Source organism: Macaca nemestrina, chromosome 1, assembly GCF_043159975.1.
Source record: "Macaca nemestrina isolate mMacNem1 chromosome 1, mMacNem.hap1, whole genome shotgun sequence".
In the NCBI taxonomy this organism is placed as follows: Eukaryota; Metazoa; Chordata; class Mammalia; order Primates; family Cercopithecidae; genus Macaca; species Macaca nemestrina.
The window spans coordinates 169,463,805-170,015,832 of NC_092125.1; the positions used below are offsets into that span (position 1 = coordinate 169,463,805).

The window sequence follows — 552,028 nt, forward strand, 5'->3', positions numbered from 1 at the left end:
AGACTGGATGAAACCGGATGAAACTGGATAAAACCGGATCAGAGTGGATGAAACCGGACCAAACTGGATAAAACCAGATGAAACCGGATGAGACCGGATCAAACCGGATAAAACCAGATCAAACCGGATGAGACCGGATCAGTCCGGACCAAACCGGATAAAACCGGATCAATCCGGATCAGACCGGATGAAACTGGATCAGACCGGATCAAACCGGATAAAAACGGATCAGACCGGATAAAACCGGATAAAACCAGATGAAACCGGATCAAACTGGATAAAACCGGATCAGACTGGTTGAAACCGGATCAAACTGGATAAAACCGGATCAGACCGGATGAAACCGGATAAAACCGGAGCACACCTGATAAAACCGGATCAGACTGGATGAAACCGGTTGAAACCGGATGAAACCGGATGAGACCAGATCAAACCGGATAAAACCAGATAAAACCAGATGAAACCGGATCAGACCGGATAAAACCAGATCAGACTGGATGAAACTGGATGAAACCGGATCACACCGCACCAAACCGGATAAAACCGGATCAATCCGGATCAAACCGCATAAAACCGGATGAAACCAGATGAAACCGGATGAAACCGGATCAGACTGGACCAAAGCTGATAAAAGCGGATCAGACTGGATGAAACCGGATCAGACCGGATCAAACCGGGTAAAACCGGATTGGACCGGATTAAACCGGATAAAACGAGATAAAACCTGATGAAACCGGATGAAACCAGATGAAACTGGATGAAACCGGATCGGACTGGACCAAACCTGATAAAACCGGATCAGACTGGATGAAACCGGATCAAACTGGATAAAACCGGATGAAACCAGATGAAACCGGATGAAACCAGATCGGACTCGACCAACCCTGATAAAACCGGATCAGACTGGATGAAACTGGATCAGACCGGACCAAACCGGATAAAACCAGATCAATCCGGATCAGACCGGATAAAACCGGATCAGACCGGGTGAAACCGGTTGAAACCGGATGAAACCGGATGAGACCGGATAAAACCAGATCAGACTGGATGAAACTGGATGAAACCGGATCACACCGCACCAAACCGAATAAAACCGGATCAATCCGGATCAAACCGGATAAAACCCGATGAAACCAGATGAAACCGGATGAAACCGGATCAGACTGGACCAAACCCGATAAAAGCGGATCAGACTGGATGAAACCGGATCAGACCGGATGAAACCGGATAAAACCGGATCAGACCGCATAAAACCAGATAAAACCGGATGAATCCGGATCAAACCGGATGAAACCGGATGAAACCAGATGAAACCGGATGCAACCAGATCGGACTGGACCAAACCTGATAAAACCGGATCAGACTGGATGAAACCGGATCAAACTGGATAAAACCGGATCAGACTGGATGAAACCGGATCAAACTGAATAAAACCGGATGAAACCGGATGAAACCGGATCAAACTGGATAAAACCGGATGAAACCGGATGAGACCGGATCAAACCGGATAAAACCAGATCAAACCGGATAAAACCGGATCAATCCGGATCAGACCGGATCAAACCGGATGAGACCAGATCAAACCGGATGAAACCGGATCGGACTGGACCAAACCTGATAAAACCGGATCAGACTGGATGAAACCAGATCAGACTGGATGAAACCGGATCAGACCGGATAAAACCGGATGAAACCGGATGAAACCGGATCAGACTGGACGAATCCGGATCAAACAGGATAAAACCAGATCAGACCAGATGAAACCGGATCAGACCGGACCAAACCGGATAAAACCGGATCAATCCGGATCAAACCAGATACAGCCGGATGAAACCGGATCAGACTGGACCAAACCGGATGAAACCGGATGAGACTGGATCAGACCGGATAGAACCAGATAAAACCGGTGAAACCAGATCAGACCGGATAAAACCAGATCAGACCGGATGAAACTGGATCAGACCGAATCAAACCGGAACAAACCGGATAAAACTGGATGAAACCGGATGAAACCGGAGCAGAGTGGACCAAACCGGATAAAACAGGATTAGACCGGATGAGACCGGATCAGACCGGATAGAACCAGATGAAACCGGATAAAACCAGATGAAACCGGATCAGACCGGATCAGACTGGACCAAACCTGATAAAACCGGATCAGACTGGATGAGACCGGATCAGAGCGGATCAAACCGGATAGAACCAGATGAAACCGGATGAGACCGGATCAGACTGGACCAAACCGGATAAAACCGGATCAGACCGGATGAGACCGGATCAGACCGGATAAAACCGGATCAAACCAGATCAAACCAGATCCGACCGGATCAAACTGGACCAGACCAAACTGGACCAGACCAGAAGAGAGAAGATCACACTAGACCAAACCGCACCAGATCAGACGAGACCAGATCACACTAGACCAAACCGGACCAGACTAGATCAGACCGGATTAAACCGGATCAAACCGCATCAGACCGAATCAAACCGGATCAGACCGGATCAGACCAGATCAAACTGGATAAAACTGGTTGAAACCGGATGAAACCGGATGAGACCGGATCAAACCGGATAAAACCAGATGAAACCGGATCAGACCGGATCAGACCGGTTGAAACTGGATGAAACCGGATCAGACCGGACCAAACCGGATAAAACCGGACCAAACTGGATAAAACCGGATCAGACCAGATCAGACCGGTTGAAACTGGATGAAACCGGATAAAATCAGATAAAACCGGATGAAACCGGATCAGACCGGATGAATCCGGATGAAACCACATCAGACCGGATTAAACCAGATAAAACCAGATAAAACCGGATGAAACCGGATAAAACCTGATCAAACCAGCTAAAACCGGATGAAACCGGATCAGACTGGATAAAACCAGATCAAATCGGTTGAAACTGGATGAAACCGGATCAATCCGGATCAAACCGGATAAAACCAGATAAAACCAGATGAAACCGGATTAGACCGGATGAAACCGGATGAAACTGCATCAGACTGGACCAAACCTGATAAAACCAGATCAGACTGGATGAAACCGGATCAGACCGGATGAAACCGGATCAGACCGGATCAAACCGGATCAGACCGGATAAAACCAGATCAGACCGGATCAAACCGGATCAGACCAGATAAAACCAGATCAGACCGGATGAAACTGGACGAAACCAAATCAGGCTGGACCAAACTGGATAAAACCGGATCAGCCTGGATGAGACCGGATCAGACCAGATGAAACCGGATCAAACCGGATAGAACCGGATGAAACCGGATCAGACCGGATAAAACCGGATGAAAACGGATAGAACCGGATAAAACCAGATCAGACCGGATCAAACCGGATCAAATGAGATCCAACCTGATCAAACCGGACCAGACCAAACCGGAGCAGACCAGACGAGACCAGACCAGATTAGACCAAACCGAACCAGATCAGACGAAACCAGATCAGACTAGACCAAACCGGACCAGATCAGACCAAACCCGGATCAGACCGAATCAGACCGGAACAAACCGGATTAGGCCTGATAAAACCGGATCAAACCGGATCAGACCGGATCAAACCAGATCAGACCGGATGAAACTGGATCAGACCGGATCAGACTGGATGAAACTGGATAAAGCCGGATCAGACCGGATCAAACCGGATAAAGCCGGATGAGACTGGATGAAACTGGATAAAACCGGATGAAACCGGATTAGACCGGATCAGACTGGATTAAACTGGATAAAGCCGGATAAAACCGGATCAGACCGGAAAAAACTGGATCAGACCGGATCACACCGGATGAAACCGGATCGGACCGGATCAGACCGCATGAAACCGGATAAAGCCAGATGAGACCGGATCAGACCGGATCAAACCAGATAAAACCGCATCAGACCGGATCACACCGGATGATACGGATCAAACTGGATAAAACCGGATCAGACCGGATAAAACCGGATGAAACCGGATCAGACCGGATCAAACCTGATGAAACCTGATAAAACCGGATGAAACCGGATCAGACCAGACAAAGCCGGATGAAACCGGATCAGACCGGATGAAACCGGATCAAATGGGATCAAACCGGATCGTACCAGATCAAACCGGATCAGACCAGAGACCAGATCAGACTAGATCAAACTGGACCAGACCAGACGAGACCAGATCAGACCAAACCGGACCAGACCAGACCAGACTAAACCGGACCAGATCAGACTAGACCAAACTGGACCAGATCAGACGAGACCAGATCAGACCAAACCGGACCAGACCAGACCAGACTAAACCGGACCAGATCAGACTAGACCAAACCGGACCAGATCAGACGAGACCAGATCAGACCAGATCAGACGAGACCAGACTAGACCAAACCAGACCAGATCAGACTAGACCAAACCGGACCAGACCAGACTAGACTAAACCGGACCAGATCGGACCAGATCATACCAGACCAGATCAACCAAACCGGACCACCAGACCAGACTAAACCGGACCGGATCAGACTAGACCAAACCGGACCAGATCAGACTAGACCAAACCAGACCAGATCAGACGAGACCAGATCAGACCAAACCGGACCAGATCAGACGAGACCAGATCAGACTAGACCAAACCGGACCAGATCATACTAGACTAAACTGGACCAGATCAGACCAAACCCGGATCAAACTGGACCAGACCAGATCAAACTGGATAAAACTGGATCAAACCGGATCAGACCAGATCAAACCGGATCAGACTGGATCAGACCGGATCAAACCGAATCAGACCGGATCAAACCGGATAAAACTGGATCAGACCGGACCAAACCGGATCGGACCGGATCAAACTGGATAAAACCGGATGAGGCCGGATCGAACTGGACTGAGCCGGACCAGACCAGATGAGACTGAATAAAACCGGATAAAACCGGATCAAACTGGATCGAACCAGATAAAACCGGATCAGACCAGATAAAACCGGACCAAACCGGACCAGACCAGACCAGACCGGACCAGACCGGACCAAACCGGACCAGACCAAAACCGGACCAGACCAAACTGGACCAGACCAGACCAGACTAGACCAGACCAGACCTGAGCAAAACAGACCAGATTAGATCAGACCAGACTGGACTAAACCAGATCAGACCAGAGCAGACTAGACCAGACCAGATCATGCCAGACTAGACTAGACCAGACCAGACCAGGCTAGATCAGACCAGACCATACTAAATCATATTAGACCAGACTAGAGTCCCTTCTACTTAGCTCTTAGGGCCTGTGATAAGGTGCAGGACCCAGGGCAAAATCAGACCCTAAAAACAGCCTACTCAAGAGGTCAGGTCTCCATAACATGATTGTTACACATTGCATGCCTGTATCAAAACATCTCATGTACTCCATAAATACGTACACCTACATGGTACCCACAAACATGAAAACTAAAAAATTCTTTTAAAAATTAAAATAAATTAAATAAAACAAGAGATTGGTAGAACACCAACAAATAAGAGGTCAGAATCCCTAGTCCAAAGCCACAAATGGATTCCCCCCATAATGTGTTTCATTTGGCCCACATAATGTTGTCATCATCATCATCATCATTATTGAACTATTGCTAATATTTACAAATTAGATGTTACCCCCAAATCTAATTTTCTAACTTCTCTAGAAACAGGAAGCCCTGGAAAAACTGAGCCCACATTTCCCCATGACAAGCATCGGCCTCAGCTGGGCAGCTGCTGCCCCTCAGCGGGCCACACTCTCCATTTCAGCCTAGCCCCCGCTGTTCCCTGCTGTCTGGAACCAGCTTGCTTCACTGGTCCCCACCAGCCCCCGTGGGCATGTGACGTGGGGCTTCCTGTTGAAGTCAAAAGATGGATGAGAGACCCAGTAGTTCTGCTACTTCCCACTCATCATTTCAACTGCCTCTGGAAACACTCACATGTGGACCAATCCAGGTGGAACATGAGGCACCTGTTAAAATGCGAGTTGCAGGAGAAGGTGTGAACCCAGAATCCAGCCTCAAAGGCATTGGGAAAAAGCCCAGGAGCCAGGGATGGCCCAGGGTCTCCACTCCACTTGCCTCTGCTTGGGCGCACCTCTTGTGGACACATTCACCTGCCTCAAAGGCACAAAGCCAGGTCATCTCCCTGCAGGGAACCCCTTCCTCTCCTGTCACTCTCCAGAGTCATCCTTTCTCCACCTCTGGCTGAGCAGGCCTGGGAGGTAGGAGTGCATGGGGTGACATGGGGCTTTCTCCACCCAGTGCACTCTGTGCAGAAGGCCCACAGACAACTGCCACTTCATCAAAAGCCTCACACCTCTCCTTCCATGGACCCAGCCCCATTTTCTCCCACAAACAGCCTTTGCTCACCTGAGACCCTAGGCAAGCAGTGGCACAGGACCCTCCCCTCCTGGAAGGTGGAGGCTGCTGTTATTAGTGTGCCAGGGACTCTTCTGCTGGAAAGGGTGCCAGGTCCAGTTGGCTCGAGCCCAAGCCTCCTGACCCCAGACCCCTCCCAACTGAAGTCCCCTCACCCACCAGCTGACAGCCTGTGGGTCAACAGAAGGTTTGAGAATTATCCCCTGACAGCACTTCAGCTTCATAGCCACCATTACAGAGCAATGGGGAGAGCCTCCCTGTGCACGGATTTCATAACCAGTCATTGGGTTAGAGCAAATCAGTGGTTTAAATATTTGGCCCTGCTGGCACTGGGAAGTGTGTGTGTCCACGGAAAGCTCCATGGTAAACCCACAAAGGCTGTGGGGACCACGCAGAGAATGCTAAGGGCTGCTAACTGGGGAGCGGAAAAACCTGACCTGCCTGAGGAGGGCCCTAGCATTTTCTGGCCTGCACCTGAACCCACAAATGACCACCCAGCATGGGTGAGAGGCCACCTGGCACAGTACCCTCACGTGTGGCCAGTGTCTGAGGGTTCAGGGCAAAGCGGGCACAGGACTGTGGGTGGGATGGCTGGGCAGCAGCCACCTACATAAGAAAAAAAGCGAAAGAAAATTCATCATTTCCATCAGGCAGTGGTCAGGCCAGTTGAGTTTAGTGAATAAAAGAAGGTTTTTATCTTAAGCATCAATGTTTATGTTTCTTTCAACACTCTTCTATATTGTGGTTTAAATTACATTGCTTTTTCAAAAGCTGTAATGATTGAATTAGTCAGTGTCATTTTGTTTGCATGTGACAGAATCCCCACTTGAACTTGCTCAGGAAAGAGGATGGCTGTTAGACTGAGGACATTATGCTGAGTGCAATGAGGCAGCCTCCAAAGGACAAACAATGCCCAGCTCCACCATACGAAGCACTAGCATAGCCAAACTCACAGGGACACACAGTGGAAGAGTGGGTGCCAGGGGCTGGGAAGAGGCCATGGGGAGTTTAATGGGGACAGAATTTCAGGTTTGCAAGATGAAAAGAGTTATGGGGCTAAACGGTGGTGATGCTTGCACAACAGCGTGAATGCACTGAGTGCCACTGAACTGCGCACTTAAAAATTAAGATGGTGAATTTTATCCATGACAAGACTAAGTCTTGCTCTGTCACCCAAGCTGGAATGCAATGGTGCGTTCTCGGCTCACTGCAAACTCCGCCTTGTGAGTTCAAGCGATTCTCCTGCCTCAGCCTCCCGAGTGGCTGGGATTACAGGTACCCACAACTACACCCAGCTAATTTTTATATTTTTAGTAGAGACAGAGTTTCACCATGTTGGCCAGGCTGGTCTCAAACCCCTGACCTCAGGTAATCCACCTGCCTTGGCCTCCCAAAGTGCTGGGATTACAGGTGTGCGCCACCACACCCAGCCTATCACAATTTTGAAAAATTAAAAAATAAATAAGGCCAGGTTCAGTGGCTCACACCTATAATTCCAGCACTTTGGGAGGCCAAGGAGGGATGATCACTTGAGCCCAGGAGTTCAAGACCAGCCTGGGCAACATAGCGAGACTCCATCTCTTCAAAAAATTAACTGGGCACGATGGTGCATGCTTGTAGTCCCAGCTAGTCAACAGGCTGAGATGGGAGGATGGCTTGAGCCTGGGAGGTCAAGGCTGCAGTAAGCTATGATAATACCACTGCACTTCAGCCTGGGTGACAAAGTGAGACCCTGTCTCAAAAAAATAAAAACTAAAAGTAAATCGGTTTAAAAACAAATGAAAGAAGGCAGTTCTTAGAAAGATCCAGGTATCTCATTAGAAGAGGAGTCGCAGGACTGTGGGAACCAGGACTACAACTGTGATACCACTAGGACGCTCCCCACCTAGTCCCATCCCGGCTCCTTTCTGATCAGTGGTTTCTCCTCTCTGACTGAGGCCGGCTTCTCCCCTGCTGGGAGAAGCATGGCTGCTGAAGGCTTTTGCCATTCTTGTTTAGTTCCAGTTCAAAAAGCTCCCAGGAAAGCCATGCAATCAGCCAGCTCAGCCGACTGCCCCTCCCCACACCCACCATGAACAATATAGTGGTGTTGTATGAAAACCTGGTACCTGCCTCGGGGCCTCAGAGAGGGGAGTGAGAGGCAGATAGACAAGAGACACCAGCAACAAGATCGGTCAGGCTTCCCGGAGACAGTTACATGAAGGGACATAGGTATTTGCATTTCTTTCCATCTTGCCTCATAGTATAAGTCGACCAAAGTTTCCAGAATGCAGGACCATGAGACCTGGGCCTTCAGGACTGCTCAGTCTTACTCATCTGCTCTGAGGCTCTGGCTGCGGGTGCTGGTGCAGAAGCAGGAGAGGCTTCCAGGGCACCACCCACTCCCCCTTCCAGTTTTCTGTCTACAGAGGCCCCAGGGAGCCCATCTGCAGGTAAGCGGCTCTTCACCCTCTCCAATGGGGCAGTCGGGCTGTGGGGCCAACACGGGGCATGGACTTTCCCCATGCAGCACTGGCTCGCGAAGGGCTGCACCCGCATGATTGTTCGGTGATGACTGATGGGATCACTTGTGTCAGGCAGTCTCCCTACCAGAGGAGAAGCCCTGTTGGTCTGGTTTGTCGCAGTACTCCCGGTGCCAACATGCACTTGATAAATAACTGACAAGTACTAAACGTTTATTCCTCCTCCCCCACCAATCAGTATTTTTATCGCCATCACAAGGTCCCTTTCTCAGATGAAGAAGCCTGCAGGATAAATCCAGCTGACAGACTTATTTTTGTATGGCCCACTTAGTGTTTTATAAAAATTTGAGTAAGTAGCCAACATTTAAAAATGTGAAGTCTTCATTTAAAAATCAGAATTCTCAACTTCTTTCAAAAAGCCCTCAAGATTTAGCCACTCTGGGCTGGCATTCCCGCATGGCAACCATTGCCTAGAGATGAGCAGCTGCTGCCCCGTTAGATGGGCGGTACATTCCAGTTTGCCACAGTCCCCACCACTCCTTGTAGTCTCACCTACTGGCCTCCGTAGGTATTTGAGTATGAAAGTCCTGAATTCAGGCAGCATGTACTCGAAGCACTGTGTGTGTGTGTGTGTGTGTGTGTGTGTGTGTGTGTGTGTGAGTGTGTGTGTGAAGCAACCACACATCAAGCTGTTACCACTGAGCCCTGGCCTAACTGAATTTGCAATTTCATTTTCCACCCTGGCACTTACCAGAGCCAACATCTGAGGAGGCGGGCATGTTGGTGGGTGAGAAGTCAAGTCTGGTGCAGGAGCAGCTGGTATGAGTCGGGAGCTTGTTTTGGCAGGTGGCATTTGGCGAAGGTGACCTTAAAGAAGATGTAGAATCTTCACCAACCTCTCCTCCCCACCCTGGCATCCAGCATGGGCCCCCACGCTGCTGAGTGGCAAAGGCCCTGCTGTCGGCTCCTGCGGGGACATCTTCTTCCTTTCCACCTCCCCGGTGCCCAACTACCGGCTCCCAGCCACTCGCTCCCCCCTCCCGGCCCTCAGTTTCCCCCTATATAAAATAACAAGAGCAGCCCAGCTGGTTCCTGGGGTAAGCCATCCATCTCAAAAACATCTCTAGGAATTGCAACGACTTTGGGGGAGAAACGATTAAATAAGCACATTAAGAATCTGCCGCACTGGAGAGCCGGGCAGGAGCAGATGGCTCAGTGGCAGCGATTCTCGCCCCCGCCCCAGGACTCCCCGCCCTGGGTTCTGACACACCAGGGGGCCTCCAATTATCTCCAGAGAGTTTGCAAAATTGGAAGAGGAGAATTCCCAATGCAATATTATTTCTAATTCACTCTGATTATTAAAATTAAGTTCATGCCCTTCATCTGTGGCTGCGCAGGGTCTCAGCTGTGGCAGGCACCCTGGGGCCCTGGCTGTGGTAAGCATGGAGTCTGCCAGCCCTGCATTCTCAGCCTGGACTGGCCCAACCCTGGAGGGCTGGTGTCTTCCGCTAGCACCTCACCTGCCCCCATCCCCTGGGGCCCTCAGAGGGCATCTCGGATCCTGTGGGACTGCAAGGTGGTTTGCTCAGCCTGCCCTGTCCCTGTCACCTCTCAATCCTCTTCTCAGGAGTCCCTTTCTCCAAGGAGCCCTGAGCTTGCTTGCCTGATTATCCGTCTTCCTCTGGCATGGTGGAACCCCTGGAGGTGTCTGGGTGTTTCTACCTCTCTGACCCCAGGGTCCAACAGAGAGCCTCTTAAATGGCCCCAAATCCCCCCTCTAGAGCTGGCCCTGGGCTCCCTTCAGGGTCTCTACAGGCCCTCATCTCCCCCAGCTGGCAGCAAGGATCTTGGCCACTCAGCTATCTACCTCCTGTTTTGGCCACGCATGGCCCTGCACTCACCCCCTCCTGCCAGGTCACACAACCCCCGAACCTGCTCAGGCCGTCCCATCAGCCCAGCTTGCCAGCCCCGCCTCTTCCACAGCCTGGGGCCTCCTCTGAGTTCCCAGATCCTGACCGCAGCCACAGGAGCCCCTCAGGAAATTAACGTGAGCAGAGGCAGGTATAGAGGTCATAAGCACAAGCCACTGTGTGCTCAGGACCAGGATGGGGCCCCACACGCAGCAAAGGCTACATGGCAAAGCGAGGCCCAGAAGAGCAGGGAGGGCAGCACCAGGGCTGCTGCCAGCAGTGGGCCAGGGATGGGGCTGGCCTGCAGAGGATGCCTGCTCCAGTGCCAGTGTGTTTCTGCCCCACTCCCATCTACTAACAGAAGGGCATCCTTGGGGGAGCCTCCCACCTCTACTCTCTGTGCTCGTGACCAGGTGGAATGGACCCAGCCCCAGGTCCTGACCCAAGCCTGGGCAGCCAGACTGATCCAAGCCCCAACCACAGTGAGCAGTGGATGGTGTCAGTACTTAGCCCCGGAGCTCCTTCTGAGGACTTTGACAGAAGCTACTGGGGTAAGACACTGTCTGGTGGAAGGCTTCAGCCTTCAGTCATTGGTGGACTTCTTGGCTAACCACATAGCAAAAGTCTGCCTGAGAATGAAGTCAATGCAGAGGAAACCAGAGCCAAAGGGTGGAGAGACAGCTTTTCAGCACCTGGATCCAGCCATGCCTGAAGCCAAAAATAATTGGGGACTTTGGGTTATATGAGCCTGTAAATTTCTGTTTTTGCCAGAGCTTGTTTGAATTGGGATTGTCACTTACAATCCAAATAGTCCTGAAAAAGTGGTTATTCCAGAAGCTGATCCCAAGCCATCTATTTCCAACTGTGCCCTGCCCTCAATGACCCATCAGTACCATCGAGTCACAGTGAGAAAACATCTGAAAAGAAGGCGTGAGGACACGGGAACGGGACAATCCTGACAGTTGCCCTGCATGATGGTTTGCATGTTCCTAAAGGACTCTGGAGGGATACAATACTTTCAAGGTCCAAAGTTTGAATGACAGGTCTAGGCCTGAAGACAAAGACAGACCAGGAGTTGGAAAGCTTTTTCTGCAAAGTAAGTATCTTTGACTTGGGGGCCATGCAGTCTCTGTCAAACTGCTTTACTCTACGGCCATAGTTTGAAAGCAACCATGAAACTTTAGAGAATAGGTGTGGCTGTGTTCTGATAAATCTTGATTCACTAAAATAGGTGGCAGGTTCAATTCGGCCTGTGGGCTGCAGTTGGGAGAAGAAGCCTTCCCTCCTGTTGGTTGCTGGCTGGGAGGTCAGGGTGCGGGAGCCCCTTCCTTCATCCCAGCCTCCAGACTGAGAACAGGATCAGGGAAGCCAAGGCAGAACATGCAGCGGCTCCTCCCCAGGTTGCCCCTGCCCTTTGATGGCTCCGACTACACAGCTGAGCTTCTGTGGCAGTCACGCCCCAGGCACCCACCAGAGCTTGGGTTTGCAGATGGACAGACTGGAATCCGAGCCTCTGCTCAGCCTCGCAGTGGCTGTGTGACCTTGGGCAAATGACTTCCTCTCACCATGCCTTACTTGTCAGACAAGAATCATAACCTCTTCCTTTGCATCCCCTAGACATCATTGGCAATGAGGTGGACACCTGTCACTCATGGCTGCCCCAAATTCTTGGAATGCTTGAGGTTCACTATCACTATTCGTTCACTATCATTTATTCATTTATTTGCTATTAGTTTCCTGGAGTGGAAATCTGGCTCCCTAAATGAGAATTGCAAACATCCACTTTCCAGCTTCCCTGGCTGCAGGGCACAGACCATGGTGAAGACTCCACCATTAGCTCTACGAGGTGCTTCAGACTCCAACACTGAGAAGGGGGAGCCTTATAGGAAACACCAAGGAAACAGAGTCCCAGCCCAGGGAACAGGCCAAGCATGTGCATGGGGAACAGCTCAAGGAGACAAAAGTCACAGGAGAAGAGCATCAGGCCTAGGCCCAGGCAGGGAGGGGAGGCCAGGGGCAGGCTCCCTGCAGCATCAGCAGGCGAGACTGATGGCACCATGGCAAGCAAAGCGAAGCAAGGGTTTCCATAAAAGATAGCTAAGGCAGCCACGTCTCCGCTATCGAAGAAGAGAAAACCCTGAATGTTTCGCTGTCGGGAGGCAGTTACATACACCATGGTGCATGCCTACAAAGATCAAAAATGGAACTTAAGAAGAAGTTCTGGTGACCTAGGAAAGTGTTCAAAGTGGAATGTTAAGTTAAAAAAGCAGAACATATGACCACAATATGGTTTTTAAAAAAAGACTTGAAGAAAATATGTTGCAGTCTTAAATAAGGAAGGTCAAATAATATGTGGGTGATTTTTGTGTGTGTGTGGCACAGTCTTTGCTCTTCCTGCCATTAGAGCTAGAGCTTGACTCCACTCTGAATCCAGGCTGGCCCCGAGGCCTGCTGGGCCCACAGAAGAGGCCAGTGCTGAGCCCAGCCTCTAGACAGACTGCAAGCTGCTGCCTGACCTCCAGGAACCCTGAGGGCCAGGTAAGAGTTGACCATCCTGGGCAGCCACGCAACTCAGCTTCAGTGTTTGCAGAGGTACCACGGCTCCTACTGCTACACCAGGAAGCCCAAGTCACACAGAGGAGCCCCACTGAGACTGAGGGTGCAAGTGAGACCAGCTGTCCTGCCATCTCTGCCAAGTGCCACAGAGGAGGGAGCTGCCCCTAGCCCTCTAGACCACTCAGCCGGCAACTGCAGACCAGTGAGGCACCTCACCCTGTGCCACATGGAACAGGAGAATTTCTCAACTGTACCTATCCCAATTCCTAGCCTGGCATATTGTTGTCTTAAGACTGAGTTTTCAGGGAATATGTTACTCAGCAATAACCAGCTTGTGTCTTTTCCTCTTTTATATATCATATGATGAGCCAGACATAGAGAAAGAAATGCACCCGGGGAAGTTACCCTGAGCTGTGGTGAGATTCTACAGTGACGGGAGAGTGGTTTAACCTGTGCTGCACTTGTCCTTGATCCGGTGTCTGTTTGGACAGCCTGGCCCCTTTGAACAGGCAAAGACAGGCACACCCAAGCCAGCCTCTTGTGGGGCTAAAGGCAGGCAGCTCACACTCCCATGAAGATGCCACTCTCGGAGCCACCAAGGTGTCTAACGCAGCCTCCGCCTGGGCCAGCTACCCTGGTGCTGAGGGCACCAGGGCCAAGGGGAGGCCACAGCCCACCTGCAGGTCCCCACCCTGGCTGTGCAGGTGAGGCTCCACCTCAGTATGGCCCTCACCCTGATGGAATTCCCTGAGAACCAGGAAGACAGATGGCACTATGAAGACCTATCGCAAGGCCATTTCTCACCCTCCTCCTGGTTCCAGCCACGCCAGGGTCTTCCTTGGTCCCCCTCCTCCAGGTGCAGCAGCAAACGACAGGACTGCTTGCCTGTAGTTAGGAACCCACCACTGTGCCGTCTGGCCCAGTGTCGTGCTGGAGGACTGGGGCTGCAGGGGCTGACACCAGGCTGATCTCGCCTTTGCCATCTGTGTAAGTAACAGACCGAATCATGTGGGCTCGCTGTGTCCTTGCTGGCTGAGCCTATGGAAGTGGACAGGCTCCCCTCGCAGCTGCCACTGCTGAGCTCAGGAACTGCATGACTGCTTAGTGCTCACACTGCTACCACAATCCGACCTTGCAGGGCTGGCCCTGCTGCTCCAGGGGCATCTGGTCTGTGCCTCTGCACATGCTGAGCCCCTTGCTTGGAGTACTCATCTTCTGATTGCATTTGCAGGTCAATTGCATACATTCTTGGCTACCCTGGGAGCCCTCCCACAGCCACTGGCTGGTCAGGGATTCCCTTCCACACACACCCCATTTGTGACCTCTCACTCTGATGTGGAGAAGTGTGTGTACCAAATCCATCTGGAGTTGTCAGCTGTGAAAAGGGAACAGTAGCCCATCCAGCTAGCACAGAAGGAGCCTACTGGGGGAGGCTTGCAGCAGCAAATGTGGGCCCCATCTATCTACCTTCTGCTTATGGAAAACATTGAGCCCAGACCAGGGCTGGGTCCTGCGGGTGGGAGACAGGGAGTGATGGGCAAGGCTGGAACAGCAGTGTGTTCAGGGTTGGGGGATGACAGCTTCTGCTGCTGACAGTCACAGTAGAGAGCATGGTTCTTTGAGCTTCTGAGCCTTCCCCAAACCCTGCTTGCCTGCAGAGAGGGCATGCCTGGTGTCCATGTCTAGCTGGGCCTGCAGTGTCCCCCTCTGAGAAAGACGGGTCACTTCTTGCAGATGCAGCAGTGCCTTGAGGGTAGGCACATGATCCAGTTCCTGATGTGTCCAGAAGTGCTAAGCAGCCTTCGCAAGAGCTCCATGGGTTCTGGTGCAGGGCAGGAATGAGACCAGACCTGGGATCAGACAGTCCCAGTGCAGTCCCAGCTCAGCCATTTCCAGCCATGACCTTGGGCTGGCACTCAACTTCCACAAGCCCCTCTCTTCTCTCTGATCAGGCACAGATTATAACAGGGATCTTTTAGAGTAATTGTGATGAATAAAGAATGTAAAATGTGTGGAAGCAGCCAATTGGAGGCCTTAGAAATGCCAGATTCTTAAAAATATCCATGATTACTATCATAAAGAAACAAATTAAAAAACATTTCTTGGGCCAGGCAGGGTGGCTCACACTTGTAATCCCAGCACTTTGGGAGGCTAAGGCAGGAGGATCACTTGAATCCAGGAGGTCAAAATCAGCCTGGGCAACACAGTGAGCAAGGGCTTGGGTGTAGGTGGTTTTTTGAGAAACGAAACAATCCAGGAAACATAAGTAAGGGAGGGGGAATGAAATGCAGAGGAAAGCAGGCAGCACAGAGTTTGATCTGAGCAAGCAACCACTGTGGGCGGCCAAGGGCCATCCCGCTGGGGCCTTTATGAGCCTTGGAGCACATGCCCAGATCCCCTGCCATGGCAACAGACCCTCTCATATACAGTCCAGTGCTCCTCAGCAAGGTTTCCCAGACTACTCAATGGGGAAAGGACAACCTTTTCAACAGATGATGCTGGGAAAACTGGATCTCCACATGCAAAAGAATATATTTGGACCCTTACCTCACACCATATATAAAAATTAACTGAAAATAGATGAGAGACATAAACATAAGAGCTAAAATTGTAAAACTCTTAGAAGAAAACACAGGGGAAAAACTTCATGACATTGGCTTTGGCAATGATTTATTAGATATGACACCAAAAGTACAGGCTACAATAGCAAAAATTGATAAATTGGACTACATTAACTTTTAAAAATTCTGTGAATCAAAGGACACAATCAACAGAGTGAGAAGGAAACCAGCAGAATGGAAGAAAATATTTGCAAATCATATATCTGACAAGGGGTTAATACCTAGAATATATAAAGTACTCCTACAGCTCAACAGCAACAACAACAACACACACACACACACGCAATTCAAAAATGGGTAAGGGATTCAAATAGACGTTTCCCAAAGAAGATATATAAATGACCAAAAAGCACATGAAGATGTGCTCAACATCACTAATCATTGAGGAACTACAAATCAAAACCACAATAAAACACCACTTCATACCCATTAGGATAGTTGCTATCGAAAAAGCAGAAAATAACAGGTGTTGAGGAGAATATGGAGACATAGGAACCCCTGTGCACTGTTGGTGGGAATGTCAAATGGTGCAACCACTACGGAAACAGTACAGTGGTTCCTCAAAAAATAGAACTACTATTTGACCCAGAAACTCCATTCAGGGTGTGTGATCAAAAGAATTGAAAACAGGGATTCAGGCCGGGCATGGTGGCTCATGCCTGTAATCCCAGCACTTTGGGAGGCCGAGGTGGCTGGATTATTTGAAGTCAGGAGTTTGAGACCAGCCTGGCAAACATGGTGAAGCCCCTTCTCTACTAAAAATACAAAAATTAGCTGGACAGTAGTGGCGCGCACCTCTAATTCCAGCTGCTTGGGAAGCTGAGGCAGGAGAAACACTTGAGCCTGGGAGGTGGAGGTTGCCATCAGCTGAAATCATGCCACTGAACTCCAGCCTGGGCAACAGAGTGAGAACCTGTCTCAAAAAAGAAAGAAAGAAAGAAAGAAAAGAAAGGAAGAAAGAAAGAAAGAAAGAAAGAAAGAAAGAAAGAAAGAAAGAAAGAAAGAAAGAAAGAAAGAAAGAAAGAAAGAAAGAAAGAAAGAAAGAAAGAAAGAAAGAGAGAGAGAGAAAGAAAGAAAAGAAAAGAAAGAGAGAGAGAGAGAAAGAAAGGAGGGAGGGAGGGAGGGAAAGAAAGAAATAGAAAGAAAGAGAAAGAAAAGAAAACAGGGATTCAATTGCATATTTGTACACAATCCAAAAGCAGTATTTTTCATAATCATATTTTCACAATGGCCAAAAATGTTGATGGATGACTGAACTAAGTGTTGATGGATGACTGAATTTATTTTTCCAAATGTGGTCTATACATACAATAAACTGATTCAGCCTTATAAAGAAAGGAAATCCTGACCCCTGCTACAGCATGGGTGAACCTTGAGGACATTATGCTGGGTGAAATTAGACAGCCACAGGAGGACCAACACTGTATGATGTCACTTATACGGGATACTAGAGTGGTCAAATTCATAGAGACACAAAGTAGATTGGGGGTGTCAGGGGCTAGGGCAGGGGGATGGAAAATTGTTTAATGGGCACAGAGGTTCAGTTTTATAAGATAAAAAGAATTATGGGCCAGGTACAGTGGCTCGCGCCTGTAATCCCAACACTTTGGGAGGCCAAGGTGGGCAGATCACTTGAGGCCAGGAGTTCAAGCCTGACCAACATGGTGAAACCCTGTCTCTACCAAAAAACACAAAAATTAGCCAAGCGTGGTGGTGCACGCCTGTAATTCCAGCTTCTTGGGAGGCTGAGGTGGGAGAATTGCTTGAACTGGGGAGGCAGAGGCTGTAATGAGCAGAGATCATGCCACTGCACTTCGGCCTGGGTGTCACAGAGTAAGACTCTGTCTCAAAAGAAAAGAATTCTGGCATTTGGTTGCACAACAATGTTTATGTACTTAACGCTACCAAATATAACAATGGTTAAGATGAAAAATATTACATGTATTTTGCCACAATCAAATTTTTAAAATAGTCATTAGATATTATATCCTTAATGACATATAACTTAAGGATAAAAAGAATTGTGCAAAATAAAATAAAAACAATACAAACACTTAAAAAAAAAAAAAAAAAAAAAAAAAAAAAAAGAAGTGCCCCCTGTGAGGCTACAGGACAGATATACTGGAGTCTTTATCCACCAGCTCTGTTCTTCATGGGCCGAGGACTGTTCCCAGGGCATTCCATCCATGAACTTCCAGGCTGCCCTGTCCCCAGGCTGCTGAGCCCCTGGAAGAGGTGAGCAGTCTGTGTGCACGTGTACAGGACATGTACCCCAGCCTGGGGCCTCGCAGAGGTGGCTGAGGACCCACAGTGGGCATTCACAGGGCCTACCCACCCCCTTGGCACTCTGCCCACTCATTCAGTCCTCACAAGAGGTGACTGTGGATCTCTCCAATGTACAGATGAAGAACCTCACTCAGAGAGGTTGAGTGACTTGCCCAAGGTTGCACAGTTAGGAAGTCACAGATGCGCAACCAGGTGGTGGCTCCAAGTCTGTTCTCTTAGCTTCCATGCTGTGCTGCTCCCATGGATGAAGACCCAAGGGTGTCCCCACCTATGCTGGCTTCTGGCATCATTTGGCCACAGTCTCATTGCACAGCTGACTTACACCTGATCCATGCGGCTCACAGACATCCCAGAGATGAAAAGGAAGCAGAGTACCCCCAGGAAGGCCGGTTTTCTACAAAGGGCAACTCCAGGGCTTGTGTCTTACTGTCTGTGGTAGATGGATCAGAGAACACCCCAGCAACTGTGGCCCCCACCAGCCCGAGTGCGGCCCACTGCCCTATTGATTCTGCGAGGCCACAGACCCCTCGCCCCTGCAGAGGGTCAGCTGGTAATCACGTGGCAGCCGCACCAGGCAGCAGGAGGCAGACAGCAGGGCCTCCTCTTGGCAGCTCTTGGTCTTTAATGAAAGCATGCCCAGCCTGGGGTGTGGCTGGCAGGAGGCAGGAGGTCAGTGCAGAGGAGGCTATGGGCCAGGCTGCAATTAAATCTTTCTCCTGCTGTCCCTCCAGGCAGGTCACAGAGCAGCCTTCCCATCTGCTGCATTGGGCAGTGGCGTGAGGGACAGGGAGGGGCTGCTCCGTGTCACCCACTCCCACCCATGGGGGCTGAGCTACTGTGCCCCAGCCCCTAGGGGTTGTCCATGGAACTGGACAGGGTATTTCTTGAGGGTAGGGCAGGTGAAGGTCTGGGGGTCTGCGAGGAGGCCTTCAGAGATGGGGTCTCCCCACTCCCTGTGCAACCAGAGCCCAAACTAAGGCGGGGATGGACTTCGCCCTCAGACTTGGGAGTTGGTCACAGTTAAGGAGGCGAGAGGCCATCCCAGAGGAAGGTCAGCTCAGGAGGCTAGGGCCTCTAGGTTAGGGGGCAGGGGACCCCAGTCCTCGGCCTCACCTGGGGTGTTCAGGGTAGGGTTGCCATAGTGCCTGCAGGCTCCTCAGATGAGAGGCCTCTCTCAGCTGCAGCCTCCACTCTTACCCCCTTAACTGGAAGGGAACAGGTCAGTGTGGCCTCCTTAGCTGCTCCCGACACGAGGCTGGCTGACCTACTTTAGGCCCCAGCCACAGCAAAATCATGGTCTGGTAGCCCCTCTCCAGATGACGCAAAACTTCATTTCTTCATTTAGTCCTGAGAAAACCAGCCTTGGAACCCAGATTTCTGTTCAGTTCATTCTGCTCTCTCTCTCCCTGTGTCTCTCTCACACCCTGCCAGCCTCAGGGCCTTTGCATGTGCTGTGCCTCTGCCTGGAGTCCGTTCCCCGACACTCTGCCTTTGATTGCTGCTGAAATGGCCCCTCCTTAGGTCAATCTTCCTTGACAGTCCCTCCCCAAGATGAGGTGATGGCTCCCTTACTAAGTTCCCACAGTACCAGGGACCACTCCTTCCAGCTGTCTCTCATAATCATGATAGTAAACATAATAGACAGTTACTGCATATGAGGCACTGGTTTAAGTCCATTATGAGGCTCATCTAACCGATTAATGCCTCACAACGACCCTATGAGGAAGGTAACCTTGTAGTGGCAGATGGCAGTAGAGCCCCTCCGGAGTCCACCCTACACCCAACACCCACAGGGAACTGCCTGGAGCAGCGAACAGTAGGAGGCTCAGAAGGACACTGAGCATCACCCAAACCCAGGTCCTAAAAGGAGGGTGTGGCACCCTCCTGCCTCCTGTGGTGCCCTCCTGCCTCACTGTCTTCCTCTCTCCCTGGGGACCTTCACCCTGGGAACCCAGCCACCCTATTACAAGGGGGCCCAGGCCATGAAGACTCCACATGCAGGTGTTCCAGCTAAAAGCCCCCTCTGACCCAACACAGCTACCAGTCATGTGTGCATGTAAGCCTTCACATGGCTCTGCCCCTCGGCCCCCAAACCCCCGCCTTCAGGTCTCCCAGCTGAGGTCCCAGAGATGGCAGAGCAGAGACAAGTCATCCTCGCCTTGCCCTGTCTGAATTCCCAACCACGGGAAAAAGGAGAAATGTTTGGAGGTGAATTTCACACAATGGTCTGTCACGGCTGGTTAATGTCCCCACTTAATACGAGAGGAAACGGAGACACGGACAGGGTGGGCAGCTGGCCGAGGTGACACAAACAGTGGGGTGGATTAGCCTTTGTTCGTCATTTTCATTCCCCCTCCATGAGCGGAGTGTCCTCCCCACCACAGTGATGCGGAGCTCACCAGTGTGACCTGCATTGGCCATTGGAACACGGTCAGAGGTGGAAGGTGTGAGTTCTAAGCTGAGGCTTTAAGAGGCACCTTCAGGGAACATCCAAAATCTGCCATGAGGATTGCCCAGAAGAGCTGTCAGTCCAAGAAGCAGGAAGGATGGGCCACCCAGCCAGGGCCGGGAGTGAGGGTAAATGCCAACTATGAGGCCCGGCGCTTGGGGCAGCTGTGACGAAGCATTACTGCATAACTGATGCTACAACTGGCCCGGGCTGTGGCTGTGCATATAGCCAGGGTCAGCTGGCCTCAGAGCCTGTCTCGGAATCACTAACCCACATCTCGGGTTTGCAGGTATGCTCCCCGTCCCCTGTCATAACACAGGGATGAGCTGTCCCCTAGCACCCTTCTGGAATCCTAGAACCAGAACATCCAGGAGCAAGATGATCTGGGTTTACACCGTGAAGTTTGCTATATGGTAATAATGACCCAAGCGGACTGGGTGTGGCCTTCAGTCAGATTCAAGAGCCCCTTGAGAAGGTGGCCACCAGCCCTGGGCACTCACCCAGACCCCTGCCGTGTCCTGTGACCTGGTTCCTGTGGGAGCAACCCTCCCTGGGGGCCCAGTGCAGGGACAGAGCTGGGCTGGCCCTGGGTGGACATAGGAGAGGGCAGCTATTTGCATCTCCCTTCTTCCTCCCTGGGGGGAGCCCAGGGTGAGCAGACCTGCCAGGGCCTCTGCAGGCAATACCCCCGAAAAATACACAGAACTCCTCAACCAGGGGACAGGGCCAAACTCAGCTCCCTGTGGCATTTGACACAGTCTCCCGAGAGGGAGGAGGGCACCAACGGGGACCACCTTCAGGGTTCAGCTGGGGTACAGAGGAGAGACTCACTCCTGCAGCCATCCCTGTGTGGACAGCCCCCACCTGAAACTCTCATAGATTCCATTTCACAGATGAGGACGCCACAGCCCAGGGAGGTTTGTGATGTGCCAGGGTCACTTGGCTGGAAATGAGGAGCTGGAATCATGGCCCTGGTCTGACAGAGCCCTGAGCTGGGCTCTCTGTCCCACCCCTCCCGACCTTGGCCTCTGGTAACACCACAAATGCACTTGAAAAAGGAGCCGGCCATCTGTGCGACTGGACCCAGCCTCAGCCCTCCTCCACACCCTCGCCTCCCAGCCCCTTCCTCCCTGCCCCCATTCATTATCTTCGCAGCTGCTATGCCCACTGCACGGCTCTCTCCCTGTAGCCTGCAAAACATGTGTTTCAACACCCAGCCCAGGTGTCCCCTCCTCCAGGGAGCCTTCTTGGCTCTGTTGCCCGAGCCAGGTGCTTCCTCCAGGGTCCCCCAGACCTGGGCTTCTTTCTTTTACAGCAAGGATCCCCCTCTGAATTCTAATTATTTGTATACACGTGTGTCTCCCCCAACCCTACCACCCTGGGAGTTCCTTGAGGGCAGGCATAGAACTTTGTGTTCACCTCTGTGTCCTCAGCCCAGCCTGGAGCTTGGTACAGAGCAGACAACAGAAAGAATGAGTCAGAGGTCCCAGTGGACCACTGGCCAGATGCTGCCTGCAGGCCTTAGCAGAAATGAAGCCCCATCGCAGATGTAGATTGTAGGACCTCCAGAGGCGTAATTAAGATTTTAGAGTGAGACAGAAACACAGGGACTTCTCTGGTGTCATTAATCAATGTAAATGATGCCACTAACACGCAAAGGATGGTGACAGAATGTCAAGGTCAGGTATTGGTCAAAGGAGCTGTGGGCAGAGGGTGGGGCAGGCAGGAGCTGGGGACCTGGGTTCCGGGGGGATGCAGGGAAGAACCTAGATGGTCCCCTCCAGGCCAGGGAGGGGTGGCCTGCCAGTTGCCTGCCAGCCTGGGCCCAAGCGCAAGCTCATGTCCCCCAGGTCCATGCCTTGCTCCCCAACCCTCCCTTCACCGCAGGATCAGTGAGAGCACTGTGTCGGGCTCCAGGACACTCAGAGCAGTGGCCCGGGGACATCTACTCCTCTCCGCACACAGGCAACACGCTGGGCCTGCCCGTGGCAGGGAGTGAGTTCAGAGGCCACCCTCACTGCCCTTCTAAGAAGTGTGCCTTTCATGTCATGAGATCGCCCCCAGGCCAGTTTCAGCCTAGGCATTGGATGTGGGGTCAGGAAAGAGGAGAAGCCTGTGAGGTATTTGTCCCCACCTCATCCAGAAGCCAGTCCACTCCAGGAAAACTGCTATCGGGTGAGGGCCCAGAGGCCCCAGGGGCCAGACGGGAGGCCAGTCTGCAGGTCCCTCACCCACAAGGAGGTGGCCCTCCCTAACCTAGCGAGCGTCCCGGGAGCCAAGTCTGGCCAGGTGGCTCTGACAGTTTAGGAGAAACCAGAAATCAGGATTCTTATGTGAAATACACAGATGTTCAAATGTTACCCCAGAAATGAGAGACAAAACGTGTGGGAGGGGACAACAATGCCGGGCCTACAGTGGCGGCTCGGGAAAATGGGATGCGCAGGAGTCGGGGGCTCCCAGGGCACACACAGCAGCAGTGACCCCTCCCAGGAGAGGTGGACTCCAGGCCGGGAGGGCACAGGCCCAGGCGGCTGCATGGCAGGGTGCCGAACAGCCTCTAATCCGAACAACCTCTCTCTGGGGTGAGTGCACCAGGTCCCATTTCATAGTGAGGAAACTAAGGCACGAGGAGCTGAAGTCACTGGCACAGAGGCACACAGTGGCCTTGGTGAAGCCAGGCTTGAACCCCAGATCCCAGGGACAGGACGCCTAGCAAATTTTCCTAAATACAGTAGTTCCCCCTCATCTGGCTAGCACCAAACCCCACATCCACTACGCATACATTTCGTTTCTGAATTAGGCCCAGTAAGAGATGAATAACAACAGCCAATAATAAAATAGATCAATCCTGACAATATTGCATAATCATGTCAATGTAGCCTCTCTCTCTCCAAATATCTTCTTGAACTACCCTCACCTATTTTTGGATGGTGGTTGGCCACGGGTAACTGAAACTGTGGATAAGGAGGAACCACCCCCCGTTATGTGGCTCGGGCATAACAGAAAAACAGTGTTTTGTGGGTTTTGTGGTGGATTTTTTTGCACTATGGAATTGCTATCTTCCAAGCCCCCGTCAGAGACTTACTTCCCGTTTAAAAGGACTCATCGGCGCAGGCAAGGAGAAGTCCCAGAAAACTCCTGGCAGACTCTTGGGTCACTGTGAGACCCTCAGCCTCTCTTCCTTGGGATTCATGTGACACTAGGGAGGGAGACCCCAAAAATGCCTGAAATGGGATTTTCCTTCTACCTCTGGCCAAGCCTGATGACATTTGGTTTGTTGAACTGTGCCATGTGTCTGTCCAGTCCTATGGCACGGCCCATGCACTGCGCTTCACTGTCACAGCACCGCAGGAGGAGAGGCTTTGTCATCGTTCCCTCTGCAGCTGAGGGAATCCCAGCCCGGAGGCTCGCTCCAGGCCCAGGGTGCTCGCAGGGGCTGAGCCAGGGCGGAAGGAGTGGCCCCCGCGGTCACATGCACACCAAAAGGGGAGAGATGGGGCCAGGACCACAGTCAGGGCAGGCGAGGGTGCAGTGGTCGGAAGGACACAGAAACACAGACCTTACACCAGGAAGGCTGTGGAAGGCCCAGGCCAGCCGCAAGGGTGGTGCGACCTGCCAGGATTGTGGCGGATACAATTTGCCTAGCCTCAGCCCTTGTACCAAAACATAGAATTTTGCAGGGAAGTGGATACAAAAGTAACTCATAGTCAACACAGGAAATCGGAAAAGTGCAGGAAAAAATGCAAAAGAAAATTTAAATTGTTCATAACAATACTAACCAGAAGCACACTGTATATGGTTTGGAATATTTCCCACCAACGTGTTTGGGGGTTTTTTTGTGCAATCAAGATAATACTGTGTATACAACTATCTAATAGGCTTTATTGCAGTAAACTCAGTAGCAGCTTCCCCATTATGATAATAATTGTGAACACCCACTTGTAATAAGCTCATGGTGTCCCAGCCTGGGGCCACCGTGCGGGATTTACTCAGCCTTCCCTTTTACACGGACAGCTATGTTGTCTCATTTTTCACATTCACAAACAACTCACAACAAGAAGAACATAATTGTGAAAAAAGATTTTTTCTTTTTTACTGTCTTTTGCATTTAAAAAATTTGGAACATGGAAACAATTCAAAGACTACAAAAGGATATGTAGAAAAAGTGAGTTTCTCTCGTTCATTCCCACTGCCTTTGCATCCTGAGGCAGCAGCTGGTCCTGGGCACTGTGTCTCCTCTAAGAGGCTTTCCACACACATCTAAACACACATACTCCAACACTCGCTCCATTTTCTCCATAATCCGCAGCACGTAGCCTGCTGTGTCTACCTCACATACACACTGAACCTTGTCTTCACTGGGATGTCCAGATGAGTGAGTGGCTACAGAATAGCATGGTGGGTGGGTGTCTCGTGAGCTGACAAACCAGCTTTCCAGAAAAATGCAGAGCTCTGAGTTGTAGCCATTGCTGATGCCCATGGTGTAAATATTGCACCATGTCGGGGCCAAGCTACCAACAGTCTAACAACTGGCTGGTGAATTGTCCAGAATACTTAACACTCATCTCTCAAGAGCTAGAATGAGCTGGCTCTAGCCCAGAAGGTTAATAGCCTTTTGTATGGAGGAGTGGGATAAGAAAATGATTGCCTAAATAAATAAATAAATAAAAAGAAAATGATTGCCTTAGGATTAATCCCCAGATGTGGAAATTCTAGATTCAAGGATATAAACATTTTTATTTTTATTTTTATTTTATTTTATTTGAGACAGGGTCTCACTCTGTCACTCGGACTGGAGTTAAGTGGCTTGATCATGGCTCACTGCAGCCTTGACCTCCTAGGCTCAAGCAATCCTCCCGCCTCAGCCTCCTGAAGCTGGGACTACAAATGTGCACCACCATACCCAGCCTTAACGTTTTTAAGGCATTGGTAGATTAACCAAATTCCCACCAGAAAGGCTGGGCCAATTCACATGCCCACCTGCCAAGGCCAAGCATGCCCATCTGAATACACCTTCACTCATGTTGGGTGCTCTCAGGTTTTTAATCTTTACTAAAGAATGGGAAATATCAGTGTCATCTCGTGACTTTAATTTGCATCAAGGCAGAAAATGATGCAACTGTATTCTTAAAATCAAACATTTTTTATATTCCATTGGTTGTAACTATTCAATATATTATTTTGATTTTAAAAATTCAAAACTTGCCATATATAGGTGGATAGTATTCAGTTATGAAATCATTAGGATTCCCCTCTCCACCTATGGTTGTTAGCAAAATAATGCCCAAGTCTGTTTTAAAAGCCTACTGAAAAAAAAATTAATGAAATAACAGCAAAGAGGAATTGTGATTTCTCTTTCTATAAAATGTAAATATTAAAATTCCCAAATACCTCTATGACAGCAATATTCAGGAAATAATATTTTATAGTAAACATTTTTAATAAACAGCAGCATAAAATAATCAGTGTTTAATATCATCTCTGGTGTGTGAAATACAAATGCATATATCCTTAATATAAAATAGCCTTTTTGTCATTACAATTCAATGTTTGTCTATTTGAAATGCCCATAATAACAAATCAAACATTAAGTAATACAGTGATTAAATGCATGCAGTGAAAATAAGGAAAGATATGGTAGGGTGAGATATCTGAAAATTGCCGTTATATATTTGAAGAAAATCTATATCAAGTTAAAAACAAAGGAAACAAGAAAAACAGACCAGATATAAAAATGCAAAGATATATTTTCACTTCTGTGACACAAACCATAAGCATAGTTTTGTGCAAAAAAAGAGAAAAAGATCTGAAAACAAAGTCATCTTACAAAACACTGTCAGCAAAGGAAAAGATATTTTTCAGTTTGTGAAAAAAATACTATTTTAATACAAAAGAGACTGTGTTATATAGTATCACAGTGCGATTATAAAATACATTATTACAAGTGGTTTTGAAATTTCATTTGCTCACTTTAATGTTTTCAGTTATTATAAAATGTTTACAATAAATGTTATAGTTCTTTATAAAAAACTAACTTGAATTTACTTTTTAACCATAATAATGTTTTACCAGAGTAGGTATTTTACTGGCTCATGGAATGCTAATTTCCCTTTAAGGGACTTCTAGAAAAACTCAGATTCACTGAAATTGTGTACTTAAAATAATAAATATTCTTGGAAAACAATTGATTGTCATATGATATACAAAATTGTGGTTTGAAGCTTCATCATTAAACAGTTGCATAGCAACAAAAGGATACAAATATTCTCCTCTACCTAAAGTTAAGAAACGTAACTTCTGAATCAGCTTATTTATGCCACAAAAATAGGTCTTAATTTATCTCCCAGAAATCTGGATATAGCCAATTCTTCGAGTTCACAGTACCTGTAAGTTCATGTTTGTTATTTGAAGACTCAGGTTTGGGAAAATTGCAATGCATTTTGGTAAACATATTTTCTTGATTTCTCATGCAAGTTGTATTTTGTAAAAATGAAAACATCAATGTGTTTTTAATTCTCTTATATTCTCCTCATCAAATATCATTTCCGGGAATTACTTTTATATCCTGTAAGTCTCTTTACAAGTCTCTTATACCTTTAAAGTAAAAATGAGACTTTGAGACACTGTTCTTAGAACAAAGGAGGGTTTTTTTTAACAAGAAAAAAATCAAAAGTAAAATTACTTTCTATATAGAACTTGAAACGCGTAAGAATTCTAAACTTGGCAAAAGATGGTTGGCAGGTAAATGCCACAAGCTGCACATCTGAAACCTCCCACTAAGGCAAAAATGGTCATGTCGCTTCTGTTTGCTAGTTTAAAGAATTCAGTTCTTGGTAACTTTTGAAATGAGAACTCAGTACTTGTTTTTTAGGAAGACCATCATATTTTTCAAAATAGAATTAATTGCCTTTGGATTTCAACTAACTGTATGAATAAATTGTTGTAATTCTTGGGGCGGGAATCAAATCTGTGATCATTACCAGCACAGAAAAAAAGGGAGAGAAACTTAAAAATTACTAGACATTGGTATCATGATGGAGTTTCCTACTTCCCTAGAGTCCATTGACCATAAGCACCCCAATGCCTCGGACAACTTGTAAACAGGGAGTTGCAAGGGGTGGGTGTGCTCATCTGTAGCCACACACTTATTTTTCAGTGTTACCGGTTCCAGAAAACTCCTTTGGGGGCTGTCCCCATGGGAACTCTTTTTCCTTTCCCACAGAAACTGATCTAGGCTGTGGGGCCATTTTCCTGGCTGTGCTTCCTTTGGCGCCTCATTCCTAATCCAGCAAAGTGAACTATCAACCAACAATCAATTCTAGCACCCACATCTAGCCTTTTTATGGTCTGATGCCCTGTGTTATTCCAAGGGCAGTGTAAGCACACTGTGAGAAAATCTGGGAAAGACCCTCATGATCAGAGGAGGATTCACAAAAAGGCACACTCTACACCTTCTCAAAGAAGCCCAACGACATAGAAGGCTTCAGGGCTTCTTATACTTGTCTTATGGCTCATTTCCCTCCAGGGTTTCAAATTTGGCCTGAAGTTTCTTCATTGATTCTGAACATCATTTCCGTAAGAACATGCGCAGAGTCTAAATCGAATCAATATAATTCCTGAACATCTGTCCTGAAGAAAAGACAGCAGGTAGACAAATGCTATGGCATATATACATCTGGGGGAGAGACCAGTCATGGTGACTGAAGGCTAAAACACAAAGCACCATTTGACTTTTGGTTTTATATTTAATCACAAGGTTCTTTTTCTCTTCACTGGTGTGCAGTTTTCAGTACTTGAAACCACATGTTCCAATCCCAATGCCATGTCATGCACTCCAATGGAGTGTACATCCCACAATGTTTTTTTTTTTCTGGCCTAGTGTCTGTCCTGCTTGGTAAGACACAGTCAAACTTCACAGAAGATACTTGTTGCGATGTCTGCTAAATGAGAACCTTACTTTAATAGAAACATTTGAATATAAATCTTTTCTGCGGCCGTCTAGTTTGTCCTGTATACCACATTTACAAAAGTTGTGCATTTTACAGTTCTGCAGAAATCATAGATTCGGTGTGTCCATGAATATTGGCATCTCCTAGCAAAGATGCTTGCTTTGCATCAATTTTGTACGGTTTTTGAGATTTGTTGCCAAAAACGGTGATACCCATTCCACCAGGATGATTTGGAATTGACATGTGTGGTAGTAAAGGAATATTTGCTTCCTGATTGGATCCTGATGAGGGCAAGCTAGTCACATGGCCAGTGCTAGTCGACCCACTGGCACTGCTTGGGGACCGACTCTTGGGAGGCGGGCAGTGCTGAATCACTCTGGGAGGACCTGTTGGCTGGTAGTGGGCAGCTGGAAACGCTGCATATCCAGGAGGTATTGGGTATCCATTGATGGGAATGAATCGCTGGTTCTGAGGTATTGGCGGGCCAATGAAACCAGCAATCTGGCCCTGTGGTGTAATACCCTGGCTCGGGAATATGTAATTAGGATATCTGGGGTTACTGAGATTACTCACTGGGCTGGCACTGAGGGAGGTTGTCTGTGTGGTGGCATTTCCCCCCGAAGGAGTAGTAGAGCTGGTGTGACTTGACAGTCCCTCCCAGGACCGAAGCCGGACGTGAATATCTTTAAATCTTGGTCTCCTGGAAGGAATCTCATTCCAGCACTCTGTCATGAGGCTGTACATTCTGGGTGGGCAGTCTTCAGAGCATGGTAAGAGCTGCCGTTTTCTCACCATCTCAATCACTTCCTGGTTACTGAATCCATAATATGGCTGGAGTCCAAAACTGAAAATCTCCCACAGGACAACCCCAAAGGACCAGATATCTGAATCGGAAGAGAATTTGCCATACATGATGGCTTCAGGCGGCATCCAGCGAATGGGCAGCAAGGACTTACTCTGGACCCTGTAGTAATCAGCGGAGTAAATTTCTCTGGAAAGCCCCAAGTCTGAAATTTTTACATGAAGTTGCTCTCCGATTAAAATATTGCGAGCTGCAAGATCCTTGTGGACAAAGAAGTGACTAGACAGGTATTCCATGCCGGCTGCAATCTGAATTGCAATGTGCAGAAAATCTCCATGGTCCAGGCTGGATTTCACAGTCCCATCTTCATCACTACTGCAGCCAACATCAGAGTGTGGGGATCGCATGATGAGGAACTCATGGAGATCCCCCTGATTCATATACTCAAAAAGCATGCACACAGGTTGTTCCTGAGTGACGGCACCTAGCAGGCAGACAATATTGGGGTGGTGCAGTTCTGCCATTAGGGAGGCTTCCTGTTGAAATTCTGTCCATTGCTGGGGATTGTTATAATCTTTCAAGGTCTTGATAGCAACCAGCTGAGCATGGTCCATGCCTGGGAGATAGAGATGGCCTTTATAGATTTTTCCAAAGGCACATTCACCCAATTCTTCCATAAAGCGTACAGCAGAAAGAGGCAGCTCTTTAGCCTTGCTCTGTATGAAAGAGAGGAAAAAGGTGGTTTAAAACATTTCTTCAGGCAAGACAGCTTTGCATCCGAAAGGAGGGATGGGGCATATAGAAAAAGGTTCTATAAACAAATTAAATAAAATATTGTAGGTCTGTATATCTTTCAAATTGTTGGCTGCAACTCAGGGGAGGTGCCATAGGCAACTTTCCATCACTACCCTATCCCCTTCCCTCAACCCAGCCCCGAAATGGTTTCTTGCTGTTGTCTAGAGTCTTGGCACTCAAACTGTGGTCTGGGGACCAGCAGCATCAGCATCACCCAAACTTACTGCAAATGCAGACTCTTGGGCCCACCTCAGACCTACTGAATCAGCAAGACCCCAGTGGTTTCTGTGAAGATTAGGGTGTCAGAAACACTACCGCAGAGGCTACGGCCTGGTACTCAAGAGCATTTGTAATCTGGTCCTAACTCACTTTCCTGACATGATCCCTTGCTACTTCTTTAGTTAAACAGGTTTTCTCAATGTCCACCCCCGAAACCATTTACATTGTTGCGTAATACTTTTGTTTCTCCAATGTTCTGCCATTCTTAGAATATTTATTGTGCTAAAAGAGAAACCAAAACAAAAGATTGTCCTTCTGAAGTACTCACAATAGAGATGGGAAGGTCTGAAATGTGGTCCTCTCCATTGATTAAATCTTTTCTTTTCTAAAAATTCTGTTTCAGGCCCCACTTCCTGCAAAACCTTCCCTGACCACTATGGTCATTTCTTTGCTAGAATCTTTTGCCTTTACTGTGAATGCCACCACACACACAAAGCAGTGTGGTGGCTGGTTACACACGTGGCCTCCATAGCCAGACAGTCTGAGTCGGAATCCTGCCTTCTCTACTTACCAGCTGTGTGACCCCGGATACAACGTTTAACTTCGTGCCTCAATTCCTTCATCTATAAAATGGGATGATAATAATTGTACTTACCATGTTATTGCAAACTTTTAATGAGTTAATGTTTGTAAAGCACTCAGACCTATGAGTTAATGTTTGTAAAATACTCAGACCTATGTCTGGCCCATGATAAGTACTATTTAACCTTTTGTTATTATCATCAACTTGATGTTTCTGTTCTTTTTATGCACATATTTTGTCCTCACAACCAGATTTCAAGGGAAATCTTACTGGAAGCACTGCCCTTCATACCAACGTATATCCCTAGGGCTTCTCAAGTGGGTTCTTTGTTAATTGACCTTAAGACAGACAGGTGAAGGCATCTAGCTCACAATGAAAATACGTATTGAATCATGACATTTGATCTTGGCAAGTAAATGTCTATAATGTCATATGTTTTTACTATTTTAAAATATACCTCAAATTTAGTCTGATGTTTCATTTAATTTGTTAGAAAAGAAAGTAATAAAAACAATGCATTTTACATACAACTGATTTTCAAATAATCCCCATCCTTGAAATCCTTATTTTTTTAAAAAGAATACTACCCTGAAAATTCTAATCGAAACTGACAATGTTGAAATACATATGAAATCCAGAGCTCTCTGCACAGAGTTTAAAACAACAGTTTAGAAAATTTGGTTAAAAAATTCTCTTATCCAAACTCTGCTAATTTAGAATTCATGGTAATTAGATTTGTTCTAGGCTGATATTTTCCAGGGCAAAATGCCCACTAACCTAATTGTAAGTGTAAATAAACTTGCAGCAAAATACCCACTTAAAAGGACAAATTGGGATTGGGGATTTTAGAACATTAATTATTCTATGCAAATAATCTGTCTCATTATAAATTGGTCTCATTTGTTCATCAAAGCAGACTTTGTGAGGTTTATATTTGGAAATGAGTTTTAGAAAGTTTACTTGTACAGAAAGTAATGGTAATGTGTTGCTTTAAATTTTCAGCAAATTAAAGCTTATTGATCTAGTTCTATTCAATATAGTATTGATTGTAACAGCAAAATATTACAAATGACCTCCCTGTCCCCATAGAGAACACATTAAATCAATTACGGTGGAGCTAGTAAATAGAATATTCTACATTTGTAAAAAAAGAATGAGGACGTTTCCTATGTACTGGTATGGAAAGGTCTACAAAATCCTTTGCTCAGCTAAAAATAAAAAGCAACAGAACAGTTAATGCTGGGTGCTGCTTTTGTGTAAGAGAGAAGGAGAAAAATAACACATGAAATATATTTCTTTGTATAAGCATAAAGAAACTATAAAAGGATACTTGGGAAATAGATAGCAGTGATTATTGGGGGTATGGAAGTAGGAACTAGAAAAAGGGGGCAGAAGTAAGAGATTTTTCACTTCATGCTTTTTTATGCTTTGAAATTTTTCAACCAGGTGAAAATATTAACAATGCTCAAAATTAATTAATTTTTAAAAAAAACCAGGGAAATCTTCCCATCTTACTGAACTAGGAAATATCTTTTGCAATTACAAGTCCATCCACCATTATTCCTTTTGCTTTTAGGGTCTGTATTCTTGTGGGAGCTCGTGGAATTCCTTTGAGAGAGCAAGGTGTGGGTAATGAGAAAGGTAACCAGTCGAGCCAACCCTACTTTTTTGTCTTGTAGCGCTCGGAAGATTTTACTTTTGCTGGCAAGAGTAACCCAAAGTGAATTTTTCCTGCATGATGTTAAGATTGGAGATTTCCATCAGAACTTTTCCTAATGATGTAAATAAATCCAGTTTAGGTGAAGGTCCCCTGAATGGCACAGTAGATATCACTTACTTTTTGACAAAAATAAGATCTCTAGGCTTTTGGAGATAGAGAAATTTAAGGGACTGAGTACTGAAACTTCTTTGTGGAAAATGGGAATTAGGAAGTAAACTCATGGAATATTAGACTGGTATAATGAGGAGTTAGAAACCCAATACCCTCTCCTCCTTCACTGCTTGAAACAAATCCATAGGCAGTATGGTATAATTCAAACCAAGTGATCTTTGGACTCCTATAAATTTGGGTTTGCGTCTTGAATCTGCTGCTTTCTATTAATAATAGTTAATACATAGCACTTACTTTGTGCCAGTTACTGTTCTAAGCACTTAGCAAATATTAACTTATTTAACACCATGATCCTGTGGCATAGGCCCTATAATATTAATCACTGACCTTGGGTAAATTTCTTAACTTTTCTGAACCTCTGTTTCCATATCTATGAAATAATGTACTATCTAGCTTGCGCGGTTGCAATAGAAATTAAATACAATGATGTATGAACGTAATTGCCACCTAATAAGTGCTCTTTAAATCATTCTTATTGTCCTTATTAGGAAAGTCATCCATGAAGTAAAGTAATGCAAATAATTTAGATCCATTTAAGCCTTAAGTAGTTCCAGAGTATTTAAATTTCTTCCTGTTAATCTTTCTCTGTTCTCCTGCAGTTGTTAGTTAAAAAAAAAAAAAAAAAGCTTTAAAAATGACAGAGAATTTGTTTTGGAGCTTGAGGGTAGGTGAGAAGTTGAGTGGCCTGTGGCTGGCTCCTCTGAGATGTGAATGAAGGTGAAGGCAACAAGAATTCATGTAGAAAAGTGGATGGTAGCAGATGGGAAAAGGAAGTAAGCCAGTCAAACTTCTGGAGGTGGGAAAAGAGGAAGAGGTGGACAGGACCTTGGCACCAGCCCTACACATGGCCTTGGGGCTTCGTGGCTAAGACCAGCTGCATTCCCCTCCACTGAGGTAAGCACATATGTTCTCATATATTTGCCTTTGGAAAAAGAACGCTTAATTTTGCCATTTTACAGATGGAGAAAGGGGCTAAAGAAAGTATCAAGAATTTTCAGGAGAGCCGAAACAGCCACACTTGCAACTCCAAGGCTCTCTGTTTTGGGCCACAGCATTCTGTTTGAAACCAGAGAAGCCTGCTGGCCAGCAATCCCAGATTGAAGCCGAATGTCTCTGGAGGCTCAGCCTGAGGCCTGCCACCTTGCAGGGCTAGGAGGTTGGCCTTCAGTATGTGGTCACTCTATGGAATTATAATTGTTCTTTCTCCCTGTTCAGACACATGAAAGAAAGTAGATTTTACCCCGAAGTATATCTTGTCCTATCTCACCAATATCCAATGGGCCATATAGCATATAATCCCAAGTCTTCTCCAAGGAGTCATTTACTAGAGCTACTGAAAACTAAATTTGGGGGGTTTGCTTTGCCAAGAGACATGGAAATCTTCTAAAATGGCAGAGTCCACAACATCTTCCCTTCGAACACCTGTGCAGCTGCCAGCAAAGAAGTGCCCAGAAAAAAAAATGCTCCTAGCTTGGTTTCAGGGGAACAATTTCCACAGTGATTTGCATTTTTAAGGTGCTCAAGTTACCTGGTACAAATGAGTCCTAACTGTAGACTCATTTTCAAATTTTACATAAATCCTGAACTAGTTAAAAAATCATAAAAACTCTTAAAGAAGCAGTCAGTAGACTGTACGGTGACGGCAGGAAATTAGCTGTATTGTTGAGGAACAGATGGTTTACATTATACAAACCCTTTAGGCTAAACTTGTTTAGGTCTGGCATATTGTAAATTATATTTTAGTAATGAAAGTGAAATGACCTCTGCTTGACCTCAAGTGGGGTTTGTCTGTTTGAACCAATGTAGTGGAAAACTATGAAAGAAAATGAAGTCATAAAGTTTTGGCAGTTCAATTTTGGCTCATTTCAAGTTAAGGGGTTATAAATCTGTTTAGTTTTTGTTTGACAAGTATTTGTCATACAGGGATGTACAAAATGTAAAGAAGTGTAAAATACACATAAGGCATGGTGCCAAAGTAAACCAAGTACAAAGGAAAACTGGAATGAATAGGGTCCCGGGCTCCTATCTCTTTATCACTCCCTCCATTAGTTGAAGGACAAGATGGCCTCGGTTTATTATATGCTGTAAGGCAATTAAGTACCTTAAAACTGAAACAGGCTTTCAGTTTCAATGTTAACATTTTTATTTCTCAAAGTAAACACACATCTGCCTTTAAAAAATTATATAAAATTATTATATAAAATAAAAGTTGATGCAGAAGTTAATACATTGTTCCAAGATGCTTCTTTCTTTAGAAATTTTTGAAAAGCAACAGTATTAGAGTTTAAATGAGCTCCTTACAGAAGGAAAATGAAGGAAAAACATTTTAGATGCGGGTCATTTAGATGTGAGTCAGATGGGAAAATTGTAGTACTTTCTAAACTGCTGATAAAAGAGACCAGGCTGATACTGGTGGCTTTTTTCACCTTAGTGATGACTACTAAGTGGGGATGTGGGAGAACTTTTAGATCTCTTAACTTTAGATATGAAAGCAATGAATTATGAGTAGAGTTTTTAAAAACTGTAATTACCTTGGTGGCTGTAGACGGATTAAGAGGGCTGACTCAGTGGCTTTATCTCTTTCCATCTTTGGAAGTTATACCTTAGGTGACAATACATTTGAAATGACTCCTGGTGAAGCAGCCTACTACTAACCTATTTCCTGCTTACTTTACGGAAGTGATTACCATAGGATATGAGGTGAGGATTTTGTGATGGCCACCAACATTTGTATGCAACACGAAGCCTGCTCTGTCACTTTTTGCCTTGAACATAATGTCATATGATTGTTCTACTTTTGAGTTCAACTTGAAGTAGACACACAGATAAAAAACCGAGCTACATTAGGGTGGAGGGAATCGAGCCCAGGATGGTTCTCTGGGACAGAAAGGGGGCTTTAACAATAGTAGGTGCTGAAACAGGACCCATATTCATAAGTCAGCTCCAAACCTCCCACTGTGGTCCCTTTCACTCAAGGCCAGTTCATTACCCATGTTCTAATGTCCCAAGACTGACTGCTACCCTTTTTCAAATCTATGCTATTCTTTTGAAGCTGATTCTAGCTGGACACAAGTGTCTACAGAAGAATAGCAGATTTACATGGCATTTGTGCTTGCCTCATGATATGGTTTGTCTGTGTCCCCAGTCACATCTCATTTTGAATTCCCACATGTTGTGGGAGGGACCTGGTGGGAGGTAATTGAGTCATGGAGGCAGAGCTTTCCCATGCTGTTCTTGTGATAGTGAATAAGTCTCATGAGATCTGATGGTTCTATAAGGGGGAGTTTCCCTGCACAAGCTCTCTCTTTGCCTGCTGCCATCCATGTAAGATGTGACTTGGTCCCCCTTGCCTTCTGCCATGATTGTGAGGCCTCCCCAGCCATGTGGAACTGTAAGTCCATTAAGTCTCTTTTTCTTCCCAGTCTCAGGTGTGTCTTTATCAGCAGTGTGAAAATGAACTAATATAATAAATTGGTACCAGTAGACTGGGGCACTGCTGAAAAGACACCTGAAAATGTGGAAGTGACTTTGAAACTGGGTAACAGGCAGAGGTTGGAACAGTTTGGAGGACTTAGCAGAAGACAGGAAAATGTGGGAAAGTTTGGAACTCCCTGGAGACTTGTTGAATGGCTTTGACCAAAATGCTGATAATGATAAGCACAATGAAATCCAGGCAGAGGTGGTCTCAGATGGAGATGAGGAACTTGTTGAAGCAAAGGTGACTCTTGTTATGTTTTAGCAAAGAGACTGGTGGCATTTTTCCCCTGCCCTAGAAATCTGTGGAACTTTGAACTTGAGAGAGATGATTTAGGGTACCTGGTGGAAGAAATTTCTAAGCAGCAAAGCATTCAAGAGGTGATTTGGGTGCTGTTAAAGGCATTCAGTTTTAAAAGGAAAACAGAGCACAAAAGCTTGGAATATTTGCAGCCTGACAATGCGACAGAAAATAAAATCCCATTTTCTGAGAAGAAATTCAAGCTGGCTGCCGAAATTTGCATAGGTAATGAGGAGCCAAATGTTAATCACCAAGACAATGGGGAAAATGTCTCCAGGGTATGTCAGAGGTCTTCACGGCAGCCCCTCCCATCACCCAGAGGTTTAGGAGGAGAAAATCATTTTGTGGGCTAGGCCCAGGGTCCCTCTGCTGTTTGCAGTCTAGGTACTTAGTGCCCTGTGTCCCAGCCACTCCAGCTGTGACTAAAAGGGGTCAAGGTACAGCTTGTGCTGTGGCTTCAGAGGGTGGAAATCCCAAGGCTTGAAAGCTTCCATGAGGTGTTGAGCCTGCGGGTGCACAGAAGTCAAGAATTGAGGTTTGGGAATCTCCACCTAGATTTCAGAGGATGTATGGAAATGCCTGGATGCCCAGGCAGAAGTTTGCTGCAGGGGTGAGGCCCTCATGGAGAACCTCTGCTAGGGCAGTGTAGAAGAGAAATGTGGGGTCGAAGCTCCCATACCAAGTCCCTACTGGGGCACTGCCTAGTGGACCTGTGAGAAGAGGGCCACTGTCCTCCAGACCCCAGAATGGTAGACCCACCAACAGCTTGCACTGTGGGCCTGGAAAAGTCTCAGACACTCAACACCAGCCCATGAAAGCAGCCAGGAGGGGGACTATACTCTGCAAAGCCACAGGGGCAGAGGTGTCTGATGCACTGCTTGCATCAGAGTGACCTGGATGTGAGATATGGAGTCAAAGGAGATCATTTTGGAGCTTTGAGATTTGACTGCCATGCTGGATTTTGGAATTGCATGGGGCCTGTAGCCCCTTTGTTTTGGCCAATTTCTCCCATTTGGAATGGCTGTATTTACCCAATGCCTGTACCCCCATTGTATCTGGGAAGTAACTAACTTGCTTTTGATTTTACAGGCTCATAGGCAGAAGGGACTTGCCTTGTTTGGATGAGACTTCAGACTGTGGACTTTTGAGTTAATGCTGAAATGAGTTGAGACTTTGGGGGACTTTTGGGAGGGCATGATTGGTTTTGAAATATAAGGAAATGAGATTTGAAAGGGACCAGGAGTCGAATGATATGGTTTGGCAGTGTCCCCACCCAAATCTCATCTTGAATTCCCATATGTTGTGGGAGGGACCCAGTGGGAGGTTATTGAATCATGGGGGCAGGTCTTTCCCATGCTGTTCTTGTGATAGTGAGCAAGTCATGAGATCTGATGGTTATATAACAGGGAGTTTCCCTGAACAAGCTCTCTCTTTGCCTGCTGCCATCCACATAAAATGTGACTTGGTCCTCCTTGCCTTCTGCCATGATTGTGAGGCCTCCCCAGCCATGTGGAACTGTAAGTCCATTAAACCTCTTTTTCTTTCCATTCTCAGGTATGTCTGCATCAGCAGTGTGAAAACAGACTAATATACCCCATCAGAGGAATGATGAGCAGACCCTGGCCCTGCTGAAATTAGAGGAGTATTTTTGGTAATAGGAGAGCTATCCCAGGTCCTTTTTCTCTTTGGAAGCACAGTTTTCTCTGAGATTATATGTCAAGGTTTTGAAATATAAGTCTTTCTATAGCTTGGACCATATCACCAGTTTCCTTTAGTTTCAATTTAGAGCCAATCATTTAGGATATATTTTAACAGCTGGTTGCCTCAGTCAGTCAATTGATACTGTATATACAATATACTGAAGAGTGTACATACAGACTACTATATGAGGGACCATGAAAGAACCATGAATAGAGAAGACACAGCTCCTATCCTAGATATCTGTAATCTGAATTTAACAATACCTACCACGTATTAAGTATCTGCCATGTGTGAGACACTGAGATCCTAATAATGGCTATGATTTTTTGAATGCTTATATGTTAGGCTGTAAGTACTTTAGACATATTAGCTCCTTTCATCCTCACACTAACCCCATGAGATTGGCAACTATGACTCATACCTGTTTTACAGATGGAAAAACCAAAGAACAGGTCAGTTAAGTGGTCTCACAGCTGGCAGGTGGTCAAATCAGACACCAGAGCCTGCCTTGCTAATGACCACACTACACTCCCTTCTCTGCTCTCTGACATAAAGTGCTTAATGCATCAACCCATTTAATCCTCGTCACAATCCTGTGAGATTCATATTATGACTGCCCCCGTTTTATGGATAAAGACATTATGGCATTCAGTGGTTAAGTAGCTTGCCTAAAGAAGCACAACTATTAAGTGGTGATGCCAAGATTCAAATCCAGGTATGTCTGACACCAAAGTTGCAGAGCTTTCTGGGAAGAGGAGGCAGTTTCCATCGGATCCTCAAAGGACTCTACATTTTAAAAGTATGAGGACCATTGATGCAAAAGTGAAATGCTCAAGGTGTAAGAGCTCTCTGGTTTTTGAGTTAGACCTCACTCTGTTGATGCTCAGTTGTCTCTACTAGTTGACTGGGATAGATGAACAAAACCTGTCCGTGGCAACCTTCACCTGAATTGGGCTTGAGAGCCCTGGAGAGTATATAAATGTAAGATTTCTTAGAATCTGGACTTGGCTGTTGATATGGATCTGCTGGACTCCAAAACCTATTTTCCTTTCTTGTGCATTTTACTGGTTTTTAGGTAAACAGTGCTAGAATTATAAAACAATTGACTCTACTCATAAATGGAAATGATTACATTTTAAAAGCTTAGAGGCCACAGCCATTTTGTTTTGGGAGGTTATGGACATTTTCAAAGACTACAGCTGAATTAAGTGCCTTCTGGCTTATGCAATCAAATCCTAGAGGCAGTTTCAACCAATATTTTGCCACAGTTGCTCGGAGTTCTGCTACCCTTCTCTGGAAATGATTTAACTTCAGAAGCATTTCTTTTCTCTATAACGTAACTTTCTGATAGTTAGCTTGAATGTTTGGTGGTGAGCAGGGTTGATTCTGTGGTGGAGTTACTTTATAATGCCAATGGGAGAGGTTCTGTTCTGCCTGGAAATAGAACAGATGCCAGTAATTTTAATGTCAGCTTGAGCCATCACGTGCTCATAACTTGGGCTCATATATTTCAGTCAGCCTGAAAATCAAGGCAGTAGAGGGAAATAGTAGAGTAGAGCACTGGGCTCTGCACCTGAGCAGACCTGGGTTCAAGTTTTGGCTCTGTCACTTAGTAATTGTGTGACTTTGGGCCAACTCTGAGTCTGCCTCAGTTTTCTCACCCTAAAAATCAGACTTAAATTAGTACCTACTTCATAGGATTATTATAAAGATTCTATTGAGATAATGAAGTACTTTAGTCCATTTATGATGCCAATTTATAATATATTCATTTATAGGACTTGTTTTTCCCAGAAGTAGAGTTTCTATAGACATTGGTTTAAGCTGAGGTTATGTACTGGGCAGCCTTCTAGCCCTCGCTATCAGACCTTCTCCACCCTGATGGATTTTATCTAGGGCAGGAGAATGTATGCTAACAGGATGGACACAAGGAATACAAGAACTGTCGAAAGAGCTACCTCTATAATCTTTGCTGGGATTCTCTTGCCTGTGTCCTCACCCCAGTTAAGGCTGTGCATTGCTGGATCCTATAGCTTCCTCCCCAACCCACAGTATCCTATGTATGCACAGCATTTGCTTCATTAAAAGATCTGTAGTCAAAACACTGCTCAAAGAAATCAGAGATGACACAAACAAATGAAAAAACATTCCGTGCTCATAGATAGGAAAAATCAGTATCATTAAAATACAATACCATACTGCCCAAAGCATTAGATTAAATGCTATTCCTATTCAACTATCATTGATATTCTTCACAGAACTAGAGAAAACTATTTTAAAATTGATCTTGAACCAAAAAGCCCAAATAGCCAAGGCAATCCTAAGAAAAAAGAACAAAGCTTGAGGCATCATACTGCCTGACTTCAAACTATACTACAGGGCTACAGTAACCAAAAGAGCATGGTACTGGTGGAGAAACAGACACATAGGCCAAGGGAACATAATAGAGAACTCAGAAATAAGATTGCACACCTCAACCACCTGATCTTTGACAAAGCAAGCAATGGGGAAAGGATTCCCTAGTAAAATAAATGGTGCTGGGATAACTGGCTAGCTATATGCAGAAGATTGAAACTGGACCCTTTCCTTACACTATGCACAAAAATTAATTCAAGATGGATTAAAGACCTAAATATAAAACCCTAGTGGCTCATGCCTGTAATCCCAGCACTTTGGGAGGCCAAGGCAGGTCAACCACTTGAGGTCAGGAGTTTGAGACCAGCCTGGGCAATATGGTGAAACCTCATCTCTGCAAAGAAAGACAAAAATTAGCCAGGAGTGGTGGTGCATGCCTGTAGTCCCAGCTACTCAGGAGGCTGAGGCATGAGAATTGCTTAAATCCAGGAGGTGGAGGTTGCAGTGAGCTGAGATCACACCACTTCACTTTAGCCTGGGTGACAAAGTGAGACTCCATCTTAAAAAAAAAAAAAAAAAAAAAAAAAAAGAAAGAAGGAAAAGTAAAACCTGAAATTATAAAAATCCTGGAAGACAACGTAGGCAATACCATTCAGGATATAGGCACAGGCAAGGATTTCATGATGCAGATACCAAAAGCAATCACAACAAGAGCAAAAATTGACAAATGGGATCTAATTAAAGAATTTCTGTACAGCAAAAGAAACTATCAACAGAGTAACAGACAGCTTACAGAATGGGAGAAAAATTTTGCGAACTATGCATCCAACAAAAGTCTAATATCCAGCATTTCTAAGGAACTTAAAGAAATTTATAAGAAAAAACAACTGCATAAAAAGGACATGAACAGACACTTTTCAAAAGAAGACATATGTGTGGCCAACAAACATATGAAAAAAAGATCACGCTCACTGATTATTAGAGAAATGCAAATCAAAACCACAGTGAGGTACCATCTCACACCAGTCAGAATGGCCATTATTAAAAGGTCAAAAAACAACAGATGCTGGCGAGGTTGCAGAGCAAAAGGAATGCTTATATACTATTGATGGGAGTGTAAATTAGTTCAGCCATTGTGGGAGAAATAAAAGACCTAAAGACAGAAATACCATCTGACCTAGCAATTTAAATCCTGGGTATATACCCAAAGGAATATAAATCATTCTGTTATAAGGACACATGCGCGTGTATGTTCACTGCAGCACTATTCACAACAGCAAAGACATGGAATTAACCTAAATGCCCATCAATGATAGCCTGGAGAAAGAAAATGTGGTACATATAATATACTCCATGGAATACTACATCGACACAAAAAAGAATGAGATCATGTCCTTTGCAGGGACATGAATGGAGCTGGAGACCATTATCCTTACTAAAGTAACACAGGAACAGAAAACCAAGTACCGCATGTTCTCACTTTTAAGTGAGGGCTAAATGTTGTTCTCTTAGACACACAGAAGGGAACAACACACCCTGGGGCCTTTAAGAGGGTGGAGCTTGGGAGGAGGAGAGGATCAGGAAAAATAACTAATGAGCACTGGGCTTAATACCTGGGTGATGAAATAATCTGACAACAAACCCCCATGACACAAGCTTACCTAGGTAACAAACCTGCACTTGTACCCCTGAACTTAAAATAAAAGTTAAAAAAAAGATCTGTACTCATCAGTTATAACAACAATAATAGTAATTTCTAACTATTAAGTACCTGTGAGGTGCCAGACACTCTATCTTGAAGTGTAAAAAATATCCCTTTAAGTACTATTCATATCCTTGATTTATGGATGAGAAAATAAAAGGTTCAGAGAAGTTATTTGCTTAAGATCTTGTGGCCAGTTGACAGCGGAGCCAAGATTTGTCATCATATTTCCTTATCTCTACACTCTTGCTCTTTGAAGTGTATCCGACTGCTTTCCAGAAATAAACTAAGAGAAAAGCGTGGCTGGAAAGGTAACTTAGGCCCTGATAGTATGGACTTTTGGGTGGCAGGATTTTGGTGGCAAGAATTTTAAACTTGAAATTGCGCCTTCCAGGTTGGGAAATCATCACACTCAAGGGGGAGCTAGAGCAACACCGGAGGATGAAATCAGCACAAGAGAATGAGAGAGGAAAAGAATGTCCGAGGATGCTCCCATTAAGGGAATTAAAAGAACTAGTGAAGGAAGCGTGGGAAGGAGATATGAGGAAAGCCAAGGAGAAAGAAAAAATATTTCAGGATGGTGGTTAAGAATATCAAAGGCTCCCAGAGAAATTAAAGGGGGTGAAGACTTGGCAAAGGTCACTGGATTAAATAACATCACTGGTGATTCCCAAGAGGCCCATGTTAATAGAATGGTGAGCTCAGAAGTGTTGGGAGACAATGGCTTTAAGGAGTGAGTGGAAAAGTTATTGAGGATATTTTAGCATGAAGTGTGGTGATATTTGGTAAGAACAGGGAATTAAAAAGGGTAGCCAGACTCCAGCAGGGCTTTTAGATGGAAGCGTGTTGCTGGCAAAAGGGACAGGGCCAGAGAATGTAATCAAATTTCAATATATTCAGCAACTACTTTGGCTGGAAAGGAGAACGGAGAGATGAATTGTCTGGAAGTGAAAAAGCAGAGAAGCTGGCAAGAGATGAGGGTAAATTGAGAAGTAAAACACAGCCATCAGCTTTGGAAAGCTGGGCCAGTCCTGCTTTCTTTCCCCTGCAATGTTCCTTACATCAGCCAGGAGCTCCAGGAGTTTGACTCATGGGGGTTGTCCAGGCTTGGCTGCATCTCACACCCCTGGCCTGCCTTGACTCTTCCTCGCCCCTATTCTCAGACTCCTCCATCTTTTTTTTCTTTTTTTGACATGAGTCTCACTCTGTTGTCTAGGCTGGAGTGCAGTGGCATGATCTCAGCTCACTGCAGCCTCAACTTCCCAGGCTCAAGTAATCCTCCCACCTGAGCCTCCCGAGTAGCTCCATGTACAGGGGTGCACCATTACGCCTGGCTAATTGTGCGTGTGTGCGTGTGTGTGTGTGTGTGTGCATTTGTAGAGATGGGATTTCCCCATGTTGCCCAGGCTGGTCTTGAACTCCTGGGCTCAAGCAATCTGTCCACCTTGGTCTCCTCAAATGCTGAGGTTACAGGTGTGAGCAACTGTGCCCACCACTCCCCCACCAGACTCCTCCATCTTTTAACCTCTCTGCCTGCCTAATCTCCATGTAGGTGAGAAGCCAGGAGGCCTGGGCTGAATGGGGCCCATCCTGTTCTTGAAGGGGAGACTCTGCCCCCTCCCTGTTCCCACAGTAGCACATACCACAGCTTCTCTCCCTTACCCAAGCAAGCTTACAGAATGCTGTTTTCGAGTCATACCTGGCAGAGGATGTAGGGGCCAGGGAAGGAGAAGCAAAGGAAAAGAAATAGAGAAGGGAATTTAGAGTTTCCAGGCTCCTCTGAGAAGGTTCAGTTTCTGCAGTACTAAAAGAAGAAAAAGTAACCTCACTCAGATTGTAAAATTTGTAATGCAATATAGAACAATCCTGCTTAGTTTAGGCATCACTACAGTACTCATTAGAGGACTGAATGGCTTCAAATCTTTGGCTAAACAAAATAACAGGAAAATAAACAGTCTTCTCCTTGAGCTCAGTCTACTTCTTCCTCTGAACAGCTGAGAAAATTGAACTACAAAAGGCTAGATGGCTTCTCAGAGTCACAGAGCAGCTGGCGGGGGATCCAGGGCATCTCCATCTTCCTGACTCTTCGGCATTAAGGTGCCTCTCTGGTCCACTGGCTTCCTTTGCCCACAGATCAGAAGGAAACTCATGGCTCATCAAAAGCTTTTACTTCAAACTGCATCATCCTACCTCTCTGGGGACCCAAGCTGGGCCTCGTCAGCCAGTCTCTCGGCAGTTCCCTATTGTCCTCTCTCGAGGGTATTGGTTTCTAATCTCCCACAGGAGCACACTCAGGAGAATTTTAGCAGCTCAGCAAGTGAAGAGAGATGGAAGCAGAGAGTCTGAACCCTGAAGGGCATATTCATTTGGATAAATAAGAACCCTAGAGTCTCTGACTTTTGAATTGGCCAAGGGGAAAAAAGAATAGGGCTAGGGAAGACTGGCTTCTATCCTTCATTCCTTTTTCATCCTCACCTCCAAAGATTCTTTTGATTGTGCTCTGGTGGAGTGTTTGTTTTCAGGACTTTTTTTTCTTTCTTTCTTATGTGTGTCCTTTCCTTTTAGATTTTATAGGTACATGTAATATTTATGTGTCAGTGACCTTGCAAAGCAGTTTTAGAGATTTTCTGTTTACATTTAGGAATTTTCTTTAAGGTCTACAAAGTCCTTTGTGCTTTTTCCAGGAAAGGCACTCTGTAAGAACCAAAACAAACAATTGAATAACTCAAATTTGATCGGGGCCAAGTCCCTTAGAAGGGTCAGAAAAAAAAATTAGCATTTGTTTTTGTTGTTTCCTTTCCCCTCCCCAACCCATTCAAATATTTAAGCCATTTCTACTTCTCTGGTTCAGGAGTGTTTGTGAACAGTTGAAGGCTAAGCTCTAAGCCTCATATTGGACAAATCTTGACACTGGGAGATTTAGCAAGGCACACCTCAGAAATGATCCAGAAACTATGAAAACAATGTTTACTTCACCTAGTCTCTGGGAAAACTCATGCCAGTATATTTTACATTTGTCTCTTTGACCATGAAGGATGGGGAACTATTATTGCTCTAGCCAAATTGTACATGTCCCTGGAAGGGCTAGGACTACATCATTCAGTGACTGCCATGCAGGCCCCTTAAAGATTTGTCAGAAGCCAGGAGAATGCCTGTGGTTACTCTGCAGCACAAACTGACCAAATGGGATCACATTCAGTTGCTTTCCTAACCCTCTCTCCTCCTTCCCCACTTGATCTGTTCTGTGAAAAAGTTATCACAGATTCTGCAAGAGCTAGGGCCGGCTCTATTTAGAAAAGGTGAAAAATCCTGTATTCACATTTTGTTGCCTCTAATAACTAGCTCTTGGACCTTGCCAAGTTACTTAGTCTGTTTGTGTCTCAACTACTCTGGTTGTACAATAGTAATAATAATACCTGCCTTATATAGTAGCTGTGAGGATTAATTGTGATAATGGATGTAAAAGCTCCTGGTATTGTTTTTGACAGTTTGTATTCATCGATATATATATTAGCTTTTTTTCTATTTATGCCACAAAGCTTTCTGGGATCTCTGTTGGACACCATGTGATATAAAACAAAGCTCCACTAAAAATAGAATTAAATTGCAGATTACGGCTAACCCACAAAATTGATAATTTCTAAAAATGAAAATGATTCTTCCAGGGTTCCTGCCCTGGCAATGAGGAGTACATCTTTCCAGGATGGTGGCTACTGCACCAAACTGCTGTCTGCTGTAGCCAAACTGATCTAGGTCTCTCCCCCACCCACAGTTCTGGTGTTTCTAAGACTTCTCCACATTTACCAACAGAAATGAAAGGGAAAGAGTCTCATGGAACAATTACTCTTGCACTAGAAGCTTGAAGTCATGAGTTAGGTAAAAGTATCTGCCAGGTCAACTAGGTGAATGTGCAGCAATATTAACCCCTGTCCATTTGCTTCCACTACTTTTATAGTAGCACTAAGTAGTAAGGATTAAATGTGATATTATATAAAATGCTATAATATATGTAAATCAGTTAGCTAGAAAGTGGGATGTCAAAAGAGTTGAATCCCCACCTCTGCCCATCCTCCGGGCTACTGTGTGAACTCTATGGTCTTCAGGATCTGTAGATTTTTTTTTAATGATAAAAATTCACACTCAGCAAGAGAACAGTGGTTTTGCTGAATACAGAATATAGACGCTGAATATTTAGCATGTAAGGAATTCCAAATCCTATCAATAAATATTACTTTATAATAGCAAAAATATTTTCAAGACTTTTTAAGTAAAAAAAATCTAAACAGTAAAGCAAAAAAAAAAAAAAAAAAAAAAAAGAGGGCTCTGTGTCAGCCCAATTATGCTACTCCATTTATTAGATAAGAGGATTAGTTAATTTGAGTGTGAAGACTTTTTTTTTCCTAAAATTTTATTAAAAGTGATGCTTCTCCTTTTTATGAGGGTCAAAAGAATAATACGGTTACTAGTCCACAGGGAAGATAAATATTTGTTGAATGGATGAATGAATGTTCTTATGGAATTGGAATAATTAGAAAAAAACCAGGCTTTTAGATGCAAGAGTCTTAAATTATTTAAATGAAATCTTTTTGCTGAGAGGCCTGGGGTTATGGTGCTGGCTTTCCTGAAAGAAAGACTCTGTTGTGTTTTAGTTCCAAGATGCAGTGCAGGGGCTCCATTTAGGGTAAGGGCCAGTGACCCTGGGTTCCTTGCCAGGACCTTGAGCAACTCAAACGTTGAAAGATGTAGATGAAAAGCAAAAGGGAAGGGGTTGATTTAGCTCAAAGTGGAGAAGGCTAAGGTTAGTTGTCATAAAACAGCATTCAAAGACTATTGGAAGGACAACATTTCTCTTAAAATACACTTAAGCCAAAGAAAAAGGGATGCAAGGCATACAAAGGATTTTTTTTAAATTGTGGTAAAAAACACAACAAAATTTACTGTCTTAATAATTTTTAAGTATATAGTATAGTGGTTTTAACTATTTGCACATTATGCAACAAAAAGGATTTCTTGACAGTGAAGTTTGTCTGAGTCCTGACGGGCTGGCCAGGATGATTTCTTAGGGATCACCTCTAGCCCAACAACTCTATGACAAGGTAGTGATATGGCTGGCCCAACACTGAAGTAGACATACTGATGACAGCGTCTTGGGAAAAGATAGAGGGAGATAGTTCATCTTTGCATTTGGTTAAATGAACCTTAGCACTTATAAAACTCTGATTCCATATCATTCGATTTCTAAGCTTGGGAGGGTTATAAAATGTTGTTTTAACTTGAAACCCATGGAACAAATGCAGCTCTGTACTGCTAACATTACCTTGGGTTTATATGCATTCAGCATTGACATCTCTACATTTTGACCTCTGACGTGTTTTGGTTGCCTCTGGACTGGTGGTGATGATGACTTCTGGTTATTGCGACAGACACAAATGAAGAAGAAGAGTAAAGCAATGGCCAGGGGAATGGCAACACTTGGCACGAGTATGTACAAGATTTCCATTTTATTCTTCTCCTTGGAATCCTTTGAATCTGGGTGCAGAAATGAAAAAGAGCCAAAGTTATACTCTTTAAAGTAACATGTATAATATTACATTGCAAAGTTTAAAATGAACCACCTCTTCTATTCTTCTATACACACAAATCCACTGTGAGAAAAAAGGAATCCATTGCTTATTACCATTTGTTTCCATCAAACCTTCAACATAATTTATTGAAGTTTAAAAGTTTAAAGTTCAAATGTTTAAAAACTGCAGAGGGACATTATGAAGACTTTGTATGTGTGTGGGTGCCCCTCTGATGTTGCCTCTCTTTAGTGGCAGACCCGCATTTCTCTAACACCTTAAAAGTTAAATGCCATGTGAATGGACTGTATACATCCAAGAGCCTTAATGTGGACCACAGGACTCTTCTTCCACTGGCTGCCAGCCCAGATCAGCCCCCACAAGATGGTGTTCTAGAAATCATGACCTTGTCTTGGCTGGTTTGGACTTATGGGGCCAATCCTGCATCTTCCAGAATAAACATTACTAAGGATTCCTAGTCTCAGTGTCCAAAAAGCCACTGGCCTGAGAATATGGGGGCCTGAAGTCAGGGTCAGTTTGATCTTTGATCAGCTGTGTGACCTTAAACAAAACATTCACGTCTCTGGGCCTCATTTTTTTACCTCTGCAAAAGTGAAGTGTCTGTTTTGGTTGGTGTCTATAATTCCTTCCAGCATGGCAGCACTGTATAACCTGACACTTTATTGAAACCCCAGAATTCTTAAATGGTTTCATATGAGCCCAATAATTATGAGAGCTAACATTTTGAAGTATATTTTTGAAATCTTATATCCCATTGCTTGGAAAAGAATATAATATGTGTAGAACATGAGACATACTTTTCTTTTTATCAGTTTGAGCCTGATCATTGAAACCAAATACTTAGGCATATATTGTGGTTAATGAATTATTTGACTGGTAAAACAAACACAGAATTATGGGATGGTAATTAGAGGGGTTACATAATGCCATGCCCTGATAACCAAGATCAGCTATCTTTAAGAAAACTCAAAGTGTGACAACTCAAATTGACGCAAAATTCAGAGATTATTATTTACCTTACAAAGAATTAACCATGCATTCATTCAATTATCCTTCCACTCATTCAGTAAGTCAATAAACAAAAGCTACCGCATGCCAGGCACTATTGTAGGTACTAGGAATATAAAATTAAGTATGACATGTCCTCTGCCCTTAAGGAGCTCATCGTCTGGTAAGAAAAATAGAAGAAAGATAATTACATGTCCTGAAAATGCTAAACTGGAAGTATAAAAAGAGTGATGAAAAGGCCCAAAAAGTTCCTTTAAATGATGAGTTACCCTGGTACATGTAAATGAGAATAAACCATATGTAGTTTTTACTCGTACACGCCTTGTTTGGGAACTGTTCGGCAGGTGAGATATGGCATATCAGTTATTTGAAAGGAATACCAAAACCTGGTGTTGAGACTGTGCCCTGCGAGTTAGCTCTCAGAAGAGACTCGAGAGGGGTTAAATCTGGTTACAGAGTAGAATAAAAATAATAAGAATTTTAGGCTGGGTACAGTGGGTCATGCCTGTAATTCCAGCACTTTGGGAGGCCAAGGCAGGCAGATTGCTTGAGCCTAGGAATTGGAGACCAGCCTAGGCACCATGGAGAAACCCCGCCTCTACAAAAAATTTCAAAAATTAGCCAGGCATGGTGGTGAGTGTCTGTAGTCCTGGCTACTTGAGAGGCTGAGGCAGAAGGATTACCTGAGCCCAGAAGGTTGAGGCTGCAGTGAGCTGTGATTGCACCACTGCACTCCAGCCTGAGTGACAGAGTGAGACCGTCTCAAAAAACAAACAAACAAACAAACAAAAACCCAATTTTAATATTTATCAAATATTTTCTACTGGTGCAAAATTATATTAGCTATTATTACTATGGACCAGGTGCTTTTCATAAACTCATTTTATGTCATAGTCAACTCTATAAAGTAGATGACATCCTTATCCTCATTTTTATAGGTGAAGATGCTGGAAGACAGAGTGGTTAAGTAAGTTAGTTGCCCAAGGACATGCAGCTAGTAAGTCAAAATCTGGGGGTTCCATCGTAGGTCTTGCTTTTTGCCCACCATTCTAGCTACTACACTTCACTGCCAATAATTGGAGAATTTTGCCCCTATTTTCTCCTAGTATAGTTCCTCTTGTTTCATGGAGGTAGGAAGGGTGAGGGTGATCTGAAAGGAAGAGAATAACACTGAAGCTTTGCCAAATGTGATACTTTTGAAATCCTGCTTTTTTTTTTTTTTTGAGACGGAGTCTTGCTCTGTCCCAAGGCTGGAGTGCAGTGGCACAATCTCGGCTCACTGCAACCTCTGCCTCCCAGGTTCAAGCAATTCACTTGCCTTTCTCCTGCCTCAGCCCCCTGAGTAGCTGGGACTCCAGGCACGCACCACCATGCCCAGTTAATTTTTGTATTTTTAGTAGAGATGGGGTTTCACCATGTTGGCCAGGATGGTCTCTATCTCTTGACCTCGTGATCCGCCTGCCACGGCCTCCCAAAGTGCTGGGATTACAGAAAATCCCTGCTTTATACACTGTTACAGGTAAATATGTATCCCAGGCATCACTGGAGGCCATTCTAGTCAGTGCTAGGTGCACCAGTAATGATTGTGTCTACATGCCTATAGATAGAAAGGAATCACTTGAGTAGAAGACTGTCTGCCACAGGGTATGGAGACAGAAACCTCTGAATAAAGCCTTTTTCATTATCTACGTGACCTTCAGTAGGCCCTTAACCACTCCAAGCAAACTCATCTGTAAAATGGGAGTAATACTTACTTCACAGAATTGCTGTAGGCAACAAATCTATTCTAGTACCAGTTACCACTCAATGTTTACCCTTTACCCTTAGACTAGAGGGGGATTCACAGATAAAAGTTTTGTGCTGGAAGTCTTGGGCTAAATAATCTTAAACAAGAAACAACCTCTCTGATCTCCATTTCCTCATTTATTCAATGGAATGAATAAGATTGGTAGTCAAGAATAACCGTATCTGCTCTACCAATCTTATTTGGTTCACGTGAGAATCAAATGAGATAATGTTCATGAAAGAACCTTGGATCATTGAAAATTGCCATAAATTGTTGGATGTTATGGCTATTATTAACATTATAAACCATTTTCAAATTTCTCAGTACCCTAAGGGAGTAAAGTCTCCGTTGTTATTCTTGGTTTCTCAGTGAAATCATTTTGAGGGTAATGATTGCAAAAGCAATGAGGCTAATTTAGTACTAATGCAATGCTAGTCATTTTTCCAGGCCAGATTTTTAGCAACAAGAGAAAGTAGGGCCTCACCTGTCTGGCAAATAAAGGAGTCTATTCTGTTTTCATGCCCTATCAGATTATTCACGGAAGGTCTTCTATTGTAAATGGAAGGTCTTCTATTGTAAACGGGGACCTGGGACAAATCCCCCTGTAGGTCTGCAGGAGAACAAACTTCAAGAAGCTGAATCCTTTAAACAGTCAAGCTTGGCTCCTTCTGATTACACTGAGGATATGCTAACAAGCAGAGGGGCCAAATGTCTTTTTGCCAAGTGAAATAATTAAGGAGAACAATACATGGTCATGTTGGAAGCGACAGAAACACATTCGGGCCCATTGTAAGTCTTCCATACAAAGTACTTCCTTCCCTATGCAGCTCACTGCATTTGGCCAGAAGGTGATTCAGTCTCTGCTGGCTCTGAAAACCTTATATAAAAATATTCTGCAGAACAATGATCCTTCCAAATGAAAAATTAGAAAACTAATATCTGCCTAGGTCCTTTTTGATGTCCTAGCATTTGTATTCCTCATTTTAACCTGGCAGGCATGTTGGTGTTATCTTGATTTTACACATAGAGAAATTAAGACTGAGAAAGAAAAAATAACTTGTCAAAGCTACAAAGTAGCAGAGTCTGGGTTGGAATGCAAGCCTGTCTACCTTCAGTGCTTCTAGTAAATTATATTACTAATCAAAATTACCCTAAACCATTATACGTAATTGTTTTTCATTATTCTCCTTAAGAGTCCGAAGTTTTCTTTCAATGAAGACTAATATCTGGTGGGGATCATACTATTTTAAGAAAATCACTTTGGAACAATGGACATTATTCTTACTAGGTCATTTTAAAGGGTAACGGACACCTCCAATGCATTGCAGAGAAAATTGACTGAAAATTAGAATGTTGAAGATTTTTAATACTTTGGAATAACTGTTTAAAAATTAAATGCACATATTAGTTACATCAAGTTAAATACTTGAGATTTTTGAAACCAACGACTTAGGGCAGATCACATGATTAATTTCCTTTTAAAAATCAACAATTTGGTATCACAGTTCACATCTGACATTCCTATTTTATTTTTACAATGATGTTCAATACTTTGATTAGTAATTAAATATAATGGAGAAAATACTCCTTTCTTATCCTGAAGCTTAAAGCAAAGTAATCATGATTTCTTATTAAAGAGGTACTTTTAATAAAGTGAAACATCATCTGGGATATTACTTTGAATTAAAACAAGAAAAGGCTCTGGTTTTAAACATGGCAAAACTGGGAAGAAATCTTACAGAACCTTAGAATTCAAGGGAAATTAAACAAGTTTAAAATACAACCTTGACTGAAAAAAATTTAAAAACATAGAAAACAAACAGGAATCACTACCGATTTATTATTTGAAAACTATAAAATAAGCAGGTTGGTAGCAGATAGGGGCCTGCACCGGTGATTTAGGCATATATGCCTGGAAGCCGAGAGAGAGAGGTAATTAGGCCTTCAGTTGGCAGGTTGGGCCCAGGCATTCACTCTCTTGACTTGATGATGGAAATACTAAGTAGATGATCTATTGCCTTATGTATTCTCAAATGAATTCTTAAAAAAAAAAATGCTGAATAGGCCATATACATTGATTAAAATTTTCCCCTGCAGAAAAGGTTTTAACTACAATAAGTTAGGGAGAGTAACTCATTTGTGAGCATTTGGGAAAAATCTTAGTAACTGGTATCCACACAAGTTCACTGAAATTTCTATAAACTCTCAGGGCCTCAGTTTCCTCCTCTATAAAAGAATTGGGGGGGGCTAATCTTTTTTGATAATTAAAAAATGTTTAATTGTAAAAAAAAACCCATAAAATTTACCATCTTAACCATTTTTAATTTTACATTTCAGTAATGTTAAGTATATTCTTGTTGTGCAACCAATCTCCAGAACTTTTTCATGCTGCAAAACTAAAACTCTATGCTCATTGAATAACTCCCCATTTCCCCTCTTCCCCTAGCCCTGACAACCACCATGGTACTTTCTGTTTCTATGATTTTGACTATTTTAGGTACCGCATATAAGTGAATCACGCAGTATCTATCTTTCTGTAACTGGTGTATTTTACTTAGCCTAATGTCCTCTAGGTTCATGATGCTGTAACATGCGACAGGATTTCATTCTTTTTATGACTGAACAATATTCCATTGTATGCATATACCATGTTTTTTTATCCATTCCTCCACTGATGGACATTGGGGTTGCTTCCGCCTTGTGGCTATCATGAATAATGCTGCAGTGAACATGGGTGAACAAATATTTTGAGACCCCGACTCCAATTCTTTTGGATTAAGTACTCAGAAATGGGATTGCTGGATCAGATGGTAATTCTATTTTTAATGTATTTAGGAACCTCCACACTGTTTTCCGTAGCAGCTGCACCATTTTACATTCCTACCAACCAATCACACCGGTTCCAATTTCTTCACACTTGCTATTTTTTTTAATAGTGGCATTTTATTGGGTGTGAAATGGTATCTCACTGGGGTTTTGATTTGCATTTCTCTAATTATTAGTGATATTGAACATCTTTTCAAACGCTTATTGGCCATTTGTATATCTTCTTTGGAGGAATGTCTATTCAAGTCCTTTGCCTACTTTTTAATCCGGCCAATCTTTAAGTGACAAAATTCTATAGGTTGTATAAAATTAAATCTTTTTCATTTTGATGAGATTATTAGTAATAGACCAAGCACATTTAAACTTTAGCAAAACATTTGATGAAATGACTTGAGTGACTCATGACATTCTTATGGACCAGATGAAGGGTTGAATAATAATATCATGAGATGGATTTGTAATTTATCATCTGCCTTTATTTAATAATGTTAATCAGTCAATCAACATCAAATTGTAAAGGGCTCTGCTTGAGGAATCCTGCCTGCTAAACATTATCGTTGATGATATGTTTATCAAACTTGAAATGGTTAGAATCTAGGAACGATACCTAATGGTTTAATTGTGGAATAAAATTTTAGAGGATCATACTCAACAGGCTAATATAATGAATCCAAACCAGAAGTGGAAATTTTAAAAATAAATATTATAAGTTGCTTTTAGGTTAAAGATCTTGTTTATAAAATCCATGATTAGACTAATCTACTAAACAATTGTTGATGTAACCAAACTCCCCAAACAAACAAAAGATTACTAATAAGTTTTACTGAAGATTTAAAGGCTCAGATGAACCCAGCAACAGCATGATACAATTGCTCAAAAAATTTCATATATGGCACTTATAAGCAACATAATAGTATTCATTGGCAATACTGGGTAATGATCAAGAACGTCGTGGTCCTCTTCTACCTGCTCTGGTTAAAAAGCACTGAAAGGTGTCTTCTCAGAGCCACATTTTTAAGAAGGGCTCTAAAGGAGCAGGAAACACCTAGAGGAGAAGAATGGGGAAGGAAATGTAGGAAGATCCATGTGATCTTTAGGCCAAAGAGAAAATCAAATGAAGGATGTTATATATGTCTTCAAATTTGTGTAAGAAATTATCCAGAAGTTAAAATTTGAATCTAGTCCATAGACTTGTTCTTTATTAGGTTTTTTAAAAAAATTGAATCAGTGGCCAACATCTTTAAAAAATCAGATTTTGTATACGAGTTTTGGTTTCTAACTTACAAAGGCAGAACTTTTGAGCAGTTGGAATCATTCCATAATCACTTTGGAGTGGAAGGATTTCTCTGTCTCTGGAGATGTCTGGCAATGTTCAAGTAGAGGCTAGATGATTTCTATGGTTGCTCCCAAGGTTTTCTGACTTTATAAATTGAGTTGAACTTATTTAGGCCCTTACTGAACTTTTTTTTTTTTTTTTTTTTTTGAGACGGAGTCTCGCTCTGTTGCCCAGGCTGGAGTGCAGTGGTGTGATCTCAGCTTGCTGAAACCTCCCCTCCTGGGTTCAAGCAATTCTTCTGCCTCAGCCTCCCGAGTAGCTGGGATTACAGGCACCCGCCACCAAGCCCAGCTAATTTTTTTTTTTTTTTTTTGTATTTTTAGGAGAGACGGGGTTTCACCATGTTGGCCAGGCTGGTTTTGAACTCCTGACCTCAAATGATCTGCCCACCTCGGCCTCCCAAAGTGCTAGGATTACAGGCATGAGCCACCAAGCCCAAGCCCATTTCTTTCTTAAAACAATTCATTTAAAGCTGATTCTTATGAAGTGACTTAAAGTCAATGATGACATTTCCCCTGAGTATCCTCAGCCCATCAGATCCAGTCTCAGTCCTTTCTGACCAGCTCCTTGCTGAGGCCAACCTCTACTGATAGTATCAATGGATACCCTTGATCTGTGGCTTCTAGTTAGGTTGAATCTATGGGAGTCATTTGCAGGAGATGAAAGGCAGGAGAAGAGTATGTGTTGAAACCCTTGTTCCTCTGGCTTCCCCCTTGCTGGGTTGCTGAGTTTTGACTGTATCCCTCTACCAAAGACCACAGTGTGTGCTGGACAGCCCTCTCTTCAGCCTCAGCTATATTCTACAAGGTAAGGTAACTGATCTAGGATGGTAATACCTCCCATTCCTGTTAGCCCCAGGTCTCGCACCTTTCCTTGTTGGTTTCTCCTAATTCTGCCTTACTTCCTAAATAATTACATTATAACATTCCCCTTAGTTAGTCTGTTGGCTTGTGCCATATGTTTCCTGCCAGAAGCTTAACCAAAAAACACTTTGTTACAAAGCCAGTGGCAACAATCATTGTGGTGTTATATCAGATTTCTGTCACCAAAGGTTAAGATACCAACAAGCACTTCTTACTGGCATAGTGGTGAGCCCAAAGAGTTCAGAGGTTTCAGAAGCTTATTGCTAGAGCAGCTTACACACTGGGTAAATGACTCAATATATACTAGGAACAACAACAAAAAAACCTTTGAGAGAAAATTATTTTATGGTTAAAAATGTTCATGGAACATGACTTAGCTATAAGTTTTGGGTCACTATTGTTCTTTACTTTGTTGTTGAAAACGTATAGAGACTGGAAATGAAAGCACATCTTGAAAATCTCTGTAGTATAAAAATAACTCTTCCGGAAAGCTTCAAACTATATAAAACAGTGCTGTACTTCTTCCTCCTTTACCCCTCTCCACCATCCCACTCACTGTAATGTTCAATTTTATTTTGAAGAAATGGCTGAAAGACAAATTGCCTTACAACAGGTCTTCTATGAAATATGGGAGAAGGCTGCTGACAGAGCAAGTTAGAAACGGCAGCGTTCACAATCTGGAAAACATCTGCCTTGCCCCAAACTGTAAACCACCACGTTGCAGAATACGTTCTGTGACAAAGTGGAGCCCAGGGTGGGTGTTTGTAAGGTTATGGGACAAGTCAAGGCTATTCAGGCACAAAACTGGGCAATGCGCCCTTTGGCACATTGTTGCAAGCCAATGACTTAAAAGGAAATACAAAAGCAATAGGCCAGGTATGAAAACTCCAAATGGAGCCAAATGGTTCACCAGTTTTCTTATCATGGGTACTCTTCGGTGAAGCTGGTTTAGGAGTGAAAACAATACTGCTGCTTGGAAGTTCTATTTGGTAGACGGAGAAACCTTTACTTAGAGGAGAAACAGACATGCTGCCATGGCTAGGGGAAGAAATGTGGCCTCAGGATTTGATTAAGGGTAAAATAAAGGGCCACGGTTTAAATATAAAAACACCAATACAATCGAGATTCTGCCTTCCCATGCAAATCGAGAAAGAAACAAATAGTGGATTAAATGAGAGAGAGAGAGAGAGAGAGACATAAGTCTTGTGGTATTAATAAAATACAACCAAAGTAAAATGGACAGATTGTTGCAAAAGGAGTTCTCAGAGGTATTGAGAGTTTCCACAGTTGCGCCCCCAGAGCTGCACAGAAAAGCAATGATAAAGGGCTACAGTGAAATGGTGAACCTAGGCAGTGTGCCTAGATGCCAGTTAGAAAGAACTTAGGCAAAACGCTTCTTTTTCAATTTAGTTTACACCCAACCCAAGATATTTGACTTGGAAAGTGACCACAACACAAGGTAAAAGCATAGTGAATGAAGCTTTGCAGGCAGAGAAGAAGGCCAACTCTGAGGACTGGAGGAGACAAGGGGCTTCCAGAAAGAGAGGAGATGGTACTTAACGGGAGAAGGGTACACCCTGTGAGGTGTGGGTGGAGCTGCTGGGGAGCTAGTCTATATTAGGGCTGCATCTAAGAGGAGCACAGTAGGGTCTCTCAGAGTAGATGTCTTTGTGACTGGGGGCTCTATTCCTATATCCCTGGAGCTGCAAATAAGAAAATCAATGGACAGCATCCCAAAGACCCAGAGAGATCATAATGATCAAAGGGAAAGGGAAAATGAAGGAATGTGTGTTCCTCTGAAATAATCAGGACTCTATTGTTTAAACAGCTATGGCATGGTAGATGGATGAATGGATCTGAAGTTCTATGGAACCAGTTTGAATCTTGGCTTCAGTAAAACCAACATTGTCTGTTTTTCCTTTAGGAAAATGGAGATGATACCTTTATCTTGTGTTTACTGTGAGGATTAAACCAATTAATTCAACACATTTTATTGAGCACCAACTACATCCTAGGCTAGATGCCGGCACAGATATCTTAGCATAGTATTCAACAAGCAGCAATCATCATTAAAATGGCATTTTAAAATGTCAATCATAAAAAGCAGACATAAAATTGGGAACTATATGACAATACTTAATGTGATTCACATGTTTTTTTTTTTTTCCACCTGATTCCTTCATTAGATTGTAGGCTACACAAGGGCATGGTCTGATTTAGCTTGTTCACAGGGTCTGAGACACAGTAGAAGCTCAACATATATTGGTTTCTGTGAGTGAATGAATAAATAATTAGTAATTCTAATTGTTAGATGCCTGGGACATGAAAGAAAAGACATGGAGGATGAGAAGCCAGGTCTTGCCCAAACTATCTTTTTTCTTTTTTTTTTTTTCACTTTCTCTAAGCACTGTCTGGGCATATGCATATAATCCTAGCCAAGCCAATTCCCAGAATTTACAACAGCCATATTTGGTTGTACTTAATTTTATATTCTGCTCTGGAGTGAAAGTTCACAGATAAAACAATCTGCAGCAGACTGTTCTCAAGCGCCTTTATTAGAGAAAGTACAACAAACGTTCACATTTTCTATTTAATTAGACCTATGCTTCTTTTAGCTTTACTTAGTTGAAACTAAAACAAAAGTTATCAGTAGGAAAATGAGAAACCCCATGGAGATTCTGAAACCTCCTTAACTTTTGAGTTAGCTAAAGAATGCAGGAATTTTCCTATGAGACTCTGTCTCATTTGGGATAGAGGAGAAAAAGGGATCATTTCAAATCTGCCCCATTAGCTTACAACTCACTGTAAAATGAAGTTATTCTCAAGTTTTATCTCTTTGCGCGCACACACACACAGACACACACACACAACATACATGCATAAACTACAGTTTAAAAGGCTGGCTACAGATGTGAGTCCTGGGTCCACTTCTTATTAACCATGTGACCTCAGACACATGTTACTTAACCTCTCCAAGTCTCAGTTTTCTTTGTTGGGTATAATAAAACCCTACTCTTAGGGGGATAGAACTATTTAAACATGAGATAATGCCTAAAAGTATCAGCATAGTTTTCAGCTCATTGTAAGCACACAATAAATGGAAATTACTATTGAATATTATTATTCTATAGTTTACAATTGTACAGTGTAGAAAAGAGTTCCTCAACCCCAACATTCAACATTTTGGGCTAGATGATTCATTGTGTGGGCTGTTCTGGGTATTGTAGGGTGTTTAGCAACATCCCTGACCTCTACACAACAGATGCCAGTAGCATCCCCCAATCCCACCCACTTGTGATGGCCAAAATCTCTCCAGAAATTGCCAAATGTTCCCTGGAAGACAAAATTGCCTCTGGTTGAGGATCACTGGTGTCGAACAAGGAGCAGTGGTCCTAGAGGTAGGAGACCTGGTTTCCATGAATTCATTTGTGATCTTAGGTAAGTATTCTCACTTCTCTGGGCCTTGATTTTCTCATACGGTAAAACAGGGCTGGAAATTCCTACTTGATCTTTCATGGTTTTGTGACAATGAAATGAGAAAAACAAATCAAATGCTCCAAAGGAGTTATAAAAGTAGGATTCCATGATGACCAGTTTGTTAGAGGTGGGCTGCTGAGGGCGACTGGGAGAAGCCACGCAAACCCCTGAGCACAGCTGACGCTGACCTGCTGTCTTCTCAGGAATCCCACGTGGGAGCTACTGGCCCTCTAGCAGCTTATCGATCATATGTCAAGGCTTCCCTGTTCCTTTAATGGATGTATTTGTGGTTTGGCTTGAAGAATTCAAGAGGAACTGCTTTGTTTTAAAATAAAATGAAAACGTTCTTTAAAAAAAAATTCTAAGTGGTGAAAACTGCCTTGTCTTCTCTACATTTAACTTTCATCTAAATTCCTCTCCCATGTGACTAGTATTAACCAGTCCTCAGAATTTTCACTGTGTCCTCCGCACATATATCCGGGAAAGAAATATTCCAAGGGTTTTCAACATCGCTATACTGATTAATACTCAGATACTAACACACTGAGTAATACTATGATAGATAGCTTCATCAGCGTGGGAAGCTTTTTGATGTCATATTATATAATGGAAATCAGCATGGTGGAATCCAGAGGTGGAACCTATTGTCATGCTTGTATTTATTTCAGAAAAATCTTTAAATGAGAGATAGCAGAGTGTCTGGTAAAAGAGCATGAGCTTTGAGTTTGGTCAGAGCTCTGTGTAGACAGTGGTTGGCTGTGTGATTTAGATAAGTCCTATAGCCCCTTTTAACCTCAGTGAAATAATGTTAATCACACCTACCCCACAGCATGGGTGTGAGTTTTAAATGGAGATGAATATATAAAGCACCAGGCACCACGCAGGCACATAGTAGGTATCTTGTAGATGTAAGTGATCTCCCTCTTTCTACTCAGTCTCAAAGACCGTTCGAAGGTTTCTTTCATTCCTCCTAGCATGTGCTTGATCTGGATGCTGCAGGAAGGGCATTGAAATGAAAACGAGTACTTTTTGGGTATAATTTGTAGTCTTTGCTTAAACTAATTGTAATAGAGCTTGAGTCCTTGAATCAGAATATCAATGTCTTCCAGCTCCTGGGCAAACTACTTCCCTACCTCTGATGGGCATTAGTTGGAAATTAAGGGTCAGAAGTCACCCAAAGAAAAATAGTGTTTACCCAGAGTGGAATGAATAATGCTTTTCTTTTCTTTCTTTCTTTTTTTTTTTTTTCTCTTGAGACTGAGTCTCGCTCTATCGCCCAGGCTGGAGTGCAGTGGTGCGATCTCGGCTCACTGCAACCTCTGCCTCCCAAGTTCAAGCAATTCTCATGCCTCAGCCTCCTGAGTAGCTGGGATTACAGGCATGTGCCACCATGCCTGGCTAATTTTTGTATTTTTGGTACAGAGGGGGTTTCACCATGTTGGCCAGGCTGGTCTTGAACTCCTGACCTCAAGTGATCTGTCTGCCTTGGCCTCCCAAAGTGCTGAGATTACAGGCATGAGCCACCAAGCCCGGCCCATTTCTTTCTTAAAACAATTCATTTAAAGCTGGGCACGGTGGTGCATGTCTGTAGCACCAGCTACTCAGGAGGCTGAGGCAGAAAGATTTATTGGGCCCAGGAGTTAGAGACCAGCCTGGCCAACATAGCAAGATCCCGTCTCAAAAAACAAAGAAACAAAACAAACCAATTCATTTGGTTTCCTTCGTACATCAACCGGTAACCTGAAGTAGCACAGTAGAGTAGCAAGAAGATGAGCTTGGAATCCGACAGACCTTCCATTTACTAGCTGGATGACCCTGGGGCTTTCTCAGCCTCAGCTTCTATGTCAGCAAAAATAGGGTTAATAATACCTGTCAGAGTATGAGGATGAGGATAAAGAAAGCATGTGAAAACCCTAGCACTGTGCCTGGTGCATGGAAGGTGCTTAGTAAGTACTGCTTTTATCCTGGACTCTCTTGCAGACTCTCATACCTTACCTGGTTTAGGAGAAGGAATGGGGTAACTAAGTAAATCTATGTCTTGTTTTTATTCCTTTCTCATCACTGTGAAAGTAACGTGGATAATGTCATAAATGATATGTAAACCATTTAAAAATACAGAATAATTTTCTTTGAAATGATCAACAATGGCTCTGCAAGAGGTTACTTCGTAGTATGTATGAAGGTATATTAAAGCCCATATGAAGGTGTATGAAAGCCCAGCAACAAAAAGGGAATGTGGTGATCTTTCTAAAATTTGGTGTGTTCAACTATCCGTAAAAGCATTTTGCAAGTAAAGTCACTATAATAACAAGTAACAGGTAGGAACAAAATTATAGAATAAGAGTTTCTCAAATTTTCATCATTAGGGTTCTTTTCAATATTTTTAATACTTTTTCTTATGGATTTCTTTAGTATTTTTTAAAGCCCTTCCTCTTCTTTGTTCTATAACATTTGTGCTAACTTCTATTGTATCATACATACTGCATTGGAAGTGACATACCTCAAAAGCATGAATCATTTTATTCCTCTTATAACCTCCCCACTCCATAGTGGACTCTCAAACAATATTTGCGGAGCTGAGAGCAAGAATTTATTTACATATGTTGACTATGTGATAATTCAAATAGATTTATCTTTATATATTGACTACATAATAATAGATAAGATGTATTGAACATTTTCTATGTTCAGATATCATAGAGTTTTTCAGTTAACAACTAATTTATTCTCACAATAAATCCTAAGTGTATATCATTATTTTCTCATTTTACTGATAAGAAAAATGAGATTAGGAGGGGCTAAGAGCACACAGCTATTTCATTGAAGACCTGGGATTAAAACCCAGGCACTTAAGCATGAGAACCCAAGTCCTTACCTATTACAATAAACTGCTTTTACTACAAACTATGTGTTTGTTGTTTACCTGTTATTGTTGCCATTAAGCAGATTCATTTTGCTTTCTCTAGAGAGAGTATGCTTAGTGGAAAGAGCCAACAGGTTTGGGAATCAGGCTGACCTGAGTTAAAATCATGATTCAGTCACCGAAAGCTGAGTGTCTTTGAGCAAACCTCTTACTTCTTACTGAGTGTCAGTTTTCTTATCCATAAAATGGGGATGATAGAAGCTGGATATGAAGATTGAATGAGGTGACAGAGGAAAGGTGTCTCGCATAGGATCTGGCACAAGGTAGCCACTCAGTTAGGTCATTATTACATTCGGAACTGAGGCTACTGCCCCTTACCAGAGTCTAAAGCCAGCTTTTGTTGTCTTGCACTGACATTTCCTTCTCTCTTGTTAAATAGATATGCTCCTCTTTCCTTCAGGTGTCATGGCCTTACAAGCCATCTGCATGCCAACACTTCCTTTGTATCCATCTCATCCCAGACCCTGACTTGAACTTCAGTCTGTGATATCCAACTGCCTCCTCAGTATTTCTTTTTGGATTTCTAAAAGGCATCTCAAACTCAGCATGAACAAAAACTCCTGATTCCAGTTCCCACTAAATTTACTCCTCCTATACTTTTCTCCATCTCAGCAAAAGGCAATTCCATGGAGAAGCTCCATAGTCACTCTTGATTCCTTCCATCATTTATATCCCACATCTGATCCATCAGTGACTCCTCTTTTCTCCAATTTCAACACATATCCAGAATCTGCCCACATGTCCCTCCATCTTCCACTCCTCCTCCCGCCAAATCCACTTTATCTCTCCCCTGCATTCCTGCAGTAGCTTCCCAACTGATCTCCTTGCCTTTGCTCTTGCGTCCTTCCCACAGGCTAGTCTCAACCCAGCAGCCCAGGTGAGCCTTCAAACATGTAAGTCAGGTCATGTCACCCTTCCGCTCAAAACCCTCTCACGCTTTCCCAACTCATTCAGGGTCAAAGCTTAAGTCCTCCAATGGCCTATAGAGCCTTACATGATTGGGTCCTGTTACTTTCCCGACCTAATCTTCTGCTACTCTCCCTCTTGCTTGTTCTGCCTCCATGACTTCTTGCTCCTTTGTGGATGTGTTATGCCTACTTCCTCTTTAGGGTCCCTGGCGTCTCCCCATGCCCGGATGAGTAAGTACTTGGCACATAGTAGGTGCTCAACAAATATTCTAAATGAATGGCTTGAATAATCATCTGGTTAAACACTGAGCTCACTTTGTATTGTGTGTCCCATGACTATGGCTCTTGCTTGCCCACCCCTCTACCTGTCGCTTTTGCTTTTCTAGCAGTGACATCCTGACTTTCCCACTATGCCTGGGAAACTTGGCGTTATCTACGATATCTACGAGAACTAGGATCAGGAAGATGAATCAGTTCCAAAGTAGTTCCTAACTCCAGGTTTCACCAACACTTTCATTTTTTTTTTTTTTTTTTTTTTTTTTGGTAGAGATGGAGTCTTGCTATGTCGCCTGGGCTGGTCTTGAACCCCAGGGCTCAAATGATCCTCCTGCCTCAGCCTTCCCAAAGTGTTGGGATTACAGGCGTAAGCCACCATGCTTGGCCTATTTTCATTATTTTCTCCAAACATTTTCTAGAAAAAGGAACAGTTAACTGACTCAGGAATTCCATTTTCTTACTAGACACCTATATACTTCTTTTGCAGTATTAACAGATGTAACGAAGGACACAGTTTATTCACAGATTCTCTGGATGACCGAGTAATGGTTGTAGATTCATCCTGCCGTGTGGTGTTCTTAAGGCATACAGAAAACAATTTTCTTTCTGCTTCCAATATTCCTTTTTTGCTAAAAAGGTCTACTTGGACACAGACCATTCTGGGTAACATCTTTTTCTACAAAAACCAGTGTGATAAACTGTCTCAACTGTGCCTCTGGAGGGCTGGGTCCCTGTTACATCCCCTGGTGCAATGGCTGCAGGTATAAAGGCAATTGAGTTCTTGAGAACGTGTTTTGGTACCTTACAAGGTGTTTTATGTAGAAACAGCAGGGTTTACCCTAAAAACAATTTGAGATCAAGCAAATACTATCCGTTTCCTTTGCCCCCCTTATAGGATTCTCCTAAATGAAGAGGGGTAGGATAGAGATCTTTAAAGGTGATTGAATACATTAGGGGCAATGACTTCTATTTACCGCAAGCTGGGATGTCACACAGATCAGACTTAAAGTTTTCATCCAAGGTGAAGCACCAGGGAGCTTCCTTCTGATTCCCTGGGTTGCGGCAGTAGGAATGGCCTCCATTCAGCTCTGGGAAACGAAGTGCGGTGAAGGTGTGTGTGTGTGGATACTGGGAATTCCACGGCTGGCACTGGCGCCCTGATTTGGTCACGCTGACGGTTCCCCGGTAGTCCACACCTGTGCTGTTATAACACTTGTGATCTGAAAAACACACAAAAGCCCAAACAATTAGAAAGAAACACAGGAAATGCTAGAGCTCTCCTCTAGCCAGCAGTTTCTGGAGGGGAGGGCAGGTAATTAACCTGTGGCCACAGCTTCCCTGCTGGTCAGGGGCCATGCAGGGCAATCTCCCTGCTTTGCTGGGCTTGGACCCAGGGCCTGCCTTGCAGTTACATTCCTGGGAGGATTTAAAGCTTTTGCTTCAGTAATAAAATCAGTATTCTAAAAGTATTTTTAACATTGAACACAGAAGAAATCGGAACTGGGGTAGGACCTAGGGGCACAGAAGTAATTTCCTAGTGAATGGTTCAAGGAAGGTTCAAGCCAAACTTTTCCTTCCATTCTGATTGACAGCTTTAGACATGAATCATGTAATAAGGAATCTAGTTGGTATTGTAATTCACAGAACATGCTTATTAGAGGCTGTGCATTCTGGGTTTCTAACAAAAGTTAGGGCTATCTCTGTGCTGATGGGGTCAGCACCCTTGAGAAGCAGATCCCATTAAGTAGCCCTCCCAGGTAGCCACAGGGACTTAAAGCACTGCAGAATCTGTACAGTTGAACTGAATTGGAGTTTGGAGAAGTAATGACAATGACAATAATGATGCTACTGAGCCCTTACCATGTGTTAAGCATTTTAGATGCATTCATTTACTTAACTCATAAAATAGCATTAATGACCAAATGGAAACTAAAAAATTGCCACTGAGATTAATTCTAGATGAAAGGGAAATGTACACTGAAATAGTCTTTTGCTTGGTGGTGTTGAGTGGGTAGGGGATGGAGGCAAACCCATCTATATCTTTAAAATAGTGGTATGATATGGTTTGGGTCTGTGTCCCCACCAAATCTCCCTAATCCCCAGTGTTGGAGGTGGGGCCTGGTGGGAGGTGATTGGATCATGGGAGCAGGTTTCTTGTGAATGGTTTAACACCAACCCCCCTTGGTACTGTCCTTGGGATAGTGAGTAAGTTCTCATTCTCATGGCCGTTTAAAAGCGTAGTGTGGCACCTCCCTACTCACTCTCTCTTTCTCCTGCTCCTGCCATGTAAGAAGCTTGCTCTCCCTTCACCTTCTGCCATGATTAGAAGCTTCGTGAGGACTCCTCAGAAGCAGAAGTTGCTATACTCCCTGTACAGCCTGCAGAACCACACGTGAATCAATTAAACTTCCTTTCTTTATAAATTACCCAGTTTCAGGTATTTCTTTATAGCAATGCAAGAATGTGCTGATACTTGCTATAATACACTTACCATGATGTGTACCATTAGTGCATTTATTTAGTACATTCACAATATTGTACAACCATCACCACTATAGGTTCTAGAATACTTATAGTACCCTAAAAGGAAACCCCATATCTATTAAACAGTCACTCTCCACTACCCCTAGCCTGGCCCCTGGTAACCACTAATCTGAATTCCGTCTATATGGATTTATCGATTCTGGAAATTTCATGTAAATGGATCATACAATGGTGTCTGGCTTCTTTTACTTAGTATAATGTTTTCCAGATTCACCCAGGTTTGTAGCATGTATCTGTATTTCATTTCTTTTTGTGGATAAATAATGTTTCACTGTGTGGATATACCACAATTTGTTTAACCGCTCCTCTACTGATGGACATTTGGGTCGTTTCCACCCTTTGGCTACTGTAAATAGTGTTGTTATAAACATTCTCATATGAGTTTTTGTTTGAACATCTGTTTTCAGTTCTTTTGATTACATACTCAGGAGTAGAATCGCTAGGTCATATGGTAATTCTATGTTTAAGTTATTGAGAAACCAGCTCCCATATTTTAAAATTATTGTCTTCATGAAGCTTCTTGTAGATAACTATGTCTAATCCACCACTGAATGCTCAGGCACAGTACTCAGCCCATTGGAAAACAATTTGATTAACAGTATGAAAATCACTATGGGTTAAGGTCCAGCTTTCCCTGTGCCATGAGGTTGCTGACCCTTAGAACAGCACAGAAGGTCAGGGGCTACCACTTACTTTTATTTATAGGGTCTGCCATGGGAATTCCAATCCGGATACAGTTTGCAGCTTCTGGGCTCTCTGGCTGGGGGAGATCTTCACAGTTTGGCAGTTTCAGCCTCATCAGAATCATGGGATTTGATCTTGCAAAAATGTACTCTGTTTGACACAGGACATTTTCCAGGATTTCACATTCATCGCGACACAAGTCACGGGGCTTTGGGACGGATGAAGTTTCATCACAGTATGGGAAGGCATAGTGGCACAGGGAAGGAATGGCGAACTGAGAACACTTATCAGATAAGTGACTGGAAGTGCCAATCATAGTGAAGGCAGCTGGAAAACAAACACAATTATTAACTCCCAGAGGCCAGGGTTTATCTTCCTTGGTTATCTCGTCAACAGATATCAGATATAAATACACATTGCGAGGAATCCACTGTGCTGAAACAGACAAGGCCCAGAGAAGGAGATTCATTTCAGATGTCTAAGCAGCTTACTTTCACTGGCTTGAAAAAAACCATTTTGACTACAAAGTTGAAAAAACAGGATTAAATTACATATGTACCGTTTCCTAATACAAAAATTAATTAGGTTAAAGTACAATATATTTTTCATTTTTTTACTATAAAGCAATCGAACTTTGTGTTTCATCTGGTGCTTTTTATTGGTTTTGTGAGGCTTCTAAAACATCTGACAGCTGTAGGGACAGAACTTGTTTCTGCAGTGGCTGAGCCTGAGCACAGGATCCAGTTCTGTGTCTTGCTGGATGGCAAGAGTTGCTGGATGACTTAGGGTAACTTGCTTAATTTCTATGTGGCTTAAATACTTTCTACTACTGAAAATGAGGCAACTTACTTGGAAGTTCTCAAAGAGCACAGTGCAATTGTTCCAAGGCGTATCATCGAATATTAGTGGTTCCTTAGCTTAATCTCCTACCAGTAGGGTAAGATGCACAAAAAGTGCACCAGCCTACCTTTGAATACCGCTATTGACAAGGAGCTTACACCTTACAAGGCAATCTATGAGGTTGTTGATACATTATTTCCCCAAGTATGTTGCTCAGAACATTAATTGTGTGAAATAGAATAGTGCTTGAGAAATAAGCCAACAAGTTTGGGAAACGCTGGGATAAACAAAGGTAAATGAATTTTTTAAAAAACTGTGATACTTTCCACCAGGCTGATACCCGTTAGAAATCTCCAAGAGAGGATTTTTATAAATAGGTTACCAATTATTTACATCAAAACTTCCACTTTTTTTTTTTTTTTTTTTTTGAGACAGTGTCACTCTGTCACCCAGGCTGGAATGCAGGGTTACGCTCTTGGCTCAGTGCAACTTCTGCCTCCCAGGTTCAAGGGATTCTTGTACCTCAGCCTCCCGAGTAGCTGGGACTACAGGCACGTACCACTAGACCCAGCTAATTTTTATATTGTTTTTTAGTAGAGATGGGGTTTTGCTATGTGGGCCAGGCTGGTCTTGAACTCCTGGCCTCAAATGATCCACCCACCTCAGCCTCCCAAAGTGCTGGGATTACAGGAGTGAGCCACTGTGCCTGGCCCAAAATGTCTACTTGTTTTTGTGGATATTCAGTTAAAAGTACGTTAAGGCATTCTTACATTAGGTTGAAATGGGTGTTTAACAGCACCTCTCTGTCAGTCCTACTGCTCTTTGAAATTTCAGAGTTTTCTTCCTGCTGAAATGAGGGCTTCAGAAAATGGCAACTACCTATTCCTATAGTTGCTTCTTTTGGTTGGTTAAAGAGTCCTCTGGGTTGCTGAGGCAGGAGAATGGCGTGAACCTGGGAAGCGGAGCTTGCAGTGAGCCGAGATCGCGCCACTGCACTCCAGCCTGGGTGACAGAGCAAGACTCCGTCTCAAAAAAAAAAAAAAAAAAATCCTCCCCCGTCTTCCCCCTGGCCTCCTCTCAGTTCCTTCACATTCCTCATAGCACATAGCTTCCGCATAGCTTCTGGATATTTTGCTGTTCTATGTTTCTGCCTTGGGTTTGTTCTTACCTCTCCTAGGGTTGCCAGATAAAGAACAAGACAATGGTTACATTTCCATTTCAGATAAATATTTATGACATACTTATACTAAGTATTTGTTGTTTATCTGAAATTCAAATGTAACTGGGTATCCTGAATTTTCATTTGCTAGATATGGCAACCTCATTAGAATCTCACGAAGGCAATGTGAACGGATTTCAAAGGGTACGTGACACAGAGGCATCGTAACTACACTAATGGAAGGGGACAAAGCAGCTGTAAGCACCAGAATGATGCATGCAAAATCCTACAAGGTAGCCTATGCTACCTTAACTCATGTGTGCTAGCAAGTGCTTCGCTACTAGATTTCCATCAAAAGGATACTTTCAATTAAGAAAAACGAAGGGTGAAATACTGAAAGCTAGAGCAAGAAGAGAGGGATGGTCATCTTGCCTCATCACTCACTTCACAGATGAAGAAGGGGACTTTTTGGGAAAGTAATCGATTTCCCCAAAGTTCACTATCATAATAGTTCCGGGATGAGCGTCCAGAATTCTAAACTCTAAATTCATCCCCTCTCAGTCGACATCACGTTGCTTCTAAACAGTAAGCTCTGTGAGGGCAGAGATGTACCTGGCTTATTTACACACCATCATCTCTCCCATTCAGGTTCAGTCCTGGTACACTGAAAGCACTTAATAATATTTATTGAGTGTTTGAATGAATGTGAGATTTTGCAAAGCTTCCTTTTCCTCTAAGAGCAACCTTCAATAAATTACTTTAATGTAAATTCCAGAGCACAGAGATCATGTCTCATGCTTTTTTATGGTCCTGCTCCCAACCCCCATGCCGAGCTTAATCCTTTGTCAAGAGAGGAGCTCAATAAAACTTTTGGTGAGAAAAATAGTTATTCAAGGGACAAATATAATTTCACTGGTGCTACTTACCTGTGATCTGATTTTCTATTTCCCCTTGCATGTGCAAAGACTCCATGTAGACGGTGCGGTTGCCAATAAATCTTGCACATGCAATCCCTCTGTATGGCTGACAGAATCCATCTTCTTCATACTCATCTCTGAAAGAAAGCACAGACAGACATCAGCTGATGCACCACATACATACAGGGCACGGCAAGCTCTGACTGCATGATACCCTAAATAGTCACTAGGGGGCACAGTTGGGCACAATATACAAAAGACTGGGCTAAGGAATTGGGGGCTTTTGCTCAGTTCTTAAAACATCTGTTGGTCATATTGGTCAAGTTTCCTACACCCCCAGAAAGTCGTCCTGAAGCACAAAATCATCCTTAAATATGGGAGAAAATGCTTTTATTTTCGCAGCTGGTGGTGGACTGGAAGATGATGTAGTTATAGGAGTCAAGAGGAAATGAGTTGGAAATCTGGGCACATGTTCTGCAGTTTTTTGTTTTTTAAGCACAGATTATTTCTGCTTAATTTGCTACAAAGGCGTGGGCGAATTAGCCACCAGATCCACTCCAACTGACATGTCAATTAGGGGGATCCATGGGGTGAGAAGCTGGGGGCAGCTGGGAAGAAACCTGACGGCAGCTCAGTTAGGTGGCTCTTCACTGCTTAACCTCCATTATCTCTACCCTGCCCAAAGAGGCCAGGGCAAACCATGGCCTGGAGAGTTTGAATTGAGGCACTAAATCCAAGGAAATCTAGAGAAAATGTCCATGGAAATTTTGCTTTCATGCTTCCCTAAAATTTTAAAAAATAGTCTTACTACAATTTTGTGGCCTCAAAATTATAATAGTTTTTTAAAAGAAGGGGTGGTAGATTTCATCTTGAAGACAGAGGGACACCAGAAATGACATGATTCATGTGCCAGGTAAAAGGACTGGAGATCTAAAACTGGAGATGAGGACCCAAGATGGTAGGCTCAACCTGAAAGGGCAGAGGCTACCATCTCCCACGAGGGCCTACGAGGAGCACAAGATCCCCCCAGTGCAGAACATCCAGCTGTTTCTCAAAGGCAGACCATAGCCAAACCAAAGTCTGCCTGCCACGTGTATGGGTTGACTTCAACCCTGGATGCTCCTCCTCAATATATCATTTCAAAAAAAAAAAAAAAAAAAAAATACCGTTTTTCCTCTTTGGTTTCTTCTAAGTAAAAATCCCTCAGAGCAAAGTCAGGAGAACAAAATTCTCTTCCTGAGTTTAACATTTGGGTGCCCTTAGGCAAGCTGTCTGAGCCCTCTGAGCCACAATTTTCTCATCTACAAGTTGGACACAGTAACTGACTTCTCTGCCCTACAAAGGAAAGTCATGACGATCCCATCAGATAATGTAAAAGCTTTTTTAAATTGTAGAGATAACATATGGCTGTTCTTAAAGTATTTACAATGACCAAAGAAGACATTTATTTAAAAGACAGTTATTTACTAAGCTCCTACATCGTAAGAGGGACTGTGGTTAGTGCTGTGGTGCTGCACTTCCCACTTGAAGGTCTAGTGCAGGAGTCTAGCAAGTCAAAGGATAGCAGCAAACCAAGTGGAAAAATCACCTGATAGGACACTAATTTCTGCTTCTCTCTACTCCCATTCATTAAAAGAATCATTTTAAAGGTGAAGGTGGGGGAAGTATCTTCAGTTTAGTCCTGAAAATAGTTTGTATTGCAAAGCTCTTAAAAACTTAACCTTTAAATACACATACAAATGAATATATCATATACCTGACATAAAGACATTGAAATTTTACTGTTGCACAATCCTGCAAGCACTCCACATGTTTACTTTCATAAATCCTAGAGTAATGCTGAAGGCTTTTTGGCTTAAATTTTACTTGGGTTGTAAAATTAACCCAACTTTTATTGGGTAACTAATACCATAAACCTATGGGGAGAAAGAAGGTTCTTGATGACCTACACTTGGATCTTGGAAACCTAAGTACAGAGACCAGAATACACCCCCATGCCACCCCCTGCTATTACAGATGACGCTTTTCTATCCCTAGGCATTAGCAGAGCCCTGGATTTTTAAGGTGTCATTATGAGAACACTTCTTTCTCCCCCACATTAAACTCTCAAGGCTTCAATTTATATCTCTCGGGAGGACAAAACCCTGGAATTACCCCCACATATAAATCCCCAACCTACTGGGAGTTCCCATATTTTATGTGTGAGGCTTAGGCTAAACTTCTTACCACCTTTCCAGTTCATGACTCTTAAAAAGACTCTGAATGCTTTTTTTTTTTTTTTTTTCAGAATAAAATGGAATGCAATTCCTTGGCTGCACATTTCTTATCAAGGGCTTAGAGCTGCAGGTGTATTAAATTTTTGACTATTCCCAGAATTCCTCCTATCCTGTTCAGTCTCCTGGGGGACAGATTTTTTAAAAAGAAAACAAAAAAACCCAAAACCGGTATGTACTGTTATCTGCTGGGGAGTGGCTCTGTCTCGGCTCCTTGTGAGAATCGCCTTGGCAGCACATTGGGAGGCCGAGGCAGGTGGATTATCTGAGGTCAGGAGTTCAAGACCAGCCTAGTCAACATGGTGAAACCTCATCTCTACTAAAAATACAAAAATTAGTTGGGTGTGGTGGCAGGTGCCTGTAATCCCAGCTACTCAGGAGGCTGAGGTAGGAGAACCCAGGAGGCGGAGGTTGCAGTGAGCCAAGATCATGCCACTGCACTCCAGCCTGGGTGACAGAGTGAGACTATCTCAAAAAAAAAAAAAAAAAAAAAAGAAAAGAAAAAATCTCCTTGAGAAGCTTTAGGAAATACCAATGCCCAGGTCCCACCTTAGACCTATTAAATCATAGTCTCTGGGGATGAGGCTTAGGTACCCATGCTTAAAGAAACCTACCAGGTGATTTGAATGTGGTTGAGAACCACAACACTAAAAAAAAAAACCAAACATGTATCGAGTGTCTGCTGCTCTGGGCTGGGTACTGTGTTAGGTGCTTTCCTCAAAGCAGCCCCTGATGAGCTATTGTCCTTATTTTATGAGGGAGAAACTCAAAGTTATTTAAACTCAAAGTTAAGTAACTTGCTCAAATTCACAAAGCCAGTCAGTGGTGGAGCTAGGATTTAAACTGAAACTCAAGATGAGGCCACTATCCCATGTTGTTAGGTCTGTAACTATGTTCTGCTTTTCAATACTACTCTTAGTTAAATCAGCCTAATCGAGAAGGAGACTTATAATGAGTCTTGATTCTGTACCATATACTACTAAGTTTCATATACTTCTAAAACAGATACTAAGTCATTTAATCCCAACAACAATCTTATGAAGAAGGTAAAGATGTAATTATTCCCATTTTACAGATGAGAAAAGTGAGAGTCAGAAAGCATAGAGAACTTACCCAAAGTTACACAGCAAGTAGTAGAGCTAGATTTGCCCTAAACAGTGTTTCTAACCACACTCTCTAGCTTCTTTCCAAGTAGTTTGGTGATGGAGCTTTTGCAATGCTTACAGGGGCTTTCTGCTGTGGAGAAGCTTTGGGGTATGCTGGGTGGTAAAAGGTTTTCTTTTAAACATAAAGTCAAAATCACTTTTCATTCTTTTCCATTTTTCCCCACTGGCTTTGGCTGGAGGGGAACAAATGCTCCTCCAGCATTAATCAGCTTTATGCTTTTTTTCCGGCTCACACTTCTTTCATCATTGATGTCTTCCTGCCTCCCTCCACACTCAGCAAATTAAAAATGTGAAGCAAGTGGCAAGGCAGCAAAAGTGCAAGGGCACTTGCCATGAGTGTGCCCAAGGCTGCATGCAACGGAGAAGAAAAGTGCATTGGGAAAGGGCAAATGGAATTTGGCCATTCATCACAGTGGCTGGCACCAGCGTGCACCGGCTGCCTCACCGTGATGTCAAGCTGCAGGGGTGCTTTGTGATGGGAACTCTTGTTTCTCATAAAGGTAACTGAGTAACCATGTTGCCAGCCTCTACAACCTGCCACATTCTCTGCCATGGGATTGGGAAACACAAATGGGGTCTGCACTCCACCTCCAGGGTCTCCTCCTTCTCCAGGGCAAGGAGCTTATGAAGGATACTTGAAGAATGCTAAAAGGGATTGTGGAACACTGCGGCAGCAAAAGGAGTGCACATCTAGGAATGACTGCAGAGCAAGGGAAGGAAATGCTGTTCTACAGACACTTTATAATCTAGTTCTTGTCAGCTTTTCCAGCTTCCTTCCCTACCAGACAAGCCTACGAGCCTGATGATACCAGTCATATGGATGATCTTGCTAGTCTCAAACCACAGGATGCACTTTGATGCTGATGTGTTGTGGCCCATGCTCATCCTGAGGGCTGGCATGCCCTCCACCCTCTCATTCACCTTGTGAATGTTCTCATCTTTAAGATCCAAATGCCCCTACCTTCTCTGGAAAGTTAGTTACTCACTAACCCCACCCATTCCCAGTACTTTCATCAAACCATTCCACAGATTTCCAGTTTCATATACTATTTAATCTGTTTAGCGCCCATCTTACCACTGACTGGCCAACAGAACTAGAAGAGATGAGGAGACTGTCCCAGGCTAGCCCACCAACGTGGACCCTTCTCCATACCAGGAGTATCCTCTAAATTGGAAGCCATTTTCTCCCTCATCAGAATATACAGGGTATGGGCAGACATAGCTGAACTGATTGGTACTGACAAATTTGGTCTTAAAATGTTCTTTTTGGGGATAATTTCAGTTAAAATGCCTACCTCTCCTTTTCTTTCCTTTTCTTTTTTTTTTTTTGAGAAGGAGTCTCGCTCCCATTGCACAGGCTGGAGTGCAGTGGCACAATCTCAGCTCACTGCAACCACCACCTCCCAGGTTCAAGCAATTCTCCTTCCTCAGCCTCCTGAGTAGCTGGGATTACAGGCATGTGCCACCACGCCTGGCTAATTTTTGTATTTTTAGTAGAGACAGGTTTTCACCATGTTGGCCAGGCTGATCTCGAACTCCTGACCTCAGATGATCCACCTGCCTCAGCCTCCCAAAGTGCTAGGATTACAGGCATGAGCCACCATGCCCAGCCTTCTACCTCTTCTTAATGAGAAGAGAATGGATGCAGAGGGACTTTCCTGACTGTAAAATCTCACTTAAACCGAATAATTGAAAACAGGTACTCAAACACATACACTTGTACACAAATGTGCAGAGCAGCACTATTCACAATAGTCCAAAGGTGGGAACAGCTCAGGTGTTCATCAACAGATGAATGGATAGAAAAAAGGTGGTAGATACATACAATAGACTGTATTATTCAGCCATGAAAAGTGAATGAGGTACTGAAACAGGTTATGATGTGGGAGAGCCTCAAAAACATGCTAAGGAAATAAACCGAACAAAAAGGGCACATATTGTATAATCCCATTTATAAGAAATATTTAAAATAGATAAGTCTTTGGAGAAAAGCAGATTGGTGGTTGCTAGGGGCTGGGGAACAGGGAGGAATGAGAAGCAGCTGCTTAGTGGGCATGGAATTTTATTTTGAGATGATGAAAATGTTTTGGAACTAGACAGATGTGGTGGTTACACAACCTTATGAATATACTAACTACTATTGACTTATTCTTTTTAATATGGTTAATTCTGGCTGGGTGCAGTGGCTCACGCCTATAATCCCAGCACTTTAGGAGATCAAGGTGGGAGGATCGATTGAGGCCTGGAGTTCAAGACCAGCCTGGGCAACATAGTGAGGCTCTGTCTCTACAAAACTAAAAATAAAAAAATTAGCAGGGCATGGTGGCACACACACATAGGCCTATCTACTCAGGGGGCTGAGGCAGGAGGATTGCTTGGGTCCAGAAGTCCGAGGCTGCAGTTAGCCATGATCGTACCACTGCACTCCAGCCTGGGTGACAGAGCAAGACCATCTCTTTAAAAAAATAACGATAATAAAATATATAATAAAATAAAATGGTGAACTCTACATTATGTGAATTTCACTGTAATTTAAAAAAATATCATTTACACAAGGGCCAAGGTAGAGGGAGCTTGGAAGAGGGCCAATGGTTGCAAATTCAAGCCTCGAGATGGGGGAGGTTGTGGGGTAGCTTTGTAAGTCACTTCCAAGCAGACTAATCTGATATAAGCATGAGCAGTTCACTCAGTATAGCAGGTTCCTTTGTTCTGATTCTCATGGCTCTTCAAATGGAATGCCAGGGACAGTGGCTCAGCAATCCCACAGCATGGCAGCTTCACAGGGACAGAGTGCAGTGAATTAATAACCCAACATCTCTTACCTCTGAATTTATCCCCCCAGCCCCTTTCATAGACGCTGTTTTAAGCCATGGAGAGGAAATCACATCAAGATGGCTGCCCCTAAAACCCCTGAAGGAAAGTCATCACACAGCTCAAAGAGATGCAGGGTCCACAGGTTTGCTCAGTGGGCAGTTTACTAAAGTGGGAATTACTTTCTGTCATGTGGATAGTAATTTCTCTTTACCCAAGCAAACACAACTTACTCATGCTTTCCCAAAAGACCATCACGGCCATGAATAAATGGAAAATACCCCTTTTTAAAACTTGTGAATCAGGCCATCTATTAGCAGATCTGGTTAAAAGCATGACCACATAACAGCTCTAGTAACCTCGAGCTGAGTGTGAAGCTTCCCACTTCAGAGGCAGGGTTCTTCTCCCTTGGGAGGGGCAAACAGATCTCTTAAGGTAAAAAGAGTCCTGGCTTTTAATAAAATGGGGCTACATTATAAAACTAAGGATCCAAGTAAAAGATGCAGAATTATTCCAATGTAGATAGAAGATCAGAGACACAGACACTTTTAAGAACAGATTATAATTGGAGGTGGTCTGAAAAGTTACCTCCTATCCCAACCCACCTCCTTCCTCTTTCTGAGGAGACTTCAAGCCGGGAAGCAACCTTGGTTAACAGCTAACCAGGAGGAGGGGGCATCATTTAAATCTTATCAGCTCTAGCTGCACACACCTTGAAATGATGGCCCTGGGAGAGGCAGCATCTGGACAGGTGTAGGCAGAGACATGGAAAGGGAAGGCTGGGGAGGGTGAGCATCCAGGAAGGGGAGCTGTCGGGAGCACCAAAAGCAGACTTCGCCTCAGGCTGGCTGTGGTCAAGAGATTACAGGTTAAATATGTGATCCTGAAGTTATCTCACAAACTCTCCTTTCTAAAGACCAGTCTGAAAATGGGCATCAAAAAGTACGTGTTAACATACTTGACCTTTAAGGTCAATTTTCAAAGGGAGCCAATCGAGGCATGTCAACCCAGAGGGCCAACAACTCACAGAGAAACCTTAAATCTATAGGGTTGAGAATTCAGCTAACCCTTACATCCCTTTTTCTTTTATTGGAATGCCTTTGTAAGCATAAGCAATTTTGAGGTGACTGTATTGAATATCACATGTAGGTTCCCACACCTGGTCAGTGACAATTTGGTTAACATTTATTCGCTTAGCTAAAGAGTCCCTCGCCCTGTTTCATACCACCTTTTTTCTTTAAAAAATTAAATCAAATTTTTGAAGTTTTTTTCCCTTGGCTATGAACCATTAAAACAAACAGATGAATAACGTTCTGTCATAGTTTCCAGAGCAGCACATAAGAGTTACTTGTGTCCAACTCAGAAAAGAGAAGGCATTGGCTTTGCTTCATAGTGATGTTTGGAAACACAAGGGTTTGCATTTCACTTGGAGCAGCAGCAGAATTACCCAGGCTTGTATCTCACAAACGTAATTTGAGGGAAAATTACATGTGTACTATATTTTATTCCTATTTAAACACACATTTGAAATGATAGGACTGCACTAGTACGGTATTTGCAAGAATACAGAAGATTGCTAATCAAAAGAATGAGTGATTTTTACTGTCTTCAATTTACTGAGGTTTTCAGGGTAGGGGCGGCCTTGCACCTTCTAAGAATGCTTTGGATGTTTTTACTTTTCCTCTGTTAAGGGCCTGCTTTGCCCCCAACGTTAGGCTGAAGCTGGAAATGCATAGGTGACACTTTGAGTCCCCGAGTTCAGGGCCCCCGAGTTCTTATTAGAGACCCTTTGGATGTGCTTTGGCAGTTCTCCAAATATTAGACATTCAAACCACCCCCTTAAATTGCCTATTGAGAATAATGGGACTTTAGAATAATATGAAATTCACACATACCAATCTGGGCAGATTTTCTACCACAGATGTTACTGGAATTGCTTTGATTTTTTTTTTTTTTCTTTCCTTTTATGCCTTTGGCCATGGATTGAAAAAAGAGAAGGTTTGTGGAAAGAGTGGTAAATGGAATTTAGGGACATCTTAGGAGGGTTTTAATTTCATCTTACTACTCAGAAGTGGGGTGAAACCCAATCCCCAATTCTTGCTTTTCTGTTTCATCTCAGCTTTGTTTCCCATTCCTTCTGCTGATGGTGGTTACAAAAGACTACTGGCCTCCGTAAAAAGCAGTGGTGAGTTTAATGCCTCTCTGTACCCTCAACTCCAACACCCACCCAAAAGCAATACAGAGATGCCCATGTCACAGGTACAATCTTACAAATTTTTATAATTTCAGAAGCAGCAATTCACACTAAAATAATGATTAATTTGTAATGCACAGATTTGTCCTGTTCCTCTGTTTCAATCCTCCTAAAGGCTTCCCTTGTCATGCTAAGTAAAACTGGCATCTTTACATTGTCCTTACATCATCTTCTCCTGCCCCACCTCGCCTCTCTGACCTCATGCCCTGCCACTGCCCCCTGCCCCTTACTTGATTATTACCTATTGTATTAATATTTAGTCTCATCGGGCATACTCTGTATTGATATATTCAATTGTTTATTGTTTAAAAACAAACTTCATGGGAATAGGAACTTTGTTTTGGTCACTGCTATGTCCCTAATGGCCAGAATAGTGCCTATTAAGTATCAACTTGTTGATAAATGTTTAATAAGTGAATTAAATCTCTCCCACTTTTTAATTTCTGTGTGGTGGCAGCAAAGAGGGACCCTCTAGCAATCTGAAATGTGTAGTCAATCTCTCTACTTCCCCACCCCAGCCACCCAACTCCCCATGCATTTTTCTTTATTTTTTGAGACAGGATCTCACTCTGTCACCTAGGCTGGACTGCGGTGGTGAGATCACGGCTCACTGCAGCCTCAAACTTCCAGGCTTAAGTGATCTTCCTGCCTCAGCCTCCTGAGTAGCTGGAACTACAGGCTTGCACCACCATGCCTGGCTAGTTTTTTCACTTTTTCTTTTTTGGAGACACAGGGTCTTGCTATGTTTCCCAGGCTGGTCTTCAACTCCTGAACTCAAGCAATCCTCCTACCTTGACCTTCCTAAGTGCTGAGATTACAGGCATGAACCACCATACCTGGCCTCCCCATTCATTTAGTTTTGCTAAATGGAAGAAATAATGAGAAGAGGAAGAGGGGCAGCTTCTAAGAGTAGCAACCTTGAAAACTAAATTTGCTTCCAAAGAAATTCTTGAATTTGACCACTTTCTTCCCTCCTGGTTCAGGTCCCCACCACCTCTCAACTGCCCCTCACTGAGAGCCCTGCCTCCAGTCTTCCACTCTTCCAATCCATCCTCCAAAGGCTGCAAAAGGCCATTTAAGGTAGAAATCTGTGTCACTGCTGAGGCTGATGTTCTTCACAAGCCATCTGGCCATTCTTGGGTCCACAGTAAGTGAATACTTGTTATTAGAATGCCTGTATGAGATTGGGAGCTCACAAGAATCTCAGCTAATTTGGTTTTCAAGTTAAGATGGTTTCTTCTTTTTCTCTTCTTCATTTCTTCTTCCTACCATTATGCATTATCGAGATTTTATTCTATGCTCAACAGTATTCTAGGTCTTGAGGTAGACATCAGAAAAATTACCTTTGACTTTCAGCTATGGATATAATTTGTGATCATACATATTTATGAAAATACTACATTGCCCCAAACCAGAAGCAAGCGAGAGAGACAGAGAGGAGACAGCGAAAGAGACAGACACACACAGAGGAAAGAGAAAGAGAGAAAGGAGAGAGAGAGAGAGAGATGAAAGTTACTATACACCTGCCTTGTACCAGGAACCCCTCAAGGTAGGTAGTAGTATCTCCATTTTATAGTTGAGGAAACTAGGTCCAGAGATTAAGTCTCTTTCCCAAAACCTTAGGTCTTGCTCCAAATTTCTTGCAGTGTCCATCATAAGAAATATATAATAAAGTCAACAGCTTTGAAATGTGTACATATATGATTTAGTGAAGAAGAGACAACACAAAAGAGTACTTGCCCAAATAACACTGCCATATAAAGTGCTGATATGTATAAGAAAGGAGCTTAGATGGAAACAGTCTGATTTTATTGAATTATTCATCCTCACAGTTGCCCACGTGCTTAACAATGATACAATAGTTAGGTTAAAATACTGAGGAAACAAGCTCGAGGAAAGGTGCTAGGCTTTGTTTTACACTGCCTAGACTCAGCAGAAGGGAGAGAATTTGTAAGCAATGGCTAAAGAAGGATTTTTAGAGGGAAGAAGAAGGTGGAAGATGTGGGAGGTACCCAAAGCCAGAAAGACAATGAACAGAAAAGATACCTCCCAGGCAGCCTGGCCGGATTCAGGGTACCTCCATCCAACAAGGATTGTTCTCACTTCCTAGATATGGCCAGGAAAAACGCTAGCCAAGTACATGTCAAGTTTCTCTAGGGCATTGCCTAACTCAAGCATGATGCTGGGACTGAACTTGGAATTGCTGAGCGGAAAAGTCACTGGACTGGAAATGAGAAGACCAAGGTCTTGGTCCCACTTTGGCTGCCAAAAAAGTTATTTCCATACAACCTTGGATAGGTCACTTACCCTCTTTGTCCTCACTTACTCCATTTGTATAATATGGAAGTTGAACGCTATAATATGTTCTTTCCAATTCTAACCTTTTACAGTTACTCTAGTGTAAGCTCTCAATATATCCCACCAAGATGGCTGCAGGAGTCCCCTAACTGGTCTCTCTACCTCCATTCTTGGCCTGTAAATTGATCTTTCCCGTTGCCGTAGAATGATGAGCTAATAGGTAGATCACATTATCTGTTTCTTACAAATGTTCAGTGACTCTCTACTGTATAAAGTCCACTGGCAGCAGTCCTAACACATTAACAGCAATCACAAGGTCCCTACATAATTGCCCCATGGACATCTTCAGCCCCATCTCCTGCACTGCCCTTCTTGGTCCTCAGGTCCTGGTATTAAAGAACACCTTATAGTTTCTGAACATATCACACTGGCACTGATGTTCGTGCCTTGGCTATTTCCCTTCCAGGAAATCCATTCTCATCTTTCTTCACCTGACTCTCTCTCCCTCATCCTTCCAGTTTCGGTCCAGTTTCATCTCCTTTAAGATACTTTACTGAAAGTTTCAGATTAGTTAATGAGAAAATATGTGCTCTCTAGCATCCTTCATTGTATAATTATTATCTGTTGAGAAGTCTTTCCTCTACCAGGCAGAACGTTCCTGAAATACACAACTGTTCTTACTTTTCCATGTAGTCGTAATGCAACCCCAATCTCACTCCCAGCAGAGTCTAGAACGTATAACCTGGTTTGTAGAAGCCACCAAATAAATGTTTATAAAAGTGCACTCTATGTTTCTCTGCTATGGCTATACAGACCTCCTCCAGATTCCAACACCATCAGCCTTTAGCAAGCCCTCATTTGAATACAATCCCAAAGGTGGAACAGGCAAGTTCCATCCCTATTTCTTAAGTGCACTAGGCGAGCTCCCCATAAGCCCTGCAACTTTAAGTCTTTTAGTTTAGGAGCTAGCGGGTCAAAGGCAGGCTCAGGGCTCCCCACCCCTCCCACTGATTTCTCTAACCAGAAATGGAAAGGCTTCAGAATCCCTGGGCGCAGGTTGCTGTTGTGTGGGGCTCGTAGTACAGAATCGTATCTGACTCCATGGGAGTATCTGAAGCATTACTAAACACCCCTAACCTATCAACTCCCGGCTTTGTAGTCATTTCCAGTTGGAATGTTTTTAGGCTGAAAAAAGACAGGTTTGTGAAAAGACATAAACATCTTTGGTGAGAGGTGACATATGTTTTCTCCTAGTGAAAGCAAGGCACTCCTGTAGATTCTGCAGTTTTTGGATACTGCATAAAACACATCTCTTAGGCAATTAATCTCCTGGCAGGCTTTGAGTGAAGCAATTACCCCATGTTTTCCTTTGTCATTGTTCGAAAGTTTAACAGTGCATCTATCTACTTTATTTGAGTCTAGAAAGCCAAAGCCCTCCTTGAAACCTCTGCAGCAAACATATGTAAAAACGTTTAGTGTTCACACGTTTGATTTAAATATTGACAAATTTTTTCATTAGAACATTAAACCCTTCTCTTTATTCATCTTAAATGCTTTCCAGGAGAGTGACTTCCCCCATTAGAATGACTCCTAGTAACTCAATACAAACTTTGCAAGCAAGAGACCATGGAACATGGTAGGCTATTGTGCTCACATTCTGTGGTGAGGCAGCTGTAACTGGTTATGAACCAGTGCTGGAAATAGTATTTGGAGCTTTCTTGGCAGATTTCTTACATCGTTATTCAATATGAACTGCAAATCATATGCTCATAGTTATGAAAATGTCAGGAAACTCCTAGTGTTCATGCTTTGTTTGACAAAGCTATTTTTGAATAGTGTTGGAAGGCACAGGCGTCCAGCACTTGGGATGCAGAAGAAATGAACACCCTCCTACCCCTGGCAGTTTTTGAGAAGTTGGTAATTTGCTCCTATATGACAAGAGCTCAACTCTGAACTGATGGACGTATGTTTCACACAGTCTTGATTAGTCCAGGATGTGTGTCAGGGCTACTAGAGGTCTGGAAGGAAATGCAAGAAACTTGTTCACTTCTTGCTCAGTTTGGATCAACTGAGCTTCAGACCAAGGTCAGCAAACTGTTTGACTCTGAATCTCAGGGGCAGCTGAGCAACGCTCCCCAGGGACAGGAGCAGGAGAAAACTGGGCCGAGAAGGAAAGGAGAGAGCAGACAGTGAAGAAAAGAAAAAGGGGCAGATGGAGACAGAGAGGGAAGGAGAAAGGGAAAAAGGGAGAAAAAGAAAGGCAAAGCTTGAGATCAGTCTAATATCTAACAATAATACAATAAATGTGCATGATGTAATTTATAATTTAAATTTAGACTTTCATCACATTCTTATAAGATACCCCAGGGCATTCTCAGTCCACCCTTTAAAAAATAATAATTGTTGTGGCAATTTTGAAGATTAGAAGCACAAAGAAGGGAATGAAAATCATCTATATCCACAAACCACAGATAATTAAGGTTAATATGTAGCATATATTCTGTATGCATACATATAACACAAATTATTTTTGTAAACTGGAATTACACTAGACATAGTTTTTTCTTTTTAATGTAGTATGTATTTTCTACATTAAGTATTCTTCTAAAATATTACTTTCAGTGACCACAATTACACAGTTACCATTATATTCAACTTATCATTTATAAAAATGTTGAGATAAACATCCTTGTAGATAGATCCTTATATACCTCTATGATTATTTTTCTAGGCTCATAACAATAAGTGGAATTATTTTGGGGTAAAAAGTATGCACTTTTTCAGGGCTTTTACATGTATTTATAAATGTCTTTTAAGAAAATTGTTATAACTTATATTTCTACCATCAATGTGGGAGAGTATTTTCTGCACTCAGTGCCTGCAAGTGCCTGTTAAAGTATCTACTAGGTATAATCACTTTTTAAGATTATACCTTATTTTTTATCCTTAGTAGAGTGAAACATCTTTTTCATATGTTCACATTTGTAAAACTTTTGTACTAGTTATTACATAAACTGTTTGTACATTTTTAGCACTTTTTCTGTCCATTCTATGTTTATATTAGTATTCTTTATTAGATGAAAACACTGAGGTTTTATGAGATTAGCCAACTCTCCCATGATCACACAGCTAGTTAAGTGGCAAAAATGGGATTCAAATTTGAGTTTTCTAAGTTGGCTTCATGTCATGCCAGGCACAGTGTTCTTTTCTAAATTCCAAGAATAATAATGTCCTTAAATCCAACATGTCAAAGACAAATCCACTGAATGCCAAAATGAATGAAACCCAGGGAATTTACAATAGTATACCAAGACATGGTGTCCCTCCACCAGGATCAAACAGCATTTTGGTCTTTGATTATACTCACCAAACTATGCTTGGAATATTTGCAGAGACATAGAGGTAGCCTGTTAACCACTTCTATAACATGTTTTATTTAAATGATCTCTATTGTCCCTTCCAGAGTGGCAGGCTTAAAGCAAAGCTGGAGGGGGAGACCATGTCAGGAGAGAAGCTGAGGAAGGGGAGGCTTGCCGTTGTAAATCAAGATGGTGCATTAGTTGGTAGTATATTCTACTGCATCAGTGAGGGAATGTAGCTATCAAAAAAGCTGAGTGACATTAGGGGCACTTGTGACTAGGATGTATTCTCTGAAATGAGGGAGGAGCCATTCTTTCTTCCCTCTTACTGGTCAAACTTCAACTTCACCTGGAGCATCAGGTACCACTGTGGACACCAGATATCATCAGGGCTATACATCAGTGATCATTCATCAAAAGCAAAGAGGCTAGGTTGGGGAAGAGAACTAAAATGATGTCACAAGAGGAATCATTGAAGGAGCTAGAGATGTGAGCCTGGAGAGAAGACTTCAGGGAAATGAGAACATCGTTCAAATGCTTGAAGGACAGCTCTGTGTCCTCTACCAGACACATGTGTTCTTTAAGGGCCTTTTCCAGTTCCTCATCTCCAGTATCCTAGCATATGGGGGTCAGCCAGAACACAGATATCTATTGGTGGCCTACTGACAGTCCACTCCTCCCACTCTTGGGGCTACAGCGGTGGACAAGGCAGAACCCCTGCCTTACAGAGCATGCATCCTAGGGGTTTCCAGTACATGACTGCTGAAGGATGGATGAATACATAAGTGGATGTCTCAAAGATTAAATATCAAAATGGGGAACCATGGAGGAACATTTGGATTGAGAGAGTAAACCAATGATACCCTCAGAAGTGGTGGATGAACAGTGGAAATGCCAGTTCCCAGAAAGCTGAAGTCAAGAGGTTTGAGGAGAAAAGGCCAATTAGTTCCTTCTTCCCCATCCTCACATCACTAAGTTACATTTTAATGAAAGTTCCACCTGGTTAAACTGCACTGATGACTCCTGCTGTTTTTAGGATGAAGTGCAAATTCCTTAACCTAACTCATAAGCTAGCTCACAAACTGGAGCTCGACTATATTTCCTGCCTCAACGTCTTGGGTTCAGACAAAACAAGGAGAATCAGATAGAAAATTCCTGCTTGGAGTCAACTAAATGCAGGCGAAGCAAGGCTAAGAGGAGCAGCCTTCAATGAACTTTACCGTTCCTTCAGCTAGCACTAATTGAGCACCTGGTCGGTGCCAGGTTGTGGCAGCTGGTGCAGGTTCTGGTGCTCAAAGAGTTCACAGTTTAAAGAGAAGGAAGTAGCTAACCATAATGAAATGCCATAAGGGCTACTACCTGGTGAGGGCTGTCTCTCCAAGGGTAGAAGTCAGGAAGAAATGGCAGGAAAAGATGCAGAGGTAGATCTATTGGTTCATTCTGCAGATATTGAGTGCTTGCTATGACTAGCCACTACTTTAGGTGCCAGGGCACAGTGGTGTACCAAGGGCTGGGCAACAGACCAGTCTGCTCTGGTGCAGCCAATATGGGGTGCAGACTCTGTGGATAATTTAAAAACAATAACGACACCAATTATAAGTTAGTCCACTTTTATTACCATTATGCACCGGCAATTCAAACAATGTTGTTTAAAACACTCTTCCCTGCCAGGGTGGATGTTCCCACTGCCCACCCCTTGGTACGCCACTGCTGGGTCTACTGCATTGAACAAAAACATCCCTAAATCCCTGCCCTCATGGCCGTTTACATTCCGGGGGAGGGACAGTGGTGGAGACTTCTAGTTGTCCATCAAGATCTGCTCTTCTCTCCCAGTTTTAATAGAACTCCTTACATTGACTGACCACCAGCTGGAGACCACAGCTAGATATGGTCATGTGACTACATTCTGATCAAGGAGGTGTTTACCTTCTGATCAAGGTGTACCACCTCTGGGTCACGTCTTTACCAAAATAAAGAAGAAACAGGAGGAATGAAAGAAGGAAGGAAGGGAGGAAGGGAGGAAGGGAGGAAACGAGGAAAGCAGGAAAGAAGGGAGGGAGTGAGGTAGGAGGGAGGGAGGAAGAAATGAAGGGAGGAAGGGAGGGACAGGGAAAGAAAGAGAGGAGACAGGAAGGAAGGGAAGGGAAAGAAGAAATGAAAGAAGATAGGGCCAAGCTCTAAAAAAAAATAAGAAAGAAAGAAAGAAAGAAAAAAAAAAAGGTATCCCCGTGACTGGAGTGTGGCCATGAAGAGAAGTGCTGAAGAAGCCATCCAGAACAAGGTAAACACTACAGGTTGAGGCTGGCAGAGGAATAAGAGAGACTGAGCCTAGATGTTACGGTGAACACTGGGAACAGAGATACCCTTCCAGCTATGGAGAGCCTCCTCTAGACTGGAGGGAAATGGATTTCTACCTTGATTAAGCCATTCTCCATCCATCCATCCACCCATCCATCCTTTTATTACACCAACTTAGACAAACCCTAAATAATACTGGGAGGTAGACTATAAACAAATAAAGGAAATATATAATCTGGCAGGTGTTAAGTGGATGCAGGAAAATAAAGTGGGGTGGAGAAGAGTGAGTGTTGCCGGGTCAAGGAGACTGCAGTGCCATTGTTACTATTAGACCTGCATGGTCCAGTATGGTAGCAACTAGCCACCCGTGCCTGCTTTTGAACATTTGAATGTGGTGAGCTCAAACTGAGATGTGTGGTAAGTGTAAAATACACTCTGGATTTCAAAGATGTAGTACCAAAAAAAAAAAAGAGTAAAATATCTCATTCATATTTTTATATTCATTACATGTTAAAATGAAAATATTTTGGATCTTTGGGTTAAAAATAGATCATTAAAATTACTTTCATTCATTTTTACTTTTTAAAATGTAGCTCTTAAAAACTGAAGATGACGTATGTGGTTCCACTGGACAATGCTGCTTTAGGCTCCCCATAGTAATTCCTCACTGTGCCCCCACACAGTGCTCTCCACGAACCTACCTTTGTATTGTTGACTCCCTAGGCCTCCCCCAACTCCAACCTGTCCATGGTCCTGTTCATGGGAAAGAATCCTGCTCTCTGGATATTAGAGTTTATTGATAATAATCATCATCACCCAGTAAGTTCCTTTAAAGACTCAACAAAGGGAGCTCCCTACGTGGAGGCCCAGTGCACATTGCCTCTTTGGAGAACAGTTGAGAAGCACCAAAATGTTTTGCTTCTCAAAAATAATACAGCATTTCCTGACTGGACTGCCACAATACACACATTTCCACCATTGGAAGTTGCCTTTTCTTAAAAGTTTTTATTTCTAGAAGACGCCTTTTTAAGAAAGTGGCATTTGAAAAACTCTAAGTCACAGTATCCCAGAGCAAGGGCTTTGGAATCAAATAAACCAGAGTTCAAATCCTAGCTCTGCCCTTTCTTAGCCATGTGGCCTTAAATAACTACTTAGCCATTTAAGCATCCATTTCTTCATTTCCAAAGTGAGGATATTATCACCTACACCTTACATGGCTGTCCTGACCTACTGTGGTTCTACCTTTAACACATGTGCCATGGATACAGGTCAGCTCAGATTACAGACTACAGGCCCCCAGCCATCACTTTTTTTTTTTTTTTTTTTTGAGACAGAGCCTCACTCTGTTGCCCAGACTGGAGTGCAATGGCACGGTCTGGGCTCAATGCAACCTCTGCCTCCTGGGTTCAAGCGATTCTCCTGCCTCAGCCTCCCGAGTAGCTGAGATTACAGACGCCCACCACCATGCCTGGCTAATTTTCATATTTTTAGTAGAGACGGGGTTTCACCATGTTGGCGAGGCTGGTCTCGAACTGCTGACCTCGTGATCTGTCCGCCTCGGCCTCCCAAAGTGCTGGGATTACAGGCGTGAGCCACCGTGCCTGGCTGCCAGCCATCACTTTTAAAAAGATGTTTAGAATCATGAATAAGGATAAAAAAATATGACTACAGGGGTATATTATTTCCCTTCCACTGCCTCTCAGAAAAATTCTACCAGAGGGAGAGGGCTGAAAAAGGCAGTAAAAGGGGGACCACATTACCCCAGGGGACAAACAATAAACGCCAAAATTCCCGTTGTGCATGTGTATAGCATTCTACTGGGAGGCCAAGGACTCAGGAATATGTGTGAAAAAAATAAGTTGAAATAGCTCTTTAAGAAGCAAGAAAAACAAGGCAACCCCACCGTGTCCTCAGTGGAATGTCCTTTTCACATTGGCCCTCGGGTTACGCCAGCCAGAGATGACCTGTCAAGGTGAGGCTGGCTGACACACGATGAAGTGTTTCATTAATACCGTCAAACCATGACAACATTTACGGTCCACGTGCTGGACCTTCACGAGTCACCTAGACATGAATCTTTTTAACTTTACATAGCCCAGAACAGTTGAAATACCAACAGCTTTTATCCAAGAGTCACATGGGGGAGTAAGTGCCATATATGCATTATCTCATTTCACTCTCACTGCAACACTGGGATTGTTAACTAGGTATTGTTAACTCTGATTTACCAACGCCTAAAAAGCTTCCTCATTTTCCCCTTGATCCAAGCATCAGAACGAGGGTTAGAATCAGGTCCATCTAATTCTGTTTTTTTTTTTTTTTTTTTTTTTTTTTTTTTTTGAGAAGGAGTCTCGCTCTGTAGCTCAGGCTGGAGTGTAGTGGCACAATCTCAGCTCACTGCAACCTCTGCCTCCCGAGTCCTGGTTCAAGCCATTCTCCTGCTTCAGCCTCCGAAGTAGCTGGGATTACAGGCATGCGCCACCATGCCCAGCTAAGTTTTGTATTTTCAGTAGAGATGGGGTTTCACCGTGTTGGCCAGGCTGGTCTTGAACTCCTGACCTCATGATCTGCCTGCCTCGGCCTCCCAAAGTGCTGGGATTACAGGCATAAGCCACCACACCTGGCCAGGTCGATCTAATTCTTAACCATTTTGCTATACTGCTAAATACAGAAAGGCCAGGCTTATAATGTTTACATTTATTATGAATTATTAATGACTTATAAACTGAATGGGATCTTGCTTGAATGTTTTTATTATTGTTATTATTATTTTGAGACAGGGTCTCATGCTGTCACCCAGGCAGGAGTGCAGTGGCACAATCACGGCTCACTGTAGCCTTGACCTCCTGGGCTCAGGTGATCCTCCCGCCTTAGCTTCCCAGGTAGCTGGGACCATTAGTGCCCACCACTACACCCAGCTAATTTTTGTGTGTTTTTTCTGTAGAGAAAAGGTTTCACCATGTTGCCCAGGCTGGTCTCAAACCCCTGGGCTCAAGTGATCTCCCCACCTTGAACTCCCAAAGTGTTGAGATTACAGGCATGAGCCAAAGGTACCCAGCTCCTGTTTTAATTTTTTATGAAGACAACATGCTAGTGAACTGATCTCCTTAATTAGGAAATAGATGGTGAACATGTTTGTGATTGAGTGAGAATGTGTTGTGGGAGCTGCCTAATATTAGTACAGGAGAACCAGTGTGGTGTTGTGGAAAGAGGACAAGGCTAGAGGGAGGCAGGCACTGTCAGCCTGACAGGGTGATGTTGGGGCATTTTTAAAGCCTCTGTGAGTTTCAGTTTGCTCGTCAATGAAAGGGGAATACTTACTTCACCAGTGCCTGTATCACAGGGTTTTCGTATGATAATGCATGTGAAAATGCTTCTGTGAGCTACAAAATCCTACATGAACACAACAGACAAATCAGGTGTGTGGCATGCAGCAGGTGATTTAAGAAAAAGGCAAATACTGGCAGATCTAACTTCTTACACGAGCTAGAGTAATTTTAGAAAACGGATTTTTATCATTCTTCCCCCCCCCCATTGGTTTGAGAGGAAAAAAATAATACTTTTTTTCTTAACCCAAGCCAAATTGAAAATTGAAGCAATGAATAACATTACAAAGTGGTCTCCTGCATACAAAGCATTTTCCATGCATTATCTCTATTGCATCCTCAAAATCATGCTAAGAGGCAGATATTTCAAAGATGAGGAAAATGAGGTCAAAGAGATCAAATAGGCTTTATTTGATAACTTGGTGATTAATTGGCCAGATGGGGACTCAATACCAGGTCTGTTATGTCCTTTCCTCTTTACTAAGTTTCCTCTGAGTTGAACCCCCATTCTTCCACACCCCTCTATCCCCTGCCCCAAAAATCTTTAGCTGAAGACAATGTAACATCATTGACCAACCACTGGTTTCCTTAGTCAATCAGGCCTTGGTTGAGGACATATTTATTTTCCAGCACTACCCAGAGGGTTCGAAAGGCAGGTTAGACTTGATTTCTTCCCTCAAGGAGCATGTAATCTTTCTGGAGAGACAAGATATAAAATGTTGAAATAACTAGAGAGGCAATGTGTTAAATCATATACCATGGAATCTAAGCATAATAGATTCAGTGCAGGAAAATCCACCATAGGTGGGGGTGGTCAGGGAGAACTTCCCGGAAAAGGCAGAACTTGAGTTTCCTCCCAAAGTCATGGCAGAATGGAAGCCAGGGCCAGATCCTGAGTCCCAGTCAAGTGTTGTCTCACTACACAGATTGGTGCCAAAGGGAAGAGTAGATTATACATTAAAATGTCCTTTTCCTTTAAATACACCCAGCTCTTTGAGCTGCTGGATGTAATTCCCAGCAAGCAGAGGCAATCTGTGAATGTTTGTTATCTAATAGATTCCTTCTTATGTTAGTTGAAATAACCATCACAATATCAGTAAAATCATCAAGGACAAGGCTTCAGAACAACATATTCCTTTCGTAAAAGAGCTATACTTTCTGAGGTAATACTCATTTAAAAAGGGGTATTCTTTTATGTGGCTTTCTCAAGAATGCAGCCTGGCAATTTAAAAGTCCAAGTAGTAAAGCTTCCCCTTTGGAAACCTCCTTTATATCTACCATGTGCACATTCGCCAGGCATAATGTTAAAAATATTGTGACACAAAATTACCGCCCCATCCTTTCAAGTTTGATGCAGCCAGTTTAACGTTCAATATCGCTGTTCGCAGAAATGCTTTTTGATCTGAGGAGATGTGAGACACAGCCATCCCACAGCTGGAATGTAAGGATTCTACAGAAGAGCATGGATTAACTTGAAAGTGCGGTGGAACGGGATGGTCTCATCTCATTAGTGACCAAGAGTTCACAAGAAACTCCCTATTTGTTTCAACACATTGTAAATCTGTGTCCCCAGTGCCAAACTCTGTATCTGGCATAAAGTAAGTACTCAAGAAATAAATACTGAATCAATGAAGAGCTACGATCTTTCATGATCCAGCACTTTATAATGCTTTTAGAATCCGTATTCTAACCATAATCATGTTGATCATTTGTTGTGAGGTGTGTATTAAGCACTTTGTAAATATGATCTTACTTGTTCCATACAAGAATCACGTAGAGGCAGGTATTACTCCTCCCATTTAATAGATGAGGAAACTGAGGTTTAGAGAATGAAGCAATTTCCCCAAGTTCACACCCAGTTCCACACAATGCCTAAGCTCATGCTGCCACCCTCTGTTTACAATGCTGCTCAACCTTCAGGTGCATCAGGCAGGAATAGAGATAGAGCAAAAGCAGATGATAATAGCAGTATTAATAAAATATAAAAATATATTTAGTGCTTATTCTTTTTAAGTGATATATATATATTATATATATATTATATATATTATATATATCACATATATATATAATATATATATATAATATATATATATATAATATATATATATATATATAAGCATAATAGATTCAGTGCAGGAAAATCCACCATAGGTGGGGGTGGTCAGGGAGAACTTCCCGGAAAAGGCAGAACTTGAGTTTCCTCCCAAAGTCATGGCAGAATGAAAGCCACGGCAAATGGAAGCCAGTGATATATATATATATATATGTATATATATATATATACACACACTTTATCTCATTTATTTATCATTACAACCATAAGAGGTAAGTTCTATTTACCTTCTTACACAGATGAGTAAACTGAGGCATATATAAGAATTTAAGAAATGCACTTTGGGAGGCTAGAGTGGGAGAATTGCTTAAAGCCAGCAATTCAAGACCAGCCTGGGCAATAAGGCAAGCCTGCCTCTACAAAAAAAAATAATAAATAAATAATAAAAAATTAGCCAGGCATGGTGGCATGTGGCTTGTAGCCCCAGCTCTTCAGGAGGCTGAGGCAAGAGGATCCCTTGAGCTCAGGAGTTTAAGGCTGCAGTGAGCTATGATTGCGCCACTGCACTCCATCCTGGGCAACAGAGCAAGTTTTTTTTTTTTTTTCCAAAAAAAAGCCTGGTGACAGAGTGAGACCCTGTCTCAAAAACAAACAAACAAACAAACAAAAAACAACCACCTTATTTTTACCTATTGTACCTCTACTTAACCAAAATTGGACTATAAAGGTATAAAAGGCAAACAAGTCTTGTTAACTGACTATTCCAGTTAATGGATTTATCACACATCTGATGATGTCTTGAGCCTTGGCTTACCTCCCTGTGTAAAGAGGAGGTGGGACAAGATAAGGCTGATTCATGGTCCCTGCCAGGAATGCACCTGGATGGCCCTATGATTCCCTCATCGCTCATCACTTCTCGGTGGTACTGAAAGGCAGTTGATACCTGTTTGAATTGTGTCAATCAGAAAAGGCAATGTGCCGAGTTTGTTAATGCCAACCTAAACAACTTCTCAGTTGCTCTGTCAGTGCTGTCAGTACCCTGGGCCTTGTTGTGGAGCAGAAAAAAAAAAATGCTTAAGCATGTCTCCCCGACCCTTTCTTTAAAGGTGCTGCAGGGCTGTGGAGCTGGGGTTCTTTCAGTGTTAGCTGTCTCAGGAAGCCAGCTTTGTTGTTCACACCTGTCCTGGGCACCTTTGCATAGTCAACAACTGAGTCTCTCTCCCATCAGTCACTCCTTTGGAAACTGCTCTTTCTCCTCTAAAATTAAGCCTTTGAGCTTTTGCTTCTCAACATTTCATACTGATAGTATCAAAAGGGCATTAACTTTCTCAGAAGTGACATATTAAGCTGAAGAATTCCGATGGTGTGATTTCAATGACCTAACTGCATGTCAGTCACGTTGCACGTTGAGATGGCCTCAAGCGGCTCCAACAGGGCAGCAATTGTGCAAGAAGCTGACACTTCCCAGCTTCAGTCATCAGCTTGGGCTTTCTACTCTCTCCCCCGGTAGGTGAGTCTCGTCTTGGCCCCAAATTCACTGGTCGTGGTCCCACATATAGAAGGAGTTAAAGGCAGAGGCACAATTCAGGGGCAGAGGGAGAAAATGGACTGAGTTCCCATGCCAGGAGTCATGCCAAGCACTTTAAAATTTCTCCTTTTAATCTACATATGTCACCACGAGTAAGAGTGTTTTTATCTTCGTTTTATAGATGGGGGCAGGGAGGCGACTATTAAATGTTAAAGCTGGGCCTCCAACCCAGATCTGTCAGATTCCAAAAGAAAAATCCTTGGATCTTTTTAAGCTTGATGCTTTCTTATTTTTTTTAGGACGAAACACTGGAACTCTCCAGAATAAATTGGTACCCGGGTCTCTTCCGAAGTGAGTTGCTCTTAGTAGCTTCAAATGAGGGTCTTTGAAGCCACATGAAAATTGATGAGTGGTTGTAATATCCAAGGTACCAAATCAGACACACTTGTAATTGTTCCCAATGCGAGTTTTCACCCCAAAGTTCTCTTCTCTCTCTCCTTCATTTTTCCTGAGTACATGGGGGAGAAAGTCATGATGAGGGGATGATCTGCCTTCCAGTTTAAAATCATAAGAATGGCTTGGAGACTTAAGAGCAGTGAGATTCTGGACCATTAACAACCACACTAACTTGCAGCTTCCTCATCTGTTCAATGGGGCTAATGACTCAACGGCTGTCTCTTCAGCCTACTGCAGAATATAGGGATGGTACCTGTGAAGCCCTTTGTAAACTGCAGAGTGCTATGTCTGCTTTTACTGATTCACTCTTTCCATAGATATGGTGTACCTCTTTGTGAAATGTATGGTGTTAGGCTATTTAGTGAAAACCAATGAAGAAAATACAATCTCTTGCCTTAATGAATGTATGCACATTCTTGAATAGAGAAGACATTTACAGAAATAACTGTAAAAGAGTGTAGAAGAGAAGAAAACAGGCACCAGAACAAAGAGAAACACAAGATGCAGGTTGAGGGGGACCTGAGAGTTAAGTGAGGGGATTCAGAAAAATGGAAGAAACTAGCTTAGTTAAGAGTGGTCTGGAAGATTAAATCTATGGAAGGTGGCAACTATTTAATTAAATTACGCATTCTTTCATCTACTACCAATTTATCGCATGCTTATTATGTACTGGCTACTGTGCAAATTAGTGCGCCAATGTGGAGAGGTGAAATAGGGAAAGCTGGCAGGCTGTCCATAGGGCAATGTCCAATGGGAGGCTGGAAATGCAAATCTTGCGTTCAGGAAAAGAGTCAGGGTTGGCCGATAAATTTCAGTCATGCTTATAGAACTGCCTGTTGAACCTATAGGAGCTGATGAGCACACCAGGTATGCAGGTGAGATTAGATGGTGAGGAAAGGAGGAGGGACAGGGACAGAAACTTGTGGGGCAATCCATAAATATGAGGTTGAAAGAGGAAGAGAAGTCAGCAAAGCACACTAAAAAGAGTCTCAGAGAGGTGGGAAAAAAGGGTGAAAGTTGCTATGAAAAGGTAACCAGCTGCATCCCATTCTACAAAGTTCACTGGTGACTGAGAAGAAACCACTGGGTTTATCAATTAAGACATTGTTGGGGCTCTATGAGTCAACATACAGCTCTCCCAAGTCCAGGACAAGTTACTATAATCATCTGATTCGTGGCCACTAGTAATCATGATAGAATGCCTGGGTTGGAATTCTAGGCCTGCCACTTACTAGCTATGTGACTCGGACAACTTAACCTTTTTTTTCTGTGCGCCAGTTGGAGACTTACTACTACTTACTACTCATAATAACCATATGAAGTACCGTTACTACTTCATATGGTTATTATGAGGATCTGATAAACATCACAATAGCACTTACCCAATAGTACACACACAATAGCACTCACCCACAATGGAACTTAGAACAATTAGTGATATATGATCAGCACTTAATATGTGTAAACTATGACATGCAGGCCAATCCACCTAGAAAGGCATATTTTCAAAAGCTCATGGCCTCTGAATTGAGGAAGCACAGATCAGATCAGCCTCTTCAACCCCCGATGAGGCTCCCACTCATGTAAGGCACCCAAGGCTTTGTAATGGCACCCAACGCTATGGGCTGGCATGAAAATTGTGTGACTCACGTCATGTGCATCCCCAAGAAGGTGAGGCTATTGCTGCAAAGCTGACCAGTTTGTGGAATGTAAGGACTTTTCATTGATTAGCTTTGGGGAAACCACCGTAACAAGTCTTAAACATCATCACATTTGACTGGTTTGTAAGTTGTGGCAAGTGAACCCAGGTCTAACACTTAGGAACAAGGAAGAAAACAGGAAGATTTTGTTACTTGTAATCACAGCTTTTTACTCCACAGATTTTCTGTGAGTTAGGTTCAAAACATTTAATTCCACTTTTTCCTTCTATGTGGCACCTCATTTGTTACCAGGGTTTTACAGATGGAGACACATAAATGTAAAATGAATAGTCCAAGGCTATCTTCTCCCACTACTCCCAGCCCTACCCTGCAGTGTGTAATTGTGGAGCCATGGACAATGTACCAAGGCAGCAAGCATCACTGGCTTGAAGATGACTAGTAGCTGTGGTCAGCTTGCTGGGGACCCAAGCTCCTGAGGGTGCTTAAGAAGTGTGGGAGGACTCCTAAAGCTGTTGTTGAAATCTGTTTAGATTATGGGACTAGGAACCTGAGGAAGCTAAATTTACTTTACAAGTCAACTGGATTAGCACTAAAGTAATTTTCCTTGTGTAAACCCAATTTTAGGTAATGCATGAGCTAAATTTGGAGCAGGGGGCTGAGACACAGATTTCCTGTACTGTCGAGCTCTTGCAGATCTCAGCAGATAACAAAGCTATTATCCTGGCAGAAATGGAAGCATCCTCAAATCCTGTCAGATGGCAGCATGGACAAAAATTACAACCAAATGCATTTTTAAGCTGATGCACTTTCTTAAGTCTGGCTCCTAAAAGCAAAACATGCTCTTCTAGGAGAAGTTTTAGTGAAAACATAAGAATGCTGCTGGTAAGGAAATCTCTAGGTGATGCCAGGGACTGACAACAGAGGATTTCTGAGAGAAGAAAGAGACAAGGATTTGGACTAAGTTTCTGAATGGAATCATTGTCCTTTTTGTTTTTCCCTTCTGTCTCCCTGCTTCACCCCCACACCTCTAGAGTTTCTTAGCAGGCATTTTGGAGGAAAAGATTGGATCAGAAATTCAGAAATTACCTGGGCTCACAAAAATATGGTATGAAAGTATTTTTTAAATGGTTTGAAGTTAAAGGTCTTTACTCCACTGCTCCTAACATAGTCTCTTAATTCCCTACCTACTCTCAGCCCCTCCAGCACCATCCTGCCTTCTGCTTCCAAGATACATGAGCTTTCTGAAGAGCTGGTGAGAATGTTGAAACTTCCTGGCCTTGGTTTCCCATCTGGTAAAATGAGGAAGACCAAAGCTTAACCCTCACAAGGAATATGTAGGCAATGAGCACTGTATGATTTAAGAGACCCTTGTGATAAATTGAGTACTAACTTTGAAATTACAAACAGAAACAACCCTCCTTAGTTATCCTGTTTTTCAGGCAGGAAGCAAGCAGAAGAAAGATGAGAATGGGAATTCAAAGACTTGCGTTTTAATCTCAGCTGTGATACTTGCCAGCTGCCTGTCCTCAGGGCTCAATGTTCAACTGACCTGAAAGCAAAACCCAGCTCTATACCTGATAGGCTGTGTGACCTTAGAAAAGTTACTTGCTGCCTCTTACCTTCAGATTCCTCATCATCAAATGGAGAAGGAAGTACTTGCCTCTAATGGTCTTCCTTCCCACTTTACAATACATTTATGCACATAAGATCTAGTTTAAAAAGACAATATGAGTAAAAGAATAATTTGATTTTAGAATAGGCAAAGGAGAAAAGTGAGTTGCCTTCATTGCTTTGGATATCAGAAGGATTTACCCATCGATTCTAATTGCACTTGTTCATTAACTCCACGAATATTTGATTAAAAGTTATGTTCCTGTTGTACATATGGAGAATACCTGGCCTCATGGAACAGATAGTGCTATGTGGTATGGACAAAGACAGGGAGACTGAGTATGCAGAGGAGGTCACGTGACCTTTTACTGGAGGGATATAGCAAAGGCTTCCTAGAGGAAGTGATGTCTAAACTGACAGGGTTAGCTCTGGTCTGAGTTGTATCTGTTGGTAGGGCTAAGTAATAGGACATTTGGAAATCAGAAGCCCCCAAAAGACAACATATTCCTGCCCATCCCACCCTACCATATAATAAAAGGAAGGGAGGAGGGCCTGAATGAGGTAACTCACACCTATAATCCCAGCACTTTGGGAGGCAGAGGTGGGAGGATTGCTTGAGCCCATGAGTTTGAGACCAGCCTGGGCAACAAAGTGAGACCCTGTTCTCTACAAAAAATACATAAATTAGCTGGCATGCTGGTGTGTGTCTGTAGTCCAAGCCATTTGGGAGGCTGATGCACGAGGATTGATTGAGCCTGGGAGGTTGAGGTTGCAGTGAGCTGAGATTGTGATTTTTCAGAAAGGATAAGTAACTTTGCCTACAGGGCTCTTCTATAGCACAAGGAAGATTCTATGTGTGAAGGTGCTATCTAGGCACTGTGCACCAAATTGTAAGTGCAGGAACGGAGCTCAGGGCTTGAGTCAAAAAAATGTGATTTGAGCCCAAACTCTGCCACCTGCTCAGATTGCTCAGAAAATACCTTGGAGAAGTTACTTATCCTTTCTAAACCTCATTTTCTTCATTTATAATTCCAGCTACAGCAGCCTCACAAGACTGTGAAGATTAAAATAAATAAGAAATGTATAATTTTTAAGTAAACTTTAATATAAGCTGTTTTCATGCCAATCTTGTGCATTGGAGCTAATCAATAAGGTGTAGAAGATTTGGCTGCCTCTGCTCTGATAAAACTCAGAACAATAGTTGATGCCATGTCTCTCAAACTGGGGTATCTGTAAGACACACCTAGAGGTTGGACTAAAGATGCAGATTGCCAGGAACCACCCCCAGAGATCAGAAGTATCTGTGGAGGTTCTTTTGCATTCTAATTCCTGGCCCAAGCTCTAGAGATTGTGATTCAGTAGTTCTAGGGTGGGTCTAAGATACCTGTGGTCCTTTAAATAAATCAATTTCCCTGGGTTTTCTGGAGATTTGGATTTGGGAGGACCAGGATAGGGTCCTAAACATTATTTTCAACAATCCCCCAAGGGATGCTTATGACCCTGTAAGGGTGACCCATATAACAGAAGCTTGTTGAAACTTGTTGCCAAATGACTTTCTTCTGTACCTCTCTACACAATCTCCAGAACACAGAATGCCCCTTTGAGACCTCATCTCTCTGACTTTTCCATTTAAGACTGTCTTTGCTGAACACTCTTTTGCTCACTTGTTGTTTTAGAATGTTGTATTGGGGGGTGTGTGTGTGTGCGTGTGGTGTGACGGGTGGACTGGCGGCTCACTCAACCTGACTTGCCTAGGCATTGGGAGCCCCATAGTGATTCCCACGGCCAGCTCCGCCCTTGTCACTTAACTCTTCCTGCCAGAAGTAGAGTGCTGAATACACCCAGCCATTTGAATGTTCTGGCTAATTGAGATTTTTAAAGACTACAGTGACTTCACATTTTGTTTCCTACCACTTAAAGCTAAACAGTGACTTTTTTTTTTTTTTTTTTTTTTTTTTAGATGGAGTCTCGCTCTGTCACCCATGCTGGAGTGCGGTGGTGTGACCTCGGCTCACTGCAACCTCTGCCTCCCAGGTTCAAGCAATTCTCCTGCCTCAGCCTCCCTAGTAGCTGGGATTACAGGCATGCACCACCATGCCTGGCTAATTTTTGTATTTTTAGTAGAGACAGGGTTTCACCATGTTGTTCAGGCTGGTCTTGAACTCCTGACCTCAGACCATCCACCCGCCTCAGCCTCCTAAACTGCTGAGATTACAGGCATGAACCACCATGCCCGGCCTAAACAGTGATTTAAAAACAAAACAAACAAACAAACAACACAAGTGAACAAAAAAACCCAGATGTTAAAAATATGATGCCCAAATCAAAACCAAAATTCATACAACCATATAAAATAATTAAACATGTCATTTATTCACCAGTAAAATGATTATGATTTAACGCAGAGCCAAACTCTGACCACCGATGCTGAATATTTATGACTGGCTCCCTCAGAACACAGAGGTAGCTGCAGAAATACGCTCTTATTCTACCCTACCTCCACGTGATGAATGATTATTTTACTTAGTAATAGAGTGAGTGAGACCGAATTTGAAAATACGTCAGAGGTGAGGCCCAGTAAAAGTATATTTATAAATAGGGGTTATTGTAATCAGCTCTAAGTGGGCTTAAAATAGAAATTTAAAAAGTAAATTGTTAAAAAAAAAACCCAATACAATCTTTACTAATCAAGAAAAGCACTCAATTTGCTGGCACTTTAAAGTGCATTCTGAAAATCTATTAACAACGCCAGACTTTAAAAAAAAGACCCCTAGCTCCCTTATTTAAACTTGTGAAAAGAAGGAAAAAAACACAAAGGTGAAACATAATAGGCACTGCATAATGATCACAAGGATGGAACAGCAAAGAAAATGAAAAAGGAATTTATGATGATTACCCCGTGAAAACTCTCTGAAGCACATAAAGCTTTTTAATCACCTAAACTAGCTATCATTGTTCATAATCATTCTCACGTTTGTATAGCACGTGACAGAGGGCTTTGTGGTTAAGAGAGTCTGAGACTTAGAGCCAGACATCCTAAGTTCAAATGCTGGCTCTGCTACTTACTGACCACCTGCACTCAAGTAAATTACACAACCTCTTAGTGCCTCACTTTTCTCATCTGCAAAATGGGGGCACCAACTACTGAAAAGGTTATTCTAAAAATTAAATGAGATAATACGTGTAGAGCACTTAATATAATGCCTAGTACATAACACACACAGTAAGTGGTACCTCTGACTATTATTATTATTCTATGATCATTTCAACAACCATATGAGGAAAGTGTTACCATCCTTGTTTTACAGATGAGGAAACTGAAGCTCTTGGGGTAACATGACTTGTGAAACTGCATGCTTCTCCTCAGTGGCAGGGCGGGGACTCTGGATGGAGGAACTGTCAAGACCTTCTAGATCTCTGACATGCATAAACTGGCACGTTTAGAGAATAACGAGGAAAACAAAGTAAAACAAAAGACGGTACCTGTGTGCTAAGAATTTATTACCCCCACATCAAAAAACTTATCCACCATGATCAAGTCGGCTTCATCCCTGGGATGCAAGGCTGGCTCAGCATATGCAAATCAATAAATGTAATCCATCACATAAACAGAACCAGAGACAAAAACCAAATGGTTATCTCAATAGATGCAGAAAAGGCCTTTGATAAAATTCAACATCCCTTCATGTTAAAAACTCAATAAACTAGATATTGATGGAACATATCTCAAAATAAAAGAGCTATTTATGACAAACCCACAGCCAATATCATATTGAACGGGCAAAAGCTGGAAGCATTCCCTTTGAATACTAGTACAAGATAAGGATGCCCTCTTCTCACCACTCTATTCAACCTAGTATTGAAGTTCTGGCCAGCGCAATCAGGTAAGAGAAAGAAAAAAAAGCATATTCTAATAGGAAGAGAGGGAGTCAAATTGTCTCTGTTTGCAGACAACATGATTGTGTATTTAGAAAACCCCATCGTCTCACCCCAAAAACTCCTTAAGCTAGTGAGAAACTTCAGCAAAGTCTCAGGGTACGAAATCAATGTGCAAAAATCACAAGCATTCCTTTACATCAACAATAGACAAGCAGGGAGCCAAATCATGAATAAACTCCCATTCACAATTGCTAGAAAGAGAGTAAAATACCTAGGAATACAGCTAACGAGGGATGTGAAGGACCTTTTCAAGGAGAACTACAAACTACTGCTCAAGGAAATAAGAGAGGACACAAACAAATGGAAAAACATTCCATCCTCATGGATAGGAAGAATCAATATCATGAAAATGGCCATACTGTCCAATGTAATTTATACATTCAATGCTATCTCCATCAAGCTACCATTGACATTCTTTACAGAATTAGAAAAAAACTACTTTAAATTTCCTATGGAATCAAAGAAGACCCTGTATAGCTAAGAAAAGTCTAAGGAAAAAGAACAAAGTTAGAGGCATCAAACTACCTGACTTCAAATTATACTACAGGCTACAGTAACCAAAACAGCATGGTACTGGTACCAAAACAAACATATAGACCAATGGAACAGAACAGAGACCTCAGAAATAACACCACACATCTACAACCATCTGATCTTTGATAAACCTGACAAAAACAAGCAATAGGGAAAGGATCTCCTATTCATTAAATGTTGCTGGGAAAACTGTCTAGCCATATGCAGAAAACTGAAACTGGATCACCTTTCCTTATACCTTACACAAAAATTAACTCAGGATGAATTAAAGACTTAAATGTAAAACCCCAAACCATAAAAACCCTAGAAGAAAACCTAGGCAATAGCATTCAGGACATAGGCATGGGCAAAGACTTCATGATGAAAACGCCAAAAGCAATTGCAACAAAAGCCATAAGTGACAAATGGGATCTAATTAAACTAAAGAGTTTCTGCACAGCAAAACAAGCTATCAGTAGAGTGAACAGGCAGCCTACAGAATGGGAGAAAAATTTTGCGATCTATCCATCCGACAAAGGCCTAATATCCAGCATCTATAAGGGACTTAAACAAATTGACTAGAAAAAAATAACCCCATCAAAAGTGGGCAAAAAATATGAATAGACACGTCTCAAAAGAAGACATTTACATGGCCAAGAAACATGAAAAAAAGCTCAATATCACTGATTATTAGAGAAATGCAAATCAAAATCACAATAAGATACCATCTCACACCAGTCAGAATGGCGATTATTAAAAAGTCAAGAAACAATAGATGCTAGTGAGGCTGTGGAGAAATAGGAACACTTTTACACTGTTAGTGGGAATGCAAATTAGCTCCCACTAATTAAATGTAAAACTGGAACCAGAGACAAAAACCACATGGTTATCTCAATAGATGCAGAAAAAGGCCTTTGATAAAATTCAACATCGTTTCATGTTAAAAACTCAGAATTTGTGCCTGTTTCTTTCACTGTCATATCCTTCGTTCTTAGAACAGGAGCTGGCTCACAGTAGGTGCTCAGTAAATATTTGTGGACTGAAGGAAAATCTCAGGGCCCTTCTTGGTCAGGAGCTTGTACCATTAAGTCTCTACCTCCTCCCAACCCACCACGTGTGATGGGTTATTTAGTGCATTAGTTAATCCCTCCTCTCTTAATCAATTCCACATGTCCATATCTGCCTATTAATAAATTCCACATGTCCATATCTGCCATATCTGTACTGCTGGAAGACAGTACAGCAATTCCTTAAAGACCTAGAACCAGAAATAACATTTGACCCAGCAGCCCCATTACTGGGTATATATCCAAAGGAATATAAAACATTCTACTCTAAAGACACATGCACACATATGTTTATTGCAGCACTATTTACAATAGCAAAGACATGGAACCAACCCAAATGCCCATCAATGATAGACTGGATAAAGAAAATGTGGTACATATACACCATGGAATACTATGCAGCCATAAAAAAGGATAAGTTCATGTCCTTTGCAGAGTCATGGATGAAGCTGGAAACTATCATTCTCAGCAAACTATCACAAGAACAGAAAACCAAACACCGCATGTTCTCACTCATAGGTGGGAAGCTGAACAATGAGAACACATGGACACAGGGAGGGGAACAGCACACACCAGGGCCTGTTGAAGGGTGGGGGTGAGGGGAGGGAACTTTGAGGACGGGTCAATAGGTGCAGCAAACCACCATGGTACACGTATACCTGTGTAACAAACCTGCATGTTCTATATATGTATCCCAGAACTTAAAGTAAAATAAAATAAATAATAATAAAAAAAGAATTTATTACCCATGAAGGGATAGGATGTATATTACTTCATGCTATATTGCTTAGTAGAGGACTGGGTACACTTGTGACTTTTCCTTTGGACTCATCAGCATCCTCCTTGCAAAGTCCTGTCACACATGGCTTTAAGTAAAAATAATAATGATAAATAAAAAACCACCTACAAGAGGACAGCTCAGTGTGGTAGAGAGAGCTGCCCACAGCACGTAGGGTGTGGATATGAACCCTGACTCTTCCATGTACTAGTTTTAGGATCTTGAACAAGTTGCTTCACCCCTCTAAGCCTGAGTTTCTTCATCTATAATAGGGGATTAATAATAGTAAGGATGTTTTAAGAAATATCCTAAGGGTGATATAAGATAACACAGATACATAGCCTAGTGCAGAGTTTCTCAGTCTCAGCGCTATTGACGTTTGGGGCTGGAGAGTTGTTTGTTGGAGCAAGCTGGCCTGTGCACTGGAGGATATTTAGCAGCATCTCTGGCCTTAACCCACTAGATGCTCATATAATACCTTTCCAGTTGTGATAACCAAAAATGTTTGTAGACATTGCAAAGTGTCCCCTGGAGGGCAAAATCACCCTTGGTAGAGAACTGCTGACCTTGCCCAAAGCCTGGCACAAATGGGTGGTCAATAAATGTTCATTCTTTCCCTCCTTTTAGATAGAAACTTTTTTTAAAGTGAAGTGAGACACGACTAATTTAGAATCATGTTAATTCAGACAATGGGAGAACTGAAATCTGTATTTTCAGTAACATGAAAAAATTAAGTGTCCACAGTTATTTAGAGAACACTGTGTATTCACTTATGAAAACATACTATTTATAAGGACTTGTGTGAAAGTCATTTACATTCAGTTAATATACTAAGTTCTCAAAGCCTCAGAAAACACATTTAAATCACCAACCATTTCAGGCAAATTTTAACTGATAATTGTAGTTAAATATATTGAAATGGCAATTACATATTTTTAAAGAAACAAATAAACTCTTTCTGACTTTGTCCTCTTACTGCAGATTAACTTTCCTTTAAATAAGCAGCTTAATGAAGTTTTGTTTCACTCACATATCTAAAGTAGAAGATATTTTATAAATGTTGCATTGAGATTTTCTAGTTTCTTACAAACTTTTTAAGCAGGAAATTATTTTCCATAGCGAACCTAACGTCTCCCTGCTGCTTTTTTAGCCTGTTTCCTATTGTTCAAGCTTCATGGAAAATGAGACCAGATGTTCATAAGAAGAGCCTCATTGCCTCATTCTTGTGTACCTGGAGATTGTAAGTAACACCAGGCCTGGCCTGGGACTTCCTCATCTGGACCAATGATTCTCAACAGGGGGGTGATTGTCATCCCAGGGGACACCTGGCACTGTCTGGAGACACTTTTGGTTGTTGAAACTGGGGAGAGAAGGGTTGCTGGCATCCAGTGCGTGGAGGCCAGGGAATGCTGCTAAGCGTCCTGTAACACACAGGGCAGCCCCTGTAACCAGAAATTATTATCCAGGTTCAGGTGTCAAGGTTAAAAAATCCTGCTCTAGACCATGGCTCTGAGATGAATTGGGCAGCTGAACATTGAATTAACTGTTTAAAAAAAGTGAAGTCAATCAAACCCTACTTGTCTGGCTTTGAGATAGACACCTGTTGCATTCTTCAGGAAGTTTCTTCTAAGCTGACCTTTGTGCATATTCCCATCACAGCACTTGTATCACCAGCACAATGCTGGCGCACCGTGGACATGTAATAAAAGGCAGGTGAATAAAAGTACAACTATGAGACCCAACAATGAATCTCCAGGGTTCCCTTAACCTCCCTCTCTGGACACATCAATGTAAGCTCTGACGGACTGAGAGGGACTTCTCTTTGTGAGAAGAAAGGAAGTGTGTGTGAAGGAGCTGGGTTTGCTTGTCTCACCCTTCCGCTGTCTACACCAGGAGTTGAAGTTTATTTTCCTTCTTTGCCTCACACTGACAGGGATAGAGGCAATAGATTTGGTTTCATTTACCATTTCACTTAGTCGCCTGAAATGTAAAAACCGCACAAACAGATCTGATTCCATACTTTCCACACTCCTTCTTGTGGTGCTGCTAAGTGGAGCTGTTAAAACAAACAGGAGAAATGTGGAGGTCAGGGTTCTGCTACCTACTTGTAGTCTACTTAGCTGTTGGTGCCTCTGTCTCCCATTCTCTCCAGACCTCTCCCCATCCCTACTTGCACCTCTTGAGAGCAGGACCTTCTTTTCCTCATCGCCTGAATACAGGAAGTGTTACAATTATTAATGGGGACCAGCTCTTAATGTTTGGCCAATAACTATATAGCATACACCTAAAAGCAGGGGTCTGTAACAAGTTGAAAGGAGATGACAATTAATCGTAAAGCATTACCCAAGCAATTTCTAGGATGCCTTTTTACTCCTCGATTCTGCCAAACATGCTTCTGTCACAAAGCTTTTAGATTAGCCGTCCCGTTTGCCTGGAATTATCTGTCTCTCTTTCTCAGATTAAACTCATGGCTCATTCTCTCACTTCATTCAAGCCTTTGCCCAAATGTCACCTTATCAGAGAGGCCCCCCCTAATCAACCCATGTAAAGTAGCAACCCTCTACCACATCACTCTCTTTCTTCTCATTGTGATTTCTGTTTCTTCTTAAGCAATTGTTCTTTCCTGGCATCCTTGAGTTCCCGCTCAAGAATGTAAGCTCCAAAGCAATAGAGCAGAATTTGTGCCTGTTTCTTTCACTGTCATATCCTTCGTTCTTAGAACAGGAGCTGGCTCAAAGTAGGTGCTCAGTAAATATTTGTGGACTGAAGGAAAATCTCAGGGCCCTTGTTGGTCAGGAGCTTGTACCATTAAGTCTCTACCTCCTCCCCAACCCATCATGTGTGATGGGTTATTTAGTGCATTAGTTAATCCCTCCTCTCTTAATCAATCCCACATGTCCATATCTGCTTATTACTTAGTGTTTATCAAACCAGCTTAACTCTGGGCTCCCAAACACTCCTTAGGAATGAGACAGCACCACGGTGAACAGAGACTCCCCTGTTCTGCACCCTGTGGCACTATTAGACTCTCCATGGCCTCAAGCATGGAGTCCCTTGATGTCCCAGTTTAAGGTTTTTACTCTACTGAGGGCATAAAACTCTTCCCTGTTTACTTTCTGCACAGAGCAGCCGAATGGTTTTTTCAGAACCATTGTAGAAGGTAAAAGTAAAAATTTCTACCCATAAAACTGTGTATAATACCCTCATGATTTCATCTGTGACCCTGAACCTTTCCTTTTCTCCAAATCCCTTTTATTTTTGTAAAAGAATGCACTACGCGCCAGCATCTGGCTTGTAAAAATAAATATAGTGACTGGCTTTCCCAAATAACTTGGCCTAATCATCGAGTGCTCCTGAAAAGACCCGTCTCCTGAGATGCAGCAATCTTATGAACGATCTATTCCATGGTCCAGGCACAGAGGGGGCACTTGCATAGGTTGAATTACATACCCCAGAGTATCTGCATTTAGAATGAGGACTAACTCTTGACTCCATAGAATTAGATGTTTTCCTGTTGTGGGTGGATTGCTAATGCTTGATATTCCCTTAAAACACATTTGTTATGACTCAGCTATGTGTCGGCTTGATCATTTGAGGGCAGGCACTAGCAGGGGGTTTGATATATTCCCAGATGAATTTTATGCCTTTTACTTAAAAGCAAAATGAAGGCTTGGAGTATTTATCAGAATTAAGTGATGCTGATATAAAGTACATAGATATCACTATCTTTAAATCAGGGTATCAATTATTAACATTTGAGGATATTACTGATAGGCTCATTTTGTTTGTTTCCTGAGACAAGGTCTTTCTCAGACACCCAGGCTGGAGTGCAGTGGTGTGATTACAGCTCACTGCAGCCTCGACCTCCTGGGCTCAAGTGATCCTCCCACCTGTGCTTCCTGAGTAGCTGGGACTATATGAATGCACTGCTATACCTAACTAATTTTTTATGTTTTATAAATAAAATTTAAAAAAATTTATTTTTTATAAATAAAATAAAAAAGGAGATAACAGTGAAAGAAACAGGCACAAATTCTGCTCTATTGCTTGTGGAGCTTACATTCTTGAGCGGGAACCCAAGGATGCCAGGAAAGAACAATTGCTTAAGAAGAAACAGTAGAGATGAGGTCTTGCCATGTTGCCCAGGCTGGTCTCAAACTCCTGGTCTCAAGCTATCCTCCCAACTCAACTTTCCAAAGTGCTGGGATTACAGACATGAGCCACCATACATGGCCAACTTTTTTTTTTTTTTTAATTACCAAATCAAAAAAAAGCCAACTGAACTGAATTTAACTCAACATCTATTGTGTATGATTTGTAATATTTTTAAATTTTTCCAAAAATTTAAAATAGCCAGTTAGCTGAACAATAAACTCAACCTTTTTTTTTTTTTTTTTTTTTCCTGAGACGGAGTCTCACTCTGTTGCCCAGGCTGGACTGTGGTGGTACGATCTTGGCTCACTGCAACCTCCACCTCCTGGGTTCAAGTGATTCTCCTGCCTCAGCCTCCTGAGTAGCTGGGACTACAGGCGTGTGCCACCACGTCCAGCTAATTTTTGTATTTTTTAGTAGAGATGGGGTTTCACCATATTGGCCAGCTGGTCTCAAACTCTTGACCTCATGATCTGCCTGCCTCGACCTCCCAAAGAGCTGGGATTACAGGCGTGAGCAACTGCATGCAGACTATTTGATCTTTATTTTCAACAATAAACCCACAAACTTAGTTAAGCAAAATGAGCATGTGTTGCTTGAAATTTTAATTATTTTACAAATAACTGTTAACTAAATTTACTGTTGGAAAAAGATATTACTCAATCTGTAAGCTTTAAAGCATTAGGTCAGGCAACTAATTTATTTTTATCATTATTTCTTTCTTTACAGCCAACTAGAAAATATAAACGTTTTATTTTTCTTTTATAATTTCCAGTTGGAATGCAAATGCTCTGGCACAGAATGTTCCTCTGGCGGCCTCTGATGAGTTCAGATGCTCAAATGACTTTTGTCATCCCTCTCACGCCACCGTGACAAGTATAATAGCAGGTGGCATTGACTGAGCACTTAGCAGCTATTCATATTTACTGAGGGCTTCCTATGGACCAGGCACCGTGCTTTGCAACAAACCGGCATACTGGAAGGATCACCAGAACTGAACACAGATTTAACATATCAATCTGTGGGGCTTTGGCAAGATTCTTCACCACTCTGAGGCTCAGTTGCCTGATCCCTGACATGGAGGTAGTAACAGCAGTCTTGCCTGCCTCAGGGAGTTGTTTGTGATGACATGCACTGTGAGCAGGATATGGCTCCATGGTGGGAGTATACACTAATGTGTAAGATTACAGGTTCACTCTTCAGCAGCCTCACTTTATAATCCCAGAAGAAGGCCTGCGAGAGCACAATCTCTGCTTCGCTTCCTGGTGTATCTATAGCACTGGGGCCCGCTAGTAAACATTTCCTGATGACATGAATAACATGTGTGAAAGTGCTTTATGAACTGTAAAACAGGGCAAAATTCCATTATATTATTGATAACATTAAATTTCCTTCAGCAACTTATTTCACCCATAGCCCTGATATTTATGTTTCATCATTGTTGGGGCAACGATTTATTTAGTACTGAGAAAATTATTTCAGGCTGATGAAGTCCTGAAGTCTAAAAGGATCTACTTTGGGTCTGTATCAATATCACAAAGCTGATTCTGCCCCACAGTCATCTGGGATGAAAGAAGAGGTCTGTAGTACCTTGGAGAACAGTGATCCCCTCTGGCTGGACTATGCAGGACTGATCCTGAAGAATCCCAAAGCCCTGGAACCACTATAAACAGGGAGGGGTGACTGAAAACTGTGACAAAATGGAACAAATTACACAGACTCATGCCAAATCCAGGCGTGCACCTAGCAAAGTGCTTTAAGTTCTGGGCTGCACTGGAGCCCTAGTTTGTGCTTGAGCTTAGTTTGCCTGAAAATTCTGGCATGTGGAGGGGCAGCAGAAGTGAGCCAGTGAGAGTCTTAAGAGAGACTGTGGAACCTCCAAGACCAGACCTCACACTAGGGGCCAAGTCAGAAACATGCTTTTCTATTTGCTGCAAGCACAAGTAAAGAACTTGTGGTGCTTGAACTGAACTGCACAGCCAGGCCTCTTCTTCCCCATTTCAGAGGGGGTTGGGGACTGAGTTGGCAGGGAGCCTACCTCTGGGTGGGGACTCAGTGCATCTAAAAGCACAAATACTTGTGATAAGGGTCTTTCACCCTCACTACTCACTCACAGCACAAGCCTCCAGATCCAGTAAATCAGAGGCTTTCACTTTATTTCATCACCGCCCTGGAGTCTCCCCAAATTACCTGGAACAAATTTGAAAGGGCTGAAGTTCCTGTAGAGTGGGAGAAATATTGATTTGTGACAAGCACATCATCCAGGCTGAGGATTAAATATAGGAGAGTGTGAGGCAGATGCTAAGTCTTACAGATGAGTAGCAATTGTGTGTAAATTGATGGAGAATGCAGCCTTTTGCATAAATTTGTCCATGGACTAGCACTTCCTATATGGCAACTGCCAATCCTTCATCTCTCAAATCCTTCAACCTCTGAAACAAAACCCACCTAAATTCTCAAACTATCCACCACAGCTCACCTTCCAGAGGTTCTGGAGCTTGAGGAACAGGACAGTTGGGTTTAGGAAAATCACTTTTCACTGAATGAGAACACTGGGTTTGGAAATCTGGCTTCCAGTCCCAACTCTGCCATAATCAGTTCAAGAAATGTAGGCAATTTGCTTCACCTTATTCTTTTCTTTTTTTTCCCTTGGTAAAATGGAAATAATTATACCTAGAACCAAATAACTTTGTTCTAGGTAAAGCATTGTCTCAAGGCTTTATATATATATATATATATATATATATGTGTGTATTCATATGTATGTTTTTATATATATTTAAACATATATGTTTATATATATATATTTAAAAAATGCATAAATACAATGTTGTCTGTGATAAACAGAATAAAGGCCCTTAAAAATGTGAATGTCCTAATCCCCAGAGCATTTGAATATGTTACATGGCAAGTGAGAATTAAGGCTGCAGATGGCATTAAGCTCAGTAATCAGCTGACCTCAAAATGAGGAGATTCTCCTGAATTTTCTGGGTGGGTCCAGTGGAATATAAGCATCCTTTGAATATGGAGGAAAGAGGCAGAAAGTCAGAATGTTACGATGAGGCAGTGTTCAGAAGGATTCCACTGTCTGTTGCTGACTGAATTTGGAAGAGGGCCACTAGCCAAGAAATGCAGGCCACCTCTAAAGCCTGGAAATGACGAAGAAATGGATTCTCCCCTTGAGCCTCCAAAAGGAACTTTAATTTTAGGCTAGTGAGGCCCACTTTGGACTTCTGACTTTCAAAACTGTAAGATAGTCAACAAGTTTGTGCTACTTTGTTAGAGTAGCCATTAGAAACTAATTTAGCAAATTAGGAAACACCACTCATAAGACTGTACCATTGTCATCATTGTTTACATTGTCATAATCCCTGACATCATCATCATTATCATCATCAAGACTTTATTTCATGGCTATTATTTAAAGACAAAAAAAAAGATGCTGGTGAGGTTGTGGAGAAAAAAGGAATACTTATACATTGTTGGTGGGAGTGTAAATAGTTACACATTGTGGAAGACAGTATGGTGATTCCTCAAAGATGTAAAGACAGAAATACCATTCGACTCAGCAATCCCATTACTAGGTATATACCCAAGGGAATATAAATCATTCTATTATAAAGACACGTGCATGAGTATGTTCATTGTAGCACTATTCACAATAGCAAAGACATGGAATCATCCCAAATATCCATCAATGATAGACTGGAAAAAGAAAATGTGGTATGTATAATATAATCCATGGAATACTATGCAGCCATAAAAAAGAATGAGATCATGTCCTTTGCAGGGCCATGGATGGAGCTGGAGGCCATTATCCTTAGCAAACTAATGCAGGAACAGAAAAGCAGATGCCACATGTTCTCACTGATAAGTAGGAGCTAAATGATGAGAACCACATGGATACATGGAGGGGAACAACACACAGTGGGGCCTATTGGAGGGTGGAGAGTGGGAGCACACAGAGGATCAGGAAAAATAACTAATGGATACTAGGCTTAATATCTGGCTGATGAAATAATCTGTACAACAAACCCCATGACACACATTTATCTGTGTAAAAACCCTGCACATCCTGCACAAGTAGCCCTGAAATTAAAGTTTAAAAAAAAAAAAAAAAAGACTTTATTTCAAATACAGCCTGGGAATGAGATTTCAAGCAATGTATAACTTTGCCAAAATTTTCAGAAACCAAATCAGATGGTATCTCATGGAGTGAGTGACAAAGGGATTTTATCTTTAAGAATGATATCATATTGTTTCTATGCAAACACTGATGGTATTGTTCACATTATTTATTTATTTTACAAACCCTTTGTTCCTAGTACAAAAGTATACTTCAGAGCAAATTATTTTAGAATAGTATTAAGAGGTTTATTTAGAATATCTTTGTTAACATAGCTAAAAGATCTAAGGACTAATCTTGGCTCTACCAATTATAAACTTCATAATTTATAGCCTATCACTTTACTTCTTTGGCCCTGGTCTCTCTTTCTGTAAAACATTTCATGTTTGAACTAGATACTCTTTCTTAGATCACTTCCAGTTTTAAGAATGTTGAGTTTAATTTCTTGTTTTGTGTAATGGGAGAGCATGACCTAGAGGAAGTAAGTTTTATGTCTAATTTCTAATAATTCAGATATTTTTGGGGTAAGCTTTTACAATTGAAGTATAATATACACAAATAATTGTGCACAAATGATAAATATAGAATTCAATTAATTTTTGCAAAGTGAACATAGCTCTGTAACTACCACCTAAATAAAGGTATCAAATGTTATGGCACCCAGGAACCTCCCCTGTGACTTTCCTGGGCATTCCCTTCATGAGGTAACTATTATTTTGATTTCTATCACAAGGGGGAATTAACATGGCATTCAATCATGTTGCTGCCTGTAACTGTAATTCATGACTTTTTGTTGCTGTATATTATTTTGCTGTATGAATATATAGTACCATAATTATCTATCTTATTGCTAGTAGAAATTTTGGCTATTGCCATTTGGAGACCATAATAACGTAGATTTCTCTTCTCAAGTTAATGTTTGTAAAATATAAAGCATTTTGTTCTATGTAATTGAACTTAGTATCCCTGGCTTATTTATTTTGAACATTCCTATTTTACATTTTCTGTCCAGCAGGGAGAAGTCTAAGAGACAAAATCAATAAGGTTAGAGCAGATTGGCTTTCTCTGGATACTGTACCTTATCTGTGTGAACAGGAGATTTTATAGTGACTTGTTTCAGTATAAACAAAGAGGACTGGAATAACTGATTGCTGAGGACTCCAGTCACGGCAGCACTGTATGATGTGAATGTAAAATAAGCATGACTGCAACAGGAAGGCAGCCTGAACCTATCTGAGGAATCCTCAGGCCATCCGATTTGATAATACAGTCAGTAGGACTGTTTGGTTTACAAGTAACATAAATTCAAAGCTTCAGGAAGGAGACTGGGCACAGTGGCTCATGCCTGTAATCCCAGCACTTTGGGAGGCCAAGGCAAGTGGATCACTTGAGGTCAGCAGTTCTAGACCAGCCTGGCCAATATGGTGAAACCCTGTCTCTACTAAAAATACACACACACACACACACACACAATCAGCGGGGCATGGTGGCTCATGCTTATAATCCCATCTACTCAGGAGGCTGAGGCATAAGAATCGCTTGAACCCAAGAGTTGGAGGTTGCAGTGAGCCAAGATCGTGCTACTGTACTCCAGCCTGGGCGACAGAGCAAGACTGTCTCCAACAAAACAAAACAAAACAACAACAACAGAGACACACACGCACACACCCCAAAGCTTCAGGAAAAAAAGGCAGACTAAATTATATGGTAAGTAGTCTGTTTCATTGAACTGAAAGGCAAAAGTAAACCAGAGACGTAAGTTGTCACAAGATCTCTCTTCATTTCTTTGGTTCTCTTTCCACTGTTCAATCCATACAGTGAGTAAAATTTTACATCTTAACTCTCTCCTGGTCCTCATTCCTAGCTTGGCCCACTCAAGACCTGACTTGAATTAAACATCAAAATCATGGTTTCTAGAGCCCCAATTTCTGGATGGGATAGGGTAGAGGAGTGACAGGGAATGATTCCTACAGAAAGGGGTGTTGTTTGTTAAAGGGAAAACGTGCTTGCAATAGTCATAGAAAACTTTGAAGAGGGACAGTCTATGGAAGAGTTACTTAGTATTTCATGAATTATGAGTCAGGCTTTTCCAGTCAGACTTGTCATGTTAAGAGAGGGTTTCATTTATGACAAGCAATAGTTGGCATTTTTTAATCCTGTAGTATAATAGAAAGAACAGCTTTGAAATTAGATAGGCCTAGCTTTCAATTTGAGTTGTGCCATTTCTGGCTGAGTTTCACTGGACAAGTGATTTAACCTTTCTGTAAAATGGGTATAATACTAATGCCCACCTTGTAAAGTTGCTTTGAGAATTAAAGACAGATGTACAAGAATCGAGCATGCTGGTACATAATTTTTTCTTCCTGCTCTTTTCCAGTGTTCAAAGGTGAAGTGGCACAATAAATTAGAGAGGGGTGGAGTGGAAGATTAAACCACATTTAGAAGTGTTGCAGTCTGGCACTGAGATCTCTAGCTGTGGGGTCTTAGGCAAGTTACTGTATCTCACTGTTTTTCAGTTTCCTGACAAACAAACAAAAAAAAGAGGTTCAGGACCAGGGGGTATCTATTGCTTTTGGGAGGCCAAGGGTTCCCTAGAAGTGCTTAGGTATTGCTGAGTGTGTGCGTGTGTGGTAGGAGGCACTATGCGGGGGAGGAAAAATAGCAAGGAAAGTACCATTTGGTAGAATTTCTTCTACCTCCCACCCTTCTTTTAAAAATCTGTTTTATAAATTGAGGTTTTGCATCAGATTTGTATTGGGAAAAAAAAGTCTTGCTGTGTAAAAAATTAAAAAGCATCTTGAAAAATACCAGATGAGATGCTCTCTCAAGTCTTTCTTGCTCTAAAACATGAGGCTCTGCTAAATGCCTTCCATTGTTAAGGCCGAGCTACCCCCAGAGCCAGAGGCAGCCTGGACATTTTCAGCAACCCATTAAGTCGTCTATTCTGGGACAGCAGGAAAAACAAACCCTACAAAGGGCCGTGGCTAAAACAGAAAGAGAGAGACTCTTCCAGCTTGTCCAGAAAACAAATCCAATACATCCTCTCAAGATGCATCCTTAATATAATATAGGAAATGTCATCAGGACCATAAAGTTGTCTCTTTCAAAGTGGATGAACAACCCGGCGTTGCTTAGATGACAGCTTAGGGTTTCCCGGCTTCAACAGAGGACAGCTCAAGAGCCCAAAGCTGTCCTAAGTGGTCACCCTTACGAAAACAGTTGGCCCTGTGTGGTAACTGTGAAAACGTCTATGTCTGCCATAGGCCCCACCGATGATGGACGAGTCTAAACAGAAGATATTCACAGGGGAATAAGGGATCTAGCTTGGGCATTTTGTGCTCTGCTGAGCTAGGTAGGAAGCAGAATGAAAAGCAGATTATTCTCTTGATAAGAAATGCGTTCTTAGAGCAACAACCACACAAGGAAAAGAAAGGCTCCATTATTTCTGTAAAGGAAGATCACACACAGATAATTTATATATTGAAGTCAGGTGTGCTGGAAGGCACCTTAAAGATAATCTAGTCCGGTAGTTTTCAAACTTTTTTGGAGTCGGTTTTCTAGCAGAAAGCTTAAAAATGGGATACATTCAAAAAGTTTAACCAGAACATTAATTCAGGTTGAAGTAGGAATGAGGGAATCAGCCCTGCCTGATCTATGCAACCACCTCCTTCTCTACCACAACATCCCTTGTAGGACAGACTCTCAGGACACCTCCATGTATCTTTGAGGCCCAGGAACAGTTTAAAAATCACTCATTAGTCCTACCTTCCCTATTTACAGATGACAAAACTAAGCACAGAGAGGCCAAGTGATCTGCCCAGAATTCTGGGCATACTGAAAAGGGAGACCAAAGCTAAAGCCAGGCCTCCTAATGTTGAGCTCAGTGTTCTCATTATTATACAACATGGGGTCATTCCCAGAAGACTTTTGAAACCACCTGAGGTCACCTCTTGGGAGTCACACAGTCGGATATAAACTGCTTAAAGTCTCCGTGAAGTTTCTTTCTTTGCTTGTCTAAAGAATATCTGGAAGGAAGGGAGGAAGGGAGGGATGGAAGGAGAAAGGGAGGGAGGGAGGGATGCAGGGAGGGAGGGAGGAAAGGAGGGAGGGAGGGAAGAATTACATCTCAGCTTCAAAAGCATGGGCTACTACCCCTGCCCACAATAAAGCCATACCCAAAATTGTAATAAGTAATTTGAAAGGGGAAAAGAGATGATATCAAATGGCTATTTGTTCACTAAATTCAGTGACTTCAACAAGTCTTGAAAGAAACACATGGTCAAAAGCCCCATCCATACATTGATCTGTCCATCCAACTAGTAGACACTGCTCATACCCATCACTTCCTGCAGAGATATGGAGGCGAATGATTCTGGACTTTGAGAAACTCAGTTTTGAGGAGAAAAGCCATGGCTTCATGCTAAGTCTTATGTTGGGAACAGAGTAGGAGAAGAGACATGGAGAAGAAAGGAAGGAAGGGCAGGGAAGGGGAGAAGAGGGAAGAAGAGAATATAATTGTGGCTGTGGTTAGTTGGGGAGTGTGGTGTGGAGTGAGAAGGAAGAATACCAGGTGGGCATTATGCGTGGGAGGGTAGGACATGAGAAGGAGTATTTCCACGGCTCAGAATGGGACACATGCCCACGAACACCAAAGACCAGACTGACTACCAGCAGGCTAAGGATGATTTTCAGGGTCCCAGGGTACAACAGTATCAAAGATTGTCATTTCTTTTTCCTCTATATCAGCAACCTCACTTATAACGTGTGATTACAAATATACTGAATCTTTGATAAATTGAAAAGGGTTTCTTAGGCTCCTCATGGTACATAATCCTAGGATTACAGTATTTCATCAGCTGTTTAGGTTTGTTAATGTGAAATGTGAAAGAAACATGTTTCTGTTTTGAGGCTGAGCACAATCTGTATTTCTACTCTAGTCAGACCTATCCCACACTTATCCCATGATACTAAAGTGTGACTAGCTAGGGTATGGAGGAAACACTACCAGCTCATGCTGAATAACTTTTTTTAAAAAAGCATTTATGGGTTAGATGCACTTGCACATGTGGGAATGGACTACTTGTTGCAGTGGGTTTAGGGATTAAGAGATGGGCTTCAGATCCAGACAGATGGGTATTTGAATCCTAGCTGCCTCTAACCATCTACAGGGATCTTTAGAAAAGTATTTAACTTTTCCGATTCTCAAGAGAGGCTGATAACAATAAAGGTACCAAACTGTTAGGGCTGCTTTGAGGATTACTTGAATTATACATAAAAAAATGGCCATGAATGCAATAGGCCCATGTGAGTGTGGGAAGCAGATATTAGGGCCCCTAGACAGAACTGAGCTCTCTAAGCTGTGAAATCAGAAAAAGGAAATCCACCAGGGAAAAAAGGGCAACTTTAGTGATATTGGTAGACTAAATAGCTTCCCTCCCCATATCTCACCTTTCTCTAGGCCTGGGAATAAGACATCACATTGATTTTCACTGAGGAAAACCATCCCAGCCATTTGGGTCTCACCAGGACAACTTATTTTTTTGTTTCTTCCTCTGTGTAATCAAGTGCAAACAAAATCCAGATTCTAGTCTGTAACAATGGCCACATGGGGTAGGAACTAATTTCCTCTTGGAAACATTGAGCTTTTGGGTCATTTCCCTGTACTCTGATGACAGCATATCCCAATTTGTTTATTTGTTCATCTTTAATTGTTGCTCTATGTACACGTGACAGCAGTTGAAGGTGCTTACGTACTGACTAAGCAGAGCATCAGAGTTTTTACAAGTAAGGCAGCTTAGAATTCATGGGATATTTGACATAATTAATGTTTCAATGCATCAACTGAAGTTCATCCAAATCTGACTTTTGAGATCCTCTGCTCTTCTTACTAATATTTATGAACATAATTATGTTTTTTTCCCAAGGTCTGTCATATGACCCACTGTCAGTGTTCCTTGAATGAACCATGAGACACCCCAGACTTGGAATAAATGCAATTGATCTGGACGTTGAGAAGACAACAGGTTTTTTTCTCTTCAATATGCAGAAGTCTTCTGTATTAGTCTGTTTTCGTGCTGCTAATAAAGACATATCCGAGAGTGGGTAATTTATAAAGAAAAAGAGGTTCAATGGACTCACAGTTCCACGTGGCTGGGGAGGTCTCATAATTATGGTGGAAGGTGAAAGGCAAGTCTTACATGGAGGCAGGCAAGAGGGAATGCGAGCCAAGTGTCTTACATGGTGGCAGGCAAAAGGGAATGAGAACCTTATAAAACCATCAGATTTCATGAGACTTTTTCATTGCGACGAGAACAGTATGGGGGAAACTGCCCCCACGATTCAATTATCTCCCACCAGGTCTCTCCCACAACACGTGAGAATTATGGGAGCTACAATTCAGGATGAGATTTGGGTGGGGAAACAGCCAAACCATATCATCTTCTTATATTTCCCTTGTTCCACTGTGAATAACAAATATTTTCCTGCATTCAAAAACTTAAGTTTTGGCCAAATTTTCACATATTCTTTCCTCACTTATGAAAAGTATAGATATAGACACAGAGATGTACCCCAGTTATTATTAACATTTTCAGAGAAGATGAAAAATGAGTTCAATATGTCCATTCCAGCCACTTTATTCCCCAGTTAATGTCCCTCAACAGAGCTTATTTACACCAACAGTTCTTAATGTACTGCTTTGAGGCCTGGCATGGTGGCTCACCCTTATAAAGCCAGCAACTTGGGAGGCTAAGGTGGGTGTTTTACTTGAGCCCAGGAGTTCAAGGCCAGTCTGGGCAACATGGCAAAACCCTGACTCTACCAAAAATACAAAAAATTAGCTGGGCATGGTGGCATGTGCCTGTAGTTCCAGCTACTGGGGAGGCTGAGGTGGGAGGATCATCTGAGCCTGGGAAGTTGAGGCTGCAGTGAGCCATGATTATGCCACTACACTCCAGCCTGAGACACAGAGTGAGACCATGTCTCAAACAAACAAACAAACAAACAAAACAAAAAAAAAAACCTGGTTTGATTATTTTACTATTATGGTCAAATCTTGCTAAAATGATAATCATTAGCTGAGAAAATAAAATAGCATTCTGAAGGTGAAACACATTACAATTTTGTATATAATAATGTCTCATCACCTTTGGAGTAATGCTCCTAAAAAATACCAATAAAAGTATTATAATAATATTTAATAACAATGAAAATGTATTTTTACTATTTAAAGCATAGTAAAAAACATTCTAAAAAAATCACTGTGTCCAGAACAAACTAGATTTGTCACGTTAAAGCCCTGCTCTGGCAGGTAGGTGATACTTTTTCAGTTCTGCAGAAAACATTGTGGAGACTGATTCTCCCACAAGAATTACATTCTGCAGTCCGTATTGCTTTCTAAGGATTTCAAAGCAACCCTTGATGTCTTGAGGTATACTGTCTTTTGCATAAGAATTATTTTTATGTCATTTAATTTGTGGTTTGTATACTTCTCCTAATTGTCAGATACTAAGGGTCGTATTTCTCGGGACCTGATTTAATTATTTATATCACTCAGGACACTTGGTTACAAATGGTAGAGTCAGAACTTGAGCTAGTTTAAGCAATAAAAGAATATTTATTGGCTCGCTAGCCAATGCATGGGAAAAGTGGAGCTGGCTCAGGGAAGACTAGATCCAAAGAATCAGATAATGCTATCTTTGATTTCAGCTGCTTGGTTTTATGGCCATGGGCATTTCCAGGTTTACATTACAATTGTATACCTAAAAAACACAGGAGAGCAATTTTGGTGCTCTATATTAGAAAACATTCATGGAAGAATTAGAATTTGCCTGGCTTTGTCATCTGCCTATCCTTAGACCAATCTCTGTGGCAAGAATGTGAAGCACTGTGGTTGGCACCCAGTAAGACTCTAACAGTTGGAGAGAAGTCTCTCTTCAAAAGTAAGAAGAGCTGTTCTGGACATACATAGCAATAATATCCATGATCCCTTTATGAGAAGGTGTACACTTACAGATCCTCCTTTTTGGATTATTCTTTAGATCGTCTCATGCTCAATAGTATTGAAAAGCAATAACTGCTGTCAAATTCTTTTGAGCAAAGAGACTGAACTAAAATGTACCTATAGGAAAAAGATCATGAATTTTAATTTTGGCATACACATTTTAAGCCTTGTTATCTCAAAACCACAACTGGCAGAAATGTAGCTTGGCATGTGTCACTCTTCCAGCAATTCCCAACCAAAGCAGGAGCCTTGTATCAAATAAACACAAGCTTTCACAGGCCACCCAGTCTACTGGCCTTTCTCTGATGGTACTCACCAGTTGAGTCATTATCCACATAGAGCAACCCAGCAAAAGCCTAGTTATACATGTAACTCATTTGTTATCCAAATCTTCACATTCAGAAATTATCAGTTCCTTGTTGACAGACTGATTGATAAAAGTTCCAAAGGGATTAGGATTTGCTTTCTTTAACATTTTTTTGGTTTTCATTTTCAAAAACTCTTGTCATACTGCAGGGCTCCCCTCCCTACATTTTTGTTTCTTTTTGCCCAGACCTTGGAAACTGCCTGCAGTTTCAGGGAGCACTACTTTATATTAACATTACTGCTTATCACAAGACAATAATAAATACACTTCTGTGTAGATTGCAGAATGTAAATGAAGATTAAGCCCACATTACTTAAAGTGGAAACTATGCCATCAACGCGGAAATAAATGGTTCAGCTCCACCTAGTTTCCAGGGTCCCTGGTGGCTCCAGTGTGGTTCTGATTTTCAGCAACTGGGCCATGCTCTGGCCTTGGTCTGCCATCTTTTCTCAGAATGAATGCCAACCGCATTGGCAGAACACAATCACCATCCATTGTGTTCGTACTTATGTTTTGAATAAGCCAGTTATTACAAACAGGTGTGAACCTTCCACTACCCTCCTCATGCTAGTCAATCTTTGATTTGTCACCTTTCTAGGAACACAGGGATTCCTTTGAAAATTATTCTATTGAAAAAAGAGAGCATTTTAAGAAGACCACAAAATAGAGGGTGGGGGAGGAGCCAAGATGCAGCATGAATTTTACTATGAAGGTCTGAGTGATTGGAGTGATTGGATGAATCAATGGCTGGTATTAAATTCACCTTATTTATCACGTATATCATATCATAGGGTCTTTTGATATTCTCTATATGTTTCAGGTGGGCAAAGATTCCCTCACTGCTCAGGCTCAAGTACGTGGTATACAGAAATTGGGCTTTTGAATTCAGCCACTGGCAGAATCCCAGCTTTTCTTCTTACTGACTCTAAGAACTAGGGCAAGTTTCTCAGCCGCCATAAGCCACAATTTCTTCAACTGTAAAATGGGCCTTATAGTTGGGTGGTGTCAGCACTAATGAGACAATATAAGCATAACATTTGACAAAGTGCTCAATAACAGAAGCTGCAATAGCTAAGCTCTAAATAAAACCCCAAATGATCTTAAGATCACAGTAATAATAAAGGATGTTCTACAGGAGAAAAAAAAGCACTTATTTAATGGGTTGTGCTGCGTAGACTGTGAAAAAGAGAAATATTAGACAATAGCCCTGCCTTCACCGGGCTCATCACCCAGCTGGGGGAGCCAAAGGTAACACACAATACTCAACCGCAAAATAAAATATCAAATTACAGATGCTGACTGTGCATGTGAAAGCAGGTTAGAAGAGAGGATGGTTATCGGAAGTTAGACTAGTGCTTCCTAAAACATAGGCCTTGTGATGGCAGGAATATTGTCAGTTGTATCCAGGGCTCTATCCTCAACAACTAGACCAGCACCTGGCTCTTACTGCATGGCCAATAACTATCTATTGAGTTATAATGAGTGATAGATGAATGAGTGAATTATTTGAACAACTAGTTCAAAAGACCTGGACTTGGAATATAAAGACTGGGGTTTGAACCTCTGCTTCGTATCTCTGTCACCATAGATAACTGTCTTAACTTCTCTGAACCTCAGTTGCTTTGTCTGTAAAATGGTTGTATCATCCTTGCCCACTCCATTAGGTTGTCATACAAACAGACAACACATTTTGTGTGAAAGGAACCGATCCACAGCAGGCACTTGAAAAATGGCAGTAAAACTGTAGTTGCCAGGTGGAACTGGAAGCTTCAGAATGGGTAGAAATTTGGACAGGTGGAAAGGAGCAAATTTAAGACTGCATTTACTCCATTTACCCATATGTCCCTTAACTTGAATTCCAAGACTAATAACGGCATCCAGGGAATAAGGGATGGACGGCTGTTTTTCTTTCCCGCCATGATAACCAACGGCACATGCCCCGTTGCTGTTAACAAGATCAGTAAACTTGCCACATTCAGAAATCGACAATTAACCCCTTTTACAACACTTAAAGTCACAGGCCTTTCTGTTTTATATGGCCAAGCAGGCTGCTGAGCACATGGTTTTTATTATTGCCCTCCCCCAACTTAAAAAAAAAAAAAACTAATAATAATTTAGCACCTTATAGAACTTGTCCCTTTCTTAATGATTTTGCGGGGAAGCTCTGTGCACTGCAGCTGTCTTTGTAAGGGCCACCTCCAGGTCTGCCCTCCATGCTGCTTGGGGGAACCATATTATCTTTAGTCCTGCTTACCTTTCTAAATGTTTTATGGTTTACAGCTGTGGTGAAAAGCATTTTGGGGTCGGCAGAGATTTATTCCCCTTTTTAATGTTTTTACTAGGCTGAATAAACACATTCTCAAAGAATGAAACCTCTGGCCATGTTGGGAATATGGAAAGCTGGGCAACACTCAGTAACGGCAGCTCTCTCGTGACTGACACTTGCTTATAACAACGAATGCCATTGTTGGCTCTGCTTGGGACTGTGGTCAGAAGCCCCTCAGTGGGTTCCATAGCACCCAACCCACAAGCCACTCTGTCACAATCCTACCTAAAACCACCTTCCTCTTTGCAGGATCCCATTAACACCTGTAGGAAAACGCTGCCTTTTAATGGCTCTGGAAAGTCTGGAAGGTTGAGAATGCATAATTGATGCTATTGCTTTGGCATTTTTACATCCAGCATGTGCTCATTTAAATATTTTTGGCAAATGAGTTCAGATAAAGTGAGTCTTTCTCCCAAATTCAAACCAACCCTTACTTTTTATGAGGTTTGTAAAACTTCAGCAAAATGATTTCTTAAAAAGGAAAAAGAAAATTATTTCCTTAAGCATGCTCACTCCGTTGATTTTGGCCAAGACTGCTCGTAGAATTACTAGTATGCTATGAGAAAGATTATTCATAAAGTGATTTGAAACTGGGTGGAATCAGAAAGTATTATAAATCTCTTCTCATGACATTCCTGCAAACTCTGCCAGGGCTGGAATAAAATAGCCCTGGAAGCCAGCAGCTAACACGCACCTGCACAGTCCACTGCAAGGCAAAAGCTGGCCTGTCGGGTTGACCTTCTCAAGGCATCCCCAAGTTACACTTCAAAGTCAGCAGAATAAACAGCTTTGTCTTGTTGAAGGAGTTTGGGGGGTAATTAACAGGCATAAGTCATATTTGTAGACATAGACATATCAACTGGCAGCTTTGAAGAAACTGATGTGGCTGGCTCATTCCTTCCCAGTTTCAGTGCATTTCTCTTCACAAGACCAGGGTGAGTCCTCTCCATAAAGAGCCACGTCTGGCTAAGACTAATGAGAAATGCCATGGATTTTGTTAGTCAGCTGCTTTCAGGCTACTGCCCTTTGATCTGCTCTAACTGTATAGTTGCATACCCAAGATAGTGCAAGGTTGAATATATTATATTAATGAAACAATAATTTCAATGGGAAAAGTACTTAAGAGCTTACAGACTTGCAGTAACCATGATTTTTTCTGTAGAATATCAATAATAAAGTTTCCTTGGTAGCTGTAAGTGTTGAGGGGCCTGGATAGAGTTATAATGACTAAAGACCACTGTATGAGTCCAGTTTTTGAGTATCCAGAACTTTTGCTTCAGAGAGCATTTCTTCTCCAGTCAACCTAGCTCTGACATAGAGCCTGGTGGTTCTTGGATATTTTTATCATCTTTATCACCCATTGTTATGATAAAGTACAGTACCATTCAAACAAAGCAAACAAGTAGCTGTATACTAGTTCCTTTTTTATGACTGTTGATAATTACAAAAGTGGACTGCATAAAACCAATTTGTTTCTCTGAACACTTGAGTTATAGTTGAACTAGGAAAATTCAAAATGTAAGAGAAATGCCAGGACCTTATTAGTCCTTTCTTACCAATCAGAGTCATAGTCCTTTGGACCAGGACTTGACAGAGATCCAACTTCATGCATTTAAGGCAAGATTTTCCTTTGCCCCATCACGTTTCTTAGGGGATAACAGTATGCTCACCAGTCAGTCCTGATCATCTCTACTGTCTTTACACATTTTCCCCATCTCATTCTCTTACTCTCAGAGGTTGGTCTTGTTACTTTTGTACCAGGAACACATTCTAAGTGTGAGGTTCTTCATTCTCACCCCTTATATCTCTGTCATTTCTGCCATCTTCTTGTTGCCATGTTCCAGAAAAGAGGTTTCTCTCTTCCGTTTAAAATCTAAGCCCTCTATCTGGCCTTAGTAGCTTTTCTCTTCCCACTGCCTTCAGCATTTTAATCCCACAATTTTTTTTTCCCCTCTCTCTAGCACCTTTAAAGCCCTCTTCTGGAAATGGTTAGGTGCTCTTAAAGACAGACAGACAGACAGACACACACACACACACACTCCGTCTTGGAAATTATTACTCCGGTTAGCTCAATTTCCCTCCTCCCATTCACGGACAAACATTTTCAATGTGAGGTCTACTGTCATTACCTCCAGCTATTTCCCACTACGTTCCTTCTTCATTCCTATAAACTTGGCACCTATTCTCATTCTTTCCCTGAAATGATCACTTGATGGCTAGCCAGCCACAGTGTCAGTCTCTAAATGTAAGACCTCAGTCCCTACTCAGATTTTCTTTGATGACATCTGAGCTGATTATCACCTGTTCCTAAAAAGCTCTCTCTCTCTTTCATGTTCTACGATCCTACACTTTCCAGGGTTTCCTTCTACTCTTTCAATAACTTCCCCCCACCATCCTGAATTCTCTTTCCAATTACAAGACTAACTGTACTCTTTCCCAATTATGACTGTAACCTAAGGTTCAAACCTTGTCCTCCACTCCTCCCTCTAATTATGCTATTAGGGAGACTCTTGAGATTCAGTTATCCCTCAATCCTGATTGCTTTCAAGAACTGTACTATTTTCCTTCCACAATAATTTCTTTTGGATATGTAACCAACACTTGTGTTGGTTCTGGTCCTCTGGAAAGCAAATGTGAAGATGGAATTAAAAGTGCAAGAGATTAACTGGGGGCAGTGTTTGTGGAAGAGAAAGAGGGAGAGAGAGAAGAGCAGGCAGGGAGAGCATTCAGACTATAATACAGACTTGATATCTGAGAAAGGAGAGGCGGAAGAAGGGAGATTGAATGGGAAGGGCTTAAACCAAGGTCAGCCCTTAGAATCTGGGCCAGCCTAGTGGGGAGCCCATGTGCAAGGACTGCCTACTTACTAGAGGAGGCTCGCATGGGCAGAGAGGATCAGTTCTAATGCTGCTTCTAAGCTTAGTCATGGCTGAGAGCTGCCTGGGCAGAGGGTGACCTCAGCTTGCATGATATGGCTGATCCCCAAGGGATTGCAGCTGGGCACTTTCAGCTAACTGCACTTCTTAGGGCAGTTATTTTCTTGAAGGGAGATCTCAAACCCAACTCATACAAGACTAAGCCTAACCTCTTCCCCACTCCTACCATATATGCATCCCTTTCAACGATCCCATCGCTTTCCTTGACATCAGCATTCTTCCATATTCCAAGCTAGAGAGGTTCAAGTAATATTTGGCTTTTCCATCACCGTCATCTCGCACATGTAATTTACAACCTTAATTTATTTTAAAATGCCTATCAGCTTTATTCCCTTGCATGTCCCAATGCCACCATGCTAATCCATATAGGTTATTATCTCATACGGATCACTGCCACTAGTTTATTCACCCTCTGGCTTGTCTTCTTCATCCATTCCCTAAATTCTTTGTTGAGAGGGGCTGTCCTGTGCACTGGAGGGCTTTGAGCAGCATCCCTGCCCTCTGCCCACCAGATGCCAGCAGCATCCCTCTCCAGTCATGACAATCAAAAATATCTCTGGACATTGTCAAATACCCTCTGAGGGTCAAAATCGTCCTCAGTTGAGAACCACTGAAATAGTCTCATAGGTTCCAAAAAAGAAAGCAACCAATCCCAAACGCAGGATGCAAATGAAAAGAAAGGTACAGGGTATGAAAGATGTGCAAACACCTATGAGAAGAGGACTGCAAATCAGGTAAGAACAGAGGCTCCTCCTTTAGTCATCCCAGCTAAGGGTCCTCTCCAGATCCACAATGAGAAGGGATGGGCATTCTGCCTTAATTATAGAAAGAAGCCCTCTCCATAGTGAGTATTATATACGCGTCATGCCTGTTAACTCAATAATACCATGTGGATTGTTCTTAAACTAGAGCATGGCTTCTGCCAATCTTAACAAAAATCCTCCTGGAATTAAAAAAAAAAAATTCCAAGATTGTTTCCACAGTTCTTGAACTGCATAAATCTTACTGAAAATTCCAATCAAGGCCAGGCACGGTGGCTCATGCTTGTAATCCCAGCACTTTGGGAGGCCGAAGCAGGCAGATCACTTGAGGTCAGGAGTTCGAGACCAGCCTGGCCAACATGGTGAAACCCCGTTTCTACCAAAAATACAAAAACTAGCTGGGTATGGTGGCAGGTGCCTGTAATCCCAGCTACTTGGAAGGCTGAGGTGAGAGAATTACTTGAACCGGGAGGTGGAGGTTGCAGTAAACCGAGATCGTGCCACTGTACTCCAGCCTGGCAACAAAGCGAGACTCTATCTCAAAAAAAAAAAAAAAAAAAAAAATTCCAATCAAGATTCTCTTGCTCAGACAGTGGGACAACCTGCAAGAATGCCAAAACTGCTTCTATTTATTTCAATGCTCCATGTATTAAGTATCTATGATATATTAGTATTAAAAAACATAGAAGAAGTCATCTAATTAAGCATACCAAATTTCCAGCACAACATCCTTGGCAAATGATTGAAATCCTTCAAGAGGCACATTATTCCATTGCTGGGTAGTGCTACTTACTTACACGTTTTAATGTTTAATGTACACTTACTACATGTTTTAATGTGTACTGTTTGAGGGTAGAGAATCTGTCTCCTAGGAATGATCACTTGTTGGACCTCGTTCTATCCCCTGAAGCTACACGGAATAAGTCCATGCCCTCATTCAGATGTCTGAAGGTAGAACCTGAAATCACCTATTAAGTCTTCCCTTCATCACTTTTCACCACTCTAATCAAACCATTCTCAGCACACTCAACTGTTTTCACATGCCATCCATCACCTTTCTCTCTAGCAGTCATTTTCCTCTTCCTCCTTTGAACACTCCTTCCTCGAAATCAACAGTTTGTGTCATCAGCACCTCATCATCGTACTCAACAATGACTCCAAACTTTTACCCCTTTCATCAAGGCCCCTATAATACTCTGTCACCTCTCATCCTCTCATTCTCCTTGTTGGACTTGCCTTTAACCTCAGAGGCATCAGGCATCATGCAGGTACAACTCTTAAGATCATATCTTTTCCTTCTGCCCCCTCTTACTTGTGTTCTGCCTCCCAACACCTATTCTTAGAATGTATCTATGTCTTTGGTTCTCTTCTTATCTTTCCTCCAATCAGAGGAGGGTGAGGTCCTATCTCCACCAGTCATTCTCTCTGTCCAGAGTTTTTAGTTTCTCCCTCTCATCGTTCCCTTTTCATAGCCTACCCTATGAGTAGGCTCTGCATCTCAAAAGTGAACCAACAAACGTGGCCATGCCTCCTTCTAACTGAAGCACTATCCTACTGCGTCTCCTTCCTCCACATCTTAGCTCTGCTTAGAGTCTTCCACATTTGAAGCCTCATCCCACTTATTTCTCACTTCACTGCAATCACTATTCTCATACCAGGCCCTGCACGTTCCCTTTGCTCCATGCGTACCAAAAGATATGTTCTCCAAACAGACCATTTTGTTTCCTGCGCCTGCAATGATCTCCCCTGCTTGTCTAGTTGGCAAACTCCTATTCTTTTTTCAGACCCTTAGATGCCATTTTCTTTGCATGGCCTTTCCTAGAGAGATAGGAAGAGAATGAAACCACTATTATAACTGTGTTTTAAGTATTAAATGAGATAATATACACTAAGAGCTTAGCACAGTGAGTGAACACAGCAAATGCTTGATCAATTGTAGTGATGGTTATTATGGCCCCTTAGGTAGACTCTATTTCTACTTCTCTAAGTATTTGTTAAAGGGTCCAGATATTATGTTCTATTTATCTTGGCAGGCGACAGTTTATTTGCCAGTACACCAGATATTAAGGGCAGGGACATCATCTTTTCACCTCCATGTCCCTCACATTGAGCATCACATTGAGCACATAGTAGGAACTCAATTAATAGCTGATGAATGAGCAAATGACTGCATCAACACAAGGCAATGATTGTGTATTGTAATTAGCAAGGACACACCGGTTCTATGCTGACGGCTCTGACCTTTTCAGCAGGGATACCACATTTCAAACCTCTGACTTATCTTCATGAAATTAGAAATGGTTTAGAACGCCAAAGGGAGAGAGAATGTTCCCTGAGGCTGTCTCCCCAGTGGGGAGAACCACTGTGCTGGATCTTGGGGTCTTGAGTGAACCCTTGGCTGGGCTTGGTGCTGTCTGTCCTTTGTGGGCCAGGGTTGCCCTGAGCAGCCAGCCTTTTTGGGTTCAGCTGTGGGCCAGACACTGAAGGTGGAACAAAAGCGGCATTGATGCCCCACTCACAAAGCAGGCCCTTGGACAAGGATCAGAGGACTGTGACTGTTTCTCTCTTCCCAGACACAGAGCTCAGCTCCACCTCCGCCTTTAGGGCCTGGGGTAAAGTCAGCCACTGAGGTTCAGGTGGAAAGGATATGTAAGGGTGTGAAACTCCTCAAATGAATGTTGCTTGGTAGTTAAGAAATGGAGATGAATCAGTGGACATTTCATTCTCATGACAGAGTCGATCATTGTTTTAAGGATCCAATGGAGTGGTCACAGTCAAAGAGCTGTGCTCCAATCTTTTTATCAAAGACCCTTTAAAAACCGTACGTCTCCCTGCCCTCAAGAACTTACACTTGAAATGTTTTTTGTCTCATATATAAATTTGCAGCTTCTATGGGAAAATTATTTCTCTATCGAACCGCACTGTGTGCCGGAGACTTTGCCTCCGTACTGTGTGCTTGGCATATTGTGTCTTTTTCCCCTTATAACAGCCCTATGAGGAGGGTATGTTTTTTCTATATGAGGAAACTGAGGATCAGGCAGTTTAAATAACTTATTTTAGACCAAACATCTTATAAATAACTGTATTAGTTAATCAGTTTCCCAATGTCACATAGCTTTTAAAATAATCTCAATAATAGCTAAGTGAAAAAGTAACTGTTCCTCTTATTGTTATTAAAATAAAAAATACTGCTGTAAGATATGTTAACCCAAATTTGTTAAAATTAGCATATAAATATATCAAAATATAATTGCCAAAGAAAGCTTCTAACTCGCATGATAATAAATTTTATTTTTACTTAATTGATGTAATTTGAGACAGAAACAAAGAAATGTGTTACTCTGGTTATCCTGTGCTGCTGTTTAAAAACAGTAAGACATTTGAAATATGGTAGTTTGTGGACTTCCACTACACCCTCCAAAGCCTGTGAGGTCTGAGACTTCCAGAATGGTACTACTATTTGTAAGTTGATTTTTAATGCACCGCACAAATGGCTGCATGCCAATTTTGTTCTTGGTGGCATTCTCTAAATTGAGGCAAGTTTCTTTCTATCAGGAAGGCATGCAGAGGTCTTTTCTTTGACCTGGATGCTTATCTGGAGAAAACACAATTTTAGGATTTCCTCAAGCTGTTTGCATAATCCCTGAAGGTGCAGATCATAAAGATTTCAAAGGCATTGTAGGACCTGAAGAAGAAATGAAAAGATCACCTTTGCCCTTAGCTTTGTGTGTCCATCAACCAGGGAATCTATGGGCCAGGCTTACTGGTGACTCCAGGTGTGTACAGAAGGGTCCAATTTCAAAGTACCTGGGGAACTCTTACTCTGAGACCCAAATAAGAGGTTGGGGCTTTGATTTGCAACAGAAAGACAGCCTCAAATTGTTTTGCAGATTCCTTGCTACTCCAAGAAATAAGATTCAGCAAGACCAGAGAATAACTTCCAGCTAAAAGGTAGTGAGATTCTTCTTGCTCTGTCAGCAAGAAGGGTGGGAGAACTGAACTGATAGGAAGACCCACAGTAACACCTCCTGGTAGGTGAGGTGCAGAATATCACACTGGAGGGAACCCACTGCTGGAAAAGTGACAGTCATACTTTCCTGTGGTCACTTATCAAGCCAGCATAATCTGCAATTTGTCAAAGGCCTTTACTGACTTGGGTGTCATTTATTCTCACCACATTCTAAAAAGGTGTGGGCAGAACCATAATTTGAACTCAAAGAGATAGTGCACTAAAATGTGAACTCTTAGAGCCATTAAGTGTAAAGGTGTGGAGTGCAGCATTATTTATACATGTTTTTAAAAGATGAAGCAAGGGCAAGTTGATACACTTAAAGTGATTTTAGGAGAATATACACATTAGGAATGAGATAGGGAAATCTTATTACTTATAAAGATATCTAAGATACAGTGTTAAGTGAAAAAAGAAGGATGCAACTGTATATACACAGTTATTGCAATCATAGGGAAAATGTATAGGACAGTGACTGAAAGGCACTCATAGGAGCTAACACTGATGGTGTACTATGTGCCAGATGCTCCATAGAGCATGAATTATCACTCTTAAACCTTGCCAAAAAACAAAACAGAACAAAAACAACAACAACAAAAAAACCTCTATGAAGAAGCTTCTAGAAACATATAAGGACAGATGAGGAAACTAAGGCTGAGAGAAGATAAAGTAACTTGCCCCAAATCACACTGTGGTGATCTGGTGGGCCTAAAAGCAGGTAACCTTAACCCCCTCTATATTAGAAAAACATGGTTCTGTTGTGGTTAGTGCAGTTATATGTACATTTTTTTTACTCTATTCTCTAGAGGCTCTGAAGTGTAATTTTATTAAATTTAAAACATTTTAGGGTGTGTATTAAGAAATTAGAATATTCAGATTATATACTCAGATCTCATTGGACAGTGAATGTCTGATAAGCTTATTGTTTTATCAAGCACAGGAATGGCAAGGTTACCCCAGATCAGATTCAGCCAACATTTTAAAAGCACTGGCTAGTGGGAAGATTAAATGAGATAAGTTATGTCAGGAGCTTAGCACAGTGCCTCGGGAACACTAATAAGCACTCAAGAGATATTATTTACTATTATTACCATGTGCCAGGTACTATCCTAAGGGCTCCCACATAGGTTACCTCATTTTATCCTCACAAACACGAGTGTCCCGTTATTATTTATCTTCATTTTGCAGATGGAAAAAAATTTGAGATTTGGAGGTTAAGTAACTCCCTCATTGCTGCTCAGTTATTAAGTGTCAAAGCCAAGATTGGTGCCCTGCCCGCACCTGTGCCAGTCTCTAACACAGGTAAGGCATAGAGTCATATACTTGCTCAAACTGGTAGCATAATCTGGTATGGATTTTCCCTATCTGTGTATAAGTCCACACTGGAGAACCATCCAGGTAAGTTCAAACTTCTCATCCTGGGATTCCAAGTCCTCTGGCATCTTCCCTGCCTCTATCTGTCAAAACCCACTTTTCATTTCTTGTCCACAGATCTTCATTTTAACTGAGTTCTCCTGGTGCTTTGCACAGAGTTCTGCATTCTCTTGGTCTCACCTAATCCTCTCCAACCTTTAGGACCAGTTCAAGTTCAGCCTCTGCCAGGAAGCCCAACCACCCACATCAACCTCTCCCTCTTTTGACTTCCCACAGAATTTAGTTTCTATCTAATTATACTCCATGCCATTTAATCCCTTAAATAGTTAATGTAGCTACTCCACCTGGCAGAAGCTGAAAAAGAAAAGTGAGGGTTGAGGGGTAAAGGTGTTCATAGGCTTATGTAACTGACAAGTCCAGTGACTTTGGGGCACGATTGATGCCCAAATACACCAACTGGACCGGCTTGGTCATGTGGCCACTCTGATTTCGGTAAGGGTCACATGGTATTAAAATGCTGTGTCAGTTAGGTAAGGGTCAGCTCCACCCAGACAGAATGGGCATGAGGTGCTTTTCCGCAAAGGAAAAGCAAGCAGTTCTTGTCAAAAGAAGAATAAATGGACATTGGGCAAGCAAGCACAACAGATGTCCCTTACCTTATTGAATTAAATTCCTCAGCACTTTAATAATAACTGTCCTTCACTGGTCAGGCACCAGACTGTAACCCCGTTAAGAACTGCCAAGCAGCGACAGAGCTCTTATTAACCTCAGCTCCACTGAAGTGAGCCAGGCCCCAGGGCAGAGCTACAAAGGGGAGCTTACAAATATCTGACACAGCATTTTAATGCCACAGGGGATTTTTTTTTTCCTTTCCCACACATTGTGTTAACCCTTCGGGAACAGGGAGGAAACCCAGTGTAGAGCTCATTAGTGGCTTTCCTTCAGAGCTCTTCAAAGAGGCCCCGTCATTTGCCAACATGATTTTTCTTAATATTGTGCAGACGGCAGGCTAATCCATCTTCAAATGATCTAATTGCATCTAACTTTCTCTGAAGAAACACTGCATGGAGTTGCAATGTCTTAATTGTGGGGTGTATGCAGAGTGTCTCCAAGATTACAGACCCAAGCACTCAAACCAAAGCTGGGGAATTTCTAGTGGAGACTCTCAGGGGAAGAAAACAGAAGGTGACGATTGGCACACTGGTAAGCTTCATCATGTCCAGTTCTTAGGGACCAGTCTTCATAAAATTGAAGTCATGCTTTCACTTACTGGCTAGGAATTTCTACTCAGGGCTTGTAGCGGCTCCCCTGTGCCTTCAAAACCTTACTAGTGCATTTACCACGGAGAAAAATGGGTAAAATAAAGGAGCACATGGAGCAGGAAGGGGCACACAGAGGAGTAGTTGGATATTCTGACTGCGCAAGAATAAGGACACCCAATTGGCTAGTATTTTCTCAGGGGTTCACTGACCTTCCACTCTCTTAGCCCAGATACCTTCATACACTTTACAAGAGGCCTAATTAAATAAAACAAATTTATATAGAGGAGGGAAGCTAAGCAAAGTAGAGGTTCAGGGTGGTGAGACTGGAGATGAAGCCTGGAATTTCAATGCTTCTGCCTAGGTGAGAGAGGAGCACACGGAAGTGGGTGAGGTTGCCACGAATACCAAAGGCTCTCTTGCAGTTAGCATGTCCTTTAAATCTTGTCTATTTTATTTATCTTGCTTTTTCATCACAACTACTCTAGGGGGTGTTGAATTCTTATCTGAATTTACATTTGGGAAAAAACCAGGCTCTCAGATGAGGTCTCTGCTACAAGCTGGTGTCTAGCAGAGGTGGAATCCAGACATTGGGATCTGTGTGTTTGGAACTCAGAGGAGGACAACATCCACACCATCCATGAAGCCCTCCCTCGGACATGCCATGGAGCTAGTTGGAAGCTGAGTCAGGGTCATATACCAGTTGCCAGCACTCCTGAGGTTCCTGGCATGTGTGGGTACAGATAACCGCGGCTCTCCCATTCCCTGGCAGGCCTGTGGGAACTATTATTTTTACTAGGATGACGTCATGTATTAAACACTAACGTGGTTTTTGTCAACAACAGGCCTTGAGGTCTTTGTTCTCCTCTCCCCACAAACATATTTATATTGGCCCCAGTAAACAATATCCTACTTTTCATTTGCCTTCACAATCCCTTATGTCTCATCTGGTACACAATACATGGGAAATCAGGCTATCAGGGAACTGGCAGTAAACCTAAGGCACTTTATTAATTCCACCGTCAAGTCCCTACTGACAGTGAGAACTGATAGAGCTTATTTGGGTCCCTGCACCAGAGTCCTTCTTTCCTGGAGATTGGCCATATATATTTCCCTCTTAATCCAGAGCCCTCAAAGAGGCTCCGAGGGCCATTTACACACAACGACTCTTAAAGAAGCCATAGGAAGCAGGGCCCTAGTAATAGCAAACTTCTATCAAGGACTTGTCATATGCCAGGCATCACGCAAAGTGGATGACACAAATTATCTCCCATGATCCTTACAATACCTCGAATAGATGCTATTGTTATTCCTATCTTTATAAAAGAAAACACTTCACAGGTTATTCTGCAACCTCAGAAGTTTCTCATCTCTAAGACAAGAAGTACTGGTGTTTTCCATTGCTCATTCTGTGTTTAGATATTAATCAAGGCCCTCTTCGTGCCAGGTGTAGTTTACAAAGATGAGTGGTCCTGCCTGGAGAACTAAACCATGGACCACAACATCGTGTAACATAGGGAAGCACCACAGTGGCGCGAGAGCAGAGAAAGGGAATCCCTTTCAGGCTGAGCTCTGGCAACTGAGAGAGAGGAGAGAACACCCTCCTTATTGGCTCTTCCCTCCTCTCCTAGAACACGGCTAATTGCTTCATCCCACGGAAGCCCTCTTCTCCATCATTGCTGAAGGCTATGTCTATTCTAAGAGACCAAGATTATAGAGGAATAGAAAATGGTAGACTTATTCTGTCTTCATGCTGTGAAAATCAGAGACACATCCACATCCCTCTCCCTGCAGTTGCCACTCATTGCTGATGATGGGAAAATCCAGATGAGGATGAAACCCATAAATACTTCTTCTAAGAGCCACCAAGTTTTATGGGTGTGTGTGTGGGAGGGTGGACCAGAATGGGACATGAGTTGATCACCACCTCTGTTCTAAGCAGTTAGGCATTTTGGATGCATTTTCTGATTTGATTCCATTTATCCTGTTTATTTATTTAATTTAACCCTTCACACCTGCCTCCTCTTCAAGCCATCTCAAATCCTCTTACTTTACAACTCACCTACCCCCACCTGGTCCACCTCATCAAACCACCTATTTTCACATCTAGACTAGTGCAAAAACTTCCTTATTGCTCTTCCAGTTCCTGCTCATACTCTTGTCCACCCTCTGCACAGATGCCAGACTGCTCTTGCTATTGTAAATGAGGACACATCACCCCTTTAGCTGAAACCCTCCCAAGGCTTCCATGGCTCTTGGCATGAAGACCAAACACTGGCTTGCACAGCTCAGTAAGGCATAGCTCCTGCTCGCCTTTCTAACCTGAAGTCATACTTTCCACCACTCGCTCATCCAATTTCGGCCACACTGGCCTTCTTTCTGTTCCATGATCGTGACAAAACCATTTCCCATGTCATGGACTTTGTTCTTGCTGTTATTTTGACTAGAATAGTCTTTCTTCCCCCGCTCTCTGCAAGCCTGGCTCATTCTGTTCCTCAGAGGTCAGCTCAAATGTCAGCCCCTTGGCAGAAAACCTTTACTCACCAAGCTGTCAAAGTTGCCCCTTTCCTACTCTCAGACATTACTCTCTGACACATTAGACTTTCTTCTTCCTATTTATCAGTCTCCATGTCTATTGTCAATTTCTCCAGATAGAACAAAGTTCTATGGGGACAAAGAGCTTGCCTGGTATTGTTCACCACCATATCCCTGAAGCCTTGGCTGGCACACATTGGCTGCTCCATCACTATTTTTTGAATGAGCAAATGAACCCCCACAAGGGTTCCTGAGATGAATATCATTTCCATTTTGCAGATGAAAAAACTGAAGCATAGGCCAGGTGTGGTGGCTCACACCTGTAATCCCAGCACTTTGGGAGACTGAGGTGTGAGGATGGCTTGAGGTGAGGAATTCAAGACAGTGGGATCCCATCTCTACAAAAAAATTTTTTAAAAAATTAACTGGGTGTGGTGGCACACACCTGTAGACCCAGCTACCTGGGACAATTACTTGAGCCCAGGAGGGTCAGGCTGCAATGAGCCATGATTGCACCACTGTACTCCAGCCTAGGTGACAGAATGAGACCCTCTCTCAAAAAACAAAATAAAAAACTGAAGCTTAAAGGCGGGACAAGATTCAAATCTAGGTAGGCATGGCTTCAATACCAGGCCTCTCATTGCTATGACAGGAAGTCTCTCAAGGTCATCAAAACACAAGGAAGACACAGGTCACAACATGGATGAACCCTGAACACATTATGCTAAGTGAAAGAAGCCAAACACAAAAGGCCACATACTGTGTATGATTCCATTTATAAGAATTGTCATTTGGACCCTGGACATAGGCAGGATCATTTGCCTATATGAAATGTCCAGAGTAGACAAAACCATAGAGACAGAAAATAGATTAGTGGTTGCTAGGGGCTGGGAAAAGATGGGGAGTGACCACTTAACGGGTACAGGTTTTCTTTTTGGAGTAATAAAATTGTTCTACAACTAGACAGTGGTAAGGATCATATAACACTGTGAATGTACCAAGTGCCACTGAATATGCACTTTAAAACGGCTAAAATTGGGCCGGGCACGGTGGCTCACGCCTGAAATCCCAGCACTTTGGGAAGTCAAGGCGGGAGGATCACGAGATCAGGAGATCAAGACCATCCTGGTTAACATGGTGAAACCCCATCTCTACTAAAAATACAAAAAACTAGCCGGGCAAGGTGGCAGGCACCTGTAGTCCCAGCTACTCGGGAGGCTGAGGCAGGAGAATGGCGTTAACCCGCGAGGCGGAGCTTGCAGTGAGCTGAGACCGCACCACTGCACTCCAGCCTGGGCAACAGAGTGAGACTCCGTCTCAAAAAAAAAAAAAGACTAAAATTGTATATTTTATGTCATGTATAGTTTACCACAATAATAATAATAAAAAGAAAGGGAGATTTCCCAGGAAAGCCAGGTACCCACACCTACTTGGAGACTGGGCCAGGAACTGTGGCCTCCCTGGCTCCTCTGCAGCACTGGCTGCCTTCTCCCATTGTCATGAACCTCTGCAGGATCTGCCTGCTAGAGTGGTGGGCTGTTTCAAAATTAACCCTAATCTAAAAGAATAACATTTTACTTTGCAACTTCGTGGTGTTTCTTTTTGCAATTTACCCTTTCTCTTTAATCACGATGATCACCCAAACAATAACACACATGAACACGTGCACACACACACACACACACACACACACAATTTAACCCAAGAGGAAATGTAGCCTCCTGAATGCTGCTTTGAAATCCTATCAGACTGCTGCTCCTATTTTCTGAATTTCTATTTTTAGCCCTAAACAGAAAACTGATTCAAACATGTACTATTGTGGAGAAGTTATGAGTTCTGTAGTGTTTTAGGCAAGGAAAGTCTCTCTGAAACAGAAAAGTAATGGAAAAAAGAGATGGGAAGAAGATATGCCACAAATTTCATAATGGATCACATAACAGTTTGTTGTGCAAAAAGAATTTTAAACATAATAAAGTGGACAATAACAAAGAGATCCTTTTCAGCAAATACACAGTGATTTTGGTTTCTTTTAAAAGTCCCCTCCCCAGTTAAAAAAAATTGATGAAATTGGTCACCTGAAACTGAATTAAATAAATCTCCTACAAAAAAATGTCTACACAATTTTAACAGAATCTGTGCTTGAGACTTTGGACAGCTATAAAACCACTTTCAGATACAGAGATGGTAAAAGAAATAATTATTTTAGCTATTATTTAGCTTATAGAATATAAAAACAAAATCAACTGACTAAAATTTTGAAAAATTGCGAAACTTTTCTTCAGTTTTTGATGAGGATGAGATACAAGAGAAACTTGAAAATATATATTTTGGGTATGTTTACTTTAAAGGACTTCCAAATTCACAAAGAAATGTCAGTTTGCAGCCTGTAAAACAGAACTTGTGGAGTACTTTATAATCTCTTATATCTATCAAAGAATTTCATTTAGGTATGAAAAAAATAGTTTCTATCACAATGGATGGTACTCTAGCCATTAGGTCAAAAAACTAGACTTAGTGGAATTGTAAAACAATACTGATGGTTCCTTTATTGCTTTGTTGTACTTTGTGATACAAACTGAAAATATATGTGCTCAGTTTTCTGAGACAGACTTTATAAATTAAGGTATTGTGGATACAGTTGTTAAAATCATTTCATATATATGTGCAAACAGAATCATTGACAGTTTGCAAAGATGTTGAAAAAAAACAAAGGCAATGGATTTAATGATCTTATATTCTTTGCCAGTGCTTGCTGATTGACTGTAGAAGAGTTTTACAAAGATTTACTGTACCGCTAACTCCACCTCAAGACTTTCTTGAAATGGAAGGATGGTTGCCAAATAATAATCAAAGTAAAAAAGATGGCAATATGATTTACATTTTTGTACTGATACTATGTTGTGTGTGAACAAACTTAACATGCAGCTCCAGCAAAAGGAAAAGCTTATTGTAACCTAGCTAGACAGGTATAAAGAATGTGTGTTGGAACTGAGGCTTTTCACAATACAAATCAACAATCATGATGTTTTTAGACATTTAACACGAATCAATATGCTGAAGATTTTAATTGTAATTGACATCATTTTGTAAATTGCCTGCATAAACTACAAGAAGAATTTAAATGTTTTGTTGACATTGATAAATTTAGTGTTGCTTTTTAATTTATGCAATATCCCTTTGAATTTGATGTAAATAATACTGAGTTGATACAAGATTTAGTGAATTTATTTAACTTGGATAGAAATAGTTTGAAAAATGATACACTGTGCTTCAAAGTCAATTCAATTATTCTAAAAATGATGAACCAGCTTTATCAACATGGATGCAAAAATGAAAGAAAAATAGTGTTTCGGTATTTGATGCAGTTACTAGAAAATTGAGTATATTTGAAATAACTTGGGAATGTAAACCTCTATTTTTAATTATTCATTTTATAAAATATAAGCACAGATCAAGTATGACTTTTTTTTTTTTTTTTTTTTTTTTTTTTTTTTTGAGATGGAGTCTCCCTCTGTCATCCAGGCTGGAGTGCAGTGGTGTGATCTCAGCTCACTGCAAGCTCTGCCTCCCGGGTTCATGCCATTCTCCTGCCTCAGCCTCCCAAGTAGCTGGGACTACAGGTGCCCAGCTAATTTTTTGTATTTTTAGTAGAGACGGGGTTTCACCATGTTAGCCAGGATGGTCTTGATCTCCTGACCTCATGATCCACCCGCCTTACCTCCCAAAATGCTGGGATTACAGGTGTGAGCCATCGCGATCGGCCTTCTTTTTTGTGTGTGTATGTGTGAAACAGGGTCTCCCTCTGTTTCCCAGGCTGAAGTAAGTATAGTAGTGCAATTTTGGCTCACTGGAACCTCTGCCTCCTGGGCTCATGATCCTCCCACATCAGCCTCCCAAGCAGATGCGACTACAGGCATGTGCCACCATGCCAGGCTAATTTTTGTATTTTTATTAGAGACAAGGTTTCACCACATTGCCCAGGCTGGTCTCCAACTCCTGGGCTCCTGTGAGTCACCCACTGCGGGCTTCCAAAGTGCTGAGATAATAGGCGTGAGCCACTGTGCCTGGCCTCAAGTATTTCCGATGAAAATTTAGCATCTGAATTAAGATGTCCTGTAAATATAAACTACAGGTACGCATTGGATTTTGAAGACTTAGAAAAAAAGAATATGAGCTATCCCATTATAATAATTATAATACAATGTATATGTATATCAAAAGATTACATTGTATACCTTAATTATATATAATTGTTACTTGTCAATTATATCTGAATAAAGCTGGGTAATAATTTTATATTGATTTCATGTTGAAATGATAATATTTTGGATATGTTGGGTTAAATAAAATATATATTAAAATTAATTTTATGTGTTTCTTTTAACTTTTAAAAATTTATCTTAAGACTAGTCCAAGTGCCGTCATGTTTACAACTGATTGATCACAAGCAATCGCAAATTTCGTTGTTCCTTCTCCACTCTCACTGCTTCATTTGACTAGCCTTTAAAAATGTAGCTTAAAAGTGAGTTTAGGCTGGGCGCTGTGGCTCACGCCTGTAATCCCAGCACTTTTTGTCAGGCCAAGGTGGGCGGATCACAAGGTCAGGAGATCGAGACCATCCTGGTCAATATGGTGAAACCCCATCTCTACTAAAAATAAAAAATTAGCTGGGTGTGGTGGTGGGCACCTGTAATCCCAGCTACTTGGGAGGCTGAGGAAGAAGAACGGCGTGAACCTGGGAGGCGGAGCTTGCAGTGAGCCGAGATCTCGCCACTGCACTCCTGCCTGGGTGACAGAGCGAGACTCCATCTCAAAAAAAAAAAAAAAGTCAGTTTAAAATTACATATGTGGCCTGTAAGATGTTTCTAGTGGACAGCAATGCTCTAGAGACACAGATAAATATCACAGCCCTCATCATGTTATATTTTAATGGCCTTGAGAGAAAGTCGGGGTTTCATGTAAGCACATAGGACAGCTGTTCAGCCAGTCTTAGAATAATGAGTAGAAGACAAGGACATCAGAAGCTGGCCACAAAAATACCAGGCCATCCACTGAAGTAATAGGCATTTGTAATGACTGAACCATGATAACTTTTCTATCATCTATGGAATACGTCCCATCCCAGTGGCAAGTATTTATACCTGGATGACTTTACCATTGTTCAAGTTCTAGAAGTGGGTTCCTGAATTACATACTAAGCAAGGCCAAGAGGGTTGAAAAGCACAGGGTGATCCCAGCTGGACTGAATTGACCCCAGACTAATCTTCAGAACCACTAACGATCGGCAATCACTATGAAACGTATTTACTAAAGGTAAGTGATGCTCTGAAACTATGAGTCTTCAAGTTGTTTGGGGCAGGATGTATCAGTCGGTTAGCATTATTTAGTAATAATAATTGGATGTACGATTTGCACCTGGTTTCAGTGGAGTCTTGGGGTGTATGTCACACAGCTGGAATGTGCCCATGTGATCAGCTCACTATAAGTGACCTCCACTACTGGACTTCTTGGAACCAAGGTTCTGCACGTTTGCCAGTAAACCTTCAAGACCTGGAGATACAGTGCCCTATGCAACCCAGTTTTAGGAGGATAAAGAAGCCTGTGTCTGATATCTCTGGGACCCCTGCATTACCTATCTGTCTTCTGCTGTTGCTGTGCTGTTTCCCTTGTCTGTAATAAAACTGCCCCATGAGGATAAACTATTTGAGTGTTGTGAGTCCTTTCAGCAATCAAACACTTAAGGTGACTAAATGTGCAATTCAGGTAAGAGTTCATCAACTGATCATCTCCCCACAATAAGGACAGGCAGTATAGCAGACTGGCCAAAGTCTGAGCTCTGGAGTCCACCTGCATGGGCTCAGATCAAAGCTTCATCCTTTGCTGAATCTCTTTGAGTAAGTAAATGGGGAACCAATGGTCTATTAGTTCTTGTTTTATAAAAATGCCTGGCACAGAGTAGCACTTAGTAAGTGTTTGCCACAGTTAGCAAATTCTGTCTTTGGAGGCCCAAGAAGCAAATATCTAGAAGTTTACTGTCTCTGTTTTTAGCCTTCAAAAGTTCATTAATATTGAGGTCTAGATCAGAGCAGCCCTCTACACAATTAAAAATTACTTGTTATGATAAAGGGCAAGGGTATGATGATTTATCAACTTTTTTATTTTGCTAGATAGAAAACGAAAATACCAGGGTATCTAGTCAAAGCTATCAGATGGCTGTAAGATCAAAGGAGAAAAGAAAAAATATTCTGAAAATCAGACAGTACTATAAATATAAGAGGTCTGCTTATTCTTGTTCCTTTTTAGTTTCTCTTGGGGAGTTTTACTCCCTTCAAAGCTTTGTTCACCAACTTAGCCAAATGTACCATGTCTGCCCCCTCAGCCCTGACCTTTGCTCCAGGCCTCAGTTCCACAATCCAAACTGTCCACTGAATGTTCTACCTGAAAGTTGGGCAGGAATTGAAGCTTTGAATGCTTTATCTTCTCCCCAGCCTGTTTCTTCAAGGCTGTCTCCAGGCTCAGCTATCTAGTTGCATGGAAATCAATCTGGGGTATGAGTGCTATTGCTGGGCCTGTTTGTCTTCAGATCCGTTCCTTGCCCATTTCCTGCTTCGGTCAGCATCTGCAAGGCAGATGACCTCTGCAGGCTATGATTCTCAGGCTCCCTGTGTCATAGAGTTTCTTGCAGCATTCCCCTAATGGGAGAAACTGGCTGGCATTTGAAAGTGGGAAGGAAGAGAGCAGCCAAGTTGTTTCTCCCATTTCTTTTTGCCTTGGGTGATAACCCCAGCAGTGGAAGCATCTTCTGATGACTCCAGTGCCCACAGAACAGACATGCCACCATTCCAGCCTCCAAAGATGACCTGAAACCTAGGCTCTGGTAATATTACCCCTTCTATTTTTTCCTCCAACCTAAGTGTAGCTGGGGCTTCTGTCTGCTGCTGATGCTGCATCACAATTCCTTGTTTGTTTTTTTTTTGGCAAACTTCATCACCTGTGTAACAAGTTCCCTACGTTAAATTCCCTGTGTTAAACAGTCCAGAATTTGTTCTGCTTTCCTGATTGGATCCTGATGATGCTGTAGGCATGTTGCCATCCACACACAGTTTCTGCTGCTGCAACACCTTTGGTGTCTACAATATGGCATTGGGGCAGAGAGAGGGAGAGGTAGAGCTGGGCTAATGCAAGTTCCTTTCAGGTGAGAAGGGGGATTGGAGAGGGTCCTATCTGGTTGCATGGACATGACATCACTTGGGGTGATCTGATAAAATATCATGACTGGGCACCACTCTGAGAGATTCTGATTTATCTTATCTAGGATGTAGCCCAGGTATAGGTAATTTATAAAGCTCCCTGGGTGAGTCTAAGGTCGAGATGGAGTTGAGAAGCACTGCCCTAGATAATGAGACCCCAGCGGTTGTTGCTTTTGGAGCATGTGTGACTGTGTGAATGAGTGTGTTTGTGTGTGTATGGGAGAGAGACAGACAGAGAAAGAGACATACAGAGGACAGCAACAGATGACAAACTATCCATAAAAATTTTTTAAAATAATTTTTAAAGAAGAGGAGAGCAATTAGATAAAATTGTCAACACTGACACTGACAAAAGCCAGAGGCTTAACAAAGAAAGAAGAACCTTGCACATTCCACTGAAGAAGTTGGAGAGGATTAGAATATGCCATCCCACATTATGCTTCACTGGCATATTCACTATTTTGGGCTGAAGGCAACTGAGAAACAAAAGATTCAGGAAGGGCTGTCTTCCCCCTTTCTATCAAAAGTCAAGGCATGCATTTCCTGTGAGAAAGATCTCCTCCCTAAACCACGAAGAAGAAAACATTCATGCCACAGAAGATAATGAGTTGACGATGAGAGGAATCTGTACAAACAAACCTTGCTAACATAACACTTCTTTTCCATTAGTTTCTTCCATGCATTTTCTAGTCACTTTCCCACAATTTACCACCCTATCCCAAACCTCTTTTTCCTTTGCCTTATCATGTCTTCACAATTTATCATTCTTGATTACAATGGTATACGAGCCCCTGGGTCTAACCACATCTTTGGGGTTCCACTTTTTTAAGAAACCCCCTGTGTCATGTAAAAATATTAACATCAAATAAAATTTGTATGTTTTTTCTTTTGTTAATCTGTCTTTTCAAAATTCATTTCAAAGGCTCCAGCCACAGAACCTAAGAGGGTAGGGGAGTGTCTTTCCTACCCTACAAAGTCGAAGGCTAATTACATACAACATTTATGCAAAGAACTTATCATTATGCTTAGCCACCCTTTAACATCATCAAGATTATTCATAACATTTCATTAGCTGTGTTTGTTGTGAGATTCAGTTGTTTCCTTCAAAAAGCTCTATGAGTGTATAAGATGTGATGAATCAATAATGAACCTGCATTCACAAGTCACACATGCAAAGCTAGAAATCTTGTTTTCTTATCAGCCTTCTGGGCCTACCAGTCAGGCAAAAAGGTCAGTGTTTTAAAAACACCCACATGGGCCAGGAGCAGTGGCTCTCACCTGTAATCCCAGCACTTTGAGAGGCTGAGGGGGGCAGATTATGAGGGCAGGAGTTCACGACCATCCTGGCTAACACGGTGAAACCCTGTCTCTACTAAAAATACAAAAAATTAGCCGGGTGTGGTGGCGGGCGCCTGTAGTCCCAGCTACTCAGGAGGCTGAGGCAGGAGAATGGCGTGAATTCGGGAGGTGGAGCTTGCAGTGAGCCAAGATGGCGCCACTGCACTCCAGCCTGGGTGACAGAACAAGACTCCATCTAAAACAACAACAATAACAACAACAAACACCCACATGAAGACATTAAGAGGCTGAATCCACCACCACACTGCCTCCTGCTATAATCCTTTCGTTCAATTTAAAACATAGGCAGTCACCCAACATGGAAGGGGCCTAGTGAAGAAATACGGCAAGAAAATTCTGTTCTATTTAACAGAAGGCAAGCAGAGCCTGCTACTGACCAGCAAAAGGAGCAGTAATTTCCTCTGCACCCAGGAGGGCACAATACCACAGTCACTTCAGAATTTGAGGGAGAGTTTCCAGGTGAGAGTTCCCTGGAAAAATCGTTCACACTGTTTGAAACTACCTAGATAAGATCTTGTTTAGAATGGACAGGATAGAAGTTCCTGACAGATAAAAGAGGGTCATTAACACCTCAGGGTACAGAAAGAGAATCTAGGAGCAAATTGCATGAAATTCAGAGCAATGGAAAGATCTTACTATAATAGAGGAAATATTGAGTTTCAGTTAGTCATCAAATGCAGATAGAAAAAAAATCATAAAAGACATTGAGCCCAAGTGCTTCACTTTGCAAAGAAACAAACTTGGGGCCCAGAGAAAGTAAGCAAATTTGCCCAGGGTCACTGGCTAGTGAACTAGTGAGTTACATAGAAAGAACTAGCATCTGGCCAGGCACCTCTTCTCTAAACTGCTTCTCTAAATGTGTGAACCAGCAGCACCAGCACCCCCTGGGAGAGTGTAAGAAATGCAGTCCCAGGCCCCTCCCAGACGTGCTCTTTCAGAATTTGCATTTTAACAACCACCCCAGGTGATCTATATGTACATTACAACTTCAGAAGCACTGCTTTAAAGTACACTTTGATTTCTCTGGGGTTTTTGGTTCGCCTACAGCCAAGGTTGGAATAGACATTTTCTCCATTCCTTGAGCACTACTTTTTCTGCAACCGATTGTAGAAGCTGATATTAAAACTTATAAATGTAGGAAGGGAAAGTGTAAATGACGTAGAATGAAGACTTTTGACTGGTTTTGTTGCTGACACCCATTTCTGTGACTTAAAAACAGCTAATCAAAGATCTGGAACACAGAAAAAAGCTTGGTAAAGATGTGTTGAACAAATAAAAAACCTTGTCGTATGTGAAGAAAAGCTTTCAGGACACAGACTTCCAAGGTTCAATTTAACACACATTTGTTAAGCATCTACTATGTGCTAGCTGCTGTGTAAGTGGGAGATACATTCGTTACTAACAGACTGAGAAACAGATAGACTGAGAAACTCACAGCCTGGTGAACAAGCTCTCAAAAAGTTGTACTCCTAGAAGGCAAGGAGGTATCTTCACCCTTCTCCCTTTAAATGTGCCCTGCACACAAAGATACCACTTGCCAATATTCACAAGTAATATTTTAATAGGAAAGTTTCCAGGCTTTATTCATACAGTGGGGATTGTTGAGTGATGGGGGTGGATTGGGACATAAGAGCTTGGCTTCTCAACCTTCTGTACTTTTACTCACTCCCCCACTGGACTGGCAAATCCTTCTTATCTAATCTGTCCACACATTCCCTCCATCTGCTCCTTCTCTGCAGAGTGCTGAGTCTAGGATGGTTTGATGAAGAGATGGAGGTTCACTGCTTGACTGAAGGAATGGCGCTCTGTGTCCTGGCCCAGCTGCCAAGTGACTTCCTGGTCTCCTCTCTATAAGACGTCTCACCCCTGAACTGCTTGAGTAGCCGTGTTGAAAGTTATCCTTGAGTTTATCTTGGGTTGCATACTACATTATCACTTCTTGAGTTGGGCTAGCACCCAGCCATGCTTCTTCACTATGGCTAACACTTGGAAATGGATAAAAGAGGAAAATAGTTCATCGAAAGCTGGTCACTTTGTTCTCTGCAGAAAGGGACTTTAGCCAAAGGCCAATCAGAGAAAAGGAAATAAAGGCTTCAAGGTCTCTGGTTGGGGTTCACAGCTGGAAATATTATCCAATAGAAGAACTCTGGCTGGAAAGAAGGAATAGCCTCTTTGCTGAGATAGCATTGATGATGATAATGTTAGTAATATTATCAAGCTCCTAATATGTGTTAGGTACAGTGCTAGCTACTGTATATGCATCATTTTATTATGTCATTTAATCTTCTCAACAACCCTATGAGATAGATATTTTTTTAACCATGCCTTTTTTATAGACTGATTCTGCAGGAGACTGCAGAAGACAAAAGAAAACTTAAATTCATTCAAAGCTAATTATACACCAAGTCCCATGTTAGGATTTCTCATATGTCATAAGATAGGTGAGAGAATGGATAGATAGGAAAAAAAACTAACGCTTGTTAAGAATGGAATTTTATGGCATTTTAATTTGCCCTATTCTCATTTTCCTTTCTCAAGTTCTGTGGTAACCGTGAAAACTAGCACCCCAGCTGTCACTAGAGGAGGCAGGATGAATCTGGAGCTCCTCAGTTAACCTAGTGATCAGTTAACAATTGGACAGAGATTTCCTTAAGCCTCTTGGCAAAAGGTAGGAGACTTACTGGTTTAAGGAAATTTCTGTCCAATTATTAACTAGTTACTAGGCTGAATGGAGACATCTTTTTTTTTTTTTTTTTTTTTTTTTAAGATGGAGTCTCACTCTGTCACCCAGGCTGGAGTGCAGTGGCATGATCTCAGTTCACTGCAACCTCCCGCTCTCAGGTTCAAGATACTCTCCTGCCTCAGCCTCCTGAGTAGCTGGGATTACAGGCCCATGCCACCATGGCTGGCTAATTTTTGTATTTTTAGTAGAGATGGGGTTTCACCATGTTGGTCAGGCTGGTCTCGAGCTCCTGACCTCATGATCTGCCCTCCTCGGCTTCCCAAAGTGCTGGGATTATAGGTGTGAGCCACTGCGCCTGGCGGAGACTCCTCTCTTTAAAGGGAGTACATGACAGAAAATACAGACTGTACAGAATTAATTCAGGAAATTCACTAAACAAATGGCAAAAACAGCACACAGCAATATCAGAAGAGAGGCAATCTGATTTCCACAGTTGTCACAATACACCATTTCAATATCCAGTTTTCAGCAAAAGTTAGTTCTTTGCCAACAAAGTTGCCAAATCTTTAGTTAGAATAGCTAGTCTGACCAAGGGAAAAAAACGAAGACACCAATTATTAAAATTAGGAATAAAAAAGGGACTATTATTACTGATGTTACAGAAATTTAAAAAATGATAAAAGAATAAAATAACTTAGATAATCTCAATGAAATGGAAAAATTTCTAGAAAGACATAAACTACCAAAACTGACTCAAGAAATGGAAAAATTTAAATAGACCTATAACAAGTAAGAAAGTTGAATTAGTAATTTTAAAACTTCCCACAATGAAAAATTCAGGCCCAGATTACTTTTCTGGTGATTATACCAAACATTTAAATAATAAACAAAAATCCTTTACAAACTCTTCTTAAAAACTGGAAGACAAAGGAACACTTCCAGTATATTCTGAGGCCAATGTTATCCTACATCAGAACTAGACAAAGCCATCACAAGAAATGCAAAGCACAGACCAGTATCTTTTATAAACATGGACTCAAAAATCCTCAACAAAATACCAGAAAGCTGAATCCAGCAAAAGATAAAAAGAAAGTATATACCATGGCTAAGTAGAAATTATTCTAACACAAGCTTGGTTTAATGTGCAAAAATCAATTAATGTGATATATCACATTAATATAATGAAGGACCAAAAAAAAAAAAAAAAAAAAAAAAACCACCATGATCATCTAAATGGACACACAAAGAGGATTTGACAAAATCCAATAGCTTTTCGTAGTAAAAAAAACACAGAAGAAAATAGGAATAATAGGGAATTTTTCAATCTGACAAATGGTATCTATAGAAAAACTGAGCTAACATCATATTCAATGGTGAAAGACTGCAATCTTTTCACTTACGACAAGGAAAAAAACCAGGACGTCCACTCTCACCACTTATATTCAACATTGTACTGATGGTTCTAGCCAGGGGCAATAGAGCAAGAAAAATAAGTAAATGGCATCCAAATTGAAAAGAAAAAAGTAAAACAATCTCTTTTTGCAGATGACACAAGCTTGTAGATAGAAAATCCTCAAGAATTCACAAAAAAGTGCAAGAACTAAGAAACAAGTTAGCAAGGGTATAGTATATAAGATTAATATACAAAAATAATTGTATCCTCTATGTAGTAGCAATGAATAATCTGAAATGATATTAAGAAAAAAGTTCCATTTCCAATAGCATGAAAGAGAATTAAATACTTAAGAATAAATTTAAGAAAAGAGAGCAAGACTTGCACACAAAAATCTACAAAACATCATTTAGAGAAGTTAAATAAATGGAAAGACATCCATGCTCATGGATTAGATGACTTAATACGGTTGAGACAGCAGTACTCCCCAAATTAATCTACAGATTTAATGCCATCCTTATCAATATTCCAGCTGACTTTTTGGCATAAATTAATAAACTGACCCTAAAATTCATATGGAAATGCAAAGCACTCAGAATAACAACAAAAAAAAGTCATGAAGAACAATATAGAAAGACATAATGACCAGTTTTACGTCTCAACTGTCAAGGCACAGTCCCAAGTTATTCAAATACTAGTCTAGGTGTTGCTGTGAAAGTACTTTATAAATTTTATTAACATCTACAATCAACTGACTGGTTGTAGGAGGTCATCCTCAATAGTTTAGGCGGGCCTGATCCAATCAGATGAAAGGCCTTAAGAGGTTTCTCTGAGGAAGAAGAAATTCTACCTGTGGACTATGGCATGAGTAACTTCTCCAGACTTCCTAGCCTGTGCCTCCTGGCTCCCTGCCCTAAGGATTTTAGCAAATTCTTTGTAACACATCTCTTTTTATATGTATACATACACAAATTTTATGGGTTTTGTTTCTCCAGTGGAATACTAATACAGAGTACTCATATTTCCTGATTTCAAAACTTACTACAAACCTATAGTAATCAAGACTATGTAGAACTGAATAGGGATAGACATATAGACACATGATTAATTAGTTTTAACAGAGTGTCAAGACAATTCAATGGGTAAACAGTGGTCTTTTCATCAAATGATATTGGGACAACAGGGTATCCACATGCAAAAGAATGACCCTGGACTCCCACCTCACACTGTATACAAAAATTAATTCAAAATGGGCCAAAAACCAAAATGTAAGAGCTAAAACTGTAAATAAAAACTTTTAGGAAAAAAATAGAGGGGGAAATCTTTGTAAGCTTGCATTAGGCGATGATTTTCAAAATCACAACCAACCAAAGCATGGGTAATAAATTGGATGTCATCAAAATGAAAAACTTCTGTGTTTCAAAGAACACTATCAAGAAAATGAAAAGAAAATCTACACAATGAAAGTATTTGCAAATCATATATCTAATAAGGGTATATACCCAAAATAAGTGACTCTTACGTCTCAAGAATAAAAAGAAAATTAATTCAATTTAAAAAGTGGGTAAAAAGTTTGAACAAACATTTCCCCAAAGAAAACAGACAAATGGGTCGGGTGCGGTGGCTCAAGCCTGTAATCCTAGCACTTTGGGAGGCCGAGACAGGCGGATCACGAGGTCAGGAGATCGAGACCATCCTGACTAACACCGTGAAACCCCATCTCTACTAAAAAATACAGAAAACTAGCCAGGCGAGGTGGCGGGCACCTATAGTCCCAGCTACTCGAGAGGCTGAGGCAGGAGAATGGCGTAAACCCGGGAGGCGGAGCTTGCAGTGAGCTGAGATCTGGCCACTGCACTCCAGCCTGGGCGACAAAGCAAGACTCCGTCTCAAAAAAAAAAAAAAAAGAAAAAGAAAAAGAAAACATACAAATGGCCAATATGCACATGAAAAGATGTTCAACATCATGAGTCATTAGGAAAATGCAAATCAAAACCACAATGAGATACCATTTCACATTCACAAGGATGGCTATAATAATTTTTTTTTTTTTTTTTTTAGATAGAGTCTTGCTCTGTTGCCCAGGCTGGAGTGCAATGGCGTGATCTCGGCTCATTGCAACTTCTGCCTCCTGAGTTCAAGTGATTCTCCTGCCTCAGCCTCCTGAGTAGCTGGGATTACAGATGCCTGCCACCACACCTGGCTAATTTTTTGTATTTTTAGTAGAGATGGGGGTTTCACCACATTGGCCAGGCTGATCTCGAACTCCAGACCTCAGGTGATCCACCTACCTCGGCCTCCCAAAGTGCTAGGATTACAGGCATGAGCCACTGCACCCAGCTGGCTATAATAAATTTTAAATAAATAAATAAATAAACAAACAAATAATTTTTAAATAAGGAAAATAAGTGTTGGAGAGCACGTGGAGAAATTAGAACCCATATACTATCCTTCTGCAAAGACAAAATACTGCAACCCCTTTGGAAAACAGTTTTGCAGTTCCTCAAAAAGTTAAATGTAGAATTACCCGGGAATTCTATTTCTAGGTATATACCCAAGAGAATTCAAAACACATACTCCCCAGTGCACATGAACGGTCATGGCAGCATTATTCAGAATAAGCAAAAAGTAGAAGAAACCCAAATGTCCATCAACAGAAGAATGGATAAACAAAATGTGGTATAGCCCTGCAATGGACTGTTATTCAGCTATAAAAAGGATGAAGCACCAATGCATGCTATAATTTATATGAACCTCAACATCCTTATGCTAAGTGAAAGAAGGCAGACACAAAAGGACATATATTGTCGGATTCTACTTATATGAAATGTCTAGAATAGGCAAATTCATAGGGATAGGAAGTAAATTAGAAGCTACTATAGCTGGGAGAAGTTTCTTTTTGAGATGATGGAAATGTTCTAAAATAAGATAATAGTGAGAGTTGCAAAATTTTGTGAATATAGTAAAAAGACTGAGTTGCAGACTTCAAAACAGTGAATTTTATGGTTAACTGTATCTTAACAAAACTGTTATTAAAAAAAGAAAGGTCCCTGCCCTGGGCCTACATACAAAAAATACACGGGAATATATGTAATGAGAGTAAAGAGTACGCATGGAACCCTTCGCCTCTTGGGATCTGGCAATGAGTGCTCGCACAATGTAACCAAAACCTTAGACATCCACTGCTGTGACCAGCAATGTTCTGGCCCAGGGAACATTTCTCTACATGTATTGCCCTCTGTCCTTGGAATAGAAGGTGACCACAATTGCATACAGTCAAAGTTTTGTGTATTGTGACACTGCCAATGGAGGAGATGGACACTTCTTAGAGCCTAGGAGAAACTACAGTGGCAGAACCACTTCAGCAGGAGAAAAGATCAGTTAACCAATGTGTCAAATTCTTCCTCTCAGTTTAATGCAAAAGATTCTTGCACAACAAACTATCATTCCCAATATTACCAAACATCTACTTTCATTATATTCCAACCAGTGCTTCTGAAAGCTCTCACAGATTAGAATAATATTTGCAAGAATTTTGCAGGGCTGAGAAAAACTTTGCAATATCAAGTGTTATGGGTTGAACCATGTCCTCCCCAAATATGTATCTTGAAGTCCTAATTTCCAAGCACCTCCGAATGTGACCTTATTTGGAAATAGGTCTTTCCAGAGGTCATCAAGTTAAAATGAGGCCATCACGGTGGATCCCAATACAATATGACTGGTGTCCTGATAAAAAGGGGAAATTGAGGGCTGCACATGTAGGAAGACTACCATGTGAACACCAAGGCAGAGGCTGGGGAGATGCATCTATAAGCCAATGAATACGGAAAAATTCTGACACACTTCTAGAAAAGAGAAATCTTTCCTCATAGCCATAAGAAGGAACCAACCCCATGAACACATTGATCTCATACTTCTAGCCTCCAGAACTATGAGATACTAAATTTCTATTGTTTTTGCCATGCAGCTTGTGATACTTTCCAGCAGCCCAAGAAAATTAACACATTAAACAATTCAGATTATTCTTAAATTTGTATAAACCTAGGATAATGTATGAAGTATGATATTGATTTATATGATTAAATTATAATATTATGTAATATATTCTACAATAATGATTGTCATATATGATCCCATTTCCGTGTTTGAACATGACATGTATGATTCTTAGTTCATTTCCAAATTTAAGTATCACTTTAGGAGTTTTATTGATAACTACAGTTGCCACTGGCTCTGGGGAGTGAAGTTTCTCCAAATTAAAATTAGTTTTACAACGTAGGAGTTACAGCTGGGCATGGTGGCTAGCACCTGTAGTCCCAGCTACTCGGGAGGCTGAGGTGGGAGGACTGCTTGAATGCAGAGGCAGGGGTTGCAGTGAGCCAAGGTCATGCCACTGCACTCCAGCCTGGATGACAGAAAGAGATCCTGTCAAAAAAAAAAAAAAAAAAAAGGAAGAACGACAACAACTTACGAAATTTGTTCAGGCCGGGTGCAGTACTTCACGCCTGTAATCCCAGCACTTTGGGAGGCCAAGGGAGGTAGGTTGCTTGAGGCCAGGAGTTTGAGACCAGCCCGGCCAACATGGAGAAACCCCATCTTTGTAAAACATACAAAAATGTGCCAGGCACGGAAGTGCGTGCCTGTGGTCACAGCTACTCAGAAGGCTGAGGTGAGAGGATGGCTTGAGCCCAGTAGGCAGAGGTTGTGGTGGCCCAAGATCATACGCCACTGCGCTCCAGCCTGGGTGATACAGCCAGACCTTGTCAAAAACAAAAAGGAAAAGAAAAAGAAAAATAAATTTGTCTAATTTAGCAGTTATCAATAGAATATACACTGTAAAAATCTTGCATAAAACTACTTAGGTAGTCATTTACCTGAAAGGAAGGCAAACAAATTTTTATGGAACTAACATATAACAATCTATGAATTATATATACTATCTTTGGCCCATGAACAAGACATCCAGACACGTATAATAATGATTAAAATAGCCATTTTTGGTAGTTCCTGGCTCTTAGTCATTTAAAACACCCCATAACTTTCTATGTATTTTAAAATTGTATCGTTAAAAAGGTATATTTGACACTGTGGGAGGATAGGACATATTTTATTCAACAATTTTGCTAGCTTGATTTGTAACTTTTAAATATTTAGGTATATGGTGTGTGAACTTCCACTTGTACTCAGGCCCCAGGTCCTATAATTGTTAGGGGTAGGCCAGGACCCAGCAATGACAGAAGAAATGAAGCCTAAATCTATGAATGGAAACCAAACTAAAATATCAAACTTCTTCCTACTATAAACTAAAATATCATTCTGAAAGCTTCATGTGGAAGCCTGATGCAGTCCCTCAGAGCAAGTGACAAGCACCTTCCTGGGCCATAGTCCCAAGGGTCCCTACAAGCCCTTCCCAGGCAGGAGTTGTGTAGTTCTGTTGCCTCAGAGGACCTCAGCTCTCACCAGGTTTCATATGCCTAATGCATTTCACAGTCCTTACGTTCTGAATGTTAGAATTGGGTCATAGATGCTCCTTTTATTTCTTTTGCAGTAACTCTGTGCCACTTTCAAATAAACAGAGCAATTTACAATGGTATTTCACTCCTCTTTTGGAAATAGTAGTGTACAATTTGACAAACAACCTTCAGAGGGACCTCAATGTTGTGATATTCCCTATGGCTATCATTTTGTTATCTTCTGCCTGTCCCCTTGGAGAGAGGGTTGGCTGCCTATTGAGGGCTACTCCGAGGCTAGGGATGGGAACCAGCATTCTTTTTGGGAGTTAGTCTCAGGAAGTGAAGAACTCCTAGAGACAGGGGAAGTGGTGGCAATTAAGAGAAGAGATAAAGAGCAGGATGCATCACTGGGAAAGAAAAAAAAAAAAAGGTACCAAAATGCCAACTAGGAATGCCAAAAACAGAATGGAAATGTAACTGCAAAAGGTCCCATGGAATTTCTAATTTGAATTGCATTTTATTGTAACTCCCTGCAAGCAAACATGGTAACTGTACATTTCACACTATTACTGACTAATGTAATAGATAATCTGACAGCCAATATAAAACATGGATGCCTGACATCAAAGGATACTTTTAGCTGTGGTTGAGCATCTTTAAGGAACTTCAATACCCTCTCCATAGATATCGGTTCACAACAGCGGTATAAAATCTTTGTATAAAATTAAAAACCACGAGAGACCTAGACTGGGTTCATCAGAAAGACAGCAGTGAAGAATGAAAACTTCAAGAAGAACATAGAAGGGTATAATCATAATTTTGATAATAAAAAGAACTCTAATGTAAATACAACAGGCTGAAAGTCAACAACACAGTACTTAATAGTAAAGGCAGATTAGTGAACCACATTAATCAGCCTGGGATATAGGTTATCAGCCACATTTGAAACACAGATTAACAGGAACGAATAAGGTACCAGGGTGGGAGACATTTTTACAAGTAACAAAAGTTTTAATCTTTGTTTAACTAAGACTTCAAAAGGATTCCACATATAACCAATGGTGAGATCATTAAAAAAAACCAAACAAACAGATTAGCATCAAGAAATGCAAGGCAGAGTGACCAAATTTCTGACCTGTTTTAAGATCAATCAGCATTTTCTACCTGGGCAAGTAGAATGCAATTAGCACTTGAGTGATTTTAAAGACTCTTTTACAGTTGCCTTTAACTAGCTGATGAAATAGCAGAACCGTGTGGCTGAAGGCCAATGTTTATTTTTACCCATTACCTATTTCATTAATGGGATTGTGGGCCACTGGCCCTCCAGGCACACATGAATGTATTAAAATACTCCACACTGTAATTAAGTGGCACAGAGGGGATTGGAGCAAATTAAGTGGCTGTTATATTTCCACGGGTGTAGTCTAGATCAGACATTTGGATGCTCTTGTGGCAGAGCCACAAAAATTGTATTTCAAAAGTCTTCAAAAGTCTACAGGGTATTGAGGATATTTTTTTGTAGAGTAAGAGTTTTAATAAGTGAGTCCTTCCCCCAAAATAAAAATATAGATAAAGAAAAGTGCCCCAAGTAGATACTCTTAAAGTGAAAGATGAGAATCCTTTAACTAGAACAAGGACAAATGCATCAACAATAGCATCGGTGAAAGAAATTGGACCTTTAGACTCCATTAACAAGGGACTCAAAATGAATCAAACTTTCATGCAACTCTCAATCCAAGCTTGGGACTTTCCTTCCCAGTATAAGTTAGAACTTCTGTATTTTTTATCTTATCTTATCTTATCTTATCTATTTATTTTGAGACAGTCTCGCTCTGTCGCCCAGGCTGGAGTGCAGTGGCGCGATCTCGGCTCACTGCAAGCTCTTCCTCCCGGGTTCACTTCATTCTCCTGCTTCAGCCTCTCGAGTAGCTGGGACTACAGGTGCCTGCCACCACGCCCGGCTAATTTTTTGTATTTTTAGTAGAGACAGGGTTTCACCATGTTAGCCAGGATGGTCTTAGTCTCCTGACCTCGTGATCTGCCCGCCTTGGCCTCCCAAAGTGCTGGGATTACAGGTGTGAGCCACCGCGCCCGGCCAGAACTTCTGCTTTTGAGTTTTTTTAAAGGGAATAAAAAATAAAGTGATTACCTAATTGCTGCCCCGATCAACAATGAATGCATCAAAAATGCTTGCAGAAACAAACACCGCGAGAGTAAAGGTTCCTATGCCAGCACAATATCATTTTTTGTTTGATTTTTACCAAATCAATCCATTGTTGCCACTAAATGTTAGATTCCTTCTAAAATAGTAAATGGAAGATTTTTGCTTTGATCATTCAAAATCAACATTACTACACTTGAGAATTCTGCCAATGGTGGTCTCCTGTGAATCTTTAGAGCAGAGAACAAGCAAAATGGAATGAGGGCAGGGCAAAATGGAATGACATCTGGAAACACAGTGTTTTGGCTCAAGAAGAGGACAACATTGCCTTTGCCCTAGAAAACCATGGAGAAATACTTGGAAAGGACAAGAAAGGAGATAAAAGTACTTACGAGTATCCTGGACTTGCAGTGGGAGGGGGGCCTGAAGAAATGAAAGAAAAACAAAAGAAACAGTCAGTCTGGGTTATTGGAGGGTGAGTATGGATACAGTCAATCATTACAAATTAAAGTTCTCAACCACCCAGTGGTAGTATTTATTTTTCTGAAATTTATTGTTTTGCTATATTCCCCCAACCATCTCTATGAAAAAAAAAACAAAAAACAAAAAAAACAACCAAACCAAACCAAACCAAACAAAAAAACATACCAGTGAGGACGTGTCTACATCTCACAATTCAGGGCCTGAAAATGCTGAGACAAGTGCTCAAAAGTGAGTGAATCGAGTAAGCATCCTCAAACTATGCAGGAAGTTTCCAATGGGCTGAGTGGTTGCATGAAGGCGTTGATTGCAACAATGAGTGGGGCTTCCTTCTAGTTCTTGATGGCAGGAAAAGGACTATGTACGCTGCAAACATTTCCAACTTCTTGGACAAGGAGTATCCTTGTTGAAAAGAGCTCAATGGCACGATGGTTTCAAGTAGGGGCTGTGAGGTCAGAAAGATCTGGACCTCCTTCCTGCTCTGCTGTTTATTAGCTGGGTAACATGGTAATTGGGTAACATGGTAACTAACTGCTGGGCATTGGTTTACTTATGTGTAAAATGGGTACAACTGTACCAGGTTCAGGGTTGTGGGCACAGAGTACATTCTCACTAAGTGTGCATTCCTTCCTTCCTGTCCCTGTGGACTCTAGCCATCCTATCACATTGGGCTGAGGGCCAAAGTCCATCCCCAGTAGGGGTCTGCTTACCAAACTTGACAAACAAGACTCCAGTGGAAGAAACCACCTCCTTGCCGTTTGTTGCCACGCACTGGAAGTAGCCCGTGTCTGTGGTGTCGAGGTTTCTAATCCGCAGCCGAGAGCCATAGATGGTGGATCGAAAGGAGAGCCTCCGGGGCTCCTGGACCACAGGAGCATCATTTTTGAACCAGCGGATGGTGGGAGGTGGATTCCCAGAGACTTTGCAGTGCAGTTCTGCTGTCTGGCCCAGGGATGTGGTGATGTTATTCATTGGTTCATCAAGGGTCAGGTAAGAATCTGTGAACACAGAGAGGAGGCAGGTGAGAGTGGCAGATGGCTTGAGAATGCTTCCAAGCAGCCAAATCCTCTCCAGTGTATCCTCAGGATCACAGAGAGGCTGAGCAGGAGAGGCAGGTGAGACAGACGAGGAAAGAAACAATCACACTGACTAAGACCACAGGACTGCTAAATAACCACCCATAGAGCCCACTGCTTGGAAGAAAATTTGTCACTAATCAGAGTATAAAACTCAAAGTCTCCAAATGATTACATGGATGAGCTTTTGTGCTTCAGATCATAAAAATCATATACATTCCTTGTTCCAAATTTCAACATAGCAAAAGAGAGAGAAAATAAAGTTCATCTCAAATCTCCCCACCCAAAAATAACACCATTTTAAACATCCTGGCAAATATCCTTCCAGTTTGCTCACTTTTGATAAGAAAGAAAGCATCAAAAATTGGAAAAGTAGGAGCAACATATTCATATCCACATGGCACACGATCAGAAAGGATGTCTGAAACTTTCATGTTACTGACAACATAAGGTTATGAAGGCCAGGTCAGAGGCAGACAGAGCAATAAAGCAATGGACATTTCCATAATATTACTCATATCAACCATAACATGTTACAATATGTAATTCTTTCAATCACATATATATAAATTCATATATAATACTGTGCAATATACAGATCTTAGTTATACAGTTCCATGAGTACAGGCAAATGCATACACCCATGTAACTAATGTCCCTATCAAGATAGACCATCAACACCCCAGAAAGTACCCCCACAATCTTTTGTAGTTGGTCCCTACTCCCAACCACTCCCTCCCACCCCACCTCAAAGCAACTAAGGTTCTAATTTCTATTACCATAGGTTAATTTTGCCTGTTTCAGAACTTCATATAAATGGAATCATGCTGCACGTACATTTTGCATTTGGCTCCTCTTAAGATTCATTGCATTACAAATTTTAATAACAAAATCAGTTTTATTTAAGCTTATTCTTCAATAAAGTATTTAAACATCAATATTAATATTAGTTGTAGAAATCAGTTGCAGAGAAAATAATGTATTTCTTTTTTTTTTTTTTTTTTGAGACGGAGTCTTGCTCTGTCGCCCACGCTGGAGTGCAGTGGCCGGATCTCAGTTCACTGCAAGCTCCGCCTCCCAGGTTTACGCCATTCTCCTGCCTCAGCCTCCCGAGTAGCTGGGACTACAGGCACCCGCCACCTCGCCCGGCTAGTTTTTTGTATTTTTTAGTAGAGACGGGGTTTCACTGTGTTAGTCAGGATGGTCTCGATCTCCTGACCTCGTGATCCACCTGTCTTCGGCCTCCCAAAGTGCTGGGACTACAGTATTTCTTTTTAATTAAGTTTGATTTCTTTTAAAAACTTGCTCTGTTATTCATGTGTAGGGAGCTTTCTTTGGTTTCATTTTTCCTAGGCACCCCTTCTTGGGTAGATCTCCTACCATACCTTCTCATTGTCCTATGTCCTTCCCTAGGTCCAAATCTGCGGTGACTTGTTCAGCAGCTGTCTTCACTGCAGGGCTATGAGCCCCATAAGGGCAGGGAAGGGAATGTTCTGGTCATCACTGCATCCTCAATGTATACTACTGTCTAGCAGCAATATCCACCAGAACTTTCTGTGATGACGGAAATGTTCTATAATCTGCACTGATTGATAGCCACTGGTCACACAGGGCTTACTGAATGCACGAAATATGGCTGGAGCAACTGAAAACTGAATTTTTAAATTTAAATAACCACATGTGGCTAGTGGACAGCACAGGTAGAACACAGCAAATTTGATAAATTTAATGGAAGTTTATTGAAAAGTAACATTTTTCTGAGCTATTTAACTGGGTAATTTAATTGCCCAAATGTCTGTAAAATGAGTTCATAAATGCTAAAAATAATTGATTCATTATTTGCTCTAATTTTTCCCCCCAAATTCAGAAGAAACATTGTTAATGTCTGGGCTGCCTCACAGGGGTGTGTCTCACATATGAATGGCATTTATCACGTGTGCAGTAGGAAAGAGATTAAGTATGATGACTGCATTACCATAATGACACTTTCCATCTCACTTAAGCCAATGAATAATTATCCTTCACAACAGATTCATGAGCCCATAAATGATCTTGCTAATGCTTTCCTTCCTAACATTTATATTTTGATCTCTATCTCTGGGTATGTTTCTCTAATCTATACACATCTATACTCAATCCACGAATGTGTTTGCTCATGGATATAAGCACATATGTTCCTAAGATGTTTGAGGTATGCCCAGAAAGGAGGGAGACTAATTAGCAGATGGCTCTATGGAGCCATTATCATGCCTTTATAGCCCCATATCATTCATTGAGAATAGATAACTATGTACCCTCTGTGGAGAGAAGCTTAGAGATAGCATCACATAACAATGCCACTATAAGCATAGCGATTAATATTCCATTGGACAGGTTCTGGAATTTGATTGGCTGGGTTTGAATTCAGGTCAGCCCCTTGCCTATCTGTGTGACTTTGGGCAAGTTACTTAACCTCGTTGTACTTCAGTTCAACCAACTGAAAAACCAAAACAATAAACAGGGCTCCATCTGAGGGAACTGTTAGAATAGGATTAAAATGAAAGTGGGTGACATCTGGGAAGCACTTCAACCAGTGTTTGGTAAAAAGTAAGCACTCAAAAACGTTAATTAATGTTATTACTATTGTTTTTATAACAATAACTTCTATATACTGCTTTTCACATTACAAAATGTTTTCACAGCCTCTGTCTCCTGTTATCCTCTAACAATCTAGAGAAGTAAGAAAGGCACATTAATTACTATGATTTCCAGTGCAGATGAGGAAGTCATGTCTCAGAGATTAGCAGACTTGCCCCATGGTTACACAGGAAACTGCCCAAAGCTTCCATCACTAATGGCCTTTAATCCTCAGGCTCAGCCAAGCACCTAAAGAGAGTCCATTTGAGGCAGCTGGCCAGTTCTGGACCAATAATGGACTATTTTGAAATCCTACTATATGCTAGGGCTTTACTTTAATATTCACCTGTATGCTAACCTTGCAAGGGAGAAGTCATTATCACTGTTTTATAATGAGGAAAGCTAGGATCAGAGAGGTTTAGTGACTTGCCGGAGGCCTTGTAGCAGAACTGGGGTCCAATTTACATCTCTGTGGCTGCCAAGCCCAACTCTTTTCACTCCACCGGACTGCTTTGGTACCATGAGACCCATTGAGGGCTGGGATGTGGTGCCACGAGACCCTTTGAGTGTTGGAATATCTCCCTAAACCTAGGTGGGCCGTGGACATGCATATACCCACAGGGCTGTGCTCTTCCCCTAACTGCAGCCAAGCCTGTCTGGTTAATGGGCCTAAGCTTTAGCCATGGGTGCTAGCTGATGTTCTTTCTGGTTTCCTTCCAGAGGCCAGGCACCTCACCTGATCTGCTCTATAAAATATCTATCTAAAAACAAACATGAGGGTTGCAGGGCACCTTGAAATCAGTGTAGTAGATGACCCAAGCAGTGTGTTTCCAGAGAGAACAAAAGAAATGTAAATAGATCTTTGTGTTTACTGAACAAAGGAGCCTTACCACAAACAGGGAATTTGGTTTTAACTTTTCACTGACAAAGAAGAAGGTTCAAATTTGTCGGCCATCTGTAGCTGCTTACTTAGTAAGCAGAACTAACAGATAGTCTGGTCCTCAGTTTGGCAAAGACCAGAAGCATCAGAACAGTCTTTTGCCTAAAGAACACAAAAGCATTCTGCGACTGAAATAAAATCAAACAAAAATGCGTTTCTGTTACTGACTGCTATTTTTCCTGTTGTGAACAAGCCTCTGGCCATGATCCATTTTCTTCCCAGAACCAGCTGGGTCCTTCAGCTGGGTCCTTCTGTGGTAGCCTCATGGACCATGTTAGGGGACCCATTCTCTCTCTACACCCAAAGCTTGAGGTGACCACTGCTGGTTTCTGGACTAGTCATTCCCTTCAGAGAACACCTGGGCATCCCAGCAAAGGTGTCCGGTCCAGAGGGAATACACACTGGACTCATGTAGCAGTTCTGCCACTCACTAGCGATGTGTGTCAGGCCATCACTTTGCCTCCCTGGGCTTTGGAATCACAATCTAGGCCTTTGGGATTGGGTCTGCTTCTTCTGAGACAGTTTGTGTTTCTATATGGGCAGCTGCAGAACAACTGGATGATAGGCAGCAGGTGTCCAGTGAGCTTGAATGCCAGACAAAGCAATCTGGCTTCTATGTATAAACCTGGCTGTTTGTACCTTTTTCAGTGATTTGATTCAGTAGCTCTGATGATATGTGCTTGAGCTATGGAAGATTTCTCATCCTTTTTTCCCCTCGTCCCTAGACTGCAAATGTCGATGTGGCAGATGGTAAGTGGGAAGTAGGGTATAGTCTGGCTTAAGGGAAAAGTTCAAGTCCCACTGAATCCACCTCTAGCTCTGTGTCCCTGAGCAAATGATATCTCCCAGTGCTAATACTGGTAATAATGATGATGATGACACTGACAACAATAATGATATCATAATGATGGTGATAATACCTAACATCTAAATGGTATTTATCATCGTGACAGGTATTGTTATGAACATTTTACACATGGAAAACACAGAGGGTAGGGCACAGAGAGGCTAAGAAAGTTGTTCAAGATCACATAGACAGTAAGTAGAAGTGAGATTTCAAACAAATTATTTTGGCCCCAGAGTCCACACTATAGGATAGAAGTTCTCAAATTTTTTGGTCCCAGGACTCCTAGATAATCTTTAAAATATTGATGCCACTGAGGCGAGAATGTTTTAAAATATTTGTTTATTAACTTATTTAAAAATAAAAACAATCCCATTGCTTAATATATTTTAATAAAAATATTTTGTGAAAAATATTTTCCACATGCATATACCAAAAACAGCGAGAAAAGTGGCACCTTTTTTTATTATTGAATATCTATTATTTGCCTTAAAATCAGACAGCTGAAGCCTCCTGTTTCAGCATTCAATCTGTTGAGGTATGTTGTTGTAGTTGAAGAAAATCTGGCTTCACACAGTTGGAAAAGGGAAAGGTTTTTAACAGTCTTTCAGATAATTTAGGATATTCTTCTTTGATACTACACCAAAATTTGATAGGTGGTAGTTTCTTAAAGGTTGGTTGCAAAGTGAAATCTGAAATCACATCAATAAACTTTTCATAATCTATTACATTATAATGGATTGATCTATCTTGTACTTTAAATGGTTATTCTACCTACATATGACTTTGTAACATCATGCGTTGCCCATTTAGAAAACATTGGTTTACTGAGTTATGCTCATTTTCAAAATGCGGACACCCTCACTTATCTAATATAGAAAACTCCAATGCATTAATATCACCACCAGTGTCATCAGTTATGATTGGGAAGAAGCTGTCAAGCTCGTGATGGTGGCTAACAGTTTTTCAAAATTCTAAGTTTTTCTGAAAAGTTCAAATTTTATTATTGGCAACTAATACTATTGTTTCCTTCAAGTGGCAGGTTCATTTTGCTCATTTTAAAGAATATCCAAGAATAACCATAATTTTTCTGTTGGTCATTCTTTAAAGTAAAAGTGGTTAGTTCAGCTCAGAACTCAAATGCTTTTCTTTGAGATAGTCTTAGTATTTGGCAGGAGTACTTTACGTATACTGCCCATCTGCCATATGAAATATTAAAAATATGTGTATTCAAGGGTCAAGATTTAATACAATTAATAATTTTTACTGCTTCATGGAAGACATTCTTAAGTGCAATTGGTTTTTTTTTTTTCAATTGCAAGTATATGGCAGTGGAATGTACAGTGACCACTAGTTTGGTACAGTTGGTGCCACTGTCTGAATTTGTTTGAGCAGTTTCACCCACCATTGCTTTTGCACAATTAGGATGGGTAAACCGCAGTTCAGAGGACTTAAAGGCCTATCCCAGAGTTCCCAGCTAATAAAAGGCAAAGCCAGGATTTGGACACCAAGCCCGGTGCTGTTTCCATCACACTCCATAGCTGCCCTTTCCCAGCCCTCAGGGTCCTAGAGTGGTGTAAGGCTTTTAGAACAAAATGGGTTAGCTCAGGCCCAGAGCAGTATGAGTCAGAGAGCAGAGTGGCTTGGATGGCATGTTTTCTATTTCCGAACAAGCAGTTTGGGGCTTTGGGGCAATCCCAAGCGATTGTGTCAGATCTGGGCAAAAGTTTAGGACTCTGAATTAAAAAGGATTTGTTATTTTTACAATGTAGGAAAATGAAACGCCAGTATCCTTTTAGTGCCACCATTTTCTCCCATTAACAATAGAAAGTGATGATTGTAGTTAACATTTTTCTGAGCATTTACAAAATGCCAGGCACTATTCTGAGCATCTTACGCACCTTAACTTAAACTTGACAACAATCCTATGAGGTAGACTCTAAAATTAACCTCATTTTAGAGATAAGGAAACTGAGACACAGAGAAGTTAAGGAATTTCCCAAAGTCACACAGCCAGAAAGTGGCAGAGCCAGGACCCAAACCCAGGCCTTTGAACAGCAGAGACCATATTATGATCTGATGCAATCAGATTCCCAATCAATCCAACCTGTAGTCTTTCATTGTCCTTTGCACCACTCATAACCTGGATTAAAAAATATTCTTGCCTTTTTATGAGTCCATCAAGCACGTGACAATACCCACTGGTACTGAAAACAACTAAATCACCACAAGTTGCTTATGACGTAACCGGAAGTCATCATTGAGAATGAGCTTTCTAAATACAGCGCGGGCATGGTCTATACTGAGGCTTAATGAACCAGAAAAAGCAAACTGCAAGAATAAAGTTAGTTTATGAGCTCTCCGGGAATTGAGACTCTATTTCCTCCTTTTTTCATTTTTTGTATTCCCCTCAGCACTTCATGTGTTATTGTGAACTTCATAGGCATTTAATAAATGTTGGTTGATGAAGTAAATGGAAGGCTCAAGTGAATTTTAGGCAAATTAGCTTTGGAGACACCCCATTTATTATTTACCCACTTGACAAGATGTCACATCCACAAATCCACAAATCCTTCCCAACATTTATTACTTAATTTTCAAAGTGCCCCCATCTCTCCTCAGGGAGGGAGGTGGGGCCAAGAGTTATATTCCCATTTTGACAGGTGAGAGAAACTGAGATATAAAGAGTTGAGCAGTCCTTTGCCATGGCAACCCAGCCAGTCAGCCGAGGAGCCAGTCACAATTAGGCTTAGGGCCTGGGTCTCGGCATCAAAAGAGGCACATGCCAAAATTCTAGCCTCCCACACGACTGATGCTTTTCAGAAGAGGGAGGAGGTTCCCAACATGAAATAAAATGCTTAGCTAAACATAAAGGAAGGCTGCCAAACACAGTTAGGTCATCGCATTTGACTTGGAGAGAACATTCTGTTCACGCTATCAACCTGCATTCACTTTCAGCACACTTCACCATAAATACTTCTGACTCACTATCTCGGGAAATATTTTTTATCTTAATAAACTCAATGCGAAGCATAATCTAAATCAGCTTGCACATTCTTGAGTCGAAGCCACAAGCTGAGTTTAATAAAATCAGCCGAAAATAGCAGGGGACTTCTGAATAACCACAGTTCGTTATCTGGCACAGGGCTGCTGGGAAGTCCCAAACACACAGGGCTGAAGGTAAAAGCAGAAGGTGGGTAACCTGAAGGTATGAAGGGACTCAAGGCCATCGGATGAACACACCTGCTGGATCTCAGTTCTTACTGGACATCATTGGAGACACTGCTTATAATAATAGACTGTGTCACACCAACCAAGAGCATGGGCTCTGGAGCTAGACTGTTTGGCTTCATATCTGAGGACCACCTCTTAGTTGCTGTGACTTTACCTCTATAAGCCTTAGTTTATTCAAATGTGAAATGGGCTCACAATGATACCTACCCATTAGGGACGCTGTGGGGGTTAAAGGATATAATCCATCTCTGGAATATCAAAAGCATTCCAGAAAAAAATACTGATATCTGGGTCCCACCCCTAGAGATTCTAATCTAATTGTTCGAGGATGGAATCCAGACATGAGCATTTTTAAAAGCCCTTCTCCAAATGATTCTCCTGTGCAGTGAGTAAGAGAACACTTGGCTACAGTAACTATCACTACCATTTCCTGACCCTGATTCTTGCCTGGCTTCCTGCTAAACCCTGTAATTAATTTATTCCTCAAAAATCCTCAGGAGTATTCTCCACTACAATCCCTTGTTTAGAAGAAGAAACCAATGCTGAGACATTAAGGGTGTTGCCTAGAGTCACATTACTGATAAAGAGTGAAACCGTATCTCCAACCCAACCCTTTGTCTTGCACTCTCCAGTATCCAAACCTCTGCCCCAGGTTAAGTACTGAGGTGGCACAATGAAGATAAACATTTTCTGGCAGAATGAACCTGCTGGAAACCAGGGGATATGATGATTAAAAGTGAAAAGAAAAGAAGTGCTGTGCTGGGCTGGGTGCTGGCCAAACACATTTTCTTGAAAACACAAGCTGAGCTTGGGCTATTGACTACGGAGTAGTAAGAGTGGGGTTAAAGAGTATCCACTGGACCAAAGACAACAAATGGCCAATAATGTGCCTCCTTTTGGGGCAGAGAACACACATACATTAGGAATGGCTCTGCAAACATGCACTTAGAGCAAAACCCTCTATAAATCAGGGTTAATGGGGAAAGACAGCCACCTTTATAGATCTTTCCTTAAGAAGCCCAGTGAGCACATGGAGCAACTCAAAGGAGTTTAAGAAAACTTCAATTTTGCTACTTAGAGGCTTATTTTAATGAATAGGTCTTTTTTACAAATAGGCCAATTGTATGTAAATGCACTCTTAAGACCTCAGGGAAACTACTTTTTCCTTTTAAGAAAAGATCTATACCAAATGAGAGTGGCTGGTCTCCAGCATTTAGATTGCTTTATGTCTCAGGTATAATTAATAAAGGTGGGAGGAGAAGGGAACAACATGTGCTGGGCACTGATTCTATCAGGTATTTTACATGTATTATTGCATTTTGTCCTCACCAGAACCCTGTGTGTGTGTGTGTGTGTGTGTGTGTGTGTGTGTGTGTGTGTGTATGTATATATATATAGGATTTTCCAGCTCCCTTTTAAGGAAGATACCAAGGTTTATATAGGTCTTAGCATAACTAGACTCTACACAGGTAGGACTGGAACTCAGTTCCATTGACACTATTCTTCTGTCCCTACTCCCAATCTGCATTTTATAACATACTGTCATTAATAACTTTTCTCACAATTAATTGACCTGAGATCATCCAGAAAAAACCTCCTTCCCACACCAAAGGTGCGATGATTTTTACCAGTCTTTATTTTTACCCCAGGAGCAGGTTATTTAATGGGATCCTTCGTAACCACCAATTAGGTTACTCTAAGAGACCTTTTCCTGACTATAAGCTTTTGTGGATATATGGTCTGAATGTTTGTGGCCTCCTAAAATGTATATGTTGAATGCTCAGGGTGATGAGGTAGGGCCCTGGGAAGTGATTAGGTCGTGAGGGTGGTACCTTCACGAATGGGATTAGTCCCCTTATAAAATAGACCCCAGGGACATCCCCTGCCTCTCCTACCATGTGAGGACACAACAAGAAGACGGCTGTCTGAGAACCAGGAAGTGAGCCCTCACCAGGGAGAACTTGACCATGCTGATGTCCTGATCTTGAACTTCCAGCCTCCAGAACTGTAAGAAATAAGTTTCTGTTGCGTTATAAGCCACCCAGTCTATGGTAGTTTATTATAGCAGCTGAACAGACATAGAAAGTGAATTTTTGTGGCTTAAATATCTATTTTACCTCAAATTTTCAAGTATTTTTATTATGAGAGGGTATCATTTTGTTACTTTATATCTATCACATGTGTTTTTTCCACTTAAATTTTTAAGTGGGAATACTTAGAATTCATGAGCAGAACCACACTTAACCATCAGGCCAATGACTTGATTTTTATATAATATGACCAAAGTCTTTTAACTGAAATTTTGAATACAAAGTTTCTGGCTTGAGAATTGGTCCTTGAGTTTTGGTGAAATATTCCCAATCATGTTTCTAACTTTCTCAGCCTCATCCATCCCAATTTTAAAATGGTAAATTTTTAAAAACGAAACCCCCATCTTTAGCTGAAGGCTAGGATGATAAGTAAATCTACAGGCCTCACAGCTCTTTAGGTTAAGGGTACATCTACATTCCAAGAAGTCACTTGCAGCTTTTCCCATCCCTGTAAAACCAAACCTAATAATAATAACAAAACCACCAGCTATTACTTTGCTTTACTGTAACTTAGTAAGGGCCTAACTTAAAAACAACAACAAAAAAGCAAAGTTTCTGGCTCCGGGGCTTAAGCTTTACAGGTCACATTGCAACCTAAGGACTGCATTCTCCTTTGTGGTTGAATTATAAACCTTTGAAAAATGCTGACAGACCTTAACTATAGCAGGACAGGATGAGTGGGTCCACATAATGAACTTTTAAATGACTGGAGATAGAATCTAGAAAGCCAAGCCTGAAATACATCTCTGGTTTGGGCTTCGGGCCAACACAAACAGAACACATCATAAGTCATCTCTGTGATTTCAGTACCATGCACAGGAGATGCCTCAGCATCACCATGACACATGATCCTCGCTATGGAAGCTTTTGGCTGCTTCTACGTCATGCAAATGCAACAGTTGTGCTTTCAGCCCTGGTAGAGAGCCCCGTGCTAGGAAGAACTAGGCCACATTCAGGTCCTTCAAAGACAAAGTCCATGTGTATTTTCACTACCCTGGTCTGACTCTTAGGCAGTGGCTTGCCCAGTCATAATAAATTCTCAAGCATTTGATGGCTCTAAGTGGAACCTAGGTGGCTTTCAAAATAAAAGTGTGTCGTTCTGGCCCATGAATTTCTATTCCTTTGGGGATCACACAGTCATACAATCTCAGTGTTCTAAAGTCACGTCTTGATTAAACACAACCAGAATCCTTTGTGTGTCAGTCAGCATTCCAACTCAGTTCCACCAAGGTTGACATTCCAGTTTCATGTTTTCCCAGAATGTAAACTTCAGGGAGCACAAAAGGGCACACAAGCCATTCTTTCCCCCTTTCTCCATTCATTGTGCAAGATCTGTATTTCAAAATTTGAAAGAATCTGCTGACTTGACCACAAGTCAAGATCTCTTGTTAGTAGGGCAGTGCGATGGTGAAGGCCCTGTCACTTGAATATTCTCTCTCATGAATGGTGCGGTTTTGCCTTCAAATTTTGAACCAGATTCCTCAACAATTGGAAATCATCTGCTCTACTGCTTTTCAAGAAAACAGAAAAGCACTGAGAAATTTGGAGATGAAGACTGAAGGATGTACTATTTTTTTCATAGCAAGAGACAAAAATCAATTCAACACACAAGGATGTGAACTTTGAGGATGGGACCACGCCTTTTTCATTTGCCATGGCTCCTTAAAACTGATCACAGGCTTGCTAAAGATAGATGTGTAAAATGCTAGATGAAGAGATGAACAGATCTATTTTTATTTTATTATCTATTATGAATAGATAAACAAATACGTAAGAGTCTGTACTCAAAGATCACTTATCCTAGCTACAGAGTCATGCAGGTAAAGAGATAATCATGATAAAGTGTGATCTCGGTATGTTCAGGGTGGCAAAGAACCCTAGAAGGGGGAAACTTAACCCATTTTCCAGGCCAGAGGTGTCAGAGAAGGGTTTCCAAAGGAGGTAACACCTTGCAATCGGTGGAAGTTTTTAAAAAAGAGGCGATGTGGCCTCTGTCGTTCAGGAGCCCCTTAAGATCTGGAAGGAAAGTGGAGCTATTCTAGGGATCTAATTTGAAAGTACAAGTCAGAGTGAGAGCAAAAGCCAAGTGTGTGGTCAAGATGTTGAGTGTTGAAGGCGTTCACAAGAGAGAGTGGAGAGAGGGAGGCTGAGATCAAAACAGGCTGGCCAAGGTTACTGAGGTGGTGGCAGAGAGGCCAGATGGTTCCCTGACTTTTATCAGGCAGAGTGGGCAAGACCCAGTGTGGAGTGGAGAGGGAGAGAAACCCCAGACTTCCTGTCCTCTTGCTGGAATGTGCAGGCCTTTAGGGGAGGCGAGGAGTAGACAGGAGAGGGGAAACAGAAGATAAATAAGCAAATACTTATCAAATGCTTGTGCGAACATGGAGGGGGGACCTGTCCCATCTCTCCTTGGCCTCACAAAATAGTGATAGAAAAGAAATTTATGAAAATAATCAGAACAAGGAAAGAGGTAAGAAAAAGGCTGTTTTATGCTCGGGGGGGGGTGAACCTGTCCGGCTCTAGAAATCAGGGAAGGTGTGAAAGAGTGGGGCATGCTTGCATGGGGCCTTGACGGAGAGCAAGGGTGCAGAGGGGAGAGGAAGGGCAGAAGCAGAGCAGTTGTTGGGGAGAATGTGGCACACAAACCAGATGCCATCCTTGGTGACATGTACCATGCGTGTCTGCTGAGGACTCCACAGTGCACTTCTCACAGCTTCCTCACTTTACTGTGTTTCTGACATTAGGTCAGAAATTACTAGCATTTTAGGTAGAGAAGTTCCTTCTCCAGCAGGATTGCTTGCACATGGTAGGGTGTTTAACATCCTAAACCCCTATTCAATAAATGTCAACTGCACACCCTCATGATGGTGACAACTAAAAACAGAACCACTCATATATGACTACATTGAGGAGCCCTGAGGCATCTTTTCATCATGGTCTTATTAACCATAGAGGATAGCCAGTTCCCAGCACACAAGAATTGCATGATAAAATGAGTCCCTGTCCACCTTCCCTGCCCATACTAACTCCTAGGCCACTAAAGTCCATAATTAACAAATTCTGTGAGTAACTGCAGCTAGGGCTAGCAAACTAGTTGCAATGGATGTAGCTGTTAGTGAAGCCAGAAACTATCAGTTGTCTGAAAATCATGGCTTCCAGCTGAAATGAAAGCTCCTTGAAAAGTGTTCATTTTTTCATATTTCTCATGCAGGAAGACGTATAAAGCAGAGCTGTAGAAACATATCTGCAAATTGTTCGATGCTCCTTCCATGAGAAGGTGGAGTCTGTGTGCCCTTTCTTTGCACCTGGCAGGACCTCTGTGATCATGTCTTTCTTGCATGTGGCAGGACCTCTGAGAACAGAATGTTGCAGAAGTGACACTGTGAGAGACTTCAGAGTCAGGTTTAAAAAAAACTTGAGGCAATCCCTCTGGGAGCCTTCAGTCACCAGTTACCCTGAGGCCACCACATGGAGAGTACTTGGAGAGAACAAAGAGATGCTCTTGGACATCTCTTGTGCAGACAACACTTGTGTGTGGAACAGCCCCAGCTGTTCCAGACTCCAGCTGTTTGTGTCCTCTCAGCCGAGACACCAGACATGTGAATGATGAAGTCCTTAAGATGACCCTAGACCCAGCCACCATCTGACTGCAACCACATGAGGGACCCTGTGCAAGAATCATCTAGCTGATTCCAGTCAACTCTCAGAACCAGGAGAGAGAATAATAATACATGATTGTTGCTGGAAGCGACTATGTTTGTTGCGGTTTGTTACCTAGCAGGAGCTAACTGATACACAGCTCTCACTTGAGATTCTAAGGAGTGAAATAAATTCTCTAGAAGAGCAGACACTTATTGGAGAAGTACCTTGTGACAGATTCTGTGCTAGGAAGTAAAAGCAATGACTTACACACAGTCCCTGGTTTCAAGGATCTCCCAGGGGAGATTCAATATGAACATGGATTATCACAAATATTAGGAAAGAGTAGACACAAAAGGCACAAAGAATATATGATGGGAGTATATTCTGGGAGATTCTTGGATAAACTCGCTTTGATTGTGGTTTAGCAAAGTTAGCAAAGTGCCCTCCAGATGGGGAACCCCACGGAATGAAGAAAAATAAACATAAAGAACTTTGGTTCTTCCACACTGTGAGTTTGTTAAGGACAGAAAACATGTATCCCAGTACCAGTCATGTAGCAGAATCTTGCTCAGTTTATATTTACAGAATGGATCAGTGGGTGGATGGATGGATGGTACTAGGGAGCCAGCCTAGAAAGAACATTGGCTGGCCTGAGGACCAGAAGGCTAGGGATCAAGTCCTAGCTGTGTGACCCAGGATAAATCACTTATTTTACTTGTCTATACTCTTCAATTTCCATGTCTGTCTAATGTGAGGATAAGGCTAGGAGATCTCTGAGGTTTGTTCCAAACTCAAACCTTCTAGGGTACCAAAGGGCGAGTATGAACATTCATCTATGTGTTTACTTGGCCATCTCTATAATCAAACACACACACACCAGAGAGGTGTCAATCTGTCTTTGTTAAGACTCGTTGATTACCTGCAACAGGAACTAACTGAAGCCTGTGTAAGAGGGTGAGGAAAAGCAGATGAGGTGGATGGGGAATTTAACATAGGATGCAAAGGTTTCTTGTGAAACTCTGGCAAGATGTCTGGCCAGGTTTTGGGAGGAATGGGAACCAAGAACTGGAAAGCTACTGGGAACCGGATCGGGAATCTCCCTTCACTCCCAGACTCTAATTCTCTTTATGAATCTGCTTAAATCTCTCTTTGAAAACCAGCTTTATTGGCTTTTCTATGCACAGAGTAGAAGATCAACACTATATGGCCCCCAGATTGATCTCCTGGCACTAACAGCAACTGACAAACATTAGCAGGCTACCTCTGAGTTCCAATTGCAAATTCCTGGGAAAGAGACTCTGGCGTAACCTGGGCCAGGTGTCCTCTCCCTGGTCCAATCAACTCTTACCAGAAGGACAGGGTTATAAATTCAAACATGGCTGCTGAAGGACCCTCATGATGGGTCGTGAAAGCAGTTATCAGACAACAGAGGGTTATTATGAGGTAGGCAGCCTCCCTGAAAGGTATGTCATATAAAATCCAAGAAAAAGAAATAAACAATTTTTAAAATTTATTATTTATTTATTTATTTCTATTTATTTTTTAATTTTTATCATTATTATACTTTAAGTTCTAGGGTACATGTGCACAACATTCATGTTTGTTACATATGTATACATGTGCCATGTTGGTGTGCTGCACCCATTAACTCATCATTTACATTAGGTATATCTCCCAATGCTATCCCTCCCCCCTATCCCCTCCCCGCAATAGGCCCCGGTGTGTGATGTTCCCCTTCCTGTGTCCAAGTGATCTCATTGTTCAGTTCCCACCTGTGAGTGAGAACATGCGGTGTTTGGTTTTCTGTTCTTGTGATAGTTTGCTAAGAATGATGGTTGCCAGTTGCATCCATATCTCTACAAAGGACACGAACTCATCCTTTTTTATGGCTGCATAGTATTCCATGGTGTATATGTGCCACATTTTCTTAATCTAGTCTGTCACTGATGGACACTTGGGTTGATTCCAAGTCTTTGCTATTGTGAATAGTGCTGCAAGAAATATACGTGTGCATGTGTCTTTATAGCAGCATGATTTATAATCCTTTGGGTATATACCCAGTAATGAGATGGCTGGGTCAAATGGTATTTCTAGTTCTAGATCCTTGAGGAATCACCACACTGTCTTCCACAACAGTTGAACTAGTTTACAGTCCCACCAACAGTGTAAAAGTATTCCTATTTCTCCACATTCTCTCCAGCACCTGTTGTTTCCTGACCTTTTAATGACTGCCACTCTAACTGATGTGAGATGGTATCTCATTGTGGTTTTGATTTGCATTTCTCTGATGGCCAGTGATGATGAGCATTTTTTCATGTGTCTGTTGGCTGTATGAATGTCTTCTTTTGAGAAGGGTCTGTTCATATCCTTTGCCCACTTTTTGATGGGGTTGTTTTTTCTTGTAAATTTGTTTGAGTTCTTTGTAGGTTCTGGATATTAGCCCTTTGTCAGATGAGTAGATTTGACTTTGAATTTGGCTTTGAATTTTGTCAAAGGCCTTTTCTGCATCTATTGAGATAATCATGTGGTTTTTGTCTTTGGTTCTGTTTATATGCTGAATTACATTTATTGATTTGCATATGTTGAACCAGTCTTGCATCCCAGGGATGAAGCCCACTTGATCACGGTGCATAAGCTTTTTGATGTGCTGCTGGATTCGGTTTGCCAGTATTTTACTGAGGATTTTTACATCAATGTTTATCAGGGATATTGGTCTAAAATTCTCTTTTTTTTTGTTGTATCTCTGCCAGGCTTTGGTATCAGGATGATGTTGGCCTCGTAAAATGAGTTAGGGAGGATTCCCTCTTTTTCTATTGATTGGAATGGTTTCAGAAAGAATGGTACCAGCTCCTCCTTGTACCTCTGGTAGAATTCGGCTGTGAATCCATCTGGTCCTGGACTTTTTAAAATTATTGCCTCAATTTCAGAGCCTGCTATTAGTCTATTCAGGGATTCAACTTCTTCCTGGTTTAGTCTTGGGAGAGTGTAAGTGTCCAGGAAATTATCCATTTCTTCTGGGTTTCCTAGTTTATTTGCATAGAGGTGTATATAGAATTCTCTGATGGTAGTTTGTATTTCTGTGGGGTCGGTGGTGATATCCCCTTTATCATTTTTTATTGCGTCTATTTGATTCTTCTCTCTTTTCTTCTTTATTAGTCTTGCTAGCGGTCTACCAATTTTGTTGATCTTTTCAAAAAACCAGCTCCTGGATTCATTGATTTTTTGGAGGGTTTTTTGTGTCTCTATCTCCTTCAGTTCTGCTCTGATCTTAGTTATTTCTTGCCTTCTGCTAGCTTTTGAATGTGTTTGCTCTTGCTTCTCTAGTTCTTTTAATTGTGATGTTAGGGTGTCAATTTTAGATCTTTCCTGCTTTTTCTTGTGGGCATTTAGTGCTATAAATTTCCCTCTACACACTGCTTTAAAATGTGTCCCAGAGATTCTGGTATGTTGTATCTTTATTCTCATTGGTTTCAAAGAGCATCTTTATTTCTGCCGTCATTTCGTTATGTACCCAGTAGTCATTCAGGAGCAGGTTGTTCAGTTTCCATGTAGTTGAGCGGTTTTGATTGAGTTTCTTAGTCCTGAGTTCTAGTTTGATTGCACTGTGGTCTGAGAGACAGTTTGTTATAATTTCTGTTCTTTTACATTTGCTGAGCAGTGCTTACTTCCAACTATGTGATCAATTTTGGAATAAGTGCGATGTGGTGCTGAGAAGAATGTATATTCTGTTGATTTAGGGTGGAGAGTTCTGTAGATGTCTATTAGGTCTGCTTGGTGCAGAGTTGAGTTCAATTCTTGGATATCCTTTTTAACTTTCTGTCTCATTGATCTGTCTAATGTTGACAGTGGGGTGTTGAAGTCTCCCATTATTATTGTATGGGAGTCTAAGTCTCTTTGTAAGTCTCTAAGGACTTGCTTTATGCATCTGGGTGCTCCTGTATTGGGTGCATATATATTTAGGATAGTTAGCTCTTCCTGATGAATTGATCCCTTTACCATTATGTAATGGCCTTCTTTGTCTCTTTTGATCTTTGATGGTTTAAAGTCTGTTTTATCAGAGACTAGGATTGCAACCCCTGCTTTTTTTGTTTTCCATTTGCTTGACAGATCTTCCTCCATCCCTTTATTTTAAGCCTGTGTGTGTCACTGCATGTGAGACGGGTCTCCTGAATACAGCAAAGTGATGCGTCTTGACTCTTTATCCAATTTGCTAGTCTGTGTCTTTTAATTGGACCATTTAGTCCATTTACATATAAGGTTAATATTTTTATGTGTGAACTTGATCCTGTCATTATGATATTAGCTGGTTATTTTGCTCATTAGTTGATGCAGTTTCTTCCTAGCATTGATGGACTTTACATTTTGGCATGTTTTTGCAATGGCTGGTACCAGTTGTTCCTTTCCATGTTTAGTGCTTCCTTCAGGAGCTCCTGTAGGGCAGGGTTGGTGGTGACAAAATCTCTAAGCATTTGCTTGTCTGTAAAGGATTTTATTTCTCCTTTACTTATGAAAATTAGTTTGGCTGGACATGAAATTCTGGGTTGAAAATTCTTTTATTTAAGAATGTTGAATATTGCCCCTCACTCTCTTCTGGCTTGTAGAGTTTCTGCCAAGAGATCTTCTGTTAGCCTGATGGGCTTCCCTTTGTGGGAAACCCGACCTTTCTCTCTGGCTGCCCTTAACATTTTTTCCTTCATTTCAACTTTGGTGAATCTGGCAATTATGTGTCTTGGAGTTGCTCTTCTCGAGGAGTATCTTTGTGGCGTTCTCTGTATTTCCTGAATTTGAATGTTGGCCTGCTTTACTAGGTTGGGGAAGTTCTCCTGGATGATATCCTGCAGAGTGTTTTCAAACTTGGTTCCATTTTCCCCGTCACTTTCAGGCACACCAATCAGACGTAGATTTTGTCTTTTCATGTAATCCCATATTTCTTGGAGGCTTTGTTCATTTCTTTTTACTCTTTTTTCTCTAAACTTCTCTTCTCACTTCATTTCATTCATTTGATCTTCAATCATTGATACTCTTTCTTCCAGTTGATCGAGTCGGTTACTGAAGCTTGTGCATTTGTCACATAGTTCTCGTGTCACGGTTTTCATCTCTATCAGTTCTTTTATGGTTTTCTCTGCATTGATTATTCTAGTTATCCATTTATCTATTCTTTCTTCAAGGTTTTTAGTTTCTTTGCACTGGGTACGTAGTTCCTCCTTTAGCTCTGAGAAGTTTGATAGACTGAAGCCTTCTTCTCTCAAGTCGTCAAAGTCATTCTCCGTCCAGCTTTGTTCCATTGCTGGCAATGAGCTGCGTTCCTTTGGAGGGGGAGATGCGCTCTGATTTTTTGAATTTCCAGCTTTTCTGCACTGCTTTTTCCCCATCTTTGTGGTTTTATCTGCCTTTGGTCTTTGATGATGGTGATGTACTAATGGGGTTTTGGTGTGGGTGTCCCGTTTGTTAGTTTTCCTTCTAACAGTCAGGACCCTCAGCTGCAGGTCTGTTGGAGTTTGCTTGAGGTCCACTCCAGACCCTGTTTGCCTGGGTATCAGCAGCAGAAGCTGCAGAAGATAGAATATTGCTGAACAGCGAGTGTTGCTGTCTGATTCTTGCTCTGGAAGCTTCGTCTCAGAGGTGTACCCAGCCGTGTGAGGTGTGAGGTGTTGGTCTGCACCTGGTGGGGGATGTCTCCCAGTTAGGCTACTCAGGGATCAGGGACCCACTTGAGCAGGCAGTCTGTCCGTTCTCAGATCTCAACCTCCATGCTGGGAGAACCACTGCTCTCTTCAAAGCTGTCAGACAGGGACATTTACATCTGCAGAGGTTTCTGCTGCTTTTTGTTTAACTATGCCCTGTCCCCAGAGGTGGAGTCTACAGAGGCAGGCAGGCCTCCTTCAGCTGCTGTGGGCTCCACCCAATTCGAGCTTCCTGGCGGCTTTGTTTACCTACTTAAGCCTCAGCAATGGCAGGCACCCCTCCTCCAGCCTTGCTGCCACCTTGCAGTTAGATCTCAGACTGCTGTGTTAGCAATGAGGGAGGCTTCATGGGCGTAGGACTCTCCGGGCCAGGTATGGGGTATAATCTCCCAATGTGCCGTTTGCTAAGACTTTTGGTAAAGCGCAGTATTAGGGTGGGAGTTACCCGATTTTCCAGGTGTTGTGTGTCTCAGTTTCCCTTGGCTAGGAAAAGGAATTCCCTTCCCCCTTATGCTTCCCAGGTGAGGCAATGCCTCGCCCTGCTTCAGCTCTTGCTGATTGGGCTGCACCCGCTGACCAGTACCAACTGTCTGGCATGCCCCAGTGAGATGAACCTGGTACCTCAGTTGAAAATGCAGAAATCACCCATCTTCTGTGTTGCTCACGCTGGGAGCTGAAGGTTGGAGCTGTTCTTATTTGGCCATCTTGGGCGCCCCCCAATAAACATTTTTTGTATGGATTATTGATAAGGACAAAAATTCTCTAACTTAAGCTTCCTCTTTATATGCACTGGAACCCTTTCCAAAGCCACTTTAGAAACTGTGACAAACTTGAGGAAAGTCAGTTAATTTTCAAATTCATCTAGGTTGCACACAAGCATCACTGTTTTCTAGCACCTTTAGGATGATCCACAAACATTATGACAATGCAGACTCATGAGGAGGCCTTGTGCTCTGGACTGCTAGTGTGTGCCACAGCCTCCTTTCTCATTACTTTACCAAAAGATGTGATTTGAAAAACATATGCAAATGTCTCCACTGAACTCCCACACCAATTCCTGAGAGCTAGTAAGGATTTTGGTGTCACTTTAGAAGTCACTCTATTTGTGAATAGCCCAGCAAGAAAATCAGGTCAAGCTATTAGGGAGATTCTATGGGAAGGTAGGTATCTACCTCAAGATTAATGATATTAAATAAAGGAAAAGCAGTTATTTTTGACATCTTGACGATCACTTTAGAGTCTGGTTCTTATTAGTTCCATTTCTTCCTTTTAAAAGGCTTATTTATTTGTATATTTTTAACAAAAAATGTCAGGAAATTTGGAACAGAAACTTGCAGTAAAACATGTCCCCCTGACCCTCTGATCTATCAATCTTTCAAATAAACAAGAATACTTAGAGAAGCCTGGAAGAAGGCATTTCATGGTAGTTACCTGATGTTAGCCACCGTAATGGTCAGTATCTAGCAATTGTTTTTTGGGAAATGGAGTAGAATGGAGAGAATAGGAAGGAAAGAGAATGCAGATGAGTGAGTGAGAGATAGTATGAGAGAGAAAGAGGGGGACTCAATAATTCATTTTTGCTATAAATGCTTTAAAATCTTACAGGTGTCAAACAAGACACCCTCGTTCATATTTTTTCTCCAATCATTCCATTTTGGAAGCTACATTATTCACAAATGAGACATTCAAGAAACACAAATTCTGAAATAAAAATGGGCACACCACCAGTGGAAAAGCAAACAAAAGCAGCTAATGTACTGTGGCTAAAAAAATTTTCAAACAAAGTGGCAGTAATTTACTGCCCTTACTCTTAGCTAGACCCCATGAACATAATCAGAACCCCCAGGACTGATGGGAAAGTGTGATTTACAGTAAGTCTCAGGATAATAAAAAAAAAATGAAAAAGCAAATTGTGCATGAACATGAAAGCTGTATTTCTTCCGTTTTCAGCAATGGAGTCAAATTTCCAGTCAGAATTTCAGGGTAAAACTTAGAAGTCTTCAAGAAGTAAACTATGAGCCAATCAGCATCCCTACTTGGACATTGCTCCAGCTGCCTGAATGACGTAAGTAACATTTAGAGATGACAGTGATTAGAAAGACCCACACGACACCATCTGAATCATAGGAAAGAGATGGGTGGACCTGGGTTTGAGTCCTGGCTATGTCACTTGTTTTCGCGTATCCTTGAGCAAATTATTTCACATCTTCAAGCTCTAGTAATACCTGTTGCTTCAGACTGTTATATGGATTAAATGAGATAAAGTATATAAAGCACTTAGGAAAGTGTTTGGCACATGCAAGTCTCAATAAATTTCGTTATACATTTTAAATACAAATAGTACATTTTGATAAATGAGAGTATACTTAAGGCACTTAGAACAGTACGTGGTGCACAGTGAAGTTCTATATAGGGTTTGTCATTATTATTACTATATAGTAAAACCTCCATTAATCAGAATATCTAGACAATGAGGTAACTAAGTTAACTTATTTTCATGCTCAAAACCTCCAAACCACTTCAAGTTTTTGAAAATCTTTTTGAAATGTATTAGTCTCTTTTCCAAGATTAGTAAGTATAATATGAAGTATCAACTTAAAACTTTTACACGGGATCATGCATGGCTTCAGGAATACATATCAGAAGTCCTGGATTCTAGTACCACTCTGTTACTTGTCAGCAGTGTAACTTTGAGCCTCAGTTTACTCATCTGTGAAATAAAAGATCTGTTAAGCTTTTCTCCCAGTTTTGGTGACTATCAGATGCAACCATGTATATGCAATTATTTTGAAAACAACAAAATTAAGGTGAATTAAAAATAGCATACATTTGTTATTATCATTCTTTAGAATATGATATCCTGTTTCTGGGGATGCATGTGCATGGGGGTATGGAGATTACAGATTATACCAAGGATATTGCGCTTTTTGAAAACTGTGGTAAAATACACATGACAACATGTACAATTTTAATTATTTTTAAGTGTCTAGCTCAGTGGCATTAAATACAATCACATTGTTATGCAACCATCACCACCATCCATCCCAAAACTTATTTCACCTTCTTAAACTGAAACCTCATGCCCACTAAAGACTAACTTTCCATTCTCCTTTCCTCCCAATCCCTGGCAACCACCATCTTACCTTCTGTCTATAAATTTCACTACTCTAGGTACCTCATATAAGTGGTGTCATACAGAATATTGCTTTTTTTAAAAAGCCCCTTGTTTATTTTCTTACCTTTTCCATCTTTGACTTTAAAAGTTGAGTACAAAAAGCAATGGAAATTGAGAATTTCCTTTTGTGGGTCCTAAATCCTTGAGGCTTACAATAGGACTGTGATTAAGAAGAAACAAACACACACTTCCCTGACAGCATCCTTCAAGCTCTGATGGGGCTGACTGCTTGGTCTGATCTCCATTGCAATCTTAGGATACTTCTGAGAAGCTATGATGTTATAAGGCTGTGCAGTGAGGACCGGGGATGGAGTCTGGTCCCACCTCTGCCACAAAGTACTCTTGATATTGTGTGAACCATTCTTTTCTTTGGGTCATGTCTGTTAAGTTTCAGGCACACTGGGCTACATTATTCCAAAGTAGTGTCAACTTGATATTCAAGTGTTTTGATGGCATTTATTCCTTGCAAGACACTGCAAAATATAATTCTCTTCCTCCCTCAATCTCCATCCAGGAACAACATATTTTATATAATGAAAATGGAAGAGGAGGAAGATACCTGTGATATTTTTCCTAGGAAAAGAAATCAGGGGTCAATATTGAACTGGTTTTGGATGTTATTGGCAGTCGATTCATTGTTGTCATCTTTCTTCTGACCAGAAAAAAAAAAAAAAAAGGGTTTCATAGCACGTGCCAAAATGTTATACTGCATGCGCACGCACACACACAAACACACACACACACACAAGCAAAAACTGTGTTCAAATTCAAGGCTATGCCTTCAAAAGAAATAATGCATTAAACCATTTGAATTTAGAAGACAGAGATACATGATCATTTTTAAGTTATCTCTGAAGTCACATCAAAATGTACACCAGCTCCAGGATTCTAAGATCCTCTGTTTAGTAGAAAAAGCAATATAGTCAAATATAACATGCCATAGACAGAAAGGGTTATGTATTTGGAATGAACAACTATCCTTAACATTCATAAACTTCCCAACTGGGATCCATTTGTATGAAGAGACTCTTCTGGTCTGATAAGAGCCTGGCTTCGGGAAAAAGAACAAGATGACCCAAATTCTTTTGGGGTAGACACTTTCACACATGAATCATCCAAGAAAAATGGCAGCTACATCAGAACATTGGCTGCCTGCCCCAGAAGCTGACCGTGGGGGCACTCAGGCTGCTGGGACCCACCTTCAGCATGGAATGTACTCAGGACAGCAAAGCTAAGTACCTCATCCATCTGACTTCTACAGTTGTGGACAACTCATGCATATCACCATTTTCTTCCCCAGACAGTGTAGCCCTCAGTTGAAAAATATAGCCTCTACTGGTCAGAACCAAGTCAATTTTGTTAGTTTGGATATTTCCAAGCTCTGTCCTCCAAACAGCTTCATAAAGACTAACTGATAGAAGCTGGACATGGTGGCTTATGCCTATAATCCCAGCATTTTGGGAGGCAGAGGTGGGCGGGGGAGGGGGTTGCTTGCGCCCAGGAGTTCAAGACCAGCCTGGGAAACATGACAAAACTCTGTCTTTACAAAAATTAGCCAGGCATGGTTGTGTGTGCCTGGAATCCCAGCTACTCAGGAGGCTGAAGTGAGAAGATCAATTGAGTCCAGGTAGTTGAGGCTGCAGTGAGCTGTGACCATGTCACTGCACTCCAGCCTGGGCGAAGAGTGAGATCTTCTCACACATACACACACACACACACACACACACACACCCCTAATTCACTGGACCAACATATATGAAACAATGTAAAAATAATTTGTAATAATCTTAATACAAGTTTTCTAATATATATTACCTACAAAGGGATAGGAGAAGTTAGGTTTTATAGGTCTATTTCCATTAAATCCATGTCAGGGATGGAGAATTCCTGAGTCAGAAGACTTTAGAGATGAAAGAAAACTAAAATATTAGTTATACCAACACCCCAACCTCCATAGGTTTTGGGGGAACATGTGGTATTTGGTTACATGACTAAGTGCTTTAGTGGTGATTTGGGATATTTTGGTGCACCCATAACCTGAGCAGTAAACATTGAACCCAATTTGTAGTCTTTTATCCCTCACCCTCCTCCCACCCTTTCCCCCAAGTCTCCAAAGTCCATTGTATCATTCTCATGCCTTTGCATCCTCATAGCTTAGCTTCCACTTATGAGTGAGAACATACGATGTTTAGTTTTCCATTCCAGAGTTACTTCACTTTGAATAACAGTCCCCAGTTTCATCCAGGTTGCTTCAAATGCCATCAATTCATTCCTTTTTATGGCTGAGAAGTATTCCATCTATATATACACTTATATATACACATATATATACACACATATGTGTATATATGTATATATGTGTGTATATATGCATATATATATGTGTGTGTGTGTGTATATATATATATCACAATTTCTTTATCCACTCATTGATTGATGGGCATTTGGGCTGGTTTCACATATTTTGCAATAGCAAATTGTGCCACTATACACATGTGTGTGTAAGTATCTTTTTCGTATAATGACTTCTTTTCCTCTGGGCAATGGGATTGCTGGATTAAATGGTAGTTCTACTTTTAGTTCTTTAAGGAATCTCCATGCCGTTTTTTCCATAGTGGTTGTACTAGTTTATATTCCTACCATTAGTATAGAAGTGAGGAACCACCACTTATGAGGCTTCTGGAAGACGGGAATCACATATCAGCCAGGAGCCCACATTATATGACTTCTAGAGGTCATTCAACTTGGAGATTCCCTGAGTCTAGGTCATGGAGAAAAGTTGTCTCTGGCACCAGACTAATCTGCTGCCCTTTCTAGGGCTGGGAATATTGCTCAATTTGATTCAGACTGAAAAGGAAGTGATTACTTATAACACCTTCAAGAAAATATAAGTGACCGTTTTGATCATCTTGGAGAATGGAAGACTTTTCTAAGCATGACACCAAAGTCAAGGATTGATAGATTCAATTTCATAAAAATAAATTTTTCCATGTTAAAATACACATGCAAACAAAATTAAAAGTTAAACTAGAAAAAATGCAGATTTCAAATAAAAGACAAGTATCTTAATAGTAGAATGAGAAAAAGAAATGAATGTTAGAGAAAAACTGACTACTAAACATAAAAAATTCAACCTTAGTTATCAAAGAAATGAAATTTAAAATAACAATGACATACCATTTTTTGCTGTTGAAATTGACAATGACCAAGAAAATGACAATATTTACTTTGAGTGAAGGTAAATAGTAGAATAGGATATTCTCCTGCACTGCTGTTAGGATGTAAATATGCAAAGAGATTTAAGAGAACACTGTGTAGTAGGTACCTTCACGAGGCCAGGTACTGTCCTGGACCCTTTAAGGCATTTTTCATCACCCTACTATTTATAATAACACAAAGCTAGAATAATTCTAACTTTTCAACAATAGGTGATAATAGGTTTCAATAAATCAATGGAACATATTTGTGGTTTTTTTTTTTTCTTTGATGGAGTCTCGCTCTGTCCCCCAGGCTGGAGTGCAGTGGTGCAATCTTGGTTCACTGCAACCTCCGTCTCCCAGGTTCCAGCGATTCTCCTGCCTCAGCCTCCCAAATAGCTGGGATTACAGGTGTGTGCCACCATGCCCGACTAATTTTTGTACTTTTAGTAAAGACGGGGTTTCACCAAGTTGGCCAGGTTGGTCTTGAAATCCTGACCTTAGGCGATCCATTTGCCTCAGCCTCTCAAAGTGCTGGGATTAAAGGCATGAGCCACTGCGCCCAGCCCACATTTGTATTAGTTCATTTTCACGCTGTTATAAAGAACTCCCTAAGACTGGGTAATTTATAAAGAAAAGAGATTTAATTGACTCACAGTTCCACATGGTTGGGGAAACCTCAGGAAACTTAGAATCATGGCAGAAGGTGAAGGAGAAGCAAGCACTTTCTTTACAAGAGGAAGACAGAGAGGAACTGCCACACACTTTTAAACCAACAGATCTCATGAGAACTCACTCACTATCACAAGAACAGCATGGGGAAAACCGCACCCATGATCTAATCACCTCCCACCAGGTCCCTCCCTTGACATGTGTGGATTACAATTTGGATTACAATTCAAGATAAGATTTGGGTGGGGACATAGAACCAAAGCATATCAACATTTAATATGGCCAATAAAAATGATGTTAAAATATTTAATGACACAGAAAGATGTTTGTGAAATTGTTTCTGAGGGACAAATGTTGTTTACAAAAGAGAATGGCTCAATATGATTCCATTTCAGTAAACATATCTGTAAACATATATGCATTAAAAAGACTAAAAGAGTATCTGTCAGCAGTAACATAATTTTGGCTTCATTTTATTTTCTAGGTTTTCTACAATAAACAAATATGTTTAGATATTGCAAGAGCTAGTTTTTTGTTTTGTTTTGTTTTTAAAGGAAGAAAATGATTTAAGGATAAGGGCAATAAACGGTACAGGTGACACATCAGGCCCACCTTACCTTAAAAGAGCTGGGCTGCTGGGAGCCATCTATCTTCCTGCTAGAAGTCTCCTGCCTCAACTGACCCTGGGAAAGAGGACCCAAGCTGTTTAGCTGGATTCTGAGGTGGTCTTTCAAGGTTTCCCCAGGTCTTCTCCAAAATCCTCTCACAGCAGGATGAGGGCTGCTGAGAGGTAAGAAGGCACTGTCTAGCTAGTCTGGGTGGACTGGAAGGATGGGTTATGGTGAGCTCCTCTGACTCAATGCAGGATGCTAGCATCCTTCTGTTACTTAGCACCATTGCAAGGGTAGTATCCTCAAGGTCTACCCAGGATTTACCTGAGATCCAAAACAAAAGTCTGATTCTACTATCATCAGCAGTATTTGATTCCTATTGGGAATCCTTAGCAGAAAAATGCCTGTCACCAGCAGAAAGGCTTTCCCTGAGCGCATGTCTTCAATGGATGATTGCACTGTTAGAATTTTCCATTACCTCAACATTTCTCCTAGCCCCAGCCCAAACATTCCTTTTTACATGAATAAACTTTATTATAAAGTAAAAACAAAACCCAAACACCCACAAACAAAAAACAGCAATGTCAACATTAACAGAAAGCATAGCCTGTAAATAGACACTTTACCAAGATTTCACCCCTTATGCTCACAGTTCTTTTAACACAGATGCTTGGTAAGCAGAGATAATTTCAGATCACCTACTGTTTCTTGATATAAAAATAAAGAAACACATATTCAAGTCAATTTACATTTTACAAAGCACAACATTATCATATTAGGATCTGGGAATGACTTTAGTGAACATTTTTACCCTTGTGTGACAACTGAGGACATGGAAGTGCAGAGAGGTTTAGTGAATGGCCTAGGGTTACCTTGTTAGTGGACATGCCAGGGCTCTTACTCAGAACTGGGACTGTAACACTAAGTAAAAACAGTTAGCATTGCAATGTTAAATTCATTTTTGTAGCCCTCAGAGACCAGGCAGTACAGAAGAATAGCAAGACCAAAGCTTCGATGTGACTGTTTTGTTCATTTAGAGTTTTCTTATTTTTGTTTTATTTTGGCAAAATTCACTTAACATAAAATTAACTGTTTTAAAGTGAATAATTTAGTGGCATTTAGTATATTGACAGTGTTGTACAATCACCATTTCTATCTAACTGGAAAACAGATCTGGCAGCCCAAAAGGAAAGTGTGTACCTATAAAGTGATTGCTCCCTTTTCCCACTCTAGCCAGCCCCTGGCAACCAATTCAACTTCTGCCTCTATGCATTTACCTCTTCTGAATATCTCACATGAATGAAATCATACACGTGACCTTTTAGGTCTGGCTTCTTTCACTCAGCATAGTGTTTTTGAGATTTATCCATGTTATGGCATGTATCAGAACTTCATTCCTTTTAATGGCCAAATAATATTCCATTGTATGTCTGTACCACTCTTTGTTTACCAGTCATCCCACTAATGGACATTTAGGCTGCTTCCATCTTTTGGCTATTGTGAGTAATACAGCTATGAATATGTGCGTACCTGCATTTTTTTGAATACCTGTTTCCAGCTCTTTGGGGGGCATATATTAGTTTTACAATTTTTATGTCTTTTACTTATATTTTATCTGACTATAAGAGTATAGGATATTTATTAAAGAAAATGTAAAAATCAAAGAAAAAATACAAATAAGAAAACCCACCTATGGGTAATCAAGAATATCCCCTTCCAGAAGGGATATCCTACCAGCAAAAAGCCTTCTAAGCCCGTTCCTTCTTTCCTCCCTATACACACAGATTATTATTTTGGAAATAAATAGTCATTGAGAACATGGACCTGGTAGCCAGGAAAGCCTGGATTTGAATTCTGACTCTGCCATACACTAGCTGCATTCCTTTACCTTGAACTTGTTTTCCTGCCTGTGAAATGGACATAATAGTATCTACCTTGCAGCATTTTTATGGCACATTAAATGGTGCTCAGGAAGTGTCAGGTATAATAGTACTTCCCACACAGGGATTTACTAACTCCACCAGAAAGTGAGGTTCACGAGAGAGAAATTTTGTATTTTCACCTCTGTATCAGCACAGTGCCTGCCACACAGCTGGCACTCAATGAATACCTGTTGAACGAATAAGTGAATGTAACTTTTTTTGTTTGTTTGTTTTTTGAGACGGAGTCTCTCTCTGACACCCAGGCTGGAGTGCAGTGGCGCGGCCTCGGCTCACTGCAAGCTCCACCTCCCGAGTTCATGTCATTCTCCTGCCTCAGCCTCCTGAGTAGCTGGGACTACAGGTGCCTGCCACCTTGCCCAGCTAATTCTTTTGTATTTTTAGTAGAGACGGGGTTTCACCTTGTTAGCCAAGATGGTTTTGATCTCCTGACCTTGTGATCCGACCACCTCAGCCTCCCAAAGTGTTGAGATTACAGGCGTGAGTCACCGTGCCTGGCCGTGAATGTAACTATTGAGGACGTTGGGGTTGAAATTAGAGTCCTAGGAAGGATCTTTGGGAAGAATTCAGGTCTCTGAGTTCAGAAGACAAGTAAAGACCATGCATAGAAAAATCTTGTAGGTCAGTTTTAATTCTATACAACCACAGTCCAATGGCCAGAGTTCATTAGGTCTGACTTTGGGCCCACAGATAATGAAATCATTTGCTGAAAATGGTCAGAAAATAAGTTATTTGCAGCAACTGGGGCAGAGACTAGGAGGTCTCTGAGGTATGTGGGGATTTGAACTTCCTAAGCTGCTAGACCAGCTAAGGCTTGGGGCATTTTTTTTTTTTTTTTTTTTTTTTTTACTTTTCTTAAAGCAAATAAGCATTTGACAGAATAAACCCAGACAAAGAGATACTTAAGCATGAAGCCTTGACACAAACTTCCCTGAAGTAATATAGCTTGGAATCTAAAGAGATGATTAGTGAGCTTCTCATGACCCTACAGGAAATCTTGCTTGGTACAGGAACGCAACATTTTCAAACTTTGTCTAAAAGAAGTTTCCACACACTCCACTGCCTCATAATAATGTTTGAAATGGGTTGCAGAGCTCGCTCTCTGCTGAATTCTTTACTGTCTTTCTTCTTTTGTGGGTCTTTATCCCCAAATAATCTGTTGGGACCAACTTCTGCAAGCTCAGGAGGGCTAAAGTGGAGCTGTAAGCCCTCAAACCCTCAGTAAACAGGCCAGAGGGAATGAAGAGCTGACCTCTACCTCAGCCATTAGCTGGGCCTACCTAGGATGGATCTGATCTTATATTCCAGGATAAGTCTTATTTTTTTTCATTTGTCTCCTTTGCAGCACCCATCACTGCTGGAATTCAATGATTTTCAGTATTTCTGTGTATGTGAAAATACTTGTTTAAAGTTTTTCTCTTCCACTAAATTGTAGAGTATCCAAAGGGAAGAATGTTTCTGCCTTTTTCATTATTGTATCTTCAGCCAGTACAGGCCTTGTCCATGGTAGGCACTGAATAAACATTGGTTGAAACAATGAATCCAAGACATTTTATTACAAAGTTCAATTCAGCTTAGAGGCAATATAATATTGGTGAAGAACATGGGTTTGAATTTTGGGTTCACTGCTTTGTGACTTAGGGCAAGTTGCTTAAATCTCTCTTAGTTTCCTGATGTTACTTTAACAAATTATCACAAATTTAGTGGCTTAAAGCAACAGAAATGTATTCTTTCACATTTCTGGAGGCTAGAAGTACAAAATCCAGCAGAGCCACACTCTTTCTGAGGGCCCTGGAATGGAATTCATTCCTTGTCTCTTAGTTTCTGAGGGCTACCCTGGCATTCTTGAGCTTGTGGCTTCATCACTGTGATCTCTGCTTTCATTTTCACATTGCTTTCTCCTCTGTGGGTCTGTCTAAAATCTCCCTCTGTCTCTGTCTTAAAAGGACACTTGTAGGCATTTAGGTTTCTGGGGATAATGCCGGATGATCTCATCTCAAGATCCTTAATTTAATTACATGTGCGAAACCCCTTTTCCAAATAAAGAAAAATTCACAGGTTCCAGGGTTTAGGGCATGGACACATCTTTGCAGGAAGGAGGTCACTATTCAAAATATGACTTTTCTCTAAGGCTCAGTTGTTCATCTGTAAATCTGTCACAGTATCTCAGAATTATGAGGATTAAATGTGACAATCCATGTAAATCACTTAACATGGTTCTTGGCATATCATAAGCCCTCAGTAGATGGTATCTATTAATAATTGGTATTATTTCATGAGAAAGGGAGGTGTTACTCCCGATGTCCACAAGGAAAAAGTGATGAAGTTATGCCAACACATTCAGATATTTTAAAAATATATCAACGTCACTATCAATCTACCCTTCTCTGTATTTATTTTATGAGTGCTGGGGCTTGTGCTCAGCTGTCTCACATATGTCATTACATTCTGTACTTACAACAACCCTTGAAGGCTGGTATTCTCCCCATTTTACAGATGGGGGAAAAAAATCCAGATCTTAATATTCAAGAATCTGGAGTTAGCCACAGAGCTTAAATATAAACCAAGGACTTCTCACTCCAAGTCCAGGTCTTTTCTACATTACCTCAGAAAATTGAGGACAGAAATTGACAAAGTGCCAGGCACCTATACTTGTATTAATCACTTGTCAGAATATTATGAAGAGTCAAACTACAGGGCAGGTTAGCCTAGAAGAACTGTAAAGCAGTGGTTCTCAAACTTTGTTGCATACTAGAGTCACCTGGAGACCTTTTAAACCTCTCAAATCACAGGCTACACACAAGACCAATAAAATAAGAATGCGGGAAGGAGGAGAACAGACCCTGGCATTAGTAATTTTTAAAATTTCCCAGGTGATACCAATTACAGCTGAGGTTAAGAATTACTGCTCTATCAATGGTCCTCTTTAGTGGTCATCAGAGTCACCTGGAAGATGGCAAAAATGGAGGGGATAGGGTCTAGCCTGATTCAATGAACCTGGGTCTCTCCAAGTGATTCTAACTCCCACCAAAGCTTGAGGACAGCTACTCTAAAGTACCTTTCAGCTCCCATATTCTGATTTTCAACAGTCATTCATTTCTCTCTTTATTCAAACAACTGTACTAGATGCTGGAGAGATAAGGATGCATAAAGAAGACATGACTTCTGACCTCAAGAAGTTCACAGCTTGACACGCTGTTCTTTTCTCTCTCAAAGCCCTCTCCACACTGCTTTTCCTGGTCAACCTCTGTTTGAATTGGAGACACATGAGGGCCTTGCTTGAAATGATGAAGATCTTCAATAATATTTCTTGCATGAAGAAAGAAGAAGAATGGGGAGAAGAAGAGGAAGAACATACTTGCAAATAAGCATCACCTGGCGTGGGGAGGAACAAGGTATGATCACCAGTGGGAGAAGGTGGAGTCAGGAAAGCCTTCTTGGAAGTGGTAAAGTCTGAGCTGGGTCTTTAACAATGACGAAAGGTTGGGGGAGGGTGTTCTCATCAGACCAAATGGTAAGGTTTGTGCAGATGCTTGAAATAGGATAAGGAACAATGAACAGCTTGGTTTTAGAGCACAACAAGCAAAGGTGGAGAAGGAGAAGCAGGAAACTGAGGGAGGAGCCCCATGGTAAAGCACTTTGTATGATCTCCCTTTCCCCTCCCTTGAGTCAAGCAGACACTTAAGTCCAAAAGTCCCAGCAAGTCTTTAGATAAGGTTAACCAAAGCTGTGGGCCCAGGGCTAGAAAAGACTTCCATGATCCCTGTGAGCAGGACACCAGTCCATGGGTTTCTGGAAGTACCTTGAGGCCAAACTCTAAAGCCATTTTTGAAGTGGGTGCAACAGGAGGAGACAGTCTTAAATCCAAACTAAAAGACACACAGGCAAGGAAAAGACAGCCTGGGAAAAAGCCAGACACCCTTTCTTTGTGACTGCCTTATTATTTATGAGTCCAAAAATGTGCCTTGTCTTAGTCAGGAATCACTAAAAATAGTACCAAGGGAGTAAGGAATCTGAGACCCAAGATAGAAGGTAGATAAGCTCTCTCCTCATTCTAAATGGTAAAAACAGGAGCACAAACACTTCCAAGCTTGATCGGTTGCTCACCTGCCGGGGCTGGGGCAGCGGTTGCTGGGAGGATGGAGGTGGGGTTCTGTGCTGCTCACGCAGCCATCTGCGGAGCACCCCCAGGGCCTCGTTCCTCTAGGCTGAATGCCCCACTAACAGCGCAGATGGGGAGATGAGGAATGATGGGAGGGCTTAGGTGCCAAGACCTGGAATAACTGGCTGGAAAGACCCCTGCATGGTGAAGAAGACCCTTCTGCTCCATTGATGACTGGATGACAGAGGAGGCTGATGGCAAATCTCTCCCCTTTGAGCAGGTTTTGAAGAATCAAGATGGACCATCAAGGGTCATTTTCCTTCTATTTCCAGATAGAATTCCATATCCCTCATCTGGCCGGTGCCTTTCCCTAACATGAATAGAATTGTCAAGTAAAGAGGATTAATACCGGTCCGAGAGAGAGAGAGAGCTCCTTGGTTGAAGGGGAACTGATTTCCATGTCGCATACTTCTATGCTGGGTGTAAGCAAAGGGATACAGGAGATATACAGCAGGCAAGAAGCTCCCCACATATATCCAAATCCCTGCTCTCCTATCAGGAAGGTGTTCCTGGCTGAGTGTGGTGGCTCATGCTTATAATCCCAGCACTTTGGGCGGCCAAGGGGGTAGATTGCTCGAGCCTAAAAGTTCGAGACAAGCCTGGGAAACATGGTGAGACCCCGTCTCTAAATACAAAAATTAGCTGGACATGGTGAGGTGCACCTGTGGGCCCAACGACTTGGGAGGCTGAAGTGGGAGGATTGCTTGAGACTGAGAGATGGAGGCTGCAGTGAGCCATCATCACATCACTGGACTCCAGCCTGGGTAACAGAATGATCTTGTCTCAAAAGAAAAAAAAAAATCCCTATGTGTTTTTTGGCTTTTAACCCACAATATTTTTCTCCACAGATGAGAAATGACTCCAGATATTGCTTGTCTCTAATCCCATTAGTGGTCAATTTGTAATCTAGTTATAATAGTGATCAGACTATAATAAGGAATGATAATCCCTCTTACATAAAATCTTTATATATTTTAAGGCATTATATATACACACACAAACAAAATCAGTGTTTAGAAACATTTCTTTTAATAAAAAGCAGTTCCTAGAATTTTAAACCTGGAATGGATATGAGAGCATTTCTTGATGCTGCAAGGAGGAAGCACAGGTTACATTTACCTAAGGTTCCAGCGATTGTTTCCTGAGAGCAGCATTATCTAATAGAAATATATTGTAAACCAAAAATGTGAGATGTGTAATTTTAAACTGTCTAGTAGCCACATTAAAAAGGATCAGGTACTACAAATTAATTTTAATGTATTTTACTGACTCAATATATGAAAATACCATTTCAACATGTAATCAATGTAAAAATTATTAGTAAGATATTTTCTTTTTTATATTAAGGCCTTGAGATCCAGTGTGTTTTACACTGATGCTACCCCTCACTTTGGACTGGCCACATTTCACATTCTCAATAGACACAGGTGGGTAGTGGCTACTATACTGGGTCACGCAGCATTGGAGTCTCATAATGGGTAATGCAGCCAGAACAAGGATTGATGCCTCCCTTTCAACAGGTGAAACCCTCCAGGCCCAGAGCTTAAATAGGTCATTGACCTGGTGATGGAGCTGAGCTGGAAGTAGAACCCAGCTTCCTTGTTAAGTGCTCTTTCCTGAAATCATACTGCCCTCCCCTTGGGAAAGACAAGGGAGTAGGTGGGGAGGGGGCGGTCAAGAGAACTACCAGTAGTGAGCACCTATATATGCCAGAGACTGTGATGGGATTTATACTTTATCTAATTCATATACCAGCTCTTTCAAGTCCATACCAATCATTCCTCTATTTTCCATATGAGGTTAGAGAGGCTCTAAGTGTTTTAGTAGCTGATAATGGCAAGGTGACAACCTTTAAAGAAAATGGTGCTATCAATATTAGAAAGATGTTGCTTACGACCCCAACCAACTACCAGTTTTGAAGATGGAACACAAGGATGGATAAGCGCTCAGACAACCCAGTCCTGGGAAGACTGTTCATCAGCTTGCCACATGTCAAGAGCCAAGGCAAGATCCAGTCTATCCTTACATTACCACCTTCAACCTATAGCTCCAAATATATACAACTAGAAGCACAAGAAAATGACTCAGCCACCCCATTCTGACTAGCTAAGCTTCACGCTCTAAGCTATAGGCCAGTCAATACCATTTAAATAGATCATGTGCCAAGGACAAATCAAGTAATGGAGTGGGGACAAGAGGGAGCAACCACTCCTGAGCTAGAGAACCTGGTCATAGGCCTTGATGGTGAAGCTTTGAAGGAAGAGGCAGGCCAGGGGGCTGAGTCTAGGACGTATCTGTCTGTTGCGACCGAGCAAGCAGCTATCCTATCACAACATGGGCATGAAACCCACAGACATGCTAGTTGGCTAGGAAAACCACCTTAGGTAATTGATATGGTTTGACTGTGTCCCCACCCAAATCTCATCTTGAATTGTATCTCCCACAATTCCTATGTGTCGTGGGAGGAACCTGGTGGGAGGTGATTGAATTATGGGGGCAGGCGTTTCTTGCGTTGTTCTCGTGATAGTGAATGAGTCTCACGAGATCTGATGGTTTTAAAAATGGGAGTTTCTCTGCACAAGCTTTCTCTTTGCCTGCCACCATTCATGTACGACTTGATTTGTTCCTCCTTGCCTTCCGCCATGATTGTGAGGCCTCCTCAGTCATGTGGAAATGTAAGTCCATTAAACTTCTTTTTCTTCCCAGTCTCTGGTACGTCTTTATCTGTAGCATGAAAATGGACTAATACAGTAATAGATACATATACCTCTATCCACAGGTGAGCAAAGGGAAGCTCAGAGTCATAGTAACTTTAGAGCCCATGTTTATAAGCCCCACACTGCACACTTCCCTACTAAAGCTCCAACCTGGTAGAGAAAGCCATTTGAAAAGGCAAACCAGGACAAAATATACATACACACACACACACACACACACACACACACACACACACACACATATACACACACATATATATACATATATATACATATATACACATATATATACACACATATATATACACACACACACATATATATAGTCTGTCAGCACAGAGAACTATTTGCAGCTGGAAACAGGCCTCAGTATTTTTTTTTTTAAATAGTAGGTTCCCTCCCTTTCTGCTGCCTATGGGAGCAATTTCCAGCCCCTTCTCCAAAAGAAACATTTAGCTTTCTATAGAGAACCTCTGAGACCTCTTGTGACTGAGTATGGTAGAAGGGGAAAGAGGCCCTCATCACACCCACCCCAACACTCTTATGGGGAAGCTGAGGTTGAGCCCCTGTAGATCCATTTATTTTAGGCGGTATTTGGTTCTGAAGCAGTTGTTTCAGAAATTAGCCCCATGAGCCATCAATAGTAGCGTTCAGCGGCTCTTCCAGGGTGGCCTTGTCTCTTTTAAATTTCATTTCCTGTTGGAAAGGATAGACAGGTAACTGGTTAATGCCAGTGACTGGACTCATTTAACGGAACACTAGGAACTGAGTGTGGCTGGGGAGCTGCAGTGGAACTGATGGGTGGACCAGAGCAGCTGGGTGAAGAGGAAGGCATTAAAGCCCACCAAGAGATGGATTGTATTTTACTGCTTTTCCACGTGAGGGAACTTGCCCCACAAGAGGAGGGGATATGAATGCACTCAGTTGTCACAATGGACATGGTCCTTGGACCTGGCCCTGAGGTCTTGGTGGGAATCCTGGCACTTCCCCTCCATCAAACCCTTTAGCCCAAATGAGCCTCAATTGCCTATCTGTTCTATTGCAAAGGGTGGTGTGAATTCAAATGATGCGTGCAACCTGCTTAGCAAGTGCCTCACACCTGGTAGGCATTTACGCACCATAACTGGGATTTGAACCCAAATAATTTAATGCCATGTTTCCTACTACATGTTGCCTACTGCATGGTGTTATGCAATAGATAAGGCAAACCTTGACTTTAAAGAGGCAGCATGAAATAGATAATTTCAATACAGCAAGGTAAGGATTCTGATCAAGATAGACATAGGCTAATATGGTACCCCATAATTTGGAGCACTGTTGATGGCATGGTCAAAGGGGTTGATGGAAGGATTTGTTAATCATCTGTCTCTTCCTCCAGGAGGTCCACCAAGGAAGGAATACTGCCTGTGTTATTCAGAAGTATGTCCATTAGGGATACTGTAGAGAAATGGGGAGGGAGGGAATGTTAAAGGTGTGCTTAAGTAAAAGAGGAGTTAGCCAAGTGAAGAACAAACCCAGTCAGAGGAAGCTGCATGAACAAAGGTACAGAGGCTGGAAAGAGAATGGTATGTTTAAGGAATTGGATGCAGGTTATTGAAATAAATTGAATATTGAGTATAGGGACTGGAGGTAAGGTAAGAAGAATCAGTAGGGGTAAGACCATGGAGAATCTTGTGTTGCCAGGCTAAGAAGTATGTCACTTGTATGAATGAACACTCAAGTGTGGAAGGCCAGAATGGGATGATTTATCAGAATCTAAGGTATCTACCCCAACCCTAAAATATGCCTGCCTTACCAGACTGTCGAAGTACCCATGATATTTTAATATCAAGCTCAAAGTAATAACCATATTAACCCAGAACAGCTATCACTTCTTACTCTCCAATGAATTTATCAGATTTGCTGGCCAGGTGAATTTTCACAACAGCTCTATGCAGTAGGTGCTTTTCTTACCTCATCTTACAAATGAGAAGACCAAAGCACAGACAGGTTGAGAGGTTTGCCAAAAGTCACACAGGAAACACACAGTGGAGTCAAGATTCAAACCTAGTCAGTCACCCTGGCTCAAGTCCATTTTCTAAACCACCATATTATCTCAAACCTATCTCCCAGACCACTATTATTCTTGACCTGAGTGTATCACTTTAAGCCCATTTGATAAACTTCTAATTTCCATAGCTCTATTCTTCAATCATATAATTTTAATTTAGTTCTTTTGAAATATGCCTTTTTTGTCATATTATCTTGCACTTGCCCCAGGGTTTCTACTTTTTCACCATGGAACGTTTTAAACATATATACTCTCTCAAATTGGTCCACTGTTTTTAGTTTCTAAGGTATGAACTTTTCCATGTGTTTTGTCTGCTGACCCTTACTAATGGTGGCTTTCTTCCCCTCTCTTATAGGCATTATAATTTTTTAAAGTAAGCTCAACATCAGCGGGAGTTTGCCATTTTTTTTTTGTGGTTTCATTTTTAAAGTTTTGTCTTTGGTGGAAAACCCTCATGCATGAGGATGTTGAGACATTTTTAAGAGCTGGTTTTAGGTTTGCTGCTGTCAGTGTCTCCTAGTATAATCAATTCCAGGCCAAGTTTTTATGTTACCTTCTTGGTTTGTGGCTTGTGCAATACCTGAGTAGAACCCCAACCCCACTCCCACATGTAGTACAGGCTGAGGTTTTGATTTCTCATGGGTGATCCCAATGGCCCAAGGTGCTTGATAGATTTCTGTAATCACATCCTCAGCAGAATTTTCCTTATTTCATACTTAGGCCAGTCATTCTTCATTCATATCCTAATGCAGGAAGTTTATTTCCTGTGGCTCCAATTCTTATCCCCATGGGATACCGAAACTCCAGGCCCCAGGGAATACACATAGTTTCCAAATTATCATGGACTCTTTTGCTTAATTCCTCCTCACAGATCATTGCTCTAATATTGAACTTGTTCTTCATTTCTGGAGCCTAGGGATTTCACCTCTTTGTGCACCAGCCTGGCAATGGATAATTTTCTTCATTGTGTATTTCACTAGTATCTCTGTGATTGGAAGAAGTGTCTCTTGAAAGCTCAATCTATCAAATTGACCAGAAGGCTTTGATTACGCATTTAGCGATCAGTCTTTCCAAATAGTCTCTGAGTTCATGGAGGACAGGGGCCTTTGTCTAGTTTGTCTTTATATCCTAATTTTCATAGAGTTCCTAGACCAGAGCAGAGGAATCAATAAGGTTTTGATTAACAAATGATCTTCCTCTCTCATTCAAAATGGAAATTAAAGAATATACACTAATTACCTTCTAGAGAAAGATGATGCCAAGCATCCTCACACCTCCAGAAAGCCATCCACACTCTCTGAAAGTCTGTGTTGAACAAACAAAGGAGTTTGGGGCCTGCCTTTATCTTTCCCTTCAGTCAGCAGGTTCATACTATTGACACACTTCTTTCTTGATGGGCAACTACTACTAATTACAGTGCTGGTCTGGTAGAAATTCCAAGTCTGGCAGGCTGGGCTCTAGACTGCTGACTCTGCTGCCTTTCTTAGCACACACTGATGCTTTTCTATTGCCATCTGATCACTAACATGCAGTGTGCAATGATATAATTTTTCTGTTGGCACCATAAGGAACTTGCAGAATAAGTTCACATGAAAGCACCCAGCACAGTGCCTGGCACAGAGCAGGTACTAAGTTAATGTTCAGGGTCTTTTATTTCTTCTTTTCCATTAAACATATTCTATAAATATTCGTTGAAAATCTTCTGCTTTCTAGGCATTATGGTTGGTGCTGGAGGTGGAGAGGAATAACATGTAGTGCCTGATTTAATACTTAATAGAAAAATAATGTCAGGTCAAATTTCACAATAGAAAAAAATATTCTAAATGTCCTTTGATTTAAGGTGAAAAGACATCTCACTTCATTCCACCATCCTAAAGTGCCTAGTAAAGTATAACCAGCAAAATAACCTCACCCATTGCTGTTTTATAAAATAAACTTATCTCTTCTCAGAGAGGAAATACAACTTACAGTGAATGTATTAGTGGGTGTATTAGTTTGTTCTCATGCTGCCATAAAGAACTGCCCAAGACTGGGTAATTTATAAAGGAAAGAGGTTTAATTGACTCACAGTTCTGATTGGCTGGGAAGGCCTCAGGAAACTTACAATCACGGCAGAAGGTACCTCTCACAGGGTGGCAGGGGAGAGAATGAGTGCCCAACAAAGGAGGAAGCTCCTTATGAAACCATCAGATCTCATGAGAACTAACTCATTATTATGAGAACAGAATAGGGGAAACCACCCTCATGATTCAATTATCTCCGCCTGATCCCTCTCGCAACACGTGGGGATTATGGGAACTACAATTCAAGATGAGATTTGGGTGGGGACACAACCAAACCATATCAGTAGGCAATAGAGAGCTGATCATAAAAGACCATTTATGACAATGATTTTTGAGCTCCTTTTACTACTGTAATCTCAGAACTTTGAATCATGCCTGAACTAAAGTAGAAACTCAGTAAGTTTGCTGAATGTATGTGCACACATATGTATGGCTATGGCTTCTCACCAGGTAAGATGTGACTCATCATTCCACACATATTTATTGAGAATTTCCTACAAATAAGAGTTTGTACTAGATTTTGTGATGGAGACCAAAAAAAAAAAAAAAAAAACCCCTACCTACAAGGAACTTCTAAGCTTAAGGGTGAGAGAGGTGAGGTGGCTGGGCACGGTGGCTCACGCCTGAAATTCCAGCACTTTGGGAGGCCAAGGCGGGCGGATCATGAGGTTAGGAGATCGAGACCATCCTGGCTAAGATGGTGAAACCCCATCTCTACTAAAAATATAAAAAATTAGCCAGGTGCGGTGGCAGGCACCTGTAGTCCCAGCTACTCGGGAGGCTGAGGCAGGAGAATGGCGTAAACCTGGGAGGCGGAGCTTGCAGTGAGCAGAGATAGCGCCACTGCGGTACGGCCTGGGCGAAAGAGCCATACTCCGTCTCAAAAATAAAAAAGTGGTGGGGGGAGGTGAGATAGGTATAGAAATCATCATAATATCATGTAGAAAATGTGAAAAGAAGAACAGAGAAGGGAGTTACGGAAGTTTCAAAGAGGGAAAGGCCACTTTCAGCTGGAGGGGATTAGACAAGACCGGATAATGTAAATTTTATGCTTGGTCTTGAAGGAGAAGTAATTTGTTGCGTTGCAAAAGCGGGAGAATGGGTATTGGCAAAGAAGGAAAGGCAATCCAGGTGAAAAGATGAAAGCAGAGAGGCAGAAAAGCACAGGACATATAAGAAATCGAAACTTGGCTGGAAATGCATAAAGGGGAATAAAGATAACTAAGGCTAGAAAGGCAGATTGAGCCAGACTGCAGGGGTTTTGAATGTGTCCTGGTATACCACTCCAGGATATAGGGTCTTCATAAAATACCCAGTGCTTAACATATGGTGGGGCTTAATTAATGCTAAACAACAATCTCCTAGCAGAAACCTGTTCCCCACGTGCACAAAGGAAGCTGCCGTCCTTATGCACAGGCAATTACAAACATTCCAGATACTCGGTCCTGAACCCTGCAAGCACATCAAATGCTCATCATGAAAGGTCACCGAGCAAACAGCTCTGATCAATCCTGGCTTGGGCTGAATCAAATCGTCTAAATAAGATCCACTAGAGGTAGTGTCAGAAAGGTCAGAAACGACCCTATTTCACATCTTGAAGCATTTTTGCCATGTGGAACACTTTAGAGGAAGAAGAGAAAGGAACGAGGGGGGAAAGAAACTCTCCAGAAATAATAGAATCCCAAGTAATTCAATGTTAAGTGATCACAAAGTAAGCTGGGGATTTATTTTGGCCCCCACCTCCTTGCAGTGATCTGAAAAACAGTTGATTTCAAAGAAGGTCATGCCACAATTAAAAACAGAGTTTCCCACCTCTTTCCTCACCTCCCCTGTGTGCCCCCACCGTGTACCTTTGTTGAGTTCACTTGAAATGTTCCATGATGAGGTAGGCACTAATTCAGCACTGACTGACAGCTCTGTTTCTGAAAAGAAAAAGAAGGGAAGGGAGAAAGACAAGGGCAATATTAAATATAGTAACTTATGGGCTGTTCGAAGCATTACAGGAGATTTCCAAAGGACCTGCCTTTGGAGAGAGACCACGGCAATCCCATAGCTTATTAGACTGGAATGGAGGTTCTAGCTGCCAGTAGAGGTGCCTGCATTTTAGATGCCATCCAAATGAACAATCTATGGACCAGATTTGAAGATTTTTACTTCAAAACACTGGCTTGAAAATTAAAATGTAAAATATTACATTAACCCTCTCAACATCACTTACCATCAGAGAAATGCAAATCAAAACCACAATGAGATGCCATCTCATACCAGTCAGAATGGCTATTTTTAAAAAGTCAGGCCGGGCGCAGTGGTTCATGCCTGTAAACCCAGCACTTTGAGAGGCTGAGGCAGGTGGATCACAAGGTCAGGAGTTCGAGACCAGCCTGACCAATATGGCGAAACCCCGTCTCTACTAAAAGTACAAAAATTAGCCCTGTATGGTGGCATTTGCCTGTCATCCCAGCTACTCAGGAGGCTGAGGCAGAAGAATTGCTGGAACCCGGGAGGTGGAGGTTGCAGTGAGCTGAGAAGGTGCTACTGCAATCCAGCCTGGCTGACAGAGCAAGACTCCATCTCAAAAAACAAAAAACAAAACAAAACAGAAGTCCAAAAATAACAGATGCTGGCAAGGATGCAGAGAAAACGGAATGCTAATACACTGTTGGGGGAATGTAAATTAGTTCCGCCACTGTGGAAAGCAGTTTGGAGATTTCTCAATGAGCTAAAAATAGAACTAACATTCAACCCAGCAATCACATTACAAGGTATATACCCAAAGGAAAATAAATTATTCTACCAAAAAGATACCTGCACTCATCTGTTCATCACAGCACTATTCATAATACCAAAGACATGGAATCAACCTAGGTGCCCATCAACAGGGGACTGGATAAAGAGAATGTGGTACATATATACCATGGAATACTATGTAGCCATAAAAATAATGAAATCATGTCCTTTGTAGCAGCATGGATGCAGATGGAGGCCATTAGCCTAAGCTAATTAACACAGAAGCATAAAACCAAATATCATGTGTTCTCACTTATAAGTGGGAGCAAAATCTTGGGTACCATGGATATAAAGATAGGAACAATAGGCACTGGAATTACAAAAGGATAGAGGGAGTGGGGCAAGGGTTGGAAAACTACCTATTGGGTAGTATGTTCACTATCTGGGTGACGGGATCAGTGGAAGCCCAAACCTCAAGATCATGCAATATAATCTTGTAACAAGCCTGCACATGTACCCTCTGAATCTAAAATAGAAATGAAACTTGCAAAAAAAAAAAAAAAAAAGAACAAGGGCAAAATACACCTTGCCCCTAAAATACTGCATTAACAAGAAAACAAATCTGCAGAAATGACCACACATAATCAAACATAAACTCCTTTTCTTGTTGAAAGACCAGTCTTAGACTAATAAATTTAATAGCCTTCTTATGGAAGAACAACATTGCTCCTGTAACTAACTTCACGGGTCGTGTTTGGAATTGGTAGCATTTCTGTGAACAGAGAAATTCATTTCTCTACATTGGAACTTTAGGTCAAGACAAATGATAGCTAAGTATTTGAATATAGAGAATCATTTGCGGTAAATAACTTAAAAGATAATTTTCAAAGCCATCATGAATTAAAGCAAACACACAAATCAATAATCTAAAGGACATAATACATTATGAAGTACTTACGGACTGTTAGAAGTACTTACCGGCTGTTAAAACTCTTAAATAATAGACTGTAATATACAAATAATGTTTGTTGTTCTTTTTTTTTTTTTTTGAAAATTTAAGCTATGCTATTAATATATTGTAATGGGGTTATACTAACTTTCCCTTAGGCTATGTCTACACACACACACACGCCCACACACACACACACACTCAGAAGAGAATATTAGGACTGGACAGGACCTTGGAGGACCCAGGGTCATTAGATATAAGGCATACAAGTTGTCAATCCCTCCCGCTTCAATCCAGTGTAGGCATCTTTAATCAATCATGGCTCTGTTCGCCTGTTAAGCCTGGGATCTGTCATACAGTGCTTTAAGCACAGTGCTCTAGGTAGCCACTAAAAATGGATCTGAGACAGAATGCAGGATGAACTTTATTAAGTGGAAGAATTGCAATTCAAACCCAGGTCTCTTTGACTCTAGCACTCCACACCTTCTGGCAGCCCATGCTGACAAGTAGTCAAGCCTGTGAAACCTGGCTTTTTTTTTTTCACCTTACCTCTGGCCTCACCTTTTCACAGAGATAAGCACATTTTTTGTATTTCCATATTTACTGATGGTGACTGTCTGCCAAATGGCCACATGTCATCGTCCTTGACTAAGCTTGAACAAGAACAGGATGTTGACCCACTGAGACCTTGCAAAGGTGTACTTCTAGTTTATCTCCCTGCCACAGCAGAGACAAAAGGATTGTTTGGTTTGTGCAGACCTCCTTGGCTTACCTCTTTCCCAGTCCTAGAAGCAGGTGGGAAAGAAGTAGACGAACCACACATACCCTCCCCACCTACAATGGCCCTGGTTTCCTCCAACGTCCTGAGCCAAAAATAGCATAGACTCTTTTAAGGAGACCAGAAGTCAGATAGGCAGTATGGCAGGGATCTTAATTCCAAAATATGAAAACAAAAAGAAATTTTTACCCAAGTAGGAGAAATGCTTAATACAAAGCCACAGTGGAAAGCAGTGCTTCTGTTATCAACCCCTTGTTTGGGGAATGGGTATTTCGTGCAGGTGATTTCCCCAGGAAGAGCTAATTGTCTACATTTCAGGGCCTTCCACATATGACTCCAACCCCAGCTCCACTCTGAGCCCCATGCTGCTGCCACCCACTTTGGCTCTTTCAATAATGACAGCCCTTGTTTGTAGTATTATGGACTGCTGTGGTTCACCTATGAAAAGGCTCATCAAACACTCCAACACCCAGACTTCGGGGAGCTTGGGAATAGAAGGTTGGCAGTCAAGGCGGCATTTCAGGGAAGGAAGCATAGGTTGGAAAGTGGTGGGATTAAGAGGAACCTTGACAGCATTTACATGCAATATTTTCATAGCTTCATCTTACTGCTGCTCACAGTGAAACTGCCAGAAATCTAGGTTTCATTTTACAGTGTTAATTTTATAGACAGTTAGCTATATGTCACTTGGTTTTTCCAAGCTGAGTTGAATTGCTGATTGAATATAATTTGGGACCGATGACAAATGAATAGATTCTTGGCACCGCTAACAGTGAAATTGTTCCCCACGTGTCCCTGGACACTAATTACCACTCAGTTCTTGGGCTGTAGCAAAGATAATTTCAGTTCACAAGATCATTAAGTGATTGTGCTGATTCTGGGGAATTTTGTTTGCTGCCTCAAGATCCATTCCTTTAGATAACCACGTGTTCAGCTTCTCAGATAAAATGATAATAAAAACAGATAAAATAGTTTAAAATATGAATAACTTCCCTGAAAAATATTATCTTCCAAGGCCATATTTTTAAAAAATAAAGGCTGATTATTTTATATAGAAAGTTGAATATTAACAATCTCCCCTCACAAAGTGATGTTTAATAAGCTTTTTTTCTTCACTGAAAGGAAAACTGAAGTTTGAGAAAAATCAAGCACATGTCAGCTTGAACTCCATCAATTCCATGGCCACCAGTGGCTTCAGAGAGACATGGCTGCAAGTTTTGGCCCTGTAGGAACCTCACTGATGGATTCCTATTCGCCTCACCATTGGCAAAAGCATGAGACGTTTCCAAGTATATTTACCACCAACCTGGCAGCCTCTCTTCACCAAAAGCATCATGGTAATAGCAAATGTGTATGTGCCATTTAGAAGACAGTAGAATATTTAATGGAAGTATACACCTAGATCTTAATACTACTGTCTGACACTTATTAATTTTGTGATCATGAGAAAGTTACTGAACATCATTTAACTTCTATTTTCTCATCCATAAAATGGGAGCAATAAAAGCCATCTCAAAGGACTGAGGTAATGATTAAATAAAGGACCAAAAGGCTCCAGTACAGTGTCCAGCATAGAGACTCCAGGGCTTTCATACCTCTCCTTTGTCTAGTAAGGCAGATAGTGGCCATCCTCTGCATGGATGTACTTGGTTAACTAATAAGTCACTGTCTGTATTTGAAACAACACATTTACCATGCTCTTAGAAAGACACTGCATTTCACATGCCTCACTAATCCAAGCCAATCTTTTCATTTCATGAGGTTTTCCTGAATTGGTCACCAGTTCTCTAAGAACATAAGTGTTTTTATATGGTTTTATCCAATTTGAGCAAACCAAGCATGTTTAAGAAAACTCCAGCCCTTATCTTTCTCGACCTCTTTTAGGAGGGCAAACCTCAAAAGCTATTCTCCTCCCGATTTGATCAATAGGAGCTATTATCTTTGCAGTTTCTCGGAGGATTGACTTTTTGGCACTGATTCTGCAAACCATAAGGTTTTGGTATTTAAGCCTCAACAGTGGGAGTGTTATTTGGAAGGAAGGAAAAAATAAGCCTTGAATCCTCCTCATTGATAAAAGCCTGTGCTCTCTGAAAGGATTACTGGTTCATCTCAGCAGTTGGCAGGTAGAGACCCAACGTTCACAGGATGTGGAAGCCCTTCCAAGAAGCTCCCAGCCATGCCACATCCTGTATCCCCGATTCAGTGATGCGTGAGGTTACACAGGCATGCACAAACTCACAAAACCAGCGGCCAGTCCAGTAGCTGCAAAGGCTGAATGCAAGAGAAGCAAGTGGCTACCCCAGTGCCTTTCTTGACCACTCACTGAGTCTTAGAATGTTATAACTGGGTGGGCCCTCAAGGCCCAGGACATATTTATCAAATTATATTCTTTGGAGCCACAGGATTTTTTGGAGCTATTTATAGAGGAACATAAGAGGATCTGGGGTTCCAGAGGACAAGAATACAGGCTCTAGATCCTCCTTCAAAAGGAACAACTCTACTTTTATCTATTTTATATATTGTTGTGTTCACAGGTACTGTGGAAAATGCTCCAATGTTTTAAATTTTTAAAAAACATTATGTCATACAATCTCCTCATTTTTCAGATGAAGCAAGTGAGGCCCCTGGTAGGGAAGTGGCTTTGCCAAAATCACAGAAGTTCTAAGATAGAGCCAGACTTTAGAGGCTCAAAAGGAAATACGTGCTGACTTCTCACTGAGCTGCATGTTCTGCTGTGTATAGCCATAAGATGTGGTATGTATCCTCAGAGGCCAACTTTTGAGAGACACTCAAGGAATTTCCAAGCAGCCAGGGTCAGTCACATAGAAGGGGCACACTTTCTTCCTATGCAAAAGAAGGCCTCCACGTGTGATCATTTGGAGGGTGGTGGGAAAAGAATCAAAGATGCTGATGGCTTTGAGACTGTTGGTTCTCAGTGTTACTTTAGACGTTGTTTGGTGAAGGCTGTTAGCCCTGTTTCTTTCCTCTCCATAGTGCCTCAGTGGAGAAGCCCATAGCCAGTTAAATTGCCTTAACCAAAGGCGCCTATTGGAAAAGTAAGAGTCTGCTGTAACTTAAAAGGACAGGCAGGCTACATTCCCCAGTAGTGCAAGGAGGTCAGTCAGCCTGAGCCATGCTCTAGCCCTACGCTCACAATTGCCCCACATCTGGGGTCCTGAAGGAGGGGGCCTCTCCACGCTAGGGATTCAGCTGACTTACTGAGGAGAGAGAAAATTTGGAGTTTTCTTCATTCTTTACGGGATAGTCAGGACTGGAAGGTACTATGCTCAATGTCTACAAGGATCTTCTAGTCCTCAGTGACCTCAAATTTGGATTTCTGATGTAATCTCTAAATAAAATTATCAATATAATCACAAAGAAAGAAGATGGCACCATCCTGCAACCTTAAACCCCTGCTCAATTACAGTCACATTACCTATATTGCAGTATGAAATCATTTTTTAACCATGTAATTACTTTGTAATCAGCATAATTATTATATATGTGATGAATCCAGTACTTTGTTGAAGAAAAATTCATAATATAGCAACATTTGTGCTATTATTTGTGTTTTTATATGGTGAGATCTGCAGGGGGAAAAAAGAAAAAAAAAGGAAGGAAAAGGTGCCTAGGTTTTGTCAAAGTCCAAAAGACTCTGCTTGTGCTCAGAGATCTTCTCAACCTTCAACAGTCTAAAAGGTAGGTACCTTTATTACCTTCATTTCATGATTGATGAACCTGAGGCAGAGATATGAAGGCAGCTGCCCTATCAGCTTGTCGGGGTAGGGAGGGGGATCGTCATCAAATCCAGGAAGACTGAGAGCAGAGTCAGAGTATCTTCAACTGTGCCATATGGGGGATGGGGGAAGGAGCTGAAAGACATAACCACTTGCTCCCTGGCTTAAACCCCCTTCAGCCCCAGAGGTCCCCTGTGGAACTCTAAGCTCTGCAGTACGTAGCTGGAAAACCAATACCAGAGGGCAAGCTCCTCAACAATCAATGCTTGTTTCACCAATTCTAAAACCCCCAAAGGATGGCAGAGCACATAAAGGGAGGAGATGAAATATTTCTTGAATTACAATTAAATGCCTTTTTAATTTTCTCTTTGGAGATACTGTTCTCCTTTCTAAATCTGTTAAATTCATCTTATAGATCACATGCAGTTCTTGTATGTAAAGAAACTATGCTACAAAAAGCACCACAATGACACACATCTTGAAAGTGAATAAAAATAGTCTGTATTCTTGAAAACTATCTCACTTTAAAACTATCATACTTGGGCTCTCTTCCACAGAACTATAGAGATTCACTCGTTCATTCATTATATATGCATATGTATTGGCACTTTCTATGTGTAAGAACTCGGATGAAAAAGCTCGAACCAAGCCAGGCGCGATGGCTCACGCCTGTAATCCCAGCACCTTAGGAGGCTAGGATCACGAGGTCAAGAGATCAAAATCATCCTGGCCAACATGGTGAAACCCCGTCTCTACTAAAAATACAAAAATGAGCTGGGTGTGGTGGCACATGCCTGTAATCCCAGCTACTCCAGAGGCTGAAGCAGAAGAATTGCTTGAACCAGGGAGTCAGAGGTTGCAGTGAGCCAAGATCGTGCCACTGCACTCCAGCCTGGTGACAGAGCAGGACTCCGTCTCAAAAAAAAAAAAAAAAAAAAAAAGGTTGAACTGGTCCCTTCTAAAACCTTACAGTCTGGTGGGAGATGAGTACATGACCACAAACAGGCAATTATAAACAGTGTGATGGGGTTACCAATAAGACCTGACAGAAACAGCCTCCCCATCCCCTAGCCACCCCCCTACCACAACGAGGCTAAAAACATGAAGAGTACTGAATAAAATGTCACAAGGAAATATATGATGCATAGCTGAGATGGAAAGAAAAGGAAATTCTTGGTGCCAAAAAGGGTAATAGGAAGTGGAAGCCGATGCTGAAGGTGCCTATGAATATGGGCCCTCCGGTCTAGGGGCTGCAGTTTTAATGTTCATTTAATAATCCAAGATGTAGCCCTAGGCCAGAGCGAAATCTGAGCTTCCTGCCTAAAGCCTTTACTAGAGCCTGGGAGATCGGCCTTACCTGTGGGAAGGGCCTAGAAATACTTCTCCTAACAGTCCAGAGAAGCTGCTAGGACTCTTGAAAGTCCACTCAGGACTTGGGTGGGGTTGGGGGAAACGTCTCCATAAGACGTCAAAAGGCTGTGTAAAGACCACAGAGATTCTGCATACCCTTCACCCAATTTCTCCCAATAGTTAACAGCTCACAGAATTATGGTATAATGTCAAAGCCAGGAATTTGACATTGTTAAAATATGTGTATATAGTTCTGCCATTTCATTGCAAGTGTAGATTCGAGTAACCACTACCACAGTCAAGATAAAACAACTTTGTCACCACAAAGATTTCCCTCATGCAACCCCTTTGCAGTCCTACCCATCCCCCTCCTCCCAACCATTCCTGACACTGGCAACCACTAATCTGTTCTCCATTGCTGTAATTCTGTTGTTTCAGGAATGTTGTATAAACAGACTCATTTAGTATGTGACCTTTTAAAAACTGGCTTCTTTCACTCAGCATAATGCCCTTAAGATTCATCTACTTTGTTGCATGTATCAATCATTTGTTTGTTCTTATTGCTGTGTGGTATGGACATGCCACACTTTGTTTAACCATTCGCTGCAAACATTTGGTGGTTTCCATTTTCTGGCTGTTACAAATAAAGCTGTCATGAACCCATGCATAGACTTCCATGCTACATTATTTATTCCTGTAAAAAGGAAACTGCATTTAGAAGGAAGGAGTTGTATGTAAGAAGCAATAATAAGCAAATACACTGGGAAATGTGTTTAATTTTTAAAATAAGGCTTGGCTCTAAAAGTAAATATGTGATAAGAGCTACAACAGAGGTAGGCACAGGGTTCTAAGACATCACTTAGGAAGAGTACATATTCCCGTTTGGGGAGGAGGAATCCCAAAGGACAGGAGGGTGGTCCTTTGAAAGATTGTTCTGGGTTAAGAGGAGACCTAGGTATTAGAAAGACCATGGCACATTGGAGGAAGTGCAAATAACTCAATAATGGTCTCACTCCACCACAGCCAAGGCAACTTTCTCCAATCCGGGGCCTTCTAGTTCTTTTGTTGTTATTTGCTTGTTTGTTTGTTAAAGACAAGAAACATCCCAACTAGTTACTAAGGAGGCAGGATCTCCTCAGGGATAGTGGAAAGTCCTAAAGGAAATTTCAAAATGGTTCATATCTTGCTCTTCCGCAAGGAGAAGTTCAAATGAGTGAACCCAAAGTTAACACTCCCTCATTCATCCATGGTGCCACTGGGGATTCAATGGATGCTTAGTACAATAAAAGAATTGGTTTATTTCTGGCCTCAGAAGAAGCTGGCAAAGACAGAGTATAAAAGGGAGGAAGCATACTGAAGAATGGTTCCCTCAGAAACTAGTCTCAGCTCCCTACAGAGGTTCCATTTCCTTTCCTTTCAGTAGCTGTGGACACCTCAGGTTTCTAATGACATCAACAAACGTTATTCTTTTTTATCCTATTTCCACTTGAATGCCGTTCCTTACACATGCTTCCCCTGAAAAGTGCCTCCAGGCAATTTTTTCTTCTTATTCAACCTTCTGTGTCATCTGTCTTTGTCTTATGGAGTTTGCCATTTCATTTTCCCCTTTGTATGGCCCACGTACATTTTCATTTCATATTCTATAATCCATTTTATAATAAAAGTCTATTACCTACTAATTGCCTCTGGCCAATTCGAAGTCACATGCCACTCAAAAGAAACAACGGACACAAGGAAAATGCTTTCACAGCTGCAATTCCATGACAGCCTGAGAGTTTGTTCTTGACTCTTGAAAAACAAAGGAAGTCCTGGTTAAGTCCTATACACAATGGAAATGAAGTTATACTGGGTGTTTCCTAAAGCCATAGTGTATTAGCAAACAGTTTGGAAAACTATATGGCCACAAGGAGCTACACAACTCCTTATGTTCATTTGGAGTTTAATGATATTAAATTCATTCGTTTGTTCATTGATTTATCCATCCATCCATCCGTCCATCCACCCATCTAACAAATATTTATTGAGCACCTATTCCATTCCAGATTACCTAAGTGCTAGTCAGGTGCTGGGATATAATGGTGAACAAAATCGAGACAGTTTTTTACTTCATGGAGCTTATTTTCTGGTAGGAACACAGAGAAGTAAACAAAAACTTAAAGTATAGTATGACAAATGCTGTGATAGGGACCTGGGAAGGACAAAGGGCTTAGCACAGTCCTGGAGGATCTTGTCCTGACCAAAGATTTTGGTGATGAGCCTTACGTGGCTTATGGCAAACCAGATATTTAGATAGACATGGGATCCTGGATAATCTAATTTCCTCCTTTGAATAAAACAGAATTTTCCACCACAAGTAAACAGTGAGCTGAGACCTGGTGAGGATATCACCTCCCCAAGAAAGACTCCGATCTTCATAGAAAAGATGGTCTACAGTGGGTACATCTTCACCTGTGATAATCACATACCTGTCTTTGCCTGCAAACTTGGATACTCAAAGGAGCCTTCTATTGGAAACAGGGAATGCCTCCCTCAGTTTTAGTGATTTGGCCCTGGCCATATATACATCTGTATTTCTGTATTAGTCTGTTTTCATGCTGCTGATAAAGACATACCCGAGACTGGGAAGAAAAATAGGTTTAATGGACTCACAATTCCACATGACTGGGGAGGCCTCACAATTATGGAGGAAGGCAAAAGGTACTTCTTACATGGCGTTGGCAAGAGAGGCTGAGAGAGAAGCAAAAGCAGAAATCCCTTATAAAACCATCAGCTCTCGTGAGACTTAGTCACTACCACAAGAACAGTACAGTGGAAACCATCCCCACTGGGTCCCTCAACACACAGGAATTATAAGAGTACAATTCAAGATGAGATTTGGGTGGGGACACAGAGTCAAACCATATCAACCTCCTAAATTGACTCTTCAATCAAAACTGAGTCTTTTTTGCTTTTATCTCCTTAGCAACATAAATATCTGCTGGGAATGGAGGGTTAGCCTAACATACTTGTCTAAGACGTTCTAAACTTTCGGTTCCTTTTGTCTTTCTAATTTACACTTAGCCCCTGCAAAAGATAAAATAATTGTCCATTCAACGTGGTACTAGGTACAGGTTAAATTATTTCTGCTCCAACCTGTGTGATTAGAGGCGAATGACAAAATAGAATATGTAAAACAGAATATGTTGATGCACAAATTCCATCTCCTCGAAAGATTATAACACTAATATCAATAAAAATATTTTTCATGTCAGGATCTCAAACAGAAGGATGCTTCTGATTCACACTATGCTCAAATCACAGCAAAACAACCATGTAATTTAACAGGAAAGAAAATAAACCTCCTAATTCAATGATACTCAGTTTACTATTGAAAAGACGAAAAAAAAAAAAAAAAAACTCTAGAATTACCCTAATTTTCTACTTTACAATTTTTCACTTAATTTTATGTTCCTTTGGGCACCAGTGAGTATGTTCTTCCTTTCATTCTTCTTAGAGAGTAACCTTCTTGAGAGGGAGGGTCACGTCTCATGCTTTCATTGTGTCCTGCCTGACTACTAAGTGATCCCGGAATAGGTTAGATGGGAGGCAGTTCAGCACAAGGATGAAAGATGTCAACTTTGTGTTGTTCAAACACAAATCCCAGCTCTGTTACACACCAGCTTAAAATTACTTCACACCTCTAAACCTCAGTTCCTCATTCATAAAATGGGCATAATAATAATGACCTTGCAGGACTGTTATGAGGTTTAACTAGGATAATACTTGGAGATGACTTCAGTATCCAGCAAATGGTAAACTTTTAGCAAAGTAGCAGCTCTCACAATTGGGTCAAGACTTTTTTTAAAAAAAAACTAATCATAGATACAGAAACTAACCATAGATACAGCCTGAAGGGTGTTTAATGCAGTGATTCCCAAACTCAGCTGGGGAGCATGTTAAAAAAATGCTGATTTTTGAACCCCTGTCTCTAAACTATTGAATCTCCCTAGGTGAGTCTTATATAACCTGCAGCCTAGCACTGATCCTCTGCAAATCACCAGGGTAGGGAAACCCAGATAATATGTCTGTAAAAATAACTGAAAAACACAAAAAGCTTTAAATGAACTGAGAACTTTAATGTAATTTAAGAGTCTAGGGGAAAAGGAGTTAGCCAACTAAAATGTTACTTTTCTTTTTATCATAAAATTTCAATATGGGCAGCAACCTCAACATTGAGACAGCTCAATGAATATTAACCAGCAACAAAACTGGTACCTCTTGAACGTCTTTCAAAGTCAAATATTTATGTCTAACTTGAAGGTTCTCTTAATTAGTTGACTACTGAATTAGACAACTATACTTTTACATAGAAAATTATTTTCCTGCAAAAAGCAGTGTAGTATTGTCTTAGCCATTCTCTATTTTACATAGGATTTCAATGGCTGTGATGTCTGTGGATCCCTCCATTAAATGGGCAAATTGGGCAAGCCCTAAAAATGTGCAGCCATCCTACTCTAGGCATAGATGGGGAGAGAAACAAACCCCTTTTCAGCCCTGATTCTCAATCACTTAAAGCATTTACAAAGAGAAGCCCACTTTGGCTGCAGTTGAGAAAGCTATTAAGATTCCAAGCACCTTAGAGTAATACAAGTACCTTGTATTTAGGTAGCACTTTTCCTTTCAAGAAAGTCCGTACACAGAACAGACATTAGCTCATGACTCCACATGCAAAGGATCAAGGCCTGAGATAATCATACCCTGGGTTGGACTTGAAGAAACCCAGACTCGGGCAGAGAACTTGCCTAAGGTCCCCTGACATGTCACCAACTGCCAGAACATAGCCATGATCTCTCCTCAGCCAGTCCTGGCTCCATTCAGGCTCTCTACTGCACTGCTGGTAAAGTCCCTTTCCCAGTTTTTGTTTTTGTCTAACCCCCTCTAGCACACTGTTAATTCAATTATTTCAAAGCTCCAAACTGTGAGGCGTGAAAGGGGGAAAAAAAGAACTATTTTCAGAAAAGTATATTGAAAGCATAATTTGTACCTTCTGGCTGTCCCTGGAAATCAAGTATTTAAGTTAATGGGATTGAGGGACTCCTGGATTAGTGGAAATTATCTCAATCAGAGAGGTAAATTTAGGAGGATTACTACTATCCTGCAAGATAGTAAGATGGTTTTGCTCCAGCCATATTAGCTTGAGCGTATAGCATCTGGATGGCTGGCAATGTTCAAATACTTAATTCGCCTAAAATTGTACCAGTTTAAAATGTTTCGCCCGTCTGAACTGGGTTTCCTGCACCATGTCATTACTGATAGCCTGGGGAGATCAAGAATTAAAGTTAAATTGAGGAAAACGTTAGCAGAGCATAAGTTGGGACCAGAGTCTCTTCCCAGAGCCTCTTAGTTTAATTTATCCCTCTTCTGAAACCCCACGGTATTTTATCTGTTCCACTCTTAAGAGACTTTGCACTTTGTAATGTGACCTACAATTTCTTTGGGGGCACATCTTTTTAATAAGATTGTATGCTTCTTGAGGCTGGGGATGAGATTTTACTTTCTTCTACATTACTAACAGTATCAATGTTGCACCGAACTCATAGTAGGTATTCAATAGACGTTTTCTGAATGCATAGGTGATATGATAGCTGCATGCTCCCTATGTCATCACATTTATTCCTATAAGGTAGTGTAGTAGACTGTAAAATGCCCACAATTCATTCCTCCCTGTAACCACATCTTTTTGTATCTCCTCCAATGAAGAGATGGAGTATATTTCTGTACCATTGAATCTAGACTTGCTTTGGCTAATACGATGTGCTGAGATCACCTTGGCTCAGTCCAGATCAGAGAACTGCCTAACTAATCTTTTTTGATAATAGCTATAATGACAAATAATAGCTCATTTATTCTTGAGCTAAATAAATGCTCATTGTTTTAAGACACTGCATTTTGGGGTAATCTGCTATACAGAATTATTTGTGGATAATACATGTCCATTTACAGATGAGAACTCTAAGGCTCAATGAGGTTAAGAACTAATCTAAAGCCATAGATTAACAAAGCCAGGATTTGAAATCCAGTCTTCCTGATTGCAAAGCCCATAGCCTTCCACTAAATAAACTGACCCCAGACTTCAAAAATCCGTATGCATTCAGAAATAAGCTTGAGAAACTAAAGGCAAAAGACAAATGGAGTGAGGAACTTACTTTCATTGCTGTGAAGCGCTACGGAGAACTGCCTGCTAGAGTGAGTCATCTTAGTCTGACAGGGTCCTGTGTTGGCAGCTCATTTAATTAAAGTTGAGAGAGGCAAAAGTACAGGAGGTCTCTTTCAAACAATGATCTGGGAAGAATGATATTCTCACATCAAAAAGTACAGAGTTCAGCTAATAACAACTGCTATTGAAGCTTGGTGATTCAAGTCATTCCCTAATCCAATACGTATTTTTTCATTCTCTTATTAGAAAAAATAATTTTCCATGTAATTAATTTTGCAACTCCTTTTCATTAGCCATCAATCTGCCAAGACTGTTTTGGCTTTTAGATCTGATGGAAACAGTTCGACTTGGTTGCCAGGTGTCGATATCTACATCCAAAATGAAATGGCATTCCACCTGCAGCTTTTACAAACAACCTAGGCATGGGAACTTTCACAAAAATGCAAGACCCTCCTTTGGATTTGCCAAAGATCTGCTCATATGTGGAAAGGGAGGGCTCTCCCTCCTCCCAGAGCTATCAGTATTTCAAGAGGCCTTTCCAGTCAACTGCAATGAACAGGAACGACCAAAGCTACTGTGCACTTGATGGATGAGGCATCCTGTCTGCTCCTGTGTATCCTCTTCTGAGATGGGCAACTTGATCTCTGGCTGCTAAGAGGATGTTCAGAGGTGGTGTATACTTTTCCCATATGGAATGTGGTCATCCATTTTCAGTCAGGGATGACCGAGGTATTTGGGGGAATTTGCTGTGGCTGGTGGAAGCACTTGGGAGAGAGAAGCAATGCAATGAGTTTCATTTTACTACCTCTCCCTTGAGTTCATAGCTCTCCCACACTGTGAGCTATTCCACTAGGAGGACCCCTCTTCTTTGGGCCTTTCCCCACAAGCCTTCTCCATTGTCTCCATTTTTTCTGACCTGCTGCTTCAAGGTCCTTGTAGTGTAAAGACCTTTTCAAAGTTTGACACAAAATCAAAAAGCCTTTAAAAAGGTAATAAATTTGACCGTATTAACCATTTATGCCTCATGTTCCATTATTGTAAGCTAAGCACGTGAGAATTATTGATATCCTACTGCTCAAAGTCCTCGCCAAGGTCTGATTGCAAAAATTCAAAAAATTGCCACTTAGGCATAAATGGGTTATTAATATCAAAAGACATATGTCAAACTAGGGAGACAAAATTATTGCAGGTCAAAAGGCAAAGGGCTACAATATAGTAAGCAAAATTTCCTACCAATCAGTAAGAAAAAGAATCCAAGGAGGAAATAGATAAGTGGACAAAGGATATGAGTGCACAATTTACAGATACGGAAATATAAGTAGTCTTTAAACATATGAAACGTGATAACGTCGCTGATAATATAAAAATGTTATTTAAAACTTCAATGAGATGTTATTTCTCCCCAATCAGATTGGAAATATGAAGAGTTTGATAACTCACTATATTTAAAGGGATATGAACAGTCAGGAACCCTTATATCAAAAGCAGCACAAATTGGTACAACTTGACAATATCTATGAAAATTTAAAATGTTAATAACTGTGTGAACGCCAGTTCCACTTCTAGGAATTTAATCTGACAGGTGCCCTCAAACATATATGGAATGATATTGTTAAAACATTTTCATGGCAGTATTGTCTATAATATAAAAAGATTGGAAACAACCTATTTGTCCAGCAATAGCAGACTACCTAAATGAATTATGGCTATTCAAAATTCACAATGAAATACAATGCAGCTGTTATAAAACACAAGGAAACTGTACGTACTGTATTTGGAACAATCACCAAAATAAATCATTAGGTTTAAAAATAAAAGCAAAGTACTCATAGTGTGTATACCACAATATAATTTATGCAAAAACAAAAACGTGCTTGTGTGTTCTTATACACAGATATACATGGAATGTATAATATGAATTATGTATGCTGTGTATGCATATTCTTACATGTATAAATATACATCTTTATAAAATATCTATAAAAGAGATGCCCCAAAATTGGGAACAGTGTTTACACCAGAAAAGGGGAACTGGTGGTTGCAAGTCAGGGGCAAGAAGGATGTTTTACTGTACATCCTTTTGCACTCTTAAAATTTTATACCACGTGCAAAATGGAAGAATTTTTATTAAAAAGAGTTCAGTTCTCAAAGATTCCTCTTTCAAATGACAAGTGTTTCTTATGAGGTATGCCGGGGTTTTATGGAACTCCACAGAAAGAGCACCTCATAAGAGCAGGTAGGAGGGTAACAAATGAACATCTAAGGTTGCCAAGGGATACTGACCTTTGAGTTGAGTTTTAAGGATGAGTAGACATTAGCTACGTAGACAAAAGGTTTTTCTGCCCCAGGGAGCCATATTAATTTGGGGAAGTATAAACAGTCCCTTAGGTATCACTGCATATCCATATTTGTATATTTTGAATACTGATCTTTATATACTTCATGTTGGGCACTTACTAGGTATCTAGTATTTGCTGACTTTGACTGGCAGGCAGAAAAAGACCTGAGTTAAGAGATGCAGAATCTACCCCTAATGGCTCACAAATTCATAAAGGGTAGTTGTGACGGTAATGAGCAGGAAGAAGAGGCAGGAAGAGGAGGAGGAGAACTTCAGCAAAGTCTACACTCGTTAGCAGAGCAGTCATACTAACAACATGTTATCTATCCATGATAGTTTGCAAAGAACATTTATACATTTTCACAAACATTTGCTGATGTGTTATTATCTCCATTTTAGTGATGACAAAACCAAGGATTAGAGGGTGATGTGCCAAATGTCACCCTAAAAAGATGCCAAATTAAATTTGAACCAATAGTTCTTCCCCTGTTCATCAGTGGCTTCTGTTTAAACTACCAGTAACCCAAGCCTTTTACTACAATGTGTCTATACAGTCCATCTCTTTAAACACAAATACCCTGAGCAGAAGTCTGCATTAAATAATTAACCTGGCCTGACACAGTGGCTCACACCTGTAATCACAGCACTTTGAGAGGCCTAGGCGGGCAGATCACGAGGTCAAGAGTTCAAGACCATCCTGGCAACAAGGTGAAACTCCATCTCTACTAAAAATACAAAAATTAACTGGGCGTGGTGGCATGCACCTGTAATCCCAGCTACTCGGGAGGCTGAGGCAGGAGAATCGTTTGAACCAGGGAGTCGGAGGTTGCAGTGAGCCAAGATTGCACCACTGCACTCCGGCCTGGCGACAGAGCAAGACTCTGTCTCAAATAAATAAGTAAATAAATAAATAAATAATAATAATAATAATTAACCTATTCCACAGATATTTGTTCCATTCTCTGCTATTTAATGTATCACACAGCACTAACAGACTCTGACATATACAAGGGTTGTGGGTTGTTTTTAAGTTCATAAAATAGAAACACGTATCAAAAGAAATTCTTCCCAAAAGTTACAGTGTTAAAATATAAGGTCAGGGATTTTGGTCACACTAGACAGACACTACTACAGGTGTTTACATTCTCCTTTCCTATCGTCACATCATGTTCTCCGCACTGAATCATGAAATGTGAGTGGTAGAGTTAGCCAAGCGAGACAGGTGACAGAAAAGAGAAGGGTCATTGCATTTCATGACAACCATATTAGTGATGGTATACTGGCTTCTACAACACCCTTAAAGGTTAATAGCTACCTTCTTTGTTGCAAAGACACCTCGAGGCCTTACTTTCTTCTCCTTAAAGAAACTCAACAGCATTAACTCCTGATGTTTTCCAACTTCCCCAGGTGGCAGATCACAAACAATTAATGTAAGAAGAGTGAAGTCTGCCACACAGATAAACCGAACACAGCCCACGTTAGACCTGGAAGACAATGGGCCCATATGGGTGAAGAAGACCTGCCTCTTTCTGTCTTTCCCTGGAAATTGGTTATTTTTCTATACCACCAAGTAATGCCTTTGTTGGGGCCTCACCAGCCAGTGTGACATCATTCCAAATGCATATATGGCAAACAGGCAAACTAAGAAGGGACCACTTTGCCTTGACTTTGCAAAGTAAGATCTGCATATCAGCACTCTGGCAACCCCCAAATATCTGAAAAATGGCTGTGATCTATAATATTTTTACAGCTTGTCATGTTCTGAGTGGTTAATATAGAAGTCACAAAACTTAAAGCTCATGCATGTGCATCGTAAGTAAATCTACCAGTCTTTTACTAAAGATAGGGCTTTTAGGCTGGGCGCAGTGGCTCAGTCTGTAATCCTAGAACTTTAGGAAGGCCAAGTCAGGAGGATCTTTTGGGGCCAGGAGTTCAAGACCAGCTTAGACAGCATAGTAAGACCCTGACTCTACAAAAAAGCAAACAAAACAAAACAAAACAAATCAAATCAAAAACAAACCCTGGCATGGTGGCATGCACCTGTGGTCCAAGCTATTCAGGAGCCTGAGGCAGGAGGATCACTTGAACCCAGGAGTTCAAGGTTATAGTGAGCTGTTATTGCACCACTGCACTCCAGTCTAATAAATAAATGATTTTAAAAAGACAGGGTTTTTCATTTACACATAGTTTTAATATGCCTTTCAACTATAAGAGTGCCTTATATTAGGAGGATTCTGGGTACTGTATTAAAATGCCAAGAAATGAGTTACTCCTCCCTCTCCTTCACTTTTTTTTTCTATTTTTAAAGAAAGGAAGAGAATCTGGCTTTTACCTTTTTTAATGTAAACACATAACATGTGCCTGGGAGGATAATACATGAGGAACTAGGTTTTCAAACACACAGTGGAGGAGCTGGGACAGAGCACCATTCAAATATTTTATCTTTGACAAAATTACAACTTCCCTTCTCAGGAATAGAGGTTTGGGATTTTTGTTTTTAAAGGTAAAAAGGTTCATAATAAAACTGAAAAGTCTTCTTGGATGTCAACGAGCTCATAAAGAAAAGACATTTAGATGAGTTAGGCATGTAAATCAGAAACATCCAGAATTTTTTCAACTGCTTGGGAACTTTCAGAAACAGCACTGGTATTTCCAAGGCACTCTATTCACCCTCCTAAGGGCAAATTTAGAAACTGATAATTTTGCTTGGCATTGAAGAGTCAATGAATTACAGGACAGGGTGGGGTGGAGTGAAGCCCTCCCTACACTTTCATGTCTGAAGACCCAAGTTCAAAGTGCTCCTTGGCGTTCCAGCCAAAATACTCTCCCACTCTAGCTTTCTCTTCCTGGGCAAGTCTAGGTATTCACTTCAACAACAGAAAAGGCTCATACTCTAGCCAATGTCCTCTGTGGTTTTTGTGATTGTGTCAGAAGACACAGCTCCATGTCTCAGAGTGAAACTGAGTTTTATTTCAAAAGTACAGCTTTCATGCCTGCTGAGTGCTAGTGGGACCATGAGGAAGGTATATGGGAACAGGTAGTCCCTGGTCTCTATTAAGGAGCTAACAGGAGAGAAAAAAACAAAATGGAGAAAATTTGAAATTATTATTGATCCTAAACTCAATGAAAGCAAGTGCTTCAGACATCAAGCACTCTGAGCAATGAGGAAGGAGAGAGGTTGAGTAAGGGATGGAAGCATAGCCAAGGGCTCAATGTGTTGAACTGATTGAGAGACCCATATCAATGCATCTGATCTTTCATGTGGCCATCACTGTTTGGCAGGAAAGCCAAAAGAAGGGGAGAGATGGTGTGATTTCCAGTTATCCTATTCTACTAGACTGCAGTCCAGAATTGATTGATATACATGATGAGAGATCTAGAAACTACATCATTTAAGAAACAGTTGAAGGAAACCAGAGTGTTTGACCAAAGCAAGAGAAGACTAGTGAATAACTGATAGCTGCCTTCAAATATCAGACAGGTGACATGCGGAAGGGGGATATTATTTATCATGTGACATTGTAAAGAGCAGAGTCAGGACTGATGAATTAAAGGCAACTGTTACACAAGCCACAGGAGTTACACCAAAGTAGGTTTTAATTCAAAATGAAGAAGTCAGTCTAACATCAGAGTAGCCCTACATTTAATGGACTAATCAATGACCACCAAAAAAACAAGAGCAAATATTCACTGATAGCCTCCTATTTTCAGACACTGAACTAAGTATTTTTACATGAATTTTTCTCATTTCATCCTCATAATTTTATAAAATTAATATTATCCATTACCCATATTTTACAAAACCAAACAAAAAAACAAACCTCAGACTCAGAGAGAATAAATAATTTGTTCAAATTCCCACACCTAGTATGTGGTTGAGCCAGGTTCCAAAGCCAAAGTCCATGCCCTTTACAACTGTATTATACTGTTTAATAAGGAGTTAAAAAACAAAACAAAACAAAAAACCAGAAAGTGACAAGTGTTGGCAAAAATGTGGAGAAACTGGAATGCAGTTTGCATTGCTCATAGGAATGCAAAATGGTACGGCCACTGTGGAAAACAATATGGCAGTTCCACAAAAAATTGAAAATAAAATTACCATGCAATACAGGAACTCCACATCTGGAATTGCTTTTGGGTATACACACACAAAAGAATTGAAAGTAGGGACTCAAACATGCACACCCATGCTCATGGCAGCATTTACAACAGCCAAAAGATAGAAGCAACCCAAATGTATATTGACAGATGAATGGATAAACAAAATGTGCATGTGTATACTATGTAACATTATTCAACTTTAAAAATGAAGAAAATTCTAGCACATGCTCCAACATGGATGAATCTTGACAACATTATGATAACTGAAAGAGGCCAGTCACAAAGGACAAATACTATATGATTCCACTTAAATGTGGTACGTAGAGTAGTCAAAATCATATGGACAGAAAGTAGAATGACGGTTGCCAGGAGGCAGAGGCAGGGGTGGGGTGGAATCAAGAGTTAGTGTTTAATGGGTCAGAGTTCTAGTTGGAGGAGATGAAAAATTTCTGGCATTGGATGGTGGTAATGATTATGCAACAATGCAAAATGTACTTAATGCAACTGAACTGCACACATAAAATGGTTAAACACTAATTTTATGTTACATATGTTTAACCACAATTTTTTTGAAAAAGGAGCGAGTTGCCCATGGCTAAAAGTGTTCAAGAAGAGACTAGATGTCCACATGTCAGAGATACCGCAGAAGAAGTTATTTTCCAAGAAAGGGCTGGATTAAATGAATTCTGAGATCTCTTCCAACTTTAAAATTGTATGACAAGATAAGCACTTCATCAATTACAGAAGTAAAAAATTGTTTTATTTTTCCATAAAAATACAGACTACCTTTTATCCTGGAGCTTCCCAGCCTGGACCCTGAGACAGCTGGGTCCTGGAGTTGATTTACAATCAGATTCTCTCATTGTTTGTAAAGCACATTACCAGAAAACCATTTCCAGTTCCATTTTAATGAGGAACAATTTGTTATTTTTTTGGAATCCCCTGACTTCCATTGTTATAGAAAAGATACAAGCAAAGAAAATCTAGGTCTTGCAGTTCAAGAATTAATGAAGGCCCTGAAACAATTATGCCTTAAATATACAGAGGTCTTCTTAATGTAAATAGACTGTATTTCACAGCAAATCTTCTTAGAACAAGGAATCCATTTCAGCATGACAGAGTGGGCAATGCAGCAGGGCTATAGTCTGTACTCAATTTGCTATTTTACTTCCGTTGACGTTGACTAATGTACAAATAGCCTGGCTTAAAGGATCTGGGAAACACTAGGTCACAGTGTGAAATATATGCTAATATAGCACAATTTATATAAAAATAGAGGAATGTAAATAGCTAACTGAAGCCAGAGGTAGTTGCTCCAGCCAACTGGGGACTGAGGAACATTGATAATGCGAGGAGAATGTTGTTCTCGTTAAAACTTCTGGGAACACTACCCTCAGGTTTTCTTCCAGCTTCAATGCGATGATAAATTAAAACTGAATTTTTGCTGCTCTCTGAAAGCATGCGTGTGTCTCTGCATTACGATTAGAATGACATGCTTAAATAATCTAACTTAAAAGTCACTATGATACAAAGATTAACATTCCCAGACCCCACAGTGGAGGAGCTAACAGTTCAGTGAAGATAAGCTGAGAGCCCATATACCTTGAAAAAAGACCAAGTGCGTTAAGTTGGCAGGCAATGTGACAGAGTGGAATAAGCATGGGTTAACAACAATTGCTGTTTATTTAGTACTTATGGGGCGGGCATGAAAATTTCACACTCTTTATCTCATTTAATCCTCATGATATGGGTTAAGTACCAGTACACAACATGGAATGTAATTCAGGCCTTAATAAATTCCACTAACATAATTCTGCAGCAAAACTATGGCTGAGTCATCTATTAGCCCATTCCTGGGGTCAGGCAGCCTCTACTGGTTTCTGTAGGCTCTGATTTCCTGTATCTGTGTGACAGCATTCAAAGGAAAAAAGCAGAGGCAGAAACAACAGAAAAGCCATTGATGGATTCTGGGTAACTGAGGCAAAAACCCCAAAATTTAAGACCTAAAGCTGAAGTCGAAAAGTACATGTCATTTATTAGATGTTGTAGGTTTGGTTCTCTGCTGCTGCCCACCTTCCATGCCACAATCCCCCATCATATGGTCACACTTCTTTTCTTTTTCTTTTTTTTTTTTTTTTTTTGAGACAGTGTCTCACTCTGTCACCCAGGTTGGAGTGAGTCAAATACGGCTTATTGCAGCCATGACCTCCTGGGCTCAAGTGATCCTCCTGCCTTAGCCTCCAGAGTAATTGGGACCACAGGTACACACCACCAAGTCTAGCTAACTAAAAAATTTTTTTCTGGGTAGAGAGGGTCTCCACCATGTTGCCCAGGCTGATCTTGAACTCCTGGGCTCAAGGGATCCTCTCACTTCTACCTCCCAAAGTGTTGGGATTACAGGTGTGAGCCACCATGCCCAGCCTGGTGACACTTTTCTAAGAACCCCTTGGTTAGAACCTTCGCTGGGCAACTCCTGCACATATAATAAAGTTTGAAGTCCTCAGCAGAGCATGCTTTAAAACCTCGTTTCCCATAATTCCAGCCATGCTAAATTACAGCTCACCATTCCAAACATACCTGCCCTTTCAATCCGTGATTCTCCTTCTCAGGATGCCCATTTTCATTCCTCTTCCCTTCCTCTCTATTCGTCCTTTATGTCAAAGTGAGAACAGGAATTATATCTGCTTTATACGCTATTGCAGTCTCAGTGAAAGGAATATAGTTTGTATTGAGTAAGTGTTTATTGACTACAGGAATGAGATAAATACAGAAAGACGTAAATGAATTTTTAAAGGGAAGTAGAGAGAGGGCAAATTGTCTCCTCTTGCTTATGGTCTTTGATTCTTCTAAGCAGACATCATTCCCTTCTTTGTGCTCTGCGGAACCTAGTCACGCACCCCTCTCTACTGTTTTTCAAGTTTATCTGCATATTTCTAAATTTTTTTCGACCTAGACTTTCAGCAACCCAAGAGCAAGAACTATGTCTATCTAGTCAGCCAATGCTTTGCTCAGTGCCTGGCAGTGAACAAGAAATGATTGAACAGACCTTTCTGAAGGCCTTGTAACATCCCACTTAAAGTCAGCACTTGGATAGTCCAGGTTGAGTATCCCTTATCCAAAAATCTTGCAATTAGAAGTTCTTTAGATTTTGGATTTTTTCAGATTTTAGAATATTTGCATACAAATGATGAGATATCTTGGCGATGGGACCTAAATCTAAACACAAAATTTATGTTTCATATACACATTATACACGTAGTCTGAAGGTAATTTTATTTTCTCTAAATATAATAATAATTTTTTTTTTTTTTAAGAGACAGGGTCTTTCTATGTTGCCCAGACTGGTCTCAAACTCCTGGACTCAAGTGATTCTCCTGTCTCGGCCTCCCAAAGTGCTGGGATTACATACATGTGGGTGAACCACCATGCCTGGCCCCTATATTTTTAATAATTTTGTGCATGTAACAAAGTTTTGACTCCAACCCATCACATGAGGTCAGATGTGGAATTTTCCACCTGTAGTGTCATATTGGTGCTCAAATGTTTTAGGTTTTGGAGCATTTAGAATTTTTTGATTAGGGATGGGCAATCTGTGGTGATTTGGAAATTCCAATTAACATTTGGATTAGGTTCCTGCAACTCAAATTTGGCAGGATAGGTAAACAAATATCTCACAAAATAATGTCTGAGGCAGAATGCTTTCTGTTGTGGAGAACCAGCGCAGTTTGTTGCACTGAAGCTCTTACTCCTTAGAAAAGCTCAAGAGGTTTTCACTCAGAAGCTGTTTATACGTACTTTTCACAAGCTTCGTTATCAGATTTCCTAGTCCGGAGTTGACTAGACACAACAAATTGAGATCAGGAAAGGAGATGGAGGCAGATAAACTAGAAACTACTCAGGAGAAAGTACGGAGACCCAGGGACTCAAAAAATTTAACAGCTTAGGGCAATTAGTCCAGAGTTCAACACACCCCAGATATGTCGTACTATATATGACAGCACCATTCAAAAACTCACAATGAAGTCCAAGCAGTATTGTGAAAAGACAGCCCTCCTTCGGAAGACAGAGGTGCGTGGGTAATCCATTAGGAAAGATTTCCATTAAACAACAAACCATTTGGCATTGAATGAGAAATGCTTCGATTAGTTGGAAAATTCACCTGGGTGGAACAGTTAATGAGCTGACAATGCCAGATAAATAATGTGTTACTATGGAAACCAAAGAGACTTCATATTGTATATCTGTCCACGTTCAGCTATCCAACGCATGGAATAAGACCAAAAGAAACACCAGAATGAAAATACACATTGAGTCAGGATCCTAAATGCAATTCCAGGAGTCTGTATTCCCAGGCATCCCCAAATCAACTTCCAAAGGCTGCACGAGCCCTTAAATGGCACTCCGCAAAGAACTCTTTTGAGAGCTTGTGTTTGGAACAAAGAAAGTCAACATAAAGTTAATAGTAGCAGCTAGCTTGCACACCCTAATAACATTTACAGGACTAGTATCCAATGTGAAATTAGCCAGGGACAATTCCCTGCCTGAGCCACAAAGCCATCACTATGCACTTAATATAATCCTATTCCACGTGGCACCCTCCCAAGGATGGACAAACCACAAGCTTTAAATGTGAATGGCTGTGGTCTGGCTTGTGGGGTGGAGGAGACAAATATTTTATTGAGGGAAGGCAGTATATAAGCACCAGTGCTCTGTTTCTCCTTGACCAGACCCCTTCCACTGCACAGTCCCCCTTATAAGCTTTCTTAAATTCGAGGTTCCCAGAGAAGTCTGGGTACCCTTCAGGAGAAAATATTACTAACAGTCCTAGCTCCTACCACTCAGCCACCTTCATTCATTCCTACTCATTTAGAGCCCATTTTGTCCCAGGCAGTAAGCTAGGTAATTCCACATAGATTATCTCATTTCTGTGGCAAAACTAGGAAAGGCATGTTTCAACTTGGTCTTCATGAACTATCATGTACATATTTAAAAAGTACAGTATGTTAATAAATAGATCGAGGTGTGTTTAGAAAGGGTTATGTGTGCCTTGCTAAGAGAAAGGAAGGGAACTAATGTTTAGTAAGTACTCACTGTGAGCCACACCGGGTGTGGGGTACTTTGCATCCCTTTGCATCTTATTTGATCTGGCAAGGAAGGATTATTTAGTAGATAAGGAAACTGTGGCTCTGAGAAATATACCTTATCTCAAAATCATTCAGCTCATTGATGACAGAGCCAAGATTCAGATCTGGGTCTGTTAGGTTGTGAAGTCAAAACTTACTCCACTCAACCACAATATTAAAGAATGAGGACATTGTCCTTTTGGACAATGAGGAGCTAAAGGCAGTTGCAATGCTGTGAACTGATGTGATGTCATCCTAAATCAACCCAGTTAGAAACCAGACCATTCTGGAGGGATTGCAGGGTATCAGCCACACTCCTGCCTTACCGAATGTTTCTAAAACCTTAAAATCCGGTTCAAAGCAGCTTCAAGAATAGCTCTAAGTGGGCTGAGTAACACTGACTTACTCCAGAACCCTGAAAAGGTGTGGAAAGCCCAGCCTCAACTGTTTCAGCCATCACTTCTAGAGGGGTCCCGCTTCCCCTATTGCCCATCTCTCGGCAATGTAGGCACAGTTGGAATACTAGACAGTCCTCCCCGTTCTCAAGACCAATTAGATCCAGGGCAGAGGAGTCGCTGTTAGCTGCCAGGTTTCAGCAGCTTGGGAAAGTAGTAAATAAAAAAATCCTAAAGAGCAATTCTGATGATCACACCACGTCCTCTGGACTTACGTTTCCATATCTGTAAAATGAGAGGGGAGAGAGTGAGAAAATCTCTCCCTGACAGTTGTTATGATGATTAAAGAGATAATGTATATAAAGTATGGAGCACCATACCTGGCACATTGGAGGACCTTAGTTATTACAGCTGAATTCAGTTTCTTTGCCATTTTATTCGCATGTTGTTTGTGAATATTAAGAAAGCGTAATAATAGCATGAGGTAACATTTACAGAGTATACACTACACATGGTAGGTGCAGTTCCAATTGCTCATTTAATCATCACAACAGCCTTTACAAAGTCAGTGCTATTACTACTCCCATTTTACTGATAAGAAAACTAAGGCACAGAGAGATTAAATTACATTCCAGGTTATATATCTAGTAGACCAGGAGTCTGGTTGGATAGCCAGCGTTCTTCATACTACTCCACTTGGTTAAAATTACTGCTATTATTTTCTGTTATTATTATTACGTCTCCCTTTAGTACCAAAGGGATTCCCATTCAACTCCTTGAAAGCAGCTCTTAGGAATATTCTAATGCATTGAAAACATATATCCTAAACTCCCAGAGTCTGTAAGGGCATTTAATTATTTGACACTTAATGTGGTCTCTTTAATTTAACTTGACTATTTAAAGACCACTTGAGCTTGCTCCAAGTTTGCTGAGCCTACCCAGAAAACAAAACCTTCCTAATGGCTTTGGTTTTGTGGACTTCATAAACATTCTTGGAATGATGAAAGGATCACATATGGTGTTATCTTATTGAATAATGATTTGGTGTGTCTTCTCTTAAATGAAATGTTTGAGCAGTGTTTTTGTAGGCCCGTGATACATTAGAATAATACCATATATTTACATAGCGCTTTGCAATTTTCAAAGTGCTTTCCCAATTACTGTCGTATTTGATCCTCACCGCAGGCTTGCAAAGCAAGCAGGGCAACTGTTATTACCATCCCCATTTTATAGGCAATGTGGTCAAGTAGAGAGTAACTCAGGCTTTGAAGGAAAACAGAATAGCATTCTGTTCCCTGCTCCTCAGTGTTCTAGCTGGGCGACCTTGAACTTGTTTCTCAACCTTTCCAAGCTTCAGTTTCTTCATCTGCCAGTTGGGGATAATAATTTATAAGGTTCTGCAGAGGATCAAATGAGATCATCTACCTAAAGCAACTAGAATGGTGCTTGTAGCCAATTAGTAGTAGTAGTATTTTATTATTTATTTTATTTTTTGTATCATTTGTTACTAGGACAAAACATCCTTAAAAAGAGAAAACAAAAAGGGAGGCAAGCGAGAGCAACAAGCATTAACAACAAATTGGGCTGAGTGGGCTTGACTCACTTTTGAGCACTGCTTGCAAAAGGAAGAAGGAAGAATGTGACTCCAGTTGGATGGACTTTGAAGAGTATCGGAGTAAGGGAAACTAATATGGACTCACTGTGACAGCCCAGGAATCCCTTTTTCTATGATAGGACTTCTGCTATCTAGGAGCAAACCTAAACCCCTAGGCCAGGCCATCCTTCTCCTGTCTTCCCTACACATCCTCCTATCCATGTGGACCAGCTGAACCTTCCAGCCCAGCCAAAGGATCCCAGGACACCAGCTCTCAAGACATCATGAAGCGGCCTTGCCTCACTGCAGTCTGGCAGGATTCACATCCTGATATATAATGGAATGCACTCCCTTCTTACCTGAGGGGACATTTCAGAAGATAACACAGGCTCTCTCTCCAGGTGAGAAGAGAGAACAACCTCAACAAGAAAACCCTGCCCTTAAAATGGGCACCAATCTGGACCTTGGGGACATTCCACTTAGCCACACCTGGGAAGCTTCAGCCTTCCTGAGCTTCCACCCCAACGCCACCCTGTCTCAGGACACACTTGGCTACTGGAGTTGGGATGGAACCACTGTGAGGACAGGGCAGGAGCTGAGGAGGCTGTTGGACTGGGTCATTTTCTGGCTCTGTTCTTGGCTAAGTTGCTTAACCTGTTTGACTTTGGTCTCTCTGCCAGCAAAATGCAAGGTTTTGTGAAAATGGAATGAGATCATGGATGCCAACCTTCAAGCACTCTTCCTCCTACAGAGTAGGTAAACAAATGGTGGGGACAGATTTTGTTATTACTATTACTACCATTGTTGTTATGAATAACACCAAACTGATTCAGGTTTCTCCAATCTGGCAGCATGAGTGATTCAGACAAATGTATATTTTTTCTTCCAGTAATTCCCAGAATCAAAAGTCTTATCCGTGCTCCTTGCACAATGTGCTAACAGGATCACAACAGCTTTATGGAGCTTTTCCGTCTGTGCTGTCTCCTGAAAACCTAGCCTGCGGAGCTATGTAATGGAGAGGATTAGGTTTGTGGCAAGTACAGCCCCAGAGACAAGTGTCCTTGGAGGAGTAAGTGCTCCTTGGCCCTCTTACAAAGGCCCAGTGTGACTAGGGCCATCCCTATCACCTTCCCTTCCAGAGCCATGTGGCTGAGGCCATCTTTCATCCCCTCTGGCTAAACCCAAGCCCCATTTTCTAAGGTTAACATAAACCAATTGAGATGCCTGTAGACAGATGGAAAAGAAGGAGACTGAAAGCACTTTGGAGATAACAGATGAGGTATATGTCTACCCAGACCTGACCTGACAATTACCGTGCTCCCAAAATGATGCCGTTTACAGAAGGTTTAGCTAATGATAGGTATAAGGTCAATGGTAGTACTTTTCTAAAGTAAGTCCTCAAACTCAGAAAGCAGGATGTTTGTATTTGGAGAATTTCTTCCCTGGTCCCAGGCAAGAACACAAAAATGAACAGCAGTAATTTACATTCACACAGGCCTTAAATCACTGTATTGTGTGGATCAAATGTCTCAATGAGGTGGGGTCATGGCAATGTCACTGAAGAGAAGAATCTACATCAAGAATATGCATGGCGTCTCATTTCCTCAAGAGATCACCCACTACCTTCATAACTCTGGGCTAGTTCCTTGAACCCCTCAGGCCTCGGATTCCTCCAATCTGGCAGCATGAGTTATATGGAGGAGGTGCCTCAACCATATAACAGAAAAATTAATACCATATATATATATGTTATATATGTTTTATAAATATATATTTTTTTCTCATGAAGTTGGATCCTTAGTGCAGGGAGTTGACTTAATCACTCTCTTCTGTTCATAGCACGTTATCATCATTGGTCCATGAAAGACCTCTCTCTCCTTCTCATTTATTCTTCTATTTATTCCCTTTAATCCACATTACTTTCCTCTACCACATGCAGCTATTCCACAGTGTTTGATGTGTATGCTTTTGTTCCTAAATAGTCTGGCAGACGTGCATTGTTGTTTTGTGCATATGTATTTTACTTTCATAACTAGAATTGTGTTTTAGATCTTTCTATTTCTTACCTTTGTCAACAAGCACTAGGTTTGCAGACTCATCCATGTGGCTTTGAGCATATCTACTTCATCATTTCTAACTGCTGTGTACTATTTATGATAGCCTTTCATTATGTGCCCTTTCCAGGCCACTGAGTCATTCCTTGCCCAGCTCTGTGCCCCTAAGGCCCCCTACAGACACATCACCCAGAGCCCCATGCCCAATGGCTTCTGGTTGTGTTTGACCAATGAGGGACACCCAAAGAAGACTGAAGGCCAGAAGAAAGAGGTCAAGTTTACAGGCTACCACCCTGGCCCCTCACCTATCCCTCCCTCTCTGCCTTATTGAGCATTTGGCAGTAGGTCCATTCCTTTGTGGCCACAGCTTCTAGCAGGATGGCCCTCTTCTATGGCTCCAGTCTCACTGGATTCCAATTGCATCATTCTCTCCCCTTACCCTTGAGGCCTAGTTCCTAGTCCCTGGGTGCCTGTCTCTGCTGATTCCTTAACTTTGTTCACCATCGTAAGCAGCACCTTCATTAAATTATTTTCAGTTGAACTCTTTTGAGCATACTATCTCTTTCTTCTTTGGAAGTTTATTTGATACAGTATCTCAGAGTCAGCAGCCATTAAATTTTACCTATATAATTTCACAGGGATGGTGCGATGGTTAGTTTTATGCATCAACTTGGCTGGGCCCAGATATGTGGTCAAACAATATTCTTGATGTTTCTATGAGAATGCTTTAGGATGAGATTAAAATGTAAATGGGTAGGTTCTGAATAAAGAAGATTGCTCTCCATAATGTGGGTGGTCCTCATCTAATCAGTTAAAGGCCTAAATAGAACAAAAGGCTGACCTCCCCAGAGCAAGAGGGAATTACTCCAGCAGATGGCCTTCAGACTTGAACTACAACATTCACTCTTTCCCAGCTCTTCAGCCTGACAATCTTTGACTTGAAACTACAGCATCGGCCCTTCCCTGGTCTCCAGCCTGCCGGCCCACCCCACAGACTTCAGACTTTCCAGGCTCCATAAGTGCATGAGCCAATTCCTGGTAATAGATCTCTTTATGTATATTGGTTCTGTTTCTCTGGAGAACCTTGACTAATACAGATGTGTGTTCAGATTGTCTCTTATTCCCAGCTATCACCAACAATGCTGTGATGAACATACTTATACATGTTGCCTTATAGAACCAAATGAGGATTCCTTTGATTTATATAACCAGAAGTGAAATTTCTGGATCATAGAAGCATATACCTACTTTTAGTGTTACAAAGAATAAAGCTATAACAAAATTACAACATGTTACAATTATTTACAAAGTGTTTACCATGTGCCACCCACTATATTTGGGAACTGCAGACAGAATAATCTACAAAATAAATGTGATCCCAGCCCATACTGAATTTTCAGCAGAAAAGAATATAAATGATCTGTCACACAGGAAGTGCCCAATAAAATTATAATTACTGTCAAAACCAAAATTATCCACACCACATAGCTTCTGAATACATTAATATGACTATCTTAATGACCATGACTTTACTCTTACAAAAGATTATTAGCTAGGAAGATAAAACTTGTAAACAATCTCCTGAAACAAATCATCTAATAAACATGAAACTGATCAACTTTTCCATAGATAACATGAATTTCCTGTTTACTTTCCTCTTCTCCTTCCCGGATGCAGAAATAAAAGAGGTCATTTGAGATTAAATCAAAATTCCTGGGTTCTAATCTTAGTTAGGCTACTAACCAGATAACCTCTAGTGTGCACCTGCCATGGATGGAAAAATAACCTCCCAGACCTGTGTTCTCATGGATGAAAGGAGTGGGCTATTGTTGATGGTCCCCAAGGCACTCCCAACACTGAATAGTATGAAAATCTGTGCAGACAATCACCATCAACAAAACTGGCAGTTTCTTGGGAGATTGAACTTAAGCACTCTTATAAATATCTAAGATATGGAATAGAAGATATAAATATTTTCCTTCTACAAAAAAGGTAAAAAATTTTGGTATAGATGTGCAAGCTACAACTATTCAGCCTGAGGGGATGATGTGGATCATATTAAGTCAAATTGTGTCTTTCTGGCTCTCTGCATTTCCTGGAGTAATATCAGAATTTTGATTCTTAAAGTTGGCCACTTTTCTCCCTCTGTAAAGTGAAACAGGGACAAGCAAGGCACAATCACATGGTAATGATAAGGCACCACAGAGGAAGATGCTTAAGAACGCCATAGCATTTGCCGTGTGCCTGGCACTGTTCTAAGCTGCATGAGTTTCTCTGATTTTTAGAATAATCCTACAAGGTCAGTACTAAAATCATTTCCATTTTACTGATGAGGACATTCAGTGCAGACAGGTAATTTTCCAGAGCTGCCGAGTGACAGTCAACTCACTACAGGTTGAGCATCCCTAACCCAAAAATCCAAAATCCAAAATGCTCCAAAACCCAAAATATTTTGAGCGCTAACATGAAACCACGGGTGAAAAATTCCACACCTGACTTCACGTGATGGGTCACAGTCAAAATGCAGTCAAAATCTTGTTTCATGCACAAAATTATTTAAAAATACTGGATTTTGGAATATTTGCATATATACAATGAGATATCTAGGACACGGGACACAGGTCTAAACACGAAACTCATTTATGTTTCATATACACTTGTCTTAGTCCATTCTCACACTGCTAATAAAGACATATCCCAGACTGGGTAATTCATAAAGAAAAGATGTTTAATTATTCAAATATTATTCAAATAAATATTCAAGCTATGTGTGTAAGGTGTTGAAATGGTTTGGCTGTGTCCTCACCCAAATCTCATCTTGAACTGTAGTTCCCATAATTCCCATGTGTCATGGGAGGGACCCAGTGGGAGGTAATTGAATCACGGGGGCAATTGCCTCCATGCTGTTCTTGTGATAGCGAGTGAGTTCCCACGAGATCTGATGGTTTTATAAGGGGCTTTTCCCCCACTTCACTCTCATTCTTCTCCTTGCTGCCACTATGTGAAGAAGAACATATTTGCTTTACCTTCTGCCATGATTCTAAGTTTCCTGAGGCTTCCTCAGACATGTGGAACTGTGAGTCAATAAAACCTCTTTTCTTTATAAGTTACCCACTTTGGGTATGTCTTTATGAGCAGTGTGAGAATGGACTAAGACAGGTGTATATGAAACATAAATGAATTTTGCGTTTAGACCCATGTCCCATGTCCTAGGTATCTCATTATATATATGCAAATATTCCAAAATCCAAAAAATTCTGAACTCCAAAACACTTCTGGTCCCAAGATTTTTGGATAAGGGATACTCAACCTGTAGTTTCATTTTCCTATCTCTGTTTGAAGGTGCTAATGAGCAATATGACCAAGTGACTGACAAAAGGTGGAAGAAAAAAGATGACACTGACAAACCAGGGATCTAGATTCTCCCTATGCTAGAAATTTCTCCAAAATCATGGAAAGTTGATTATGGTTTTACAGTACATAATAGTGTATATCTAGTTAATGAATGATGTTGGCACTGGACTAGAAAGATGTGGACCATATTAAGTCAAATTATGTTTCTCTTGCATTACCTGGAGTAATATTGGAATTTTGATTCCTAAAGTTGGCCACTTTTCTCCCTCTGAGCATCAACAGTTTTCCGAAATCACCACTTTCATGCTTAAACATACAGAGAGATGGCTGTCGGGTAGCAGAAAGCAGAGCACAAAAAGCATTAGGAGATCTGCATTCAAGCCTAAATGCAATCCTTTCCTGGCTGTGCTTCCTCAGGTTGGCCTTTCCTACCTCTCTGTGCTTCAGTTTCTTCATTGGGAACATAAGAGAATTAGACAAGATTACACAACCAGAACTCACACTCCATGACATTACCTTTTGTTAGCTTTACCACTAGTGCATCACAGGGGTATCTAGTTTTTGTGTGTGCTGTTAGTTAACTTACAAATACATGTCTTGGCTCTCTAAAGGACTGTAAATTCCTTGAGGGCAAAAGCTCTACCATAGACTTTATTTTTGAAACCATATAAAATACATTTTTTCAAATTCCCCACAGTACTATTAGCCCAGTGAATGATCAAAAATACTTTCCAAATGAATGAATGTACCCACGAAAGTCGTGATTTACTCTTCAGCCAACAAATGCCATCTGTGTTAGCAATCCCCAGCATGAATTTTGGAAAATGGCAGGGTGCTGGATGTAGACTGAACTGATGGGAGCCTCTCTCCCCTCTCCCAATCACAGGTCTCTAATATTGACAAGATGTCACCTGCCAAAGAAGTGCCTGAAGGAGCTCAGCTCTAGCAGATTGTACAGCATCAACCTCAGACAGGATCATGGGAGCTCAAAGCCAGGGAGAAATTACATAATGCTCAGAAATTTGCTTTGGCACAGGGTGAGGAGACTGTGGCACCGCTTCATGTGTGTTCAGCAATTTCAACATCCCATGATTTTTCTGTTTTATACTTCCGGGCATGAAAAAGAAAGATTTCCACATAACTGCTTAACTGGGAGACAGCTGACCCAAAGAAAAGTTGATTTCTGAGAGCTCACCCAGGCAGCTAATTATGCCATTTCAGTTATTAACTCATTTTTTAAAGATTGAAGAGCTCCCACATAAAAAAATAAAATCCAGATTACACTGCTATTTCTAAGGCAGAAAGAAATAGACACAACTTAAGCATGAATCTCTCTAGTCCAGTGCTAGCATGATTCTATTAACAAGATATATCATACCATCAAACTATAGTACTATAAAAACATAATCAACTTTTATTCATTGGGGAGATATTTTGAGTTTGAAGAGAATCCAGATTCATTGCTCCAGTATCTTCCTTTTTCCTCTTCCTTCTGCCAGACATTTGGTTTTACTGCTCATTAGCACCTCCAAAGAACGTGAGAAGATGAAACCTTTGTAAGTTGGGCCACTGTAGAGCAGTTCTGGCCAATTGCCTACTGGGCAAAAGTGATATTTAATCTATGCTCTGACTGTTCTCAATTTATTATAGATAATAAAGGAATAGCTCCAATACAAAGGGGTTGGGAGAAAACCTGTAAGTCTTTGAGTGCAACCCCCCTTTACAGATTATAAAACTGAGGCACAGTGAGGCAAAATGTCCTGTCAGAGATCACATTGATAGCTAAAGGCAGAGGTGGAACCCAAGTTCAGCACTCTCCCCCTCATTTCACTCAGTAAATATAGTGAAAACATAACTCAGAGAAAAATATGAGAAATAAGAGTTGGTAGCTGGTGACGACAGTGTACACCTATATAGTTCTAGGTACTCAGGAGGCTGAGGCAGGAGGATTGCTTGAGCCCAGGAGTGTGCGGTTACAGTGGGTTACGATCATACCACTGCACTCCAGCCTGGGCAACAGCACAAGATCCTGTCTCTAAAAACAATAAAAAAGAAAAAAAAAAGGGTTTATATTTCTAACAAGTTTTAAAGGAGATTCAAGTAATGTCCACATTAAAAACTCATATTGGAGTCTGAGGCAGGAGAATCGCTTGAACCTGGGAGGCGGAGGTTGCACTGAGCTGAGATCGCGCCACTGCACTCCAGTCTGGGCGACAGAGAAGGACTCTGTCTCAAAACAACAACAGCAACAACAAAAAAAAACACCTCATATTGAATTAATACTTTAGAAAGATTAGAGTAATATTTATATTCAATAATATTTCTTGACCAGCTATTAAGTGTTCTTTTATTTTTTTTTCTCATATGCTCTTCACCACAGCCTAGCTGAGTTTGTTTTAGTATTTCCATTTTGCTGAGAATGAAGCTAAAACTCAGAGAGACAAAGAGATTTGCTCAAGGCCACACAGCTATTAAGAATTTAATTCAAGATTTAGACCCAAATTCTTTGACTCGCTACGGAGGTTTTCCATTCATCTCAATGCTTTGCAAACTTGAATTTTTCTCATTCTATCTTCACAATATTTGTTACCAGAATTAGTATTTATTTAATATTTCCATTTAAATTGATTCACTATTTTTATTTAAATACATTTAGCCTTTACTTAAGCAATAACATTGATGAAATTGTGAGTTTAGTGGATTTATTACACATATGAGTTTTATATGTAAGTTAAACACATAACTTTGAAATTAAAAAAAAAAATGTCTCCATGTGGCACCCAAAATAATTGCAAACAGTGATATCTACTCCATACTTAGAAAAACTGTTGTCTTACAGGCATGTTGTAAGAAATAAATATATAGCACTTAGAATACTTAGGGCTCTGTGTTCATCATTATGTGAAGATTAGTCACAGGTTTCTAATCTTCACATACATTAGAATCTGCTGAGATCCTTGGTAAGATGCATATTCCCAGACCCCACCCCTAAATATGGGATGCAGTTCAGGTTTTGGGTTTTTTAACAAACACCAGCAAGTCTGTTCCTGATGCCCCTAAAATCGTATTTTGAGCCACCACGTATCCCAATATTGGGGCCTCTATGACTAGTCCCTGAAGCAGGAGTCACTTAGCACAACTATCTCCAGTCATATTTTAAATGAGTGTTCTATTAATTTATAGTCACCAAATCACAAAGCTGAAGAGAAAATTCCAAACAGGTTGTCATGGATTCTGCTTTCTGAGGTCTTCTTTACAAATCTCTATCTTCCCACTGGAACTGGGGAGAGGTATGGAGAGGGTAGATAAGTTCACTCTCGGCAGGCACCACATTATCGTGGGTGGAACCTCCCAAAGCAGCAGTCATAAATATGCTCTGGGCAGCCCAGGGGGAGCGTTTGATCTTCTGCCCAGGGATCTCTGCTTGTCATTTGCTCAACGTCATTCATCACGATAAAGACAAGGAGCTAAATTAGAGAGTGAGATCCAGTGTCGAGGATCTCTGTGAAGGAGACGGGACAGTCACCACCCCTGACAGCCGGGAAAGAAAGGGAGACAAGCCAGGAGGGCAGGGACAAGGAGGTGGAGTATTGCGGCAAAGCCAGGACAGGCCTGCAGGTGGGTGAGACCCACATGGGGGCGAACAAGGCGGAGAAGGAGAGAAGAAGCAGACTGCCCTTCCTCAGCACTGGCTCCATGCCTCCAAAGCATGGGCACCACTGGCTGCATGATTGGCTTAATCCTCAGCATTTCAAGGAGGTTAGTGGTAACCACGAGCCATGTATTGTTTAGCTGCTCAATTAAAAAATAAAAACAAATTAGTTGGCAACACTGACTATAAAGAAACTGTACAGTAAGTCTGGACTTCCAGCTGTTCTTGAAAAAACGGAAAATCTCGAAACACGAGGCCCATATTCCAGCATAGGGCAATGATTGACTGGAATTAAGTTGTGGTCGCTTCCATTAGATAGTGTTGATGTCCAGTTAGCAAAAGTCCCCATTACTCTTCAATGGATCATGCCCAACCTTCTTAACTCATTTTTACCTGCCCTGGTTGGCATTTGAGCTTATGAATCGTATGCAACTCACCTTACTAAGTAAAACAAAAATGCCCACATCACCTTCTTTCCTTCTTTTCTTCCACAAATATATATGTTTGCTTAGTTAATGCTAGTACCCAAGACCTAACTAACACCTCATAGGTACAATAAATGTAAGTTGAATAAATAAAAAAAAAAAACTTACTGAGCCTAAAGCTGTGCTAGGCACTGCAGGGAGATACAAACTTGAGCAAGACATGACATATGAATTCAAGGAGGGAGCCTGGGGCAGAGAAAAAATGCACCAAAGTTGGAGTCTGACTTGGCTTTGTGTTTTAGGCAAATCACGTAACCTCTCTGAGCCTTGGGTTCCTCATTGGAAAAGTGAGAATGAAAACGCTACATTCCTCACAGGGCTGTTTTAAGGGCTAAATAAAAGAATGGATGTGAAAATTTTAAGTATTTGACAGCCCAGGCTAGATGGAAAATTCCTATAAGTACAACAAAGATAGAAAGGGAAAACAGGCACGAGACGTAGGCATGATGCAAAGAAGGAGAAGAACACAGCCAGTGGAGTGCTGAGAAAAAAGCATCAGGAATGAAATTGCTTTTAATCTGGGCCTTAAGATACACATAAGATTAGGTCTTACTGAGATAGGGTGAGAAAATTCTAGGCAGAAGAAAGGGTAAGTGTGGAAGGGTATACAGTGGAAAGATGGGTTTGATCAAGGCTGGAGCATAGCCCATGAATGCCAGGCTAGGGTCCAAGAACCTGGTAACACACAATATACTGCTCTCCAACTGCTGGCATGAGCAAGCTGAGGACAAGGGCTTTATCATCTGCTGACTTTCCTGCAGCCTGAGCCAACTCCTCCTACTCATATCCATCAGGTAGATAAAAGGCCGTGATTCCGGTGACCACACACACCGCCAGACAGACCATTCCAGATCCTCCCTTTATAAGTATCCCCATTAGATTGTAGACAATGAAAGGCTTTAAACCAATCTAGGCAGCAATCTTTAAATTTGGCCCAACTTTTACAAGATTTATGAAAACCTTTCAAGTGGGGTTTTGCAGATGATTTATTTTTATCTTTCTGGGTAATATACATATTTTAAAGTCCATAATGAGATGAAAGAACTGGTAGATATCTACCACATATCTACAGTTCAATCAGTAGTTGAGCTAACGTGGTACTTCATCAAAGCACTCTAACACCAGCTTGAGTAAATATTAACAAGATTATTTTAAACTACAAAAATATTAATCAAAAAGTGGACTAAGCACACTTAGTGCTTATTATGGGCCAAGCCTTGTTCTAAGTGTGTTACACATATATTAACTCCTTTAATCCTTATAATAGCTTATGGGTTAAGTAATGTTATTAATATCTTCCTTGTACAGATGGGGAAAGTGAGGCCTAAGGGGGTTAAATAATTTGCCCAAGGTCATATACCTAATGAGTTAAAGACTTGTGGTTTGCACTCAGGTAGTCAGAATTCAGAGTCCACTTTTTAGTCACTGCACTACACTGTCTCTCACGAACAATATGAACATCTATCTAGGAAATAAGGATGTGATCACACAGGGCTTAGAGAGGACTGACGCCCATCTGCATTGGCTGCATCCTCCGGCAACCAGGGATAGTGTCTGAGTGAGAGGAAGCTCTGCAATTGCAAATGCCTTATTGGCCAGACCCGCTTTTGCTTTTGACAACTAGAGAAACATAGGAGGTTAGAGCTAAAGATTCTTTAGAGTTCATAGAGGGAGGCAGCAAGGGTGGTGACCATGGAATCAGACTGCCTGCATTGGTTCCATCACTTCTGCTCTGTGCCCTGAAGCTGGTTGCTTAACTTCTCTGGATCTCAGCTTTCTTATCTGTACAATGGAAATAATTATACTTTGCTCATAGCGTTGTTGGGAGGATCAAAATAACTCATGTAAAGCAGTTAGAAGGTGCCTGGCAGAAAAGGCTCTCAGTGAATGTTAACTATTATTCTTATTTAGGCATTTTTTTCCCCTTTCTAATCACAGCAGCCCATGTATGATTCTTTTTATTCCAATGTATTTTTTTAAAGTGTGGTTGATCTTAGGATTCAGTGGTGTGAATTACATGATGTGAGTTTGCAAGAGAGGTTGAAGAGCTTCCTAAAGGAAGCAAAAGTTATAACCAGGGTTTGGTCCAAGGAAGGACCAAGAGAACAAAACAATTGGTGGGTTATTATTACTGTGTAACCTTACTTTTATGTCCAGACTAATGGCATCTGGAGAAACAAAAATTTATCTTTTAATCAATGTGTATTAAGTACCTACAATTACATATTACTGGCCTAGATTCTAGAAACACAAAAAGTGGTGGCCTCTGCCCTCACCAAGCCCATGGTCTTCTAGTGAGAGCAAACAGACCAACCAGTGTCTTAATGGTGATGACAGAGGAGGTACAGTGTCTGTGGGAACAGGAAGTAGAGGTGTCCAACCTAGACTTGAAAATTTGATAAAGATTTCCTGGAGGAAGTAGTGTCTGATTCAATATCTAAAGAATGAAATGGGTTGGTTCAGAGAAACGAGGGAAGGAGTCAGGGAGGAAGATGCAAGGGTGAGAACATTCTAGACAGAGGTAACAGCATGCATGAAGATATAAAGGTCATAAGGTAAAATGATTACAATATGGATAAAAGAAAGTAATGATATATGACTAAAGTCTTAAGATTTGAGGACAAAGAGGGCAGATAATGAGACTGGAGAACTCAGGAGAGCCATGTTACAGAGAAAGGGCAGTGGGCAGCCAGGCAGGAGACATTGTGCAGAGGAATCATGTGATCAGAGTTACATAGGAGAGAGATTCATCTATCTGGAATGTGAAAGGGAGAAAGACAGGTGGCAGGGAAACCTGAAGAGGGGTAGCGGTTAGATTAAAAAGAAGGGGACTGAAATGAATGAGATCAATACAGGAGGGGGAATCCACAGAACTGGATGGTTCATCACACATGGAGGGGAGGAAAACACATGGAAGAGCAGAGATTTCTGGTTCAGACACGGGATGGACAATGGGGCCATTTATGGAGACAGGAAACACAGGAGAAGCCAGTTTGCGGGGAAGAGAAGTGGAGATGACACCAAACTCAGTTTTGAGCAAGCCAACTTTTACACAGTTGTTAGACTCACAAGGGGAACTATCCAGCTGACTACCAGTGCTATGAGTCCATAGCTCAAGAGGGCACCCCAGCCTAGACTTAGAGATGACCAGTCCTTCCTCAATAAGCAGTATTTGCAAGGATGGGAGAGACTGAAACTCTCAAGTGAGATTGCACAATGTAAGAGAAGGCCTGAGACCAAACTGGGAGAAACCAAAGAATTCAAGGAAAAGACAAAGAAAACAAGAGTTGCAAAGAAGTGAAGTATCTTATCTGCATCTCCTTCCAACCCCAATGGGCATTAATCTTTATGACAGCAAGTCCTCCATCTTCATTCTTTTATTCCCAGCACCTGGCACAAAAAGCAGCAACTCAGTAAATATTTTGTGAGTGAATGAGTAAACTGTCCAAGGTCACACAATCAGAAACTGGCATAACCACAGTAGTCTGGATGATTTCAGATAGGATTTCTTCTCCCTCACCCCCCTGCAGGCTGACAGAATCCAGGATTTGGAGTAAAGTGATATGGAGGGTTTGCTGCATTAATAGCATTCCAAGGAAGCTCCTATTTAATGCTCTCCATCACAAAACACTTAGTGGGAAATGAAATTCATTCATTTTATTATTTCCTGGGTCTGTGCTCCCTTCTATAAACATTGAACTCTGTGTTGAACAAATTCCTGCACACTTAGACATATGCTGGCTGTGCTGCTGTGGTCATTGGCAGAAAAGTTTACAGGGTGACCTTTTCTTTCTGCCTGTAACCGCAGTGCCATGGACATGGAGCCCAGCCAGGCAGTCCAACAGATGCTATAGTTAGGACGTTTCAAAGAAGGTCCTGATGCTAAGCATGAAACTAGTGGGTGTATACAATAAATTCGGGGGCAGAAGAGTTTGATCCATCTCACTGTTTTCTGTCAAGGTATTTCCCACACAGTGAAGAAACCTGCATTGACATTTTTGGTGTTTGTTACCAGGATTATCTATATTTTAGATAAGGTTTGAAATTTGAAATATAATTTTTTCATAAGAAAAATAATTCTCATTGTAAAAAAAAATAGAAAAGTGTTAATAAGAGAATAAAAATATTTCATAATCCACTACCCAGTAACAACCATTATCATATGGGGTTATTCCCTCTACTTTTTGTATCTACTGTTTTAAATAGCTGAGATGGAACAAAATACCTTTGTATATGGTTCTTTAGTATAAATATTCTTATTTATGTATATATCAAGTTTATATAATCATTCTCCTATTGCTGAGCACTTTATTTTGTATTCTGCTTGTCAGTACTATAAATAAAATTGTTGTAATTACTTTATCCATAAATTGTTATCTACATTCTAGGCTATTTTGCTAGAACAGATTCCTAAAAGTGGATGACTAGCTTCGGATACAACTATTTAACATTCTTGGGTCTGACAGAACAAATTCTTACCATCTATCTGTAAATTATAAACAGATGCAGAAGTATGCACAGGCATACGCATACAGACAACCCCACCAATTTCTATAGGTCTTAAAGAGAACAAAATGTAAGAAGGAATTTATGTATCTATTGTAAGAAGAACTTCCTAAACTAATTTCACTTTCCAGGATAAAAAAATGTGTGTAAAACTATACTTCACCTTCACGTGACTGTTTATGCATAAAGTGTTCCAGCATAACACCAGTCAACAGAAACCCAAATGCCCCAAAGTGACATTAAGTTTCAGGGCCAGGAGGAACTCGGGAGATCCTAGAATCCAAGCTCCCCCTCCAATTCTATGACTGAGGAAGCTGGGGCCCTGAGGGCAAAATCTGATTTTATCACCAACTTTAGTGAAAAAGTCACACAAATAGTCCATGCAGAATTGGAATTGGGGCAGGTCACTTTAGAGCAGTTCAGTGCCAACTGAACATCTTCTAAATGCCAGTTACTGTATTAGATGCTGGAAATAGAGGTGAACACAACAGGGTTGATGATGGTGGTAGGGATAGAGGAGGAGAACTCCTAAGATGAGTGGAAGCCAGGGGTGGTGGCACGCACCTGTAGTCCCAGCTACTCAGAAGGCTGAGACAGGAGGACTGATGGAGCCTAGGAGTTCAAAGGCCAGCCTGGGCATCATAGCGAGAATCCATTTCCAAATTTTAAAAAGTAAGAGGAGCCATTAAAGGAAACTATGAATTTTTTTATGTTATAGGATAGTATCTTTAATATGTCACCCTTCACCTTGTATGAAGGAATTTTTTTTCTTAGTCTGGGTTCTCATGATGTCATTTCTCCAGAAGGAATGAAAAATTCTTATACTTATTCCCACAATTGGACAGAATCTATCCAACAAGTTGCATAAAATGACAGAATAATAACCACCAACACCACAATTGCTAGCATTTATTGAGTGCTTATTATGTGCCAAGCACCATTCTAAATCTTTTACTTATAGTAATCCCTTTCATTTGAGCTTCTCCTAAATCATATCACGTCCTCTTAAGAACTAATTTTAGAAAATCCCAAACCTGGTGGGGCCAAATAACTAAATTTGATCGAGTTTAAGAATCCAGTCTGATGAGGCACCACCTAACCAAAGTAGAATGCAAGCATATAAGCAGAGGAAATAAGGATCATTGAAAAACAAGACGTGAAGGACTCCTAGTAAGGTGATATCATTTGGTACAGAAAATTGATCTGAAGTAAGAACTTTTCAAGCAATTGGTTCAATGCTTGGTCATTTTCCAGTAAAGAAGATGAGCCTCACCATATGCAATGCCAGTTCCCTCAGTTGAAAGGAAAGCTAAAACTTGACAATCCTGAAACAATATTTTCAGAGGCAGCCAAACAAACAGAAAAAGTAATTACAAAAAGACAAAACACAGAAACAAGAGGCTCTAAGTTAGGACTGCTTAGTTGAGATGGGACAGAACTGTTGCTTAGCATCCTGAATGAGAGTTGAGGGTAAAACATTTGGGCATAATTCCATTAAGAGACCCATTCAGCCTTTCCTTAACTTCTTCTGTTGCAAAAACTCACCTTAGACTAGGTAACGTTTTGTGGTTTCCAGATAGATCATACTTCTAGTACCAGATTACCCAGCAGGAAATTATACAAACCTTGCCATCTGTTTATTTCTGTGCAAAACTCGAAAGCGACAGTCTACAATGAATGGTTCTCATTAAAAGCCACAGTGGTGACTATGTCGACATGCGGAGCTGGGGTGTGCCCTGCCATCTGTGAGGAATTCACGTGGGAGACCCAGGAGGCACAGCCTGGACACGCACAGCCGACGCTCCAGGAAGGGGATTCTGGCTGTCGCTTTGACAGCTCTGCATAACTGAACCAAGAGAGCGGCATCTCCAATTGCTCAGCATATTATGCCTATCTCCTTGTTTGACAACTTCCAAGGAAACTAACTGGTTTTAACCACATTGGCGAAATTACATGATAGAACATGAAGATAAGAATGATAACGAACCATGAGTGGCAGATGTTCAGCGTTTGCCCCGTGTCAGGCACTGCACCCAAGCTCTAACATCGGGTTTAATCCCCATAACAATCCTACAAGGGGTTACTATCAGTAACAGTCCTATCCCCACTTTAAAGAGGAATAAACTGAGGCTTAGAGAGGTTTAGTGACTTGTACAAGATCACACAGTTAGTGAGTAGAGGAGCCAGGTTTACCTGACTCCACAGCCCTTGCGGTATTCATTGCTAGCACCACTGCCTCCCGTGATGTTTAGTTCAAGATCACTCCAAGCTAGTCCATTACTTTGTCAACTAATCTGAAACCCGATAGTCTCCAAAAAAGGGCTATCCTCTTTAATAAGCAATAAATCTCATCAAAACTGAGTCCCTAGACCAGGAAGTAAAACTGTAGAATTATACTGATTGAGGTGATAACAGCACAATAGAATAAAATAATGCTCTAAACACTTTTAATTCTCAGAGGCGACAACATGCAACTATGCAGGTCCCTGGTGGAAAGAGTCCTTTCACTGCCTTTATGGGCTTTCGGAAACTCAGGGTTTAATTTTTCTTCCTTTAAAGAAAATATTACAAATTGTGGTCAGTTTGCTAAGATAGGTTTAACAAGTTGGTTTTTTTCCTAAGCAAATGTAATGTCTGGGGAGATGTTAAATGCAGAAACACTATTACTAAAGTTTCCAACGACAACACTCTTCATGGTGGTAACCAGCTAGTACTGGCGACTGTTGCGATGAGCAAGTGCCAAGAAGCCAGGTGGTCTCACTCTTCTGGTCCAGCCTCAATGAGGATGGATTGTAAGTACACACATCTAAAATTACCGAAGAAGGCGGGCCAGTTTAGTGCGGAGCTTTGGAGTCATACAGAGCTGGATTTGAGCTCTGCCACTTACCATCTGTGTTAAAGTTGGGCAAATTTCTTAACTTCTCTGAATCTCAGTTTTTTAATCTGTTAAATACAGATGATGATACTTCGTGGAGTTATTAGAATGAAATAATTGACAGTATGTAAAGTGCATGGCATATTTAAAAGTGTTCAACAAACAATAATAATACTAGAACTTTCTTTTTATTTCCTTGTACCTGTTGAGAGATAAGGCCATAAGGAAAGTTGAACACAAACTTCACACCTAAGCAAACTCTTAACACACCCCTTGCCTAGGTTTTCTACTGCTAAGCATCTTAAGGCCCAGCGTAGAAACTCATCCTCAGTTCTCAAAAAGTTGGTGAAGCTTCAGGGCATGCCTCTGGCCCACATAACCAGGTGCTCAGACACGGTAGGTGAAATGTGACAGCACGCATTCAGAAACCAAGAATCACAACCTAAATCAGACCACCACGTGTTAATATCAGCACATGGTGTGCCATCAAAACTACCCCACTGCTGAGGGTATGGGCTTTCTTTGAAAAGCCCAACTAATTTCATACAAACTGATAAAGTGGCATATTAATCTATTATCACCTCAGAATTAGGAAGGCAAATAAATTCGTCAAAACCCTCGAAGATCAACTGTAAGCTCCGAGTGGGGCAGGGAATGTGATTTATTTATTTTTGTTTATTTTTGTTTTCACTACTCCTGGCACAGTTCTAGACATACAATAAGATTTTTACAAATATTTTATGAAGAATTGGTGGAATGGATAAGTTGAATTCAGATTGCTATGTCAGTTTTTACATAAACACACACATATATATACGTAGGTATATGTATGAAGAAAGAGGATAGAATTGATTTTATTTATCCCAGGGAAGCCAACAAGACACTGAACTCTTGCTATGACACCCAGCCCAAAGCAGGTATAGAAACACAGTGCAGTTCGGGCGAATTCCATTTAATAAGCATTTGCTGTGTGCCTGCTAAGGAAAGTGGGATCTGGTAGCAAAGAGCTGTGAACTCTGTCAGAAGACTTAGGTGGATATATGCCCCTAAAGAAATCAAATAATGCCTCTGAGTCTCAGTTTCCTCACCTGTCAAATAAGAATGATATCTTACAGGGTAGCTGTTAAAGTCAAAAGAGATTATATACCTGAACACTTCGTAAGTGTCCCAGTTAGAACTAGGCTCAGCTACATGTATCTGAAAAGTCAAAATTAAAGTAAGTAGTTTAAATGGAAGTGTGTTTTTTGCTCAAAAAAATATATAAGACTGATATAGTAGCTTCATGGTCAGAAAAGGCCAAATTTCTTCTATCTTACTGCTCTGCCGTCCTTAGAAAGACGGATGCTGGTACCCCAGGCAGTGCGTCTGCATTCTAGACAGCAGGAAGAAGGGAGAGGAGAGCAGAGGGGAGGAGCCGAAGGTGCTTCCTCTTCACCTTTTAGGAGCCTTTCTTGGGGTTCCAGAAAACACTTTTACTTGGATCTCCTTGGTGAGGACTTAGTCATGTGTCTGTAAAGGAGCCTGGGAAATGCAGCTTTTCTTCCACTGGAAGGCAATGTACTCAGCTACAAATCAGAATTCTTTTTCTTCTTTCTTTCTTTTTTTTTGAGACAGAGTCTTGCTCTGTCATCCAGGCTGGAGTGCAATGGTGGGATATTAGCTCACTAAAACCTCCACCTCCCAGGTTCAAGCAATTCTCTTGCTTTAGCCTCCCAAGTAGTTGGAATTACAGGTGTGCACCACCATGCCTGGCTCATTTTTGTATTTTTTAGTAGAGATGGGGTTTCACCATGTTGGCCAGGCTGGTATCGAACTCCTGACCTCAGGTGATCCGCCCACCTTGGCCTCCCAAAGTGTTGGGATTAAACACATGAGCCACTGCACCCAGCCCAGGATTATTTTTCTAAAAGAGAAATAGATATTAGGAGAAAAAAAAAAAACTAGCACTCTGACACATATTGCACATTAAGTTACTATCATGAAATAATTCATTAAAGCACTTATTAAGAAAACAGTATTAAAATTCAAACTTTATTAGGTGTAAAACACCGATCTGGAGATTAAGGGTATAAAGATAACAGATGTCATCTATAACTGAGAAACCCACTGTCTATCTATCGTCTATCTAGTCAACCAACCTGAGCAAGCAGGAAGTCCTAATACTTCTCAAATCTGTCCCTTCTTCTCCAACCTCTACCCTATATGTCCAAGTTCCAGCCTTCACCTGGTCTTGAGAACCATCTTGCCTGGCCTACTGAACAGCTCCTGAATTTTCTCTTTCCCCTCAGAAGTGCCCATCACGCAGCTACCAGTTGGCCTCCTGCTTAAAATCCACAGGTGTATCCCATCACGTCCAGATGGAACCCACATTCCTTCACTTGCTATACACTGAGTGCCCCCCCCCGACCTCTCCTAGCATCATGTCCCATCACACCCACCTTTGATTTTCCCACAGGTAGCACAGAGACAGTTTGGGCTCAGCCTACATTGTGACACTCTCAACTCCAGGCCTCTGCTCACACTTGGCCCTGCCTGAGGCACTCTCCCCACTCCCTCATCTGATGGATGTCTGATCATTACTTGAGGTGCAGTTAAATCATCACCAACTCCAGGGAGGTTTTCTTAGTCCCCTACTCCTCCTTCTGCAGTTAGGGACAGATGCCTACCCTCTCCCACTCCCTTAGCAGTTCTGTACTTACATCTCCAGGTACTTAACATCTCCAGGTTGCAGTGAACTGTTTGTCATTTTTCTATTCTAGCTTATGTCTTTCATCTCTGTATTCTCAGTGCTTGGCACACCGTAATAACATTCATTACTTTGCTCACTTATTCAAGAGGACCCCTGTTAACAAGTTAGATCCATCTCCTATTCTTACAGACCTTATGTAAAAGATCTTTTACATATCATTTTATTTCATTTTTTTAAATGAAAAATCATTTTTTAAAAAAATGATTTTATTTCATTTTTTAAAAATAATTTTATTTCATCTTTTTTTGAGACATTCTCACTCTGTCACCCAAGCTGGAGTCCAGTGGTGCAATCTCAGCTCACAGCAACCTCTGCCTTCTGGGCTCAAGTGATCCTTGCACCTCAGCCTCCCGAGTAGCTAGGACTATAGGTGCACCCTAATATGCCCAGATAACTTTTGGGTTTTTAGTAGAGATGGGGTTTTGCCATGTTGCCCAGGCTGGTCTTGAACTCCTGGGCTCAAGGGATCCTCCTGCCTGGGCCTCTCGAAAGTGCTGGGTAATTTTATTTTTTAAATTTTTAAATGACACATAATAGTTGTACATATTTATGAGATAAATGTCCTATTTCATATATGTACACGATGCGTAGTGATCAAATCAGGGTAGTTGGAATATCCATCGTCTTAAACATTTGTCATTTATTTGAGTTTGGAACATTCAGTTTCTCTCTTCTGGTTATTTTGAAATTTACACTAAGCTGTTCTTAACTATGATCACCCTACTGTGCTGTCGAAAACTAGAACTTATTCCTCCTATCTAACCGTAATTTCATATCCATTAAACAACCTCTCCCTCTCCCACTCTCCCCTACCCTTCCCAGCCTCTGGTAACAACGATTCTACTTCTACATCTAAGAAATCGACTTTTCTTTAGCTCCCACATATGAATGAGAACATGCGGTATTTGTCTTTCTGTGGTTGGCTTATTCCACTCAATATAATGTCCTCCAGGCTCATCGTGTTGCCACAAATGACAAGATTTGATAATATTTATGGCTGAGTAATATTCCATTGTGTATATATACCACATTGTCGTTATTCATCCATCCATTGATGGACACTTAGGTTGATTCCATATTGTGACTATTGTGCATACTGCCACAATAAACATAGGAATGCAGACATCTCTTTAACATACTGATGTCCTTTCCTTTGGACATATACCCAGTAACAGGATTATTGGATCATATGGAAGTTCTAGTTTTAGTTTTTTGAGGAATCTCCATACTGTTTTCCATAATGGCTGTACTAATTTACATTCCCACCTACAGTGTATGGGTTCCCCATTTTCCATATCCTTGCCAGTATTTGTTATTTTTTGTTCCAGACCTTATAATATTAAAGGAGCTTAATAGGAGTTTAAAAAAAAGAGGGAATGGCAAAAAGGAGGAAAGGATGAATGGAGGGGAGAAGGAAGGGGAAAAAGAGACAGAAACAAAGAGAAAGAGGAAAGGTAAGAAAGAAAAGAAAATGCTAGTTCAGCCATCTGGTACATCAAATTACTTATCCTCATGACTGTCCCTAAAATATCTGAAAGCTGCCATCACAGTCATGTTAATTCTCCTCTTTCTTAATTTAAAAAAATATTTTCCGACTCCTCCTCAACACATTCTCTAATACCACCTCTACACTTACTCTCTTCATTTCGAAATTACCTTACTTTCCAAGGTTGGTTCTCCTAATAATAAACATTTCTCCTGGAAAACCTAATCCTTTTTGTATTTTTTTAGAAAAATGAAACTTAAGCATATCAGTAATTGGCAATGAATGGAAAGGTTGGGAGTTCAAAGGTTTAAACCAGCCTGTTGAGGGACTCTATAACACAGGACCCTTTTAAGGAGCCTTGACAGGAATGTTAATTACTTAAGCAAAGTCCAGCATGACACACACTTACACAAGTATCTGGTCAAACTTGAACAACAAATGTAACCTGAGGTCTCCGGCTCATCTTTCTGCTAAACAGAGCTCCAGGATTCAAACAGGATTAGTGCCAAGGACCTGTTCCTATTCAAAAATAAATCATTACAGAAAGCCCAGCATTTTATTCAAGTGGCTGATGATGTCTCATGAGTCCCTTCAGCTGCACAAACTAAGACGACTTTCTCCCCTGATGGTCTTGACCACAGAGCTGCTGTTGGCAAGTTTAATATAACAGCAATTCCAAGCATGCTCGTGCTTTGACGAAGTAGGGAGATACCTTCATCACAACATGGCTGTGGGAAGGTCTCCCATTCCCAAAAGATCTCCCCACCAGAGGGGAAATTATTTTATTCCCTCTGTAGATCTAAGTACTGAAAGTTGTCATTCATTCTCCTTCATTCTTTCATTCAACAATGGGTGACAATGTTTCTTTTAGATGTAAGAGGTTGTGTGGTAAATTTACTGTCCTGCCCTGAAAGAGTGCAGGGTCTACCTGGGGGAAATGGGCTTGTGCATTAACTCCAATGACCCAGTGTGATAAACGCTGTCACAGCAGTGCATGTGGGGGACTCTGTGATGTCGAAAGAGGATAGTGATGCTAAGGGATTAGAGAAGACTTCTCATGGGAGACGATGCTTGAAGTGGGTCATTTAAAGTGAGCACAGAATGCTAGTGATGGGCTTGCAGAAGAAGTGAAGGGATGAGGAGGACACTCCAGGTCGAAGGGGCTGCTGGTGCAAGTGTCCGGACTTATTGAAGGACATGAAGAATCCAAGGAAGGGGATTCAGCATAGCTGGAGGGTAAGAACTTGGAAGGGTAAGGAGAGCAATGGGAACTGGAGCTGGAATGGGAAGCCAGTGAATCCTAGCTCCTTAACTCATGTTGATTTGGGTAGCAAGCCAGCTGCCTTACTGTGCCCAGCAAAGATGGTGCACATACCAGGTAAGTTTTGAAGAGGAGGTTGAGAAAAAGAAACTTTGAACATGTGATATGCTTCTACATTATGGCCAAATACTACACTGGGGTTCCCTGATCATTCAGGAGGCAAAAATCCTTAGAAGGAAGGAGGAGGAAACCCAGATGATGGGGGAGGGTGAGGAAATCAACTGAAGCCATTGCACATCTCTGCTCTGAGTAGCAACTATTATCCCACATGTCAGCACTTGGTGACATGAGAAATCCAAACCATGGATCAAATCACAAGAGATAGCTACTGCTAGCTGTCTACCCAGTATCATCTTGATATGGTTTGGCTGTGTCCCCACCCAAATCTTATCTTGTAGTTCCCTTAATCCCCATGTGTCATGGGAAGGACCTAGTGGGAGGTGATTGAATCACGAGGGTGGTTACCCTCATGCTCTTCTCGTGATAGTGAGTGAGTTCTCACAAGATCTGATGGTTTCATAAGGGGCTTCTCCCCTTTCACTCTTTCTTCTTCTCCTTGCTGCCACCATGTGAAGAAGGACATGTGTGCTTCCCCTTCAGTCATGACTATACGTTTCCTGAGGCCTCCTGAGCCATGCTGAACTGTGAGTCAATTAAACCTCTTTCCTTTATAAATTACCCAGTCTCGGTATGTCTTTATTAGCAGTGTGAGAACAGACTAATATACAACTCTTCCCTTATATTTTACTAACAGATATCTAGTTTTATTCAGGATGGCACTGTGCCTAGGTACAGGTAGGTGTGGGCATGTGACCAAGTTCTGTTCAGTGAGATGTAAAGAGAAGTGCTATGTGGGATGCTGTGAAAGCTCCTAAAAAGGCAGACAGATAGCTGACATATGCATCATTTTTCCTTTACCCTTTTGTGTTTCCCTATCTGGAATGTTGATGTGATGGTTGGAGTGCCAGCAGCTATTTTGTGGTCCTAAGGGTAAAAACTACATACTATGGACATAGGTATAGCAGAAGGATATGATTTCATAGATCCACTATATGAGAATTGGACTGCCACCTACATCCAGAACTCTTTTATGTAAGAGGATAAAACTTTAAATTGTGGAAGCTACCATATTCAGGATTTATCCTAACTGATCAACCACATAATTTGACCCTCCTTCCCTTCCTCTTGGCAAAGAGAAATAATTTACAATTCTTTCTAAATGTGTTCTTCTCTCACTTGGGACTCAGAGTATGCACTTAAGGAAGAAATATGCACCTGGGGATCTGAAAATTTAACTACCATTATTGCTGCTTCTTTCCCTGAAACCATAATCCTATGTTCCTATTGTCAAATTGTTAAGCAAAGGATTACAGGTGTACAGGAGGCATGGGCAGTATCTGGGGGACTCACAAAAAAAGAATAAGTTAACTGTCATACTATTGATTATACACTAGGTGACAAGTAAGGAAATTTGCAAAGGAAGAGGAAAGAAAACACAGGCAGAGGGCATAAAGTATTTTTCAGACATACTTGCATAACCATAAATAATTCATGTTGCTAAGAAAATTAGTAAATAAAATTTGATATAGTTATATGACAAAATTCTATACAGCTGTTAGAAGGAATGAGGAACTCCAGTAAGTGCCGCAATGGAAAGGTCACTAAGAGTTATTGAGGCAGGGTGCAGTGGTTCATGCCTGTAGTGCCAGCACTTTGGGAGGCCGAGGCAGGCGGATCATGAGGTCAGAAGTTTGAGACCAACCTGGCCAACATGGTGAAACCCCATCTCTACTAAAGATACAAAAAATTAGCTGGGCATGGTGGCGTGGGCCTGTAATCCCAGCTACTTGGGAGGCTGAGGCAGGAGAATCATTTGAACCCCAGAGGCAGAGGTTGCAGTGAGCCTAGATCATGCCATTGCACTCCAGCCTGGGTGACAGGATGAGACTCTGTCTCCAAAAAAAAAAAGAGTTATGAGTTGGTGAAAGAGCAAGTTACAAAACACTACGTAGAGAAACGTTAGATGAACTGACAGATGACTGACAGACTTCATGCAGTGGAGATAATGTTCTGAAGGTATGCAACCCATGAAATTTCCATTTCCTTCCCAGCAGCCACTCCCCTACCCTCTCAGGGAAGGCAGGAGAATGAGGGCAGGAGGAGAATAGGATGCAAGAGGGTCCTCATGCTCTGTTGTTGGGGCAACAGAAGAAGGAAAAAGAAGAGGTGTGCTCGTTGGCATCATGGATTCACATCTCCCACAGAGACTGAAATTCCAGAAAGATGAAGAGGGTCAGAGTTATGTTTGTTAAGAGTAAGCTGCTTGGAGCTACTTCCCACTAGGAACTCCTCGGGGACAGAGGGACTTCCATACCCAAAGATCCTGCAGTTGCATGAAATTACAACAACACAGTAACACTGGCAGTTGAGCACATTCAGGCTGCAGGAGGGTAGTACCCCAAAGCTACCACTGCTCTCAGGAAAATGCAGAAGGAGCCAATGGTGACAGTAGATGTTTGCTACATTTGTCATTGCACATAATCTCCACCAGCAGAAGTGTCTACAAGTTCACCAGACATAGACTTCCTTAATAGACACCAGCCCAAGACGCCCAGCCAGACCTGAAGCAGAGGATGTCAAGAGTCCAGACGCCAGGACTTAAATTCGACTCTATTACCCACTTTTATTTGCCCTCCCAAACTAGGAAGGAGGCAGCACTCAGGAAAAGTAGTTAATTAATAAAATAGGTGCTACATTTTCTTGGCATATCTGCAAGGTAGTGTTTTCAACTCCATTATATTTGCACATGCATTTGGTTAAAGTTTCAGAAGGATACCCAAGTAACCATTTTGATGTTTAAGAAATGGGACTGAGAATTAGGGGAAAAGTGGGAGAATACTTACTTCTTTATACTCTCCAGTTAGGTTCGAATTCTTTCACTACAGCCATCTGTTACCTTCAAAATATTTAAAATTGTAAGTTTTAAAAATGTCTTTCTCAACAGAGTTGGTTCCACAAGCTTTTTCCACAAGGCACCACAATGTTTGTGAGTGATTCACAAAGTAAATCAATGCCGGTATTAAGGACCCCTCAGATACACTGAATTAGCAGGAATTAAGGGAATTTGGGCCACTGCCTTGGGCCCGGCTGATAATAAATAACAGCCAATGTTTCTTAAATGCTTACGATGTATTAGGTACTACGTCAAGCCCTTCACCTGCGTTAACTCACTCACTCCTCAACAACCCTATGAGTTAGCTTCCAGAGCTTGGGTAGGAATCTGGGGCTGTTGCTCTTGGGCCCCTGGTTTCATCCACTTTTCCTCTTCAGCTTCCTGAGGGCTGAGCTCTGCTGATCAGTGACTCCCTGGCCTCTTTAGAAATGAGCTCTGCTGGAACTGATCAGCTGAGGAGGACCAGCCACCCAGCTAGAGTAATACAGAAGAGATGTATTTGGGGACTCATTGTGGGACTCAGACTAGTTGCCCACTCCATGCCTGTGAAACATCGGTGACAGTTCCTTTTGCTAAGATTCAGTGAGTGTGTAAGCTCAGAGGCCTCAAACCCATCTCATCTGATCTCCAGACTGCGCATCCCCATGGGCTGAGGCCAGCAGAGTGAGTCACCAGGTGCAGGGAGTGCTGCAGCTGCCCTTCTGCCTTCTCTTCCCAAATAAGTACTCAATGGACACATCTTTGCAGAGATAATTATGGGTCACGCACAAAGGCCTAGGACTCAGATGGCCTTCAAAACCAGGCTCAGAGGCCTTCTAGCCGAGAGGGCCCCTGAGTCACACTTCCTTACTTATGTACTTGGGATAACAGTAAAAATGGAAACTGCTATGGTGGGGGTGCGGGGCGCAGGAAGCTAGAGGGTGGAAGGAAGGATCCTGGAAGTCTATGCCATTCCCGGTTTCATTCTAGGTCTATTAAGGATGTGAGCTGTGCTAAGTTCTCTTCTGGTCCTGAGGGATAGATGAAACTTTGGCATTTTTAGTTTCCCTTCAAAAGAAGAAGAAGAAGAAGAAGAAGAAGAAAAGAAACACAAAAACAGGAAGCAGCTGGATTTATATCTCCAACTTTGATTTACGCCCCCTTTCAGCTCACAATCATTATTTTTAAATTAATAATTTAACTGTCTCTCCTGAGAAAAAGGAGGGATAACTTATCTGTTCTTAAAAAGAAAATAAGTCCAAAGGGCAAAGAATCTGCCCCCTTTGAAATAATTCTCTCCAGAAAAGCTATAAATAAGATTTCTGATTCAAAATTGAGATAAGGTTATCTGAGGGAGATGGAGAAAAAAACTGCCAAAGAAAAAATTTATGCTCATATTAGCAAACTCCCCAAAAGGATTAGGTCCTTGTAGTTAAGAGGATTTTTTTAAAGCTTCTTCCTAATTAGGAAAAAAAGTAAACTTAATATCTGTAAACCCCTTCAGACATTTGAACTTAATTTCACATAACCTGGCTGGCCCCTGGAGTTTCCAAGGTCCTTGTGTTTGCTAAACTCTCTAGCCTAATCCACATCCACTGCCTCTAATTGTCTGTGCCTTAACCTCTGCAGTCCAGACTTTGCTTGTCCCCACCCAATATGTTACTAATCACCAAATGGAATTCTCTTGCATTCTGCAGGATCAGACACAGCTAACCACTGCTCCACCCCACAACCGACACCATCCCATTTTGCCTACTTGTCTGTCTTCCATGTTTTTCGTTGACTTCTTAGGTCTTTCTCCATTGCCATAATGGAATCCAACTAATTACAGTTGTCCCTTGGTATTTGCGGGGGATTGGTTCCAGGACCCCCAACAGATACCAAAGTCCAAGGATGCTCAAGTCCCTGACATAAAATGGCATACTATTTGGACATCACCTATGGACATGCTCCCATATACTTTAAGTCATCTCCAGATTACTTATAATACCTAATACAATGTTAATGCAATGTAAATAGCTGTTATGCTGTATTAAAATGCCTGTACAGGTTGAGAACAGATGCAATGTTGTTTCTAATAATTTTGATCCCAGGTTGGTTGAATCCACGGATGCAGAACCCATGGATACTGAGGGTGGACCATACTTCTGTTACACTCTTTTTCTCCATGTTCTCATCCAACCTCAGGTCTTTATTTAACACTGCTTATGGCAGAGATTGCTAGCTGCCCTGAATATCTGTTCTTCACCTCTTCCAAAATAATAGAACTGTAGCTAAGAATCAGGCCTCTTGGAAGAACGTATACATTGTCCAGCCTCCCTTGCAGCTGGGTGTGACCATATGACAAAATCTGGCCTGTGGAATGTGAGAAGTTGGGTTTGCAATACCTAGGTTGTGCCCTCAAATGAGCTGGGTGTGCCCTCACTTTTTCCCATCTCCCCCTCCCTGGGAGCGGAATGTAGGCACACTGCTGTGCCACCTTGGCTCATTCAAATGAGGGCTACCAATTAGGAAAAGTGGAGCAACAGGACAAGGATCAAAGCCCTGCATGGATTACTCTGACATCTCTCTTACATAAGTCACTGTTATCTGGGAGTCTTTGTTATAGCAGCCAAGTTTATATCCTGACTAGTATGCCATCACAGTGATATTAAAATCGATGTGTCTGCTTAGCCCAGGTCTCACTCCTGCAAACCACCGTATCCTCCAAATCTAGAGACTCTCTCTACTTGGCTGCTGCCCCAGCCCCAGATTCAACCTAAAGTGTGACTCCTTCCCCAGTCTACTTTCTTCCCAATTGTCCTCCTTGTTTGGGCATCTAGTTCCACATTTTCTGTGCTGAAGACCTTCATATTATCTTCATATTATCATCTTATCCTTCAGGCCCCAAGTCCTATTCAAGATGTTCTTCCAAGCCTCTCAAAACGATCTCCTGCCCTACACACTTTACCCTCACCCTAATGAAGTCCCTCATTGTGGGAAATCTGTGCTGCCACAGTAATGGCTTTCTGCCTACAGTACTCTCCATCTACTGCAACTCAGTAGCTCCACCATTTATTGAGCACCTACTAGGTGCCAAGCACTGGCCTGGGCACTGTATGCACATTCTCTCTAATCACAAGCACCACGAGGGTAGGCATGTTACAGTGTCCCCCTTTATCCACAGTTTCACTTTCTACTGTTTCCGTTACATGTGGTATAGTATAACAATATTTTGAGAGAGAGGGATCATGACTGTATTCACATGACTTTTATTAAAGGACATTGATGTAATTGTCAATGTCCTTTAGTTATTATTGTTATCATAGGTACACGTGTGTAGGAAACATAGTAAATAGGGGGCTCAGTGTTATCCCTGGTTTTTGGCATCCACTGGGCATCTTGGAACATATCCTTCACAGATAAGAGGGGACTGCTGGTATTATTATTCTATAGATAAGGAAACCGAGGTTGTAAGAGATTAAATAAAACCTGCCCAAGGTGACACAAGTGGTAAGTGGTAGGAACAGAGTGTGAACACAGGAATATACAAGTTCCATTCTGCCTCTTGGCACAGTGGAGTATTCATAAACAATTGCTAAGTGGATGAATGGATGAATGAGTGAATGCCTCCCCACACTCACTCTTGTCCACTTTTCTAAATCACACCTTTCATTATGTAATTTTCATTCTCCCAGGACAGAGCCAAGGATCAATGCCCCCATAATTTTCATTGATCCCCATCCCTTTAGTAACCCCAAATAGAATGCCATCCAAGTAAAAACAGTGTGTTTGCTATGCAGTGTAACTTTAGGGCAAGACCTCAAACCTTTACCACTGGCCCTTCACAAAACCACCCTCAAGTAAATACACAACCTAGGTAAAATCTTTTGCTTGCTAGCTCTGAGACAAATCCTCTATCCCTTCCATCACCCCTACCCTCCACCTGAGAGCTATCCTCAAATTGCTCCTAGACAGAAATTTCGGAGTCCCCACTATTCTCAGGATACTCAGGTATGCACATTAGTAAATATCAAATTCCCCTGGCCTGGTTTCAAGGCTCTGCATGCTTCAGGCAAAGGTACCTTTGCAACCTCATCCCCAGCACTTTCCCCCAGAGAACTCCAGCTCCAGGCAGCACTGGTCTGTCAATGGCCCTCAGACAGGTCACCTTTCCTAGCTCCACGCCTGGGGCCCTGCAGTGGCTGCTGCTGGCCTTCTTTCTATGCTGAACTCTGCCCACTGGATCCTTCCAGACCCAACTTGAAGTCAGCTGTGAGGCCTCTGATGCCCTGTGCTCTCTCCTTCCCTAGACTTCTAGAGTACTGGCTGTCCAAAGGCTGCTCACAGCTCTTAGAATGAAATCCAAATTCCTTACCTAGGTCCTCCATCACCCAGTTCTGCTTTCCTCAATTTCTAGGACCTTCCTCAAAAAGGTCCAGCATGTTCCTGTTTGGGGGCCTTTCTATTTGCTATTCCACCGCCTGGAGTATTCTTCCCCCATATGGCCCACTCTCTCACCTCCTCCAGATCTCAGCTCAGACCAGAACTACGAGAGCCCTTCCTTTCCCATCCCTTATAAAACAGCAAAACTTTCCCACTCCATCATACCCTGACCCTATATCCCCCCTTGGCCTATTTCATTTTTCACCATTGTCACCTGGGACGTTATATAGGTATTTGTTTATTTTCTGTTTCTCTTTACTAGAATGGACACTCTACTAGGACAGGGACCTTATTTTTTTCATAGTAGTGCCTGGCACTCAGTAAATTGATATTTAATAAATGAACCAATGAATGAATGAATCTACTATCAAACTCCATCTTAAGCACAGCTCTGTCTACACCAATTTTTTTTTTTCTTAGGGATCTTAGACTACACCAAGCTTGTCGCCTACTTCAACGTCTTTGTACTTGCGGTTCTCAGGGGCAGATCCAGGTTTTATGGGGCCTAAAGCTTCTATAACTAGATGTGGGTAGGTGTGGGGGGGTGTCTTTAAGAGAAATTACAAATGCAAAATAGCTAAGGCCCCTCCTAGGCCCCTGGAGAGGCATATAGGGTAGAGCCCAGAACATCACCTTCATGGCTCCCTGGGAAATCCTCCCACACACATTCCTATTTCCTTTGCCTCTCTGTAAGAGACCATTCTCTCTCAGGTCTCCTGATGGCACCTGCTGTGCCAGCCAGGCCTCCATTCAAAGTTGTCCCCTCCTCAGAGAGGAGTTCTCCGTAGCCCCCCTCTTTTACCCTATTTTCCTCATATCGCTTTCATTGACTGACATGATCTGTATTAGTATTTCATTTAGTTGTTTATTATCTGTCTTTACCACAAGAATGTCAGCTCTTAAGGGACTTTGTCTGGTGCAACAGTGCAGGGTGCCTGGAACAATGTCTGCTTCATAGTCATGCTCTAAAAAGCTTTGCTGCAAAAGAAAACAAGCCCAACAGCCACCTCCCATGTTCTCTGAAACCCCAAATGATAAATTAGATCCTGGTAAAGAAATTAACTGTCCTCTTTACCTCCCTTCTCTGTGACCTCTGAGGTGAGCCATGGTCATTCTTTTGCTAATGATCACAGACACTGAACCACTTACTGGCTCTGCAGCGCTTCTTCTACTTTAGCCAGTCCCCAAAGAGAACGTCTTGCTCCTAAAGGTTGGAAAGTTCAGGGCTTTATTTCACATGTTATTTTTGGAGATGCTAGGATTTTCTAGTAAATGTAGTAAAGATTATTGTTTGATGAAGGTTTTTGGTTGTATTTTCATTATCTTTTCCCATGATGAGTGGTAATCTCACCTGTGTAGGTATATAGCTTTGATGAAATTTCAATGTCATTTTCTGCTTCCTTCACTGTGGTTTCAAATAGTTTAATTCCTGCAGTGAATCTCTCATGTATTCCCCTTAAAAGTGTTTGATAGCTCACTGGCTCCCAAATCTGGCTGCCCTTGCATTCACCTGTGGTGCTTGCTAAAAACAAATATTTGGAGAACTTGCCCTAGGTCTGTCAGAGGCCTTGGAACCAGAGTGACTCCATCTTGAATAGGCATTGGGTAAAATGAGGCTGAAACCTCCTGGCCTGTATTCCCAAGGAGGTTAAGCATTCATAGTCACAGGATGACATAGAAGGTTGGCACAAAATAGGGGTCACAAAGACCCTGCTGCTAAAACTGGATGCAGTAAAGAAGGCGGCCAAAACCAAGATGGTGATTAAAGTGACCTCTGGTCATCCTCACTGGTCACTACATGTGAATTATAATGCATTACCATACTTAAAGACACTCCCACCAGCACCATAGCAGTTTATAAATGCCACGGCAACATCCGGAAGTTACCCTATATGGTCTAAAAGGAAGAATTCCCAGAAAACTCACGAATAATCCACCCCTAATTTATCATATGATAAAGTAATAACCGTTAAAAACAGTCAAACAGCAGCCCTCGGGCTGCTCTGCCTATGGAGTGGTCATTCTTTTATTCCTTGAATTTCTTAACCAACTTACTTTGACTTTACTCTGTGGACTCGACTCAAGTTCTGTCTTGCGCAAGATCCAAGAATCCTCTCATGGGGGCTGGATTGGGACTGCTTTCTGGTAACAGGTCCACTTAATCAGAATCTCCAGAGGCTGTCAGGACATTCCCTGTGTTTAACAAGCACCTCAGGTGATTCAGATGTTTAGCCAAATTTGGAAACTGCAGCGATTCCAAGAGATTTGGATAAGAAAGGAATCTTTAAGATACTTACAAAACAAAGGTCAAGACAACTGGACCAACCCAGAAAAAACAAGTATGTTTACAAATGTCGTCGAATGAAAAATGAAAACATTCACCCCACCTCCATCCCACACAAAGCATTTTCCTTGATTTGTACAAGTTAGGGCACTGGCTGGACAGGGGCATTCAAGAAGGAAAAACTACTAAAGTCTCAAGTTCCCAGGCTACCCCCTTTGAGAAATTTAAGCATGTCTGAAAACAGCGTGAAACCTTTTCAATTTTGAGACAACCAAGCAGGAGACTGAAGGAGTGAATGAAAGCCCTTTGCATCTGGAGGAATGATGGCACTTTCCAGACACATTCTGTCAATGTGGTCCAGCTCCTGGAGGAGTGAAGCAGAAAGAAAATAGCACCCGAAAACAGGAAACCCTCCAAGTAAGCTTAAGCAAGTTGCTGGAACACTCTAAGCCTCTGTTTCTTAATTCATAAAATGGGCAGAAAACCAGGCTATCTCACAGAATGAAACAAGTTCAGGTTTCTACAGAAACATTCAAATGTGGCTGTTCTCCTGCCTATCCAAAGCCAGGTTCAAATCTTCCCCCTTAATGGAAGCTTACCCCATTACCTCCACTCAGGCAAAAACCTTTCCTTCTGGGGGCGGGGAATGGAGTGGGAAAAAAGAAAGTCATTGGTAAGAAGGTAAGGAGCAATAGGTAATCAGGAAAAATCACCTTATGCAATTGAATTTGGACCTGATTTCATCTATTTTAGCCTTTCCTTTTCCCTTTTCCACGTCCCTGACTTGCCCTAACCCCTTTCATTGCGAGCGCTCACTCCTGCCTCCATTATATCAAATGGTTCAGATGCCTGACTGGGGCTTGAGGAAAGTACACCTGGCTCACTGCAGTTCTTCACAGCACACTGAAGCACATGTAGGGCAGCTCATTCAGCATAGTGCACAATGTCACAGAACATACCGTGAGTTATAATGTCATAGCAATAGACAATTTACTGTGTGTCTTAGTTCAGGCTGGCATAACAGAATATCATAGACAGGGTGGCTTATACACAACAGAAACTTAAATCTCACAGTTCTGGAGCCTGGGAAGTCTAAGATCAAGGCACCAGCAGAGGCAGATTCAGAGTCCGGTAAGGCCTCGCTTCCTGGTTCATACAGGGCTGTCTTTTTGCTGTAAATCTCATATGGCAGAAAGAATAAGGGAACTCTCTGGGCCTTCTTTTATAAGGGCACTAATCCAATTCAGAAGGGCTTTGTCCTCATGACCTAATCACCTTCCAAAGGCCCCATCTCCTAATACCATCACATTGGGGGGTTAGGGTTTCAATACAAGAATCTGTGGCATCAGGGAGTGGACACAAACATTCAGTCAGCATTATGTATGTTCACTGGTTTAAACTTTATGGTCATCATCTTTATTGAATGTCTACTAGGCATTAGGCTTGGTACTGGGACTATGGTGGTGAGCAAATGAGACAAAAATATCTGGCTCATATCCTCTGGAAGTATCAGATTTCCCATAATATTATCAGGAAATGAAACTCTCTTCTTTCCATTGAACTTTGTAGTTAAGTACAGCAATCTCCAAATCTGTTTGTAAATTAGTAAAACAAACAAAAAAATGGACCACAAACCTCCATTATATATGTATGTTTATTTATTCAGGACTTACATACAAGAAGTTCTGTACTATTATACAGTATCTATTGTAAAACATCTACATAAAATAGAAATGTGTAAAGGATAAGATAATTTCTTTGTTTGTTTGTTTTGTTATTTCAGGGGATCAACTTGTACAGGTCTAGAACAGTGTGGAATGGCTAAATCAATTTAAAATTCCAGGTCAGTCACTCACTACCTGTGTGACCTTAGCCAAGTTATCTAACGATTCTGTACTGCAGTTTTCTCTGTAAAATGGAGAAAATAGCAGTACCCAATGCAGTGTTATTGACAGGGTAAAAATGAGATAATTTAGGTAAAGTATTTATTCCTGGCAATATTATAAACACTCATAATGACAGCAACTATTAGCAATATAATATTATTATTACTAAGTGGTATCTGTTCACCAGCGTGATTTTAGAAGACGGATTGTGTGTCTCCTAATATGAAATCCTAAAGGGTGGAGGATATGCTTCATTGGTATCGGGTATCAGGAGGGCTAAGGGTTCAAGACCCAACTGGGGATCATATTCTTCACTGTAACAGATGCAGGCAGGACATTATGGCATATGGTATCTGTTCCCATTATAAATCTTCTTGCTTTAGCCCCCAGGAAGGTCTTCTAGCTGACACCAGCTCACACAGGTCTCAACTATCACCTGCCAGCCACCCTACCTCCTTCACAGTAAGCCCTCTTGGTTGGTGGGGAGCCTGCAGTAGAGTTGGCTGGTACATACATTACAGGTTATTAAAGGGCATGGAAAAATGCTCAGGCTTCAATGCAGATCCAAGAGCAGTTTTCAAATTTCCCTGTTTGGATGGGAATGCTTTAACACTGAAGTATGTTTTCCTTGGCAGAGGTACCCTCCATTAGATGCAATTTCTTCCTGACATTTCAAGAATTGTTTTATGTCTGTGTTCTCTATAAGGAGTGTCCATAGAGGTCAGAACGGAAATTATAGTTCTAAGAATGCCATATTAGCATAGACGGTAATGCATAAGCCCCAAGCTAAATATCCCCATTCTGGCTAGCCTGCCAGAGCAATGATTAACAAGTTGGGCTGCCGCACAGGGGACTCTACTGGGCGCGCTCCCGGACTGCTGCTCCTGGGCCAACATGGGCAACGTGTGTTTAGTCTATCAGAGTATTTACTCAGGATGCCTATCACCGTGGAACCGAGACAGCCGTCTGAGAGAGGACTCCCTGAATCCCCTGGAGAGCATGGGTCAGGAGAAGTAGATCTATTTTTTCACAAGATTCCCTTCCCAGCCTAATTCAGCCGCCACTGCCAGGAAAGATTTGGTATGTTGGTGAATTATGGTAGCTTCAGGCAAACCTGACTGTGAAAGGTATGGCTTCAGAAGGGTCAGAGGTCTGGTGAAGGCTTATTCCCCCTGTTAGGAGCCAGGCATATGGTGGTATCCACCACCTCAACCCTTGACAAGATCATGCCCGGCATTAGGGTATCCTTTGTACCAGTTTTTCTGTCTTGGATCCAATATGCCTTAAGGAAGCAAGGATGACCTGTGCCTGTCACAGATATACAGAGCCTGGATGTAGAAGAAAGAGGCCATGATTTAGAATCTAAAGACCTGAATTCAAATCCTACCTCTGACGTTTAATAGTCATACAAATCGTCTCACCTCTCTGAGCCTCTGTTACTTCCTTTATATAGTGGAAATTATAATATCGTTCTTCAAAGATTGCCTTAAAAAGTACATGACAAAAAGAAAAGTTGAGGTATATGCTCAATTAGTATATGCTGAAAATTGATTTAGCCATTCCACACTGTCCCTATATATCAAAACATCATGTTGTACACCACAGAAACATTTTTTTAACTTGAATATATTTGATTCCGTGCCACTGTCAAACAAAGTTAGAGGCAATATAGCATAAATTAAGCAGACATAAAACTGATTAAACGGACATTCGGGAAAAAAGCTGGGGGAAGTTTTCAGAGATAGTTATACCTGGAAGATGTTCTCTTCCTGCCCAAATTTATACCTAAACCTTCTAGTCTCCTTGGCAGTAAAGCAGAGAGAAGGAACCAATAGCTATTTGATTAGGTTGAATATTACAGTGTGTGTCCTGAGAGAGAACGATGAGCCTCAAGCACCTGCCCAGAGCCACACACCAGCCAACAGAAGCAGTACCAAGCCAGGGATAAAGAAATGTCACAGAGGATGTGTCTGAGCTATGACAGCCAAACTTTAATGAGTGCAAGAGAGAAGCTGGGAATTCTCTATAGCTGAAACAAACTTACTTCTAATAGCACAATTGCCTAGGAGGACCAGGAAGCATGGAAGAAAAGATCTGGGCAGAACAAGAGGGAGATGATTCCTCTACGATCTGGCCTGGGGGCTCCCCAGTTCTCCAAAGTGCAGGGACCAAAATTATCACTAGCATCATGTTGCAGCTAGCACAACCTATGAACTGCACCTTCTTGTATTTTTGCTAAGAATCTATTTAGTAAACTATATGTAATTCAATTGACAACATGTCTTGAATTTGTTTCACAAATCTCATGTGAGGAATAAAGTATAATGTTTAAGGTCTATCACTTCAGCGATTAGAATGTGGAAGAGAAGGCAAGGCTGTAAGTCACCCTATTAAGGGCCGAATAAGTGTAGAACCAGGACAACCCTGCTGGGTATGTTTGATGTAGCAAGTAAAGGTATAAAAGGGAGGGAGAGTGGGAAAGTCGACCCAGGCAACAGTAGACTGATTCTGGAACTAGAAGGAATCAACATTAAACAATGGGTGAGCCTGCTCCCCAGAAATAGGCCATCTCTTCATCAGTGTTTTTCAGACTATAGGTCAGGGGACTGTACAACAGATCATTAAATCAATTCCATGGCTCTGCACCTGCATACAATGAAAGAAATGAAATGGACTAGTTTAAACTGCAATGAAATAGAAAATAAGAAAAAATATTAGAGTGAATCACACACAGAAAGTCTTGTTCCGTGAAAGCTGTATTTACATGGGACTGAGTGTATTTACATGTTATTGCATGTGTATAACGAGATTTTTTTTTTTTTAGTTTAACAGTCAAAAAAGTTTGAAGTCCACTGCCTTATAGACCCTTAACAAGTCTTCAAGTGACATCATTCGAAAACTACAGAGGACCATACTCATGTGGGTCGTTTTAATCTTTTCTCATAATTTACATTCTCAGGCCTTCCAGTGTATTATCTCCTTGATGTTCGATGATTTTCAACCCTTCTTCCACAATATAATCTCCTGGGATAGAAAAAAAATTATCAAAGCCCAGGATTCTAATTGGTCTGGGTGGGGCCTAACAAAAGGTATTTTTTTTAACACCTCCCCAGGTAATTTTTATATGTAAGAGAGGTTGAGAGACACTGAGTTAGGTCATTTTATCCTTATAACACCCCTGTGGGAAAAGCAGAGAAGAGATGATTATCCCAACTTTTCAGACAAGGAAATTAAGGCCCACGGCAATTAGGAGATTTGGCCAAGGCTGTATCCATGAGGTCAGCATCAGAACTGGGTGAGAAGCCAGGTCTCCTGACTCTGTATCCAGAGCACCCTCATCCCATGAACCACGCTCACCATTTTATCTAACGTCTTTCCATTTAAAACAAGGCAACCACTGAGAGGACAGAAGAAAAATGGTTAGAATCTCAGCCTTTCTTTGCACAAGCATTCTCAGAAATGCATCAACAAATACAAGTTCCTCCTTACTGGAATAACGAAATAGACCACTTAAGTAAATCAAACCATTTGACGTAGGCTAAGAGAGCTATTGATACTAGATTGCCTGTCTCCAAGGGACAAAATACTGAAAGGCAAGGGCTTAAAATGAATGAAAATGTATCCAATGCACAATCAAATGAAAATGTTGTGGGCCCATGGCCAGGGATTATCTGCCAATTGGATCTCTTTCAGCGCCCTAAATTTAACCAGCTGGGATTCTTTTTTTTTCTTCTTCCCTTTTTTGTAAGTATCATCTTTTTCAACCTTCTGAAAGGAAGAGATTTTTCTTTTAATGGAAAATCTGTATTTCATCATAAAGATGGAATACAACGTGCTTGGTTCAGCCAATCTCCTGGGAAGTAGGTTCTTTGTGTATTAAATGCTTGGCATAAAAGGCTCACATTCCAGCAAGTTTATTTCAGGCATGAGAGACTAGAAGTATATATCTGTGGAATTTAAGGTATAATCTCACCTCCATTCCCAACATGTTAATAATACTTTATATTCCTTGATCATTCAACTGCTTTCACAAATCAATATCATCTCTAAATTTCCAAGCAATGAATGAAGTTTCCAAAATGCAATGAGTAAATGAAGGTGATGCTATGTTGTGTATGTGTGTATATGTGTGTGTGCCTGTGTGCATGGGGGGAAAAGAGAGACTGAAAGAATAAACTCTGGTGTTTACAGTGATTATGTCTGAGCTGCATTACTGGTTTCTTTCTTTTCTTTTTGTTTGCATTATCATAACTTTTCTATAATAAATACTTAGTACTTTGCTATCTTAGAAGAAAATTATTTTAATGGAAAAAGAACAATAATAAATCACAAGTGAAAAGCAGGAATGCCTCTACCTATAATCAAATGACAAAGTCAAGGTTCTTTCTGCAAATGTGAGCAGCCAGCTTGGGGGTGGGAGCAGTAAACCACGTGGCTCCACCTCCAGCCTGCAGAGACAGAGCTTTCACTGGGTATCTGCTCTGGTAATGCCAGCAGTTACCAAATTAGCTTTTTTCCCTTCCTGGGCCTGGGGAGAGTGGCTCTCCAGGAAGGACTTGGAGACCACACTGGTGAGGGACCAGTGGAGCCGGATGCCTCTACGGACTTCTTAAAGACCAAGGCTGTCAAGGCTTGTCCTGAGCTGTATCCAAGCTGAGACCAATTGCTCTAACCTGGGAAGGGTAATTTGAGTTTGGGTGTCAGTGCCTGGGCTGAGGTTTAGCCCTCTCTTGGGCTTCGCTCAAAGATTACTACAGAGGAGCAACCATTCCCACAGTTCAACAAGCAGCCTCGGTATCATCTCTCTGGCTGAGTGAGTTGTGGCACAATGGGAGTCTGAAGTCTGAACAGATAAAAGAATCCAGGAAGGAGGTGTCAACTGTGTACCTATTCATTCATTCAACATGTCCTGAGTAGCTCATAGGCATGGCTGCTGCACTTAATCTTTTTTTTTTTTTTTTTTTAAAGACAGGATCTTGCTCTGTTGCTCAGGCTGGAGTGCAGTGGTGTAATCCCAGCTTGCTGCAGTCTCTACCTCCTGGGCTCAAGTGATCCTCCCACTTCAGCCTCCTGAGTAGCTGGGACAATTGTCACGCTCCACCATGCCTGGTTAATTTTATTATTTTTTGTAGAGATAGAGTCTCACTGTATTGCCCAAGCTGCTCTCGAACTCCTGGACTCATATGATCTTCTGGCCTCAGCTTCCCAATGTGCTGGAATTGCAGGCATGAGCCACCATGCCAAGCCCACTTAATCGTTTATTTTGTAGATTACACAAAATGCCCAGCGGTGGGGAAGAGTACGAGGTAGAATATAGCTTCACTTGCCAAGCTGTGCCTCCTAACAGAGAAATGTGACCCTCCAAGGACAGGGTGCCTTTTCTTGACATGCAGGTATCTGCTGACCAGTTCTCCTCCCTGCAAAGCTTTTTCTAAAAGGAATTGCCTTTCTCTAAATTTCACCAAAGTGAGAGATGGGCTAGCAATGGCTCTGCTCCTAAGGCCATGCATCATACAGAGCAATAAGCACACAAAGATGAAAATGGCGTGGCTCTTGTCCTCAAGAAAATCTAAATGGAGGCACTTAAGTAAAATAAGTCATCACAAGTATGAAAACAAAATGGTACATAAAAATCATAATAGACACAAGAGAGGAGAAACACCTGGTTAAAACTAGTATTAACATTATATACAAGGAAATGTTCAGAAGGAAAGATAAGGACAAAAAGATAAAGGAGAAGGAGAAGAAGAATCATGACCATTTGTTGAATACCTCTTCTCTGCCAAGATTGTTCTTATCAAACATGGGAACCAAGGCTCAGAAAAGCTGAATGTAGAGACTGAAGAAAGAGTGAAGATTCTAGGTCAGGTCCTTCTAGTTGCAGAGCCCTTACACTTTCTAAACACTCTTTCCCACCATTCATTCTATAGACATTTATCAGGTCTGCACCAGACCGTGCCAGGCAGGGTGCTGGGAACAGGAGATAAAGGTTTCACTGGAGGGCTCTGGTTGAGAGTATAAACTGAGAGTAGAATGCCTGAATTTGAAACTTCACTCTGCCTCCTCTTCCTGCCACAGTTTCCTCCTCTGTAAAATGGAGATAATTTTGTAAGGGTTAAATGAGATAATGCATGTAAAGTACTTAGAACAGTGTCTGGCACCCAGAAGCTCATAAGTATTATTCAAGCTGGAGTACTATGTAAGTGTTAGATATGATTATTATTTTTTAAGGCTAGCCAGGATGTTATTATTAATGGTACCGGTAGTAGTAGTATCATTTCCTCATGGTTTATAAACATGTGTCTAATATATAGAAGGAAACAAAGCCTTATGATCAATACAAAGCCCTGGAGGTATGGAAGGGTTTAGATGAAAATGTCACAACTATGTATATACATCTTTGCAGTTAGAAAGCCTGTCGTGCACACAACCCTGTAATGCAAAAAGAACTGGTATTATGTTGTCCCCACTTGAAAGACAAGGAAACTGAGGATTATCAAGGCTCAGTGACTTGTCCAAAGTTAAGACAGCTAAGTGGTGGCAGACAGCTGGGTTCCACTTATTTACTATACTCCAATACTTAAAAAACCTTTTACTTTGAAATTATTTCAAATTTAGAGAACAATCGAGACAACTCCAGAGTAATCCAGACAGCTCCTATATACCCTTTATCTACCCAGACTTGTCAATTTCAACATTTCAGCACAGCTATATCATTCTGTGTGTATATTTATTTTTTCTGAACTACTAAAGAATAAGTTGCATATACCATATCCCTTTGCCCCTTAATATTTCAGTAGGTATTTTTAAATATATGTGTATAATATTTATATATATCTAATCCAGAGGCCATATCCCAGTTTTTTCAATTGTTTCAATAATGTACTTCAGAGCATTTTTTTGTCTACCCTCCAGCACAAAACCCAGTCCAGGGTGACCTATTGCATTTAGTGACCATGTCTCTTTAGTCTCCTTTAACTTGGAACAGTTCCTCAGCCTTTGCTTTTCATGACACTGGCCTATGACAAATACAGGACAGTTATTATGAGGAATGTTCTTCACTCAGTTTGCTTGATACTTCCTCCTGATTAAATTCAGGTTATGCGATGTTGGTCAGAATACTACACAAATGATGCTGTGCCCTTCCCAGTGCATCACGAACCTGCATCTGGACACGTGGATGCCTCATGATGTCCATCTGCTTCTGATTCGTGTTATTAACCTGATCATCTGGCTGAGATGTTGTCCATTTTCTCCACTGGATAGTTACCATTTGCCCAGTCTTAGCCAATAAGCAATATGTGGGGAGATACTTTAACCCATGCAAATATCCTGTTCCTTATCAACCTCTCTCTCTCTCGATTTAACATCCATTGATGATTTTTGCCCAACAATTCTAGGGTTGCAAAATGATGACTTTACAAATTCACTACTTCCTCCACATATATCACATGTCACATATGTCAGTTGGCATTACACTGTAAGGAAGAGCCCTTTCCTTTCCTCCACATTATCTATCTATCTATCTATCTATCTATCTATCTATCTATCTATCTATCTATCTACATACTTACCTACCTGTCACAGAATAGACTTGTGGCTTCATATTTTATTCAATGGCTTATAATCCATTGCTGTCCTTATTGATTCCATTACTCAAATTGTCCCAGATATGGCCAGCAGAAGATCTTTAAGCTGGTTTCTCTCTGTCTTCTTGACATCACTGATCATGTTTGCATACTTTCTGGTACAACAAAGTGCTCCAGGTTTAATTTATACCTTCCCTGCCCAAACCGTGGAATTAGCCTTTTTACTTAAGGACCCCTGGTTCTTTAGAGTGAAAAATGGTATAACCTGATACTTCTTGGTCTGGCATGTAGTTGTTGATCAAATGACTGAATGAATAAAAACCTGCCTTCCCTGTCATGAGTCACTACAGAGCCAGAAAATCATCATCCAACTCTTCCTAAAAGATCGACAGATCACAACAGTGCAATTTCAGACACTCCTGTATGCAGGATACTCAGGTCCAACTCCTAACTTCCTCCCTTCCCACTCATGTTTCTTCCTTTACAAGAAAATGAGTGTAGAAACCCACTGCATGAATCATCCCTGGGAACTGAGAAAGTACTTGGCGAAGTCAATCTCTCTAAACTTCAGAGATCCTTGTAGCAGACTTGTCTGTGGTGACAGGTTTAGGAAAGAAAGCTGAATGCATTAACTCAAAACATGCAGGAAACAGAAGGAGAAATGGAGCCAACATTAAGAATAAGATCCTCCAAGGACATCCTTTCTAATCTTTATAATACCCCTCCATGATAGGTGGTTTCATCCCTATTTTTGCATGTTTCAGAGAGGTATAATGTTCCCTATTCAAGGTAACACAGCTGGTGAACTGTAAAATCAGAATGCAAATCCAAAGCACATACTTTGAACTATACTGTAGAAGCCCATTAGGTAGATACTTTCCTTGCATTTGTATTCCTTTTAACTTCATTGTTTTTTTGTGAATAACATTGTTTCTGACATGCCTGGAAATTTTTTCATTAAAATAGAATGTAGAATGTGTTCTCCAAAAGTATTTAACTTTTGTTCCTCTAGATTTCAGGAAAATAAGCAAAGTTTTTACTACTTAGGGGCTGTATACCTGGCATACCACCCTCTTGAAAAAATAATCCATACTCCTGTATTCCTTAACTTTGCTGCACATTAGGATCACCTAGGATCCTCAAAATATGCTCTCGTCCCCATATATCTGATTTCACTGGTTTAAAGCTGACCTGGGCATGGGGATTTTTAAAAGATGCCTACATGATTCTAATGTGCAGCAAAGGTTGGAAACCACTGCCAGCCGCAATAAAAGAATCTGGCAAAGACAACTGCTTCTCAATTGGTTCAGAAATTTAAGGAGTGATTTGGGCATTCTGGAAATCAACCTGACCCTTCTTCCTTCAGACAATGACCCAGGGTATTATATGAAATGAATTTAAAGCAGAAATTTGCTCCTTAGTAAAATTCCAATTTTTATGTTTATTTATTTATTTATTGAGACAGGGTCTCCCTCAGTCACCCAAGCTGCAGTGCGGTGGCACGATCACTGCTCACGTCAGCCTCCACCTCCTGGGCCCCAGCAATCCTCTCACCTCAGCCTCCCGAGCAGCTGGGGCTACAGGCATGTGCCACCCCACCTGACTATTTGTTTTATTTTGTTTTGTTGTAGAGACAGGGTCTCCCTATGTTGTTCAGGGTGGTGTCGACCTCCAGGGCTGAAGCGATCCTCCTGCCTTGGCCTCCCAAAGTGCTAGGTTTACGGGCATGAGCCACTGCACCCAGGCTAAATTCCAATTTTTTTAAATTAAAACAAAATAATTACAAGGACAAACAAAAATTTGAAACCTACCTTAGTGAAAGATGTGATTAATATTATGAGCTTCATGGAGATTTCATTGAACAGCAATCCAGTCAGTCTTTATGAAGCAACTCCCTCTGCAAGGCACTGGGAATACAGTGGGGAGTAAGTGGGTACACTCAGGCCTCAAGGAGCCTTGAGTAAAAAGGTAATGACCATAAATGGTGCTCAGTGTGGGGAAAGCCACTAAGGGGAGGTGCAGGGAGCTCTGGTACACCAAGCCAGATACAGTCATCCTTCAGTATCTTGGGAGATTAGTTCCAGGATCCCCTCAGATACCAAAATCTATGGATGCTCAAGACCCTGATATAAAATGGCTTAGTATATGCAATATAACCTATGCATATCCTCCTGTATACTTTAAATCATCTCTAGATTACTCATAATACCTAATAAAATGTAAGTGCTGTGTAAATAGATGCTATACTGTATTGTCTAGGGAATAACAAGAAGAAAAAATTCTGCTCAGGTAAAGCACAGACACATTTTTTTTCTGATATTTTCCATTTGATGTTGGTTGAATACGTGGATCCAGAACCCATGGATATGGGGGGCCAACTATATATTCTCTGGGGGTATCAAGGAAGGCTTCTCTGAGGATGTAAAATCTCAGCTGAGACTAGAAACAGAAGAGGGAGCCAGGATTTGGAAGGAGGGCTAGGGAGAATCTGGTGGTATTTAGGCAGAAGAGCACTGTAGTAGACCAACTGTGAACCTTCTGAATGTGTGATCAAGTCTAAATGCCTGTCTACATGGGCTCTACAGCAACAGGAACTATATAAACACTGGAACAAGTAACTAATCAACATTTACAGACTCAGTAGGCTCCTCCTTTGCAATCCATGTCACATGGACACTAAAAACACACGAATGAAATTATTAACTTCCTTCTGTGACATATTTCTTGCCTCTAGGTTCAGATAACCCTCATTTCCCAAAAGCACCTTCAGGCTCTGATTTACAACTGTACTGCCAGTGTGGCTCCTTCCTTTCTCTATTCAATGTTAGGACCACTCACTTCTCTGAGCCAGCCACGCCCAAGATGGCTATCCAGAGCAGCTTGCACTAGAAGATGAGATGTGGTCACCACACATGTGTAAATGATTCAGCCATATAATTACAAAAAAAAAAAAAAAACTTCAATGACATCTGCAGAAGTTAGAAGGATGTCTGCGCTCTAAAGTGGGCAACAGACATTATGCAATGAACTCACTGCAGAATGTAGAAGGGTCCTTCTCGCAGTGTAGGTACCTGGTAGGGTATTCCTAGAATGGAGGAAGAGCAAGTCCACAAACCTGCTGAAGTTCAGATCTCATTTCAGAACAGGGAGTGGCAATGGGTCTGGGATGGCAGTAAAAGGACGGCCCAGGGCCACTGAACATTCCATCCAGAAGCACTGCCTGCTCACTGAGAAGTGCAAAACATTGTGCTAAGCTCAGTCACTAAGAGATAGAAAGATGAATGAGACATGACCCCTGGCCTGGAGGAGCATATAGTCAAGTGAAGGAAGCAGAAAATTAATAACATCTTGGCCCATTTCCTTGGCCAATTATCAGACATCTCCTAATTGAGAAACCATATCACTGGCTTCTAGCTCTAAAAACTATCAAAGCTCCAGACAGGAAACACACTGGACACATAATAAAACTGGGATATTGATGAGATAAAGTTGTCTACTGGCTGATTGCCTCATTGAGTCAACAAACGGCCCTGTGTTTGGTAATGGCAATATGAAGAGGCCTAAATCAGAGACGGCCCCTGCCCTCAGGGAATTTATATTCACCACGGTACATCTGCTCAGTACTTTGCAAATGTTCAGAGGACTCTTATACACAGAACTTCATTTGTTCCTGATAGCAACCTTACAAGGAGCTAAGAAAAGTGCTCAGAAGGGTAACATCACCTGCCCCAGATCTCTAGCTAAAAATGGCATCGGCAGGATGTGTTATTCCAAGGCCAGTTCCCAGATCACTACATCATGTGGTGTGTGACTTGAATGTAGACAAGGAAGGAAAGAAGGAAGAAGAAAAGCATCTAATGGTAATCCCAGCACTTTGGAAGGCCGAGGTGGGCGGATCATGAGGTCAGGAGATCGAGACCATCCTGGCTAACACGGTGAAACCCCGTCTCTATTAAAAATACAAAAAAATTAGCCGGCCGTTGTGGTGGGCGCCTGTCATCCCAGCTACTTGGGAGGCTGAGGCAGGAGAATGGCGTGAACCCGGGAGGCGAAGCTTATAGTGAGCCGAGATCGCGCCACTGCACTCCAGCCTGGGTGACAGAGCAAGACTCCGTCTCAAAAAATAAAATAAAATAAAATACATTTCTTTCTCTCCAATTAACTTCAACTTTCATGCATTAAAACATAATTCTTAACTTAGTCATATATTCTTTAAATGCTGGAAAGTTAGCATTCCAGCAAAACCTTCAAGCATTTCAGGTAAGGGTGTTTTAGAAAAGTCATTATTCCCCCCAAAGCATGCATTTTATTATTAAATACCACAATGACTGTTCTGTAGCAGAAGAGGAGAGACCTCAGAAAGCAGCTGAATCTGAGGTCTCTACCTTTTCACTTCAGAGCATCCCTTTCCTAGCTTTGATAAACCAAGGCAGAAAATGAATAGATTACAAGTGCTCTGCAATAATGTGTTTGGAACCAATAGATCTTTTTCACTTATTTCTGGACAATACCAGGTCAGCTGGAAAGCACCAGTAGTACAGTTCTTCATAGCAACTCATGACATAAAAGACAACTAATGGGAAGGCTGAAGGCATTAATCCTTTCTCCATAATGGTCTTTCAATCAGCAGGTAATGCCACTGGGATGCCAGTGTGTACTTAAATGGACTTTCCCATTTTATTCCTGTCTAATCTCCCTTTCACCCTCTCAGAAAGGCCAGCAGCATCCAACTTGGGACTGTTACCAAAGCTTTCATAATTTACAGGACTTTTTTTCTCCTTTACATTGGAAACCACAGCTACCTCATAAATAACTCCTTTTATCACAAGTGTGGATGTTCCGGTAATGCTACCTGCAATATGTCAAACATTTCAAAAGTTATCTAATGTGCTAGACAGAAACTGCTTTTGACCTCTGGGTTAACCAAAGTTAACCAACAAATGTGACTGCTTTAAAGGCTCCTTCCTGCTCCAGCTGCTGTTTCAAGCTATAAATTACTGCCACTCAGGATAGTGACAAGACAGGGTAGCAGGACTTTTTCTGACACTGTACAGTTTGTGATTAAATATAGTCTTGGTTTCCTTTCTCAGTAATCAAGTATGTGGACATTATATATAATCCTAAGAGGCCTTCTTGGTAAACTAACCACAGAATTTAAAAACCATGTGGTAAATGATTAGAGGGAGGTTGTGTTTTAACCACTTTTGGGGGTTTCCATTAGAGAAATTTGATTTTACTTAGTTCAGCACACCTAGGCCTGATCTGTGCCACCCTCTACAATTAACCTGACCACTTCACCCTGTCTCTGACTTCCCATTAGCTGTACCTTGGCACAGGCTGTGCCCTCTGCTGGCAAATCCTTCACTCCCCTTCCTCACTAGTGGAAACTCCTGCTCACTCGCCCCCCAGGCCCAACGTTAAGTGGAACCTCCTCTAGGAGACCCTGCCCAGCATTGCAGTCAAAGGTGAGCCCTTGGACACCATTGTTTTAACGTACATGACACTATATTCTAGTGATTTCCTTCCATATTGCTTTATTCACTGGACAGTACTGTAGCATCAGGGTTTCGAGCACAGTCTTTGAAAGTGCAGATCTGCATCTGAATTCATGCTTATCTACTCACTTCTCCGTAGACTTGGGCAAAATGCTTAATATCAGAGACCTTTCCCTACCATATTTATTAAATGAGACTTTAAAAATCTACTTCAAACAGGTATTTGCTGTTATGATGATTAAATAAGGTACAGAAAGTTACTGGCATAAATGCTGCATACATGGCAATTACTCCTACTCCTCTTCCATCATCATCACCAATAGTACAAAATTGTAATCATTATCATCATCATCAATGTAAGTAAGTTCTAATCACCATCCTCATCCTCATCAATATTATAAAGTTCTAATCATCATCATCCTCATCAATATTATTAAGTTCTATGCCCCCTTCAGGAACACTTCTATTCCTCGTTGTATTTTGAGAGTATAGCATTTTCAACTGTTCAACTGTTTGTGCTAAATTTTGAAGACAAATGTATTTGTCAACAGGACCTGGTCTTCAGCAGCTGCAGAACTGCATCTTAGCTCATCTGATGCTGACCAATGATCTCCTGGGCTTGCAGAACTAAGTTATAAGCATAAAGTTCATGAAGTTCCCTCCATTCTGTTTTCCTAACCAAAGGCTGAAAATTAACTCTTGCTGTCCAGGAACATGGACATTAGTTTTTGTTTCTTTGGTGGTGGTGATGGTAGGGGAGGGAGGCTGGACAATGAATTACTGAACCATATTTTACACTGCACCGAAAAACCAACAGGCTACTTTTCAACATTTGGTTTATAATCATTCTCCCTTCTACCAAAAAAAAAAAAAAAAAAATTCTCCCAAATCAAACAAAGCTGGAGATGGATGGCAGATTGCTAAATTCTTGCCGAGTCAAAATGTAAAAGAAGTATGATAAATTGTTTCTTGGCTCCCTCATCCTTCCTTTGAAAAAATAATTTACAGTGTGGGATGGGTTAACTCCCCTTCACATCGTCTAAATCCTCAGAAAATCTATGGCAGGCTCAGTCTGAAAGGCCAATTTGACCCCATAGACCTGTCTCTTACAGGATCTTTTCAGGCCAACATTAGACATAGGCTGTCTGTCCCTCAGGACCCTGATATCTCAAAAGCCAAAATTGTAAAATATACTTTTTTTAAAAAAGGGAAACCCTGCCAAAGCCAACCCAAGTGTTTTCTTTCTGTTACATTTAAATAAGTATTAAATTAGATTCTGCCTAGCAGTCCTTGCAAGTCTAAGTTAGGAGGTAAGAATTTGGTAAACACTTTTATCTGTCAGAACCATCCCATAGGATCCATTTAGGAAATAAGTGAAGTTGAGGGTAAAATGTGGCCTTTTTGTCAATGATAGCACCTAACATTTGTCATACACTTACTACAGCAGCCAGGTGCTATGCTGAAGATTGTATAGGCCTGACACCATTTTGATCCACACAGCAAGTCCAGGAGGCTGGAGTCACCAGGATCATGCCCACCTAACAGATGAGCAAACTTAATGAGTGTAAGTAAGCCTTAATGAGTGTAAGTCTCTGTCCAAAGTCACACAGAGGGTGAGTGGTATGACTCAGTTCCAAACCAGGGGAGTCTAGCTCAGAGTCAGGCCCTCATTGGGAAGCTCAAGGCCTCTTGCTCCATGCCGGCCACCCAAGTCCATACCAGTGGAGTTCACCCACAGGATCTTGACCTCATTCTTATCATCGAATCCCTTATGTTCACCATAGGGGATTTACCATGAGGGATGTTTATCACTGCTTTATTGCTCTCCTTCATATAGCTCCTCACCACCACCCAGAACCCAAACTGAATCCTGCACCTGCAAAGCAGCAGCTAGCTGGAGGCTGAGGCTGAGACACAGTCCAGCTCCCGAGCCTTGGGGCTCCCATCAGCCCTCACCCTGCTTCTCTGTACTTCCTCATTCACCGTGGCTCATTGTGCAGAAGCTGTACTGACCCCACATCCAGACACAAAGGTGTGGAACTTGCTCTGGCTCTTGCATGTTCAGTCCAGGCAGAGGGCATGTCTCACCTGGGATGTGTATGTTCAACACTGCATGGCATTTGCTGGTGGGAACACAGGCTATATAGTCACAGCTCTGCCTACAGATCCCAACTCCACCAATTAGCTGGGTGACCTTGCTTTTCTCACTGAACCTCTCAATGCCCTAATTTCTTCATTTAAAATACAGGCATAGTAAAGTTTTTCAGAATTCTTGTAATTAAATGAAACATATAAAGCAGTTGGTGTTTAATAAATGTTAGTATCTCTGCCCATGAAAAGCCAAGATCCTAATGGTCTCTTAACTCTTCTGTGATGGAGTTGGAAAACTTATGAAAGAGAGCAGAGCAACCACGCTTATTCATTCAGCAAATACTTATTGAGCACCTATTACATGCCAGACATTTGAGTGACGGTTTGATACTCCTACTGGGCTATTTAAGCCCACTTCTGGGGATGTAAAGGGACACTGATTAAGCTCCTGCCTAGTACCATGCAAGTAACATGGAGAATCTCAGTGACTGTCACAACCATTTGAGGCCAGTATTATTAGTCCTGTTTTACATAGAAGAAAATGAAATGCACTGTGAAAGGTCCAGAAGCTTGGCCAAGGCCCCACAGCTATAAGATGCAGCAGGTACCACCACTATGCTGCCCTGCCTCTTAAGTTCCATCAGATGCCAGATGGATAATCCTTTCTCAGGACTCTTGGTCATTTTCCATCATTTGATCCTTCCACAGTGTTTAATTTAGGGAAAATTAAAAAGAGGGTCAGTTCTTATAATTTTCAACACAAGTCAATTAAGGCTGGCAAGATCCCTGGGCTCAATCTCAGGCCTTGCAACTGGCAAGGGAAGAGGCATCTTTCAGGTCTCTTGGCAATTATTACAGAGATAAAGGGCTGTCAGACAGGTGGGCAAAGAAGGCTCAGAACTGTCACCACTCACTCTACCAGCTCTGGCCCTACACCTGCCATTCCACCACCCAGTTCCAGCCTTCGAGCTCCAGGTAAAAACCAATGGAATGAATACCGAGCAAGCTGGGAGAACACCCATACGCTGCCTCTCCTCTACAGCAAGAGCAACAGGATCGGCTGGATGCAGGTTCAAATCCTGCCTCTGCTACTTACTGGCTAAAGGAGTCACCTACCTCCTCTGGGACTGTTTTCCCTTCTATAAAGCACGGAAAATAATGATAGATCATGATAACATCACTTGAGGACATCTGAGAACCAGACAAGGTAATGTGTGTAAACTGCAGTTTCTTCTAAATGGGAAGAACCATCAGGGGCATCATTCTTCCTTGGCTTTGGGGGCAGTAGAAATGCTATCGACCAAGCCAGGATGGTAGAGAATTTACATGACGATGACTCTCATCGGTAGGCCTCACCTCTCATACAGCACCCAACAGCCTTTTTCCAGTTCAGAAGATGGGTTGAAGGAAGGGAGGCTGGGCTATTCTTGCCAAGACCTGAGTGCTGCCTTTTTTAAACCTCATTTTCCACCCAAGCAGAGGTCCCCTCTTTCTGCACATAATGGGACTCCATCAACCCACTTCCTCTCCATTCCCACTCAGTTGGGGCCCCCAGAGGCCAGCCAAGAATCCTATCTACCAACCCTCCACCTTTTCCACCTCTTCCTCCCATGCCAGGTAGCCTCCCCTTTGCTCATTCTCCTCGGGTCTACTGATCTTGCTACAGGCCAGGAACTGAGGTTAATAATATTGGCTTTATATATTGGATGGCTCAGAGCCAGCCCCTGAGCTAGGTGCTTTGTAAATATTACCTAATTTAATCCTCACTGCAAGCACGTAAGGTAGGCATTATTATGAGTAGATAATATGAGTATAGCAGTTTCCCTTCATCCAAAGGAGGGGTACGTTCCTAGACCCCAGTGGATGCCTGAAATCGTGGATAGTACAGAACCCTATATATACTATTTTTCCCTATACACACATACCTGTGATAAAGTATAATTTATAAATTAGGAACAGTAAGAGATTAACAATAATAATAATAAAACAGAACATAGTAATATGCCAGCATCACTACTCTTGCACTTTGAGGCCATTATTAAATAAAATAAGAGTTACTCAAACACAAGCACTGTGACACCAAGACAAGTATACACTGTGAGCATCTATCTGATAACCCAGATGGCTATGAAGTGACTAACAGGCCCTAGGAATTGTAGACAGCTTAGATACACAGGACAAAGGGAGGATGCAGGTTCCAGGCAGAACTGAGCAGGAAGGTGTAAGATTTCACCATACGACTTGGAACAGCACGTAATTTAAACCTAGAAGTTGTTTATTTCTGGAATCTTTCATTTAATATTTTCGGACCACGGTTGACTGAGGGTAACTGAAACCTTGGAAAGCAAAACCTTGGAGAAAGGAAGACTACTGTACTCGAGGTTCTGAGATGCGGTCACTGGCCCACTGCCACAGAGATGCTGGGATTTGAACCCATTCTGTCTGATTTCTGTCTGACCTCAGAGCTATGCCTCTTTCCACTGTTCCACACAACCTCTGAGCACCTCTGTTATATTGTCTGTAATTTACTTTATTTTACTTTATGTTTTGAGACAGAGTCTCACTCTGTCACCCAGGTTGGAGTGTGGTAGTGCCATCTCGGCTCATTGCAACCTCCACCTCCCAGGTTCAAGCGATTCTCGTGCCTCAGCCTCCAGAGTAGCTGGGATTACAGGCACCCACCACCATGCCCAGCTAATTTTTTTGTCTTTTTAGTAGAGATGGGGTTTTGCTACGCTGACCAGGCTGGTCTCAAACGCCTGACCTCAACTGATCCACCTGTCTTGGCCTCCCAAGGTATTGGGATTACAGGCATAAGCTGAGCCACTATGCCCAGCCTTCTGTGATTTACTTTAAAGCTCCTGAGTACTGATAGTGAGATGAACATGCGTGTTTCTAAGTTAAATTTAATCTACCTCTGAGGGTTGGACAGTTAACGTTTGTGTAGCCTAAATAGGGACCTATATCCCTGGCATGGTTATTCACATTTCTAGTACCCTAATTAGGAATTCACACATGTGAAAAGAAGTTGGTACAAATATAAAGGAGGAAACCATAAGCACTTCATATATTGCTATCTAAATCTGCATTTGAGGTGTCATTAATGAGCATCGATTAATATGGGGCATTAGAAATAATTTTTCATTCATAAAGTGAGTGATGGTCAGGAAGTGTGATGGGCTTACAACGTCGCATGGGCATCTCCACTCTAGCACGAACAAGAGGAGTCCTACCTAGGTCCAAAATTCTGTAAGGTTCTGTGTGTCCCACTCAGTAAGTCTATCACCTGATGCAGCTGGAAGACTGGCCAACCCTGATATCAGAATATTATGCTTGTCTTATCCTGAATTTTTTATGCAAGAATGGTGCATGGGCCTCAAAGATAGAAAGAAGGAATTATTTGGAGCCTAAAGAAAAGAGATTTAATGGCCGGGCGCGGTGGCTCAAGCCTGTAATCCCAGCACTTTGGGAGGCCGAGACGGGTGGATCACGAGGTCAGGAGATCGAGACCATCCTGGCTAATACGGTGAAACCCCGTCTCTACTAAAAAATACAAAAAACTAGCCGGGCGAGGTGGCGGGCGCCTGTAGTCCCAGCTACTCGGGAGGCTGAGGCAGGAGAATGGGTGAACCCGGGAGGCGGAGCTTGCAGTGAGCTGAGATCCGGCCACTGCACTCCAGCCGGGGTGACAGAGCGAGACTCCGTCTCAAAAAAAAAAAAAAAAAAAAAAAAAGAAAAGAGATTTACGATGATTTTTATGCTTGCTGGCTAATAAATGCTTATACTTGTGAAGAATTTAGCCTATGACTTGCTTTCACTGTAACTTGGGTTGTTGGGGAGGAAATGTGGTTCCCAAACCCACTAGAAAGAACCTGACCACTGTTGAACAGATAAAGACTTTGGTCAGTTCACAGCAGAGTCCAATAAGCCAGAATCCCTGCCTTTAAAGTAAGAGAGAGGAGACCCCATTACACAATGAGAACACATGAACACAGGGAGGGGAACATCACACACCGGGGCCTGTCAGGGGGTGGGGGGCTAGAGCAGGGATGGCATTAGGAGAAATACCTAATGTAGATGATGGGTTCATGGGTGCAGCAAACAACCACGGCATGTGTACACCTATGTAACAAACCTGCAAGTTCTGCACATGTACCCCAGAACTTAAAGTATAATAATAATTTTTTTTTAAGTCCTAAAACTGTCTACAGACTCACAGTGAGAGACAGATCTATGTAGTTGTTTAGAGACTAGGTTCTGGGCCAGATTGCTGGATCCGAATACTAGCAGGAATTATCCAAAATTTCCATGTGCCTCTTGTCTCTCCATTTATAATCTGTTAACTATACTTCCTCCTAAGGCAGGATGATCACATGACCTACTGAAGGAAAAAGCACACTGAACAAAAGAAAGCCTTTAGTAAATGTTAGTTACCATTATAGCAGAGAAGGAATAAGAACTGCTTTTCAAGAGGTACTCAGTGTTAGCTATTATTTTATTATTTACCATTTACATGTATTTACCATTTTGACCAATAAGCATACACTGTATCCCCAAGGACTAGAGGCTATGGAGATAAATAAGAACACTATACCATCCCCCTAGGCTGCTTTTCCATGGTCTCTGCCCTCAAGGGGCTCCTAATCTAACACATAAGTCAGACAAGCAGATTATCACATCTTCAATAAGGTAAAAGGCAAAGTTTTATGAAAGCAACACAGAGAGAGAGAGAGAGAGAGAGAGAGAGAGAGAGAACTGAAACTGTGCTAGGAGAACTCTGGGAAAGCTTCCTAGGGGAGGTGATATTTGAGATGGGATTGAAAGAATAAATGGAATTTGGCCAGGGTAAACGTGCTCACACATAAGTGTATATTTCCCAGTTTGCTTGTAACATTGCAAAATTCCCCAAGGTCAGGAATCATGACTTTCCCTTATCACACCAGCAATCCCAGTCCTCTACAGGATAGATGTCCAATATTCAGTGCTTACTGATGGGCAAAGGAAGCAAACATCATATTAAACAAGAAAAGGGAAGAAAGAGAAAACACACAGCAAAGCGGGTTGTGAGTCTGGAAAGGGTAGAAGCCCCATATCCCTGAGGCAGGAAGTGTCAATCTGCCTATTTGTGTGTTTGCTAGTATAAACTGTAACGGCTCTTTAAATACTAATCCTTTTCATCTGGGATGCCCCAGCTGGGTTAAATTTCCAAACCTCTCCCTCTGACTTTTATGAGCTTCAGCTTGTAACAGGGTCTGATGGAGGGCACACTGTGTCCTTTCATTGTTAGGATGAGGTAAAGAGCAGTCGGCAGCACAGCCCAGATCTTGGCCTCTCGGAGGGTTATCCCAAGGACTCACTGAGCACTAAGTGCCAGACACTGTTCTAAGAGCTTTACTTGTATTAACCCATTTATGCCTTGAAACAATTCTAGTAGGTAGATGCCATTAACATCCTTACTTTACAGATGAGAATAGGGAAGTCAGTCTTGTGATGACAAAGTCCCACAGCTGGTAATGGCAGAATTAGGATTCAAACATCACAGCACATGACCTAGGAGAGACTGAGAGCAGGTTTTTCAGGATGCAAGCCTATAAGCTAAGACTTACCACATTAGTGAAAGGTGTGCTATGCTTATAATTTGGGACTTTTGTGGGATACTGGGCATATCTGCTCCTCTTACCCTAATAACCACATTAGCGTCTTGCGTCTGCATGGGAGGCACTTCTGCCACGCCTGCTGTAAAATGACTAAGTTGCTAACAAAAGTAATGCTTCTCACTGTGACTGGTGCCAACCCCAGTCTCTGAGTGCCAATGGCCTCTTGGCTTTTCCCACCAACTTTTCTGGATGGCTCTAAGCAGACAAACCACCCAGACTGCTGCAAATGTTACTTGGAGAAGAGCACATGCCAGGAGCAACAGGAAAAGGGCCCACCCTCATTGCAGTTGGAGCTTTCCTAAGTAAATCCATCCTCCAAAATAAGTTAATTACTCCTACCCGGGATGCTTATGGAGCCTGCAATTGCCAAGTGCTTCAAGATCAATTTCATGAGCATTTCCCCGACTCCCTGCATAAGATGGTATTGGCCATTTGACAAACGGTTTTGGTGACTTGCATGAGGACAAGGATGCAGGTACTCAGAGCAGCCTCATGGTTCAAAACCACGCACTTGCCAGCATGCCAAATCATTAGGCTGGCTGGCAGAAAAAAAAAAAAAAAGGGACCCCCTTACATTTTGGTTTCTCACTTGCCAGGGGATGTCAAAGGACTATAGAGAGTGAGACGTTTTGTTAGGATTGAAAAGAGCATCAGCCAACTTTTTAACTCCTAAAAATCCACAACAGGTCTAGTAGTTGAGGAAACAAAAGCAAGATGGAATGTCCTGAAACTTAAATTCCTCATGATTGCAATGGAGTGGGTGCACCTCTAGTTGTCTGAAAAGCGATGGAGCTTTCAGTCATGGAGACATGAGCCTAACCCACCAATTACTAGTGGTGTGAATGAGCCACAGCTTCCTTGTCTACAATGAGGATATCAACATCCCCCCAGGATTGCTGCTAGTCCAGATAGGCTACTCTATTTTTTTTTTTTTTTAAAGAAAAAGGTGCCATTTGGGTGGAGGAATTCCAAAAAAAAAAAAAAGTATCCCCTTTGCTGGTCCAGTCCGCAAAACCCTCCACCCTCCTCAAGTGCTGATGAGAAAATGTGGACAGAGTCAGGCGTTCTCCAGATTCAGATTAGATGTCACTCCTCTAGAGATGCCTCCCCGATCCTCCAGAACAGGGCCTTCTACAAAATGCTCCCAGGCCCTCCTGTGCTGCTCTCTTGTTAAATACTTGTTTCAGTGGAAAATTTTTGCCCTCAGTGCCAGTCTTCACTGTCAAACTATAAGCTCGGTAAAGGCAGAGCCAGGTCTCTCATGGTTAGTTGCTATGAGCTCAGAGTTCAGCACACAGAGCAGCACACAGCGAGCTCTTGTCAAATAACCGAACAAGTGAATCAAAGTATCAGGAGGCGGTAGGCTGTATGAGATGGTCTCTCACCATACCTCAGTGCTCTGAAGATGAGTGATTCCTCCACCCACCCCTTCCCATCAGGCCTGTCCACAGCCACTGGATCCCAAACCTCAGCTTGAACACAGACATTGAAAGACTTCCCTCTTATTTTTAAAAATTCATTTCTACTTATTTTTAATATATAATACAAAACATGTATTCATTCAATCAATCAATATTTGCTGAGTGCCTCTTATACGGCAGACACTGCTTGGAACTAGTGCTGTAACCCTGGCCAGAGTATACCTTCTAGTGGGTGCAGAAAAACTGTTAACAAGTACATGAGAAAACTTCAAGTACTACTGAGTACATGAAGAAAATTAAAACACTGTAATGTGTTAGAAAGTCACTGGGGGAGAGAATGTGGTGAGTTTCTACGGAGGCGTCAGGTGGTTCTCTAAATGACAACCTAAACCCGTGCTATCTACACCTGGAATAACCTGCACAAAGTGAACTGTTAACCAGATACCAGAGGTTGCTAACTTTATAGTCTTATGAAAATGAAAGAACCACGTGTTTAGAGCTACAAACTTCCCAGCTATGCAAAGATCTTGGAGAACAGCATGCCAGGCGAAGGGGACAAACAGCACGTACAAAGGTCCTCAGGCCACTGGTTTTGGCGCATCCAAGGAAGAAAAAGGTCATCATGACTGAGGCACAGTGAGCTGGGGAGCAAGGGGCATTCAGTGGAGGTGGGGAAGTGGGCAGGGACCACAGCAGGTGGCAGCTTGCAGGGTAAGGGGTACAGATTGATTTAAAGTGCAATTGGAAACCACTGAAGAGTTTTACAAAAGTGAATGAATGATCTGGTTTGTATTTTAATAAGATCACTCTAGATGCTCTGTCAAGCAGGAGTACAAGCAGAAGACCAGGTAAGAAGCTAGTATAGTAATCTAGGCTAGAGGTGAAGCTGATTTAGACTAAGGTAGTAATAGCCTAATATAGATAGGCTTAAGGCATAATTTAGAAGTGTCAGAATTCATGATGACTTCTGAGAGGAGAGGGAAAGAGAAAAATTAAGGATGATGTAATCCAGAAGAAAGTAAGCTACAATGATCCTCTTTGCCTGAGTACCTACTGTGGATCTGGCACCACTGGCTCAATTAATCCTCACAACTCAAAGAACGGAGTACTATCCTTATTCCCACTTCCAGGTGAAAAACTGAGACTCAGAGACATTGAGTAACCAGCCCAAACCAACAGGACCTTGTGTCTCTAATGTCATTCAACTTTTCAAGATTCCACACAGCCTAGGATCCTGTTCCAGAGTTACACTGTCTGCAGGAGGTTTCTCAGGGGAACCCAGCACTCTGCGGGTATATTAAATGCTCTTTGAGCCAAGAGGGGCTGAAGCGCCACGCTGGGAAGCCCAAGGGCAGGTGTCACATGCAATCTGTTTTACATTAGTCGCCCAGGGTTATTTCGGCCCCGTGATCTCACATGCCCCGTGACATGATGGGATGTGACAGGACCAACCCAGGAGGCCCTACCAACAGCAGAGGAAGCTGGCAGTTGTTTTCATTATTATTATCATTAGAATCAAGTAGCTCTTTTCCACTGAGAGCCACTGCTAATTTCTTAGCCGGATGGTCACTAACACTGGTTAATATATGTGATACAGGGGAATATGGAAACAAGCCTCAGAGTTGGAGCTGGAATAACCAGGACTAAAGTCCACTTAGTCCTAAATGCTTGGGAGTACTGAGGCTCTGTATAAGTCTCTTAACTCTCTAAGTCTCCAGTTTCCTCTTCTCTAAAATATGGGTAACAAAACCATCAACATCACAGGACTACACGAGGATTACCTGGATAATCTGTGTTAAAGCCCATCATCATCATCATCATCAATACTAAAAAGAAAAAGCCTGCTGTCTTCAGTTGCTGCTCTCCTCTATTTCTAGGAAAAGTGAGCTGTAGAACTCTTTATGAGATTCTGCAAACTAAGAATTCAAAGAATTCTGAAACAATACTCCAATTCCGTTGCAAAGAGATGGGTGTTTGGCACAAAATTTTTGGCTTAGACCTAAACCCATGCTATCTACCTCTGGAATAACCTGCACAAAGTGAACTGTTAAGCAGATACCAGAGGCTGCTAACTTTATAGTCTTATGAAAAGGAAAGAATCGTGTGTTTTGAGCTACTAAATTGAAAAGATTTACCTTTCTTTTTTTTTTTTTTTTTGAGACAGAGTCTGGCTCTGTCGCCCAGGCTGGAGTGCAGTGGCCGGATCTCAGCTCACCACAAGCTCCGCCTCCCGGGTTCACGCCATTCTCCTGCCTCAGCCTTCCGAGTAGCTGGGACTACAGGCGCCCGCCACGTCGCCTGGCTAGTTTTTTGTATTTTTTTTTTTTAGTAGAGACGGGGTTTGGACGTGTTAGCCAGGATGGTCTCGATCTCCTGACCTCGTGATCCGCCCATCTCGGCCTCCCAAAGTGCTGGGATTACAGGCTTGAGCCACCGCGCCCGGCCTAAGACTTACCTTTTACAAAGAGAAACAAAACCAAACCCCAGGCAAGTGAGCCTGTCTGAGCTTTAGGTGCCTCATCCATGAAACTGGAACAATTTCATAATTCAAACTACCTTCCTCCTAGGAGTGTTGTGAAGGTTAAGTAAAATAACTCGGTCGGGTGCGGTGGCTCAAGCCTGTAATCCCAGCACTTTGGGAAGCCAAGACGGGCGGATCATGAGGTCAGGAGATCGAGACCATCCTGGCTAACACGGTGAAACCCCGTCTCTACTAAAAAATACAAAAAACTAGCCGGACGAGGTGGCGGGCGCCTGTAGTCCCAGCTACTCCGGAGGCTGAGGCAGGAGAATGACGTAAACCCGGGAGGCGGAGCTTGCAGTGAGCTGAGATCCGGCCACTGCACCCCAGCCTGGGCGACAGAGCAAGACTCCGTCTCAAAAAAAAAAAAAAAAAAGAAAAGAAAAAAAGTAAAATAACTCACATAAAATACTCAGTAAATGTTACGTCCCTCCCTTCCACTCCCCAGCCCAGAGACTTCCTTTATTCTTAATGGGTTCAGTGCAAGAAGGACAAGCTGTGATAGTCTAGGGTTTCTATTGGTGAAGAAGAGGCTGAAGTGGGCTGCTCTGAAATAGCACGAAGCCAGTTTCCCCCGAAGCTCTATGAATCTCCTGAATACAGAATAGGCTGAGAAGCATAACAAGCCCTCAGAGAGACATAAACCAAAGTGGGAGCTCCTGAGATACCCCGTTATCTGCCTACTGCTGAAGACTCTGTATTTTTAATTATAAAAATGCACATTTGCAGTGCTTCTTTGGTTTTTCCATAAGCTTTTGTGCATCCTCTCTCACTTCTGCAGTCCTGGGTGGGCAGAGCAGATGTTACCTGTCTGTTTTGCAGATGAGGATATTGGGACACTGAAAGGCTCTGTGATTAAACTAGGTCACATAGCAAGTCTGTAAATGAACCCTGATGAGAACACAGGTTTTCTGACTTCTAGCCCCCCACCCCACCCGCCCCACCCCGCTTTCTCTGTTGCACCTTATCTGTCATGTTCCTAGGAGAGCGTACATGCTTCCTTTAACTTTAAGGTGTGTTAGCGTAGTAAACTGTGCCATTGGGCCTTGAGGTTCCAAGCTCTTAGATTCCTTTGGTGCATGTGGTAGCGACAACAATCATAATGATTATGTTGAACTGGGGCCTGGGGCCAAATCCAGGCCTGCTGCCTCTTCTGGTGTGAAAGTGACAATATGTTCCTGTCTTATCCTGCTTGTATTTCCTCTGCCATTTACTTGGTTCTCTAAGATCTTGCTACTTCAAGAGGTCACCTGGACATGCAGCGCTGCCACCCCCTACGAGCTTGTTAGAAATGCAAACTCGCAGGCTCCACTACAGCACTTTCAAATCAGAATCTGCATTTTAACATGATCCCCAGGTGATCCAAATGCACACTGAATTTCATAAGCACTGCCCTGAAAAACTAAAAATGTGTTCAATAAACCATCAACACAGAACATGGAAGGTGATAAAACACCCATACTGGCAGTTCAGAGGTGATTCCTGAGTTACTTCGATTGTCCTTTAATCACGGTGTCTGGCACGCAGTAAGCACTACATAAACATTTTTAGAACTAATTGCTGGTTCCTTATTTAAGAAGTTAGTCCGTTTGTAGGGTCTGTTCATCACCCTTCTCTCCTACTGCTCCCTCTTCTGGAGAGTTAAATGAATTTGGACATGTAAAGCACTGGGAACAGTGTCTCGCACAGAGTAAATGCCCAACAAGTGTCCAACATCCTTACTAACAGGCCATGAAGGTAGCTGCCTTCCTAATTGACCACTTTGGCTGTGAGAAGGAATGTGTAACACGGGCCACCTTGGGGCTTTGTGGGAATGCCACTTGGCTGAAGGAATGCAAACTTATCTTAAGAAACAGACAGTCTGAAGCATACTTTGTAATGCATAAAAAAATTATTCCAGTGGATTCCAGGGAAATGATTAAGTGTCCAGGAGAGGTGGGCTGACAGATTATCAGTGTTGGTATGTAAACTATGTTTGGCAGAGTAGCGAAAAGCAAAGCACTTCCTCATATCTGTATCTGCCTCTCGTCTTGCTTTTGATTTGAAGATAAGAGACTCTGGAGTAATGAATCATGGTGGTGGAGAATGGCGTGATGGACAGGCCTCCTGAATCCAGTCAGACAGACACTTCTGGTTCAAAGGTAGCCTTAAGCGTTAATGAGCCTTCACTTGCTAACCACTCCACCCTCCTGCCTTGTTCTTTGCCACTACACTGACTTCGCTCTTGCCATTAAACCATACCTATGAGAGGCTTTCCTGCTATTCTTTCCTTACCCATCCTTTGAAGAACCAGCTCAAATAAATCCCTATTACCAGTGCTTCAGCCCGAGGTCTTTCCTTCCTCACTTATTTGGCAGATAGGTGCTATTTTGTTGTTTAATTTTTTTCCATTTAATTTGCCAAATTACACAAAAATTCCACCAAAGCAGGGATTGCATCTGATATTTCTTTGAACTCCCCATCTCGCCCAACAATGTTCCTCACACTGAAGAGGGTCTCGGCATTTATGGGTTTACTGAGCTATTTTTACAAACAGATAAAAGAAAGACAGGAGATTTCAGATGGATTTCCCATCACTTTTAATAAAAATAACTGCATTTCTATAATGTGAGAAACAAAAGCAGCTTTTAGCATTTTCAGCTGCATTTAAGCTACATTTATTTTGCCTCTGCTAAGCAGATATTTGGTAGTTTTCCTGGATAGTTGAACCACCTTATTTTCTGCTGATTCCTATTAGTATCAGATCATAAGAAGTTTCATATTCCGAGACGAAGTTTTAAGTTATAGATCACCGTGCATCACTAATATTTAGTCAATACTCAATAAGTGCTGACAGCTGTGCTAAATGCTTTAGGCGCATTAATCATTACAGCATGATGACGGCGGCACTATTATGATCCCCAATTGAACGAAGAAACGGGCTCTGGAAGAGTAATTTACTCAAAGACAGAGAGATAGGAAGTAGCGAGGCCAATGGAACCCAATATCTCATCTTCCAAAAGAACCAAGATGCTTACCCATTATGCTCTGCTGTCTCTGTGTAAGTTTCCTCTATCTTGCTGAAAAAATAAAAAGATTATCTAATAAATTAATATAGTTATCTAGTGCAAAAAAAGCCAATTCAATGAACACTGCTCATAGGAAAACTCTACCTTTAGGGCAGTTCAGCCCAGGCTATAAAACACATTCTCTGGGCTGATTTTTGGCATAAAATGTCAAGGACAAAATAAATTTTTTGCTGATTAAAAGAAAAACCTCTCGGTGGCGGCTATTAAATTTTACAGCTGAAGAAAGAGGGCATTCATCGGCATTGGCTCTTTTTGGTCCTTAATCATAATGCCTAAGCTCCTATTAGTTTTAGAAAAACAAAAAGGAATTTTTTTCTCAATGTGTCAATATAATGCACTCCTTCCCAAAACAATGTTAAATAAAAATGAGGCATTTTTTAAAAATGTTTGAAGAGAACCAGTCCTACCCTTTGACCCTGTGCATTGAACCATCATTTCAAAGATGTTTCAAAGCATTTTGGTCCTGTTATTTACCCTCTAGATATTCCTGTCTTTTGTAAGACTTGTCAGTTTTTAAAAAAATCATCAAGATATGCATTAGCATTCATTAATACTGAACTTTCAAGGCTAACTGGTTTTATTTGCTTAGCAAACTTATCTTTTTAAAAAGATAAATGGTTAAAGATATTTCCTCACGCTGGTCATTGTCTCCCAGACACAACACTGCCCACTGATTTTGAGACCCAGATGAGGTCTCAGGACACTCCTCAGAGCCTAGGGCTAGCTATGGAACTGTTCCACACACTCAGCCTCATGCCTCACTACTTGTGTGGGCAGCATTTGGCCCTCTCTCTATTTACACAAACTCCCTAACGGTCTCTGGCACCACTGACGTCTCAGAGGGAGGCACAGTACATAGAGTGTTTCACAAGAAAATCTTTAAACAAAAGGAATTAAAGAAAAGCCCTGTTTAATAGTAAGTTTTTACCAAGCTCCTAAATTCTCGAGAGCATGTGAAATATTAACTTTCCCCAAATGGGAGCACAGAGCTTGCCTTGTTTCAATTCACAGTGTTGGGTCACAAACGCTCTAGAGAGTATCACACCCCATTCTTAAGAACCTACTGAGATTCTTCATAAAGAGTGGTTTAAAAAGCAAAGCATCTGGGCTCAGACAGACCTGCGTTCAAATTCTGGTTTTGACGCTTTCCAAGTCTCATGTACTTCATCTATAAGGTGGAGATCATAGTGGTAACTACCTCATTGCTTTGTTGTGAGATTCCTGTCATATGATGTGCTACTCATAACAAGCATTCAGTGAGTGGTGTGCGTGGAATACAGTCGGCCTTCCACTATTCTGACTCAGGGAGGGATGCTTTGGCAGAAAGTACAACATGGTGAATCTCTAACGTAAATTCCTAAAACTTCTTCCTGTTCCAGGCACCCAAACGCAATCTGGGTCTAGCTTGGTTTACAGCAGGTGCCAGGGCACCCGAGTCAGGGCTAACAACAAGGATGGCCTCAAGGGGGCACTAGACAAGAGTCTGCGAGATGGCAGGTGGTGGTGACGCCTCACTTTGGAACAACAGTTGTCTCCCCAGAGCTGGCTTTCTCATCCTCTCTCCCCATCACTAGGATGGGAGAGCAGCATTAAGAAATTGATCACCACCCTACTGCCTTCAGAAGCTCCCAGATAATCAATCCCAAGGCAGCCATTTTGCTCACCCACATCACTGAGCCTGCAGAGGCCCTGCCATTATGCCATGTGCTTTCCACAAAACAACGTTTGCCTCCACCAGGGTCAGGTGGCAACTCCTCAACTGCCCCACACTTTCCCCTCTACCAACCACAGCCATTTCCTGGGACCAGGGCTCTCCCCATGTGGTCTGCAGCTCCATCCGCCACATCTCCATTTTCCTGGACAGTCACTCTTGATTTCTCATCATATACTCCTTTTGGATAAAGTAAAATGCTGATTGAGATGCAAAAACGATTTAATTTTTAAATTTTGCGTCAATGTCCATGAAACAATAGATCATACAATCTGATTTGAGTCTAGCAATAGGGGATTGGTTGAATAAAATCATGGCAAATTAAATTTAGTGGATGCCTAATCCTGTTTACCATACAATTAAGGGAAAATCGTATTATTTTATAGAATAGAAAAAAAAAATTTAAGAAGTATATGCCCAAAAATGAAAAGTAGTTTTTCTTCGGTTGTAGAATTGCAATTGCTTTTTTTCTTCCTGTTTGCTTATTTGCATCATCTGATGTATCTGTGATAAATTTAATAATTAATTTCTTAAACAAATACCTGTTGAGTACCCGCCAGGTGTCAGGCTTAGACTGAGGCCAAAATTACCCTCATGGAACTCACAGTCCAGTGGAAGAGGAGACATTCATCAGGTAATCACACAAATGTGTAATTATAAACTGGGAGAGGAGCCACAGGGAAAGTATGGTGCACAATGACCAATGTAAGAGGTCATCTGATGTCTTCTGCTGTGAGGCTGGGTTCAGGCAAAGCGTCCCTAAAGAAATAATATGTAATGTCGACTTTAACGAAAGAAGAATTGAAAGCTGAAGGGGAAGGGAGAAGGGCTCACACACAGAGAACAGCAAAGGCCCTGAGGCTGGACCCTGCACAGTAACAGCATAGGAACTGAAAGCAGGCCTGAGCAACTGCAGAGAAAGATAGTGAGACTTGAGCAAAAGTAGGCTGGGGCTTTATAGGAGAAATTGAGGGTTTTGCTCTTTACCCTTAATGCAGTGGGTAACTTCAAGGCAAGAGAGTAAAATGATCCACTTTGGCCATGAGATCACTGGCACCCTGGGCCACTGCCTCCCTTCCCCCTACTCTGTCAATGGCCAAGGAGTTTCAGATGCAGGCCAGGTGGAAGCAGAGGTCTCACATCAGGAGGTGAGACCTTTGAGCTGATCAGAGCACTGTTTTGTCTCTAGGGACTGTTCAGGAACAAAGTGTACAGTCTATGCCTGGGCAAAGGCAAATTACACTGGCACAATGTTCAAAACTCTATTTTATCTCAAAACCTGTAACCAGTGCTTCAGAGAACAAATGGCAGGTGTATTTACATTAAACATGAAACCCATTCATTCTTGTATTTGTGAAGCATGGGGCTCTTTTATTCCTGGTTTCACAGGGGTTTTGTAGTCTGTTATCTCCTATTACCATGTTATTAGGCTTTTCCTCAATCCCTACCACTCCCTTAACCCCTCCTCCGTTCAAACTTTCTCCACAAGTATGTGCCACTTGGTTTTCCACCTTGATGAGCCCTTCTTGAGAAGGCGCCTGGCCCAATGAATGCTCTTTTTATACTCTTCCCTTCCACAACGGTAGCCAGATCAGATGGATCATTTTGCAGTGATTGTTCATGCTAAGAGGAAGCTTGCAAAAATCTGCAAGGGCTGCCTATTCCTTAAATGACCTCAGAGCCAGAGGATATTTCAAGGGAAGAAAAATAGGGTAGAAATGTTTGTTTTCAGTTATAAGCTTTGGGAGTAGCATAAATAGCAGGTTCTGAAGGTCAAGTATGTATAGGGATAAAACAACTGAACCATTCTAGAGTGTTTAGAGAGGTGCCAGGAACAGATTCATGTTTCCCAGAGGGACACTGCAGTGGCCCAGGGGAAAGTTTACATGTATACCTGTAGATGGGGGATCCCACACAGGAGATGCTGGTCTCCGGAGTGGGAGAATTATTCCCTGGCAGGACTGACGCATCCATTACAATATATTTAGTATATTTGGCTCAGGGAGCACCAAGTGCCAATTGTAGCACACCACCCTGGCTTCACACGCATCCACCCCACCTGACCCCCTGTCAATTTTTGTGGCAAAATCAAACATGCTTCCAAACCCAGGGAAGCCGTACTACTCCATGTGAGAACCTCTGTATAAGCATAGCTATCCCTACATGCAGGCTAGCAACTGTCTCCCATCATAGAAGACCAAGGATGGGGGGCAGAGGGTGGGAGATGTTATGGGCTCTAAGTCCTTGGTAACAGTCCTGTAACTAAGAGAGCCTTAGTCTCATACCCTTCTCTCTGCTGCAGTCTTCTTGCACCCCCCTAAGCCTTTATTCATGTAGTTTCTGCCATTCCCTCTTCTCTAAGTCTGCTATAAAAACCCTGCCCACTCCTCAAGGTGCAGGGAAGGAAAGCTGTCTCCACAAAGCCTCTTTATTGCTCTCCAAACACTTTCTATGTGCACCCTTCTTAGAGCCTGTATCCCACCTTAGGCTGTACACCAGCTGGCAGTGACTTACCTCCAGCCCGGATTAGAAGCTTTGACAGCAAAGACCATGTCTCCCTCACGTCTGCATTGCTCACAGGCCCAGCAAAATGGTGACATGGGTTGAGATGGTGGAGTCAGAACTCGGTTTAATGTAACTTTGCCACTTACTATTTAATGTGGCCACGGGCAGCCCACTTCTTAACCTCTTAGAGACTCAGTTTTCGTATCTTTAAAAGGAAGACAACTATAATACCTACCTTCAAATGGTTTTTGTGAGGATTTGATGAGAACATACCAAGCACAACGATGTATTCAATAAAGGGTAGCTATGAACACACTGGTACAGTGCTTTGCAATTAACAAATGACTTTCACACTTGTTGTCTTGTATGATCCTGTGCCAGTGAACTCAGGAGCCTCTCCCAGACCCCATCTGCTCCCCCAAGCTGTGAGCGTCAATTCTAACAGCGTCCATCGGCCAAGTCACATGGAAGCAACAGAGAAGAGAGACTGATTCTGCCTTGGGGAGAGATGAAGCAGAAATAGGGGTGGAGGGGTACAGATTTAAACCAATTTTTTTAAATGGCTGATTACACTGATCACTTCTGAACTGGTTCTTGAAGGAGGGTTTAGAGTTTGCCAAACAGAGAAGAGGATTCTAAGGGTCATGTGTGTACACAAAAGATTTGGTGTTTGGCCAGGTTAATAGAATGATCTGGAAAGATAAATTGGGATCAGACTTTAGAAAGCCCAAGAGTCATCCAAAGGGATTTGAACTGTCTTCTTCCTACCTCGACTTACAGGTTCTCAGATTTGCGTAACAGCTCCCGCCTCTTCTTTCTGGAGGTCTTCTGATTGCTGGCATGAGCTGAAATACTGGGGACGGCCACAGCCTGAACTCAGCAGCACCCTGCAGCCTGCTACTTTCTCTGTCCTTCTGCCTCCCTCTCCGCTAGGAAGTGAAGCCACACCACAAACCAGGCACGCAGGGTTCCCATCCCTTCACTTTCCTAGGCTGGGCCACACTTGATCATTCTTGAAGTCATCACAGCCCTGTGGGTCTGTACTTGAAATTTCACATATAATTTGTCACAGCTAGAAAGCCTGTTTCTAATAAAACATTTTCCTCTGTGCTTCACCTTCCTGAATACTCAAGTTCAGCTCAGGGTTCTGGTTATTCAGCCGGTGCTGAAAAGGAGAAAGCAAGAGCTAGTGAAGTCTAACAATTTTTTTTTTTATCTTAAAACTTAAAAAAAAAAAAAAAAACACTAATGCAGCATCCCAAACTTAGCCATCTCTTTTACACACCTAACCTAGAGCTACTGACATAGGCACAGGAACTTCTGATATTTGTTCACAGAAGAAACAACCAGAACCTTCCCTGAATTTGAGGCTGCACTGCTAGGGAAGGCTCCCCGGGAGAGGCTGGCATTCACAGAGCCACCGTGTGAGGACAGCCTTTTAAACTGCAGACAATAAGGTGCTCATCGTGTGTAAAAAGCCATTAAAAACCTCCAGTGCGAATCACCTTGGTCATGCCATCCTCCCGAGTTTATTATTGTCTCTCCCCTGCTCTTATCCAAACAGCCTGGACAGCTTGTTTACGGAGGGCTCTAGAGCAGCCTCGTAGCAAGGGAGGTGATGACAGAATCACAGGGTGCTGTGGCCACACTGAGCGCAGCTAAGAAAATCTCAGGGGGAGGCCGTGGGACAAGCAAGGGAATGCCTTTCAGTCCAAAATAAGTCTGTCCAGAAAGGTACAGCTGGTTGATGAGTAGTTACTCAGTAAATACGTGTAGAATGAATAATGAAAGAACCATCTGAATCTACAGCAACTAGTGAAAGGTTTGAGCAAGAAATAAGCCAAATTCTTCCCAAAATATACAGCATATCCCCAATTTTATCCCCCCTCCTCCCAAGAAATCTGTTTTTGTTTCCAAGGTTGAGTACAGAGATCACACTCACCGAGAACTTTTGTTTAAAATATTTAAGATTTATTTTTCTCCCAGAAAAAACATGTGAGAAATATAGAAGAAAAACTTGCAACCCAAAGGGCAATGTATATTACACATGTCTATTCTACATTAATATATGCATATTTTGTGTTTCTTTAATAAAATTTGAGATCTTGTTAGAGATAGTTTTGTATCCTACATTTATACACTATACCCTTTATCAAGCATAGAAAAATCAAGAAGCTACATTTTCTTCACCTACCAGAAGTAAAACCACACTGCATTCCTAAAGGTAGAGGCTTTTTTTTTTTTTCCTAGAGATACAACAGCTTTTAAAGAGAGGGGGAAAATAAAAATAAATGGCCCCCAAGCAAAGATAGGGAAGATGTAGTGTCACTATCAGCAACCCCCCCGCCAAGTTTGCCCATTTCTTATCTGAAGTGCTTCTCCTCACACCCAAAGTTAATTTGTTTTGTTAATCTCAACTAAGATAAAGGATATCTGTGTCTCCCATGACTGCTGGAAGATTTCTCCTCCTCTGCCCTTCCATGGCCACAGTCCAACTCAAAAGAACAGGGAGAAGAGAAGCACAAGTATCAGATGAGAACAGCCCGTATCATTCCCTCCCTTTAAAAGGTCCACAGCTTTCCTCAAACTAAAACAAGGCAACCCAGCCTCTTAGCCCAACAGTGTCAAGGATACAACTCCGGCTGAATGTTCTGCTTAACTCTGTCTCCCCAGCCCTATAATGTAAGATGCCAGTCACAGCCAACATCATACCATTGTATTTTTGCATTGTTTTGCCTTTGTACATGTTATCTATCCTTCCTACCCCTCCTGAAGAACTCCTACTCATCCTTCAAGACCCGATCCAAATGGCAATAGCTCTGCCTTTCTCCACTTCCCTCAAACAGACCCCTGTGCTCTCATAGCGTTTTGTAAATGCTGCATTTAGAGCGGTTTCTCCTTGCATTATAATAAACTTTATCTTCCCTCAATGGAGTATATGAAACTCTGAGAGTAGAGATCAGGGACCATGTCTTTTTTTTTTTGGAGACAAGGTGTCACTCTGTTGAACAGGCTGGAGTGCAATGGTACCATCATGACTTGCTGCAGCCTTGAGTTTCTGGGTTCAAGTGATCTTCCCACCTCAGCCCCCAGAGTAGCTGGGACTACAGACACGTGCCACCATGCTCAGCTAACTAGTCTTATTATTATTATTATTATTATTATTTGTAAAGATGGGGGTCTCACTATGTTTCTCAGGTTAGTCTCAAACTTCTGGGCTGGAATTACAGGTGGCAGCCACTGTCCAAAGCGCTGGAATTACAGGTGGCAGCCACTGTCCCTGACCCAGGACCACATTTTAATTAGTCTTTGTACACCCACACAGCACCCCCACACATGTGGCATGGGATGGGGCTTCCAGAAATGTTTGCTGAATGAGTAGAAAATCCAGTGTCATCTTCATGGCCAAAGCCTGACACATACAGCTTGAGAAGGAAGGAATTCCTTCCCCATGCCCCTCAGCATATCTCTTGTACAGGTCCAAGTGTTCCTGTTAATGCTTTACGGCTTAAACTTTTTATTCCTTCAGTTTTTTGTTTCTTCTTTTCCCTGGAACAAGAGTCTTAGTGATTTCACTAGTACAAATAACATAATGACACAATACTACAACTAACAGTATCTCCTATCTACAGCTGTCCTCAACCTTTTTGGCACCGAGGACCAATTTCATGAAAGACAGCTTTTCTGTAGACCAGGGTTGTGGGTGGCGGGGATGGTTTCGGGATCTATTCTACCTCGGATCATCAGGCACTAGTTAGATTCTCATAAGGATCACACAGCTTAGGTCCCTGGTATGCCCAGTTCACAATAGGGTTTGCGCTTCTGTGATAATCTAATGCTGATCTGACAGGAGGCAGAGCTCAGGTAATAACGCTCGCTCACCTGCCACTCACCTTCTGCTGTGAGGCTTGGTTCCTAACTAGCTCTGGACAGATGTTGGGGTTGGGGACCCCTGTACTAACAGATAGAGTATCATTCTAATGCCCAGAACAACACCTGTAAGAGGCAGTCATTGTTATGTCCATGTCACAGATGAGAACACTGAGACATGAGGAGATAAAGCCACACCACAGAAATGAGTAACAGTCAAGGTTCAAACCTAGCCCTGTTTAACTCCAGAGGTTATCCTTCAAGGCTCCTCATTAAAGAATTGAGGCCACAGTTTATTGTCCAAGCATCATGGCGAAGGAGAGGTTCAAAGTGTCTATCATTTGATTCCTGTTCCATCAGATACCTGAAGGCCAGGCAATGAGCAAAGAATCTTCCTGCAGTTCTCAAGTTGGAGAGAGAGGGAGTCAATAACAATGACTCACACAAAAATCATTTATTTTTCTCTGACACAAAAAAACAAAACTGTTACATAGAATGCAGCCCAGGGCTGCTGAGAAGGGATGTGGCCACATCTTTTTTCAGGGCGTCACTCTTCAACCCACTGCACTACAAAGGCTGGACGCATGTCCCTGTCATGCTGAACCTCTGGCTTGGAACGTCTACTTCGACAGGCATTCGTGCAGTGGCCTGAGTGCAAGGCAGTCTGGGAGTCATATGGATGAACCAGAAAGAGCCCAGACCTCACAGACATGACTTAGTATCTGGAGGACGGTATCAGGAAGAACACAAATGGTCATGCAGGAGCACACCAGGATAAAGGTCCCAACACGGGGCTATGGGGCCATAGGAGGTTAGTTAACTGGTTCAGGGATCAGGAAAAGCTTTCTGGAGGGGACAGGCCTCAAAAGTGACACTAGATTTCAAGAGGCAAAGACTGGAACTCAGAACTCTCAGTCCTTAGGTCCACTGTCTCATCCCCTTTCGTCCCTGTAAGGCACTGGACACAGCCTTGCTTCACCAGTCCGGCCTTCATTGACCCCTCTCTTCTTGGTTTCTGTTTAAACCAGCCAGTGAGCCCTTTCTGTGAATACAGGCCATGAGCTCTGCCTGAACAGTGTCCATTGTACAAACAAGGACATTGTCTTGGTCAGTAATTTGTCCATATATAAATTGTGTTTCCAGCATTTGTTCTTTGTTACATGGGCATCTTGTGCAACCCACCATAATTGACTCAGCTAGCTGAAAAGTTCACCAACCACCTCATCATTCAAAGAGTTCAGCCAGTACCTGCTAAATGTAGCACTGTTAGAGAGTGCAGAGATGTACAAGACAGCATCCCCGGCCTTGAGAAACAAAAGGAAACCCTGTGAATACGGCTTCATAGATGAAGTGCACTGAATTATATAATATATTAAGTGCCTTGTTAAGAGAATGTTAATCAGCACGAGAGGTCCCGTCCCTTGAGACTAGTTTCTCCCTGTTTTCCTCACTCTCCCACACACTTCCAGGCCAGGAAGCACAGTGTAAAATTCCTTCATATTAGAGAACCGACCATATTTTTTTTGCAGCACGCCAAACAACTCAAAGATTGTTCAAACCCTTTGAATGCTTTAAAATAAGCCCAGGAAGTGAGACTGAGGCGAATAAACAACTGCAGATCACTTTCTAGCATTTCCAACATATTTATTTCATTTTCTCTGTGGTCTCATGTAGCAGTTACTCACACTGATTGACTTTATATATTTTAAAAAAAGAAAACTGGAATAAAGCTGACCCAGATGTGTACACTGCCTCACCCTGAGAAAATGTGTGCAGACTTCAAAACTTCACGCACTTGAAAGGCAGCTGGAGGAAGAGACTGGATGGACTGAGGTTTCTATCTGAGAGTCTTCAACTACAGCACAAAGGTCAAGTTGAGGGTAAAATAGCTATGATGACCTGTATCTCACCTAAACAACCCGACTGTGTCTTCTTCTTGAGGACACGCAGGTAGAGAGAGGCACAGAGTGGCTTCAAGGAATCCTTTAATTCACCTATCACCAAATGGCATCTGAAGATAACCTCAATATACTACTTTTCTTCAAGTGCATCCAGATTCTGTTGTAATTAATAAAATCCACATTCACTAAAAGCTATTGCATTTTTGTTTGTAAGTACTTACTGAACAGAGATACTATAAATGTAATGACCATCAGCTCAGTTTCCTAAGTTTAAAAAGGAAAAAAAAGAAGCTGAAGAAAAGTATTTGTGCTCAAGCTTTATCAGGGCAGGGGTGGGGATCCCCGGGTGGAAAGCAGGTGGGCAGGGGGCAGGGGGAGGTGAGGTAGGAATCGAAAGAGAGCAAATATAGAGTTGTGCATTAGTTACTAAGCTGTCACAACTTCACAGGAAAGTGCCGGTTTGCTGGATCGCCAAGACAAAGGCTTTATGGAAACCACATATGGGTCAGAGCAGTCTCCTGTGCTTCTATCTCCCCTTGGCCAAGGCTCACCTGTGGGCCTTAACTCCCTGCACTTCCGCATTGTATCAGTAGCTCTGGAGAGCCACTGGAGACACCACTTCCTACTCCCTGGCATATTCTTCATCTGAGTCCTGGCGTGGTGGGAGAAGTCAGGGCTTTCATGGTAGGAGCCGGATCACGCCTGGCTGCTGGCACTGCTGGGCTCTGCCGCACCAGGAGTTATGCAGACTGAGCTGCAGTTTTCCCCTGGGGAATGAGGTAGTACAAGGTGGCAGGAACAACTTTCTAGCAAAATTCAGCAAGAGGCAGGCAGGATAAGCCTATCTGGGGAGAAATCTAGGTCCCATACAACTCTCTGTGGGCAATCCATCATGTTTTGTTAGTAAAGATGGGTTCTCAACAGTATGTGCAAATTAAGAACATTCTGGTGAATACACATTCAAATACATATAAAGACATAAATGGGGGAGTGAAGAGGTTAAGACACCAAAATGTTAACACTGATAATCACCAGCATATGAACATATTTCTCTTTTGCACATCTGTATTTTGCCTGTATAATAAAATAATAAACTTCTGTTTACCAAAGAAAAATAGGCCCTCATATAAAAAGATGTTGGGAATCACAGATCTGAGCTTGTGGGTCACGAAGGAACCAGCATTTCTGTATCCTGTTTCCAGCTGTGACCTCATCTTTTGCTTTGCCACTCCTCATTCATAAACAAAATGCTCTGGCACTGCAGAGGGAGCTTGCTTCAGGGGGAGACATGTGTGTTTTGCAGGGAAAGACGTGAGTATGTAACCCATATCTGACAACTCTTGGCTATATGACCTCAGCAAATCCAGCCTTCAGTTTCCTTATCTGTGAATTGGGGGTGATAACAGACTTGCCGCATGGAATTGTTCTGAGGAGCAAGTGAGTGTAATTATATAAATCGAAGTGCTCTGGAAGCAACCGTGCATTATCTCTGCATTAGATCATATTATTATAAAGGACTAAGGAAGATCAGAAAAGTTTCAGATGCAGAATAATATAGATTTTGGATATGAAAGGATTTTTGGATTCATAAATAAGACTGAGGAGCAATAAAGCAGATTTCTTTCTCTAGCTTTGGTATCAGGACAAAGAGAACTGCCTGAGACCTAAGATTTGCCAGTAACTCACCTGGGCCCTGGGATAAGTCACTGCCCAGGACTCGAACACATGTTTTCACCTTTCAAATGACTAATTACATTGAAATCCATGGCCAAGAAGTATTTCAAGTTCTAGTAACCTCCTACTAAGAATTTAATCTAAACTTTAGCAACTCTGTACGCTGCTAGGCACAGAAACTATTCTTCCAGTAAACTAAGGCTTAAGAGGGGATTCAAAGGCTCAGTGGATTTTAGAAGTAGAAGGGACTATAGCTCTAAATTTCACATTTTATACAGGAGAAAACCAAAGCCCAGTCACCTACACGGCACGACCTACTCAATGTCACATATCTGGTTTGTGGAAAAGCTATCTTTTTAAATAATAAAATAACAGCTACCACTTAAGTGGAATGTGCCTGGCAAGCACTGAACACTTAGCACAGTTGGCTTCATTTCATCTTTAAAATAACCCCAGGGGGTGGGAATCAATGGCCCCTTTACAGAGAAGGAAACTGAGGCTCAGAAAGCTTAAGCAATTTGCCTGGGGTCACACAACAGAATCGCCAGCTGGCTGCCCAAGCCCCATGCTCATTATTTGCCAGACTCTACCTGCAAGAACATCACCAAGTCCCTGTCCAACGTGCTGCTCCCACACCATACTCCTGGGCAAAATACTGTAACAACCACTCTCAGCCTAGAATGTCCTAGCCTCTGAGACACGACAGATGTTCCAGCATCATGAGACCCAGAGTATGTGGGGGCAAAAGCTATGGAGAGAGCTGCCCATAATCTGAGCAGTTTAATGTTTTGCCTTTTAAACCATTTTACCTTCTCTTCTCCCAAATCCAGCCAACGAACAACAGTTAAATAAATATTCATTTCTGGGGAGATCATTTTGTTTTCCTCCTGGTCTTTCCTGAATTGATTTTCACAACTTTTCTCTCCTGCCTTGGCTCTGGATAAAGTAATATTGAAGCATTCACTTTGCTTTGTATTTGGCAAACTTAGGACTTTTCTTTTGACAAAAAAAAAAATAAAGTTTCACGTGTAACAAAAGAGGATCTTCGGATTTGTACATATGCCTCAGTGGTGAGCAAAATGGAGAATGGTATTTCAGAACCTTAAAATAAAACTAAAGCACATATGTTCTGTAAAAAGCATTGTTTGACAAGATCAAATTACCCCAAGAGAGGGAACTGATTTCACTAACTGCCTCTCTTGCACATCTGAATCTCCCCCATGAATCTGGCGGAGAGGGTGGGGGTGAAAGGGGTTAAACCCCACCCAGATGCACCTGGGTAATTACCCTCTGGACACTTACTAAGGAGCAGACTGCAGCGCTTAACCTTGAGCAGGCACAGGAGGGGTTACAGGAACTGACACAGCTGGATTTGCATTGAAGAAAAATCCATGGAACAGGCCTGAATAGCCACAAGCTGTGCAAGATTCTTGGAAAGGTCATTCGCAGGCGTACATAAAATGTCTTTTACAAACACACACATACACACACACAAATCTTGATAGCACGTGTGCTTCTGAGGTAAAACCAGATGTTTACAAAATGATCCTTGCTTTCTACAAAAGAGGACACAGGAGGAGAGAGCACTGCTGTAATCAATACCAAAGCATAGGACTTCGGGTTATCAGGACCCGTATCTATGAGGCTGAGGGCGTGTAAGAACAGGCAGTTGACTCTGAAACGTTCACAGAGGTGGATGATTTTTCATCTAGTTTGTTTTGGTTAGTGCCTTGGAGCAAGGCCTCAAAACAATCCCATTTTCCAAGATCTGTTCTTCCCCATATTATAAGCATGTTGTATTTCACCTTTGCTTATAAAATGTCTATAGGAAATAACAAGAATACAGATTACCTAAAAACTTTCTAAATGGAACAATTTGATCACATTTAGCTAATTATCAGTAATAATTATAATATTCCCTGATCTATGAAGTCCCAATAACCTTAAGTACATTATTTTATGTTGATTATTATCAAGTTAAGTAACTAAAAATTCCTGTTACTTGAAGAATTGAGCTATAAATCACAGCAAAATTTTCTCATTTTTCTTATGAGACTATTTGGTTGTTTATGATTTTTTAATTCAGTTCCTTTTTTCTAATTTTAAGTTAGACTCTTATCTGCACCTTCTTTTTCCTAAGGTCCAGCCAGAACATCAACAGGATGAGCTTTTCCATGATGGTGCATGTCTATTACCATGTATGCTTTGCCATGACCCAAACAACAGATTATAGATACCTTGTGACAGCTTTTTCCATCCTCAACTTGACTAGTGTTTTCACATTTTGTTATCTTAAAAACTACATCCGTTTCCACATGCTATATGCCAATTAATACAAACTTGTATACCCTTTGTTTCATTGCCATCTGCATTAGAAAGTTGATTAGTTTTCTTCACATAAAGAGGAACTTAAAGCATAAGGAAGAAAATTAAAACTCATAATCCCATCACCTGATTTTTAAAACTTGTTAATATCCCGGGTATATTAAGGTTTGTAGTGAGGCAAAATATTTGAGAATATTAAAAAAGCTAAAAAGCATAATTTTTAAAAAATACCTTTAAATCCCATGGCTTCAGAGATTCCTAGTTCAACTGCACTATTGAATCCAGAAGGTTAGGCGATTTATTTTCTTCGCCAGTGAGTGGCTCCATCAGTCTCCCAATCTGCCCTCCATGTTCTCTGCACTAAGACAAACTCCCCTCCACTACTCTCTTGCCTCTGAAGCAGTATGGCTGAGTGAGTGGGTGACATAGGATAGGGCCCAGAGAAGACTCTTAACAACGGGAAGGATGAGGAGCTGTAACAACCAGGAGCTAAGATATCAGCTTGGGTGTACGATCCAACGAGGAGCCAGTTAAAATGCAGGTTAAGGCATAGGCTGATATGCTAGGGCTGCTATAACCAAGTGCCATAGACTCAAACAACAGGAATTTGTCTCACAATTCTGGAAGCTAGGAGTCTGAGATCAAGATGTCAGCAGGGTGGATTCCTCTGAAGTTTCTCTCCTTGGCTTGCAGATGGCTGTCTTCTGTCTTCTCCTTGCATCTTCACATGGTCTTTCTTCTGTGGGGATGAGTTTCCTAATCTCCTCTTCTTACAAGGACAACAGTCAAATAGGATTAGGGCTCACCCTAATGACTTCATCTTAACTTAATCTGTTTAACCGCCCCATCTTAAAATACAGTCTCTTCCTAAGGAATTGGGCTTAGGCCTTCAATATACAAATTTAAAGAGAAGGAGGAAGGGACACACCTCAATTCATAACAGGCTGGTTTAAAGTTGCTGTTAGTCTGGTTAGATTTGGAGGCTTGGGACTAAATGAATTGAGAAGTCCAGACACAAGCTGGCAAAGGAAAAACTGCCAGGTCTGTGAAGCACAGGGGCCACCTTACATCCTGGGGAAATCCTGAGGAAAAGAGCATGGGACTGTGAGTCAAGCGATGACTATTCCAACTCTGCCAACATCTGGCTGTGAGACCTTGAGCAAGACCCTTGTTTCTCTGGGCCTCAGTTTCCTCCTCTATAACATAGGCGCACAATGTCAGTTTAAAACGAATCACTAGATGATGTCTACATTCTCTAGAAACCCCGTAATCCACAAAAAGCACACAACACTCAGATTCTACTTCCTGTATCATCGCAATCTTGTCACACTCTTCCCTAGAAACTTGCATTCTTCAGCTCCACCATGGGGGTCCCCTGAACTGATGCCCCTGACCTGGCCCCACTTCCCTACCATTCCCTGACTGTTCTCCCCTTCTATCAATGTCTAGAAAAATCTTTCCCTTCCCTGCCATATCCCCCATTCTCAAGACTCTGCTCAAATTCAGCCTCCTTCATAAAACCTTTCCTAAGCAGAGGTGTCTCCCTTGTATTGTTTGTTTTTATCTTTTACTGGAGACCTGTCTTTCTCCCTAGTCTCACAATTATTTTGTTTCTTATAACTATCTACATAGATTCTTGAGTAAAATAGAGTATCTCAAGTATGCTACCTGTTGCGTAAGAAAAAAAGGGAATGAGAAAATATATCTATATATAAAAATGTATATCTATATATTATATAAGTATATAGATATATATAGTTATGTTTATATGTGTTTATATATCTATATAGTTATATAATCTGTGCACATTTTGCAAAAGCAAACATAGGAAAGTTAAACCAGAAACAAATGAGACTGAGCACCTATGGGCATGGGGTGAGCAGGAATGAGGTAGAATGATGGGAGGGTGGAAAGGAGCAGAAGGAAGATGAGAGGGACGTGTCTTTGAGTATTTCCTTCTGTATTGTTCTGGCTTCTAAAACATATGAATGTTCCACATATAAGCAGACAAACACATAAATAAAATCAGTGAAGTGGGTAAGAAATAAACCTAAAATGGAAGACAAACTAAATGAACCCAACTGTATTTCAAATGAATGACATCATCAAGAGGGAGTGGAAGGGAGAAATATTCCTAGCACTCCAACCTGAACTTCAACTAAAGAAAATACACTTTAATCTGAACCTGGGTCTGTGAAGATTTAATGAAGAAAAGGCAGGGAGGGTGCATTCAAAAAAGTTAACTAACTGCTGATTAAGTTTATTTCTCAGCTGATAGGACAGAGATTAGTAGACTCCTACCTGATATCCAGCCCCCGCTTTTCCCCTGTCTTAACAGAACCCTGATTTTATTGGGGCAGCAATGTGCTCAGCTAAAAGACTTTTTCCAGCCTCCCTTGCAGCTGAGGGTGGTCATGTGACATGGTTTTGGCATGTGAGATGGACTGGGAAGTGACTAGGTAGGGTTTCTGAGCAAGCTTTTGAAAGAGGGCTGATTCCGCTGGTGCCTACACTTTGCCCGCCTCATTCTTCTAACAAAAACATGGACGTGAGGCAAAAGGAGGATCAGCAACCTTATGACTACAGATGAGAAGCACACACTAAGGATGATTGGGGGAAAGAGAAAAGGTGTCTGGGTCCCAGAAGACATTATGGGATGGAAATGTCCATTTCCATGGAAATGTCTACTGCCTATCTCCTCCTTTTATTACATGAGAAAATTAGAGAATGAGTTTTAGGAACTCTCCATAACTTATTATGCCAATACTTTTCAGGTGTCTGAACTCACAGCTGAATGCAGATTGTAACACAGCTGTGGCTAGTGATGGAGCTAGATTTACAATCCACATCTTTTGGCCAGGCAATGGTGGCTCATGCCTGCAATCTCAGCACTTTGGGAGGCTGAGGCAGGAGGACTGCTGAAGCCAGGAGTTTGAGACCAGCCTTGGAAACCTGGTGGGTCCTTGTCTCTACAATAAGTAAATTTAAAAAAAAAAAATAGCTGGGCATGATGGCATGTGTCTATGGTCCCAACTATTCAGGAGGCTGAGGTGGGAGGATTGCTCAAGCTTGGGAGGTCGAGGCTGCAGTATGTCATGATTGAGCTACTGCCCTCCTGCCTGGGCAACAGAGCAAGACTCTCTCAAAAAAAAAAAAAAAAGTCTGTTATTTTCTACTAGGGTCTGATCAAATTAAGGTTCAGAAGTTTCCCTGGTTACTGATAATTCCACTAATTCACATGAAACTATGAATTACATTTAAAATGTTGCATATGACAATTCTTCCTTCTTTTCTATTTAATGGCTATGAACAAAGAATTTCTTAAAGCTAAAGATAAGCTCTTTTCCTATTATCTGCAGACTTAGACTGAATATCTTCAAAAAAGCCTTGAAGTTCAACCATCGAAAATATAACTTAAATATATCATGGTTTGGACGTTCCAATATCACCATAAAAAAAGATATTTCCTTATTCCCAAGTTCATACGCAACCTTCCTCCACTATACTGTATTGCAGTATTTAGAGTCCTGTATCCTTTGTTTACTCTTTATCCATATGTCTTAGGATAAATAAAGAAACAGAACATAGTATCTTTGTTTATTTATCTTTCTCACTAGCTTGCTAGCTTCTTGAGGTCAGGGCCTATCTAGTTTGTACACTAGCTAGCACAATCTCCATCTAAAGGGAGTTGTATTCATTAATATACGATGGAAGGAAGTATGTATAACCTGTACAGAATAGGTTATGCTGGACCCCAGAAAAGCAAAAGACATAATTAAAAGGGCTAATGTTGTGTCCTTTAAGAAAAAAAAATTAATAAAGAGAGGTTTTATTCTACAAACAGGAAAGTATGTATCTGGGTGTTTGGTGGTTTTTTTTTTTTTTTTTTTTCCAAATTAAATTTACTCAGAATCAAATTCTGTTCACTGATTTAGGACAAAATCTCTAAAGATATCATTAGAATCTGAAAAGTGAGATTAACTTACACTGAGTTCATTTGGCTAGAAATCCCAAAACACATCAAGGAACACTCCAGGCCCTTGAGCACAGTGCTATTACACTGCTATTACAGTTCCAGGCATGGAATCCTGACTTAGCGAAAGTGTATAAACTGGGGATAGTGGGGAACCAGACAACAACTCCCAAGGCCAAGTGTAAAACTGCTGTGGCATAACCTCTGCACATCTGTAGGTGATTGGTGGTTCAGAAACATTGTCAGGACAGAGCTCTGCTGGCCGTAGAACCTCCAGGAAATAAACACATGTCAAGTGTGAATCAGCACCATTCCCCAAACCAGGAAGACCCTGTTCTCATGCACTATGTAAGTCTTCTAAACACCAGTGCTCATTCAGCACATATGTCTGCTAGCTTACAGTGGGCCAGGCCAGGTCCTAGGAGACAGAGAAGTCAAACAAAATGGGTGACCATTCTGGCTCTGCCACTTCCTAACTGCATGACCCTGCAGGTTCCGTAACCCCTCTGGGCCTCAGCATCCTCACCTGTAACATGAGGGTAATAATGCTACCACCTCAGAAGCTCATTATGAGGATACATGAGTTACTGTTTGTAATATGCATAGGAGAATGCCTGGCCCACAAAGCCATGTTAAGTGTTAGTGATTATCTTTTGTTGAATAAATGAAGAATGAAACCATAATATGAGGCATGTTCATGATATATTTAGATTTTTTAAAAATTACATTTCAAAACAGATACATACAGTAAGATGTTAATATATAATGCACACAAATAGAAAATAGAAGAGTGGTAAATAAAAATATTAATGAGTCTTTCTCTTAGACATGGAATTGCAGATCATCTGCTTCACCTTACATGCTTCACCTTCTGATACATGGTTACCAGATGCCCAGCTAAAGAAAATTAAATCATTAACTTTTCCCTTTTTTTTTTTTTTTTTTTTTGAGATGGAGTCTCACTCTCTTGTCCAGGCTGGAGTGCAATGGCACCATCTTGGCTCACTGCAACCTCCACCTCCCAGGCTCAAGTGATTCTCCTGCCTCAGCCTCCCAAGCAGCTGGGACTACAGGCGCCTGCCACCATACCCAACTAATTTTTGTATTTTTAGTAGAGACAAGGTTTCACTATGTTGGCCAGGCTGATCTCGAACTCCTGATCTCAGGTGATCTGCCCTCCTTGGCCTCCCAAAAGTGCTGAGATTACAAGCATGAGCCACCGCGCCCGGCCATCTATAATGTTAAGAATAGATTCTTAGAAATAGCTTTCTTCAAACTAATCAGAGTCAGTGGTAAGCATGAAAATTAGTATAAAAAGTAAACGGACTTGTCTTACAAAGCTGATTCAGCAACACTAGTCTCACTAAATCCTAAATCCCTCTATAGTAACTGGAATCTAGAGAGAGAAATAACACACTGTTTTTAAGGGGGGAAAGGGGAGTAAAAAGCCTCCCATATGGTGTCTGTTAGGATATTTAAGTGATTTTTCCCTTCTGTAACATTAAGAAGTTCCTCCCTCCCTTTTACCTGGTTTGATATTTAAAACCAAGAGTAACAGTCTATGGTTTTAGCAATTTTACCAAAACTGCATTGTCCAATCGCACAGAAAAATGAGAAGAACTTTGTAAAACCCAAGCAAGCAGAAGAGGAATCTATACAGAGAGCAAAGAACATTTTCTTTTCTCCTTCGGTGTTGAATTCACTTAGAATTTGGTCATGGAAATGCTGCTTAGGTTTCCTGGTGCCAATGTAACCTATATGCCTGAGTGCTGTTTTGAATTCACAAGTACATCTTTGACAGCAGGGCTGCAGCACTGTTGACAAGAGACTTGGGCTTAAGTCTTGGAGCAATGAAGACTGATGCCAGGCAGCATAAACAAGACACTGAAACTTTCTGAGCCTCAGATCCCTCATCTATGAAATGGGCATATCAATATTGCTTTGAAGAATTGTTACAAAGTATGCAAATTTAGGAGATACAAAGGGGAAAATGTTAAAGGCACAAAAGGAAAGAAAAGGCAGGCCGGGCGCGGTGGCTCAAGCCTGTAATCCCAGCACTTTGGGAGGCCGAGACAGGCGGATCACGAGGTCAGGAGATCGAGACCATCCTGGCTAACACGGTGAAACCCCGTGTCTACTAAAAAATACAAAAAACTAGCCGGGTGAGGTGGCGGGCGCCTGTAGTCCCAGCTACTCGGGAGGCTGAGGCAGGAGAATGGCGTAAACCTGGGAGGCGGAGCTTGCAGTGAGCTGAGATCCGGCCACTGCACTCCAGCCTGGGCGACAGAGTGAGACTCTGTCTCAAAAAAAAAAAAAAAAAAAAAAAAAAAAGAAAAGGCAAAAGATTCCACTGTGTATATGGCAAGGATGCAACTATCAACGTGCTGGGTTTGTGGTCGGGGGACTCTGGCAGGCATCTGGGTACAGTATACTTATGCCTGCATATGCGGCTACAGTCAGTCAAATTACTGAAAATCTTCTGAATGCAGATTTTGTGGAGAAATTCAGTGAGTTAGGAATGAAAGAGACTGATGAGGAAGGCAAAGTAAACAGTGTTCTTAGGACCTCTGGCACCACCTGGTCCACACCCTAGATCTGAACAACTGTGTCTGGGCTGCACAGAACCTGGCCTGAGAAACTGTAGGCTTGAAGAAGCAGGTCCTGTGTGATGGAGAGCTTTGCCTGTCCCAGTGCTTCTTGGTGGGTGGCAGGAGTACTTTATGTACTGTTTCCATGGAGAAGCACAAACCTTCCAGGAGATTTATTAACTTCATTTCCCCATCATACAACAGGGAGATATTTTTGTCCTCTATTGGGGTGGGCAGATCATAAAGTTGCAGAAATTGGGCCAGAAGGACCAAGAAAAGTGGAAGCCAAAGAGCAAGGTCTCTCTGGGAAGCCTTCCCTGACCTGCCAGGCAGGGGGAAAACTCCCTCTGCAGTGAGTACGGCATCATACAGCTTACCTCTCAGGAACCTCCTGTGTTCTCGTTCTCTCTCTTCCCTCCTTTCTCTCCCTCTCTCACTCCATTCCCTGTTCTTTCTCTTGTTTAGCTTATCTTCCCCCCCTCTTTTCCTGTGTCTCCTTTCCACTTTTCCTCTCTTCTTTCCTTTTTATTTTTTTCTCTTTCCTTCCTTCTTTCTTTCCCTCCTCCTTTGTCTTATCTTTCATTCTCTTTCTCTTCTTTGTCTTTCACCTTTTTTCACTCTGTGTTTCTTGAACACCTACCATCCTGGAACCTGGTACCATGCTTTGCAGACCTTTATTATAGCAAATGGTGTCTTCTTCTTCCTTTATTCTTTTTTTTTTTTTAACTCCTTTATCCAAAAAAAAAAAAGGTAAGCATCTATTATGGTGCCCGACATCCAACAGAAAAACTATTTTTTTAATTTCAATTCAGAAAACATCTATTCACCTGCTGTACTATACTAGAAACTAGGGATAACAGAATTGAATAATATATAGCCCTTGGCCCCAAGGAGCTCACAGGTCATGAAAGACCCATAAGTGAACAGAAAACAAATGACATTTTGTCCATAAGGCAGAAATAGCCAGGTGTTCAAAGATTTGCACACTCCTTTCAAGATGCAAAATCATTGCTGGGATGAGACCAGCAAGGATCTACATTTCTTGCCACAACCCCTCCAGTTGTCTAAATGCAGTTGGCAACAGAATGAGCTCTGGCCAAAAAGGCCCTTTTGGAAACCTCCAAGCCTTCCCTCTCCTCTGTCTCCTGGCTGGAGATTGACAGTGAGTTAAACAAAGAAGACACAGGTTGAAGATGGCAGAACCTCTGTCAGGCTGGGTCCCTGAATGACTATATGGAGCAGAGTCGCTCAATCTACTTCGATTTGGGCTTTACATGAGCAAGAAATGTACTTTTATTTTATTAAGCTGAGTTACCAAGGATTATCAGTTATGACAGCTAGTATTATCTTAACTAATACAATGTGACAGTTCATTTGATAAATATCAATTAAGCACTTCTATATAGCAGATATTGTCTAGGGATAGATCAGTGAACAAAAGAGACAAATATCTCTGCCCTTCTGCTGCTGACCTCCTGTTGGGTACCTAGCTCCAGAGTAGGTGTTCAAAAAATATTTATGGAAGACATAGCTTAAAGACTCATTGAGCTTACATTTTAGGAAAAAGAATGAAGGAACCGAGAAACAAGGAAACTTTACATGGAAAACAGTAAATACTTTTGGAACATAGCCTCAATTTCTCTGAGTGGAAAAGCCTCTTTTCCCTTTTTCCTGTTTATTGAATATGAACACTGCCCTCTGCACCCAATCTCAGATAGGGAGATGTCTCATGGCAAGGGTTGTCTTATTTGTCTGGGTATCCCCAGGACCTGGCACAATGTCAAGCATTTCATAGATGCTCAATAAATGTTGACTAAAACAGTCTTATGCTTTAAAATGTATGTATGTTATGCATATCCTTTTATTTTATCGAAGGTTACATTTTAAAAAAATAGTACAAAATGAAAAATGTGAAAGACATAAACCTGCTAGAGAGAAAATTTCTATCCAGGGGAAGGGTTGACGAGCATCACAGATGAATACGTGAAACGGCCAAAGGGCGGTACCAATAGTGAATAAGAGAAATGCAAAATCCTGAGAGCTGGAATGGCCATGAAAAATTTACAGAAAATACTGTTAATAATAACAGCTTGACTTTTTATGACTTTGTAGAGTTTACAAAGCATTCCCATACCTATTACTTCATTTGACACATTTAATAGCTCTCTGGGGTAGTTATTATTAACCTCAAAGAGATTAAGGGATTTACCCAAGCTCAATGGCTAATAATTAATAGAGAGTCAGAACTCGAACTCTGGTCTTTTTATTCTGCATCTGAAATAAGGCTCCAAGGTGAGGTGTGGGTGTGCAAGGCATATTTAAGGGGCTTTCCAGAAAACAGCCCCCCAACACCCCCCAAATCAGAGGGTTAAATGTGTTCACACACGAGTCTATATTTTCAGTGACCTGCTCCCCTCTGCTTATAAACAAGTTCAGGCTGTCTTCTAAGGAAACTGTAGACTAGTCAGTTTTTCCCCAGTGTCCTGCCAGTCATTTCTGGTGCTTTGCCAACATCATCATCTTACCCTGATTACATTATTGGGAAACAGAATCCAGCTCCTTGATCAGATGAGAAAGGAACTGTTAAGTCCAACAAGTCAGTTTATAATGAAGGAGAAGGTGGAGGAAGCATTCTTTAGTGCCTACCAAGTATCATGGAAATCTTTCAGAGTAAAGGAGGGACCCAGCACATACTTTGGAGAAGGCTTCGGATGGCATGGAGATCAAGTTATTGAACACTGATTCGAGAACACTGGAGGGGTCATTAGTCACATTTCAGAAATGCCAGAATCCGAGCAAAGTTCTGACAATCTGGGCACCAAAGACATCTTGTAACAATTCCACCTGCTATCAAAGGAGCTATCAAAACAACCCCAGAAAGGGTACATGTGTTATTTATTTGTATTTTTTTAACAATCTGATAGAAGTCTGATAGAAGAATAAATACGATACAATATGAAATCTAATATGTAATAATGGGAGTGGCTGTTTTGGTTAAGGAAGAAGCACATTGTGAATGAAAGACTCAAGCAGGGGGTAGCCACTCATCTAGGGCACTGTAGGTGGAAGCATTCATCTTAGAGGCGGTTGGCTATCAGGACCTTCAAGTCCACGTAGCGACCTGTGAGCCCGTTTACTGAGCAGAGGGTATCCAGAACTTAGAGGGGTCATGTCATAGTTCTAATCTCACAGGTGCCAACTCCAAGACACCACTGGTTATTAACTTCTGAGCACAAAACACTCAGTATCAAATCAAATAAAAATGGCAAGACAAAATAGAAAGAAAATCATAGGGCATCTAGAATCAAGATGAAAAGAAAAAATTCTAAAATTTTTCAGCAATTATCGAAGAACAGGTCTATTTAATAGCCGGTAAATGTTCAGGGTCAATGATTTCAACTCTGAGACTTGGTTCCTTCATGGGAAAAATGAGAGGGAGAAGAGATTGACAGAGCACCTCAAAATTCACTATCAGTCCAAACAGTCTGTGATTCGATGACTTCAAGAAAGACTAATGATATTCCAGGTACCTAATCGAGATGTGTGAATATCAATTCTTGGTCTTCATCTTTTCTATCTGGGAGACTAAACATGCCAAAACCTCACCCTGACTTCACACTACCTCTACTTCAAATTCCACCTTGGCCAACAGAGGTCATCCTTTCTCGGGTCTAACCATCTTCTTCATGAGACCAAGATACATGGCTTATTTTCTTAAGTGAGTAATAGCCTTTACCCAGAGTTTCAAGTCCAGCAATGTAGCCAAACTAAAGACAATACTATATCCCACTGTCTAACAGAGACAATGAAGAAAAATGCAGTTAACTATTATTTGTATTTCTAAATCTGAGTAATAGTCCTGTGTTCAAAGAAGAACAAGAATATATTACAAGAATGCAACATTCTATTAAATTGTCCAATGACCTTTATCAGCTATCATGCCATTAAATGCCATCTCTATCTTGAGAGATTATAAGACTATATCTAAAAAGCTTGATAAACTTTCCTAAGCCCTGATCAAATCACATACTTACATAAAACACAAGCATGCCATAAGACTTTGTCTGTGTCATGTGTCATCCAAATATGTTTTTTAAAGAGCATTCTAAGATCTAAAAGCTCCTGTAATCCACGTGCAGGAGTTTTTCTAGACTGAGAGAAAATATGCACTGTAGGATTTCCCACACCTCTGTCAAAGATTTGAAGGTCTTTAGTCTGCTTGGCAAAAAAAAAAATACACTTAAGATACATCACTCTTGCCAAAGAAAGGGTTTTGACCTTTTGGCCAAGCAGATTCCAACCTAATGGCCAACTCAAATGAAAACCAGAGTTTATTCTAACAATTTGTAGAATATTCGTAACTACCATTTCCGTCTTTCTCATTTTGCCAACTCACTACCCAGTGCCCAGAAGGAGGGATTATGCATAGGGCAATGGTTTTGGTGTATAAACAATAAAGAATCAAATCCTTTTTGCTCTTCCAGAATTCCTTATATTTCTCTTACCCACCTATCCCAAAAACCTCCCCTGTGCTACAGGAGCCCCATCCTGAACATGATTAGTATAAACATCAGCTTCACAAAAATCAAGTGCCTAAATGTAAGGTGTGTGTTGTGTGTGAAGATGATGGGAGGCTATATGTATGTAGGGATGCATTAATGAATGGGAGGGGTTTTTGCAGAGATCAGTGCAATGGCATTTGATATCACCATCAAACTGCTTTCTCTTATAAACTTTTAGAATATAGTAGTCTCCCCCTTTATCTGTAGTTTTGGTTTCTATGGTTTCAGTTACCCAAGGTACCATGGTCTGAAAATGTGAAATGGAAAATTCCAGAAATAAACAATTCATAAGTTTTAAATTATACAGCATTCTCAGTAGCATAATGAAATCTTGGGCCACCCTGCTCCATCCTGTCCAGAATGTGAGTCACCCCTTTGTCCAGCGTATTCCCACTGTCTATGCTACCTGCCCATGAGTCACTTAGTAGCTGCCTTGGTGATCAGATCAACTGCCATAATATCACGTACTTTTGTTCAAGTAACCTTTATTGTGCTTACTAATAGTCCAAAAGCACAAGAGTAGTGATGCTGGCATTTGAATTTACCAATAAACCATAAAGTGAAAAGGTAAAAGATTGAAGTGAAAAGGTGAAAAAGATCTTGACTTAATGAGGAAAGAAAAAAATCGTATGCTGAGGTTGCTAAGATCTACAGTAAAAATGAATCTTCTATGCACGAAATTGTAAAAAAGGAAAAAGAAATTCATGCTTAGTATATACAGGATTTGGTACTACCTGCAGTTTAGGCATCTACCAAGAGTCCTGAAACATATTCCCAGTACACAGATAAGGGGGGACCATTGTACATCTCTTGACCCACTTTGTATAGCACCATCCAGAGATTACCAATACTTTTGATACCATTAATTGATGAAAAGACGGCTGCTTCCTTTGTTTCTTAGAAACACGGAAGCCTGTAAATGTAGCAAAGGCAACCAGGAAAAAAAAAAAAAAAAAAAAACAAGAGTCCATATGTCCATGTCCAGTCAGTAAACAACAAAATTAAGAAACCCACAAAAACCTTTTAATCTGGACATCATGAAGGATACACTTGAAATGATATCATCAAAAATCAGCCTCTTTTCCATTCATCTGGCATATTAGCAAGCACAGCAAACAAGTAAATAACTGTCTTCATGGCCAGATCTGATGAATTCCTTTCTACCCCCCTTTCATCCCAGTCTCTATCTCTGCCCTTCCAGGAGCTAGGTTTTCTCATGGCTGCTGCTCCTCTCCCACACGGTCTAAGCAGAGCTGGAGAAACAGGGCCTTGAGCTGGGGACTCTGAGCAGCAAGCCTCTGACATCATTGGGTAGCAGGAAGTACCACAGAAGTCTGAGGTTTCACGCCTCACTGCCCTCTCAATACAAAAATCCTCCCAGTGACACTGTGCCCAGAAGATGTTTACTGCCTAAGCGCACAGTCAATCTCCCTTCAAAGAAACATGCTTCCCACTGTAGACTGTGTCCACCACTCTAGAGACAGGGAAACCATACCCTCTGCAGCTGACACCATATAAATGAACTCATCTTTAAAGCTGCCGTGCTGCTTTTTGCTTTCTTCTGCCAGCTGGTCCTTGGCAAAGTTACTTGATAAATCCAAACACATCAGTTTCACTGGCCGCTGAAGGGCCTGTGCTTTTGGGAAACCAGGCTTGCCATAAAGCTAGTCTTTGTGACGGCAGCTTCTGGTCTCTCCTGTCATCCCTATTGCCCTTTGCTGTTCTGTCTCTAGAAATCGGACTGCATAGCTAGAAGGGCCTCAAGTTCTACTCTTGCTATTCTGCAGATGAGAAAGTCTAAGTTTAGAGAAGTTTGGCAACTTGTCCAAGTTTACAGGACTCATTAGTGGTGGCAGAGCTTAGCCAAACGCAGGACTGCTATCCAATATGGACTTCTATAAGCATGGGTTTTACAGCAAGAAAAAAAATACTGGGTTTCAGTCCTAGAGTGGCTAATCACTGGTTGGTGACCTAGGGCAAGTAGCATTTATCTATCTGCCTTCTCAGGCTTTCACATCTGTAAAATAGGCAATAAATATACAAAAACATCCACGCAGCTATAGCTCACTACGTGGATGTGAAACTGTGATACTTTCAAGTGTTTACAGGAATATGATTTGTGCTTTTTGTACAAATCATACTTTATAAACCACACTCAAGTCTCCTTAATGTGCTTAAAGACCCATGAAACCGGGTCAGACAGATTCTTACTCATCTTTTCAGATCCAATTCGCTATTATCTCCTTCAAAACCTCCCCTGCCTTCCCAGATGCAGTGAGTGCCCAGCTCCCCAACACACATCTATCTTTGCACCATAATATAACCGTTCCTTGTACCTTTTCCCCTATTCAATTGTGAGAGTCAAGGAAATGAACTGTGCCTTAATCATAGTCCATTCATCTTTGCATTTCCAGCACCTAGCACTATTCATGGTCCATTAGAAGTGAATTAATGAATGCTTACTGAATTAACGTAGAAGTGAATAAAATCACTAAGTGATAGAGACAAACTAAAGGTGAATATACTTTCCTTCTTTGACTTGCTGTATTAGAGTTCTCCAGTGAAACAGAACCAAGAAGATATATATATATATATATGTAGAAATGTATTATGAGGGTTGGGTCATATAATCATGGAGGCTGAGCAGTCCCACAATATGCCACCTCTAAAAGCCAAGTGAGAGAAACAGAAAAGTCAGTGGTATAACGCAGCCTGAGTCCAAAGGTCTGAGAACCAGGAGTAGGGAAGCACTGGTGTAAGTCCCAGAATCCAAAGGCCCAAGAACTAGGACCTTTGATGTCCATGGACAGAAGAAGATAAGTGTACTGGGTCAAGGTGACATCAAATTCATCTTCCGTCCTTCTGTTCTACTGGGCCCTCAGCAGATTGGATGATGCCTACCTGAGGCATGAATATCTGAGGGCAGATATTCTGTACTCAGTCTACTGAATAAAATGCTAATTTATTCCGGAAACCCTCACAGGCACACCCAGAAATAATGTTTTACCAGTTATCTGGGCTTCCTTTAGCCCAGTCAAGTTGACACCTAAAATTAACATCACACTTAACCAATCCTGAAATGACATTCCTAGGCAACCACTCACACCTGCAAGTCTTCCCATGAGGTGCATTTCCAGGCAACACACCTCCATCAGCTCTAAGTGCCTCAGACAAAGGCATCCTCACCACCACCCTGTAGTCACAAGCCATGAAAAAATATTTCTAAAATATTTTCACATCCCTCTTTGACAGTCTCTAGGGTATTTCCAATTTACCACAACAAAAAGAGAAAGACTTTTATTTTGCTGTTTCTTGTAACAGGGCCCTAATGATGCAAAGAGATGGAAACAATAATATAACCAATCAGGCAGAATTTCTTACCAAACTGGAACTTATGACTGCTGAAAACCTCAAGAACTGTGAGGGAATCAGCATTTCATGTATTTGATTAGCAAAAGTAGTTTGACATGCAACGTTCCCACACTTGACTCATGGTGAGCCCATGTGACATGTCCCATATATGTCCCCAAGGGTCATGATGAACACCAGGCAGAAAAATGTAGTTTTAAAATATTATTAGTCATGGCAATGAGAATAAGAAGAACTGACCATTTTTGAGCTCCTTGTCACACACTATATTTTGGGTGATAAATGATACAACATTTGACTTGGAACAGTCCTGGAAAAATGTTCTTGTTGCTGAGACTATGGAAGGTAGAGAAACAAACATAAATTATGGCCCAATTTCTTGTTCCAAAATGGATCAGGCTGTCTCTCACTTTTATGCCATTGTGATTGATTTCTTCTACCTGAAATTCCTCCATCACCACCCCAAACTTTCCTTTTCCTTCCTTGCTTCTTCTTTTAGCAAACTCCCCCTCATCCTTCTAGATCCATCATCACCCCTGAGAAATCTTTCAGTACTTCCTAACCAGAGTAAATTACTCTCTCCTGCATGACTCCTGACAAATCAAAGATTACCTTGAGTTGTAACCATCTTTCTGTTTGTTGAATCTCCCATTGGACTATGAGTTCCCTGAGGGCAGGAAATTAGTCTTTTTCATCTTTTTCCCTCTAATATCTAGTATGTAATTTTATACCTATTATTTCTAGCACAGGACAGGTATAAAATAAGTGTTAAATCAATGAATGAATAGAATGAATAACAAATTCCCTTAACCTAGGCAGGACAGATGAGCAAATTAATAAGAAAAAAGGAATTGGTCAACAGGACTAGAAAGGTGATATTTCTCTGTTTCTATAAAATAGTCTAAGATCTTCAAAGAAAAGGATCTTGAGAAGTATGTGTAACTTTGATTATTTGCTTGGTATGGACATTAAAAAGCAGATAGATGTTTACATTTTTAATAGGCCAGCTAGAGACCATATAATCTTCCTGAATTCTTTCCCTAAAATGAAATTCCCTTAAGTAGGTCATGACAGGAAGACATATCTCAGTGGTCAGTTCCTCCTGCAGTGGAGGCAACTCAAAAAATGCCCTTTTCTGGATGTGGTAAGCCAGGGTGGCTTGGGACGGTCTGGGAAAACACCATCTATACACCAACCACCTAGAATCTTAAACACAACTAGACTTTCACATGGCTTATTAGTATCCCCGTTGGATCTCAAAATATTTTTAAATAAGATTGAATTCCACATTTACCCTAGAAGGGAAAAACAAAATCTTCCCTTCAGGGTAGTTTCATTCACCCACAATTGCAATACTACTGGTATATTCCACTACCTGAATGTGTATTTAAAAGCCAATGATAAATTACCAAGTGATATAGGAAGATATAAGCAGAAGTCCCTTAAATACTGAACTTCCACCATGCATCTTAAATGAATTGAATCTGCAAATTTTTGGTTTATGCTCAGCTCTTCAGGGACATACTAACTATATCAGGATAGGTATCTGCGAGCAAAGAGCCATCTGGGGGCACCCTCAGAAACATGCTAGAATACCCAAGGCCAGGGCTGCATGCACTTCATTCTTCCAGGACTCTCTGCACTGGGCATTCATTCTGGAAAGCACACAGGCAGTACAGTTCACCAGATCAGTGTTCAAATTCCAGCCTGCTCACTTCCTGGGTAGATGACTTTGGGAACTTATGGAACCTCTCTGAGCACGCATTTCTCAGCAGTAAAATGGGGCTAATAAAGACTTTGGTAACCAGCCTTCAAGATAGCCCCAGTGTTTCCACCTCCTGGCTTTCACATCCTTGTGTATTTCCCTCCCATATTTATCATGGTCAAACTCTATGACGAATAGTATATGATAGAAGTGATGGCATGTCACTTTTGTAAATTAGGTTATAAAAGACTGTGACTTCCATCTTGGGCTCTCTCTCTCCCCCTCTGTCATATCACTCACTGGGAATGCCATGTCTTAAACAGACTCATGGATTCCTTGCTGATATGTCAAGGAATTTTCCTGCCAACAGTCACTGAGTGAGCCTGGAAGCAGAACTTCCAGCCCGGCTCAGGCCTTCAGAGACTGCAGATGCAGCTGACAGCCTCACGGCAATCTCATGAACCACTCAGCCAAGCTGCACATGGATTCTTGATCCTGAGAAACTACATGAGATAATGAACTTTTATTGGTTTAACCTGCTAAATTTTGGGGTTGTTGGTTATACAGCAATAGATAACTAACACAATGCCTCTTGTGCATCACATGTTGAAATAATATATGTCAAATGCTGAGTATATGCTTGGCACATATTAGGAACTCAAATGATAGCTATAAAAATTTATATCACTAATAATTATATATCAATTAATATTTAGTTTTATTGTTATTTATATTTATAAATAATATTTATAGATCCATCATAATGCTTTTCTGTGGGAAAGAAACTAGTAGAAGGAGCATCAGTCTGTTTTTGTTTTCTTGGAGACATGATCTTGCCCTGTCACACACGCTAGAGTGCAGTGGTGCAATTATAGTTCACTGTAGTCTTGATCTCCTGGGCTCAAGTGATCCTCCTGTCTCAGCCTCCCAAGTAGCTCGGACCACAGGCACATGCCACCCTGCCCAGCTAATTTTTAAAGTATTTTTTTAGAGATGGGATCTCCCTATGTTGCGCAGGCTGGTCTCAAACTCCTGATCTCAAGCAATCCTCCCACCGCATCTTCCCGAAGTGCTAGGATTATAGGTGTGAACCACCATGCCCAGGTGGCATCAGTCTTAATGACAGACTTTTTCATGTTTCCTGTTGGTAGCACAAGGTTTAAACTTAGTACCCACAGTTCTAATTTGCAGATACCCACTGATGTCAAGCATTCCGAAAACTAGATTTTTTTCTATCTAAATATTTAAAAGGTAATGAAATAGAAAAAAAGGAAGACTGTGCTCTCTAACCAATAGATACTGCTTTTAAAATAATAATGACCTCTGCTTAGCTGCTACCTCAGTTCACAAGAGTCCATCTCTCATAGACCTGCTCTAGGTTAAAGCCCTGGACACAAAGGCTCCTGATTTGAATTGTGACTGACTGCACTGTGGCCCTAAGCAAGTTACTTCCCCTCTGAAAGCTTTGGTTTCACCATGTGTTAAAATAGGAAAAATGGTACACATCTCAAGGTGTCATTCTGAAGATTAAATAAGATAATGAAGTAAAATGTTCAGAAGAGTGAAGTGATCAATAAAGTTATACAGCTATTATTATCATTTTCTGCTACGTGGTAGGAGTTATTATTATAATTGTTTTAGAGATCAGGTCACTTAGGCCCATTATCGTCAAAGATTTGCTCAAGGTACGGGAGAAAGCAGCTCCTAGCTCCAGCCTTCTGATTTTTTAAAAACAGTCCCAAATGAACGGTAACCCTTTTTGGATTTACACAGGTTGCAGTAAATACATGCTTTTTAAAATCACCCTGTGTATAAACTATGGTGATAGAAGCCAGAACATGATTGCCTCTGGGTAGAGGTGTGGGAGTAGGGATGGGAGGCGGGGGAGTACAATTGACTAGAAAGGGGCACAAGGGAACTTTCTGAAGTGACACAAATGTCCTATAACTTGCTTTAGGTAGTGGTTTCACGAGAGGACATGACTGTTAAGACGGATGGAATCAAACACATAATTCATCTATGTGAATTATACCTCAACAAAAAGAATAAAGTAAACAAAAACCCAAAAAATTGCCTCATGTATTCAAAATAAGCATTGGCCCCTGTCATAATTTCAAGCCCACCCTCTTCTTTCTTCAGACATTGTTATGGGAAGAAAGGACAGCAACTCAGGCTGAACAGGCATGGTCTATACATCCCCAAATCCCCCATCCCAAAACTCAAAACAAAACAGGAAATTGTAGGGCAAAGGAAGGTCCTCAGACAACTGCCCCTCTCTCCCTCAAAGGTGGTCTGTGCCCACTTCCCACAGACACGTTCCAATCCACCTACACAGGCCACGGTCTGACCTGCCCAGGTGGAGATACGAGGTCTCCTGGGCTGTCAATCCTGAACCTTGAACAAACAGGAAATTCATTTGGGAGGAGGACAGAGTGTGGAAGAGTGAGGATCCTTCCAGCCCACTTTATACAGAACAGAAAAACATCGTATATCTAGTTAACTGCAGTAATTCAAAAGTTGCTCAAACTTCAACTCCCGTTCCCATCCCACTTGCTGGGCAGAAAAGTCCACAGCCCAACTCAGGGTGAGCTGAGGGTGCTGATTTAGGCTGGATTTGTGCCAGTGTGGAGGTGGGTGGTTGAATATGGAGGGTTTTCTCTCCTAATAGTTTAAATAAAAGCCTCTATGGAAGAAGAGAGAAATATGAGCTCTAGTAGAAAAACTTTTCTTCTCTAAATCTAAGGGAAGATGATGTAGCAGCCAACCTTCAACATTCTGAAGGAGAAGACGCAGAGACCTTTGCAACCTCAGTTAGTAAGTGCCAGGAACTGAGTGTGGAGATTGGGTGATCAGCTAGGTTGACTCACCAGCCATGTGACTCCTTCTGGCCAAATCCTTGTCTCAGCAGAATTATAAATTACCGGGTGCCACAGGCCTTCCCAGATCCCTGGCAAGTAGCAAAAACCATGTGTGTAAAATCCATAATACCAGGGCCCAAGAACAAGAATGTTTGTGCTAAGAAGGGACCTTAGGAACCATGCACTGCAACTACCTCATTTTCCAAAAAAGAATGCAGCCCATATGAAATGGTCTAATACAGGGGTCCCCAACTCCCAGGGCCACAGACTAGTACTAGTCCATGGCCTGTTAGGAACTGGGTTGCACAGCAGGAGGTCAGCAGTGGGAGAGTAAGGGAAGCTTCATCCATATTTACAGCCACTCCTCATTGCTTGCATCACCGCCCAAGCTCCACTTCCTGTCAGATCAGCCAGCGATGGCATTAGATTCTCATAGGAGTGTGTGAACTCTATTGTGAACTGCACATGCGAGGGATCTAGGTTGCATGCTCCTTATGAGAATCTAATGTCTGATGATCTGACACTGTCTCCCATCACTCCAGATGGGATCACCTAGTTGTGGGAAAACAAGCTCAGGGCTCCCACTGATTCTACATTATGGTGAGTTGTATAATTATTTCATTATATATTACAATGTAATAATAATAGAAAGTGCAAAATAAATGTAATGTGCTTGGATCATTCCAAAACCATCCCTCTACCACTGTCTGTGGAAGAACTGCCTTCCATGAAACTGGTCCCTGGTGCCAAAAAGGTTGGGGATCACTGATCTAACAACACATATGAGGGTTCACGTTCGAAGGAATCAGTCTGCTCGGTTGCACTGATCCTATACCCAAGGGCATCTCTGGGCACCAACTCTTGGGAGAAGAATGCTTTCAGGAAGCAAATAATTAGGTAAGAGACGCTAAAGAGGCGAGGAGAGAAAACTGGAACCAGATGACAACATCCTAAGATACTGGTCTCTCTCCTCTTTCCCAAAAGAGAAACCTCGTTGTTGCACCTCTTCAGGGCACAGGCATCTGTGGGCACATGTCCCCACTTCTGGAAGGAAGCTCCTTCAGAACAAAAGCCAAAACCAGAAACCATCACTGGTCCCCCAAAGCCCCAGACACTGCCATATCCCCCTGTTCGCTCAACAGAACAATACTCACCCCTCTGTAGCCCCAAGTTAGACAAACCCATGAGGGAAAAAAGAAATACTAGCCTTCAGGCTTTCTTCTTCCCCAAATCCCTTCTCACCCACTGCTTCCAGACTGTACCTGTCCATTCCCACCCACGTGCCTGGTTTCCCTAGGAGGAGCCGCAAGCAAAACCGGCATCTTTCACTGGCAACTATGCTAACATTTCTAAATCTTTGGTCGCCATTGAAACATAGGCATCTGTCTCATTACTCAGTATACTATTCAAATACAGCTTTTGAAAATAATAATAATAATAGTAGCTATTATGTTTTTTTCCATATGCCAATACACTTTTAAAGTATTTTCCATGTATTAACCCACTGAACTCCTACAACAAATCTAGGAGACAATTATTATCAATTTTCCCACATTTTTAGAGTGGAAATCAGAGGCACAAAGAGATTAAGCAACTTGCTCAGCGTTACTCAGCAGGTGAGCAGCAGAGCTTGGATTCACATGAAGGCAGTCTGGTTCCAGAGCCATTTCCTGGGTCACTATGCTATTTTATGTCTCCAGGTTACCTTGGTGCCTTTTCTGACTCTCCTAAAAACAAAAGCAAAAACACGAGTCAGGCACTTTCCCTGGAGAAGGAAAAGAATAGCCTTCTCTTTATACCTCCATTTACCAGCACTTTCCACATTGAGTTAATTTGTATAATTTCCTGTCTCCTCCCCTGGTCTATGAGTTGTTTGCTTTATTCATCTCTGTCACAGTTCAATAAGTATTTGCTGAATTTCTGAATAAATAAATATATTCATTTAAAAAAGGGCAATGCTTTAACCTAGGAGAGAAAAAGGATCCCTGATTTGTGAATCAAAAGGCCGAGGCTGCAATCCCTGTCACCAACTAGCTGGGTGACCTTGAGCAACTTCCTTCACCTCTTTGGACCTCAGTTTCCTCATTGCCAAAATGAAGGGGTTGGGCTTGATGACTTTGAGTTTCCTTTCAGCTGTGGTATCCTAAGATCATGGCACTGGGGCAGGCCAGTGAGAGAAGAGACTACAGGCAAACTGGTCTCCATGTGTCCCTCACATCACACCCACAGGTGCAGGCGCCATCAGTCTGACTTTACCAAGAGTCACCAGGAACAGCAGGCGGGAACGCTAACTGGGAAGGTGGGGTGGCAGACTGCAACCAAGCCCAGTGGCACCATCCTCCACGTGGGAACCACCCGAGAGGGGACATCAAAAGGGTACAAAGAGTCCAACAGCTTTCTGGGGGCTGCTGGCCATTGGTGTGAAAAGAATGAGACCAGCCACTCTGTCTGCACCAAAGCCACTGAAATGCCTATAAATCAGGAAGGGATTACTGCACTTGAGTAAAACCTGTGATGTTCCTTTCACTGCTTTCCCCCCTACTATCATTACCTAGTCAAGCATGCTTGGCAATGTAAACAGGTGATTAACAGGCAGGTTTTGGAAGAAACCAGGAGTAGGAGCTGGATCTCTGCTCAGCACATGCACTGTGTTCTTCCTCACCTCCTCTCCTCTGAGCAGGAACCCATTCAGTCACACGGCTGCCCATCCCTCTGGAGGAAGATTTCTCCTAGCCCATCCCTCTGGAGGAAGATTTCTCCTAGGGGCAGGGGAAGGAGTATCGTGATGGTGGGAACCTCCTTTATTCAGCAATAACAAGATGAAGCTGGCATGAGAAATCAGACTCAGAACTCAAGCTGGCAAAACATCTGACGGGGTGCTGGCGGCCAGAGACAACAACATGGGTTATGGAGAGTCACAAATGGCAGAGGATGCCAATCAGCCAAAGGATTCCGTGTGTTTTCTGGCCTTTTCTCTGAGGCCAGCTCATTTCACCCAGTCATAACACAGGTTTTAACAAAAGCTCAGAGCTGGGAAATGAGGCTTTTGTGTCTTGTCCTCCAGGTTATAGGTATTTTTATTGGAAGGTGCCTTCTTTCCTGGGCAAATATTTTATGGAGTGTTTTTGAGTGAATGGCCCAGAAAACAAAGGAAAGAGATGTTAAAAAAAAAAAAAAAAAAAAAAAAAAACGAAAAAGACAGAGAGAGAGAGGACTTTTAAGAATACAACAAGTAAAGTCCAGATGAGGGACAGAAAGGCTCCACTGTCATCATAGCAAGTCAAGAAACCTGCCCCAACAAGAGACACAACTTAAAGGTTGGGCTCAAATTTATAGGTGTTCTTTTTCTGGCTTCAAAGACAGTACAGTGTAGGGATATTTTTTTTCTCTAGAATGAAAAAAAGTCTCACAGTTGGAAGGGCTTTGAGCCCAAACAATATCTAATACATAAATCTCTTCTACAATCTTTCCAACAAGTGTTAACCCATTCTCTGCATCCTCACTTCTGGGACAGAAAACTTATTATTTGCCCTTTCCACTTCAAAGAAGCTCCCATCATTGGAGGCTTTATCGAGAACCTGAGCTGAAGTTTCTTTCTAGAAATGTCTACCCATTTTTCAGCACTCCAAACAACATAAGCCTAAGTGCTAGGCTACTGATTTTCTTCAAAATATTTGAAGATTGTCCTTAATTTTCTCTTTCTGGGTTTAGTAATCCTAAAATCATCAACCAAAATATCTCCTCAGCCTAGATGTTTTCCTCTGGACTCATGCCACCTAATTTTTATCTTAACATCTTTACCAAAATGAACACTCCTTTTGTAGTTGGCCCATGACAGAAGGGGACAGGATGATTAGAACTCTTTTAGAACTCTTCATGCTTATCATTACTATTTTCTCAATGTGGACATGTCACATTGTGGACTGACGACATTTGTAAACAAAATCTGACTCTTGTCACACATACTATTGCCAGGCTAAATATTCCTCCATTCTGCTCTTGTACAATTGGTTGTTTCAACCAAAGTACAGAATTTATATTTTCCCTAGTAAATATCCTCTGGTTTGGAATTATTCAATCTGTTTGAGACATCTGGTTTCAGATTAAGTCATCCAGAGGTTCACAAACCTTCCAAACATTGTGTCTTCTATTAATTTGATCAACATGCATATCATCTGTGTCTAACCAAGCCACCAGTATAGAGGTTGAACAGAACAGGTCAGAGGCCAGAGCTCTAAAGGGTGCCTGCCATCAGTGCCTTCTTTTCAGATTAATATTTTTCAAGGATCAGTACTTTTTAGTGTTGTCTCACAGTCCTCTAAGGCTCCTGGGCCTAACATTCAAATCCTTCAGTGAGATCTGGTCTTGGCATAGTTTCCTGGTACAAAGAACAATTTGCCTTTCCCAACACATCCTACTATTCCTTGCTTCCATGTCCAACTTTGCTTCTTTGCCTAAAATGCACTTCTCTTGTTTATTCACTGGGAGAATCTCCTACTAATTTTCAGGTCTCAGCTCGAAGTTTCAACTGCCTGTGATGCTACATCTGCTTCATGTGCTGAGTTAGGTGTTCCCAGAGTATCCTGTATGATCCCCTCCTATAGTACCTACCATATGTAGCTGCAACTGCCTGCCGGTCTCTCAGAAGACTAGGTACAGAAAATGGGTGGTACATCTGCCATTATTATCCCCTTTCTATCCTCAAGGAAGATTGTTCTGATCAATCACTGTGTCCAGACAAAGTCTCAGAATTCTCCCCAACACAATCCTCCAGGCAGCCACTACCAATTAATAGATTGGATCTGACACTTAAGTTGAAACTCTATACGATTTTATATTTGCTTAGGGGCAATGCCATGCCTCATTCACCTTTGTATCCCTAGGCCTAGCAAAGTGTCTGTCATAAAATTAACTCAATAAATATCTGGTGAATGAGAGACCTTGTTTACCAGAGAACTAGCATTTAAAAAATAAATTTTCCCATGCTCATTTAAGATCTCTATATATAAAATAATTCTAGTGGGGCAAGAGGTAGTCTTTTGCACTAATTGTGATTAATATTCAAGAATAATAATTGACTACTGCTTAAGAACATTCTCCACCTGATTCTGAGCAGAGCTTCCAGAAAAGCCTGGCCTGATTGGTCTTGGTGTCCATAGCCTTCATGTGATACTTATGCATGCAGGGCCTTAGTGGCCTGGAAGCAATTTGACCGCCTTCCCAGCTTTCTGTATCCTAAATCTCTATTAGCTGATAGCAATTTTAGGAGATCTGAATGCCAGGGTTGAAAATGGGTCTGCCAAAGTTTTATCTGTAAAAAAAATGTATATCATGAAGATTGTTTTCCCATGGAACACTCTTCAGAGACAATGCCTGAACCAAAAAGAAAAATTCCCTAAAGAAACTCATTTATTATCACACTCTAATGTTGATAAAGATAGCCCCTGGGATGAGTCCAGAGGCAGCTGTGCTTATGTAAAGGTCAAATAAGGGCCAGCAGCATCACTGACTATTATTAATTATTTAGTAATTAGCCATTCTTTACCTATCTCTGCCTATGGACAGGATATTTTAGGTCTTAGATTTAATCTAGTCTCCAACATTACTCTTACAAAGTCACAGTGTACACAGAACAGAACTTATAAATTAGGAGGATAAGAAAATCTAGGAAAGTCTCCTTCATTTTCATAAGTAACTTTCAGAGGTCTAAAGAATTCTAGTGCTATATTCAAACCACATTTAGGGGCTTTGTGAGGACGCTTCATAAATTGGAAGTGGTTAGTAGTACTTCATTGATAAATATTTACTGGATGGATGGATGGATGGATGGATGGATGGATGGATGGATGGATATGCAATTAATGTATGAAGCAACTAGAAAATCAGACATTCTATCTCTTGATTCAACTGCTTAGAAACCAAAAAGAACCTGGCATAATCAACAAACAGAGCCAACACCTCAAACAGAGCTCAAATTAAATCACGAGTAAATTTACTAGATTCAGATTCTTTTACAGGCAAAGAGCCTTTTAAAGAAATAATTTAAAAGATTATAAAGAAGACTTTGGGCTCAGCCATCAGGGCTACCTATGATTATTGATTTGGATGTACTTGCATACAGCATGACTTCCACAGCAGGACTGGAGGAACACACAGTGTGGTTCTCTCTCCTTGTATGACGCCTCGGGTTTTTCTCCAGCTGGGAAACTATTACCCCATCAGCTTCTAAACATATTATCATTTGCCTCAAGCTGGAAAAGGCCCCATGAGAAGAATATTTTGGCTAATAGACATTTCTAGATTTTGTTCTGAGTAAAGGGCTCCAATCTTTCCACGCTTATTAATTCTTTGGCATTCTTTAATCAGCAATGCTAATAGCTAACATTTATTAAGCTCTTACTTTGAACCAGGCACTGTTCTCAGCATTATACATGCGTCATCACATTTAATTCTTAGAAGAGCTCTTGTAGTCATTACTATTGTTACCCACATTTCACAGATGAGGAAGGAGGCACTGTGGTGGTAGGCGATTTCTTATGTCATCCAGCTAAAACATGGTAGACCCTGAGTTCACACCCAGCAACCTGCCCTCCTAACCACCAAAACCCTCCATTAAATGACTCTGGTCCATACCATTTTCATAAAGGGAAGATCCTGACTCCCTTCATCCTTACTTTTTGGGGACCCCCCACTCCAACCACTACTATAATAAAACACAAAAAAAATTCTATTTCAGCTTAGATCATTCTATTTCTATTTCAAAGTAGAAATGCTTCTACAAAGATAATTGAGTTTCTCTACCTTGATCTCATGCTGGTACTTCTTGCTCTCTCCAACTCCTAAATTAGCATTACTTAGGTCTGTTCTGAGGGAAGTTCTAGGATTATGTTTTCTGAGGTCAAATAAGCTTGAAAAATGGTGGATTAAACAGCTAGACATCTCTTCCCTGTAAGACTCTCACTTGTCAGGGTCTTTATTTACTGATGTGCATTATACATCGTCAAGGGTGGGCCAGGATATCATATGCAGTGTCTTGCAAACCTATCTGACTACAGTGCTCTTTTGTCACAGAATACCTTGAAGGCCCCCCTGGAATACACACAAGAAAATGCTGCCAGAAAGGAAAGGGGTCCCCACGTCTGTGGCACTGGCCTCATCTCAGACCACAGGCTGTCTTCCTAGTTTGCCTCAAGTTCTCTCTAAATTATATACAGGCTTTCATTTCCACCCCACCTCAACTCACTCCTCTCGCAAACCCTGTTCCTTTGACAAACTACAATAGAAGACATCATCCATAATGGGAGCAGGAGGGCATTTTTTATTCATTATGGATTCATTTTATAATTTTCAGGTCCAATTTACTGCCAGGAAAAAGTCATCACTCCAGATGAGCTTCCTCTCAGCAGATAGTAGGAACCAAGTCATCTGCTTGGGTTTCCTTTTTCTGCCTTCCTTATGAGACTGCTGTTTAAATAAATAAAGCTTTCCTCAAAGATTGTGTTCCTGCTCAGCTGTAAGATCTGACTCATTCCAAGTTTCTGGGGCTTCTATCTCTCCCTCCTCTAACAGTTTATTTTCCTTTAAATTGTCCTTTCAATAGGAGCCTTAATATTGGGGTTTCCAAACCCTTTAGAGGAAATTAATTAATTGGTTAATTAATTAATGAAATTATTCAACAAATGGAAGCTCAGGACCTGGAATGCAACAGGCTTCATATAACATGGGGACTGAACAGGCTGTGGTCTGCACTCTCGTGAAGTTTGCAGCCTTGTGAGGGAGACTGGCAAGAAATAAGTACATAACTATGCAGCAGTAACAAATTGTGAAAAGGCCTCACAGTACTTACAAAAAGAGAATGAATGCCCTGGATGAGAGTAACCAGGGCAGCAGATGGAGTAGAGAGGACTCCACCTTTAGGTTTTCCGGAAAAAGGAAGGATGAAAGATGAATAGGTTGGTGCTGAGGAGCAAAGTCAGCAGAGGCCAGACCCACAGAGTCCTGTAAGCCAAGTCACGCGAGGATTTCAGTCCTTAGCTTGTAAGCAAATGGCAGCCGTGAAGGAGTTTAAACCAAGAAGGCTCATGATCAAATTTCTGCTTTAAAAAAAAAAAAAAAAATCCCTCCAGCTATAATGTGGTGAATAGATTAAAAGGGGACAGAGAAAATGTACAGAGACCATCAGGAGACTGCTGCAAGTTGCAGGTCTTGAAACTGTTAAGCAAATAACAATTAGGTTTATTTCTGATCAGTTCCTCATCGCCAAGGAATGGTAATGGTGTTGTCTAAGCAACATGGAAATAAAGGGATGTAAAAAGGCTTGCAAATGCTCAGGGATATTCGGAAATAAAGCATTCACAAGCATTCCGCATGAGTCCTGTAAGGCCCTTCGCCTCCCTGGTTCTCCACTGGCAGACCCTGTTGTACACTCCGTGCTGCTGAAGGACATCAAGGCCTTTCTGGAGTGCCCAAGTCCACATCATCTGCCCACACTTAGCTGGGTGCCAAAGTGGGGCAAGGAAGCAGACTTAAAAGAGAAAAAGATGGCATGCGATTGAGCCAGATGCCAGAGAGGTCCTTGAAGGAAAGCACTCCAGAAGCACTACTTACTCAGGAGGGATGTTTCTGTGGTCAGAATCCAGGCTTGAGGTTAAGGAAAGTTTTCCCTCACCCACAAGCAGCCTGCAAAGGCTCACCTGCGCACATTAACAAGGAGCCTCTTTGTCTTGTTTGATATGTGCCTACTAATTCATCAGATCGTTTATAAACTTTGACAGCATACATCAAATGGGACCAGTCTCATTCATTCACTGTTTTCCCCCCAAAATGTCTAATAAATTGTTTCTTGTGAATATAGGAGCTGATAAATTTTCCTCTTTAAAATTGAAATATAAATCTTCCCTTAAAAAGTCAATATCCCTTAAATTTTCTCTGATAAAGAAAAATATAGAGGTCTCCTCTGGCCTGCTGTAAGAAGCAATGCTATTTACTTACTGACTCTTCAGCCATCCTACACATTACTATTGTCCTCCCTGTACCCTTGTGCTACCTTCCTGAAAACGCCACCTCACCCTACTCCCTCCAGAGCCAATCCCTTTACCACAGTTTTACAAATGAAGAGTAAAAAGTATAGGCTAAAATGCAATTTACTCTTGCCAAGTGCCAGATCTTACATGAGTGCCTTATACACATTGTTGTGCGATTATTATAACGTCAGGTGATGTGCATTATGATCCCCATCAGACAGATGAGGAAACTGAGACTTGGGTTCAGCAATTTGCCCTAGTCACATGTTAAGCAGCAGAGGCACATCTGAATCTATGTTGACCTGGCTCTGAAGCCCAAGTTTTTAACCACTATGGCCTTCTACACCGGGAGGAATTTAACTCTGTACCCAGAGGAATTTTTCTTTCAACTTCGGGCAAAGTTATCAACTGTTTGGGTCTTGGTAGCTGAATATGAACAAAACTGAAAGCCGGGCCCTTTGCATTACACCAAGCATGTAAGGGGAAATAACTCTGCCTCACTAGAAAATCTTAAGTTGGACACGTGAAAGAGAAAGTTAGCACTAATCATTGTGTGCCCTCGTTTTCTAAGAAAGGAAAAATAATGCACAGAGTTTTTTAATACGTTCTTTTCATTGCAGAAAAGTTATTGCTTTCTAAGACAAAGCTATTTATTTTTTTCTGGCAACTCAATGACAAATAAGAGTATAATACATGAGATTCTCACTGGATAAGCTAAGCAGTCTTCTACTTGCTGTATTTTGGCTTTAGGGGATGAGGCTGTGCAGTGCAACCTCATTTCTGTACAACCAACCTAAAATATAGCCTTGAAATGACAAAAAGAAGAGGAAGGAAGAGAACGAATGAAAGAACTGACCTAAACACATGTTCACACACACACACACACACACGCACACACACACACCCCTTTCGTGGAAACATATGCATACCTACTCTCTTTTATGGAAACAGCTTCCAATTTGTTTCATAATTGCATTGAGTCATCTGGGCTAACATTCAGACCATTTCTCAAATTCACCATGCTCCTAATAGACATAAAAATTAGGTACTTAAGGAAATTTCCCTCCTCCCCATCTAATATCTTTCTCTTTAGGTAGTTGGATGGAGGTGGTTAGGGGGAGGAGGGAGCAGAAGTTTTGGAAATCAGAGTTGATGAATTGCAAACGTGTGCAAGTGATGCACAGGGTGGGAGGAAGTAAAAAATGAAATTCTTCTGTGAAAATAATGCACATGTCCCAGGAAAATCAGCCACACATTTTTTATGAATCAATAGACCAGGGGTTTCTTTATATGTGTGCCAAGCAACATTCCTGGGTAACGGTTCCATGTCTCATGAGGTGTAAGCCACTTCACTCCATCTTATTAGAAACATTCAAAACAAGGCAAAGATTTTGAAACCCATAAAATTTATGAAATCCTAAGCACACCAAAGACAGAAGGAACGAGGGACTCCTCTATTTAACTGGTTTCAACTTATATTCACTTTAGCAGTTTAACCCACCTTTAAAATCCCTCCAAGATTTGAAAACATTAATAACTATAAACCATTTTTAAAAATAGTCTTCCACTTTCTCAACAACCTTAAAACTCACTTGCTTAAAACTTCAAGGACACAAAAATAAATTCCAGAGTGCCAGGAAAATTGACTATAACCTTTGTCACTCACCTGATTGCTTACCTACCTCACAGGCCATTTGCAAGATTAGTAGGCAACGTAGCTACCAGCCTATGTATTCTCTCTAAATTCCAGACAGTAGTTAATGTGGAGAGAAGTGATCAAGGAAGCCTATTTATTCTGAAGCCCAGTTCGTGGTGGCAAGCAGAATACATTCTTCAGAACAACCAATTAAAACACCACCATAAACTTGAGCGTGCACAGTTTTAAGTAACATAGAAGTATTTCATTTTTCTAGTACAAGGTAGACTGAAGGGAAAACTCGGTTTAAATATTTACTATTTTAATTTAGCAGTGATTATAAACATGGCATACCAGGTAAAGTTAAGAAAGAAAAAAAAAAAAAAGCAAGTGTAAAGCATGGCTCTGCCCTCAAGGATCTTAATTAGGGTTCAGAAATTCAACTGATTTTATTCTTTTATGCCCTTTTCGCAGATGAGGAAACAGAAGCTTAGAAAGGCAAAGTAATTTGCCACAAAACACACAGCAGAGCTAAGATTTAAACATAGCCCTGTCTAATTCTAAAGGCTTGTTGAAAAAATTAACTGCACTTCAGATAGTAAGACCTGGATGTTTTTCACTGTAAATTCAATAAAAGCTAACACAGAGTGCTTATTTCACTCCAGGCATTGTTGTAGGCACTTAGCACAAACTAATTTATTTACTCTTTATAATAACTTTATTAATAAGTACTATGATTACCCCCGACTTTACAAATGAGGACAAGTTTACAGAGAGGTGAAACAACTTGCCTGGGGTCAAACATTTCATAAATGGTAAGTCTGAATTCAAACCAAGACAGCTGGCTTCAGGCTGTTCTCTATGCCATTCCATTATCTACCTGTCTAAGGCATGGTGGCCCCAAAAGGTCCAGCAAATGCTGGTTCCATTAGTAGGATAATAACAATGCCCAGAACCTTAGGAGAAATGCTCCACCATACTCTATGCTCATCAGACTATACCTGGCCTACTTCATTCAGATATCCTTACAGTATTTTACAAAAAAAAAAAAACATTGACAAAATGAAACTTGCTCTGTGGAGAGCAAGAAGGAGAGAAAATATGGAAGCAATGTCCAAAGATCATGGAGAAATTGGGGCTCTTTGGCCTGGACAAGGAAACTTCAAGGGCACACATTTATCATCCTCCAAAAATGTCAAGAGGGCCTTAACCACTCTAAGAAGAAGTAGGAAGCAGCCCCGGGACCTTACTCATTCATCATTCATTTGCTCTTTTACTGAATGGCCTGTAGGTGTCAAATGGCGGAAATGCTCCCTAGCTTAATAACTTTTGTATTTTAGAAATGGAAGTACAGCTCACTCATCAATGAAATTCTTTTCCCAGAATGTATCCAGCAGAAGTGGGAAGAACAGATAACAGAGACCAACCATTTCAGCACCTGGTGGAAAGCTGGACAAGTGATCTATGAGACCTTGCTAATAAGCAGATGGTATGATTCATGTATCCTGTCCTCCACTACCACTGCCAAAAAATGCCATCAAAATCCTCACAAATTACAGCTCTTAATTATCTTTAAGAGGCCAAAAGAAGCAACCTTCAAAAAAGCAGGAAAAAAATGTTTTAAATGGCTTTTACATTGAGAATTTAACAAGTTTGAACAAAAGTGAAACATACCACACTTTGAAAATATGCCAAAGGACTACTTGTGTTCTAAAACAAGCAAGTAATTATGCAGGGAAAATGCAATTTCTCTCCTCCATTTCCTTTATCTCATGTTCCTCTCCCATTAATGTATTCATGAACATATCTCAATAATAACTATCTTGTACTTAGAGAGTGTCTTGCCCATTTTTAAATGTTTTTACATAAACAAGAAACTGGCATCAGCGTCATGGTTCTCCCTGAGCAACAAGACCAGCTCCTAACAGGTTAGCCCTCAGCAACATACAGCAGTAGCGGTCTCTCACCACTGGCTACTCTAGCAAAACATTTTACAATTTCTGAGTCAGGAGAAGTATCTGAGGTCAACATCTATAAACACATTCCAGAATATGAGCACTTCCAAATAAAAAAACCAATCAAACCCACTGCAATGGTTTTAAATTCAAGGCAGATGATACTTCCCACGGACTACTGCAATCTTTGTTAAAATTAAGGTTCATGCTTATTTTAGTTTTGCTATTAGCGAGGCTTTTTAAAATTTCTTTTTTCTTGAACCATGTATTCCTTGGGGAAAAAAAAAAAAAGTAATAAAAATCTTCTACTATTTTGAGACATCCTTCTAGATAGGATAATGAATTTTCCATAGATAAAGAATATTCTACCTGAACCAATCCTGTGAGTTTTTAGTGATACTTTTTCTTTTGACTTGATCAATGGACTGAGAGATTGCATGAATCAGTCAAAACAATTTAAATGAGTCTTCGAAGAGATGGTAACAGGATCCTACCATGTCGGGAGGAGACTCCAGCCTAGGCCTGCTCACTCCTTCTGGGTGTTGCTTCAGTGCAAGTTTTTGTTAGTTTTTTTTTGTCGTTGTTGTTGTTTTAACAATGGGTTGGAGGCGTAGGGTGGGAGGTAATACACTAAGAAGAAAAACAAACTCTTCCAACAACAACAACAAAATTCTTACTCTATAGTTTACAATACTATTGGAAACAGAAACACCATTTAGCTGTAGCCAGAATCACTCAAACAGGCACTCAGCCCTGAATCAAGGAGCAAACATATCAGTGGAAGGTACATGTCTCCATGTAGCCTTGATGACTCCAGAACTAAGTACAAAGAGAATTCGTAGCAGGATCTGGTAACAGCAGTTCACAGTAGGTCTCTCACATCACTTACAACCTCGATTTTGGGGGAGGTGAGAGAAGAGAAAAAAGAGAAGAGAAGACAGAATACCTCTCTATTGGAACACTGTCTCCAAAAAAATAAAATCATAAATATATCTGAAAATCCTGAGAATGTAAATACCCTCTCAAATCGTCTCCCACCTTCTCACTGTCCTTCTTTGGGTCTGGGGAACCAACAGAGATTATAAAAACCACAACATATTCTTGCTATTGTGGGGTTTGAAGAAACAAAGAGATGGTGACTAACAAAGTCTATGAAGATAATTGTGTTTCCATTAGCACCACTAATGAAGAGAAGTGAAAGATAAATAATGGACGATCCAAAAACCATTTGTATTTGATCCTACAGTAAGATAGATGAGTTCTTTTACATTAGGCTAGGCTTCCTAAATATTTCCCCACTTTCTGAGCCAAGGATAAAATCAGACTGCCTTCAGGAACACACACTAACCAATCTTGGGAGAAAAGGCCAAGAAAGGCTGGGTGGCCTTGGACAAATCTGAGAGGAATTCAACTTTGTGGTGTGCATATCTTTCAATCTATCCTTTAGGGAACACCAACTATATGTCAGGAGCTACGTTCACTACTTACATTATCATCTCTAATAAGTGTTTGGATAGCACTGCCCTATAAGTACTACCACCCCCATGTTGCAGGGAGGAAAAAAATATATAGGCAAAAGGAGGTTAAAGAACTTACCTGGTCACCAACTGGGAGCTGGGCTCAGGCCTAAATATGTGTGTCACCAACGCCTATATTATTTCTACTATGCCTTGCTGCTTCCCATTTTTAAGAGACAATTCTCATAATGGAGAATTCACAGGCAGATCATCAAAAGAGGCTGTGTACAGCATTTCACAACAGACACGTAAGTATTCGAATTTACCAGGGAAGGGTGATATTTAAGTGTTTACTAACAGGACCTACTGTAGACCACCCTGGTATAAAACATGAATTTCTTCATAGATGTGTATGTTAACAGATTCTGCTGAAAGCAGGCAGTTTGTTTCTTGCTATTTCTCCGCCAAGTATATTTAATAGACTATTTTGCAAAACTATACTTCAGGTTAGCTCTTACACTTTGACAAACGCAGTATAAGATTGATGTTTAATCTCAACAGTATCTCGTTAGTGTAAATTAGTGACTCAATATTTAAAACTAGAAAACAAGTGGTTAAGAGACCCCAGCTAAGATAAGTTTCGTTAAAACAATAATGACTTAATACACACTATGCCCAGTTTCAGAGAGCTTCAAGCTCCCTAATCATTTTCTGGATGGTTTCCATTCTAACCAGCTTCCATGTTGGTGTAAACCCATCAGTATCCAGTAGGGATGAGCAAGGGAAAATGAACATAGTGTTAAGTCTACAGAGACCTTGTTGCAATGTTATGTCAGTTTAAATTACAGCTTTACAAAAAAGGCACTGTCAAGGCAAATGTCTCCTGGAGCCTGTCTGGTTGCCTGGAGCAAATGTTCCACCAAGTTGGGTAGAGAAACCGGTTTCCATTTGTCTGGCAGTTTTCTCACTGCTTCCAAGGTGCTTGGCAGTGATAACACACTCTACAATCTGGTAAACATGACAGAGCAACTGGGTACTCCAGAGTGCATCAACTTCTGATGCTCCACAGGGGAACAATCCCTCATAGCAACCAATCAAGTTCTTTGCTCATGACATCCCTCTCTTGACTCCCATTATTACTGGAAATCCACAAGCTTTCACTGAAGCACTTGCTAACTTCCTCAGCTCGAGGCCTCAACTTTTCAACATAAAGGACCCCTTCTGGATTCTTCCCTGTGGGTACCATGTTTCAGAGATTCCGTCTGTCATGTACTTATTATGGTGACCAGAACTGTCTCCTTTTCATAGGTTTTGAAATATTGAAAATAGCTCACAGACTCCACTACTACCTAAGTTCAGAGACACCACTCTGGAAAGCAATAAAATTATAATGTGAAGCAGGAAATAACAACAATAACATTTCACATTTATTGAGTGCTTATTATTTATGCCAGGCATTGTGCTAAGTGCATTATTTACATTATCCAGTTTAATACTGACCACAACCAAGTGAGGTGGGCAATGTAATTATCTTCCTCATGGAAAGATTCAGAAACATTAAGTAAATATGTCCAAGGCCACCAAGCTAGTGCCAGAGCAAAGTTTTGAACTCTTGCTTTGTGACTTCAAGCCGCTACTATTCTCTACTCCACTGGTTCCCCTGCCTCTCACTCACAGTGGCACTTCCAGATCCTTCTTCTCCTTTTGAAGAATTTCATATGCATTGTACACACTTTGGGGACTCTTGGAAAGCTTTGAGTTGTCATTTTTCACCCCCCAAAACTTCCATCCTCAGTCTGGGAAGGGGTACTACTCACCCTCAGAGGCGAATGGCAGGCAGATGACAGACAGAGACAGCAAGAACACCTAGAGCATCAGACGCATTCAGCCCAAGTCAAGAGCATTCCAGAATACACCAAATTGCTTGGTGTTTTAGTTGCTATTAATATATACCCACACCTAACTTGGTCTACTAAAAGTAATAATGTTGGAACCTTTCTCCTGGGCATCTTAGAGTCCTTCAAATATTTCCTTCTAAATTCTCTTCTTTCAATGAGAAAGGTAAAGAGGCTTTAATAGGCAATGCCTCTAGATTTCTGACGAAAATACTAACACAGCCTTGGACAATGAAGTCTGGGCACTCTTGCTACTGTCCCTAATTCCTATTCTCACCACAAGGAGAAAAGAAAGTACCTAAGTGGGCTGGGGGCAGTAGCTTCCTCTAGATGCTCAGAGTTCAAATTATGGGCTAAGGATAGCTAAATGTCTGCATGCAGACATGATTAAACTTTAGAGCATACATGAATAATATGATGGTGTATGTGGAGAGGAGAATGGGGAGAACAGAACACCCAATGGTATCTACAGTATGATTTCCACTGTGTGCAAAAGTTATGAATTCATGGATAAGGACTATGAGTGAATGCACAAATATATTTAAAGTTTTACTTGTACAAATGGTGAGCCCACACACATTTTTCCTTGTGTTTTGAGTTCAGTTTCTGTTGTAATATTAGTGCAATAAATAATAATTTCAAAAGCATATTATGTAGAGAGTGTATAATTATGTGGCACAACTATAAACAAATTAGCTTTATAATATGCCAGTCAAGCATTAGCATTTGGAAAATAAGAGTTAGTATACTTATCTGGGGTTACTTACTTACCTCTGTCTCTGTCTAAAAAAACTATGTCCAGTTGCGAGATTCCTTTTGATCATTCTTTGTGCCATCAGGCACAAATCTGGTGGACAGCATTCTGCCTCTACTAGGAGCTCAACAAGTGTTCTAGAATAATTGAATGAGGCCTTCCATGAGTGTTGTTTTGCAACTCAAAGACTAGCAAGATTACAACTAGAGTGGATACAGTTGGGTTCCTTAATAACCCAGCACCACAAAGCTAAGTCCTATACTGGGGAAAAAATGTGTATGGAGGAGAGGATGATTCAGATTGGAAAGTGCAAGGAGGACAGAGTACTGTGAATCGGGTTTGTGGTGAGGGCTTCCTATTGGTCCTTGATCTGTAGGACACAAGCCCCCTTCTTAGCAGGCCCGACAAACAATAGTAAGGTGCACAGCATCTCAAGGACTTGGCAGGTTGGCATAGAACCCAGGCACAAAGGCTAAAGTTGGCCCAGTCACAATGAGCTGCAGACCAGTGTGGAAGGACACTGGGCTGATACCAGTATACTCAGACTCACTGAGGAGCAGTGTGTCTTTGATCAATTTAAATTCTGGATTATTTGAAGTTACAAATAATCAATAATAGTAACAACTGCCATAATCATTGTCAAGGGCTTGCCATGCACATTAGGGACATCCTGCTATAACATCTCTAGGTTTTCATGGTTCCAAGAAACAACAGAGAATTTGGGAACCAGATACCTTCTCTAAAACACATCTGATCCTAACAAGGAATTGGAAGGGTGTCCCCACTAATGTAGAGATTCCAACACAGCCAAGTCATGAGTCTCTGCAATCACTTAATAAATGCTGTTTAGAGAAGGTTGTGGGGGACAACAAAAGCAAGCAGAAAAAAGAAATACACAACTGTTGGCACTGGGATTCATGCTAAGGCTTAAGTAATCTCACAATTTGATTCACATACTGCAAATAAAAATGATGCCAAATAAGTGCCTATTTGCTAAAAACAAAACAAAATGTGTAAAAACCTATGTCTTGAATATAGTTTCTTCTCTATTCTCCTTCACTACATTCCCTAATCCTACTCATCCTCCCAAGTTCAGTGCAGATGCATGTGCCCCATGAAACTCCTGATCCCCCGGCTGATCCTCTCACTCCTGTCCAGGGGGTGGAGACTGCCTCCCCTGAACTCACATGGCTATCAGTACCTCTCCAGAGATAATGAAATAAGAGCAGCCATTTGTCATGTGCTGACTCTAGGCCAGGCCCTTTTCACAGCTTATTTCAAATCCTAAACAACCCTTCCAGGATGCTGTGTATTATGTACAATTCAAAGATTTAGAAACTGAAGTTCAAGATTAAGTAAATTGCCCAAAGCCAAATGTGCTCCTAAGTGGTAAAGCCTGAATTTGATCCCAGGTCTATCAGACTCTGGAGCTCTTTGCTCTGCATCCTGCCATATCCTATGGACCAGCCTCCCTCTTCCTCATATTTCTCTCTCTCTTACTAGGTGACAAGATCCTTGAGGACCCGACTCATTCCTGAGTCATCGCACATTCATTGATGCTTTAAGTAATCCCTGAAGTATGGTCAGCAGCACACAGGTAAACAGCACCCAGAAAGTAGAGATTTAATAAACACTGTTTAACGAGTGATAAAATGACAGAAAACCCATGGGAACAGGTAGAAAGAGCAACTGTCATAACGTTGGCAAAAACAAAACAACAACAAGAAACATGCTAGTATTTCTCTGAACTTTCAATTACAGAATGTCTTCCTTTTTGCTTGATTCGTCCTGACCTGCCATGGCTGCTTTTTCATTAGCAGCTTCACTCCAGCCACGCCTGGGATCTCTTCAGTGTGGTGCCAAGGCGTGTGGCCCTCCAGGCAGGGAGAGCAACAGCTTGTTTCCAAAGAGAACTAACGACATGACCATGCTCGACAGTAACCCTCACGCCACAAGCTTCAGCATCCCCCAGACAGCCGGAATCAGGAAAAGAGAAGCAGACCAAGGAAGGTGGGATATTTGGTCCCTGCCCACCATTTCCATGGTCCAACAGTAATCTATGGATCTTATCCTAGATTTATTTTTTCTTTTAAAGGATAAAGGACAAGTGGTCAGGGGCAGGCCCATAAATTTGCTCTGACTTTTATTAGATGGGGAATATTTTCGTCGGCGAGGTCAGCATAACTTGGAAGAAAAGACAGAAAACTCTCCACAAGTGAACCACCTCGTTACCCCTGACATAACACAGGCCTGCTGCCTACTGACAAGGGAGTCGCCTGCTATCATGCACAGTTAGAACTCCTTAAAAGTCATCAAAATAGGTTAATTTTTTCCCATTCAACATTATCTTTTCATGGATTTCACGTCTCATACGCAGATTCTAGGGGGAAAGGAACGCGACTGGGACTATTAAGTAATGGAGCTGAATCCTTTCATGATGAAAGAAAACTGGACTCGCCATCTCCACCATCTCGTAGACAGGAAACAGAGCATAGACACAAGCTAAGGAAAAAGTCGAAGACATAGGAGGAAGGCCAATAAACCTCCGTGAGCGCTTTGTTTTGTGAAACCACCTGGTCTAACACTCAAGTTTTGTACAAGTGTCTTATTCATTTGTTCATTTTTTAAAAGTATTAATTATGGGTCTATTATAGTGGAATGCAGTAGGAATACTGTGATGAACAAGGCTTTGTCTCTGTTCTCCAGGAGTTTACAGTCCAGCAGGAATGAGACTGTCCAAGAAAGAGGTCAGCACAAAGTGTAAGTACAGGAGGCAAACAGTGTAGCAGCTACTACATGGCAGCCTTCAGCTGCATAGCTGGCTGTACAAACACTGTAGCTAGATTAATTAAAATAATGGTTTTCACTATGCTTACCCAGTGATTTCACCTATGTTATCTGATTTCATCCTCAATTAATCTATCACAAGAACATATTCTTCTTAGGGAAAAAAAAACCTGAACTGACTATCAAATCCTTTCAAGTCTATGTAAAAGAACACCTGGAATTTCACAGAAAATAACTTTCTGTATAGAAAGGAAACAATTTATGACAAACTCAGATATTTCATGAGATAAACCAAAGCTTCTCCATAAAGCCTTCTTAATAAAATCGTTTCCAGCCACTGAGCAGGCCTAGTCTAAAACAATAGATCCACAACTATATCTAATGAAAGACACTTTTTTTATTTCAGAAGGAAATGTATAAGGAAAGCAGAATGAAACAAAACAAAACGAAACAAAATGTAGGTCCCTAGAACTTCAAGGGAAGGAGGAAAGCTTTCTTCTCCTAAATTTGACTGACAAGAGGAAATTCAGCCAATTCTCATCTACACTTGATGTAGGAAAAGTAGATCTCTTGTTTTCAAAAGAAACCACTTATTCAAGATGATCAAGTGGAAGTAACATTCCAAGTCATTTGGGGAGATGTCGTAGACACCTTGGTGGGTTTTGCATTGAGCAGCCACATTTGCCTTGCCCATATTTCTTAATGTTTGATACTTGGATTACCCCAGCAGGAAACGAGCAGTCTTTGAATGGAGGGTTTTGTTCAGAATTCTAATAGCTTCCAGCATTTGCCCCAGACCACAAGAAGTACACCAAATTTACTTAGACATCCAGGCCAGACGTGAAGAATTTCTCTGTCAGATCTAGTAAGCTCCACCAATTTAACATTTTGGCTTCTCTGGGGCAAAGAGAAGACCGCCAAACAGCACTGGTGCTGGGGGGGCACCACCAGTGACATGTGGCAGCTCTTGAAAGAAAATTAATGAACATGACCAGTAACCTTTCTGCCCTTCTCTACTCCTCATTCCAGGGAGAGAAGGAAAATTTCAGCAATTGGGGTGACTAGGCAACTGCTACTCCTTAAAACAGCTTCAAGGTTGTTGCGTTTTTTCTCCACCAGACTTGCCACATTTCATCATTTGCATTCAAAACCACCTCACTGTGAAATTTGTTGACTTAAAGGTAGAGCCATCATTTGTTCTGTTCGACAATTTCCTCCTTGTTAATCTACTGAGCAAAAAGCTACCCCCGGCAACCTCTGATTCAGTCACAAGCACTAACTATGTACAGTCAAATCCAATAAAATATTTGTTTAGTGCCTACTACGTGCCAAGCACTGTACTTAGCATATTACACATATTAATGATGATAATGACAATCAACAATACAAGTATCATTTATCAAGTGCTTACTCTGCAAAAGGCCAGAGTGAAACATATAAACATGCCTGACCTCACTCCTCATAACCCTTTGAGCAACATATAATTATTGTTTTCCCCTTGTGTAGGAAAAAAAGGACTCCGCAAAATTAAATAAACTTGCCCAAGGTCATATGGTTTGTAAGTAACAGAGCTGAGACTTGAACTTAAGCCTGTCAAGGGCAATGCCTGAACTGCAATTGAAATAATACCAGAAGTTTGTTGCAGTATATAAAGATCAGATAGACGGCAAAAGTTTTCCAGATTACAGCAAAAATGACATTGGACATGCTAGTTGTATTACTCATTTAGACCAAAAGCACGACAAAACTACTTTGTAATAGAATTTTATCATCTCTCTAATACTGGGACCAGCATGATATGTGTGACCTATTTTCAGTTCTAAAAAGACTTACCTAGAGTAATCAACTATAAAGACTAGGACCAAAGAGGTAATACAAATAACAAAACTACCAATAACATTAAAAAAAAAAAATCCCTTGCCAATGCACTCAATTTCTATGAAGCTAAATTGCCTAGGGAAAAATGTATATGTATGTTTGTGTTTCCATTTGGATTTTCTAGTTTTAACACTTCATTTTTATGTTTGCATATAGTGAAACATTCTTTACAGGGGTTTGAAAGGACCCATCTTAACAAAGAAAACATTCATAAAAGTTAAATTGGAAACTGAACTCACAGATTGGATGAGTAATAAAAAACCTATTGATGTCTGATTTCTGAACAAAGCCAGAAAGGAAAAGGTAAAACAAAAGGGAAAAAAAAAAAAAAAAAAAACCTTGAAATTCTGAGGTTCCAAAATTTGGAGGCAAAAAAAAAAAAAAAAAAAAAGATTGAAAAATTTGGAAAGCTTCAAAGAGAGAAAAGGGCGTTGTACAACTGCTCCACAGCAGCAGAGCTCCAGGGGAGGGAGGACATTTGGAAAGCCCGGTTCTTCCAGGGTCCTATAGCCACTCACTTGTTCAACGGGTAGCTATATCCTAACTCCCAGCCCAGAATCCTGATTTAGATTTGGGCTGACAAAGGCCTGCACAGCTAGGATCCTGCCAGTGACAGAGTAGAGGCTCCTCTGATACTGTGCAGAAAACCATCAAGCTGCCTACCCCCAGTCATACCAACACAACACACATGGACACATAAATGCATTTGGCACACAATTTCCAAGGGTTCATGAATCACCTGAGACATGAATCCAGACTGAGAACACCTATGCATAGTAAGAATCCTTAGACGTGAGGATCTGGCCAAGTTTAGAGCCACAAGTAAGCTGATACAACTGCTTTCTTAGCCTGTGGCCTCGTAACAAGGCCAGTTTCTCCAGGTTCTCAATAGGCTGAGAGTGAGCAGCTTTCATTTAGGCGATGGTCCAGCCATGAAACATGAGGCTGCCTGAGGCTGACTGCCTGAGTTTGAATCCTGCCTCCATCTCTTAATAGCTGTGTCATCTTCAATAAGTTTTACTTAATTTCTTATACCTCGGTTGTCTTATCTCTAAAATAGGGATGATAATAATGCCTACTTCAAAATGTTGTAAAGATTACATGAGTTTTTATATGGGAAGCACTTAAAACAACACATACCTATCACACAGGAAAACACTAAATAAATTCTAGCTGCTATTATTCTATGGTCCTTTTCAGGAAAAAAGGAAGGTGGCTTAATATAAAGGTTTCTATCAGGAAAACACTGCAGAAAGGCCAAAAATAGTAGTTAATGCTAGCATTGATTTTTGTGCCCTGTATTAAATCATCATGAGATGTCCGCTTCTGCTATTTTTGCAAAGTTGACCATTTGGTTAACTGAACAAGTATCGCCATCTATGTTCCAATACAATACAATACAATACAATACAATACAATACAATACAATACAATACAATACAATACAATACAATACAATACAATACAATACAATGGCAGTGATGAATGTTGGAAAATGAAGTCTGTGAAATTTATCACAAATAAAGAAAAATACACCATCAGATTAATAGCTTTCCTTCAATTCAGTTTGTGAAATGAATTAATCACTTTCCTTCATTTCAGTTTCAGTTGGCAAGCACACAGCTTTGAATTATCACAGACCCATAGATGGAGACAAATTAGAAGGGACCTCAGTGATCATGATCATTCTGTACATCTAGTCCAGGACCTCAATGTGCAGCTGGGAAACCTGAGTCCAAAGACAGGCATGACTTGCCCAGATAGACCCTGTGTGTAAGGACCAGCACCAGAAACTCAGACACCCAAGGGTCTATCTGTTTACTCATTTACCTCCTTTCACTAGACTTGACAGCCCCTTAGAGGCCAGAATCTATCATACTTGTCACCTTCATACCAACTCAGCATGCCTAGACACAGAAGGCAACAGCAAATGAAGGTTGAAAAGAACTAAAGTGATAGCGTTCTTTGCTTCTACTAAGGTATCATTTTAACCCAAGAAAGAAGAGATAGTTACCTCCTTCACTAAAAGATGACCCAAGTGGTAAAGCAAAGCAGAAATCACAACTAAGCATTCTGCTGGTGTGGGAGTCAGGAGACCAGGGCGTTTGCCCTACCTCTACCCTAACGTGCTTTGTGACATTGAACAAGCACCTAACTTTTCTAAAAAAAAAAAAAAACTGGCCGGGCGCGGTGGCTCAAGCCTGTAATCCCAGCACTTTGGGAGGCCGAGACGGGCAGATCACGAGGTCAGGAGATCAAGACCATCCTGGCTAACACGGTGAAACTCCGTCTCTACTAAAAAATACAAAAAAACTAGCCGGTCGAGGTGGCGGGCGCCTGTAGTCCCAGCTACTTGGGAGGCTGAGGCAGGAAAATGGCGTGAACCCGGGAGGCGGAGCTTGCAGTGAGCTGAGATCCGGCCATTGCACTCCAGCCCAGGCGACAGAGCGAGACTCCGTCTCAAAAAAAAAAAAAAAAAATGACTAGGCAAGATGATGTCCTTGATAGAGCTGAAAGGAATCAAATTTTATGAGGTCACAAAGTGAAATTCAATAATAAAGACTATAATTCATTGTATGTCACTTTATGCTTATACTATATTTAATTCTTAAAAGTCTTCTTTGTATGTTATAACTTAATCCTCACAGTAACCTTAAGTGGGTCAGGAAATACCTTATAGCCCCATTTTACAGACAATGACACTGAAGCGCAGAGTGTTCCCCTGTTTATGTCAGAGTTAAATTAACAAATACCACCTATACTGAGAGACAAAATTCACACCAAGAAAGAAAAAGATATGCTCAGCATAGATCAAGGGCCCAAGAAAAGGCAGTACATGGCTTGAAGCTGAAATTAACAAGGAGCCATGGAACCTGGTCATCTCTCCCTAACTTCCAGGTTTCTTTACTCAAAATTCTACTTTCAAAGATATACTTCTTTCCCAGCTACATGAAGATCAGACGGGTTATGGGAAATACAAAGCCAAGATATTTGGCGGATAGATCAGATAGAGAAGGTGAAGTAAGCCTCTTGAAATGTATCCTGTCTGCAATAAAGCAAAATGTATTTCTTTTTTTTCTTTCTTTTTTTTTTTTTTGAGACAGTCTCACTGTGTCTCTCAGGGTGGATTACAGTGGTATGATCTTGGCTCACTACAACCTCTGCCTCCTGGGTTCAAGCGATTCTCCTGCCTCGGCCTCCCGAGTTGCTGGGATTACAGGCATGTGCCACCATACCCGGCTAATTCTGTGTATTTTTAGTAGAGACAGGGTTTCGCCATGTTGGCCAGGCTGGTCTCGAACTCCTGAGCTCAAGTGATCCACCTGCCTAAGTCTCCCAAAGTGCTGGGATTACAGGTATAAGCCACTGCGCCTGGCCAGCAAAATGTATTTCTAAGCATTTTATTGAAATTTCACAGTAAGAAAGACCCTGAAATAAGGTAAATCATAATAAATAAAAATTATGTAATAACCATTATTTATTGCTTAAGCTTAATTAAAATACCATTAATATTCTTTTTCCTTATAGAATATGTCATTTTTATTTCAATAAATCTTAGCAAACACATAAAATCAACCCCAGACTTGTCAGGAAAGGCCTCTCCACTCTAAGGTCTTATATTATCACAGAAACCCTAAGAAGACTGACCTACTGGCTTAATCGGAATGGGCATTTTTCTTCCAAGATTTCCTAAAATCTTTTGAACCCCTTCTTAACATCCTGATATTGTAGTTTCCCACTGCATTGATGAGTACCATTATTTCAAAGTAGAATCCCCAAAAACTGTATTTCCTACATTTCCAGCAGCAAGGCAATCTTATGCCCCTCTGCAAATCACGGATGCAGAAAGACAGACCTTCCAGTAAGCCTACTACTGGTGAACTATCTCATTCCTGAGCACAGTCAGTTCAATGTGCTGGGCTGCAATGGCAGTGGTATTTCCCACAGACCCGTCTTGTGGCAAAACCAGGCGCTGCTACACAATGTTTTTGGCTATGTAACATCCAAACCTGGTGTTCTGGCCTTCCTAGAGACACAATACTCATGCAGGCTATGACAGAGCAATGCCCCAAAGGAGAAAGAAATAAATAAAATCCAAGGGAAAACCAAAGGAATGACTATTGGCAAAACGGAAAATGTTACTCCCAATTTTTACGTTTGCAACATTTAATTATTTCTCCCCAAACTCAAGAGAACCATAAAAATAAAAGTTCTGGCAGCCACATCTCAGTGTGCAGCTTTGTTTCATCACAGACTTTAATAACACTCTTTTTCTGCTGGTGAAACACTGGGGAAAGGGTGGAGAAGGAGCAGAGTTTCTGGACTCAACAGTCCCGGATTCCTCCTGGACAGCTGTGTTCTTCCCTGGAGTAAAGCCTCTTTCCAAAGAGAGAAAACCTTTTTATTTTCTGACCCAGCTATTTTCAAGACAAGCTAACTTAATTCACTCAAAACGCCATCGGGCAAAGCAGAATCTTGGCCATTACCAACCGTGTGTCAAGAGAAGGGAAGGATGTCAGAAGGACAAATTTGTTTCTAAACTTTAAAGATTGCACACCCTCCTATCTGTTCATCACTGTTATAAGGGATGGCCACATAACTGATTCGTCATGTCTATTTCTTTTAGTCAAAAACACTATTTGCTAGCCAGAATATTTTCAAATGTTGTCTACCATCAGATTGTACCCTTCCATACTTCTTTTTTTTTTTTCCAAGACAGAGTCTTGCTCTGTTGCCCAGTCTGGAGTGCAATGGCATGATCTCTGCTCACTGCAACCTCCACCTTCTAGGTCCAAGCGATTCTCCTGCCTCACCCTCCTGAGTAGCTGGGATTACAGGCTCATGCCACCACACCTGGCTATTTTGAGTGTGCGTGTGTGTGTGTGTGTGTGTGTGTGTGTGTATTTTTAGTAGAGATGGGGTTTCACCATGTTGGCCAGGCTGGTCTCGAACTCCTGATCTTGTGATCTGCCCACCTTGGTCTCCCAAAGTGCTCGGATTATAGGTGTGAGCCACTGCACCCGGCCCCTGTTCTTCTTATTAAAAACTTCTTTCCAGCTTTCCAATACAGACTCTCATAAACTGATTTGCCTCTCTGGTTGTTATTTTATATTTTCATAACTTCCTCCATTTTAAGATATTCTATTGAGCCTTTCTCCTTACAGATAGGAAAGTTAACCACCTTCCCGCACATAAAATTCATAACCAATTAAATCCAATAAAGTTTTATTGAACAGCTACAATATATATTACTCAGTGTCAGTGTGGTGAAGAAAGGCCTGAATTTTAGAACAATAATAGTAATAATAATAGCTACTATTTGCTCTGATCCTGTGTGCCAGGGATTATAACATGTCTGGACAGATAACATAGCATGACATTGCATAACAGTGAAGAATGTGGCCTCTGCTCTCTAACAGGCCTGGGTTCAGTGAAAAGCTCTACCACTTAGGCCAGTTTCTTCACCCTTCTGTGCCTCAGGCTCCTCATCTATAAAATACAGATATTAACAAGATACATCTCATAGGGCTATTTGAGGATTTCATAAAATCACAAGAGTAAAGAACTTAGCCCAGGGCCTAGTTAACAATGACACATTGCAACTACCCTAGTATTCCCATTTTAAGAGGAAGAGACTGAAGCTCAGAGCTAGCCCACAACATAGCTTGGATTCAAGTCCACACTCATCCAACACTGAAGCCTTTGCACTTTCTAGTGCCACTCCTTGACCAGGTATACAGTAAGGGAGGGCACATTAGAAGTCTAGAGTCTGGCAACTGGGAGGGCCTTATAGTCAGATGTCCACCCTCCAAACATGGCATCTCTCCAGTGAACTGGCAGGCGATCAACCCTGCTGCTTATACACAAACTCCAAGATTTACCCATGTCTGTATCCCAGATCTGGAGAAAAGCCTACAGAGGGGATGTTTGCTTATTGAATGAATGATTAAGGCAATTTAAATAAAGCAATAATTATAGCTAAGTATTGAGCAGAAACTATGTGTTAGGCACTAGAATCAACATGTACTAACATATTTACTATTAAATTTTAAAAACTCAAACAAGCTTTGTAGAATGTAGTAAGGGAGGTACATATTTTCATTAAATCAAACTTTGGAGAGACAGAGAAAAGCATCACAAAAGTGACCCCAAAATGGAATAGGGGATCTTCATCTTCACAGGGCCTGCACTTCAAGAAAACATTAAGTAGGATAAGGTGACTGTCTTCCTTAAAAGCACTCAACACCAAAACCCCCAGCCAGCCAGAAAATGAAAGTCAGAGGGTCTTTATACAACTGTGTTGGCTGTACCCTGCACAGGGGTGTCCAACCCAGGGAGCAAGTGAGGACAGAAACACACCAGGAGTCCTCTAGTCATGCTGAGCATCATGACATGGGTCAGCACACACAACAGAAGGGGCGGCTTGTACAAAGGTACCATAAGAACTTTGACTAGCTTAACACACACAGGCTAATTTCTTATTCAATTATCCCATCTCACATCCCAAGACAGAACACATTTAAATCAGTAACTATACAAATATATTGATTTATTCACCATACATTCACATACTCACACATTTATGTGCAGAGTATTGCACTTAGTATAGCAGGAGATAACAGAGATTACCATCTAATAGACATAATTACAAGTATCATAAACAATAGGGCCAAAGAGAATAAATACCTTAATTAGCATTCTGGACAGCATCAACAAACTTGCTGCCTAGGTCACTGAGGCACTAGGGGTCAGGGAAATGAAGAAAATACCCTCATCTAAACAAGACAAAAGGAAAAACAACACTATCATCAGATTTAAATACAAAGTACACTTGAAAGTTAAATTCAACTAGTAGTTTTAGAAGCAACACAGTTTACTCCTTAAGCAAAAAGTCAGATTTTTTAAAGTGGTAGGGTCTAATCTTGGTTTAGCCACAGAATCACTGTGTCATTCTAGGAAAATATGCGAAATACACCCAGTCTTAATTTGTGCATCAGGGAGAGGTTTCATCAATATCTGAGAGGTAGAATGAGAAATTCCACTCTACTTAACTAATGCAGAGTGGTGGTGTTAGTTAAAGCCACCCCCAGTCTGGGCCATAGATTTGAAAGGGGGAAGGATAGGGAAGGAGAGAGATGTCTTTAAACAACTGGATCACCAGGCAAGAGCAGTGAAAAAAGAACAAAAAAGCAAAGATTGTGCTTTAAGTCAAGAAGACCCCTTTCCGGAAAATAAGCATGTGGCCTAAAAGCAAAGGAACACACATTAAACCTTCAAGGAAAAGCTGATAAGCGAAAGATACAGATACAATAACGCCATATGTCTTTAATGTTAGTAACCACTCAGCACAATTCAACTTCAGAGGCTGATGGCTATCTTTTCAATTAAGTTTGGGGGAGGTGGGAGAGGGTTCCCATGTGCCTGAAACTGTAGGCAACTACCATTTATTACTTCATTTATTCCTCATAGCAACCTGACAAATTACATCTTATCCTACTTACATCCTACTGCACAGATGAAAACACTGAATCTAAAAGAACAAGAACCTCAAGCCATTTCCATCAGGCCAGCTGTGCAGGATGGGGACTTGGAGGTGGGGCTCCAGAGTCACCTTTGGTAACCAAGAGCTGCTGAGGAAATGGAGCAAGATAGTCTTAAGAGGCTTACCAAATATGGTTCATTCTACCGACTCTTAAGATCCAAATATAGTATGAACTTGCAATTGACCATAACTCTAGTGGCACATATCCACTGTCAATTGTCTCCAGTTGGTAAGAATGCACCGACTCATAGCTATTTATTCCCCATGACAGAGAAAACACTCTCCTATGTGCTCTCCCCATTGCCTGGGGAACAATGAGGTTTTCCAATACCAAATCCATAGAGCTACTGGCAAACCATCTGAGTCTACCTGGATAAAAGGCATCCAAGTACGTCCAACAAGGAAAAGGCACTTCAGATAAGAACAATCTCCTGGCCGGGCGCGGTGGCTCAAGCCTGTAATCCCAGCACTTTGGGAGGCCGAGACGGGCGGATCACGAGGTCAGGAGATCAAGACCATCCTGGCTAACACGGTGAAACCCCGTCTCTACTAAAAAATACAAAAAAACTAGCCGGGCGAGGTGGCAGGCGCCTGTAGTCCCAGCTACTCGGGAGGCTGAGGCAAGAACAATCTCCTTACAGACTTGCGATATGCCACACCTGAGGGTCAATCATAAAATAGATACCTAAAAGTTAGCCTTCATTTTGTTTATTTATAGAATATGGCTATTCTGTTCTTGGTCCCTTTACTTCCACATGTTATTTGAAGCATCAACTAGGTGGCTTTTATTAACACCTTCTAATGAGAGGCTACAAAAAGTAAATAGGTAAAAACCATGTCCAAGCCATCAACAAAAACTGATTATCTAGAAATTTAAGAGAGATTTCAATTGCATATATGAAGATGCATATCTAATCTCATTTCTGTAAAAAAAAAAAAAAAAAAAAAAAACTTCTGAAAGTTGTTCAACAACAGATACTTTGAAAATTGAATCCTATTTGTTCATTCATTCATTCATTCAACAAGTACTTATTGAGCAACTCTTACACACCTGAGTCTATGTTAGGTGTCAGAAATCCCGAGATTAAAGACATTCCCTGTCCTCATGGAAATAAAATCTAATGAGGAAAGGGAGGGTAAAAAAATGCAAGAACAATGCAGGGAGAGGAGTGCTGCACTAAGTTACTGTAAGCAGAGGTACGATGGGAGACCAGAGAAAGGGCTCCTAACCCAGTCACATGGAGTCAAGGATGGCAGTTTTTAAACATTAGGGATGGAGGATTATTTCAGACAGAAAGAATAAAATGTATCACTTCCATTTCTGGCGAAGTTGGAGTAACAGAATAATTGTCAATACTGGGATAACAGTCAATGAAGGGCAGTGATCCCTGGAAGAAGGAAGGCAAATGAAACAAATCCTATGAGTCCTTCCAGCTTACTGCCTGAGAGAGTTTCCAGCTCAAGATGTCTGGAGGAAAGGGAAAACTCAGGCAGAGCTCAGTGAACTGCCTGCATTGAGTGAATTGAGCTAACAGTCCAGGGAGACCAAGGCAACTAGAGTTTGCAAGGCCAAGTATCAGAGAAAAGAGAGGTGCAGAAAGAGCCACAGAGAATCCTCCCCAAGTATTCAGCAGAGGGCTGATCAATGCATACATGTGTGGCAACTACCCAAAACTGGGGAAAGAAATATCAGAAAAAAATATTTCCAGACTGGAAAACCTCATGATTCCCCAGGTAACGAGGAGAGCACATAGAGGAGTGTTTTCTCTGTCCTGGAGATTAGTTCTAGACTAAGTACAACTATTTCAGTCCTCCAAATCTTCAAAGCAAGACTTTCCAAAAGGATCAAACTGCTTCCAAACAACTTAACCACATCCCAGAACAAAGTTCAAAAATATTTACAAGAATACAAAAATAGCCAGTATCCAACAAGGAAAATTCACAATGTCTGGCATCTAATCAAAAATTACCAGGCACATATAAAGCAAGGAAATATAACCCCTGATGAGGAGGAAAAAAAAAATCAATCAAAACTGACACGGATGTTAGAATTAGCAGACAGAACATTAAAATGACTATTATAATTATATTTCCTAAGTTCAAAAATTAAGTGGAGACACTTGAAGATATGAAAAAGAGCTACATTGGCCAGGCATGGTAGCTCACGCCTGTAATCCCAGCACTTTGGGAGGCCAAGGTGGGCAGATCACGAGGTCAAGAGATGAAGACCATCCTGGCCAACATGGTGAAATCCCGTCTCTACTAAAAATACAAAAAAAAAAAAAAAAAAACTAGCACGGTGTGGTGGCGCGTGCCTGTAGTCCAAGCTATTTGGGAGGCTGAGGCAGGAGAATTGCTTGAACCCAGGAGGCAGAGGTTGCAGTGAGCCAAGATCATACCACTGCATTCCAGCCTGATGACAGAGCGAAACTGCATCTCAAAAAAAAAAAAAAAAAAAAAAAAAGAGCTACATCAAACTTCTAGAGGTGAAATCTGCAATGTATGCAATGAAAAATACACTGGATGGGATTAATATCAGATTAGACATTGCAGAGGATAAATATTAGTAAACTTGAAAACACAAAAATCAAATTCTGTTTATTTTTTTAATTCCCTTTTTCCCTCTGTATCCAATGAGATACATTGAGATCCAATGAGATATAAAAAAATAAATAGAATCAGTGAGTTGAGGAACAACTTCAACTGGCCTAATATACATGTAATTGGAGCCCCCAAAGGAGAGGAGAGAATTAAATACCAAATATAGTATTTAACAATTGTCCTTGCCTCCAAGAATTGACAATCTTGATGGGAAAACAAATTGTAATAAAAAACAAGGTCATAAGGTATTTGAAAATCAAAAAGTATTATAAGAACAGAAAAAAATGTCATAAGTCAGTACATAATTAATTACCAAACATATAGTACACATAACTGTTTAGAGGAGAGGAACAGATTACTTCAAGTTGGGAGGTCGGGTTAAGAATAGTCAAAGAGGAAACATTTGAATTGTCCATTTCATAAATGGGCATTTTCATATAATCAAAAGTAGTGTTCATTAGTATATATAGTCAGCCCTCCATATCCTCAGGTTCCACACCCATGGATTCAATCAACCGCAGATCAAAAGTAAATAAATAATACAAATTTAAAAATACAGTATAACAACTATTTACATAGCACTTATATTAGGTATTATAAGTAACCTAGAGATAATTTAAAGTATACAGGAGAATGCATGTAGGTTAGATGCAAACACTATGCCATTTTATATCAGAGACTTGAGCATCAAGGATTTTGGCATCCATCAGGGTCCTGCAATGAATATGCCACAGATACCAACAGACGACTGTAGTTTTTCTTCTTTCATCACTTTTTCTTCTTTATTCATTCATTCACCATTAATTGAGCAACCTGTATGTGCCAGATACTATCTAAGCACAGACATGTTCCATCTCTACCTATGATGGGTTTCAAATCAGGAAGAGGTAAAAGGGAGAAATGGCTATTTCTCACACTGCTACATACTCTGTGATGCAAGTATGTTCAGATTGTTGCAGAAAGGAGGCAGTTAACTCCACTAGGGAAAGGAAATAAAAGAAATTCATGAGACAAACAACTGTCACCTATTTCTAAAACCTCCATCCTGCCCTGTTTCCAGACTTGGCTGTCAAAAAGAACTGCTGGAAAATATGGAGAAAAGTCTACATACCAAGAAAGGAAGCAGAAAGCCAAGTAGTTTTTCCCTTTGTTTCAATTCACTAATACACAAGAGGAAGAAAATGCAGGAACCTCCTCCTGCCAAGCAATCAGCCACGCCTAAGTGGTGCTAAGATTTAGATAAGCTCTGACAAGTCTATTGAAGAATGCCTTAAATAGAGGGGCAGCAGAGCAGTAATACGTCATATATTTTTCTATGACATAAAGCCTCAGTGAATAAAAAAAATTCACTGGCATCAGGTTGGTGATCTGATATTTCCACTGAAAACATTTTATTTTTCCTAAAGCTAGCAGTAATGCACTATGCAATATACAAAGCTAGAAGGAACATTCATTATCACAGAGGCCAATGCTCACATTCTAGAGATGGGACGACTGAGATCCAGAGAGAGTAAGAGGCTAGGCCACATTCACAGCAAGGTTAGTGGTAGCATTAGTTAAAATTCCCATCATCCTAGTTCTGGGAAGCTGGCGATCTTTACATGAAACCATATAGTCTTTATCCATCTCTTAGAGTGAACAAATTTGTGCTGTGATTTTAATAGAGAATTATGCTGATACAGGAGAGGTATATTTGGATGTGGAATGGATCCTTTATCATAAGCCTTGGTTCAACAGTTTTCCTAAAAAGGAGTGTTTCACTAAGGAAAGCTCATGTTTGGAAACTTTTCATTCATCCCCACTGCACTGTTTAATGTTCAATTTATAGTCTATTTTGCTGAAGAAAGAAACAAGATATAACAGCAAAGCATGAGCTAGACTCTCACTCTGCTATATACAAGATATAGGTTGAGTATCCCTTATCCAAAATGCTTGGGATCAGAAATGTTTCAGATGTATTCCAGATCCTGGAATATATGCATTTACAGGAGCTGAATATTCCTAATCCAAAAATCCAAAATCCAAAATGATCCAAGGAGCACCTTTGAGCATCATGTTGGCATGCCAAAACGTTTCAGATTTTGGTGCATTTTGGGTTTTGGATTCTCAGATTAGGGATACCCAACCTATATATGATCTTGGGCAGAATACTTAACCTCTCAGTTTTTTCATCTATAAAACGAGGCTAACAACAGTACTTACTATGGTATATGTAGTGCGTTCTCAAGTTTTGAAAATGAGCTAGCTGATATAAAGTACGTCACCAGGCATACCACAGGAGTCCAAAAAACATTAGCAGCAGCTGTTGCCGCAGTTGATGACTATGATGCTGGGAGCAGGGGACGGGTGTAATCATTATTAATGTCTTGAGGTTAAATCATCTTAGACATCTTTTCCATTATGATTCTCAAAGAGAACTCAGATACATATATTTATGCCAGGTACTGATAATGACACAACATCTTAGTCTTAGAACTCTCCTTAAAGAGTATGTACTTGTCCGTAAGTTTAAATCTTACTTATAATAATAATAGTTACTCTTCCAAATCTGAGTGGAACTAAATTATTTGCCACCTTATGCTGTAAACCCTGGGCCACAGAACTTGGTAATAAAATGTAAGAGTATCATACTTACTTCATCTGTATGAAGTCCTTACAGAAAAGCAGGACTCTATTACAAATGTCACCCTGGGTTTCCCATGGTTAATGCATGTGGTAAGACTGAACTGTCATGCAACAGATTTGTCCTAAAAGTAGAATGTGAATTCAACAACTACACTCTCACAGTGAAAATGATCTGTTTCATTTTTAGTTCCATCAATATTTCATTTTTAGCTCCATCAATACTCAAAGGAACTGGTTTGCATTAGTGAATGTCTACAAAGGTTTCTTCCTCTTCTGGGCAATTAATTTATATCATATAAGACAAATATTGGCACATCTGGACAAACTCAGCATGAGTCTAAAAACCATGAAATTTCTCAAGGCATCTGTGAATAAAAACACCTCTCTGAGCTTTTCCAAGATGACAGATCGAGAGGGGAGAAGTGGAAAAATGGACACGATAGCCCTCTTTGAAGATCGGAAGGGCTGTTGTGTGAAAGAGGGAGCAGACTTCTAAGGATGGGTGCTCAGGAGGGCAGGATGAGAATAAATATATAGGAAAGTTGCGGGAGGCTGCTTTTATCTCTACAAAAGGAAGAGTTTGCCAGGGCAAGGGTACACATACATGTATGCCCCAGCAGAGTGAAACAGATGGCAGCTGAGTCCAGGCAGCACCACTGATGAGCTGTGCACATGGGGCAAGTTTCTTAACCTATCTGATCTCTCCCCTGTCAGTCAGTACAGTTATTCCCACATTCACAGCTATTCCAGAATTGAAAAATATATGTATATTTAATGCTTAATATATGGTAGGCATTATGATTACTTCCACTCTTATGGATTTGTCATATGCCTTTGGAATAGGAATATCTACATGACCTAATGAATAAAATCTCTTTAGTTCTGCTTTCTACCTTTTCTTTTTTCTTTTTTTATTATTATACTTTAAGTTCTAGGGTACATGTGCACAACATGCAGGTTTGTTACATATGTATACATGTGCCATGTTGGTGTGCTGCATCCATTAACTTGTCATTTACATTAGGTATATCTCCTAATGCTACCCACCCCCCCGCCCCTTACAATAGGACCTGGTGTGTGATGTTCCCCTTCCTGTGTCCAAGTGATCTCATTGTTCAATTCCCACCTATGAGTAAGAACACGTGGTATTTGGTTTTCTGTTCTTGCGATAGTTTGCTGAGAATGATGGTTTCCAGCTGCATCCATGTCCCTACAGAGGACACAAACTCATCCTTTTTTATGGCTGCAGAGTATTCCATGGTGTATATGTGCCACATTTTCTTAATCCAGTCTGTCACTGATGGACATTTGGGTTGATTCCAAGTCTTTGTGAATAGTGCCACAATAAACATCCGTGTGCATGTGTCTTTATAGCAGCATGACTTATAATCCTTTGGGTATATCCCCAGTAATGGGATGGCTGGGTCAAATGGTATTTCTAGTTCTACATCCTTGAGGAATCGCCACACTGTTTTCCACTATGGTTGAACTAGTTTACAGTCCCACCAACAGTGTAAAAGTGTTCCTATTTCTCCACATCCTCTCCAGCACCTGTTGTTTCCTGACTTTTTAATGATTGCCATTCTAACTGGTGTGAGATGGTATCTCATTGTGGTTTTGATTTGCATTTCTCTGATGGTGAGTGATGATGAGCATTTTTTCATGTGTCTGTTGGCTGTATGAATGTCTTCTTTTGAGAAATGTCTGTTCATATCCTTTGCCCACTTTTTGATGGGGTTGTTTGTTTTTTTCTTGTAAATTTGATTGAGTTTTTTATAGGTTCTGGATATTAGCCCTTTGTCAGATGAGTAGATTGCAAAAATTTTCTCCCATTCTGTAGGTTGCCTGTTTACTCTGATGGTAGTTTCTTTTGCTGTGCAGAAGCTCTTTAGTTTAATTAGATCCCATTTGTCAATTTTAGCTTTTGTTGCCACTGCTTTTGGTGTTTTAGACATGAAGTCCTTGCCCATGCCTATGTCCTGAATGGTATTGCCTAGGTTTTCTTCTAGGGTTTTTATGCTTTTAGGTCTAACATTTAAGTCTCTAATCCATCTTGAATTAATTTTCATATAAGGAGTAAGGAAAGGATCCAGTTTCAGCTTTCTACTTATGGCTAGCCAATTTTCCCAGCATCATTTATTAAATAGGGAATCCTTTCCCCATTTCTTGTTTCTCTCAGGTTTGTCAAAGATCAGATGGCTGTAGATATGTGGTATTATTTCTGAGGGCTCTGTTCTGTTCCATTGGTCTATATCTCTGTTTTGGTACCAGCACCATGCTGTTTTGGTTACTGTAGCCTTGTAGTATAGTTTGAAGTCAGGTAGTGTGATGCCTCCAACTTTGTTCTTTTGGCTTAGGATTGTCTTGGCAATGCGGGGTGTTTTTTGGTTCCATATGAACTTTAAAGCAGTTTTTTCCAATTCTGTGAAGAAAGTCATTGGTAGCTTAATGGGGATGGCATTGAATCTATAAATTACCTTGGGCAGTATGGCCATTTTCACAATATTGATTCTTCCTATCCATGAGCATGGTATGTTCTTCCATTTGTTTGTGTCCTCTTTTATTTCACTGAGCAGTGGTTTGTAGTTCTCCTTGAAGAGGTCCTTTACATTCCTCGTAAGTTGGATTCCTAGGTATTTTATTCTCTTTGAAGCTATTGTGAATGGGAATTCATTCATGGTTTGGCTCTCTGTTTGTCTGTTATTGGTGTATAAGAATGCTTGTGATTTTTGCACATTGCTTTTGTATCCTGAGACTTTGCTGAAGTTGCTTATCAGCTTAAGGAGATTTTGGGCTGAGATGATGGGGTTTTCTAAATATACAATCATGTCATCTGCAAACAGGGACAATTTGACTTCTTCTTTTCCTAACCGAATACCCTGTATTTCTTTCTCTTGCCTGATTGCCCTAGCCAGAACTTCCAACACTACGTTGAATAGGAGTGGTGAGAGAGGGCATCCCTGTCTTGTGCCAGTTTTCAAAGGGAATGCTTCCAGTTTTTGCCCATTCAGTATGATACTGGCTGTGGGTTTGTCATAAATAGCTCTTATTATTTTCAGATACATTCCATCTTTGGTCTTAAAACCCAATGAGAGAAGCTCAAATTGTTCTACCACCTGCTATGCCACTGCTTTTAGGTAAGATGCCAGTGTAGTTGTCTTCCATCTTCCCTGGATCTTTCCAACAGCAAAACCTAAAGAAAAACACTTATCATCCACCAACCTTAACCCAAGGAAGGATTATAGGATTATTTACAAAATCATTACAAATCATTTTTCATATACAGGTGTTCTCTCCTTTGCCCAGCACATGTTTTGTGTAAATCACTTTCTTATTTTCCTACCAAATGAGCTTATAATTGTTTGCATATGCTTATTATTTTCTTCCAAGAATATTACTCTATGACCATTAAAAAAACTTTGGAAAACAGAAAAGTACAGCAATGAGGGGAATAATCACCTACAGTCTATTCATTGTTATTTTTCCCTGTCATCTTTATACATGAATGATGGTGGTCTTTTTTTACATAATTTTAATTAGATTAGAATTTTGAAGGTAACTTCTTAACATTTTTAACTGCTCTTCACTTAGTGGTGGCTCCTGCATTAAATTCTTCTGTTCTCAATACCAATTAAGTATTAGTGATTTTAAAGACTTTTTAAAGTAACAAGGGTCAACGCCACTTAGAAGCATGGAATTTTGAAAGCAGAAAAGAAAATCTGCACTTGAAGAAGGAATGACTAATGCAATCTCTCATTTTATGGACATTAAAACCCAACAAGCAACTGGGCACGGTGGCTCACGCCTGTAATCTCAGTACTTTGGGAGACTGAGGCTAGCAGATCACAAGGTCAAGAAATTGAGACCATCCTGGCCAACATGGTGAAACCCCGTCTCTACTTAAAATTCAAAAATTAGCTGGGCATGGTGGCATGCGCCTATAGTCCCAACTACTTGGGAGGCCGAGGCAGGACAATCGCTTGAACCCGGGAGATGGAAGTTGCAGTGAGCCTAGATCATGCCACTGCACTCCAGCTTGGAGACAGAGTGAGACTCCATCTCAAAACAAACAAACAAACAAAAAACAAATAAACAAACCAAACACCCAAAGAGCCACCCAGGCAGCAATCTCTGCTGGTATAGAGAGCAAGGTCCCTGAATTCACTGGCCAGTGCAATGAACCCACTGTAAATTGGGCCCCAGTATCTCCTGCTATGCACCCCCAACATAGGTTCTATAAGTTTGGACTTTGTCTCTTCAGTTCCTTAGAAAAGTACATAATGTGTTCTGTGTACAATGGATGTATAGCAAACTAATTAGGGCCAAAGTAGGCTTTGATGAAGATAATTCTACTCAAGCAGAAACTCAAATCTGCCCTATAATATAGCTAGAACGATATAGCTAGAACAGGAGGAAAAGGAAAAAAAAAAATCTCGTCTTTGCTCTAACATCTTTACTCAACTTGACATATCTTTATACATCCAAACTGTGATAGTTTCTCTCATACATGTTGAATAAGCAAAATCTAAAAATACTTCCAATACCAAGAGTTAGAAAGGGTAAAGAGCAACGGGAACTTATATCCTGTAGGAAGGAGCTCACACTGGCATAAGGCTGTTGGAGAGCAATTCCGCAGCACCTAGGGAAGCCAAAGACATGCATACTCTATTCTATTCCTAGGTATTTGGCCTAGAAAAAGTTCGCCCATTTTTACAGAAAGACAAGTCAAAGTTTTCATGGCAGCATTGTTTATAATACACAAAAAATGAAGACAGGTGAATGGGTACATTAATTGTGATTTAGTTGCTGTGCATACTTACTGCACAATACTAAAATAACTTCTTAGATCAACATGCAATTCCTAAATTAACAAAGTTAATATCAAAAACATAACATTGAGCAAAAATAGCAAGATGTATGACAGGTACAGTAAGTTCCCATTTATACACAATTTAAAAATAGGCAAAGCACTATTTTTAGTAGCCCTATTAGTGCATTTATGCACAGAGAGCAAAAATATAAAAACATGCCTGGGAATGAAAAGACATCACATTTAGAAGAGAGATTATCTCTGGAGAAGAAAAGAGACAGGATTTAGGAGGGGTACACCAGGAGCTTTTGTTGTATCTATAATGTTTTCTTTCTTTTAAAAATCTGAAACAAATAAAAAATATTTTTATCTAAAATGGGTTTTGTTTGCTTTTCTGTGTACTTAAAATATATCAGAGGTTGAAAAAGAAAACAAAGCATGATGGCTTAGTCATGGATTGGTCTAGATATCCAGGAATCTGAGATGGGAGGAAAAACAAAAATCCATCTACTGTTTTGGAGCATTTTAGTTATTTTTATTCATTTATTTATTTTGAGACAGGGTCTCACTCTGTCATGCAGGCTGGAGTGTGGGGTACCATCACTGCTTACTGCAACCTTGACCTCCTGGGCTCAAGTGATCTTCTTATCTCAGCCTCTGGAGTAGCTGGGACCACAGGTACACACCACCACACCCGGCTAACTTTTTAAATTTTCGTAGAGATGAGGTGTCACTATGTTGCCAAGGATGGTCTCAAACTACTGAGCTCAAGTGATCCTCCGGCCTCGGCCTCCAAAAATGCTGGGATTACAGGTGTTAGCCACTGCTCCTGACCCTATTTTAGGCATTTTAAACAAGCCTGATGGCCATCACAAACTCTTGGCATGGTGTCAAGCCAAAAGTAAATACAGGCTAAATATTGAAGAATAAACAAACAAAAAAACCCAATAAACTAATGAACTGAATGGGTTGCTATACATGCCTTTGGTTAATGTAAATAGAAAACAATAATTACCATTGATAATTTGAAATTCAAACCACTTCTAAATGTGGGTCCATGGACAGCTCTGAAAGACATCATTAATTTAAAAAAGATTGAAAACAAGTGGGCAAAGAAACCCTTGAATACTTTAAGATCCTTAACATTCCATGTTTTTTCTTTATTTCAGAGCCAGGCATAGCACACTCATCCCATTCTTGTCACCTAAGGACCAGGAGGAGTTCATTGCCATAACAGACCCCAGGACGCTGCCCACAGCCTGACATATCAATAAGTCTTTAGGTATCTAAGTGAATTAAAGAGCTCTTCTGAGCCTATGTGAAGAATTCGCAGCATTTTTCTGCTCTGTTCACTTGGTTGACTGGGTACATTAAGATTCTAAATCATGAGGCCGGGCGCGGTGGCTCAAGCCTGTAATCCCAGCACTTTGGGAGGCCGAGGCGGGCGGATCACAAGGTCAGGAGATCGAGACCACAGTGAAACCCCGTCTCTACTAAAAATACAAAAAATTAGCCGGGCGCGGTGGCGGGCGCCTGTAGTCCCAGCTACTCAGGAGGCTGAGGCAGGAGAATGGCGGGAACCCGGGAGGCGGAGCTTGCAGTGAGCCGAGATCGCGCCACTGCACTCCAGCCTGGGCAACAGCGTGAGACTCCGTCTCAAAAACAAAAAAAAAAAAAAAAAAGATTCTAAATCATTCTGTCTTCACGAATGTAGGTTTGTCCCTTTGGGGACAAAAAATTTCCAGGATGATAACCATGATTTCAAACTCCTGATCATTACAGGGGAATATACAGGCTTGATGAACTCAAGCAGAAATCCACTGCCAGACGTTTTTGCCATTATTGATTTTTTTTAAATTCCAAATGAATTTTAAAATAACCAAAATAAGATACATGGCACATTCATCTAAGCCTAGTAATTAAATCCAAAAAAGCAGTTCATAGTAGTTTAAGCAAAAAGAATAATTTTAGAAAGTACCACAGGCCTCCACTATTTGAAATCAATTAGTTTTTTAGTTTCCTTATGTTATTAAAATATTAATTGACTTTTAAATATAATCCTGAAGCTTCCTTCGAAATACCTTCTTCAAGGAAAGGGGCATATATTTATAGTGTTCTTTTAAAGTTTAACAAAAGAAGGATTCAAACTGAGTTACCTCCACTCTGCAAAGTCTTTTTTCAAATGTGTAACAGGATCTTACTGCAGTCACTCGGTCTGCTCTCCACACAAAGAAAGACTGGAAAGCATTTGTGTTATGCTTCTGGAGTTAAAAATGAAGACGCCTTTTTGTTTCCATCAGTTCTTTTTTATTAATAAGGTGGCCACACCAAGTCAGAAATTATAACCATCTGCTTTAGCCATTAAATACAGATTCAAAGGCCTAATGATAAAGTGACCTCTTTATTAATAACAGAAAGCGACAAGTAGCCATTTTCCCAGAGTGTTCACGGAAATAAATCAATCTGTAGGTCCAGGTATCGGCTGCATCGGTTTTCTCTTCGATTTGGCCTTTATTGTTTTAAATCACTCAGGAAACAAAAAGGGAGGTCAGAAAGTACCTTTTCCATGAGTTTTGTTTTTACCTCTGCTCTTGATGAGATGCCACTTAGCCCACCTCACATAACTTGAAGACACGATCTTTGATTCTCCACATCACAGAAGAATCATCCCCACGCACCATCTAACGAGTGAGTAGACACACGGGACTTATCAGCCGCAGGGAGCATATCTGAATCAAAGCCTCAAACAAAGGTGTAGGAAAACCACAGCTCCGTCAAAGGAAACAATAGTGGAATCACTGCAGCTGTATTTTAAAATGGTAGGAACACAGCCCCTTGTTTTCTTTAATTCACATATTAGAATTTTAATTATCAAGTTGCTAAAGTGCGGTGGCTTTCAATTGAAGTGGGTTTTATCGACCCAGCCTCACGGGGCAGTCAGAAGTCCTTTGTTGCGCTGCCAGATGCACAGAGACGCCAGCATGGCACCATCCACGTCCTCTGCCTCAGATCCTTCTGGCAGGAAGCCTCTACCACCACCTAGAGCACAGGAGTCTCTGGGAGATGAATCTCCCTGGCCCTTGTCCAAGGGGCTTTATTACTGGAAGGACCAGAAAGATCTCTTTACAAACCTGATCTTTCTCCTTGCCCAATCTATAGGCTGGTACCAGAAGAAACAGCAGAAGACTGAACTGCTATGGTGGAAGTCGGCCGTGAAGGATGAGTAGTTCTTGCGGGGAATACTTTGTGAAGGCTGTGAACACTGCTGTCCCACCACAGGGAGAATGTCCCCCCAAGTTCTTTCTTTACTACACAGTTGAAACCCTCTAGAAACACACAACACCAAGGCACGGAGCCAGCATGTACAGCCCCAACACCGCTTGCTCCTCTCCCTGGCTTCCTGTTTCCCAATTTCCCCTTGCTGTTTCCCTCACTCCCACCACTCTGGAGAAGGCAGTCACCATCTTTCAGGGGGAAGAAGACCTCCACAGGGCTGTGGGGACAGAGGCAAGAACACCGGACTGATAGTTCAACAGAGGCCCATGGAAGCCAGCCTGGAGGAGACAGTCGGGGAGTTCTCGTAACCAGCCAAATCCTACAGATCCCCCTTAGCGACTTCACCTCCAGGGCCCATGTCCTGTAGTCAGTAGAGTCCTTGCTCTGCAGTAACATGCTGTGCCTCATTAGGAGTGTTAGTGAGCTTCTCGAGGCCTCACTATTCTTCCTCATAAAATAAGAGCGCAGAGTCAGGTCATGTCAAAAGTCCCTTGAAGGCTTAGGATTCTATAACGTTACATCACTTCCTTTATCTATTGCCTCAGTTCCCTCAAGTATCGAGCCATGAAGTTGCAGATGATTTTAAGTCCCTTTCCAACACAGAGGCTCTATGATTCCGTTGATGAAGCCAGATCACAAGCAAGGATCATGCTCTTAATCTCAGTGGCTCTTTCTTTGCCAAATAATGATAGGAATGTACTTCAGCTGAATGCCCGCATCTCAGCTACCAGTACATCTGGTTGGGAAACCTACAGCTACTTCTATCTGCCCACTTGCCAACACGGAAATCTTCAAACAAAGAAAGGATGATTCATGGCATCTTTAATAGGGCCCCCACCTTGACATTAAATCTTGAGCTGAGGTTATCGAAAACAGCAAGTATACAAAGAACTTACAGCCTGAGAGCAAGCCAGAGACTGTGCAGGTGGCTGGAGAGAAAATTGACAAGAGTTACAAAGAAAAGGTGCATTGAGTTAATAGAAAATAACTCTGGTATTGAGGAACAGGGGCTGAAAACAGATGTGAGGGGCAGGCCTCATCACGAGGAGTGAAAGCAAGAACAACAGCTGATTTCTCAAACACACACACACACACACACACACACACACACACACACACACACACACACACATTCTGTCTCTCTCTCTCGCAAACAAAAAATATAAAAAAATATAAAATTCACTATGCTGGCCCCAGGGTGTGGGTTGCAGTGCCCTTCAAGGAATATTGTAGAGCTGAAAACTGATTAGACATGGCACCCAAAAACTAGTATTCCAGAAGAAGTTTGAAGCTAAAGATGGCAGTTTCACATACTAGAGGAGGTGCTGAGTATAAAAACACAAGTTCAGGCTCCATCTAAGCTTCATGATCTTTTATAAATTACTAAATCTCTACACCAAATTCCTCATCTGTGGATGGAGACTACAAATATCCAGTCTATCCAAAAATAGATATTTAAAGCAGGTAAAATACATACAAGTATCTGGGGCACAGCAGACACTTCCAAAAGTTGGAAGTTACTATGAAGATGCATGCAGGTATCAGAGATCAGAACACAATAGTGGGTCAATCCAGAGAGACAAACAGAAATCAAAAAAAGGCAGGCAGTGGCAAAAAAAAGGCAAAACAGTGGGTTACGGGTTGAAACAGGAACCTAAAAGAAATTCTCCAGCATCATCACTTTTAATAAATATCTACTGATGTTACTGATGTTAAGGAGAAGAAAGCAGATTGCCAGATGAGTGATAAAAGATGACCTCACTCATTGAAAGAGAAAGAGAAGCAAAAACATGAAGCCAAGGAAGACAGATTATAGAGACATACTCCAAATACTATTATAATAGTAGTTATCACAACTACTAGTAGGGTTACTTCAGGTTTTTTTGTTTGTTCATTTATCAATATTTTCCAAATACTTGTTTTTATTTCAAAGTTAATAAAAAATGGCACCTTAAACATTTAATAATAGGCCCTGAGTAGCTGTTCTTTCAGGGAAGCTGAAGCCCTGGAGAAGATCATTGGCATTCTGAAATCAAGGCCGTGCTCTAATTATTTGAAAGTTCTTAACATATGTATGGAGAAACTCACCCAGTCTATAAATATATGTAGAAGGCCTTCTTAATTCAAAAGTATGACATTAGACATTTCAGGGAAAAAAAAACATAAACTCCCAAAGAGTCTCCATCTCATTAGGGAATTAGATATGCTCACATTAAATTATAACTCACAATGCAGGGTGCACTAATGTAACAATGAATTCAAGGAGAGTGATTTGAGCCAGGCTGAGGACAACTGGAAGACTTCAAAAGGCGGGAAAAAGTCACTTTCTGTTGCAGAGACAATTTAATTAAAAAGAAGCTCCTTTCTACCCCCTCCTCCAGGTAATAGAGAATTCATTGTATTCCGAGGAACTGAAGATCTTACAAGAAGGCAGATTGCATGACCTTCCAATTGCAATAGATTCTTTCAGGAAAGGGAGTAATTAAGATTGCCTAGAAGGGGCTGCTTTATTTCATTGAGGAGGTAACTTTAAACAGGCTGCCTCACCACATGCACCACACTCAACAAGCAAACTCCCTACACTGGACTCCTATAGGGCCTAATTCTCACCTCAGCCCCAACTTTACCCAGATTCTCTCACCTGTTATTATTAAGCTACTTAGCTGCCTTCCACCCTTCATCCCTAGACCCCAAATACCCTAGCAGACTGTGAATTCCTTTTGTTCTTTCGTGTACTCATCCACCATTTTCTTCAACACATGCTATGTGCTAGCAACACAAAGACAAATAAAACAACCCCCATCCCCATAAAGTTAATAGTCTAGCAGCAGTAACTGACTTATTAGTAGATATTTATAGCTCAATGGCCGACATGTGCATGGAGCATCCAAGAGAAGGAAGAGGATGTGCCTAACCAGCGTGAAGCCTGGCAATAGGGTTTGGAGGACATTGCAAGAAGAGTGGGTGGCAGGAATAAAGGCACTAACCATGGTGAAAAGGGACACAGAGTGAGCAGAAAACCATGTAGCCTGATCTTAAAGTGTGAGGCAGAGAGTGGAAAAACACAACCATACCAGCCAACATTTACTGAGGGCTAACCCTGTGTGAGCTGATTCTCACCAACCCATGAGGTAGGTTTTATCATCCTAATGTTAGCAATGAGGAAACGAGGCTACAAAGGTTAAGCCACTGGGGCAGTAAAGGAGATAATCACTCTGATATGCTGCCCTCCTAAGTCTAGACGGATCAGCAAGGGCTGGTCTGAAAATCCCTTTGGTATCATGCTAAGGAGCTTGGGCCTTTCCTATAGACAACAGGCAGGCAGTAAATGGCTTTAAGCAGGAAAGAGTCAGATCTGTGTCTCAGGAGGCTACTTCAGCAAGGTGTGGAGGACTGATATGAAGAGGGACCCACCCAGACTTAGGGAAATCAGCTAAAAAGTTGTTGCAGTCTTCCTATGAGCAATGTCCATCTAATGGTGCAAAGAAGGAGCAGAGGGCAGTCGGGTCCCGGCAGCGGCTGCAGAGCTCTCGTCTTCTGCGGCTCTCCGAGCCCTCTCCTTTTCGCTTCCGGAAACATGGCCTCCGGTGTGGCTGTGTGATGGTGTCATGAACATGTTCAATGGCATGAAGGTGCGTAAGTCTTCAATGCCAGAGGAGGTGAAGAAGCACAAGAAGGCAGTGCTCTTCTGCCTTGGTGAGGACAAGAAGAACGTCATCAAGAAGATCCTGGTGGGCAATGTGGGCCAGACTATCGACAACCCCTGTGCCACCTTTGTCAGGATGCTGCCAGATAAGGACTGCCACTACGCCCTCTATGACACAGCCTACAGGACCAAGGAGAGCAAGAAGGAGGACCTGGTGTTTATCTTCTGGGTCCCTGAGTCTGCGCCCCTTAACAGCAAAATGACCTATTCCAGCTCCAAGGACGCCATCAAGAAGAACCTGACAGGGGTCAAGCATGAATTACACGCAAACTGCTATGAGGAGGTCAAGGACCGCTGCACCCTGGCAGAGAAGCTGGGGGGCAGTGCGGTCATCTCCCTGGAGGACAAGCCTTTGTGAGCCCCTTCTGGTCCCCTGCCTGGAGCATCTGGCAGCCCCACATCTACTGTTGGGGGTTGCAGGCTGTTCCCTTCCTCTCAAACCTGAAGGGCTGGGGAGGATCCCAGCAGAGGGAGTGCAATCCCTTCACCCCAGTTGCCAAACAGACCCCCCACCCCCTGGATTTTCCTCCTCCCTCCATCCCTGATGGTTCTGGTCTTCCCAAACTGCTTTTGATCTTCTGATTCCTCTTGGATGGAAGCAAACCAAATTCTCCCCAGGCACCCCAGTTGTGGCATGGCCTGTATTTTTTTAACAACACCCCCACTCCCCACCTGTTCCTCCCCCTTCCTATGCTGCCAACTTCTAACCGCAGTAGTGACTCTGTGTTTGTCTGTTTAGTTCTGTGTATAAATGGAATGTTGTGGAGATGACCCCTCCCTGTGACAGCTGGTTCCTCTCCCTTTTCCCCTGGTCACTGCTACTCACGGAAGCAGGAGCAGTAAGGGACCTTCGATTAAAAAAAAAAAAAAAAAAGAAGGAGCAGAGGGAACAGATGCAAGAAGTATTTGTTGGGAGACATTCTCCATGAGTCCCTTCGGTTTCTGCACATCTCGTGAGCAAAGCACAGGCTGCCCTTGGTTCCAGACTAACTTTTCAAAGATGTTTATATGGAGAACAGCCTTGGAAGAAATGATGTCCCTCTGGAGCAAAGGTGAAGCATCTTTGTTACCCAATATAAAAGATTTGGTTTCCTTAAGTTCAGAATTCCTCTCCTGTAACACAATGCACTGCATGTATGGATGTCACCTGGCCGTCTTCATGACATCCTATGGGAGTTGGGTCTTGGAGAAACACTCTGGCTATTGCTATTGCTATGACTAATAAAGTTCTTTGTCTTTAACCCAGGAATCCTTAGTCTTTTGCCAGCATCCATGTAACTGTGGCAGGCAAGTTCATTTGCAAGTAAGATAAAGTCTCAAATCCTTCACAGTTCTTGATGATATTTAGGGGGAAAAAGTCAGCAGGATTGGTGAATGGCCAAATGTAAAACGTTAGGGAGAAAATGGAATCAAAGATTACTTGTGGTTTTTTTGTTTGTTTGAAGGTTGAAGTTTGGACAGTGGTGTGAATGGTTACTTTAGACAGTGGTGTCACCAACAGAGGTGGAATATATAACAGGTACAAGAATGTAATATGTAGTGAGGCATAGTGGGTGCTGAGGATGAGATAATAATTCAGTCTGGAGACCTATGAGACATCCATGTGGAAGTATCCAACACAGAGATGAATAATGAAGACAAAAGGGTAAGGGCTGGGGTTAAAGATATATGGGGGTCATTAGCATCAGGGTGTAGCTAAACCCATGATATTGGATAAAATCCTCTTACATATAGAAACCATCATATTCATCCTTAAATCCTTAGTCCCCTGCAGAGAGCTTTGCACAATGTATATGCTCAATAAAAGTGTGTCAATGAAATAGCTAAAAACAGATCCAGAATTAGTTGTATCCTTTATTTAAATTAAAATTGCTTCAGTGGTTATCGAAGTAATGCTAATTCAGGTTTTCTCAAATCAGAGTCTCAAATACAGGGTCTGTACATTTTTTTCACATGAAATACAACCAGTTTCATACACAAATAATTACAAATTCATCATTCTCATAGATGTAATATGGAAGCAGAACAAAATTCTAAGACTCATAATTTCATTGATTAAAAAGCAGTATTGTTGGTTATCTTACTGGAGAAAAAAATTCTACTATCCACAGGATCACTTCTACCTTCATTCATTTAAAAACACAAAAAACTGGCTGGGCGCAGTGGCTCACATCTGTAATCCCAGCACTTTGGAAGGCTGAGGCTAGCGGATCATGAGGTCAAGTGATCAAGACCATCCTGGCCAATATGGTAAAACCCCGTCTCTACCAAAAATACAAAAACTAGTCGGGCATGGTGGTGTGCACCTGTAGTCCCAGCTACTTGGGAAGTTGAGGCAGGAGAATTGCTTGAACCCGGGAGGCAGAGGTTGCACTGAGTCGAGATTGTGCCACTACACTCCAGCCTGGCGACAGAGCAAGACTTCATCTCAAATTTAAAAAAAAAAAAAAAAAAAAAAAAAAAAAACACCTTACTGAGGACCTACTCTGTTCATGGAACTGTGCTGAAATCTGTAAGGGATCTAAAAAGCATAAAAGTCCCTTCCTTAAAGGAAATTACAAAAGCAGGGTGGTGACACATACACCAGACTAGAATTTAGTTCCAAGTTCCAGATTTAGCAATTTTATGACCTTGAGCAAGTTACTTAACCTCTACAACCTTTAGTTACTAAACTTCTAAAAAGAAAATAGTGAAAACGCATACCTCATAAAAGGCAATGAGATTTACATTTTGTAATACATGTAGAGTGTGTATTATAATACTCCATCAAAAGTGGTGGCCAGTATGATTACCATCATCATAAACTGATTGGGGAAGAAATACTCATAGAAATACTCACAGAAAAACCACTCAGTGAAGGATAGTCCAGAACATTATAAATGCCATTGAAGTGCTAAAGCGCTAGAAACGCAGACCCTTAGGAACCTGTTGAGAACAGTAGTAGTTACCACTGTGTTTTAACTTATTTAAACCAGCCTAATAAACCTATGAGTGAATAGTATTATTCCCATTTTCTAGATGAGAAAATTGACACCCAGGCAAGTCAAGTAACATACCCAAGTTCACCCAGCCGAAAGTGGTGGAGCAGGAAATAAACCCAGGCTGTCTGGCTCCAGAGTCTGATGCCTAGCTGGCTCCTCAGGAAGAATCATGCATTTTTATAACTTACATTTTGAAAAGAAAAGACCTGAACTCTTTGAAAGTATTTGCCTTCAACTCAAAACTATTATACAAATACTATTCTACTCAGAATTGAAAGATTGTTTTAAAATATCTAAACAGGGCCAGGTGCGGTGGCTCACACCTGTAATCCCAACACTTTGGGAGGCCAAGGTGGGTGGATCACCTGAGGTCAAGAGTTCGAGACCAGCCTGGTCAACATGGTGAAACCCCATCTCTACTAAAAATACAAAAAAATTAGCCAGGCGTGGTGGCCCGCACCTGCAGTCCCAGCTACTGGGGAGGCTCAGACAGGAGAATCGCTCAAACCTGGGAGGCAGAGGTTGCAGTGAGCCCAGATCACGCCATTGCCCTCCAACCTGGGTGACAAGAGGGAAACTCCATCTCAAAAAAAAAAAAAAAACCAAAAATCTAAACAGACAAGCAGAGAGACTTTTCTAGGTTTGCTCAGGTCCTATTCCACAGATTCTGATAACTGTGAAGGAAGAAAGATTTAATGCGTCGCACTGAACACTGTATAAGACAAAATCACGGTGCATCGTGGACAGATGCACAAAATCCAAAGTGACTCAAAGTGTAGGGGTTTGGGCTTAAAGCTCTGAGGCACCTTTATGAAATAAAATGACTCCATTTACCAACTCTCATTTTCTACTGTTCATAAGCACTTCCTTAAGCTTAATTTAATATATACCCCTCTCAGATGCAGAGTTTTAGGGGGTTGTTTTTCCCTTTACATGTGAATAATGTAACAGACTGATGGGATATATTCAGCCACTGTGTAGGGCCACCTTGGACTTTCATCAAATTTTGTTTTATTTAATTTTCAAAGACAATAATGATGAAATACCCTAAATATCCAACCACTGAGTGATGGCTAAATAAACCATGTAGGCTGTGCTCACTCAGTGTTATATCACACAAAACACTAAAGATAATATTTCGCCAAGCAAGGCTGCATGCGCCTGAAGTCCCAGCTTCTCAGGAGGCTGAGGTAGGAGGATCACCTGAGCCCAGGAGTTCAAGTACAGCCTGGGCAACATAGAAAGACCCAATCTCAAGGAAATAAAAAAGAAAAACAATAGCTATAAAGACTTGAAAAAATAGTATATATATTAAGTGAAAGAAAAAACTTGCTACAAAATAGCATCGACAAGATGATTACATTTATGGATGAAAATGTATGCATAGGGCAAAAAAGCCTGAAGGAAATGTACCAAAATATTAAAAGTGATTTTTTGTGTTAATAATATGAGCCTGGGGAGATTTAATAGTCTTTCACTTTCTCAATGTTTCTTTATTTTCTGAATTTTCTTTGATACATATATTAGTTTTTAATTGCAGTAAACCAATATAGAAACAAAAAAGTTCAGTGTGCTATGCATTGCACTACAGAGCCTTCTTACACTTTTTAAGTGTTCAGAATATTTGTATTACAGACAGATTAGTGAATAGATGCCAAATTAGATAGATAGATAGATAGATAGATAGATAGATAGATAGATAGATAGATAGACATTCTTTTACCAAAACATTACAGAATAACTCCTCTTAGAAATACAGTCAAAATCTGGCTTCCCCATCCAATTCAGCTGTCTCTTTCTTTAAACGAATGAACCATCTATTTCTTTAAGGTAAATGTTACTTAAAAGCATCTTAGATGGATAGATCTGACTTTTTAAGCCCTAAATAGAGGATACAGGTAACCAATTAATGCATGAATTACAGCCATGCGTCACTTAACAACATATGTTCTGAGAAAAGCATCCTTAGTTGATATGCTTGCTGTCATGTGAACATCACAGAGCGTACTTACACAAACTTAGACGGTATAGCCTACTCCACCCCTAGGCTTTATGATATGGCCTATCGCTCCGAGGTTACAAACCTGTACAGCACATTACCACACTGAATAGTGTAGGCCACTGTCACACAAAGGTATCTGTATAGCTAAACATACCTAAACATGTAAAAGATGCAGTAAAAATACAGTATAAAAGATTAAAAATGTTATACCTGTAGAGACCACTTACCATGAATGGAGCTTGCAGGAATTAGAAGTTGCTCTGGGTGAATCGGCGTGAGTGAAAGTGAAAGCATAGGACATTACTATACACTACTGTAGACTTTATAAGCACTGTACACCTAGGCCACACTAAATTTATAAAGTATTTTTGTTTCTTCAATAATAAATTAGACTTAGCTTACTGTAACTCTTTTACTTTATAAACTTTTTATTTTTTAACTTTGGACTTTTTCATAATGCTTAGCTTAAAACATAAACACATTTTACAGCTGTAAAAAAAATTTTCTTGATATCCTTGTTCCATAAGCTTTTTTCTATTTAAACGTTTTTAAGTTAAAAATTAAGACATAAACAGGTCAGGATCATCAATATCACTGTCTTCCACCTCCATGTATTGTCCCCTAGAAGCTCTTCAAGGGGCAATAACAATGCCTTCTTCTGAAATACCTCCTGAAGAACCTGCCTGAGGCTGTTTTACAGGTAATGTTTTGTTTTAGAAGCAAAAGCAGTACACTCTCAAATAATAATAATAAAAAGTATAGTAAATACACAAACCAGTAACATAGTTGTTTATTACTATTATCAAGTATCAAGTATACTATTATCAGTATACAATTAGGTATATGTATATAACTGGCAGTGCTATAGTTATACAGGACTGGCAGGGCAGGTTTATTTACACCAGCATCACCACAAACACATGAGTAATGCACTGTACTACAACATTACAACAACTACAGCCTCTCTAGGAGTTTTTCAGCTCCATTATAACCCTATTGGACCACCATCTTATATGCAGTTCTAACGTTGACAGAAAGATGATTATGCAGTGCCTGACTGTAGCTACCATACAAATGTGACAGGAAGAGTAACTTAGCTCATACACAATTACATGCATACTTACTTTTTAAGAGACAGAATCTCGTTTCTGTCACCCAGGCTAAAGTGCAGTGGCAGGATCACGGTTCACTGCAGCCTCGATCTCCTGGACTCAATTGATCCTCCCACCCCAGCCTCCCAAGTAGCTGGGACTTCAGGCACACGCCACTGTGCCCAGCTAATTTTTGTATTTTTTGTAGAAACAAGGTCTCACTATGTTGGCCAGGCTGGTCTGGAACTCCTGGCCTCAAGCAAAGATACACACTTTCTTTTGGCAGCCACAAACAATTAATTACCAATATAAATGTCAATATGACACATTGAAACTGCTTTTCAGAAAAGGTTATCCAAGCTTAATTTTGTCAAAGAAAAAAACCTACTCTACTGGCCAGAAAGTACTGAGTTCAGTCCAACGAAATGACTAGAATAGCTACACAAACTACATAGTGAACTTTGGAGGCTGTTTCCATCTGGAAATGTGCATCATGTACACATTGCCCCATATGCCACCAGTAATGCTTTAACCACTTTCAAAACACCAGCCATAACACAATCCGAAAAAGAATAATAGTATGCATATTTTTAAAAAAAGAATACAATTATTGGAAGAGCTTTGGGAAATTAACGCAGCCCTACTGTGGAGGTCAAATTCATACGCAGTATAAAATGAAAACAAATCTGACATACTGAACACTTGTCATGTGGCTCTTACAGGGTAAGCACAATTTTCAACGCTGGATAGAAACTGGAGTCCAGTGGAAAGTACAGATGATTGACTACCCTTCTTTACAGGGAACAGAAACATTCTCTTAGACCCCTGCTGCTTTGGCCAAGTTAAGCTCAGCCTCATCATGCCGTTCATCCAAGACAGGGCACCAATGTCTTGATGCTGGTTAACAGATAATTCAAACAGGCACACACACTTCATCACTGTAAGAGGTACCTCTATGTGGTTGTCAGCCTTTAGCGATATCAACTCAACAGGCCCACAAGCTTTTTACAAAATAAACACAAATTAATTGGGAGACAAAGATGGAGGGATAGGAGGGGACATTTTTAAAAAGACAGAAAGTCAATTGCATTAGTGGTCACAAAAGAACCAGGGGTGTTTTTGTTTGGTAGTGGATCAGCTACATGCAGAATGTTAACCTCTTTAAATAAGGCATTGGTGATTTTAAGAAATTAACTTTAGGTCTGATTAGTGCCAAGTGTAGAATTTCTGCAAGAAGATGTCATGGAGTAGAGAAAAATCTACAGTGTCTGTTCCTCTTTCTGTTTATAACCTCTGGACTTTAGTATCGTCTCTTGGGCTATCTGCAGAGGCCTTTTCATACTCATCCACTCAGAATTCCCCCCTGCTAATTATGAAATCTTAAGAAACTGGCTATAGGAAAACAACTTTTGGTCATAACTTTTTGTTCCTATTTATTAATATATCCTAACTCACTTGGCATTCCACATCTATAGATGCTATTTATGGTTCATAAATTTAGTTTTCCCACTGGTTCAGATAAGCAGGTCCTAAAAATGATATAAGATGTGCTTTTTTCTACAAAGTCTCAAAAGCCATCAGATACTACAATGAGAGTGAATCATGGACGGACTATGGGGTTGAGGCTTAGGGCCTGGACTCTGGAATCAGGCAAACCTGGATTCAAATCCTGACTTCGTATATCAAGTTGCGTAACCTTGAGCAAGTTCTTTAAGTTCAAAATGGTCCTGACCCCAGCGGGGCTATTGGGAGGATGGAATGCAATAGTTGACAAAAAGCAAGCAGCAGATCTGAAATTCTACCTCTTGGGGCTACCTAAGGAACAATGTTTTCAAATTATAAAATCTCTGCTGGGAGACAACAGAATCAAGAAGAGAGTGTTTTCACTTTAGTCACTACACAAATTAAAGTTGCTGTGAGGCTAGTGTCAGCTTTACTTTTACCTAAATGTGTGACATATTAATCACTCCCAAGCTCCATTTCCTCAGCTTTAAAAGAAGAGGGTGGTCTCAATGAAGCTCTATCAAGATCTGAGTACTTGCAAAAATGAAATCCACATTTCTGTGTGCAGCCTATATTGTCCAACAACACAAGTGCCTTTTAACAATGAAATCATACTCTCTTTCCACCTACTTTTCCCATACTTTAGAGGATTTTACTGCACTATGAGCTTCTCAAAAGGAAAGACAATGTCTTGCCTGTTGTTTCTACCCATAGTGCTTCTAAGAATATCTGGCACACTACAGAGGACCGAGGAATAAATGAGCGACTGAATCATCTCAATATCCTCCCTAAAGGCACATAAATTTTGCACACAGTAGGTATCAAAATACATTTGTTGGAAAAATGGATTTGAGCAAAACTGGGAGTGCCTTTACAGGTAGGGACTTCCTCTTACTCATCTCTGTAGCCCCTGGGCCTGGGCAGAGCCTGGCACAAAGAAAGGAGGATCAACTAATCTTTTGGCTCTGGAGACATGCTAGCAATTGACCTACTCAAAAAGTAATTGGCAAGATGTGTGTGGATTCCAGTTCCAGAAGGCCTTCTCTGTGCCTGGCATTGTACAAGATGGTTTGCATGATGTTTTCTCAACAGCTCTGATAGGGATGAGTGACATCATTTTAAAATGAGTGAGCAAGGGTTCAGAGAGATTAAGTCACTTGTCCAAAATCACAAAGCTGATAAATAACAGAGCTGGGATTTAAAACCACGCTTCTGGAACCTGTGCTTTTTCCATTATGGGAGATTAAGAAAGAAGGGAAAGCACCAAAATAGATGAGACCACCTTATTTGAAGCTGTGGGACTTTAGGGGAGGATGGAGGAGGCAGCAACAGGTAGATAGGGTTCAAGGAGGGAAGCTGACCAGTGGGGCCAACCACCCCAGCCAATTATTGATCCACGGGCCTGCCACCTGCAGCCATGAACAGCAGGTCTTGAAGAATGTTGATTAGAGCCATTTCCCAAGCAGAACTGACCAGGTAGTGGCTAGCAGTAATGGCAGTCCAGACCAATTCCTTCTGGTCATTATATACAAGTCCAGGCGAGCCCATCAGAATGCCTTGGGCCCAGATCTTGGAACAGTAGTCCACTTGCCATCTTGGAGCCAACGCACAAAGCACAAGAACTCCCACATGGAAAGACTAACCACATTTTCTAGACTAGTGCTAGAAGAGGAGGAGGCCTGAATACTTTGTCTCAGAGGAGGAAATTTAATGACTCTTGGTTTTGGAAAAATCAATTTTAAGAGTAAGGCTAAGTCCCATGTGCTCATCATAGAAACAAAAAGAGATAACATTCATTGTCAAAGCATCAGAGCAGGAGAGCTGCCATTTTTAAAAAATGCTATTTTATAGTTTTGTTAAGATTCAGCATGTAAACAGCAGTACCCCTCCTATGACTACAGGGTAAACTAATTTAATAAAATCAAATATGTTTGAAACACATTCTGTTCTTAACAGTAACACCAGCTAGAAACATGGAATCTTATATATCCGTATACAGGCATGATAAAACACTCAGTATAATTACTTTTTAATTCATCTAGGGGTACAAAAGTAATTCTTCTAGAGACACCACATAGACCCTCTAGTTTGCAGGCTCAGAGTAACCCACTTTAAATATCTGAAGGAGACCCTGCCAACCCTCGGCTCAAATGCCCCATGCTTCCTGAGGCGTCTCCATCTCAGCTCCACCAAGAGGGTCTAAGCTCAGGGTAACATCTTTCTTACTACAAGAACTTAACAGCCTGCTTAGATGGAGAGGACAAAAGCTACACAGGATGTTAGAGAGAAAGCAATGCCAGGTCAGTAACTAACTGAGCTTTCTCCCTGAGTTGGAAAAAAAACCCAAAAAAAAAGAAGAAAAGTCAAATAAAAGCCCTTGGGACAGAAAGCATTGATGTAATTTCACTATTCCTAAGCATGCCAGAAGCCATAAATATTTGTAAAGCATAATCTTTATATTTGCAACGTTCAAGGGCATAACTAGAAAAAAAAATCAATGTGTAAATATGCACATGTGCTAACTATTCTCTTAGATAGATCACTCAGAAAGAAAGAAAGAGAGAGAGAGACAGAAAGAAAAGAAAGAAAGAAAGAAAGAAAGAAAGAAAGAAAGAAAGAAAGAAAGAAAGAAAGAAAGAAAGAAAGAAAGAAAGAAAGAGAAAGAAAGAAAGAGAAAGAAAGAAAGAAAGAGAAAGAAAGAAAGAAAAAAAAATGCAAGCAGGCAACCGGAAGTCCAAATATTGCTGGAAAAGTTTGGGTTGTTTCTGTCTGAAATTTACTCTGATCAGCCCTGCAGAATCTGTCCTTGCACACTACCTCAAAGCAAAAAGAAGAAGAAAGAAAAAAAAGGAACTTTATAGATAGAATCTCCAAACCCATGCTTGACTCCTCGCTCTCCTCTCCCCTCCCAGAGCAGCCAGTCAGAGCTTGGAGAACACATCACCCCCAGAGATCATTCTGAGGCTCTGTCCCTAAGCTGGCCAGGACCCTGGGCCCTGGGAGCTTCCCCTTGTCACCCTGAAGCCCAACAAAACAAAGCAATCCTTCTCCAAGATGGCCATCTAACTATTTAAAGATCATTCTCATGTCTTCTCCTTTTCTGGCTTGCTCTTTTCTGGACATACCTGGTTTGTCACTGTTCATACCCCAAGGGTGGTCTGACCAGCACACACTTAGAAAAGATAAAAGCACTGAAACCTTTCCACTCAGGCAGTCCATTTCACTTAACACTTACAATCCAAGCAACTCAACATTGTAACTAGTGATCCCTGCCCCAACCCACAATTGTACTTAAGTGGATTAATATTAATAATAAAACAGCTACCTGTTACTGAGTGTCTGCTGTCTGCCAGGAATTGTGTTACACAGAGTCAGTTCTGCTATAACACAACATATGAGTTCTGAGAAATCACCATACTATACAAAATTATGCAGTAAAAACAGCAGAGTTTATGGAAAAACAGGATTGGGACACACTACCACTTTCTTGTGGAAATGGGCATTGTAAGGGTTACAGCTTATGGGTTACTGTGAAGTGGTAGATGGGGGGCTGGTTATCAGAAAATGGACAGAAAGTTGTAATGGCAAACGTGGACGAGTGTAACTTGAGTGTAACTCCACACATCTGGTGAACTGAGGGAGCTGGTAGATGTTTCAGGTGTGTGTGTCTATATATTACCATGCAGCTCACTTTAGCTGAGTGCCATCTTCTGAGTCCACCTAGTGCTTTTTATGGATACAACTGACTATGTAAGTAAACATAAAATTTGCATTATTCTCAAATTTTTCTGAATATATCAATCAGCTTTGAAAAAAATGTGTTTTCAAAACAACTGTTATAGCAGCACTGACTAGAAAAATAAACCAGTGCATAAATATGCACATGTGCTAACTATTCTCTTAGATCAATCAGAAAGAAAGAGAAAGAAAGAAAGAAAGAGAAAGAAAGAAAGAGAAAGAAAGAAAGAAAGAAAGAAAGAAAGAAAGAAAGAAAGAAAGAAAGAAAGAAAGAAAGAAAGAAAGAAAGAAAGAAAGAAAAGAAAAGAAAGAAAGAGAGAGAGAGAAAGAAAGAAAGAAAAAATGCAAGCAGGCATTTTTTATCTCATTAAATCCTAGCAACAATGAAAAATAGGTAGTACTAATTCCATGTTCCAGAAAAGGAAACAGAGGCTCAGGGAAGCTAAATGATTCCCAAAGCCACATCACTGGTTGATATGGTTTGGCTCTGTGTCCCCACCCAAATCTCATCTCGAATTGTAATCCCCACATGTCAAGAGAGGAGATTGCTTCTCCTTTACCTTTCGCCATAATTGTAAGTTTCCTGAGGCCTCCCTACCCATGTGAAACTGTGAGTCAATTAAACCTTTTTTGCTTATACATTACCCAGTCTCAGGCAGTTCTTTACAACAGTGTGAAAACAGACTAATACAGAAAATTGGTCCTGAAAGAAGTGGAGCATTGTTATAGAGATATCTGAAAATGTGGAAGTGATTTAGGAACTGGGTAATGGGCAGAGAATAAAAAAGTATGAAGGGCTCAGAAGAAGACAGGAAGATGTGGGAAAGTTTGGAACCTCCTAGAGACTGTTGAATGGTTTTGACCAAAATGTTCATTGTGATATGGACGATGAAGTCCAGTATGAGGTGGTCTCAGATGGAAATGAGGAACTTATTGTGAACTGGAGCAAAGGTCACTCTTCCTATGCTTTGGCAAAGAGACTGGTGGCATTTTGCCCCTGCTCTAGAGATCTATGTAACTTTAAACTCGAGAGAGATGGTTTGGGTATCTGGTAGAAGAAATTTCCAAGCAGCAAAGCATTCAAGATGTGACCTGCCTTTTTCTGAAAGCATACAGTCATAGGCATTCACAGAGAGATGGTCTGAAATTGGGATTTATGTTTAAAAGGGAAGCAGAGCATAAAAGTTTAGAACATTTGTATCCTGACCATGTTGTAGAAAAGAAAAACCCATTTTCTGGGGAGAAATTCAAGCTACCAGCTGCAGAAATTTGCATAAGTAAAGAGAAGCTAAATGTTGATACCCAAGACAATGGGGAAAATGTCTCCAGGGCAATTCAGAGATCTTCATGGAAACCCCTCCCATCACAGGCCCAGAGGCCTAGAAGGGAAAACTGGTTTTGTGGGCCAGGGGTCCCTCCCGCCCTCCCTGTTCTGTACAGCCTTAGGACATGGCACCTTGAGTCTCAGCCACTCCAGTTCCAGCCATGGCTAAAAGGGGCCAAGGCACAGCTCAGGCATTGCTTCAGAGCGTGGGAACCCCAAGCTTTGGCAGCTTCCGCCTGGTGTTGGGCCTGCGAGTGCACAGAAGATAAGAGTTGAACTTCAGAAGCCTTTGCCTAGATTTCAGAGGATATATGGAAATGTCTGGATGTCCAGGCAGACGCCTGCTGCAGGAGTGGAGCCCTCATGGAGACCCTCTACTAGGGCAGGCAGAGGGAAAAAATGGAGTTGGAGTCCCCACACAGAGTCCCCACTGGGGAACTGCCTAGTACAGCTGTGAGAAGATGGCCACCAGCCTCTAGATTCCAGAATGGTAGATCCACTGGCAGCTTGCCCTGTGTACCTGGAAAAGGTACAGGCACTCAATGCCAGCCCATGAAAGCAGCTGTGTGTCAGGGGGGCTGTATCTGCAGAGCCACAGGGGCAGAGCTTCCCAAGGCCTTGAGAGCCCACCACCTCTTGCATCAGCATGCCCTGGATATGAGACATGTAGTCAAAAGAGATTATTTTGGAGCTTTAAGATTTAATGGCTGCCCGGCTGCATTTTGGACTTGGCGCAGGGCCTGCAGCCCCTTTGTTTTGACCAATTTCTCCTATTTGGAATGGGAACATTTACCAAATTCCTGTACCCCCATCATGTCTTGGAAGTAATTAACTTGCTTTTGATTTTACAGGCTCATAGGCAGAAAGAACTTGCCTTGTCTCAGATGAGACTTTGGACTTGGACTTTTGCGTTAATGCTGCAACGAGTTAAGACTTTGGGGGACTGTTGGGAAGGCATGATTGGCTTTTAAATGTGAAAAAGACATGAGCTTTGAAAGGCGTCAGGAGTGAAATGATATGGTGTGTCTCTGTGTCCCCACCCAAATCTCATCTCAAATTGTAATCCCCACGCATCAAGGGAGGGACCTGGTGGGAGGTGACTGGATCATGGGGGTGGTTTCCCCCATGCTGTTCTCATGATAGTGGTTCTTTTAAACCAACAAGATCTGATGGTTTAAAAGTGGCACTTCTCTCTTAGCACTCTCTCTCCTGCTCTGCCATGTAAGACATGCCTCACTTCCCCTTCACCTTCTACCATGATTTTAAGTTTCCTGAGACCCCCCCAGCCATGCAGAACTCTGGGTCAATTAAACTTCTTTTGTTTATAAATTACCCAGTCTCAGGTAGTTCTTTATAGCAGTGTAGAAATGAATTAAAACACTGGCAATAAGTAAGATGCAAAGCAAGGATACAGCCAAGGTCTACCCAGCCTCTTCTCCACTACCTTATGCCCTATTGTTGCCACTTTCTTTTACTTTGGCAACCAGTGCTGGACAGGAGGTACTGTGACACTTTCTGTGCCTTAAAAGCAGATTCAAAACTGCTCTGACTCCTCCACCCCTGCTTTAACTGTCTGCCCCATAGTGGCGTAAAAGTTAATGCAAATATATATGTCTGTAGCATTACCGTGTCCCTTCCCTCAAGTATGAGCTATGGCCTCAAAGATAATTAAGCTTTTTATGAAATTTTTTTTTTGGCCTCATTGCTATGATACTCACCAGTCAGATTCAACAGAATTTCAGCAGATTTCATGGAGCTTAAGGATTTACTTTCTGGAAGGCCCTTTCACTGTTTTCACAACCTCCCTTCCTGGGAGCTTGTGTTCAAGTTCCTTGGCGAGGAAATAAGCTGTCTTACTCCATTAAATGACTGTTGAAAATGAAAGTCAGACCAAGTCACTCCTTTCTTGGAAGACTTCCATGGCTCCACACTGTCCTTAGGATCAAATCCAAGCTCCCCAGCATGGCCTGCAAAGTGCTCCTTGATCTGTCCCCAGACTATATCACAAGCCACATCCCTATCCACTTATCTGCCCCCACACTGGATGTTCCAGAAAGACTGAATTACTTTCAGTTCCACCAGTACTCTATGGTTCTGCACTTCCAGACTCTGTATATTATTCCTCCTACCTGCAATAATCTCCATGCCATCAATTACATCACACTCCCTTCGCCTGTTGAATGCCCATTCCATCTCCAGATCTCAGCTTCTATGCTCCTTCCTCCCGGAAGCCTTTCAGGGTCCTGTCCCCACATCTGAATTAGGAATCCCTCGTGGGGGTGCTCCCATAGCAGGCTGCACATTCCCTATCACACTATTCCTGTCACCTGCTACCCCACTTTGGTGAAATTACTTATTTGTCCAATTATTAAGCTCTGTGAAGGCAGGAACTGCATCTGGTTGATTAAATGAATAAATGAATGAATACACTGCATAACACATAGCATAAAAGAGCTTTCATGTGCAACATCTCATCTGACCCACATATGCCATATGAAACAAATGGGGACTCAAACAAAGGATCCAAGAGAGCAAATGCATTAGGTATTACCACACAGCCAGTACCTGGTGGAACATCCATTTACTCAATTCATCCAAGTAAATTATAGTAACTATGTTCTAGGCACTGGGTATACAGCAATAACCAAATCAGACAGAAACACTTGTCCTGGTGTTGCTCACGTTCCCAAATAAGTAAGTCAATATATCAGTACATCAATATATCAGTTTATCAGATGGCAATGATATGACGTAAAAAAAAAATAAAGGAAGGAGATAGTTAGGGCCTCACTGAGATGGTATAATCTGAACAAAGACCCAGAAGAGGAAAGGGAGTGATCCCTGCTGGTCTGTGGTCTCCAAAGTGCTGAAGCAGGAGTAGCCTGGCAAGTTCAAGGAGGAGCAGCAAGGACCATACAGCTGGAGAGGAGTAGCTGCATCTTGGAGAGGAGAATGGTAGTTAATATTTCCTGAGCACCTACTATGTGCCAGGGGAATAGAGTAAAAAACCAGAAAGACAAATTCTCTGTCTTTACAGACCTTACAATCTAGTTGCTTAGGTTTAAACATGCTGGAATCAAATCACATGCTTTGAAATACACCATGCATGTAAAGGTCAGTTCACTCCTTAGCCTATCAGGAGGATGCTGATCAACTGAAAACTGCTTTGCAAACCTTCTACTAAATGGAAAAAGAGGTAGTGAAAGTTGCCCCCATCAGTAATTTTTGTGCTGGCCTCCCAGGGATGAAAAAGAAGTCATCTTCTGTATATAAACAGTGCCAGCTGCCACATCACAGGGGTTTATGAACTGTGGCTTTCTGATCAAATGTATGAAATTAACAGAAAAATGTTTTAAAATGTATTATTGCTAGGGAAATTACATAATAAAGACAAAAGCCCTATTACTTAAAGTAATGAAAAAAAAATAAGGATTTATAAGCTTCCCAGCTCTGACCTAAATTTGCTGTGCATTATTTTTCTACATCTCTTTCTACTTTAGAAAAACCACTACTAATTGCATTCACTTACACAGTATCAACCAAACCTGGATTTGGGTTTCCTCCAAGACCACCAACAGGCTCAAGTTACAGCAAGTTTATTAAGTGGATTTTTTTTTCTCTTTTGTACAAAAACTAGAATGCTGTTACCTTTGGGGTGGCTTAGCAGATAAATGCTTGATGTGTAACATTTTAAAGAAAATCCTGAACATATAAATAAGGGGAATATGCACATTTTCTTAACTTGCAAAATAATACAGGATTTTTTAAAACCTACAGTTTATTGGTGGCTGCGAGCCCGAAGCTAATGAAAAAAACATTTACAAGTTTGGTTTCCACAGTTTTATTCTGTGTTCCCTGGGTACAGATGCTCCTGGCTGTACTCTAGGAAAACCTGGAACTTGGCTGGAAATGGAGAACACAAGGAATTGGAAACCAGTTCAGTTTCACCAAGTTTAAATTTCCCTACAGTGAATAGAGTACCAGCTCCCCACTCAGAAGCCAAACATTAAAATGTATTATTTTTATGGCAATATCCAGCCTTGGTCTTCCTTTAATAGGCTCTCCTCTCATACTTCAGAACAAGAAACCTAGATAGTTTCCTGGTGATTAAATCATCCAAACTGTGCGTCATCAATGCCTTGGCAAGTGTTGAGGCCAAGCAGAATGCTTCCAGTTTACAGAACAAATTCCATCCAACCCCTTGTCAGCATTGCCATCTCCCCTGAGTCCCCTCCAATTTCTTATCTTCTCCTTTGTATTGATTACCTCAGAACCCCACCCACAGTTCTTACTGACTTCCCACCAGCAAAAGAAAGGGAGTGGGGTGAGATTGGGACAGGAGTGTAAATAAACAGCACCTGTAGGAAAAGGTTTCATGACAAAGACACCAAAAGTAATTGCAACAAAGCAAAAACTGACAAATGGGGTCTAATTAAACTAAAGAGCTTCTGTGCAGCAAAAGAAACTACTGACAGAGTAACAGACTACCTACAGAATGGGAGAAAATTTTTGCAAACGATGCACCCAGCAAAGGTCTAATATCCAACATCTATAAATAACTTAAATGTACAAGAAAAAAACAACCAACCCCATTAAAAAGTGGGCAAAGGACACGAACAGACACTTCTCAAAAGACATACATGCAGCCAGCAGTCATATGAAAAAAGGATAATGGCTTCCAGCTCCATCCATGTCCCTGCAAAGGACATGACCTCATTCCTTGTTATGGCTGCATAGTGTTCCATGGTGTATATGTACCACATTTTTTTTATCCAGTCTATCATGTGGGCAATAAACATATGAAAAAAAGTTCAACAGCACTGATCATTAGAAAAATGCAAGTCAAAACCACAGTGAGATACCATCTCACACCAGTCAGAATGGCTATTACTAAAAAGTCAAAAAATAACAGATGCTGGTGAGGCTGTGGAGAAAAAGGAATGTTTATGTACCATTGGTGGGAGTGTAAATTAGTTCAACCATTGTGAAAGACAGGGTGGTTACTCCTCAAAGACATAAAAATGGACTTACCATTCAACCCAGCAATCCCATTACTGGGTATATACCCAAAGGAATAGAAATCATTCTATTATAAAGACAAATGCATGCATATATTCATTGCAACACTATTCACAATAGCAAAAACATGGAATCAACCCAAATACCCATCAACGATAGACTAGATAAAGAAAATATGGTATATATACACCATGGAATACTATGCAGCCATAAAAAAGAATGAGATCATGTCCTTTGCAAGTACATGGATGGAGTGGGAGGCCATTATCCTTAACCAACTAATGCAGGAATAGAAAACCAAATATGTCCTCACTTGTAAGTGGGAGACAAATGATGTGAACACACAAACACATACAGGGGAACAACTCACTGGGGCATATAGGAAGGTGGAGGGTAGGAGGAAGGAGAGGATCAGGAAAAATAACTAATGAGTACTAGGCTTAATACTCAGGTGATGCAATAATCTGTAAAACAAACCCCCATAACACAAGTTTACCTATGTAACAAACCTGCACATGTACCTCTGAACTTAAAAGCTAAAAAATAAAAATAAAAATAATCAGTGCCTGGCCTCCTACTTTTAGGGCAATCAGTCTTATTCATTACAGCCACTACTATGTTTTCTATTTCTAATCCTCTATTCCCTGGAGTCCAGTATTTCCTTGTGTTTATTTTTGTTCTAGATCTTACAGATGAGGGAACTGAGGTCCACCCAGCTGCAGGCAGGATTGAGACCACGCTAAGTCTCTTGAAAACTGGATTGGGATTCATTCCTCTGAATCATTCTTGTTTAAGTCCAATGGCTCAAATCGAACCTACTGAATATGGATTTTGGCTTAAAAGGAAATAAACACTGAATATTTCTCCCAAGTCACACAGGATAAAGAAATAAAACATTTACATGATGGAATAATATGACACTATTAAAAATTCAGCTTTCAAAGAATATTTTTACCAGTTATATTGAGGTATAACTCACATAACATTGACCCCATTTCGTGTACAGTTCAATGATTTTAGTAAATATATACAGTCGTGCAATCACCACATTTGACTTTTAGAATATTTCCATCATCCCCAAAAGTTCTGCTGCTCCTGGAAATGGCTGCTAACCATTCCCACTTTGCCCAAGGCAAACGTTGATCTGCTTTCTGTCTCTAGTTTTTTGCCTTTTCTAGAAATGTAATGTACATGAGTCACACGATATGTGGTCTTTTGTGCTTGACTTCTTTCATTTAGCATGTTTTTGAGGTTTATCCATGTTGTAGCCTATCTGTATTTTGCTCCTTTTAATTACTAAATAGTATTCTATTGTATAGATACACCACATTTTGTTTATCCATTCACCAGTTGATGAACATTTGGTTTGTTTCTAATTTTTGGCTATTATAAATAATGCTGCTTTGAATATCTACATACATATCTTTGTGTGGGCATGTGTTTTCATTTCTTTTGGATAAATACCCAGGACTGGAGCTCCTAGGTCATATGCTAAGTTTAATTTTTAAAGAAACTGCCAAGTTGTTGTCCAAAGTGGCTGTGCCATTTTAGATTCCTACCAGAAATGGTTGAGGATTTCAGTTTCTCTACATCCTTACCAATGCTTACTATGGTTAGTTGTTTTTTAATCATAGCCGTTCTGTGGGTATGTAGTGGTATGTTATTGTGGTTTGAGTTTATATTTGAACATTCAACAACACTGACAAATATTTACTACATATTACTAAGAGAAAGCAGGATTCAACATAGTCTGTAAAGAAAGACCTTATACATATGCGAGCCCTATACGTATAGGAAGACTGAAAAAAGACACGTCAAAATATTGACAAAGGATAGGAAAGCATTTTTTTCTTTGCTCATAACTGTAAAATTTTTATGAGTAAATATATAATAAAAGTATTTTTAGAAGTTTAAAATATTACTAAAACACTAAGAATGCATTGCCAGTCATTAAGAGGTAGGATACATATCCAAGCCTCAGCTAAACTGAATTCTATTATTCATTTATGAATCATCCATTCTGGGGTTGTTTGTAGCAAATGTGTAAAACCAGATTAGCTTCTCACTGCCTCAAAGCATGCTTCTGAGACCCTACCCCAGGGATCAGCAAAATGCAAACCCCAGGCCAACTCTAGCTCACTGTCTATTTTTGTATGGCCTACAAACTTCAGAATGGTTTTTAAATTTTTAAATGACTGGGGGAAAAAAACAAAAGACAAACTGACAAATGAAAGCTGTATGAAATTCAAATTTTATTTCTATATATAAGTTTTTATTGGAACATAGCCATGCTCATTTGTTTACAAATTATCTATGGCTGCTTTCCTGCTGCTCTGAGTGGAATAGTTGCAACAGAGTCTATATGGCCTGCAAAGCCTGAAATCCTTACTATCCAGACTTTTACAGAAAACGTTTGTTGATTTCTGTCTACCCAACCCTGATGGGTGCACAGAAAAGACCAGATCAGTTCTATTATCCAAAGGAAAACTCATTAGGAGAAAAAAAAAATCTTTTTGGATCAGTTGCTCATTGTATTAATTCATATTAACATGTCTTTTCTTAAACGGTAAGATTTACAGCCAGGCACAGTAGCTCACGCCCAATACTTTGGGAGGCCTAGGTGAGCGGATCACCTGAGGAGTTCAAGACCAGTCCAGCCAACATGGTGAAACTCCATCTCTACTAAAAATACAAAAATGAGCCGGAGTGGTGGCACATGCCTGTAATCACAGCTACTAGGGAGGCTGAGACAGGAGAATGGCTTGAACCCGGGAGGCAGAGGTTGCAGTAAGCCAGGACTGTGCCACTGTACTTCACCCTGGGCAATAGATCGAGACTTCGTCTTGGAAAAAAAAAAAAAAAAAAAAGGTAAGATTTGGACTGGGTGTGGGGGCTCATGCCTGTAATTCGAACACTTTGGGAGCTGAGGTGAGAGGATTGCTTGAAACCAGGAGTTCAGGACCAGCCTGCGCAACACAGCAAGACTCCCCCATCTCCACAAAAAATAATTAGCTGAGTGTGGTGGCACGCATTCCTATCCCCGCTACTAAGGAAGCTGAGGCAGGAAGATCACTTGGGCCCAGATTGAGGTTACAGTGAGCTATGATAGCACCACTGCAATCCAGCCTGGGTGACAGAGTGAGACCCTATCTCAAAAAAACAAAACAAAAAAAGTAATATTTGCAGTTAACTGCAGCAATATCAAAAAATTTTCAAAGCACTATCTTAAATTATAAACCTTGGATCTATTAGGTCTTCAGTACTCACTGAATGAATCAACATATATATCGATGGATGGATGGGTGAGTGGGTAGATAAATGAGTGGGTGGATGGGAGGATTCAACATTTACTGGGGCTGTGGACTAAATGCCATAGCAAGTCCCGTCATGGATTGGGAGGGACCAAGGAAAGAAGAGCTGTCCTCCAGTCTCTGAGGAAGAAAATGGATATAAACCAGTAACTTGCAAAGGAAGAAATACAAATGACAAAAAATATTTTAAAGGATTTTTAACATCACCAGTAATCAAAAGTATATTAACTTAAATAACAATAATATTCTCCTTTTTAACCCAGAAAGTTAAGTATTTTTTTAAATGACAATACATGGCGTCAGTAACGTGTAAAGAAAAAAACTGGCCGGGCACAGTGGCTCAAGCCTGTAATCCCAGCACTTTGGGAGGCCGAGGTGGGCGGATCACGAGGTCAGGAGATCGAGACCATCCTGGCTAACCCGGTGAAACCCCGTCTCTACTAAAAAGTACAAAAAACTAGCAGGGCAAGGTGGCGGGCGCCTGTAGTCCCAGCTACTCAGGAGGCTGAGGCAGGAGAATAGCGTGAACCCGGGAGGCGGAGCTTGCAGTGAGCTGAGATCCAGCCACTGCACTCCAGCCTGGGCGACAGAGCGAGACTCTGTCTCAATAAAAAAAAAAAAAAAAAAGAAAGAAAGAAAAAAACCACTTTATTTCCGTAGAACACAGAGAGGGGGATGCATTTCTGTAACCTTTATGGTAGCCACAATGATTGTGTAGATCAAAAGACTTTTACCTTTGACTCAGTAATTCCACTTCTAAGGGTTATTGCCAAGAAAATAATCACGGATATGCACAAAAATTAACAGATAATCGCAGCATTGTTTATACTAACGAAACAGAGAGAGGAGTAATGCCCAGCAATTCAACAGTAGGGATTAAGAAAACTATGATGCAATCACACACAATGCTAAATTGTGTGATGATTAAAAATTGATGATTTGAGAACAGTGTATTTTGATACGGAAAGCTGTTCACAATAACACTGATAAGTGGGAGGAAAGCAAATTATAAAATCAACTTGCAAGGGAAGTAAACTCATTTTTTAAAATCAGATATTTACATGGAAAAAGTTTCTAATGGTATAAACTTAAATGAAAATAATTATTGTCTCAATTATTTTTCTTTTTACATCTTTGCTCTTTTCTCATTTTCTACAACAAACACATCACGTCTACCTTTTTAAATAATAAAAAGAATTAAAGATATCCTAACAAAATTGAGGGCTTCAAGGATGCTCATACAAGTAGAATAAAGGAATAAAATCATTCATTAATTAATAATTAGTTGATTAATTAAGGCAAGCAAACTAGGTTGCAAGCTCTTATGAGCTTTTTCAACAAATATCTATTTCGCATCCACTATGTGCCAGACACTGTTACATATACTACAGTTTCATCAGCAAACAAAATGGACAAATCGCTGCCTTCATGGAGATTCTAGTGTTTCACATGTCTCATAATCTCTGAACCCCACATCAGCAAGCATAGTGCTGGGCACGTGGGACAGTCCTACATTCGAAATTAATGTTGGTTAATTTCTTAACAAAAGGATTCATCATGGCAAGCTTCCCAGTACATTTACTAAATGCTTTTATCATCACAAGAAAACGTCTGCACCAAATACAGCTTTTCATGAAGCTGTCCAGTGTGCAAAGTAGAGTAAACCTGGAATACCAAAATCCCATATGAGAACACAGGTTTCTGGGGCAATTCTGACTCAGTCCCCAGCCACTTGAGGAGAGGGGGGGAGCTGTCAGATAATATTTCATGAATAGCTGGGCTTAAGTTACTTGAACCAGCTGGGACTTTTCTTAAGCTACATTTTCCTCTGGCCAAAATATCCTCATGGCTGAAGCCGCCTGTTCAGTATCATGCCACAGAGAAATGGGTCTTTCTGTTTTCCTCATAACTGCAGATGCTGCTTCGTTTTCAGGCTAGGGAAACCCACGGACCTGGTATTCAGCTTATGTAATAACTGGCTCCCTGCTGAGGTAAGCCACTTAGAGACCTGCACTCAATTTCAGAAGACAGATTTTTCTCCTTTTGGGCCAAAGTCATTCATAAAGTATTGACTCAAAATAAGTACACACGGGTGCTCTCAGTTTCCCAGAAGTCCTGAATCACTAACACGTCAACCCACTATGGTTTTCTTCCAAATGCAGCAGTGAAAAGTGTTGGCAGTTTCCAATGGATACCAAATGCTATCAACCATCAACAATTGTAAGGGTCTTTGAAATTAAAACCACAAATGCCATCACCACAGGACTGTCAGGGAGAAGTCATTGAAAACCGAAGAGGGAGGCAAGATGGTGGACTTCTTCTGTGTTCAAATCTCCTCATCAGAACTTCCTCTCTGGGTGGAACCTGGGGTCAAGGAACTTGACTTTCTGAAGCTCATCAATGAAATAAGGATAATGATAGTATGGTTAAATGTGAGAATTATGCAGAGCACCTTGCTTTAATCTAGGTACAATGTGAATACTTCATTCACAGTAGTTCTAGTGCTTCCTCCCCCCAGCATAATCTTGAGAATAGAAAGGGCTGTGTGGATGGAAAGTGAACACAAAAAATCTTTCCCTTTTCCTTGCTCCCAGAGGCTCCTTATGGAGCACTAACAAGCACAGCTTGTTACAAGAGAAGCCTGTAACAGAGATAGCATATTCCACCACAATTGCTGGAAGGGTTTACGTGTCAGAGATTTGAATTCAAGTCCCATCTCTGCCACCTGCTAGCTGTACCACCTCACATGGGTTATTGAACTTCTCCATTCCTCATCTGTTTCTCCATCTGCACAATAGCAATAAAAGCAATACTTATCTCTAAGGCTTGTTATAAGGATGATATGAGAAAAAGACTTATAAAGTCCTAACGCTATCACTACACAACCACTCCAGGCAAGAGATGCATGCAGAACTTTACCTGACCTTTGAATTTTACTGTCAACCCTTGGTATATTCATTCTTGTATCCACATCTTCCCTAAGGCCATAAAAGAACTAATTCTAGCTAAACTCAAAATTCACATCAAACCTGAATCTGCATACAGCAGAAATGACTGCAAGGTAGCAGAGAAAAAAGAGAAGGCAAAATTCACTCTTTTCAGGTACTGGATTAGGATTTCAGTTCTACTGGGGCATTTTCCTTCTCCTAATCTCCCAGTAGTCCTCCATAAACTAAAAGCAAAACAAAACAAACAATGAAAGCCTTCTACAGTGCAATCACAACTTTGGTTTCCAAAATCCACCTTACTAAACACTGCTCTTTGCAGTACAGGGGGGTAGATTTCATGAAACAACCAAACCAGGGTGTAGAAAATGCAGCCAGACTGCAGGGGTTGCAAGGGGACAGGGAGAGCCACTAACCTCATGACGCGCCTCGTGGACATCACTAAAACATTACAATGGCTTCAAACGTGTCACCCAGCTTAGCAATTCCACCCTTGGTCCCCACCAACTTGAGCTTCAACCAAAATGATATCCGATATTTTGATATCTTATCAGTGACATTTTACTGAACAATTTGGACCTTTTGGCTTCACAAGTTAACCACCTTTGCCTTATTAAAAGAAAGAAGAGTTTTGGGTTTCAACCATGCTTCTTGATGCCTGCATAGTGTTCCATGGTGATACCTGTAAAATACTTTCAGAACTGGACCATTTCACGCATTCGAATCCTACTCAGGCTTCAAGGTGTACCTCAGTTTCCCCATTTCCTACTTCTAAGAGATATCTTTTATTGCCAAGTACCAAGAACTATCATATTAGGAGATTTACATACATTATGTAAACTTTATCCTTACAATAAGACTATGATGTAGGTATTAATAATCCCACTTTATGATGAAACTTGATGACCAAAGAGGCTAATTTGTATAGCTACTGATTGGCAGTGCTGGTATTCGAAGGTAACTGTAAGTTCCATGCATTTTTTATTCCTCCAATCAACTATTTCAATCAACAGGTATTTTTTTCTGTCTACTGCTTTTCTCTAGCAATTCCTATCTATGCCACGTCCTCAGTTTTCAGCAGCATCCTCTTCATGGGCTCCTGAAGAATATTACATTTTCTAATGGAAAGAACTCTATCCATACCTTTTTTCCATCTCCCTCACAACAATAACTGCTGCAGGGATGCCAAGAGTTTAAGAAGCTTATGTGACTTGCTCAAGATCACACTTAACAAGGAAGCAGGTTCAAGCATAAATACGCCAAAAAGCACCCACTATTTTTCAAGTTTCCTCCCTTACAAAAGGTATGTACCTGCCCTCGTAAGTCAGTGCCTACAGAAACCATCTTCTTCCCCAGAAAGAAAAGATGTCATTTGTATAGGTCTAAGGAGGCCATAGATGATCCTACCATAACAAGAAAACAACATTAACCAACTGATGACCCAAAGGTAAGTGTTTGGATTTTCTTCTGAGCTGGAGAAGAAGATGTGAATCAGTCATCAGAAACTCCAAAAGCCACAGAAACTTTCTGTGACACTCTGGGGAGAGCAGAACGTCTCCCCATCCCCTGGAGACTGTCTGACAAGGATCCTCAGAGGAATGAGGTCTAGTCCCAGAGAATCTTTACAAGGTTCTGGTAGCCTTCAATTTCTGGGGCTTTAGCAATTTTTCCTTATTAGTAGTAACATTCTAGGGCTTCCCACTGAGACCCTGGAACAGAAATATAAGGAAGCATAATTTGAAACGCAGAGAAATCACACCATAGTCTCTACACACCAGTCTCAAATCCCAGTTCAGAAAGTCAACCTCTCTAGGCTGTTTGCTCATCTGTAAATTGGGAATGTTGAAAGCATCAATGAGAAAAGGTTACTAAAGCAGTCAGCATCATGCCTGGTGCCTAGAAGACAGTAATAATAGGTTATACCTTATGTATTCACCATCAGCCTCATCATAATTATTTCTGTCACATCCTTTATATGACAGACCTAAGGAGGGGGAAAATGCCCATTTGGGGCTCTACCTAAACATAAGAACAATTTTCTCTTTTTCCTAAAAAAAAGATTGTTGTAAGCATGGTACTTTCCCTCTGGTTTTATGAATTACTTCCCATCAGGCCATTGCCATCAATCAAAGGAACAGAAGGGCAGAAAGAAAAGATGTTCTAACAAATATAAATAGATCTTGGAGGTTAGATGGAGAAACAAGTGATAAAGTAAATAGAATAAAACAGCAATAGTAGAATCTAGGTGGTGTTCAACTTTTCAGTCTGTCTGACATTTTTCATGATACAATATAATCTGTAGCAAAAAAAAAAATACATTTCTATACTCATTCTACCAAAGAGCCAACGCCGAAGGGCCTCTGCTAAAGAAAAACAGAGGTAATCTGGTAAGAAGCGCCTAGAAATAATTCCCCAAGATTCATGTTAGGCAAATTTTCAAACTTCTTTGAAAACTCAGATCCTTCCCTTCCCCAGGCCCTTATTAGGGTATATAAGAAGAGTAAGAATCTTTCCAAGGAACAGAACTGGGTTCTAACCCCAGCTCAGATACTCACTGGCTGTAGATACTTTAATCTTTTTGCATCTCAGTAATCTCATCCTCAAAATAGCAATAATAATACTTATCTCACAGGGGTACTGTAAAGGCTGAACATGCACATGTAAAGTGCCTCACTGATAACAGAGCCTCTGTAAATGCCCACCATTATAACATTTCAGTTACTACAGTGGGCTCCGTAGAGACACTCTGCATTTCTCTATGGGATTCGGAGGTGGGCTTCTCCCATGAGCCATACTGCCAAGAGGGAGGAAGGCAGAAGAAACATGAGGTCTCAGACTAGGGCATCCCACAAACCAGCCAGCCCTGGCCTCCAAAACTCTCCCAGAGTCTAGAGCAAAATAACCCAAACAAATGAAATTGAGACAAGAAATCGGAATTCTGCCCTCCCTCTAACCCTTCTCTTGAGTGAGTCCCAGTAACTGCACTTTGATTTTGATTAGAAAGCTCTGTTGTGCTTCCCTGCACCCTTGCAGCCCCCAAAGCCCCATCCTAAACAGGGATGGCCTCTTATTAAAGACAATTGTGCTTTAATCTATGTACCAGAGCATGCTAATGATACTGTACTGAGTTTTGGTCTTTTGCCAAAGAGCAAACAGTGCCAACATTTTGTAGACTTCCAACAGGAAATTAAATAACTGCCCTGCTGGAAATATGAACCAATTTATGGTGGTCAAACTTGAATCTTCCAAAACACTGGCGTGGTTTATGCATATCAAGCACTAGGAACAAACGTTTGAGGAAGGAGATGGGGAAAATTTTAAGTTAAAGCTCAACAAAGTCTTCAAGAGAGGCTTTGAAAATAGTCCTTTCTCTCCCTCTGCCCTGGCTATACCCTTCTGGTAGATAAGAGACCACAGGGCATTGACATCATGCTGCCCTGGGAAATATTAACTGCTGAAACCTCAGGCAGGGCAGCATTATAGCCACAAATTCAAAAGTACAAGCAGGCAGGAAATGCAAAACTTCAGTTTCCTCCCAGAAGACACATTCCATATTCTACCCACTGTGTTATAAAATACATATTTAGAAGGCATCCTATAACATTAAAGCTTTCCTCTTATATATACAGAGAAGGGTAATGCTTTGAAAACTTTCTCTTAGAGCCTTCTCTTTGTTAAGCTCAGTGAGGTCAGGAACCATGCCTATCTTTCCCCTCTGTTATAGTCCAGTGTCCAGCACAATGCCTGGCACACAGTAAGCACTCAATAAAGAGAGCTCCTTCCATTGTCATTATCACCACCATTTGCTGTACAATTACCAGGGGTGCAGGGCATTAGGCTTTAGAACATTCCAGGATGACAGCTGAAAAAACACACCCCTGCCATCCACACAGACCTATGGTACAAAGTAGCAAGGAAAATACCTAACATGGATTGAGCGTCTGCAAGGTACTATGCAGGGTGCAAGGGGTTTTTCTTACATTAGCACACGCAATCCTTACAAAAAGCCCATAAAATGGGTGCTCTTATTCTCATCTTGCAAATGAAGACATGGCTGCTCAAGGAGGCTTCATAAGGTTAGTAAGACAAAGGCAGCGCTTGAGCCTGTCTCTTCTCCCTCAACAACCTCGAGGTGTGTACCATACTGCACACAAAGAAACTGAGGCTAAAGAAACCCATGCTGGTGAAACTTGTTAAATCACTCTATTAGTCCATTTTCATGCTGCTGATAAAGACACACCTGAGACTGGGAAGAAAAAGAGGTTTAATGGACTCACAGTTCCAAATGGCTGGAGAGGACTCACAATTATGGTGGAAGGCAAAGAGGAGCAAGTCACATCTTACATGGATGGCAGCAGGCAAAGAGAGAGAGAGCCTGTGCAGGGAAACTTCCATTTTTAAAACCATCACATCTCACGAGACTTACTGTCATGAGAACAGCATGGGAAAGACCCATCCCTATGATTCAGTTATCTCCCACTGGATCTCTCCCACAATACGTGGGAGTTGTGGGAGCTACCAGATGAGATTTGGGTGGGGACACAGAGCCAAACCATACCAATCACTCTCCTCAGACCACACCTCCTGAATCCAGTTGAAGGCCCACTCTCCTTCAAGGGGCCAGTAACACATTTCTCTGGTGATGGAACCAGTTGAAATGACTACATGAGCTAAAGGGTGGGAAGACTGTCCAGCGGCCACCAGCAAGCACACAGCAAATGTTTGGTTGCTGTTAAAATAATGAATAAAGTGCAGCCTGTGGCCAGCTTCCAAAAGGGACTGCCACTGTGCATTCTGCATGATCCCAAGATGGGTCATCAGTCTCCTTGCATTCTGGTCACAGATGATGTGGCAGCCCCCACTACCTCAGGCAGGTGACTGCAATGCATTTCCCAATCCTCAGAGGGTCCAGCTGAGGAAGTCCCAGGAAGTTTTCCAAGTGGGCAGGTCCCCCACCCCAGAACTGTGTCAGTAGGACCGGGGTATGTGTAATGCACAGCGGTTCCCCACATGATTCCATACTCACCGTTGAACAAGAACCACTGGGATGGGGTCTTTCAAATTCACCCACACAATCAGAAAAGCTCCCTCAGATCCATCATCACCACAGGGGATAGCCCTGAAATCAGCTTGCCAACTGATAGAGTAAGTTCATAAAAGGAGTTGTTCTGAAAGGTTAAAGCATTTCACCACTGAAGGTGGTATTAATATTATTATTGGTTTTATCTTCATACACAAGGAAGTATATTATTAGACCCAAACATTCTCCTGGTTTCCTTTCATGAGTACTCAAAAAGAAAAAAAAATCCAGTCCTGTGTTCCACAGCAAGTTAATACATAAGGGCAGGCATTCTTTCCTTAATACAAAATTATAGTCCACCACCCAGAAACAAAAAGACAACCAAACTTCAAAAACAACAGAATTGCTTATCCAAAAATGTGTATTTGAAGACTTAATGCTCTCAGATTAGCATAATTACTGGTATCCCTCTGGTTCTGCTCTTCTCCATATCCAAAAAGTCTTCATTGCTTGGAAGACTCTCACCAACATTAATTAAAGAAATGGGCAAAACCATAAAATGACCTGGTGGAATTAGGGCTGCTGAGGGTCAGGTAGTCTCAGGCTAGCCAAAAGACCAACCACAAATCATAGTGCATTTGCAAAAACAAACAAAGGCAGTAATAATACTCCAGTGCTCTTTTTTCCAAAGAGATCAAAGCTATAGGCAAAAAGTGAAGGCAATTCAGTGAAAGGAAAAGGGCTGGCAGGAGAGAACTGGGCAAAGCAGTTTCAAACTCCTAGGGGAATAGGAGGGAACTGAGGGGAAAAGAGACATTCCACCAGAAGTACTAAGAGGCTATGAAAAGCACTGGCCACTATCCTCGTCCCTCAGACCAGGGTCCCCTACTGGTCCACGGCCTGTCAGGAACCTGGCTGCACAGCACGAGGTGAGCTGCGGGCAAGTGAGCAACGTTTCATCTGTATTTATAGCTCCTCCCCATCACTTGCATTACCACCTGAGCTCCACCTCCTGTCAGATCAGTGGTGGTGTTAGATTCTCATAGGAGCGAACCCTATTGTGAACTGCATATGCGAGGGATCTAAGCTGCGTGCTCCGTATGAGCGTCTAATGCCTGATGACCTGGCACTGTCTCCCGTCACCCCCAGATGGGACCACCTACTTGCAGGAAAACAAGCTTAGGGCTACCACTGAGTCTACATTATGGCGAGTTATCTAATCATTTCATTATATATTACAATGTAATAACAACAGAAATAAAGTGCACAATAAATGCAATGTGCTTGAATCATCTCCAAACCACCACCACCACCCCTGTCTGTGGAAGAACTGTCTTCCACAAAACTGGTCGCTAGTGCTAAAAAGGATGGGGACCACTGCCTTAAGCAGCCTGAATAGCTGCATTAAAAGAGGTGCCTGAAATGATATGCAACAAATCAAGAAAGGAGTATGTGCAAGAACTGGGGAAGCTGTTTTAAGGGGTTGCTCCAGTCTGAGATTTTGATGAATGAGTTTGCTTTTCTGGTTGCCAGAGGGCGCAGAAGGTGCCCGTGTCTCTCTAGAGTTCCAGGCCAACTTCTTCCACGGAAACAAAAGCAGAAGGGCATTTCTGCCCCTGGCCTGATTCAAGCAGGCCCCAGAGCAGCTGCCTGACTCCTAAAAGCTAAAATGTTCACAGAAACTATTTGGATGTTGCTACCTTAGTAATCCAAAACAGCATGCAAAATAATAGGTCAGATGTAAAACACAAAGGAGATAAACAACGAATTGGCAACAGAAGAAGCAGATAGGGGAAAAAATTATGATTCAGAGCCACATGGACTGTGAAGGTTTCACTGAAAAGCTAAGCATGTGAGCTTATATCAACCCACAGACTGGCAACTAAGTAGGAAGAAAAAATAGCTCATGACCTTATGTGACTATGTCTTCCAGAGTGAAACAAATACGACTTCTATTTAAAGTAATAAATATGTTTTTCTTTGTCTTTGTTGGACTTTTCAACCCTCAATATAAATGTGGGTCTAAATCAATGCACTTAGACAGAGAAAAGTCCATGTGATCATCATGCTAGGTTATTTATTTATTTATTATTTATTTATTTATGTATTTATTTTGAGATGGAGTCTCACTCTGTCCCCCTGGCTGGAGTGCAGTGGCGCGATCTCAGCTCACTGCAAGCTCCGCCTCCCAGGTTCACGCCATTCTCCTGCCTCAGCCTCCCAAGTAGCTGGGACTACAGGTGCCCACCACCACGCCTGGCTACTTTTTTTTTTTTTTTTTTGTACTTTTAGTAGAGATGGGGTTTCACTGTGTTAACCAGGATGGTCTCCATATCCTGACCTCGTGATCTGCCTGCCTCGGCCTCTCAAAATGCTGGGATTACAGGCGTGAGCCACCATGCCTGGCCTCATCATGCTAGTTTTTAATGGGCCATTCACTTGGCCACAAAGCTTTGGGGGCCACAGACTGTCCATCAGCATAATTCCACAAACGTTTATTGAGCATCTACTCAGTGCCAGCCCCTGTGCTAGGTAGGCACCACGGGGGGTACAAATAAGTGGGCAGGACACCAGTGTCCTTCTAGTGCTTACACTATAATAGGTAAGGGCACACATACATGTAAAACCAACTATACTGAAGGCAGTATGTATGAAATGCTAGAGGGCACTCATTCATTCTATTCATTCATGCAATCAATATTTATTGAATGTCTGCTACGTGCTGGGTAGCCAGTTGTGAGCAATGTGCGGAATTGGCGGAAGGTTTCTGGGAGAAGGGAGCATTTAAATGTGTATTACCACTACATACACCATTGCTAAACAAATGAAAATTCTCCAACTCCCTAAAACTTACCATTTTGTTTTTCCCAAATAAAACATGCTCCCCTATTTAGCTTTTTCCATGAAGCACACTGAGCTGAACCTTAAGGAAGAGAATTTTTTAAAGTGCACTTCTAATGATGAGTACCTTCAGTTTTCTAAATCACATAAACGGCTTAAAAGGTTTGATAACCAACTTTTTTTTTCTTTTGCCATTTGTTTCTATCTTGAAGATCCCTCTCCAAAATTGGTATCTGTCTCTTTTATTTTAAAAAGTGGTGGGAAGCACCTAACAGCACTCAGAAGCAATGGGGCACGGTGGGAAGGCTTTAGAACCAGACACCCTGGAGTTGGACCCTGTGCTCAATGCCTTACCAGCTCTGTGACCTCAGCAAATAACTTAGCCTCTCTGGGCTCAGCTCCTTCATCTATAAACTAGGATCAATAATTCCTCCCTCACAGTGGGTGGTTTTGAGGACTGAAGGAGGTAATAAAAATAAAGTGCTCAACACATATAAAGCTTCATAGATGGTAGTTATATTTTTAATAGCATTTTAAACACTCAAGTTGTATTATGGGAAATAATCCTCTTAAGTACTGCCTGTTTCATAAGTAGCACTGTTCTTATTTTATTTATAGGGAAACTGGAACCTGAAGTATGTCATAAAAAGTTTGCTGTCAAATTACATATTCAACAAATTCCAATTTCCTGCCCATTCATTCATTCATCCATCCATTCATTCATTCAATCAAAACTTACTGAACACTTTCAACGTCCCCAGCCCTCCTGGAGTTTATGATCTAGGACAGGGGTCAGTTAGCAAAATGCTTCTATAAAGGGCTAGCTAGTAAATATTTTCACCTTTGCAGGCCACATGATCCCTGTTACAACTACTCAACTCTAACATGATAGCATGGAAGCAGTCACAGACGACGTATAAATGCATGTGGGTGAATGTGTTCCAACAAAACTTTATTTGTAAAAACAGGCCCCAGGCCAAATTTGGCCTGCAGGCCTTAGTTAGCCAACTCCAGCACTTTGGGAGGTCGAGGTGGATGGATCAAGAGGTCAGGAGTTCAAGACCAGCCTGGCCAACGTGGTGACCGAGGAGGGTGGATCAAGAGGTCAGGAGTTCAAGACCAGCCTGGCCAGCATGGTGAAACCCCATCTCTACTAAAGATACAAAAAAAGTAGCCGGGCGTGGTGACGCATGCCTGTAATCCCAGCTACTGGAGAGGCTGAGGCAGGAGAATCGCTTGAACCCGGGAGGCAGAGGTTGCAGTGAGCCGAGATCGCACCATTGCACTGCAGCCTGGGGGACAGGGCAAGACTCCGTCTCAAAAAAAAACCCAAAAAACAAAACAACAACAAAAAACCTCTGGTTTTATTATTTCCCAAAAGCCTTTTTTAGCTTATTGGACTTGATTCCAATCTGGACCTAAGGACATAGAGCCAAAGGTGAGGTAGCTCTTCTTCTCATACCCACCTCCTGAGCCACCCAGACCTTTCTAGATCATATGCACTCATTGAGTATACAGGGAAAACTCAAAACAGGCCAGAAAGGGGAGTGGAAACTTAGCTTATCAGTGTCATAAGAAACACTGAGTCTCTGAATGTTTTTACCGCATAGATGAGGAGACAGAAAAAAGAAGTGGCATTCCATGTTCACCAAGGAACTAGCAGAACTATACTTCCAGCTAACCACACCTCCAGTCCCAAAGGCCAGGGTCCTTCCTGCTACATCTCAGTGTTGGAAGGAGAAAAAAAAAGATGGAGTGAGGAGTTTCCCTATAAAGTCTACCAAAATCAGCTGCCCACAGAAGCTTGTAACATTTGGGCACAAGGACAGGCTACTAGTCTCTCCTTCACCAAGTGGGATTTGTGACAACTCACTCCCCTGACAAAACACAAAATTTTGATCTCAAAAGTAACCTAAACAGCTGGCCCAATTTCTCATAATCAGCTGCCTATGTGACAATTTTAGGGAAACTGATCATTAAGTCCTCTCCAATCAGGGGCTGTCCAGCACAGGCAGCTCAGCTCCTGGATGCTCCGACATCTGACTTTTCAGGCACTGCCCCAAACTGTGTGAAAAATGTTTCTTTCTCTGTGTGTGCAGCCCACTTTAAAGGAAAAGGTGCTTAGAGCATACAACTATAAACAGATGAGTATGAACTTAACGTTTTGCCACTCTCCCTATTCCATATTCACCCAAGTTAAAGCAAATTATATATTAACCTCAATCCCACAGCTTTCTACAGTTGGTTGGGTCTGTATCCTCTCAGTACTTCCTGTCTCTCTTAGGGTCAGTTTCCAGGCAAAATTCAGGTCTTTGATGTCCCTGCAGAACCTGGGGGAGACCAGATAGTCCATGTGAGTTCCTGGGTTCCACATTCAGGAGTTCTGGCCTTTTTGACAAGCCTGTCTTTCTTTATCATTTGTAGTTATTTTCCTGCAGAGATGTTATTTACTTCCTAAAAGATTAAGTTTAGATCTGCAGACTAGCAAGCGTATCAGGCCATTTGTGATCCAGTATTATTTCCCAAAATAGCCTCCATGGGCCTCCCAAAACCCTTGTTCCAGCTAAATGAGCCATCCCCTAGAGGCATCATGTTTCACACCTCCATGCCTTTGCATACGTGGATACCTCCATCTGGTCTACCCTTTCCTCCCTTATTCCTGGCAATCACCTTCAAGATCCTTCAGTATCCAGCTCAAATACCATCTTTTCTGTGAAGGCTTCTCTGATGTCCTCAGGACAGTTAATCTGTTCCTCTTTTCCAAAACCACAAGCCTTTACACCACTTATGGCATTACATTACATTATTTAGATTATATGTGTGTTTCCCCCTCCTGCCTAGCAGTTCATTAAAGGCTGAAGTGTGTCTATTCATCTCCAGAACTCAACACTAGTTCTGGACACACAGTTAAGTAAAGAAATGATGCGTGCTTTCTACCGCTATGTAATTCCCCAATGCACATAAGAGATTCAGGGCTAGACAACTTGGAAGCCATCAACAAAAAAGAGGAAAGAGAACACCTTACAATGTTCCCAAAAATATCTTTTTCCTCTTCTGGCTGTTTCCCAAGAAGCAACATTCCTCCCCCAAATCAACCCAAAGGCTTTGTGACCAAATCCATTCATTTGCCGATAATTTCCCAACACACCTATAAAATGAACATATGCACTAAATTCTCAAAATGGGTTTCTCGTTTCTTATTGGAATACACTTTTCCTGAGCAGGACAATGTTTTTCCCTCCCCTACACAAACACCTGGCCTTTAAACTCCATTGAACCTGGGCACGCTGCCTGCATCCAGCCTGCTCGTTGTGTTGGAATCCAAGGGCTGGTGACTTAAACCACTGATAAGTTTACTTTGTTTTATGAAATTTCTCTGGTAAAATGAGTTCCACAGAATTGAATTCCATGTATCTTCTTTGCCAACCTGTCAGTGCACCTTCTTTGATCTTCTTGTGTGCCTTGCTTTAAGAAAATCCAAAACCTAAAATGTTAAATGTCCAACGTATTCTTGACTTTGGAAAGGTGTGGAAGATTATTTTTGTTTGCAAAGATTTTCTGACACAGATATTTTCAGGATCCCATATCCACTGCCTGAAGTGACATATATTCATGAGCAACTTTTTTTCTTTAATCAAAAGGAGAAACACTCAATTCTTAAAACTTGGCCTTTTCATGGTCTCTCTGCTTAGATGCCACACTGGAAGTAGACTCACGTTTGCTTAAGCGTCTTCCCTAGACAGAGATAAGGACAATGCTTCAACTCTAGACTTCTTTGAAACTCTCCATTCCCCAGAGTAACAAGTACAATGTATATGTGATACACAAGATGCTAATTTAAACCGAATTTGGACGCAGACTATGTATTTCAGACCCACTGTTTTGGAATCTCTTTAGCAATTAAATATAGAGGCTCCAGGTATCTCCTATTGCTCTTCCAGGGAAACTTTCTGTCTTGTTCTCCCGCTTTGCTCCCAATACTCACCACAGACGTTCTATATGGCATTCATTACTCTGTTGGTCACTCATCAGTTTATCTCTTCATCTCCCTCTTGATGGCAGAGAGCTCATTTATGGGATTACCTGGCACCGAGCATTGCTGGTGCACAGAAGTACTTAAGTATTTGCTGAGGGTTTCTGACTGCCCTAACACTACCTTTTCCACATCACCTACCGACTATGGGATTGCCATGCCTTGCCTGGAATTGGCTGTGGCCCCAAAGAAAGCATTTAAGACACTGAAGCACCAGGTGGCCTCAGCATCAACATCCATCCCATTGTAGACAGTTCCAAATGGCCATGAATCAAGTTGTGTGACAAGATGACTACATCTAGCCCCAAAGTCCACACTGATAACTATCTGTTCTTTTGAAAACATGTTGTCTTCCCAAAATCTGGTTCAACCAGGATAAGAAGTACATCTCTTCTTGGCAATACTCAAATTCGGTGGCTTATATTCTTTAAAAAAAATAAATAAATCAAAACTAATTTTCCTATATGTGACTGCTGACAGGTACTATAGATTGGTTCACTCATTCCTCCTTTTTCCTACCCCTTTTCTGCCTTCTTCATCTGCAGTGATTGGAAAATAAAACTCACATCCACAGCCTCCTTGCAGCCAGAGAGACCCACATAACACATTTCTGGCTGGCCAATGAAATACGGTGAAAGTCACTTGGGAAACCTCCTTTCTCAATATAAATGTATGCACTGACCACTACTAAAGCTGCGCAATAATAAGGGAAGGCAGAAATTCATTCATCCATTTAACAGACATTTACCAATACCTCCTGAATTGAACAGAATACAGACTAGGCAGCTATAACAAGTGCCTTTTGTACCCAAAGGTAGAAGAGTTTAAACAAGATAGAAGTATATTTGTCTCTCATGTAAATGTTACTTCACAAATAAAAACAGTTCAGTTATTCGGTCTAGGGTCATGGCGACAGCTCAGCAAGGATGAGGACCCGGGCTCCTTCGACTTTGTTGCTCTGCCATCCCAAAAGTGTGACCTTTATTCATATGGTCAAAGATGGCTCACCTGTGCTCCAGCCCAACAGGAGAAAAAGGAGATGGCCCACTGCTTTCCTTTGAAAGCACAAGTTGGAAGTTACAATTATCACCTCTGTTTATGTCTCTTTCACTTGAATCTCACATGACCATATTCTGCTGCAAGGAAGACTGGCAAACATGCCAGCCTATTACTATAGGAGGAGGAGGAGGAAGAGGAAGAAAGAGAGGAAGAGTAGGAGTTGGAGGAAGAGGAAGAAAAAGAGGAAGGGGAAAACTACTATTAATACTATTACTACAACTACCACTAATAATAATAATATTGGGAAGAACAAGTAGCAGCCTCTGCTACACTTCAATATGCCAGGTACAGTGCTGGATAGACATGAATAAATTTCAGTCCCTCCCCTCAAGAAGCTCAGTTATTACTATGAGCTGAAAAGTGTCCATGCATCTTTGTATCTCCAGAGACCAGCACAGATCCCTGCACTCTATTTACCAAATACTGATGCCAATCAGCAGCAACAATAAATATTCCACCCCCCCACCCCAGGACCAATATGCACCTGGTACTGAACTGTAACTTGAGAAACGACCATGCATAGGGCATCATCCCTGCCTTCAGGAGTGCCCAGTCTACACAAGGAGACAAGATGTTACCTACACATGGAAAGATGACATAACACAAAATTGCAAAGCCCTGTGCCAAGTGAGGGAAATCTCTCTAAAGCCTGGGACAGCCAGAAATGGCTCTGGATGAGGAAGAATGTCATCACTTGGCTCATGTCAGCAGGACAGGTCTCAGATGAGATGCTGGGGTATGTGAAGGCAGGGCAATGAAAAGAGAGAGGCTAGCACATACTCAGCACATGTGAGAGTCCTGCTTTGCCCACTTGAGTGGAAGAAGGCATTGTCCCCTTCTCTCATCAGACAGAAATGGTCCTAGGTAATCCTGGCTCACAGCGGCTGCTCTCCCCAAGGAGACAGGCACTGAACCTTGATTTCCCAAGCACAAACCAGCCACCCCCACCTTGCCCATCATTAGTGATTTCATGCTCCCAGTTAAAACAGCATTTCCGTAAAGCAATTTTCCCAGAAGTGGCAGAAGGGCAGAGATTAGCTGCAGGTTGCCATGGAGAGTCTCAGAAGACCATCTGTCCTGGCTGGTTTAGACTTTCATCTCCCTCGAGGTTATTTCTTAGGGTCAGATGCTCTCAAAAGTCCCTTCCAGTTGTAAGACTCTGAGAAACTAAATTAGAACCGTGGGATCTAAAACCTCCTAGGACAAAACTGAGGAACACCTTGATCACATTAAGGAAGAAATCATTTATGCAAAGAACCCAGTACCATGCCCGAAAAATGATAGGCCCTCAAAAAAGTTGTTATTGTAATTTTATTAGTTTGTTTTTGTTTCTTAATTATATTCATAGCCCATCTCAATCCAGGGAGATTCTGAAATGGCTTATGATACAACAAACAGTATAGTAACAAGAAATTTTAAGTCAGGGCCTGTGAATCTGTCAAGACAAGGAAAGAAAACTTGAAAAACAGTACAAAGATACAAAGGTCACAACACTCTACAATGTAAACTAACCCTGAGGTACAAATTTTCCTTGAGTTTCCCCGAGGCCAAAGCAAAAACAAAAACAAAACACTAAATTATTTACAAAAATTAAATAGTCTGGTCCGGGCGCTGTGACTCACGCCTGTAATCCCAGCACTTTGGGAGGCCGGGGCAGGCAGATCACGAGGTCGGGAGATGGAGACCATCCTGGCTAACACGGTGAAACCCTGTCTCTACTAAAAATACAAAAAATTAGCCGGGCGTGGTGGCAGGCGCCTGTAGTCCCAGCTACTTGGGAGGCTGAGGCAGAAGAATTGTGTGAACCCAGGAGGCGGAGCCTGCAGTGAGCCAAGATCGCACCACTGCACTCCAGCCTGGGCGACAGGGCGAGACTCCATCTCAAAAACAAAAATAGTCTGACAGGCACACACAAGCTAACAACAAAACCCCAGGAACTCAGTTCAGAATTCTGCAGAGCAGTACCCTTGTTCCAGGGAACCTGACCAGGCTATGTATCAAGTTAGGAGGAAGTCACAGAGCACAGGAGAGGGGTCCATGGATAATAAACTAAGGAGTTACTGAACTAAACAAAGTAAAACAGATTTCTTTGTTGCAGGATTTTTCCAAAACTTTAATGTGCTCATTATAAATCTCTAAAAGGGCAATAAAATATGTCTTATACAGCCAAGGAGCATTTTTATTTATTTTTTGAGACAGGGTCTTGCTTTGTTACCCAGGCTTGAGTGCAGTAGTGTAATCATAGTGCACCGAAGCCTCGAACTCCTGGGCTCAAGCAGTCCTCCCACCTCAGCCTTCCTAGTAGCTGGGACTACAGGTGCATTCCACCGCACCAGGCAAATTTTAAAAATATATTTTATAGAGACAGGATCTTGCTATGTTGCCCAGGCTGGTCATGAACTCCTGGCCTTAAAAGATCCTCCTGCTTCCACCTCCCAAAGTGGCTGGGATTACAGGCATGAGCTACCATACCCGGCCTGTAATGAAGCATCTTATACTATAGAATGCTTGGATCCCAAGTGGACAAATGGACAGTCACCACTAAAATTCTATTCTTATCACAACTAGACATGTCAAACTTCTACTCTTTACCAAGACATCATCTTTTTGTGCTTTTTTAAAAAGATACAAGAACAGAGATCTGCATCTTCCCCTCTTTCCTCTCTTACTCTGGCTAGTTTCACTCCAGGTGATGCATTATGAGCAATCATTTAAAAACTGCATTATACTTCCTTACAGTGCATTTTATACTTTCATAGATTTGCCCCCATCTTCTTTCTGTTGTCTACACGTTTCTGGAGGTAGGAAGGATCTATATTACCATCTCCATTTTAAAAGGATGAGAAAACAAATCCCACAGAGGCTGAGCTCCAAGGTCACACTGAGCCAGTGGCTGAGCTGGTCCTGGGCCACGGGCTTCCTGACTCCGGGCTACACCTGTGGCCAAGCCTGTCCCTCTCCCTCCTGGTTCCGTCCCCTCCCGGATCAGGTGCTGCTTTTATCTTATTGTGTGTCTGCAGGTGGGTGGCAATGCTGCTGACTCTCTTTTGGCTCCATTTGGGCCCTTTTCTTTCATCCACTAATTAAATCATGCACTTTTCTTATAGGGGAGCAGAATCTTCAAAAGAGGAAAAGGAACCCTCCCTTTCAGCACATTCAGGGATTAAAGTTCATCTGGCTATGAAATACTCGCCAGGGACTAAATGCATTACTGAGAGGCAACTACTGAAAGCCAGTGACACATTAATATGAAAATGTGAAGAGCAAATGACAAGATCTCAGGCTCTAGCATTCCCAGGGTGGAGTCAAACAGCCCAATGGCACCTCAGGGGACATTCTGATTCAGTAGCCTAGAGATAGCATCCTCTGCTGCAGTGACCTTAACAAGAAACTGGAACAAGAATTGGGTCCCTTCTTCCTTAGGGGAGAGTTTGCAGCTAGGCCACAACCATTCCCCTCTGTACTGAGGTAGGCCCAGCCCCAAGCTTGTAGAAAAAGCAGCCCTGCACATGTGCACCTATGCAACAAACCTGCACATTCTGCACATGTATCCCAGAACTTGAAGTATAATTAAAAATAAAGAAAGAATGGTAAAAATAAAATAAAATAAAAAGCGTCCCTGAAGAGATGTCCATGCTCATCCTCATTCATACATCTTCACTGGGGTTCTTCACTGTAGAGTTCTAGGAAGGAGGCTTTACAAATAATAGAACATCCGTTCAAGCACCAGGCTTTGATTTAATTTGAAATAATTATAGATTCAGAGGGAGTTGTGAAAATAGCACAGAGAGGTCTCACGTACCCGTCATCCAGTTTTGTCCTCTGGTAACACCTTCTATAACACTGATACAACAGAAAAATCAGGAAATCAGCATTGGTACATCCATAGGCCTTACTGAGACTGGACCAGTTTGACATGCACTCACGTGTATTTGTGTGTGTGTGTATGTGTGTGTGTGTGCGTGTGTGTTCTGTGCAATTTTATCACACGTAGGTTCATGTAACCACCATTACAATTACAATACAGGACTGTTCCACCACCAGAGTTGTCTCATGATCCTCCTTCACAGCCACGGCCATCCGCCTCCCAGGACGCCCCCCTCCTGAGTCCCTAACCCTGGCAACCATTAATCTGTTCTCTATTTCTTTAATTTTGTGATTTTGGGAATGTTCTATAAATATAACCTTTAGAGATTACTCAGCATAATCTCAAAAGCATACATTTTTTAATGTCTCATTATTTTTTACCCAGTAAAACATTATTTTCACTGAGTTTTGCTGAGTCTTTGTTCACTCAGCACAGTTCCCTTTGGACCCGTCCAGCTCGTTGAGTGCATCAATAGTTCACTTCTTTTTATTGTGAAGTAGTATTCCATGGCATGGATGCAGCACAGTTTGTTCATTCATTCACCCACTGAAGGGCATTTGGTTTGTTTCTAGATTTTGGCTATTACAAGCAAGGCTGCCATGAACAATCCTGCACAGGCTTTTGCGTGAACATAAGTTTTCATTTCTCTGGGACAAATGTCCAGGAGTACAATGGCTGGGTCATATGTCAAACCTTTTTTAAAAATATTTTTGAGCCGGGCATGGTGGCTCACGCCTGTAATCCCCACACTTTGGGAGGCCAAGGCAGGTAGATCACGAGGTCAGGAGTGTAAGACCAGCCTTGCCAGCATGGTGAAACCCCATCTCTACTAAAAATACAAAAAATTAGGTGGGCATGGTGGCATACACACCTGTAGTCCCAGCTACTCAGGACACTGAGGCAGGAGAATTGCTTGAACCCAGCAGGCGGAGGTTGCAATGAGCCAATATTGCGCCATTGCACTACAGCCTGGGCGACAGAGCGAGACTCCATCTCAAAAAAAAAAAAAAATTTGACGGAGAGTTTTCTAAATACATATTTCATACCATATGTGGCTCTCTTAAATACAATGTAGATAACTGAATCTTATTTTTAATGATTTGGAGTCATTATTAGAGCCACTGAAATCTGTAAAACTATTTGTCTCGAAATTAAATGATTAAATGGCCCCAAAGTATTAGAGGCTTGGATCTCGAAGTGTTCACATGCCTGGATTTGTTACAATATTCTCCTCAAAGTTCAGAAGTGTGTTGTTCAATATATGTGGTGAGTAAGCACCTGAAATATGGCTAGTCTGAGATAAACTGTGCTGTAAAGTAATATATACACCTAATTTTAAAGACTTAGTAAGAAGAGTGTAAAATATCACAATAAGAATTTTTATGAGGATTGCGTGTTGAAATGATGATATTTTGGACTCATTGAGTTAAAGAAAATATATAATGCCATTATAATCAATTCACAAACAAGTGGTCATTTCATAGGTAACAGCAAAATCACCTTAAAGGGGTTGACATTGTCATCAGAATATCTTAAGGAATTAACACTCTTCATTCACATTTTCAACATCCATGAGGAGAAACATTAAAGCAAAATGGACCCACGGTAACCCTGGGACTCAGTCCTCCTAAGTCCAACCTTCTCATCTGTCTATGAAGCATCCCCATCTTTGAGCCTGGTTGCCTGCCCATCTCCTGAGCTGAAGAAAGGAAAATATTCACAAGCCTGCCTTTATTACTAAGGGAAATGTTAGCTCCTGCTTTTAATTAAGCATTTTATACTGATTTTCTTCTTTGACCATAAAAGATAACCAACTGCATATTTTCTAAATGATCCATACAGATCTAATAAACAATGTTTCTCCAGTAAAAAGGCAGCTCCCACTGTCTCCCTTGTCCGCCATAAAAACTTGAGCTTTCCAATATTCATCGATTTGACAAATATTTAATGAGTGTCTCTCTGATTTGTGCCAGGCTCGATGTGCTGGACATTGAAGATACACACGAGAATTAAACACCATTCCTCCTCACCCAGATCTCACAGTCCAGAGAGAGAGACAAACATATAAACGAATAATCCCAAAAGTGACAGTAGCTGTTTAAAAACAAAACAAACAAAAAAAAAAAAACAGGAGAGGAAAAATGGGTGTTTTTTTCCTCCTCCTGAATCAAATGCAAAACCATAATCCATTTCCAATTTGAAGGAACTAAGAGCTATAAACAAATGGGAAAAAAAAGCAGAATTGCACAATATTCCTGAAATACACTGTGGTTAGCAATCAGCCATACAGACACTGTGACAGGCACGCTCCTAGGTGACAACATGGACATCTATCACCAAGGAGGTTCCAGTGGCCTGGGGAACAAGACACAGCTAACATTGGAGAATTTTTTAAACACTGGTAAGAGAAGCCAGACAACGTAGACGATGGCTAGGTCATGACGAGCTTTGATCCACCATGGCCACGGCAATGGGGAGCCACTGAAGATTTTTTAAGGAAGGGAAATAACACAATGAAAGCTGTTTGTATGTCAACTTTATAATAAGAAAAGTGACTCGAACACCTACTATGTGCCAGTCACTACTATTCCAGGGGCTTTACATGTATTATCTCTAGTTTTCCTAACAGCCTTTCAAGGTAGACATGATCGTCCCTTCTTTACAGATGAGGCAACTGAGACTCAGAAACATTAAGCAAAAGTATCTAAGGTTACGTGGCTAATAAATGATGATGCTGGGGAAGTTAATCCAGCTGTTGAATCAATAAAAGAAAGAGGTTTCTAGCAGGGGAATTAACGTTAAGGCCCCTGAATAGCCAAGATATGAACCAAAGATGGTTCATCTCTGGACTACTTTAGAGCAGCAATAAAGTAAATAGCCACAATGTATTAAGTGATTACTATGTGCTGGGTACTATGTGTGATCAAAGCTGGGGATGCAAAGGAAACATGCAGAGCAGTTAGTGACTTATCTGTACTCACAGGGCAAAGTGATGGGTGGGCAAGTCACCAACCACCCTGCTTACCTCCTCTCTGTGGCAGCAGACCGCATGCTGCCTGGCTCAAGCCCACGTATAATACTAGAACCCATCACAAGGGGTCAGGTCTGTGGCCTCCTCCTCCCCCAAAAACTGCAAGCCCCACTGACTTGTTCCTCAGAGGCTCTTGGTCCTGCTCTAGATTATTCTAACCAAGAGTACCTACATAAGTTGATGGGCCCAATGCAAAATAAAAAAGTGGGGCCTCTTATTGAAAATAATATTAAGAACTCCGATTTCCCCGCAGAGCGTTAAATCAACCGGGGGCTCCAATGTGGATGGTCTGTGCAGTTGCACAGGTTGCAAACCTATGAAGTTGGCTCTGATTCTAAACCAGTCCCTAGTTCTCTAAATTGGTAACAATTGTATGCAGAGTGGAAAGATGCCTGACTGATTCTCAGAAAATGTCTGTTCCATTGAAATCTTCAGGATCAGGAGACCTACTGCCAAAAAGATAGCTTCTTGGCTCAATGAGAGCCGGCGTGGCATGGGCTCATCAGATGAAGAACACAGCCTCTCAAAGGGCCAACTTTCTCCCTTCCCAGTACATGGCTTCCAATGATTATGTGGTGCAGTATTCAGTGAAAAGGAATTTGGTGGTCTGTCCTCTCAAAGGTTATCCTGAAGATAGAGAACATGGGAAAAAAAAGACAAGACTACAATCAGTCCTGCTTTAAAAAACAACAACAACAACAAAAGTGTCCCTAAATTTAACAGGTGAAGCTTAGTAAAAATGATAACAATAATAAACATTATTTGAATGTTTATCAATTACCAGTGACTATGCTGAATCCTTTTTAAAGATAGATATAGTCCTCACAGCAACCTGAGATGCAATATTCAAAACCATGTTCATTTGCTTTCATAGAAGGGCTTGTTTCACTTGTTCAAATAGAGCTGAATTTCAGGTAGAGGGAGACCAGAACAAATAAACCCTACTAATTGTTTGACCTTGGGCAAGCTCCCTTCCCTTGCTGGGCTGGATGTGCTTACCTGTAAATGGAGCTTGTGGCCTGCATGCTTTTGAAGTCCTCTGGACTCTGATAGTCTGTGATTCCCAGAGGAGGAACTCGGGAAAATTCGTGACCCTCCATTCAGCCTTCCCACACATGCTACTTCAGAGCACCAGACAGACAAACCACAAAATCAGGCACAGCAGAAAAAAGCTGGCCCCGCAGCCAGGACACTGGGTTTCTAGCCCTGGATCCACCAATTACTCATAGGATGACTCGGAGAAAGTCACTTCACCGCTCCTAGCCTCAGTTTCCTTATCCATAAATTAATTAACAGATGCCTAAAGTCCTTCGTTGCAAGGTGCAGTGCCTGGCATCTAGAAAGTTCTCGGCATGTGTTAGTTATCATCATCATTATTAATTATTATGCCCTCTTCCAATAGTTCCCACAAACTTCAAGTAAGAAAGACCCCTTTTAATGCAAAAATGAACTAGAGTCCTCTTCCCATCTAATAGGTTTACATTTACAATCAATTAATTAGAAAAATACAGAACATCAAAAAATCACTATGAATTGTTATTCAATTAACCAAAGCACTTTCACATATGCTTGAAAAAATGTGAAACATTTTTCTCATCACTGATGATGCTGGATTCTCAAAACCCTTGCAATGTTTCTGAGGAGCTGGGCTGAGGCTGACTGCTCTCTGGACCACCTGCCAGCTCAGGGCTCAGTGCATTGCCATTTTCACCTTCAGTCAACTGGACTCTGCAACTCCTCCTCTCCTCTCTCCACCACTGCCCTTACCACACTGTCAAGGCCCGAAACACAAAGGAGGCAAACGGAAGAAATATGTATATCTAGCACTGGAACTGAATGTATGATTGCTTGTGCCTGTTTCTGCCTTTAAACCCTTTTTTCTCACAAAGTACAAACTTTTGAAGGGTAAGAGATGATACACTCATTTTATGTAGAATGTTTGATGCAGTCTTGGATAAATTCTTCATAACCATATTTTAATATGCATTTGGAAAAAACACAAAATAATACACTACTAGAGGAGGAATGGTTCTTTAAAGTCATGGTTCTTTAATTTGCATATAAATCACCTGGGATCATGTTAAAATACAGCTTCTGATCCAGTAGTTCTGGAGAGGAGCCTGAGACGCTGCATTTCTAACAAGCTCCCAGGTGATGTTGACGCTGCCAGTACACAGGGCTTGGTCCAACCTTATTGCTTTGCAGATGAGAACTTGAGGATCAGAGAAGGCAAGTGTTTTGTCTGGGGCCACACAGCTGGAGGTAGGGCTAGGAGATAAACTCAAGTTTATTGACTCTCAGTCCAGAGCCCTTTCTGCTATGCCCTGATGTCATCCTTTGTAGAAGGGAAAAATGCTTCTGAAAAAAAATCCCATTGTCCTTTCCCATGTAAGACAATACTAAACACATATAAATGTGCACATACATCGAGGACAAAAGCTAAACTCTCTCTCTCCCAGTTTCCATCACAGAATGTTGCAAACAAAAGATACTCAAAATACTATGTGTCCATGGATTAATCTGATGGGGGTTTTAATGAAATGTTCTGAGTAGAGTAATGCTTTTACCTTTGTCATCTCTTTAAAGGCTCCCTTCTGAGCAGCCACCCCCTATCTCCAAAACTTTCTGTACTTACATACTAAGTTCCCCCAACAGCATTTTCTAAAGTAAAATTTAATTTATGGGGAGAAAGTTCAAAACAAGCTATTGTTCTAAATCAATATTGAGGCAGAAGATAAGGGGCCTTTATTCCAGTAGCGGCAGGATATTTTATGTTCCTGCATATCCTTTGCACCAGACCATCCAAGGCACGTGAAGTGTTTGAAGAGTCGCACTTAGCAGTCTAAGTGTTCAAACAGCATTCAAAGCCTCTCTGCCCTCCCACCATTCAGAATCACTCCAAAGGGCTTCTGTGGCTTGGAACTGTATTTTCACGATCTTAAGAGTGCAAGAGAGCTAACTCCATGAGCTTGCTCAGCTCAGGCCCGAGCACACGGCAGGTCCACAATATGTCCCTGACCCACTGTCATATCCAGCACCTAGAGTCACAAGTTTTCAAGGTTTCGACAGGATCTTCCTTAAAAGGTCAGAAAACATACCCTCAAAGGGAAGCAAAAATGGCTGTTTAGACTTCTAATTCTATTCTACCACTGGTTGAAATTAACAAATTCAGTGCAAATACTTTGGATTTGAATCTTGCCACACTAGGAAACGGAGAGGACAGGAGAACAACACTTAAAGGCACAGCCAAGTTTTCCCCTTGCAAGAGAGAACCTCGGCATAGCTCCAAAGCCACAAGAGCCCTCTCAGCAGGGCTTCTGATGATTTCTAACTCGAAAAATGTAATCCATCAGCCCCCTGGAGCACTAGCCTGGCCGCCAACCCTCCCATCAGAATCTTCCTAAACCTGCCCTCTCAACCACGAAGTCCCCTTCCCTGAATGCAGGGTTCCGACCTCCCTTCACTGAATGGCATTCGAGGCTCTGCACACACAGGCAGCCTCGCCTGAGGTCCACAAGTCACTGTGCAGATCTCTCTTAAGGCACGTACCAAAGCAAATTCTAATTCCTCCGGTTATTATGTCTCTCCACCCACCCCATATGACTGCACCCCACCACTACCACCAGTTTCATGACTGCAGGAGCCCCTAGAAAATGGATAATTTTCTGGACCCTATATATCCCAGCACAATCCCGGGCATGCAGTCAGGACTTACAAAATGAGAGCTATTATTCTTACATCATATTAATATGCTCCCTCCACTGCTCCCTTCTTGCTCGCTGCTTCCTCAGTGGGCTTCCTAAAACAATTTTAGGGCTGGAAGGGGCAGTCAAGCCACCGCATTTTACAGATGAGGAAATTGAAGAAGATCTTCAGGTGATTCCATCACTGTGATCCTGCTAGCAGTTTGGCCACCCTCTGGCCTCTGATGACTGGTCCTGAGTTCCTCCTCATTCTTTCTCTCTGGACCCAGCCAGCAGGGCACAGCAGGCCACCACCAGTGAGAGAAAGAAGCTGGTTTCTTCGTGGCCTAGTGCTGGAGGCCGGGGAAGCCAGTTTCGACACCAGACTCAGGTACTGAGGAATTCAGGGTGGTTATTTCTGATCAAGGCCAGGGTGGGCCTCGGGTTCCTTGCCTGGAACATGGTCATCTGAGCTCTTGTTGATGGACGGCTCACCAAGCACACTCAGGACATGCCAGTGTCCAACAGTATTATCTGATTTTGCCCTCACCAAAAGGTAATGAGGTAGATATGATTAGTACCCCAGTTTTTACAGATGGGGAAACCGAGGCTTTGAGGTTTGCCTAAAATCACAGTTAGTTGAATGGGTTTGGCTGACTCTCAGAGCCAGTATTTTAACCGTGGTCACATTAGCTTTGTCAGAGGCCCCTTTGGCCCTAGAAAGCAGTGACAGTGAGGCTGTCCTTCACTGAGAGCAGATGGGAGGCTCACCCGGCGCTTCCTGGTTCCCCAGCAACCAGAGCCCTTGCCTTTACCTAACTGCATTAGCAGCAGTTCTACCTAATCCTAGGTGCACACAATGGAGACAGAAGTCTTTCCCTGGGGGCTCTGCTTCTCCTGAGATTAGCCACAGTCCCCAGGAGGCTGTTATCCCAACCCCAGTGGGGAGGGCAGCACAGCCAAGATGGAGCTTACTGCAGAAAGCCACTGCTGCGCTGGGGAAAACAAAGCTCAGACTGGATGGCTCAGCTGTGATCACAGGCACCAGATGTGCCGGCTACACGGGTACACGCCTGCCAGTCATCAGCAAGTGACCACTGAAGCAACCACCACTTCTTTCTGGAGGTCCTGGGAAGGACATCAGCAAGCATTCCAAATAAAAAAACATACCCTGAGCTTCTCCTAAGGGCATTCCCTAGAGCAAGCACCCAGGTCCCTGTCTCAGTCACCATTGTATTCCCAGCACCCAGCATTGTGCCTGGCACATAGTAGGTGTTCATCGATCATTTGGTTAACTTTTTGTATTGACACATAATAGATGTACATATTTTCAGAGCCCATGTGATATTTTGGTACATTCATAGAATGCGTAAAGATCAAATCAGGGTAACTGGGATAGCCATAATGTTATGCTAACACCAGACCTTGGATGGTCTGGTGCAAAGGATATGCAGGAACATAAAATATCCTGCCGCTACTGGAATAAAGGCCCCTTATCTTCTGCCTCAATATTGATTTAGAACAATAGCTTGTTTTGAACTTTCTCCCCATAAATTAAATTTTACTTTAGAAAATGCTGTTGGGGGAACTTAGTATGTAAGTACAGAAAGTTTTGGAGATAGGGGGTGGCTGCTCAGAAGGGAGCCTTTAGCTAAAATAACATGTTAGCTAAAATAACATTCTAGCTATTTTGAAATATACAACAGATTATTGTTAACTATCATCACCCTACTGCCAATTGATCATTTGATTGACAAATGAGCTTACCATCGCCATCGTGGTATAAGCCAACGATGCCTCACCAGATTTGAGAATGAGTATCCAGGCTCACCATCAATTATGAAGTTTGGGATAACTTCCTTCACCTGAGTTTTTCCATTCTGTAGCCCCCAATAATAATACCCATCTCACCTAATCCACTAGGATTTAGCCATTCAGCCCACAAGACTCTGGGACAGATGCATAGAATAATTTTAAAGGGTAGCACTATTTGAGGCCACTTACATTTTTGCATAGATAATCTACACAATGTGAAATCAGAGAAAGCTGTCATAAGATTCTGGGTCTGGGACATGCACACGTATGTTTACTGCAGCACTATTCACAATAGCAAAGACTTGGAACCAACCCAAATGTCCATCAATGATAGACTGGATTAAGAAAATGTGGCACATATACACCATGGAATACTATGCAGCCATAAAAAAGGATGAGTTCATGTCCTTTGTAGGGGTACGGATGCAGCTGGGAACCATCATTCTAGCAAACTATCACAAGAACAGAAAACCAAACACTGCATGTTCTCACTCATAGGTGGGAATTGAACAATGAGAACACTTGGACACAGGAAGGGGAACATCACACACCGGGGCCTGTTGTGGGGTGGGGGAAGTGGGGAAGGATAGCATTAGGAGATCCTAATGTAAATGACGAGTTAATGGGTGCAGCACACCAACATGGTACATGTATACACATGTAACAAACCTGCACGTTGTGCACATGTACCCTAGAACTTAAAGTATAATTAAAAATATATATATATTCTGGGTCTGGGGATTACAGGTTTCTGGTATTGTGGAAGAGTGGACTGGGAGTTCTAGCACCTCAAGTGGTTCCTTTAGAAATCTGAGAATCCTCGGCACCAACTTTATCTCACAGTCCCTTCATCTTTCAGCAAAATACTTAATTCAACTGGATACTCTAGTTAATTCACTCCCAGAGACATTAGTAGAAAATAAGTTTTCAGGAAAAGAACCAAGGAAGTTAAGTAAGTTGCAAGTTTCCATTTTTCTCTCATTCTCTCTCTTTGCAAGAGGCAAGGAATGAGAATTGGTGTAATAAGAAGAAGAATAAAGTGATATTCTCATGGTGCCCTGCAGTTTGCAACACTCTTTTACTTGGATCTCTCGCTTAATATACATAATAATCCTCTGAGATTAAGAGGATTATTTATAAAATGGACTAATAAAATGTGTAGCAGGCCAGGCCCAAACTGAGATTTTTTTTCTCTCCAAACCATACACTCTTCCCTCTGTGTAGGGCTGTGACTTATACACTCCTCATGTAAATGAGAACCGCTCCCTCTTCGTATTATCTGGATGCTCGGTTGGTTCTAAGAATGCCTCATCTGTGACATGGGGGAAGGATAAAAATAGGACCTACCGAATAGGGTTGTCGAGGTGCCTGAATACTGCCTGGCACACAGTATAGACTCTATAAACATTACCAGTGGTAGTAGAAGCAATTGCTGGTTGTATTGTAAACTGATAACACTCCCATTTCAAGGCATTTGCTTTGAATGCCTCTGCACTCACTGCTCCTTCCTCAGACAGTCTCCGGGTCACCCCTTCCCTTCACACAGGTCTCTCTGCTCAAATCCCTTAAGCCTAGAGGCCTCTCAGACTGCCCCATGCAACAGCACCCACCCCACCTCCATCACAAGCTCTTTACTCTGCATCATTTTTCTTAGCCCTTCCTGTTATCTGCTGTCATGCATATTTCTGTATTTCCTGACTCCTCCATGACTGGGGTCTTTGTTTTGTTCACAGCTTTACCCTCAGTATCAAGAATGATGCCTGCCACGTAAATATCTGTTGAGTGAATAAAAAAAGGCCTCATGGATCCATTCATCAAGAAATGAAGACAAAATGGTGCTTGCTGTCTAAACTCTCGATCTCAGATAGGACTCTAGGTTTACAAGGTGAGTTTAATCTCCTATAATCTTCCCTAATTTTCAGGGAATGGGTTATAATTCCCATTATAGAGATAAAGAAACTAAGACATCTGGTCCCCAGAAAGGGCAGAGCAACATTCTGGGAAGACAGATGCTAGGTAAGGTCCTGAATCCTACCCCTATGCCCACATGCCATGCCCATCGATTAGCAATGAGGCATGGGGGTCTCGGCCTCCTTTTGAGTTGCTTTGGCCCTGGTGGAGCAGCTGAGGTTCAAGGGGATGGTGGGGATGGCTTACAGAAAGGGGCCTGGGAAGTGAGTTTCATCGCTCAGTCGAGAATCAACATTACAGACAGCACAATTTTGTGAACTCATTTGTCCAAATAAACCCATACATTATTACTAATATCATTTTAAAACACATAATGGGCTCTTGTTTTAGTGCCTCCCAGACACATTTTTTCCAGTGAAGCCTCCCCTGAGTCACCTTTCCTGATTCTGCCTCCAGCATTCTAACAGGAGCCTGCATCAGCTGCTCCCTCTCCACACCTTCCAGGACCTGTGTCCAAACGCTCACTGTGTCACCATCATTGTTTTCATGCTGCCCACCAGACCAGCCTTTGAGGTCCTAGCAGATAATCCTGTAGCCCCAACACCTGCCCAGTGCCTGGCACCCAACGGGCCTCCATGTGCCTGCTGACCAAGGACCATTCCTGACTCACAGCAGGTGCAAGAAATAAAACAGCCCAGGCTTCTCTCCTCCCCACCACTGCCTCAGGCCCCAAGAAACCCGAGCAAAATTTTATTAAGTTCCCCTTTCTCCTGCATGAAGGAAAGATGTCCCAGCTTGAAGCAGATGACCCTGGGAGGCTAAGGCAGAGTTGCTGTAGGAAATCCAAAGACACAGGGGCCTTTCTGGACATCTTTGCATCCAGATGGCTTGCAGGTTCAAAACTGAGAACACTTTCCCCTCTACTCATTGGGAGAAAGAAGAGAGAAAGGAAGAGCTACCCAGGGGATATTTCCCTAGTAATGAGACCTCTTTCAAAATTCCTGAGAAAAGAAAGGGAAGGGCAGAGCAACATGGAGGGAGAAAAAAGATGCTGAGGGCCAGCAGCCAGCACTCACCACCTCTATTCCCAGCCTGCAGGTGCACCGTCCCTGCGGCACAGTGCCAGGATTTTCCACACCTTCTCTCAAACACAGTCCACACGAAAAAGGAGAAAGAGGAGGACTATAAGGGACACTCTGAATTGGCTGCCAATTAAGAGCAGGGTGACCCTAATTTATAGCAGCAAAACCCAGTTATCACAGACTCCATGTGGGAAAACAGTCCAGCTCTGGAGCTGCCCACTGCTCTCCTGCAAACAGAACACACAGCAGGTATCATTTAGCCTGATTGACTTTTTCCAGGGCTAGATGCCTCAACTGTTGGAAGAGATAGCCTGGAGATTTTCAGTTGTTCAAAGATGCATTTTTAAATTCCTAGATAGTTGCACCAAGGTAAGTTGGAGTTATCTCGGCCTCTAGGAAGGAAGAACAAAGCTTAGTAAAAGTAGAATCCATTCAACAGGCCCAGGCTCAGGAGATCCAGAACCAGACCCTACCATAAGGAGCGTCCAACCCAGTGATAGAGAAGATCCCCAAAAATAGTCATTACACAAATAAATACTCAACGACAAATTATAATGAAGGTTATTTAAGAATACAAAGTGCTAGGAGAGCACGGGAGTGGAAATCCAGTCTCACCTGTTGAGTCAGGGATGTAACATCTGTGCCAGGATAGAAGGACTGTAGCTGACGGGTAGGGGAAAAGTGCTCCTGAGGGAGGGAACAGCCCATGAAAAGCCACCATGTGCATAGGTGCCCTATGAGACTAGAGAGGGGGTTGTAGCCTGCCTGAAAGTCACGTCAGTGGATCCTTGCTTTGAAAAATATTTAGGCCGGGCACGGTGGCTCAAGCCTGTAATCCCAGCACTTTGGGAGGCCGAGACGGGCGGATCACGAGGTCAGGAGATCGACACCATCCTGGCTAACCCGGTGAAACCCCGTCTCTACTAAAAAATACAAAAAAAAACTAGCCGGGCGAGGTGGTGGGCGCCTGTAGTCCCGGCTACTTGGGAGGCTGAGGCAAGAGAATGGCTTAAACCCAGGAGGTGGAGCTTGCAGTGAGCTGAGATCCGACCACTGCACTCCAGCCTGGGCGACAGAGCAAGACTCCGTCTCAAAAAAAAAAAAAAAAAAAAAAAGAAAAATATTTAATGCGTGTCTCTTTGATTTGTGCCAGGCTCAATGTGCTGAACACTGAAGATATGCATGAGAATTAAACACCATTCCTCCTCACCCAGATCTCACAGTGCAGAGGGAGAGACAAACATATAAACAAGTAATCCCAAAAGAGAGTGAAGAGAGTGACAGTGCCTGTTTAAAGACAAAAAAAAAAACCGGAGAGGAAGGATGGGTGGTTCTTCCCTCCTCCTGATTCAAATGCAAAACCACAGTCCACTGTTGTGCCCCCACCCTCCTACTCCTCCACTCTGTTTCTTTAGGTCTTAATTTCCTGGCACCCTGTTAACCTGCCAGCTTCCTTCTAGATACCATATGTCTCTTCCTCCGTCCCTCTTTGCCATGTTCACACTGACTTATTTGCACTTTAATTTTCACATTTCAGAAAAGCTCAAAACTAATCATCGTCTTAGGTAGCACCCAGTCTCGACAGCAGGCAGTGCTCAGGTGGCCCCACTCACTGGCTTCGCCCACTCAGAAGCCACTCAATGGGAGGAATCAAGTCAGTATTAGATCACTCGCCTTTCACTGCTATGGCCACAGCCATGAATATGTTCAGGCTTCAGAAGAGGCTTGCCTTTAGGGTCCTCCACTGTGGCAAGAAGAAGGTCTGGTTGAACCCCAATGAGACCAATGAAATTGCCAAGGCCAACTCCCATCAGCAGATCCGGAAGCTGATCAAAGACGGGCTGATCATCCACAAGCCAATGACTGTCCATTCCCGGGCTCGATGCCAGGAAAACACCTTGGCCTATCGGAAGGGCAGGCACATGGGCATAGGTAAGTGAAAGGGTACAGCCAATGCCCGGATGCCAGAGAAGGTCACATGGATGAGGAGAACGAGGATTCTGCGCCGGCTGCTCAAAAAATATCACAAATCTAAGAAGATTGATCGCCACACGTATCACAGCCTGTACCTGAAGGTGAAGCGGGATGTGCTCAAAAATAAGCGATTCTCATGGAACACAGCCACAAGCTGAAGGCAGACAAGGCCCGCAAGAAGCTCCTGGCTGACCAGGTTGAGGCCCAAAGGTCTAAGACCAAGGAAGCCTGCAAGCGCCGTAAAGAGTGCCTCCAGGCCAAGAAGGAGGAAATCATCGAGACCTTGTCCAAGGAGGAAGAGACTAGGAAATAAAAGCTCCCACTTTGTCTGTACATACTGGCCTCTGTGATTATACAGATCAGCCATTAAAATAAAACAAGCCTTAAAATATATATAGATATATAAATATATAGCATATATATGATATGTAAATATATAGCGCATATATATGCTATATCATATATAGCATATATATGATATATAAATATATATCATATATCATATATATCATGTGATATGTAGATATATATCATATATCATATATATCATGATATATATGTATCATGATATATATCATGATATATATCATATATCATATAATATGATGATATATTATATTATATATATATATATATATATATATATATATATAAGATCACTCTGTCAAGCCCCACCTCCTTCAGAAAACCCTCCCAGTAATTCCAATCAGTGCCGGCCTCTCTCCTCCTTGATCCACAAAACCCACTGCCTGTAACTCCCTGTGGCACTTAATTACATTGAATTTAACAGACAGTCAACATGTTTTAGTGATTTGCACTGGTTTTGACCCTAGAGGAATTACTTAACATCTCTGAGCTTCAGTTTTCTTTTGGGAATAAAAGCATAACCTCCTTTTATAAATCCACGTGTATAAACAACACAATCAGAAGTTATCTCTGAATGGTAGGATAATGGGTGAAATGTGTTTTCATTATATATTTCTGAATTTGCTTTTAATAGAAAGAAATGTTCTCATCAGAAAAAGCAATAAAACTGCTTCCTCTTAGGTTTAAAAAAAAAGATAACACCCACTTCATTTTGTTATGAGGATTAGTGAGGTGAGGCTGTGTGCATTGTAGGGACACAATAACCTCATGAAAGCAGCGTCTACTGGCTCAGATAAGGAAACCCGAGGGAGGTGGAAAAGAGATTGGAAGGCTGTCAGACCTCTTCCGCCTCTCAGCAATGCCTGCTCTGGATATTAAGTCATTCTCTCCTACACACTAGCTTCTTTCCTGGGCTCAGACACGACCAAGGGCATCTCTCAGCTTCCCTACCCCAGAAGAGCTGCCCCTAAATCCCAAGGAAAGACTATGATTAGTGTGGGCCAGAGTAGTTCCTTTTTGGAACTGATGAAGGGTCATTTCCCAGAAGGAGGGAGTGACGGATGAGGGATCGAAATCAGGGCAATAGGCCGGGTGCAGTGGCTCACGCCTGTAATCCCAACATTTTAGGAGGCCAAGATGGGTGGATCACTTGAGGTCAGGATTTTGAGACCAGCCTGGCCAACATGGCGAAACCCATCTCTACTAAATATACAAAAATTAGGTAGGTGTGATGGCAGGTGCCTGTAATTCCAGCTACTCGGGAGGCTGAGGCTGGAGAATCGTTTGAACCCGGGAGGCAGAGGTTGCAGTGAGCTGAGATAGCACCATTGCACTCCAGCTTGGGAAACAAGAGCGAAACTCCATCAAAAAAGAAAAAAAAAAAAGAAGAGAAGGAAGCAAAGGAAGAAAGGAAGGAAGGGAGGGAGGGAGGGAGGGAAGGAGGGAAGGAAGGAAGGAAGGAAGGAAGGAAGGAAGGAAGGAAGGAAGGAAGGAAGGAAGGAAGGAAAGAAGGAAGGAAGGGCAATAGTTCTACAGGGAGAAAATAATATGATTCCACTACAAAATACAAAATGCCTTGCCAGGTGCTCAGTCCACAGTCAATGCTTAATACTTGAGAGTAACAATTATCGCAAAGTTGTTGAGTTAAATCAGAATAAGCAGTGTGATTTAGATGGACTATGTGAGAATACTGGTGGAAGGTGGGACCACAAAAGAAGGACTGACAGAGGCTGAAACAGGCCAGGGTGCCTTCCCGGATGTGGATGCAATACAGGCTGAAGAACAAATAAGAACAGCAAGAAGAAATGAAAAGAGGAAAGAGTCTGAACTGGATATGCCAGGGAGGTAGGCCGGTGTGAGGGTAGAAATTCCTGGAAGCTTCAAGATAGGCAAAGGGCCCTAAACCAAGGGCAGGACACTGACATCGGGATCAATTCATTATTCCCATACCATTTAGGGTGTATCAGTCTTGCCTCCCCAATAAAAACAGTAAACTTCTTACAGGAGAGGATATTGCCATATTTCTCCCGCATCCCTTTCAGTTGCTAAATCAGTATTTAACCAAATGGAAGCACCAGTGACTTCTTGTTAGTTTACACAGCATGTCTCCCTTGGGCAGGTGCAGCTATGCCTCTTGGACCCCTCCTTTCCTTCCCTCCCATCCACCAGCACTCAGATCAATTGCTCTGTGTATTTGATGAGCCTGGGGGAAGCCACTTTCACCCACATCCTGGGATGGCTAAGAAACTTTCTAAACCTAAGCCCTCGGGCAAAGATGTGAGAGGATTATTTGTAAAAGGTTTTGACCACCTTATCTATATAGTTTTAACCCCAATACAACCATCAAATCTGACAATTGCTCCTTAAAAAAAAAAAAAAAAAAAATCAAGTTGTAGCCATAAGGGGGAAAATGCTTTATTCCCTGTGCCTGGTGCTTTCTTTCTGGGGAGGGAGACTAATCAGTGTTAAATCCCGGACTTTCCCTGCACCTTTACGAACTTCTCCTTGCAGGGGCCTGGAGCACAGTCCTAGGCAGCAACTTATGGATGAGCTGGGTGGCACAGACTGGGCATGCTCAGTTCAGCTCCTCCCTTCCTCAGCAGGGAAAAAGGACATTAGTTATCAAGTGTCCCCTGGGAGGCCCTGACAGCAGACTCTAACCCACTGAAGACTATCTGGTCACAGGCAAAGTTTTCAACACTTTGACTTAGGGACACCAGATGTGAGTGAGCAAAGCGCTATGAGCTGCACAGAGAAAAAGAGGGTAAATCACTAAAAAAGAGGGTAAATAAATTAAGAAATTAAATTCTTAATTTTCGAGATTAAGAACATCGTCAAAAATTGTTGCTGCTTAGGCCGGGCGCAGTGGCTCATGCCTGTAATCCCAGCACTTTGAGAGGCCGAACCAGGCAGATTACTTGAGGTCAGGAGTTCAAGATCAGCCTGGCCAACATGTTGAAACCCTGTCTCTATTAAAAATACAAAAATTAGCCAGGCATAGTGGTAGGCGCCTGTAATCCAAGCTGCTCGGGAGGCTGAGCCAGCAGAATCGCTTAAAAAACCCAGGAAGCAGAAGTTGCAGTGAGCTGAGATCGCGCCACTACACTCCAGCTTGGGCCACAGAGTGAGACTCCGTCTCAAAAAAAAGAATTCTTGCTGCTTCTTTTCAGTGGTCTACACACCACTGGTCTCCAACAGGCAATATCTTGGGACTGAAAATCCCTATACAACACACAACAGTTCTCTGAAGGGAGGAGATAAAACAGTCAGACTGGGTTACTTCTTTAAGGTAGGCATATGAAAGGCTAATACAGTCCATCACCACACTGAAAGTTCGGGTAGAAAAAAGAAAAACAGTCAGTAATCTCCAGGGGGTGTGAAAATATGTTAAAACTTTGAAATACCCCAGTTGGAGTGAAATCCTAGAGGCGAGGCTATAATCTCTCTTACGGAGAGAAAGTAGAATAAGTTGCTTTCATGTACATTGTCTAAACCCATCCGGAAATGCTGTCAATTTCCCATGAAGAACAGATAAGAGCCTTTCAAAGATATCTAGGATTTCAGGCAGCATGTTCTATTTTTACCTTATGATGTTTAACCTTCACAGAGCATAAGAAAGTCCCTGCCCTTGAGAAACATTAATATAATTATAACCTAAGACTTCCAGGTGCTAAGAAAGTCCACGTCAGAGATAACTGTACTATAAAATCATGCCTAACAAGGTGCTGAGAACTAGCAATTTTGCCCTATCCCATCTGTGAAAAATCTTAAAGGAAGAATTGCTGCTCTCCATTCAATTCAGAGGTGTAGCTTCGATCACACACCAAACACCAACTGTGGCCCAGGCACTGTGCCAAACACTGCCCATGGTCCTTCCCCCTCTGTCAAGGTAGGCGCCAGGCGCCATTATGGCTCCCATTTTACAGGTGCGGAAAGCCAGTCTCAGGGGTTACATAGTTTGCTGACCTGGCGGAGCAGTCGTGATCCTAGTCCATCTGATGCCAAAGTCCTTCTCTTTCTGGCTCCTCTCCCTGCCACAATCACCAACCACTTAGGAAAATCCTATTTTTAAGTAACTTCTCTGTCTTTTTGCAAGTAAATTTTCTTAGGTTGCAGAAATCCCAGAGCCAGGTCCCATCTACCAATGTCTTTCTTTTTTTTTTTTTTTTTTGAGACGGAGTCTCGCTGTGTTTCCCAGGCTGGAGTGCAGTGGCGCGATCTCGGCTCACTGCAAGCTCCGCCCCCCGGGTTCACGCCATTCTCCCGCCTCAGCCTCCCAAGTAGCTGGGACTACAGGCGCCCGCTACCACGCCCGGCTAGTTTTTTTTTTTTTTTTTTGTATTTTTAGTAGAGACGGGGTTTCACCATGTTAGCCAGGATAGTCTCGATCTCCTGACCTCGTGATCCACCCGCCTCGGCCTCCCAAAGTGCTGGGATTACAGGCTTGAGCCACCGCGCCCGGCCCTACCAATGTCTTTCAACTGTTTCTAAAGACAACGGCTATTTGAAGATTTTATGGATGAAAAAAAGTGAAAATCAGGCAAATTCACCTGCTGGTGAAACAGTAGTGAAAATTGTCATATATCAGTATATTAGAGGCACAAATTCCAAACAAATGTAGTCTTTTAGAGCAGAAAGTTCAATGGGCCCTAAGTCAAAGGGGCTGGGTTTTAGACGGGCTCTGACAGCTACAGAATGACCTTGTGTGAGCTGCCAAACTCACACAAGGGAGAGAGAAATAAATCCTATTTAACTGTATTTTTTGGAAAATTAAAGGTAATACTGTATATAAAGTGATTTTGTAAGCTGCAAAGCCCTATACAAATGGAGGATTTAATTATAATTATTTTGACTCAGCTATTTGGCTGGGATCTTACAGAGAATTTTAATCATCAGACAGAGTTTAAAAAAAAAAAAAAAAACTACAATGCAGTTTGGCATAATAATGATTAGGAACAAAACCCAAGCCTTAGGATATGTAGGTTCAAATCCTAGTTTTCCCATTTAACTCTCTGTGTGGTCTTGGGCAGGTTACTTACCTTCTCTGTGCTTCAGTTTCCTTATCTGGAAAATGGGGATATCATGGAACACACTGAGCACCCTGCCACATGCATTGTGAGTGTTCAAGGCAGCCAGTGAGAGGCCTGGTCAGGATTAATCTGCTTCTAAAGCCCACATACTCTTGCTCTGCTGTGCACCTTTTCAACAGACATGTGGCCATTGGAAGAGTAAGTAGTTGTGTAGTTACCAAATGGAAGGGAAGACACCAAGACAGTTGCTCTTGTATCTTCTCCCATTTGCCCTTATCCTGGCTTTTAGACTGGATTCTGCTTTGGGCATGGTAGAGGATTCACAGAGGTGTGGAGCTGGAGAGAATCAAGATGCCGAATAGTGAACTATAATGCTCCTAGAACTCTGGCTTACCTCATAGGGTTGCCCTGAAGACTATGCAAGTTAAAACACTTAAAGAACTTAGAATAGTACTTGGCCCACAGTATGCTCAGTGTGTTATTAGTATACTATTATTATTTTCACCAAGCAGACAAGAGGGGGCAATAGAATTAAGTAGCCTGCACTATAAGACAAAACAGCTGCATTAGAGAGAATAAGACACAATCATATACCTTTGACAAGCAGCCCTGAAAAGCACCACATTTTTAACTCCCTGGGACACCCTTTGGGAAGAAAGAGAAGTCTTCAGGCTCCCACTGAAACTGCTTCCTTCTCTCTCCTCCTCCACCCTTCATATGCTAAAAACACAACAGGCTTCATTCAACACTGTCTTTCTTTTCTTCACTCTCCTATCCCCTGGAGATCAGCTTCATTCCACAGTGAAGGCCTGGTTTAAGAACCCAGGATAGCCGGGCGCGGTGGCTCACGCCTGTAATCCCAGCACTTTGGGAGGCCGAGGCGGGCGGATCACAAGGTCAGGAGATCGAGACCACGGTGAAACCCCGTCTCTACTAAAAATACAAAAAATTAGCCGGGCGCGGTTGTGGGCGCCTGTAGTCCCAGCTACTCGGGAGGCTGAGGCAGGAGAATGGCGTGAACCCGGGAGGCGGAGCTTGCAGTGAGCCGAGATCGCGCCACTGCACTCCAGCCTGGGCGACAGAGCGAGACTCCGTCTCAAAAAAAAAAAAAAAAAAAAAAAAAAAAAAAAAAAAAAAAGAATGCTAAAAAAAAAAAAGAACCCAGGATAGTCTCAGCAAGTCCCTGGAGACCTCAGAGCAGCTGCAGACTGCTATGCAACTCCAGCCCTTTTCCAGGAGTGGAATGTCTAACTCCTCTTCTCCTCTCCCATCCTTCAATCCCACACCCTCTCAATCCTTCCTACAAGGCTCACATCATATCCCACTTCCTCCCGAAAGACCTCTCCCTTCTCGGGATTCTGCATACATAATTGCCCACTCTGTACTCACTGGCTGTATTAAGTGCCTATTTTGTTGCCCCTAAAAGGTAAACTCCCCAATGGATGGAGCCCCAGGCTCCGCGTGAAGTGGTCAGACACAAACCAGGTTTCCTATTTTATTCCATCTAAAAATGCTGGCCCTAACCCACTAAGCTGATCTCACCATACAATATAATTTACAACCTCATGTTAGTTAACATTAGCAGCTGTAACAAAACAAACAAACAAACAAAAACAACAACAACAACAACAAAAAACACCTCAAAATCTCAGCCTTAACAATAGACATTTGTTTTTGGTTCACGTAAGACCTAAACAAGTGTGGGTTCCACCATACAGTGATTAAGGGAGAGTCTGAGGCTCTTTCCATGTTGTGACACTTTCAACACATGACTTCTAAGGTTGCCAACCCACCGAAGAAGGATCAGAGCGATTCTGCCTGGGGAGTTTTTTATGGGTCAAGCCTACAAGTGACAAAAATTACCTCCAACTTCATTTCATTGGCTAGTATTTAGTCACATGGCTTCACTTAACTGTGAGAAAGCTGAGAAATGTTGTCTAGTCATGTGACCAGAAGAGATGGAAACATATTTGGTGATCAGCTAGCAATCTCTGCCATAAATCTGCCATTTGAAAAACCCTCCAAGGCAATGACCTAACCTATTCAACTTTACATCTCCAGTAAGACTATCAGAATATTTGGTTCACTGTAAGTGCATAGAAAATGTATGATCAATGAACGAATGAGGGCAGGTGGTAAATCCTGGCCAGAGTTCTAGGAGCCCTGTAGTTCATGATGAGACATCTTGATTCTCTCCAACCCCATGCCTATCGAAATCCCCTTCCGTACCCAAAGCAGAGTCCAGTCCTAAAAGCCAGGATTAGGGCAGGTGGCTAATATACCAGAGCAACTGTATTGGTGTTTTCCCTTTCATTTGGTGACTGCACAGTTACTTACTCTTCCAACAACCACATGTCTGTTAAAAAAGTGCACAGGGGAGCAAAAGTACATGGGTTTTAGAGGCAGATAAATCCTGATCAGGCCTGTCACTGGCTACAGAACTATAGCAGAGCACTCACTGAGCACTCACTCAGCACAGTCTGAGTGTGTTCCATGAATTATTTCATTGACTCTTCACAATAAGTCTGTGAAGGAAGCACTCATGTTCTTCCTCTGACCCTCTAATCCCCTGAGAATTAATGTATTCTTCCCCATGTTCCCACAGCATTTTTTCCACAACCCTTTCCTGTAATTCACTTGTGGGAGAGATAGTTGCATGTGGAGGTAACATATCTGCTCATTGGTGTCTCCCCAATCACACCTTAAGGATAACAAAAAGAGCATACACCTGAGAGTCAAAATACCTAGATTCAAATCCCAAATCCCAACTTAATAATTGTATGAATTTGGCTGAGATACTTACCTTCCTGAGCCTCGATTTTCTTATCTGTAAAATAGGATCAGAAGTCCAAACTCCAAGGAATGCTGAGAAGCGTAAATTTAATAGCTTTTAAAAAATGATACCTGGCATATAGCAGGTGCTGAAAAACGTGAGAATTGTTCTCCTTCTCTCTCCTTGAGGGCAAAGGTAATATTTTATTCCTGGACACGAATACTGTATCTTTCATGTGATAAATATATAATAAATGTTAGTTGAAATATACTGAGTGATAAGCTTCACTGTTGAAAAATAAAATAACAAACCCAATCTCTGCTTTGTCTTTAGAAGTCCTCTTTATCACCCCTCCCCCTTCCCACACACTTCATTACTCTTCTCTCTTTGGGTAACATGAACTTTTTTTCTTCTACACAGAAAATTTAAATGGCAAACAGAGCACCTCAGGATCCTTTCCTCCGGCCATTATCCTTCTCTTTCAAGTTGTGCTCAGCAAGATTATTTGGATATTGGAGCTAAAAACGGTCAGATTACAAGTGGAGGTCCCTGAAATGTAACATTCCCCATTGTAGGATTCTGGAATTACACCGAGCACCCGCACCCGGGAGGGGTTGCTCTTCCCCCAAAGAGCTTGCTGTTCTGAAAAAAGCCTTTGTTTTAAGGCTTTGCAAAACTGCACTGTGGAATCCCCTCCATCCAGGTCCCCAGCACTGGCCTGGGTACTGCTCAGATCTAGAGCGTCTGCAAGCTCCCTATAAAACAAAACACTCTGGAGTCCTAAAACCTTGTAAAAGTTGCTATTCTCTGAGCTTTGGTGCTACCTTGCAGCAGGACCATCGTTTTGAAGCCAAATTTTCAGATTTCTCCAATAAGCCCTTGATAATGATGGTGGGAATGGGTGAAGCCAGGGAATGGGTGAAGCCAGGCTAAGGCCCTTCTGTTTAAGAAAGAGGCCTTGAAGACTTGAGTGTTTCTCAACTGGGGCCAGATTTGCCAGGGTCTGGTCCTCACTGGGACCTTGAGTGGCTGTCCCACTACACAGCACTCTAATAAATCCCCGCCTCCTCAGCCTACAACCACAGTTGTCCACCAAGATGCAAGATAACATACTTCATGTTCACTAAGTCCATGGTGCTGTGTTAGGTGCTATAGGTTCATAACATTCTTTTATTCTCACAAAACGCCCCAGTAAGCCACATATTATTGCTAGTCCCATTTTACAGATAAGAAAACAGAGGCTCGAAAGGTTAGGTAACTTTGCCCAAGAAGGCAACAAAGCCCCAATTCAAACTCCCATTCCCTATCAGGCTCAAATCCCATTCTATTTCCGTTACTCCATGCCACCTCTTTAAACAGCTATCAAAGGAAGTCCATCCTATATAGAAATACTTAAAAAAAGAAAAAGTTTGGACTGTTGATCTTTTAGCCCCCTTCTTTCTCTTAAAAAAAAAAAAAATCTATGATTCTATGGAGAGAAGGGGGAAAAGGAAATGTAAGGAGGCCAAACATTATGAGGCTTGGCTTATCAGTATTTCTTAACAGCTTTTGGATCAAGACTCTACAAAACCTTATTTATGGACAGACAGTTACTGTTAAGCAGAGCCTTTTTATACAACCTTTTCATCTGAGGATGTTGTAGCCTTCTGCTGCCTTTCTATTAGTGAGAGATGAGGTGTGAAATTTGCTGGCCCTGCCAAGATTATCCCATTAAATTATCTGCCCTCTTCCAATGTAATTCACTAAGGGGCAACTGTTTGAGACTCAGGCGCTATGGATGTCCATGCCTGGGTGTTCTGGGAGGTGCGGCTGGGGACGGGGGGATGAAGGAAAAAGTTCAGGTGGTGGTAGCATCCCAATGACATAACACTAATCCACGTTTCACTGCCTTACCAAAATAAAGTGGATGCCACAATTATCCCATTCCTAAACAAACTGAAAACCCCAACCAAGCTTACTGCAACAAAGAGAGAGCCTTTTTACTGCTGTTTATTTTTATTTTGTATTCGTTAGCTTTTTAGATATTCCTGGCATGCAAGTCAGTCTCCGTGTAACAAGCAGCTGCATTTAGTTAAGGATTTTCGAAGAGTTGCCCCCATCCCCTCCCCCTTCAACTCCAGAGAACTTTCTCAGACTCTCCTTTCTCTTCGAGTGTCTACAGAACAGTCTCTACTGTCACACCCCAGGGAATGGGTGAAGCCAGGCTAAGGCCCTTCTGTTTGAGAAAGAGGCCTTGAAGACTTGAGTGTTTCTCAGGTGGGGCTGGATTTGCCAGGGTCTGGTCCTCACGGGAACCTTGAGCTGGCAAGCCAGCTGTCCCACTAGACAGCACTCTAATAAATCCCTGCCTCCTCAGCTTACAACCACAGTTGTCCACCAAGATGCAAATACAAAGGCACTTCATCACAATATACCTCATTGATAGATGGAAAAAACTGGCAAGCACACTTCTCTAACCACATCGAAGTTGAAGCTCACTACAAAAATATAATTCTTCCAGAACCAGAGATCCAGGCCATCCAACAAGGTGCTTCCAGTCTGTCTCGGAGTTTCAGCAAGACCGTCTTAGGGAACTCCAGCACCGGAAGGAAAATTGAAATTGGCTGTCTTCAATAATTTCTTATAACCTCTAGATTATGGCTAAGCAAGCTTCCCTTTGCTGCTGTTGGGAAACCTTGGGAAATACCACCTTTGTTCCATACATTAAAAGAATATAAATTGTAAGAATTAAACAAGGAGAGAATGTCTAGGGCAGCCATTAAGGTAAGAGCATGAACTGTTAGCGCTTATAAGCCCAGCAATGCCACTTTTTAGCAGCGTAAGAAAGTAACTTAACCTCTGTGTGCCTAAGTTTACCCGTCCGTAAAATGAGCTATGCCATCTCCCTTACGGGGTTGTTGTGAGGATTCAGTGAGTTAACAGTTGCAAAAGGCTTAGAAGAGTGATTGGCCCATTGTAAGGATTAAATAAGTGTTTGTTAACTAAACTGTACAAATTGCATCTCAGAATGCTTGGATTCAGAGACATATTTTCTTGCTTGAGGTCACAAGGACTTGGCACCATTCTTCAGCTTTTCTCAGGCCCAGTTAACAGCCTGCCTGGTGGAAGGGAAACTGGGGAGGTGAGAAGTGGAGGCTCCATGGAGTGTGCTAACCTGGGATAAGGCCTAGAACTGGCCACCAACACTGAACCCCTTTCAACCTCCCCAGAAAGGCAACCCATTGCCTCAGGCATCAAACACTCCAAGTCAGCAGTTCCTATTTTTCAAGGGTTGACATTTTTCTTGGAAAATATAGCTATAGCTATAAATACAGAACGGTAAAAATGCACATAAAGGCCGGGCGCGGTGGCTCAAGCCTGTAATCCCAGCACTTTGGGAGGTCGAGACCGGTGGATCACGAGGTCAGGAGATCGAGACCATCCTGGCTAACACGGTGAAACCCCGTCTCTACTAAAAAATACAAAAAACTAGCCGGGCGAGGTGGCGGGCGCCTGTAGTCCCAGCTACTCGGGAGGCTGAGGCAGGAGAATGGCGTGAACGCGGGAGGCGGAGCTTGCAGTGAGCTGAGATCTGGCCACTGCACTCCAGCCTGGGCGACAGAGCAAGACTCCGTCTCAAAAAAAAAAAAAAAAAATGCACATAAAATTGTGAATATTATTTCTGGGAGTTCACATATCCTTCATTTCATGTCCCAAGTTAATTTCATGCACTCACCTCTAGGCTGGGTGCTCTTCTCCAGTACTTTACATGCATGACCTCACTTCAATCTCATAACACTCTTGTAAGGCTCAGGAAAACTAATTGACATACCCATTATACAACAGAGAAAAGATTCAAATCCAGGTCTGTTAAATGCCAAAGCCTGTGCTTGTAACCATTTAGCTTTACTGTCAAGTTCTGCTATACTACACTTCTTTCATACGAGAAGATGGGACAAGAAAAGGAAAAATCCTTGAAAATATGCTATGTTGCATTTTTACTAAGCAAAGCATATATCAGAATTTTGCATACAACCAGAAAAGTTATTCTCCATTCATTCAACAAAGATCTATGGACCACTTACTATGTATGTGTATATATACATATGCTGTCTATCTGTACATACACATTTACATCAAAGTACATATAGCTTACAAAGTGTTCCATTCTCCATAGGATGCTGTGTAAAATTTTCAGAAATATTTGAAATGGGGTAGATGTTCACCATCAAACCACCGGCCAAACCTGATACTAATTTCAGAGCAAGTGACACTTTCAGAAACTTTCCAAAAGTCTAACAGGGAGCCTATGCTCACGATACAGAAGAAAAAGGATGCTATGGGGCAAAGCTGACCCTTCACTAATTATCAGGCAGATAATCTCAGGCATCAGAGTAGCAAAACAGCCTACCATGCACGCTGAATCTATATTGGAAATTAAATATTTCCAAAACTGAAGGAGGCAATTTGACTACACCCTTTGCCCATCCCACCTTGGTGAGGCTCCCCCAAGTCAGCCAGGGAGGATTTTCAGGCATCTCTAATAAAGTTGGGACTAGGGGACTTGGGCTGTCAGTGTTTTCACTGGAAAATCTCATAGTCTTAATGCCCTCGAGAGACTTCTATTCTAAAAGTACAAACAAACGCCTATTTAAATGGCAACGGAAGGTTTACAAAATGATAGCAAACACAGTAGCAGGCCACTTCCCTCTGGCTCCGAGCAGCCAAATCACAGAATCTACAAGATTCTGAGAAAGGCCAGTTAGGTTCCTAGTGCCCTGGGCTTGGGTGCAGTTATAAGGTAAGCTTCAGGTTCCTAAAGAAATTGAGCTTTGCCTAGGGAGGGGGTAGATGAGAAATCAACAATGGACAGACCAGAAAAAAATAAATTTAAAGGTTTTCTTCTGGCTAACAAAATAGAAGAATGATGGGAGAAATGTTTTGTATCTTTTTAAATAAATACATGAAACATATCTCCCCTTAAGCTGATTTCCTGAGCCACTGGCTGGGCTACCTTAGGAATCTTGAGTCCAAGAGGAGAAAGTGAATGTGAGTTCTAGCAGAAGTGTTGACCCCAGAGAGAAGATCAGACATTCACAGAAATGCAAAGGGATGCATAAAACAACAAATAAGACAATAATAACAGATTTGAGCTCATTACTAAAGAGTATGGAATAGGCAATACCTTTTTTAAACAACTCTAAAAGGCTGTAAACAGTTAAAGGAGACAGAATTGGGGTGGCTGCTGATAACAAGGGTGTCTTACAGTGAGCAAAATCAATGCAGGGACATTTATTTAAAGGCAAGTGACCCCCACCCCCACAAGGGGCCATGATCTAAAAGCAACCATTGTTGAAAGGTGAAGTACAAAGTAAAGGAGTCCACAGAGGAAATAACTGAATTAATCAAAGCCCCAAGCCAGGAGTCCCACCTTAGTTAAAATCACCCTGCTTATCTCCACCTCAATTTGCTGGGCAACCCAACTTGAGAAGGATGTTTACATTACGTAGGCAGCATGGCCCATTTTTACTTTTCACCCAGGTGTTGTGGCGCAGGGCCAGATGTTTGGCATCACCAAGCAAAACATCTATGTGACCAAGCTGTTTACATTTCATTAGGATTTTTCATCAGGAAGGTGCATTCCCTGCTGATGTACATCTTAATTACAATTAGGAGCTCTATTTACCCCCAGGAGCTTCCAGATTAGCACGACCACATTATAGGATCCGTTTCAGAAATCATCCTCAGAAAATGCTACTCTAGCTTCCAAAAACCATCTCCAAGAAATCAAAATTTACACACAACTTCCTTCCAGAGCGTGTTTTCTACCAAGAAAGTCAGCTAACTTTTAGTAAAAACTAATTCTGTATTCGTAGTCTATGTAGTGAATACATCTTTTTCCTCTCAACTGCTAAGTAGCGCAGAGCCTTTTCTTTTCCTAAACAGTGCTAACTTAAAAATGAAAGATGCATGATAAAAGAGCAGAGACCTAGTTATCCGCTCAGGTTTGGGGCTGGGAGTGGGGGAGGGCAAAATCCAAAGGCTCCTCACCCCCTCAAGTGATGCATGCTAAAAGTGAGGCCCGAGACCCCGGAGACTTTAATCAACTTTCCCCCTCCAACCTCCAAAGAATGAATCGGTTGTCTCCACAGGCTCAGCCGGGCTCTTCCCTCTTATTGTGTACCGGCCCAGACGCAGCAAGGACCCCAGCTTCCCGCAGCGAACTAAGACGCTCGGGCTTGCGGTGAAGTCTTTCTCTAACTGTTGCGATTGTCTTTGGAGATTACCAAAATCAAGTATGCATTAGACGGCTTTTCCCCCTCTTGTTTGTAACACGCACACACACGCGCGAGCGCGCGCGCGTGCACACCCAAAGCATTTTGGAGCCGCAGGCCGCCTCTGACAGCACATTTTGCACAAAGTGGCAGCGGCTGCAGCGGCGCACAAGTTTTGGCCTCTATGGTGACCCTCGGGAGGGCCGGAGGGCCGGGGGCTGTGGCGATGTGAGGCCGCCTGAGCCCCAGGAGGACAGGGCTTTTGTTTGCGTCGATCCGAGAGCCGCCTGTGCTCTGGCGGGCACCACTGAAAATCCGAACTCCCTCCTGGACCGCGCCTTCAGGGCCGGCTCGCAACTTGAGGGCAGGATAGACTTGCCTCAACACCGGCTGGGTCGCGCTAGGGGTTCGGGGAGACAAGGGGGGACGCCATGCACAGAAGTGCCCCGATCACCCCCAGGACCCCCAAACCCCTCCACGCTTCCTGACAGCGCTGACAAACGCTGCTGCGCGCCGAGGAACGAGTCCCTGGGCGCGCCCCGGCCCGCCGCAGGGATCTGGGGCAAACCCTGGCCTGGCGGCGCCGGCGAGCCCCGTGGCGGGTGGCCGGACGCGCCCCGGGGCCAGCGCGGCGCTTCCTGCGTGTCCCGCGCCCGGCTGGCCGACGCAAGGGTGGCCAAGGGTCAGGGGGTGGGGGCGGGCGGGGACCGGCGGGCGCCTCTTACCTTGGGCAGCAGCCCCGCGTGCGGCCAGCAGAAGCGCGGCCAGCAGCGCCAGGAGCGGCGGGCGCGTCCCGCGGCGGCGCGGCCGGTGCATTCCTCCTCTCGCGGCGGCGGCGGCGGCGGCGACGGCTCCCAGGCCGCGCGCAGAACATCCACGGGCTCTCTCCCGGCTCCCGGCCGCCTCTTCCCGGCCGCTGGCGCTCGCAGGACGCCGGGGGCGTCTGCAAAGCTCTTTGTGCCTCTAACCTGCTCCCTCGCCTCCGCCCGGCCGCCTCTGGATGCCGCGAGCGCGATCCCTCCCCAGCCCTGTTGCTGCAACCTCGCCTGGGCCGGCGGGTCAGTCCCAGGCTGTCCGGGTCGCACCAGTGGGCGTTGAGTCGCCCCGGCTCGGACTCCGAGAAGAGAGCACCCTGCGCCCAGGGGCTGCCGTCCCGGGGCTCCCTAGGCGGCGGCGGTGGCGGCTGCTCCCGCTCTCCACGCTCCCTCTCTCGCTCAACTTGTCACTTTCCACCAACTCTCCAGCCCAGCGCCCCAGCCCCGACCAATGGGAGACGCGGCCCAGGCCGGCGACCCAGCGCCCTCTGCTGCCGCCTCTCAACGCCGGCACCCTCCCCGACTTCGCAGAAAGCGGTCGCGGCTCCCGCGTCAAGGGCACGCTCCCTCCCTTCCCCCACACGCCTCAAACTCGCCACCGAGTTTGGGGGACCTTCGAGGCTACTTGACAGAAGGGGAAACCGAGGCTCAGAGACACTTATCCGGGATCTCAAGCCAGTTCGTGGCTGGACGACAGGAGACCCAGGTTCTAGCGGCGTCAGCTCTGTCACTGTTAGCTGTATGACTCCGGGTAATGGAACATTTATTGCTATCATACAATTTCCCTTTTGATTTCTTCTTGGACCCAAGAGTTGAGAGAGTTCTTACACAAGTAATTTATACTTCGCCTTTTTGTGTTTAATTTGTAGTTTCACTGAATTCAATGTCATCCGTACCGCCTCCTGGCAAGATTTATTGAGGATTATCTGTGGTTATTTTTGTCAATGTCCCATGGTTTCTTGAAAGAAGGTGTTTCTGTCTTCGGAATGTGAAGATAGAATATTGTATCGATTTTATCTTCTTTATATTTATATTCATTAGTTTTTCAGGCCTTCTGAATCTTTGCATGTTTGTGTGTGTGTGTGTGTGTGTGTGTGTCTAACTGCTCTGCCATGAGCCAAGGGATCATTAAAAACCTCTACAATGAGTGTGTTTTTGTCCATTTCTCCTGGTTTAACTTTATGGATTTTGTAATTCATAAATACCCATAATGATTTGACTTTCCCTGTCCAGACTGCCTTTGATCATAAAAAGTGGTGAGCGCCTGCTGTTTTCAGCGCTCTGCTCTAGGCTCTGAAGATGCAAGGGTAATAGGACACCTGTCAGTCTTGCTCTGGAGGAACAGGAAGAAGCCCATAGTCTATCAATAATCACATGGCCACTTACTAAATACCTCCTGTTTGCCTTGTGTTTTATATGCATTTGCTCACAAATCCTCCACTGACACTAAAAAGAGTCACTAAAAGTATATACTTCTTAGCTGTTTTACATATATTATCCCCATATTACAGTTTTAGAAATTGAAACTCAAAGGGAAAGTAAATGACTTGCCCACAGTCACACAGACATGGGGCAGCCAAGCCAGCACTCAGGCTGTTTCCACTGAGAGAGCTAAAAGCCTGTAACCAGAGCCTGGCACATGATAAGCACTCACTCGGGGGTTGTTGCTGTTGCTGTAGCCTCTAAGAACCCAGCTTTAGGGTTTTAAAAGGAACAGTCACTTCGTGGAGGGCAAGGACTCTGTCTCAATCATCTAGGTATCTTACTGGCCTCTAACAGTACCTGGAATGCAATAGGAGCTCAATTAATGAGCAAAGGTTAGGTCACCATTTGGAAAATATTAATTTTTCATCATATTTGTTTTGTAGGGGTGCACAGAGGAGGGACAAAATTTCATCTATACTCCTTGGCACCAGGAAAAGCAGATCCCTGAGAGCTGAGACATTAGAAGGGGGGAAAAAATGCAGCCCAAAGTATGTCCCAGCAGGTCATGGACTCCAGACTCCCAGCCCTTTGCCTTCAGGCAGGTGAATGACTAACCCATGCAGGACAAACAGTCACTTATTCTCCTCCAGGACTTCATGGCAGGAGCTGTGTTGGTAGCTTTCCTCCTTTCTATCGCTCTGACCCAAGGTCAAAAAATAATAGACAGAGAGGCCTTGGGTCAACCAGTTCATCACCTACATTGATCTGTCCCCCAAGTTTCTCTGCCTGAGATCTATTCAATCCTGTCCCAATTATCTCGCTTCTTGCCTGAGGAACTTACTGCACAAGATTCTCTTGTTGGGAAACAGTCTTTGATGGTCAGTCTTAGTATATCACAGCCCAGAAATCAGAGGATACTCAGTCACACTGCACAGTGCTGGGCAGTCCTCTGTTGTCTACAGTCAATACACACAGTTGTCAGGCAAGGAGCCTTTCTCATCTACCCACCCTACCCCCAGCCCCCACCCTGTAACTCCTAGGCCCAGGTATCTTAGGTAACAGATGGCTGCCAGTGCTGAGTATACAGAACTTAATGGCACTTTTATCAGTACTTAACCTTCCAGGAACTTAATCACAGAATCATAGACATAAGGAATGTGAGACCTGGAAAGGGCTTTGGAAATTAACTAGTACACCCCCCTGAACATTTTATACAGGAGAAATGTGGAACTCAGGAGGGTGAAACCGCCTTGCCCAAGGTCACAAAGCTGGCCAGAGCCAAAACTAGGACCCAGACCTGCCAGTCCAGACCTGGGTAGGGACCATCATTAAGTCATCCCAGATTGCTTCAGTTTAGCTATAGCACACACGTTTCCAAAGAAAAGGTTAGAAGTGGCCTGGTGCGGTGGCTCACGCCTGTAATCCCAACACTTTGGGAGGCCAAGGTGGGTTAATTGCTTCAGATCGGGAGTTCAAGACTGTCCTGGCCAACATAGTGAAACCCCATCTCTACAAAAAAATATAAAATATTAACCGGGCATGGTGGTGCACCTGTAATCCCTGCTACTTGGGAGGCTGAGGCATGAGAATTACTTGAGGCTGAGGTGGAGGTTGCAGTGAGCAGATATAGTGTCACTGCACTCTAGCCTAGACAACAGAGCAAGACTCAATCTCAAAAAAAAAAAAAAAAAAAACTGGGGTGGGGGGTGTTAGAAAAGGCTTTTCCTGTTTAAAAAAGTAAAAGAGGTAAAATATATATGTGTAAAATATATGTGTGTGTGTGTATATATGTATATAAATACCTCCTGTTTGCCTTGTGTTTTATATGCATTTGCTCACAAATCCTCCACTGACACTAAAAGGAGTCATTAAAAGTATATACTACTTAGCTGTTTTACATATATTATGCCCATATTACAGTTTTAGAAATTGAAACTCAAACGGAAAGTAAATGACTTGCTCACAGTCACACAGACATGGGGCAGCCAAGCCAGCACTCAGGCTATATATATATGCAAGTTCAGTAAATGCCAATGTTTAAGAGCACAGGCTGGGGAGTTGGGCTGCTTGGTCTCATGCTTCAGCTTCTTTGGTTGCTGCTGAGTGACTATGGACAAATATCTTAGCTCCCTATACTTTTGTTTCTCACCTGTAAAATGATGATGATAATAATAGCACCTATTTCATGCTGTAGTTAGTGTTAACTGAGTTAACTCACAGCAAGTGCTTTTATGAGTATCTGGCACAGAAAGGCACCTAATAAATGGCAGATATTCTCTTTATTATTTACTACATGAACCTATTTATATCATCAAAATAAGGTTGATCCTAGCCCATTTTTTACAAATGGGCTAAGTGAAATGAGTTTTTAAAACTTGCCCAAAGTCAAAAAATTAAAGCAAAAGGCAGGACTCTATCCCAAGTCAAATATCTCTCTACACTATATACCGCTGTCTCACCCCAGTGGGCTATGAAAAAAGCTCCAAACAATCTAAATGTTCCTCTCGCAAGCCTCTTTTGGCCCTGCCCTCTCTTTAAGGAAGCCAGCAATTGACACAAATGGATTAGAGAATCCAGGTGAAACTATTCATTTCCCAGGGGCCTGGCTCAAGCTGAGGTACTGGCTGAGGTTCTTGCTACTTACAGAGGCACTCATCTCCCCTGGCCTCTTGCACTGGCAGACACGGTTCTGTTTATTATCACTATGAGGCATAGTGGGAAAATGGAACAAGAGCAGGACAATAGCAAATCAGTGGGGTCAGGTGCCAAGGGAAGCATTAAATAGAAAACTATCTTTCGTTTCAAAAAGTTATTGGAAGGAGAGACTCATTTGTGCCATCCACTTGATTTACCCAAAAAATACAACCATTAATTATTCTTGGAGAAACGGTGTAGTGTGATGCTTACCAGGAAGGGCTCAGGAGCCAGATTGCATGGATTCAAATCCTGCTCTGCTCTTAACAGTTGTGAGACCTTGGGTCCCTGTATTTTAGTTTCTTCATCTGTAAAGAGGCATAATAATAATACCTACCTGTAGCTTTGTTCTGAAGATTAAATTAGTTAATACCTGTAAAGAATTTAACACAGTACCTGTCACACAGTAAGCAGCCAATATTTATTAGCTATTATTGTTAGTGATTAAGAGAATAGACTCTAACATTAAATGGAGCTGGCTAGATGATCTGAACAAGTTGTTTAATTTCTTTAAGATACAACATTCTCACCTGCTAAAAGGAGAGACAGATAATAGAACCAATCATATAAAGTCATTTTTAGTATAAAATAATGTATTTTATACTTTGAATACAAAAGTCGCAAAACAGTGTTTGGGGAGCTGGGCATGGTGGCTTGTTTCTATAATCCCAGCTACTAGGGAGACTAAGGTGAGAGGCTCTCTTGAGCCTAGGAGTTTGAGACCAGCCTGGGCAATATAGCAAGACCCCCATTTCTGTAGAAATATACATATTTTTAAAAACAGTGTTTAGCATGTTACTCAAAAAATTATTATTGTTTTTTCTCTAAAACTACATTATCAGATAGGAGAGAAGCATAAATTTGGTGATCATACAACCTGAATTTCTAGCACAATCTTGATTTCATATATTTTGTTCCATTAGCCTCTTAGGTCTATTTGTACATGAGTAGAAAACGAGATTAAAAATAATATGTGTAGTGTCATCGGAAATTCATAAACAAGAAACTTAAGAATAAGGGATTGCTAGTGAAGCTATTACAAGACATTATAGACTATAATTATAGACATTATAGACTGAAAGAAAGCATTGGAGAAAATCTTAGGAAATCTTGGATTTGGAAAAGATTTATTGATGTCACAAAAACGATGAAGTATAAAAGAAAAACTTGATAAGGCTAAGCACGGTGGCTCATGCCTGTAATCCCCGCACTTTGGGAGGCCGAGGTAGGCAGATTGCTTGAGCTCAAGAGTTTGAGACCAGCCTGAGCAACATGCCGAAACCCTGTCTCTACAAAAACACACAAAAATTAGCTGGGTGTGGTGGTGGGCACCTGTAGTTCCAGCTACTCAAAAGGCTGAGGTTGGAGAATCACTTGAGCCCAGGAGGTAGAGGTTGTTGTAGTTCCAGCTGTAGTTCCAGCTACTCAAAAGGCTGAGGTGGGAGAATCACTTGAGCTCAGGAGGTAGAGGCTGCAGTGAGCCAAGATGGTGCCAGACAGAGTGAGACAAAGAAGAAGGGAAGGAAGGAAGGAAGGAAGGAAGGAAGGAAGGGAGGGAGGGAGGGAGGGAGGGAGGGAGGGAGGAAGGAGAAAGACTTGATAAATTGGACTTCTTCAAAATTAAAATCTTTTGCTTTTCAAAAGACGTTGTTTGAGAACACATGGATACAGGGAGGGGAACATCATACACCGGGGCCCTTCGGGGGTGGGGGGAAAGGGGAGGGAGAGCATTAGGACAAATACCTAATGCATGCAGGGCTTAAAACCTAGATGATGGGTTGATAGGTGCAGCAAACCACCATGGCATATGTATACCTATGTAACAAATCTGTATATCTAGCACATGTATCCCAGAACTTAAAGTAAAATTTAAAAAAAAAAAAAAGACATTGTTATGAAAATAAAAAGGTAAGCCATGGATTAGGGGAAAATATTTGAAAAACTTATGTCTGACTAAGAACTTAACATTGGCAATATACAAAGAACTCTTAACAACTCAATGATAGGAGGACTAACGACCTGACATTTAAAAATGGGCAACATAATTGAAGAGACACTTCATCAATGAAGATATATGAATGGCAAAAAAAAAAAAAAATTCATTAAAAGATGCTGAACAACATTAATGATCAGGGAAATGCAAATTAAAATCACAGTCAGAAACTACTATATACCTAATACAGTGACTAAAATTAAAAAGATAAACCATATCAAGTTTTGGCAAGGATGTGGAGCAACTGGATCTTTCATGTATTGCTAGTGAGAATATAAAATGGTACAGACACTTTGGGAAACAGTTTTGCAGTTAAAAGCTAAATCTATATCTACTATATAATCCAGCCATTCCACTCCTAGGTATTTTACCCAAGGGAAATGAAAGCACTTACACATGAAAATACACAGTAATTACATGTATAATGGCTAAAAATTGGAAACAACCCAAATGTTCATCAACAAGTGAGTGGAAAAACTCTGGTATAGAATATAATAAAACTCAGCAAACACAAGAAATAAATTATAATGTATGTAATAGTAGGGATGAAAAACAAAATAATTATGCTGAGTGAAAAAAGAGTTTTAAAAGAATATATACTACATATTTTCATTTACATAAAATTCTAGAAAATGCAAACTAATCTACAGTGACCAAAAAATAGATCATTGTTTACCTGGGGTCAGAGAAATGGAAGGATGAATGACAGATGGGCATAGAGACATTCATTTATGGGGGTGATGGATTTGTTCATTATCTTGATTGTGATGATGTTTCACAGGTATATACCTATGTCAAAATTTACTGTAGCAATCTGGGTCCAATCAAAACATAGAAACCACACAGTAGATTAAGCAGAAGTTTAACAGAAAGAAAGAAATATTAACTATGATATAAAGAATCATCATAAAATATAAAGCAACTATCTATGGTACCCTAAGGGAGATCACCTAATGAATTACAAACTTGGAAAGTGTTCAGACCTCATTGGAGAAGGCATGGTCAACCACTGGACAGTAGAGGAGTTTGCTGGTATCGCCAGAGTAAGGCAAATGATAGGCCACCCTCAGGAGAAATGCAAAGGGAATTTCCTAAATTTCTAGTGGGGGAGCAGCAACTAATGGTATGGACATGCAGTGAAAGTCTGGTGTGGGCAGGAGACCTTCAAAACATGTGGGCAATGTGGAGCTTGCAAAGAAGCAGCAGCTTCTGTGTGCACTCTTCCCACCCTGCGGTGCAGGTGGGCTCTAGGGACTTACAGAAGGAGCAGCTTCTCAGTGTGTGACCCCCTCAACCACTGATGACTGCATGCAAGCCACACTGAGGCTCTGATTCTTTCTTTCTTTTTCTTTCTCTTTCTTTCTTTCTTTTTCTTTCTTTCTTTCTTTCTTTCTCTCTCTCTTTCTCTCTTTCTTTTTCTTTCTGTCTGTCTGTCTGTCTTTCTGTCTTTCTTTCTTTTTTTTTTTTTCTGTGAGACAGAGTCTCTCTCTGTTGCCCAGGCTGGAGTGCAATGGCGCGATATAGGCTTACTGCAACCTCTGCCTCCTGGGTTCAAGCGATTCTCTTGCCTTAGCCTCCCAAGTAGCTGGGATTACAGGTGCACAATTAGCCACCACACCTGGCTATTTTTTTTTTTTTTTTTTTTTTGTATTTTTAGTAGAGAGGAGGTTTCACGACGTTGGCCAGACTGGTCTCCAACTCATGACCTCAGGTAATCCGCCCGCCTGGGCCTCCCAGAGTGCTGGGATTACAGGCGTGAGCCACTGCGCCGAGCAAAGCTCTGGTTTTCATGTCAAGAAGGCTGTGAGAAATATTATCATCAGGCCAAGGCTAGAAGATTGCAGAGCAAGTGGGTTCTGGGCCTGAAGCCGAGGCAGCCTCCATCAAATATTCTCACACTCACACCACTTGGCCCATGCTGGAAACTGCAAGAAGGCTTTTCCTCTTGCAATATCCCTCTAGAGTCCTCTATTTTAAAAGCTCACTTTAAAGGAGAAATGCTTAAAGAAATTCCATTGTTTATCATAGAGCATACATTAAAGGGTGGGCTTGGAGCTGAGAAAAATATCTATCTTCAAAATGAGCAATGTAGCATCTTCAACTCTCTCTGCTTCCATCTTCACAATGCCTTCACTCTTATAAGGACCCTTCAAATTACCATAGGATGCACTTGGATGATCCAGGATAATATCACCATCACAAGATTTTTACCTTAATCACATCTGCAAGCTCTCTTTTGCTACATAAGATAACATATTAATAAGTTTCGAGGATTCAGATATGAAGATCTCAGCCTACCATACACCCTTTCTAAAGACACTAACAGAGAATAAACTCTAGCCACTCAAGAAAGCAACACTTACCCCTACCCCCCCCCAAAAAAAACCCATGAAATCTAGGAAAAAGAAAAGTGAAGGAAATTCCTAAAGTGATAAGAAGGAAGGGAGGTTCCAGGAGGAAACCCAAATAACTGATTAGAGACAATTAGCCAAGATTGGAACAGGTCTAAGGCTCTGGGAGAGAAGTTACCATAGAATAGACTACTAGATGGATTTAGGCCTGAAAGAGACTTTCACTTTTGAGGAAGAGTTTTGGAATGAAGTAGTGATGAGCATATAGAAATCACTAAATAAACACAAAAATAAGACAATTATTAGTTCCATGGAACGCAAGAAATTATACAAAAAAGACAAATGTAAACATTGTATATTACATGGCTTAGCTGTCAATAGAGATTGCATAGACATACTATTATAAACACTGAATCTAACCAAAATTATGATCTAATTATGGTGGGAGCACAGAAGGATGGGAAGTGTATGGTGGTGGTGGTGGTGGTTGTAAAAGAGAGGTCATATTTCATAGTGGAAAGTCAATAGGTAGTACCTGCCACTGAAATATTAAGATGTAGCTATATGTTATTTAAGGTGATGAAGCTAAATACTGAAAGCATTGAAATCACGAAATAGATGTGGAAAAGGGGACTGGATTATGGGAGGACACTGGCATCACTGAGAAGCTCAGTAGTGGCTCTCCTCTGTAGGCCAGGCCAGAGCTGAAGGTAAGAAATGCTGTTATGAAACTGGGATTGCTAAGAGTAATAAAGATGATAATATCCCAAAATAAAGGCCAGGTGAAAGCAGCAGGGACACAATCAATGTGATGAGCAGTGAGATTGGAAAGGCTGCCAGGGTAGTCTGGAGATGGTTATAGAACACAGTATTCCTAGGGGCAAGATATATAGATGTGTAGGCAGCCAACAAGGGCATTGTTCAAACCATTTGGCTACAAGAAATCAAGGAGGTGAAAGACAGCTTCCCTGTTAAAATATCACAGTAGTTTATCAGTTCTAGGCCAGGACCAGTTTTCTGACCCAGAATACACTGAGTAAATGAAAGGTCAGACCCTCAGAAGACGTTCCCTATGACACAGTGAGTGCATTAAAGAAAAAGCTCTTCTGCAGAACCAAGCCATGGTACGAATTGTTGTCCAACTTGTTGCTGCTTTGGCCCATTTAAGCCAGGAGCCCCTATGTTATTGGAGGGTGTCTGCAGTGGGGAAAGGTGTTATATGAAATTAATGGCAATTCATTCCATCAGTCAGAGAATCACAGGATAGATCGTTAAAGGTTCTGTGTGGCCATGTCATGTGTAGCAAAGGATTACTGTCCAAAAAACAGCATCCCCTTGCCGATGATTGGGGTAATTACTCTTGCCAGGATGGTAATTCCTTTATTCAATGATGGGTCTCTTGGTATGAGGAATCTGAAGTAACTGGATAGACTACAGCTATAGCTTTCACATTTGATGAGGTCTTGTTGTGAGCTTCATGGAAGGGTTCTTTCAATGGGAGCAGAGTCCAAGGTTACTGGGAGGGGAAGTGCAGCACTCAAGAGATAATACAGTTTAAATATAAAGACATAGGCTGAAAGCAAAAGCATAAAAAAAGATGTACCATACAAACAGTTATCATTTTTAAAACTATCGTGTCTCTACTATCATCAGAGAGAACAATATATCACATGTATTGCATCATCACTATGTACCCCATAAACTGTACAACTATTATGTGTCAACTTAGAATTTTTAAAATAAAATTAAAAAGAGACACTGTTAAAAACACAAAAAGAAAGAAGACAAATAGTTAAAAATCAATTCATTAAGATCACATAAAAATCCTAAATTTTCGTGTGTTTGTATGTATGTTCCTAAAAATAGAGCTTAAAAAGCAAAAATTGACAAAAGTAAAGGGAGAATAGAAAATGAACAATCATAGTTGGAGACTCGAGTACTTCTCTCTCAGTAAATGACAGAACAAGAATATAGAAAATCAGTAAGTATATAAGTGATGGGAACACTATCAATTAACTTGATTTAGTAGATATTTATGAAATGCTACATCCAACAACTAAAGAACACATTTTTTTAAGCACTTACATAACGTTTATCAAGATAGACCATCTGCTAAGCAATAAAATGTCTCAATAAATTTCAAAAGATTGAAATAATAGACTATATTCTCTAGCCACAAGTCAAGTAAATTAGAAATCAATAGCAAAAAGATACGTAGAAAATCCATTTACTTTTAAAAATTAATCAACAATTTAATAACTCTGGAACCAAAGAATAATTGACAAGAAAAATTAGAAAATAGGTAAACTAAATAAGGAAACATAGCCTATTGAAATTTGAGAGATGCAGCTAAAGTGGTATGAAGGGGAAAATTCATGATTTTAAATATTTATATTAGAAAACATGAAAGAGCTAAAATCATGATTTAAGCATCCATATTAGAAAGCTTAAAAAGGAAGAGCAAAGTAAATCCAAAGTGAGCAGAAGAAAGTAATGAGGATAAGAAGAAAATTTAATGAAATAGAAAACAAGTAATAAAAATCAAGAAAGATAAAAGTCTTTTCTTTGAAAATATTAGTACAATTGGGAAACTCCTAGTGATATCAAAGAAAATAAGAGGAGAAAAAGCCTACAAATTACCAACATAGGGCATGAGAGAGAGAGACTATAACCACAGGTTCTACAGACAATAGAGGACAACAAGGGACTACTATGAATAACTGTATACCAACACATAAAGTTGTAGATGAAATGGACAAATTCCTTGAAAAACACAACTCACCACAATGGATAGATAGAAGAATAAATAAAATACCTAAATAGCTATGTATCTACAAAAGACAATTCAAATCTTAAATTAAAACATTTTCCTCTAGGGTTTTTATGGTGTTAGGTCTAACATTTAAGTCTTTAATCCATCTTGAATTAATTTTCATATAAGGAGTAAGGAAAGGATCCAGTTTCAGCTTTCTAACCTAGGTAGTACCATTCAGGACATAGGCATGGGCAAAGACTTCGTGTCTAAAACACCAAAAGCAACGGCAGCAAAAGCCAAAATTGACAAATGGGATCTAATTAAACTAAAGAGCTTCTACACAGCAAAAGAAACTACCATCAGAGTGAACAGGCAACCTACAGAATGGGAGAAAATTTTTGCAATCTACTCATTTGACAAAGGGCTAATATCCAGAATCTACAAAGAACTCAAACAAATTTACAAGAAAAAAACAAACAACCCCATCAAAAAGTGGGCAAAGGATATGAACAGACATTTCTCAAAAGAAGACATTCATACAGCCAACAGACACATGAAAAGATGCTCATCATCACTGGCCATCAGAGAAATGCAAATCAAAACCACAATGAGATACCATCTCACACCAGTTAGAATGGCAATCATTAAAAAGTCAGGAAACAACAGGTGCTGGAGAGGATGTGGAGAAATAGGAACACTTTTACACTGTTGGTGGGACTGTAAACTAGTTCAACCATTATGGAAAACAGTATGGCGATTCCTCAAGGATCTAGAACTAGATGTACCATATAACCCAGCCATCCCATTACTGGGTATATACACAAAGGATTATAAATCATGCTGCTATAAAGACACATGCACACGGATGTTTATTGCAGCACTATTCACAATAGCAAAGACTTGGAATCAACCCAAATGTCCATCAGTGACAGACTGGATTAAGAAAATGTGGCACATATACACCATGGAATACTATGCAGCCATAAAAAAGGATGAGTTTGTGTCCTTTGTAGGGACATGGATGCGGCTGGAAACCACCATTCTTAGCAAACTATCACAAGAACAGAAAACCAAACACCGCATGTTCTCACTCATAGGTGGGAACTGAACAATGAGATCACTTGGACTCGGGAAGGGGAACATCACACACCGGGGCCTATCATGGGGAGGGGGGAGGGGGGAGGGATTGCACTGGGAGTTATACCTGATGTAAATGACAAGTTGATGGGTGCTGACGAGTTGATGGGTGCAGCACAGCAACATGGCACAAGTATACATATGTAACAAACCTGCACGTTATGCACATGTACCCTAGAACTTAAAGTATAATAATAATAATAAAAACATTTTCACAAAGAAAAAGGACCCTAGCCCAGATGACTTTACAGGCGAATTCTATCAAGTAGTTTAGGAAGAAATAATTCCAATATTCAGCAAACTCATTCACAAAAGAGAGAAGGAGGGAACAATTCTTAATTCACTGTATAAGCTTCTATGTCCCAAACATCAAGACATTATGATAAAAGACGTTTCAAGAAAAGAAAATCACCCAATGATGACTGCAAAATAGCACTTGAAAAAGAATCCAGTACCCATTTATATATTTTAAAATAGTTCCCATAAAACCAGAAATGCAAGAGAACCTCTGAAAAATCTGATTAAAGGGGTCAAGCACAGTGGCTCACGCCTGTAATCCCAGCACTTTGGGAGGCTGAGGCAGGTGGATCACTTGGGACCAGGAGTTCGAGACCAGCCTGGCCAACATGGTGAAACCCTGTCTCTACTAAAAATACAAAAATTAGCCAGGCGTGGTGGTGCATGCCTGTAATCCCAACTACTTGGGAGGCTGAGGCACAAGAATTGCTTGAACCCAGGAGGTGGAGATTGCAGTGAGCCAAGATCACTGCACTCCAGCCTGGGTGATGGAGGGAGGCTGCCTTAAAAAAAAAAAAAAAAAAAAAAAAAAAGAGGCTTCTAAGGGAAACCTAGAGTTAACATCATAATTGATGGTGAAATGTTAAAAATGGTCCATATAATGTAAAGGACAATGCAAAGGATATAAACTTTCACCATTTATATTTAATATCACACTGGAGGTATTCGCCATGTCATGCATGTCTTGCATAAAGCAAGAAAGAGAAATAAAAGGCAAAAATACTGAGAAAGTAGTAAAATTCTATTTTTTGGTAGGTAATGACAGTGGACACAGAAAATTCAAAAGAATCAACACAACAACATTTTGGGGTTTTGGTGTTTGTGTGTGTGTGTGTGTGTGTGTGTGTGTGTGTGTTCTTTTTGAGACAGGGTTTTGCTGTGTCACACAGGCTGTAGTACAGTAGTGTGACCATAGCTCACTGCAGCTCAAACTCCTGGGCTCAAGGGGTTCTCCCACCTCAGCCTCCCAAGTAGCTGAGACTCCAAGCACAGGCCACACTGCACCTGGCTAAATTGTTTTAAATTTTTAGTAGAGAAGGGGTATTGCTTTGCTGCCCAAGCTGGTCTTGAACTCTTGGCAACAAGTGATCCTCCTGCCTTGGCCTCCCAAAATGCCGGAATTAGGTGTGACCCACCTCACATGGCCTAACACAACAACAATTTTAAAACCCTACTACTTAATTGATAAGTGAATTTAGCAGGGCCTCAGGATACTTGTTCAATATACAAAATCTACTGTATGTCTATATATTAGCAATAAACAATTGGAAATAAAATTTTAAAATAAATTTTATTTACAATAGCACCAAAAACTATAAAGAACCTACAAATAAAGTTTATGAAAGAATTAAAAAGACCCCTACACTGAAAAATCTACAAAATACTATTGACAGACATGAAAGAAGACCTAAATAAGGGGAGAGCTATATACACCTTAAAAGATTCAATACTATAAATATGCCATAAAGGCAGAAAAGTGTACCCATGGAACAGAATACAGAGTACAGAAATAGGATCACACATATTTAGACAATGATTTTTCTGCAAAGGCACCAATGTAATTCAATGAAAACATAAAAGTCTAACAAATTATGCTGAACCAACTGGGGAAAACATGAACCTTAATCTGTACTCCATAGCATAAAGAAAAATTAACTTGAGATAAATTAAAGCATAAATATAAAAGCTAAAACTATGAAGCTCAAAGAATAATTAAAAAACAAACAACACAATAAAAATAAGCGAAAGACTTAGATACATCTCCAAAGAAGATATACGGATGGCAAATAAACACATGAAAAGATGCTCAACATCATGAATTATTAAGGAACTTCAAATTAAAATCATAATAAGGTACCACTGCTTACATATTAGAATGGAAAAAAAGACTGTGCATCCAAGTGTTGACAAGAATGGGGAGAAACTGGAACTCTTCTTACACTGCTGGTGGGAAAGTAAGATGGTAGAACTTTGAAAAATATTTTGGCAGTTTCTTACAAGTTTAAATACACACCTACAGTAGGACCCAGCCAAATCACTCCTAGGCTTTTTTGCCAGAGTAATGAAAGATATATGTTCATATAAAGATGTATGTACAAATGGTCATAGCAGTTATATTTTTAATAGCCCCAACCTGGAACAACCCAAATGTTCATCAACAAGTGAGTGAATAAACAAACTATGGTACATTCATATAGTGGAATACTACTCAGCAATCAAAAGAAATGAACCAATAATGATATACACCATAGCATGGATAGCAAAATATTTCAGCTTATTGAAAGAAGCCAGATGTAAAGAAAATCACATTCTATATGATCCCATTTGTATAAAACAAACAAATGTATAGCAAAAGAAAACAGATCCATGGTGACCTGGGGCAAGGTGTGGAGAGACACAAATGGATCACAGAAGGTCATAAGGAAGCTTTTGGGGGTGATAGATATGTTCATTATCCTGATTGTGGCGATAGTTTTATGGGTGTGTTCATGTGATGACATTTATCAAAGTGTACACTTAAAATATGTTGCTTTATATTTTGTCAGTTATATGTAAATAACCTGCTTTTTAAAAAAATGCATTTCGGCCCAACCAAACACTACTAAGCTAAATACAGCCCTCAAAATGCAAATTTGCTCAAGTTTTGCTCCTGCCATTTAAGAGTTAAGAAAATTGAGACCTAGAGAGATACAGTAAATTGACCTGGTCAGATTCTGTTTATAAAGTCAGTATTAAGAAGCTGGATAAGAAAAGGCCAAAATAATGTTGTTGTTGTTGTTCTTGTTGTTGTTGCTGTTGATGATGACAGTGATGATTTAAATGGATTTTAGCTTTTTATCTATTTTAAGAATTGCTTTTGCAATGGAAAGCAGAACTAAAAATCAGAAGGTCTGGTCTGAATTTCCACTCCATCACCAATTAGCTCTATGACCTTGAGCAATTTCCTTAGTTTGCAGAATCTGTTTCTTTATCTCTACACACATGTTAGAAATATCTACCTCATAAGGACTTCTTGAGGATTAAATAAAATAGGATATGCTCAAGTACATTTTCAATAAATATCAGTTGGGTGAATTTAATCTGTGAGATAGTAATGAAATATATATTATGAATTGATAGATTTATAAAGCCAAGGATGTAAGAAATTAAGGGCTTGCCCTGGGTCATGCAGTTAGGAAATGGAGAGTTGGCATATCCAGTCTCCCAAATCCTAGTCCAGTGTTCTGTTATAAAAAAGAGGTTCTGTTATAAACCACTGAGGTTTCTGGGGGCGGGAGGGGGAAACTAAAAAGCCTCTAAGTGGGAAGTCAGGAGGTTTTTTTCTTCTCAAAGAATCGCCTAATTCAGGGGTCTCAAAATGGCAGCCAGTGGCCATATGTGGCCTTCTGAAGTCTTTAGACTCTGAGTGCATGGTGTTTTTAAGAAATTCAAGCCAACATTTAGAGTTTGAGAGATTTCAAATAAAAGTCTGAATTTCCTGCTTGTTTTGCAAAAAATTAACAGATCAGACAACATGGAGCCCTCATGGAGGAAGGGCAGGGGAGAGCCAGAGCTAAGGAGCAGGTGCCCCTTCAGATGAGGCGGGCCCCCTCCTATCCTCACAGTCCCCACCATTTCCTCACGCCCTGACACCAGGCCCACCTCACTCATTATCACAGGAACCTAGCCCCTGCAGGCATTGATTTTTGCAACCCACGTTTTACACCATTCTGCCCCATGCAGTTAACCTTCATTTCTAGGGGACCAACCGTGTTTATGATTTGTTATCTAGAAATGACAATTAGCTGTGTTGACACTCGGCCAACCACTCAACAGAAATCACTCCCTTTAGGCTGCATATGTAAGCAGTTTATACACACACCAATTGAAGTGGAGATCTGGCAACCTTCCGGCATGTTACAGCAACGTAGATGTGCAGTCAGGATTTTTTTTTTTTTTTTTTTTTTTAACACCAAAGTGGATCTATTTTGGAGGTCCTGACTCTCAAATAATCCAACTTGACATTCCAACTTAATCAAATTTACCTGGCAACTGCCCTGTTTCCACGGACCTGTGCTCCAGCAGTGGAATTTAAGAGCCACATTAAATTTCCTAAGGAAACTTATGAGTGTAAAAACCAGTGCAGCCTAGGACGTGAGATAGCTCCACATTCAACCTTAAATAAGCCCATGAAGTAAACACACAAAACATAGGAAGAGAGAGGGGAAACCCAACAGCAGTAACACATCAAACATTATTTTTATATGCAAAACCCACCAAACCACCTACAATTAGTGAATACAGATCACTTTTCGGCTCTGAGATAGTCCGTCACAGCATACAAATGTAAGTTAAAACGTGTGCTTGAGACCTTGGAGTACATCTGCTCTTGATTCTCTGTCAGTACAAAATATTTTTCCTCTTTCAACGTAAACATTGAATCAGGAAGCCTGTAATGAAACTATATAGTACTATCCAATCTAAAAATATGTTTGGAAACCAAATTCTAGAAACAGATACATATTCCCATTTGTCAGTCCTCATAACTACAAAACACAAAGAATAACCTAAAGTTTTAAGTATTCTGATTATATTGGATTTTGCCACTATTAAATAGGTTACTGTGAGAATAATTGCCCTAGACGGTTATATATAGCTACTGAAGAGCCACCCATGGGAGGAGAATCAGCTGATTATTTGTGTGTCTACAATTTTTGTTTTGTTAAACAGTAAAATGTTTGTGGTCAATATTTTTCTGGATTTCATTCCCCCAGAGAAAATGTACTATATACAAAACCCATTTTCTATTATTACTTTTTAGTAATAGGGTTAAAGATCTATTGTCTGGTGTGATTTGTAAACACTATCAAGCCAGAAAGGGACTTCAAAATCCAATGATCATTTTAAGGATACATGCTATAAATTTTAAATAATGAACCCAGGTACCACTAGACCCAAGGCAGAAGTTGGTATCAGGGTACAGAAATGTTTCTATTTTCCTTTTCTTGTCTTACTCAGAGTCCACTATTTACTCCAGATTTCCCTATCTCTCTAATAAATGCCAGATTTTATTGACACACTTCTTTTGCTTTTCACCACAGACACCAAAAAACTCTGGAATGTGGGGATATCTTTTCCAGCTACCATCATCTCCACACATTTTCAGAGAGATCACTATTATCATTCTCCAGGGCTCTTGACTTTGTTTTTAAAACATAGTCCCATTACACACACAGTACATCTGTTTTCCTCTCAGAAGAGAAGCATTCTTGATTACTCTGCCTTTTCCCCTCAGAGAAATGTACTACACACAGATGACACAAATCTTTTGATCAACAAGCTTCCAAAGAGATACAGATTTGTTCTCCACAATGAGCAAGAAAGCTGTGCTCATTTTTTTTTTCTTTATTACAAAAAAAAAAGGAGAGATGTGTGTCGGGAATCCAAAAAAAAAAAAAAAACTGAGAGGACTGCCTCTAAGGAAAAGATTAGAAAAACATTTACAAGATCACCCTAGGAACTTGCACAGAAATTGACTCCCCACATTTATGCACAAACCACAACAGCTTGAGCAGTACCTCTTGGATGCTGTATCTTTTTTTTTTTTTTTAATTTTAATTTCATGGAACTCTGAGCTATAGATTCACAGCAACACTAGGCATGCATTGTCACTACAGGGTTTTTCATCTCTCTGTAACTTTACAGACCAGCTCAAAGAATCCCTGGGCTAATCCAAAGAATTATTTGGATTCCTGTTTACAGCTGAAGAAACTGAAGAAGAGAAGCAGAGAGTTTCCCACTGAGATACAGAGAAAGTCTCTTTGAGGGACTCAGTCTCCAGGGCTTCAGAGTTCAAACACCCCCTCAGAGCACTACAACAGGGGAACAGGCAGCCTTCTAAATCTAGCATGAAATGCCAGATTTTGTTATTCTCTCTATATAATGCCATAGAGCGTATTTGCGTGGGCAGGCACAGCAAGAACAGAAAAATGTGGTCAGAGGGTAGCTAGATCCAAAATAGCCTTTATTATACATAACTGAATATGATATAAGAAATACAGTCATTCTCTCCTGCCATAAACATTAGTTAAACCCTTGGTGCCAGAATCATCTAAATCCTTCCATCTTATAGTGTACTTGATAGCAGCTTGTTCTCACCATCTAAAAAAGAAATCATTTGGGTATAGCTCAGCTATAGACTAAATTCCTCTTGGAAGGTGAGGCTTTTAGTATGGACAGCAAAAACTTTTTGTTCACTACACTTTTTTGGGCGGGGGGGCATATAAGTTTACAAAAATTTCCAATTATAATATGATATCTTTCTTTCACATACAGAAAATTCCCATAATGATGATTTATTAACCCTACCAGAGGCCACCAAGGGTAATAGAAAGAGAGTTAGCTGGATGGCTAGGATAACCTGCTTCTAGTCCTGGTAAGTAATAATAATAGTCATGGTATCTATAATCTAGTGAGCACTTTATATGCATTTTCTGAACGAATCCATACAACAATTCTTTGAGTTCAGTATTATTCCCTCTATTTTACAGATGAGAAAATTTAAGATTGGAGGGGCAAAGTAACTAACTCGTGATTACATTTAGTGCCAGTGTGGTTAACAAGTAGTATTCTGGAATCAGGGAGACTTGGGAATCTGAAAACATTGACCCATTGTAAGTGACCGATCATCCTGACTTGCTCAGGACTCAGGAGTTGCCTGGGAGGGGGGAATTTCAGTGCAAATTAGGATGGGTAGTCACTCTAGGAGTAGAGTAACCTCAGAAAAGTACCTCCCCTGTCTGGACCAAGAGGAATTTGGACCAGAATGACAGCTAAGATTCTGTGAAGAGTGCGGAAGTCTGGTTTTGCTCTCTAGAAAATGACACAGGGTCAACTAATAATAACTTAAGGACTCTGTAGTATCATTTTTGCTCTTCCTTTTTGTTTTTGTTTGTTTGTTTGTTTGTTTGTTTTTTTGAGATAGAGTTTCGCTCTGTCGCCCAAGCTGGAGTGCAATGGTGCAGTCTCGGCTCACTGCAACCTCCGCCTCCCAGGTTCAAGTGATTCTCCTGCCTCAGCCTCCCGAGTAGCTGGGATTACAGGTGCCTGCCACTACGCCCAGCTAAGTTTTGTATTTTTAGTAGAGATGGGGTTTCACCATTTTGGCCAGGCTGGTCTCGAACTCCTGACCTCAGGTGATACACCTGCCTCAGCCTCCCAAAGTGCTGGGATTACAGGAATGAGCCACTGTGCCCGGCCCACTCTTCCTTTTTTATGACAGCACAGTTATAACAGAGTGAGCCTGGTTTATTCTGGCAAGTACCTCTGACTGAATTTACACAGAATCGGAACTCGTACAACACAGCTGTCTAGGGAACAGGCCTGAGCGTGACAACCCCCATGTCCATCCGTCTCAACATGCTAATGGGCGCTTCACACTGATCACATGCACTCAGTCCCCCTCGACCTGTTTCCCCATCAAGATGGGGATAACAAATAACGGCATCCCCCAAGTTTGTGGGAGTCAAGCGAGACCAAAGATATGAAAGTGCTTTTGTAAACTGCAGAGAAATATTTTTTAGAAGTTTTTTCTTATGATTATATTTTGTCTTCAAAACAACACTGGGAGGCAAGCAGAGCCTGCATTTCTAGGCCCGTTTTCTAGATGAGGAGGTGAAGGTTTAGGGAGCTGAAGAGATGGGCTTGAAGTCACACAGCTATTAAAGAAAAGTCCACTTGTCCTTTTATGTACTCATTCACTCCTTCATTCATTCAACACATAGTTTATGAGCACGTAACACGTATCAAACACTTGTGCCAAGTACTGGGGATGCAACGGGTGAGCAAAAGTGCAGTCCTAGTTTTGGGAAACTAGCAGACTAAAGGTCAGAAAGGGACTAGATGTGACAGAGATGGCTGGGTGCCCCCTAAAATCAGCTCTTTCTTTCTTCCATCCACGGTAATAGTTTCTGACTGGAATGTGGCTGCCCAGACCTCTTTGCGTCTAGTGTGGCCTTGTGACCAAGTTCTCTCCAAGTGAGGTCTGCCTCTTCCACGGCCTTCTAAAACTCCCCACTTCCTGGTAGCTGTCATAGCACAACCAGGGCTGCCTGCTAAATGCAATTAGCAGTCTTGGAAGTCACTCATTGAAGGTGGTCAAGCTACCATTAGCCTAGTTCTCTGAATAATTATGGAGTGGAACCACTTGCTGGCCTGAAACACTCACTGCAGAATGTTACAAGAGAAACAGCATCAATATTCTTTAAGTCATTCTTTATTGCAGTCTCTTTGCAAGAGCAGCTACTGTTACCCCAACTAACACAAATTATACTGTTGTGGAGACAGAACATTACTCGTGCAACCAACAAAAAGTTAGTTAGAAAAACCTTTGCTGCTCAATGTGAAGAATGAAGATACCATCTACACTGCCTGGATTAGTTTCCTATTGCTGCTGTAACAAATTTGGTGGCTTACAACAGCACCAATCTGTTATTTTACAGTTCTGGAGGTCCGAACTCTAAAATGGGTGATCAGAGCTGTGTTCCTTCTGGAGGATCTAGAAGAGAATGCTTCATTGCCTTTCCAGCTTCTAGAAGCTGCCTGCATTCCCTACCTCCCTCTTATAAAGACCCTTGTGATGACATTGGGCCCACCTACTGAATAATCTGCCCATCCCAACATCCTTAATTTAATCACATCTGCAAAGTCCCTTTTGCCACATAAAGTAGCATATGTATAGGTTTCAGGGATAAGAATGTAGACATCCTTGGGGGGTCTTTATTATAACTACCTGATATGGTTTGGCTGTGTCCTCATCCAAATATCATCTTAAATTGTAGCTCCTATAATTCCTACGTGTCGTGGGAAGGAGCTGGTGGGAGGTAATTGAATCATGGGGGCAGTTACCCCCATGCTGTTCTCATGATACCGAGTGAGTTCTCACGAGATCTAATGTTTTTATGAGGGACCTTTCCCCCTTTGCTTGGCACTTCTCTCTCCTGCTGCCCTGTGAAGAATGATGTGTTTATTTCTGGTTCTGCTATGATTATAACTTTCCTGAGGCCTCCCCAGCCATGCAGAACTGTGAGTCAATTAAACGTCTTTCCTTTATAAATTACCCAGTCTCGGGCAGTTCTTTATAGCAGTGTGACAATGGACTAATACACTACCAGAGTGCCCATGAACCCCATGGTACTGACTTTCTTCAGTGCTTCTGGCCTGTACTAGTTACACACTTCATTTTTCATGGATCTAGAAAAACAGTTCCAGGACGAACAAAGTTCCGGTGAACAGACTGTATGACACACTAATAATAACCATCTCTAAATGCTGGGTAATTCAGCGGCAGCTGAGTCTTTCTTTAATAAAATAACAATGTTTTAAAACTTCTGTCATGTAGAGTGTGACAGCACTTTTCTTTGTTCTTTATATACATTATTTCATTTCATTCTTACCACCATCCTATGACTCCGTTTTTGCAAATGAGACAACAGAGGATACATAATTCTACTACTGCACAGCGGGGAAAGAATTTGGCACCAGGCTGCTTTACCCCATAGCCTGTGCTCCTAAAATCCATATTCTAGTGAATTCTGGACCCATTCTTCCTTTTGTATTTTCACTTCCACTCCCTAATTCAGATACCCTCGCATTCCTGCCAGAATTACTGTAATCCGCTCCTCACGATTTTGTTTCTGTCTCCCTTCCTCTGTCCATACTTTGCACTGACACCTGACTACACTTCCTCCCTAGCCATGACCATGACTCTCGCACTCAGAACCCTTAGCAGTTCACCACTGCATCCTGAACTCCTCCTGGCCTCGAAGGCCTCCACCAATCTGGCTCCACCACGCCCCATGTTAACATTATGCATCAGCTGCACAAGGCCTTTGGCCACCCTCTTGAAGATACTTAGAGTATTTTTGTCTCTGCTTATGTGCCCATGCCGTATCCTCCACCTGGGATGCCCTCTCTGACAATGGAAATATTGACAGTCATTGAAGGCCTACCTCAAATTCCATCCATCCCCTCTGGAAAGTTGCCCTGACCACTCTCGCAGTAATACAGCATCTTCCCAGAACTCCCAGGGTGCTGTTATTCATTTATGCAGGCGTATATTAACACTTAAGAAATATTTACTTAATACCTACTAGATCCAGGGTACAGTTTTAGAAACTGATGATACAGAGATCAAACACACTCATGCACAGTCCAGCTCTCAGAGAGCCCAAACTTTATTTACATCATTTCTGAAACGTGTCCTGTGCTGCCTCTTCTCAGAGTGCACATATATAGTTCCCCAGCCCACCGGCACCGAGCCCAGGGACTATGTCTACCTCCACATGCTTGTCTTACACAGCACTTAACCTAGTATAGGTTGTTGAAGGTAGAATTTTATATTCAAAGTTACAAATCTCTTCTTATTTTGGCCACAATTCCAGATGTTTCCTAGCCATCAGGAAACAGGAAACTTGTTCTATGCATCAAAGTTGGAGATGGAAATTTAGAAGAATAAGGCATGAGAATCACTCAGACTGGGGAATAATATGAGCAAATTAGTTAAAATATTTAGATGAGAAAAAAAAGACACTAATCCCTTATGTTGTTCAATTATCTAATCTTCTACACGGGCAAAGTTGTTCATACCTTGTGTAATTCCTAGAGGTATTTTGAGGATCAAATGAGACATGGATGGGAAGGGCCTTGATGGGAAGGGCCTTTAAAAAGCAGGCAAAGGAGCTGGGCATGGTGGCTCATGTTTGTGATGCCAGTTCTTTGGGAGGCTGAGGCAGGAAGATCTCTAGAGATCAGGAGTTCAAGACCAGCCTGGGCAACATAGTGAGACCCCATCCCCACAAAATTAAAAAATAAAAATAAAAATTAGCTGGGCGTAGTGGCCCACACCTGTGATCCCAGGTATTCAGGAGGCTGAGGTGGGGGAATCACTTGAGCCTTGGAGATCAAGACTGAAGAGAGCTGTGACTGTGCCACTGCATTCCAGCCCAGGCAACAAAGTGAGACTCTGTCTCAAAATAAATAAAAACAAAAGCAGCCAAAGGACTCTACAAATTGAAGGGCTAGGTATACTCATGATCATGAATATAAATGACACAAATATATTTCATCTAGTCCAAATGAGAAAATGAGGAGCCAGACAGAGTTAGTGGCTTGCCCAAAAGCACATGGTCAGGAAGCAAGATGAAAACTTAAATCCCTTGACATTCAGTCCAGTGCTCATGAATCATAGGGATTGCCTTACTTTGGGGTTCCACAGAAGTGGACTCCAAGGCAAAGATTCAAATGCAAGTGGCTTATTTGAGAAGTTATTCCAGGGAACACTGGTTGAGCAGAGGAAGCAAGTCAGGCAAGAGAAGAACACAATGAAACAAGTTTCCACCAACTGGAGCTTCATCCTGCTGGGAACTCTGGGAAACAACATAGATCATGCACCCCAGAGTTATCCCACAAGGGGCAAGAGGGTCAGGGCATTTATCCCATCAGTCATTCCATGTCAACTGCTGGGGGAAGTGATTACTCCCTGGTCACTTATAGTATGCAAGTGGCTGGGCTCCAATGACCACAGAATCCCGTAGGCAAAGATTCATAGGATTTGGCAGTTGAGGCTGGTTCAGCACACCCAGCGGAGGTGCAAGCTAGGGGGACACTGCCTGATACTGACAGCATCTCCTATGTTGAAAGATGCTCAGGATGAGTTAAGGAAGCTGCGTCCTTGGTTGAATAGCCTCTAATAGAAAGCTCTTCCGGACACCAACTTCCTGTTTTCCTGCCATGGATCAAGTTTCTCTGGGATCAAAAAGGAATGAATCTATTTTCCTGGACCTAACAGTTCTTCATATATTTTTTTGGATAGCTATTGTTACACTTGGTTTCCACAGCTGCCCTCTCATGACATGGTTTTTAGATGTTGTACTATCCTAGTAGTGGGAAGGACATGCATTTAGGAGTCAGCCCTTTCACTTTCAGTGGGAGCAATCTTAGGCAAGTTTCTTATTTAAAAAAAAAAAAAAAAAAGACAAAACTCTTTTTTTTTTTTTTTTTTTTTAAGAATCATAAAGGATTTCAGCGTTGATGTGAAGATTAACTGAGACCATATAGGTAAAACCCTAGTTCGGTGTCTAGTACATGATGGAAAGCCCCACAAAGGTGAATTCTTTCCAGTGCTGAGTCCGAAGCCTCTGGTTATGCTCCAGCTTGTCAATACAACGTTAAAATATGACATTCAGAAAGAAGCCTTTCTATGCATCTGTCTTAAGTACAGAACACAGAGGGACTATACCATTCCTCATTTTGAGGGCTTTAAAACACTGGTTTGAGTTCCTCAGCCAGTTTGTGAAAGGATCAGGACTACAGAGTAACTATTTATTTATTTATTTATTTATTTATTTATTTATTTATTTTATTTATTTATTTTCGAGACAGAGTCTTGCTCTGTTGCCCAGGCTGGAATGCAGGGGCACAATCTCGGTTCACTGCAACCTCCATCTCCCAGGTTCAAGTGATTATCCAGCCTCAGCCTCCCAAGTAGCTGGTCTGTTGGCCAGGGGTTTCACCATGTTGGTCAAGCTGGTCTCAAACTCCTGACCTCAGGTTATCAGCCTGCCTTGGCCTCCCAAAGTTCAGGGATTACAGGTGTAGCCAACGTGCCAGTCTGGGACTAAAAAGTAACTCTTAACTCACTCTGTATAAGTCAGAGTTTTCCAGGGAAACAGAACCAATAGGATATATATAGATATATAAGAGGGGATTTATTATGGGAATTGGCTCACACAATTATGGAAGCCAAGAAATCTCATCATAGGCTGTCTGCAAGTTGGAGAAGCAGGAAAGCCAGTAGTATAATTCCGTCTAAGTCCAAAGGCATGGGAACCTGGAAGGAGAGGTGCCATTGATATAAGTCGCAGAGTTTGAAGACCCAAAACCAGGATTTCTGATGTTCAAGGGCAGGGGAAGATGGCTGTCCCAGCTCAAGAAGAGAGGAAGTGAATTCATCCTTCCTCCACCTTTCTGTTCTAGTTGGGCCTTCACTGGATTGGATGATGCCCACTCATATTGGTGAGGTGGATTGTCTGTGCTCAGACTACAGATTCAAAGACTAATCTCTTCTGGAAACACACTCACAGACACACCCAGAAGTCATGTTTTGCAAACTATCTGGGCATTCCTAGTCTAGTCAAGTTGACATAAAATATTAGCCACCACACACTTTCAGAATACAATTGATTTTTAGATAAATCCATAGCAATATTATTTCTTACCGAGCTTATACAACTAAAACCTCAAGGTCATTTATGTGTGAATGATTCTACTTACCCTGCATTGGGGTACAGTTGATGTTTTGAACCTAACTGTGGGACTTTCCATTGATCCTTATTGATTTCTTCCTTAGTAATTCCCTCTCCCTACAACACCAAATCTGCCTACAACACCAAACGTGCCACTAGACCAGACAAGATCACCTGGGAGAGCTCTATGCTGCCTTCCTTGTTTTTCTGCTCACATCACCATTTGGTGGCACGTCCTTTAAAGACGAACAAGAGACAGAGAGATGGAGAGCTGTCTACCAATTTTATGAGTTTTTAGCTGCTCTTTTTTGCAAATGGAAACCATTTTCTGCAAATGGAAACCAACTATCCACTAGATAGTTGTGGAGAGTGTGCATTCACCTTATCAAAACTCTTTTTGACCCTTAATCTACAGATACAAAAGAAGCAGAAGTTTAACAAATGGATCCAAGTAACGAGAGGAGAATCCTAAAACACAAACTCTAAGGAGTATCAGCATATCAGCCCAGTAAAGTAGCCAATGTGCTGGACTGCAAGGCTGAGGAATCAATTTCAAGTCCTGACTGTCATGAACTAGCTGTGGGACTCGAGAAAGTTTTTTTAACCTCGCTAGGATTCTATTTTCTCATCTAAAAAAAATGAAAGGAGTTGGGCTAAAAGAGAACTATTTCCATATGTTAAATAATAACAGCACCACATATGTCCGATCATTCATTTCCCACAGACAGGCTTTCTCGTTTGCTCTATTTTACAAATGAGGAAACTGGAAAGCCAAGTGCAAGAGATGGGACTTGGACTAGATCTTCTGACTGCAAGCTCAGGGTCCTTTGCTTTTCACCATATTGCCTACCGCCCAGATCTCACATCCTATAAGCATTTTCTTGGAAATGAGTATGCACTTATTTAGTGTCCAGAATACATGGGACACTCTCTAAAGAAAAAAAAAAAAAAAAAGACCTCTTATTTGTTTTGAGCTAGTCGCAGTTTATGCAGTTTACATAGAAGGCAGCAAAATAGAATGATTAAGAGTATCGGCTTTAGGGTAATTTACTAGCTATATAACTCCTGGCAAGTTAACATCTAGTACCTACCTTGTAAGACTGCTGTGAGGTATAAATGAACAAATGCACTTAAGATGCTAAGGCCAGTGTCTGGCACACATAAGAAACCGTCATACATGCTAGCTGTTGAGACTGTCCTCTTGGATGACTCTCTTTCTTTCCTTCAGCAAATCCCAAGTCTATAATTGCAAACAATTGCATGACCACTTCGGAATATATTCCCATTTACTTCAAGCCCATGTCAAAGGAGACGGCCCTCATGATGGTCACCTCACTCACCTTTGACTTGAGATTTTGATCCCACCTGTTCTGATAAGTGTGCTATAATTGTCTCAACTAACTTTGCAGATTGGTGGTGCCAGGAGTCCTCTCTGAAGCAAAAACCCCACTAGCAAGGGCCGAGTCAGCTCTGGGATGGACAGCAGGAGTCAGCAAGGCGAGCCAGAGTCAGCTGAGGCTTGCACCGCAGGGCCCTGTGGTGTCCAAGTTACGATTTAAAGATCTTGGACCTCCTGGAAGGCACAGAGAGGAGAATGCTCCCTGGCTGAGAGTGGGACTCCTCCCCAAGACTCTTCCAAGACAGAGCTGCCTGGAGGGTGACGTAAGGTATGGCATAGAGTTACAACAATTCCAAGCCCCTAAATCTTGTGTTCCGACCCCTCTGCTGAGCTCCACACACAGCTGGTCTTCTGGCTGTGCCCGCTCCCATCGTTGGTTCCTGCTTAAAGTGCATGTTTTCTGCTCTGCAAGTGCACTCAGTGCATCTGGGAATGCATGAAAGCTCCTGCCTCAAGCCTCTCAAGACACTAAACACACCTTACAAACACATGTCTTTCCATTGTCAAAGAACGCAGCGTGGAATGTTTGGGACATATGGTTTAAAAGAAGCCCCAGTCAACAATACCAACTAAAAAATCACATCCTTACTGGGGTGGGGGCTCAATAAAGCATTTTTCCAGGTGGTCACATGTGGGCCACAAACTCGTCTTCCATACTGGTTGAAAGCATCTAGAACCTGGTGCCACGGACTCCTGAAGTCACCAGAGGCTAAGCAAAGCCGTCTTCCTGAAACATTTATTTTATCTAAGGGAAGCAAAAATAAAAAGCTTTACCTTTACATTAAGAATATAAAATATATTTAATATAAATGTGGCTATTAATATAACAAAATTCATAGTTCAAATGAATTTTTTAGATAAGACACAAGATTTGGCAGTAAGCTTGCATTGGAGGTGTTCATTCCCCTCTACTATAAGGGGTGTTTCTACAGGAAAGTTTTAAACATGTTGGGCCTTAGTCATGGTCGGAAGTGCAAGAGAGAAGGCGGCACCACACAGAGACCAGAGTGCTGGGTGTGGGGTCCAGAGGCCTGCAGGTGGGCCCAGTTTCTGCCACCTCCTTGCTGTGTGACCTCAGCACTCCCCTGGAAGGTCCAGTGGGAAAGTTGGTCTAACAGCGATGTTAATCCTGGTCCCCTGTGCCTCCCAGGGCTGCTGTGAGAGTCAAATGAGACAATGAGTGTGAAAAGAGCCTTGGAAACGGCAGAGTGTTCCACAAATGTCAGTTCTTATGATTCAGCCTTGTTGCTTTTGGAAAGCCTCTTTCATTTTATAGATGGCATGTATTCTCCCCGCCTCCCATAGTCAGATCAAAAGTGTTTGCCTTTCTCTTCAGAGCGAGGAACCTCTGATCTGACACGAAGCAATGAAGTCACCAAGCTTCCTCTCACCCAGCTTTATGCCCCAGCCCTCAGAGAAGCATGTTCCCTGCCAGTCCGTGCCACCTCGTTCTGAGGGGAAGTTAGTCACCGCTGTCTGAATTTCATTATGCAGGTCTCCAGACAAGCAGAGGGGAAAAGTGCAAAGGAGCAGGTCAGCATCTGAAATGTGAGAGGGTAGCAGTCTCTGAAGTGTATGGGAATGGGAGGAAACCTAATACTGCTCCCAAGGGGAGGGGGAGCATTGCATCATGTGGAAATAATTGCAGGCGGTCAGCAGAGCTTGGGGTTTGGGGAGGCAACATAGCCCACTGACCCACTTGCAAAAGGGCTTTGACTCTTTTCTGTTGTAAAGGGAACTTGCATGGGGACACTCTAATACATCAGCCTGGGTGTCCGCAGGGACTAGAGATTAGAGCAGGTCCTAAGAGACTAGATTCCATGGAGGTCTGCTAGCAGGTGGTTTGAACCCAAACTAGAATTCTGAAAGGAGCCCTAGAGTTGAGAACTGGAGAGGATGGGGCCCACCAGTTAGTCAAAACTACCATTTATTGATGCATTATTTAATACATCCTAAGTACATACTTCAGTTGATCCTCACGATAACCCTATAGGTAGGAATTATCATCTCCATTTTATGTACAAAGAAACACACTCAATGAGTTGAGCGACTTTTCTGACAGCACACAGCTAGTAGGAGGCTGAGCCAGAGTGTGAATCCAAATCTGTGCAACTGCAGATTTCCTGATTGGAAACCGTTTGATGCACCCGTCTTTAAGTAGAAAGAGGAGCCATGGTGGGAATTGGGTGGAAAGCGGACCAAAGTGCAAACACAAAAGGAACAAAGGAGGAAGGTCTTGATTTCTGACATGTTTCTGACTTGCTCTGGGCTGGAGAAAACATGAGTATGGTTTCTTCTGTGTGTTTGTAATGTAAGCATTGGCCATCTTTCCCCAGTAGATAACCAGTGGCCTGACTGCAGAGTTTCTGTGGGGCTGGGTGAGAGTGGGGCAGCCACTATTAGAAGGAAATGCAAAAGCTGCATGCATAGGAAAGAGGGCATGATAGAGGGGAGCAGACTTCCAGTCAGTAATGAGATTTTCCTCTGGTGCTTTTGTCAGCTCTCTATTGCTACAATAATGCTGCATAACAAACCATCCCAGGCCGGGCGCGGTGGCTCAAGCCTGTAATCCCAGCACTTTGGGAGGCCGAGACAGGCGGATCACGAGGTCAGGAGATCGAGACCATCCTGGCTAACACGGTGAAACCCCGTCTCTACTAAAATACAAAAAAAAAAAATTAGCCGGGCGAGGTGGCGGGCGCCTGTACTCCCAGCTACTTGGGAGGCTGAGGCAGGAGAATGGCATGAACCCGGGAGGCGGGGCTTGCAGTGAGCTGAGATCCGGCCACTGCACTCCAGCCTGGGCAACAGAGCCAGACTCTGTCTCAAAAAAAAAAAAAAAAAAAAAAAAACCATCCCAATGTCTAGTGTCTAAATCATAGCCATTTACTATTTCTCATGCATCTAGGAGCTGGCTGAGCAACCGTGCTGATCCAGGATGGGCTCAAAGTATGCAGCTGAGCTTGTTATGTGACTGCCCACAGCTGGAAGGTCTGCTGGAGTTGGCTGATCTAGGATGGTCTCTGCTGGGAATATGCATCTCTGCTTCATGTCATGTCTCATCTTCCAGCAGGCTAGTTCGGGATTGTTCTCCTAATGAAGGCAGAGGGGCAAAAGAGAATGGAAATGTTCAAGAACTCTCGATCTTAGAATTGACCAAGACGGCCAGGTGCGGTGGTTCACACCTGTAATCCCAGCACTTTGGGAGGCTGAGGCGGGTGGATCACGAGATCAGGAGTTCAGATCAGGAGTTCAAGAGGGTGAAACCCCGTCTTCACTAAAAGTACAAAAATTAGCCGGGCGCGGTGGCAGGCTATAATCCCAGCTACTTGGGAGACTAAGGCAGGAGAATCACTTGAACCTGAGGGATGGAGGTTGCAGTGAGCCGAGATCACGCCACTGCACTCCAGCCTGGGTGACAGAATGAGACTCCAACTCAAAAAAAAGAACCAACCAAGAGGTCTTGGTTCAAGACCTTAGACTTGGAACTGACATACCATTACCTCTGCCACATTCGACTCGCTAAAAGTAAGTCACAAGACAGCCCAGATTCAAGGGGTAGGGAAATAGACTCCATTTCTTAATGGAGTTGCTGGCAAAGTCACAGTGCAAAGTGCTTGAAGAATTGCAGCCATTTTTTTGCAATCAATCTGACACGGAAACCCATCCCAGTCCCAAAAATAGATGAAAGGCAGTGGCATTTCCCAATATTCTGGACTATGCCTACTTCCCTACCAAAAACCCTTTGCTCACTACTGCCATTTCTCTGCCCCGATCTGTCTGTCTTACTAACACTAGACTGGGGAGGGGGAGATATAATGACTCTAGAATTGGGCAGACAAAAGAATGTGTCTGACTTCTTTTTTAGAGGTACTAAAATTCAGACTCTTTGCCCACTGACTTCATCGCTGTAGTTTTTATAACTATGAAAGTTTCATTAGCAAGTATACTTAAACTTTCTCAGTGAGCCATCCCAGCCAGGCCATACTTGTATGAGAATGCTGTCAAATTCCAGGAAACAGATGTTCATCTAATAAGATGAATTTTTACTAATACTTCCACCCCACTGTTAATACTATGTTTGTGATTTGAATTTAAGACACTAAACTTCTGCAATTTATTTCCTACAATGTGGCTGAGATCATAGGCTTCCCAGAGGTACACCTTTGAAATCCCCTACATGATACTACTGGCATGATATTTGACATTTTTATGCCAAGAAGTGACTGTTACAATGTATTGGAAAGAGCAATGGGCTTGGAATCAGAAGACTTGGCTGGTGCTGAAGTCAATAGAGCATAGTGGTCAGGCATACGCTCTGATGTCCCATTGCCTGAATTTGAATTCTGGCTCTGTCTTATGCATTATATAGCCTTGGGCAGGTTACTTAGCCTCTCCGTTTCTCAATTCCCCCATCTATTAAATGGGGACAAAAAAAAACTACCAACCTCACAGGGATAACATAATTCAAATTAAAATGCTGAGAACAATGCACGCAGGAGTACATACCACCAGAGCATTGTCTATAGTTATTGGCTTAACTCTTGCTGCCTGGATATCATCTGTAAAGTGGGAGCAATATTCCTTGTCAAACCTACAGCACTAACTTTACTGGATCCTTCAACTTCAGACCTCAGGTGGGCTTTCCTGTCCCTAAAACCATCTTGGAAACAAGCTTGGTTCAGGCTGACCCATAAGGATAGGGCATTTGGAAGGAGAGAGTGGGATCCAGTCATTCCTCTACTAGTTTTCTTCTATTTCCTTGCCTGTATCATTAATTCCATGCTAGCATACTCTTCTGTGTTCCTGCTGGGTGCTATGCTCAGCTAATCTGCACTGCTCTCAGGAAGCCAGTAGAAATACACGAACAGATTCCTTCTCACTTCCTGCCCCTTCTCTGTTTCATCAGCCATCATCTGGAAAGGCAGGACACCTACTGTAGATGACCTGTGGCCACTCTACCCTTGAAGATGCAAGAAGTCAGCTTGTTGTGTATGGCTTCCCTGCCCTTGGCGTCATTCCCTTCCAAGACTGCTCCTTTGTGTAACCCTGAGCCTGGGGAGACTGAAGAGTGCACAACCTCCCCAAGAGCTGAAAAATAATTTCTGTGCTATCTGAAAGGCAAAACATGGAGGGGCAAATGTGCCTTCAAAACACAGCAATGTGCACTTTCATTTGGGGACTGCTTCTTGGGTACTTTTACCAAGTCCTGGCAACCCTCATTAACTGATATTTCCTCAAAGTGCATGTTCTTCTCCATTTCTGCTACTCATAGCTTAGTTCTGGTCTCACCCTGATTCACCTGGAACATGGCAATGGTTTCCTCCCTGCTTCATCTTCTCCTTTGATGCCAGAGAAAATTTGCTAATCAGCCATTTTTCAGTAGTTGTCCAGTACCTACAGGATAGTCAAAACCTTGCATGTGTGATCTCTTACAGGTCACCTGTGGTTTTCCTCCATCCCCATGATATGCCACTTCCTCATAAACAAGTCTCATTGCAACCAAATTGAACCCTTACCCATGCCCTTGACCCAAAATGCCCTTTCCCATGAAATGTCTCTTCCTTACTTCTATACTTGCAAGCTTATCCTTTGAATGGCATCCTGAATGTCACCTCCTTCAGGAAGTCCCCCTAGAGCTCCCAAGGAAGGTTTGCTCTTGGACTTCACAACACTAAGTACCTACCTCCACTGGCAAACTTACCATATTTTGGTGTGGTTTTGTGTTTACATAGGCAATCCAGGTCTTAGTCCCATAGAGCTGGATAAGGTCCATTGAATCCCTATTCTATACTTTGTGAAAGTCTAAAGCCTTTCCCATGGCTTCTGTGAATTCCTTAGGGTCTATATTTTCCTGGTTTCCTGTCTTCAGCTCCTGCTTCTATGCCTACTTCCTCTAGTCTGCACAATGTTGACCCTGGTCACACCCAGGTCATTGGATAGGGGTGTGTAGACTATGCCTTGCTCAAGGGCACCAAGCTAAGGGGGCAAGACATTCTGAAAAACCAGTCTGTGCCCTGCTCACCTTCTGCATCCATCCAGAATGGGGTCCTTTTTACTAATTTGCGCAAATGTACAGCATGGGCTAGCAGTGGTGCTGCGCCCTGCCCACATTTCCCTATACAAAACCTTCCTTATACCAAGTTTTTGTAGTACAGAAGGCTACCAAAATCCTGGGGCTGGGGGAGTTGCAGTGATGTTTCTGTTCTTAAATGTTTTTTCTTTTTTCTCTTTCAGAAAATTTGTATAAATTTAAGGGATAAATTTAAGGAGTAATTAAGCATATTTTTTTTTTACCTAGCTATATTGCATAGAGGGGAAGGAAGGTCTTTTAGTGTATCCATCACCCAAATTATGTACATTGTACCCGTTAAGTAATTTCCTATCATTCCTCCCTCCAACCACCCCCTCCTTGACTTTTCCAAGTCTCCATTTCCTATCATTCCACACTCTATGTTCATGTGTACACATTATTTACCTCCCACTTATAAGTGAGAATATGTGGTATTTCTCTGTTTCTGAATTGTTTCACCTAAAATAATAGCCTCCAGTTCCATCCATGTTGCTGCAAAAGACAGGATTTCATTCTTTATGACTTAATAGTATTCCATTGTGTATGTGTACCACATGTTCTTTATCCAGTCATCTGTTGATGGACACTTAAGTTGATTCCTAAGTTGATTTATCTTGGCTACTATGAATAGTGATGAGATAAACATATGAGTGCGGGTATCTTTTTGGTATATATCTTTTCCTTTGGGTAGACACTCAGTAGTGAGATTGCTGGGTCAAATGGTAATTCTATTTTTTGGTTCTTTAAGAAATTTCCATACTGTTTTCCATAGAGGTCATACTAATTTACATTCTCACCAACAGTGTTTAAGTGTTCCCTTTTCTCTGCATACTCACCAACATCTGTTATTTTTTGACTTTTTAATAATAGACAGTCTAACTGGTGTTACAATGACATCTCAATGTAGTTTTAATTTGCATTTCTCTGATGATTGGTGATATTCAGCTTTTTTTTTCATATGCTTCTTGGCCATTTGTATGTCTTCTTTTGAAAAATGTCTATTCATGTCCTTTGCCCACTTTTTAATACAATCATTTGCTTTTCTATTGTTGAGTTGTTTGAGTTCGTTGTAAATTCTGGATATTAGTTCCCTGTCAGATGCATAGTTGGCAAATATTTTCTGCCAATATGCAAGTTATCTGTTTGCTCTGTTGATTATTTCTTTTGCTGTGCAGAACTTTCTCACTTTAATTAAATCCCATTTGTCTATTTTTGGTTTCGTTACTTGTGTTTTTGAGGTCTTAGTCATAAATTCTTTGCCTAGATCAACGTCCATAAGAGTTTTCCCTGGGTTTTCTTCTAGTATTTTTATAGTTTCAGGTCTGACATTTGAATCTTTAGTCCATTTTGAGTTGACTTCTGTGTACAGTGAGAGATATGAGTCCAGTTCCATTATTCTGCATATGGCAATCCAATTCTCCCAACACCATCTATTGAAAAGGGTATTCTTTCCTTAGTGGATGTTCTTGTCAGCCTTGTTAAAGACCAATTGACTGCAGATATGTGGCTTAATTTCTGCATTGTCTACTCTGTTCCATTGACCTATGTGTCTATTCTTATACCAGTACCATGCTGTTTTGGTTACTATAGCCTTATAATATAATTTGAAGTCTGATAATGTGATGCATTTAGCATTGTCCTTTTTGCTTAGGATTGCTTTGGCTATTCAGGCTGTTTTTTGGTTCTATATGAATTTGAGAATTGCTTTTTCTAATTCTGTGAAAAATAACATTGATAGTTTGATAGGAATTGCATTGAATCTGTGGATTCCTTTAGGTAGTGGGGTCATTTTTAACAATATTGATTCTTCTGATCAATGAGCATGGGATATTTTTTCCATTTGTTTGTGTCATCTGCAATTTTTTTCATCAGTGTTTTGTAGTTTTCATAATAGAGATCTTTCACCTCCTTGGTTAGACACATTCCCAGGTATCAAATATTTTTTAGTCTCCTCTTCATCAGGGAAATTTTTAGTGCCATTTAGTCCTTCAAATCTCAAACTGTACACCAGGTTACTGGTGCCTTTCATCCCTCCCGTCTTTACTCTACTCCTTTTCTCTTCCCTTCCCTTCCCTCCCTCTCTCCCTCCTCCCCCTCCCCTGTCCCCTTCCTCCTCCTCCTTTTCTTCTTTTCCTTCTTCTTCTTCTTCTCTTTCTCTTCTTCTTCTTGTTCCTCCTCCTCCCCTTCTTCCTCTTCCTCTTTTTCCTGAAACCTCATAAACCAGTTTCTGCTAGCTTCTGCAGCTTCCTCAGTTTTTTCACTGTTCATAGAATGAAAGAGAGTTAGGACTTTGCTCTGGATTAGGCTTTAGCTTGAGGGATGGTTGTGGCTGGTTGTTCTATCCAGACCACTTAAACTTTCTCCATATCAGTAATAAGGCTGTTCTGCTTTCTTATCATTTGTGTGTTCCTTGGAGTCAAACTTTTTTCTTCAAGAACTTTTTCTTTGCATCCACAATGTCACTATTGAGCACAAGAGGCCTAGCTTTTGACCTATCTCAGCTTTCAACATGCCTTCCTCATTAAATTTAATTATTTATAGTTTTTTTAAGTGAGAGACTTGTGATTCTTCCTATCACTTGAACTCTTGGAGACCACTGTAGGACTATTAATTGACCTAATTTTAGTATTGCTGTTTCTCAGGGAATAGGGAACCCCAAGGAGAGGGAGAAATATGGGAGAATAGTGGGTCTTTGGAGCAGCCAGAACACACACTTTTGGCCAGGTGGACTGGCTCACACCCATAATCCCACACTTCCATCAATCATCCTCCCCACAGGAAGACCAAATTTAATATCTACACAAAAAACACCATCAGAAGAACTGAAAATCAAGTGAGCAATCACAGTACCTAATTTTACCTATAGATTCCAGAAAAAGATAATGAAGAGGGCAGGAAAGACAATCTTGAATTGCCAACACCACCCCTCCTCAATCCTCCAGCAGTGGCTGCGGGGCATGGAAAGAGAATCTGTGCACTTGAGGGAGGGAGAGCACAGTGATTGTGGAACTTTGCATTGGAACTCAGTGCTGCCAACACTGGGCAGAACAACATCCATGGAGGAAGCATTTAGGCAAGTTCTAGCCAGAGCGAAATCATACATCCAGAAATGGGAACTTGAGTTTCAGCATGCCTTAACCACCACAGGCTAAAGTGCTCTGGGGTTCTAAATAAATTTGAAAGGCAGTCTAGGCCACAAAGACTGCAACTCCTGGGCAAGTCCTAATGCTGTGCTGGGGTCAGAGCCAGTGGAGTTGGGGGTATGCAACCTAATGAGACACAAGCCAAAGCAGCTAAGAAAGTGCTTGCACCACCCTTCTCCAATCACAGGCAGCATAGCTTGTAGCTCTGAAAAAGACCCCTCCTTCCACTTGAGGAGAGGAGAAGGAAGATTAAAGAGGACTTTGTCTTGCAATTTGGGTACCAGGTTGACAACAGTAAGAGTCCTGAGACTCTGTCCTGAGACTCTTACTGAGTCCAGGCGGAGTCCTGAGACTCCCATTCCAGAATCTATCTCCTGGGCAACCTAGACACACCCTGGACCAGAAGGGAACCCCGTGCCTTGAAGGGAAGGACTCAGTCCTGGCAGGATTCATCACCTGCTGACTAAAGAGCTCTTAAGCCCTTAACAAACAGCAGTGATACCAAAGTAGTACAACACGCGCATTGGGTGAGACTCTGAGACACGGTAGTTTCAGGTGTGACCCAGCACATTCACAGCTGTGGTGACTATGAAGAGGGACTCCTGCTTGAGAAAAGCAGACAGAAGAGTAAAGCGGACTTTTTCTCGCAGCTTAAACACCAGCTCAGCCATAGTGGAGTAGAGCACCAAGCAGGCTCTTGGGATCCCCCGCTCTGGGCCTTGGCTTTGGATGGCATTTCTGGACCTGCCCTGGGGCAGAGGGGAGCCCACTTCTCTGAAGGGTGAGTCCCAGGCCTGGCAGCATTCACCACAAGCTGACTGGAGAGCCCTGGGGCCTTCAGTGAACACTGGCAGTAGCCTGATAGTACTTCCCACTAGCCTGTGATGATGATGGACACAGGCAGAGACTCTTCTGCCTGGGAAAAGGGAAGGGAAGAGTGGAAGGACTTTGTCTTGTGGCTTGGGTGCCAGCTCAGCTGCAGTAGAATAAAGGTAGTTTTTAGCTCCACTCTTTGGCTCCTGGATGGCATCTCTGGACCTGCCTGGGGCCTAGGGGAACTTGTTGCCCTGTAGGGAAGGACACAAGCCTGACTTGCTTTGCTATCTGCTGATTATAGAGCCCTAGGTCCTTGAGAGAACATAGGCGGTAGCCAGGTAGTTTTACAGTGGGCCTTCAGTGAGACACAGTGCCACGCTAGCTTCAGGCCTGAACCAGTGCAGTCCCAGTGGTAATGGCCACAGAGGTGCTTGTGTCATCCCTTCCCCAGCTCCAGAGAGCTTAGCACAGACAGAGAGACTTTGTTTGTTTGACAAAAGTAAGGGAAGAGAAGAGTCTCTGCCTGGTAATCCAGAGAATTCTTTCAGACCTTATTCAAGACCTCCAAGGTGGTACCTCTACAAGTCTTCAAGAAACACAGTGTTACTGGGCTTGGGGTGCCCCCTAATGCAGGTAAAGCTGCAGTGGCCAAAAACTCAAATCACAACACCCAAGTGCCCTTGTGTACCTGGAAAACCTTCCCAAAAGAACAGGTATAAACAAGCCCAGACTTTGAAGACTACCATAAATACTTAACTCTTCCATGCCCAGACACTGAAGAACATCCACGAGCATCAGGGCCATACAGGAAAACATGACCTCAACAAACGAACTAAATAAGGCACCAGGGGCCAATTCCAGAAAGAGAGAATTCACTGTTTTGAGGAAACTCAAAGAAATCCAAGATAACACAGAGAAAGAATTCAGGTTCCTATCAGATACATTTAACAAAGAAATTAAAACAAAAAGAATCAAACAGAAATTCTGGAGTTAAAAAAATGCAGTCAACATACTGAAGAATGCATCAGGGTCTCTTAATAGCAGAATTAACCAAGCAGAAAAAAGAATTAGGATGAAGGATACAAAGTATTGACCCTGGGTGTGTCTGTGAGGGTGTTGCCAAAGGAGATTAACATTTGAGTCAGTGGACTGGGAGAGGCAGACCCACCCTCAGTCTGGGTGGGCAACATGTCAAAACCCCGTCTCTACCAAAAATACAAAAAAGGAAAAATTAGTTAAGCATGGTGGCATGCACCTGTAGTCCTAACTAATCAGGAGGCTGAGGTGGGAGGATAGTTTGAGCCCGAGAGGTTGAGGCTGCAGTGAACCAAGATCAAGCCACTGCATTCCAGCCTGGGCACGACAGACTAAGACTCTGCCAAAAAAAAAAAAAAAAAGAGAAAGAAAGAAAGAAAGAAAGAAAGAAAGAAAGAAAGAAAGAAAGAAAGAAAGAAAGAAAGGAAGAAAGAAAGAAAAGAAAAGAAAGAAAAACTTCAAATAAGCAATCTAATGATGCATCTTAAAGAACTAGAAAAGCAAGAGCAAACCAAACCCAAAGTTAGTAGAAGAAAAGAAATAATAAAAATCAAAGCAGGGCCAGGCACAGTGGCTCATGCCTGTAATTCCAGCACTTTGGGAGGCCAAGGTGGGCAGATCACAAGGTCAAGAGATCGAGACCATCCTGGCCAATGTGGTGAAACCCCATCTCTACTAAAAATACAAAAATTAGCTGGACGTGGTGGCACATGCCTGTAGTCCCAGCTACTGAGGAGGCTGAGGCAGGAGAATTGCTTGAACCTGGGAGGTGGAGGTTGCAGTGAGCCGAGATCACACCACTGCACTCCAGTCCGGGCAACAGAGCGCGTCTCCAACTCAAAACAAAAAATAAAAATAAAATAATAAAATAAAAGCAAAAATAAATAAAACTGAAATGAAGAAAATAAGACAAAAATCAACAAAACAAAAAGTTGTTTTTTAAAAAAGATAAAGAGAATTGATAAACCTTTAGCCAGACTAAGAAAAAGAGAGAGAAGACCCAAATAAATAAAATCAGAGATGAAAATGGAGCTATTACAACCGATACTACAGAAATTCAAAGGATCTTTAGAGGTCACTATGAGCGACTATATGACAATAAATGGGAAAACCTAAAATTCACCCTGATGTGATAGTTACACATTGTATCCTGTATGAAAACATCTCATGTAACTCATAAGTATATACATCTAATGTGTATCCATCAAAAATGTTTAAAATAAAATAAAAATAAAGTGAAGCTTAATAAAATGAGGTGTGCCTATACCTGTCTCCTGGAATTGCTGTAGGGATTATTTGAAATGAAGCATGTAGTGTACTAAGGACAGCATCTAGCATATTTCTAATTGAGTATTAGTGAGTGTTTAACTCCATAAAAATAGACATTGTTATAATTCCAAGTGATCATTGCTCAGAAGAATCATCAAGTTTAATAGAAACTCCTTGAAAATCAATGTTCAGAGAGAGAATAATTCAAAGAGACCTCTAATAATTTTCAGCTCAGTAAAAAGAAAAAAAAAAAAAAGCCTGGATACACACTTTAGTTGTTGGGATACGGATAAACATCTTCACGTCTCACCCTGAAGAGTCCACGGAGCTGCCATGTGAGAAACAGCTTCATTGTTACATTGTGGAGTATCTGCCAAGAGGAATTTTGGGTTAAGCCTCATATTTGAAACCACCGTTGGTTTTGTATGACCCTGGCAGCTTAATCCAATGACCTGTATCTCCCAATTGGTATCATAAGGGCCCCTCTTTGTGCCTAAGTTTCAGTGCTGCAGAGGATGAACACCCATCGACTTGGGTGTTTCAACATGCCCGGGTCAGACATCTTCCCCAGGTGCCTTGGAAAAGTGTGTCTCTCTCGGTCAGCTGCCCTAAGAAATCTCATTGCATGTCTCTTCTTTGGGCCTCAAACATCTTTCCCATTCTAACATTTTAGACTCTTTAAAAACGTTTTCTTCTGAAAAAAATTCTTCCTGACATTGAATTAATGCCTTTAAAGGGGTTTCAGTAAGGTATAATTTCTTATGTGCACCCACTGAGGGAAAGTAATGTTTTGGAAATATAATGAACCTGAGAAGCTTCCCCATTCATAGAATTATAGCAAACATTAAATAAGGTAAATGTCTGAACTGAGGGAAATCTTCAGAATGAAGTGTCACAGTCCTCCCTCTGGGTGGAAATAAAAAACCGAGGCTCACCTTCACCCTGGGCTTCCCGTGGTGAAATTGTTGTCATATACCCCATATTTGAAGTGAAACCACCTTCAAATACCCTTCAAACTGGATGACATTTATCCAGCTGTTTTCACATGTTGTGGAGCCAAGGAAACAGAGAGAAACTGAGTTATGGTTATGTAACTTCTGCTGCTGCTGCTGCTGAATAATGAGCCAGTGGACATATGAGATTGTCAGCCTGGCTTAAAGGCCCTGCCTGAGCAGAGGCAGACAGTACCCACACTCGGCAAGCCTTCAGCAAATGCTGCTGTTACGTGAAAGACCCAGAGTGCAAATGCACATATGCCCCATCATTGTCTCCATCAAAAACAAGTGAGGAGACACAGGTAAAGTAAAAAGACTGCTGGAAAATACACCCAATGTCAGTCATAGTTGCAGTTGGGCACAGGGATTCTTTCTCTTACTGCTTTTCAATATTTTCTCATTTTTCTTGAATAAACAAGTATTATGTTCATCATGAAAACAGCACAGGGTGTTACTCAATTTTGAAAGATATTTTTAAGAAGCTCTACTTTGTCTACTCTCAGTCTTTACAAATCAAATACTTTCCAGATCTCTGAAATGCTCTGTGAGAAGGGACATGAGGAAGATTTTTGAAAACTGACAGGGAATCATCCTCTGGCAATAAGGCTAATTGTCTTTCTTTCCTTCTTTTTCTTTTTTTTTTTTTTCTGTCTTTCTCCCTCTCCCGCTTTTCTTTCTGTCTTCTTTCTTTTTTAGGGGGGTGGGGGGGTGGGACAAATGGGGCTAAATCAATGATTTACAGCTGTGAGAGTTGCCGCATTTATTTCTTTAATTACTTTTTCTACCAACATTTTCTATTGCCAAAGCTTCCTGTGCAAAATGAAAACATACAAACATTCAGAAGTTGTTATTATTTTTGCAAGCAACACAGAAATTAATTTCTTCTAAAAGCAACCAGACCATGTGGGTCAATTTTTTTAAGTTCCTCTTTTACACTTGGATATTTAGTAGCCAAAAACTGCTAGAATTCTCTTTACAGAATCCAAGCAATGTTAAAGGCATTGACCTCCGTTAAACTCCTGACCAGCCCAACTAGTGAATAAAGTAAACAAAAATCCCACAACTAAAGCTTGATTTTATGCTCCAGCTGTGGGACAGGATGTGGATATTTTAAAACAAACAAGCCAACAACAAAATGCAACCACCGCTACCAATTCCCAAGCACCAGGGTGTGGTCCCAATTCCTCAGAGCAGCACGCGTCCTTCTTTCCCGAAGTACTCCTGCAGTAAATCCTTGATTGAAACATGACTCAGAACTCCTTGACGACGGAGCTGAGCTGGAATTCCCCTGGCGTTAATGAAAAGCTCTGACTCAGGTAGTCTGTGTGGACAGACTTAGCACAGGTTGGTACAGCGGTTGACAATCTGCACTGAGGAGAAGATTACTGTTCTCCTGTGATAGGCGCAGTCCTGACATTTTGTAGAGAAAGGAGGGAAGGGAATCTTCTCACATATTTCATCTCATTTCATCTGCACAACAACCCTATGAGGTGAGGATTATTGTTCCCATTTTACAGATGAAGAAACTGAGGCCTCAAGAAGCAAAGTGATTTGAATGAGAATTACCCAAAAAGTTAGTGACAGAGCCAGAAGTAAATCCAGATCCCCATAACAATTGCCCAGTAAGAGAGGAATGGAAATTCCCTGGTATGAAGGATGCATTCCAGGAATCTTGATTAGGAATTCAGGATTCATTCTATAAATCTCTATCAGGAATTCTCAGACACGATGTTTTTCTTTTCTTTTCTTCTTCATTTTTAAAATTTTATTTATTTATTTATTTGTTTGTTTGTTTATTTATTTATTTTGAGACAGGATCTGGCTCTATCACCCAGGCTGGAATGCAGTGGCTCCATCGTGGCTCACTGCAGCCTCAACTTCCCGGGTTCAAGCAATCCTCCCCACTCAGCCTCCCAAGTAGCTGGGACTACAGGCATACACCATTACACCTGGCTAATTTGTTTTTGTATTTTTTGTAGAGACTGGGTTTCACTATGTTGCCTAGGCTGGTCTCAAACTCTTGAAGTCAAACGATCCACCCACCTTGGCCTCCCAAAGTGCTAGGATTACAGAAATGAGCCACAGCTCCCGGCCTTGTTCTTTATCCAAAAGTTCAAGCATCTTAACCTGACCCTTTGTCAAAGAGGGTTTCTGAAAAGTTTGAGGAAAGGTGGAGGGCCAGGTGCAGTGGCTCATGCCTATAATCCAGGCATTTTGGGAGGCTGAGGCAGGAGAATCCCTTCAGCCCAGGAGTTCGAGACCAGCCTGGGCAACATAATGAGGCTCCATCTCTACAAAAAATAAAAATAAATTAGCTGGGCGTGGTAGTGCATGTCTGTAGTCCCAGCTACTTGGGAGGCTGAGTGGGGAGAACCGCTTAAGCCTGGTAAAGGCTGCAGTGAGCTGTGATGGTGCCACTGTACTCCAGCCTGGGTGGCAGAGCTAGATCCTGTCTCAAAACGAAAAGGAAAGAAAAGCAGAAAGAAAAGGTGGAGTTATTTTTTAAATGGCACTTCTGCTGACAGTGTGCCTTATGTAGCCTGTCACCATAGCAACCGTAACTTTCCTGTAGAGTTGGCGACTAGGTCTCAGGAGATGAGGAAGGTGCTTCTATCTTGTCTCTGAATCTTGTCACCCGATAGCACAGGAGCCAGCTCTTCTGGCCTAATCCTCAAATGGCCACAGCTCCCTTAGCAGGCTTCACTTTAGCCTAGGGGGTTATGGCGTTGGAAGACAATGGGTAAATATTTTAGGATGAACTCCTCATAAAAGAACAGGGAGGCCTGGGAGTGAGTTTCCCCCAATCTAATCTGTTCTTGGTTGGACAACAATCTTTAGGACTGTGCTAGTTCACAGTAAAGGGACAGACTGTTTACTGCCAACTTTATCTAGGTTGCAATGCGGTGTTAAAATAAGGAGAAAATGCTTTTTGAAAAAAATATATACCATGAGGAAATTTTTTTTCAGAATTAGCAGTACATTATAAGGCACCCAGATGATATGTCTATCCTAAAGCCCCTTAACCACTATAAAACCTTGCCGCTCTAGAATCTCGGCAGGATTTTAGACGAGGCACTAGTTTAGGGAGGAAGAAGGTCAGCATGTGTTCACTTGGAGTAGAGATAGATTTCCTTCTTTTTGAAGAGGAAGAGCAGAGGTGGAAATACATGACCTGAAATAGATGTAAAAACGTGTCCCCTCAACAGGCCTTGGTTCCCACAGCTGAACTGCTGATGCTGCAAGCAGGCCTGTGCTTCATATGAAAATGACCACTTAATTTTGGCTCTAATTTCCTTTTGGTCATAATTACCTGTTATTATAATAATCTTATTACCACAATACAAAACTCCAGACGCTAGAGAAGATATAAAAAATCACCACTAATCCTACCACCAACCAATAACAACGTTTTAGAGGAGCTTTTTTCCTTCAAGTCTTTTTCCCTGTCTGAGCTTCATTCAGCCATTCAATAAATATTTGTTGAGCAGCAACTACAAGTCAGACACCGTGCTCTTTTCCACTGTGGTAGTCATTGTGGTAGACACAATCTTTTCCCCATTTTCACCAAATAGTATGAACAGCTTATATTTCCAGCATTAGAAAAGATAAAGACAACTGAAAAACACCCAAAATTAAACTCTGTTCTTGAGGCCAGAGGTGATGCCCCCGGGGCCTCTTGGGATATCCCAGAGGCAGGAGGTAGTGCAGGGTCTGATGTCTGGAGGTTTCATGTTCATTTCTGCTGGGGAGAGCAGGCTGCTTTAACTGCTTGAAGAGCAGTGCTGGTCACTCATCTCTGGGCAGCTCCATGGCCCCAGTCACACACAAGCCCTCTCAACAGGAGAAGCATCCTCATCTGATAGGAGCAGGCCTTTCCACACCACACACCCCACACCTACTCTTACCTTCGCTGACCTGAGGCTTGGGCAGGCTGGAGGTCTTAGTCACTTTGTCACAAAAAAGAGCACAAAACCTCTAGATAGTCCATCGTGCCCTTGATCCCTTGGAAAAACCAAGCTACCAGCCCCTGCTTGCCAGTGTTGCACCTGTGACAGTCAGCCTGAGGTTTCACTGTCTGAGTCCCTGGTCCCCTGCCTTGCCCACACAGGGATGTAAATACAAAACCACCACATCTTGGGAATCTGACACCTAGCCTGGGGTTCCCAGTGTCTCTGCCCTACCTCCTAGGAATGCCAGCACTTTCCTCTCCTGCTTGCCTCCACCCCCTCACTCTCTGCCCTCCCCTACTGCAGGGCCTAAGCTGCTCTCCTCACAGGTTCACTGGTGCCCCCTATCCAAGCCTCTCAAGGGAAATCGAGCTGATAGAAGATGGAGAAATGGGTCCAGCAGACCGTTGGAGGTCTTCTCATCATGCTAGGGAGCTTGCTGAAGAGGAGGCCCCAAAGAAATGTGGGGTGTTCACTTCTGTGTTCGTCCATTTTGCATTGCTATGAAGTAATTCCTGAGACTGGGTAACATAAAGAAAAGAGGTTTATTTGGCTCACAGTTCTGCAGGCTGTACTAGCATGGCACCGGCATCTGCTCAGCTTCTGGTGAGGCCTCAGGAAGCTTTTACTCATGGCAGAAAGCAAGGGGGGAGTAGGCATGGAATATGGTAGGACAGGAAGCAAGAGAGAGTGGGAAGGCCCCAGACTCTACTTTTTATACATTTATTTTTTGAGAGAAGGTCTTGTTCTATCACCCAGGCTGGAGTGCAGTGGTACAACCATGGCTCACTGCAGCCTCAACCTCCTGGGCTCAAGTGAGCCTCCTACCTCAGCCTCCCAAGTAGCTAGGACTGCAGGCACATGCATCATACTTGAGAAAATTTTTTATTCTTTGTAGAGATGGGGTTTTGCCACATTGCCCAGGCTGGTCTTGAATTCCTGGGCTCAAGCAATCCTCCCTACTTGGCTTCTCAAAGTGCTGGGATTATAGGTGTGAGCCACTGCACCTGGTCACAGACGCTTTTTAATAATGAGATCTCACGGTAACTAATAGAGTGAGAACTCACTCATTACCCAAGGACCTCACCAAGATGTTCATGAGGGACCTTCTCCATGACCCAAACACCTCCAATCAGGCCCCACCTCCAATACTGGGGATCACACTTCAGCATGAGATTTACAGAGGACACACATCCAAACCATATCCACCTCCCTCCCCATTCACTACTCACCACAACTCCTGCCACCATCCTTGTTCTTGGAGTGAGCAGCACAGGTGGAGACTGAAAAAAATAATCATATTAATAACAATAACAGTCAAAATTTCCTGATGACAACAATGAGCCAGGAACAGTTCTAGGTTCTTCATGCATATCAGCTCATTCATTTAATCCTTGGAATACATTGGTTATCATCCCCATTTTATATGTGAAAAATGTTAGCCTTAGAGGGATTATATGACTTTCCCAAGGTCACACAGCTACTAAGTGGAAGAAGTGATTTGTAGTCCCTAAGTCTCACTCCAGAGCAAGGTTCCCAATTGCCATCCTATACCACCTCCTGTTCCATTTACTCAGTACCAACTATGTGCCAGGCCTTATGCTGGGTCCTTTGTATGGGTGTATTAGTCCATTCTCCATGCTGCTATATGGACATATCTGAGACTGGGTAATTGATAAAGGAAAGAGGTTTAATGGACTCACAGTTCCACATGGCTGGGAGGGCCTCACAATCATGGCAGAAGGTGAAGGAGGAGCAAAGGCATGTCTTACATGGCATCAGGCAAGAGAGCATGTGTAGGGGACCAACCCTTTATAAAACCGTCAGATCTCATGAGACTTATTCATTCTTATGAGAACAGCCTGGGAAAGCCCAGCCCCATGATTTAATTACCTCCCACTAGGTTCCTCCCATGACACATGGGGACTATGGGAGCTGTAATTTAAGATGAGATTTCAGTGGGGACACAGCCAAACCATATCAATGGGTTTCTCTAATCTCAAAACAATCCTGCAAAGGAGGCAGTATCTCATAGTAGTAAGCAACCTTTAGGATTCAAATGGACTTTACCTAAAATCTTTTAAATTCAATTAAAGCAATCACCTCTAGTTTTGTGCCCTCCCCAAAACTCCTGACTAACATCGATTTGAGAGTGGGAGAGACCCATGTTAAAATCCCAGCCCTTGCTGGCATGGTCATGTAGGCCTGTGGTCCCAGCTACTCGGGAGGCTGAGACAGGAAGATGGTTTCAACCCAGGAGTTCAAGGCTGCAGTGACCTATGATTATGCCACTACACTCCAGCCTGGGTGACAAAATGAGACTCTGTCTCTAAAAAGAAAATAAGAAAAAAAATCCCAGCTCTTACACATAACAGCTTTGTGATCTTAAGCCTCCATTTCTTCATATATAAAATGGAGGTAATAACATCTCCCTAACAGAATTGCTGGGAGGTGGGATCAGTTAAGTGAGAAAATGCAGGGAAAATACAAAATACTGGTATTGGTGTCCAAAAAAATAGCAATAGTATTAGTAATAAACAATAACTATGAGAACCATGACACATGCACTCAGGGTTTCTTAGCTCCAAATTCCAGAATCTTTTCCACTTTGCAAAGCACATTGCACTTCTGAGTCTGCGACAAATGTCCCAGCGGTGTAACAAAAGTTCTTACTTGAGTGATAGAAAATCCTATATTTTTTGAAACACTTGTTTGCTTTTATAGGGCATGCCTGTAGTGCTGAGAAATATGACCTTTTCTAACTTTTTATAAAGGATACACTTCTCTGCAGCCCCCTCATCACAACTTTGCTGCAAAAGTTCAGCAAGTTGGGCTCATGGGATGTCAGAAACAAATTTAGCAGTATTTAATCCAATACCCTTCATTCTACAAGGGAAACAACATGATATGATTTTGCCCTTTGACAACTTGTTTTGAGCACTTTGAATCATATTGCCCAATCAAAAAGTGAGGATAATATGCCTACTCCACTTACCTGAATGATATATTTCCTATGCTAAAGAAACGGGAGTATTCAATAATACTTGCTAAAGCACAGTAAGGAAGACTTTATTCGTGATCATTGCAATAGGTACAGGGAGCACTGTAATGGGATTTTGCACAGTGGGAGAGAGATTCGGTTTAACACTGAATATAACATGGGCAAGTGTGAATTTATAGCCAAGAAGCAGGATGGGAGTGGGTGGATGGAAAATTACTAAGAAATTAGTAAGGAGAATTCTGGCTAAACTGACTATTATTGCTTGGATCTATGTTTCCACCAAATCTCATGTCAAATTGTAATCCCCAACATTGGAGGTGGGGTCTGGTGGGAGGTGATTGGCTCATGGGGTGGTCCTTCATGAATAGTTTAGCACCATCCTGTTGGTTTGGTGCTGTTCTTGGGATAGTGAGTGAGTGATCACAAGACCTGGTTGCTTAAAAATGTGTGGCACCTCTTCCCCTCCCTCCCTTTCCTTCTGCTCCAGCCATGTGATATGCCAGCTCCCACTTTAGCTTCTGCCATGATTGTAAGTTTTCTGAGGCCTTCTCAGAAACCAAGCAGATGCCAGTATCATGCTTCCTGTGCAGCCTGCAGAACTGTGAGCCAATTAAACCTCTTTTCTTTAAAAATACCCCCTTCTCAGGTACTTGTATATAGTAGTGCAAGAACTGACTAAAACACAGACCTAACAGGATTCTTGCTGAAGGCAGGCCAGGGTGGTCTGAGGTCACCTGAGGGATGGTGGAGGATGAGAAACCTGATCATATACAAAGGGTGGGGCATTCTTGCTAAAATGACTTAGCAGGGTATTTGTTAAAACTGTATTTTGTAAGGAAGTGTACATATGGGCCTAGAAAAAGTTTCAGGAGCACGATTAAAGTCTCATTAAGCAAATAATTTTTGTCACCTAACACTTCTCCTTTCTCTCTTCCTCAATTTCCCATAAAACAAAAAAGGCCATTTCTTTTTTTTTTTTTTTTTTTTTTTGAGACAGAGTCTCACTCTGCTGCTCAGACTGGAGTGCACTGGTGCAATCTTGGCTCATTGCAACCTCCACCTTCCTGGGTGAAGTGATTCTTCTGCCTCAGCCTCCTGAGTAGCTGGGATTACAGGTGTCCATGACCACACCCAGCAAATTAATAAATAAGGCCATTTCTGCTGTGGCGGTATCTCAGGAGGAAAGCAAAATGGTTGACGCTGCACACAAATTCCAGGGATATTTGCATTGGAAAGGAAGTGTAAAATTTTCAAAAGTTTCAGCATGCTGGGAGCATTTTGAATCATGGGCAGTGGCAATGGCAAGAGTAACTTTCTTTGCGTTGTATCTGACCCTACTTACAAATAAAGATCTTCTGGCAAGCTCCTAATTGTAGTACAAAAAGTACAGAGCCTTGAATCAGCAAATCCGCCTGAAAGTTAATCTTGTCAACCACTATCTCTTTGACTCTGGAGTTAATTGATTCCTCCGAGCCTTAGTGTTTCCTATCTGTAAAACAGGGGAAAATAATACCCAATTGTTCATTCTTTTGTGAGGACCAAAGTAAATAACAGACGTGAAAGCATTTTGAAAACCCTGGATAGCTACAGAGATGCAAGATGTTGTTGTGGATAGTAATAATTAAAATCTAAATTGTCACTCTAAAGCATAAGACTAACAGCAACCTCACTTCCCGTTTAATTCCTGGTAAAAAGCATTTTCCAGAATGACATCCAGCTTTCGTCTGTGGTTGCATAGTTCACTGGTAAGTACTTGTGTACGGGTGGCAAGCAAAGTTCCCAGATGTGTCTAAGCCAATAGTCACACCAGAGACACATCATTTCAGGGTATGATTCCTTCTCTCCGAAAAACAGGAAAAAGGGTTTTAAGAAGTGGCACACACTTGGCCTGTTTAAGGGCAGCAAGGAAGCCAGTATGGTGAGCCGAGTGAGCGAGGGAAAAGGTGGTAGGAAATGAGATGAGAGACGCAGGAAGAGCCAAGCGCCCGTCAGGTCATCAAGAGGAATTTGGATTTTCCTCCAAGAGGGAAGAAACTGACTGGCTTTGAGCAGAGAATGAGATAATCTAACTCGAGTTTTTACCAGATCATTTTGGGGCAAGAGTACAAGCAAGGGGCCAGGGAGAAGACTGTTGCCATAAACCTGACAAGAGGCATGGTGGCTTGTGCCAGGGTGTTAGCAGTGTAGGCCATGAGATGTGACTAAGCTCTGAATATGAGCAAGGGTGTGTAGGAGAGAACGGTGTCAAAGGTCATCTAGGAACTGTGGCTTGAGCAACTGGAGAGAAGATAGTGGAGCAGGGCTTAGGAAGACCAGGAGTTCTGCTTGCAGTTTTGTTTTGCTTTTAAAATAGCTGAAAGAATTAAACTTTTGAGTTTCATTAATACATTTTTCTATATGCAATTTTTTTAAATTTAGGCACACCTAAAGCACATTATACTTTTCAAAGCAGTTTCTCATCCATTATCTCATTTGATCCTTCAAGTAACCTTGTGAGGTTGCTGCTACTAGCCCCACTGTATGTGTTAAGAGTTTGAGCAGAGAAGTAGATTCACTAAGACTGACGTAGCATAAGGAATGTATTCTAGAAATTAGATCTTACGCAACTGCATTGGCTGCTGAAGTGTCTGTGTTGGGTGTTGTGCCTAAAGTTCACACAGGTCAGCCAGGCTGGAAGTCAGGAAGGACAGCTGGACATGAACTGATGGAGACCAAGAATGAACTGGAACTTAGTGGAAAATGAGGAACCCATGAAGGTAAACTGGAAGCTGCATCTGTCTACCATGACCTCCACCCTCAGTGTTGTGTAGGACCTGCAGGAGAAGCTGTGCCCTTTGCATGTGTAGTGGTTAATACTGAGTGTCAACTTGATTGGATTGAAGGATGCGAAGTATTAATCCTTGGTGTGTCTGTGAGGGTGATGCCAAAGGAGACTAACATCGGAGTCAGTGGGCTAGGAGAGGCAGACCCACCCTTAATCTAGATGGGAACCATCTAATCAACTGCCAGCATGGCTAGAATACAAGGAAGGCAGAAAAATGTGAAAAGATGAGCCTGGCCTAGCCTCCCAGCCTACGTCTTTCTCCCATGCTGGATGCCTCCTGCCCTCAAACATTGGACTCCAAGTTCTTCAGTTTTGGGACTCAGACTGGCTCTCCTTGCTCCTCAGATTGCAGACAGCCTATTGTGCGACCTTGTGATCATGTGACTTAATACTTAGTAAACTCATATATATATATATATATATATATATATCCCATTAGTTCTGTCCTTCTAGAGAACCTTGACTAATACAGCATGCAACTGCATACACCCTGGCATGGGACTTGAAAAAGCTAAAGGATCTTGCAGGAGCTGAAGGGGCTGTGGGACCCGGGCAGTCACTCACCAAGCTGAGCAAGCAGATTAGCAGCAGTGTGTATGCTGCTACAGCATAACAATGGCTGCTGCTTCACTTCCACCTTCCAGATCTAGCACAGATTTGTGTTGTGGCCAACTCTAAAATCAGATCCGCACAGGAAAAGGAATTCTGAGAAACATGATTCCAGCTTAGCTAAACTGATGTGGTATAAAGATGAAGACAATGAAGACCCAGAGATGCTAAGTGACTTGCCCAGTGCTTTGCAGAACATTTGTAGCTGATTTATTAGGACCCAGTTTTGCTGACTCGAAGCCTACTGGCTTTAGTGGAACACTTGCTGCATGCCAGCTACTGAATCATCTGATCCACAACACCACTATGGAGTAGGTATTATTATGCCCAGTTTCTAGATTAAGAAATTGAGGCTCAGAAGGGTGAAGTCAATGAGCCAACATAACTCAACTATGGAAAGGTGAAACAGATTCCAATGCAGATTCATTAGATCCCAAGCCCCACCCTCTTAACCTCCAGGTGTATGGTCTTTCCCTCCACTAACCCCATGTCCCAGTTTCCCAGAGTAGGGTATCAGAAGATGGTTCACACTAAAAGAGACCCTGGCATCGCAGTTTCCCCTCTGTAGTCTGTGATACTGGCCTGGGGCCAGTTCCCTCTCACTCCAGGGATAGTATAAACACGCAGATATGCTTCAGTGAGTGCGACTAGGAGTTGTACTGAAGGGAACATGTATTCTAAGCACTGTAGGGTAGAATACACGAGAGCACAGGCCCAGACGTGGAAGAAGCCCACCAGCTCTCAGCCACAGCAAAGAGAAGCATAAAAGTTAAGCAAGTGCCCCCATTGGTGCTGAGAAATTTCCCACAAGTGCAAAGACACCAGAAAATAGGGCTGGAGCAGCAGCATGACTCAGTGGGGACCAGGGAAGACCTATTGCTTTAGTAATAAAATCTAAGGGTTGTGACTTCAGAGTTATCAAACAATGCTACATTCACTGAATTCTCCTAATAGTAATCATAGTTCTAATAAGAGCAATTAAGAGACATCTGCACCCCCATGTTTATTGCAGTACTATTCACAATAGCCAAGATATGGAATCAGCCTAGATGTCCAATAAGAGATGAATGAATAAAGAAAATGTGGTACATATACACAATGGAATACCATTCAGCCATAAAAAAGAATGAAATCCTGTCATTCCAGGCAACATGGATGAAACTAGAGGACATTATGTTATGTGAAATAAGCCAGGAGAAAACACCACATATTCTTATTCATATGTGAAAACTAAAAAAAAAAAAAAAAAAAAAGTTAATCTCACAGAAGTAAAAAGTTGAACAGAAGATACTAATTTAAAAAAATGTATTTGCAGATACAGGATCTTCTTATGTTGTCCAGCTGGTCTTGAATTTCTGGGCTCAAGTAATCCTCCCACTCCAGCCTCCCAACATGATGGGAACTACAGAGATGCACTAATTTTACAAATTTATTTGTAGATATAGGATCTTCTTATGTTGTCCAGGCTGGTCTTGAACTTCTGGGCTCAAGCAATCCTCTCACTTTGGCCTCCCAAAGTGCTGGGATTATAGGCATGTGCCACCATACCCAGCTAAGATTTGTTAAAGGATACAAAATTATAGCTAGATAAGAGGAATAAATTTTAGTGTTCTATAGCACTGTAGGAAGACTATAGGTAACAATAATATATTTAGTTTCAAATAGCTAGAAGGAGGATATCGAGTATTTGAAACATTAAGAGATGATAAATGTTTGAGATGATGTCTATGCTAATTACCCTGATCTAATCACAACACATTATATGTATTAAAATATCACTATGTACCCCATGAATATGTACAATAATTACTTGTCAATTAAAAAATAAAATAAATGATTTAAAAATAATAGTAGTTATTAATTACTTATTTTAGTTGATTGTTTATTATTGATTGCCAGGCACTACTCTAGGCATTTCACATAAATTAACTCACAAGTATATATAGTAGGAAGTATTATTGACCCATTTTACATACAAGGAAATTGAGGCAAAGAAAGGTCAGGTAACGTGCCACAATCACATGAACTAGGAGTCTGCCTCCAGAGCCTAACCTCTCAACCTTAATATGAATCTGCTTCTCAGCAACCCTGTACGAGAAGGAGAAAGGAAGAGAGGGTGGCGGGATGGTGGTGCTCATTTTGCATATGAAGAAACCGAGTCTTGGGATGGCTGAAGAAGTCACCTAAAGCCTCCCTGCCAAGCCCAGAGTTGAAGCCAGCGCTGTGGAACTGCAAAGACCCTGCTCTTTTCACTTGACCACTCAGCCCTGTTAAGTTAGTGGCCCATTCAGGACTTGAGTTTGAATATCAAACTCAACCCTAACCGCAGTTGCCTATGGTTTGCTAGAAGGACTTATTGCTTTCAATACCCAAGTGTGCGATTTGAATGCTGAGGTCAGTTCGGAGGCCAGAAGCCGTCTGCCTGGTGAACAGAAGGGTCCTCTCAATTTTCAGTCAGGAAAGGACCAGGACTGACCTTCCCACCTTGGAAACATTGCCTTTCACCCTGGAACCAGAAGAACAAACATAGTCTGATTCTTGGAGATGAGGCAGCTCCAGTTTTAGGGTACAGTCATAACTGTGGTTGCCTCAGTATTCAGCCCCTTGGAGGCAAAGGTGTAAACGCTTATCCATGATTCAACAAAATGCATTCACCAGTTTACTAGGCATCCGCTCCATGTGCCTGAAGGGGGACCTATAAAAGAGAGCTCACACACAGTTCCTGCCTTCAGTGACTTTATTGAGTAGCTGGGAAAACTCCAGTTCCCCTCCCATCACCTCCTCATGCCCCCATATACCTAAATAATGCCAATATACACAGCCACAGGGACCAGTAGAAGGTGGTAGGAAAATGACTGATAAAAGTTTCTTTCATCATTCACTCAATTCATAACTAAATACACGTTGAGTTTCTCTTATTTGTCAAGCACTGTACTACATACTTTGGATGTGAATCATATTTAACCTTCCTAATGCCCCTGTATAGCAGCTATTAATACCTTTATTTTGCAGATAAGGAAACAGACACATGAGGGAAAATGATTTGCTCAAGATCATCCTGTGAGGAAGTGTGAATAATTCCAGAACTCAGGTCTTCTGATTCTAGCTCAGTGTTCTTTTAATCACATCATACTAGAAAGAGAATTAGAAGATCCTTGAGTAAGATACATGACCAGAGATGCAAAAAGGAGGCAGACAAGTGAATTGGTGGGGAAGTAATCAAAGTTTTTTATCTACCAATGGGGGGCAGATGTGATAAAGACAGCCAGCTGTCCGACAGAGGTTCATGTTCCCCTTTCACGGTGGAGAGATGTCACCAGAAAGACACTGCCAGGCCAGGGTCTCTCTTTCCCCTTGCACCTTGGTGTGCCCATGTAACTTGTTCTCACCAGTGGAAGGTGAGCAGAAGTGATGCCTGTTGCTTCTGGGCTGGAGTGTTTCAGAAGTGAGGCACCTTCTTTAACCACTTTCCCCAGCAACTGGGAAAAACAAGGGCTCCTTCGGTCGCTGGGTCCCCGCATCTCTGCTTGGAGAAGAGCAGCTTGGCAATTGGAAACATGCATTTGGGCTTAATGTGAGCAAGAAATGAACTTCTACTCTGTTGATTCATTCTACATTTAGGGGGTGTATTGCGACATCTAGCACTATCTTAACTAAATATGGCAGATGAGGCCAAAGTGCCAAAGTTCTGGGTTGTTGTGGAATAATTCATTCCACCTCAAAGATGGTCAGTTAAACCAATAAGGTACACTACACATAGGCTACCCATGCTTACTGAGAACAGGAAAGGCCCTTGGTCAGATTGTGAACACCCCAGGGCTGAGCCTGTCTCATGGCTTTCCTCACTCCACTGTCTAGCACAGTGCCTGGCTTGTATTCGATTCTCAGTACCTGCTTGAATGTGATAACCCCCCAGCGTCTCTCTGCCACCAGAACACATGAGCAGCTGCAAGATGGAAACTTAGTGGCAAATACCCTGAAACCAGAAACACAGGGAGCATTTCTAGAATGTTTAGGAGGGAATCTGAACTAAGCCTTGAGCCTCACCCAGATAGGAATCAGACAAACACTGTAGCACATGGCAATAGAGAAATATTTTTGTGTTAAGCAACATTACATTGATAATAAACAAAAGAAGGAATCTCTCCATAAAATATCCTTGTGAAGGCCTCACCAGAGAAGATTTGCTATGTGATGAATTGAAGTGTTTTGATCCCGCTCCTAATCCATGACCATCCCTTGTATTCCAAAGGGGTTTTTCTGGTTAGGAAGTTTTATGGTGGGGGGAGGTCCTTGAAATATCCTGAGGGAGAGTTTATGGTAAATGTTTTAACAGGGTACAGTAGCCAAAATATGATATTTGATGTAGAAAGAAACCCAGATGGTTGCTGAGATGTCAGGAAATGCAATTTTCTATTTTATCTGGGGAAAAGTTTTTCCCTGAATTCCAGAACTTACAGTGACCTGGCCTCACAAATAGTCTGATTTGCAACCACTACACAAAAGCATCTTCCTCTGCTTGTTAGGGAGAGGATCTGGACCACTACTTCTGGGACCATTTGGCAACTGGATTAGCTCCCTCTAAGTTGCAGCTGAATACAAATGCTTTAGCTAAGAAAGAAAGTCATTCATCTGAAGGCCTGCAGGCTGATAAGCACTAATAAAATGACGAGAGACGGTACCAGACGACAAGAGTTCTGCAAATACTATTCCTTTATCACTAGTACTTTGAAGATACTTATCTTCACAACAACTCTGAAAACTAGGTATCATTACCATCACTTTACAAACTTGCTAACTAAGGCATGCCAGTTATCCAGCTGGGAAATGGCAGACCTAGCTTCAAGTCCAGGTCTAGATGACACCAAAACCCACTATGCACTACAGTTGTTGTTTAGGTAATCCCCCTCCTGAGTCCAAATCCAACATACCTCCCACCACATCACCCCTGACTGGGGGAAAGGGAAAGACATTTTGTCTTATATCACACATGGTCCCTCTACATGAGGATTTTGCTTTGCTGAAGAGGTAGGGCTAAAATAATCTATGATTTTAAGGCTCAGGAGATGCCATATGTCCAGTCTCTCAGAAGACGCCTTGCCCCTTGCTTTGGAGCTTAGTTAATTCAGCCGCCGCCACCACCAAAAGCAATAACATAGACTTCTTCTATGTTCCCTCTGTCCTTACAGGTGCAGCCCTAACTTCTGTAACCTTCTTTTATGATGAGGTACCTGAAATATAACACTCTCAGCAGTTTAGAGCACAAAACTGATTTTAACACGTTATGACACATCTGGGGATTCCAACCCCATGGAAACAGGTCAAATGCAGGCACTGAACCTTGCTGTAGAATTCAACTAGCACAGTTGGACACATAAAGCTGCCCTGACTTTCCAACCCGTTATATCTCTAAGCCCAACTAGACTAGTTACCCAAACCTCAGAGCTTGGGAGTGCCAAGCTCATTCTGGCTGGAAACCAAGTACAGTTTCCTGTTCAGACCAAAGTTGCTCACTCCAGAACCCCTTGAAAAGCCTGTGTCACCTGCTCCCCTTTCTGGGTCCCTCAAAATTCCTTTCTCTGTGGGCCAACCATGCTGGTTCCACTCAATCCCCTTGTTGAGAGCTTTTTTCTCTTTTTTATATCTTTGCCCTATAATATAATATTTTTAATGTTTATATCCCCTGGGCATCTAAAACTGCCTACTTATTACAAAAATATGACAAAAAGCATGACTCACGATCTTATTGCTTGTCCCCATCCTTCTTCATTTGCAGACCCAAGAGCTATAGTCAGTATAATCATACCAGAGATACAATTTTGGTGGTTTCTATATTTCTTTCTGGTTGGGATGGCAAATGAGTTTCATCTCTTGCCCCAACTCTGGCCAATCTACCTGAGGTACTGACTTGAGAAAGAGCCTAGGCTCAGCAGGTAAGTGTGCTGAAATCAGTTAGTGATTTCTGCACAGGCACATATGGTGGGGAGAAGGTAGCATGGAAGCATACAGACACACCTGCTTTACTGTACTGTTAATGTTCAGGGCATTAATAGATCATCTGAAAACGTGGCCTCCAAAAATTCCTCCCAGCCAGGACAGACTTGCAGGTTCAGTCTGTTTCCCCTCCTCTTGAATCTCACTGCAACCTCAAACTCCTGGGCTCAAGGGATCCTCCTGCCTCAGCCTCCCAAGTAGCTAGGACTACAGATGCACACCACAATGCTCCGTTTTTCTGTTTTGTTTTGTTTTTTGTAGAGACAGGGTCTCATCATCTTGCCCAGGCTGGTCTCAGATTCCTGGGCTCAAGTGATCCTCCCACCTCAGCCTCCCAAAGTGCTAGGATTACAGGCATGAGCCTCTGCTCCCAGCCTTGGGCTGCCTTTTTGATTGGCTTTGACCAATAAAATGCAGTGGAAATAATCCTGTGACTTCCAGTTCTTTTTTTCTTTTTTTTTTTTAAGATGGAGTTTCACTCTTTTTTTTTTATAGCATACTATTTATTTTTTTGTGCTACTTATAATCTTTTTTATTTATGTATTTATTTATTTTTTATTCAACTTTATGTTCTGTGCACAACATGCAGATTTGTTACATATGTATACATGTGCCACGTTGGTGTGCTGCACCCATTAACTCATCATTTACATTAGGTATATCTCCTAATGTTATCCCTCCCCGCTCCCCACAATAGGCCCCGGTGTGTGATGTTCCCCTTCCTGTGTCCAAGTGATCTCATTGTTCTGTTCCCACCTATGAGTGAGAACATGCGGTGTTTGGTTTTCTGTTCTTGCGATAGTTTGCTGAGAATGATGGTTTCCAGCTGCATCCATGTCCCTACAAAGGACATGAACTCATCCTTTATTATGGCTGTGTAGTATTCCATGGTGTATATGTGCCACATTTTCTTAATCCAGTCTGTCACTGATGGACATTTGGGTTGATTCCAAATCTTTGCTATTGTGAATAGTGCTACAATAAACATACATGCGCATGTGTCTTTATAGCAGCATGACTTATGATCCTTTGCATATATACCCAGTAAAGGGATGGCTGGGTCAAATGGTATTTCTAGTTCTAGATCCTTGAGGAATTGCCACACTGTTTTCCACAATGGTTGAACTATTTTTCAGTCCCACCAACAGTGTAAAAGTGTTCCTATTTCTCCACATCCTCTCCAGCACCTGTCGTTTCCTGACTTTTTAATGACTGTCATTCTAACTGGTGTGAGATGGTATCTCATTGGAGTTTCACTCTTGTTGCCCAGGCTGGAGTGCAATGGTGCGATCTTGGTTCACCACAACCTCCATCTCCGGGTTCAAGCAATTCTCCTGTCTCAGCCTCTCGAGTAGCTGGGATTACAGATATGTGCCACCACGCCCAGCTAATTTTGTATTTTTAGTAGAGATGGGGTTTCTCCACGTTGGTCAGGCTAGTCTGGAACTCCCGACCTCAGGTGATCCATCTGCCTCAGCCTGCCTAAGTGCTGGGCTTACAGGCGTGAGCCACCTCACCTGGCCAACTTCCAGTTCTTAAGAGACCTTGCAGCCTTTGTGCATTCTCTTGGGATTCAGCTACCATGTAAAGAAGTTCAAGTTAGACTAGAGGAGAGATCTCACACAGGGAGGGAGAGAGGCCCAGTCGTCCCCCAGATGTTCCAGCCACCCCCAGTGAGGCACCAGACATGGGAATAAAGCCATCTTGGATATTCAGCCCTTCCAGATTCCTAGCTGAATGTATCCACACAAGTGACCTGGTTAATGCCAGATGTGCCAGAAGAACTGTCTAGCAGAGCCCAGCCAATCCACAGAATCATGAGAAATAAAAAAATATGCATTATGCCACAATTTGGGGGTATTGTGTTATAAAGCAATAGATAATACATACAACATTTTTATCTTAATCGCTGACTTTCTTAATTTCTACTTTGGACTATTAAGTCACCTCCTGTATAACATCTTCATTGACCCTCTCTAATCAAACGGAAACTTCCAGCTCACTTCCCAGCTCACCTCTCCGTCCTGGGCACACTGAAAACTACTCTTCCCAGCTATCTTGCAGTTAGATGTGGCCACACGACTACGTCTGGCCAAGGGCCTCTGCAGGGAAGTGACAGGTAGCACTTCTGGGCTGAAGCACAACCTGGAGGGTGCAGCTCTCCATGGGCTCTTGCTTTGCCTTGTGCTGAGATGATGGAGCCACCAAATCAAAGGCGCCTGGAGTTTCTGAGCCACTGTATGGAGAACAGCTGTCCTGGAGAGTTGCCCATAACCACAGGGGACTTTGCATGAGTCAGAAATAAACTTTTGTTAAGTTAAGTCACTGAGATTTCAGAGTGGGCTGTTACTGAAACACAGCCTAGCACAATCTGATCACAAAAAGCCTATTTGGTTTAAATTCCTTTGCATTTAAGAAACAAAAGAGGCAAATGCAGAGGAAAGAGAAAAACAGTGAGGTGTTTTCATCATCCAAATACTAATTTACACTTTCAAAATACAAAAGTATCCACTCTGAGCCTGGCATGGTGCCAGGTACCAGCCACACCCTGAGGACACAGAGATGAATCTGACTCAGTCTCTCCTCACAGTTTACACACCAGTGAGAAAGGCGGCATGCCATTAAAATATGCTGGGATAGTGCATGGTTGTAGTTACACTATCTATGTGTTCAGGGCACATGGAGGGTGTGACCCTTCGTTCTGACCAGATGCTATTTCCATATTAAGGTCACTCTGGGCACTAATAGCCAGGTATGTTGGACACATTTTCTCTAATATTTATAACAACTCTGCATCATGGGAAGGATTAGCCCATTCTACAGATAAGGAATCTCAAGGTCAGAGAGGTTAAGCACCTGGCTCAAAGTCACAGTGCAAGTAAGCACTGTATTTGCTGGTAGTTCCTAGAGGTCTGTACAGCACAAGCTCCCTCTTGTAATTCCTGCCCAGTGACCCAGTTCTGACTTTAATATCTTGAATTATTCTGCCCGCTCCTCACCCCTGGGGTTATGGTTTCCTTTCTGTGTATTTGAAATGGCAAAGTAAAAATCCCAACTATCTGCCATAAAATATGAAGAAAAGTATTACTTTTAACTAGAAGGATGTGGTCATGGCAGCAGGAACCTAGCAGGGCGGGTGGGTCAGTTGACAGCAAGCGTCTTACAAACCCATGCCACTTGTCTTTCCCCACCAACCTCATCTTGCCACTTCTGCGAAGTCATTGAGGGAACAACTGCTCACTCCGAAGAACAGCCAAGAAGCACAACTCTGAAGCTGATGCACTCATGCCAAGCTGTCCTCTGGGCCTACTGCCTTTGAGCCTGGGGTCCTCCCATTGCTGTGTCTGGGTTGGTTTTATAGTTTCTTTAAGACTAAAAATACCTCGAAGTGGCCCCTTGCCCTTTATTCATTGGTCAGTCCAAACCTGTGATCCAATTGCTTCTCTAATGAGAGGTAATGAAGGAGGAAGTGGGGAAGTCAGCCATCCAGACTGCAGGGAGGCGCAGGTGGCCCTAAGAGAAGCCAGAAAGGCTCCTGCCATTGCAACTTTGGTTGGTGAATGTACTAGGGAAGGACAAGGAACAGAAACGCAGGCATCAGCTAAAGAACAGAAGATCTTTAGAAACAAAGTATTTCTAATCCTTACATTTCATTGAGACATCATTAGCCCAAGAACCATGACATTTTCTCAGTGGCAAAATTCAATGATATCAGAGTAAAGGGCAAGGTAGACATGCTGTTCTAACTGTTTCTAAGGGCAAATGCCAGGGGTGTGTGTGTGTGTATGTGTTTAAAATAGATCTTGACTGGATGCGGTGGCTCACACCTGTAATCCCAGCACTTTGGGAGGCCAAGGTGGGTGGATCACATGAGGTCAAGAGTTCGAGACCAGCCTGACCAACATGGAGAAACCCCATCTTTACTAAAAATACAAAATTAGCCAGGGGTGGTGGCACATGCCTGTAATCCCAGTTACTCGGGAGGCTGAGGCAGGAGAATCGCTTGAACCCGGGAGGCAGAGTTTGCAGTGAGCCAAGATCACACCTTGCACTCCAGCCTGGGCAACAAGAGTGAAACACCATCTCAAAATAAATAAATAAGTATTTTTAAAAATAAAATAAAATAGATCTTACCCACAATTACAACTGGGCCAAGACTTGAACCTAAATCCCTCTTACTCCAAAATTCACACAACACCCAAGCATCCTCCATTTTACCCAATGTGCCTATATCAAGTCATATGTCGAAAACTGGAAAACATTCATTCTTTTCATTTGTGTCACAAGCTCCTGGGTTTTCACAGGGACCTTTTGAGGACAATGCTTTAATCAGTGATTTTCAATCTTTCTTTCTGGCTCCAAACCAAAAATAAATATCCATATTTCTGCCACGAGCAGTAGCTCACTGTGTCATAGACATAAAGTTTCAATGCAGAGTAGGGGTTCAGGGAAGAAAGCATGTGTGCACTGAACAAGCCCCTTAGGTTATTTGGGTACATAATGGAGAGATAGTTAATGTGGGTGTCTACATGGCACAGACCCTTGGATCAAGCTATTGTCAGGCCTGGTCTTCATGAGACAGATCTGTTTTATTCCTCTTTTTTAAAAAAATTTAAACATTTCTCATTATTAAGACAATTAAAAATAAACTCTAGTCGGGGTGTGGTGGCTCACACCTGTAATCCCAGCACTTTGGGAGGCCAAGGTGGGCAGATAACGAGGTCAAAGCTCGAGACCATCCTGGCCAACATGTTGAAACCCCGTCTCTACTAAAAATACAAAAATTAGCTGGGCGTGGTGGCGGGCGCCTGTGTTCCCAGCTACTCAGCGGGCTGAGGCAGGAGAATCTTGAACTCGGCAGGCAGAGGTTGCAGTGAGCCAAGATCGCGCCATTGCACTCCAGCCTGGTGACAGAGCAAGACTCTGTCTCAAAAAAAAAAATCAAAAAACAGAACTCTAATCTGCTTGGATCACTCTCTGTTCCCTTTCTATTTTGCTGGAAAATTAGACCAGCTGGGAGCTACATGTACAGGAGGACACGGACATTGGGATCAGAGAGATCCAGTCTTGAATTCCAGTTTCTTTCCAGGCAGGGCAATAAACACCTTGAGCCTCAGTTTCCTCATCTTCCTCATCCTTACAACCAGGTTTGGAGTGTCTTACAAGCAATAGACAATAAATGGTGAGTTTTCTGGTAGGCTGTTCTCTCAGAATGTAACTTCACAAGTACACTTCCAAGAATTGGCCTAGTGCATATAACTGTCCTTTGTAATAGCTATAGTGTATTCCATTGTGATACTGTGTCGCAATCTGCCTGCCATTTCCCCAATACTGGGAATCTGGATTGTTTCCAGTTTTCCTTTCTTATGCATTGATCTGCTGTGAACATCTTTAGACAGATGGATTTTTTCTCCCTTAAGTTATTTCCTTAGACAAAATTCCCAGAAGTGGAATTACTAGGTCAAAGAGTAGGAACAACTCTGTAGCCCTTATTATTTATTGCCAGATGAATTCTCATTTTCTAAGAAGGCTATCAGCTGGGAGAGCGCTGCATATGAGGTAGTTTCCATATACCACTGCTGTCTCTGCCATGAGCTCTAGTGGAAGAACCATTCCCAGCCTCTCTCATTCTGTGGCTGGCACTAAGTGGTAGGAGATAGGGACTAGAGAAGAAAGATAAAGACCTGGAATGTATAGGGATGCAGGGCTGGGAGAAGGAAAATGGATAAAGCTGTCTGCATTTAGGGATTAGGGTCTGATACAACTAAGCACTTTGATCTAGAAATAAATGATACTGGGAGAAAAATCCTTCAAATAAGTTAATATTTATTGCTTTTGTTCTATATACATTTATGAGCACTTACCTAACATGTGCCAAGCACTAACATTTATATGATGTCTGAACCTGTCCCCCGACTCCTTTTGTAATATGAAGAAGACAAGGGGGTTTAAGTCTAGCCCTGCTTAGGCTTCTCTTTGGCTAAGATACTGGAAGAGAGAAATCTTGCTTAAGAAACTATGAAGACAAAATTGAGAATATGAGGAAAGCCACAAACCAGAGGCAGATAATAAAACTGGTGGTGCAGACACAAATCAAGGATTACCCTGAGATGCGTGAATGAAAAAGTCAGGACAAGAGTGATGGGAGTGTATATGGGGTGAAGTGGAGACCTGGGGGAGATGGTAAACCAAAGCAGTGTCCTGAAAGCTTTTAAATGATGCTGTTCAAATCTCAAATATCCTTGCCAACATTGTTTTCTACTTGATCTACCAATAACCAAGAAAGCTGTATTAAAACAGTGAAGGATTTGTTAATGCCTCTTCATAGATCTAACTGTTTTTGTTTCTATATTTTGAAGGTGTACTATTAGGTAAATGTAAGTTTTCAATTGTTATGTTCCTAACAAATCAAACCTCTTAGCATTATGTAGTGATTTTCTTTATCTTTTTAAATGCTTTTTTCCTCAAAGTCTGTTTTGTTTTATAGGTCTGCTTTCTTTTGGTTAATATTTTCCTGACATATTTTTTCTAGGTTTTGACATTCAAATTTTTTTTTTCCTTGTGTTTTATTTAGTCTCTTGTAGAAAGGACATAGCTGGAGTTTGTTCTATGCGGTATGAGGGTCTTTGTGCTTTAACAGGACAGCTTAATCCATTTTCCTTCTGTTTCTTTCTTGCTTGCTTTATTTTCTTTCTTTCTTTCTTATCTCTTTATCTTTTTTTCTTTTTCTTTTTTTTTGGGACAGAGTCTCACTCTGCCCCCAGGCTGGAGTGCAGTGGCGCAATCTTGGCCCACTGCAACCTCCACCTCCCGGATTCAAGCAATCCTCCTGCCTCAGCTTCCCAAGTAGCTGGGACTATAGATGCACACCACCACACCCAGCTTATTATTAATATTATTATTATTCTTGTATTTTCAGTAGAGACGGGGTTTCACCATGTTGGCCAGGATGGTCTCAATCTCTTGACCTCGTGATCTGCCCACCTTGGCCTCTAAAGGGCTGGGATTACAGGTGTGAGCCACCATGTTCCTTTCTCCTTTGCTCTCCTCTCCTCTCCTTTCCTTTCCTTTCTTTTCTCCTTCCTTCCTTCCTTCCTTTCTCTCTCTCTCTCTTTCTTTCTTTCTTCTCTCTCCCTCCCCCCTTCCTTTCTCTTTTTCTGTCTCTCCCCTCCCCCACTTTCTTTATTCCTTTCTTCTCCTCCCCCCCCTTCTTTCCTTCCTTCCTTCCTTCTTTCCTTCCTTCCTTCCTTCCTTCCTTCCTTCCTTCCTTCCTTCCTTCCTTCCCTCCCTCCTTCTTGCTTTCTTTTTCTTTCAAGATGGGGTCTTGCTATATTGACCAGGTTGATCTTGAATTCCTGAGCTATGGCAATTCTTCCACGTCAGCCTCCCAAGTAGTCAGAATTACAAGGGTGCACCACTATGCCCAGAATTTTTTCCCTTATTTTGATTACTGACTTGTTTGGATTTAACTCTACTCTCTTATTACTGTTTATCCTTCTATTCATTCTGCCTTTCCTGTTTTACACCCACCCTTCCTCCCTCCTTTAGATTGACTGCATTTTTTCTCTTCCCTGTCCTAATTCTCCCCCTACATGTTTGGAATTTATTAATTAAAGTGCTTCATTCTTTTGAACAAAGTTTAAATAGTATTTTTTTCTCCAAATATGCTATGACTTCAGAATGCCTTAAATCTGATCTCCCACTCTTCTAAATTCACATGCTACTTTTGTCTATTCTAGGCTCTTTGCCCCGAACAGATATTAGACATTATTATTATTTCATTAATTAAATGTTTTCTTAAGTTTTATCTGCAAATTTACCAAAATACACATTCACCATAGGTCCTTGCACCCTCCGTCTATTCTGTCTGAGATATGATCCTTAACAAACATTTTATTAAGTGTCTGCTGTTTGTAAACTTACTGCATTTTTGTTTTTTCTGAAAATTTCTGTATTTTGCCCTTATTTTTGACTGGTTCTTTTCCTGGGTATGAGATTCTAGCTTGTTTTATGTCACTGCATTGACAATTTCATTTTACCCTTTTCTGGCTTCAATATTTTCTCTAGATAAGTCAGCCCTCAGAAAAATTGCTGCTCTTTTGAGAAAAGTTATGTCTTTCTGATGCTATCTTCTCCTTCCTCCCATCTCTAAATATCTTTTTGATTTTCTGAAGTTTTGCCATGATTTGCCTATATATATATATATATCTCCACATATATTAATATATACACATACATACATATACCTATTTTTTTATTATCCAGCTTGGAATTTACTGTTGTTTGGAACTGAGCGTTGCTTTGTATTGCCTCCCTGTTCTCCGGAACACAGACTCTGAGGAAAAGATTAGCATGCCGAAAACTCACTCGGGAGGGCTCTCAGAACTGGGATCTATGGAGGAAGCAAAGGAATAGGACTGGGCACAGAGTGGAGCTGGGCTGTGATGCAGTCACAAAAAAGCCCTCATCCCATTCCATAGAGAGCTCTGGTGTTCGAAGGGCCCTAAAGCATTGTTCCTAACTGGGGCAATGGGGCTGAGCTTTTATGACCACGCAGCAATGACCCATTAGGCTCAGGGCTGCCCTTAAGGAAGGTGTGTGGCATTGAGCAAGGCAACTCTCTTCAGCTGAGGGCAGCCTCTGGGACTGGACTTAGCCATACGCTGTCAATTGCCAACACTCTTAGTAGCTGGGGGAATGAGTGCTTTGGTCCTGGGAGTGGGGAGACAGAATTTGGCTGGGGCACCACAGCATCCACACCAGTCCATACCTCATGTGGCTCAGATCCAGTCCTTTGGTGTGTGTCCTGAAAGCAGATCTTTCAGGATTCTAGTGGACCTCTTTTTCTAGAGAAACTTAAAAGAGGAAGGTTAATGCTGTAAACTAATGTGTTACCTGCTGCACCTGGTCCCAAGGACAAACCAGATACTCAGCATCTTCTTCATCTCCTATCACTCCCCTCAGTCTCAGCTACTGCCTCTGCAGATTCAGATAGCTTACCTGGTGAGGGTGACCCAGACCTTCATATCTGAGGGATTTGAACTCTTGTTCCTCTGCCCTTCTCAGGCAGTGACTGCTACACTTACCTACTTACCATCAAAACTGGGCAAAAAGTATCAAGAAACACTCAAATGGATCACCTGGGTGCCAAACATATTCTTCCCTGCCCCCACTGTGTAACACCAGTGCTACCTCTTCCTGATGGTCAGGATCAATTTCTCCTGCCAGGAGCCTGAAAGGACTACAGAGAAAGATGTGGCTTTAACATTTAATGGGATTCTTGCTGTGTCCCTTGGTTGAAGCATTTTCTCCCTGTGAGCCAACACTGCTAAACCTCTAGAAACCAGGGCTGTGAAAATGAAGCACAAATTCCCCAAGTGAATAACTGAGAGTGATGATAAAGGGGCTATTCCTACACAAACCCCTGGGTTCCTTGACCTGTGTATTTGACCTACTGGGGACATTACACCATCTCCATAGCAGATTGGGCTTTTCTAGACCCAGACGGGGCTATTCCACCAAGGTTGAGTTCCAACCAGGAAGAAATGGAACCTTGTGCCATATAATAATAATTTACTATAATAATTGTGCCAGCCTTGCTTTTCACAGTTAAATCTTGAAACCTGGCCTCTATTTCTGAGATTTTATCGTCCCTATTCTTATTGAGATCTTATCATTCCTATTGTTACTATGATAATTGCACCTCCTTTGCTTCTCACAGTTAAATGCTGAAACCTGGCCTCTATTTTTGATATCTAATGTTATTAGGATCCCAAATCTCCCAGCATTAACTCTGGTCTATAGACAGCAGCCATCACTGAGCTTCTCCATGATGATGGTCTTTTTGTCAGTGTGTTGCCTATTGCTTTGGCAAACGAAGTGTTTTCGGAGCCCATCTGTGGAACAGAGTCTTCTGGTGGATTTACCAGTCTTACACAGTTTATTCATTCTGGTATGCACAGTTCTCTGAGTCATTCTGTCTCCCCTTTCAATGTCTTCCATAGTGACTCTGGTATTTCCACTTCACTTCTGCAGCTTAAAGCCCTCTCCAACCTTCTAAGAGTCACCTGGAGGTGTGCTAACACTGCCTCCCAGGGTCCTAGGCGGGGAGATTGCTGCCACACCTATAAACTCTCCCTCATCCAGTTGTATGGTCGGTCTCCCCTTGATCCAGCACTCACAGAGTCCAGGCCCACACATACTCTCCCAGCTTCTGTACTTGTGGGTTAGGTCCTACAGCTTCTCTGAAATCTAGTTTCTTTCTTTCCTGAATAGGCTCAGTACTTTCCTGCAAGGATATGTTTTGATTTAATTCTATCTTTTTTTGTCTTGTGGCCAAAAGGTGGGTAAAGAGAGAGGTCATGTGTTCACTTGCAGCGTAATGGTCTCTACATTGTCTACAAGCAAGGGGGAAGCACTGGCCTCTAAGAGGGAGTGGGGGGCTACTTCTGCCAGCCTGAAGAATTCAGGGGAATGTGGACACTCAAGATTTTGAAGCGCATCAACCCAGATGTGCTCCTGCCATAACACAGGGTTCTGTTTCTTCCTGGTTGGGACTCAACCTTGGTGGAACAGCCCCATCTGGGTCTAGAAGCTCTACTTCTCTTATAATTAAATCCTGGGCCTGATCCTCAGCTCTTTCTATTCCAGATCTCAGGAGATGAGAATTTCTTTCTATGCTGCTAAATATTTACTCTCAGCCTTTCATTATCTTTCTCAAAAGCATCAATAACTAACTCTCAGATATACCCATCCAACTTCATTCTCTTTATGACTCCATATTACCCAAACACCTGACCCACCACAAGATTCCTTAAATGTATATACCTTTCCAGTTCACCATGATGACAATTTTCACAACTGAACTGCTATTTCGTGCCAGGAGCCATCTCTATTCCATCTACCACCAATGATGGTGTTCTTATTGCCAACTCAAAATGCAGCTTAAAATTTTCCCACTAATATTTACATTCTTGGCTACTCTGAGAACCATCTGCTGCAGGGTGGGTTTCCCGAGAAGCAGACTTGGAGATGGACATAAGCATATCGGAACTGGGGAGCGTTCTTGGAATAAATACCTTGACAGACATGAAGGAACAGAATTGGCCAGGGGAAGAAGTTGGCATGTTGAAGCAAAGGTCTCAGCTAATCCCAGGTGGAGCTCTGGAGCTTGGATGGACCTGCAGAGTAATCCTGACTTGGGGCAAAGAGGCTGGCTTGACTCCTCTGCATTCACTACTCATTGGAGGCAGACTGCCCTCAGGAAGGCATTGTGACTTTGGATGTGCTCAACTCCTCAAGAAAGTTTGAAGTCAAAGAGCAGAAGTAAAAGGGAGCCACAGCCTGAGGAAGCAGTATGAACAAGGAAATATTTATTTAAATGAAGGAGACTTTAGTACTTTTTAGGCAAAAGGGAAGGGAGTTTTTCAGGCACTAGGAGGTCTATGGCCTGGCTATGCGTGGAGGCAGAGAAGGCGATAAAGAAGAGAAACATACACACTCGCAGCTTTGCTGAGAACTGGTGATACCGTGAGAGAAGCAGCCCTGAAAATGATGGGCCACTCAGGACAAGAGTTCCGTGTACAAGTACAGATGTGTGTGTTTAAAAGTTACTCATTAAACAACCGTGAGAATGGAGAAGTATGCCTCCAACTCATACAGATGGAGAGATCTCGAAGGGAACAAGACCTGGAGAAGGATCTATGCTTTGAGAACATCTGCAATTAAAAAAACCTGCTGAATTTAATCAGCATTCCCCAAACTTCTATGACCATGAAAATTTTAATTTTAGGGGAATGCCTATTGACATGTCTCAGAACATTCTTCAAAACACAGTTTGGAAAATGATAAGCCCAGTAATAACCTCAAGACTTTAATCAATCTCTTAATGGCCAATTTATAATCAGGACCAAAATGGAATGAAATAGAAGGATTAAAAAAAAAAAAAACCCTTCCTTATTCAATGATGCTTCCATTTGGAGGACATTTACCAAGTATCTACTATGTACTAAACCCTGTTCTGGGTCCTAAGGACACAGGGGTGACAAAAGTCAAATGCCCTGTCCTCGAGGAGCTGGCCACCTGCAAGGGGACCCAGAGGGTCTGTAAGTAAATAGTCTTATACCGAGCAGTAGGTTTCTTGGCAGGGAGGAAGTTGCCCGGTGACTAAGCCAGAGCCTATGCTTGTCCAGACATGGTCTGGACACCTGAGGAAGGAGGAAGGTGGGAACCAGGCATGGAGAGACGTAAGATTGTAAGGGGAGACCAGGATTTGGGGTAAGGATTTACCTGGACTGACTCTGCCATTCCCGGTCATGCCATCTTGTCCCAGGCCAGAGTTTTCATCTCTCTGAGCTTCTGTCTCATTTGCAGAATGAGGATAGTAATCATTCACACCTCACAGCCTCTCCCTTAGGATTACACAGGAGAAAGCGATGTAAAAAAAGTACACCAACAGTAAAGCACTCCACCAAGAGAGATCTCATGACTGACATTTCTTCACAAAGTATATTTCAAAGAAAGCTAAACAAACTCCCTCAAACTTTCCACTCTCAGGGCTATTTTTATTTTGTGATTTTCCAAGCCTCAAAATGAAATTGAAATGTAAAAAAACCATCAGCGGCTGCTTTTTATATGGTAGTTTATAAGAGTCAGGATGAAATAGAAATCATGATAGCACAAGGCCCCTAGTTTACATTCTCAGAGGGAGGCTGAGAGCTGGGAGCACTGATGACTTTGGGGAGGGCAGCTGAAATCACTAACGCCAGCCTGGCTCTAACCAGCCTGTGTAGTTTTAAGTGGTCTAATCAGCCCTGCTTTTCACAAACACAAATAAATAAAAATTGACATTACATCGGGCAACAATATGGCATGCCCTGTGCAATTAGAACCAGCTGAGTTTATGCACCCCACGGTTTACAGAGAAGGCAGCCATGCACTGCACTCTGGGGACAGATGTCTATGTGGCTTCTTAACACACATGTTCCAGCAAAATGGTTCCCAATCCCTTGGGGGCGGGGGATGCAGAGTTCTTTCAGATGGCTCCAGGGATGCGTACATTACAACAGCCATGTCAACAGACTGGTTAAATCCTGGCTCCCATACAGATGTGGGCGTAATTCTCAAGTGTGCCTCCATCTCCTGGAGGCTTTGTTCCTTAGTTATTTTCTCAATTAACAGACACTAAAAGCACCAGAACGGTGACGTGGGGGTGAAGTCTTTTACGTTAAGAAACAGTTCTCATGCTCAAATGGGTTGTATCCCATTGTTCTAATGTGACAAAACCCCAGAATGTATTAAAATCAAGTTTGAGAATGCTGTGGCCACATGGAGAAAAGGAACCACGGGGGTTTGAGAAAGAACAGCAGACAAAACCTGTTCTGGAAGCTCCACAGCCTGGACCTGCTCTTGGAGTCAAAAGATTCCTCTGCTCTATGATTTCTCTTACCCGGTCACCCAGTCTCTGGTTTTCCAGCCTTGCCTCCCTCCAGAGAGAGGCTGTACACTCTGCAGAGGTGGGGAGTGACCTTGTTAAAGTACAAATCTGAATGTGACATTCCCAAGCTGCAGGAACTGCCCACTGCCCTGGGTACAGAGCCCAAACTTTTTTTTTTTTGAGACGGAGTTTGGCTCTGTAGCCCAGACTGGAGTGCAGTGGCACGATCTCGGCTCACTGCAACCTCTGCCTCCCAGATTCTCCTGCCTCAGCCTCCCGAGTAGCTCCCGAGTAGGGTGTGGTATGTGTCACCACACTCAGCTAATTTTTGGTTTTTGGTTTTTTTTTAGTAGAGACTGGATTTAACCATGTGGGTCAGGCTGGTCTTGAACTCCTGACCTCAGGTGATCCACCTGCCTCAGCCTCCCAAAGTGCTGGGATTATAGGCGTGAGCCACTGTGCCCGGCCAGCCCAAACTGTTTCAAGTGCTCACACGGCTCTAGGCAAGACCCAGCCCATCCCCTTTCTTCTCTAATTTCATCTCCTGCCCTGCTCTCCCACTCCAGCCCCCTGCTCTCTGCCTTCTTTGAATTCATCCACCCCCAGCCTGGCCTCTGCATTTACACACACATATACCTTCAGCCCGGAACACTTTCTCCCTCCTCACCTTTACCTGAATAACTTCAGCTTTCTGAAGTTACTATCTGAAATTGTCGGAATAATTTCAGATCTTGTTTTAGAGGCCACATATTATACCTTGGAAAGGTTCGCCAGGGTTTTTGCCAAGACTGAGGCTGGAAGGAGTTGCCCCTCCTGTGTCTACAGCTCCCTGTAGTAGTTTCACGGGAGCATGAACTAGGGCTGATTCCCTAACCATCTCTCCATTGCCAGACCTTATGCTTCGCTAGGGCCAGGCTGAGCTCCGTTGGCTGACATATCCCTCTGGAAGGAGCTCAATATGCAGCTGCCGAGTGAACGTGTTCAGTGAGCATCTTTCCCACTGTGTGATCTGATGAGTGATGTTTTAGACAGAGGAAACTCTAGGCGCTGCCCACCGCATCACCCCCACATAGCCGAACGCTTATCCTGCAAGCACAGATTGTTTCTGGCACAGGTACTAGCTGTTGTTTAAGAACACAGCAAAGGCCCTCAGGAAGTTCTGGCATTGGTTACAAGTGCTTAGAGAAAGAGATGCTTGAATTGAGAGTAAAAACAAGAAAGAAAAGAGTTAACGCAATGGAAAAGATAGAAGAAGAAAGAGACAGAAAAGCACTCACAACCTCTTCCCCACCCCTCACATCTGAACCATTTCCTGACCACAAAACGATTTCTTAATTTTTACTTTTAATTATTTTATTATTTCTTGTTTTTGTGGGTACATAGTAGGTGTATATATTTATGAGGTACATGAGATACTTCAATATAGGCATGCAATGTTTAATAATCACATCATGGAAAAGGGGGTATCCATCCCTTCAAGTATTTACGTCTTGTGTTAAGATGTCTGGGTTCTGCTTATGACCTCCTATCTAACTAGTTGGGGACCCTGGGCAAGTCACTTAACCTCTCTGAACTGCAGTTTCCTCATCTGTGTAATTGTATTGTATAATTGCAAAATTATACAATCGAATTATACTCTTTTTATTATTTCTAAATGTTCAATGAAATTATTATTGACTACAGTCACCCTGTTGTGCTATCAAATACTAGGTCTTATTATTCTTTCTAACTATTTTTATTTTGATAAAAGTCTTTCAGACCTGTATTAAAGTCATGGGATGCTAAGGGCAAAAAGGTCCAGAGAGAGCAGTAAGTTGCCCAAATTTGCCCAACAAGAGAGGGGCAGAATTCAAACGAGAACCCGGGTCTCTGATGCCAAGCTGCCTCCTCTCTGCAGAAGGCCGTGGTACTTAGGCCCGCGTGCACACTTCTCTGGAAAGATTGCGCTAAGCCCCAGAAGTAGCATGTGTGCCCTTCAGCCGGAGACTGCCTCGATAAATACATACTGCTTCCTGACTTGCAAAGCAAATATTTACTCAAAACCCACAGAGCACGGTGCATAAGTTCCTGACAGCCCCAGGCAGTTTCTAACTCACTTATCATTTATTTTTAATTTGTTTTTTAGTGCATGTATTTTCTGCATTAGACCTGGAATAAACAGAGTTCAGAGTAGATGCTGGACAAACTGAAAAGTGGTTTGTACTGAAAAGCACTAGTCTCTGCCTATTACCTCTAAATTCCAATTTCTGAGAAGTCTGTGAGCAGAATCAATCAAGCTTAAATGTCAGTGCTCCATTTAAAGGCAGTCTTTAAGGCAACACAATATGATGTCCTTTGGGAAATGCGCTGAAGAATTAAGGAGGCACAAATGACTCACATCATTTGCATAATATTGAGATTCAAGATATCTGGGTTCTGGTTATGACCTTCTCTCTAACTAGTTACTGACTCTGGGCAAGTCACTTAACCTCTCTGAACTTCAGTTTCCTCATCTGTGTAAAGAGATTAATGATAGCTTTCTACCTAATTCACTATATATGGACAACAGGCCGAATTGAAGGTCAAGTCCCACATCTATTGACCAAGTATTAAAGGCCTACTAGGGGCCTGGTTGTTTTAAGAACTGAGCAAACGGCAGTGAACAAAATGAAAATGAAAACCTGTCTTCATGGAGCTTGATTTTGTAGGAGACAGACAGACAGTAAACAAAAAATAAGTAGTAATAGGTCTGAAGCTAAGTTGTAAGAAGAAACATCACCATGATAAGGGAATAGTAGTTTGCGGGGGTGCCATTTTATAAAGGATGGTCAGTGAGACGCTCTCTGATGAGTCCTGAAGGAGATGAGGGAAGAAAGAGTTCCCAGACAAGAGGAGGAGTGAAAACAAAGGCTCCAAGGGTAATGATTAGAGTGTTCAAGTTGGGAAGACCATGGTGGCTGGTGCAGAGTGAGTGGAGAAGGATGGAGATGGAGTCAAGAACGATGGATGGGCCGGGCGCGGTGGCTCACACCTGTAATCCCAGCATTTTGGGAGGCCAAAGCAGGCAGATCATTTGAGGTCAGGAGTTCAAGACCAGCCTGGCCAACATGGTGGAACCCCATCTCTACTAAAAATACAAAAATCAGCCAGGTGTGCTGGCATGTGCCTATAATCCCAGCTACTCGGGAGACTAAGGCAGGAGAATCGCTTGAGCTCAGGAGGTGGAGGTTGCAGTGAGCTGAGATCACACTGCTGCACTCCAGCCTGGGCAACAGAGCGAGACTCCATCTCAAGAAACAAAAAATAAACCAAAAAAAAAAAAAAAAAAGAAGGAAGGATAGAGTTCCTAAAATGTAGTGTGTACATGTGCACAAGCATCCCTGGATGTCCTGGGAAAGGTGATCTAGAGATCCCCCATTATCATAAACACTGGCCTGGAGTCTTGCCTGTCCAAAAAGTTCCCTAGACCACAATAAATACCACTCCAATTTGACTCAAGAATGTAGAAGGCTCCCTGGTTGACCACCAACATATTCCCATCCACATCAGCTCAGCACATATAAATTACATGGTAGAACTTTTGTCTGACTTTTAGTCCTTCTTTAGGTCAAACTACTATGCTTTAGAATATTTTCTCTACAGAGCTGGAGAACATTAATTTGGACATTGTTAGAAAGAGACGTGGGGAAGAGGTCAGCCCAGCCACAACTGCCTTCATTCATGAGCAAGATTTAATTCTTTACGTGAAGTCTGGCAGAGGTTCCCAGCCTTGATCCATACCTGCCAGTACCTTGCCTGCCTGTACTGTGCTATTTCCAAGAATAAGTATGCTGGGCATGAGTCCTGATCATAGCCTGAGAATGAGGCCTTACCTGCTGTGTCTCTACAAGCCTGAATGATCTCAGAATGATCATAGCCTGAGAACTCCTGCCAGGGAGGTTGGAGCCATCAGCAGGCCCACATGGGCCAGGGAAGCAAGGCAGGATCCCATGTCTGCTGGGCAGGCAGTCAAAGTGGGCACTGTAGAAGTGATGCCACATGCCTATCCAAGGCTCCACTGTGACAAGGGAAGGCCTAAACCTGGTCCAGAGAGCGCTAAGCCAGGCTTGAGGGGAAGGAAATCAAACTTGAATATTACGTACCTACTGCTTTCTGGGCAGTTGGTTACGCTTTTTTCATGCACAATCTTGTTAAATAAATCTTCACTAACCTGCAAAATAGTATCACTATTCTATAGAAGAGGAAACTGAAGCCCAGAGAGGTTGAATGAATTGCCCACGGCCACATAGCTACTAGGTGGTAACTGGGGACTTAGAACCACTGACTCCAAAGCCTGGACCTTAAATTGCTTTGAAGTGAGTTGCCTTATCATGAGATGGGACACAATCCTGTTTGGAGTTGGGTGGCTGAGGAAATTCATCCTCCTTGTCATCTCAGGAGGCTGGAGAGATGGCCAGATTTTCCAGATGACTTGGGGTTTAGGCAGGGGGTGGTCCATGTTCCCTGAGGGCTCCACGGATCTGCCCTTTGAATGGGATGCCTATCTCCTTGCCATCAGAACTCTTATCCTTAAGGGCCCAGCTGCTTTCTACTGTCTGGGCAGGACTCCTGGCACTAGGACACCCTACCCACTTCCCATCCACCCAACACCCTGCTACCTAGCGCTGCCTCTACTGCCCCACACCAGGCTGAGTTAGAGATGTCAGCCTCAGCCCCTGTGTCTCCACAGGCCTGAAACACCGACTTGTTTTAGAACTGCCTGCCTCTGCTTCCTTCTCCTTCTTGGGCTTGTTGGCACTCACTCTCATTCACAGGCACCCTGGCTCATGAAATATCATCTGCAAATATGGGAATCTCTGCACCAGACCCACATTGTTGATGGCTCTGGAGTTGTTTATAAAAATATCCTTGGCATTCCCTGCCCGACGCGGTTCCGCATCATGCTGCACTTGTCGGCAAGCTTCGCCAGCCTGATAAAGAGCCCTTTATTTGACCTTTAGAAAAGTTATGACTCACATCACCAGCTTTCCTTCCCCTTCTAGAGTGCATGTTATCCATAAAAAGCGTCAGTATAAAGGTCATGGAGAAGATTAACCCCAGTCCTGGGTTTTAAACTTTCTCTGTAGGACACGGTCGAATCAGCGGTACCTTGTGGCCGCGGGAACTAGTTAGCTTAAATGGGGACTTGTTAGTTCAGTCAGTAACATGTCCATTCATCTTGGGACTTGCTAGTTTAGCAAGGGGCTGGATGGCTTAGGTAGGATCTGGTTAGCCAAATCATGGGCTGGTTATCTCATATTTGGACTGGAAATTGTAGTTGGTTAATGTACTTGTAGAAACATTCGCTCAACTTGTTATAGTGCTGCGCTTTGAAAGAAAAGATCTGATATTTCTTTCCCTGAGAGGAAGGCAGTATAATTCTGCCAGATTCACTAACTACAGACTTCAGGTCCCACCCCAGCTAGCAAACATACCAGTGCAAAGAGTATGAATGGATCCCTGCAGTACATCAGCATCATAGGAAGACCAGCTCTAAGCATAAGCCCAACCTTTAGATCATATCCAGGACATTAGGTCTATGTTGTCTTTGAACCTCAAGCAGGGTACCAGTAGAGAGAATAGTGAGGACCAAATGAGATCATGTTCACCTATGTACTTATTCAGTGATGTTTCTGAGTATCCACTATTGCACAGACATTGTGCAAGGCACTGGGCACTGAGGACACAGACAAGATGGTATTGTGCACACTGTTTGATGATGCTTCCTAGCCTCCCTTGCAGTTAAGATTCATCATGTGACTGAAGCTTAGCCAATAAAACATAAGCAAAAGTGATGTGCGACACCTCCAGGAGTGGCCTATAAAATCTCCTACACCATCCTCCACGTTTTCTTTCTTCCTGCTTTTGCCAGCAGATGAAGAAGGTTCAGAAAAGGACTTTGAGGCCCCACAAAATGAGGGAGCCATAAAATGGATGGATCCCGGATCCTTGATCACTACATGGAGCAGAGGCTCCTGCCAACCCCATGTTGTCTGGACTTGATATGAAGAGAAATAAACTTTCATTATAGTAAGCCACTAAAACTTGGGGATTGTTTGTTGCAGCATTTAACCTGTCCTGACCAGTGTATGGCCCTTTACCTTTTGCTCCCTGAACTCTCTGCAGACCTTACCTTTTTCTGTTCCAAGAAAGACAGACCATCAGAGAGTCCTTCATCTTCCTTCTGCTGCATCCTTGACTTGTCTATTTGTCTTCTCCCTTGCATTCTCCATCCCCACCACCCATCAGGATGAATCCATCCACCTGGGTCATTGACATCATCCTTCTATCGCTTTGTATTCTGTTGACTGTACTCTGCCTAAAAAAAAAAAAAAATATATTCAGCTCTCTTCTCTCCTTAAATACAACAGAGTCCCATTCAGTATTTCAGTAGTTGAGATAAATCATCCTTCTTATCATCCCAGGAGTCTGGAGAGATGGAGAGATGGCCAGATTCTCCAGATAGATATGGGGTTTGGGCAGGGGTCCATGTTTCCCTAGAGCTCCCTTGATCTGGTCCTTTGAAGGGGATACCTATCACCTAAAACAAAGCATGTGGATAAAATTTTAAAAAAAGAAATAAAGTATGTGGAAGGTGTTTATCAATTTGAATCCCCCTAAAGCAACTGACCTATTTGCCTCTGACTCTTCATGTCTTAGTCTGGTTGGGCTTCTATAACAAAATATCATAACCTAGTAGCTTATAAACAACAAGAATTTATTTCTTACAGTTCTGGAGGCTGAAAAAGTCCAAGATCAAGGCAGATTCAGTGTCTGGTGGGGGCCCAGTTTTTGGCTCATAGACAGCACCTTCCACATGGCAGAAGGGGCAAGAGGTCTGTCTCAGTCAGGCTTCTTTTTTTTTTTAAGATGGAGTTTCGCTCTTTCACCCACACTGGAGTGAAGTGGTGCTATCTTGACTCACTGCAACCTCTACTCCCCCGGGTTCAAGTGATTCTCCTGCTTCAGCCTCCTGAGTAGCTGGGATTACAGGTGTGAGCTACTGCGCCCAGCCTCAGGCTTCTTTTATAAGGGCACTAATTTCATCCATGAGGGCTCCAACCTCATGATCTAATCACCTCCCAAATGCCCCACCTCCTAATACCATCACCTTAGGGTTGGGGATGTCAACATATGAATTTGGGGGCACAGAAACAAGCATTTCACAAGTTAATTTCTGAAGAATAGGTCAGAGTTACTATTTCTGCCTTACCACTCATTGACACCTTAGCCTACAGCAATCTGGCTTCCTCTCCCACTGCTGTCATGACACTTCTCATTCAAAGATCATTAGTGATCTCTAACTTTAAGTCCAGGGGACTGTTCGCAGGCTTTTTCCAGCTTAATCTTTCAGAAGTTCCTGATACCTGACCGGCCTCTCCTCTAACTTACCCTAGCACAATGTTTTCAGCCCTTCTCTCCCCTGGTTCTTTTTGCTGCCTCTAAATGGAGGAGTGCCCCCAAATTCTGCTCTCAGCCAACTCTTTTCTCTCTAAATGTGCTTATTTGGCAAATAGGGCTATTATTGCTACTAATAATAAAAACTAACATCTATGGGATATGTATCTGAGACAAGTGCCAAGCATACCACATGCATTATCCTGCCTAACCCTAACAAAAACTTGACGAGGTTAGTGGTGTCTTAATCTCATTATAAAGACGAGAAAGGCTAGGCAAAAAGCAGGGTTAAGTAAGTTGTACAATGCCACACAGCTGGCATGGGTTGGAGCTAGACAAGACCAGTGCTGCCCATAGGGTGCCCTTTTTCAAATATGAAATCACCATTCTCATCCACTTCCAAAAAGGGCAGCCTATGGGCAGGCACTAACTTTCCTCTGGGCAGGTGCAACCCCATTTCAGAGTACTTGGTTTGGTAAGCAGAGGGAGCATTTAGCCCCACTCGTCTCCTTAACCAAATCCCCTACTGCAAGGCACAAAGTACAAGAGTGTACAAGGAACTCATGGAACCAGAATTCAAACTCTGGCCTCTGTAACTTCAGAGACAGATGTCTCACCAACCCGCTATGCCCTACCTCACAGCATGTTGTGAGGATTAAAACTAAACAGATCATGAATGTAGAGCACTTAGCTCAGAATTTGGTGTGTAAGAAGTACATGATATAAAATAGTCACTATTATTGTCATATTATTCATATCACCATTCTCATCCACTTCCAAAGCTTCAACAAACTCATTCATCAAATGTTTAATTATTGCTCATGTGCCAAGCAGTACACCAGGTGCTGAGGTTTCAAAGATGAATAAAACACTGTTCCTGCCTCATTGTGTTGAAAATCTAGCAGGAAAGAAAGCCACAAAAACAATGACCTGAAAAAGTGACAAGCACAGTAACCAGAGGTGATACAAAGTGCTGTGTGAGCACAGAGAAGAAAGCGTTACACCAGTGTGGGTTAGGGACAAGGGACAAGCAGATTTGGTGATGGCTTCAGAAGGGAAGGGAAATTTTAAAGGAGTCTGGATCGTTAGATGCTGGCCAGTCTAGACGACTTGGAGGGACAATCTAGAGAGGGGAAACTGCAGGAACAAAAGCAAGGCATGGCAATAGGGAAGGACATAGTTTATGTGGCCTGGAGTTTGCGCTTGTCAACCAGAAGTCATTGAAAGTAAGTAAGCAGGGCTGGGATGCAGTCAGATCTTGGTTTTAGAAAGCAAGCCCTGGCATGTAGAATAGTGTTTTGCACATAGTCAGAGCTTAGTAAATATTTAGAAAAATGAATGAATGAATGAATGGCTTGAAGGAAACCTAGCCTCCGTGGTGTAAGCACTGAAGACATTCACACATCAATTTTAAAGTCCTCCGGGGCTGCATAAACATGTGTGCTCACTCTGCACTGTGGGATCAAACTTGTATTTACAGAATGTTAGCACTGAAAGAGTCCCTGATGAGGAACCACTCCTGTCTAACCCTACCAACCCAGAAGCTGAGGCCCAGAGAAGGAAGTGGCTTGTTGAAGTGATTCATCTCATGACCCAGTCTCAATTTTGGCTGCTGCAAGCATGACCATCCTTGAGTCTAACGACCTTTCTAAGTTTCTGATTTGATCAGGTGCTTCCTTTAGGGATTCTGTTTTTTCTCGAGCACACATCTTTCATATTTCTATCTCCATGACTTGCTTATATGCCTGGGCCCCCGCTAGAATGCCTGCTTCTGTATTCTTTCCAAAGATGATTCATCCTTCAAGCCTCTTTTCCTCCAAGAAGCCTCCCCTGACTACCCTGGCATAAGTGGTCTTTACTTTCACTAGCAGCAGTTCTTGAATACTTATTGTATGCTAAGAACTGTGCTTGGCAATTTACATTCATGCATTATTTATATGTAACACATGTAATACATGTAAAATATGTTTACATTTATTACTTAACCTTTACAAGAGGCCTATTAAATGTGGGCTATTGTTATCTCCAGTTTTCAGATGAAGGAATGAAATCCCCATCAACATAAGAGCTAATCGTGTACTAGACAGTGGGTTAAATTCTTTCCATGGATTATCTAGATTATCCCCACAGCAACCCCATTAAGTTGGTACTGTTACTATCATTTTAACTGAACTGACCAGAAACCTGAGGCTCAGAATGGTGAACTGATTCAAATTCTCATAGAGATTACGTCATGCATCCAGGATCAAACCCAGCCCCACTGGCTTCTCAGTGAGGATGATGACTTGCCCAGGGTCATCCCCAAGCACGGGTGGAGCCAGGTACCCCCTGATCTGAAAGCCCATGCTTCACCCCCTGCCCTAGACAGCCTTCCATCACCCAACTGTCCATCCAAACCACCACTCACTTGATTCTTTTTCTTGGTTTGTTTTTGTTTTTGTTTTGAGGCAGAGTCTCGCTGTGTCGCTCAGGCTGGAGGGCAGTAGCACGATCTCTGCTCACTGCAACCTCTGCCTCCCAGGTTCAAGCAATTCTCCTGCCTCAGTATCCAGAGTAGCTGGGATTCCAGGCACCCACCACCACGCCTGGCTAATTTTTATATTTTTAGTAGAGATGGGGCTTTGCCATGTTGGCGAGGCTGGTCTCGAACTCCAGACCTCAAGTGATCCACCTGCCTCAGCCTCCCAAAGTGCTGGGATTACAGGTGTAAGCCACCAAGACTGGCCCTCATATTATTTCATTAATGAATTATTCTTTACCCTTTAGATGGTATTCATTCATGTGTTGATTCATTGACTCTGTAAATATGCTTAGAACTTATGCTAAATGTCAGCTCTTCGAAATGTGTTTGATGAACAAGTCAAAATGGTCTCTGGTCTCACAGGGTTTGCAATATGTTGGAGTGCCTTTTAAGTGGCAATCCTCATATTATTTCTCTCTCTCTTTTTTTTTTTTTTTTTTGAGTCAGTCTCAGTCCATCACCATATTGGCCAGGCTGATCTCGAACTCCTGACCTTGTGTGATCCGCCCACCTCGGACTTCCGAAGTGCTGGGATTACAGGTGTGAACCACCACACCAGGCCCTTTACTTGTTATTAAATAATATGTTTGTTCCCATGTTTTTCTTCTCTAGCTGGATCGCAATTTCCTTCTGGACAGAAAATGTGCCTTCGAAACCTCAGTATCCTAACACATGAGTGCTTATGCTGTATTGATTAAATGGTTGACTAACAAGATGACTCAACTACAGAAATAATTTTGCATTTTTTTGAGTATGGAGGTGTTTGTATCAACCAGCAGCCCAAAGTTACACTGCAGAAATGGTGATTGCAAATCCCATTTACTTTTCATACCTTATAAAGTACAGCCCAAAATAAAAATGTCATGGGCTTAAAAGAAAAAAAAAAAACCTTGAAATTCATATTTCTCTTGAAGGGTTACCTTTTTGGAACACCTCTGAGTCCCTAGAACGCCACTAAGTAGTTGCTCTATAAATACCGTTAATCAATTGGTGCATAGAGACACATTATATCTTAACAATGAGGAATATTTTTGTTAGGTTTTTGGTCCTCTAGACTTTTATTACAGCTTAAGTCCCATTGATTTTACACTGGTCCTGATTTCTTTATGTGAATTTCCTTCCTCACTAACGTAAGGGCCTACTCCCTGAGAACAGATTGTAAAGTTTTGAAATAGCTTTGTACAAGGAAAAAAAAAGAAAGAAAGAAAGAAAGAAAAGAATTTACTGCCAGACTATTTTTCCAGCTCTTACATAGGAAGTTAGATGTTGCCTGCTGGTTTCCTTCACTAAGGACCAGCTTTAATCCGTCGTGTTGTCGCCGTCTACTGGTGACAAACGGAAGGTGACTTGTTCTATAAGGCAAGGGCGTGGAGGCTTTTTGCCTTGAAAATATTCAGTTGCTTTTGTAGCTAAGAACATTTTGTTTTCAACAGTAAATCTGCCAGCCAGTGGCAGGCTCAGTTTACTCACCTGAATAAAAACCTTTCCCCAATGCTCAGAGCCCTCCAGGACTAATTTTATGGCAACTCTTACTTTCATTGTATCATATTCATATCCTACAATTTCACTGCATCAGAGCTTCTCCTAAGGAATTCTATTTTTCATCATTGTTTCCTATGCACCTAGCACAGGTCTGGAGACAGAGTAGTTACACAATAAATGTTCATTGAATACACGTACATGGAAATTAATTAAAGCGTGAAAGGAAGGAAGGAAGGGAGCTCCCGAGGGAGATTTTAATTTTTTTTTTTTTTTTTTTTTTTTTTTTTTTGAGACGAAGTCTCACTATGTTGCCCAAGCTGGTCTCAAACTCCTGAGCTCAAGCAATCCGTCCACCTTGGCCTCCCAAATAAACTGCTAGGATTACAGGCATGAACCACCCCGAATGGCCAAGAGAGGAAGATTTTCTATGTCTCTCAGCTCGTGGCAAGCTGCAGAAAGCCATGTTTGGTTTCATCACCAAGAAGTGCTTCCGAATTTTCATCAGCAGATTCTAAAACCAGGGAAAAAACTATTTTTTCCCTTTTCCTCTTTTTCTTGTAGCTGAGCAGAATTGAATGTCTGATGTCATTTAAATCAAGGTGATTAGGCTCTCAGACTCTCAGGCTGTGCTTTTCACTCTTTTCTTTGAGGTTCTTGGTAACTGCAGGGCAGCTGAGTTATTTTTTTTTCTAGAAGGCAGAATCAAAGAAACTAGTCATGCATAGCTGTGATGGACATTTGCAGGTTGTGCTGTCTAGCATCAATCTTCCTTTCCATTAGGGGAACAAAGGGGACAGTGCCCTGCCTCCTTCTCCTGGTCACCTGGCAGCCACCGACCTGGCATGTAAGCCAACATCAGCCAATTGAATACTCTTTGACTCATGGGGGGATGGTGAAACTTGGAAGGTCATTAGAGTTATTTTATAGTAGTAGTTTTGGGGGTGAAGGGCACAGACCCAGGGGTAAGCTTGGCTGGAGATTCCATGCTTCCATCAGGAGGCCATGCCCCAGACATAGCACCTTCCAGACAGTGAAAGTTGGGGCTCCAGCTTCTTGACCCTCTGGAGTTGTCTTGTGTAATGGACAATATTGAGTGTCAACTTGATTGGATTGAAGGATGCAAAGTATTGTTCCTGGGTGCATCTGTGAGGGTGTTGCCAAAGGAGATTAACATTTGAGTCAGTGGACTGTGAAGGTCAGAGCCACCTTAATCTGGATGGGCACAATCTAATCAGTTGCCAGCGCAGCCAGAATAAAAGCAGGCAGAAAAACGTGGAAAGATTAGACTGCTTTAGTCTCCTGGCCTACATCTTTCTCCAGCGCTGAATGCTTCCTGCCTTCGAACATTGGACTCCAAATTCTTCACTTTTGGGACTCGGACTGGCTTCCTTGCTCCTCCGCCTGCAGATGGTCTATTGTGAGACCTCACTTTGTGATGATGTGAGTCAATACTCCTTAATAAACTCCCCTTTATATATACATCTATCCTACTAATTCTGTTCCTCTAGAGAACCCTGACTAATACATCTTGGCTCTAGCCTCTGTTCCAAACATGGTCTTCCAGACTTTCTGGAAATTTTGTGAGCACACATTGGAAGACTTTCCAGTTAATTCCCCTTTTGACTCAACTAAACCAAAATCAGTTTCTGCTACTTGCATTACTTGCATCTGAAAAAAATTTAATGAATTTATAACAAGCAAAGGGAAAAGAGAAGTCAAAAAAAGAGAGAGAAAAAGCATGAAAAAATGAAGGAAGGAAGGAAGGGAGGGAGGGAGGGAGGGGAGAGGAGGGGAGGGCGGGAAGGAAGAGAGAAAGATCCTGGAGTCTTCTGGTTGGCAAATGTGTGCCTATCATATGCTCAATGTATAGTAGGCAATAAAGTTGGATCAAAGAAAAGTTCCTCTATGAAAAAAATTAACATATTACAGGATGCTTGTTTGGTAGTCTCCTTACCCGATCCCCATCTCAGCTCTAGAGTCTCTTTGGGAGTCAGAAAAATTCAAATCCCCTACTCAAAGCATGTGGTCCATCCAGCAGGAACCACCTGGGAACTTGGAGAAATGCAGAATCTCAGATGGTTCCCAGACTGACTGAATCAGAATGTGCGCTTACACAAGGTCCTCAGTGCACATTACAGTTTGAGAAACACCGTCCATAACACCATGGTTACGTTGCTTTCTTTCTCATGTCTCACAGTTTTCATGTGTACAATGTAAAAAATAATAAGACCTAATCCATGTATACAGTACAAGCATATGAAATTGTAAATATTAAACCATTTTGGCCTATTCTAACCTACTACTTGTTTTTAGGATTCAATCAAACTTTCCATAGAAAGTGATTATCACAGTGCCTGGCACAAAGGTAAAATCGGTAAATCTGTCCCCAGCCTTGGTACTTGGTACATGAAGTTTTCTTCATGTAAACTTTCAGTTCAAGTTTCACTTGTTCAGGACATTGGAAGTAAACTCCAATTATTGGATGGAAGGTGAGAAGGTGATGAGTTCATTGATATAGGAGAATACAAATGACTTCACCCAGTTCCACATTCTTTCTCACGATCTGCTCTACACCAGTTACTGTGCTAGATGTTGAGGATCCTGACGGCAGCCCAACAGATCAGAGTCTCTGGGAGAGAATAACATCAGCCGTGTGTTCAGCACTGTTCCTTGCAGACATTTCATTTTATTCTCACAAAGCCTTGAAATGAGCATTAGCCCCCTGAGTAAATGAGAGAACTAAGGCTGAGTCTAGAAAATGTCCATAGCCAGCAGCTAATAGATGATGAAACTAGATTTACAATCCAGACAAGGTTAGCTAATCAGTGTGCCCAATTGCCAAAATATGTCCCCACTGTGGCCTGGAAGCTTCCTGAAGCCAAAGAGCTTGGGTGTGTTCTTCTTCTCAATCCCCTGCCTCTTCTGGCTGCATCCTCAACCTCACCTATTCTGATATCCAATTCTAATATGATAAAATGTTGCCTCCCACACCAGCTGGCTTGGTTCCTAAATGAGGGACTGCTTTTAATTCTGGTCTAAGATGCAAACACAGTATCAGTCTAGGGCAGCATTTCCTGGACATCTGTAGGAAGCGTTCTAGACTTGGGCGAGTATCTTGTTTACTCTCCAGCTTTAGCTGGTTTTATCAATTTTAAGTCTTTTCTTCATCTCCATCACAATAGAGACCCAAGACCCCCAAGTCAAAGTTGCCTTACAGTTGTATCCAAAAGCCTGGGATGTGGAGAAATGCCTGCCCTTGGGTGCCCTGCCATTGCGTGTTGGGTTACCTCTCCAGCCTTCACTGTGGCCATTCTAAAATGGGTGCTGTTCATGGTACTGGTACCAAAACAGAGATATAGACCAATGGAACAGAACAGAGCCCTCAGAAATAATACCACACATCTACAACCATCTGATCTTTGACAAACCTGACAAAAACAAGAAATGGGGAAAGGATTCCCTATTTAATAAATGGTACTGGGAAAACTGGCTAGCCATATGTAGAAAGTTGAAACTGGATCCCTTCCTTACATCTTATACAAAATTTAATTCAAGATGGATTAAAGACTTAAATGTTAGACCTAAAACCATAAAAACTCTTGAAGAAAACCTAGGCAATACCATTCAGGACATAGGCATGGGCAAGGACTTCATGTCTAAAACACCAAAAGCAATGGCAACAAAAGCCAAAATTGACAAATGGGATCTAATAAAACTAAAGAGCTTCTGCACAGCAAAAGAAACTACCATTAGAGTGAACAGGCAACCTACAGAATGGGAGAAAATTTTTGCAATCTACTCATCTGACAAAGGGCTAATATCCAGAATCTACAAAGAACTCAAACAAATGTACAAGAAAAAAACAAACAACCCCATCAAAAAGTGGCTGAAGGATATGAACAGACACTTCTCAAAAGAAGACATTTATGCAGCCAACAGACACATGAAAAAATGCTCATCATCACTGACCATCAGAGAAATGCAAATCAAAACCACAATGAGATACCATCTCACACCAGTTAGAATGGCGATCATTAAAAAGTCAGGAAACAACAGGCTCTGGAGAGGATGTGGAGAAATAGGAACACTTTTACACTGTTGGTGGGATTGTAAACTAGTTCAACCATTGTGGAAGACAGAGTGGCAATTCCTCAAGGATCTAGAACTAGATGTACCATATGACCCAGCCATCCCATTACTGGGTATATACACAAAGGATTATAAATCATGCTGCTATAAAGACACATGCACACGGATGTTTATTGCGGCACTATTCACAATAGCAAAGACTTGGAACCAACCCAAATGTCCATCAATGACAGACTGGATTAAGAAAATGTGGCACATATACACCATAGAATACTATGCAGCCATAAAAAAGGATGAGTTCATGTCCTTTGCAGGGACGTGGATGAAGATGGAAACCATCATTCTCAGCAAACTATCACAAGAACAGAAACCAAACACCATATGTTCTCACTCATAGGTGGGAATTGAACAATGAGAACACTTGGACATAGGAAGGGGAACATCACACACCGGGGCCTGTTGTGGGGTGGGGGAAGGGGGGAGGGATAGCATTAGGAGATATACCTAATGTAAATGATGAGTTAACGGGTACAGCACACCAACATGGCACATGTATACATACATAACAAACCTGCACGTTGTGCACATGTACCCTAGAACTTAAAGTGTAATTTTTTAAAAAGTTAAAAAAAGTTAAATAAATAAATAAAAATAAATAAAATGGGTGCTGTTGTGGATTCATTCATTTAGTGGAAAAACACAGGCTGCCTGTTGTGGCCAGGCACCGTGCTAGGGGCTGGTGATACTGCAGGGTGGCAGAACTGCTATGTCCCCTAAGGTCTTCTCATTTTGGGGTAAACTGGCCCAACAGACTCTCAGCATCCATATGTCTTTCCTTTAAGGCCTTTCTTTTTTAAAATGGAGGAAACCTGCTGTATCCATGTACAAGACAGGACAGACAAGTCTTAGAATTAACAGCCCCAGGGCAGCTCTAGCTCCCCCACTCCTCAGGCAGGTAAAGTCTAAGGCAGGTATTTGACATTAGCTCCCAGTGTGTCCCCACTGGGGTTAAGCTCCAGCTTCCCAGATGGTAAGGTGATCAAAAACTTCATTCTTCACTGGCCTCCTTCCCTTCCCTGCCTTGCCTCCCTACTCCCCTACAAGAGTTGCTGGAGAACACTTCCTAAATAAACCATTTGCACTAGAATCTTAGTCTTGGAGACTGTGTGTGAGGAAACCCCCCTCAAGATGAGCTACATCTGTGTCCTCAGAGGCACACCCTGGCGCCAATCATTTGCTGTGCTATCAGCTATTATTCTCAAATTATTTATTCAACAGCTATTAAGTGGGGCTGGGGATTTCCTATGGACAAATGTCATAAGTAAATGCTGATTTCCTATGAATAAATATATTTACAGAAACAATCTAATTACAACTTCTTGTTTACTGGCTAAAGCAGAATATGTGCTCAGGAAAATTCGACAATATTTCCACCCTTTCTGGAGTTCTGGTTCCCTCTTGGGTTTTCCTTGCTGACTTCCTAAAGTGGACTTCTTAAAGAGACACTTTAAAAGGTTTTGAAAATTAGAAATTTCCCGGCAAACAGCATGAACTATGCATTCATCCTGTGGTTTTTGGAACTTCAGCAGATTATGTATGAGTCCCACACATAAAGAATTTTTGGGTTTCACAAAAACTCAGCAGAGATTAGCCTGGGCCAGCAAGTGTGCTTCATTCCATTCCCACTGACGGTCGCCATCTCCCTCGGCGGGAGGAGAACTAGTTTACGTCTTGCCAATTTAATCCCATGATGTCTCGGTCCCCTGTGTAACTCAGCATCCTGGCTGGCCGCCGCCTGGCTGTCCCTGCATTCATCTTCACCTGCCCTCTTGGTGCTGTCTGGGCTGCCTTCCCTTCAGCATTAAGAGACCCTGACAGACAAGAGCCGTGGGGCTCCATGGCCAGATGCCAAGCTGAGCCTTGCACATGACTCAGACTCAGGACATGACTTCTGCAACCGCCTGCCTCTCCACCTGACCCTCATCCCTTCCCCAGACTCTGGGTGGGAGAACAAGAGTCTTTTTTTTTTTTTTTTTTTTTTTTTTTGAGACGGAGTCTCGCTCTGTCGCCCAGGCTGGAGTGCAGTGGCGCGATCTCGGCTCACTGCAAGCTCCGCCTCCCGGGTTCACGCCATTCTCCTGCCTCAGCCTCCCGAGTAGCTGGGACTACAGGCGCCCACAACGCGCCCGGCTAATTTTTTGTATTTTTAGTAGAGACGGGGTTTCACCGTGGTCTCGATCTCCTGACCTTGTGATCCGCCCGCCTCGGCCTCCCAAAGTGCTGGGATTACAGGCGTGAGCGCGCCCGGCGAGAACAAGAGTCTTGATATAGAAACCCTCAAGACATGAGCAGCCTTGCTGGGGACTAGGAGCAAGCAGGCATGCGGGACCCCTGGCCGGTTCGGGGCCTCCAGAACCTCCTGCAGAGCTTCCTCACTCCTTTTTTTCATGGCAACTGAAGGAAGTGAGTGAAACGCTGAATCCAGTTTGAACTGACAACTACTTAGGGGGCATCTCCTATATCCCTAGCACCATATGGATCCCCATGCAGGGAGAAAGATGCTTCAGATTCATAAGATGTAGTCTATGCATTTGAGGAATTAATAGGCTTCTTATTAGAGAAATGATTTAAACACATTAAATGATTAACAACCTGAATCTGAGTCAGCTGCAGTACAGACCACTGGGTCAGTTTTTTGGAGAAGAAAGGAGCAACAGGGAGACAGAGAAAATGACTTTTATTAAACATCTACTTCCTGCCATGTATTTCACATTCAACTGCTCATTGAATCTTCCAATCACCTTTAAGATAGATATTACCATTATTATTATTCTAATTATTGTTATTATTTCCATTTAACAAATGAGGAAACTAGAGACAGAATAAAACAATTTGGTTACACAGCCATTGAAGGGACAGAGCTGGGATTTTAAGCCAAATCTGCCAAATTCTAAGTCTTGTGGATTTTTTTTTTTCCCTCACTGCTGCCTTGACCTCCTGGGCTCAAGCAATCCTCCCACCTTAGCCTCCCCAGTAGCTAGGACCACAGGCACATGCCACCACAACCAGCTGATTTTTTTTTTTTTTTGTAAAGACAGAGTCTCACTATGTTGCCCAGGTTAGTCTCAAATTCCTGGGCTCAAGCAATCCTCACTTCCACCTCAGCCTCCCAAAATGCCTCACACAGATGTAAGCCACCACAACCAGCCTTGTGGTCTTAATATTACACCAAATCCAGATTTTGACTGAAATTATTTGGTTTAATGTAGGAAGAGAAAATTTCAATGCAGATGAGGAATCTGAATTGCATGTGAGAGCTGGTAATATCTGGCTGGACAGAGACGAGAAGGGATGCTGTTCTGAGTTTGAGAAATAATATGAAAGGCAATGTGTCATGGAAATGGATGTGTGATGTCTGGCACCTAGAATAGGACCCAGTGCAGGGAAGATTGTAGGATGGATAGATGAACGATGGGTGGATGGGTGGAGAGATGGATGAACAAGTGGATGGAAGGATGGACGGATGGAAGGATGGATGGTGAATGGATGAATGGATGGGGGATAGATGGATGGAGGGGTGGGTGGATGAGTAGATAGATAGATGTGTAGATAATGTGATGAGTGGACCAATGAATGAGTGAGTGGGTGGGTGGGTGGATGGATGGATGGATGGATGGATGGATGGATGGATGGATGGATAGATGGATGGATGGACAGATGAGCAGATGGATGGATGGATGGATGGATGGATGGATGGATGAGTAGATGAATGGATGGAGGGGTGGATGTATAAATGAAGGAATGAATGATGATGTCACTGCATATATGGCATAATAGTCACTTACAAAACATAAGTACAAAAATAGTAGTGATTTTTGGCTCGGCACGGTGGCTCACACCTGTATTCCCAGCACACTGGGAGGCCGAGGTGGGTGGATCACTCGAGATCAGGAGTTTGAGACCAGCCTGGCCAACACAGCGAAACCCCACCTCTACTAAAAATACAAAATTAACCGGGCGTGGCGGTGTGCACCTGTAGTCCCAGCTATTTGAGAGGCTGAGACAGGAGAATCACTTGAACCCGGGAGACAGAGGTTTCAGTGAGCCGAGATCATGCCACTGCACTCCAGTCTGGGTGGCAGAGCGAGACTCTGTCTCAAAAAAAAAAAAAGAAAGAAAGAAAAGAAAAAGAAAAGAAAAGAAAAAGTAGTGATTTTTTAAAAGTATATCAAGATGTTAACTTGAAAACCAATGTTGTCCCTCAAATGTGTCATCTCCAAGAGTCTATGGATATTTTGCCCGGAGGATTTTAAAACTTTGTGTTAAATTTGTACTTTGGGCTGGGCTGAGGCAGGAAAATCGCTTGAACTTGGGAGGCAGAGGTTGCAGTGATCCGAGATCGCACCACTGCACTCCAGTTGGGGTGACAGAGAGAGATCTGTCTAAAATTTAAAAAAAAAAAAAAAAAATTTTTACTTTCCCATTTCTAAGCTGTGTGATTTTGGGGAATTTTCTTAACCTCTCTGGGCCTAGGTTTCTTCATCGATATATTGGGGATAATGCTTTACAACATTCTTTGGAGGAGAACCAATGCTTGTAAAGCTCTTAACGCACAGTGCCTAACACTCAATAATGACAAGTAAACTTTACATATAAATAAATACTGTGGAGCAGATTAATTTGAGGCTTTTTTGTGGCCAAGAGTCTACCTAACATGCATGACCTATCATTTGTTAAAACCATTTTCAGGGAGACAGAAGTAGTCTAGACTAAAGTGTGCTAATTAAGGCTTGGAACCACCCAGATTCTAAAATCCAAAAGATAGATCAGCAGCGCAAGGATTTCAATTCAGGGACTTTGAAGATAGAGTCATTTTGAAATCTCAATGCACCCACGGTTTACTTACACAGCAAATAAGAGTGGACTGCATCTCTCCACGTGGACCCCTCAGGCTGCGGTCATTGCAGCTAGACTGCGGCCACAGCAGGAAGTTATGACAGACTTTAACCAGGGCACAGGAAGAGGCCACAGGGCAGATCCAGGCTTGCAGAGCTTATAAGAGATGGGAGATCTGGCGGGGCGCATTGACTGACACCTGTAATCCTAGCACTTTGGGAGGCTGAGGTGGGTGGATCACAAGGTCAGGAGTTCAAGACCAGCTTGGCCAATATGGTGAAACCCCGTCTCTACTAAAAATACAAAAATTAGCCGGGTGTGGTGGCAGCTGTCTGTAGTCCCAGCTACTCGGTAGGCTGAGGCAGGAGAATCGCTTGAACCTGGGAGGCAGAAGTTGCAGTGAGCTGAGATCACATCACTGCACTCCAGCCTGGGGTGACAGAGCAAGACTCTGTCTAAAAAATGGAAGGAAGGAAGGAAGGAGGGAGGGAGGGAAGGAGGGAGGGAGGGAGGGAGGGAGGGAAGGAAGGAAGGAAGGAAGGAAGGAGAGAGGAAGGGAGGGAGAGAGGGAGAGAAGGAGAGAAATAGGAGACCTGGTTGGGCGCAGTGGCTCAAGCCTGTAATCCTAACACTTCGGAAGGCCAAGGCGGGTGGATCACCTGAGGTCGGGAGTTCAAGACCAGCCTGACCAACATGGAGAAACCCCATGTCTACTAAAAATACAAAAATTAGCCGGGCGTGGGGGCACATGCCTGTAATCCCAGCTACTCCGGAGACTGAGGCCAGAGAATCACTTGAACCCAGGAGGCGGAGGTTGCAGTGAGCCGAGATTGTGCCATTGCACTCCAGCCTGGGCAATAAGACTGAATCTCCGTTTCCAAAAATAAAAAAGGGAGACCTTCATCGAGAAAAACAAGAAACAATAGTGTGATTGCACATTTTACCAAAGCATATGACCACATGAGCGCATTGCTAGGGTGCTTCCCAGTGGGGCCTTGCACGGAGCCAGAGCAAGGGCAGGATCCTGAAGCTTAGGCTTCACTAGCTTCATGATATATCCACCTTTGGTCATAGGAAGCAGCCCCTGCCTTGAAATAGGACTGTTTTGCCTTCAATAAACACAATCTGGTCTTGCATATAGACCTACAGAACCTCAGTACCTAAATATACCGCAGAAAGTATCTATCTAGCTCACTCATTTTATATGCAGGGAGAACAAGAAGTGAAGTGTTTAGGTCAAGGTCATACAGACTGGAATAATTAGAGCCTAACAGGCAAATGAATTCCATGGGAAAGAAGGTACCTTGGAAACTTCAAGCATGTAAACCTAAATTATCCTTTTGTAAATCGATATTATCCATACAAATAAAAATCTATTTTAAAAAAAGGAACAGCATAACAAAAACATATTAATCTATAGGCTAGACAAGCAGTTGAGAATAGCTTTTAATAATATTTTCCAAGTATACGGCAAAGAACACTTCTTAAATTGCTTTGAAACTGTCTTCTACAATTGAATCATTCACGCATCCAAAAACTATTAAGCATTATCTTATCCCCTGAAAGCAGAGCCCAGGACAAAGATTTGGACACAGGTAGTTTACTCAGGAGGTGAGCCAGAAAACAGAAAGGAGGGGGCAGGGAGAGGAAGACAGAGGAGGAGGAACAGCCAATAGGAGAGTGTGAGCGAGTTACTACTATGGGCAACTATGGTTCACTTCTGCAGGAGCCCTCATGAGAAATTGTGAAGCATACACCTTGGGTAGTTCCTTGTAAGACTGGAGGCTTTTTATCCATAAACTCCCACCTCTCATTTGTTGAAGATTATCCTGGGGGCATGAACTCTGTAGCTCTTTTGGACTGTGCCTTTTTCTTTTTGCTTTTCCTTGCCTTGCCTCTTCAAAAACCCTAAGAAAAGTTTAGGAGCCAGACGTGGTGGCTCACATGTGTAATTCCAACACTTTGGGAGGCCAAGGTGGGAGGATCACTTGAGGTCGGGAGTTCGAGACCAGCTTGGGCCAACATGGCAAAACCCCATCTCTGCTAAAAATACAAAAATTAGCCAGGCATGGTGGCAGGCGCCTGTAATCCCAGCTACTTTGGAGGCTGAGGCAGGAGAATCGCTTGAACCCGGGAAAAGGAGGTTGTAGTGAACTGAGATCACACCACTGCACTCCAGCCTGGGCAACAGAGTGAGACTCCAGAGTGAGACAGACAGACAGACAGACAGACAGACAGACGGAGGGAGGGAGGGAGGGAGGGAGGGAGGGAGGGAGGGAGGAAGGAAGGAAGGAAGGAAGGAAGGAAGGAAGGAAGGAAGGGAGGAAGGAAGGAGCTTAGGGAGCAGGAAGCATAGAACTGCCCACCACAGCTTCAGCTGAAATCAGAGGTGGGCTTCGGGGCTGTGGCATGGGCCCTCAGGAATGCTTGCCACAAATATCAACCATGTACCAGGAGCCGATGTCCATCTAATCCTCTATTTTTAAACCAGGCTGATCTACCTGCATAGTCCAAAGAGCCATAAATACACATCTCAAAGCCACATGGCAATCATTCAACAAATGCCTGTCAGGCACTCACCATGGCCCTGGTATTGTTTTAGGAACTGAATAAAGAATGGTGAACAAGGCAGACCTTGTCCCTCTCTTGAACTGTATACTCTTGTGAGGGGGAGACAATAAATAAAGAAATGAACACACAAAAACATAGACAACTTGTTTGATAGCATTAGATACCACTCATGCTGACAATTGTACTGTGGGGTTGTAAATGAGGAAGCAACTGCTTCAGGACGGCTGGTCAGGGAAGACTTCTCTGAGGAGGTGGCATTTGCAGAGATCAGAAGGTCATGGGGACATCATAAGGATATTGACGGGGCGGGGGATGAAGAGGATTCTGCAAAAAGGAAGCAGCTAGTGCAGAGTCCATCAAAAAGGATCTTGAGGCGGGAGCGGTGGCTTACACCTGTAATCCCAGCACTTCGAGGGGCCAAGGCGGGCAGATCCCTTGAGCTCAGGAGTTTGAGACCAGCCTGGGCAACATGGTGAAACCCCGTCTCTACTAGAAATACAAAATTAGCTGGATGTGGTGGCGATGCCTGTAATCCCAGCTACTCAGGAGGCTGAGGCATGAGAATCATTTGAACTGGGGAGGTGGAGGTTGCAGTGAGCCGAGATCGTGCCACTGCACTCCATCCTGGGTGACAGAGTGAGACCTTGTCTCAATAAAAAGAAGCTCGAAGTGTGTGAGGAACCCATGACAGGCCAGGGTATCCAGGGCACCAGGCGAGGAGGTTGAAAAGGTTGTCAGGGCGAGATCCTGCAATGTTTATGAGCTGGGGCTAGATGTTTGGTTTTTATTCTAAGTGTGTTGTGAAGTCATTAGAGGGTCTTAAAAGGAGAGTGGCATGCTGTGGTTTTGTTTGTAAGAGTTCATTTTGGCTGCCGTGTGGAGAATGGGGGTGAGGCAGGAGCGGAAGCTGTGGATTACCCATTGCTGTAATCCGGGTGCCTTGAACTGTGTGGCACCAGCAGAGAAAAGTGGAGAGTTTCAGAGCATATTTCTGAGGTCAAGTTGATGGCACTGTCAGGTACATTGAACTGAAAAAACTGAAGGATAGCTCCTAGATTTTTGGCCTGAGCATCTGGATGCCTGGGGATTATTTGTTGAGACGGGAAAAACTACATATATTAGTCCAGGTTCTCCAGAGAAACAGAACACACACACACACACACACACACACACACACACACACACACCCCCCGGAGAGAGAGAGAGACAGTAAGGAATTGGCTCATGTGATTATGGAGGCTGAGAAGTCTGAGATCTGCATGTGGCAACTAGAGACTAAGGCAAGCTGATGGTAGAGCTCCAGTCCAAGTCTGAAGGCCTGAGAACCAGAAGAGCCCATGGGGTAAGTTCCAGCCCAAGGCTGAAGGTAAGAGAGGAATGATGTTGCAGCTCAAAGACAGTCAGATATATAGAGAGAATTATTTCTACTCAGCCTCTTATTCTATTCAGGCCTCGACTGAATAAAGTCCATTCACTTTAGGGGGAAGACAATCAACTTTCCCTCAGTCCACAAACACAAATGTTCATCTCACCCAGAAACACCCTCCCAGACACACCCAGAGATAATGCTTCACCAAATATCAGGGTACCTTCTGGACCAGCCAAGTTGACACCTAAAATTAACCATCACACCAGGGAAAGAATAAGATGATTATGATCATGCAAGGGATCAAGATTTCTGTTTGAGCCCCATGAATTTGAGGTGCCTAAAAGACATCCCAAAAAGTGACAAATGGACCGTGGGATATAGAAACTTCAAGTTCTGGGATGAGCCCATGGCTGGAGATCTAAATTAGGAATTTACTGATTTAGGTATGGCTTTGAAGCCAAGGAACTGGATGATGCCACCTAGAGGACAGCAAGGGTCCATGGCAGAACCCTGGGGCACTCCAAGGTACTCCGTGTATATTCATTTGCTAGGGCTGCCATAAGAAAGCAGGACAAACTGGATGGCTTAGGACAACAGAAGCTTATTGTCCCACAGTTCTGGAGGCCAGAAGTGTGAGATTCAGGTATCGGCATGGTTGGTTCCTTCTGAGGCTGTGAGGGAGAATCTGTTGCATGCCTCTCTCCTAGCTCCTGGGGGTTGGCTGGCAACCTTCAGTATTCCTTGACTTATAGATGCAGCACCTCAATCTCCACTTTCATGTCCATGTGTTGTTCTTGTGTGCATGTCTGTCCCTGTGTCCAAATCTCCCCTTTTTAGAAGGACACCATTCATATTGGATTGGGACCACTTTGACGACCTCATTTTAACTCTACTTCTCTAAAGATTCCATTTCCAAATTAGGTCACGTTCTGAGGTACCGGAAGTTAGCACTTCAAAACCTTCTTTGTGGAGGATATAATTCATCCCACAACGCCATGCATACTCTGCTGCCTCTTCTCTCTGTTCTGGACTTACATCCATTTCATTCCATTTCTGTCCAGATCCTGGCCCCACATGCTCCTGTTCAGGGCACCCATGGAGATATTAGGTTGGTACAAAAGTAATTGCAGCCTTTGCAATTACTTTTAATTGCAAAAACCACAATTAATTATGAAAAATGCAATTACTTGTGCACCAACATAATTGTTCTGCAGTTTGATCTTTGGATAATTCCAAGAACTCTGGCTCAGCCTTTGTTCTAGTGGTTTGTACTCCTGCTGATTGGGGTAAGAGTTCTGTGCCCAATTCTGACTTCTGGGACCCAAAACTTAACATCAACTCACCTGGGCTTCACAAGTTCCCATGGGAAGGGCATGACGCCCAAGCACCAAACATACTTAATTCGTTCTCAGAGAGTTAGCAACCTACTCAAGGTGAGAAAACACAATCATTCATAATGAATAAGACAAAGTTTGAGTGGATGGTCTAATTGTCTCCTGAGATAATGAAGAAATAAGAAAGATTTGGACAAAATGGGTAAAGCTGTTGTTTTATTCCATTTGTGTTGCTATAAAGGTATCCCTGAGGCTGGGCAATTTATTTTTTTAAAGAGGGTTATTTGACTGTCAGTTCTGCAGGCTGTACAGGAAGCACAGTGTCAGCATTTGCTTCTGGTGAGGGCTTCAGGCTGCTTGCCAGCCTCACCAGTGGAAGATTAAGGATAGCCAGTGTGTGCAGAGATCACATGGTGAGAGGAGAAGCAAAAAGAGAAAGGAGGGGGCAGTCTCTTTTTAGCAACCAGATTTCTCTACTAACTAACAGACTGAGAACTCACTCATCAGCGTGAGAACAGCATCAGCCAGTCATGAGGGATCTGCCCCCATGACCCAAATACCTTCCATTAGGCCCCACTTCCAACACTGGGGACCAAATTTCATTGTGAGGCTTGGAGGGGTCATAGCAGCAAGACTGCAGGAAGAGTGCTGAGAGGTACAGAAGAAGGAAACCTGGATGGCGTCACAGATGTGAGTTCTCATGCTTGCTCTGCCACTAACCTTGATTATATCAAGGGTGTCCTTGGTACAACCCACTTTCTCCTTTTGAACCACTCTTGCCTCATCTTTGAAATGCAAATGCCCTTCCAGTTCCAGCCATCTATGATGATAAGGTGACCCTGGAAGCTTCAGTCTTATATGACAGGAATGGATGCTGGTAGAGAAGTTTAAAGCAGAGCATCTGCTGGGAGATACGTAATGGGATGGGCCTGAAGGTGGGCAAGGGCAGTGGAAGTTGGAAGGACTCCTTATGCCCATAGGTGTCTATGTAGATGCTATAGGAAGGCACAGACAAAAAAAGCAAGATTTGAGCTCTTTTCTCGAGGAGCTATTAGATCCCTTTATTGTAGGCTGGGAAATAGGAGCATCTCTTCCCAGACACTGAACATCTTGTGGTTTCCCTGACTCACAGTCTTCTTAATTCCCAGTATTTAATAAGCTCCTCCCTCTGCCTGGAACTCTTTTTCCACATCTCTTAACAGTTCTAATGGTGCCAGGTAAAATCCAGGACATCCAGTTAAATTTAAATAATGGAAATATTTGTAGCATTATTTGGGACATCCCTATGTTAAAAAAATTATTTGTTATTTATCTGAAGTACAAGTATAACTGGGCATTCTGTATCTGTATTTGAAAAATTTAGCAACCCTATTTTATTTTATTTATTTTTAAATTTTATTTATTTATTTATTTAGAGACAGAGACTCACTTGCTCTGTTGCCCAGGCTGGAGTGCTGTGGTACAATCTCGGCTCACTGCAACCTCCCTCTCCTGAGTTCAAGCCATTCTCCTGCCTCAGTCTCCCGAGTAGCAGGGATCACAGGCATGCACCACCATGCCCGGCTAATTTTTGTATTTTTAGTAGAGATGGGTTTTCACCGTGTTAGCCAGGCTGGTCTTGAACACCCGGCCTCAAGCAACCTGCCCACTTCTCGCCTCCCAAAGTGCTGGGATTACAGGATCAAGTCACTGTGCCCGGCCTGCAACTTTATTTTAACCTTATCAACTCCTGCTTTTGCCCTAGACCCTGCCAGGTATCACTGCCTCCATACCTTCCCTGACAGCCCTATTTCCCCTTCCCCGAGGCTGGATTAGAAGCCCCTTTTCAGTGCTTCCACAGCCATCTGTGTGCACCTCTTTCATTTAACTATAATTGTATTTTCTTTCCCTCACCAGACTGAGGCTCCTTAAGGGCAGAGACTATGTCCTGTTCACCATTGCATTCCCCAGTTGGCATATAAATATTTGATGAAGGGAGGAGGGAAGAAAGGAAGGCAGGCATGCAGGCAGTTAATTTCTTTGAGAAAGGATTACCTAGAAAAAAAGGGTAATCTTTGTCCAATGAAAAAAGGGTAATCCACTGGCATCCTTGTCCAGTGACCAGTATGCCTTCCACACGATCCCAAATACAGCAATAAGCACACAGTAGCCATTCAAGAATTGCTTGTTACTTTATCCTGCCAGTTAAGATAATTAGAATGCCTAGGTCTCCATGTGAGACATTGAGTTAAAATTCCCCAAAAAGAGTGTTTTGCAGATCGTCCTAAAATTCTGATCCTTCTCTTGGCAGCATCTTGCATAAGCCTTTGGGGAAATGAGTAATGGAAGACTTTGCAACCAGGTCCAGGAGAGGGCCTGGGGGCAAAACCAAAGAGAAGTGTCCTAAAGCTCCTTAACAAGAGTGGCCTGAAGTGGGTGTCAGCAGAGGCGGCCTCTGGAACCAAGAGAGTCAGAAAGCCAGGAAGAGAACAATGGAGGGGTGCTGCATGTGAGTGCAGGGGAGCTGATCTGAATGGACACTGGAGACTGCTCGCAATGGGGCATACAGGAGCTACTGGCACTACAATAGCTGGATGAGCTGGAAGCATTAAAGGCAAAGAGCAGAGTCAAGCTTGGTTCCGAGCAACACTGAAGCACTGCAACACTGGGAAGGTCCATTCTTCACCTACGGTTTCTCTCTATCCATTAATGTTCTTGTCCTCCCTCTACCAGATCCCCTTTGTTCCCTGCTACAGCCCTGTTGTCAAGGAAGGAAACTGTTAGTGGGTCTGGGGTGCGACCTGAGATTCTGCATTCCTAGCCAGCTCCCAGGCGATGCTGCTGTGCTGATCTGAGCACAGTACTTGAAGTAGCAAGGCTACAGTACAGACATGGGGGCTTCTAGCTGTGCCTTGAAAAACATAAGTGGACCAAATAATTTGGAGAAACAGTGGATACGACTAAGTTCACTGGGCTTCTTTACTTTGAGGACCTCTTAAGACTTCTTGCCTGCTTACATGTCTTATGACTCCAGGAGAAACAATTATATGTAGGGGTTCCCAAATTTATTTAACCACAGATCTTTGTTCCCATGTATCTGTATCTCAAAGACTAGGATTTTTCAAAAGTAACCTCCGGAAATGTTTTTCTGAGAACCCAACCCTTATCCCTTGCTCTCACCCCAAGACTGCAGGGAAAACTTTTAACAATGGAAAGGAGCAGGATACTGTATTCTTGGCTTCGGAGATGGACTCTCCCTTCAAGCGAAGACTTAAGTCAGAGAGATTAACTACAGGGTGTGTATACTGTAGCGGTTGGAGTAACACAAACCTAGGTTTGAATCCTTGCTTCACAACTTACTATGTGACCTTGAATTAATCATCCTCTCTGAACATTGATTTCCTAATCCATAAAATGGGGATACTAGTATAGATCTTGTAGAATTATGGTGAGAAATAAATAAGCTGAATGCATGTAGAGGACTCAGTGTGTTGTCTAGTACATCGTAAATGCCCAGTGGAGGCTCTTATTATTACAATGATGCAAAAATGTCACAACATCTCATATGCACCCCGTTTTTTACTCCAGTTTTGTATTTCAGGAGAGAGGGAGAAGGAGATGGGGAGAGAAAGAGAGAAAGTGCATTCTGGCTTGGAAGGGAACTTATGCTTTGAAGCTGACAAGTATAATTTGTCTTGAGACTGCCAAGCTCTTGGGTTGAGCCTTCATATTGGAAAAAAGAGACAGGCGAGATTAATCTGGGGCCTTCATTACTTACTCCATCTGGCCTGGCTTGGCACGGCCCCTTCCCTCTACAAACTGATTACTCCTTCAAAAGCCTCAGCAGATTGGTCCCTAATGGGTTCTGACATGGCAGGAATGGGGCTCACACAGCACAGAGATAAAGGCCCCAGCAGCAGGGCCAAAACGCTTCCAGTGCTACAGCCCAGATGCTCCACCACAAAAGAAAGCAACGAACTGAAAGGGAGCCAAGGCCCCTGGGCCAGGGTGAACCTCAGGATTCCCAGGAGCACGTGGCTCCCCACAGTGGGGAGCAGCAGGAGCCGGGCTCACATGGACTGGACTGGTAACGTGGATTATTTGACTGGGGTGAGTTCCAATGACCATGGGCGCTTTTTAATCTGGCTTTCCAGTCACACTGGGGATAGGAAGGTGCTCCAGGGAAGTGAAGACGGTTGTTGTTTTTAGACATTTGCTAGTGAAATCCTGCTCGGAGCCTTTCTCACATTCCTTCCCCCAACCCCCTCTGAAGCACAGTGTGGGAGGAGGAGAGGGAAGGGAACCCATGTTTACTAAGCACCCACTATGCTCCAGGCACAGTGCCAGGTGCAGGTGCCAGGCACTGTTGGCTTAATCATTCAGCACAAGCCTGAGAAATAGGTATGACTATTCCTTTTATTGAGAAAAGGTAAGGGCTTTGTCCTGAGTCACACGGTAAGTGACAGAGCAAGGATCCGAACAGGACAGGACCTGTGGGTCTGTGTTGGTGGTTGGCTAGTCTGCACTCACAGCAAGGAACAGCTGTGGGATTTGACAGAAAGTATGAATAGGGAGAATCTTCCAAAGCACCAGGAGGCAGCAACTCTGCGGCCTGGGTCTTCTCTCCTAAGAGATTGTAAAGTTTAAAACTGCAAAGGAGCCTCTCAGCCACTCTTGGAAAGAGAGTTCTTGAACAGAAGACCAAACCAGATTCGTCATTCGAACTGGGGAGGACGGTTGTTTATCTTGGATTGGGGGACTGCCAGCCTCTGGAACAAAGGCTCTGCTTCTCAGTTGCTCTGAACCCACGCAGCTCCTTTAAAAAGCTGACCCTGGGACATGGCGTCCATGGCTTGAGAAGTCAAGGTCCTGCTCTACAGCTTCCAGGGTCTCAGGGAAGTCAGTGTGGGAGCCTTGACGAGTCAGAGACTGCACAACACTGCCATCTCCTGGGAGCAAGGTCCACTCTGGCCTGGTCAGACAGAATCCCAGCTCAAAATACCTGACTAAATCATGCATGAGGCTCTCTATCACCCCAGGGAACCTTCTGTGGTCACGTTATGAATCAGGATTGCCTAGGTTTGTGTATTAGATTACAAAGCCTGTGGAGATCGAAAGCATGGGTTTCCACATCAAATGTTCAATTATTCTTTTTTTTTTATTTGACAAATGTTTACTGAGCATCTACTTTGTGCCAAGCACTGTGCTAGGCACTGAGTACACAAGGATGATCAATATAAATGGGCGTGGCTGGGAGTGGTCTCTCACGCTGGTAATCCCAGCACTTTGGGAGACTGAGGCAGGAGGATCACTTGAGCCTAGAAGTTTACGATCAGCCTGGGAAACATAGTGAGACTCTATCTCTACAAAAAATAAAACTAGCCAGATGTGGTAGTGCACACCTGTAGCCCCAGCTACTCAGGAGGCTGAGGCAGGAGGATTGCTTGAGCCCAGGAGGTAGAGGCTGCAGTGAGTCATGATTGCACCCCTGAACTCCAGCCTGAACAACAGAGTGAGACTCTGCCTCAAAAGAAAGAACAATTTTAGGTCAGGCGCAGTGGCTCACACCTGTAATCCCAGCACTTTGGGAGCCCGAGGCGGGCAGATCACCTGAGGTCAGGAGTTCGAGACTAGCCTGATCAACATGAAGAAACCCCGTCTCCACTAAAAATACAAAATTAGCTAGGCGTGGTGGCACATGCCTGTAATCCCAGCCACTCGGGAGGCTGAGGCAGAAGAATCGCTTGAACCCGGGAGGTGGAGGTTGCAGTGAGCTGAGATCATGCCATTGCTCTCCAGCCTGGGCAACAAGAACGAAACTCTGGAAAAAAAAAAAAAAAAAAAGAATAACAATTTAAAAAAGACAAATGGTCCTTAACTTCATGAAGCTTATAGTCCAGTGGTGAAGATGGACTGTAAACAAGGAATTATCTCGTGAACAAAGAATGTATTCATTACTACTGCAACGAGTGCTGAGAGGGAAAAGCATGAGTGCTGCAGGAGTTTATAATGTAGAGGAGGATTGTAGGGGGACCCTGGCCTAGTCAGGCAGTCAGGGAAGCCTTTTCTAAAGACATGACCTACATGCAGACACCTGAAGGATGTATAGGAATTAGTTAAGAACAACATGTGAGGAGGCCATGAGATAAGAAGGAGCCTGGCCCGCTTGAAGAACTAAAAGAGCGCTGGGCACGGTGGCTCATGCCTGTAATCCCAGCACTTTGGGAGGCTGAGGCAGGTGGATCATGAAGTCAGAAGTTCAACACCAGTCTAGCTGAGATGGTGAAACCCTGTCTCTACTGAAAATACAAAAATTAACTGGGAGTGGTGGTGGGGACCTGCAATCCCAGTTATTCGGGAGGCTGAGACAGAGAGTTGCTTGAACCTGGGAGGCGGAGGTTGCAGTGAGCCAAGATTGTGCCACTGCACTCCACCCTGGGCCCGAGTGAGACTCCATCTCAAAAAAAAAAAAAAAAAAAACCAAAAAAACTGAAAGAAGTTCTGTATTGATGGATCACTGGGAGGAGGAAAACAGTAGTGTGAGGTGAGGGTGGAGATAACACAAGGCCTTGTCTTCGAGTGTCAAGTGAAGGATGTGGCTCTACATTGGTCAAGACTCTTTTTGTTACATGGAAACTCATTTAAGTAAAAAGGCAATTTACTGGTTCATGTAATTGAAGCTCCAGATATGGCTGGATCCAGGAGCCCAGGGTTTTCGTGGCGGGGCACAGTGGCTCACATGGTGGCTCACCTGTAATCCCAGGGATATAGGAGTTAAGAAGAAATTATTTGGGCAGATAGTGATGGTAAGGAAGTTCTTGGCAAGGTTTTCCTTTTAACGAAAAGCAGCCCCCAAATCATTTTCTTTTCTAACAAAGAGCAGCTTGTAAAATTGAGCTTCAGACATAGACAAGCAAGCTGGAAGATTGCAAGGGTGAATATCGGCAGTTGTGCCAATAGGAAAAGGCTACCTGGGACTAGGCATATTCAAAATGGCAGCTTCATGTTCTCTTCTTTTAGCCGGCCACGTTTACAGTAAAAAGCAGACAACATGGCGCCGGCCAAGTGGAAAGGCCATTTGCATAATAAGATTAGGATGGGGTGGCCAGCCTTCCCCCCTCGCTATGTAAACGTCACGCCCAGTCCAACTAATCTATGGGCCCTACATAAATCAGACACCACCTCCTCAAGCCAGTCTATAAAATCTGGTGCAGTCTGCCACAGGCCAGAATTCCCATTTGGGCGCCCATCTCGCTCACAAGACAGAGAACTGTTCTCTTTTCTCTTTCTTTTGCCTGTTAAACCTCTGCTCCTCAACTCACTCCTTGCATGTGTCCATGTCCTGAATTGTCTTGGCACAAGACAATGAACCTCAGGTATTTACCCCAGACAACAACGACGTTTCACCAGCACTTTGGGGAGCCAAGGTGGGCGGATCACCTGAGGTCAGGAGTTCAAGACTAGCCTGGCAAATATGGTGAAACCTCGTCTCTGCTAAAAAAAAAAAAAAAAAAAAAAAAAATTACCTGGGTGTGGTGGCACACGCCTATAATCCTAGCTACTATGGAGGCTGAGGCAGGAGAATTGCTTGAACCCGGGAAGCAGAGATTGCAGTCAGCCGAGCTCACATCATTGCACTCCAGCCTAGGTGACAAAAGCGAAATTATGTCTAAAAAAAAAAAAGAAAAAAAGATTTTATTTTCCAGCCAGATGTGGTGGCATGCGCCTATGGTCCCAAGTACTCAGAAGTCTGAGGCAGGAGGATCGCTTGAGGCTAGGAGTTTGAGGCTACTGTGGGCTATGATGGTGCCTGGGTGACAAAGTGAGATCCCATCTTCTAAAGAAATGAAAAAATGTAAAAAGACTTTCTTTTCCACTAAGTTATTATTATCTCTGCTTGTTTCTGAATTTATTAGTTTACCTCATTCTCTCCTGCACTGACAGGATCTGTCAATCTGGTAGGAAAAGAGTCACTGATACTCATCAGACTCATCAGGCCTATATCCTTGTAACCTATGATTCAAAAAGGTTACCCCTTTACCTTCCATTTGGAAAAAACATCATGGAAAGGCTCTGATTGGTCCATCTTGGTTCACATGCCTACTCACTGGCCCAATCACTATGTCCACAGGGATGTGGTCCAATGATTAGGCTACCCTGGGCCACGTTCCCGCCCCTGTAGCAGGAATGGGGGTGGAAAGGAAAGGAAGCGGAAGGTACTGTGACTGACAGCCCTGGGGCCACATGGAATCTGAGAGGAGTTTCGCTCAAGGAACGGAGTGCTGATTATAGAAGAGAAATGAGGAAGATTGTGGGATCTCCAAAAACACTGACAAAACAATATTATAATGAACAAAAAGCTACGAGAAACTACTGAAAAGTTGCAAGTGAAAAACTATAAACAAACTATTATTATTTTTTAAGATGATACTGGCTATTGTAAGGGTGGAATGGAGGGGCATGAGTGGAAGAAAAAGGACTTCAGATTCTGGGCACACTGAAACACCTCCCAGCTATCTATGAGTTACCCAGAAATACTCCATGCACCACAGCAAAGGCCCTTGTAAATGCACAATAGAATTTGTAAGAAAGTATGAGAAATCCTCATGTGCCAAAGATAATGTGGAAACAGGAAAACAAGGTTGAGTGAGAAGCTAAAGCTGTAGCTCCCTTAGAAAGTTCTTAGGTAGGTCGGGCATGGTGGCTCACACCTGTAGTCCCAGCACTTTGGGAGGCCAAGGCAGCTGGATCACCTGAGGTCAGGAGTTCAAGACCAGCCTGACCAACATGGAGAAACCCATCTCTACTAAAAATATAAAAATTAGCCAGGCATGGTGACGCAAGCCCGTAATCCCAGCTACTTGGGAGGCTGAGGCAGGGGAATCACTTGAACCCGGGAAGCAGAGGTTGCAGTGAACCTGTAGCAGGACGAGCTGCAGACAAAACTCCTCAGACACCAAGTTAGAGAAGGAAGTGGTTTATTCAGCTGGGAGCATCAGCAAGACTCCTGTCTCAAGAGCCAAGCTCTCCAAGTGAGCAATTCCAGTCCCTTTTAAGAGCTCACAGCTCTAAGGGGGTCCATGTGAGAGGGTCGTGATCAATTTGAGCAAACAGAGGGTACGTACTGGGAGCTGCATGCACTGGTAATCAGAACAAAACAGAACAGGACAGGGATTTTTACAATGCCTTTCCATACAATGTCTGGAATCTATAGATAACATAACCAGTTAGGTTATCTTATCTATAGATTAGGGGTCAATCTTTAACTACCAGGCTTAGGTCAGGCAGGCCCAGGACTGGTTTCAGGTCTGGTTCCTTGGTTTCAGGTCTGTTTCCTAGGCACCGGGCTATCTGCCTTTAGTTTCGCTTCTCTTTCTTTTTCTGAGTATAAAACAATATAAAACAATATGAGAGGGTCTGTCTCTCTTCTCTCAAGCCGAGATCACACAACTGCACTCAAGCTTGGGCAACAAGAGCAAAACTCCGTCTCAAAAAAAAAAGAAAGTTCTTAGGTAACCAAGAGATTTGGATTTTAAGTCGCATGGGGAAACAAGACAAGGTCTTGGGCCTAAATAACATGGGTTTTAGATCTGACATCCTTTCTCTCCACTACCCAAATCCCACCTAGAGCTGAGCATCTCAGGAAATGATGAAATGATGGACCAGGGGGAAGAATGTACCCATCACCATGGAGAGATCATTTGTGTCTTGGCCTGGGCTCTGGGTAGAATAGTCATCTCCTTTGGGACTTTCTAAACATGAATATTCTCATGGGTTTGGGATTACATTTCCTTCCACTTGCGGGGTCCTGTAATCCCTAAGCTGATAAATTAACTTTAAAAAGGGTTCCAGGCTAGCTATACCCTTGAGGCATCTGCGAGAAACACACATACAAATTCTCCGGAGAGAGACCCTCCGCCTAGGATGCACAAGCCCCCACAGAAAATGCTCACTGAGCGCATGCCCACAATCCCAAGCTGCTGTTTTTAGCCAGCCCTTCACCTTTAGCTGGCCGCCAGTTACCTGGCCATTCCTGGCCCCCTCCCAACCTGTTTCTGACCCTCCTGGTTTCTGTCCTCATGATTCTCCTTCCTGCCTGTGGCCTGAATTGAGCCAGCCAGAGCCCTCATATTTGTCTCATTGTCTGGCTCAGATCTCCTGCCTCCCTCTCAACCTAGTTTGGGGTCCCCTTTGGTTATGACGCTCTGGCTGCCCCCACTAACAATATTTCTCCACCACTTAGGCCCAGCCTGGCCTTGGGATTCTACATCCTGGTATAACCCCACATCCAGGAATGACCTCACATCCAGGCATGACCCCACACGGATGATGGCCCTCTCTGTTTGCCCTGGCTCGGCTTACTAGACCCAGACAGAGGGAACAGACAAATGAGAAGCATGTTCTGGGTTGGTCTTCATTACAGTCTGTGGCAACTTACAGAGGTGACATGGCCGAGTACAGCCTGAGCTCCTCCTGACACCAGAACCCCTTCAAGTCAGGCAGGTGTTAGACCGCTGGTGTGGGAAGCCACTCCTGACCTCCACCCACCTGCATGAAGGAGTGCATTCTCTGACCATGTTCCAGGAACCTGAATTCCTTCTCGCACCATGGCCGGTGGCGGTGAGGCTGGCAACGCTAAATGCTGGCACTGAGATCTGAGGTGGAAATCAAATAACTATCTGACTTAGAAAAACAGATCCAACACAGCAGTCTTTGTGAGAAGAGAAAGGCCCTGAGTGTGCCAGAAGCACTGGGCTGGCAGCTCTGCCCTGCCCTGCAGTCGGAGGAAGCAGCTGCTTGCCTACCTGAGAGATTAAGGCAGGGCCTTGACAGCCACTGCCAGGGCAGGATTCTCTGCCTGGACCCTGACAGGCCAGATGAAGCGAGGCACCTTTCCCAGGCAGGCCCTAGGGGCATTGAAGGAGGGTGGCAATGAACCCTAAGAGCTCACATCTGGGGGTGTATTTGCTAATGGCAGAGACAGAAAGGTTGGCTCAGGCCCTGGGCTGTGTGCCCTGAACAGATGCCTTCACCCCTCTATTCCCACAGCTCTCAATGCACAGAGACCTCCATCCCAATGCCTGGTGCCGGGAATTCCCATTATTGGTTTAATTACCTTTCTTCTTGCCTAATCTGTGGCCTCTGATGTAGCAGTGTCTGGCACATTGTAGGGGCTCAATAAGTAGCTATGAATGCATCATAGACTTCCATTTTCTTACTGTAGATAGAGGAGATTAAACCCTATCACTAAGACATTCATTTGCATACAGTTTAGCAGTGCCAGGGACAAGGGTTCAAAGTCTGGCTCCACCACTCACTAGCTGGGACTTGGAGCAAGTTATCGAACCTTTCTGTGTTTCCCATCTGTAAAATGGGGATATTACAGTACTCATCTCATGAAGGTATAGTGAGCAAAGCACTTAGTTTAGGGGCATTTGCCTTGTATTAAAATAAGAGCTCCACAGACACAAAAGGCCATATATCACACAGTTCCAATGAGATGAAATGCTTAGAATAGGAATCCTGTTGTGACACTGTATTTTCCAAAAATGGCTACACTAGCCCCCGTCTCACATACTGTTCTGCAATATGACCTTGCCACACTCCCAACAAGAGGTAGAGGGTAATTCCCCTTCTCTTGAATCTGGACTGGGCTGAACGACTTGATGGTAATCAATTGGATATGGCTGAAGTGATGCTGCATGACTTCCAAAGGAAGGAAAGGAAAATACAGCTGCCACTGGACCCTCTTGGTGTACTTGCTCTTGGGATACTCACTTGGAAGCCAGCACCAAGCTGTGAGACACCCAAACAACAAGGAGAGGTCATGTGCAGGTGTGAGATTTGACAATCCCAGCTGACCCAAGACATTGAGTCATACTAGACATGAGTGAAGAAGCCTCCAGATGATTCTAGCACTAGCTATTTGAGTTATTCCCAGCTGTTTCAGTGTTTCCAGGTGCTATGGTCTGAATGAGTGTCTCCCTGAATTTCATATGTTGAAATCCTGGGCCGGGCGCGGTGGCTCAAGCCTGTAATCCCAGCACTTTGGGAGGCCGAGACGGGCGGATCACGACGTCAGGAGTTCGAGACCATCCTGGCTAACACGGTGAAACCCCGTCTCTACTAAAAAATACAAAAAACTAGCCAGGCGAGGTGGTGGGTGCCTGTAGTCCCAGCTACTCGGGAGGCTGAGGCAGGAGAATGGCGTAAAAACCCGGGAGGCGGAGCTTGCAATGAGCTGAGATCCGGCCACTGTACTCCAGCCTGGGCGACACAGCAAGACTCTGTCTCAAAAAAAAAAAAAAAAAAAAGAAATCCTGGCCTGGCATGGTGGCTCACACCTGTAATTCCAGCACTTTGGGAGGCCAAGGCAGGCAGATCACCTGAGGTCAGGAGTTCGAGACCAGCCTGGCCAACATGGTGAAACCCCATCTCTACTAAAAATACAAAAATTAGCCAGGCGTGGTTGTGGGCACCTGTAATCCCAGCTACTCAGGAGGCTGAGGCAGGAGAACTGCTTGAACTCAGGAGGCAGAGGTTGCAGTGAGCCAATATCGTGCCACTGCACTCCAACCTGGGTGACAAGAGCAAAACTCCATTTCAAAAACAAAGAAAAAAGAAATCCTAAGCCCCAAGGTGGTGGTATTAGGACCTGGAGCCTATTGGGAGGTGATAAGGTTATGAAGGCAGAGCCTTCATGAATGGGACAAGTGCTCTTATGAAAGAGGCCCAAGAAAGACCCCTCACACCTTCCACCATGTGAGGACAGGTAGCAAGACAGCACTACCAGAGCCAGAGAATGGGTCCTCACGAGACCAAATCTGCCTTGATCTTACATTTCCCAGTTCCATAACTGTGAGAAATAAATTTCTGTTGTGTCAGTTACCTAGTTTATGATGTTTTGTTATAGCAGACAGGCAGACCAAGATTGGAAGTTGGTACTGAGAAGTAGGAGTGCTACTGTAAAAAATACCTGAGATATGGAAGTGGCTTTGGAACTGGGTAATGAACAGAAGCTGAAAGAATTCTGAGTTGCATGCTAGAAAATACTTACATTACCACGAATTAACTATAAAAGGCAATTCTGGTAAGGGCTTAGAAAAAGAGGAGAGCTGGGCCGGGACAGTGGCTCATGCCTGTAATCCCAGCACTTTGGGAGGCCGAGGCAGGTGGATCACCTGAAGTTGGGAGTTCGAGACCAGCCTGACCAACATGGAGAAACCCTGTCTCCACTAAAAATACAAAATTAACTGGGTGTGGTGGCATAGACCTATAATCCCAGCTACTTGGGAGGCTGAGGCAGAAGAATTGCTTGAACCTGGGAGGCAGAGGTTGTAGTGAGCCAAGATCACACCATTGCACTCCAGCCTGGGCAACAAGAGCAAAACTCTCAAAAAAAAAAAAAAAAAAAAAAAAGCAGAGCTGTAGAGAGAGCTTCAGTCTTCTTACAGAATACCTATATGGATGTGGGCAGAACATTGGTAGAAAAGAAACTGCCTCTGCAAAATTATAACTGAGACAGTGAAAGAGATCTAACCTAACCGACTCTGTCTTGCTTCCTACCTTTAAGCTGTCCTTGTTCCTTCCTGGGCATAGGCTGAACTAACTTTGGGAGGAACTTAGTTTATAGTTATAGTTTTAAACAAAGATGACAACAGCCCTTTCCCAAAACAAACCTCCTTGCCTGGGGACCAGACTGCCTTTGTAGGACTAACAAATTAGCCACAAGATTAGAAATCATGTTAAGGAGTCATGCAGCTGGAGGACAGAAGATTCTGACCTTCCCTAAACTGCTCCTAAGATCAGTGCTTGAGACATTTTGCAGACCCTGCACTTGATGTATTGGCTGGCACCACCCAGATCGATAAACTGGCTCATCTGATCTTGTGGACCCCACCCAGCAACTGACTCAGCACAAGAGGAGAGTTTCAATTCCCTATGATTTCATCTCTTACTTGACCAATCAGTACTCCTGGCTCACTGGCTTCTCCCACTCACCAAGTTGTCCTTAAAAACTCTGATCCCCAAATGCTTGGGGAGACTGATTTGAGTAATAATAAAACTCTGATCTCCCACACGGCCAGCTCTGAAAGAATTATTCTTTCTCTATTGCAATTCCCCTGTCTTGAGAAATTGGCTCTGTCTAGGCAGGGGCAAACTGAACCCATCGGGCAGTTACAGAAATACAGACAGTGAAGACCATTCTAATAAGATCTCACACAGAAATGAAGAACATGTTATGGGACAGTGGAGGAAAGGCCATGCTTCTTATAAAGTGGCAAAGAACTTGTCTGAATTATGTTCATGTTCTAGTGTTTTGTAGAAGGTAGAGCTTGTGAGCAATGAAATTGGATATTTGACTGAAAAAATTCCAAGCAATGTATAAATGTGCTGTTTGGCTTCTCTTGAGTGCTTATAGTGAAATATGAGAAGAGAGAAATGATTTAAAGTTAATGAAACTGTTAATCAAAAGGGAAGCAGAACGTAAAAATTTGGAAAATTCTCAGCCTACCCATATTAAAAAAAAATCAGAAAGCTTGTTTGAGAAAGAACATGAAGGGTGTGGCCAAGTTAGTTCAGATGGGCCATCTCAATCAAAGCTAGGAGCTATTCATCCAGACAATAGGGAGATTAGACTCCCATCTAAACAGAAGCCAGGACCTATTGTGCAAGACAATGGAATAATCCTGAAGGCATTTTGGAGATCATCAAGGCTGCTCCTTACTTCACAGGTCCAGACTGCAAGGGACTGGGGGAACAGAACAATTTCAAGGCTCTGCTCTTTGCCAAGCTCTTTGGCTGCCCCAAGTTCAGGTCTAGTGAGTTCAAGTGCATAGTGGTACTCTGTAGCTGCTCCTCCAGAGGGCACAGAGCGTAAACTTTGGGAGTGTCCACAAGATGCCACCTCCACCAGCACACAGAGTATACAAGCCAAGGAGGCATTACTCCCTCCATCAAGATTTCAAAGGATGGAGCTACCCAGAGCCTCAGGTGTGTGACCCAGGCAGAGGGCTGCCAAGAAGGCTGGGCCACCACAGTCCCCACTAGGTCAATGTCTAGTAGAGCTGCTGTCAGATCAGTAGAGTCACCTATGTGTGATTTCAGCCTAGGAGAAGGGTAGGCACTTGACTAAAACCCATGAGAGCTGCAGCATGAGCTGCACCTAGTAGAGTCATGGAGGTAGGATATTCTGGAGCCTGAGGTCCCATTCCCTGCCCCAGTGAGCCCAGCAGGTTGGATAGCAAACCAAAGATTATTCTTAGTCTTAAGATTTAACATCGTTGGCCCGGTTAGCTTTCAGACCTGGGTCCTGAGACCTGTAACCCCTCTTCTTTCCTGTATCTCCCTTTTACAATGGGAATGTCTATACCATGCCTGTGCCACCACAGTATTTTGAAAACACATAACATGTTTGATTTCATAGGTTTATAGCTGGAGAGCAAATTTGCCTCAGGATGAGTTGTACCTTCAGCCTCACCCATATCTAATTTAGCTGATATTTAGAGAAGACTCTGGACTTCAGACTTTTGAGTTGATGACAGAATAAATTAAGAGTTTTGAGGCTGTTGGGTTGGAATGAGTATATTTTGCATGTAAGAAGAACATGAAATTTGGGGACATAGGACCAAAGCCTATGGTCTGAATGTTTGTGTCCTCCCAAAATTCATGTTGAAATCTTAATCCCCAAGGTGATGGCAGTGGGAGGCAGGGCCTCTGGAAGGTGATTAGGTCATGAGGGTGGAGCCCTCATGAAGGGGATTAGTGTCTTTTTTAAAGGAGGCCTGAGAGAGACCTGTTGCCCCGTCCACCATAGGAGGACACAGCAAGAAGTCACCATATATGAGCTAGAAAGTGGGCCCCTACCAGACACTGAATCTGCTGGTGCCTTGATCTTGGACTTCCCAGCCTCCAGCACTGTAAGAAATAAACTTCTACTGTTTACAAAACAACCAGTCTATAGCATTCTGTTATAGCAGCCCAAACAGACAAAGATACCAGGTGAGGCCTCAGACATTGTGGAGCAAAGACAAGCTTGTATCTCCACTGTGCCCTGACTGGTTTCTTGACCTACAGAATCTGTGAGCATCATAAAATCATGCAAAAGTTTAATACCATTAGATTTTGGGGTACTTTGTTATACAGCAAAGGTTGAACAGAAAAAAAAAAAAAAAAAATCCAAACCTCCAAGGGTGATTGGAGGTGGTTGGTCAGCTTTCTCCTTCATCATTCACGGGACTCCGCACAAATCACATAAATTCTCAAAACTTCCATTTCTTTATCTGGGATAATAATAGCCCTCCTACCATCACGTAAAAATGAAGTCAGAAACCAATGAAGATGAAGCTTTTATGAAATGACACCATCAAGAGAAGCAAAGAGATTGCTACTCATAACTAGCCTTTCTGTTAATTGGAGAGCTGCACTCAGTGAATCACATAAGACACGCTTTCTGGAAAATAGTTATTAACCCAAACCCACAATGACAACTTACTGGATGTAGGTGGAGCTTTCACATTTGGTGAAAACCAAACCAAAGCCCTCCACAGTTTCCATAGGATGATCAGACAGACATGAGACATGCTCCCGCCAGTGACCTCACTTGTTTTGGATAATGACACACCGACTTGTGGGAATGCTTCTTGTTCTGATAATGAGAACTGGGAAGAGCCTCTCAGTCTTCCAGAAATAGATGCTGTGTGCCCTGCCAGCATGACACCCAGTGCCAGGGTACCCACTTTGCCCATCGTGGGTTCCTTTCTATGAATCTGCTCAGAGGGGGGCTTTGGGGATTGAGGCTGGTTTTATTGATTCTATTCCTTAAAGAATTCATTTCTGTATTCAGTAGAACTCTTCCCCAAGTATACACCCCAATTGATTTTGTAGCAGTGGGAAATAATGAAACATGTTCTTCAAAGTGACCATGACACATAACTCCCATCTGTTGCCAGTACCCTCCTGCCCCCCTCTCCTGGGTGTTTTCTCACTTACAGCCTCTAACACTTCTTGAAAGAGTTCTTGGTTAGCCAGTGACTAGCTATGGAAGTTGCTCAAATCACTTGTCACCTGTAAAATTGAGATAATCCTGCCTCATAGGTCAGGGAGATCCCACATAATGAAACACTCTGCTGTGCAACTAGTAGATTTCATTCACTCATTCTGAAAATATTTAATGAGGCTTTTGCTATGTGCCAGACACAGGCCTAGATCCTGGGTAAACACTGGTGAAAAAAGCAGTCTCTGCCATCTAGGAGTTCCCAGGGCAGTAGAAGAAATGGAAGTAAACAGGTTAGGAACATAGAGTGGGATAGGCACCTCGAAGGGGGAAATAGAGGTGATAGGAAAACCAGAAAAAGCTCCCAAACCAGACACCGGAGGCTCAGAAAGCGCTTCTTGGAGGAAACGATGTTTAAATTGAGACCTGAAGAACAAGTAGGAGTTGGGAGAATACGGCAGATGGTGGAATGGAGGGGAAAGGCAGAGAATGTTTTGGAGGGTGGGATAGAGGGGAAAGGCGGAGAAAGGTGGAGAATGTAGTGGAGGGTGGGATGGAGGGGAAAGGTGATTCAGGTGGAAAGAAGAGGAGCTTCCAAGGCCTGGAGGCAGGAGGGAGCTGCTGTGGTTCCCCATGACTGAAGCTTGGAATGCAAGGCTGAGAGTAAAGGGAGAGGAGCGGGTAGGTAAGCGGGCAGGTAAGCGACAGGCAGGCGAGTCACATGGGCCTGGAGGCTACACAAAGGCCTCTGCACTTCAACATTTGAAAAAGCACTTAGCTGGTGGTGTGGAGAATGGATCAGAAGGGGCAAGTAGGAAGGCCAGAAGGCCATGGGGTGCCACCGCCAAAGCCCAGGGGCCATGCAGTGAGTCCTGCATGAAGGCTATTATACTCATATCCAACCCCTTCTGCTGAGGGGTTTGGAATGCAGAAACACAAGGAAGGCACCTCTTACTCATGGTAATATGTTTTCTGGATAATTCTTATAAGCAAGGCCAGCTTCTAATGGGTCAACAAGAAACGTGGAAGAAAGCAGCATGGCAGAAGAGGCAGAAGTACCCTGTCCCCAAGCCTGGTCTCAAAGGGCCAAGGAGATGACACTCCCCAGAACCACAGTGAGCTTGGCCTCTGCTTTCACTCCCTTTGAGGCAGAGCCCAGCCACTGGGAGCCTGGCCATTGTGTAGGCCTGGGATATATCGCTGAACAGGAAACTGCTTCTCTGAGAGAACAGCTGAATGTCAAGAGGGAGAGGAAAAGCGGAATTTCAGAATTGGGCCCCAAATAGTTCCAACCCAATTTTCTCACTGAAATTCTCACCACACCCCAAAGAAAACAAGCCTGACTCACAGACCACATCAACGCTGGAAGGCGGGGAAGCCTGGCTGGGTGCTGCTGCCCGCCTCTCAGGACTCCTCTCCCGCGCTCCCTGGGGCACACGCGGAGAGACAGTGATCCTTATTACCCACACCCACCTCCACTGCCCCATGGCTCCGGCCACCTCCTTCTTCCTCCCCTGAGCTTTTAACTTCCAAGCTGTTGCCAAGTGGAGGCAGGGAAAGCAGTTGAAATATGATCAGGGAGGAGGAGGAGGAAATTTTTGAAGCCATTCCAGGGGCCACAGAACTGGGAGCGTCCGCAGCTGATTCAACAGATGAGGAGGCAGAAAAGGGTCAGGAAATATGAACAAGTCTTAGGGTCAGAATTCTAGTTCCACTACATGGTAGCTGAGAACCTGGGGCAAATTAATAAGCTTCTGTTGAGCTTCAGTTGCCTCAACTCGAAAACGAGAAGAATAATGTCTCGCTTCAAGGGTTACTGGAAAGCATCTAGCCCAACATCTGAGATAGAATAGGTGCTTGGAGAATATGTAGGTATTGCCTATACAACTCATAACATTTATCCCATACAGTTTCTACTTGTGCTAGACTTGATTCCCCCAGCTAGTCTTACAGGCAGCTTGACGGCACGGACTCTGTTATACAGTTCTTCTTCCCAAGCACCTCACACTTAATGTGGGTCAATACATATTTCCAGGCTGACTGATACATCCAGATATCCAGATATCCAGATCTCTGCAGGAGCTAATCTAATGCCAAAATAACAAAGTCTTTGGCATTCAGAGCACATAGTATCCCCCTTTAATGCGTTAAGCACGGCGGCATTTGCACACCTTTCTTCCACATGTTAGGTGTAGCCTAGAAGTAGCCAGTCCGTAGAAGAAATCTGAAGTGGTTTGAACTGTGTAGGGCTGGTGCTGCACTGTCTGGGGGCATCTACCACTCCCCAGCAGTGTGATCTTGAGTGAGTAACTGAACCTCATCTGTAAAATGGGAATATTCAGGGTACTACCTCAGAGTTGTCGGGAAGATAAAGAGTATACGGAAAGCACTCAGAATTGTGCCTGGCATGGGGTTAACGTTCCAGACAAACTCATCACCACCACACCCATCATTGTCATCATTGTCAAAGCACAGTTTGCTGAGCTGGCAACAATGGAAATCTTACCCCAGATAAAGATCCTGCCACCTGTGCCAGGGAGTCCACACTGTGTAGGGGAAGGGTACAGAGCTGGGCTGACTTTCTGGAATAGCCCATACGGCAAGGTGACTTTGTGGAAGTACCTTGGAAATGTAAAATGTGTTACAAATATTAGTGTTATAGTTTTCGTTTTTCCTGTATATACAGTACTTTAAAATCTAAAAATGGTATCATAAACATAATCCTAGTTTTCACTTATTTAACAACATACCATGCACTAGATACTGTGCTCACTGCTTTACACAGATGTACTCACTTAAGGTACTCAACAATTCATAAAGGTAGAACTATTTTCTTCCCCACTTTAAGGATAATGATATTCAAAAGTCACTCAAGGTCTCAAGTGGGATTCAAACTTGGGTCTGTTGGCTCTCAAGTCTATGCTTTTAACTATAATATATTTGTGGATGGAATATAAGTGTTCTGAGCTGAATAAGATGCCAGTGGGCTCAGATTTTTGGCCACATGCCAGTAACTCTGCTC

At 42.1% G+C, this 552,028-nt stretch overlaps 1 protein-coding gene and 2 pseudogenes across 10 annotated transcripts; 2 read left to right on the forward strand and 1 right to left on the reverse strand.

The window, feature by feature from the left end:
• Positions 1 to 26,069: 26,069 nt before the first annotated feature.
• LOC105495194 (receptor tyrosine kinase like orphan receptor 1) lies at positions 26,070 to 436,285 on the reverse strand. 10 transcript variants are annotated; one of them, XM_011764484.3, is made up of 12 exons: positions 283,615 to 284,112; positions 280,213 to 280,315; positions 278,973 to 279,133; positions 268,981 to 269,076; positions 198,134 to 198,205; positions 156,281 to 156,568; positions 155,483 to 155,513; positions 69,560 to 69,687; positions 66,644 to 66,961; positions 64,381 to 64,626; positions 47,739 to 47,950; positions 26,083 to 30,116 (listed from the first exon to the last, which is right to left on the reverse strand). In XM_011764484.3, exons 6-12 carry the CDS (start codon positions 156,540 to 156,542, stop codon positions 28,689 to 28,691), a joined length of 2,625 nt encoding a protein of 874 aa, XP_011762786.1. In that variant the 5' UTR covers positions 156,543 to 156,568; positions 198,134 to 198,205; positions 268,981 to 269,076; positions 278,973 to 279,133; positions 280,213 to 280,315; positions 283,615 to 284,112; the 3' UTR covers positions 26,083 to 28,688. The 10 variants fall into 10 exon arrangements, with proteins under 10 accessions (XP_011762784.1, XP_011762786.1, XP_011762787.1 ...); XM_011764485.3 differs by having other exon boundaries at positions 278,973 to 279,136; XM_011764486.3 differs by lacking the exon at positions 278,973 to 279,133.
• Positions 366,281 to 366,803, forward strand: LOC105495195 (cofilin-1 pseudogene; annotated as a pseudogene).
• Positions 420,364 to 420,953, forward strand: LOC105495196 (large ribosomal subunit protein eL19-like; annotated as a pseudogene).
• Positions 436,286 to 552,028: the final 115,743 nt, after the last annotated feature.

What these genes read in the sequence shown, in the direction of transcription:
- LOC105495194 (XM_011764482.3), bottom strand. Translation starts at nt 435,879, where the DNA reads ATGCACCGGCCGCGCCGCCGCGGGACGCGCCCGCCGCTCCTGGCGCTG. An exon ending in ACGCGGGGCTGCTGCCCAAG is followed by an intron (nt 198,206 to 435,788) that starts GTAAGAGGCGCC and finishes TTTTCTTTTCAG; the next exon opens with AAACAGAGCTGTCAGTCAGT. An exon ending in AATAGAAAATCAGATCACAG is followed by an intron (nt 66,962 to 69,559) that starts GTAAGTAGCACC and finishes TTTGTTTTCCAG; the next exon opens with CTGCCTTCACTATGATTGGC.